This window comes from Equus asinus, chromosome 26, assembly GCF_041296235.1.
Source record: "Equus asinus isolate D_3611 breed Donkey chromosome 26, EquAss-T2T_v2, whole genome shotgun sequence".
In the NCBI taxonomy this organism is placed as follows: domain Eukaryota; kingdom Metazoa; phylum Chordata; class Mammalia; order Perissodactyla; family Equidae; genus Equus; species Equus asinus.
Genome location: NC_091815.1, coordinates 33,521,126 through 33,978,857, shown reverse-complemented (window position 1 = coordinate 33,978,857; position 457,732 = coordinate 33,521,126). Strand labels below are relative to the sequence as shown.

The following is a 457,732-nucleotide window of genomic DNA, read 5'->3' as shown; positions in this document are numbered from 1 at the left end:
AGATCCAAAGACCAAGCACATATTTAGACACGATTGCTCTTAAATTTCTTGTAATCTAAAGCAGCGCCCTCTTTTTTTTATACCAGTGTAATGAACTTTTTAATAAAACTGTAAGGGAGATAATAGTAAATTGGAGATAGAAAAAATGATCAACAGGTAAGAAGATGAAAATGGTCCCTAAAATAAAGATCTGCCTTATTAACTACAAGGAAACTTTTCTTTTTCTTTTTTTTTTTAAAGATTTTACTTTTTCCCTTTTTCTCCCCAAAGGCCCCCGGTACATAGTTGTATATTTTAGCTGTGGGTGCTTCTAGTTGTGGCATGTGGGACGCTGCCTCAGCGTGGCCTGATGAGCAGTGCCATGTCCGCGCCCAGGATTCGAACTGGCAAAACCCTGGGCCACCAAAGCAAAGCGCGCGAACTTAACCACTCGGCCACGGGGCCGGCCCCAGAAACTTTTCTTTAGATAAGCTGAATGTATGATTGATTGTGTTAACTGATTTTTAACTATTTTCATTACTGTACTACAAAGCCTCAAATAAACAATCAGATATGTTAGCCTGGCCGTTAGCCTCTGGCGTTAGGATGGGTTAGGTGTTAAAACACTGTTTCTGTGACATTGGTGGTTTCATAAGAGGTAGGAATAGTTTTCAAGACTTCCCCTCCCCCCAAAAAGAGAAAGAACCAGAAATTAACAAGAAAGAGGGGCTTGCAGTAGAAGTGTCAGCAGGGGACCTGGCGGCATTGGCATTACCGAGAGCCTGAAGGCAGCTGTGAATTGGAAAACCGAGTCTGGCTCTCCAGCTACGCCAGGACCTTCCAGGACAGCCGAGCTAGCTCCAGGTTGCCAACACTCTTGGCTTCCCGGAGGAGTAGAGGTGAATCCTCCCACAGGACTCAGATCAATAGCAAGTAATGAGTGCACAGTCAAAGGCCACCAGCACAGAGGCTACAACTACAAGTCCACAGAAACAACACTTAGCAGGTGCAGACCCCCACGCCCAGGGCTCCGGGTATTGGAATTATCGGGTTCATAATGTACCATAATGTGCCAAATGGTGGGAGACATAAAGGACATTACGTAAGTTATCTCACGCTGTGTAAGCAATACCCCAAAACTTAGTGGCTTAAAACAATAACAAGGGGTCTTGCCTGGTGGTGTAGCAGTTAAGTTTGCACGTTCCACTTCGGCGGTGTGGGGTTTGTGGGTTCGAATCCTGGGTGTGGACCTAGCACTGCTCATCAAGCCATGCTGTGGCGGCGTCCCACATACAAAATAGAGGAAGATTGGCAACAGATGTTAGCTCAGAGACAGTCTTCCTCACACACCCACACAAACATTGATTCCTTCACAGTTTCTGTAGATGAGGAATCCAGGCAGACTTAGCTGGGTCCTATGCGTCAGAGTCTTTCGCAAGTTCTAATCAGTGTCAGCCAGGGCCACAGTCATCTCAAGGCACAACTAGAGAAGGACCTGCTTCCATGCTCACTCTCGTAATTGTTAGCTGAACTCACTTCTTCACAGGCTGTTGGCCAGAGCTCATCCTTGGTTCCATGACCTCTCTTTGCATAGGTCACAATGTGGCATTAGTTGCATCAGAGCAAGCAAGAGAAAGAATCCAAGCAAGATGGAAGTCACAGTCCCTATAACCGAATCTCAGAAGTGACCTTCCATCACTCTTGCTAAATCCTGTTGTTAAAGGCAAGTCTCAGGTCCCGTGCACACACAAGAGGAAAGGCAGCAAATACTAGAAGGCAGAGATCATTGGGAGCCATTTTAGAAGCATCCGACCACACACACAATCACAAGGAACAGCCAGCATCAAAAAATATGGAGAAAGAATAGGAGGATTTGGGGAAAAAAACAAGGCAATTTATCTAACTGCTAAAAAACCCGCCAACTCAATGGGTAATTGAAACAGAAGATTAAGCCAGCTGAAGAGTGAATTAGTGAAGTGGAAGATAAATTAGAAATTTCCCAGAGTACAATATTAAGAAATAAAAATATATATTTAAACCTTGAAAAGGGATATGGGAGCTAAAAGGTCGGACATTTTTCTAATTTGAGACCAAAGAGGAAAAAAGAGAGTGGAGGAGAAGCAATATTTTAAGCGTTCATGGCTGTATATTTTCTGGAATTGACTAAAAAAAAAAAAAATCCTTGGATCCTGGAAACACAAAGTATAAAATCATAAGAAAAAAAGAGTTGCTCCCCTTGACGCATCATGATGAAAGAGAAGATTAAACAGTACCCAGAGGGAAAGAACAGCTCTCTACAAAGAAATTATATGTAGAATGACAGCCAATTTCTTTCTCTTTTTTAAATTTATTTATTTTTTAAAGATTTTATTTTTTCCTTTTTCTCCCCAAGGCCCCCTAGTACATAGTTGTATATTCTTCGTTGTGGGTCCTTCTAGTTGTGGTATGTGGGATGCTGCCTCAGCGTGGTTTGATGAGCAGTGCCATGTCCGTGCCCAGGATTCGAACCAACAAAACACTGGGCCGCCTGCAGCGGAGCGCGCGAACTTAACCACTCGGCCAGCCCCTCCTTTTTTTTTTTAAAGATTGGCACCTCAGCTAACATGTGTTGCCAATCTTTTTTTTTTTCCTTCTTCTCCCTGAAACCCCCAGTAGGTAGTTGTATATTCTACTTGTAGGTCCTTCTGGCTCTGCTATGTGGGATGACGCCACAGCATGGCGTGATGAGCGGTGCCATGTCCGCGCCCAGGATCCGAACCTGTGAAACCCTGGGCCACCGAAGCGGAGCACACGAACTTAACCACAGGCTGGCCCCGACAGTTAACTTCTTAACAGCAAAAATGGAAACTGAAAGATAGTGGAATATGTTAAGAATTTTGAGAAAAATTAGTTTTGATGCCAGAACTCTACGGTATTGAAGGTGGGGGAAAAGACATTCTAGGTAGTCAAACCAGAATTTATCTCCAAGAGACTTTCTAAAGGATTGTGATATTGTGATATAATGAGAAATATATATTCGGTCTTTGTCCTGGTTCCTGGCACAGAGTTCCTAAAACCTCTGTAATTTTCTGAGTGATAAGGGTGGTAGGAGCATCTTTCATTATAATATTTGGTCTTAGTCTCTGGTTGGTTCCTGACACAAGAGTTTATAAGACTCTCGGAATTTCTGGAGGGAAAAAGGTGTCTTTTTTCCCCCTCTTTTTTGAGGAAGTTCAGCCCTGAGCTAACATCTGCTGCCAATCCTGCTCTTTTTGCTGAGGAAGACTGGCCCTGAGCTCACATCCATGCCCATCTTCCTCTGCTTTCTATGTGGGACGCCTGCCACAGCATGGCTTGCCAAGCAGTGCCATGTCGGCACCCGGGATCCGGGCCGGCGAACCCCAGGCCACCTAAGTGGAATGTGCGCACTTAACCGCTGCACCACAGGGCCAGCCGCCATTTTTATCCTTTATAATATCCTTTAGAATAAACCAGTAATAGTAAGGAAAGTGTTTCCCTGGCTTCTGGGAGCCATTAAAGGAAATTATCGAACATGAGGAGGAGGCACATGGGAACCCCCAAAACTCAGAAGTGTGGGTAACCTGGGGCCCCATTGCTTGTGATTAGTATCTGAAGTGGGGACAGTCCTGTGGGACTGAGCCCCTAGCCTGTGGGGCCCGCAAGGAACTCTGGGTGGTTAGTGTCACAAGTGAATTGACTTGTAAGACACCCAGTTGATGTCCACAGAGAACTGGAGAATTGTTTGGTGTGGAAAACCCACACATCTGTTTTCAGAAGTGTTGTGAGTAGAGAAACAGTTTTCCAGTAGGCTGTATTTCAGGAAGCAAGAAAATCAAAAATTATGCCGGAAGGAACGTCTGAGATGCAAGAAGTGCATTATGAACACTTATGTAATTACAAATAAATATTGCCTGTGTAAAGTGAGAACAATATTCAATGAGGGCATAAAGCCAGTCAGAACTAAAATGCTGACAACATTAGTTGGTTAGGCTGGAGGGAGTTTCCAAAGTTAGGCTGTTACGTGCTTTTTGTGTTGTTTGAGAGAAGGTTTAAGATCTTGTTTAGCTTTTTGCTAAATTAAATGTGTATTGTAAAATTCCAAGGATAACCAACACAAATTAATTAGAATTAGAGTGTATAAATTTGAAATCAGAAGAGAGAGAGAAAACAAGATTGAGGAAACAAAAAAAGATAAGAAAGGAGGGAAAAAAATATTAAAAAGGCAGGACAGAGCCAGCTGTGATGGCTTAGTGGTTAAAGTTCGGCGCACTCTGCTTCGGCAGCCTGGTTCGGTTCCTGGTCCCAGAACCACACCACTCGTCTGTCAGTGGCCGTGCTGTGGTGGCGGCTTGCATAGAAGAACTGAAAGGACCTACAACTAGAATGTACAACTATGTACTGGGGCTTTGGGGAGGGGAAAAGAAAAAAAGAGAGAGAGAGAGGAAGATTGGCAACAGATCTTAGCTCAGGGTGAAGCTTTCCTAGCAAAAAAGAAAAAAAAGCAAAGCAAAAGGAAACAGTCCCGAGATACAGTACCAAAAAAAGGAAGAACAAGAAGAAAAATAAAAATAAGATGGCAGAAACAACCCCAAAGATATCAATAGTCATAGTAAATATGAATGGACTACAGAAAAATGCATGGAACTCAGAGAGAAATTGTATTTTTACTTCATTTGTTATTTTACGCATCTGTTTATTCCTCCAGAAGTTTCGTGTAATTTAATGTGCAGGGTAAATGCCTGTATATTTTTTAATCAGCATTAGGAATCAAATCCAGAATGCAGGCAAAACATGTTTTAAAAGAAATGAATGTTTTTTAAGATTACTATACATTTTAAAAATATGTTTGGATGAATAAAGGCAACTATTCAACAAAAGAGAAAAGATCTAGCCGATTAAACTGATAACTCAATGAGATTCACTTCATCACTTCAACACAGGAAAGCACCTATGCCCGTCAAGACAGGATTGGCTAAGCCGATTTCGTTACATCCATAATATAGACTATAAAAAGACATAGTATATTTACACGGTTGGAATAGAAAAAGAAAGTTTGAAAACGACATTAGCCTAGTGATATTTATGAAAACATGAATATTCTGTTAAACTGTCAACTTTTTACTTTTAGGGAAAGGATTTGTGGAGGACTCGCTTCATATTCTGCATGATACACTATCATGTATAGATTCATTACAAAAATAACGTTGTTATGATTCTGGAAAATAAAGGACTTCATCTTTCTTTCTCCGATAACAAAAACAACCACCTCATTTCGTGGTTACTAGGCAACGCTCGCCGGACCAAACCATCGTGGAGGGTGGGGGGGAGATGGTGTTTGTCTGATGTCGCTCTAAGAAAGGGCGCTGGGCCATCTTTGAGCCGGGCAAAACTGTTTACGTTCTTAGACTGGAAATGAGACTGAATGGTGGTTGCTAGGCAACGCCTCAGCACGGTCGCCATCTTTGAGCGGGGCATAGCTGTTTATCAATTTAGAATGTAAAACATCCTGGCCTCCCTGATGGTTGCTAGGCAACGCCTTGGCGCGGTCAGTACCTTCAAGCCGGGCTCTTCATTCTCTTCCTTAAATAAATGGAATCAAACCACTCCAGGGAGAGACAATGAAGCTTGGCCAAGCCAATTGGCCGCCATCTTTGTTAGGGGCACAGTGACTTCCGGTTGGGGCGGAGGAGAGCCCAGAGGGCTCTGGGGGAGGTGCTAGAGGCTGGGTTTGCGTTGGATGAAGTAGGCGGGAATCCAGTCCTCTTCCAATCGGCTCCCCATTTCGCCCTCTGGCGGCTTCGGACGGCAGCCCGACTTAGTGTGACGACGGGCACGCTCCAAGGCGGGCACTGGCCGTCGCCACGAGGGAACTGGGGAGGATTCCGAATGGGGGAGGAGGGGACGGAGGGCATCGTACATCTCATGTGCCTCGCGGCCTCCAGCGGGGTGCCCCTGTTCTGCAGAAGCAGCCGCGGCGGCGCCCCCGCCCGCCAGCAGGTGGGGCCCTGGACCCTTGGATCCCCGAAACAGAAGAGGGCTGGGCGCTGGGACTCTGGGTCTTCAGGGGACTGCCGGCTGGGCAAGGTTGAGAGATGAGTGTATAGGGCCGAGCGTGCAATGGACCAATAATCTTGGTTCCCCGAAAGGAGGGGTCAGGGGATCTAGAAGGAGGAGGGGGCCGGGGGCTTGGACACTTGAGTCCCAAGGAGGAGGGGATTGGGGGCTTCTGTCTAATGTCCCCCACCTTTCCCCAGCTCCCGTTCTCTGTCATCGGCTCCCTCAATGGAGTTCACATGTTTGGGCAGAATCTGGAGGTGCAGCTGAGCTCTGCGAGGACCGAGGACACGACCGTGGTGTGGAAAAGCTTCCACGACAGGTCACCAAGCGGTAGCTTGGGGCAGGGACAGGACCCGGGAGATAGCCCTTGTTGAAGATGCCCCAAGGCCTTCCAGCTCTCCAAGGCCAGATGTTTGCTTGGCTGTGGCATCTCTGACAAGCCAGCTACCCTCTCTGATCCCCGAGTTTCTCTGCATGAGAAGCAAGTTATGCTGGGGGAGGACGTAGCTGGCGTCCAGGATCAAGGGCAGACTCTACTGTCCTCATTGCCCTGTTTCCCGGGCCTAGACTCATTCTTCCTTCTCACCTTCTTTTCCCCCAGCATCACCCTCATTGTTCTGTCACCTGAAGAGGGCACCTCGGAGCTGAGACTGGAGCGACTACTCCAGATGGTGTTTGGGGCCATGGTGAGACTCCCAGCCCATTTTCCCAAACCCAGGAGTCTGAGCTCTCAGCATCCTTCTCCCTCAGCCCCAGGAGCCAGGCCCCTAACACCCGCCTCCTCCAAAACCCAGAATCCTGGCCCTCAGTCCCTCCTCCCTCCCACTCAGGAGTCCAGATCCCCAGCTGCCTCCTCCCTCCGTCTCAATCGCAGCCTCTCCTCTCTTAGAACCAATCGTCCTGGGCCCCTAACTCTCTTTTATCATTTTTCTAGGTTCTTCTTGTGGGACTTGAAGAATTGACCAATATCCGCAACGTAGAGAGACTGAAGAAGGAGTTGAGGGTGAGGCTGTGGGACGTGGGGATGGGAAGTTAGGATACCTAGTCTTTTATTTGGGAACTACAGCTCCTAGCAGCCCCTGAGCCCGTGGGTTCTTGGGGCAGGTTGACCCTGGAGCTAGGCCCAGGGCCGATTTTCTGCGGGGGTGGCAGTAGATCTGGGACCCACCTGGGTCCTAGGCTCCCCTCTTCTCCTTCTGTTAGGCCAGTTACCGCCTCATCGACAGCTTCCTGGGGGACTCAGAGCTCATCGGGGACCTGACCCAGTGTGTGGACTGTGTGGTTCCTCCAGAGGGGTCTCTCCTGCAGGTATTGGGGGTGGCTTGGGAACTCTTAAACCTGTCCCTAGAGGCCTGGCTCAGTCCTCATCCTCCTACCCCTGGACCGTTGCCTCAACCCCTTCCCATCCTCTCGGCTTCCAGTCCGGCCCCTACTTGGCCCCAGAAGGATCTTTCTACACCCCGAGAGGACCCCGCCCCTTCCCTGGTCACAGCCCTCCAGTGGCTTCCATCGCCCCCTGGACAAGGCCCCAGCCCCTCAGCTTGGTGTTTGAGGACCTGTGGAATCTGACGCCCACCAACCTGCTCACCTTAACCTCTGCTAACCGCACGGACCACCTTCCCCTGCTGCCTCATGCCAGAAATCCCAACAGCTTCCCTGCCTTCGCACATGCTGTTCCTTTTGCCTGGGCAATCTCTGTCTACCCTTCCTTAAATACTGCTCTTGCTGATTCACCTGGCCCGGCGGCCTCCCAGCAGTGTGACTCTCAGCAGGTGACTTGACGTCTCTGAGCTTCAGTAGGTCGTTGATTGCACCTGCTTGGCACTTAGCAGGCCTCAATAAGCCGTACCTGCTGCAGGTAGAATTATGAGCTTCAGGAGCACGTGTCAGGTGTGGTAGCAGGACTGTACCTGTGTAATCTAGCTTCACAATGCGACTTGGGGACTGCAGCTGCACGTGAAGGCCCAGGAGGGTGACAGACACGATCATGGCCGCTAGGCAGGGAACCGTATGCTGGTCTCTTCCCACTCCTCGCCCACCCGCGGAGTCACTGCCGCCCGTGCGCCTCCCTTCCCCCAGGAAGCCCTCTCTGGGTTCGCTGAGGCCGCGGGCACGGCCTTCGTCAGCCTGGTCGTGTCGGGCCGGGTGGTGGCAGCAACAGAGAGCTGGTGGCGGCTGGGGATGCCGGAGGCCGTGCTGCTGCCCTGGCTGGTGGGCTCGCTGCCGCCGCAGGCCGCTCGCGACTACCCGGTGTACCTGCCGCACGGGAGCCCCACGGTGAGTGGGCGGGGCCGGGGCGCGAGAAGGGGTGGGGCCTGGAGGCGGGGCTTGCGGCGGGAAGGGGCGGGGCTCCGGCCAGACCACCCTGCGCCCCGCTTCAGGTCCCGCACCGGCTTCTGACCCTGACGCTGCTGCCGGGCTTGGAGCTGTGTCTGCTCTGCGGGCCGCGCCCGCCCCTCGGCCAGCTGGATCCACAGGTGAATCCGGGCAGTGTCCCGCTTTCCCGTCACACCCTGTACCCGCGCGCCCGGCTCTGCTGGGCTCTGTCCACCCTGGACCCGCCTTGGGCCAGCCCCGCCCCTCCCGTGGGCCCCGCCCCACCTTGGACAGCGCTCCAGTCGCCTTGATCACAGCTCGGCCCCTTTCGCTCTTACCCCATCCTTCCGGGCCTCGCCTTTCCACGGTCAGCATCCTTCCAGGCCTCGTCCCTTCCTCGGTCCCCTCAGCCCTCCGCCCTGAGGGCCCCGCCCCTCCTCCCTGACCTCACCCACCGGCCCCGCCTCCCTGCTGACCACGCCCCCTGCAGCTTCTGGAGCGCTGGTGGCTGCCGCTGCTGGACCCGCTGCGGGCCTGCCTGCCGCTGGGACCCCGAGCGCTGCCCGCGGGCTTCCCCCTGCACACGGACATCCTCGGGTAGGGCTCGGACGGGGCAGTGGGCTGGGGGTCCTCATCCCCTCTGCCCTGGCCATGAACCCCCTTTCCCACAGGCTGCTGCTCCTCCACCTGGAACTGAAACGTTGCCTCTTCACCGTGGAGCCCTCGGGGGATAAAGGTGACTGAGGAGGAGGGCGGGGCCGGGAGGGGCGCGGGCCAGGGAGGGGCTCTCCCTCATCCTGGCTCTCTTCCTCCTCCAGAGCCTTCTCCTGAGCAGCGCCGGCGCCTCCTCCGCTCTTTCTACACCCTGGTCACCGCCACGCACTTCCCACCAGGTCAGCGGTGGGCACAGTGCCCCCTTTGCAGAGGCTGGGACACTGAGCCCCATGTCACATACGGCGGGAGTAAGGGGTGGGGCTGGGGAAACTGGTAGGAGAACCGGGCATGCATTGGGCACGGCTCTCCTTGAGAACTGGGCACCGACACTGAAGGAAGCAGGGCAGGGAGGCCCCAGCCTGGTTCCAGAACCTCCTAGATAATCCTGATAGTTAACCCGAGACCTCAGCTCTTGCCAAGTGCTTTTCTACATGATGACTCACTTCATCCTCACGGCTGAGAGCTGTTTCCTGTTCTATCATCATCCCCATATTACAGATGAGAAAACTGAGGCTCAGTTAAGCAGCAGCAGAGCCACGATTCAAACATGGGCAGCCTGGTTCCCACAGCCACACGCTGCGCTCCACTGCTCACAGTACAGGCTTTGCCCATCGTCCTCATTGTGGGGGGATCCACAGAGCCCAGGTTAGGAGGGAAAAGTTGTCGTAGAACCCCGGAGGCCCAGAGAGACAAAGGAAGGGACTTAGGGGGATGGTACAGCCCCAGTGAAGGCCCTGCGGAATGGAGCAAGATGGTAAAGAGCTCCACCTGGGAGGGGCAGACGACCGTCCCTTCCTGGCTGTGCGACCCCACCAGCCCCGCCTGCCTCCCCGTGTAAGTGGGCCGGGGTCCTCGGGATGGTGCCAGGAGCTCGGCCCTGGCGCCTGGGGAGCATCACCTCCGTGCCTGTGGTCTGTACTGCTAATCGGATTGCCCAGGGCTGCACACAGTACCCCCAGGAAAGCAGGGGACAAAGGCCGGGTGGGAAGAGGGGGAAAAAGCCCGTGGCCTTGTTCAGGTCACTGACAGCTGGCTGGAGCGGGCAGGCTTCCCCATCAGGAGTCAGAAACTTAAGCGCAGGATGGGTGTGGCTACTGCAGGTTGGCATCCCACTTGTCCAGGCCCCACTGGTCACCTCGGCCTTTCCTGTCCTTCCTTCAGAGCCGGGGCAGCCAGAGGAGAAGGCAGAGGACACAGCCCACCGGGCCCAGGTGCCGCGGGCCTGCTACCTGGTGTCGGCGCCCGAAGAGCCAGGCACAGGGTGGCGGCTGGTGGCCCTGCAGCTGGGGCCCCGGCAGCTGCTGCTGCTGCTGTCTTCTCAGAGTCCCACCCATGGGCTTCGGGTCCTGGCCACCCACACCCTGCACGCCCTCACCCCGCTGCTCTGACCACCGCTGTGAGCCATGGACATGGACGCCAAGCTGTTAGCGTCTCTCTCTTTATTCGCTCACAATAATACACAGCCCCTGGATGGGGAGGGGGTAGAGGGGCTACGAGGGGGTGGGTGGGAGGGGAGGAGGTGCCAGTCTCCCTGGCCCCTCTCCCCTCTGTGCTTGGGGGGGGAAAGGAGGGAGGGGGTCCCCCCTGACCCCCCAGAATGTAAACAGCAGCAGATGAACAAAAATAAAAATACAAAAGGCCGGAGGAAGGTCCTAGGCATCCCCCCACCCCGGGGTCTTCCCTGTCACCACCAGCGGAGGTCCCCTTGCTGCCCCATCCACCAAAGCTGCCTCGGTCCCAGGGGCTGCCCGGCGCCAGCCACGGCCCCGGGGGCAGAGTCCAGGGCTCAGAACTGCTGGGCCAGCAGCTCACACAGATGACGGGAGACGGGCTCCTTGCTGGTGCGCAGGGTCAGCCGGTACATCTAGGGGGCGACAGGGGGAGGAACTCAGGGAAGACGCGGAGGAGATGGAGAGCCCGGGGGGAGATAGGAGGTGAGAGGAAAGAAAAAGGACAAAGGGTAAGAAATGTGATAGAAGGGACAAGAGGCAAGAATAAAAGCAACAGAGGAGGTAAAGGATGAGAGAGACCAAGCATGGAACGGATACGGAGACAAACACCAGGGAGGAAAGGGGAGAGAGACTGGAGAATGGCCGGACAAGGACACAGAGCAGAGGAAGCCGATTAAAGAACCCACTGAGGCAGGAAGGGCGGGCGCAGAGAATGCGCACAGGCAGGGACGGACGGGGACACACACGTCCCCAGACACCGCTCACCTGAGCCTGGGCGTTGGGCTCCAGCCGGAGCAGGCAGCCCACCTGCAGGGCTTTAGTCTGGATAATTCCAGCCCCCACGAAGTTCTCAGGATTGGGGTCCACGTTGTCGAGGAGAGCAGAGCCGAACCCCAGGAGCTGGGGAGGAAGAGGCAGGCACAGGAGGGTGCCAGATGGCTGCCAGCTCCCAGACAGCGGCAAACCAGGTCCCCAAACCCCTTGGGAGTAGGAACTGACGCCCCTTTACAGATGGAGAGAAGTGAGGCGGCCGCGGCTCTCCGATCCCAGTTAGAGGGGGGCACGGAGGGGATGCTGGCCCAGGGGCGCCTCCCCGGCCTTCCCCCGGCGCTCACCTTGGCCTTGGTAACTTCCGCGTCCATGGGGTGGTTGGCCTTGAAGATTTTCTGCGCCTCCTGTTGGGGGCTGGGGGCGGGGAAAGGCTCGAGTCAGGGACCTGGGAGCCCCGCCCCCCAGGTGAGGCTGCGGCCCCGCCCCCCGCCGCTCACAGGCTCAGCTGCTTCCAGCGCTGGAAGAAGTCCTGCGCCGCCATCTCTGTGGGCTGGAAGAACTTGTTGATGGTCACCGGCAGCTTCAGGGTGAGGGACTGCGGGGCGCCCCCGTACCTGGCGGGGGAGGAGGGAGCGCTCCGTCAGGCCCCGCCCTCCCCGGGGGCCCCGCCCCCGCGCCCCGCCCACTCACCGGAAGCGCACGGACAGGAGCGGGGGCGTCAAGAAGTCCCGCAGACACTCGATGTTGAGCACCTGCTGCACCTGCGCGCCGCCGTCCACCTGCGCGGCCACGCGCTTGGTCTGCACGGCCAGCTGTGCCCGCCGGGGTCAAGGAAGCAAGGAGGGCGCGGCCCTGGGGACTTTGGCCATGGACCCCCTGATGGTTCTGAACTTTCCCAGCAGCCCCAAGCTGCAGGACCCCGAGGGGCCGGCCCTGCTGTCCTGGACTCATCCTACAAGGCACCTTCCCCCACCCCGAAGTCCTTCCTATGTGACACCCCAAAGCCACCCCGTAGGTGCCACTCTGGCATTCCCCGTGGGCTCAGCAACCTGCGCTACGGCACAGGGCACACCGTCCTCAAGCAGGAGCCCTCTGCTCTGGAGGCTGCCTTGGGTCCGCCCCCCAGCTCTTACCACCCCAGTGACTGGGGGCGAGTTACTCAGCCCCTCTCAGCCCCATGTGCAAAATGGACACGGTGTCCCCAGCATTCGATGAAATGAGCCACTACAAGGACCTGTCAGCGTATCTGGCACGTGGTAAGGGCACAAAAATGGTGGCAGTGTTGTCACCATCTACTTTCATGTCCACAACCCATCGGCAAGGATGGGGTCTTAGGCATCTCCCCCACTCCCGCCCCCGCCTTGTGCCCAGCACAGAGCTGAGCCTCCAGGAAGCCTCTGGAAGTGTCGATGATGAATAAAGCAAAGACCTGAAAAGGTCCTCCAAGTTTGGGGTCTAATCCTGTAACTTCACGTTGTGGAAATGAGGCCCAGAGATGGGGCAGAGGGGACGGACCCCACTCGAGCACTTCCTTCAGGCCAGCCCCCCGCCAGGGGTTTCCAGTTGTGCTGATTTTCAAAACAACCCGAGAAGGAAGAAGGTCTGCACTTCACGGGGAGGACAGGAAGCCTCAGAGAGGCAAAATGAGTGGCCCTGGTCACACAGGAGAGGCCCTGGTCAGCAGAAAGACCCGCAGGCCTGGCTCTTACATACAGGAAGAGCTGGAAAGATGGGTGTGGAGCCCGACGGAGGATGAGGTCAGGACACGGAAGGGCCTGGAGCAGCTGGGGTCCCAGAAGGATAGCCTTGTGTGCACCTATCATGTCACCTCACTGCCATCCCCTGTCCTGGGGGAAGGAGGCCCACCCCCGTCTCACAGACGACAGCACATCTCAGAGAGGTAACCATGCGCTCAGGTTCCCAAGAGGGCCACCCAGAGCTCTGGACCGGCTCCACCTGCTTCCCAGCAACCAGAGGGGCAGACCGGAGGGGCGGGCTGGAGCCAGGGGGCCAGGCCAGGCCGAGAGGATATGAGTCTGGAGGTCTCCGGGGTGGACGACGGTGGGCGAGAAGTTCTGGAACTGTACGGAAGTCTTGTTGCCATAGAAGAGATACATGCGGCCTGCGGGAGGGAGGCGGGGCTCCATCTGGGTTCCTTCTACTTCCTCCCCAGCCACCCTCCAAGCCACGGTCTCCCTGAAGCCCACGCCACCCGGACGCACCCAGGTTCTGCCGGAACTCCGACTTGACTCCTATCTGCAGCAGCTGGTTCTCAAACAGGACCCCGTTGTTCTTGCACACGAACCTGGGTGGGGCGGCGGGGGGCTCAGGATGACAGGGGGCCTGTCTGGGCCCTGCTCTGTGGTCCCCGCCTGTCCCCACTCCCCTCCCTGATCTCCCTCGGGACTCACTTATTCAGCAGTTCATCAGCTTCCGGGATGGGTGGGCCGATGTCCTCAGGACCTGGGCTGCAAGCAGGAAAGGAGGGAGAGGGCTGGGGGCTTGGGGGGCTGGAGGCAAAGGGCCAGAGCTACTAGGTAGGAGACAGCAAGCTCTGAAGGGACAGAACCCCCGAGTCCACATCCCCAGGTTCCCCAAAGAACCTCAGAGAACCCCAGAATCAGACTGGCCCTTGCCTCTAAGGGGACCAGGCTCTGGATGTGCCGTCACCTCCGTGCCCCCATCACAGGACCCTGACTTTCACTCCCCTCCACGTCCCTGCCTCTGCGGCTCAGCAGGAACCCCTTGACGAGAGTTCCCAGTCCCCTAACCCTCCCTAGGGACACGAGAGTCTGCCCCCCGCCCCCTGAGGCCACCCTTACTCAGCAGCTGGAGCTGGGTCAGCCAGCAAAGCCATGGGGCTCTCAGGGGCAGGCGGCTCCAGCTCGCTGGGCCATCCAATCCCAGAGCAGACAAGAGAAGACAGGCGTGGCAGGCAGCCAATCCCAGAGAGGCAGCAAGAGGGCCAGAGAGAGAGAAAGAGGGAGGAGGGAAGGAGAGAAAGAAGAGCAGGCTGAGACACGGTGACAGGAGAGGACGACGAAGCGGGGCCAGAGTGGCCAGAGGGAGGGAGAAGGCCAGGAGAAGTGGCAGCCAGGACGACAGAGGCACAGGGACAGGGAGGGAGGAGCGAGGTGGGCGGGGCAGACGGAAAAGGGGCGGTACCTGAGGAAGGCCTCCTCGGCGCTGGGCCCCAGGCCGGGCTGCGCAGCGGGGCCATCGGAGAACACGTCCACCAGGAGGTTGCCCGCGCCCGAGGGGGCCGGCGGGGCCGCAGGGGGAGGAGCTGCCCGCAGCCCCAGGAGGTCGGCGGAGGGGGAGGGTGTCGACTGCAGGAGGCAGGTGACAATGAGGACAGGTGATCCCCGGCCGCCCCGCCCCGGGGGGCCTGGCCCCGGGGGACTCACCACGGTGCTGGGGGTGGGCTCCACACCCCCGTTGATGTCGTTGCTGCTGGGGTCCCTCCGGCCGTCGTCCAGGGCGCTGCCGGCCCCCGGCCCCTTCTTGCGTTTCAGCTTGGCCAGGATGGACGACTCGCGCTCGGGGAAGGGCGGCATCTCCTCCAGCACCGTGGCCTGCAGGTCGGGGGCGGCAGCGGGTCAGGGGTGGGCGGCGGCTCCGGAGAGCAAGGCTGCGGGCGCAGGAGGGGCGCGGGGCGGCTCTGACCAGGACGTCCGTGCTGGCCACGGAGCTGAGGGTGAGGTACTCGACGGCGCGCTGCTGCAGCTCCACGTCGGCGTTGCGCAGCTGGGAGCCGGCCCGCAGCACGCCCTGGATGGTGGCCTTGGTCTCGGGGAAGAGGTTGATGAACTTGATGTAGGTGGACAGCAGCAGGGCCCGCGTGGCCACGCTGCACAGGTGGAACTTGGAGTGCAGCAGCGAGAACTGCACAGGGGGGCTGTGGGGCGCGGGCGTCAGCGGGGCCGGCTACAGCGGCCCTCCCCCAGCAAGCCCCCCACGATGCCGCTCCCTAGGGGAACCCTGCCCAGGACCCTGGGCCCGCTCGAGGGCACTGCTGTTCCCCAGGGCCCCAACCGTCACATGCCCCCGTCTCAGATGTTCCTGACAGCCGGACCCTCCTGACCCCCCAGGGGTTTGGTGTGAGGGCCCCATGTCACCAGCCTGGAGACTCCTGGGGTCCCCCACCCCCAAGCCTTCAGAAGTGCATGTGTTCACCGTCTCACCTGGAGCGGGGGTCCCCAGCAATCAGGTTCCCAAACTCCCCAAGGATATAGCCGCCGACCTTCACCATGTTCTCATGACAGGCGGGGGCCTGGAGCGCCTGGGGCAGGGACGGGACGGGTGAGGACAAGAGTGAGTGGTGCCGCCCGTCTCAGGGGCGCTCAGGGGCACCAGGCCGGTGCTGAGCCCTTGACTTGTCTTAACTTGTGGAACCCTCACGACTCTATGACATGGGTGGGGTTACAGATGGGGAAACTGAGGCACAGAGCGGTTAAGTGACCGGCCCACACCACACTGGGAGTAAAATGAGGAGGCACTGGGCCCCCTTTTCTGGGCAGAGGGAGTGGGAAACTGCCGAGACCTGGGGATCAGCAACTACGTGCTGGGCGCCCCAGGCCCACACCCTGCTGACTCTCCCCTGGGTGCCCAGGCACCGCTCTGAGGAGGAGGAAACAGGGTGGTGGCCAGGCTGGCTGGCCCCACAGCCCAGCTGTCCCTGCTTGGCCTTGCTGCAGGTCATGGCGGTGAGGTGGGTGTGCTGACCTCAAAGACGGTCTTGGCGGCATAGCCCTGAACGTCATCGCGGTTGGTGACGATCTGCAGCACACGGTACCAGACCTCCTCGCTCACGTAGTCGCCCGCGATGCGGATGAGGTTGAGGATGGTGTCCACGTACCAGCTGTAGTCGACTGCATACTTCTCGGCCAGGATGGCCACCTTAAGGACCTGCCGGCCGGGAGGGAGGACGGAGGAGTGTGTATACATGCATGTGCCCACCAGGAGAGTCGGGGTGGGGACTCACCCGGATCTGGGCTCACCAGTGTCTCCATCTGGAGACCCAGGAGTCCCAGCCCCCAGCCCCTCCTCCCTCAGACCCAGGAGTCCAGGCCCCCAGCCCCTCCTCCCTCAGACCCAGGAGTCCAGGCCCCAGCCCCTCCTCCCTCAGACCCAAGGGTCCAGCCCCAGCCCCTCCTCCCTCAGACCCAGGGGTCCAGCCCCAGCCCCTCCTCCCTCAGACCCAGGAGTCCCAACCCACAGCCCCTCCTCCCTCAGACCTGGGAGTCCAGCCCCAGCCCCTCCTCCCTCAGACCCGGGGGTCCAGCCCCCAGCCCCTCCTCCCTCAGACCTGGAGATCCAGGCCCCCAGCCCCTCCTCCCTCAGACCCAGGGGTCCAGGCCCCCAGCCCCTCCCAGAACTCACGATCTCCTCTCGGATGGCGTAGTCAGCTGTCTCCAGGTACCGCAGCATCTCCGACACAATCTGCTTGGCATTGCTCCGGTCGCACATGGCATAGAGGAGGTCGGCTGCACGTTGCCGAACGCTGACATCCCGCTCCGTCTGAAGGAGGAGAGCAGGCGGGGTGTGTTCTAGGCCCCATTCTGGCATAGGGCTGGCCACTCAGGGGCCTCTCTGAGGGGGCAGAGGGGACTCAGGCTGCTTGGTGTGGAGGGCCTGGCCCAGGGCAGCCTCCGGGAGGTCGCACCTTGAGGGCATTGATGACGGTGTCGATGTGGGTCTTGACTGCCTCGTGGGAGAACTCGGAGCTGGCCAGCGTGCACATGCTCTCCAGCGCCAGGTAGCGCAGGTTGGTCTCCCGGTGCTGCAGGAACTGGCCCAGCTGGTTACAGGCCCGCACCAGGAGGTTGGGCTCACTGCCAGCAAGAGAGAAATAGAGACAGGGGGACATGAGGAGGCGGAGGACGCAGACCTGACTGATCCATCTCATCTCCCCTCGGGGCCCAGGTCTTAACTCCTGCCCTCCGCCTCAGTCATGACCACTCCTGGTGACAGAGACATCCGGGCCTTGGAGACCCAAATAAAGAGCCAGGTGTTTCGCATCCCAGGAGAGCCCAGCACCAACCTGGCAGAGTAACATTTCACACCCTGTCATCGTCCTCCTGCCTACAAGTCAAGATTCCCAGACCTGCTCGCCTAGGATCCAGGAGTCCAGCCCCAGCCCCTCCTCCCTCAGACCGGGACTCTAGCCCCAGCCCCTCCTCCCTCAGACCGGGACTCTAGCCCCAGCCCCTCCTCCCTCAGACCGGGAGCCCAGCCCCAGCCCCTCCTCCCTCAGACCGGGAGTTCAGCCCCAGCCCCTCCTCCCTCAGACCAGGACTCTAGCCCCAGCCGCTCCTCCCTCAGACCGGGAGTCGGGCCCCAGCCCCTGTCCCAGCCCCTGGCGGTGCACCTGTCGTAGTGGATGATGAGGCTGATGGTCTCGAAGAGGATGGCGTTCTTGGCATTGGAGTGCTGGACCTTCTTGGACTTGGGCGGCTCCTGGGCCTTGTTGAGCACCGTCTCCAGACACTCCACCAGCCGCCCCTTCACAGCCGCATCCTCTGGGGAAACGGAGCGTGTGCCCAGGCTGAGCGCCCCCTGCCCAGCCTACCGCCAGGGGCAGGTACCACGCCATGGCTCCCGCCCTCCACGGGAAGGGCACGGGCCCTACAGCTGTGGGCGGGGGTCTCTGCTCCCTCAAGCCCTTCCCGGGTCCCCAGGTGACCAGCGGAGGTGGGAGGCCAACAGAGGACACATCTCCAGACCTGGGCTCTCGTCCTACTCTGCTCAGACCCTTCAGGGCAAGAAGCTCCACCCCTGTGAGCCTCAGTTTTCCCTTCTGGAGCACAATGCTGTTTAAGTTTCTCACAGAGCCAAGAAAACTCCAGGAGCCTTCCCCAGAGACATCCTCAAACCAGGCCAGCCCAGGGAGGGGTCTGAGTGGCGAGCACTGTCTGACAGAACGCACTCACCAGCACTCACCACTCAGCAGGAGACCCGAGCGCACACGAGGGCCAGGCTCCACGCCTGGGGTGCGGCATTCAACAGTCACAAAGCTGGGCCACCAAGAGACACATAGACGCCAACTAGAAGCTCACACAAACCCGATAACTGCCATTCCCTTGAATGTGAGGCAATGCCAGGTGCACAGAACAGCTGTCAAATGTTCTAGCAAAAACCGCTGCATCCAGATCTACCAGGCAATTCACAGCACAGAGGGCCGAGCTAAAGGACACAGGCAGCAATCAGCCAAACCCTGCAATGCAAGACTCTCCTGGTTTCTTCAAAAACAGGTGGTGGGGGTTGGGGTGGGGGACTATTCCAGACTAAAAAACAAAATAACAAAGACATAATCAAATTTAATTTGTGGGCCTAGATTGTACTGTATTGTTTTGAAGCCATAAAAGTAAAGCTGTGGACAATGCGGGCAGTTCGGTGCCCAGAGAGCTGACGACTCTGTGGGGCTATTCTGCATCTCCCTCGCCGTGAGCAGGGCACTGTGGTCGCACAGGGTCCCCGGGCCCAGGAGCCCGCTTTGGAAGTGTTTCAGGGTGGGGGGAATGTTATGATGTGGCCAACTCAGTTTCAAGTAATTTAGCAACTGTGCGTCTGAGAGAGTGAGCAAGCGAGAGCGCAGACACAGCAGAGGCTTTACCAGCTGGCTGAGTCCAGGGAGAGGGTGCCTGAGTGTTCATTACACTGTTCTCACAAGTCACCTTTATGTTTGAAATTTTTCATAATAAAAAGCTGGGGTGGGGCCGGCCCTGTGGCCAAGTGGTTAAGATCACACGCTCTGCTTTGGCAGCTCAGGGTTTCACTGGTTCATATCCTGGGTGCGGGCATGGCACCGCTCATCAAGCCATGCTGAGGCAGCGTCCCACATGCCACAACTAGAAGGACCCACAACTAAAAATACAACTATGTACTGGAGGGATTTGGGCAGAAAATGCAGGAAAAAAAAAAAAAGAAGATTGGCAACAGTTGTTAGCTCAGGTGCCAATCTTAAGAAAAAATTTAAAAAGAAAAAGCTGGGGTGGGGGCCAACCCGGTGGCATAGTGCTTAAGTTTGCATGCTCTGCTTCAGCAGCCCTGGGTTTGTGGGTTTGGCTCCCGGGCACAGACCTACACTCAGCTCATCAAGCCATGTTGTGGTGGTGTCCCACATATAAAACAGAGGGAGATTGGCATAGATGTTAGCTCAGGGCCAATTTTCCTCACCAAAAAAAAAGCTGGGGTGAAAGCCAATATCATGAAAGAAGGAGTGTAGTTCTGCCAGATGAAAAGACTTATGAGAAATAATACTCAAATTTGATACTTATCTCTTCATCAGATCCTAGTTTGAACAGACTGTGAAAGACATTTTGGGGAAAATTAGGAAAACGTGCAGTGAGTATCAGAGAACCTTAGGGAATCGTTGTTAGTTTTATGTGTGACTGCAGAATTGCTGCTGTGAATGAAAATGTCCACAGTTTTTAGAAATGGGAACAATATATTTAATGTAAAACATAACGATGTCTGTAATGGACTTAAATATTTCAGGAAAAAATAATGAAAGAATAGCATGCACACACAGCAAAATGTGGAGTCTGGGTGACAGGTCCTCGCTACTTGTCTGTATGCTGCAGTTTTTCATAATATGGTGTATGAATAAATCCGGTGGGAATAAACCGGGGCTAGGCTCTTGTGCCCGGCGCCGTCTGCTGGGGCCAAGCCGCCAAGCCTCCCAGGCAGAGGGAAGAGGGTGAGGTGCGCCCGGCACACCCCGAAATTCTGAGGCGGGGCCTCTCAGATGGAGGTGGGCTCAGAGCTCCACCTAAGCGCTTCCTGCCAGGATGAGAAAGAGGCCCAGAGAGGGCAAGCGCCTTCCCCAGGCCACATGGCAAAATTCACCCCTGTCTTTCACAGGCTGTGATGGGCCTTTGGTGCCACTTACATCCTATACTCAATTACAACGTGTGCACACGCACACAGACATGCACGCATAGACATGTACGCACAGTCATGGAGACACTGACATGCACACACTGACATGCACACAGAGAGATGCACGTACTGACGTGCATGCAGACATGTACACACAGACACACACGGTGACATGCATGCACGCAGTAACATGCACACACTGACATGCATGCACAGATATGCACACAGAGTCATGCACACAGAGATGCATATCCTGACTTGCATGCAGACATGTACGCAGTGACATGCATACAGACAGACACAGAGACACAGACCCCCTCACACACAGCTGGCCATGGAGATTCAGGGCCATGTCAGCCCCTGGCCCACGGCAGGCGTTCAGCCCTGGGCTGAACAGAGGGCAACTGGCTCGTGAAGCAGAGACTACGTGCTGAGCGTCCGGCACAGGGTCCCTCAGAACTGTGCTGCAGGGCAGGTGGCCCAGGAGACGGGAGCCAGAGGGAGCCCTGGCCACACGGTGAAGGTCAGAGCAGGGTCTGGAGGCAGGCGCTGCCCCTTGGTGCCGCCTGGGCCTGGGCAGGTGAGGTCTCATCTCCAAGCCTTAGTTTCGCTGTCTGCACGTCGCAGGGATGGGCCCCCACACCAGCTGTTGGGAGGGTGTGACAGCCCAGGCAGCGCCCGGCTCACCATAGGCACTCTGTCCACACCAGTGGTCGTGCCCATGAGCAAGGGGAACGTGAAAACCCCAACAGAGCTACACTAAGTCACACAGCACGGCCTGGAATCGCCCCCGGCCTGCCGGGCGACCTTGGGCGAGGACGCCCCCTCAAGCCTCGGTTTCCTCATCTGTAACAGGCGTGACAACGACCCCCACGTGACAGGGTTGAAACGCACAGGCAGCTTCACGGGGACCCTGGCCCACAGCAGGGACCGACGTACACCGGCAATTTGTCTGTTCTCTGTGCTAGCAGGGCGGCCCTGTGCTGCGCTGCTCCCGGGCTCGCACAACATCCTCATCCTGGAAGCTTCCTGGGGGGCTCTGGGCTCAGGGCGCCCCCAGCTGCGGACTGGCCCCCGCCTCGCCTCAGAGAAATCCTGACGCAGACCCCAGCCCCGGGCCCGCCTGCTCCCCCCAGGTCGGAGGCCCCAGCTGCCGGGGCGGTGGGCCCGTGGTACCTGGCGGGGGGTAGCACTGGAGCAGCCGGAGCAGCTTCACCGAGAGCCAGGGCGCGGGCACAAAGTAGTAAGTGTAGTCCTGGAGGTCGGTGGAGGCCGAGGAGACGATCTGGGGGGAGAAGCGGGTGAGGCATGGGTGGGGCCCAGAGCAGGGGCGGGGAAGAGCCACGGCTGCCTCCCCGAGGGGTGCGGGGACCTGGGGCCCAGGGAGGGAGCGAGGAAGCCTCGGGGATGTAGTGAGGGACCTGGTGGATCTAGGCTCAAGCCCGGGCTGGGTGATTTTTCCAAATAATGCTGGTGGCGGGGGGACAGGGGGTGGTGAGGGGGGGCAGGGAGTCTGCCTGTCCGATTCCCTTCCGTGAGCTCCTGCCTCCATCTATGAGCCTCATGCTTCCCTGGGTCCCCAGCCTAATACCAAGTCAGACGCCACAAAGGCTCCAGGAATAGGTGAGGAATCAGTGAAAGAGCCTGTGACTGTTTTCCTTAAGGCAAACTCATACTTAACCTTCAAAACCCCTTCTCCAGGAAGCATGCCCACCATGCTCTCTGCTACTTCCATGACGGTATGTACCCCGCCCCACTGTCACTGTCTGTCTCCCCCAGCAGCTTGGCACACAGGATGTGTGGTGAAGGGATGAAAAAATGATTGAATGAATGAGCTGGGGTGTTGTTCTCTCTGCTCAGGGATCCAGGCCTTTCTTACCTGCCCAGGAAATGTTTATATTTACTCTAAGACTCAACTCTGGGATCACCTCTCCCAGGAAGCCTTCCCGGATTTCCAGGCTGGGTTAAGTGGCTCCTCTGGGGGCCTACCATGCCCAGTGCTACCTCCACAACAGCACGAGCCACCCCGCTGATGAGGATCTGTGACTGAGTTGGCCTGCCGGGCCACACACCCCCCCCCAACAGGACAGGGAGCTCCTGGAGGGTTCGGGTCTGGGGCGGAGGAGGTGAGAGGAGCAGGAGTGAGTGAAAGGAGATGCCCGGGAAAGCGAGAAGCTGGAGGAGGGCAGGAGAAGCAGAGGAGAAAGAGACGGGGGGCGGAGTGGGGAGAGCAGGAGGCTCCTGGGGCTCCCTGTGTGCCAGGCCTGCTCTCAGACTTTACGCAGACCCTGTCACAGCAGAGCTAAGCTGTGAGGCGGGCATGGCTATCACCCCCATTGCACAGATGGAGCAAATGAGGCCTAGAGAGGTCAAGCCCCTTGCCCAGGGCCACACAGCCCAGAAGCAGCTGAGCCGGGACAAAGCCAGCTCAGAGCATGTTCACGGCCACCAGGCTGGGCTGCCTCTCAGGGAGATCAGGGGAGACCAGACAGGTGGCCCAGAGGACAGGGACGCCAGGGCCACCTCCGGCAGCCAGCACCAAGACCACACGCACCCGGCTCAGGCGAGACACAGCCAGGGAGATGCACGTCTTGAAGTCGTCGGGGTTCTTCTTGCAGAGACAGGTGATGAGGCTGACAGCGGCCGTGACCACACCCTGCGGGGCAGAGGGGCAGGTCAGGGCCCTGCGGGAGGGCAGGCCGGGGACGAGCGTCCAGGATCGGAGAGCAGAGACCCAGGAGCGCGCGGGGTGGGTTGTGGGAGGGGTGGGTGGGGCTCGACGACCATGGCCAGCACTGACTTGGGGGTCTGAGGGCCCCCCGGAGGCCCAGGTTCTGGGTGAGGAGCAGAGGTGGGCGGGGTTATAGAGGGACTGCGAGGACTGGGGGCGGGACCAGAGGGCAGCGTCCTTGGCTGGGCGGGTGATGGGTGCTGGGGACAGTGGACAGGATCCCTGGGCAGCCGGGTGGGTGTCAGGGACAGAGGTGGGGGCTCTGGGCATGCAGGCGGGTGCCCAGGGAGTGGGGACGTGTCTGGGTACAGGCGCGGGCCCCACCATGTGCTGGTCGTTGAGCAGATGCACCACGCGGGCCGTCCACTCGCCCATGGGCACCAGGTCGGGCGAGGCCTTGTAGAGCCGCAGCAGGCACAGGGCCGCGCTCTGCTTGACGCTGTCCATGCTGTCCCTGTGGGACACGATGTGGGGGGAGGGGGGCAGGTCAGCGCGACACCAGCCCCGCACACCTCCCCCCTCTCTCGCTCCTGTGAGGAAGGGTGGCTGGCGAGAGGCAGAGAGCGCCAGGCGGACCCAGGATCCAACCTGGTGCTGCCCCCGTCGCCCACCAGGCCTCCGTTTCTTCATCTGCAAAGTGGGTTGCATCTCGGTGACCTCATGTGGTCACTGGCAGTGCGAAGCGAGATGTCCAGCCGGGCTCCGCCCCTTCATTCATTTACCAAGCATTTACTGAGCGCCTCCTGGGCCCCCGGCACTGCTGAAAGGCTGCGGATAGAGTGGTGGACGAACTGGTCCAAGGGCCTGTGCCCACAGAGCATACGTTCTGGCCGGGCAGTCGGTGTGTGAGCTCAGGCACCGACACCGGTGGGGTCAGCACACAAATGAGGGCGGGAACAAGCGTGCACCCAGGACGCTCTTGTGGAGGGAGGCCCCTCTGACAGGTGACAGGGGACCAAAAATCTGAGTAGCGGAATGAGAAGAGACTGGAAATTGCTGCGCGGAATGTCCCAGGCAGAGGGAACGGCCTGTGCGGAGGCCCTGAGGTAGGTGTGGGCCTGTGTGTGGGAGGAGCAGTGTGGAGGCTGGTGTGGCGACAGCAATTGAGCGACCGAGGCCAAGAAGGCTGGAGATGGGTGGAGGGGCACAAAGGGCCAGGCTGCAGGGCCTCGTGGGCCATGGTGGGGACTGCTTTCATCTAGTGGGAGACGGAGCTGCTATGGATGACAAGCAGGGCAGCAATGATCCTAACGTGACAGCAGTAAAGCTACCACCGGAGCCCTTCCGATGTGCCCGGCACTGTCACAGGCCCCCTGCAGGGACTAACTCAGTTATGTCACCCTCACAACAAACTAGAAAACAGGGACTGCCATGCGCTGCCGCGCCCAGATCTGGCCTGTTCTACAGGGTCCCTCCGCTGCCTTGTGAGGGAGAGGCCTCATAGAGGTGGGCCTGGGCCACACAGAGAGGTGGGGTGAGGGCAGACGCAGTGGGGCGAGAGGAGGTGACAGCAATGGGCCAAGCAGGAGCCCGGGCTGCCGGCCGTGGGGGTGAGAGAAGGGGGTCTGTTCCAGGTACATTTGTCAGGTCAAGGCAACAAGACCTGCTGTGAACTAGATGAAGGGTCGCGAGGGGACAAGAGGGGACAAGGTGAGCCCCGAGTTCTGACCTGAGGGACCGGTGAGCAGGGAAACCATCCGTGGTGTGGGGGTCTGGGGCAAGAAGAGGGGGCGCTGAGTGGGAACCCCAGTCCAATACAGGACACGTAGGGAGTTGACAGGCTAATGAGACACCCAGGGAAGACGGTGGGGGCGCCCTGGAGAGGCAGGGCAGGATTCAGAGTGGGCGGGGCCGGAGCCTGAGGCTGTGCGGCTTCCGGCAAGTCCCTTTCCCTCTCTGAGCCTCCATATTGTCCCCCATAAAATGGGAACCCCATTGGCCTCTTCCGAGGAGAGGAAGCCTGGGGTGGGCTGAACAAAGGCCCCCCAAAGACGCCTACATCCTAATGCCCAGATCCTGTGATTCCGTTCCCTTATGTTCAAAAGGGACTTTGTGGAAGGGATTAAGGATCTTGAGACGATCCTGGACTATCCAGGAGGGCCCTAAACGTCATCACAAGGGTCCTGAGAAGAGGGAGGGGGGAGGGTCAGAGTCAGAGAGAGATGTAAGGGTGGACGCAGGGGGCACAGAGAAGAGAAGATGCCAGGCTGCTGGCGGTGAAGCTGGAGGACGGGGCCACGCACCGAGGGATGCAGGCGGTGCTAGAAGCTGGAAGAGGCCAGGAAACGGAGTCTCCCCTGGAGCCTGCAGAAGGAGACAGCCCCGCAGACACCTTGACCTCAGCCCAGCGGACTGATTTCGGACTTCTGGCCTCCAGAAGTCCGTATCAGAGAGTCAGGGTGTTTTAAGCTGCTAAGTTATGGTCACTGGTCACAGCAGCCACAGGAGACAATGCAGACACCTGTTTAGCATAGAACCTGGCAGCCAGCGGGGGCCCCATCTGAGAGGGCTGACTCAGTGCCCCGATCGGTACCCAGTTCCCAGCATAACGCAGAGCCTAGAGCGTGACGGGGTCCCGGGAAGAGCTCCCTGGGCCCTGGGGTCAGACACGCCTGCTCCAAGTCCTGACGGGTGGGTACAGTTTTGGGGTGAGTCCCTGACCCTCTCTGATGAGCAGTTTCCTTCTCAGGCAGTGAGGAGCCTTGTAGGATGCAGGGGGTGGAGAAACAAGATTGTCCATCAGAAGCTGATGCAGCCGCAAACACAGAGGGGCTGCCGGGAGCTGTCACGACCACCCAGGCTGTGGCCTCATGGTGAAATGTTTCCCAGAAAGGACCCAACAGAAGCCTGAGCAAAGGGCACAGGGGGCATCTTGGGAGGGGTGACCTGCACGACCCGAAGGCCAAGGGAAAGATATTTCACTGATGTGGAGGAGAAGCGCGAATTACAGCGACAGCAGCTGTTTCCGCCAGCACCAGGCAGGCGCGCCGTGCTGGCCAGGGAGCCGGGAGCCCCGGTGTGGACACGGGGACAGGCCCTCGGAAGAGGAGCTGGGCCATCTCTGCTCAGGCAGCCACTTCAGTGACATGGATGCCACCAGAAATCCCGCTGCTGGACACCCACCCGGGAGTAAGGCGATGCTGAAGGACCTTCAATGCCCGCCTGTCACCAGATCAAAACGGGAAACCAGCAGGAGGTCCGTCCCCCGTGTGCTCGACTAACGGTGTCTTTTCACCGTCGTCCTCACAGCTCACAGCTCCCGAGCCCTTCCTCCGGGCCACACTCGGTCAGTGCTTCCGAGTACTAAGCAGTTTGATCCTCACCACAGCTCCCCAAGGAGGCGGCTTCTATTCTCATCTCCGGTTACAGGTACGGAAACCTCCCCTCAAAGACCAAATGAAGCCGCAAGAGCTATTTCTCAGGCTGGTTACAGAGACCGGACCCCATGCAAGGAAAGTCTGAAGCCACGTGGCACAGGGCGTGCGCCTGGCATTCAGAGACAGAACGTGCTGGGGAATAACAACGCCGCATGCAGGGCACCACGAGGGAGAGGGGAGGATGGAGAGATGACGTGGGGGACACGGAGGGGGACCTCAACTGTAACTGTTTTCTTTTCTTCTTTTTTTTTTTTTTGAGGACGATTAGCCCTGAGCTAACATCTGCTGCCAATCCTCCTCTTTTTGCTGAGGAAGACTGGCCCTGAGCTAACATTCGTGCCCATCTTCCTCCACTTTATACATGGGATGCCTACCACGGCATGGCTTGCCAAGCGGTTCCATGTCTGCACCCGGGATCCGAACTGGTGAACCCTGGGCCGCTAAAGCGGAACGTGTGCACTTAACCACTGCGCCACCGGGCCGGCCCCTCTTTTCTTTTTTTACAAAAAGGCCTGACACCTTATGACCCAGCCATTCCACGCCCAGGCATCTACCCAGAACTGAAAGTTCACAGCAATGTATTTGCATGTTGCTCACAATCGTCAGAAGGTGGAAGGCTCTGGATGAACGGACAAACAAAATGTGCTCCATCCATCCAGGGTGAGATTACTATCAGGCCACAGAAAGGGATGGAGCACTGACATTGGGCTGCGACATGGGTGAAGCTTGAAAACATCGTGCCAAGTGAAAACAAGCCAGGCATGAAAGGCCACATATTACGTGGTTCCATTGATCGGAAACGTCCAGAACAGGCAACTCCACGGAGACAGAAGGCAGGTTAGTTAGAAGGCAGGGGCCCGGGGGAGGCGCAATGGGGAGCCACTGCTCACGGGTCTGGGGCTTCTTTCTGGGGTGATAAAAATGTTCTGGAACTAGATAGTGGTGGTGGCTGCACAACACCGTAATATATTAAAGACTACTGAACTGGACACTTTAAAATGGTCAAAACGGTGAACTTTATGTTATGTGAGATTTATCTCAATTAAAAAAAAAACATCTGGGGCTGGCCCTGTGGCCGAGTGGTTAAGTTCGCGCGCTCCACTGCAGGCGGCCCAGTGTTTCGTTGGTTCGAATCCTGGGCGCGGACACGGCACTGCTCATCAGGCCACGCTGAGGCAGCGTCCCACATGCCACAACGAGAAGGACCCACAAAGAAGAATATACAACTGTGTACCAGGGGGCTTTGGGGAGAAAAAGGAAAAAATAAAATCTTTAAAAAAAAAAAATCTACCTCTGGACCCCCGTCAAGGCCAAGGCCAGGTTTCCATTGTCGAGAACGCAGCCCACACTCAGACAACCCCAGCCTGGCCCGTGGTGTTGGCAGGGCATGGCCCCTCAGCATTCACTCCCTGCTGTGAACCTGGGATGTCACCCCTGCTCATGTGTGTCTGTCACACGGGCCTCCGTCTCGGCCCCGGGAGGCGCTAAGCTCTCCCTGCTCAGGGTGTCTCGCCTGTCCTCGTCTTAAAGGAACCGTCAGCAGCATTCGCCACGACTGACCGCTCCCGCCTCTGTGGAAGTTTCTCCCCGAGCCCCGAGCCACGGCCTCTTCTGCATTTGACCCCCATCTCCCCCGCCAGACCTCGACACCTGCCGCCCCAGGGCTCAGCCTTGGTCGCTTCTCTTCCCTGCTCACATCCTCCCTGAGGGACTGACTTCATCGGGCCGTGGCTTAAATTACCATCCATCCTGCGCGGTCCCATACCCATGGTGGCCCCCAGGCACTCGAGGCTCCTGAGCACGTGAACTGTGCTGAGTCCAAACCGAGACGCGACGTGAGTGTAAATTACACACCAGTTTCAAAGACTTAGCACAAAAATATCGTTAAGATGGCGCACGAATAATTTTTACGTTGCTCCATGTCAAAATGAAAATATTTTGGGTGGATGAAGTGAAATTAAAACATTAAAATTAGTTTCACCAGGGGCCAGCCTGCTGGTGTAGCGGTTAAGTTCCTGCGCTCTGCTTCGGGGGCCCAGGGTTTGCAGGTTCGGATCCTGGGCGCAGACCTATACACCGCTCATCAAGCCATGCTGTGGTGGTGTCCCACATATAAAGTAGAGGGACACCTGTGTTAGCTCAGGGACAATCTTCTTCAAGAGGAAAAAGAGGAAGATTAGCAACGGATGCTAGCTCAAGGCCAATCTTCCTCACCAAAAAACAAAATAAAATTAGTTCCACCTGTGTTTACTTTGTCTAATGCGGCGACTAGGAAAGTGGAAAGTGTGTATGGCTTGCACTCTATGTTTCGTGCACAGGGAAGGTCTCCCTCAGCTCTGTCTCTCTGGCTCTGATTCCCGCTGTCCAATCACCTACTGAGGTCTCTCCTTAGATGTCCAGTGGTCGTCTCAAATTCAACATGGCCAGACGCAGCTCCGAATCCTCCCCTCCTTGCCTGGCTCTCCCCCAGTCTTCACCTTTCACCCCCTGTTCAACCTCCCTCCTCTCTCTCTCTCACACCATGTGCAATCTGTGCTGCCAGCTTGACTTGCAAACAAACCCCCTCTCAGCGACCTTCACTATGACGATCTAGGTCCCAGCCACCGTCAGCTCTGAGCTGGACAGCAGTGGATGTCTCAACGGTTTCCCGGCTGCCACCCCGGCCCCCGACGGTCTGTATTTCTGCCTGGGATTTCTCGGGCTACTTGACTCTGAGGACCAGCCTATCATTGGTTCTGGAATATTCTCAGCTGTTATCTGTTCAGACAATGCCTCTGTCACAATTTCTCCCTTTCTTTCTAGCACTCGAAATAGCGTTATGTTAGACTTTCTGTGTCTGCCGTGACTCTTAACCTCTCTTTCTAAATTTTCCCTCTCTTCCTTTCTCCAGGCTGCATTCTGATTCATTTCTTCCGTTCTCCTGTCTGTTTACTAATTCTGCTTTGGCTAGGTCTCCACTGCTGCTAAGCCAGACCGCTTCATCGTTTTAAAATTTCAGTGATACTTTCCATTTCCTTTTCAAATCCGCTTGCACTTGGCTCCGGCGTTTAAATCATTCTCATATTTCTTGGCACCTATGAAACATGCTTATTTTACGTTCTGGGTGAGAATTCCAACTCAACTTTTATTTTCAGCTTTCTTTCCGCTGGTTCTCCCTCACGCTGTCTCACGTCCCGTGTTTAGTGATTTTCGACTGCGAGCTGCTCATGAACTTGGAGCTTCATCTGTGGAAGTCTCTGAGGCCTGTGGGCAGGTGGGCTTCTCCAGACAAGCCTGGGCTACTCCCACTGTGCATCACTTCAGACTAAAGCCTGGCTCAAGGATTTGACGACCCAGAGAGGGGAAAATCCAGCTGAAAACCAGTGTGCAGGCTGCTCTGGGCCAAGGTTCAAATCAGGTCGTTTTGCTTATAGTCCCCAAGGTGGGTTATTTCTGGGTCACCCACACTTTGAAGTGTGGCCTCTGGAGCCTCTCCTTGGACAAGCTCTGTCTTCTGTTCCCAGAGGCCACATGCCCCAAAACCAACAGCCAGGGTCACCCAGTTCAGCGAATCCCCTCTAAGCAAAGTCTGGTTTCTGCACCCTGCTCATCTCCTCGGGCACCAGGCTCCTCTCAGCTGTGGCCTGTGCTGCTCATTCTCTGACCAGCTCATGAATACACTGAAGGATATTTCCTTTCCTCTCTTATCTGGCATTGACAGTTGGGTTTCAGCAAGAGCATCCATCAGGAATCTAGTCCATATGTTGCCAGAAATGCAAGTCCTGCCTTCTCCCACACTAGGCCCAGGGATCTTTTAAAAATACAGAGCTGATCATATCATCCACCTGCTTAAAATACACCAGTTGCCTCAAATTTCAATTAGAGTAAAATTCAAACTCCCCTTACTCGCTCTTGTTCGCCGCACTCAAGCCATAGACATTATCTCTTGGTTCCATAATGGTAGAAAGCTCATGCCTGCCCCAGGGCCTTTGCACTTGCTGCTGTTTTTGCTTTGGCCCCCTTTTCTCCAATGTTCTTGAATGACTATCTTCTCCTCATCATTCCAGTCTCAGAGTACACGTCACCTCCTTGCAGAGACCCTTCCTGATGAGTCTAAGCAGCCTCCCCCACCACCCCCACTGCCCCCCACTACTCTGTTTTGTTTTCTTCAGAGCATCAGTCATTGTCTGAACTCATCTTACTTCCTTGTGTATGTGTTTTCTGTTCAGGTCCCCGTGAGAGGTAAGCTCTGCGAGGGTGGGCACAACAGTCCTGCTGCTCTCTCCCGACCCCCCATGCCCACAACAGTGCCCAGCACCACGGGCACTCAAGAAATATTTCCTGAATGACCTCCTGCCTCAGGACGATCACACTGACCCCAGTGCCCTTCGTGCCTTTCCCCTTTCCACAGCCAACGACTCCTGCTCACCCAGGTCTCAGCCTGGTGCCACTTCCTCTGGGAAGCCCTCCCTGATCCCCCAGGCTAGGTCAGCCGGCCCTACTAAATGCCCCTGTGGGATCCTGGGCCCCACAGCATGGTTCTGAGAGGAATTACACATTTCATCCTGTGATTTTTCAGTTAATATTTATCTCCCACCCCGGACCATGAATGCTGGGAGGACAATGACCGTGTCCACTCCTGGTCATGGTTATATCCCCAGCAATCAGCCTAACGCCTGGCCCATAGCAGACGCTCAACAGATGTTTGCTGAGTGAATGAATGGAGAAGACGCACAAGTCTGGAAGGCTGTCACCAACATGACTTAAGGTTATCGCCTCTTCCACACCAGACGTCACAGGTCAGTTAATCCAACAGGTGCCCCACAGGCTTTGTTGGGGGGCCACCTCCCACACTGAGTCGGCACAGTCAGATGAGAAGAGACAACCACAAGGCTGCCACCAGACCACCGGGGTTCCAAGCCCAGTGTTGTCCTACACCCCGGCTGGGAGACCTTGGACAGGTGACACAACCTCTCTGACCCACAAACTTGGCTGGGCCTTGTTTCCCCCATCCCCCGGCTCAGCTCCCCAGTGCCTCACCCGGCCACCAGAATGCGAGGGATGTCAGCGGCGAAGGCCTCGCCCATCTCGCGGCTGCCCACGTTGGCGATGCAGTGCAGGGCCAGGCACATGAAGGTGGGGTTGCGGCTGGCCAGGTCGTTCTTGATGGCGTTGTTGATGAGCCGGATCAGCTCCGAGTTCGAGTTCACCAGCACCGAGATGAACAGGTAGCCCTGGGTGGGGAGGGGGGAGGCTGGGAGCCTGGGGCTAATGGGCCCTCAGTCCCATTCTTACACACTGGTGTCCGGGCTTCCACTGCCCTCCTCCCTCAGACCTGGAGTCCAGCCCCCGCCCCTCCTCCCCAGACTCACTATCTGTTTCTCCGTGTACTTGTTGGAGCTGAGCAGGTTCACGGCCTCCATGTGCCCAAAGTCAATGTCATGGCCAAGCAGGAAGATGAAGAGCAGTTTACACACGTATTTTTTCTTACTGTAGCCATCCAAGGCTTTGTCCCCTGGGCCAGAGGAAGGAGGAAAGGGGAGGCAACAATGAGGATCACACCTACGAGTCTCAGGAATCCTGCCCCAAGCCCCTCCTCCCTCAGGCCCTCCTCCCTCAGTCCCGGGAGTCCAGGCCCCCAGCCCCTCCTCCCTCAGACCCAGGAGTCCGGGCCCCCAGCCCCTCCTCCCTCAGACCCGGGAGTCCAGGCCCCAGCCCCTCCTCCCTCAGACCCGGGAGTCCAGGCCCCCAGCCCCTCCTCCCTCAGACCCAGGAGTCCAGGCCCCAGCCCCTCCTCCCTCAGACCCAGGAGTCTGGGTCCCCAGCCTACCTTTGAACTTGGAGCGGATGTTGGCCAATTCCTTATTGATTCTCTTAATCTCTGCCTCCTTGCTCTTGCCTGGGGAGGGGAAGGCAGGGCGGGTGGTGAGGGTCCTGACACCTGCCCTCACTTTCCTTGGCAAGGCCCCTCCCGGCTGGAAGGGCAGACTCTCTCTACCCTGGGGCCCCGGGCCTTGGGCTGAGGCCAGGTCCCCTGGCCCCTCTCTAGATGGGAGCTGCAGGGAGGTGAGAACCCCAGCTCACTGGTCTCTACAACCCAGAGAAGATGCCCGGCACACACTCTGGGGCGGTCCCTGACTTCCTCCCTCCTTCCTCCTCCCACTGTGGCCCCCGGACTGTCCCCTCCCTGGGAGCTCCTGTCCCCACCCACAACTCTGGCTACCCCTGCACCAGCCCCCAGCACTGGCCTGGCAAGAAACACGTGATAAATGAATGAATGAATGGATGGATGGATGGGTGGGTAGGTGGGTGGATGGATGGGCGGATGGGCGGGGGGTGGGTAGATGGATGGAGAGCTTGGCTGCCTTCTAGCTATCCCCCAGGACCTCAGCCCTACCACATCCCCACTGAGCTCACTGTCTCCTGAATCCTGCTCCTCCCCTAGATTCCCAATTCCAGGAAGGTCCCCTTGTCCACCCAGTCACCAGGCCAGACCCTTGGGTGCTGAGTTCCCCCTCCCTTCCTGTCCTCCTGGCCACCAACCTCTCCCCACCTTGAGTGTCTGCGACATCCTACACTTCTGACAAGATCCACTTAAGGGGTGGCTCTAAAGAGCCTTCCCTCTCCCCACGGGCCAGGTCCCATCTTCCTCTGGACTCCTTGATGCCCAGGCCTCCCCATCGAAGCACGATGTGTCTGGATGGTGCCCGGGTCTCGGCTGCCCTCACTGCTGGCTGTATCCTTCCTCACGCTCCAGCTCTACTCCAGCCAGATTTTACCATCTCGCCCTTGACAGGCTCCACCATTCACTCAGCTCCTCCAAACAGAACCCACGTGTCCTCACCCCCTCCCTCACGCCATCGCCGTGTCCACTTGGCTCAACCTTCAGAGCGTGTCCCCAGACACCTCCACCTCAACCACCTCATCCAGACTCTGTCCTCACTCACCAGATCATTGCAGCAGCCTCCTTTCTGGTCTCACTGCCTCCTGCTGAGGGGACTCCACCCCCTGGCTCTAAAGCCCTCTGGCCACACCCTGGCCACCCTGCCAATGTCACCCCTCACCACCTTGCTGTGTGTCCCAGCCCCACTGGCCCCTGCTAGCTCCAGGGACATTCCACACTCTTCCCGACCTCAGGGCCTTTGCATGTGCTTGCCCTCTGCCTGGGCCCATCTCTCCAGTTATCTTTCCGTCATTTAGGTTTCAGCTCCCGTCCCCTCCTCTGAGAGCCTTTCCTGACCAAGTCTTTAAAGTCAGTGCCTCATTCTCCTGTTCCCAGCATCAAAATAAAAAAGACCTCCCTAGCACATTTTACACCCTGTAACTATTTTCTTTATCTTTACTGTCTAACCTCGGCTCCCACTTTAGACTATGAGCATCAAGAGAGCTTCTAGAACAGTGCCCGCCATACAGAAGGTGCTTAATAAGTGTCTGGTCATCCGAAGGGTGGCGACCTGCTCTAGCCATGGCTGTGGCATCCTCACCCCTCAGCATGTACCCAGGCACCTGAGAGGCTCAAGCGTGCATCAAATGAATGAATGAATGAATGAATGAATGAACAAAAGAGAAATAGAGAGTATGTGCTCTCTGTCTCCTCAGAAATCCTGCTTCTCTTCCTACTCCCAGCTTCGAGGGGAGCTCCCACAAACCCCACTTCGACGATTGCCACCTCCAGGAAGCCCCCTCCAATGACCACCTCCTTGTCAGCGCCTAGCAGACCCCAGAGCCAGGCGGCTCCTGAGTGCCAGACACGTGGCCGTGCCGAACTGAGACGGGCTCTAAGTGGCAACGCCACCCGGGTTTAGAAGACTCGTTGTGGAAAAAAAAGAATGTACAATAACCCACTAAAATTTCTAAAAGATTGATGATGTGTTGAAATGATAATATTTTGGGTGTATCAGGTTGCATAAATATATTACTCGAATTAATTTTGCCCATTCCTACTTGTTTAAAAAATGTGGCCACTGGAGCAGTTAAACCACATGCGTGGCTCGCGCTGTGTCTGTTGAACAGCGCTGTCCTCGGGCCGCCCCCGGGCCCCCACGCTGCCCGGGTCGCCTCCATCAGAGCACTGTAGTGGCTGTCGAGGTCTGCTCTGTCCCCGGACACAGGAGCCCCTGAGGGCAGGGCCAGCGTCTACCACTTTTCTGGGTAGCAACCAGCGTGCGAGCTCAGGAAAGGCCTGAAGATGCGGATCATGGCCATAAGAAGTGCGGAGTGACCCGCTCCCTTTACAGATGAGGGCAAGAGGCCTCAGGGACCCTGGCGATGAAGAGCCAGCACTTCAGGGATAAGCTGGAACGAGCCTGGGTGGCCCAGAGGCCACCGGAGCCTTCATCTATTAATTACACGTTTCCTGAGGCTGCGGGCCAGGCCTGAGTGCGGTGACGCTGGGCACCCAGCACCGAGGTGGCCCCGGCACTTTTGACCCACCCCCAGGGACTCCTGGCCTGCGGGGCACAGGCTTGGGCCCCACCCACACAACTGAGCGAGCTGTGCAGGGATGGAGGTTGCCCGGGCACTGCCTGGGGCCTCAGTGGTGGCTGCCAGGAGGGGACATTTGAGGAGGGCCTTGAAAGATGAGGAGGGTTCAGGAGCAGTTCACCGGCCAGGGAGGCCAGAACCGAGCTACGCAGCCGAGGGGTGCCGCACGGGGGTGGCCGAAGCGGTGAGGACAGGCAGCCCTCGGGGGGCGCACAGTGGCCCCTCAGAACTGGCATGCGTGCTCTGTTCTCTCCCTGACCTGAGGATGCCCACACAGTTGCTCCGATTGCCTTACACTCTTCTGTAGGGACCAGAAAAAGCCCAAGAGCTTTTCTAAATGGACTGTACATCCCACAGCGGCTGCCTAAACTTCATCACAGACGGATGGCTACCTAAATGGCAATTAAACTGCCGAGGCTAGAGCCCTCTCTGGTGTTCATTTAAACCTCTATTAAAAGCTTGGAGAAGCAGGCAAAACGAACCTACGGTGTTGGGTGACGGAGCAGCGGCTGGCCTTGGGGAGGGGTGGGGCTGGGAGGGCGCTCGAGGGGCTGCTGGGGAGCCAGAGATGTGGGTCCTGCACCTGGGGGCTATGTTCAGTCGGGGACAATTCATCGAGCTGGACATTTATGAGCTGTGGGCTTTTTTACAGGTACACGATCTCCAAAATGAATAAATTTGTATACAAATATATATTAATCTATTTTTATACTGAAGTAAGTATATCAATTATGTAAAAAACAGGATCAAACAGATATGGATAATTTAAAGAATATTTAAAGACTGTATGTATGTGTGGGTATACACATATTTTTTAAACAGTCTTTTTTTTTTTTTTTTGGTGAGGAAGATGGCCCTGAGCTAACATCTCTTGCCAGTCTTCCTTTTTTTTTCTCCCCAAAGCCCCAGTACACAGCTGTATATCCTAGTTGTGAGTCCTTCTAGTTCTTTTACGGGGGACGCTGCCTCAGCGTGGCTTGATGAGCAGTGTGTAGGTCCACACCCAGGATCCAAACCAGCAATCCTCGGGCCGCTGAAGCAGAATGTGCGAACTTAGCCACTCGGCCACGGGGCCGGCCTCAAAACAGTCTTTACGTTGTCCCCATCCATTGGACACTGTCTTCTGCATAACCAATATGCTTTGCCATTAAAAAAGAATTCACAGGGGCCGGCCCGGTGGCACAGCTGTTAAGTGCGCACGTTCTGCTTCAGCAGCCCGGGGTTCGCTGGTTCAGATCCCGGGTGCGGATGTGGCACTGCTTGGCAAGCCATGCTGTGGCAGGCGTCCCACATAAAAAGCAGAGGAAGATGGGCACGGATGTTAGCTCAGGGCCAGTCGTCCTCAGCAAAAAGAGGATTGGCAGCATATGTTAGCTCAGGGCTAATCTTCCTCAAAAAAAGAAAGAATTCACAGAGAGAACAAAGCACTAGGTGTCCAAAGGAGAAGGGGCTGTGGCCCCGGACGGAGGGCACCCCAGCAGAGAGCACAGCCTCTGCAAAGATCAAGGCAAGTCAGCCTGGGTGCTGTGAGGGTAACACCTGGGAGAAAGAGGCTGAAGGAGCTGTGACAGAACTGCGCTCATGGAAAGAGTGACTTTCCAGCACTCAGGGCCAGCCAGCGACAGGGGGATGAGCTCCCCGTCACAGGAGGCATGCAAGCATGCCAGGATGTTTTAAAAGGATTCCCTTAGCCTCAAACATTCCCTGGGCCAGGTTCAGGGGTGAGTCACACCTGCCTCGCCCCGGGGGCCCTCCTGGGTCGGGAAGGGAGGCTGCCGGGGACAAGGGTGCAAATTTTGACAGAGGCAAACACCACAGGGGCTGGGAAGCTGGACGCAGACGTGGGGAGGAAGGCTCCTGATACCCAGCTCCTGGGATCTGAGGACCCACAGATGAGGCCGGAGCACGCCGCCTCTCCCAGGCTTGCTGAGGGTGCCAGGGAGCCCGGGGCCCTGTGGGCCTGCAGCGGGGCTGTGGGGGCGGCCGGGCGGAAAAGGGACCCCCGACGAGCTGCCCTCCCTCGGGGCCCCTGGTCAGGGCAGATAAAGCCTTCCCTGCGCATTCAGGCCTCGGTATCAGCATCGGGGTGAGTCTGTCCCGGCCACCAAAGGCATCCTAACAAACCCTGCTCCACCCGGAGGGATCGAGGCGCTTTTGTTCTCTGGAGGGAGGGGACACGGGTGCTGTCCGGGACCTCACTACGAGCGAGACCCCTCGCAGCCTTCCAGACGACTCCTGTTTACAGTCTGGGCAGCCCGGGTTCCGACTCCCAGGCGCGCTGGGAGGTGCCTCCCATACAAGTCCCAGCAGCCCCGAGTCCTTACCGAGGGCTCTGGAAGAGGATGCTCGCTGCCTCTGGACCACCAGGAGGCTCAGAACATGCCGGCCCTAAGCTGGCCAGCCCAGGAGCCTCCGGCCACGTGTGGCCACCGGCCACTTGAAATATGGCGGGTGCTACTGAGGGACCGAATGCCTCATTTTATTTCACTCGAATAAATTTAAAATTAAAAACCCATCCTCGATTTGGTGACTAGAAAAGTAGGTTTGGCACAACTTGGGTACTTCGTGAATCTAGTTTTTCAACTATAAGTTTTAGGAACTCAATACAGGGCAAGTATTTCCGATGAAAAGCGAGCCTCTGAATTGAGAAAGAAACGTAAACTGTCTCATTAATTGTTTTTAAAACGTTGATTACACATTCAAATAATACTTGGGGCATACTGGGGTAAGTTAAATAAAAGTTAATTCATTAATGTGAAAATTAATTTCACTAGTTTTACTGACAATGTGGTTACTGGAAAATTTATTTTTATTTCCTTTTTTTTAGGCATGCTTTTTTTTTTTGGGTGAGGAAGATTGGCCCTAAACTAACATCTGTTGCCAATATTCCTCTTTTTTTTTCTCCCCAAGGCCCCACTACACGGCTATATATCCTGGCTGTAGGTCATTCTAGTTCTTCTATGTGGGACGCCACCTCAGCATGGCCTGATGAGCCGTGTGTAGATCTGTGCCCAGGATCCGAACCCATGAACCCCGGGCCATGGAAGCAGAGCATGCGAACTTAACCACTTGGCCACGGCGCCAGGCCCTGGAAAATTTAAACTTATATATTGGTTCGCGTTACAGTGCTCGGTTACACGTGGCTGTGTCGTCGTCTCCATCCCTGAGAGAGAAAATATTCTCCTTGAACCAAGCCACAGCCTGTCACTCCCCAGCCTGAAGTGGCACAGAGACCCTCCCGCAGCCGCTGCCCGACATTAAGGCGCATGTGTGAATGTGTCAAGCCTCCTTGGCCTCTGGTCCAGAAAACCAGCTCCCAAGGGCAGGAATGTGCGGCTGCTCCATTCCCAGGACAGCCCCAGGGCCCAGAGCAGTCCCGGCTCAGGGGAGCGGGTAGGAGAAGGTGGGGCTGGGCTCAGGTCTGGATCTGTCTATCCCCAGGGTCTGGCCGCCACTCACAACCTAAAGCCAGTTCCTTAAAGTGCCGGCCCTGGGGCGGGGAGGGGGGGTCCCAATGGCACACTCATGTTAGAGAACTCCTGGCGTGGAACTCATCCTTTCTGCTCTCTCCACAGCGGCCAGAGGGATCCTGTGAAAACTGGAGTTAGATCCTGTCCCTTCTCTGCTCCAAGTCCCTCCGTGGCTCCCGTCTGGCCCAGAGCAGAAGTCAGGTCCTCAGCGGCCCTCCAGGCCCTCCAGAATCCACTAGTTCCCTCTGAGGGCAACTCCCACCCTCTCCCTGCACAAGCAGCCTCCTCCTCCTGCTCCTCAAATTCCTCCTATACTTCAAGCACGGGCCTGCCTCAGGGCCTTTGCACAGGCTGTTCCTTCTGCCAAGAATGTCCTCCCCTCCAGAGTTCAGCAGGCTTAACTCACCCACCAGATTCCATTCTTTGCTCCAACCTCACCTTTTCAGCGAGAGACTCTCGAAGCAGCCTATACAAGAGCACCACTCCCAACCTTGTCCCCACACCCATGCCCTGCCTACTTCCTCCCATCCACTGCCACCTGTCTAAGCACCTGAATGCTATGTATTTACCTGTGCACTGGCCCGTCTCCCCCTAGAACGTGAGCACTGCAGAGAGGGGACTTGTTTACTGCTGCCATCCCGTCACCTAGGACAGTGTCTGGCCCTCAGTCAGTGCTCGGTCAAGATTGATTGGTTCATTCATTAATTAATTCATTCATTCACAGATTCAATGGGCAAACATCTTCCGAGGACTCCGGTGGCCAGGTTCTGCGGTGGGGAGAACTGGGGACCCGGGGAGCAATCAGCCCCGGCCTGCGCTCCAGGGGCTAGGGGAGATGTCACAAATGGAAGGAGTCACGACCTGGAGCGGACTGTGCCCTCAGGGAGGAGCAGAGCACAGTGGCAGCCCAGCACCCCGAGTCACAGTCACCCCGTCCTCAGGCCCAGGCGGCTGGGGCAGAGGGGCCGCAGCCCAGCCCCTGCCCGAGGGAGCTCCCAGGCAGATAAGTCCTGGGAGGCTGCAGCCCCTCAGGACAGGACCCGACCACGCCCGCCCGCAGGCTGGGCCCTGCCTCCACCCCTTATCTGCAGAGTTTGCCCTTCCTTGCCCTCCTCCTCAAAGCCTGCCTTTCACCCCCTTCTAGATCCTTCCCCCTGAACTCCACTGTGCCCTTTGGATCCTGCAGCAGGATGGCTCCACTCTCCTCCCACTCCTCCACTTGCTCATCTCTGGGCATTGCCTACATCACACCCCTCGCCCTCCTTTGCCCTCACTCCTGCCTGCCCCCTCTCCAGTGCTCAGCACAAACACCAACCCGGCCTTGCCCACCTCCCCAACGGCAGACCCCACCCCTCTCTGCACCAACCACATAGGCCTTAGATCAGATTCTCGACTGGGCCTCAGGACCTTTGCACGTGCTGTCCCTCTGCCTTCACCGCTCTTCTCCACCTCCCTTGGCCTGCCTAACACCTCCACATTGTCTGAGCACCACAACCAGACAGACTCCCATTCTCTCAACATTGTGGCCCTCTCCCTCCCTGGACACCCACAGCTTTTTTCCACTTCAAAAAAAATTGAGATACAACTCACACACCATAAGGTTCACCATTTTAAAGTGTGCCACTCACCGGTGTTTAAATACATCCACAATGTTGTGCAACCATCGCCACTAATTCCAGGACATTTTCATCATTCCAAAAGAAACCCCATACTCATCAGCAGTCACTCCGCATTCCACGCCCCCAGCCCTAGGCAACCACTAATCTACTTTGTGTCTCTATGGATTTGCCTATTCTGGACATTTCATAAAAATGGAATGCTACAAGACGTGGCCTTTCGTGTCTGGCTTCTTTCACCCAGAGCGATGTTTCGAAGTTTCGCCCATGTCGTAGCATCTATCTGCACTTCGTTCTTTCTAATGGCTGAATAGTATTCCATGGTGTGGGGGTCCACACTGTGTATCTACGCAGCCGCTGAAGGACATCTGGCAGGTCTGCTTCCACTTTTGGGCTATCACGATAACGCTGCTGTGAACATCTCTACACAAGTGTTTGCGAGAAGGAGAGATGCAATTTTTTTTTTTTTTGAGGAAGATCAGCCCCGAGCTAACCATGGCCAATCCTCCTTTTTTGCTGAGGAAGACTGGCCCTGAGCTAACATCCGTGCCCATCTTCCTCTACTTTATATGTGGGACGCCCACCACAGCATGGATTTTTGCCAAGTGGTGGCATGCCCACACCTGGGATCTGAACCTGCGAACCCCAGGCCGCCGAAGTGGAACGTGCGAACTTAACCACTGCACCACTGGGCCGGCCCCAGCAATTTTTATGCTGTTCCTCTCTCCCTCAGGGGGCTGGGCGCTTCCTGGGGGTGAAGTCAAGTCTGTCCTATTTATCACTGTGTCCTCAGCGCCTGTGATAAGGCTTGAAACATCCCAGCCATTCGACGTGTATGAGAAAAGGAAGGACAAGAAACCCTGATTATCCAGCCTCAATTCATTTGGCTAAGTGACCGCCACTGCCCCAACATGGGAGTCTCCCCTCTAGCCCCTGGCTTCCCTCTGGGGTCCTGCAGTGACCGTGACCCATTGTGCTCTCTTTCCCGCACAGCCCCATCATCCGATCCCTTTGCAAATCCTTCCAGACAGATCCCAAACCCCACCACTGCTCGCCACTCCCTTCTCGTCCCGGGCAAGGCGACGTCGTCTCTCACCCCAACACTGTAACAGCTCCCTAGTGCTTCCCTCGCTTCTGCTCCTACCTTCGGAGTCTGTTCTCTTCACGGCAGCCAGAGGAATTATTTTAAAACATCAATCGGCTCATGTCCCTCCTGTGCTCAAAAGCTTCCCACCGCTCTCATTTCACTCAGAAAGGCCAAAATGCTCCCTGAGGCCCACAAAGCCCTGTCCCCTCCCTGCCCTCATCACCTACCTACCCTTCCTCCTTTCCTCCCTCCCTCCCTCCCTCAGCTCCAGCCACATGGCCTCCTGGCTCTTAGGTGAACACACACCCAGCATGCTGCAACCTCAGGACCTTTGAACGCACCATTCCCCTGCACGGACCCCTTTTTCCTCCAAAATCTGCAGAGCTCACTCCCTCCCTTCACTCAAAAGTCTCTACTCAAATGTCACCTCCTTGGTGAGGCCTTCACTGAGCACCTTCTCAATCCTGGTGCCTCTCCTCTGCTTTCCTTCCTTATTTTTCTTCACAGCCCGTCAAGGGCTGACACTGTATCATTTATTGCCTTTGGTCCTCTGTGTTTACTTTCCAGCTCCCTCACAGCATGGGTGCTCTCTGAGGGCTGGAATTCTTGCCCACCATCCTAAGCCAGTCCCTGGAATAGTGTCTGGCACACTCTGGTGATCACAAAGTTTTTCTTGAATGAATGAATGAACCAACCTTCAGAGATCAGATGCTGTTATCAGTGGAGTCTGCAGACCAGAAAAGCGAGCGTCACAAAGGTTAAGTGACTCGCTGACGGTCATACCCAGACTGGTATCAGCTCCTAACAGCTGGCCCCCTACAGGATCCATGGCCCCTCTGAGCTCCACCTCTTTTCAGAACAACCCTAACATCTCTCCTCCACGTGCTACCCAACACTTTCCATGTCTCCTGTTCCCAGAGCCCTATGACGTGCTAGATCCTTCCATACCTACTAAACTCTAAAATCATCACTGAGCACTTAACAGAGGCCGCTCCTCAGATCCAGTCGAATGAACAGCCAGAACCAGAGCCAAGATCCAGCGAGCGCCTGGAACGTGCGACAGGCCTCGCTCACCTACCTTATCACAACCACCTCACCAGGAAGGCGCCGTCAGCAGTCCCTCCCCAGAGGGGAGGAAAACCCAGAGGTGAAGGCCCTCACTGAAGGTCACGCGACTAGGGAGTGCCAGCGCTCAAACCCAAACCCAGGTCGAACAGACCTCAAGGCCAGTGCGGATCCGGCTTCTGAAGCTCTTGGCAGCTTCAAGCACCGACACCCGCTCCCAGGAGCTGGGAGCTGCCTTGGCGCCAGGCCTCCCATCATCACGACCATCCTTCCTGCTGGTCCCCACACTGATGTGGTCAGATGGGAGAAGGCTCCAGATTCAGGATTGTGCTGCTCCCTGACCCCTGACCTTTCTCTGGGACCAGGCTTCCCGCACCCCCCAGCTTTGCAGATCCCCTCCCCACAAATTCCTAAGGTCCCCTGGCCCGTTCTCCGAGCCCTGGGCTCTTCTCCTTCTGGCACATCCCTCAAAGCCTCGCTTTATAATGTCCTCTCCTTGCCAGGTCCCCAGCCGTCTCAGGCTCTCTACCCGCAGCGCCTCCCCTCTGTGCTCCTTGAGACCCTCTTTTCCCCTCACTGACCTCGCTAGGCCCCCTCCACCGCCCCCCACGTCTCCTAAGCAATTCTGCATCCCGGAGCCCCTCTATTCCCATCCACGGTCCCGCTATGGTCCCCCACCTTCCCATCTCTCCTCCCCAAACCCTGGGACTTTCTATCACTCCCAGGCCTTCTCTATGCACAAGCCAGGAGCCTCAGGGACCCATCTAGCCCCTTCCCCTCTATGACACCCCCTCCCCCGTGCCCTCGAGCCCGGCCCCATGAGTCCTCCGGGGCCCCTCTGGCCTCCTCCCACTCTATCGCCCCAAGGGGACCCCCCCCCCCACCCAGGCACCTCCTGCCCTTTCTGTCGGCATCAGGGGTTCCTCCAACCCCATCGCTCACACTGCCCCCCAGCCTCTCTATCATTCCCAGGGGACACCTCTACGCCCCCGCCCCCGGGACCTCACCAGCCTCCTCTCCTTCAAGACCCTCCCGGACGCCCCCCGCCACTCCGTGTCGTCACCTCCAGAGGCACTCCATGACACTTCAAGCCCCTCCATCCCACCCCCCCCGAAAGTTGCCCCGGGGCCTCTCTATCCGCTCCCCCTACCACCGCAATGGCCTTCCCCGCCCCGGGCCCCTCCGGAGCCCCCGAGACCCCCAGTTCCGCGTCCCCCGCCACCCCCAGCGTCCCCCGGCCGCGCTCTCACAGTTCCGGATGTCGGAGATGAACACCGCGAGCCCCCGCATCCCATCGCCCTTGGACACGGCCGGCATGATGGCGGTGGGGTCGGCTCCAGGCCGGGCCGGGCAGGGCACAGCGCGGCGGGGGCTGGCAGACGGGGACCGGGAGGAAAGGACCCCAGGCAGCGCCGAGGAGCCGGGCCGGCTGCTGGGGGGCAGGGCGCGCTGGCGGGCGGGCGGGCGGGCAGGCAGGCCACGGCTCCGCCCCCGGCCCCTCCCCTCCCCACGGCTGTCCTAAACTCTCAGCGCCCATTGGCTCGGGATGTTGCCGCTCAGGCCCGGGTTCGCGCCCACTCGCTCTCTCATTGGCCGCTGGACAAAGGCACGCCACTACGATTGGTCCAGCACCCCGCTATTTCCGTTCGGGAGGGAGGGAGGGGGCGTTGCCCGAGAGACAGGCGGAGTTCGGTTACGTACTGTGGGACCGCCCCCTCCGCGCGGCCGGGCCCGACACCGATTGGATCCGGCGGCTCTCCTAGAAGGGCGGGATTGACGTGAAGGAAGGCGGGGGAGCGGGCTTGAGGAGGCGGGACTTGAGTTGGCTGGGACCAATGGGCGTGTCGATCGCCCCCGCGGGCGTCGCGGATTCGCCAGGCCTGTCCCACTCCCGCCCCCGATTGGGCGGTTGTGGGGGCGGGAGAAGGGCGATGATGGGTGGAGAAGGAAAGAGAAGGGGGGTTGTCACTCAGCTGGGCTGGGATAGGTGGAGCGACGCCTGCAATTCCCTGCTGCAGAGAAGGGGTTGGGAGGGGCAACAGAGCATGAGCTATTTACTGCGCCAGCGTTTCTCTGTTCCTCTTTCTCCCTCCTCGCCTCCACCCCCGACTCCTGAGATCTTCTTCCAGGAAGACTCCTTTTCCCCCTCCCCCTCCCTTGTCTAGCGGCCGAGATGTCAAGACCTAACTTATCAGGAGACCGAGAATCCAGAACGGAGGAAACACTCATTCAAATCTAGTCCCATTAAACAGAGGTTAAAACTGAGGTCCAGAGAGGTTGAGTGACTTGGCCAAAGTCCCACAGCTCAGAAGTGGCAGAACCCGGATTTGAACTATATTTTGGCCTTTAACTGCTTCCCAATATACAATCCCGGTTTTTTTGCACCCATAATGCCATTATACAGACATCAGATCAAAATTGTGAGTCTCTCCACCAGATTTGGAGCTCCTCCTGGGCAAGAATGGGACCTGGTAATGAAAAATGCTGGCTAAAATGAAGGAATAGGTGAATCCGTTTTATCTGACCCAACAACCATCCCTTGGCGCCCCAAAGACCCTCATTGCAAAGCTGACTGGCTTTTGGGAAGGCAAGGGCTGCGGAAAACAACGCCCTGGACTGTTGAGAAATTTGGGGCAAAGGGAAGTGGGAGAGTCCATTTCTGTCGCCTCGAGGAACTAAACCCCACCCACCTTTTTCTAATCTCAGAATCCTAGTATTTTTGGAATGAGATTTGGGGGAGAGTTCTGGATCCTGGGAACGTCTGCTCTGAATTCTAGGGGGATGGGGATGAGGATGAGGGCAAGAGCCCACCTTCCAGGTTCAATGGATCCGTCCATTTGCGTTTCCAAGAATGAAGCTTGGGAAAGTCCATTCTGGATTCTAGGAGGACAGACATCGCTCAGCAGTTTTAGTGACCAGGAGAGTCCATTCCTAATATGGGTTGGGGGGGGGGTGCTGTCTGCCTCTAAAGAAGTAGTACGGCCCCATAAAAAAACAACAACAAGAGAAATGATTAGGACCGAGGAGTTGGAAAAAGTGCCTTTTATGGAAGAGGCTTCAAGCATGCCAAGGATGGAGGAGTTCATTCATGCCATGGGAGGAAGCACTTTCTCCCTGAGGATAACGCTGTTAAAATTATGTATTAGTCTGGGGTTCAAACTAGTCTGCTTTTTGAGGGATATGAAGAGAGACACCCAGAGTCCCAAGAACAGGCAAAGTCTGTCTCTGAGAAAGGGGGAAGGCCACCCTCGTCCCCACGCCAACTCTCCACCTCTCTCTCACCCAGCACCTTCAACCCTTTGCCCAGAGCCCACCTGGGGCCAGATGGAGTGACCTCTGGGGTTTCGTGGTGGGGAAAAGGATGTCCTGATTCTAGACCGTGTCATGAATAGGTGGGAGACCTCATTCCTCTCCCAGCCCCGTCTAGAACCCATGAATTAGCCGAAACTTAATTTTTAAGACTGGGCCTGCAGCAAAGGCATTCTGAGGTCTAACGACGAGTCAGGTTGGGAAGGCGGATTTATCCTGGAAATCCCTGAGACTGTGCCATCCTGGGTGGGCGTAGACATGGCGCCCCACCCCCACCCCCGCGCCCCGCTCCGGCAGGAGCTGGTGGGCTGGCCCCTGTTGGATTAGAGCGGCACTGGCAAAAGAAACACAGTGGGAGCCACATATGTAATTTGCAATTTACTCCAGGCACGTTAAAAAGAAAAAGGAAAAGGTGAAATGAATTTTAATAATATATTTTATCCAACTCAATATACCCAAATATATCATTTCAGAGTATGTGGCATTCTTATTTTCCTAAGTCTTTGAAATCCGATGTTTTATACGGATAGCACATCTCAGTTGAGAGTCGCCACATTGCAATTGCTCCACAGGCACAGGCCATTGATAGAGGCTGTGAGATTGCACAGCATAGAATTGTAGCAATGCATTTGAGCGAGAACATTTTGGGGCTCAGGCGCTGACCTACTGCTAAGTTTTAAGACCAGGCCGTGAACGAGTCCACGTTTGGGGGTCTAGATGAGGTTTGGGCAAGTCTTTGTTGGTTTTAAGATGGAGCATTAAAGAGGCCGGCCCAGTGGCATAGTGGTTAAGTTCACACATTCCACTTCGGCAGCCCAGGGTTTGCAGGTTCGGATCCCAGGCGTGGACCTAGCACCATTCGTCAAGCCATGTTGTGCAGCGTCCCACATAAAATAGAGGAAGATGGGCACAGATGTTAGTTCAGGGCCAATCTTCCTCACACACACACAAAAAGATGGAGCATTCAGAGGGAACCCCAGAAGCTGCTTGAGGAGCTCATGGGGTGAACCACCAATAGCTTCTAAGACTTTGACCTGAGCAAATCGTCTCTTGATTTTCTCCAGAAAAACTAGACTCATCCCCAGTCTTCTCATTTTGGCAAATGGCCCATCTGTGAGTCACCCGGGCACACTTGCCAGAACTCCTCCATGACCCCCACCCCAAACCAAGGCCACCTGCCCCCATCGCCGCTGCCTCCGCCATGAAGGCCACCATCACCGTCCTCTCTTGCCTGGAACCTCACAGTGACATTCCCTGCCCCCTCCCTGCTTCCATCCCGGCCCCCATGGTCCATTCTCGACACGCAGCCAGGTTGCCTTTTGCAACGTCAATCAGCCGTGTCCTTCACACTCAACGTGTCCTTCAGCTTCAATGCTCCAGCCACGTTGTCCTCCTCTTAGCAATTCAGACCCTCCAGACTCGTTCCTGTCCCCTGCCCGCCCCCGCTTTCCCCATGGCTGGCTCCCCCTCATCCTTCGGGTCTCAGTGTAATGTCCCCTCTTTGGAGAGAAGTTCTGGATTTGGGGATTTAAAATCACCCTTTCCTGTCATACTCGAACACGTTAGCCAGTATTTTTTAAAACATATTATAGGAATTTTCAAATATTCCCCACGGCAGAAGGGTATAATGCATCCCCATTGACCAAGCTCCGACAGCTATCAACGTAAGACCTTGATGGTCATCTGTAACATGCTCCACTTCGCTCCCCCATCCCCACAGGATTATCTTAAAGCAAGCCCCCTTCATTGTGCCATTTCGTCCCCATCACCCAGTTTCTTCACCAACATTCACTATGCAAATTTCTAAATAGTCGGAAAGTCGAAACCACTGTCCAGTGAACGCAGCCCCTCACCTCTATCCTCTCTCCTCCCATTAACATTTCACACCACTTGCTTTGTCGAATATCTGTCCATCAGGCCTTCCCTCCCTCCATCCATCAATCTACCTTGTGTTTTTGATGCATTCAAGGTAAGTTGCAGACAGTGTTATTCACAATAGCCAAGATGTGGAAAGAACCTAAATGCCCATCAACAGGTGAAGGGATGAAAAAAATGTGGTGCATATACACAATGGAATAGTATTCAGCCATGAAAAAGGAGGCGATCCTGCCATTTGCAGCATGGATGGACCTTGAGCACATTATGTTAAGTGACATGAGTCAGACAGAGGAAGACAAGTACTGTATGATCGCACTTATACACGGAATCTAATAAAAAACGGGGATGTTTTTAAGTGGTGGTTATGTCACTGAACACAAACACAGGTTCATTTACTCGCCACGCAGGAGAGCCGATAACTGGAATGCCAGGCTTGTGGCAAGGAAAGAGGTTTATTAACGAAAGGCAGCCAGACAAGGAGATGGGAGTTAAAACTCGGGTCCACCTCCTGGAAGGGAAAAAGATAGGGATTTTTATCTGAGGTTTTAGGTAGGGAAGTGGGAGCATGTAACCTTGCTGGTTGGTGCCTTCCTACCAGCATGCATTTGGCCTTGAAGACTGAATCTTTTTTTTTAAGATTTGCTTTTTGGTGAGGAAGATAGGCCCTGAGCTAACATCTGTTGCCAAGCTTCCTCTTTTTTTTTCATTTTTATTTTTTTGAGGAAGATTAGCCCTGAGCTAACGTCTGCTGCCAATCCTCCTCTTTTTGCTGAGGAAGACTGGCCCTGAGCTAACATCCGTGCCCATCTTCCTCTACTTTATATGTGGGACACCTACCACGGCATGGCTTGCCAAGCGGTGCCACGTCCACACCCAAGATCTGAACCAGTGAACCCTGGGCCGCCGAAGCAGAACGTGGGCATTTAACTGCTGCGCCACCGGGCCGGCCCCAAGCTTCCTCTTTTTTTTTTTTTTTTTTCTTTTTCTCCCCCCTCTTTTTTTTCTCCCCAAAGCCCCAGCACATAGCTGTATGTCCTAGTTGTGAGTCCTTCTAGTTCTCCTTTGTGGGACGCCACCTCAGCACGGCTCGCTGAGCAGTGCATAGGTCTGTGCCCAGGATCCGAACCGGCGAACCCCGGGACGCTAAAGCAGAGCACACGAACTTAACCACTCGGCCACGGGGTGGCCCCTGAAGGCTGAATTTTGACATCTGTACCTTGACTTCCTGGGAAAGACAGGTCACACACACTGAGGAGGGACAGAAAGACTTAGTTAGTTTTGAACAACAGTTGAGGATGCTGAGTATGCACAGCTGCAGTTAGCAAAGCTCATCTCAAAGGGTTTTTTTCTCTTCTTTTAGCCCGGGGAAGATTTTTTAACTCCTTCGTCTCGGTTTCAGTTACCTGCAGCTGAGGGATGGGGGATGAGACTGATATTGCTTAAGGGTACAAACATGTACCAAGTGGTAAATAAACTGTAGTGGTTTAATGCACAGTGTAATGAATATAGACCACAATATTGCACTATAATTATGTAATGTGATAAATATTGCTACAGTGGCAATCATATTACAATATATAAATGTATCAAAGGAACACCTGGTACACCTTAAATTTACACAATGTTATATGTCAAATTCATCCAATTTAAAAAAAACAAAACCAAAAAAATATAGAAAAACAAAGTGAGTTGCAGACATCCATACACTTCATCCGTGTTGTGGGTTGAATTGTTTTCCTCAAAAGATATTCAAGTCCTAACCCCCAGTACCTGTGAATTTGACCTTATTTGGAATTAGGGTCTTTGCAGATGATGGGGCTAAGATGAGGTCATTTGAGGGTGGGTCCTAATGCAATATGACCAAGGTCCTTAAAAAGGGGAAATTTGGATGTATAGACACATCCGGAGGGAAGACGATATGAAGACACAGGGAGAAGGTGGCCATCTCCAAGCCAAGGATGCTTAAGGACACCAGAAGCTGGGGGAGAGGCCTGGACAAGACTCCCCCTCCCAGCCTCAGAAGGAACCAACCCTGCTGACACCTTGATCTTGGACTTCTGGCCTCTAGAAGTGTGAGACAATAAATAGCTGTGCCTGGAGCTACGCCGCCTGTGGTCCTTTGTTACAGCGCCCCCAGGAAACCAATACAACCCCAAATACTTCAACATGCATCTCAACCACTATAGCTTAACGTTTGTTTAGATTCTTTTTTAACAGGCAAAATTCACACACAATAAAAAGCTCAACTCCCACCTGCAGATCGACAGCTTTGACAAACGCACACACCGTCAAGTGGTTCTGATTCGCTTTTTGTCTCTGGCCAACAGCTGGTATTGTTCGTTTGTTTCTCTCTATTGCCTGCCCACCCCCCACCCGCACCAGCCCCCCACGGAATATACTACTATGCTCCATAGGTTGGGACTCGATCTTCATTCACCAATGTCCCCCAGATCCTGGGAAAGTGACAGATCCAGAGTATTGCATGGAGGATCAGCTGTGAATGAGGAGGGCAGGTGACTCCACAGTCGGTCTCATGGAGAGGGAAGTTGGACGCCCCCCCCCCAAGAACCAGGGGGCCCACCCATGGTAAGTTCTGGACTAGAATGCGTGAATCCATGGTGGTTCTGAAGGGGGGGGGGGGACATATCGGGGTAGAACTAGAATCCTGGATGAGAAGAGTTCACTGAGACGCTCCAGGAGAACAGGTTGAGCCAGCACGTCTCTGTCCCTGTGCCCCCCTCCTTAATGGGCCCCAGTGGTTGGGTCCTTTATGAGGCAGGCTTGTGGGGACAGGAACTTTGAGGGTCAGTGGTCAAAGGAGGTGGACAGTCTCCGAGGAAGGAGCCCCTGGGAGCGGGGTGCCCCACATGCCATGGCGAGTGTGGTGGTGAAGACCATCTGGCAATCCAAAGAGATCCACGAGGCCGGGGACCCCCCCGCGGGGGTCGAGAGCCGCTCCCAGCTGGTCCCCGAGGCTCCTGGAGGAGTGACCAGCCCGGCCAAGGGGATCTCGAAGAAAAAGAAGGCCGTGTCGTTCCATGGGTGGGTTTGTCACACCCTGTCAGGGACGGTCCTAGAGCCCAGCACTGCCTCCAGCAGAGCAGAAGTCCCACCGTGGGTGCTGGAGGAAGGGGAGGGGGAGAGGGGCAGGGGCAGGCCAGAGGGCAAGGCAGAGGGGAAACAAAGAGCGTGGGAGGTAGAGAGGAAGAAGGGAGTGGGGAGGGAGGGAGGGAGGGAAATTTCAGTGGGGAAGGAAAAAGTCGGAAGGCAGGGGAATGGAGGAGGAAGAAGAAAGCAGGCAGCGGGGATGGAGGAGGAAGAAGAAAGCAGGCAGCAGGGATGGACATAAGAGAGAGTAGGGGGTGTGGAGACAGGGAGGCAGGAGGGCCGTACCCCGCTGGGGCTGCATCTTGACCCTCTGCCTGTCCCTCCTCCCCAGGGTGGAGCCTCGGATGTCCCATGAGCCAATGCACTGGTGCCTGAACCTAAAACGGTCCTCGGCCTGCACGAACGTGTCACTGCTCAACCTGGCCACCATGGAGCCCACCGACTCCTCAGGGACAGACTCAACCACGGATGACAGTGGCCTGCTCGCCCTGCCTGGGCCTCCAGCCTCCCCCACCCCACCCTGGGCTCCGGATGACCCAGACATCACGGAAATACTGGTGAGGGACCCCCGGCTGGGGAAGACCAGGGTCCTCCCCCTGGTGGTAGGCAAATGCTGAGCGTGGGGGGGGGGGTCTTCTCAATTTGGAATGTGAAGGTACTGGTCACCCTTGGAGGCCCAGAGGAATGGCCTTCTCCACCCCTAACAGCTGGCCACGAATCTGTTCCATCCTGGGCGAAGGATGCCTGCTGCCTAGGCGTTGGTCTTTAGTTCATTCAGTCACTTTCAAATGTCCTGAGTGAGGTTGAGATCACCGATAGGAGTCAGGCCAGGTCCCTGCCCCAGGGAAACTCCCAGCTTGGTGGGGGTGACAGACACAGACTGGGGGGATAAATTCCATGATGGAAGTAACACTGGGGAGCCCAGAAAAGGGCCTGTCAAGCCAGGCTACGGGTGTCAGGAAAAGCTTCCTGGCGGGCAGTGTTGAAAGTAGGCTTTGATGGATGCATAGGAGTTCTCTGAGGGGATCACCTAAGAATCTGGGGCAAAACTGGGAGGTGTTCCGGGATCCTCAGTTTCCTCATCTGTAAAATGGGAAATGTATGTGTTTGTGCTTTCAACAAATATTTCTTAAATGCCTATGATGCCCCAGGCACTGGTCTCGGAACAGGCAACACAGCAGGACCCAGGACAGAGTTCAGGATATACCCGTACCCACTTCCTGAGGGTGTCATGACAACGACGTGCAGTTCACTCATGTAACGGTCTTAGCACAGTCGCCAGCTGTAAGCCCAGAACAAGTGTGGGTGGTCACTATTGTTATTATTATTTATCCACATTTCACAGATGAAGCTATTGAGACCCCAAAGGTTAATAGTCTACCCAAGGTCGTGCAACTTCTAAGTCACAGAGCCAGGTTTAAGGGTCAGGCGGGTGGGGGGCAGCCTGCATGGATGGAGGCAGCAGATGTCACTGCGGGAGGCCTGAAGAGGAAGGACGTGGCCCAGCCGGTCGCTCAAGGAAGGCCTTCCAGAAGAGGCAACACGCAAGCTGGATCTTGAAGATAAGAAAAGGGTTCTTCAGGCAGAAAACAGGGAAGGGTGTTCCAGCTAGCCGGAACAGCATGTACAAAAGGACAGGGGTTGAAAAGAGCCCAGGGAAGGGGCGTAACTGCAGGGAGGTCCTTGTGGCTGGAGTGTGGTGTGTGAGAGGGATGAGGCTGTGGGGAGGGGGCATTCTCCTGAGGGCAATGGGGAGCCATTGAGTGTTCATGGGCAGGGGAGAGGAGCAAGTCGGGGGTTTGGGCTCCATTCCCATTTATTGAACACCTGCGCTGTGCCACATCCCTATGGTGGGGATCTCATTTTCTTCTCTTAGAAGTTCTGTAGGGGAAATGAAATAATTACCAGTCTAGAGACCGAAAACAAAAATAACTGAGCTATAGAGAGGTGGAGCGACCTCTGCAAGGTCGGAGAGCTTGTAAGAAGCAGGGCCAGGATTAGAAGCCTAGGGGGTGTGATGTCAAAGCAAAAGTCCTTTCTTTCCCTGGAAGTCTCCTCTGTGGCTGGGTGAGAGATGTCTGGAGGGGACAGACTGGAGGCAGGGAGCCGGAGAGGAGGCTGGGCGAGGGTCCAGGGTAAGAGGACCAGATGGAGAGAAGGGAGCAGGGCAGAGAGAGTCCCAGTGGGATGGATGCCCGAGACATCTCCTCCCCCAGCAGCACAGTCTCCTCCCTCTCTGAGCATCGCTCAGGCAGCACATGCAGAGGTCTGCTCCCACCAGGGCTATTCCTGACTCACATCCCCCCAGTGGATCGTGACGCCAGGAAAGAGCCCCGGGCAGCCAGGATCAAGGCTGGGTGCAGCCGCGAGTGTGCGTGGAGCTGCAGGGGAGTATCGGCCTCTGCAGGGAATGGAGACAGTAATGACAGCCCGCACCTCAGGGCATGTGTAGGAGCCGTAGAGGCGGACAGCAAGGGCACACACCAGCACTCAGCACTGGAGCTGCATCCGGAGAGAAGGCTGATGGCAGAGAGGAGCGGGTGGAAACCCAGGGTGGAGGGGCAGACCCAGAGAGAGGGAGCCAGAGACCCAGGGAGAGGGGGACAGATACCCAGAGAGAGAGGGACAGAGACCCAGAGAGAGAGGGACAGAGACCCAGAGACAGGGGAACAGAGACCCAGAGAGACAGGGACAGAGACCCAGAGAGAGGGGGCCAGAGACCCACAAAGAGAGGGACAGAGACCCAGAGAGGAAAGCAGCAGACACCAGAGAGAGAGGGGAACAGAGAACTCGCGAAGGAGGGAGGAGAACCAGGGGCAATGGAGACCCTGATTGAGAGAGTGACAGTTCCCAATTTGGATGAGAGACTGTGGGACAATGGTGAAGCAGACAGCTTTGGCTTCTGTCTTAAGCTATGACATGTTTATGAGACCGAAGGATGCCAATGGGGAGGTGGTACTGCTTTTGGGGAAGGTCAGTGAATGAATGCCAAGATGGACGGGGCATGGTATCTGACCCATCTGCGACGTGCCCTGCTGTCTTCAGATCTCCCTGAGGCTCCTGTGGGGTCTTGGTGCTGAGACCCTTCCTGGTAGATCCTGTCCTGTCATTATTTCTAATGACACTGTCATTAATCACTGTGCTTGGCTTATTGATCATATCGTCTTGTTGACCCTTGCTCAATGAGCAAGGTGTCCTGATTCCCATTTTAGGAGAAAGGAAACTGAGGCAGGCTCAGCATGGGGAACTGGATCGCCCAGTTGCACGGCGTGTTGGTGGTGGAAGAGGGATTTGGCCCCAAGCCTCTGGCTCGCCCTCTCATGCCATTCACTTTTCAGCAGAGGGTGACAGGCTCTGTGCTCACCACTCCGCAGATCTGCTCTCAGTGAAGCTGAATGTCACCTCCAGAAACCCTCACTGCCCTTCCTCTTTTCCAAAGAAATATTGACCAAGGGCCTTCGTGGGCCAGCCCATGTGCCTGCCAACAGCAACCCTATGAAGGGAGCTATTAGTCCCATCTCCATTTTACAGGTAGAGAAACAGAGGCACAGAGAGCTGAGGTCCCCTCCCTAAGGTCATCCAGCTAGTAAATGGGAGAACTGAGTGACCCCAGGACCTGCTTTCCTCATTTCCTAGAACAGCTACCCACAGGAAACCCAAGACCTTCTGGGTCTTCAGTTTAAAAATATCCCTTTGTGTATTGGTTAGCTATTGCTGTGAAACAAATTATCCCCAACTTTAAAACAACAAACCTGGAGTGGCTTAGCTGGGTGGTTCTGGCTTAGGGTCTCTCATGGGGTTGTGGTCAAGAATTTGGCAGGGCCTACAGTCATCTGAAGGCTTGACTGGGGTTGCACTTCCAAGGTGGTGCACTCACGTGGCTCTTGGTTGGAGGCCTCAGTTTGTCACCACATGGGCCTCTCCATAAGTGGCTGCTAGAGCAAGAGAGAGCAAGCAGGAAGCCACAGTTCCTTTCAGGAACTAGTCTCTTATGTCACACACTGCCACTTCTGCCTTATTCTGCTGACTAGGTATGAGTCACTAAGGTGAGGCCACACTGAAGTGAGGGGAATAAGACTCCACATTTTTAAGGAGCATCAAAGAATTTGTGGACATATTTTAAACCACCGTGGTTTTGTGGGGCACGGGGTTTTTTTTTAGATGCCTTTCATCAGAATGAAGAAGTTCCCGTCTATTTCTAGTTTGTTGAGTGTTTCTATCATGAAAAGGTGTTGGATTTTATCAAATGCTTTTTTCTGTCTATTGACATGATTGTGTGCTTTTTCCCTTTATTCTATTAATGTGGTATGTTCTATTGATTAATTTTCGTATGTTGAACCAACCTTGCATTCCTGGGACAAACTCTACTCAGTTATGGTGTATAACCTTTTCATGTGGCTGGATTTGGTTTGCTAGTATTTTGCTGAGGATTTTGTGGCTGTGTTCAGAAGGGATATTGGTCTGTAGTTTTATTTTCTTGTGACGCCTTTGGTTTTGGTATGAGGATAACACTGGCCTCATAGAATGAGTTAGGAACTGTTCCTTCCTCTTATACTTTTCTGGAAGAGTTTGAGATGGTTTGGTTGCAATTCTTTTTTAAATGATTGGTAGAATTCACTGGTGAAGCTGTCTGGTACCAGGCTTTTCTTTGTTGGAAGTTTTTTTGATTACTAACTCAATCTGTTTATTTGTTATGGATCTATTCAGATGTCCTAGTTCTTGAGTCAGTTTCTGTAGTTTTCAGTTTTCTAGGAATTTTTCCATTTCATCTAGTGCCAGCTTAAAAAGCAAATTTGCGTCTTATTTTATCTCAAAATGAGTTTATTCAGGAATAGCCAAAATAATTGCAATTCAGGACGTGCATGCTATGGCAAACCATAGGCAAAGCCAGAGAACAAAGGGGGCCAGCTGCCTTTATAAAGAAAAAGGGGGAGTAGGGAGGGGGTGTTCTAAACAAAAGTCTGTTGGGGAAAAGTAACAGTTCAGGGCAGCACTTGCTTCTCATTGGCTGAGCCGCGGCGTTTCTCATTGGCTGAGCTGCAGTGTTTCTCATTAGCTGAGCTGTGGGTTTTCTCATTGGCTGGGCTGTGGGGTTTCTCATTGGCTGAGCTGCGGCATTTCTCATTGGCTGAGCTGCGGCATTTCTCATTGGCTGGGCTGTTGCTGGTTGGGGAGAGAAATCTTCCTTTAGTAGTAAAGTAGTTTTACTTCCTATCAGAGATGCAGCTTCTGTCTCTTCCTGTTTGGTGTAACTGACCATGTGTGATAGGGCCTGAGAGCTCCCCCTACAGGCCTTCCCAGCTCCAATTCAGTTAAGGTTTCTTTAATTTCCACATTAGGTTATCAAATTGGATGTCATACAATTGTTTATAGCATTCCCCTATCATCCTTTCTCTTTCTGTAGGATAGGTAGTAATGTCCTCTCTTTCCTTCCTGGTTTTAGTAATTTGCGTCTACTCTCTATTTTCTGATCAGTCTAGCTAAAGATTTGTGAATTTTGTTGATCTTTCAAAAAACCAACTTCTGGGGTCAGCCCCGTGGACAAGTGGTTAAGTTCGCACGCTCCACTTCAGTGGCCCAGGGTTTTGCAGGTTCGGATCCTGGGCACAGACATGGCACTGCTCATCAGGCCACGCTGAGGCGGCATCCCACATGCCACAACTAGAAGGACCCACAACTAAAATATACAACTATGTACTGGGGGAATTTGGGGAGAAAAAGCAGGGGGAAAAAAAGATCAGCAACAGTTTTAGCACTGGTGCCAATCTTTTTTAAAAAAAAAAAAAAACCACCAAAAAAAAACTTCTGGCTTTGTTGATTTTACCTCTTTTTTTCTATTCTCTATTTCACTTTTTTCTCATTCCAATCTTTGTTATTTCCTTCCTCCTGCCAGCACTGGGTTTAGTTTGCTCTTCTTTTTCTAGTTTCTTAAGGTGGAAGGTTTGGTTATTGATTCTGAGTTTTTCTATTTTTTGATGTAGGTGTTTATGGCTCTAAATTTCCCTCAAAATATTGCTTTAGCTGCATCCCAAAACTTTTGGTATGTTGTGTTTTCATTTTCCTTCATCCCAAAGTATTTTCTAATTTCTCTCGTGATTTCTTCTTCTACCTATTGGCTGTTTATGAGTGTGTTGTTTAATTTCCACATATTTATGAGTTTCCCAAATTTCTTTCTGCTATTGATTGCTAATTTCATACTACCGAGGTCATTGAGGTCAGAAAACATACTTTGTGTGATCTCAATCCTTTTAAGTTTATAGAGACTTGTTTTGTAAGGTAATACATGATCTATTCCAGACCACATAGAGTACGTTTCATGGGCCCTTGAGAAGAACGTGTATTCTGCTGTTTCCAGGTGGAGTATTCTATAGGTGTTTGTTAGGTCTGGTCGGTTTATAGAGTTATTCAAGTCTTCAGTCTCCTTGCTGATCTTCTCTCTGATTTAAAGCGAGGTAGTGACGTCTCCCATGATTAGTGTTGAACTGCCAATTTCTCCCTTTAATTCTGTCAGTTTTTCCTTCACATGTTTTGAAGCTCTGTTAGATGCATATATATTTATACTTGTTTTAGCTTCTCGATGACTTGACTCTTAGAGTTTTTGCCAGTTTTTTTCATTCTTTTTAGGGAAGGGTAGAATTCTGAGGTTCCCGACTCCACCGTTTTGTTGATGTCACCTTAAGCCAGTATTTCTTATCACACTTGTTCTCCAGAGGAATCATGCAAGAAATGCAAGGGTGTCCCCACCTTACAATAGAGGAAACTTGTTCTGTCTTTTCTATTTGCGTATTCAGCAACTGTGAAAGAAAGCCAGATAACTGGTTGAAGCAGGATAGTTGACTTCTCACATCAAAGTGTTAACAAGTCAAGCAAGTCTGCCCTTCAAATGCAGCAAGTTACGGGCTCCCGTGTTCTGGTGGCTCAGCTATTAAGGCCCAAGTTTAGCTGCTGTAAGAAAAAGATACAAAATAACACATCTTAAAAGAAATGGAAAATGTCCTCTCTCACGTGTAAAAGTCTTCATAAGTGGCTGGAAGTGAGCTCCACAGAGTTAAGGATTCAGGCTTCTTCCATCTTGTTGTGTCTTCCATCTCATGGCCCAAGATGGCTGCTCTGGCTTTAGCCATCAGTTTTGCATTCCAGCCAGCAGGGAGAGAGAAAGAGGGAAGTTCTCCCTCCCTTCCTTTCTTAAAGGCATGACTTAGAAATTGGTGACATTATTTCCACTCACATTCCATTGGCCAGAACTTAGTCACATGGCCACACCTAGCTGCAAAGGAGCCTGGGAAATGTAGTCTTTGGCCGGGCAGCCATGTGCCAAGCTAACTTTTCTACAAATGTGGAAGAGGGGAGAGTGGACCCTGCCACACGCATCCTTTCTGAGCCACAGTTTGTTTGGCAGGAGTCACAAAGCATTGTATGGTGAAATAAGGTAGTGATGATCAGAGGTTGCACGTGTCCTGGTTTAAAATAAAGACACTGAGGATAAATTCTGATGAGGCCATCCCATGTGCTGTGTAACTGGGAGAACAAGGGACATCCCTTCTCTGAGCCTTATTTGCTTCACTTACAAAGTGGGCCAAATAACATCAAGAGGTGTGGTTTTGAGGAATAAAAGGGAAAATATATGTAACTTCTTGGCCCGGTGCATAGTGAGTGCTTATATCCGGAAAGTGGGTTATCTTTAGAATTCTCCAGTGCCTGGAGAGAAACACAGAGTGTTTTAACAATTTATCTTATTTATGTCTGTCGACCCCAAAGGCATTTTTATTTCAGTGTTTAGTTGAGAGCATCTTGCTTCCCGGACATGTCTAAACACCCCCTCCCACCCACTCCCTCCTGGCTCTTATTTTTCCTCCCATTCACCCAGCAGAAAACAAGTCCACCCCTGGTTTTATGGAGCAGGAATACCAAGAATCAGAGAGGTGCAGCCCTGGCCCAAAGTCACACAGCCATTCCAGGGCAGAATCAGGGTGTAAACCCAGCCTCCGCCCAGTTCTAGACTTTTCCTCAGGGTTGGGGTTTGCTCCCACACGCCCACGGACCCACTTGTCTCTCCTTCTTCCCCAGAATGGGGTCAACAGTGGGTTAGTCCGCGCCAAAGACTCCATCACCAGCTTGAAGGAAAAGACCACCCGGGTCAACCAGCACGTGCAGACGCTGCAGGTGTGAGGACCCCCCCCCAATCCCCCTGCTGCCCCCAACACCTCCTCTTCCTCCAGGCCATCTTCCCCTCTTAGCGCCTTCCTCCTACTCAGTGCACCCATAGCCCAGTTGGGGAGGTTGAGGCTCAGAAGGGAAAGAGACCCTCCCCAGGCCCTGCTTCTGCTCCCCATCGGGTGTCCCCTTGTGGCCCTGCCTAACCCCTCCTCGCTTCCGTGCTCCAGAGCGAGTGTTCTGTGCTGAGCGAGAATCTAGAGAGAAGGCGGCAAGAGGCCGAAGAACTGGAGGGGTACTGCAGTCAGCTCAAGGTGAGCCGCTGGGGGGCAGGAGTGGGGCGGGGAGAAGGGAGGGACAGTAGGAATAGGGCGTGGGGGGGGGGTGGGGAAGTGGGGACGCATGGAGTGGGACACGAAAGAGTGGGAGGAAGCAGAAGAGGAGCCCAGGAGAGGTCTAAGGAGGAAGCCATCCCTTTAGCCAAGTGAACGAGGCTGGTGAGGGGCAGACCCTTGAGCACAGGGCAGACGTTGGGGGAGAAGTGGGTGTGTCTTGGGTGCGGGGCTGGAGCCTGTAATGGAAAGAGCGAGGGTGAGCGTTGGGGGGCGGAACTGGAATGGGAAGGCAGGGCCCCCGCCCTGGTGTCCTGACCCAGGAGAACTGCCGGAAGGTGACCCGGTCGGTGGAAGACGCTGAAATAAAAACCAACGTCCTCAAACAGAACTCTGCCCTGCTGGAGGTAAGGGGGCCGGGGGGGGGGGGGGGGGTGGAGGGGTGGAGAGCCTGGACTGGGGGAAGAGAATCACCTGAAGGTAGACTTCAAGTGGGACTTCCTGCCCTGCCACCACCACCACCACACTGCCCCTTCGTGTTCACGGTCATTCTTCTCTGTACACAGTCACATTCGGGTCCCTGTCGGACTTGGAGTGGCCATGCCCCTCCTGCCCACATGCCCACTGCTTTCCCAACAAAATGCTGGAAAAGCTTCCCTTGTTCTTCCTAAACAGGAGGGACTGGAATTTGACACGTTGGAGGGTTGGAGGTGGGGGGTGGAGGGCTGGATGGAGACACAGAGGCAGGCACTCCAGGTTAAAGTGAGCCGGACTCCAGCTAGGCTTCAAATGAGACATCCTTCCCTAGTAACAGCAAGCGGGAGTCCATCTAGACTTCAAGCGGGACTTCCTGATATGCCATCCCCACATCCGTTTACTTTCCAATCTCAGGGATTCACTGGGCGGACTCGGGGGTGGAGGTGGTTGTGGGAGGCAAGGGGCTGGACACCGTAAACCCTGCCCGCCTGCCGCGCTCAGGAGAAGCTGCGCTACCTCCAGCATCAACTGCAGGATGAGACGCCGCGGAGGCAAGAGGCCGAGCTGCAGGAGCTGGAGCAGAAGCTGGAGGCCGGCCTCTCCCGGCACGGCCTGGGCCCCGCGGCCCAGCCCCCGGGCAACTCTGGCTCACCCGGGAGCCCCAAGGAACCCCCGCGACCGCGCAGCCTGGCCCCAGGTGGCTGGGGAATGGGGCCCCGGGCAGGGGAGAGCCCCATCGGGAGCGAGCAGGAGTTGCAGAAGGTCTCTGCCGGCCTTGAGGAGCTGAGGTGAGCGGGATCCGGGGGTGAAGCCTTGGAGGGGCTAAATGGGCCCAGGGGGTGGAGCCTCGAGGTGCTGAGGTGGGTGGGCCCAAGGGTGGAGCCTCGAAGATCTTAGATGATAGGGCCTTAGGGAGTGGAGCCTCGAAGAGCCTAGGAGGGAGCATTCTAGGGCAGGTGACCCGGAAGGGCAGGACCCCAAAGAACTGAAATTTGAGTATAGGGCTGGTGGGAGGGAGGTCCGCATCTGGTGAAACAGAGGTGGGCGGGGTTTGGGAAGGGAGAGGTCCTTGGAGGCTCCAAGTTCAGGGGACAGGGCTGGGGTGAGTGGTGCCCTGAGGAAGCAGTGTCGGGAGAAGCTGATGTGGGGCTGGGGGGCAGGACGAGGGAAGGGCCAGGATACCTGATAAGGGGTTAGAGGCGGGGTTCTGGAGGACTCAGAGGATTCCAAAAAATGGACAGTACAGGAGAATTTGGGGACTGGGGGAAGGCGAAGGGGGAGGGGCGGGGTCATGGGCGGAGTCTTGGCGGGGCAGGGCCAATGGGGACGTGTCCAAACCTGGCCATGACCGTCCCTTACCTCTGCCCCTCCAGGAGGGAGGTGTCCTCGCTGACCGCCCGGTGGCATCAGGAGGAGGGGGCGGTGCAGGAGGCCCTGCGGCTGCTCGGGGGCCTGGGTGGCAGGCTGGACGGCTTCCTGGGCCAGTGGGAGCGGGCGCAGCGTGAGCAGGCGCAGACGGCGCGGGGCCTGCAGGAGCTGCGGGGTCGAACGGACGAGCTGTGCACCATGTAAGGGCCAAGGCGAGTGCGCGGCCTGGGGGATGAGGGGCGGGGCTTTGAGGAAAGGGGTGGGCCAATCAGCTGGGGCCGACACCGTATACTGACAGGAGGAAGCTCCAATTAGAGAGTAGGGAGGGGCGTGTCATTCCTAATAAGGACTGAGGGGCGGAGCCAATTAGAGAAGAGGTGTGTTACATACCTTAATAGGATAAAGGGCGGAGCCAAGTAGGAACAGGGAAACCCAATTAGAGAACAGGGAGGGGCATTCCAAACCTTAAAACACAAAAGGAGGGGCCAATCAGAGCAGAGAGGGGCGGAGCAAGGTCTTGTGGCCGACTAGATGGAGATGGAAGCGCAGGGCTCATAGTCGGTGGAGCCTTGCGAAGATTTTAGTGATGGAGAGGCGACCTCGCAGCCCTGGTTACTCTCACGCCTCAGGGTGGAGCGATCGGCAGTGTCTGTGGCTTCACTGAGGAGCGACCTGGAGGGGCTGGGCCCAGTGAAACCGATTCTGGAGGAGCTGGGACGGCAGTTTCAGAGCTCTCGAAGAGGGTCTGACCTCTCCATGAACTTGGATCGGGGCCCACAAGGCTCCTGTGCCCGTTGTGCCAGGTAAAGGGGCGGGACCTAGCTCCGGGTACATTTTGGGTCACGTTGAGGACAGACGAAGGAGGACAGATTGAAGGAGATGGGGCACTGGTGAGCTGGGTGGAGACGGGGCGTCCTTATGCATGATAGGACCGACCAGTCGTCCTGCATTGTGGAGCCGAATTGCTTCCCTTCCCAGAAGGTGAAGTCAGCGTCTTGTGGAACACAAGAAAGACTTGATACATTTCGAGCATCCTGGATTTCCAGTGCATTGTGGGAAGGCTGGGATGTGGTCCTCGGTGGGAGGCAGGGTTTCTCAGTGCATTGTGGGGAAAATGAGACCTCGGTGTATTGGAGAGAAAGAGATACCATGTTTGGACCATATTAGGGACGGGGAGACTTCCAGTATAATTTGGGGTCAAGTTTAATGCATTGTGGGAACCGTGAGTTTTTGATGAACTGAGGGCTGTCTGGGAATGGGAATGGGAATCCCTAAGCACTCTGGGAATTTCCCACGCTGTGGAAACCAAAGGATAGCGGATGCACTGGAGGTTGGCCCCAGTGCATGGTGGGAGGGTTGCCTGGGGGCATAATGGAAACGGGACCTGGTTGGAGGATGGGCAGGGGGGCATGGGGCTTCTGGGAGTGGAGTTGGTCCTAGGCATCTTTCACTTGGTAACCACCCCTCCTCCCCAGCCAGGGGCAGCAGTTGTCCACAGAGTCCCTGCAGCAGCTGCTGGAACGAGCGCTGACCCCGCTGGTGGACGAGGTGAAGCAAAGGGGCCTGGCTCCCGCCTGCCCCAGCTGCCAGAGGCTACACAAGAAGATTCTGGTACCAGGGACCATGGGCCACCGTGCTCCACTTTTCTGTCAGGGCGGGGGGGAGGGGAGCCCCGGGCATGAGGCTTCTGGGAAGGGCTGAGCTGTAGGGGAACGCTCAGCTCTAATGCGTGGGGTGGGGGGAGAGGCAAGCAATTTGGTGGTTAGTAAGTCCTAGGTCAGTCATTATGGAACGTTGGGGGATGGCCTTGGGCCCAAAGCATGATGGGACATTGGACCTGATGCATTGTGGGACAGAGGAGACAGACATCGTCTACAGCTTCATGGAATACATGCCTGATTTTCTATAGACCTTAAGAGAGACAAGGCATTCTGTGGGGTCATTGAGGTCAGACAGGGGACCCAGCGAATATAGGTCGTAGTAAGCTAATGCATTATGGGAAGTGGTACCACAGCTCTCCGTGGGGCATTGCACCATAGGCTCAAGCCCAATAGCTAATGGAACTTGAGACCTATGTGCATTCTGAAAAACAGAGATCTGGTGTATTATGGGAAATTGGCCGGATGTGTGATGGGACATAAGTTGTAGGGGGCAGCACAGACAAGTGAGGCATTATGGGACATGGATGTGGCAGAGCTACAGGACTAATGCATGATGGCGCATGGGACCTGGCGCCTTGTTGGATATGGGGAAGCAGAGTGCTGTTATTGTGACAGAGATGCTGGTTAATAATAAGGAGTTGGGGGGTCTTGTGAATTATAGGATGTAGAAGGTCACGTGACGGGATACTGGGGCCCAGACGCTCATCAAATGCATCATGGTTCATGGGCATTAGGGGACAAGATGACAGATGCTGATTTAGTGCTGGGACAGAGGAGGCCAGTGCATTAGGGGATGGAGGGTGGGACAGACACAGGTTGAGCACACAGTGGACTTTGGAAGGCCAGTGCCCTTTGTGATGCTGGGGTCAGTCTGAGGCTTGAGTCAGGACGGGATATCCTGGGGGAGGAACGCAGGCCCCCTGGGCCCCTGCCCCTTGCCCTTCGCGATCCAGCTCCCCCTCCACCCCCAGCCCAGTCCGGCAAGCCCAGCCGCGCCTACACTCCTCTCCCCAGGAGCTGGAGCGCCAGGCCTTGGCCAAACACGTCAGGGCAGAGGCCCTGAGCTCCACCCTTCGACTGGCCCAAGACGAAGCCTTGCGGGCCAAGAACTTGCTGCTGACGGACAAGATGAAGCCGGAGTGAGGAAGGAGGCTGAGGGCATGGGAGGAGGGTGAGGTCTCGGGGAAAGGGCCTCAGGCACCCCGTCCTTCCCCTCCAGACCCCTGGCATGGGCCCCGCAGGCACCAACACCCTGCGCTGTGTCATTGTAGGGAGAAGGGAGCCGCTCTGGACTATCTACACTTGAAGATGTGCTCCCTCCACGATCAACTCAGCAATCTGCCACTTGAGGGTTCCACAGGGACGATGGGGGGAGGTAGTGGGGGGGGAACTCCCCCAAAACGTGGGGGCCCAGCCCCTGAGCAATAAATGGCCCCTCATGCTGGCATGAATTCCGTCTCCTGTTTGGCACCAATAGAGGGCTAGGAAATTGCACACACACCATGCGCCAGCCTCTGTGCTCCCTGTGGCTCAGTCCTCGGCCAGTGGGGTGTCGGGGTTTCCAGAGCGGTGCTGAGGATGATACGGTTCTTTGAAAAGGAGGTACGGGGTAGAAATAAGGTTCTCTGGTGCAGTTTGGACCTGTCGAACCAACATTTTTTAGGATGATTTTTACTAGATAATTGTATTATCTATTTGCTGTGTAAAAAAATTACTCCCACTCCCCAAACTTAGCTGCATAAAACAATAAACATATATATATATATATATATATATATATTTAAAGATTGGCACCTGAGCTAACACCTGTTGCCAACCTTTTTTTTTCTTTCTTTCTTCTTTTCCCCAGAGCCCCCCAGTACGTAGTTGTATATTCCAGTTGTAGGCCCCTCTGGTTGTGCTGTGTGGGACGCTGCCTCAGTGTGGCCTGATGAGCAGTGCCATGTCTGCGCCCAGGATCCGAACCAGCGAAACCCTGGGCCGCCAAAGTGCTGCACGCAAACTTAACCACTTGGTCACGGGGCCGGCCCCTAAACATATGTTATCTCACACAATTCCTGAGAGTCGGGAATCTGGGAGTGGCTTAGCTGGATGGTTCTGGCTCAGGGTCCTCATGAGGTTGCAATGAGGATGTCACCTGGGGCTGCCTTCATCTGAAGGCTTGGCTGGGGCTAGAGGTTGCCCTTCCAAGATGGCGCACCCACTTGGCTTTGGGTTGGAGGCCTCAATTTCTTGCTGTCTGTTGGCTGGAGGCCTCAGTTTCTCGTGGCAGCCAACTTCCCCCAGAGCGAGCAGTTGAAGCAAGAACAATCAGAAAGCTGCAGTGCTTTCAATGACCTGATCACAAGGCTCTGAAGTTGTAAACCATCATTTCCCCTCTTCCTATTCATTAGAATTGAGTCGCTAAGTCTAGATCATACTCAAGTGGTGTGTCAAAGAATTTGCAGACATATTTCGAAGAGGATGTTGGTTTGTGGACATGTTTTAAGCCATGACAGTAATGCTCTTTTTAAACTTTTTTTTTTTTTTTTTTTTTGCAGAGGAAGACTAGCCCTGAGCTAACATCTGTGCTAATATTCCTCTATTTTGTATGTAGGTTGCCACCACAGCATGGCTGATGATTGGTGTAGGTCATTCCCCAGATCCGAACCCATAAACCTAGGCCACTGGAGTGGAATGTGCTGAACTTAACCACTATGCCACGGGGCCAGCCCCAGTTTTAAACTTTTAATTGAAGTATAATATAAACAGAAAAGTTCACAGATTAAAAGTGTACAGCTCAATGGATTTTCAAGAAATGGACATATGCACATAACCACCCCCAAGACTTAGAAACTGTCCCTTACCAGCACCCCCTGAGTCCCCTCTCATGCCCCCTCCCAGTCACTACCTTTTCCTTCTATGCTAACGGTAACCCCTTTTCTTCTACAGCCATTGCAATAAGGTAAGAAAAGAAAGAGTAGATGGATAAAGAAGGAAGAAAATGATCATTATCCCCAGATGGCATAATTGCACATAGAATCAGAGAATCCAATAGAATCTATAAAGTATTAAAAATCAGTGAGGTTAGGGGCCGGCCCAGTGGTGCAGCGGTTAAGTTCGCACGTTCCGCTTCTCGGCGGCCCGGGGTTCGCTGGTTCGGATCCCGGGTGCGGACATGGCACTGCTTGGCAGCCATGCTGTGGTAGGCGTCCCACGTATAAACTAGAGGAAGATGGGCACGCATGTTAGCTCAGAGCCAGGCTTCCTCAGCAAAAAGAGGAGGACTGGCAGTAGTTCGCTGAGGGCTAATCTTCCTCAAAAAAAAAACCGACCAAACAAACAAACAAACAAAAAATCAGTGAGTTTAGCAAAGAAGCTGAATGAAAGGTGAACATCACAAAATCCACTTATTTCTATATGCCACTGATAAAAAGTTAGAAAATGAAAAAAAACTTAAAGGGACTAATTTCTAAGAAGCCTAAAACTAAAAAAATTCTAGGAATCTAACCGAAGATATGCCATGGTCTCTAAGGAAAACTTTAAAACATCAGTGACAGAAGTTAAAGACCTTAGTAAACGAGTTATACCATAGTCATGATTTGTAAGATACTATTGTGAAGATGTTACTTCTCCCCAGTTGATTTATAGGTTCACAGCAGATTTGAGATTTGTTGATGTGACTTCCTTTGTACTCACAGGTGTTGGGGACTGGGAGCGTTTAAATCGCTCAGAGGATGGATAATCATTCTCATTTCGTGGAGTGCTGTGGCCTGCATGTTTGTGCTCCCCCCGCCCCCATTCATAGTTGCAGCCCTGATTCCCAACGGGATGGTATTTGGAGATGGGGCCGTTGGGAGGTAGTTAGATGAGGTCGTGAGGGTGGAGCCCTCATGATGAGATTAGTGCCCTTTTAAGAAAAGCCACAATCAAGCTCTCTCTTTCTTGTTTGAGCTTTAAGTAAACACTGAATCAGCCAGCACTTTCCTCTTAGAGGCCAATGTATTCTCGGGGTAATTGTGTCCTGTTTTCCACCTCAAAGAGATCATCGCTTCATTAAAGCTCAAACAGGTGAACCATCTGGTCCCAGAATCCCAACTTGGGGGTCTGTTTCCTGAGGCCGCTCTCGGCATGAAGAACAACTGTAGCAATCAAGACCCAGCCAACAGGGGCCGGCCCGGTGGCGCAGCGGTTAAGTGCGCATGTTCTGCTTCGGTGGCCCGGGGTTCGCCGGTTCTGATCCCGAGTGCAGACATGGCACCTCTTGGCAAGCCATGCTGTGGTAGGCGTCCCACGTATAAAGTAGAGGAAGATGGGCACGGATGTTAGCTCAGGGCCAGTCTTCCTCAGCAAAAAGAGGAGGATTGGCGGCAGATGGTAGCTCAGGGCTAATCTTCCTCAAAAACAAACAAACAAAACCCAACCAACAAACAGCAGTTACTGTAAACACTCTAAAGAGAATTTGGAGTTGGGGGCCAGTTGCATGGGTGATGGGAGACCTGAGGGGCCCAAAGAGGGTTGTGAATGAACCCAGAGATTCAGCGGCAACCAAGGTGGGGGGGAGGCGAAGCTTCTGTTTCCTCCAGGCCCCTACGGTCCCTTTGGTGCCCCCTCTTGGCAGAGTCCAACACAGCCGGTTGGCAAAGCAAAAGTGGGGTTTGCCGAGTCCTAGGGCCAGGTTCACAAAGCCCAGTATATCGGGGAGTGGATTTGAAGCCAGGAGATAACAGCTTAATCGTTGGCACACACAATGACAGTGCATGCCAGGGACCAGTGACTATGAGCAATCCAATTCCATTCCCCCCCAGACCCAAACGTATGGGGTTTTTTCAGTTATTTTACTGGGGTCGTATTGGCTTATAACATTGTGTCATTTCAACTGTACATTATTATATATCAGTTTCTGTATAGACGGCATCGTGCTCACCACCAATAGTCTAATTTTTATCCGTCATCATACATATGTGCCCTTTTACCCCTTTCGCCCACCTCCCACCCTCTTCCCCTCTGGTAACCACTGATCTGTTCTCTTTGTCCCTGTGTTTGTTTATCTTCTACGAATGAGGGAAATCATACAACGTTTGTCTTTCTCTGTCTGGTTTATTTCGCTTAACATCATACCCTCAAGGTCCATCCATGTTGTTGCAAATGGGATGACGGTCTTTTTTCATAGCTGCATAGTACTCCACTGTATATACATACACCACATCTTCTTTATCCAGTCGGCATTTGATGGGCGCTTGGGTGGCTTCCACATCTTGGCTATTGTGAATAATGCTGTGATGAGCATAGAGGTGCATAGATCTTGAACTGTTGATTTCAAGTTCTTTGCGTAAATCCCTGGTAATGGGATGACTGGGTCATGTGGTAGTTCTATTTTTAGTTTTTTGAGGAATCTCCATACTGTTTTCCATAGTGGCTGCACCAGTTTGCGTTCCCACCAGCAGTGGATGAGGGTCCCCTTTTCTCCGCATCCTCTCCAACATTTGTTATTTTTTGTCTTGTTAGTTATAGCCTTTCTGACTGGTGTAAGGTGATAGCTCGCTGTGGTTTTGATTTGCATGTCCCTAATGATTAGTGATGTTGAACATCTTATCATGTGCCTGTTGGCCATCTGTATATCTTCTTTGGAAAATGTCTGTTCAGATATTTTGCCCTACATATATATATATATATATTTTGAGGAAGGTTAGCCCTGAGCTCACATCTGCTGCCAATCCTCCTCTTTTTGCTGAGAAAGACTGGCCCTGAGCTAACATCCATGCTCATCTTCCTCTACTTTATATGTGGGACGCCTACCACAGCATGGCTTGCCAAGCAGTGCCATGTCCACACCCGGGATCCGAACCAGCGAACCCCGGGCCGCCAAAGCGGAACGTGCGCACTTAACCGCTGCGCCACCAGGGCAGCCCCTAGTTCCAGAACTTTTTATCGTCCCAAACAGAAACTCTGTACCCATTAAACAAAACCTCCTCATTCCCCATGCCTCCCTCCTCCCGGCTCCTGGCAACCTCCAGGAACATCTTTTCATGTGCTTATTGGCCATTTGTCTGTCTTCCCTGGAGCAATTTCTGTGCAAGTCCTTGGCCCATTTTTGAATTGGGTATTTTTTTGTTGTTGAGTTTTAAGAGTTCTCGATATTAACCCCTCATCAGAAATACAGCATGCAAATATATTCTCCCATTGCGTGGGTTGTCTTTTCATTCTGTTGACTGTGTCCTTTGATGCATGCAAGTTTTTAAATTTTTTTTTTAAGCTTCAGTGCATGGTTGTGTATCCTAGTTGTTAGTTTTTAGTTCTCTGTGTGAGCTGTTGCCACAGTATGACAACTGGCAGATGGCGGTGTGGCTCGACGACTGGGAAAGGAACCGGGCTGTGGCGGTGAGAGCGCCGAATCTTACCCTCCAGACCACCAGGGCCGGCTCTGGAAGTTTTAAATTCTGATGTAGTCCAATTTGTCTCTTTTTTTCTTTTGCTGCCTGTGCTTTTGCTGTCATACCCAAGAAGTCATTGCCAACTCCAGTGTCATCAGGGTTTCCCCCTATGTTTTCTTTTGAGAGTTTTATAGTCTTAGCTCATACATTTAGGTCTTTGATCCTTTTGAGTGAATTTTTGTAGATGAAGCAAGGTAAGGGTCCAATTTTGTTCTTTTTCATGTGGGTATCCAATTTCCCAGCACTGTTTGTTGAAAAGACCGTCCTTTCCCCGTTGAATGCCCTTAGCACAGTTGTGGAAGATGACTTGGTCACCTATGCAAGGGTTGACTTCTGGGCTCTCTGTCCTCTTCCCTTGGTCCATGTGTCTGTTCCTGTGCCAGCGCCACGCTATTTTTGATTACTGTAACTTTGTCCTAAGTGTTGAAATCAGGAAATGTGAGGTCTCCACCTTTGTTCTTCTTTTTCAAGATTATTTTGGCTCTTCAAAGTAGAGTGGATTCTTCTGTTTCAGCCAAAAATGCCACTGGGATTTTGGTAGGGGTTGCACTGACTCTGTAGAACATTCTGGGAAGTAATGACATCTTAAAGTATTGTCTTCCAATCCAGGCATGCGCAACGTTAACAACTTGTTTTTTGTTTTTTGTTTTTTGTTTTTGAGGAAGATTATCCCTGAGCTAACATCGGCTGCCAATCTTCCTCTTTTTGTTAAGGAAGACTGGCCCTGAGCTAACATCCATGCCCATCTTCCTCTACTTTACATGTGGGACGCCTACCACAGCATGGCGTGCTAAGCAGTGCCATGTCCACACCCGGGATCCGAACCCTCGAACCCCGGGCCGCTGAAGCAGAACATGCGAACTTACCTGCTGTGCCACCAGGCCGGCCCCAACAATTTTTAATTATGTGTGTGGCTCACTGTACTGGCTGAACTATTCTTCAAAACACCACATTGGTTCACTCTATCAATAATATCGTGTTAACTAGATTGGATGAACAAGAAGCAAGTGCGTTGGAGGTGTGGGTAAGACACACGCCCTCCAGGGGGTGGGAAATAAACTGCACAGCGTCTCAGGGACCCGCTGCATCAGGGAAGGCCTTAGGAGCCCAGCAGCCTGGGGCACAGGATTAACTACAAGTAAAGGATAAAACAGGCATGTCATCGCTAAGAAGGAAGCGCGTGATCTTCATTCTGTGGCACAGGCGTCTTCACGCTCTGGAGGAAGCGTATTCTACACTTGGAGATACTACACCGGTCCATTTTCTGGGTCACATGGACAAGTCCCAGCTTTGAGTGGCCCCCGGGCCAGGAAAGGCCCTGCACCCAGTATCAGCCACAATGCAAGCAGCTCTGCCGACCAGGTCATGGGACCCAGCAGACCCCGTGGTACTAGACATATCCATGGATTGGCAAAGATTGGCAGAGTTTATGCCAAGGATTCTCCCAATAGGAGAATCACGGCGTTGACCCCAGGATTCTGAAGCAAGAACATGTGCCATTCAAACAGAATTCCTAGGGGCCAGCCTGGTGGCTCAGCAGTTAAGTGCGCATGTTCTGCTTCGGTGGTCTGGGGTTCATGGGTTTGGATCCCCGTGCGGACATGGCACCGCTTGGCAAGCAATGCTATGGCAGGCGTCCCACATATAAGGTAGAGGAAGATGGGCACGGATGTTAGCTCAGGGCCAGTCTTCCTCAGCAAAAAGAGGAAGATTGGTGGCAGATGCTGGCTCAGGGCTAATCTTCCTCAAAAAAAAAAAAAAAGAATTCCTGGCATGGTATCCAGCCCTGATGGAGATGGAGCATGAGAACACAGGACATCAGGAGCTGGTGTGGTGGCATAGTGGTTATGTTCCCGTGCTCTGCTTTGGTGCCCAGGATTCATGGGTTTTGACCCCAGGCGCAGACCTACACACTGCTCTTCAAGCCATGCTGTGGTGCCGTCCCATAGGCAAAAAGTAGAGGAAGATGGGCACAGACATTAGCTCAGGACAATCTTCCTCAGCAAAGAAAGAAAACACAGAACATCACATGATGCACAGCCAGCATGGAGCATCGTGACTTCATTCTGTTGGACCCCCCCAAGCATTTTAGGCTGGATAGATCAGACGATGGATCTGGGATCAGACAAAAGCAGGACCAGAGGACAAACAGAAGCTGCCTAAGCAGGCAGGCTGAACCCCCGGGACATTCACTGGCTCTTGTCCCTTAGCTGACTCTTGTGACTGTGTTGGGCAAGGCTGGAGGGGAAGGAGTTCTTTATAATCAGCTGACAGAGGAAGAAAAAGGCTGAGCAGTATTTTTACTCATTTTAACTCTTTCTTTCAGAATTTTGACACATATGCAAAAGTAGGATGTGATGAACCCCCTCACCCCAGGGACCTTACCCCTAGCGTCACTCATCATTAACTCATCACCAATCTTGTTTCGTCTCTGCCCCTGTGGTAGGGAGGACGAAGCTTCCCCAGAAGATGCCCCCGGAACCTGTGAATACATCGTGCTCCACGGCAAAGGGCAATTAGGTTGCACATGGAATTAAGGTTTCTAATCAGCTGGTTTTAGGACAGGGAGCTGGTCCCGGTTTAGGCAAGTGGGCCCGGGATAATGACAAGGGTCCTCATAAGTGAAAGATCATGGCAGGCATCCGTCATAGGAAAATGTGACCAGAGAAGAAAGGCACAGAGGGATGCAGTGCTGCTGGCTGTGAAGATGGAGAAGGGGCTGTGAGTGGCCTCTAGAAGCTTTCTAGAAGAGGAGGATGAAATGGATTCGCCCCCAGAATCTACAGAAAGGAATGCAACCCTGCCCCCATCTTGATTTCCGCCCAGTGAGACCCGTGATGGACTTCTGACCTCCAAAACTGTAAGACAATGAATTTGTGTTATTTAAGGTGCCAAATTTGAGGCAACTTGTTACAGCCACAACAGGCAACTACTATAACCCCTCTCCACTGGCTCATTTGAAAACATATCTGCATCATATTGTTTTATCCATAAATACTTTACTGTGCATTTCTTTCTTTCTTTTTTTTTTTTTTGTGTGTGAGGAAGATTGTGACTTAGCTAACATCTGTGCCCATCTTCCTCTATTTTATGTGGGATGCATGGCTTGATGAGCAGTGCTAGGTCCGTGCCTGGGATCCTAACCTGCAAACCCCAGGCCACCGAAACAGAACACACGAACTCAACCACCATGTCACTGGGCCGGCTCCTACTGTGCATTTTTTAAAAAGATAAGGATTCTTTTCAACATGATCAGAATGCTATTATCACACAAAAAGAATTAACGTAATTCCTTCCAATCAAATACCTAGTCAGCTCAGAAATTTTGAAAAAATTACATATCTCTTTTGACATTCAAGAAATGTTTATTGGGGCCGGCCCCATGGCCGATGTTGAGATGTCAGCTGGGCTGCAGTCATCCAAAGGCTGGACTGGGGCTGGAGGATCTGCTTGCAAGATCATTGCCTCACGTGTTCCTCACTGGCAGTTGGCAGGAGGCCTCAGTTCTTCACATGTGGGCCTCTCCATAGGCTGCTTGACTGTCCTCGTGCCATGGTGGCTGGCTGCCCCCAGAGCGAGGATTCAGAGAGAGAGCAAGAAGGGAGCCAGAAGGTCTTTCGCATCCTAGTAACTTCTACCATAATCTTTGAGTTAGAAAAAGAGTCACTAAGTCCAGGCCACACCAAGAGGAGGGGAAGGAGTGTCAAAGTGGTGTGAACATTCTTTGAAACCACTAGAATTGGTGCGTTGGGTGTGGACGTTGGGCTGGCGGAAGTGAAAGTGTTCGGCATTTTGATTTTCTCCTCGGGCTTCTGTTACATGCTTGGCTTAGTGGAAGCAATGGGGCCTGGAGCCCTGGAGTATTGGAATCATTGCCGTGGGGGGCTGGATGATTGGGGGCCTTGGTGTGGTCAGATGGCGTTGGTGTTGACATGACTGCAGTTGAGTTGGTGAGGGTTGTAGTGGTGGCGGGGGTGGACTGGGGGTGTGGACAAGGAGTGTGGTGTTTAAAGTCATGACTATGAGTCAAGTTTAAGTTTGGGTTATAGTGGAGATTGGAAAGGAGTTTTGGAGTTTGGGGTTGGATGTTTTTGTGCTGGTTGTCTGTTGGAACTGTGGCCGAGCTGTTGGGTGTGGTGGGGCGTGGTGTCGTGGACTCACTGGTTGTTGGAATTACGGCAGTGGTTAGAAGAGTGAACATTAGGTTGTGCGTTTCCTAGTCACGGGAGCTGAGTTTGTCATCGAGGTGGAGGTCGAAATGGCCGGGGTTGAGGTTGGGTAAGAAGAATTTTGGGGGATTCATTTGAGAGGTGTCAACCGGAGTGGTTGGATTGGTGTCGATCTTTTTTTTTTTTTTTTTTTTGAGGAAGATTAGCCCTGAGCTAACTACTGCCAATCCTCCTCTTTTTGCTGAGGAAGACTGGCCCTGAGCCAACATCCATGCCCATCTTCCTCTACTTTATATGTGGGATGCTGCCACAGCATCGCTTGACAAGTGGTGCCATGTCTGCACCCGGGATCCGAACCGGGGAACCCGGGGCCGCTGAGAAGCGGCACATGCGCACTTAACCACTGAGCCACCGGGCGGGCCCCTTGGTGGTGATCTTTAAGTTTGGAGTGAGCAGTTGGCGTTGGGCCACCTGGAACTGGGCTAATGACAGTTTGCAGGGTTGTTTGACGGGGATCGGACTAGAATGGTTAGCTTTGGCGCGACTGGAACTGGAAGTGCAGAAAACTGGGCAGGTGTTGGCGGTTGTGGCTGGCGTTGTGACTGTAACCGGGAATTCATGAGGCCCGGGGATGGATGGGACCTTTTCTCCTCCTCCACCCTGACCCTCACCTCTCCCACCCCTGCCCAGCCCAAGAGCAGAGTGGACGCCACACATCCAGCTTACACAGCTTTATTGGACCAGATGTGGGATTTCCAAACGGGCTGCCTCCATCCTGCACCAGCCCAGCCATAGAGACCTTCCCCCTAGTTCCTGGGGAGACCAGCTCCCCGCTGGAAGGAGTCAAAAGTTGGCGGATGTCGTGGGTGCCCTGGAGCCCCTAGTGTGGCAGGGGAGAGAGCCGCACCTGTGTCCCGAGTCGTCCTCCCCTAGCCGTCTGCACCCACGCTTCAGACGATGCCCCTCCTGGAACAAGGAGGCCACATCCAACAACGCATCCTCGATGTGCTGCCCCAGCCGGTGGGAGTCCTGGAAGGAGAAACGTGTCATGTGCAGGGGAAGCCGGGAGAGGGCCTCCGGGGCCGGGCCGAGAAACAGGAGGGCTGGGGTCTCTGACTCCTGGGTCTGAGGGAGGAGGGGGCTGGGGACCGGGACTCCTGGATCCTGGGGCAGCAAGGAGTTGGGAGTCTGGACTCCTAGGTTGTAGGAGAGGAGGGAGTTAGAAGCCTAAACTCCTGGGTCCTGAGGGAGGAGGGGACGGGGAGGAGGAGGGGACACGGGGGTTCAAGTTTGTCTCACCGTTTTTGTGCTTGATTTTTTGCTGGAGATGTGGAAGGTGATCGTGTCATCCCCCATGAAGATGTAAGAAACACCGTAACCATGGTCATCGGCCTGGAGAGAGACAGAGTGAGGGGAACAAAATAGCCCCCAGTCCCCTCCTCCCCCATAGCGCAGGAGTGCAGACCCCCAGCCCCCTCCTTCCTCAGGGCCCAGGGTCCAGGGAGCTGCGGTCGGACCCAGCTCCACTCACAGGCCCGAATCCACCACCAGAGGAAACGTAGTCGGGGTAGTTGTGGACGTCAAACAGGTGGACTTGCTGAACCGGGATCTGGCTGGTAGCCAGCTGCCACTGCTCCGAGTGAACCTGAGGGACAGGAGATGGTCACGTGTGCAATGAAGACAAACAGACCCGCAGATCAGGCCCCGTTGGCTCAACTCCACTGCACGCAGCCCTGCCCCTTTCTGATGTCCTCCCTGACTGCCTGTTTCCCCTAAATCTGGCTTCTGCCTGTAGCTCTGCCGTTCCCTTCCCTGACCCCACCTCTCTGCTCTGCTGCTTTTGACCACACCCATCTCTCCTCTCTGAATCCGTCTTTCTCCCCTTGTACGCCTGACCACGCCCCTCTCCCTTTCTCCGCTTGACTCGGTCTCTTTTCTCCGGGCCCGAATTCTTCTCCCCCTGGCCACGCCCATCTCCCCCTCTGACCACACCCTTCCTATTTCTTCCCTGACCACGCCCCCTTCTTCTCCCTGACCACATCCCTCTCCCTGGCCCTGCCCCTCTTCTCTCTGACCACGCCCCTCTCTTCTCTCTGACCACACCCTTCCCGTTTCCTTCCGTGACCACGCCCCTCTCCCTTTCTCCCCTGACCCTCTCCCTCTCTTCTCCTTGACCACATTCTTATCCTCTTGACCCCGCCCTCTCCTCTCGGACCACAGCCTTCCCGTTTCTCCCCAACCACACCTCTTTCTCTTCCCTGACCACGCCCTTTCCCTTTCTCCTCCCCACCCATGTCTTTTCCCATCGACAGAGTCCCTCTCCCTGACCACGCCCCCTCTCCACCCTGACCACACCCCTTCTTCTCCCTGATCACGCCCCTCTCTTCTCCCTGACCACGCCCCCTACCCTCCCTGACCACACCCCTTCTTCTCTGACCACGCCCCCTCTTCCCTGACCACGCCCCCTATCCTCCCTGACCACGCCCCTCTCCCCCCCTCTATGACCACGCCCCCATCACACCCCTCCCGTTTCTTTCCATGACAATGGTCCTCTCCTCTTCTCTCCGCCCCTTTTCCCTCTCCGCCCTTTCCCTTTCTCTCTTGCTCCCGGCTCCCTGACTCACTCTCCTGCTGCCCCAAAGCGCCTTTCTCCTCCCGTGGTTCCCCACTTCCCTCTCTAACCGTTTCCCTGCACCCCAACCTGGTCCAGGAAGGGCGACTGCAGGTGGAGGAATTGGGACACGATGTAGAGCGCGAAGAGGTGACGGTCGACCCCCTGTCCGCTCATGGCTGCCTTCAGCAGAGCCTGGTGTTTGTCCACCGCCACGCGGAACAAGGCGAGGCACTGTGGGTCCTGGGGTCCCCGGGGAGGTCAGAGGTCATGGAAAGACAGGAAGTGGGCTTACTGCTGGGGCCTGTCACACCCCTGGACCTCAACCCAGCTTGCAAAATCCCTGCAAGGCAGAGATATCAACTCTATTTTACAGAGGGGAAACAGGCTCAGAGAGGGGAAGTCACTTGCCCAGGGTCACACAGCAAGGCAGAATCAGGTGGGTTCCCAGGTCTGTCTGACTCTAGGGCCCAAACTCCTTCCATAGGCCCATAATACCTCATAGGTAGCTGGGGAGAGGGAACAGAGGTACCTGGGGGTTCTGGGCAGAGAGGTTATATAGGGAACATGAAGAATGGTGCAAATGGAAGTCACAAGGACGCACGGAGGTTAAATAATCAAAGAGAACTACATGGTGGAACCACGGCTCCCTCTTGGGTGCTCCCCCAGTGCCCTGTGCGACCCCCATTAAATCAGGTATCACCTGTCTGGACTATCTCTGTCTCCCCCATCAGCTCCTTGAGGTCAGAGACCAGGTGGGGTCCCTCCTCTGTCCCCAGGGCCCACCATGGGGCCTGGCCCTCAAGGTGCTCTGTAAATGTTTGCAAAGGTATGAGCGAGAACATGAAAGTGACCGAAGCCTCAAACGAGGCCACACCCACTGTCTTCTCTCTGTCCTCCATGGCTCTCACAAAGTTGCAGGCCTCCCGCGTGCAAGATCGCACCGTCTCCGTCCGGCCTTCCAGGAACAAGCGGGTCATGGTCGACTCATAAGTCAGGCAAAATTGACCCCTGTCCTGGGGGACAAGGAGGAGAGGAGCCGCTCAGCTGGGCTCAGGAAGTCTTCACAGACTTGACCCACCTCTGTCTGGACCTCCAGCCTCCTCCTGCCCAGGACTGTGTGGTTGGGAGAGAGAAATCAAGATGGTGGCCCCACAATGGCAGTGGCCAACAAGAATCATTACAGGGGCTGACGGGGCGGGTCTTGGGGGCCCAGGGGAACCGAGGCTGGGGGCTGGGGTTGGGGAATCCAACTGACCCGAAAGTGGGCCAGCTGCAAGGCCATCTGGATGAAGCTGTCTGAAGACAGGTGGCAGCGTTTGATGAAGCTCTTGCCGAAGTGGGAGAAGGGGAAGACGTGGCAGTCGATGTTTCCAGACAAGGTCTTGGCTCCCCTCAGCGCTAGAGAGATGGATAGATGGATCTGCCAGAGAAGGGGGGAGGGAGGAATGGCTGGGGTTACAGATGAGGGTAGGGTTCGAGTTGGGGATGGGGCTGCAAGTGGAGATGGGAATGGAGTTAGGGTTGGGGTGAAATACGGAAATGGGGACAAAGAGGGGAAGGAGCTGAGGGGCTGGGTTAAACATGGGGATCGGGGTGGCAGTGAAGGCTGGGATGGAATCGGGGCTGGGGACTGGGGCGGGACACGGAATGGGGCTGGGTGTGAGGACTGAACTGAAGTTGGCATGGGGTGGGTGGGGGTTGGACTGGGATGGGGTCTAGGTGGGCTTCAGAGGGGTCGTGGTTGGAGATGAGATTGAATTCCGGCATGGTGACGGTGTTAGGGACGGAGGAGAGTTTGGGGTGAGGATGGAGTTGGGCTTTGAGTGGGGACAGAACCGGACTGAGGCCGAGGACGGAGAGGGCAGTTGGTCGAGGATGCGACTGGGGTGGGGGCAGGGTTAGAGTTGGGGCTGGGAATGGAGTAGGGGACAGGGGTGATTTGGAGGTTGAGACTGGGGGCAGGGATGAGTTTAGGGTCAAAGTCAGGAACTTGGGGACTTGGAGAAGAGGCCCAGACACCTGGCCTCACCTTGTCTGGAAGGTCCCAGTGCAGCCGCTGGGGATGGGGCAGCGAGGGGTCAGGGTGCCCCTTGCAATGGCCGTCTGCCGAGTAGCCGAGATGAAAGCATTCTGTGGCCAGAGTGAACTGTGTACAAACGGAGGATGTCAGAGTCCCTTCCCCGCTCTGGCCTGAGGGCATCTCACCAGGGACCTCTTTTCCTAAGTGTGTTCTGGGAGTGGGGGCTGTCCTGGAGACACAGAAGCCTCTGATGGTCACAGGTGGGTTCTCAGGTTCAAGGTCACTGAGAGCAGGACGGAGACTGATACTCAGCTGGTGTTCCCTGACCTTGTACTGCTGACTGGCAGATGAGGAGCCACCAACAGCTGCCCAGCCCTCCCGAGGACCCCCCCGATCCCTCACCCCACTCCTGGGACAGGAGAGAGAAAGCTGAACATAACATGAACTTCCGAGGGGTCGGAATCCATTCTGATGAGTGGTACCCACGCCCTGCTAGTTGTGAAACATTTTAACTCCGCCCTGATGGAGCACCCAGGACCCGCCAACCTTCCCCCTAATTCTCCCGACCACCTAGAAGAAGGGGCTGACATCCCCATTTGGACGTTAGAAATATATGGAGAAAAGAACACATTGCTTTATGCCTTAGAGTTTGCATTTCTTTTCATCTTACTCTACGTGACATCTCTTCGTTCAAAGTCGATATGCAGAGGTGCTGTGTTGACATGAAGTGTCTGAGGTTAAACTGAATTGAGTTTCATTTACTAATATAATCAAAGGGGGAAAATTCCCATTTTACAAAGGAGTTAGGCCCAGACGGGTCAGTGCTTACCTGGGGCTGCTCCCAAGATCTGGAAGGGGCCTCCCTTCCCCTCATACACGCCCATTCACCGCCCTGGGCCCCATCCAACCCCTCATGCAACAATACGGAAGAGAGGGAACCCAAGGCAGGACAGACGCCACTCCTTGTCATTTAGGGACTGAATAAAATAGAGAAAATACAGATGCTAATATTCTCAGGACTGGACAGGAGCTCAAAGATAAAAGAGAATCCAACCTTTTCACCTGAGGAAGCAGAAACTGAGGCTCAGAGGAGGGGAGTCACTTGCCCAAGGTCACACAGCAAAGCAGAGCTGGAAGATCGCTCTGACTCAGCGTGATGTGGTTGGAAGGCCTCACACTCCGGTCTCAGAGCATTCTGGAATCCTAGTCTCACTGCACAACTTCTGGCTCTGGGACTCTGGGCAAATCACTTCCCTTCTGTGAGCCCCAAATGCCCATTTGTCAGAGGAAGGTCAGAACTCCAGACCCCCTTATTTGCTGGGTCCCCTGGTCCGGTCTCTGCCTCTCTCTGAGCCTCCATTTTTTCCCCTGACTCTAAGGCCCCAGAAAGGAAGATCTTTGGAAATGGGGGCGGTGGCGGTCTGCAGGATGGGGCGCGGCTGGCTGCCCTACCTCCCACATGTGTCCTGAGATGGGGCAGTCAGCCCACGAGTGCTCCACGCTGAGGCCCAGCTTCCCATTGGAGAAGACCATCAGGCTGAAGGATTTGTCAAACCAGCTGCGGGGGGAGAGTTCAGAGTGGTCACCAGAGAGCGAGGACCAGCAGGGAACGCGGGGTACCCTCTGTGGGCCTTGTGGGGGCTCCAGGGTGGGGAGATTTTTCTGGGAATCGGGGCTGGTGGGGGCATCTTTAAGAGGGTAGGGGTCTCTGCTGGGTGGTTCTGGATGGTCTCTGAGAGGTGTCCCGGGTTTGGGGTGCCTGCAGGAAGGTCTGAGGATTTGGTGGCCTGCAGTTCTGAGTCTGAGGTCCCCCAGCTCACGGTTCTGGCTGGGGGGGGGGGGGTCTCTGGGTCGAGCGGTCCCAGATTTGGCATTTGGGGGGTCCTCAGATCTGGGGTCCGCGGGTCTGGGGTGCTGAGTCTGGAGTCCCGGTCTAGGGTTTCTGAAGGTCTGAGGGTCCAGGTCATGGGTTGGTGGCCTCAGATCTGGGGTTCAGGAGTTGGGTTGAGATCTGGGGTCCCAGGTCTGCAGGTTATCTGGGTCCAAGATCCCCAGGTCTCAAGACATGGGGTCCGGGGTCCTCAGCTTCTGGGGTCGCAGGTCAGGGTTGGGGGGCCCCAGGGCCCCCCAGCTGACTCACCGGTCGTGGCCCCTGCCTGCCAGCAGGGCGTGGGCATAGGCATCCAGCGAGGCTGCGGGGTCCTCCCTGGCCAGCCCCGCGGGCTCCGAGTCGAGTGACACAAAAAAAGCAGCCCCTTCCACAGCCTCCAGGGCATCCCCCGCCCGGGTCTTCAGGGACCTCCGCACCTGGGCCCACATGTCCCTGTCGGGGGACGTGCCTGAGCCCCAGCTGGCCCTCCCCCCTGCCCAGCCTCCGATCCCCCGGCCCCCAACCTGCCCTTCCGCAACCTCGGGCCCCTGGGTGCCTCCCCTCCGACCCTCACCTGGGAGCGGCCGTCAGGGCCGCCAGGTGCTCCTCGTGGGGGCAGGCGGGCGAGGGGTCGTCCAGGATTCGCTGGAACTGCTGCTCCAGGGCCCGCGGGGACAGCAGGCCACTTTGGGAGTGGGTCCCCACGCGGAAGAAGCGGCCCCGGTGGAAGACGGCCACGTGTCGGCTGTCACGGAGGTGGCGGATGTGGTCTGGGGTGGTGTGGGCAGATGCGTGGAGGGCAGAAAGGTGGGACACATTATAAGAATAACAACCACTTATTAGCCCTTTCGTGTGGTTTGCACTGTTCTTAGCGCTCATTTAATCCTCATCACCGTATGTCCCCTTCTTATCCCATTTTAGAGATGAGGAAACTGAGGCTCAGAGAGGGTGATAACTTGCCCAAGGTCACACAGCTAGGGAGCGACGGAGCTCGGATTCGAACCCAGGAGGCTGGCTGCAGAGAACGTGCCCTTAGTCATGACACTGTCCCGCCTCTGTCAGGGAGGAGGGGACAGGGGTCTCACCTTTTTGGATGCCAGGAATGCGCGTGGTGTTGAATATCTTCTCATACTGGGCAGAGCATAAGGGCCGCATTCCCATCAGCAAAGTCTGCAGGAGACCGTGGGCTCGTGAACTGCCTCCCAGGACCCCCGTGGCCGCACGGCCACAGGACCACGGCCTCGGTCCCAGCCCACAGCGGCCCTCTCACCGGCAGGATCTCCTGGCGGTTCAGGCGGTGGCGGTACAGGAGGAGCGCGTGGACCGCGTTCCCTGCGCGAGCCGCCTGCACCGGCGTGGGCGTGACGTACAGGAAGTCCTGGAGGCCGGCGAGGGGACAGGCAGACACCCGGGGTCAGATTTGCCCCTGGTGGGAGCCCCGACCCCAAACGCAGGTCCTGACCCCAACCGAGGGTGCGGGATGGTGAATTCCACACTGTGATTCGGGTCACGAACCCTCAACCCCACATCCCACCCAGGCCCCGGGGAGCCAGGATCCCCACCCTCTCCCCATCTCCCAGCCCCGCCCCTTCTCACCATCATATAATAGTTGCTGTTCACCATCAGCGAGTTGCGGGAGCGCAGGTACACAAATTCTTCCCACCAGTCACTGACCTGGGAGTGGGACAGAGAGACAAACAGCTGGGGTGGCTGGGGCCGAGAGGGGGGCACAGTGGGAGGGGTGAGCACCCCCAGACATTGCTGTGTCAAACAGGGAGGGTGGAGCTCAATGAAGGGGGCCACCGTGATCAGTAACTAGCCATAACCTGGGTGTCCATCAATGGAGCATCAGCTGGCCAAATCCAGCAACACTCATGGTGTGGAATACTATGCAGCTGGTAAAAAGAACAAGGTCCATTTATATTACTGACACAGAATGGGCACCGACACATGCTGCCCAGTGAAAAAGGCTGGGCGCACAAGAAGATGTGTGAAATGATCCCATCTGAGATTTTAAAAATACCGCTATGACCCAAGTGTCCATCAACAGATGAATGGACAACAAAAATGTGGTCTAGCCATACAATGGAAAGTTAATCCGAAAAGGAATGAAGTTCTCATACAGGCTGCCACACGGCTGGACCCTGAAAACGTTATGCTAAGTCAGACACAAAAGGACAAATAGCGTATGATTCCACTTCTATGAAAAATCCAGACTAGGCAGATTCATAGTGACAGGAAGTAGAATAGAGCTTACCAGGACGGGGGGGTGGGGAGGGGGTGGAATTGAGGATGGGGATGTTTTTCCTAACAGGTACAGAGTTTCTGTTTTGGAGGACAAAAAAGTTCCGGAAATGGATAGTAGGGAAGGTTACACAACAATTGGGAATGTACTTAATGCCACTGAGTTGTACACTTAAAAGTGCTCAGGGGCCAGCCCCGTGGCCAAGTGGTTAAGTTCATGCACTCCGCTCCGGTGGCCCGGGGTTCGCGGGTTTGGATCCTGGGCACTGATCTACACACCACTCATCAACCCATGCTGTGGTGGCGTCCCACATAGAACTAGAATGACCTAAACTAGGATATACAGCTATGTATTGGGGCTTTGAGGAGAAAAAAAAAAGGAAGATTGGCAACAGATGTTTGCTCAGGGCCAATCTTCCTCACCAAAAAGCATACGCAAAAAAAAGTGGTTAAAATGGTAAATTTTATGTTATATATATTTTATCACAAGAAAAAATTATATATATTATGTGATATATATGTATATGTCTGTGTGTGTATTTATATTCCTGGGTACAAATATATGTATATAAACACCTAGAAAAGACTCTGATTGAAGTGTGTCTCATAGGTGATGGTGGGAGGGACAAGAATTAAAGAGAGGTGGTCGGAGGGGACTTGAATGTTTCCTAGATGACATAGAATCTCATAGACTCTGTGAAGACAGATACATATTTACTTGCATCTTAAAGTCAATGGCATCCTACACATCCTTACACTTAGCCCAGGCGGAATGCACTTGTCATTCCCTGGGAATGTGCTACATCTTCTGTAAAAATCCAGAACATTCCAGCAAATGCTGGAAAAGTCCTACACCTTGATGTAGGCCGTGCTTATGTGGTCACACACACACATAAAACTTCATCAAGCCATACGCTTAAGATTTGTGCATCTTACTATATGTACAACATTGTAACGTTATACGGATAACATATAACATTTTTAAAAAAACCAACCAAACACACCAGCATCAAAGCTGGCTGAAGGGTGTCTATGGCTGAGAAGAAAATCCTGGAGATAATTGTGGAGCAAGATTTTAACTCTCAGGAACCAAATGGTTGGGCCGGGGAGGTGGTGATGAATGAGACCTGGTTAGAAAGTGTCCAGAGCAAAGCCTAAATTAGGCAGGTTTTACGAAAAGCTGCTTTAGTACCCTGCACCAATGGCTTTAATGACATCATACGATCTTTCAGGAAATGCCACACTGCAAGGTTCTTGACAACACAGAGGATGAAGCCGTGTGGAAGGCAGGAAGATACGGACAAGTCTGAATCAAAAAGCAACCGCGAAGACTTGGAGTCTGAAGGCAGAAGTCTTAGGGACGCCCTGGCCGATTTATTACATTTACAGTTTCCTTTTTTCAGTTTGCTCAGGAGTGATAGTTGATATAAATCCATGTCTAAAAGAAGTCTAAAGGAGCTCTTTCAATTTACAGTTGATTCTCGTTTCTTGCGGTAGTTATGTTCTCTAGTCGCCGCGAACGCTGAATCAGTGAATACTGAACCACTGATCCTGGGGAAATACGGGGTTAGCTTCCTTCGAGTCTCTGGTGACATTTTCATCAACAAATCAATATATAAGCTGGTTTTATGTGTGTTTATCTTTAAAGACACCTTATTTAATATATATCATTGATTAGGTCACACTGAAGTCACGGCCAACAACTTGTGCCTGAATGAAGCTCATCTAACACACGTATTTTCTCCGCAGGGCACACCACAGCCTTCCCCCGCTTAGGAACGCCAGCCAGCCCTTCAGTGCCGCCCTGGGGGACATTTTAAACAGCGAAATCACCAACAAAAAGCCTAAAAGTACAAACAACGTGAAACTAAGTAGATCACAAAAAAGACATTTGTTTACAGTACCAGAGCTGAAACAAGAAGGCAGAGTGTTGCCTGGCAACGAGCGCGAGATCCGGCAACTCAAATTTTTCTCCACTCTGCGCATGTCCACGAATGACCCCGAAAGTGCCATGAGTACTGATTGGGGGGTTACGAATAAATGTTAGCAACTAGGCGAATTTGCAAATATGAAATTCATGAATAATGAGGCTCAACCTGTATAAACAGACTAAGTGATAAGAAAGTGTGTTTAGTTGGTCTCTTTTTTTTCTTTCTTGTAGATAAGATAATGGAGTATGTTATAATTGGCAATGCCTTAGAGATACAATGCAATATATCAGCGAGATACACACATATTGTGTGTGTGTATTTTTCTTTTTTTTAAGAGCAGAATCTGGTGCGAGAGCATGAAGGAGAAAAAAATTAAAAACTAAGGCTTGGTTTCTGTCTTAGGTCTCCAGACACGACTCAGTGCCCTCCACTCGGCCTGTGTGACGGACCCTTCCATGCTGCTGTTCCTGGGACTCTGGCCCAGACCCTCGGCCCTTCCCACTCCACATTCTCACCCCTGATCTTCTCGCCCAAGTCCAATGTTTCATTTTCCTTCCACAGCTGAGGGCCCTCGTTTGCTGTCACTGCCCAGGCCTCTCTCCTGAGCTCTCCCCGGGCCCTCTGGCTGCCCAGGAGCGTCTCCCCTGGACCCCCAGGTCGGTCACCGTCGCCTCCATGGAGCTCAGTGTCTTCACCCAAAAGCTGCTCCCCTTCTCCCACAGTCCCCAGGTGAGACTCACCATCTCCCACTCCCTCCCCTCACAGCCTGGCAGTTCCCAACCTGCCCTCCTGCCCCCTGACTCTCTCTGCCTTGTCCCCTCCTCTCTGTCCCACAGCCCCCTCTGAGGCCTCATCCTTTCCCCCTGGATCCTTACTCCAACCTCCCAGCCTCCAGCGTCTCCCCTCCAGTCTTTCCCCACACCGGAGCTGACCCTCTCGGGGTCCCCCGGGCAGGGGACCCTGCTGATCCCTGCTCAGAATCCTCCCATGGCTCCCTAGCACCCTCAAGAAAAAGTCCAGGGTCCTCAGCGGGGGTCCAGGCTGCTCCCGCCTCTCCACCCTCCCCTCTCATGACCACCACCCTTGAAACCCTTCGCTGCAGCGGGACTAAAGCCCTCTTGCTCCCAGCCCAGGAGGGAGCGGGGGAGGCCCTGTGACTTTCCTACAGCCCATCTGTGCCCGGGCTGTTCCTTCCCACCAACCGGACAGCTTCAAATTCTCTCCAACCCTCAAGGCTCAGCCCTGATACTTTCTCCTCCCGAAGCTCTGCTCCTTTTATCCAGCTGCGGCCTCTCTGGCCACCCACGCCCGACACTACACCACCCCATCTGTCTCTTCATGGCTGCCTCGCCTTCATCACACGCTGTCTGACGGCTATTGACGGCTCCCACAGAATGAGAGGCCTGTAAGCCCCGATTTGGATGAATCGCTGACTCGCTCTGTGCCTCAGTTTCCCAAGGAGCCCATCTGAGTGCGATCAAGAACTTAGCTCCTGAACTCAGAATAGAAGCCCATCTGGAGAGGGTGTCCTTAAGCAGAGTGACGGTGGAAACGAACTATTCTGCGGGCGGGGCTTAGAGTTGGCCGGCTAGGCGAGGGGCTGAAACTTTGGGATTGCGGTTCAAACACAGGCGGGTCGGGGGCGGAGCTCTGGGTGTGGGCGGGCCCCAGAGGCGGAGCTTGGATTATTGGAGAGTCGGGCTCAGAACGTTGGAGCCTTGGGCACAGGGCTCAGAATGTCGGAACGTGGTCATAGGATCCAGAATATCCGAGCATCTGCGGTGGGGTTTAAACTAATATGGAGCGCGGGGGCGGGTCCCGGGACGGTGGGCGCGGGGGCGGGGCCGGGGACGGTGGGCGCGGGGGCGGGGCCCGGGACGGTGGGCGCGGGGGCGGGGCCGGGGACGGTGGGCGCGGGGGCGGGTCCCGGGACGGTGGGCGCGGGGGCGGGGCCGGGGACGGTGGGCGCGGGGGCGGGGCTCGGGACGGTGGGCGCGGGGGCGGGGCCCGGGACGGTGGGCGCGGGGGCGGGGTTCAGACCAGTGGGCGCGGGGGCGGGGCCGGGGACGGTGGGTGCGGGTGCGGGGCCGGGGACGGTGGGCGCGGGGGCGGGGCCCGGGACGGTGGGCGCGGGGGCGGGGCCCGGGACGGTGGGCGCGGGGGCGGGGTTCAGACCAGTGGGCGCGGGGGCGGGGCCGGGGACGGTGGGTGCGGGGGCGGGGCCGGGGACGGTGGGCGCGCGGGCGGGGCCCGGGACGGTGGGCGCGGGGGCGGGGCCCGGGACGGTGGGCGCGGGGTGGGGCCGGGGACGGTGGGCGCGGGGGCGGGGCCCGGGACGGTCTCCTGCTTGGGCGGAGGCTCCGATCCCCGCAGGGCATGGGGCTGTGGGCGTGTCGTGGGCGGGGCGTAGGGTCGCAGGGTGAGGAGGGCGGGCTCAGCACCTTGGCGTTCGGGTGGGGGACTCACGTAATTGGACGCCCACCAGTACTTGAGCCGCAGGTACCACTGCAGCAGCGACGCCTGCAGCTTCAGGAATTCCTGCGCTAGGCCCGCCGTCCAGTCGAAGTCCTCGTCGGAGAGGACGGGCCGGACAGATTCCAGGTACTGAGGGGCAAGGCGGAGAAGAGGGTGGGTCACGGCCCCCGTCCGCCCCGGGCCGCCTCTCGCCCCATCCCGGGGTGCCGGGCCCACCTTGCGCACGGTGTCCTGCACGGAGGGCACGGGCTGGCGCGGCAGGGAGCGCTGGTAACTGAAGAGCATCGGATGGCGGCCGGAGAAGATGCGGACCAGGGCCTGGAGGAAGCGGGAATTAGCGGGTCATCGAACCCCTCACAGGGGCTGGGGACCAGGGTGTGGTTGGGGGCGGGGGTGTGTGTAGCATCCCACGGAGAATGGGACACAGACCCAAAGAGAGGGACAGAGACCCAGAGAGAGGGGGACAAGGAAGTGGGTCCCGGCAGGACTTGAGTAGGGCTCTGCCCTTCCCATACCAGCCAGGTCTTGGTGGGTGAGGACATGGCTCCGTGGGGTTCCAGGAGCCAGCCGTGGTAGGACAGAAGCAGCCTCAGGGCGATGTGAAGTGTGAGGATCAGGGCTCCCCACAGACACGAGGCGAACAGCGCCGCTGCCAGGACCCCCCGAAGCCTGTGGTGCTGGCCGCCCCTGGGGGACAGAAAGAGAGAACGGGCCTGGGTGTCCTGGCCTCAGAACCCCCCTCCCCTCCAGCCCCACCCAGCCCAGCCCTTCCTAATAGTCTCTGACTCTGGCCTTTTGGCTGTGGGAGTCATATCTTATAGCATTAGAGTCAGAGAAATACACTTTCCTCATTGTAAAGGAGGCGTGGTCCTCTCTCAGCACCCTCCCTCTAGGATTCTGGGGACACCAAGCTTCTAAAATCACTTGCCATGGAAACTGGGTAGGTGCTTAACAAGTGGGAGATGGTATTTCTCTTGAAGGGTCACTTTCCCCTCCCAGCTATCAAATGATACTCTAAGGCGGTGGATCTCGGAGTGCGGCCCTTGGACCAGCAGCAGCAGCACCAGCTGGGAGCTTGTTGGAAACGCAGATTCCTGGTCCCACCCGGAGACCTACTAAGATGGGCTCTCTTCGGGTGCAGCCCAGCAATCAGTGTTTTAAGAAGCCTTCCAGGTGATTCCAATACGAACGCAAGTCTAGGGCACACTGGCCTAAAGCCACAGTAAATCAACACATCTGCAAAGTTGCCATCAGACAGACGTGAGCAGAGCCCACCTGGAGGACCTGGGGCCAGTCGTGTCCCCTCTGCAGACTGAGCAAATCTGGCCTTCCTGGAAATTTCTACCTCCGATCCTGGATCTTCTCTTTGGGGCCGTCTGCACAAAATCTGAACGTCCTTCCCCAGGAGGACTAATCCAAAGCTAAGAACCTGCCACATCACTTGCCTCTGGTTCCCAGACCTTTCCCAAAGATGAGAGCAACGACTATAATAATTCAATCACACTCGTTTAGTAACCTCCTGGCACTGGACTGAATATTCCACATTCTTCCAACTAGTCTAAGAAGCAATTATTTTTACCCCCATTTTACAGATGAAGACCCTGACACCAAGAATGGTGAAGTCTCTTGGCTGAGGCTACACCACTGGAGACTAGCCAAGCTCATACTTTTGTTAGTATATATAACCGTATCTGGACATTTTCTAGTTGTCACCATCCCTCTTAGTAAGAAGCAGCCAGGATGGAAAATGTGCAGAGAGAAGAGAGGAAATCACCTCCTTATTGTTGATGCTCTACCTTTGTTAATCTGTCCCAAAGTAAGTCTCAGAGGTTACTTTTCTTTAGCAGGCACGGCACACTGATAGAGAATGGGGAGCAGGGAAAGGGATTAGGGAGGTTATTGGGCTGAAATGGGGGACCTCACCAGTCTGGCAGCAACTCTTTGATCTTCTCCATGAGTCCTAGGGAAGGATCCAGCTGGAGGAACGAGGCAAGCTGGATTGCACTGAAGAGGAAGAGCCAGCTGAGGGGGCTGGCGGGGAAGACACCAGTGAGGAAGTCGTTCTGCGGGGAGGAAAGGGCATCCATTCAGTCAGGCATCCCATCCTCTAAGCATCCTTCTGAGATACTGATCAGGCACCGAGCGTGTGCTGGGCCCTGAGCTGGGTGCTCAAGACCCAGAGGGGAACAGACAGATCTAGGTCCTGCCCTCAGGGAGGTCAGGCCAGAATGGAGCAAGGGCTCCTGGCGATGGAACAGGGCCCAGGAGGTCTGTGGTGGCAAGTTGCTCAGCCCAAGGGAGTCAGGGAGGGCTCCCTGGAGGAGGTAACTCTCAGGCAGGACCCCGAAGGCGAGACTGTCAAAAAGGCAAAGTGACTGGGCCAGGCCCCGGTGGCCTGGTGGTTACGTTCAACGTGCTCCACTTCAGCAGCCTGGGTTCAGGTCCCGGGCACAGACCCACACCACTTTGTTAGCAGCCATGCTGTGTTGGCAGCCCACATACTGAAAAAAAAAGGGAGGAAGATTGGCACAGATGTTAGCTCAGGGCAAATCTTCCTCGGCAAAATGGTCCCCCGTATACAGCAGGGTCTGGAGCATGGGACGCCTTCAAGAATTGCCTGGCCATGCTATAATGACCAAGACAAAAAATAACAAACGTTGGAGAGGATGTGGAGAAAAGGGGACCCTCTTCCACTGCTGGTGGGAACGCAAACTTGTGCAGCCACCATGGAAAACAGTATGGAGATTCCTCAAAAAATTAAAAATAGAAATACCACATGACCCAGCCATCCCACTACTGGGCATCTATCCAAAGAGCTTGAAGTCAGCAATTCCAAAAGATTTATGCAGCCCTGTGTCCATCGCAGCATTATTCACAACAGCCAAGACATGAGAGCAACCCAAGTGCCCATCAATGGATGATTGGATAAAGAAGATGTGGTGTATATAAACAGTGGAATACTACTCAGCCATAAAAAAGGCAAAAATCATCCCATTCACAACAACATGGATGGACCTGGAGGGTACAATGTTAAGCGAAATAAGTCAGACAGAGAAAGACAAACACCGAATGATTTCACTCCTATGTGGAAGATAAACAAGCACATGGACAAACAGAACAGATTAGTGATTACCAGAGGGGAAGGGGGAGGGCGAGGGCAAGGGGGTGAAGGGGCACATATGTGTGGTGACAGATAAAAATTAGACTGCTGGGGGGCTGGCCCTGTGGCTGAGTGGTTAAGTTCGTGCACTCTGCTCCGGTGGCCTGGGGTTTGTCAGTTCGGATGCTGGGTGTGGACCTACACATCACTCATCAAGCCATGCTGTGGCAGCGTCCCACACAGAGGAACTAGAAGGACATACAACTAGGATACACAACTATGCACTGGGGCTTTGGGAAGGGAAAAAAAAGAAAGAGGAAGATTGGCAACCGATGTTAGCTCAGGACCAATCTTCCTCAGAGAACTTGGGCCTGGAGCCCCACCCTCTGGGCTCACATCTCTGCTCTGTCACTAACTAGCTGAGTGACCGCAAGCAAGTGACTTCACCTCTCTGTGCCTCAGTGTCCCCATCTGTAGAATGGGAACAGTCTCAGTACTTGGCTCATAGGACTGTCACAAGCATTGGGTGAGACAATATCATCCACAAATGCTGATGGCAGTCCTATGGCAGTGACAAGACAGCAAGACTCCTGCTCTCAGCAGAGGTAGAGACAAGACCTATGTTTTCTGGGGTTTTTGCTTTTTTTTTTTTTTTTTGGTGAAGAAGAGTGGCCCTGAGCAAACATCGGTTGCCAATCTTCCTCTTTTTGCTTGAGGAAGATTGTCTCTGAGCTAACATCTGTGTCCATCTTCCTCTATTTTGTATATGGGATGCCGCCACAGCCTGGCTTGACAAGCGGTGCTAGGTCTATGCTGGGGATCCGAACCTGGGAACCCCAGGCCACCGAAGTGGAGCACGTGAACTTAACCACTACGCCAACGGGCTGGCCCGTCACAATACCTACATTTTAAAGGCTTTCGTGTTGTGGGTCAGATGGCAGAGAAACATGAATCAGGGAAGAGGGCTGGGAGGGGGCAGATTGCGTAGCTCAGAGCCGGTGCACAGGAGGCGCTCAATCCACGTTAGTTATTACAACGATCCTTTCTGTTGCTACCCTCCTTCTCATTGCGGATTGATTTACTTGACATCTTCCTTTGACTTGGCAGGAAAAGGTTAGTGACCACTGTGGTTATTTTTGTTGTTTAATTTTTCTTTTGTTTCTCCCTCCCCCAAAGCCCCCATGCGTGGTTGTATATCCTAGCTGTAGGTCCTTCTGTGTGAGCCACTGCCATAGCACAGCTGCTGACAGCTGGGTGGTGTGGTTCCATGCCCGGGAACCGAATCCCGGCCGCCAAAGGGGAGCATACCGAACTTCAACCACTAGGCCATCCGGGCTGGCTCTGCTTTTTCTTTTTCTTTTCTTTTTTTGAGGACGATTAGCCCTGAGCTGACTGCTGCCAATCCTCCTCTTTTTGCTGAGGAAGACTGGCCCTGAGCTGACATCGTGCCCATCTTCCTCTACTTTATACGTGGGACGCCTGCCACAGCATGGCTTGCCAAGCGGTGCCATGTCCACACCCGGGATCCGAACGGGGGAACCCCGGGCCTCCAAAGCGGAACATGCGCACTTAACCGCTGCGCCACCGGGCCGGCCCCTGGCTTTTCTTTTTAAAAGTAGCCCGTCCTCGCGTCTGGGGCTCTGAGCTGCAACAGCACAGGGGCTTCCTAACAACAGGAAGCGCTTCCCGAGGCCGGCGCATCGTTAGTCATTTCAGTCTCCGGTAGTTCAGGAAGGGAGTCCTTATTATTATCTCCGTTCCCGGGAGAGGAAGCTGTGGGGGTAAGTTTGAAGACCTCGTTCAAGGCCACGCAGCTGGGCATTGGTGGAGTCGGGATCTGAACCCGGTTCTCCGGCTCCAGGATCCACTATCCACCGCTCAAACCATCCGGATGCCTGGTGACTCTCATGCAACGGAACGCCCTGCAAGGGACCGCACTCTGGGGTCCTCTGTGTCTCCGGATCTCATATTCCTCTGGAAATCATTTCGGGGAACACTCTGAGCACCTGCTGATGAGCCGGCCGCTGGGTGCTGGATACTGTACCACGTGCTTGGCTAAGTGACCCACTGCATGTAATTCACAGCGGCCCTGTGGCATAGGTACAGGGACCAACCGCATTCTAGAAAAGCCGCCCGGGATAGTGGGCATCAGCAGGGGCTCCAGAGCCAGATTGCTAATTGTAGCTCTGCCCCCAGTGCTGCATCTTAGCTGCCGTGTGACCTTGGGAAACTGAAAGCACCTCTCTGGGCGTCTGTTTCTTCATCTATAAAACGGGATTAACGATGGGTCTACTGTAGGATGCCCTAATGAGGACTGGAGGAGTAATAGATTTAAAGGGCTTGGTTAATATAGAGCCCGGGACATGCCGCTACCTAATATGATTTTAGACATGAGGAAGCAGAAGCTCAGAGAAGTTACTGCCGTGCCCGAGGTCACACAGCACCTCTGTGGGGCAGAAGATAAGAATGGCGATGCTGGACTGGTCACTTCTATGAGCCAGGCCTCCTGCCAAGGCAACTAATGCTTACAACAATCCCTCGAGGCAGGGACCGGCAGGGTTCCCTCTTTGTAAATGAAGAAACTGAGGCTTGGCCATGAGTCTATGGAATTTGCCCCCTGATGATGCTGAGGGCTGTGGCTTCAGGGGGGCTCCTGGGGTCCCCCCGGAAGAGGAAGGACATGAGAGCTCCAAGTGACCATCAGGGGGAGAGGTGGCTATGTGATGGAAAGATAAAAGTGACCATTATTACAATGATCAGTTCATACTAATGGGAGGGTCTGGTGGGGCCATTGGCCGTAGGGGACATTTGCCTCTGAAAAGGGACTTAGTGGTTGACTTGAACGCAGAGGTGACAGTCAAAATATTCGACAATGCGATACTGGTCAAAATCTGTCTATAAGCATAGAAATCACAACCGTGGTCGCCTCGAGTGGGAGGTGCTGCCTAGCAAGGGGCTTGAAGGAACATTCTAGAATAGTGGCAATGCTGTCCTGATGGGAAGTTGGCTACACACGTATTTTCAAAATGCAAGGACTGTATACTTTAAAAATCTGTGCAGTTTTCTGTATGTAATGAGATCTTACTTTAAATATATACATGGATGTGTATGTATATCTGTGTTTATATATCTAACCACAGGTTAATGGCCACATGTTAATGCTTTAGTTGATGGATTGGGCAGAGGCCTAGGGGGTCCCACGGGCAGGGCTGAAGGGGAGTCTTTGGGCGTTTGGGGTAGTCGTGGCTATTTACCCACTGCAACAGATACATCTCTCTCTCTCTTTTTTTTTTGCTGAGGAAGATTGGCCCTGAGCTAACATCTGTTGCCAATCCTCCTCTTTTTGCTTGAGGAAGATTCGCCCTGAGCTGACATCCGTGCTCATCTTCCTCTATTTCGTATGTGGGTCGCTGGCACAACAGGGCTGACGAGTGGTGTAGGTCCACATCTGGGATCTGAACCCAGGCCACAGTAGTAGAGTGCACCGAACTTAACCACTAGGCCATGGGGCCAGCCCCATGGAAAAGATACAGCTCTATCTTAACAATCAGTGTCTCTGCTTTGGGACATCCTCCTGGGCTGCCCTTTATTTAATTACAACACACCGCCCCCCCCCTTCCCTGCCCACTTTACTGGTCTCCATAGGCCCCGTCACTCACCATCTAACATACTCTACGTTCTGTTTATTTATCTTTCTTAGTGCCTCCTCCTCCAACTAAATCCAGAGCTCCTTGAGGACAGGAGTCTGGCTAGCTGGCTCCCTGCCGAGTCCCCGGTGCCCTGAACAGTGCCAGGCCCCTTAACCAGCCAGGCGCCATCAATATTTGGTGAACGAGTCATGAACGATGTTATCAAAACCTAACCCTCACTCGGCACTCGCCACAGGCCGGGCTCTTGGCTGAGTGCTTACAGGTAAGAATTCGTTTCATCCTGCAGACTGTCCTGTGAGGGAGGTGCTCTCCTCATCCCGCGTTACATGTGGGGAAACTGAGGCTCAGAGAGGCGCGCTGGCCCAAGGCCACACAGCTAGTCAGTGGCAGAGCCAGGACCCAATTCAGGCTGAGGCGACGCCACAGGTGCTCAAGACCTCTGTTCACAGAGGGTGTGACCCGCAGGGAGGCCCTGTGTGGTCACAGTGCCCGAGCTCCAGAACCGGGGCCCCTGGGGCAGACATGGGTTCTGGTTAGATGTTGGGCACGGGCTTCGGGAACAAAGGCGAGGAGGGGGCCTTTGGTCCTTCAGAGCTGGGGCAGAAGTGGCGAGGGAGAAGTGGAGCGTCCGGACATTGGGGTTCCCATCTCAGAAGCGTGGGGAGGGCACCCCGCCTACTGGACGGGGAAACTGGGGGCTCAGGAGCAGGCGCAAGGAGGGGCCCTCTGACCCCAGGGGCAAGGGCTAGGGGAAAGGAGGGGCCTTCAGGATTGGGGTGCTGGCTGCCCAAGATCTTGATCAGGTCATGGGGTTCTGGAATGGGGAGCCCCCACTTTAAAGCCTGGAGATGAAAGGGAAAGACGAGAGGTGCCCCAGGAGAGAAGGGGACTGAGTTCTAGAAATTGGGGTGGAAGGTGTGGGGGGGGTGTGGGGAAAGTGGGGGGGGCTGTCCGAGAAGTGGGTGCAGTAGGTGAATAGGGGTTCGCAGTAGGTCAGGTGACCGAGCCCAGAAGTGAGCCACAGCAAACCCAGAAATAGCTTTAAGGGCTCCTGGAAGCGGACATCAGAATTCCCAGGAGGGGTTGATGAGATCCCAGAAGCGGGACCACCAGCATGCCGGAAGTGCAACCCGGAAGCAGGTAGCCGCCTTCCCGGAAGGAAGGAGACCACGCCGCAGCCCTCCTCACCCAGAATCGGGAGAGATGCCTTTTCCAGGAGCGCAGCCCGGAGACGTAGATCTCCTGCAAGACGGGCGCGCTGAGCTCCGCTTCCCCCCCGTCCGAAGTCAGCGAGGGTCGGAAGCCCACGGCCTGGTGCGCTTCAGCCATGTCACGCTAGAGCCCTGGGAGGGGGACAGAGGGTCATTCTCCAGGTCCCCAGTCCCCTCCTCCCGCAGACCCGGGAGTCCGGGCCCCCAGCCGCCTCCTCCCTCCCACTCAGGCATATAGGACGCCCGCTCATCCTTCTCTCACCACCTGAGGGGTCTTGAGGGTCCCAGCCCGAGACCCCAGTGTTTTGGGGGACGTCAGTGGGGACTTCTGTGAACGCATAGAGAGGCGGGAGGGGTAACTCGCGTTAACCCCTTTTGCGGCTCTGCTGAGAACGTGGTGCGGGGGCAGCGCCCCCCCCCCATATAGGTCTTTCAAGATTCGGGGGTGGGGGCAGGAAACCGGTCCAGGGTGAGTTTCGAGATCTCGAGAGAAAGTCCCAGACCTATTTAAAGCGAACACCTGCCGGACGTTGGCACTGTCCACCCCATTTCCGCTTCCCATTCCAAGGCAGAGGGCGAGGGGGGGATGTCTATAAATTCATCCGCTCTGGGGTGGCCCAGCGTCCCCTCACCCCCGCCCCGTGTTGGAGGGGACGGGGGAGGGAGCGCCCTACTGCGCATGCCTCGCAGCCAGGGATGCTGAGGCTGGGAGCCGAGGCGAGCGTCGAGAACAAGTGATGGAGAGGCCGGCACGCCCGACCCAAGACACAGGCCCCCAGCCCCCTCCTCCGCTCCGGTGCTTACCTCGCTGAGTCAGGGGGCCGCCGATCGGATCCTGGGCACCAAGCCCGAGTACACCCCCGACCCCGACCCCCGATTTAGAGCGCCGGACCCAAGTCTCCCACTTGCATATGTCCAATCTCAGTGCGACGAGTCCACGACTTGGTCAACGGGTCTCCGGAGCTCCTGCCCGCCCCCGATTGTCCAACATCCAGGAACCCCGATTTCGGTCTCGCGTGCGCCTAGCCGGGTATTCCAGCCCCTGGCTTTGTCCCCGCCCCCTTGCAATCGCGGCCTCCTGTCCCCGCCCCCTTCGGGTCCCAGCGTCCAATCCGCTCCCTCCGTTCGATCCCCAGTCCTCGGTCTCCGGCTGCCCGGCCCGATTCTCCAGCGTTCGGCCTCCCCGGTTTCAGGCAGCATCTCCGCTCTGAGCACGGGGCTCTTCGGCTCCCCAGGCCGCTTTGTCTCTCTCGCTCTCCTTTCTCTTCGAGGAACGGGGCTCAGCTTGGAACGCACAGCCCACCTCTGAGTACAGTCGAGTCACGCGCGTGAGGTATCCACCCGGAGCGGATGGCAGCCCTACCACTCTGCGGGGGGCGGAGGGCTGCTTTGGGGTCAGGTCGGCCCACCAAAGCCCCCCACGGGAGGTGCAGCTGCATGAGTTGAGTTGGCGCGAAAGAGGCGCTACGGAGGATTGGATTCAAGTTAGACAGCCAGAGGGACTTCCGTGAGGGAACAGGTGCATGGATAAAGGGGAAGAATATATTAGGGACCGGGCTCGGATTGGGAAGCCGGAATGGGCACAGACAAGCAGAGACTGAAACATGGAGCTCTCGTTTTATTCGGCTCTGAACGTGAATATTCTTTGTCCATGCTGGGTCCAGCCCAGTCACAGCCTGGGGCGGGGCACGGGGGAGGGAAAGATGGTCTGTGAGCCCAGGAGGTAGAGTTAGGGGCAAAGAAACTTGGGGTCTTGGCCCCAATCTACAGATGGGTAAACTGAGGCGAGGAGAGGAGCAGAGACGTGCTCGACGTCACGCGGCGAGCTGGGCCCTGCGCTGGCTTCGTTGTCGCAGGCTGGGGTCCTGGAGCCGCAGCGGGACGCTGGCCCCGCGCCGCCGCCGGCGCCCGTAGCTGCGGGGGTCCTGGGGCTCGCGGCCGGCCTTCGCCGAGGGCTCCTTGGTGGAGGCGGAGCGCAGCCAGTGTAGGATGTCTGGCAGGCGGTGGGCCTGGCACGTGCCCAGGGAACAGGGGCGCCCGCGGGGCTGGGGGGCCTGGGGCCCGGGCCGCCTGCGGAGGGAGCGGGGGAGAGCGGGTTCGCGCTGGCACATCACTGTCCCATCCCCCGACAAGGGCGCACGCGCCCCGCCGGCTCCTTCCCGCCCTGTGCCCGCTGCCACCGGCCCTTCTCACCTGCCCGCGGAGTCCGGGTCCCCCAGGACTGAGGAAGCGAGGAGCCACAGCAGGAGGATGTGGGCGGCCATCGCGGGGTGGGGCGGGGAGAGCGGTGGGCGAAGCAGCCCCTCCGGGGTGCGGCCCCGCCCCCTCCCCGCGTCCGGATGATGCCCTCTGAGCGCCCGCTGTAGCTGGCACTCAGGACCGTCCCCACTTCCCAGGCGGGGTAAACTGAAGCCGAGTCTAGGAGCCTGCACCACGCCAGAAGGGCAGGATGGGAACCCGCGCCCACGAGGCCCTCGTGGGCATGCTGTCCCGCCGCGGCGCTGTCTGTGCCCCTGGGAGGCCTTGGGAGACCCGACCCTTTAAGGCCGAGGGTAGAGGGGCGGGGCAGCTGACACCTGCAAGTGGTGACAAGGCAGCTGGCTTCCAGGAAAGGGATGGGGGCAGGGAAACGCTGGGCTCCAGTGTAGATGTGACCTCACCCCTGACCCTGACCAGCCTCTCAGGGGCCAGGCGACTTCCAGAGGGGGCCGGGCAACGTGGGACATGTGCCGTCGGAGCCGCCTGGGGTTGGGGACAGAGACTGGGCCCCAGCATAGCTGGCACGGACACCATCCCGGAAGAGGAGGTGTAGACAGGTGTGCCGGGCCAGTGCCCCATCTGTGTTGAAGCCGGTGTAGTCAGGGCCATGGAAAGACCTGCATGTTGTCTCGGGTCATCCAGGCAGTGTGGCCAGCACCCTGGGGGACAAGGGGGCTCTGTAGACAAGGCCATGGGAAAGGACATGTGTAGGCAGCCCCTGGGGAGCTGTGAGGGAGGGGACCAGGGCCTTGGTGTCCATCTCTGTAAAGTGGGGAGGCCCTGCTGCCCTAAGGTGGGCTCCCCCATGGACCCCCACCCCCAAGTTATAAGCCCCCCCCCCAGACTCAGTTTCCCCAGCTGCAGAGGGCAGGGCAGTAGTCACTGCCAGTCAGCCCTGGCCTGGCCTTGGAGGGTCCCAGACAGGAAAAAACAGCCAGAGAGGAACAATGTGTGTGTTGGGGGGGAGGCGGGGAGCCGGCCTTCTGGGAAACAAGGGCCCAGCTGTGCTGGGAACCCCCACCCCCACCCTCCCCCAGCCCAGCAGGGCAGCCCAGAGCAGAAGCCTCAGGGACAGGAGGGAACAGGGCAGAACAGGGCCTCAGGGGAAGGGGGACACAGACCCCGAGAGAGGGATCGGGGAAGAGACCCTGGGAGAGAGGTGAGCGGTGAGCTGGGCCAAGACCCTGAGAAGGAGGGCTGCAGGGCGCAGAGACCCTCCAAGGCGTGAAAGGGAACCAGACCCAGAGACACAAGTGGGAACGGTGTCCCGATGTCCCGGCACTCGCGGTGGCCACCGCAGCCCCTGCAGACAGACCCGCCCCCGCCCTGCCCCCAGGAAGCAGAGCCGGCCCAGCTGAGGATTTATTGGCGTAAATGCAACCATATAAAAACATAAGTTATGAAAAACACAGTCACGATGTGCCCCGCCCCCCGGCCCAGGCCCCTAAAACCCCCTTCTGTGGGAGGGAGGGAGAGGAAGGGGGACCCCCGAAACCAGCTAAGAATGCCGCAGCCCCTGGGTGCGCGCAGGGCCGGCCGGCCCGGGGAGAAGCGCGCCCCTCAGCGCATCCGGTAGTCGGTGGAGCAGGACAGCTCACACAGCTGGCCCTTGAAGTCCAGGTCAATGGTGAAGTCCAGGTCGCGCTGTGGGGAGAGGGCGGGCGTGAGGGGGACCGTGCTGGGCGGGCGGAGATGCACAACTGTGGGGAGGCGGCGGAGGGGGGCCCAGCTGTCCACACCCCTCCCCAGAGACCCTGGGGTCCTGCTTTTAGCTCATGTCCAGACTGCAGAATCCATGTTGCTGGTCCCACCCAGCATCTGCCCTTAATCTGACTCCCAGTGACAGCGCCACGTGACATCCTCAAACTGTCCCTGGGGGCCAGAGCTCAGCTGGTCTGTCTCTTGCATCAGGAGATTTTCCCCCATCGAGACTATTTGCATCAGCAAAAGTCATTTCTTCCTTCTTTTATAAGGAAACCCCTCTCCGGGACACTTCCTCCTCCCGAAAAACTTGACAGCAAACTTCAATGGCCCCCCGTCCCCGCTCCCAAGCGGCCAGGAAGCCAGCACTCCTGTGCCCCCCGTGCCCTTCGCACTCTGGAAAGGCTGGGGCCCAGTCACCAGCGACCTCTGCCCTCGGTCCTCACTGACCCTCACCTGGGCTCCAGGCTTCCACCTCCCTCTCCGGGTGTCTGTCTCTAGTCTGTGGCTTCCCACCCCAGGCACCCCCAAGGCTGGGCAGTACCACTTTTCAGTTGGGGGACTCCTCGTTGCTCTGTGCACCTCCAGGCTCTACCCCCTAGAGGCCAGTAGTACCCCGTCTTCAGTGGTGACACCCCAAAACGTTTCTAGATCTAGATGGCGGGCGAGAGCCTGGCGCACTGCCCTCCATCCGGCTGCTCTGAGCATCCTCCAGCCTCACGCCCAGTCCCAGCGGGGCCCCAGGCAACACTGCCAGCGCGGCCCACTCCCCCGACTCCGGGTCCAGACCCCACGTCCGCCCACCGAGCTGGCTGCTGGAGCTCCCAACTTTGGCCCAGACCTGCTGCCCTCGTCTCAGCTGATGGCAGCTCCGTCCTGCCGGGGGCTCAGCTCTCCCTCCGGCCATTCCCACTCGCCCAGCCGTTACCGTGGGACTGGCAGGAGGGCTGGGGAACAAGCCCCAGCTTCCAGTAGGTTCTCAATAAAATCGTGTTCCCTAGCAGACCGGGAGGGCCCCGGGCAGGCAGAGGCCGGAGCAGGGTGTAGCCAGGCTGGCTGGCTTGGGGCTGAGGGGTGCAGGGGCCCCACCACAGGCAGAGGTGGCCCCTCCCTGCCCCCGAGCCTCACGTTGTTCTTGGCGTTGGGCCGCATGCCGATGGTGCCGAATATCTCCTCGCCCGTCTTCACCGTCAGGTAATCCTCCATGTAGAACACCGTCTGCTTCCAGTGCGTGTACGGGGACTCCGGGCCTGGGGGCGGGGGCGGCTCAGCCAGGCCTCCTGCCCTGCCCTGTCCCCCAGGCCTGGGCCTTGCCCTTCCCTCTGCCTGGCACTTCCCCCAGTGACCGTTCACTCAACACTGACTGTGGTCACAATCCCCGAACCCCTCCGTCCTCGTGAAGCCCCAGAGACAGGGAGTGTGGTTTCGCGGGTGGGGAAACTGAGGCACCGCACGCTCGGGTTAGCTGGCAGAGCTGGCACCAGAACAAGGGTTCTCAGTGTCCCCGGGGCTCCCTTCCCCGGTGCACGCCCCGCCCGCCCCGCGGCCCGTGCCTCACTGGTGGAGAAGCCGGTCCTCTTGTGGCAGCGGGTGAACTCGATGTTGAAGTAGGCCACCAGCGCATGCACGTAGTCGTTCCGCTTCACTTGCAGGCAGAAGGGGGACGTGAAGGTCAGGTCTTCCACCTTGACGGTGTAGATGTCCACCTCCTGCGGGACACGCCCCGTGAGCCCCGCTCCCCGACGTGCAGCCCAGTGTTCAAGCGAGACCCCCAGGGGCCACACTGGCTCCCTGCTCCCAGGGCGGGCGGGGGGGGGGCCACGCTGGATTTCCTGTTTCCCTCTCACATCCACACCTCAAACCTGACACGTCTACCTCCTCAAACAACTACTTCCACTCGGGGAGTCACCTGCTGCCCCCTCCACCGCCTCCACCCTGCCCAGGTCCCCATCGCCTCTCTACTGCGGTGGCTTTTTTTCTCCTAAAGATTTTATTTTTCCTTTTTTTCCCAAAGCCCCCTGGTACATAGTTGTGTATTTTTAGTTGTGGGTCCTTCTAGTTGTGGCATGTGGGACGCCACCTCAGCGTGGCCTGATGAGCGGTGCCATGTCCGCGCCCAGGATCCGAACCCGCGAAACCCTGGGCCACCAAAGCAGAGCGCGCAAACATAGCCACTCGGCCACAGGGCCGGCCGCGCGGTGGCCTCTTAACAGGCCCCTGCTCCCGCCCTCTTCCCCAGACCCCTTACTTGACCTGTCAGCCAAGGTGACAACTATCAAACAGTCAATGAAACCACGTCACACCGCCGCCTAGGATCCTCAACAGCTCCCCAGTGCGCTCAGAACCAAACCAGGGCTCTGACCCAGGACATGGAGGCCGGTCCCGTCGGGGCCACAAACTTCTCCCCGCTCCCCCAGCTCTGCCCTCCTCAGTTCTGGGACTCAGCCCGTGAGTTCACCACACGGTCCCAACCCAGACACAGGGGGGCTCAAAAAAACGATCATGGTTGCAGCACTCTTTATGGCTGACCCATGCGTGTATAAACTCGCTCGTGGCCTGGGCTCTCAGCCACCTGCCTCAGGGGTGCCCGGGGGAACGTGTGCCCCGGGGCGGGGCCAGCCCGCCTGCTCAGGATCCTGGGCCCCAAGGGCCTGCTTGGCTCACAAAGCTTTTTATTTTATTTATTTATTTGTTTTCATTTTTGCTGTGAAACATTTGCCCTGAGCTAAGATCCATCGCCAATCCTCCTTTTTTTTTTCTTTCTTTTTTTGCTTGCGGAAGACTGGCCCTGAGCGAACATCCATGTCAGTCTGCCTCTGCTTTGTATGTGGGACGCTGCCACAGCATGGCTGGTGAGTGGTGTAGGTCCACACCCAGGATCTGAACCCGTGAATCCAGGCTGCCGGAGTGGAATGTGCAAACTTACCCACTACACCATGGGGCTGGCCCTACTACAAAGCTTTTTAATAAATGAAGTAGCTTCTCCGAGCCTCTAAAGCCACCTCTGACTGACAGGTCAGGCCCCTAAGACCTCAGGCAAACTCTGGAGCCTCATGTCTTGCACAAGGGCCAGGTGCTGGTCCTTCTTTGCTTCCTACCCTGGGGAACACCGGCCACCCCCTCACCTTGATGAGGCAGGCGTTGGTGACCAGCTGCTTGGGGTCCACCACGTCCACCAGGGGCTCCTTGATGGCCACATCCTTGATGCAGGACATGTCGAAGCCGTACACGTTCTCCCACCCTGGGCAGGCAGGCGGGAGCGTGAGCCCATGGGCGCCCGGGCCAGGCCTGCCCCCGCCCCCGCCCCCCGCCCCCCGGCCCCTGCTCACAGTGGATCTTGTAGTCTTTATACTGCCGGTCCTCGATGGCCGTCACGTACAGCGTGGCTCGGTCTGGGAAGATGAGGCCGTCGGGTGCCTACGGAGAGGGAGGAGTAGGGGCGAGGATGTCAAGGGTGGCAGGGCCTTGGCAGCACCATCCCCACATCTTGCTGGTTTGGTCTCTTCATCTCCCCCGCGGCCCCTGGCCTGGGCTGAGCCTCCAGTCACAGTCGCCACCTGGACTCCGGCAGTGGCCTCTGCCCTCGTCTATTGCCCATGGCCGCCCAGGAGCACCTACGTCAGACCCTCTCCTTCAGGGATCCTCCGAACCCTCCCTGGCTCCTCTGAGAGGTAAACCAGACTCTCATGGGGTCCACAAGGCCCTGTGAGATCTGCACAGGCCCTTCCACCCCTCACCTCCTCCTGTTCCTCCAGACCCTCAGTCCACTCCAGCTTCCCCACTGCTCTCAACACGCAGCAAGTGCACGCCTGCCCCAGGACTTTTGCACTGGCCGACATCCTCTGCCCAACACGCTCTTCCCCTTAGATCCCATGCAGCTACTTCCCCTCCTTTTAGGTCTCAGTCACCTCCCCTGGGAGGCCTGCTCTGATCTGAGCACCTGGGTCCACGACCCCCCAGTCCCTCCCTATCCCTCTGCCCTGCTATGGCTTTCTTCCCGGCACTAACTCCCTCCTGACACGGCACCATCTCCTTGTGGCTGTCTAGCTTCTGGTGCCTGTTACACCCCGTGCTGGCTGTGGGCCTTCCAACGTCCATGTGGTCAATGCCCTGTATTAAGCCCCTTGCGTGGGAAATACCTAGCATGGCTTTTGTTTTCTGCCTGACTCTGACTGATATGCCCTCAATGACGGCTGGAGGACCCCAACCGCATGAGCCGCTCCCACCCCTCCAGGGCCTCACCAGCCACTTGTCTCGGGCGTAGAGCACGGTGTTGAGCATGGACTCGTAGAAGAGGCAGTAGCCCATCCACTCGCTGATGATGATGTCCACCTTCTCCACCGGGAGCTCCACCTCCTCCACCTTCCCCTTGATGATGGTCACCACTGTGGGGACACACGGGGGCACGTATCACCACCCCTGAGGAGACCCCGGGGTGGGGGCCAGAGCCTGGAGACCCCACTGGGGCGGCCCTTGTCTTCTCAAGGAAGGGCTGGGGGCTGCATCTGGGGACCTGCAAAGAACTCGGCGAGCCAAGGCCACAGCCTGTTAACTCAGTGCTAAAACTCATCGCTCTTGATGTTTCTGAGGCAGAAGCAGAAATTTTATGTGGACTAGATATTAGGGGATATGAAGATTTTGTCGCTAATTGGGTTCAATGTATAAGTAACAGCACGATCACGTCTTTAAATGGCCTTATCTATTAGAGACACACAAGCAGGATTTACAGAGAAAATGGTACCAATGTTGGAAGTTGCTTCAAATGGAGATATTTAAAGCTGAGCAATGGGTACTTGAGGGTTCCTGATACTAGCCTCTTTTCTTAGTCAGTACTTAGTCTATCAGAGAACCAAGGCCAGTTTTTTTTTTTTGGTGAGGAAGATTGGCCCTGAGCTAACATCTGTTGCCAGTCTTCCTCTTTTTCCCTCCGCAAAGCCCCAGCACGTAGTTGTATCTCCTAGTTGTGAGTCCTTCTATGTGGGACGCGGCCACAGCCTGGCTTGAGGAGCATTGTGCTAGGCCTGCACCCAGGATCTGAACCCGTGAAGCCTGGGCCGCCAAAGTGGCGCACATGAACTTAACTGACCACTACGCCACAGGGCCAGCCCCCCAACCTCTTTTTTTTTTTTAAATCACTTCTGTTTCTAGAATGCCAGGAGCTCTCCCCTCTGGAAAACCCACTGTCTCCCCACACTCCCTGCCCCTCGGCCTCAGTGGTGGAACTCAAAGGCAGTTTGGCACCATCTACCTAACTTATATTTTCGACCCAAGCAACCCCGCCTGTGTAAGTTGGCCTCACAGATATGCTAGTTTGTGTATGGAAAGACACTGTGTGCGGGGGGATGGAAATCTCAGCAGCGGCTCACACTCGCATCACCGGGAGCCTGGATAAGGATGCTGGGTGTGTGCGTGTGAGGGCGTCACCAGAAAGAGCAAGACCCTCTTAACAGCTGAAACGCATTAAACCCCATGACAAACAAATGAAAAAAGCAAAGGGCCAAACACTTGTATGAAATGCTATTTGTGTAAAAAATATGCACGTGACTGTAAAAACATTGTCAGATACGTCTGCTTGTCCGTGCCGACTTCTCTGGAAGGGAACATTGGCTGGACTCAGAGGAGGGGGGAAGCAGACCTCTCTCTGGGCCAGCAGGTGTCAGCCACGTGGCTCTGTTACTCAATGAAGAAACTGAAGGCTGCCTTTTGCCCTGAGGTTTAAAGACTGAAGCGCTAAGCGTGTGATTTCCACACTCAAGTTCTCAGAGGGCAGGACACACTCACAGGTCGTGGGTTCTGAGAAGGCTGCATCCTCGGGCTGTCGGCGGCCCACAGGCCACCTGGGAGGAAGGGCTGAATCTGTGTCCAGTGGCCCCACCCTTGTGCCAAGGGCCCCAGAGAAGCTGGGCTCACCCACGCTACCCCCCCCCCCAACTCATTCTCTCCTGGGCTCACCGTGGTCTAACTTGTTGGCTTTGACGATCTTCACCGCATAATCAGAGATACTGGAACACTCGATCTGGGGGCCCAGGAAGAAGGGAGGGTGAGACGCCCTGAGTCCCAGCCTCAACCCCCATCCTCTTCCCCCCAGGCCCAGGCCTGACCAGCCGCCAGGACACTCACCCCGATGACCTTGCGGGCCCCGGCCTTGGCAGCGAACATGCAGAGGATCCCGGTGCCCGAGCCCACGTCCAGCACCACCTTGTCCTTGAAGAGGTGCCGGTTGTGAAACATGGAGTTTCGGTACGTGAGGGTGCGCACCTCATCTTTCAGCATCTCCTGGGGGAGTAGGGGGACAAGGATACTGTGAGGGGCCCGAATCCCCAGCTGAAGAATGGGGCACCCTGGCCTCTGACACGCTGATCATTTGGAGAGCTGGAGCCCAGCCTCCCACCACCTTCGTCCCCTTGGAACAAGCCATTTCCCTTCCACGTGCCTCAGTTTCCCTATATGTAAAACCCGACCGGATGGGCTAAACTCCCATCTCAGCCAGATTCCACCACCGCCGCCTCAGCCCAGCGATCCTGGCCTTTTGAATGTCGTCAGTAAGAATGCCACCGAATTGCACACTTGAAACTGGTAAATTTTATGTATATTTCACCCACAATTACAAAAAGGCCTCAGCAAAAAAAAGAAAAAAAAAAAGAAAAAAAAGCTCAGCATCCCATCCCAGCTGCTTGCTGGGACCTCAGCCTCCACCGTGGGCAAGAGGCCCGTCCGCGCCCGGGCGTAGCAGCTGGGGGACAGTCCCACCGCCGGTCACCAGAGGGCGCCAGAGACCGGCAGCCAGGCCTCTGGCTGCAGTCGCGGCACGCATGCGCGCTCCCACCCCAGCCTCCCAGGAGCGGCCCCGCGGAGGCCGGGTTCCCCTCGGTCGCCACGGCAACGGCTGGGAGCCGGGACCCCCGGGGTGTGCCCCGCATGCGCAGAGGGGCGGCCAGGGGAGGCAGTGCACATGCGTGGGAAATTAAGTTCGAGCCCTGCCAAACAGGGACCCCCCCCTCTCCCAGGGTGGAGCATCCTCAGGAGGTGTCCCCACTCACCTCGTGGATGCCGAAGTGGGCATAGGAGTCGAAGTAGTAATCTTTGGACGTCATGTCCTCAGCATTGGGCTTCTCGCTGCTCTCAGCCTGGCCACAGGAGACCTGGGAGAGGGTGGATGGGGGCGTGCGTCAAATCGGGGGGCTCCCCACCGCCTCCTGAACCTCCAGGTCCCTACTCCTGGAGAGTACAGAACCGCCCCTCCCAAACCGCACCACGGCAACCCTACAGACCCCCCTGCCATCTTTCCTCCCCCAGAACCCCAAAACCTAATGACCCCATTCTCCTCCTCCAGGACCCCCCCAGAGCACGATCCACGGGAGGACCCCCGATACCTCAGCCACGCCTACCATCTCTCCAGTCTCTCTGCCCCCGTCTCTAGCTCAGCCCACAGCTGGGGAGGGGAGGGGCAGCAGAACTGGGGCCGACACAGGGAGGGGCAAGGGGGGCTGGGAATGGAGTTAAGGAAGTAGCCACGGTATTGGGGGAGGCCAGATGGGGGCCACAGACCTAGAGGGAGTTTGTCCTAAGTGTTTCCGGGGCTCGGGGTAAATTGGTTTGAAGCAAGAGGGATCACGCTTAGACTGCTAGCAGGGGCCTGATGTGTGGCAGGATATGTTTATGTGGGGAAGGGTCTCACAAAAGGATATTTACTTCTTCAAGAGGCGGCTGCAGGCTCATCCCATTAGCCAAGGTGGCTACAAATTTCTAGGAGAGAGTAACACGGAGAAAGGATTAGCTACTGGGAGCGGCTAGGGGAAGGCCAGGCCAGAGGACCCAGGCTCTTGGGGAGGGGGGTGTTTCTTGCAATTTTCCTTCTCCTTGCTGGGGAGGGGTGACAGAGGGAGCAAGGAAAGAGGCAGGGCTGTTTTTAAAAGAGAGAGAAGTCGGGGGAGAAGAGAGGGGTTCTGGCTCAGCTGTGGCTGGAGAGATGGTGGCCGGCCCCCACGCTGCCCCTCTCTGGCCAGGCACCTGACCATACACCTCCCCCATGCCCGCCAGAGGAACTGGCACCCGCCGGGCACACAGGCACCGCCAGCTGTCACTCCCCCCGATCATCTAATCCCCCCAGATTAGGTGACACTTCCTGACATACACCCCCATCCTGGGGTGCCATGAGTAGCCGGGGGAGAGGGGCTGGCAGGGGGCACGCAATGGGCATCTGCCACATCTGCCAACCAGTCTCTTATGAGAGGATTCCAGAAAGGAGGTGTGGCACCCCCATCAGAGCTGGCACCCCTGCCCCTAGCTCCTGCCTCGGGCTCAGGAAGCCCCCAACAAAACCAGCCGGAGCCAGTCTCCTCTCGTTACCCTCTACCCAGGAAGACAGTCCCAGGGACCATGGCCAGCTTCTGGATCTTTGAGCCCATCCCTCCCCCATTCAGACGGCTCCCAGGTGTGGGGCCAAGTCCTGGGACAACCTCTGGGGAAGATATTTCCTCCACCCCTACAGGCCCTGGTCCAGGAGAGAGCCAAGGGTGATGGTCACATTGGAGTGACCCTTGGGAGCGGCCCCCTAATGGCATGCATCTTGGGATCTGACCGCCCACTTCAGAGAATGCTTCAAGGCAAGCGGCAAGTACAGAGGCCCCATCAGATTACATCTCTTCCAAATGTGACCACCCTCCAAGCGTGAAGTCACAGACACGACCCACTGAGCTCCAAGCCCCACCCCCATCCTCCCAAGCCAGCGAGGAGGCCTGGGGAGGGGATTTCCCACTGCGGCCCATTTCTCAATACCACTGACACCACCGCCAGACAAGCATCAAGACGGCTTGAAAGCCAGCACCGAAACCAGCCCCACATGGCTGCACAAGAACCAAACCCCACGGGAAACCGTTTCAGGGATCCAGGCTCAGGACCCCCAAATAGGACTTCAGGAAGGGGGAGGCCATCTCTCACAAATGCCCCGGGGAGAGAAAGGGGTCCAGGAAGGCGTAAAGCTGGCAGCCTATATTCCATAAGATCCCCCCCCCAGCAGACAGACGCTCCGCTCCCTCCCCTCGCCCGGGAGGGGGGCTTTGGGACACGCCCCATGAAAAAGACGTCCCTCCCACACACCCAGAAATGGCCACAAGGGGGTGCACGGAGCCTTATCGAGAAGGATCTCCTTCAGCTAGGTGCCCCCCCAGAGGGAGGTCACAGGGGCATGCCCCATCCCCCCAGCTCCCAGAGCCCGGGGCTGGGGAGAATCCAGGGACAGGAAACGGGAGGGCTCGAAGGGAACCAATTCTTCGTCTTCCTCCAACCCCAACCCAAAAGTCCACGAAATCTGGACCGACGCCCAAGCAGATGCCCCGGCCCCGGGAAGGGGGCTGCAGAGGCTCGATACACTGCCCCTCCTAAGAGACTCTTTACTTCGCGGAGGGCCCCAAGTAAGTCCCACCCCGAGGCGTCTATCACGATCGCCGGGGAGGCGGGTTGGGGGCGTCCAGGGAAGGGTCGGAGCCTCCTTCCCGCCCCCCCGGGGCGCCCCTCCCCCGGCCGGGGGCGGGGCCTTTGTCCCACACGTGGAGCCCGCCGGGCCACCGGGCACGGCACACCCCCTCCCCACCCACCGCGCCGCGGCCACGTGGGGGCCAGGCCGGAAGCGCCCCCAGCCCTCCCCGACGTGGGGGGGGGCACGAGACCCACGGTTCGGCCGGCTGCCGCAGGCCCCCGAGAGCTAGGGAGCCCGCACCCCAAAGGGTGCCCCCGGATCCGGAGCATGTGGCGCCCCCTCCCTACAGCTGGCGGCCTTGAGCCCCCATCCGCCTATTCGGAGCCCCTTCTCCACGACGGAGGCATAAAACACCGACCTCCAAACCGCCCCCGCCCCCGCCGGCGCTCCAGGCACTCACCTCCATGATGCAGTTCGCGGCCTCGGCTGCCGCCATCTTCACCCGCACCTACTCCTCCTCCGGCCGCCGAGACCCCCCCCTTTCTCCGCACTCCCCCGGGACCGTCTTATACCGGAGGGTCCACGGCCCGCCCACCGCGACCCCGCCAGGAGTTCTCATTGGCCATAGAGGCGGCCCGTCTGGGAATACCATTTATCAATTGGGCAAGAGAGAAGCCCATCAAAGTTCGGGGGCCCGCCCAGTCTGGCGTGCAGAGCCCCGCCCCCTTAAATCGACCGGGATGGGAAACACGGCCCGTCTATCGCAAGCAGCGCGACTGGTGATTGGGCAAAGTCAACCAGGAGTTCCCGCCCCTTCCCCCACCAGCACCGCCTCATAACTTCCCGGCGGGCCCCGCGCTAAGCGGACATCTTGAAATAGAGCTGTCCATCACCAAAACGATCCGCCTCTTAATAGCTGCTATAGGCTTATCCGAGTGTGACGTCACGAGGCCTTTGGCCAGCTCTCGCCGAGCTGTTGGCCTCGAGGAGAACACGACGATTGGCCCATGTGGAGGAGGGAGGCAGGGCTTTAGGCTCCATCGATTGGCTCGAAAGAACTGTCACTCATCGCCCATTCGGTGGATTCTCCCAGCCGGAGGGGGTGCTCCAGGAGGAACAAGGGAGCTTGTGCCCATTTATCCGAGAGAAAAACTGAAGCAGGGTGAGGGCAGAGAGAGGGAGGGCTTGTCCGGGGTCCCGAAATAAGTCAGGACTAGGACTCAGGCGTCGAGGTATTTAACCTCTTGCCCTCTACTTAATTGTTCCAAGTTTTATAAACCCAGAGAACCCACTCAAGCCACTTGGCCTTTGCCAAGTCCCTCCCATTGCCGGGGACACGCCCCTTGCTTCGGCCAACTCCTATACGTCAGTCGGGGCCCAGTTTAGACGCCACCTCCTCCAGGAAGGGTTCCTCGACCTGCAGGAAGTTAATAGTTGGACGAAGATGAATGCAACTTGTGGAATATATCCATCCCCCCAGATCGTTCCTTTATGACCCTTTCCAGTCAATACTTTTCCCACCCAATCCCAGAAGGAATCACTATTTTTTGTCACTATAGTGTAGCTTTCCTTTTCTAAAATTTCATAGGAATGGAATTATACCGTATGTGCTCTTTTATGTCTGTCTTCTTTCATTCAGCGTAATGCTTTTGAGATCCACGTTGTGGATCCTTTTTCTTGCCGAGAAGGATTCCACTGTATGGCTGTATCACAATTTCCTTATCCATTTTGCTGTTGATGGGCAGCTGGGTGGTTTCCAGATTGGGGCTGTTACGAAGAAAGTGGCTGTGAACGTTCGTGGACAAGTCTTTCTGTGGACACACACTTTCATTTCTCTGGGCTAAACCTAGGAGCACATGGCTGGGTCGTATGCTAGGTGTATGTTTAACTTTCTGAGAAACTGCCAAAAAGTTTTCCAGTGTGTTCGACCATTTTGCATTCCCATCAGTGATGCATGAGCGTTCCAGTCGCTCCACATCCTCTCCAGCTCTTCCTAAGATGGGTCTTTAATTTTAACCATTCTGGGTGGTATGAAGCGCTATCTCGTGGTTCTCATTTGCATTCCCCTGACCCTAATGTTGAGCATCTTTTCATGTGCTTATTGCCCATTTGTGCATCTTCTTTTATCAAGTGTCTGTTCAAGTCTTTTGCCCACTTTTACAGACCGTGCTGTTTTCTTGTTCACAAATTGTAAACGTTCTTTATAGATTCTGGAGACAGGTTTCTGTCAGATAGTATCTACTTTGAATATTTTCTCCCAATCTGTCATCTGCCTTAAATTTTCTTAATGTTGTCTTTGGAAGAGCAGAGATTTTATTTTATTTTTTCTCCCCAAAGCCCCAGGACATAGTTGTATCTCCTAATTGTAAGTCCTTCTAGTTCTTCTCTGTGAGACGCCGACACAGCATGACTTGAGGAGCGGTGTGTAGGTTGGCGCCCAGGATCCAAACTCTCAAACCCCAGGGCCACCAAAGTGGAGTGCATGAACTTAACCACTCGGCAAGGGGGCTGGCCCAGATTTTAAATTTTTATGAAGTCCAATTAACTACAACAGCCCACATCTTGACCCCTACTATACTGCATTTTTTTTTTTTGCTATTTTTCCAAATGTTTCAGATTTTTTTAACCTTTTTTTTTTCTGATTTCCAAGTATGTTGATCCAATCAATTACTTCTGCTCTGTGCTGCTGCAGAGCAAAAAATTGTAACAAACTCTCTCTTCAACACTACGGAATAGCCTAATGTCATTGGAAAGGAGACGGCATGGGGCAGGGGGCTGCCTGGGTAGAGTTCAGGGGAGAGAGCCTGTTGGAATCAGAAATGTGGGCGTCGTCAGCATCAAATTCTGCCTTTTCCAATATGGCAGCCACTCGCCCCATAGGGCGGTGAGCAGTGGACTGTGGGAAGTCTGAACTGAGATGTGTTGTGGGTGTAAGACACACACTGGATTCTGAAGATTTCATAGAAAAAAAGAAACTGTAATAGCTGAATATTTTTTATCTTGATTACATGTTGAAATGATTCTATTTTGGATAAATGGGGTAAACAAAAATTGTTAAAATTCATTTCCCTGTTACTTTTCATTTTGCTTTAACGGGTTCTTAGTGCATTCTAAATAACATATGTGGCTCATATTATATTTCTATTGGCCAGTCCTGCACTAGGTCAGACCACCAAATGGACAAGATCACTGGGGAGGTTGTGTATTTTGGCCCAGTGGTGTCGTGGTTGAGTTTGTGCACTCGGCTTCGGCGGCCCAGGGTTCATGGGTTCAGATCTTGGGCACAGACCTGGCACCACTCATCAAGCCATACTGAGGCAGCATCCCATATATAAAACAGAGGAAGATTGGCGCAGATGTTAGCTCAGGGCCAATCTTCCTCACCAAAAAAAAAAAAAAAGAAAAGAAAAGTAAAGAAAAGAAATGAAAAAAGTGTGGTGAGAAAAAGGTACACAGACATCTAGCAGGTGTTCTTGACCTTGGTCAAAACTGAAAATTCAGGCATCCTTGAGCTGCGATGGTAGAATCTTAGATCTCTCACTAAACTGGAACTTGGTCCTTCCTTCAAGTAAGAATTTGGGCAACATCTCAAAGTAGGATTTGCTCCGATGGCCTGGACCCCAGTAAAAATCACAGATGCTTGCATGTTACATGACAGTTGCTGCAGAGACTCCTGTGAGCAGAATTCTAAGATGGCCCGCATGATCTCTGCCCCCTGGTGTTATATACCAAGAAGTAGGCTGGGCTGTATGACAAAGGAGATGGATGTCACTCTCTTGATTAGGTGGCCTTATATGGCAAGAGTGAAGAGACTTTGCACATGTAATTAAGGCCCCAAATCAGTTATCTTTAAACTGATCAAAAGGGAGGTTATCTAAGGTGGGCCTGACTTAATCAGATGAAGCCTTTTACACTGGGGCTGAGGGGACCAGCCTGGTGGTGTAGTGATTAAGTTCGGCATGCTCTGTTTCAGTGGCCTGGCATCATGGGTTTGGATCCCAGGTGCGGAGCTACACCACTCATCAGCCATGCTGTGGTAGAGACCCGAATACAAAATAGAAGAAGACTGGCATGGATGTTAGCTCAGGGCCAATCTTCCTCAGGAAAAACAAACAAACAAACAAACAAATAAAAGGGGGTTTAGGCCTTCTCTGAAGCCACATTGATCCTCCTGCTAGTCCACCAAAGAAATGAATTCTGCCAACAACCATGTGGACTGGGAAGAGGACCCCGAGCCTCAGATGAGACCGAAGCTGAGACCGTGATTGCAGTGTGGTGACATGCTGAGCAGAGCACCCGGCTAAGCTGCACCCACGTCCCTGCCCCACAGAAACTGTGAGGAATAAATGTGTTACCGTAAGCCGCTAAATTGTGGGATTTGTTACATGGCAGTAACTAACACACCTCAAAATGTCATTCCTGCCCTACATTAATTAAGTAACATTAATCAGTTAACATCAATCAATTCACATTAACCTTAATTAATTAACCTTAATTAATGTTAATGAAGAAGCATGGCTATTATTATATACACTCATTTTTATATTAGTATTGAAAACTTTATTTCCATATACAGTTGATTCTTATCATTTGTGGCATATGTTCTATAAGGTCACCGTGAACAGTGGGCCATCGTTCCTAAGGGAAATTCAGAGTCAGGTTCCTGCGAGCTTCTGGTCACAACACTGTCAACCCATCAACACACAACCTTATTTGATGTGTTTTCTGTTTAAAGACGTCTTATTTAATATATATTGTGGATTCGTTCCCAGTGAACTCACAGCCAACAGCCCTGTAACTCGTGCCTCAATGAAGCTGGCTAACATGTATTTTCTCCACGGCCTTCTTGCGCTTAAGATCGCTAGCCAGCACTTCAGCACTATGCTTCGGGCTGTTGTAAACAGTGAAATCACCACAGAAAGCAGAAAAATGTGAAAAATGTGGCACTAAAAAGATTGTAAAAAGGACACGTGTTTATAGTAGGAAAGCTGAAACAAGAAGGCATGTGTCGCCTTGCTGGACCTCAGCGGAGAACGTGCCCATCAGGCATCAATCCTTCTGTGGCTCTGCCCGTACGAATGCCCGCCAGTGACCACTAAAGCACCGGGAGTGTTCACTTGGGGATTATGAACAAATTTTCGCGAGTAGGTCAATTCGCAAAGACGGAATCCGCGAATAAGGAGGATCGACTGTAATTGGTTTCTTTTGTAGTCCTGTATGTTTCCTTTTATGCATTTACAAACATAGTTCTGTGAAGGGAGCTGGAGCCCTAAAAAGGTGACAAACTCGAGGTCTGCAGGTGGATGAGGAGAAACCAGCCAAAAAGGCTCGGAAGGAGCTGTGGGAGGAGAGAAATGAGAAGAGAGTGGCATTCAGGACGCCCCGTGAAGGAAGACTGTAGCTTTCTTCTGGAACTAGCTGGAAAGACTCCAGCCCATCAACACAGGATTAGCTGGAATCAATCAGTCATGCAATAGGGAAAAATGTAATTAGCTGGAATCATCTTTACAGATATCCTCAAATATGCTGTTTATCCAGGTGACAGGTGCTCTCACAGGTGCTCCAAATAAATATTTCTAGAATAAATGAATTGGCTCTTTCCTCAACTGATAAACCAGAGAGATCTCTGAACCAAATCTCTTCTACTTAGAATTTACTTCTTCAGTAAAAGGATAAACTATTAAATACTTGAAAATGTTTTTAATATGAAAAAATGGTAAACAATTTCTTTTTGGCAAAAACAGGGAGGGCAGCCACCACCCCACAGCCCTGAGTGGACTAGGAAGGCTTGGAAAAGGCACAGAGAGAGCAGGGACGTGTCTCGTAGCAGCTTCTCAGGAAGACCTCAGTCCAGGGGTAAGTTCAAGTCCACGGGTGACACGGCCAGGATACCCTCCTGGAGGGAAGAGTGGCAGAGCCGTGTGAGCAGAGAGGCGCCCTCCACTCACAGCGGGATCCACAGCAGCCCAGAGAGCAGAGACAGGGAAAGGAGGAACGAGGGAGGGGAAGGGACAGACCCAGAGAGAGGGGGACAGAGACCCAGAGAGAGGGGAACAGAGACCCAGAGAGAGGGGGACAGAGACCCAGAGAGAGAGGGGGACAGAGACCCAGAGAGAGGGGACAGGGACCCAGAGAGAGGGGGACAGAGACCCAGGGAGAGAGGGGGACAGAGACCCAGGGAGAGAGGGGGACAGAGACCCAGAGAGAGAGGGGGACAGAGACCCAGAGAGAGGGGGACAGAGACCCAGAGAGAGGGGGACAGAGACCCAGAGAGAGGGGAACAGAGACCCAGAGAGAGGGGGACAGAGACCCAGAGAGAGAGGGGGACAGAGACCCAGAGAGAGGGGACAGGGACCCAGAGAGAGGGGGACAGAGACCCAGGGAGAGAGGGGGACAGAGACCCAGGGAGAGAGGGGGACAGAGACCCAGAGAGAGAGGGGGACAGAGACCCAGAGAGAGGGGGACAGAGACCCAGAGAGAGAGGGGGACAGAGACCCAGAGAGAGAGGGGGACAGAGACCCAGGGAGAGAGGGGGACAGAGACCCAGAGAGAGAGGGGGACGGGGACCCAGAGAGGGGACAGGGACCCAGGCGTGGGCGGGGACAGAGTCCTGGGGGGGGGACAGACCGAGCCCCAGGGTGGTGGGCAGAGCACTGGGGGGGGGGACAGAGACAGGGCACAGAGAGGGCGATGGAGTCCCGGGTTGGATGACCACGTGCCCGGCTCTGTGTCCCTGTGCTTGTCCCAGTCCCCTGCACGAGGGCCTCTCCTCGCAGCCTCCATGAGCCGGGAATAACCACTGAAGCCCATTAGGCTGTCGTGGGGTTTAAATGGGATCATCCCACGGGAGTCCTCGGCCGAGCACCTGGCCAATCGCACCTTAATAAATAAAATGATTTCACAAACAAACAAGCTTCTGGCTGAGCTCCAGACACCGCGGCCTCACTGTCTTGCTTTGAGGGCTGAAGGGCATCTCTCCCTGAACTGGACCACCTCCAATCATCTCTGCCTCCGCCCCAAGCTGCTCCCCGCTCCCCCTCCTCCCTGCTCTTCCCCCCCTCAGGGCACATGGGATGGAGTCCCCCAGCTGCTCAGGCAGCATCCTTGGCCTCATCCCTAACTTCCACTCAGTCCCCACCTTTGCTCCACTAGCAAAATTTGTCAGCTCCACCTCCACGTTAAATCCAGAACCACCCACTGCCCCTACCCTGGTCTGACACACCCTCCTCTCCTCCAGGACCAGCGCAGTCACCTCCTCTGGCTCCCTCTGCGGTGGTCTCCACGCGCCCGCCAGAGGGCGCCCGTCAACACCCAAGTCAGCTCAGTCCCTTCTGTGCTGCGAGCCCTCCCGGGACGCCTGACTCGCTCAGAGTCAAAGTTCACCTTCTCGCTGCGACCGCACATCTGGCTGCCCTCCTGCTCTCATCTCTCCTGCCCTCTCCTCCTCGCTCACCTCGCTCCGGCCCTACTGGTCCTCTCCTCTCTGTTCCTCACCCCCACTCCACCCCCGAGCCAGCTTCTGCCAGGTCTGCAAAGCAATGTCTGAGAGTGTGACATGCGTCTTTCTCTCACTGAATCCCCACGGCAACCAGGCAGGTAAGTGAGACGGTGACCATTCGGCGGGGAGGAGACCCGTGCTCAGGGAGATGGGGACGGTTGCCAAGGTTGCACAGCCAAGTACACAGCTCCGAGCCCGGCACTGGATTTAAAGCCGTGAGCACGCAAGGTAAGACTCTTTGGAAGCTGGTGTGTCAGAGGCGGGAGAAGGCAACACACAAAAAGTAATGACAAGTAAAACAAGTCATTTCTGCCGTGTGTCAGAAGGTGCCCAGCGTTATGGAAGAAAGTGAAGCAGCAAAGAGGGAAGGAGAGTGGGTGGGAGGGTGTGGAGGCGGCTGCGGTTTCAAATGGGGACCAGGGAAGTCCTCCCTGGGGGTGATAACTGGGCGGAGCAGAGGAGCCGAGGGAGGGGGACACCCGGGCAAGAGCATTCGGCAGGCGGTGTTGGAGGGGCCGACAGTCTCCAGATAATCATATACACAAACGCCCACGGAGTGCCAAGTACTTACGAGGATGATACCATTTTAACCGACACCATAACCCTTCGCGGTGGGTACTACTACTCTCTCCGCTTTACAGGTGAGGAAACTGAGGCCCAGGGCAGGGCCTCCCCCATTTCCAACTCATAGCTGTCAGTGTACACCACAGTGCGTGAAGCCATGTGCGTCTGCGCTCATTACCGCAGTGCCTGGTATACAGTAGGTGCTCAATAAACACAGAAGGGATGACTGGTAGGGCTGGGAGAACAAAAGCCACCCCCCCATGACACACATGCACGCACGCACGCACACACAGACACACACACACGCACGCAAGACAACTGGGTAAAGGGGGTCCACACAGGCTTGTGCGTCTCACCCAGCCCCCGTGGGCCTGGATCCAGGGCGCGAAGCTGTGCACGTGCTCCACGCTGAGTCCAGCCAGGGTGCCCCCCAAGCCGGCCACGCGGCGGCTCAGCTCCATCGCCAGGGCCAGGCGGGCCAGGGGCTCCGGGGAAGGCGGCGGGGGCCCGGGGCACGGCGACAAGGGGCGTGCGCGGGCGGGGCACGGGGCGCCCTCGCGGCTGGAGAACAGCTCCACCAGGCGGGCGAAGGAGCCGGCGGAGAGGCGGGCCAGCTTGCCGCGCAGGGCCGGGTCCGAGGCCAGCTGTGGGGAGGCGGGGAAGAGGCAGTCACGCCCACGTGGCCAGCCAATAGGAACATGAAGGCGTGGCCTCCTGGCGCAAGCGTGTTCTGGATACGCGCTAACGCTCTAAGCCACGCCCCTACCCATCACATCAACCAATCATAAGCCAGACTCTATACTCTCTGCCAAACTCCTCCCAGAAAGGTGGCCTAGAACCCGGAAGCTAAGCCACGCCCCTGCCGAGGCCTCAACAGCCAATGAGGGCCAAGCTCTATATTAGCTGAGTTCTAGAATGCTAATCTTCCAGATGGCTTCTAGAAGAAGCTGCCGGTGGGCTTCCTTGAGAGCCCCGGAGGCCAGGCTGGTGTCTGCAACCTTGCCTTCCACCGTATAATTAATATAGAACCATACACTGCCCGAATCCTGAGCTCATCAAATTCCAGAACAGAGTCCATTTCCCCCACATTCTAAGCCATGCCCATGACTGATATAGTCAATCAGGGCTTCAGATTTTAGCCAGCCCTCTCCAAAACCACCTCCCCACCACCATACATTTCCTTACTTCCTCAGCGGGTTCCTGTTTCTTTGCTAGATCCTGTTTCTGATGGCCACACCCCCGTCTTTAGGCCACGCCCCTCTAACGATCAATGAAAGCCACTAATTTAAGGTACTGCCCTGGCCATCCCTCTGTCACTCAACCCTTCAGTGAAGCCTTGTCCCACCCTCTCTCCACCCGACCATCCGATCAGAATGCAGATCCAGCTTCTGATCCCAGTGCCCAACCATCCCGGAATTCCCATCCCAGCTAAGGGATGGAAAAGACTGCTCATCACCTTCTGGTTCATGACTTCTGCCTCCTCCTCCAGCAAGACCACCAGCCTCCGCAGCAGGGCTTCCTTCTCTGTGGGCGGGGGACCCTGTAACTCTGGGGGGCAGAAGAGAATTCGGCTGAGGGCAGAACCCTGGCAACCATTCTACCTTCATCCTTCTCCAGGGCTCCCCTGGGCCTCACCTGGGCTAGGTGGGGATCTCAGTTGCTCTTGGACCAGTTGTTCCAGCCGCTGGGCCACCAGGGCATAGAAGTCTGGAGTAGCTGGGCCTGGGGCAAAAAGAGCCAATGATGGGTCTTCACGACATCAGGAAGTTATGGATTCTCTCCTTCTCCCATTCACTTGCCAAGTAGCAATGATTTCCATTTCATAATGAGGTAAATTGAGGCTAAGTGAGCAAACCTGGCAACAGACCCTGTCCTTTCCACTTTATCATATCCCCTAAACTGGACTTGGAATATCATAGCTGAACCGAACCTTGAAGATGACCCCATCCAAGGAAGGCAAACAACATGGCGGTCCAGCTATTATCACTATAGCCCCGCCTGTTTCAGGCATCATCAATCGATCACAGACCTCTTCTTCCCAGTTGGGAAATCCTTTTCAAGCTACCACTTCCAGTAGCCATTACTAGTCTATCCAGGCTCGCATAAGAGAGGAAACCTGTTGGGCACTCTTATCAAGTCCACTGAGCCCCTATTCCTATTTGGTAGTGGAGGAACACAGAGCCGGGAAGAAAACGATTTTCCCAAAGTCCTGTAACCAGCCAAGGAGTTGTGGTTGAAAACTAGGTCTCCTGCCTTCCTATTGGGGGTACTGGTGGCTGCAAAAACCCTAAGGGCAGGGATGCAGAATTGATGCTGTGAGCCAGCTCACAGAACTGACAGATCGCGAGTTACCGGGGGCGGGGGGAGCACAGAATGGTGACGGTAGGTGCTGGAGACCCCACACAGCTACCCTCCTGGCTGAGTGCTCTTGAACTAGTTCCTTATCCTGTCTATGCTTTAAGAGTCAAAGCTAGCTCATGAGCGACCTAGGGAATCTCTTACCAGGCTCTGAACCATAGCAGGGGTGGAGGGGCAAGGAGCAAGGCCGAGGGGATTCAGGCTGAACTGCTCCTCGCCCCAGGGAGCAAGGAAGACATCTTCGAAGGCGGCTCAAGAAGTCTGTTGGCTCCTCCTGGGCAGGGCTCCTGGGGAAGGGGACCTCAGAGAATGACCCAGAGGTCCCTTGCAAGCAGTCTCATTTTCCTCCCACTGAGGGCCTCTCCCTGCAACCCCAGAAACAAGGAATACAGCCAGATATAAGGAGAGGGGAAAGAGGCAGACTGAGACCAGGAGCAAGAGTTAGAGAAGGTCCCACCTCAAATGCAGGCCCCCGAGGGAGGAGGGCAACTCCTCTTACCTGGCTGGGGTTGGAACGAGGGACCCGGCAGCCTCACCTCGCCTAAGGAAGGCAGCTAGGACCCTCAGCGTGTCCTCCCGGAGCCCCAGCTCTTCCGAGCCTGCCATGGGGGCACCTGTGAGAGAGGGGGCTGGGGAATGAACTCCAGGCTTCAGCGGAAAGTGGAAGCTCGGAGCCCAAATTCCTAGTCCCTAAATGAGGAGGGGGCCAGGACTCGTGAGTCCCCAGAGACGAAGGGGCTGAGGGTCTAGACTGCTAGGTCCCTTAGGGTAGTTGGGGTATGGGGGCCTAGACTCTTGAGTCCTCAGAGGGAGAAGATGGATGAGGAAGAAGACTCCTTGATCCTGGGATAGGAGGAGGCTGGGGATCTCGATTCTTGGGACTAAGGGAGGAGCGGGCTGGGGACCTGGACTCTTGAGTTTTCGGAGAAGAGGGCTGGGGGTCTGAACTCCTGTATCTGAGAGAGAAGGGGACTGGAGCCTCAGAGCCCTGGGTCCCCGAGGGAGAAGGGGGCTTGGGGCTCCAACTTTTGCATTCTGAAGCCATATAGCCAAGCTACTCAAGACCTTAGAGGATCGGGAACTACCAATCCCAGCAGGCTTCATGGCAAACATTCCCCTCGGTCCGCACTAGTTCGCCGCGCAGCCTGCTGGGAGGCGTAGTTCCACTATCTGACTCCGGCTGGAACTCTGGGGACCCAGGACACTTGGATGTTGGAGAAGCGGGACTGGGGTGCCCGCTCCTGGGTCCCGGCCCCTTGCTCCTCCCTCCTCATCCCAGCCCTCGCTAACGTCCCGCTTACTTGGTCCCGGGCCCCGCCGTCCCCGTCTCTTCCACGGCTTGTGTAAACTTTTCTTTATGACGTCAACCTTCCCGCGCCTGCGCACTGGCCCGGATCGGTGACGGCCCGCACACTGAAGGGGCGGAGCGCTAGGACTGCCTAATTTGCATGTGACGTTCCCAGCATGCCCGTGGCCGGAAGGCCTAAAAAGGGCATGGGACGGGTTACATCCAGGTTCCTGGTCCCGCCCCTTTGTTTCTGGTGTGTCGCCCGACTGACAATAAAGTTGTTTTTATTTCAAGAAATCGAGAGAAAAGAAAGCCCCACGGCTCTAGAGCTCAGCTGACGGGAAGGAGAGTGTGCAGCTGCGAGTTCGAGAGCTCCCGGAGCCCAAAGACGGGGGTAGGTCCCGGCGCCCCGCGCGCCCGCCCCTCTCCATCGGTGACACGGAAAAGCCGGGCAGTTGGTGGCCGCCGGGAGTGAGGAGCGCGAGGAAGGGTGGGTCTGCCCGGATAGTGGAGAGGGGGCTGTGTGCGCGCTGATAGTGGAAAGGGAATCAAAAAGTGAAGCCATGGCCGGCGCGGCAGGTCGGCTATGAAAAAAACTTAGAAAAAGTAGCGGGGAGCCGGGGAGAGGAGGCGTCTACACTGGGGGATCGAGGGGAGAGAAGGGTGGAGTCTGCAAACCGGAGGCAGTCCACTCTAGAAAGTAGGGGCGTACCCCGGAGGAGGGAGGCTTGACTAGTTGGGGGGAACTGTGGATGGAGGGGTCTACGGTGGAAATGGGTGAGGGGTGCTGGGGAAGGGGGTCTGCACTGGACTGAGGGCAGGAGGTAGAGGTCTACACGGGAGTAGCGCCTGCCCTGAAATAACTGGAGGGGAGGCTCTAACTTGGAAGTGGGGGTCCTGCATTGGGTGATGTGGGAGAGGGAGGGGTTTACAATGTAAGAACGAAGAAGGGTCTGCACTGGCAGAATTGAGGGGGTAGCTTGGGGAAAGGAGGGGATCTAAAATGGATTTGGAAGGGAGTCCTCGCTGAACTGGGGAGCCTCTCTGGAGGATGGGAGGAGGAAGTCTCCTGTTTGTACCCCAGGAAAATACAGGCGCGGGACTGCGCCGCGGCCCCGTGAGAGGGAGGTGCGGGTGCGGGACCCTCGGGCCGGGTGGGCCTGCGAGGCCGCCCGCGCCCAAGAGCTGCCCTCTGCGCGCAGGCCGGACCATGGGAACCCACAAGCCGCTGATCCTGCCCTGGCTGGTGTCGCAGCTGGACCAGGGCAGGCTGGAGGGCGTGGCCTGGCTGGACAAGGGCCGCACGCGCTTCCGCATCCCTTGGAAGCACGGCCTGCGGCAAGATGCCCAGCAGAAGGACTTCGGCATCTTCCAGGTGCGCGCGCGCGGGGACACAGGAAGCCGGGAGGGGCCGCCGGAGGCGGGGGGACTCCGAGGGGGCGGGCCCGCGCGCGACCGGCAGCGCAGGTGGGCGGGGTTAGGGCGGGAGGGGCGGGGCTCGGAGGGGCGGCGGACTGGGGCGGTCAGGTTCCCGGAACAGAACCGAGAAAGCGCGGTCAGAACGCGAGGGAAGCGCATCCCGGGGGTTCGGGGCTCGCCGGGGGCGGGGCTCTGGGTGGTAGAATGCCGGGGGGCGGGTCTTGGAACATTCGAGGCCACACCCGGCCCCGAAGCCGAGGTTCCTTACCGCCAAATTAGGAGACGCCAGCAGTGGTAAACCGAGTTACAGCGCGAGGGGGCGGAGTTATTACTGAGGATGTCCTGGGGCAGGTTGGTGGCAGAGTTAGACACCCAGGAGGCCCTGGAAGCCTGGCTTAGAAAGCAAAGGAAGGTGGAGGTCGGAGGACTTGGGGCACAGAGAATCCGAGTCTGCGGATGGAATCTGGCCCGGTTAGAACGTGCCAGGGGAGAGGAAGGTGTCGGGCTGAGAGGAGGCAGGGTCAGGGCCCCTGGGCGGGGTCTAAGTCATCCTCCCCACCCTCCCGGTCCCTCTGGTCCCCCAGGCCTGGGCCGAGGCCAGCGGTGCCTACACTCCAGGGAGAGATAATCCCGACCTGCCGACCTGGAAGAGGAATTTCCGGTCCGCCCTGAACCGGAAGGAAGTGTTGCGTTTAGTCGACGACCGGAGCAAGGACCCCCAGGACCCGCACAAAGTCTATGAGTTTCTAACCCCAGGTGTGCTGGAAGCGGGGCTTCGCAAGGAGGGATGGGATTTCCGGAGTCTCCAGCACCCCTAGTCCTAGCACTACCTTTCTCGACAGCGTTTAGGGACTTGGCTCAGCCCGACACCTCTCCAGACACCGGTGGCAGATGGAGTACCTGTGACACCCCCGTAAGAATGCGCCCCAACCCTCCTGCCCCCACTCTCTGCGCCATCCCCTCTCTGCGTCCCTATCCGCCTGCTCAGGCCTCCTCTTCTGCCCCTGGACCGTCACCCGAGCCTGCATTCTCTCCCCTGCAGTCTGTCCCCCACCCTACCCAGAGCTGACACTGGCCCTCCCCAGCTCACAGCCCTCCCATGGCTTCCTGGCGTCTTCAGGAGAAAATTCGGAGTTTTCACCAGGCATTCACGGCCCTAGCACACCTTTCCAGGATGTCATAGCTTCCTTCACTGTGCAGGGTCTCCAGGAGCTTACGTCCCTAGCCGTGATCTTGCTGCTGTCTGTGCCAGGGTGGTCCCCTCTGAGATTGTGCCCAGCGTCCTCTGCCCAGGTGGTGGTGCATAGAGCCAGGTCCTTGGGCTGGCATGGGCTGCTCACCTCAGGCCATCACAGCACCCAGCGTATATCCGGGCATCTACTTTGCTGCCTGTGCCCATGGCTGTCTCTCCTGCCAAGGGCAAAGCCAAGTCTGTCTCCTCCCTGGGTCCTCACATTACTGAGCACAAGGCCTGGTCCACATGAAGTCTCCAGAAGAGGCTGCAGAAAGGCCCAGATCCTTTTTTTTTCCTCTCCAGAAAGCTACTGTGGAGGAGTTACTGAGTGACATGACTTTAGACCCATTCCTCGATGGGGGGCCCCTGAGCCTGGCTCTGGCTCCTGAGCACCCCCCTCAGCTCTTGCTGAGCCCCAACCTAGACATTCCTGGCCCCTGCCCGAATGTGGAACCCGCTGAAAACCCACTGAGGCAGCTGTTGGTGCCCGAGGATGGTGCGTGCCAGCTGTGGGGTGGGAGGGGCCGGGGCAGCGTCCCCCTTACGCTCTCTCAATCTCTCTTCCCCTCCCCATCCCTGCCGCTCGCTGCTGCCACCGCTCAGCGTGGGAGTTCGAGGTGACCGCCTTCTACCGGGGCCGACAAGTGTTCCAGCAGACGGTCTTCTGCCCGGAGGGCCTGCGGCTGGTGGAGCCCGAAGCAGCCGATGGGACACTGCCTGGGCAGCCAATAAGACTGCCAGACCCCGGGGTGTACCTGACAGACAGGGACGTGATGAGCCTTGTGAAGCGCGTACTGAGCAACCTGGGCGGGGGACTTGCCATCTGGAGGGCAGGGCAGCAGCTCTGGGCCCAGAGGCTGGGGCACAGCCACGTGTACTGGGCCATGGGCGAGGAGCTGCTCCCCGACAGTCACGGGCCCAGTGGTGAGGTCCCCAAGGACAAGGAAGGAGGTGTGTTTGACCTGGGGCCCTTCGTGGCAGGTGAGTGACTCGAGGCCTTTGCTGTGCTGTGGAAGGAGCGGGCCACGGTGGTTCAGGACTCTGGGGTCAGGGAGTTGGGGATCGGATTCAGACCCTGCTGCTCTGCTTGCGGTGGAACCTGGGGCAAAGTTCCGGACCGCTCTGAGCCTGTCAGGTCTGACGACGGTCTCCTCTCTCCCCCGACATGCTCGGACCCAGTAGGAGGCACAGGGCTCGGGGTGCAGAAGGTGTGCAGGGAACGAGCTGCCTGAGTCGTCGTTATTATTACCAGTCATTACGGTGGGGGGACAGGCACAGGAGAGCATCCTACAGGGCTGTGCCGTCCAGCAGACCTTTCTGCAGTGATGGCCAGGCTCTGGCTTTGCACTGTCCAGTACGGTGTCCATAGTCACAGGTGGCTGTTGAGTACTTGGGTGAGGTGAGTGCGCCTGAGGAAGTGAGTTTTAAGTCTTATTTGATTTCACTTGGTTAATTTAAACAGCCACGGTGGCTCATGGCTTCATAGCGACAGTGTGGCCTCAGGGGGTTCAGGAGCAGTCACCACCGACCACCTTGTACTCCGGAGTCACTGGGCATCCCTGGGGGAGTGGAGTCCCCTCCCGGGCCTGCTTCCCCATCTCACATACTGAGGCTCTGGGGTTGGGGGGGCAGAGCTTCCAGCCCCACCCTGACGGAAGGGAGGGAGGAGGAACATTCAACTTTGTGCCAGAACTGCCGGCACCTTCCCAAAGTCCGCAGCCCCTTGGTCGCGTGGTAGACGTATGTGGGGTGTTAGGTCAGGATGTTACTCAGGTGTGGAGGGAGGGGCAGGTAGAGGGTCTCCCTCCCATCCTTGACTAGGCTCCTGGGCCCCCAGATCTGATTGCCTTCCTTGGAGGAAGCAGACGCTCGCCACACTACACCCTCTGGTTCTGCTTGGGGGAGTCGTGGCCCCAGGACCAGCCATGGACCAAGAGGCTCGTGATGGTCAAGGTGCAGCAGCCCTGGGCTCCAGGAGCTGAGGGGTGGATCTTACCATGGGGAGGAGGTTGTTCCCAGGGACTACAATTCCCAGAAGCCCACGTGGAAACTACAACTTCCAAGAGTCTTTGTAACCACCAGTTCCTTACCCCCGGGAGCTTCTGGGTGTCCCTCCCATGACCTAACCCCCAGATCCTGTTTTGAGCTCTTGAAACTATGTGGAAGTCGGGGGACTACAAGTCCTAACAGCCTCTGTGAGGAACTACAGCTCCCAGGAATCCTGACCCCAAACTGCTCAGCTCTACCTTCTGGGAACCCCACTAACAGCCTCAGCCCTGGGAACCTTCTCTGATCTCCCATGTTTGTGACTATGGGGGAAACTACAACTCCCAGCAGTCTTGGGCCTAATGGTTCATCCTGGGGTACAGTGGGGCCTGCTGGGAGTTGTAGTCCATTCCCCCACCACCACCAGCAGTGTTGGGTGTCTCCCCTGACTCGCATTTCTCCCCCACCTGCTGCAGGTTGTTCCCACGTGCCTCAAGGCCCTGCTAGAGATGGCGCGGATACAGGGTGCCTCCTCAATGGAGAACACTGTGGACCTGCACATTTCCAACAGCCACCCCCTCTCCCTCACCTCAGACCAGTACAAGGCCTACCTCGAGGACCTGGTGGAGGACATGGATATCTAGGTCCCTGGGGAGGCCTGGCCTTGTCCTCATGGATGCAGGCCCCCCACCCCCGACCTCAGCCAATAAACTGGTTCTTGCCCTGGTCACCACTTGTGTGTCTGGTGTTCAGTGTCCCCAGGCCAGCCCTGACCCAAGGTGGGCATTATTCCTCCTTAGGGCCTCAGTTTACCCATCTGTGCAGGCCACTCACAACCCAAGTGCTCAGTGCATGAGGGCCAGGCACTGAGCAGGGGGCAGCCGACACCTTGCCTCTTCATGGGGACCTGGTGAGGAGGTGACAGTCACCCCCATTTTACAAACCAAGATACTGAGGCTTGGAGAGGAGCAAAGGTCACCAAGTTGGAAACAAGACAGGTCAGAATCCAGGTCGGACCCCAGGGTGGCCGCTCTCCGAGGGAGGCCCGGGGCTGAATCTGGAACCCACATGTTGCCTGTAAACTGTTCGGGCCAGTGTCCAGTAAGCAGAGAGCCTTTGCCTGGCCCATCCTGTTTGTCCATGACCTTGGGGCCCCTCCTGACTCCTGCGGGGGCGCCTCAGGCAGGTCCTCCTTCCTGGGCCGGAATGGGCAGTTGGAAAGGAGCCTGGCGCCCAGCCGGCCCAGCGGCCCAGGTACCGCCACCGTTCCTGCCTGTGCCTGGGTCTGGGTGATGGGACTGACAGGCCAGCTTGGCCCTGGCTCACCAGGTGGCCCTTGCTGCTCTGTGCCTCGGTTTCCCTCTCCATCTCAAGAGAGTGGATTAGCTTATCCCAGTCTCAGAGGACTGGGAAGAAGAGACTCTAACTCAACAGGAGACAAAGATCCAGTTTCCAGGGCGACTGCGAGGCAGACAGACAGCAGCCAGGCGCCCTGGGCTCCGGCTCAGAAGCCACTGACCAGGTGGGCCTGGGACCCCTGCCTGCCCTCACCACCACCTCCGGCCAGTCAGCAGCAAGGGCTCACTACACGCCCGGTGTGGGTCTCAGCGCCTCCCCTGCCTGGGGCTGTGTGAATCCTCACCAGGCCCACTCCAGACACAGGGAACCCAACCGAGGCCCAGAGAAGGGAATGCGCTGGCCCCGGGTCACACAGTTGGTCTCCTGCTGACTACCCTCAGACTTGGGCCAAGCCCCCAGCGCTGGCCCTCCCCAACCCTTTCCCAAGTCCATCTCTGAAAAGAAAGGGCTAAAATCAGGGGGGCTTGGGGGTAACATTTCATGAAATCTTTAATGAAACTGGGGAGGGGCACAAACAGAGAGGAGGGGCGATGGGGACAGGCTCCAGGGTGAGGACCTGGGCAGGGGCGGGCGGGGCAGGGGGCTCTCCTCTTCCCCGCAGCAGCGCTCCCCCATCATCCCACTGACAGGGGAGGGCGGTGGGGAGGCGGAGCCATAAATACGTCCAGAATTCCGAGGCAGCGCAGGAGGACAGGGGTGGCGGGGGGTCTCAGAGAGGGGGCAGGGGCAGGCCTGGGCCACCCTTGTCCGGGGGCCCCGGCTCCTTGGGCGGCCTGGGGGGCCCCGGGGGGTCCCCCGGCTTGCGGCCGTGCTTGCGGAAGTAGCGGTAGCGCTGGACGTAGGCCCGCACCAGGTTGCTCACCTTCACCGGGTTGATCTCCCCGCTTTTGCTGTGGCAGATCTGGGGGACGAGGGGCAGCTGCAGTCACTGGCGGCCCCCAGGGGCCCCTCCACTGGAACTGCTGAGCACAGCGGGGACTGGGACGGGAGCTGCTACCCCAGTGTCCCTACTTGTGCCCCTGATGCCAGCAGAACAGGCCCAGGTGGGCTCAAGGAAATCCTGTCACCCTCCTCACCTTCCAGGCTGACCCGCCATGCCTGTCTCCCCATCTGTGGACGTCTGTCTGCACACGTCCATCTCTCCGTCTCGTCCCCCTGCCCCCCGTGTATCTGCCCCCGGGGCCCCACCTTGTGGACAGCCTTCCTCAGGATGTCCTTGTACTCCTCCTTGGTGATGTCCTTCTTCTGATAGTACGGCTTGATGGCCAGCTTCACCTCCTCCACCGCCCGCTCCTGTGTGTGCAGCTTCTTCAGATACTGGTGGGAGAGACGGCGAAGGGCAGATGAGCCCCTGCAGGACCCGCGGCCTCCCTGACCGCCGGCTGCACCTGGGGGTCAAGTCCTGCTTAGGGGCCGCCCTGTGCTCCCTTGCTACAGTCACCCTGGACCGCAGGCCAGGCCTGGGCCTCTGAATGTCACTGAGGATCTCTTCTAGGCTGGACCCTGGGCTGTCCGAGGTGGCCAGGACAAGGACACGTGGTCCCTTCCCTGACAAAGGTCACAGTCCAGCAGGGAGACAGACAGCCAAACAGTTATGACCGTTTTAATCCGACTCTAAGGGCTTGTTCTGATGGCAGCAGGAAAGCATGGCAAGCTTTTCAGGGGGACGAAGACTCAGAGAGGGCTCTCACGGCACGCCCTGGCTCCTGAGTGGACAGCGGGCCGAGGGACAGTGGGGGGCTGGGACCGGCTAGGAGCAGCGGAGACGGGGTGGGAGTTGAGCCGCGGGGGGGGCCGACAGGTTCAGAGTGCAGATTGTGGAGGTGGCACGCCCGTGTCGGAGTCCTGGTCCTACCAGTCTGAGGCTGGGATGACGGGCTGAACCCTTTAGTGGCTCACTGGTAAAATGGGGGGGTACTGTGGTGACACATGTGGAGGCGACAGCAAGGAGCCAATCAAGGGGAGCTACGGCTGTTCTGAGAGTGATGGCCGCGAGGGGTGGCAGGGAGACCCCTAAGCCTGCTGGGGTGGAAGAGCCGCACCCCTCGATCAGGTCAGGTCTTCCTGAAACTGGACCCCTAGGAAGCCTCCAGCGGGAGAAAAAACCCAGCCAGAGCCGGGCCTTCTGTCCTCGACTCGCCCGAGCACAGGAGACAACAGTCGCCGCGGGAACCAATCCTGGGGAGGTTGCCCTCACAAGCCAGGCGACTGCTCCCTACAGCCCAGGGCTGGGGGAAGATGGGAATGGTAAACTGAGGCCTGGCACCCCAGACTTCAGGGCCAACACCTCGGACGACATGACGACGAACATGCCAACGGAGCTGCTGGGAGAGCCACAGGCCACCTGGAGGGAAGCCTCAGGCCTCCCTGCCTGACAGGAAGTGGGTTTCTGAAGAGAGGTGGCCGAGAGAAAGTTGTTGTTCCCCATGCCCGTCTCAGATGTGACAAATGAGAATGCCAGCAGAGAAGGGACCAGCACAGCCTCCCTGGCAGAGCAAGGGACCCGCTGCTGCTCACAGGGTCTGTCCTGGCCCTGTCCTGCAGCCCACGGCACAAGCCATGGATGAGTGGCCCTCCAAGCTGGGCGCTGCCTCCGCTCCCCGTCTGGGACTCTGCAGGGGCTTTCTTCTGCCTGCCCCCTGGCACCACACACGAGATGTCTACGGGGCGGGCAACGCCATCAGCTGGCGAGAGCCTGATGGACCGTAAGGAAAAGCGTCCAGACTCGACCAAGAGGAAAACAGCCCCGAGGCCAACGAGGAGCAGCAGATGTGGCTGGATGAAAACCTGTTCGTATCTGCCCAGCACCAGGCTTCCTCCTTTCGCCTATGCACAGACGCTCGAGTTTTCTCATGCAAACCACCCTCCCCCTTACACAAAAACATGGCGGGGGGCGGGGGGGAGAGATAGATAGATAGATATGGGCAACCCAGGGGCAGACTGCAGTGGGTACGTGTGTAAACACGTGAGGGCGTTTCCGTCCATGTCGGCATCTCTCTGTAGAGATACACACACACACACGCACGCACGCGCATGCACACACACACACACGCGTGACTGTTTGGAAGTCTGCCCAGCACCAGTGCCCCATTCATCCTGCGCCTGCAGTTCAGGTCTCCACACAACTTAACGACTTTGGCTTTATCTAGGTTCCCACCTGCTGGCGCCGGCCTCTGCCAGTCTCCTCGGGCCCCGCATCTTAGTGTCTGTTCCCGTTCTCTGCAAAACTGTCACCATCAACCCACCTCTCGCAAGCCCGGCTCACCTTGTCTGTGTCCCCACGTCCCTCGGAGCTGCTGCTGCCCTCTCTCTTGTCGGACGCTGCAGCCAGCCCAGTGGGGGTGGGAGGCGTGGAGCCGCAGCCCGCCAGGGGGAGGCTGCCAGGGAGCAGGTAGCTGGAGGGACCAGGGGGCAGACCCAGAGAGGTGGGCACAGGAGCTGGGGTCACCCCCAGACTGGAGGGGGGCTTCCGGTGGCTGAGGATCTGTGGGAAGAGGTTGGAGGATGAACACAGGGAGGTGGAGGGGAGGAGGGAACGCGTACCGCTCTTGTCCCACCCTGAGTTCCCAACAGTCCCAGGGGCCACAGCTCCTCTTCGGGCCAACACCTCACCCCAAAGCCTGCCGGGAGTCAGGCTTCCTCTCCTAACCTGGGGCAGGGGACAAGCAAAGGGGCTGAGAGGACCCTGCCCCAGGGGAGCCCACCTGGTTGGTGGCCTGGATCAGCTCCTGGGCCTTTGCTCGGCTCGCCAGGTTGGCCTCCTCCATCTTGAAGAGAAGTGCAGTCACTGCAGGAGACGGAGGGGGACGACAGGGGGACGGGCAGCGGACATGAGAGAAGACAGTGAGCTAGTGCCCTGCTGCCAGCTCCCGCCCCGGGCCCCTGGGTGGGCCGCACGGGCCCAGGTTCAGAGCCAGGCAAAGGGGGCCTTGGCCACTGAGGACCACCCACACTCCTCATCTTCTCAGAACTCAAGAGGCCGGGGGGACATAGCCAGGGCACTCACTGATGAGGTGGTGGCCGAAGTAGACTCCATCTCCCCAGCCCCCCACAACCAGTCCTACCTCTCCCCACCTCTGGGGCCTGGCAGAGCTTACTGCCATCCCCCAAGGGACCCCACTCCCTGCTCACCCCATCCTTTCCAGTCCCTCCACCAAGCGTATCCTAGCCCACCTCTAGGAGGACCCCCAGGCCACATGCCACTCCTCATCTGTGCTGAGCAGCCACCCCTGCTCCCACCTGCCCTGCTCTCTCCCACTGCCCCCAACATCCAGAACCCCGCAGACAGACCCTGACGGACCCTCATCCACCCGCAGCCCTCCCAGCCCGGGTCGGCATCCCCACGGCCTCCAAGTCTGTCTCCATGGGACCTCGCCCTCCCCCACCCTGTCTGCCACAACCTGCCCTGGCCCCCCCAGGGGACACTCACAGGCCAGAACACCGCTGGTGGTGCAGTCCACCCCAGCGGGCAGGTTCCAGGGCATGGGCGGGGGCAGCGTGGGCAGCTGGGAGACCCGGGGGGCTGGCCCATCCTCCGCCCCTGAGTCGCCGGCTGTGGACCCTGCACTGGGAGCGGTGCTGGGGGCGGCAGCGGCCGTGCTGGTGGCCGTGGTGGTGGCAGGCTGCTGCTCCTCCTCCTCCTCCTCTTCCTCCTCCTCCTCCTCTTCCTCCTCCTCCTCCTCCTCTGCCCCACCGCGGACCCCAGCCTCCTCGGTGGCCTCTTCGGGCAGGAAAGAGACCTCGGGTGTCTTGCAGCTGCTGTCCACAGTCTGGGAGTCGGGCGTGAGCGCAGGGGGCGGAGGGACTACCTTGGGGGGCGGGGTGCTGGGGGCCTTGGCCGGCCGCTCCTCCCCGGACCAGGAAGTCTCCTCGGCCCCCTTGGCTCCGGCCGCCTGGCTGCAGCTATCCGCCTTGGACTTCTTCAGTGTCCCGGGGCCCCCGCTGCCCCCGCTGCTGCCCCCGCTGCGGATCTTTTTCCTGGTCTTGGATGGCTTGGTCTTTCCCTTGGTCCCCTTGGCTTTCTTGGCCCCGGCCTTGGCCTTGACCTTGGTCTTTTTGGGCTTGGTGCTGCCCGGAGCTGCTTTGGCCACTTCGGCAGGGGCCCGCTCATCCGGCTTGAGGAAGGGGGAGCGGCTCTCGCGGTCGCGGCTGAACTTGACTCCGATGGAGCCCAGGCCGGCGGACGCGGCCTCCTTGGCCGGCGTGGTGCTGCTGACGCCCTCGCGGATCAGCACCGCCACCTTGGACTGCAGCTTCACCTTCCGCGAGGACGAGGACGACGATGAGGACGAGGAGCCCGAGCCGCTGCTGACCGGGGGCTTGGGCGGGGGCCCTGAGGAGGGTGCCGACTCCTTGGGGGGCCGGGCCTTCTTGGATGACCTGTCCCTGTCCCTATCTCTGTCCCTGTCCCTGTCCCGGTCCCCTCCATCCAGCGCCTTCCGCCGCGATCCCTTCTCCCGGGAAGAGGAGGAGGAGGAGGCGGCCCCAGAGCGGCGCCGGTCCTTCTCGCTGCTCTTGCCGCCCCGCTCCTCGGCGCTCAGTCCCTCCGAGTCATACAGGACCTCGCGCTTGGGCGACGAGGCCGGGGCCGGGGAGGGGCCTCGCGGGTCGGACTTGTCCGGCCGGCCCACCGTGATGGTCCGCTTGATAGCGAAGAGATCGTGGTCCGTGAGGTCCTGGATGGAGGGCGGCACGGCCCCGCGGCGGCGGCTGTCCCTCTCCGCGCCCAGGGAGGCGGAGCCCGAGGGCGGCTGCGCGGGCGCCGGGGCCTTGTCGCTGTCCCCGGACCGCTTCTCGCCCCGGGACCGCGACCGCTTCTTCTTCTTCTTGCTGCCGCCGCCGTCCCGGTGCTTGCCGCGGTGCCGTTCGCGCCTCGACGACGATGACGAAGACGTTGCCGGGGGCGGGGAGGCCGAGCGCCGCCGCCGCCGCCGCTTCTCCCGGGAGCGCGATCGGCGGCTGCCCCCGCGGCGGCGCTCGGGGCTGCGCGAGCGGCGGCGGGCGGAGCGCGAGCGGGAGCGGGAGCGGGAGCGGCGGCGGGCGGACGAGGCGTGGGAGCCGGGCTTGCGGTCCCGGGAGCGGTGCTTCTTGGAGTCCCAGGGCGAGGCGGGCGCCGGCGGGGCGGGCTGCACGCCAGCCGAGGCCGCGGCCGCCTCCTTGGGCTCCCCGCCGCTGCGCTTGCGCTCCCGCCTCGACTTCTTGCGGGTGGGTGGCCCGGCGGGCGCGGCGGCAGCCGGGGATGGCGAGCGCTGGCGGTAGCGCTCCCGCCGCTGGGTCAGGATCTTGCGGCGCAGGTCCAGGCCGCCCCAGCGTGTGTCGGCCGCCGGCGGCGCCGGGGCCGGCTCCCCGAGGTCCACCTGCAGGGCGCCCTCGCCGTCTGACTCGGCGTGCAGGGACAAGAAGTCGTCGCCCTCGGGGGCACGGGGCGCGGGCGGCGGGGGCGGGGGCTGGGCGGCAGGGGGCGCGGAGGCTGCGGGAGGAGGGCGGGCGGCCCGGGTGCGGAAGAGGGAGAGCGCCACCCGCGGCTCCTCCTCGGGCTGCACGATCTCGCCCTCCTCGATCTCTGAGTCGCCGGGCGGCAGCAGCGGGGGCGGGAGCGCGGCCCCGCCGGCCGTCACCACCTCCACGGAGACCTTGCCTTCCCGACAGGCCTCCGCCTCGGTCCCCACCACAAAGACGCGCCGGCGGGTGGCTCCTTCGGCCCGGGTGGAGTCCGCCTGGGGTGGCGTTCCAGGGGCTGGAGTCGGCTGCGGGGGCTGGGGGTCCGGGCGGGGGCTCTCGTCACCTGGGAAGTCCTGGCTCAGGCTGTTGTCATCGTAAATGCCCGCCAGGGTCTCCGAGATGCGGCTGATGCTCTGGGACAGGCCTTCTTCCTCCTCTTCCTCTTCTTCCTCTTCCTCTTCCTCCTCCTCCTCCTCCTCTTCCTCCTCAGGGGAGGGGGTCCCCGCTGATGAACTGGGGTTGGAACCAGTGGGCTCGAAGGGGTCGTACTTCTGCTCCGGAGCGGGTGGTGGGGAATAGGCCTCGTCGGTGGGGTGGAAGGGGTCGTAGATGTCAAACCGGGGGGCAGGCGGGGCCGGGGGTGCTGGAGGTGGTGGAGGGGGAGGAGGGGAAGGGGAGGATGATGAGGGGGAAGGGGAAGGCGAGGAGGACGCAGAGGAGGGGGCAGGGGGTGGGGCAGGGCCCCCATCTCCGGTGCCCAAGGTGAGGAGGTGGCGGGCACAGGGGGGTCGAGAAGAGTGAGACTGTGGAGAAACTGCAAAGGAACAGAGGACACAGAGAGCCAGGGTCAGGTGCACATCCCTCCTCCCTGTCCCCCAGCGGAGGGGCCACAGGCAGGACAGCACCCCCCACCCCCAGCACCGGCTGCACCTGCAGGCAATCCCAGCACTTTACTGTGTGAGCTCTTGTAGGAGGCTCCCAACAAGTCCCCACTGTAGGTACTGCTACCCACGGGGCCCGGGAGGAAACTGAGGCACAGAGAGCTGCAGTATCTTCCCCAAGGGCACACAGTCAACAGAGAAAAGTCGGAGTGCAAACTCAGTCAAAGCGGCCTCTGAACCTGCACTCCCATATCCCGCTGGCCTGCAGCCCAAGACCACCCTGACCAATGGCAGCGGCGATGTGACCACAGAAAGCACAGCTGAGACCGGAGAGTCTGGGCTCACACCCGAGGCGGCCTGCAAGGCGAGCTCTGGCTGCTGCGCCAGCTGCCTTTGCAGGAACCTATCCCGTGTCACAGAGGAGCAAGGTGAGCGTGAAAAGGTGGATTGCCCTTCCGGAGCCAGGAAGGGGCAGAGCTGGGGCCTCTGAGCGCCCGAGTCCCCACCCTGCACTCTGCACTCTGTGACGAGCCCTCGCCAAGGGGCTACCTCTGCTCAGGACTCAGAGCCATCATTGACCGGTGACAGCCACAACCAGCGTCCACTCCCTCCTACAGGCCAGGCATCATGCTTTCTGACGCCACCTCCTCCACCCTCCTGAGACCTAAGCACTCAGGGCCACAAGTCACACACATGGAGACAACTGACCGCGGCTGAACCTGGGGCGGGCAGCCAGGCCAGGACTCAGACACATGCTCAGAGTCCAGAGGCCACTCTCTCGCCCACACGTAACTGCAAGGACCCTGCCCGGCAAGGATGCCAGCACAGCCGTGGGGACAGTGCCAGGGAAGCAGGGCATTGAGAGGGTAGCTCGGGAGACACCTCCTGATCTGGACCCCAGGCTCCAGCCCTCACCTGTGACATGACCGTCAGCCAGGAACTCAACCTCTGCCTCCCTCAACTTCCCCGTCTATAAAATGGGGCTTTGCTCATTCAGCCAACGCATTTTCATCCACCACCTATTTTGTGCCAGGCGCTGTCCAGGGTGCTAGGAGTAGGATGGTGAATAAATAGTGAAAAATCCCTGCCTTCAAGGAGTGCACACTAGAGTGAGGAAAGACAAATGTCAACAAGCCAAGCAGAGCCGGGCTGAAGACATAGGAGGAAAAGAAAGCAGGGCGTACGGGGCCAGCCCAGTGGCGCAGTGGTCAAGTTTGCACGTTCTGCTTCTCAGCAGCCCGGGGTTCACTGGTTCGGAACCCGGGTGCAGACATGACACGGCTTGACAAAAGCCATGCTGTGGTAGGTGTCCCATGTATACAGTAGAGGAAGATGAGCATGGATGTTAACTCAGGGCCAGTCTTCCTCAGCAAAAAGAGGAGGAGAGGCAGTAGTTAGCTCAGGGCTAATCTTCCTCAAAAAAAAAAAAGGGAGGGGGCTGGCCCCGTGGCCAAGTGGTTAAGTTCACGCGCTCCGCTGCAGGCAGCCCAGTGTTTCGTTGGTTCGAATCCTGGGTGCGGACATGGCACTGCTCGTCAGACCACGCTGAGGCAGCGTCCCACACGCCACAACTAGAAGAACCCACAACGAAGAATACACAACTATGTACCGGGGGGCTTTGGGGAGAAAAAGGAAAAAATTAAATCTTTAAAAAAAAAAAAAAAAGGGAGGAGGAGCTCACGATGACAACGACAGCGTTCAGACCTCACCAGATGAGAGCACTAGGTGAGCGGCGGTGGCACAGAAAGAACCAGACTGCGCCCGGCCCCGCAGACTCTGAGCACGAGCTCCTACCCCCCTGGCCATCATCACCGCCACCTGAAACATCCCCACAGACTGGAGTGCTCTGGAAAGACAGACATCCACTTCTTTACTTAATTCTCACGTGGGATAGGATTAGGGGCATTTTCTTTTCTTTTTCCTAAGTTTTCATCATTTGCCCAATGAAGACCAAAAAACTACTGGGAATAAGAAGATAAAGCAGTCGCCCTGAAGACAACTCTTAGGTTCCAGATACATCGCTATCACTGACAGCACACCCCCTGTCTGTGTAAATAAAGTTTTATTGGAACACTGTCCTGCCCATTTCTTTCTTTATCCTCTATGGCTTCTGATTTTAAAAGAAATGAAAATACTCCCACCCTAAGAGTGTGGTGGGCCCCAGGCACCATGGCCCTTGCACCTAATGCGTAAGTCAAGCCGCAGCTCTAGAAAAAGGACAAGGGCAACGTGAACTGGCTCGGAAGGTGTGCGAGCCGCGTTCTCCAGCCCCTTTCTCTCCCCTCCGCCCCTCCCCAAATCTGTCCCTACACGCAGAAGGGAAGTCTAAACCCAGGGTGTTCATCGGGGTCCCGGGGGGCCAGCAGCAGCAGCACCACCAGGAAACTGGTTAGAAATGCAAATTCCCAGGCCCCACCCAGACCTGCTGTGTCAGAAACCCTGGGGGTGGGACCTGGGACCTGTGGATGAACAAGTCCTCCTGGGAACTGGCTCCACTTCGAGAAGCTCTGCTCTGCCCTGCTCACAGCTCGACTGCTGCGAGCGGGGCTGGGGGACCGACTCACTTGGGCAGGCGCACATCGCAGACGTCAAACACTTGGGTTTTACACTCAGACGGCCCCAGGCTTGGGGCTCAGGGCCCAGGACCACCATGAAGCCCCCGGCTGTGCCACCCTGAGCAAGTGACTTCCCTCTTTCAGACTTTTCTCCTCTGAAAGATGGAGACGCTAAGAGCCCTCCCTCCTGGGGAGATGAAATCCCAATGCAGTCAGACCGAGCACCACACACTGGCTACCGGCTCCCATGTGCTCGGTATCAGTCATCAGTTTTCACTTTATGTACATCCATACAGCCTAATCAAAGTCTAACAGGAGAAAAACGGTAAAATAAAGATCTTGTCTAAAAGACACGATCGTCACTACTATTCCTACTAACAGTGGCTGGCTCCCGCCCAGCTCCGCCCTGGCACCACATACCCGTTTTGCCCGTCCTCCAGGCCCTGAGACGGGGTAGCAGGCTGGGCACGGGCAGGGGCATCGGATCCCTGTCCCCAATTCGGACCTCGGCCACCAGCTCCAGCATGTCCTCGCTCCTGCAAGGCAGAAGGGGAGAGTGAGCCTTGGGGTGCCTCTAGCTCCCACCATCGGGGCCTCGCCCACTCTGGCTGCCCAACTACTCACTCGCCAGGCCGCAGGTCCAGGTGGCTGGGGACCCAGGTATCCGGGGGATCCAGGACACTCACCAGCCCCGCGAGGAAGCTGTCCGCGGCCATGTCCAACACCTGGAAGAGGCCAGGAGGAGTCCCATCCTGTCCGTGCTCACGTGAGGACCGCAAATCCCACTTCCCCAGCCCCTGACCTCCCAAGAATCCAGCCATCTGAGACCCCAAGGAAATGTGGGGATCCAACCAATTCCCTCATCCTGACTGCCTCCAGGGCCCCCAGACCTACAACACTGCCTCTGATCAGCACCCCAGCCCCAGGAGTCTGGGTCCCCACCCGTCTCCCATCTCAGGCATCCAGGCCCAGGAGTCCGAGTCCCCAGCACCCTCTTCTTACTCACAGTAGCCGTGTCAGTCCCCCCTGATTCCTGGGAACGGGGCTCTGACCGTGGGCTCCGGCAGCGCCTCCATCGAAGGCCGTGACACCGAGAGCCATCTGGAGAGAGATTGGCATGGGGGAACTGGAGACAGGGCACTAGATGCAGAGACCTTGTGGGGCAGAGGAAGAGGAGCCTGCCCTGGCTCGCCACAGGGCTCCAAGCTCCTGCCCACTCTGCAGGCTTCCATCCACCGCCTCCCAACCTGGGTCCCAGAAAGACCTCCCCAGCAGCCTTCTGAGGCCCCAACTCTCTCACCCATTTGTCCTCCTAGCCACCCATAGGATGCAGTCCAGACAGGTCAGCTCGGCATCTGAGCCTTGCCGTGACCAGGTCCCCACGGACCTCCCCTGCCTCCCTCCTGCTCGTGCCCCCTTGTCCACTAGCTGCTAAAATCTACAACTGAGGCCTGTGACACACCCCTGTGCTGTGCGCCTGCTGCTGCCTCTGCCTATCGGGCTTTCTTCTTTACCAGACAACTCCAATACATCCTTTGAAACCCAGTTCCCTCTTGCCCCCTCTCAGAAGCCTTCCAGGACCCCGTCCCCCTCCATGCTAGCTTGGCTGGGCCTCCTGTCCTCCCACAGCACCTCGGGCTACCTCTGTGCTGTGACCGTGTCTCCCTCCCACCAGACCATGAACCCCTCCAAGGCAGCCACGGGGGCCGAGCCATCTTTGGCTCTCTGTGCCCGCACAAGGGTGGCACCCAGGAGGCCTCAGAAAAGAGTACATGAGTGAAATCCGGAGAAAGAATGCAGAGATAGGACCGCGGGCTCAGAGGACCAGGACCCGTCCTACCTTTATCATTCGGCAGATCTCCCTGCAGGGAACTTCCCATGGCCTGCTGAATAGCCCGCTGAGGAGAAGGAGGGCGAAGGGGGTGAAAAGAAAGGGCTGTCAGTGGACTCTGGCAACAGCCACGAGCTCTGCTCCTGGGAGACGGCCATTTCAGAAACCCCTACAACCAAACTCACGCTTCGGAGGAGCCAAGAGGCCAGGGCCCAAGCCCCTCCTCCCCCCCAGGGCCCAGGAGTCTGGCCCTGGAATCGAGACTCCCAGCCCCACCCTCCCTCAGCCCCAGGCCTCTGGCAGCCTCACCAGGATGAAGGCAGACGGGGAAAGCGTGGGGTCTCTGTCTGGAGGACCATCGCCCCGATCCTCGCCCGACTCTTCTGTCTTCCCTCGAGACTCATCTTCTTCCTCCATGGTCACCTGGAGGTTGAGGGGGGACAGTTTGGCGTGGAGGCTGGGGGAGGGGTAGGGAGTGGTGGCAGAAGGAGGTGAAGCAGAGGCTGGAGAGAGACCTCAAGGGCCTCCCACGCTGCCTCCATCAACAGCCTCTTCAGCATCCCTGCTCTCCCTCTCCCCATCCCAGTCCTTGGCCCAGTACCAGGCCCAGAGCAGACACCCGAGGGGTGAGAGCGAGTCTCTTCCCTTGTCAGGATTCATGTCGAAGTGAGGCCTTCCCAGCCTCCTCCTGTGACACCTGACCCCCTAGTTCTCACAGCTTCCCCCAGAACCAAACTTTCACACCTCATTGCCCACCCTCATGGGAGCCCACCCAACGCCAAGATTTGTTTCTGCTGAGTTGTGGTTTCAAATAGTGTGTCCCTCAGTCTCATAACCCCACCTTTCCCAAACTGAGGTGTGTGCCAGGGTGCTGGGGGAGCCTTAACCACGACACAGCTTCCTAAAGCGTCAATTTTCCTCGATGGTGAGGGGCCAAAAAAATGTATTTACATACATAAGATAAGCTGGAACTAGGACAGAGTGATCTACAAAACCAGTACGCCCCTTTTAAAATGAAAACACTAATTTCAGAAAGCGATGCTGTCCCGTGAGACCCCAGAGGGGGCAGCCACCTATCGCGTATCTGCCCATTGTACAGAAACAGGGCTGAAGCCTTGGCGAGGTCATAGAAATTCTTAGATTCTGCTAAAGCTAAAAGATCATCCTTCTGGCGGCTGTCTTGACTAGGGCTTCAGAAAATAAGAATCTTTCAGCTGTAGGCTTCCCTGACAATATCTAGCCTCAAAGCTCCTAGAAACCTTCAAGACCCCTAACCCCCAACTCAGTGTGCTGAGTTGTAAACGGGTTCAGTAGGAGAAGCGACCTCAGAGAAAGGCTGTGAGAATTACAAGGAGACAGGCTTCCGCCACAGAGTTAGCACAGCCCAAGAACTTGACACGGAGGAACAATAATTATCATTACTAGCCTTTAAGGCCCAGGATTCCCCTACGCCCGTCTCCTCCAGGCCCCTAGCTGCATACCTTCATAGGAAAGACCTCCGTCCCGGGGCTCCCTCCTACTACAGATTTTCAAGTCATGCCAGAGCTCCCACGTGCAGCCTCCCAGCTCTTCAAGAGCCCTCACTCCTTCCCTAACTCCCACTGACATGGCCCGCCCTGATAAAGCCCTGTGGACAGTTCTCAGCCCTGAAGTTGCCCTCTAGCATCTCCAGGGGGAAGCCTATGCTAATGTAGAACAGTGACTGTCACATAACAGAAGCTTCAAGATCTGCTGACTACAGACACACAGATCCCAAACCCTTTGCGGGACTTGAAGATGCTCCCTCGCCCACTGAGACATGCCCAGGGCTTTGCAGACACACCCACGGCTCCTTACATCTTTTCCCCACCAGAAGGTTCTGCAGACATTGCTAGGGCCCCCCAGATCGGTGTTTCCCAAACTATAGAGTCTCACGGCAGGACAGTGCTTGACAAATAGCTTGTTATAAAAGGTAAATCGAGCACAGGAGAAAATTCTTCACAGTACATCACAAGTAGTCATTGGAAATGTTAATTAATGGGACTTGGATAGTAGTTAAATACATATATCGGTATGTAATGGGTCTTAATGAGAAAATGTATTTCTTATTGTAGATCAAGGTCAAAAGAATTTGAAAAGCATCGCACTACATGATCTTATAGACTTTCCCAGACTAACGTGGACTAATTCTAACTCTCTACAGGCCGAGGGCAACGCAGCATTTTCAAACATTTTTCATTTGAATTATGTTCCAAAGGGCAAGACCATTTGAGCTGGGCAAATTTTCCGATATTCTCCTTTGTCTTATTCTCCACGCGCTTATCTGGCCCCGAAAGGCATTCGAATTTGCTCCAGGCAGAGAGATTGCATTCTTGTAGTCACACTCAAAGCCACCTAGATGGTTCCAGGTCCTTCTAACTGCCCCCAGCCTCCTGTCACCCAGATTAGACACTCCCCAGACGTTGGAGACCCATGCAGGGCTCTCAGCACATCTCAATATTTGCCTCCCTCCCTTGGTGGGCACATCCCACCCCTCTGGGTGGCCCTAAAAGACTTTCTAGCCCTGGGTGGTTCCTCCAGGCCGGCTAAATGGCCCCAGACCCTTATGGGTGAGCTGCATCCTCAGGTCAGCCCATGCAGGTACTTCCCAGCCCTAGCAGACATACCCCAGGCGCTATAGATGGCTCTGCAGATACTCCTCAGTTCTTGCAGACCTCGTCCACCCCTGGGACATATCTCAAGATCTCAAGATGGCCCCAGAACCCTCTAAGCAGACCCTAGCCTCCGGTCAGTCCATAAAGACGATCAACAGTGCCTAGAGAAATGACCCAGGCCAGCTATATGATGGAGGACAGGCCCCAGTCTCGGTCCAGGCCCTGTGGAGGTCCCGGGTCCTCACGGGGACGCCCCGTAGATACCCCCCGGCACCCACAGACGCCTCCCGGGGCCTGGAGAAGGCCCCCCGCTCGGCGCCAGGTTCCACCGCAGCTGCCGGGCCCGAGGCCGCCCCGCTAAGCCCTCCAGGCCCCGCGGCGTGTGCGGAGGACCCGGGGACAACTAGCGACCCGACTCCGCCCCGCCCACCCCGATAGGCCCGAGCCCCGCGGCCCGGACCTCCGCCGCCATCTTACCCCGCCGCTCGGGCTGCGGCTCCGGCCCCGGCGCGGGGCGGGGCGGGCTGGGGGGGCTCGCGAGCAGAGGGAGGAGAGGGGCGGAGCTAAAACGCCGCCGAGCTTGCCGGGACTTCAAGTACCGAGCAGGGTGCCGTGAAGGCTGGTGGGAAGCCTCCGGACTCAGTTTCCCAGCAGTCACTGGGGCATATGGGCAGAGGTGCGCGCGACGCACGCCGGGAGGCGTAGTCCGCGCGTCGCCTCCGTCGCGCGGGGACAGCAAGGGGGTGAGAGGTGAAGTGGGCGGGGTTGTGGTGGCCCGCGATGAGGCCCCACAGTGCCCTGCGCGCGCGCGGAAAGAGCTACGGAACAGGAAGTGACGTAAAGAGCACTCCGTGGGACAGATGCAAGGGAATTGTAGTTCAGCGGAGTGGCCGGGAGAAAAAAAAAAAGCTGGACTGGCTGGGAGTTGCCCCGCCCACATTCTGGGGATCCCAGAATCCCGATGCCCCTGTCCCCTCTAAATTTGGAACCAAGGAGCCCAGCCCTACAGCCTCCTCCTCATTTCGGATAGAAAATTAGGATAGAAATCCAAATTTCGATTCCTCTCCCGAGAGCGGCGGAGTCTGGACTCCCATTCCCCCCTCCCTGTGACTCAGGCATCTGAGCCTTCTTTCCTTAGGTCTAAGAGTCGGACCCTCAAGCCCTTCCTGTCTTAGACCATTCGGGGTCTCAAGCTCGTACCTTACACGAACACGAGTGTTCGGGTTCCCCACCCCAACTCCCTCGGATCCAGAATCCTGGGTCCCCTGCTCCTCCAACCCCTGGACCCAAGATTCTGGGCCCCCAGCTCCCTCCTTTACAGAACCCCCAAATGCCCTCCTTCCCAGGACCCAGGAATCCAGGCCTCCATCCCCAGTCTCTCCCAGGGACCCAGGAGTCTGGGCCCTCAGCTTCCTCCTCTTTCAAGACCCAGAAAGCCTGGGCCTAGGCCCTCCATGACCCACGCGTCCAGGCTTGGACAAGCTGGCTCACGAATTAGGAATGCAGTGATCTCACGGCCCCTCCCTGCCCCGTTACCCGGCTGTCCCCCTCCAGGGCCCCATCTCCCCTCCCAGTCTGTCTTCCGCTTGGCTGGGACAGCGGGAAACGGAAGCCTGGGTCCCTTAGCGGGCGGAGACTCCAGCTTCCAGCCCAGACACCCAGGTCGGGAGCTTGGCTAAGATCCCAGGACCTGCTCCTTCCTCAGAGCGCGCCTATATACGGCCGCGCGCGAGTCGGCGAGCCCCGCCTCCTACAACCCGACCTCCGGGACGTTGCCCTGAGAAGCTGCATCACGGACTTTCATTTGCATAGCCCCTCCCCGAACGATCTTCCTGACCCGTCTGCGGAAAGGATGAGAGCTCTTATTAGCATATCCCCGCCCCCAGACGGCCCGCCAGCCGGAGCGCGTGGCTCCGCTCCCGGGGAGCACAGTCCTCTCATTAGCATATCCCCGCCCCATTCGGAATTCCCCTCCGCAGCGAGCGCCGCTCCCCTGCCCTTATTAGCATAGCTCCTCCCTTTCCCGGGCCTTGCCTCCTCCTTAAGTGTCCCAGGGCTCGAGCCCCTCTTTGGAGCTCATGATTATGCAGTAGCCTTATTAGCGTGGCCCGCCCCTAGGCCCCGCCCGGCTCCCCCCAGGCGGTAGCGGCGGCGGCAGCAGCGGTGGCGACATGAGCAGCGGGGCGGCGTCCGGGACAGGGCGGGGGCGGCCCCGGGGCGGGGGGCCGGGACCCGGGGACCCCCCACCCAGCGAGACACACAAGCTGGTGGTCGTGGGCGGCGGCGGCGTGGGCAAGAGCGCGCTGACCATCCAGTTCATCCAGGTAGTGGGCCCTCACCCGGGGGGGTGCCCCCGGGACCCAGAACTGAGCCCTTTGGGGGATCCCTGAGACCCCGAGTTCCCCTTGACCCATCACTGAGACCCTCCTATGAGGCCCTCTAATCAAACGATCCCCTCGGATTGTGACCCTGAGCCTCCCAGGGCCTCCACCCCCTAAACGAGAGACCATCCTCCTATACTCGCATCCTGAGACCCACACCATCTCTCCCCTCAGTACCCAAGACGCAGCTGCCAGGCTGACCTGACCCTGGGCACCTCCTGGGAGCACCCTAAACCTAGAGGAGTGGCCCCATTCAGACCCTAAGCACTCTCATGGGCCCCCACCCGCCTAGGCGCCACCTCCCCTCACCCTGAGCCCCATCTCCCCCAAATCCCAGACCCCAGCTCCCCCTCCGAGCCACCCAGAGCCTAACTGGGAGAATGCCTGTGCCCAATGCCCTTGAGACTCCCCCAGTCGGGGCACTTAACCTCTTCAGGACCTCCTCCAGACTTTGCTCCTGAGACCTATCTGGGACCACCTAGTCCCGAGAGAGGCACTCTCAAACCCAAGAGATTTCAAACATCTCTTGCCCCTTGGCCACTCGGGAGAACTCTAAGACCCCAAGTCCTGGGGATCCCCCATCCCGGCACACCCAGACCTCCATCCTCCCCCGAGGAAAACCAACCCTCCTCCATCTTGAGTTTTCCTCCACTGCGGTTCTCTGAGCCCTTCTCAGAAACCCTAGCTAGCCCCCAGATTCTTGGCACCCCCAGAAAGACTCGCTCCTTGGGAGTTTCTCTGACCCGATAGCATCTCAGGGTCTCTGACTCTCCAGACATGCACCTATATTCTAGGACAAACGGCCCAAACGCACCCAAGCTGCCTTGGGGCTCTCCCCCAGTTCTCATCCCTGAGTTTGTCCCCATGTGCTCTGAAGACACACCCCTAACCCCCCCAGGGCCTGGTCCCTACACCCTCTCTCCGGGACAAGCCCTCACCACACACCCGCCTAAGAGACAGGACGCAGCCCTCGGAGCCTCAGCTGCCAGATCACCCCTTCTCTCCTGAAAGTCCACCCCTACCCAGGAAACCTCTGCCCCATTCCCAAAGAAAACCCTCCCACCTCGGAGAAACCCTGGATAGGCGTCTGCTCCCGAGATGCTACCGGAGAGGCCCCTGGGCCCTACACCCCCCAGAGACCCCAGCCAGAGCCTGCATGGGAGTCTCTGCATGTGGAGAGAAAGGCCGCAGCCCTTTGCACCCAGGGGCAGCCCCAAAGCTGGCCAAACGCCTTGCAGGAGGCAGGCGGGACCCAGGCAGGAAGGGAGGGGCCCGGCCTGCGGGCGGGGCAGCTTCTCCATAGCCCGATTGGCACCGAGACCTTCCCCTGGGAGGAGACACTGGAAAAGCTGCCGGAGGAAAAGGAGGGGGAGAGGGAGGAAGAGGAGGAAGAAGAAGAAGAAAAAAAAGGGGAGGGAGAGAGGAGAAGGGAGAGAGAGAAAGACAGGCAGATATTCTGGACAACAACTGCTCCCAATAACTAAGCATCTATTATGTCCAGATGATAGTTAAATGCTTAAGAGGGATTTCCCCTGAATCTCACAAACCCTGAATTAAGCGTAGTGCTATTTTTGTCCTCATTTTCCAAATGAGGAAATTGAGGTTCAGAGAGGGAAAGTGATTTGTTCAGTGCCACTCAGCCAGGACGTAATCACAATGTGGGAGATGTCCTTTGTACCAGAAAGAGAGGACCAGGAGGGACTCAGAGAAAGGAGACTGGGGAGGGACAGAGACCTAGATAGGGGGGCACAGAGATCCAGAAAGATGAGGGCAGAGAAAGGTGGGGCCCAGCGACAGGGCTACATGTCTCTGCTGAGGTGCTGCAGTAACAGTGTCCTCTCCCCACCCCACCAGTCCTACTTCGTGTCTGACTACGACCCCACCATTGAAGACTCCTACACGAAGATCTGCACGGTGGATGGCATCCCAGCTCGGCTGGACAGTGAGGGCGGCAGGGAGTGGATGGGGGGATGGTGGCGGGGCTGAGGGCTCTCTCCGAGGTGGTTAGGGGGAGCCTCGTCCCCACGACGGCCCCTCTCCCCCTCTCTGCAGTCCTGGACACCGCGGGCCAGGAGGAGTTCGGTGCCATGCGGGAACAGTACATGCGTGCCGGCCACGGCTTCCTGCTGGTGTTTGCTATTAATGACCGGCAGAGGTGAGAGGGGTTGCCGTGGTGGAGCGAGGGGGTCGGGGTGGGGGGCGGGGTGGGGACTGGGTCCGAGAGGCCGGCTGGACCTCACGCCTCCCGCTTCATCCACAGCTTTAACGAGGTGAGCAAGCTCTTTACGCAGATCCTCCGAGTCAAGGACCGCGATGACTTCCCCGTCGTGTTGGTCGGGAACAAGGCAGATCTGGAGACACAGCGCCAGGTCTGGGAACTCCCCGGGACCCCATCTTGATTGGGGCTCCCCGGTCCTGCTCCCTCCATTGTCATGCACCTCACTAGATGTGTTGCCCCCAAGTGGGACCTTCTCGGTCCCCAGCATGGTACACGGGAGTTCCCAGGAGAGGTGGCTGGATGGAAGGAAAGGCACTTCCCCACCTCCCCAGGTCGACGAGCCCCAACTCTCTGCCCTGTCCCCACCTCTTGTTCCCACCTGGACCCTAGCCTCTGCCTCCCATTCCTTCTCTCCAGTCTACCTCCCGCTCACCCCCCTGCCCCCCTGCTCCTCCCCAGCTCACTGCCCTCCCATGGCTCCCTAGCACCCCAGGGAGACAACTCCAGCTTCCCCACCAGGCGCTTGATGCCCACTGTGGTCTTGTCCCTTCCTTTCTCTCCTCTCACCGCTTCCCTATATACACACACTGCCTGATTTCCACCCAGAACTCATCTTTTAGATTAAGCCTTTGGGGATTTCCAGCCCTGGGAGCTTTGCTCAGGCTTCTGCTGGGAACACCCTGCCTTCTCTGCCACACGAAGTCACAGTTAGCTATGGAACTTTCCCTCACTCCTTACTTAGATGGCACCGAGCCCCTTCGGCATCTCCCCCCCTCCCCCCCTCCCCCCCCCCGCCCCCCTTCACCCCGCACCCCGAATCTCCCTGGAGCTTTTCCTCTTCACTTGAGCCCCAGCAGTATGTAACCCCCACCAAAGGCGTGTGGCAGTGTGTCTTTCTGCCTCTGCCCGGGCTGGGACCCACCCTGAATGCAGAGACCTGACTCCTGCCCATGTCCCCTCCCACCCCAAGGTCCCCCGATCTGAAGCCTCCGCCTTCAGCGCCTCCCACCACGTGGCCTACTTCGAGGCCTCCGCCAAATTGCGTCTCAACGTGGACGAAGCTTTCGAGCAGCTGGTGCGCGCGGTCCGGTGAGTGCAGCCCCCTTCCCGTCGTCCTTGTCCCCACCCCACCCGCCCAGCCCAAACTCACCAGCCTCTCCCCACAGGAAGTATCAGGAGCAAGAGCTCCCACCCAGCCCACCCAGTGCCCCCAGGAAGAAGGACGGGGGCTGCCCCTGCGTCCTCCTGTAGCCGGGGCATAAAGGAGAACCAACGCGAGCTCTCGGGACCAGCTGCCCTCGCCGAGCCTCAGTTTCCCCATCTGGGTCTCCCAGGATACACTACTCCCCCACTCATAATTCCTGGCCTCCTCCGGGCCATCGTCACTGTGTGCCTTCTGCCAATGCCTCCTTCCCCACCCAAAACCCTGGTGGGGGTGAGGGGCTCCCGGACATCCGGGTCACTGCTGTATATAACTCCCCTCCCCCAGAGAAATAAACGTCACTGCCAATGTCAAGAGGTGCTTTTTCAAAAGGGAGAAGGGCTCAGGGGAGGGGGGTGAACTCAGGGCACTCGCACGCGCACACACGCGCACACACACACACACACATGCTAAAGCCTCACCCCACCTAGAACCGTTGGATCTAGAACCCTTTGCTTGTTGGGGGGGCAGGAGCCACAGAGAACAAGCCCAGCCAGGCGTCTGGACCCCCCACTTCCCCTTCAACAGGGCGATTCTACTCTTTTCTGTTTCAGTGGACATTTTGTTGGGATCTCAATGTCTGGAAAAAAAAATTCTGGAAAGTTCTAGAACTACACTGTTTCATATGGTAGCCAGAAACTACATGTAGCTATTTAATTTAAATAAAACTAAAAATTTGGTTCCTCAGTCACACGAGCCACATTTCAAGAGCTCAATATTCACATGGAGCCAGGGGCTACCCTAATGGACAGGACAAATACACAACATCCCCATCATTGCAAACCGGTCTACTGGACAGTAGTGCTCTAGAAGGTTCCGTGACCTTGGAGATGGGCAGCAACCGCTACAAACCCTGCCCGCCCCCCTCTCACTTGCAATGTATATTGAGAAAGTCCTTTTGACTGGAGGACGGAGAACGGACAGGTGGGTAGAATGGTGTCCGAGCAGCTGGCATCTTAAGGCCACCGCAGATGAGCTGACCACATACTTCAGGGAAACCTTAGACCCACCCCCCACATTCAACCCAGGAGCCCCAATCCTCCAAGCTATTTGCTAACCTGCAAGGTGGGAGCCAGAAGTGGAGACCACCACTCACCCATCTCCCAAGCCCATCAGATAGGGGGTCTGTGAACTGCAACATCTGCTCAACCTCAGCCAAGATGGCCCCATGCTCTGGAACTTGGGTCTCCATCTGCTCCATCACCCCCACATCTGCTAAGTTCCAACAGAATCTCTCTGAGCCCCTGATCCTGAAATGCTCCTTTCCCTCCTGCCCCAGAACCTGCCTCCTGGTTCCAGGGTAGGTTATGGTCCTGCATGGCCCTTGGCAGTAGGCTGCCCGGGTCCCCATTCAGCGCTGCCACCTCTCAGTTGAGTGCCTCTGGGCCACTGCTTCTCAGCTGTAAAATAGGGGCACTCACAGAGCTCCCACCCAGGGCCAGAGCCCTTTAGGAGCCAACGTGCACACGAAGAATGAGAAGAGTGCAGGGGACAGATTAAGTCTCAGTGTCAGTGACCGGGGCCCTGCGGTTGTCCTGCCCCAGAACTATGAATGTCCCTCTGTACTCCAGATTAGAACAATGATTAGCTAAATATCCCTTTCCGGGTTTCATTATCACAGAATCCTTGGCCTGCGTTCAACCTTCCGCTCTGGGAATAAGCGTGGCCTCAGATGTATTGTGCCACGAGTCCACTCCCCGTGCTCCCAGAACCTCTGCTCGGGGGCCCACCCCTGTGGGATGGGGGGGTGGGGGGACTTTCCAGACCAGATCTGACACCACCTAAGCCCCAGCCAGGGCTGAGGAGCCCCCAAGAGGAACCCGGGGAGTCATGTGCCAACTTGTCTCCCCGGGGCCCGCCGCCAACCCTGCCCAGCGGCTCTGTCTTCTCTGCATTGTCTAACAGGGCCAAGTTCTTGGCTGGGACACCCTGCTTCTTGGAGGCCCAAGATTCACTTTGAGGAGACGAAAGCTACTGCCTGCCCCCAGAAAAAGGCACATGTACAAACTCCCGTGACAACTGGCAGGCCATTTTTGGAAGGTTTGCAGCCACCACCATTCCAAAGCTCACCAGGCAAGAGCGAAGAGGCTGGGACGGCCTACTTGGCCTCTCCCAAGGCCCGTGGGTGTCCCTGAGCCTCTCTGGTTCCTGTCCTCCCCTGGGCGTGGCGGGCCCTGTCAATGATTCTAAGTCACTCTGGTTTTGTTTTTTTGTTTGAGGAAGGTTAGCCCTGAGCTAACATCTGCTGCCAATCCTCCTTTTTGCTGAGGAAGACTGGCCCTGAGCTAACATGCGTGCCCATCTTCCTCTACTTTATATGTGGGACACCTACCACAGCATGGCTTGCCAAGCAGTGCCATGTCCACACCCGGGATCCGAACCAGCAAACCCGGGCCGACGAAGTGGAACGTGCACACTTAACCGCTGCGCCACCAGGCCAGCCCCAAAGTCACTCTGGTGTTTTTTTTTTTTTTTTTTTTGAGGAAGATTAGCCCTCAGCTAAGTACTGCCAGTCCTCCTCTTTTTGCTGAGGAAGCCTGGCTCTGAGCTAACATCCGTGCCCATCTTCCTCTAGTTTATACGTGGGACGCCTACCACAGCATGGCTGCCAAGCAGTGCCATGTCCGCACCCGGGATCTGAACCAGTGAACCCCGGGCCGCCGAGAAGCGGAATGTGCGAACTTAACCACTGCGCCACTGGGCCAGCCCCAAGTCACTCTGGTTTTGATGTTCCTCTTTACCCACCTTGTTGTCCTGTTTCTCTTTCCTTCTCACTATCTCTTGGACTTCCATCAAGCCTCTTGGGGTCTCCTGGTCTGGGTGACAGGAGCTAAGGGCCGGACAGGGCTGAGTGATTCAAATGAATTGTTTTCCTTCATCTTGAAAAAACCCCATTTTACAGATGAGAAAGCTGAGGACGGGAGCTATTATCCAACTCGCCTGGTTGGTGGTGGCGCTGGGATTCAAGTCTGGACAGTTGAATTCCAAAGACCAACCACAAAGTTATTCTGACCCCAGAGACACTACTGCCCCCATCGTCCACCTTCCAAACACTCCACCCACTTTCTATCCTGGAGCTCTGAGCTGGGACAATGCTGATCCTGGAACCTTTGGCCCTAACTTGACATCCCAGTCTAGAACCTTGAATGTGCTACCACCTCTCAGAGGCTGCGCCCCCAACATACTACAGGCCATGCGTGGTTCAAGGACACTAATGGACACTCACTTAACCCCATGATTCTGGAGGGTCCATGGTCCATCACTGACTCTCCCATATGGTTCTCAAATGGTACAATCCAACCTGTGTTCTGTACAAACAGAGCTCTAGAATCAGTAACAGTGGTGGTGGTGGTCTAGACGATATCGAAGGTTCTAGAACAATGTGGGCTCTTCAATTTCCCCTGGAAAGGAATCTAGAACACTGATGATCCACCGTTCAATCTCACACTGCATCTCTACCCACTGACCAGCCATTCTCAGTGCTGACTCCAGCTTCTGGATACCAATAGTCCACCTTTGATCATAAGTGTCCAGGTTCTAGAATGACAACGGCTTACTCACTACTTCAAAGGCTGGTTCTAGAATACTGCCAGCTGACCTCCATTTTTAACACTCTTGTTTCTAGAACATGCTCCTCAAACTTGAATGTATTTGGAATCCTCCCAGGGTTTTATTAAGAAGTGGGTTCTGATCCAGTAGCTCTGAGAAACAGCCCAAGTCTATATTTCCACAAGCTCTTGGGGGACTCCCAAGGGAGGCGGTCCCAGACGACACCTTGAACAGCAACAGGCATGAGAAATTCATCAACTCTGCAGCCGGCCTGTGTGCTGCCCATCCACATGGCGACCTTGTAGTTTCAGGGTTCCAGAAGAGAGAGCCACCCTCAAGTCTACACAGGGAGCCAGGAGAAAGTGGGTCAACTTCCGACACCCATCACTGCCTGTACTGGTTTGAAAGTACATCCCCAAACTCACATACTCTTCCCTCGACGAAGCAGAGCTTAATTCCCCTCTCCTTGAGTGTGTGGCCTTAATGACGCTCCTCTAAGAACAGCATGGCAGAGGCAATGCTGTATGATGTCTGAGATTAGGACATAAAAATCTCGCGGCTTCCTCCTTGCTCTGTCCCCTGGATCACTCGCTCTGGGGGAAGCCAGCTGCCAGCCGCCCAATGGCAAGGTCCACGTGGCAAGGAACCGAGGCCTCCAGCCTCCAGCAACATGAGTGCGCGACCTTAAAAGGAGGTTCTGTAACCCACATCTATCCCTTGATGATCGCCACTCTGGCTGACGACTTGACTTGACTGTACCCTCACGGCAGCCCCCAGGCCAGTATCACCCAGCTAAGCTGCTCCCAGGATCCTCAGACCCCATGATGTCTCCTGTCTTAAGTCACTCAATTTTGGGGTAGACCAATTTGTTACACCGCGACACATCACAGATACAATGATCCCAGCCCAACCACCTCCCAGGGCTCCAGAAAAGCCACATTCACTTCCAGACCCTCTGCCTGCGCCCCCACCCAGACCCACCCGAACGCCGCAGGACAGAGGCACTCCAGCCGGCTGATAAAGTGTTTGCCGTTGGGTTTTCGTTTGGCTGGTTGTGTGTACACAGTGTATACAAGTTGAGTTGTACAGAAGCCCAAGAAAGAGCAAGAGACGAAGGGTGGCGGGGAGGTGGGAGCAGAGGGGTTAAAGGGAGGGAGGAGGGGAGAGGAAACCCATAAAAAATAGAACCACATCCAGACGACAATGGGATGGGCGCAGTGGGGGAGTGGGTGGGGGGGGCAGACACAGACAAATCGCAGTAGAAAAGGAATGGGAGGGGCCAAAGGAGGGGACCCTTCTCCCCCTCCACCTCCCCGGCCCCCCGCCCCAGGTATGTACAATAAATAAGATTAAAAATAATTAACAAGATGCGTTTCCCCTCCCACCCCACGCCGAATGCTTTGGGGAGGAAATGGCCTTTAGCAAAGATCTTGGCCTATAAGGGGGGGTTTGGGGGGGAGGGGGTCCCCCAGCTCTCTGAAGCCGCCCCACCCCCTCAACCATACATAGACTTTTCCTATACATTATGTACAAGGTGGAGGGGGCGGGGGCCATGGCCGTGGAGGGGGGATTGGGGCAAGGGGGGGAGGGAAACCGTTACTAAATAGACATTTATACATATATATAAATAATTTCTCTGTACACCGGACAGTGGGGGAAACAGGGAAGGAGTGGAGAGGGCTTGGGACGGGGGGGGAGTCGAACTTTGAACCCTGCCCTGGGAGGGGGGGCAGCATGGACACACCCTGACCAATGACCACCCCCCCTTCCCCGGTGATGGGACCCAGGGGTTAGCTCCTGAGGACACAGTTCTGTCCCATTTCTCGGTTCATGGAGGAGGTGCCCCACACACCCCCAGGCTGGGGTGGGGTCACCCGCAGCGGCTGTGGGCCTGTGCTTGGGCCAGCAGGTCGCTGAAGGAGTCGAAGAGCTGTTCCAGCCATGGTTGGTTCCGCATGCACTGCTGGACCACCTCCTCCTGGCCCAGGTCCTCAGCACCGCCCTCAATGGCCAGGGTCTGCAGGGGGTTAAACGTGGAGCTGGGCCAGGCGGCTACCAGGGCTGGGGTGGGAGGGGACTGGGGCCTGGACTCCTGGGTCCGAGGGAGGAGGGGATGGGGGATGGACTCCCGGGTCCGAGGGAGGAGGGGCTGGGGCTGGACTCCCGGGTCTGAGGGAGGAGGAGCTGGGGGCCTGGACTCCCGGGTCTGAGGGAGGAGGGGCTGGGGGTGGACTCTGGGGTCTGAGGGAGGAGGACTGGGGCCTGGACTCCTGGGTCTGAGGGAGGAGGGGCTGGGGGCCAGACTCCTGAGTCTGAGGGAGGAGGGGCTGGGGGATGGACTCCCAGGTCTGAGGGAGGAGGGGCTGGGGGCCGGACTCCTGAGTCTGAGGGAGGAGGGGCTGGGGGATGGACTCCTGGGTCTGAGGGAGGAGGGGCTGGGGGTGGACTCCGGGGTCTGAGGGAGGAGGGCTGGGGGCTGGCCTCCTGGGTCCAGGGAAGCACTCCTGAGGGCGGAATCCCAGGCGGACGCCGTGGCGGGGTGCTCACCTGGTCCCGGCAGCGCAGGAAGGTGTGGTACTTATAGTGGTGGAGCGAGTGGTAGAGCGTGTAGTATCCCGACTTGTCCAGCTCAACCTTGAACTCCTGGGCAGCCGGAGTGGAGAAGCCTCAGCCCTGCTGCCCGGCACCGGGGAGCCCCTCTCTGCACCCCCCAACACCACCGCCCCTCCCAGCCCCGGCCCCACCTGGGCTCGGACCACGCTCCTCTTGAGCTTGCTGAGCGTCTTGCGGTTGTAGGGCTCCCCAGCTGGCCGCAGCCGCACGGCCCCCTCCTCCGGGGAGCCCTCCCCACTCTGCTCCACCTGCAGCTGGGGGAAGGTGTGCAGGGCGTCCTGTGGGGAGCCGACCGGTCAGTAAGACACCTCCCTGGACCCACGCACCTCCAACCCACCACCCAGGTCTCAGATATCCTGAGTCATCAGATGCCTCAGTGTCCCCCAGGCTGTAGCTCAGGAGAGACACTCAGGAGTCTAGGTCTCCACAAAGGACAGAGGAGCCTAGGCCTGTCTGGTGACCCTCATGATGTGCTTTGTGGCCCAGCCCAGGATTCTCAGAGACACCTAATATTCTACCCAGAATTCTCAGAGCCACCCTAACATCCTACTCAAAATTCTAAGCGTCAGCCTAAAATGCAGATTCCCCAGTGCCAGGCTAACATTCAATCCCAAAATTCTAAAACCAGACTCACATTCCATCCTGGAATTCTCAGTCACCCTAACATCCCACCTAGAGTTCTAGAACCAGAATAAGATTTTACCCCATGTTTTCTGAGTTGGACTAATGTCGCACCGAGAATTTTCACAGCCAGCCTAGAATCCATCCCAGAATTCTCAGGACTAGACTAACAGCCCCCCCAGAATTCTCAGGGCCAGACTAACAGTCCATCCCAGAATCCTGAGTCACCCTAACATGCTATCCCCAAATTCTCAGCACCACATGGACATCCCGGTCAGATTTCGCAGAGCCAGGTTAACGCTCTATCCCAGAATTCTCAGAGCCGCCCTACTATTCCAGCCCAGAACCCTAGGCCAATCCAGAGAGGAAATGACGTCGGTGACTTAATCCTGAAACCTGAGATTATAACAGCCCGCATTACATCGATGGAAAAGCCACCAGAATCCACTCAATACTGTCCTCGAGCAAAGTGGGTACGGGCTCAGTCTACCTTCTGTCCCCAAACTGACACTCCATAACCACACTTTTCTGGGTCTTCCCAATACCCCACTCCAGACCTTCCCAATGACCCATCCACACCACCCTGGCTCCCCTTCACTGGACCAGCAGGGCTGCTGGGAACCAGAGACCCCCTCCCCCTCCTGACAGTCTCACCCTCAACGTCCCCCCGGGCCGACCCCAGCCCTTCTGACTGCTGCCCCCTACCGGGCCTGATGCTCTGTGGACCACCGCCATGGCTGACATGTACACGTCCCCTCATGTCTGATCTCTGGGCCCCAGACACCTCCAGCCCAGGCCCCCCAAGCACCTGCAGGGCTGGGCTCAGCGACAGCCGCTTCAGGACTTTCTTCTTGTGCTCATTCAGGAGGCCATCGATCTTCCGCATGGGCGGGAGGTACAGCTCGTCTGAAAGACGCGGAACGGGCATCAGAAGAGGCGCAGCCCCAGGATGCACCGGGGCAAAGGAGGGCGCCGGGAGCCTGGGTCCCCAGTTCCTCCTCCCCAGGCCTCAGCTCACCGTGCGTGTCCTCCAGGGCCTGGATCATGTCCGGGTCGAGCGCCGTGCTCACCAGCATCTCCACGTAGCTTCGGTACATCTCCCGCATTGCCCGGGTCTTCAGCAGACGCCCGGGGACTGCCCGCTCTGTGGGAAAAATGGAACAGGGGCTCATCATTCCAACTTCCTCTGAAGCCGCCTGTGTGGCAGACGGTGTTTCACGCATCAGGGACCAGGAGAGAAATCCCTGCCCTTGGGAAAGTTCAAGTCCGCTGGGGAAGACTGACAAGCACCAGTGCAATATGCTCTAACGACAGAATCACAGGGACTGTAACAAGCTCAGCCTGGCAAGCCGGGGAAGGCTTGTTCAAGGTCACACAGAGCTGAGCCTTGAGTGATAGGGAAGAGCATTCCAGGCCAGTGAACTTCATATTTGAGCAATTCACTGTGGCTTCCGTAAAGTTAAAGCAGCAGCATAGTTGGTTCCCAACCCAGTGAATCAAGTCAGAGAGGTCAGATCACAAAGGGCAACATTGAGGGAGAAGGGAGGTGAGACTGCACAAGTCTCAGTGCAGGCCAGACCATGCAGGGCCTCCAACATGAGGCAGAAAGGGTAGGGGCTTTTTCTGGGAGCCATGAGAGAGCTGAGAGCAGGGGAGGGGTGAGGGTCAGTGGAGAAAGAGCCCTCTGAGGCCAAGTGCGGGATGGACTGGAGGGGTAAGACCAGAGGCCAGGGCAATGGACCAGATAAGAAAAGATGAGGCTGGACCAGGGCCACAGGGACAGGATACAGAGATAGAGGGGGCAGGAGGGCCAGTGTCTAGGCCAGGGCTGTGGGAAAGAGTAGAGGAGCTGGACACAGTCAGGGTAGGAGGGGAGGGCTGAGGACTTCTCCTCTATTGAGGCGGGGGAGCAAAGGATGGTGCCTGCGGGGTCTGGCCCAGTTACTGGGGAGCCAGTGGAGCCATCCCTGAGATAGGAAAACAGCAGGATGTGGAGGGAGGGGATGTGGGAAAGGCCTGGAGTATGGCCGGGGGAAGCAACAAGTCTGAGGCTGGCTGGAAAGTTCTGGGAGCCTGCCAAGTGAGAGGTGCAGAACGAGAAGCATCAAGGCCAAGGACAGGACTTTGAGGGACACCCATGAGAAACCCAAGAAGGAGCGTGGGGAGAACAGAGAAGCAGGAGGCCCAGGAGAGGGCCCCAAAGCATGCCTTAGGAAGGACCGTGAGAAACGTCCACTTGATGCATCTACATGGGGGGTGACCTTGGTGACGGCTGCTTCAAGGGGCCAGAGTGACCACTTGGCAGTGGAAGTCAGACCCCATGAGGCCTTGGGCCAAATCCTCTTATGGTTCCCATCTTACTCAGGGTAAAATCCATCCTGGGGGGCCACAAAGCCCCAAGCCCCTCGTCCCTCCAAGATCTGGTCCTGTTCCCTCTTGTCCTCCCTTCTTGCCCTCTCCCCTCACTCACTCGCTCCAGCCACTGGCCTCCTTCCTGACCCTCAGACACGCCCAGCCTAGAATGTTCTCTCCCTCAAGTCCCAAGACCCCAACCCCGTCACATTCAGATCTCTGCTCCAAGGGCGTTTCCACAAGCCTTGCCCAACTCCCCCTACCCCACCTCCCCAAATATCACCCAGGATCCCGCCTGGATCCTCTTTGCTGGATTTATTTTTCTTAACCGCCTTTCATCCCGCCCAGCCTCACCCTGGTGATTTTTCATATTGGTTTGTATTCTATTACATAACATATTTATCTGATGCACTCCCCCAGCCGGACCGTAAGCTCCCATGAGGACGCATATTTTTGCCTGTTCTGTTCACTGCTGGGACCTCAGTACTTCCTGGCATATAGTCGGTGCTCAATAAATGCTTACAGAAAGGGGTTGAGGAAGCCAGATAGGAGTGGACTAAAGGAAGAGGGAAAGAGGACATCACTTTCTAGAACTTCCTAGAACCTTCACTGTGACTACAAGAAGGGAGAAAGCATCAGCTTCCAGCACCTAGAGGGTGACTGTTCTTGAACAAGCAAGAGGGTTGGTTCTGAGCCCTCAGGGGTTGGGCGAAGCCCTGAGGGCCTCCAGATAGGAGTCAGGCTGGTCCTGCCATGAAGGGGCTCCTGGTCGAATGGGGCGATGGGAGACAGACCCAGACCCAGAGAAAGACCCTGCCCCTTGGTGGGGACACTGTTCCCTAAGAGTGTAGAGTTCAGTTCCCACCATTTCCCAGGCTCAGGGCTGTCCACGTACGTTCATAGCAGCATTATTCACGATAGCCAAAAAGGGGAAACCACCTAAATGTCCATCAACTGGTGCATGGATAAGCAAAATGTGGTAGATCCATGCAACGGAATACTATTCAGCCCTGAAAAGGAATGAAGTACTGACATGTGGTTCAACATGGATGAACCCCGAGTGAAGAGGCCAGTTACAAAGGACCACACATTGTGATTCCACTTACAGGCAAATCTATAGAGATAGGAAATTACTGGTTGCTTAGGGCTGGGGGAAGGGAGAAGGGAGTGATGGCTAAAGGACACAGGGTTTCTTTTCAGGGTGATGAAAATGTTCTCAAATTGGTTGCTCAAATGGAAGCACAACTCTGTGACTGTCCTAAGAGCCACTGAACTATATGTTTTAAATACGTGAACTATATGATATGTGAATTAGACGCATAAAGTTGTTTAAGAAAGAAGGAAAGAAAGTTGAAGGCCAGAGAAGGAAAGACCTGCCAACCTGGGCCTTTGGTAAACCTCTCTTGTCCCACCTTCCCCGTCCCAGCTTTGGCTGCTTCTACCTGGCCTCACAGGGTACAGCTGGCCCAGGTAAAAGACTACATTTCCCAGCCTCCCTTGCAGCTAGGTGTACCCATGTGACTAGTTCTGGCCAATGGGATATGAGAAGACAGGATGGGGGGGGGCACTCCCAGATCTCACACTTAAAAGGAAGATGGGGCCATTCCCCTGCCCTTCTGTCCCTTCCTCCTCCGACCATGTGTGTTGAGGACAGCATGCTGGGGGATGTCAGAACAACAAGAGGCTGCTACATATATTTTTGTTGTGATAGTCCTCACAAAGCGGGCATCATTCTAAGCATCGGAGTTCACAGCAGGTTTTTCCTCTGGGCTTTATCTATTACGAACCCATTTTACAGGTGAGGTCACTAAGGCACAGAGAGGTGACGCCCCTGTCCTGGAGTCACCCAGCGAGCGGGTCACTGGGAACACCACTATCTCCGGGCCTCCAGGATGGATGCTGGTCTGCCATCTCCCTCAGATCCTGCCTATGCTGAGACCACACAGCACAGCATCGAAGAGCACGGCCTGAGGCTCGGCCGGCTGCCTTCCCGCCCGGAGGGGACACTACATCCCAGCACCCTCTGGGGGCCTCAGTTTCCCCATCTGTCTGTGAGGATAGTAACCGTATCTACTCCCCAGGATTGCCGTGAAAATTAAAGTTGATATACATAAAGAACTGAGAGACAACCTGTCGTGTAGTTAAGGTGTCACATAACTTTTAGTATCACTATGATTTTTAACTTACTTACTATGATTGCTACCGTTTTGCTGGCGCTACCCAGAACCCTCTGGACAGCCCTCAGCCACGCCTGCTGCTGGAGGCCCCAGGGTCACTGGCCCCCACCCGCCTCCAGCCCAGGGGCCGCCGAGGGCCTCACCGTCCTCACTGGGCGCTCCGGGGGATGACTCTGAGTCCGAGGAGCTGCCTGGGGGGCCCCCGCCCGCCGAGGCATTGCCCGCCGCCTCCTTCAGCCACTTCTTCCTCTTCTTGGGGGGTGGCTCAGCCTTGACCTTGGGGGGCCGGGCCTTGGGCAGCCGGGAGGGGGTGGGCTGTCCCGCCGGGAGGCTCCGCTCAGGCCGCATCTGGCGCCCGCCTGCGCCCCGCTCCCCCCGCAGCGGCCGCTCCCCACGGCTCGCCCGCTCCTTCTCCTTCTCCTTCTCGATGGGCCGTGGAGGGGATGGCTTCTCAGGGGCGGGGGGCTCGGGCATGGCCGTCTCGGGCATGTGCTCTGGGGGCTTCTCCAATGTCGTCTTCTCAGGAGTCTCAGGCTTAGGAGGGGGTGCTGGGGCCTTAGGGGGAGGTGCAGAGCTGCCCACCACAGACACGGGACCCTTGGCCTGCCCGGAGCGTCTGGAAGAGAACAAAGAAGAGTTTGCCATCAGCAGCCCCCAGGAAGCCTAAATTCTGCTCCCTGGGAGCCCCCTGCCTAGCCTAGAGCTCCAAGCACAGAGCCAGCTTTGATCTCGTCAAGCTTTTATTTCCTCGCTCTGGGTCTTTGTCCCCCCAACTTCAGGGTCTATCTCTCTGAGTCTCTGTCTCTCTCCCTCTGGATCTCTGTAACCCCCCCTCTCTGGGTCCCTGTCCCCCTCTCTCGGTCTCTGTCCCCCTCTCTCTGGGTCCCTGTCCCCCTCTCTCTGGGTCCCCGTCCCCCTCTCTCTGGGTCTCTGTCCCCCTCTCTCTGGGTCCCTGTCCCCCTCTCTCTGGGTCCCTGTCCCCCTCTCTCTGGGTCCCTGTTCCCCTCTCTCTGGGTCCCTGTCCCCCTCTCTCTGGGTCCCTGTGCCCCTCTCTCTGGGTCCCTGTGCCCCTCTCTCTGGGTCCCTGTGCCCCTCTCTCTGGGTCTCCGTCCCTCTCTCTCTGGGTCTCCGTCCCTCTCTCTCTGGGTCTCTGTCCCCCTCTCTCTGGGTCCCTGTGCCCCTCTCTCTGGGTCCCTGTCCCCCTCTCTCTGGGTCCCTGTCCCCCTCTCTCTGGGTCTCTGTCCCCCTCTCTCTGGGTCCCTGTGCCCCTCTCTCTGGGTCCCTGTGCCCTTCCCTCTGGGTCTCTGTCCCCCTCTCTCTGGGTCTCTGTCCCCCTCTTTCGGTCTCTGTCCCCCTCTCTCTGGGTCCCTGTGCCCCTTCTCTCTGGGTCCCTGTGCCCTTCTCTCTGGGTCTCTGTCCCCTGCCACTCGGTCCTCCCCCCAACTCTACTTCCTCTCTTGCACGTTCCCTCCCATGCCTGTTGGCCCTGCGCCACGTGTCCCCAGCCCTGGTACCTGACGGGCAGTGGGCGGTGCCAGGGTTTCCGAGCACAGACCCTCACGTAATCCTTCTTGTTCACGTTCTCCAGGAACTTAACATAAAGGCGCTGGTACCGATTTTTCGCGTCCCCAAAATACCCCAAATACTGTGGAGGGAAAGAAGCATACAAGGAACTCCTTCACCCACCCCAGCCAGGCACCCGACCCCCAGGACTCCCACCCTGCTGGGGCCACCACGGGGTGCGCCTGGGGCCTGCCGGGAGGCAGAGACCCCCTTCTGGACACATTTCAGACCAAGGGTGAATCACAGCCATGTGTGGGGGGACCCTGGCTTCCAGACCCCCACCTGGGACCCCCTGAGTCCTCGCTCCCCTCTGCAGGCTTACATTACTGGTGGCACAAAACTGCCGCTGCCCATCCTTGATCTCCGGAGTGAATTTCTGCAGCAGGGCCTTCTGGACTCGCCAGATGGGGGGCGGCTCGCGCCCCGTCTGCAACGCCAGCTGGAAGGGGTAGGTGCGACGAGGCCGGCAGGGTCAGCCTGCATTCCTTCCCCTCCGACCCCCAATTCCTAGCCCTCTGCCCTCCCTCTACATCCCCCAGAGAAAAGACATCGTCAACAAGCATCAACAAACACATGGCGGACAGACGTCTTTGGGCCTCACGATGTTCTCAACCCTGGGGATATCAGGATGCAGCTGAGTCTGGCCCACCCCTCCTACTCACAATCAGGCCTTTTCCTCTTGGGCTATAAGGTTTTAGTTCTTACAGCTTTACGCTGTGATGGTACAAGTGACCACCCCCCCACTCCCACTATTTTCTAGATACCATGTTGGGTCCCAGGTATAGCGATGAACGAGATGGACAAAACCTTCCATGGGGTCTTCATGACAGAGACAACAAGACAGACAAGCAAAGGGACAAAAGAGGGGGAGGTCGTGGCTTGTGCTGAGAACAGACAGGTGAGGGACCAGTCCAGTGGTATAGCAGTTAAGTTCATGCACTCGGCTTCAGCAGCCCGGGGTTCGTCGGTTCGGATCCCAGGTGTGGACCTAGCACCACTTGTCAAGCCAGTGTCTCACATAAACAGAGAAAGACTGGCACAGACGTCAGCTCAGCGACAATGTTCCTTAAGCAAAAAGAGGACTGGCAACACATGTTAGCTTAAGGCCAATCTTCCTCACCAAAAAAAAAAAAAAGACTAGACAGGTGACCTGAGACCATTTATTTCATCAGCCTATCCACAGCAGGGCAGGACTCAGTGATAGACGATAGAAAGGCACCCCATCCCCACTCTCCTGGCTGCACACTGGGAACAGGCAGATGCTGGTCAGGCCCAGGCTCTGATTTCGGCAGTGAGGGGAGTGCGAGGGGGGAGCCAGACACTGGCACAAAAAAATCACAGCACAAGTCATAAATGCGCTACTGGCAGACACCCTGGAAGCCTAGAAGAAGGACTCTGAATTCAACACGAATCCAAGAATGCTTTCTGGAAGAAGTGACACCTAAATGAGTCCTGGAGGGACCTGGCAGATGACCAGGGACTGCCAGGGAAAGAGTGTGACAGCTGCGCCTCTGGAAGAGAGCAACTGACAGGCACAGAGTAGTATAGAATAAGAATGTGGCGGGAAACGTGCACTGGGCGTTTTGATAACTCAGGGATGAATGAGGGGCCATCTCTCCCACAGTCAAGTGATCAATAGGATTCAGATGATAACTCCAATTGATTGATCATGGCTGCCCTGAGCACCAGGCTCAGCAGTAGCGAGTGCTGGGATCAATTAGTGATGTCTGCTATTGGCAGCAGCTGCAACACCAGAGTCTGTGTGCCAGGTACCGGCTACCCCTTCTTGGGTTTGGGTCAATTGCTTTCGCATCCATGATTTTTTGCATCCCTTGATCACTGAGGGGAATACAAAGAAGGTATTACAATAACCTGATGAAAATGAGGTCCAGAAAGGCTCTTGGCTAAAGTCTCGCAGAACACTGAGGCAGGATGCAACAGGGATGTAGGTGTCCCTACCCCAAAGGCTTTCCTCCAGGGTACCACGGTTCTCAGTCCTCCCTCCTGGCTCCTCAGGGAGGAGGGCCAGAGGCCCAAGGGTGGAAAAATCCATTTCACCTCCTTTTCAAGGACTGAAAAGTTCACTTTCATCCTGCTCCAAAACCTTCTAGGGCCCCCCGTGCAGAATCTGCAGCCTGGCACAGACTCTGCCTCAGTTTCCTCTCCTTTCTCCTGCCCCTGCCCAGCAGCCATCCAGACCTCTCAAAGCTCAGCAGACAAGCCCCAAACTTTCACATAGGCAGGGCCCCCCACCAGGAGGGCCTTTTCCCTCCCAAGGTGAATATGATGTTCCCTGTTCTAGTTCTCAAAAGCCTTCGAGCAGTCCATCAGAGCATCCTCCACAGGCGAGGGGATCACCCCCTCCTTTATGTCTCCTCCCACTGCCTCTTCCAAGGTACCAGCTGATTCTCCAGCTGGACTCAGGCCCCTAGGCTAACCACATCCCATTTGGGCTGGCGTCTGCCCCTAAACCACTTTTCCTCTGAGGATCCCCACCATCCCCCCAGTCCTTGGGCTCAACCCCCTGACATCATCTTCGCCTGCTCCCCAACCAGAGCCAGCTAGTCTCGAGAAGCCACGTCCTTCCTGCCGCTCCTCCTGTCAATCATATCACTGACCACGCCTACTTCCCCCTTCCTAGGGAAGTGGCCCCGCCCACAGCCCCTAACCAATGGAAGCCACAGCTGATTGGAGGAGACCTGACTAGTGGCAGCCAATCAACAGGCAAATCCCAAACCCCATCGTGACTCCAAATACTGAGCTGGACCAATCAGATGTTCTTCTGGGAATTTGAAGTGTGACAACTGAAGCTGAGACAAGGACCTTAAGCAGCAGGATGTGAGTCAGCAAGAAGCACCAAGCCTGGTGTTAAGGAGAAAGCTACAGGATCTACTAACAAGGGAGTCAGTGTCATAGAACTGAGGCAGTGGACAGAATGTCATCAGGACTGGACACATCCCCAGCCCACTCCCTGCTGGCCAGGGGCTCTAGAAGCGGCCAGACAACCTGGAGTGGATTCTCAAACAGACGCCCACTGATCTCACCCCAGGACAATCCGGCCCTTGCCCACCTTCCCAGCCTCGGTGCTCACTGTCCAGCCACTTGACCCCTTGCATCCCTGCAGATCACAAATACCATGCTTTCCCCCTCACCACAGGGCCTTTGCACAGACTGTTCTCTCTGCCTGGACCACCCTCACCATACTTTTCTCCATCCAACAAACTTTTATATACTCAGAGTTTACATCCTGCTAAATCTTCAACATCCCCAAGTATTGGGAGTTAATATTATCACTCCCATTTTACAGAAGAAGCTGAAGCACAGACGGGGCTAACCCTGCACTGTCCCATTTAGCAACCTCTGTCCTCACATGTGGCTCTTGAGCACTGGAAATGTGGCTGATCCAAATGGATATATTCCATGAGTGTAAAATACACCCTGAATTTCAAACACTTGGTATGCAAAAAAGAATGGAAAACATCTCATTAACTTTTTCTAGATTGATCCTATGCTGAAATCATATTTTAGATATGCTGGGTTAAAGAAAATACATTCCTGTGGCTAATCTCACCCATCATTTAACTTTTCTTTCTTTCTTTCTTTCTTTTGGTGAGGAAGATTGGGCCTGAGCTAATATCTGTTGCCAATCTTCCTCATTTTCTTTTTTCTTTTCTCCCCAAGCCCCAGTACATAGTTGTATATCCTAGTTGTCGGTCATCCCAGTTCTTCTCTGTGGGACCCCGCCACAGCATGGCTTGATGAGTGGTGTGTAGGTCTCCGCCCAAGATCCAAACTGGCAAACCCCAGGCTACAGAAGCAGAGCACGCAAACTTAACCACTTGGCCGTGGGGCTGGCCCCCATTTAACTTTTCTTAAACATGGATACAAGAAAGTTTAAAATGATGTATGTGACACGTAGGACATTTCTATTGGACTGTCATTATTTTAGGACAAACTATGGCTCATGGCCCATTTCTATAGATCTACAAGCTAAGATTGGTTCTTACATTTTTAAAGGATTGTAAAAAAACCCAAAAAATCAAAAAATATGTGGCAGAGACCCTAAGTGGCCTGCAAAACCTAAAATATTTACTGTCTGGCCCTTCACAGAAAAACTACGCCAAGCTCCACACTGACATTTGCCCAAGATCACCGAGATGAGTAACAGAAGCAAAGCTTACAGGGCACCTTCTGCGTGTCACCCACGGTCGGAGCACTGGATAAGCCACGCCCAAGTCCTCACATCACACAAAGGAGCTACCGATACGATCGGCCCCATTTTACAGATGAAGAAACTGAGGCTCAAGAAGGTTTGACACTAGTCCAGCTCAGACACAGCAGCGATTCAAGCCAGTCAGGCTAACATCAAATCCGGGCTCTCAATAACCACGCCGCCAGCCGGCCCCAACTCTGGGCCCACGAACGAGTCCCCAACGTCTACATGAGTGGCTCAGTCCAGGGGCTGGGTGTCCCCCATGACAACGCACACTCGTGTTGTATTTTAAGCATCTGAGTCCTTGCCCGGTCCCCTCCCCTGCCCCGTGCCAGCTGGGAGGAGGTATCAGATGGCCCTGGCTCCAATCCCGGCTTGGCACCTGCCAGCCGAACGACTGCCTCTCTCTGAGCGTGAACTTCCTCATCTGTAAACGGGGGACAGTGCAGTCCCCGCCCCAGAGCCCAGGGCTGGCGCCCAGCAGCACTGGCTGCTGTCATCACCAACGTTTGAGAGAACGGACACAGAGACCACTGCCTCTGGAGCTGGGAGCACGGGCTCCCGGGCCCGCAGAGCTGGGTGCGGGTCTCGAGCTGCGAAAGCCTGGGACAGCCCCTTGACCGCTCTGAGCCTCAGTTTCCTTCCCCATAAAATGGGGATAGTAACCGCGAGGAAGAAAGGTGATTATAAAGATAAAACTCAGAGACAGACAGTGATGATGGCTGCACAACATGAGGATACGTAATGCCACTGACTGGCACACTCAAAAATGGCTAAAATGCTAAATTCCGTGCTACGCCTAGATTACCACAATTCAAGAGAAAGGAAAGGATCAAACTAAATTCTGACTGTGACATCTCTCAAATCCTGTCCCGAGGACTTGGTAGCCATTCCTATCCGTCCTGATGGGCAATCAGCCTTAAAAGTCACAAAGCCAAAATGAAATAATGTCCAGCGGGCACTACAGGAGTATGACCATGCGGGATGCAGGACTGGCAGGGAGGGACACTGGGAATGTTCTGATTGCTGGCTAGGGAGTGGGGACAGGCGTGTTCACAGGAGCACTTGGCTCTAGAATCTACATCTCTCTCACGGATGTCCTTTCGTATGTACCAAATGTCATGCTAAAAAGATGATGAAATAGGGGCCAAAGGATATGACGTCTGGGTTCGGTCGGGTGGGGCTGGCGGCGGAATGCGCCGGAGCGGAGAGGCAGCAGGACCAGCCAGGAGGTGACGCTGGTGGAAGCTGAGTAATGGGCACACACAGTCCCATGATTCTATTTGCTCTACTTTTCCCACAATAAAATAGATGAAAAATAATACAGGAAAACACACCTTTAGTTCATCTCACAAAACACCCTTAAGAAAGTACAGTAATGATCATTATCCTTATAATTAATCCATCCCACAATTTCTCCATCTGTATTTTAGAAAAACAACACCCAGGATGAAATTAAACATGACAACATACATCAAGCCCCCTGCCCCCCGCCCCCGCCGATTCCCAGCCGGTATGCACACCCAGTCAGTGACAGTGACCCATACGGAGGAGGGCCTCAGCCATCAGCATCACCATCAGGACCTACCGAGTACCCGCTCTGCCTCATGCCCTGTGAGAAGCACTCCACAGTGTCTGATGTCACCCACCCACGTCAAGAACTTAGATTAATCCTCTGATCCAAATCTACCTGTCCCATGAACCCATTACAGTAGAGGGCAGCAAACTCTTTCTGTAATGGGGCGGACAGGCAGTATTTTCAGCTTTGTGAGGCAGCTGGGGAAACTATCCCGCTCTGCCACTGTACGGGCAAAGCAGCCACTGACCATCTGTAAATGAATGGGCATAGCTACGTGTCAATAAAACTTTATTTATAAAAATGGGTGGCAGCGGGCAGGATTTGGCCCGTGGGGGCCAGAGTTTGCCGACCCCTGGTGTAGAAGAATGAGAATTGTGAAAGGGCTGGTCCACATCAAGTGTTTAAGATGAGGCCTGACACAAGCATCCCCAAACCACTGACTAGTATATTTCAGGCTACCTGCGTGTGTTCATAGGGATCGGCAATAAATGTCAATGGTTTTACCTCAGTTACAGGTAACATACGTATATGCACCCAAATAACATCTCAGAGGCCCAGGCGACCCCACACTGCGCCAGCTGGCTACCTGCATCAGCCCCATCAGGCTGTGAACTCAGGAGGGCCCCTGGACCAGCTGCCCCATCCCCGGGCCTGTCATCCAACAGGCACTCAACAAACGCTCGAGTGACCAAGGCCAAGACGGGGACTCACCTTGAGGGAGGGGATGTCCTCGGCGCGGATGACGAACTCGTCACGCTCGCGGAAGATGCCCTCGCCGCCGCTCTCGCCCGCCTCCTCGTCCGTCTCCCCGCACACGGCCGCCGTCTCCTGCTTCTTGGCCAGGTGCAGGGGCCGCGCGTCGGGGGGCTCGGGCTCGTCGGGGGACGGGGCGGCGGGCTCCTCGGGGGGCGCGGCGGGCGGCGGGGGCGGCGGGGCGGGCGGCGAGGGCAGGGCCGGCGGGGGCGGCGGGGGTGGGGGCGGCGGCGGCGGCGGCGAGCTGGGCGCGGGGGCCACCAGCGGGGGCGGCGAGGGCAGGGCTGGCGGCGGGGGCGGTGGCTGGGGCGTTGGGGCGGGGGGCGGCGAGGGCGGGGGCTTCTCCTCCAGCAGCGGGGGCTCTGGGGGCGAGAGGGGCGTCAGGGATGGACATCCGGGCTGTGAGCCCCCCCCACGCCCCCCTATCTCCCAGGCTCGGCCTCAGAGCATCAACGTGCTGCCCATCGACATCCCCTCACGTCACGCAAGTCCCCACCACCCAGCTGTCAGGGAAAGGCACCCCCAGCCCGTTCCCGCTGTCTCCACCCCTGCACCCCAACACCCCTCCTGATCAAACTCACTTCTTCACGGAACACCACTTCTGCCCCGAGTCCCCCTCCTTCAACCCTCTGTCCCCTGTCCCCTTCCCTGACCTTGAATACCCACTCCTGTCCCCAGACACCCACAGGAAGCCCATGTCCCTGGAACTTCTCTCTCCAGTGTCCCAAAACAAGCCCTCCCACCCAGACCTGCTGCTCTGTTCCTTCACATCCTTGCCCAGCCTCCAAAGACCCCTCCGTCTCAGCGTAGTTCCGTGTCCCAATTCCATTGCTCAGTGTCCCCCCGTCATGGCCAGGAGTCCTCTCCTGTTCCATCAAAACCGCCCCCCACGCCGGTCATCTCCCTCAGGCCCCCCAGCCCAGTCCCCACAAAGCTCCTTGTCCTTCCTGACATGCCTCCTGGTTCCCAAATGCCATTCACCATCCTTAGCATCTCCGCTCTCATCCCTGAGATGTCCCCTCCTGAGCCCACAGCCCCCCACCTCTACCCCCGGCCCCTTATGGCCGCTCAGCTCCCCCACAGCCCTTCCACCCCACCAAAGACCCTGCCTGCTCACGCCTTCCCGGCCCCAGCGGCTATTCTGAGCCCCCGAAACCTGTCTCTCATCCCTCATGGCCCTTTTAGGCCTGAAAGGTCTCTCTGTTGCCTCAAAGCCCCCGTCTGGGCTCCCATTCCTTGCTGTTCCTCCCAACTTCTCAGTCACTCTCTCTGTGTGTCTATCTCCTCGTTTCCCGCTTCCCTCGAGCTGTTCTTCATTCTCCGGATCGCGAATGCCCCCTTTCCTGCCAGCTCCCCACTACCACCTTGGATGGATGTTTCTCTGTCCCCGGGGCCTTAGCTCCGAGCCTTCCAGGCCTTTCCAAGGCTTTCTCACCCCAAGGCTCTCTCCAGGTACAACAGATCCTGGCACTCTGCTTCGAACCCTCTGCTGTTTCTCCTCTCTTCCCTGATGCCTCCCTTCAGCCTCACACCCTCCTCCATCCTCAGTCCTCGTCTCCCCCCTTTCTACAACCCCCCCCAGAAACATTCTCCATCCCGTTATGACCCCTCTGAGCCCACAAGCCCCTAGCCCACCCCAAATGCCCTCCTCCAAACCCCACCTCCTGCATCCCCCAAGGCCTCTGTTCCCCAAAGCCCTTCAAATTTTGTCCCAAGCTTCTCTCAACACAGAACCCCATCCAGACCTGACCACACCCCCAGCCTTTTCCTCCTGCCCCCAACAAGACCCAACTAGTCTACGCTCCTCTCTGCCCTCCAGACAGCTCTCTGTTCTGTCCTTTACTACACATCCCTAACTCCCAAAGCCTCTCTCAGTAGCCCGTCACCCACCGGTCCCCATCACTTATAACCTGCCCTGAGCCCCAGCATTCTCCAATGCCCACCGTGGGGCCCCGGCTAGTCCACTTAGCATCTGTGGGCAGATTAGAAAAAAACACTTCTTCCTCAAAACACTCGTTTGCACTCCATCAGGAAGCTGCCTGGGTAAATATGCAAATCTATATCACCTACAACATGAACGGTGTCCCTTAAACAGTACGTAACCTGCACAACTATACCCAGTGGCCCAAATAACAGGAAACCGCTGCCCGGCCCCCAAACCATCTTCCTAGAGCTTACCAGGTGTGCCATTGCTGTTGGCATTGGGGAGCCCTGGGAGAGGGGGTGGCCCCGGGACTGCAGCCTCTGCAGCCAAGGGGGGCCCATCGGGGGTGGAGGTGTCCTTGGGCCCAGCAAGGGGCGGGTCATCAAGGGCAGAGATGGCCGAGGAGATGCTCTCCTGCAGGTCCCGGTTCTTGGCGACAGAGTCTTCCTCGTCCGAGGAGAAAGAGGGCAGCGTCTCGAGGTTCCGCTTCAGCTCTTCATCCAGCCGTTTGCAGGGCGAAGGGCAGCCGAGCCCGAGCCCCTCGCTCTCGGCTGCTTCCAGCGCACCCCCGAGCCCGAAGGCGCCGGTGGGTGGGGGGTGTGGCACGGTGGGGGCCGTAGGGGGTTGGGGCTGCAAGCCTCTGGCCGGCACAGAGGGCGGCACACTCTTAGGGGGGCTGAGTGGGGGCGTCAGGCCGGCCTGGTAGAGAGGTGGGTGGCGCTTGCCTGACTTGAGGAAGTCCAGGAAGGAGGCCATGAAGCCGGACTTCATCTCCGGCTGTTTCTCCTCCACCTCCTTGATCTTGGCCTCGATCTTCTCCCGGGTGAGGCTCGAGTCCAGGCTGTTGTGGTCAGTGCCCGATACAGCATCCCCCGAAGAGGGTCCCAGACCCTCGCCGGCCTTGGGCACAGACAGCTTGATCTAGATATGGGGGCAGTGGGGAGTCAGAGCCCACGAGTCGGGGCCCCTGGTCCCCTCCTCCCTCAGATCCAGGAGCCTGGGACCCCCAGCCTCTCCCCTTAAGACCTTCAAGTTCAAATTCCCAGACTCTCAGCCTGGAGAACCCGAAAACTCGAGCCCACAGACCCCTTCTCTGAGATTCCAGAAGGCCAGGAGTTCCTCCCTCCTTCCTCACTGACCTCTCCTTGCTTACAGCCCAGGAGTCCAGGTCTCCAGACCCTCCTCCCACAAAACCCAGGAATCTAGAACCTTCTGATCTAGAATCTTAGGATCTAGACGCTGAGAACCCAAGTTCCAACCCCCACCCGCCTCTGGACCCAAGTTTCAGTTCTCAGATCTCCCCAACCACGGAACCCTGGAATCCCAGCCCCCAGATTCACAGGTTTTAAGAATATTAACCCTGTACCCCATCACGCCCAGGAACCTCAAATATGGCCCCCACCCCCCTCACCTTAAGCGGCTTCAAGGGCTCCAGCCGGGTGCCCCCGATCTCCTCGGCCTTCCTGCCCCGGCCGCGGCCCCGGCCCCGGGGTTTCTTGGCCCCATCGGTGGGTGTGGAGGCAGATGCGGGCCCTGTGGTGGTGGGGACCTCCAGCGGGCGGATCCGGGGTCTCCCCCGAGGTCGGGGTGGGCCATCGCGCTTGGCCTTGGTGGGCTTGCGGCCACGGCGCCGGGGCCCCTCGGGGCCCGGGTTGGGTGGACAGAAGTCAATGTCGCCCAGCGGTGACAGGGCCGGGCGGGAGCGGCAGCTGGACACCAGGTCAGGCAGGCGTCGGGGGTTGAGGCGGATGTCAGCGGGCACATCGGCCTTGTCCTCATCAGCCTCGAACTCATACTCCTGGGCATACAGCTTTTTGGGGGTTTGGAAGGGCGGGTCTCGGCGCCGCAGCAGGTGGAAGGAGGACGTCTTAAGCAGCTTCTTTGGCTTGGTGGAGCAGAAGATGGGCGAGGTCAGGCCTCCCTTGGGCTCTGAGGCAGGTGGCGGTGGCGGAGGGGGTGGTGGGGGTGGCGGGGCTGCCTGGTGGGGCCCACTCTGGATCAGGCCCAGCGGCTCGGCGTTGACCGTGGAGGGCAGCTCCGGTGGCTTGTTGGGGTCCAGGCCCAGGCCCGGGGTCTCCGGCCCGGCTCCAGATGCCCGACTAGGGCAGTAGGGCCCATAAGGATCATAGGCAGGGGGGCCCGGAGGTGGCCCGGTCCCCGCCTTGGGATCATTTTCCTCCTCAGCTGGCCCAGCCTTGCCATAGTCATCAGCTGCCCCTCCCCCGAACATCTCCTCCATAGTGGGGAAGAAGCTTCGCTCCTCATCTTGGAGCAACGAGTCAGGGAAGCAGATGGAGGTGAGTGGCACGAAGCGAGGGGCCTTGGTGCCCTGTGGGCTGGGGCTGCGGTAGGCACCCGAGGGATCCTTGCCCTCAGTGTTAGGCGGGCCCACGCCAGTGTCACCAGGCCCAGGGGGCAGTGGCTCCAGGGCCCCAAGCAATTCCTGCATGGTGCCTGGTGGCTCCAGGCTCTCCTCGGGTCGTAGGCGGGGGCTGGGGGCGCCGGGCTCCAGGCCGTGGCTTCGGAGGTGGGCCTCGAGCTGGAGGGGCATGGGGGGTGGGGGTGGGGGTGGTGGTGGAGGCGGCTGGGGTGCCCCATCACGGGTGGCTGGCTCAAGGAGATGGACGCCGACTTTCGGGGCACTGGAAGAAGGGCTCGGGGTGTGGCTGAGGACAGAGGGGAGCAGCTGGGGGGGAGGTGGGGGCAGCACCAGTGGGAGGTCCGGGCCCCCGGCCTCCAGGAGGAGGCCATGGGGGGTGGGCTGGGTCGGCTGGGCCGTGGGAGGTGGGGGTGGTGGGCTCTTTTGGAGAAAGGCCCCCAGCTCCTTGGCACCTGCGCCATAGTGGACAACTGAGGTGGCCAGCCCCTCAGGGGTTTCGCCGCCCCGTTCTGGCCCTTTCTTCTTCTCCTTTAGCCTCCCCAGGCCCAGCTCCAGGGCCGCTGTGGCACCCTCGTCGAGGCTGGCACTGGTACGGATGACGCTCTGCAGATGGTACCTCTGGGGGTCTTCCTTGGCCAGCTCATAGGGTGTGCCTGGGGGACCCCCGGCCCCACCACTCCCCCCAAGTCCCTTGGAGGCATCCGCCGCCCCATCTTCGCCCACCAAACCATCCGCCCCTGAGGTCCGCGGGGGGCTGGGCGCCTGCAGTAGGTGCTGAATGAGGAATTCCTCATCCTCCGTGCGCTCGGCGGGAGGCCCGCCAGGGCCCGCCAGCAGCTCTGAGCCGTCCCCCTTGCCCTTGTAGCCGCCTGCTCCAGCCGCATAGCTGCCGGTTCCCGGGGGTGCCAGGAAGGGAGCCGAGGCCAGGACAGAGCTCAGGTACTTGCCAGGGGCTCCTGGAGAGCCGACTCCAGGTGGGCGGCCGGGGGCAGGTGGGGACTGCAGTGGGCGGATGATGTGAGAAGGGCTGGCCTCTCCACCGCCCCCCAGGGAGCTGGGCCCCCAGCCTCCTCCGTGGCCCGAGAGCGCTGGGGAATGGCCAGTACTATAGCTGAGCGAGGGGCTGGCCGTGGGCAGGCCCTGGGAGTGGGCAGCTGGCCCTGGGTAAGGCTCGCCCTGTACCCCATAGAGCTGCCCCTGTAGCTGGTCCGGGGAGTAGCTCTGACACGTGGCTAAGCCAGGAGGTGGGGGGCCACTGGGGGGCTGCGGGGGCCCCCCTGAGTAGCTAGGGCCTTTGCTCAAGTCCTGTGCTTGACCCCCTCCAAACCCTTGCCCGTAGGCCTGGGGTCCTAGGAGCCCTTGGGGCTGCCCAGGGGAATAGGCCTGGCCTCCTGCCCCACCAGCCCCAGAGGCCTTCCCGGTGGCATAGGCCGCTGCTGGCCCACCCAGGCTCTGGCATTTGGGCGTGGCGGTCGAACGGGGTGGTGGGGGCCTGTTGGCACCCCCTGCAGCTGCTCCATAACCGCCTTTGCCCGTCTTGTAACCAGGCGACTGAATGATGGGGCGGTAACCTCCGCCACCACCCCCTGCCCCACCTCCTCCGGCCGCCTCGGGGCCTGCAGCCCGGCCCGATGCCCCTGCTGTGGCTCCACTGGGCCCAGCCTTGCTAGGCTCCCCAGCACCCGGGGAGGGCTCCCCACCGCCCAGGGGGCTGCAGGCCAGGTTGGCCCGGTGGCCCATAGAGGGGTAGCTGCCTCCGCAGCTCAGGTAGTGCTGGAGGGCGTGGGCTGGTGGCGGAGGCGGTGGGGGCTGGGCACTGGCCGGCCGCTGGTAGTGCTTGATGACGGTGTCCTGGCGGGGCAGGGCCCGCTCTGGCGGCGGGGGGCCCGGGGCAGCACCCGAGAAGTTGTAGAGCTGTGGGGAGGATTGCTCGGCGGCAGCAGCAGCAGCAGAAGAGGATGCCAGCAGGTTGAACTGAGTTGGGAGGTGGCGGGGAGGTGGGGGTGGGTCTGGGGGACCAGGGCGGTAAGGAGGGGTCTGGGCTGGGCCAAGACCAGCGGGCCCCAGGACACCGCCCCCCGCCAGGCGCTCAAAGCCTAGCGAGGAGGGCACCGTGGGTGCCTGCGAGGGCTTCAGGTGCAGCACGTCATGAGGGGACAGGAGCCCATTAGCTGGGGGACTGAATGGGGGGTCCTGGAGGCTGAGGGATGAGGGCACCGGGAAGGGGCGGCTGCCGAAGGAAGCCGGGTGCTGGTAGGCCGACAGGGCAGAGGAAGATGGAAAGGTGCTGGAACCCGGCAGGGCACCTGAGATGAAGAGCTCCGTGGGGCCTGGCGTGTGCATGGCTAGGGATGATGGAGGAGACCATAGGTCAGAGCGGACCACAAGCCAGCCCCACCCTGGCCCTCCTGCGCCGGCAGTGGGCTTACCTGTTTGCCAGGAAGGACTGCGAAACTGGGAGAGGAGAGAGGAGGCAGAGGGGCCAGGCTGGGGGCCCCGGGACTCCAGGGCCGAGATGAGGTTCATGACGGAGGCGTCGGGCCCTGCTGAGCCCGCGTGGTGGAGGCCAGTGTCAAAGAGTCCAGAGAGGCCTGGCCAGGGACAGAAGGGTAGAGGCAGCTAGGTGTGGGATACGGCAGGGTTTTGAAAGGGAAAAGAAAAAGGCAAGCAGGCTCAGAGAAAGGGGTCGAAGGGAAGGAAAAAGGTAAATTCAAAGAGGAGAAAGTGGAGATGGTAAGTGGGATGGGATGTAACATAATAACAAAGGCAGGGAGCCCTAGTGAGGAAAAGTTAACAAAGAAGTAGAAAAATCTAGAAGTGAAGAAAGTGGGAGCAAAAAAGGGCAGAGAGTCCTTGGGGGTGGGGGGAGTGATGGCAAGGGATCCGGGCATTTCCAGCAAGGGAAAGGGATGGGATGACCGGAACCACTGGGAAGAACCAGAAGACAAGTCGAAAAAGGTTGAGTCCACATAAGAGGATCCAGAAAAAAAAGATGGGGAGGAAAAAAGGGAGGGAGGCAACCGGGAGAGTCAAGCATCAAACTGGGCAACGTAGCTCGCTGCTGGTCTATCTAGGAAGGAGGGGAGCGGAATCACAGGAGGGGGACCAATCGGAAACGTTAGAGGCAGGGGCAGAGAAGGAGAACAACGTAGTGGGCAAATCTAAGGAAAAAGGGGGCGGTCCAAAGCATCGGAGCCAATCAGGAAGCAATGGAATCAGGAAGAAAGAATTCACAGAACCAAGGAGCCAAGAGGATGGGCAAACCCAAAGGGAAAGGATTGGGGTGAGCTAGGGAGGCCGAAAAGCCTGGAAGAGAAGGTGGGATTTGGGGGCTGAGAGGATGGGGCCAATTGGAGCGAAAGAGGCGGGGCCAGAGCCAGGGGCGGACGAATCCGGCGTGAAATTAAGCAGCCTCAGAGCAACCAATCAGAGGAGAGGCAGCAAGGGGCGGGCCAGGATGCAGGGCACGGCCAATTAGGAGGGGCGGAACTTTCAGCAACCAATCAGCTGCCTCGGAGGGAGGGCCAGCCCGGGCGGGGCGGGATGGGGGCCGTACCTGCCGGGTGGTGGTTGGTGGCATAGCTTTGCAGTGGGTGGGGGGCCGCGTAGGCCTGGCGGTGTAAGATGTCCGTCTCGGGGTGCGAGGTCCTGGAGCTGCCATAGACCAAGCTGGGGGGAAGGGGAAGATGTTAGGTTGTCCTCCGAAGGTGCCCTGGGAGAAGGGAACGCTCAAATCCCCAGGCGGGGCCGGGGAAATCTTCCAGGTGACTGGGGGTTATCGTAAGGAACCTTGGGCCGTAAAGTTGAGAAGACAGGGGAATCGGGGCGCTCAACTAAAAAGCCATAGAAATGGTCCCCACCCCAAGCCCCACTAAATAGAGCCCTCGTCTCACGTTTACGAACAGACATCACAGGGACGAGACAAACAGAGGGTGAAGAGTCAGAGGAAGTGCCTCAAGTTGAAAATGCAGACCTCCTACCACAGCCCGCGACCCCGCTGGTGACACACGGCCCTGGGGCCAACCCCAGAGAGGCACACGGACGCCCCCTCTTCTGCAGACACGTGGGAACACACAGGCCCTGGGCCTCACGGGGTGGTGCAAACCGAGTCGGAAGCAGGAGGCAGATTGTTCCCCAAAAGGCAGGGATGGAGGGTGGGGAGGGGACAGGACTCGGGGAAAGTACCAGGTACAAGCGTGAACATGATCACCGTCCATCACCGGGGGTTGAGGTTCAAATGCATGCGCCTGTGCAAAGCCAGGTATGTATGCAAACGAGTCTCCAGCTCACCCGTGGGGAAGGGAAGATACAGAGCGAGGAGTCCCAAATGGAAAGTCCTAACACACGTGGGGTCATGCCCAGCCATGCTGGGAAACTCAGGTGTGTGGAGAAAGGGGGGGGTCGGGGGAGCAGGTGAAGAGTGAAGGCGCAAAACAAATAAACAGCAGGAAAGGGGCAGATTCGCAGGTGAACAGGCTGCCAGCCACGCACGCAAAGGGCCTACGCTCCCACACACAACCACACGCCCGGGAAACATCCGAATCTTCCCATGCAAGGGCCGCAAGGGCCCGAAGCCATGGCCCAGACCCAAGAGGTCAAACACTCCACTCCTCGCCATCAACTAGAATTCTCTGCCTTTGGGGGTGGGGGAGTCAGAGGGGGCGTGTCTCAGATGCCAGGACCCCCCCCCTTACACACACACAACCCCAGCTTAGGAAGGGGGCGGGGCCCCTTGCCCACTCTGCGCGCGGAATTTCGGGGGGGGGGCCCCGAGTGGCGCGGCCTCGCGCAGTCCCGGAACAATAGGACCCGGGAGGGGGGGCGCGCCCCCCAGGTCTCCGTTCTGATTCTCCTTGCCTTCCCACCTTTGCAAGAGCAGAGCCTGGGGCGCGGGGGGGAGGGGTCAGCAAGCCGGGAATCCAAGGATGGGGGGAAGTCTAGGCCTTGCTTCGCCAGTCCCTCCCACCTTCCCAAGGCCTTTCCGTCCGAAATTGTTTTGCACCCCCATTTTCCCGCTGCATCTCTCCCTTTGCATGCCGGAGCTAGCTTTGGCGGAGTTTGCAATTTGCAAACTGGGGCGGCGGCGTTGTTGCAAACCGAGGAAGGCCGCTCCCTTGCAAGCCGGAGGGGAGTTTGCGATGCACGCGTCGCCGGGCGGGCCTGGTCCGGCCCGGCCCGGCTGGGCCCCCACCCCTTGGTCCCTTCCACCAGGCCACCCTCGGCTCCTTACCTAGCTTTCGCTGACCTCTCGTAACTCCATCCCGCCCCGGTGCCGAGCGGGTCCCCGAAGCCGGCGCTGGGGTAGTTCCTGTCCATGAATTGGCCGCGGTGGAAATTGGGGGGAGGGGGAGGGAGGGAGGGAGGGAGGGGGCGCGCGCGCGCTCTCCTCCGCCGCCGCTCCCTCCGCTGCTGCTTTTTTTTCCCTTCTCTCTCTCTCTCTGTCTTTTTTTCTTTGCAGCCGCCGAAGGCCCGGGAAGGCCCCAAGCGGGGGAGGGAGGGGGCAGGGGCGGAGGGGCGGGCAAGGGAGGGGGTGCAGCCGCCGAGCCAAGGAGGGGGGAAGGGGGGTTCCCCCTGGAGGGAAAGGGGGGGAGGAGGGACCCCGCTGTCTCCGCCTTTGCCCTGGCGCTTGCAAGAGAGAAGGGGGGGCGCGCGCTCAGGAGGGGGCGTCCCGGGCGGCCCCGGGGTGGGTGCGGGCGCTGGGTGCTCGCTCTCTCGCCGCCGCCGCCGCCGCCTCCTCCTCCTCTGCGCTCACGGTGCAGCCATCTTTGCACAAGGCGGCTGGGGGAGGGGGGAGGGGAAGGGGGGCGGGCGGCGGGGTGTCTGGCTGCGCTCCGCTTCCTCCCACAATCCCGTGCAAATGCAAAAAAAAAAAAAGAGAGAGAGACAGACAGAGCGCAAGCAGGGCCTGGGGGTGTAGGGCGCTGCGTTAGTACAGAAAGCCAGCTCCACCGTGCGCAGACGCGCCCGGGAACGCGATTCAGTTTATTTGATTTTATTTTTTTGCATTGTTTTGCTTTTTTTGGTCTCCTTTCCATAGGCTGTTTATTTAGGGGAAGAGCTCAACTCGTCCCCCGGGGTGTAATGCCAGCCTGCCCCCACCGAGCACGCTTGCAAATATGCCCCCCACCCTTTCCCTGGGTTGCACAGCGCCCCTGTGCGCGCACGGGGAGCGCACGAAGACATGCGTGTGCACAGGCGGGGCTCTGCGTGTCCGTGGCCCGTGGTACTGGAAGGCGATGGCCGTGTCACACCTGCTCACCCGCGAGTCTGCACACCCGGCTTGCCCGCCTCGGTCCGAGTTTCCACGCGCGCCTACACCGGGGGTGGGGCTGGCGGGTACCCCCACAGTCAGGAGAGCGTGGGGGTCCACCAGGGCCCAGGACGCGGGAACACGTTGTCCGGGGACATGCGTGTATCCGTACGCGGCGGAAACACGTGTGCCAGGGTAGGCCTAGGGCTCGGGCCGGCGACCCCTACTCCCACCACCCCCTCAGCTCAGCTCCGTCCAGAGTTTAAGAAGCCTGGGTGCTTCCGGAATCCGGTGTGAATCTGGGGCACAGTTCGGGGATCCCCGGCTCGGAAGCTGCCCTTCAGCGAGGCCTCCTGAGGCTGCAAGGGGGGGGGCACCGTGGGGAGTCAAAACCCGGGCTGTTTTTCCCCCCTCAACCAAGACCACTCCGACCCGCCCTGGGCGTCTCAGCCAATCCCGGGCCCTCTGGGCACAAGACCCACCCTCCTATAAGGCTCCACACACACACACACACACACACACACACACACCGCTGGGCCACGCCCCCAGACCATGGCATAGGGCCCCGCCCCCGCGCTCCCAGCCTCGCCCCGGATAATAAGCCCCAAATTCCAAGCTCCGCCCCCGAGCCCACGCCCCTCCTCCGGCAGTGCCCGCCCCCTGCGCCCCGCCCCCGGGCAGAAGCCCCGCCCCGTACCTGGTGTAAGGGGGCGGAGGTGCGTCGTGCACGCCCGAGGCCGCCAGCGCCTGCTCGTAGGTGGGGAGGCCAGGCGGTAGGGGCGGAGGCGGAGGCAGGGGCGTCGGTGGGCCGAGAGAGCTCAGGGGGCTGACGAGCTCGGCCCTGGGGACAGAAGGTGCTCTGTTAGCAGGGGAAACCTACAGGATGGACAGGTTTGGGAGGAGGGAGGATTTAGGGAGACAGAGACTCTGAGGGTGGTAGGGCGACAGAGGTGGCAGGGAGCTGGGCCAGGGAAAAAGAGGGTCACCTTCAAGCGGACTCTACCCCCAGAAAAGTGCCTCGAAATGACAGGCAGACAGAGAAATCAACAACTGCTGACACAGACTCTCATTCATCGACACACATGTGCTCCAGATACAGGCAGAGTAATGCAGAAAAAGCCCCGCAAATAGACAGGCAGACACCCAGAAACAGACAGACACAATACAGAGATACAACCACAAATTTCCCAGATGCCCTTTTACAAGAAATTCTTCCTAAAATACCCCAGACCCACTATACTTCCAAGACAGATGCTCAAGCACCCTCTTAGCCTCTGCCACAGAGAAAGACACACCTAGACAAGTCATACAGACACACACAAACACAGGCTGCACCCTCTCACCACAGAAACTGACATACCACAGGTACCCATAGACCACAGGCTGCAGCCTCACCAGATACAATATCCAGGGTGATAATGATACATAAACCTGGTCATGCAGAGACAGTCAGGCAGCAAATACTGAATGAGCTCCTACTGTGTGCCAGAGACCCAGGATACAGTCAGACAAACAGAGAGATGCCACAACTAGACAGAAAACCTCACAGACTCACTCTCCAGCTCTTTCATCAGCGCCCACCTGCCCCCAATCCTTGGTCCATCTCTTTAGATCGACCCATCCTCTCTCCCCTCCTCCCTGAAGCCCCCTTACTCTTGAGGACTAGGCTGCTGGCCTCGACGCCGACGCCAGTGCAGATACCAAAAGGCTCCCAGGCCAGCGAGGACAATGAGGAGGATGCCAGAGGTCAGTCCCACAGCCAGGCCTGCTACGTCCACTTGTCCACGCCCTGCGGGGGGAGGGGGAGCCACGGCCTCAGAGGCTGCCACCCACCCCAACACCCAAAGGCCTTTCCCCAGGGGGAGGAGGACTGGACAGGAAACAAGGCAGAGCTGGGGCCACTTCCCAGTTGTGTGACCTCAGGCAACTCACCTCACTCATTTCTGGGCCTCCATTTCCTGCTCTGTAAAATGGGACCCATAACCCCACCCTGACAGGTTGCAAAAACTCAATGAGATTATATAAATGCAGAAGGGGCCTGTGATAAGTTCATCCGGGACTAGAAAATACGGCAGCTGTGTCCCCACGGAGACAGAGGTCCCTCCTTGGACATGGGGCGGTGCAAGACCCTCCTAAGCAACCTATTTGTTAAGATTGCAGTTGACACACTACAGGGAGGGGAGGGAGCTCACACAGCCAACTCTGAGGCCCCACTCTGAGCGCTGCCAGATGTAGCAAATAACAATATAGGACACCCAGTCAAATGTGAATTTTAGGTATACAATGAAAACTTTAGTATAAGTATGTCCATGGGATATACTTATACCAAAAAAAAATTGTGTATTTAAAATTCAAATTTAACTCGGGGAGGGGGGGTCCTTATCTTATCTGGCAACCTTGGCTCCTCTGGAATGCAGCTTCTTGTACCAACCAGGCCTCTGGGGGGCAAGCCTCAACTCTGAAGGAAGAGCAGAATCCACAGGAAGCCTTCCGAATTTACCAGAGGGCGGGGGGGTGTGTGTGGGGGGGGGGGGGCAATATTCATGTATCAATGGAGGAACTTTGGAACCTCCTCCCAGTAACAGATTGCCGGGTGTCTGGAACTCATGTGGACCCTTTGCTAAGGTGCAGCCCCTTTAGGAATCCAAGGCTTCGTGTCTGAGGAAAAGTGGGGGGGGTCGGGGCGTACCGGGAGAACACCAGCTTCGTGAGGCCTTGCTAGGTGTTGCGGCTGGGGAGACTTCCTTTAGCCCTGGATAGGGGGGCCCTCCTCAAATAGTTAACCCCAGGCTTTTAACTCTCAGCAAAAAGCACTGAGAAGCCAAACCCTCCCCATTCTGACATATTTCAGGTGGATTCAAGGAGCCACCAGGCCTTGAAAGGCCTGTGGCAAAGCAGTTACCTCCCCTAGCAACCAGGCTCCAATGGGCCCACTCCAGCCCAGACCTAGGGCCGGTTGCTAAGGAGCACTCACCCCTAGCAACCAGGCCACAAGGGGGTGGGGAGCCCGTCCCCGGAGGGGGGTCCTCCGGTGGGCAGGAGGCCTTGGGTCCTGAGCCTGGCTAGGTGTGGTTGCTAGGGAGAAGGCCTCCTTAGCAACCAGGCAGAGGCTGGGATGGGGCTGTGGGGGAGGGGAAGCCAGCCAGGTAGTGAGGGCTGTGGGCTTCCTTGACCGGCCTGGCCAGGCCTTGTTGCTAAGGAGCAGCCCCCACTTAGCAACAAGGCTGCAGCCCTGATGGGACCTCAGAACTCAGAGGAGGGGAGGGAGGTGAGCGGAGTGGGCAGGTGAGGACAGGCATCCCCAACCTGGCCTGGACTGGCCAGGCCCCGTTGCTAGGGAGCAGCCCCCTAGCAACCAAGCTGCAGAAAGAGCTGGGGCTCTGGACTCCAAAGACGAGCTCAGGTGGGCCACTGCCTCTGAGCCCCACTGAGGTCTGATGGGCCCCAGGGCTGTAACTCCCCCACCCACCCACTCCTCCCCCTTCCTGGGGACATGGGACTTCCTCTGAATAAGGTGTGGTGGGTTCCTCAGGCAGGGGCTCCAGTCTCAAAGGAGGGGATTTCTTTACCAGCCACCTCCAGGAACTCAGGGAGCACAGAATTTGGGGTGGGGGATGTTGGTTCAGCCCCCACGGCAAGGGACTGCCTTAGCTGCACAGAACAAGAGGTCTTGGACCCCACTCACCTCCTTTGCCGTTGTATATGTAATCCTCCCAGAAGCGCTCCTTGAAGGGGTAGGAGTGGAGGAGAAGGCGGAAAGGCAGGGTGTCAACTGGAAGATTCCACACCCTGAACCGGCCCGCCCTGATTTTTGAGACCAGAGGGAGGAGGGAGTTGATGGCCAGGACCCCCCAGGGCCTGGAGAGATGGAGGGAGTCCAGGGCCCCCAGGCCCTCACCGTCAGAGTATTGTCCTCAAAGCACTCCCGCGCCTCCTCCCAGGAACACCTCTCCTCCTGACACTCTCGTTCCAAGTTCCCCGGTGTCAGCAGCTCCAGGTCCCAGTGATTGGCGCGTGGGATCCGTCTGCGGCCACCCAGGAAGCTCTGGGCCTCAGGCGAGTCCAGGAAGACTTCTGGGCCCAAAGGACAGGAGAGACAGGAAAATGGAAGGTTCCTAAGACTGGGGACATAGGGGAACCTGAACCTAAGGGGATGGAGAGCTATGGGGAAGGGGGGGGACTAGAGGTAAGGGCTCCTGGATCAAGGGATGGTGATGTCAGCGCCTGGACACCGGCCCTTCCCCCACTCACTCACCTTGATCTTGCTCCCCAGGGGCTGAGGTGTCCAGGCAGGTGGTCAATCCCAGGTATAGCAGCAGCAGAGAGGGGTGGCCCCTCATATTTTGTGGACACCTGGAACCAGGTGTGGTACAGACAACAGGTGCCTCAGCCCCTAGGGAATGAAGGCAAGGTCTCCCTGACGGGACTCTGGTCCATGACTCATAGCAATAACAGCAGACACTTAGACAGCCGGTATTCTGGGCCAGACACTGTTCAAGGCAGTTTACCTCGATCAGCTCAGTTTAATTTTCGCAGCAGTGCTCTTAGGATCCCCATTTTATAGATGAGGAAACGGAGGCACAGAGAGGTGAAAGAACTCGCCCAACGTCATACAGTTTGCAAGATTCAGAGGCAGGATTTAAACCAAGGGAGTGTGCCTCCAGAGACTGGAGCCGGGAGCTTCTCTTTTTCTCCATTGTGTCTGCAGAACCCAGCATGGGTTTTGACACACAGTAGGTGCGCATGAACACGTCCATTGGCGATTGGGATTTCTCCCTTCCTGGTAATTTCCATGGATGCCTCTCTGTGCCCACTGCAGATCCACTCACAGAGATCAAAGATTGCAGGAGAGGCAAGAACAGAGGCCCATATTCTTGGGTCCAGGGGAAGAAGGGGACAGGGGCCCTGGATTCCTGGGCTTGGGGGCCCCCGAACTTCTGGGTCCCAGAGAAGTGGGGAGCCAGGACACCAGGGTCACCGAGCCAGGCTCTGTCTCCAGGGACATTCACTTACCTGCCCAGACTTGTGAGCACTGTCCCCTCCTCTTTACTCGGGGCCTCCTCGGCCAGTTGCAGCCAGCTGTGAAGGGAAGCAGGAGAGAGGGGAGGGGAGAGGAAGGCGGGGACCCCCACTCCTTGCAAGCAGTCCGTTCCCGGTTTCTGGCAGAGGGGCGGGGTTTGCGATTACCTGCCCTGGGCGGGACTCAGGTAAGGGACAAAGTACTTAAAGGGACCTTATGATGAAGGACCTAAGGTCCAAAGCTCCATAGGGAGGCCAGGGTCTCAGAGCCCGTGGGGGCACTTAGGGGGACTGCATATGCACCTCCTCCCCTGATACTCTGTCCCTCCCCCCGCACCCCCCCCCCCCCCAGCTCGCCATGTCGAGCTAGGGAAATAAACGTCTAGGTCTCCAGATATCTACATATCTAGAAACGGGCGGGAACTGTATGCCTTGGTCCCTCGGGGTAGGTGGGTATCCGGTAGTAAATTCGTTTGCCGAGTTTATTTGAAAGGCTTTGACTTGAGCTTTCTTAATTGCTCCATTTATAAAATGGGGACAGAGGAATTGTCCCTTCTAAATTGTCTCAACTTGCAAGAAGAAAAGTGGATGATATCCTTGGAGTATTGGGCTTCCCCATCCCTGGGGGAAGTGATTAGTCCTTAAACTCGGGCTTGGAGAGACACAAAGCCTGGGTAAAGCAAGGAAATTGCCTGCCTCGCGAAATGCCTAGTATGTACTAAGCGTGTCCGATAGTCACGGCAATTTCACTAACCGGAACCTTTAAGTTGCCACTGACGTTTCCGGAGGGAGAAAGAGCAGAAGGGAGAACTTACCAAGCCAGACGAGGTACCTCCGCAACTAGGGGCAGTTTTACTTCCGGTCTCTCCTGCTGGGCGGAAGTGGGCGGAACGGAGAGGGAAAACAGCGCTCCTTTCCGGTGCAGGGGCACAGTTGAAGAAGCAACGAAGGAACGAGGAGTCGTTTGTAAGGTGAGTTCTAGGTGGTGAAGGGCTTGTGTTGCTGGGATCGCCTTCCCGCAGGCTAGAGTCCTGGGGTCCTGAGGGAAACGGACACACGATTTCGAATTCCCGACGCCCTGTCGATCATTAATAGACCAGTCCAGGCGCCCCGAGTCTGAAGCTGAACTACAACTCCCAGCAGCCCCTGGAGGTAGCCTGGCCTCCGTGTGGCAGTTCTCCTGCGAGATGCAGTTCCACGGTGGATGGCGATGGGCCGGGGGCCCCAGGGGAAGGAGGAGACTGGGACTCCTGGCGGTCCAAGGAGTGGGAGTGGAGGATGAGGTCCCCTTTCCTGGCCTCAGTTTCCCGACTGTGATGGGGAGGGCGGAGGATTGTGCAGTCGCCCGCCGCCGCCTGCTCTGCACCTTGTCGACAGCCCCTTCCCTCTCTGAGTCGGTGTTGGGTTGAACGTTTTTCTCGTGGCGCTTTGGGGTCAGCGTTCCTGGGTTCACATCCTGACGGGGCTGCCGATTCGGAGTGAATTTAGCCCTCGAAGAATCCTGTAAGCAGTTTAATGTTTTGTTATGAAAGCGTTCAAACTTAGGGAAAAGTGAGAGTATATACGAATCCTTATCGTCCAGATTGGCCGATTATTATTTTTACCATATTGGCTGAGTATATATTTTTAAGTTAAATATATAAAGTAAATCTTATCCGTCATGACATTTCAGCCCTAAGTATTTCAGGATGCATGTGGAAAAACCGGGGACATTTTCTTACGTGACCGTGACACGATTATCACGTTTTATAAAAGCAACCGTGATTCTGGAATATTACCTATTACTTGGTCAATAATCCAATCATGTGTCTCTAAAATGCCTTTAAAAAAAAGTTGCATATGTTTGAATCAGAATCCAGTTAAGTCATTGCTGTTATGTCTCTTAAATTTCTCTTAATTTAAGACGATCTCCCTCCCACGCCCCGTTTTTTTCTTGGTGTAATTGATTCATTGAAGAAACTAGGTCAGTCAGTCTGTTGATCATCGCACCGTTTGAATTTGTCTTTTTGCTTCTTGGTAATCTCATTTCACTTATTCCGTCCTTCTGGCCTCCTTTTTATAAAATATCAGTTTTATTGGAATATCACATATTCCAACAGTTCACATAACGTATAGGTCACCCATTAGAAGTGCAAAATTCAGTGATTTTTAGTATATTCACAGAGCTGTGCAGCCATCACCACTGTCAGTTTTAGAACATTTTCATCACACCAAAAAGACATTCGGTACCCATTAGCCGGCAGTCCCCATTCTCCCCTCCCCCCAGCCCTTTGCAACCACTAATCTACTTTCTCTCTCTATGGATTTACCTAATCTGGACATTTCACATAAATGGATTTTTTTTTTCTGCCTGCCTTCTTTTACTTAGCATAGTGTTTTCAGGGGTCATTCATTTGGTAGCATGTATCAATACTTTATTCTTTATGTGTTCGAGTAATATTCCTTTGTGTGAGATAGACTTTGTTTTGTTTATCCATTCCGTCATTCAATGGGTGTTTGGGTTGTTTCCACTTTTTGGCTATTACAGATAAGGCTGCTACGAACATTCGGGTACAAGTTTTTATGTGGACGTATGTTTTCATTCCTACTGGCAGTAGAATTGCTGAACCAAATGGTCATTTTCTGTGTGACCTTTGGAGGACCTGCCCGACTTTTCCGAACTGGCCACTCCATTGTCCATTCCCAGCCTCCGTGTGTGAGGGTTCCAGTTTCTCCACACTTCTTCTTGTCTGACTTTTCGCTCGTAGTCATCCCCGCGCGTGTGAACTGGCATCTCATTGTGGTTTTCGCTGCATTTCCTTCACGATGAATGAGGTGGAGCATGATTTCATGTGCTTCTCGGCCATTGGTGCATCTTCTCTAGAGAAGTGTCTATTCCAGTTCTTTGCCCATTTTTAAATTGGGTTATTTGGCTTTTTGTCATTGAGTTGTCAGTTTTTAATATAGTCTAGATACAATTCCTGTATCAGATATATGATTTGCAATCACCACCTGTTTTTGTACAGCCTGCAGACTAACAATGTTTTTAACATTTTTGGATAATTGGAAAAAATCAAAAGATGAATAATGTTTTGTGACCCATGACAATTGTATGTGATTCAGATGTCAGTGTCCATAAATAGAGTTTTATTGAAAACAGCCATGCCCCTTCATTTACATAGTGTCCCTGGCTGCTTTTGCCACACAAGGCAGAATTGAGGAGTCCTGACAGGGGCTGTATGGCCTGCCAAGTTGAAAATCTTTACTGTCTGGCCCTTTTTGGTCAATCCCTGCTCTATCCTCTAACTTCCTAGAATTAAAGAATTTAAATCTAAAGTCTTGATTAAATTTAGGTTCAGCCATTTTGGCGTGACAGCTTCAGAGCTGGTAGCTTCATGTTGCCTAAACGCCTGGTTGTCCTACTTTTAAGGATGGTGAGGGGCCGGCCAGGTGGCACAGCGGTTAAGTGCACACGTTCCACTTCTCTGCGGCCCAGGGCTTGCCAGTTCGGATCCCGGCTGTGGACATGGCACTGGTTGGCATGCTATTCTGTGGCAGGCGTCCCACATACAAAGTAGAGGAAGATGGGCACGGATGTTAGCTCAGGGCCAGTCTTCCTCAGCAAAAAGAGGAGGATTGGCGGCAGATGTTGGCTCAGGGCTAATCTTCCTCAAAAAAAAAAAAAGGATGGTGAAACTAATCAGGGGCTTCAGGTGGTGTTTAGGACACACACCAATTCATATGTTGAAGCCCCCCAATGTGACTATTTGGAGATGGGGCTTCTACAGAAGGAACTAAGGTTATGTGAGGTCATAAGAGTGGGATCCTAATCCCTGGGGTTGATGTCCCTTTAAGAGGAGAGATGCCACAAGGTTCTCTCTCCATCCACCCTGTGAGGACAGAGCGAGAAGGTGGCCCGCCATCTGCAAGCCACGGAGAGTCCTCACCAGAACCCAACCATGCTGGCCCCTGATCTCGGACTTCCGGCCTCCAGGACTCTGAGAAAACAAATATTTTCTGTCTTAGCCCCTCAGTCCCTGGTGCTTTGTTTTGGCGGCCCCAGCTGACTAGTGCAGGTAGGAACAGCACAAACGTGCCGTTGTCAAGCTGCAGTCTTTCCTTTCTACTAGCGAGAATTAGCACCCCGCAAATGTCCAGTTCCCGTCCATCTTTCTCTTAATGGCATCCGTTAACAGTCATTGCCTGAGTCACCTGTGTCATCAGGGGTTGCAAAATGGTAGTTTCCAATTCTGTCATTCCTCCCACTTTTTTTTTTTTTTTTTTGAGGAAGATTAGCCCTGAGCTAACATCTGCTGCCAATCCTCCTCTTTTTTGCTGAGGAAGACTGGCCCTGAGCTCACATCCGTGCCCATCTTCCTCTACTTTGTATGTGAGACGCCTACCACAGCATGGCTTGCCAAGCGGTGCCACGTCCACACCCGGGATCCAAAACGGTGAACCCCGGGCCGCCGAAGCGGAACGTGTGCACCTAACCGCTGCACCACTGGGCCGGCCCCTCCTCCCACATTTTTTATTTGAGCTGTTTGGTTTTGATCTTGAGCCACGTCCAAGAAGTAGTTGAAGGGAGTGGCTTCTTCAAAGTTCCCTTGTGACAAGCTCCCCAGGGCTGGTCCGTCAGGGAGCAGACTGAGGAGTTGGCCAGTTAATCCCTCTGGGCGTCTGTTTTGTCCCCTGTAAAATGGGGAGAACCCACCTCAGGAGGTTGTCGTGAGGAGACGTTCGGACGGTGAAGGGCTTCGCGTGGGGCTGGTACCTGAGTGCTTGAAGGATGTGACGGTCGTGTCTGTTCCTTTAGTGCTCTCGTGATCACTGTATTGATCAGTTGGGGGTTAGTTCATCGATGACACACCTCGCCCAGCCCTAGGGTCGGAAGGGGTTAACTGAGCCGCTCACGTCCTCTCTGAGCACCCCCATGCCCCCGGGTGCCAGGCAGTACTGGGACCCACACTGGAGTCTGACCTGTGCCCCCTCTCGAGGGACTCCTAGTCCGCAGGGGGAAGTCCCCAGGGGTGGCGGCGATCACGGCGGTAACTCAGGGCATTGTCAGAACACAAGGGACACCCAACTCAGCCTGGAGGGTCAGGCTTCCTGGAGAAGGTGACACCTCGATGGAACCTGAGAGGAGGAAGGGGACAGGATTTCCAGGGGAAGGACCAGGCACACACTAGCTGTCCCGTTCCATGCGGAGAATCCAGCACAGTGCCTGAGGCCACCTGCCGCCAGGTGCCACAGTGGACGGTCAAGGCCAGAGCCTCAGATGCCCGTGTTTACCCCCGGCTGCATGACCGTGGGCACCTTCTTCGTGCCTTTGTAGCAGCAATTTGGGTTAGTGTGGGGTTTGCTGGAGTCACTAGTGTAAAATGCTTCGAACAGGGCCAGGTTCACCAAACTTCTTAAATATCAGCCATCCTTAAAGGAAAACCTCACATGCTCCCTCTTGCCATCGGGGAACTCTCTCTTTCCCGCCTCCACACATCCTCTTTTTGTCACTGATTTCCTTAAGTGCAGTTAGCCCTTTGGGTTCCTTTAACACGGACGCCTCCACCCCGGGAGACGGCCTGCCGGCGACCATCCATGGGACACACGCCATTCTATGGAGAGGGACTTGTAGCATCCTTTGGGTTCTCAGAGGGATCGCTGACCATGCCAAAAGGTTCAGAACCACTGGTTTAGGATTCAAAGAATCCACTGCAGAGGGCCAGCCCAGTGGTTCATACGTTTCGCTTCAGCAGCCCAGGGTTCACAGGTTCGGATCCCGGGGCTGGACCTACGCACTGCTCATCCAGCCATGCTGTGATGGCATCCCATATAAAACAGAGGAAGATGGGCACAGATGTTAGCTCAGTGACAGTCTTCCTCAAGCAAAAAGAGGAAGATTGACAACAGATGTTAGCTCAGGGCCAGTCTTCCTCACCAAAAAAAGGAAAAGAAAGAAAGATACCAACTGTGGAAAAAGACAGTTGGGAGATAATCAGGGAATCTAAACACCATCTGAAGAGTAGATGATGTCAAGGAATTATTAATGTGTTAATGGGATTGTGGTCACCTGTGTGTCATTTGTCTTAGCACTGCGCCAACTGCACTCCCCAGTACAGAAGCCACCAGTCCCCAGAGGCTGCAGAGCAGTTTGATATGTGGCTAGTGCCACCGAGGGGCTGAATTTTTTAATTATTTCATTTTAATCTAAATTTAAGCACTGATATTCAATTCAGTTTTCGGAAAACTTTTAAGTGCGTTTGGAACGACCGGAGCACGTGGATGTCTGTTTGCAGCTGTCACTTTGATGAAACCTAGATGGAGCACGAATGTCTCCAGGCAGAATTCAGCGTCGGAACTGAGATGTGTTGAAAGAGGAAAACATAGTCTGGAGTTTGACGACATCGTACGAAAACAGGAATGGCTCCACTTTTAGTCTCAGATTGTGAGCTTCCTTGGGGGGACCAGAGGGCGGCTCCGGACTCTGGCTGCCCGGGTTCGAGTCCGGCTCTGCCGCTGCCCAGCGGGGGGCTTCTGGGAGCCTGGTCTCCCCCCTCGTGAAAGGAGCAGGATGATAAACCACGGCTGACATTCCTTCGGATGTGTCTCGTCTGAAATACTAGCGACAGGAGATGGCAGTAGTTCTGTTTTCTGTTTTGAAATGGGCCTCACTGAGGAGACAGTCTAGCGCGAGAAACTCCGAATCCAGAGAAATCCTGGCCTTGCCACCTGCCAGCCCTTCGACCCTAGGCCAGTGGTTCTCAAACTTTTTGGTCTCAGGATCTTCAAAATCATCGAGGACACCGAAGAGCTTTTGTTTGTGTGAGTTCTCGCTATTGAGACTTGCCGCATTAGAAATTAACGATTTTTTTCTTTCTTTTTTTTTTCTTGAGGAAGACTGGCCCTGAGCTAACATCCCTGCCCATCTTCCTCTACTTTATATGTGGGACGCCTGCCACAGCATGGCTTGCCAAGTGGTGCCACGTCCGCACCCGGGATCCAAACCGGCGAACCCCAGGCTGCCGAAGCGGAACGTGCACATTTAACCGCTACGCCACTGGGCCGGCCGCAGAAACTAACAAATTTTTTTAAAATTTTTATTGAGATTATGATAGTTTACAACCTTGTGAAATTTCAGCTGTACATTATTGTCTGTCAGTCGTATTGTAGGTGCACCCCTTCACCCTTTGTGCCCCCCGACCCCCGCTTTCCCCTGGAAGCCACTAATCTGTTCTCTTTGTCCACATACTTAACTCCCTCATGTGAGTGGAGTCATAGTAACAGTTTTTTGAGAGAGAATCCACGCAACACAAAATTCACCCATTTAAGGTATACAATTCAGTGGGTTTTAATAGTTTCACCATTTTGTGCAACTGTCATCACTTTCTGATTCCCGAACATTCTCATCACCCCCATAGAAACCCCACACCCCTTAGCACTCCTCCTCGTGCCCCCTTCTCCCGGCCCGTGGCAACCACCAGCCTGCTGTCTGTCTCCGTGGATTTGCCTGTTCTGGACATTTCGTATAAGTGGAATCGACAGTATGTGGCCTTTGGACCTGGTTTCTTTCACTCAGTGTAACATAGCAGACATTTTTAGAGCCCAGGGATGACAAGCACACGTTCAGTTAGCCTTCGCGGTGATGACAGCCTCTGGCAAACTCCACTCATGAGAGAATGAGACCAAAAGCAAATACGTTTTAACGTTATGGACATAGTTTTGTGGACCCCCCGAAAGTATCTTAAGGACCCCCAAGTTCCCTGGACCTTACTTTGAGAACCACTGCCTTCACCTCTAAGCCTCAGTTTACCCATCTGCAAAGTGGCGATGGGAGAGACTTGAGAGTGGGGTGAGAGGCTGGAAGACTGAGGAGCTGAGGGTGTGAAGAGTCGGCACGAGGTCAGGGACGAAGCAGTGGTCTTGGGATGGTTCCCATTGTCACCTGGCAAAGGAAAAAAAAATGCTCCCTCCACAGCTGTTCCTCTCGCTCCTGGAGGGAAAACATCCCGGTCCGCAAAGCCAAAGGGCACAAAAGCCCTCCTCTTGGCCACAAGACCAGCAGCCCGGTGCCAAATGCCGCAGAGGGTCAAGGCAGTTGACAACTAAGAATAGAGTGGGGAATTTGTCCATGAGGAGGTCAGCGCGACCTTCATGAGTGGCAGTTGGGGGGCTGAGGCGGAAGGCAGGGGGCCGGGGCGGAGGAGCGGGTGGCAGGTGAGCGAGGGGAGACAGCAGGTGCTGGACACTTGCTCAGAAGCCGGGGGCGAGGGGAGGGTGGAGGAGGGAGCCATGGGCCGAGTGGGGAGTCTCACCAAGCTTAGCTTCTCTGAGCAGCGCGGTGGCCGCTTCTGGGGTGATGGAAGTATTCTGGATCTCAACTGGGGCGGCGGTTACGAGGGTGTTTACATTTGTCAAAGCGCTTCCGACAGCATCCTTCAGGGCTGTGCATCTATACTATGTAAATATGCCTAAAACCAAAAATTGGCTTCTGGAAGAAAGACGCCAGTAGGGGGAGCGCGAGAGCTGTAGCTCAAAGAGAGGTTTGTTTCAAGTTTTGAATGCGAAAGGCAAGTTTCTGAACGCCACCAGAAGGAGGAAATAAAGATGAAGTTGCTTTTTAGATTCTGGAAGCCCTTGGTCTGCCCCCCTCTTCCACCCTGCCCCCGTGTGCCAGGCTCCGAGCATGACCCCCTTTAGCCCTCACAGCCATCCAGTCGCGTCAGCTAGATCCTCTGGTTATCCCCACGTTGACCAAAGGAAACTGAGGCTCAGAGAAGGAGAGTCACCAGTCTAGAGTCACACAGCGTGGGGGGCCGACCTTGGACTCGAGCCCACACAGAGGGTCATATTGCTTAAGCCTCCACGCGTTGATCCACATAACCCCCTCCTTCTCATTTCATTTATTTATTCTTGTTTCTCCTCTAGTTAATCCCTTCCACCACATGGGCACCCGATCTAACTTGCGATCCTTTTGTTTGTAGGGGTCCCTTAAAATGTGTCGTGTTGAGCACGCATGGATTGTTAGCAATCCCGTTTTATTTCGTACCTGTTTCACCCAGCATTGTGTTCTTAAGATCCACCCATGATGCTTTGTACACACCTAGGCAGTTGCATCTCACGACTGGGGGGGTCTCCAGGGTGGACAGTCACCATCTGTCCCCTCCAGGATCATCCTCATCCTTGCTCCCTGTGTGGGTGGCTCTGAGGATGCCTTTGGGGTACATCCACCCCAGTGCACAACTGCCATCGCTTACTTCGCGGAAGAACCGCCAGCCTGTGTACCCGATGCTGACCCTGTCCGCTCTCCCCCAGGCATCACCCGAGGGGTCCTGTGACCAACCCCCACATCCCCACCACGCCTTGGTCCACCCAGTTTTCCAAGGGTGGACCGCCAGCCTGATGAGAGTGATACCTCACTATAGTTTCATTTGAGGAGTCTGAGCATCTCTCCATACGCCGCTCAGTCTGTCAATTGCCTCTTCATATCCTTCGCTCATTTTCCTTTTGGGGGAGCTGGTTTTTTGCCTGTTGATTTGCCAGAGTTCCACGGACGGTCAGCTCTGCTGTAACACTTGTTGTGAAATCTGAGAATTTATTCCAGTGCCCTTGATCCGTTAGGGAACAATTTGAGCATCACGCAAATTCCGCCTTTGCTTCAAATCACAGTGATTTCATCCACGAGAAGGACCACGGGAACCCAGAGACATGCGCTCGGTTGAAATGAGCGTGTGATCATACGCAGAGCACACAAGCACACGCACCCTGCAGGTCCACCAAGCGCCTCAGTTCCCCACGTGTGTCAGGAGCCACACCCATCCACTTTTGGTGCTAGAACTTTCTATCAGATTTCAGATCACCCTCCTCCCACCACCTCACAGAAACTCACAAGGTGCACCCCTCCCTTCTGACACCCACTGCTACCAGCCAACCTTGGGTCTTTTTCGAGGTAAAGTGCCATCTTGTTTTTTCGGAGCCTCTTGGTATTTCTTAACCAGTTACCGTGTGTAAAACTGTCCCCACCCCCAGCTGTCCCGTCTTGGGGGCAGATCAGCTGTGAGGGCCATAAGGGTCCAGTCCTCCCCGGGCGGGCTCCCTCTGGCCCCCACGGCCCTGCCACTGTCCCTTCCTCGCCCTAGGATGACACGCCACGGCAAGAACTGCACCGCGGGGGCCGTCTACACCTACCATGAAAAGAAGAAGGACACAGGTACCAGGTGGGAGGGCACCACCATCTCACTTGGCACTTCTGCTTGTACCTTCTGTGCCTGTCTCTGTCCCCCCACTGTGGGTCATGACCATATGAATAAGAGTCCACACGATCCAGCAACCCCCTCCCCCTGTGTGGGGGGCACTACGTCAAGTGCCTTCTGTATGTGAACTCATCCAGTCCCCCCACTTTCCCACTGAGGGTGGGGTCACTGTTGCCGTGGCCCTTCCAGAGGAGGAAGCCGAGCCCAGAAAGGTGTATGCACTTGAGCTTGGTCACAGAGCCAGAAGGGTCAAGGGGAGTCAGCTGTGGGCCTCTCCACCGAGCTGCTGCCTCAGTGACGGCCTGAGTGACAGCCTGTCACTTGTCCTCTGGGGAGCGACACCTTCCTGTTGTGCAGCCCCGTCCCCAGCACAGAGTCACACAGACACACAGCCTAAGCTCTTGGCAGCCTGTTCCTCTCTGAGTCCCGTCCCCTCCCCACCCACCGAGTTCTCTCTGTGTCTCTTTCTTGGGGTATGGAGAGGAGCACGTCTCCCGTCCCTCCATCCCTCTGCCCATCTCTGTCCCCAGCGGCCTCAGGCTACGGGACCCAGAACATTCGACTGAGCCGGGATGCCGTCAAGGATTTTGACTGCTGCTGCCTCTCCCTGCAGCCCTGCCACGACCCCGTTGTCACGTGAGCTGGGAACACGGGTGGCGAGGACAAGGGGACCACAGGGAGAGGATGCACATGTGGGTCTGGCCGCCTCACAGCCAGGGCACCCTGAGCAAGCCACTTAACCACTCAGAGCCTCAGGGTTCTCGTCTGAGACATGGGCATGATCCTAGGATCTGTGCCACGGGCTGTGGAAAAGACGACATTCATAATTGAGGACAGGGCTCTTGGAACATCTCCTGGCCCATAATAACGGCTCGTGTGTGGGGCAATGTAAATGTCCCACTTACATTACCTGCCTCGTAGGGTCTGGCAAAGGCTCGAGCGAGAGAGTGGGTCTAAGGTGCTTAGTCCAGTGACTAGATATGTGCTCGATTACAGGTCAGTTTCATAGAGATGGTGATGAGAGTGGACTGTGGTTCAGAGTCCCTGAGGCCACCTTCAGGCTCAGTCATTCACTAGAAGGACTCAGAACTCAGCAAAGCTGCTCTGCTCCCAGGGACAGTTTATTACCACGAAAGGATACAGATTAAAATCAGCAAAGGGAAGAGGCGCATGGGACAGGGTCCGGGAGAGACCAGGCACCAGCTCTCAGTTGTCTCTCCCAGTGGAGTCACAGGAACAGCATCGATTCTCGCAGCAACAATGTGTGACAACACACACCGAGTGTCACCACCAGCGAAGCTCGCCTGAGCCTCGGTGTCCAGGGTTTTTATTGGAGGTTGGTCCGGGAGGCCTGGCTGGCTGCTGTGTGGCTGCCGTTGGTCTCCAGCCCCTCCAGAGGTCGAGCTGATAGCACATGGCCCCCCAGGTGAGCAGAGACACTCTTATCAGGCAGGACATGCCAAGGGCTTAGAAGTGCCCCCTAGGAGCCGGTCAAGGGCCATTTTGGGACATGCAGGGTTTGGACAACCCAGGCGTTCACATTTACTGCATGAGATTTCCCTGCACGTCAGAGCACATCACAGAGCAGGGAGGGTTAAAACACTGCGGTCCGCTCCTAGCAGAGCTGCACACTGTGAGCGGCTGCCTGTAAGATGCTGCGTGGGAGCTGATGTTGGCACGTGACCATTAACCCCTGGCTGTGTGGCCTGGGCCAGGCCCATGTTTTCTCACCCCCCCCATCTCTCTGCAGCCCAGATGGCTACCTGTATGAGCGGGAGGCAATCCTGGAATACATTTTGCACCAGAAGAAGGAGATCGCCCGACAGATGAAGGTGACAGCGGTGTGGGAAGGGGACAAAGGCGTGGGTGGGTGGTTTGGATGCTGAGCTCACAAGCAGAGCCACACTGGGCCTCCCGTCTAAGTTCCTTTTCCCTTCTGGGCCTCTGCCTGGTGCACTGTCCCCTCCCTCTGCTCCTGGTTCAGTCCTTCCCATCGTCCAGGTTTCAGCCCAAGCGTTGGCTCCTCTGACCTCCCGCTAGTCCAGAGCCCCAGGGTCTGCCCTTGTCATCTCTTCTCCTGCCACTTGTCACAGTTGGGACTCCACGTGACTGTCTGACAGGTGCCCCCTCCCCCACTAGACGGCAGGCCCCAGGGGCAGGGAGTGGGTCTCTCCCAGCTTGTGGTCCTAGGTTCTCAGTAAATACTTGTTAAGTGAGTGGGTGTCACCTCATCTCACTGGGCCTCAGTTTCATTGTCTCTAAAATGGGTTGACAGGGCCAAATTAGAGGACACTGCAGGGCATGTGGAAGATGCTCACAGATAAGCATTCTCTAGGCGTTTATGGAGCCAGGCCCAGCTTCCGTGGGTGGACTCGTTCTGTGGATGAGGGGACTCTGCTTTATCACCTTGTTTGAGGCACAGCTGGTCCATCTTCCTCCTCCTCCTGCTGGGTTTTCTGGAGCTTGGGAAACTCTGAGGGTCAGATTCTTGTTGAGTTTTGGGTTTTTTGGTTTGGGTGTTTTTTTGTTTTGTTTTTTTTTTTTTTTGGTGAGGAAGATTGGCCTTGAGCTAACATCTGTGCCAACCTTCCTCCATTTTGTATGTGAGACGCCGCCACAGCATGGCTTGATGAGCGGTGTGTCGGTCCACACCTGGGATCTGAACCCATGAACCCCCGGCCGCCAAAGTGGAGCATGCCAACTTAACCACTACACCACCAGGCCAGCCCCTTTATTGAGTTTTTTGTCTTGAGTGAGTGGGTTCCCTCCCCTGTGCCCATGTCCTACCCACAGGCTGCTGGCTGACGGGGCGCTCCCTCATCGCGGGGACCATGTCGGAAGCCCTCCAGAGCATCAGTCACCATGAGTGTTCCCTCCTCACTCAGCTGGGTGGCCCAGGGCAGTGTCAGAGCTCAGTACTGTGTTAACTCCTCTCGTCCTCGCACCCTGCCCACACATCCTGCCGTCCTACATGCTGCCTGCGCAACCTCTCATCCTTGCACACTGCCCGCACATCCTCTTGTCTTCACACACTACCTGCACATTCATGGCTCCATAAATGTTAGCGCTCGTTACTCTCCTGGAACTCGAGCCCCTCGAGGGCAGGGGCAGGTCTGCATCCGCCAGGACAGGGTGTACAGAACACACACGGTCTGATAAGTAAATCAGATAGTACACGCACCTTATAATAAACACAGTAACAGCCCCCGGGTAACGTTGACTGAGCACTTACTGTGTGCTGGGCAAGGTTCTACGTGATTTAAAAACTCATCCCGTGTAACCCTCCCAGTGAGCCTCTGAGGTAGGTCGCCACTGTTAGCCCATTTTACAGATGAAGAAACTGAGGCCAGGAGAGCTCACAGGGCTCATCAGTGACAGAGGCCAGGTTTAAGCTCCAGCCAAGCTGCTGACCACTCTGCTGCCAAGGAATAAAGGAGCCATCAAGTCTCAAACACCCAGCTAAACACACAGGTGCCCTGCAGAAGGGGAAGGGACAAGCGAAGGGAGCAGAGCCGCACGTGCAGATTAAAGCTGCACACCCAGGCGGTCACCAACCTCTACCAAACAGTGCCTCTGCCAGGATCTCCCCTGTGTAGGCCTCAGTTTACCCACCTGTGAAATGGGAAGAACGCCCCCCCCGGGTGCCCCAAGCCCACAGCCCCCAGAAGGATGCCTAGCGCCCTTCTCCCCTGCTGCCCGCAGGCCTACGAGAAGCAGCGGGGTGCGCGGCGGGAGGAGCAGAAAGAGTTGCAGCGGGCGGCGGCGCAGGACCAGGTGCGGGGCTTCCTGGAGAAGGAGGCGTCCATCGTGAGCCGGCCCCTCAACCCCTTCACGCCCAAGGCCGCCACGGGCAACGGCCCAGGTGAGGGGGAGCGGACTTACAGCGGGACGGGGACCCGCGGGGCCGGGGCCTCCCTGGGGGCGGCATCCGAACCCCTCTCCCTCCGCAGATGATGCCCAACCCGGGCCCAGCGCGGGCCCCGCAGGAAAGGACAAGGACAAAGCGCTGCCCAGCTTCTGGATCCCGTCGCTGACCCCCGAGGCCAAGGCCACCAAGCTGGAGAAGCCGGTGAGCACCCCCCGCAAGCGCCCCTGCGCCCACTTTGCCAGAGAGCCCCCTCCTTCCGTCTCTCCCAGGGACCCCCATCCCCCCACCCCGGGCCCCAGCCCTGCCGCTGACCCTGCCGCCCCCCGGCCCGCAGTCGCGCACCGTGACCTGCCCCATGTCGGGGAAGCCTCTGCGCATGTCGGACCTGACGCCCGTGCGCTTCACGCCGCTCGACGGCTCCGTGGACCGCGTGGGGCTCATCACGCGCAGCGAGCGCTACGTGTGCGCCGTGACCCGCGACAGCCTGAGCAACGCCACCCCGTGCGCCGTGCTGCGGCCCTCGTGAGTCCCCCGGGGGCACGGGGGCGCCGCGCAGGGGGCAGGGTGTGGCTGTCCCGCGGGGGTGTGTGGGGGGGGTACCTCTGATCGGCGCCCCCCACCCTCACCCTCACCGCAGTGGGGCCGTGGTCACCCTCGAGTGTGTGGAGAAGCTCATTCGGAAGGACATGGTGGACCCAGTGAACGGGGAGAAGCTCACGGACCGCGACATCATCGTGCTGCAGCGGGTGAGCGGCCCTCCTCCCCAGGGCCCTGCCCCTTCCCGAGGCCCCGCCTCCTCCCTGGCCCCGCCCCTCCCCGGGACTCCGCCCTCTTCCCAGAAGACCCGCCCCTTTGCCCCAGGCCCCGCCCCTGCCCTGCCTAGCCAGGGTCCTGCCTCTCCTTGCGGGCCTAGGACCCCCCGCGGCCGCTTGCAGCCCCCGGCCTCCACCTTGGCCTTCTCTCCCTCCCAGGGCGGCACCGGCTTCGCAGGCTCTGGAGTGAAGCTGCAGGCCGAGAAGTCGAGGCCCGTGATGCAGGCCTGAGTGTGGACACCAAATAAAGGGGCTGGGACACCACTGGCCGTGTGGCACCTTCCTTCACTGCCCTGGGGCTCTGGGGGACACGGCGGACGAGGAGCCTAGCTCTGCAGGCTGCACTCCGGGGTGCGAGTTAGAAAGGGTGGGCAAAGCATATTTGATGAGGTCTCAGGTTAAGAGTAAAATCCGAATTGAACAGCAGTGCACGGCATTAAAATTGGTTCAGAGTGGCCCGAAGTCCAGGTTCGAGCCGCTATCCTCTGAAGGCTACATAGGAGGGCCCCCGCATCCTTCTGAGTTCTGCCGGCTTTGAAGGCCGAGAGATGTCCTGGCGCCCCTCCCCGAGTTGAGGGTGATCAGACCCCCAGAGGAAGTAGAGAGCTGTGAGAGCGAGCCCCTGGCACCCGTCTGGAAAAGGTGGCCAGGATCCCCCTCCCCCAGCGCCTCGTGGGGTGGGGCCAGTCTACAGAAGGTGGCCAGGAACCCCTCCCCCAGCGCTTCGTGGGGAGAGGAAGAGGAAACCGCATGGGCGAAGGCGATGCAGTGAGGAGCGGGCGGGTCTGAGGAGCAGAGTAAGGGAGGGGAGAGGGTGGGAGCGGAGGTCGGAGCCCACCGCACCTGGAGCTGAGGCCTGACCAGGAGGGCAGGGCGGCCCTTAAAGCTTGGTTTACCATAACCACTGAGTCATGAAAGCAGTCCCTGGGCAGTGTGGAACCCAGAGCCAAGCAAAGATGAAAAAAATAAAGACTTAACATTCCTGCCTCCCTAAGCCATACCCAGGTCCTGTCCTTCCAGGTCTTTCTCCGCGTGCGCGCTCCCGAGTTTTTTTCGACCAAAGTGAGATCTCGGGGCGCGAGCTGCTCTGTTCCGTGAACCATTTCTACCTTTTCATTCCAGTCAAAGGTCTTATCTCATGCCCGGACGCGGTTCACAGGCCCAGGAAGTGTCCTTGACCGCTGTCTGGTGCAGGCCCTGGTGGTGCATCTGGCTGCGGGGAGAGATTATAGCAGGAGGGCGGGTGGTGTCATCTTGGCACCCTTGGGGAGCCCCCTAAACCCAGCGTTTGCTCCCTAGACACTTCTGGAACCTTCCCTTGGTCTCCAAGAGTCTCACACCCCACTCTTGGGCTCACAGTCCCTGGAAGCTGACCCAGTGGCTGCTGACATTCAAGGAGCCCTTGACGGGCCTGTGTGGGCCTGTCAGTCTAGAGTCTGCTTGAACCCGTGCCGCACGCCCGCAGAGGGAAGCCTGTACCCATGTCACAGAAGAGCCCACTGAGGCTGAGAAGACACAACTTGCCCTAAGTCACACTGCTCAAGGCCGTGGCAGAAGCCAGGTTCACCCAGAGGTCAGCCACCTCCGGAGACCCCTCACTCTGTCCCGCCCTTCCCCACCCCCACCCCCTGCCCAGGGGTTCCCACACTGTCGCCTCACAGACCTCTCCGCCTTAGCAAGCTCCCACTCCATCCTTTTAGACCCACAATGCTTCAGATCATCCCTCTTTCCCTAAACACCCCCAATTGTCATTCTCCCAAGAGGCGTCACCCACCCCTGTGTCTTCCAGTTTTCTCTCTCAGCCCCGAGGACCCCGGTCTTGTTCATGGGTGCTGCAGACCACCCCCCACCCCGAATAAAAACTTCAAGGATTTCCAGTCTTGCACCTTTATTTTCACAGGGAATCGAAATCCCACTCTTATTCGCAGACCCTCTGAAGCACCCTTTGCCGGGAAGGGCTGGGGGTGTAGGAAGGTCCCCGCTCCAAGAAAGAGGTTTCCTTTAAGGTCTCAAGGGTGACAAGGAGAGGAAGCCAGAGTCTACCGCAGCTTCAGCCGCCACAGGAGAAGGGAGAGGCCGGAAGTGGAGACGAGTCTTGTCTTCTCAGAAGTTCCCTAGACCCTGGTCTAAGGTTTAGAGCAAGAAATGGGCGGGTGGGGCTGGTCTCGGGCAGGGTGTGTCTGCTGCTGGCTCCAGCCTCCACAGACCCACAGACAGCACTGTAAGACAATTGCAACTACTTAAGATTTCTAGATGGGGAGATTTGTTCGGGAAAGGGAAAACTGTGCAGACAGGGAGCAAATCCTCGATTGCCGGGGAGGGGGAGAGATTGACTCCAAAGGAGGGGGTTAGCAAGAGAATTTGGGGAGGGGTAGTGGAACTCTTCTGTACCTTGACTGTGGCGGTTACATGAGTGATTTGTCAAAGTTCATAGAATTGTACACCAAAAAGAGTGGGCATTATGTGAATTAAAAATAAAATTGAAGGCCTGGCCCCGGGGTGTAGTGGTTAAGTTCGTGTGCTCTGCTTCAGCAGCCCGGGGTACGTGGGTTTGGATCCCAAGCCTGGACCTACACACCACTCATCAAGCCATGCTGTGGTGGCGTCCCACATACAAAATAGAAGAAGATGGGCACAGATGTTAGCTCAGGGCCAATCTTCCTCAGCAAAAAAATATAAAAAAATAAAATTGAAAAATGCAAAACAAGAAAAGGGATTTCGTGTGAGTAGATTTCCATTTCTCTTTTTAAAAATCAACTCGGTGATTCCACGCCCAGGTGTAGGCCCAGGAAAGTTGAAAACAAATGTCCACACAAAAACTTATCCATGAATGACCCTGTCAACACTAATCATGAGAGCCAAAAGTGGAAACAACCCAAATGTCCATCCAAAGATGACTGGAGAAACGAAATGCGGTCGATCCATACAATGGAATACTATTCAGCCCTTAAAAGGAGTGAGGTACTGATACATGCCACGATGCGGATGAACCTTGAAAAGCAGTATGCCAAGTGAAAAGCCAGACACAAACGTCGCATATTGTATGACCCCTGTTATAGAAAATGTTCAGCAGGCAAATCCATAGAGACAGAAAGTGAATTAGTGGTTGCCAGGTGCTGGGGGAGGAGGGAATTGAGCACTAATTAAGGGGTGCTGGTTTACTGTTGGGGTGAAGAAAATGTTCTGGAATTAGTGTCGATGGATGCACCACTCATCAAGCCATGCTGGGGTGATGTCCCACATACGAAATAGAGAAAGATGGGCACGGATGTTAGCTCAGGGACAATCTTCCTCAAATATATATATATATATTCTTAGCTCAATGAAAAAAATAATTTTTAAAAATTTTAAATCAGAAGATTCTGACTCAAAAAAAAAAAAAAAAGCATTGTTAAGGAAACAAGAGAGGTTGGACCCATGGCCTACTGGCTAAGTTCAGGGTGCTCCACTTCAGTGGCCTGGGTTCAGTTCCTGGGCACAGACCTGCACCACTCACTGGTGGCCATGCTATGGCAGTGACCCACATACAAAATAGAGGAAGATGGACACAGATGTTAGCTTAGGGGGAATCTTCCTCAGCAAAAAAAAAAAAAGAGAGAGAGAGAGACAGAGAAACAAGAAAGGTAAAAACACTGTTAGTCATCTGTTATCATTTCTATTAAAAAGAAGAAAAACAATTTGCACATATTTCCTTCAATCTATGCAAATTTCTCCCTGGAAGGAAAGACTGGCTGCCTGTGAGGAAGCCAGCTTGGTGGAAGGAAGACTTCGTTTTTAGTATAAAGCATCTTGTATATTTAGAATTTTGTATCCTCTGAGTATGTTGCCAAAGTTTAAAAATAAACAAAACGTGCAAAAGATTAAAAAAAAAAAAAAAGAACTTCTGAGGAGGGGCACTAAGGGTGACGGGGTGCCGGTAGTTTTCCAACACAGGCTTTTCTGTACAAGTGATTTGTTGCTATGTGTCAGTGTTATTTTGATAGCAAAACAAAACAAAACTGTTTTCAAACGTGTAGCCCCTAGAGATCTATAAATTTGTCCTACTTCTCCATAAACCACCTCCAGCCACTAGGGGGCTGTCTGTTATCATAATTAAAAGCTTGGAGTTAGATATAATTGGATTCAAATTCCAACAGTCCCACAGATATAATTATAAACTGTGGGTAAAACAGAAAACAGTTATTTAAAGCGGAAATAATTTGTTCACTGGAAAGTGAACAAACGCAAGGAGAAATTGGAGGGGAATTGACACTCAGAGAAAAGGAAAGGCAGTGGGTGAGTTTCTCCTTTGTATGGCTTTTAGCCTGGGGTAGGTTCTAGTCTACACCATGAGGGGCAGCCAAAACGCTGGGGGAAAATGCACAATCTTCCTAGCTCAAAGCACCACAGTCACAGGAAAGTGAGGGAGAAATCCTGGAAAATAGAAAGCCAGAGAGAGAGCATGCCAAATATTTCATATAAACCCTATATCTCAAATAGATATTTCAAATATCTAGCTGACCTGGAGCCACACCTGCATGGGCGACACTCCAGGAAGCTTAGCTAAACCTAAAAAGAAAAAAAAAAATGAACTGAAATTTGAGCTACAAATTTTACAGGACAGACAGAGTTTCCAGAGATCATAGTTTGAGTTCAATCAAGTTAATGGGTTGCTTAGAAAAAAAAAATAATCAATACTCTTGAGAGGAGCTCCAGACTCCAGAGTTTCTACCCTGTATTCAGGAGACAATCTAAAATTACTCAAAATAGAAAGAAATAGGAAAATATGACCCATTCTCAAGAGAACAGGCAATCAATGAACTGAGGCCAACTCTGAAATGACCTATATGTTGGAATAAGAAAAGGTTTTAAAAATAGCTGTTATAACTATGGCCAAGAACCTAAAAGAAAATATACTTCTAACAAATAAAAAGAAATCTTAGTGGAGAAATAAAACAATAAAAAAGAGTGGAATATATATTCTAGAACTAATAAATTTAGCAAGTTCATGGGATACAAGGTTAATAGACAAAAATAATTGTATTTTATATACTAGAAGCAAGAAATTGGAACATGAAATTAAAAAACCATTTCAAAGGGGCTGGCCCCGTGGCCGAGTGGTTAAGTTCTCGCGCTCCGCTGCAGGCAGCCCAGTGTTTCGTTAGTTCGAATCCTGGGCGCGGACATGGCACTGCTCATCAGACCACACTGAGGCGGCGTCCCACATGCCACAACTAGAAGAACCCACAACGAGGAATACACAACTATGTACCGGGGGGCTTTGGGGAGAAAAAGGAAAAAATAAAAAAAAATAAAAAAATAAAAAAAAAAAAACATTTCATATACAATCGCATAAAAAACACAAAATACTTAGGGATAAATTTAACAAAAGATATAAGATCTTTAGTCTGAAAACTACGAAACGTTGCTGAGAGAATTTCAACACTTAAATCAATGGGAAGACATACTATGTTCATGGATTGGGAGACTGAATATTGTTAAGATGTCTGTTCTCCCCACATCAGTCTACAGTCTCACCCTGGGTTATTTCCATCTTTTTCCCCAAGAGGGAAAAAGAAAATATGGGAGATCTATGACTTGACCTATAAGGGTTTTTGGGTTTTTTTCTATTTTATGTGCTTATGATTTTTTAAATTAATGGGCTTTATTTTTAAGAGCAGTTTTAGGTTTACAGAAAAACAAATGGAAAGTACTGAGTTCCCATTTAGATCCCCTTACCCCGCCCCCAATTTCCCCTATTATTAACATCTTGCAATAGTGTGATACTGCGTTATCATTGGCAAGCCAACATTGATACATTATTATTAACGAAAGTGCGTACACATATTAGGGTTCACTCTTTGTGTGGTACATTCCACGGGTTTTGACAAATGTATAATGACATCTATCCACCATTATCATACAGGGTAGTTTCACTGCCCTAAAAATCTGGGGGATTTTTTGGAAAGCAAACTTTGAAGTCTATTGGGTGTAAAAGTACACACATCACGCAAGGCCGGCTGGATGAATTGTCACAGGCTGAACCCCCCGGGGGGAAGCAGCACCCAGAGCAAGTTCAGGCCTGTTCCTGTCCTGACATCTGGTCCCTAGGTGAGTTTTGTCTGTTCTTGAATTTCCTTTGAATGGAATCATCCGGCCTGTGCTCTGCTGGGTCCGGTTTCTTTTGCATAATCTTCGTGAGATTCCTCCAGGCCATCACTCTTGCACATGCTCTGCAGCTTCCTCTAGGGGCAGACCCACGATGCAGCTACCCCTTCGCCTGTGGATGAGCACGCGGGCTGCTGTCAGTTTGAACTACTACGAATAAAGCTACTACAAACCTTATTTTGGTGACCTTATTCTTATATTCCCATTTGGGGGCAACAGGAGTGGAATTGCTGGGACAGAACTGGGGCATGTTCAAGCCTAAAGGTGAATTTAACCAGTGAGTGTCATGGGGCTGCAGAAGGAAGAAATGATGGGCCATTCTCTCTCCAGAATGCCTGTAACTTCTCTTCTTCTGCTCCTGGCCCAACTCAGCACAAAGAGACTGTGTTATAACCCAGGTCAGCCCATGGCCATCCTCTGCTCAGGATACTTTGTCCCCATCTCTCTGGGTCTCTGCCTCCCTCTGGGTTTCTTCTCCTCTCTTGTCCCACCAAACAGGGACCACGATGACCTGCCCACAGCCCTGGATGACCTGATCCCAGTTGCCTCTCTCCCCTCACCTCCCACCCTCTCCCCCTCGCTCACTCTGTTCCAGCTAAACTGGCCTCCTGGCTGATCCTTACACACACCAGGCCTGCTCCTGCCACAGGGCCTTTGCACTTGTTGTTCCCGCTGCCTGGACCACTCCTCACTGCCCCCTTTTCTAAAGCCTTGTCCCCTCCTTGAGCCCACAGTCCCCCCAACTCCCAGCATGTTTCTTTCCCAGTCACAGCCCCCAACTCCTCCCCAGGGCCCCTGTCACCCTCTCAGACACACAGCCAAGGCCCCAGCACTCAATTTTATTGCCGCCCTGGCAGAGAGGAGGTGTCCTGGGGGCAGTGCTGGGCCCGCCCAGCGGTGCAAGTGCAGGGCTGAGGCCGGGTGGGGTGACAGGTGGGGGAAGTGTTTCTATGTGGTATGAGGCTCAGATTTGGAGCTGGGGTGGTTAGTGGAGGCTCTTTGAGGCTGAGCTTGGGGTAGGGGCCCCTGATCTGGGCTGGAAGATTCTGCCAGTGAGAAATGGGTGGTCTCTGACCCTTGGGGGCCGTGAGAGCCCCTGTGGCGGGTGGAGAGGGCTGGGAGGGACTGTAGTGTCTCCAGGAGAGAAGTTGACCCAGTGAGTCCGTGGCAGCCCAGGGGCAGGGGGACACGGGGGCTGCGTCGGCATCCTGCAGGGCTGGATGGGGAGAGGGGCTGGCCCGGGGCCCCTCCTCGGGTCACCCATGGGGCTACAAGGCTGCAGTGGGCGCTGGGGCTCAAAGCTCGTCGTGGTGCCGCGTCAGGTCCTCGCCGTAGTTGGTGGCCTGGCTGCCCACGAACATGTTCCAGTTGCTCAGGATCTCGGCTTTGCTCAGACGCCCGTCCTGGAGGGAGGCGCAGAGGTCAGAGGGGTCGACAAGGGGCCCGGCCTGGGAACCCCTCCCTGAAGCTAAAGATGGCCCCCCCAAGTCTCTCTCCCGTCTCTCTGGGTCACCGTCCCCTCCTCCCTTGGGTCTCTGTTCCTGCCCCGCCATCTCTCAGTCTCTGTCCCTCTTTCTTTCTCCGGCCAATCAGGAACCCCGCAGCTCCGCACCCCGGGGCCAGCATCGCCCCCAGCGCGCCTGCGCGGCCCCATCCGCGCACCTTGTCCGTGTCGCTCTCGTGCAGCAGGTGGTTGGCCTCCACCAGAGGCTGGTCCTGGGCCGGCGGCAGCACCCAGTGGCCCACCTCACTGCCGTCCAGCCGCCCGTCCTTGTTCAGATCCCGGAAGTCCCGGAACTGCTCCCGCTCCGTCTGCACCCAGGCCGGCTCCTCCTCCCCGGGCTCCGCCGAGTACAGGTCCGCTGGGGTCGGGGCAACAGGGGGCGCCGTCAGGGGCGGTCCCCGGCCGACTGGGGCCACCATCCCGGCTGGGACCCTTCCTGACCTCGGGCAACCCAACTCTCTTCTATTTAAGCGGGATTAATAACGAAACCCGGTTTACAGGTGATCCTTATGCTTCACGTGAAATTGACTTGATCGATGGATTATTTCATCGATTGAATGATCCATCAAGGTGATGGAGACACACATGAAATACTGTACGCACGGTGTGGTGCGTGCCTGGCACCCCGGAGCACTCCATATTAAGGAGGAAGGAGTGAAGAGTTTTCTGGCCAGATCACAGGAGATACGGTAAAGCCTAGACATAGAATACTTCATCTCCTTTTAAGAACCTCCCTCAAGATTGTGGGAGCCTCTCATTGATTTCAATTATTTGCAAATGGCTGAAAAATACTCCACTCCAGGGGCTGGCTTGGAGACGGTTCTGGAAGACATTACAACCTGGAAAGTCTTTTTACATCAGATGCAAACCCATGACAATTAGGACAGAATGCCTGGCCAGGGAGCTGTCACAAGGTTGTCATGAAATATTCGGGGAGCGCAGAACTTCCCCTTTTTTTTTTTTTTAATGGTCCTAAGTCATCATTTCTTATAGGAAATGGTGGCAATGGTAGATGGGTGTTGTGCGGGCTTTAAAAAATTGTGGTTAAAAAGCACATAACATAAAATTTATCACTAGTGACATTTCGTAGATCCATAAAGTGGTGCAACCACCACCGCAATCTAGTTCCAGAAGGTTTTCATCACCCCAAAAGGAAACCTCAGGCCCATTAAGCAGTTACTCGCTAATCCCCCCCTCCCTGTCCCTAGTAACCAGTAATCTGTTTCCTATCTCTGTGAATTTTCTATTCTGGACATTTCATAGAAATAGAGTCATGCAATACTGTGGCCTTTTGTGTCTGGCTTCTTTCACTAAGCACAGCATTTTCAAGGCTCACCATCGTGCAGCAGGTATCACTACTTCATTCCTTTTCATGGCTGAGTAATATTCCACCGTATGGACATACCAGATTTTGTTTAACCATCCATCCATTGTTGGGCTTCTGGGTTGACCATACGTGGTTGTATGTGGTGGGTGCTCTACTCCCCTCACTTACAGATGAGGAAACTGAGGCTCAGAGAGAGAAAGGGACTCATTTACAGTCACATGGCTGGGAGGGGGCAGGTGGGCACCAGACAGGCTGGCTCTGGAGCCTGTACCCTTGAGCACAGCGCATCCCCACTCTCCCACCTTCCCCGACCCCCACCCCCCCAGCCTGGGTCAGGGCCTCGCTCACGTCCGTCCCTGCACCTCTCAACAAACAGCTGAGAAATTGCACTTCTTTGGGGCGGGTCCCAGGGGCCTGCCCACATCCGTGTCCCCAGAACCCCACGGGGAAGGGAAGCAGCTTAGGGGTCAGGGTGGGACCCTGGGGTCGGCCTGCCTGGACTTAAGTCCTGCTCCACCCCCGTCAAGTATCTACCCTCTGGGCCTCAGCTTCCTGAGCTGTAAAATGGGGTGATAATACACATCCCATAGGGCTGCTGTGGGGGTTAAATGAATTTACCAGATGTCAGCCACCGAGCACAGGGTGAGTGGCGGTGTGTCAGCTACCATTATTATTCACCTCTGATGCTCGAGTTCTTTCTCAGCAAAAAAAAAAAAAAATTTCTATCTTTCTCGCAGATGTAAAAAACTAAATTATGCTTAAATAAAAATGCCTTGTCTACAGGTTTGTACCACAACAACATTCTAGAAAAAATATTTTCAAACTCTAAAGACTTCCATGCTTCATAGCTTTCCCGTCAACGAAATTCTTTGCCCCCGAGGGCAGGGACAGAGGCAGGGCCAAGGGGGAATTTGGGGGTGTCGTGAGGGCTCCCCAACATCCCGAGGAACAGGAGACACAGCATTGGCTGTGCAAATGCGGGTTCAAGACGGGCTCCCTGACTCCCCACCCCCAGCAAATGCAGCCCCTAATTTTGTAGAAATTCCAGACCCTCCCAGGAAGGGACGTGGTCTGTGAGATTCTCTGCTTTATCCTCAACCACTGACATGCAAGGTGCTCAATAAATGTTTACTGGTCCTGGCATACAGTGCGTGCTTAATAAATGCTCCCCCAGTCTGGCATACAGAAGGTACTCCATAAATCTTTCCTGGGCCTGGCACATAGTAGGTATTTGATAAAGATTTGCTGGGCCCAGCAAATACACACGCTCAATAAATGTTTGCCAGGCCTGGCACACAGTGGGTGATCAATAAATGCTTTTGGGGCCTGGTACACAGTAGATGATCAATAAATGTTTGGTGGCTGCATGGACTCAAGCAGTACCCCTGCTGCCACTTCAGAGGGCCATTGCTCCTCTATGGGTGACACACATCAGGCTGCAGCCCATGCTCAGGGGGGGCCAGGTGTCCTCGGGGAGGAACTCAGGTCCCACTCACCAATGTACTCCTCCACTTGCACGTAGCCGTCTCTGTTCTTGTCCAGGTCCTCCAGGGTTTCCTGGGGAGAGAAAGGCATCGGGGTTGGCTCCCGAGGGGGCTGGACCTCAGGGGTCAGGATGAGACTTTCCCTCAGGGAATCTCGTTCTGGGGCAGCTGTGGGGCGGGCCGTGGCGCAGTCTCCGCGGGGCCTAACCGTCCTGGGGGCGTGTGGGAAAACGGGGGGCTCTCTGGGTGTCACGAGGACGCGAGCCCCACCTGCACTTGGCGCGTGTGGGCAGCGGACCCGGACGCTCAGTGACGCGCAGGGTTCCACGCCGGGAGCGCCGTCCTGCGTCCCTAGCGACTTCACCGCGCGCAGCCCACGCTCTGCAGGGGCTGCAGCCTCTCTCCATTCAGCAGAGCCCCGACCCCCACCCCGCTTGACTTCTGAGCACCACGTACTGGGGGAACCTTTTGACGCACACTCGATACCTCTGCTCTTTGGTTTTTCTTCGCTTCTTGAGCAAACGGTTTCTGATCCCCACGTTTACATTCAAACTAACTCCCTGTAAGACGGTGCAGGCCTCTGACCCTCCATTATGGCTTCTAGCAACGTCGTGCTCCAACATTTTAGGGTTGACAGATAAAATACAGGATGCTCAATTCCGTTCGACTTTCATAATCAATTAATAGTTCGTTCTTTCTTTCTTTCTTTTTTTTTTTTTGGTATGGAAGATTGGCCCTGAGCTAACATCTGTTGCCAATCTTCCTCTATTTTGTATGGGGGATGCCACCACAGCATGGCTTGATGAGCGGGGCTAGGTCCATCCCTGGGATCCAAACCCGTGAACCCAGAACCACCAAAGGACAGCACGTGAACTTAACCACTCACTCCACCACCGGGCCAGCCCCTGAATAATTCTTTAGTGTAAGTATTTCACACACAATATTGGGAACATACTTATACCACAGGACACGGAGTTACATTTGAATTTCAGATAAATAATTTTTTAAATATAAGTATGTCCCAAACATTGTGTTTGACATACTTACACTAAAGAATTCTGTGTTGTTTATATTATTTTTTGTTATACATTCAAGTGCAATGGAATGTCCTGTGTTGTTTGCTAAATCTGGCGACTCTACAACACTTGCATATTGAAATTCCTATCATCATTATAAGTGACTTTCCTTTAGTTTCTCCTTCATAGTGCAGTTCGGGCTAATAGTCCTGTTTTGAAATCGTGTGTGTGGGGAGGTTATGCTTTCTATCCACAAATGTGAGAGAGGAGGGGCCAGCCCAGTGGCGTACTGGTTAAGTTCACGCACTCTGCTTCGGCAGCCCCAGGTTTGCAGGTTTGGATCCTGGGCACAGGCCTGCACACCGCTCATCAAGCCATGCTGTGGCAGCATCCCACATAAAATGGAAGATGGGCACAGATGTTAGCTCAGGGCCAATCTTCCTCAAGCAAAAAGAGGAGGATTGGCAAAAGGATGTTAGCTCAGGGCCAATCTTCCTCACCAAAAAAAAAAAAAAAGTGAGAGATGACAGCAGAGTTTAGACCAGGGCTCAGCAAACTTTTCTATAAAGGGCCAGAAAGGAAATGTTTCTGGTTTTGCGTGCTGTACAGTCTTTGTCAAACGAACTCAACTCTGCCGTTTTAGCATATGTAAGCAAACAGGCGTGGCTGTGTTACAATAAAACTTTATTTGCAAAAACAAGCTGGGGGCCGGATTCGGCCACAGGTTACAGTTTGCTGACCTCTGGTTTAGACCATGGATTCAGCTGCTTACGTTCGAATTCAAGCTGTGCCACTTCTTGTCTGGGTGACTCGGGCAAGTCACTTCACCTCTCTGTGCCTAACTGTCCTTATCAGTACAGTGAAGATGACAGCGCACCCCCATGGGGTTGCCATGACGATTAAATCAAGGTAATGCAGTAAAGATGCTAGAAGGCTGCCTGGCACACAGGGCATGCTCAGTCTGGGTTTGTTAAATAATCTCAACTCAGGAGAGTAAGGGGGTGTTACACTATCTGCCATAAAGGAGGGACGCTGAGCCTTGTAGGATAGGGAGGCTACGGGGTTCCAGGAACCTGGGTTAATGACATCTCTCCTGTCTGGATCTCAGTCGTCTTCAGAATGGGCTGGAAGCCCCACTTCGAAGAACACATCAAGTCAATAGAATATTTTAGAAATTTCTAACACAACTACAAATGCACATCCTGTTGATTCAGTGATTCCAGTCCTAAAAGTGTTTTGTTTTGTTTTGCTGAGGAAGATTAGCCCTGAGCTAACATCTGTTGCCAATCTCCCTCGTTTTTTCCTTGAGGAAGATTCACCCTGAGCTAACATCTGTGCCCATCTTCCTCCACTTTTCTATGTGGGATGCCACCACAGCATGGCTGATGAGTGGGGTAGGTCCACACCAGGGATCTGAACCCCAGAACCTGGGCTGCCAAAGTAGAGCGCACAAACTTAACCGCTACATTATGGGGCGCTCCTAGAAGTTTTATCCTGTAGCTATATTGACACGTGTGTGTAAAGTGACATAGTGAGCATTGACTATAGGCCAATTTTAAAGTTTTACATGTAATAACTCATCTAGTCCCTATGAACACCCTCGACGTACGGATTGCTATCAGTACCACCATTTTACAGATGAGGACATTCAGGTCCAGAGAGGTTGAATCACTTGCCCAAGGTCACACAGCGGGGAAGCTGCAGGGCCGGGATTAAACCCCAGGCTTTGTGGCCTCAGAGCCCTTGGTCCTAACAGCCTGGCCACAGATGCTCAAAGCAGCTCTGGAAGTGGAGACCCAAGAAAGGGGTTACCTGTGGGGTGGTACTGGGGGGTGGGGGGGGCGGGGGAGGGCAGAAGGTTGGTCACCGTTTTTGCATCTTTTGGGCCTTTAACCTATTTGAGAAACACATATATTACATTTTAAAAATAATTTGTGAAAAGTTAGGTGTGATAGAAGTGGATATAAATCCTTCCACTAAGCGTGAACCCTAATGTTAACTACGGACCGTGGGGGATAAGGATGTGTCACTAAAGGTCACTGACAGTGACACATGTACCTCTCTGGTGGGAGATGCTATTTGGGGGGCTGTGCCTGTGTGGGGGCAAGCAGCATTTGGGAAAGCTCTGGACTTTCTGCTCAATTGTGCTATGAATCTAAAATTGCTCTAAAAATTAGTCTATTGGAAAAAAAAAAAAGCGAAAAAAATCCTTCCACTATAGAATAGAGAAGGAACTGGCCAAAAAATTTATAAAGGAATAAATAAGATGGGGGCCAGCCTCCAATGGACACTCCATGTGTGGGGCTGGGGTTTTCCTGGGGTTCATCCAGGATTAGGGCTCCTCAAGGCTCTTTGGGGGGATGTGGTTTTCCTGAGGGCTGGCTGGGGGGCCTGGATCCCAAATGTGAGCACAGGAAGGGAGAGGCTGGCCCAGGAGAGATTAGACACGGCGGGGAGGGGGGTGGACATAGATGTTACCCTCCACTGACCTGCCTTTGTGGCCTGGGTTCCCTGGGGAAGGTGCTGAGGACCAGGTGACTGGATCCCACAGGGTAAGCGAGGGGAGGCCAGGCCTGGCATCAGAAGCCTGGGTCCCAGGAGGGAGGTGGGAAGCAGGGAGCGGGTTCCCCAGGCCCCCACTCACAGCAATCACGATGTCCCGCATGTGGGGGAACTCCTCAGGGTGCAAGAAGGCCGTCAGCTCCTCCCGAGTGGCCATGGAGTCCCCATCCTGGTCGGCCACCCGGAACCGCCGCTCATCGCGGGCCAGCATCTTCTTGTAGGTCTCGGCGTCCTCCACGTCGTGAAATTCTTCACCTGGGGCGGGAGGGGTCCCAGTCAGATGTGTTTTCATGGAGGGCACGCCAGGCCGGTTGAGGAACAAGACAACCGGCTCTACCTCAGGGCAGGGAGGGAGGGAGACCTCTACCAAATTAATAATAATTAGTGTACGTTCATTATTTGCATTTATTAGCTACCTTATTCTATGCCAAGCTCTTTACTGACAAGATTGCATTTAATTCTCACAAAAAGCAAGTCAAGTGAGTTTTTGCGTTTATTCTCACTGTGTGAAGGAGAAAGCTTACTCCCAGAGCGAGGAGATAAGTGGCCCCAGGTCATGCAGCCAGGAAGGATGCACTGTGAGTTGACCTTGGCCCGTTGGACCCCAAAGTCACCCTCTGGTACAATAGGTTATCCTGACACAGGCTGCTGGACAGAGAGGAGGGGAAGGGCATTTTCAACAGAGGGAACAGTATGTGCTGAATACGGAGGTTTGAAGAGTGTGATGAGTTCAGGGAAACTGCGGAAGATCCACTTGGCTGGAGCAGAAAAGGCAGGAAAACAAAGCCAGGGTTTGGGCCAGGCTGAGCTGAAGAGCTGGGACTGTCTCCTGAGGGCCCTGGGGAGCATGGGGGGGGGGGGGCGTGGGAGCAGAGGAGGGTAGGGTCACCTCTCGTGTGGAAAGATCCTTCTGGGGACATATGAGGGACAGGCTGGACGGGGAGGCTGGAGTGAAGGTCCAGGAGGGAGAGAACAAGAACAGTGGAGGGCCCAGGGCCGGGGTGTGGGGACGGAGAGGAAGGAACCCAGAGAGTCAGGGTAAATGGCTTTGGAGTTCTCAGGATGAGAGGTCAGAGGTCAAGGGTCAGGATGACAGGGCATAGGAAGTAGAAGTCAGGGATCTGAAGTCCCCCAGTCACAGAGTTATAGAGGTCGTGGAGGCCAGAATGAGAAGCGAGAGATCAGGGATTGGGGGTTTCAGGGTGATGGGGTCCAAGAAGTGGGCAGACCCTGGTCAAGGGTCGGAAGTCAAAGGTCAGGGATTCTGGTTAACAGGCTAAACATTCTCAGGATGAGGCTGTCAAAAAGGTCGGGTTCACGGTGTGTGTGGGGAGCAGGGGTCGGGGGTCTCCCCGCGTACCGGGCGCGTAGTGGCCATAGGTGGCGTTGCGCAGCTCCTCCCAACCCACACGGCCGTCGCGGTCCGTGTCGTACGTGTCCCAGGCCGCGCTCACCGAGTCCCGTATGTGCCGCTGCTGCGTGTGCGCGATCCACGCGCGGAGCTCGGCCAGCGACACCCAGCCGTCCCCGTCCCCCGCGCGGTCCATGCGGTCCACGATGCGCCTGCGAGCCGGGGCGGGGCACAGTCAGCCTCAGGCCCCGCCCACCCTGGCGTCCCGCCCCCGCCCGGGCTCCGCCCCTCAGGCAGAGCCACGCCCCCACTCGAGACACACCCCCATATAGGGCTGAAAATGCCGTCCACGAGCCGCCGGCGCACCAGGGAGAGGCGCCTGTCAATCTCGGGACCGCGCCCACCGCAGGCTCCGCCCCTCGACAAGGCTCCACCCCTCGACCCAGGCTCCGCCCCCCTCAACCCAGGCTCCGCCCCGTCAATCCAGGCTCCCAGGCCCTTTCCCAGACGCAGCGGGCCTGTGGCTGCAATCCAAGGACCTACAATCCAGGACCACACCCCCCACTCTGGCCCCGCCCCTCGACCCCGCACGTGCTCCTCCTCTGGCTCGACCGAGTTGGAAGCCCTGCCGCGCCCCTCGCCCGCAGGGTCCCTGTCCCCAGACTCCCTATGAACTCCGACTGCCACGGCCACACGCGCCCCCGACTTCTCGCCGTCTCAGGCCCGGCCCCTGTCCCCTGGTTCTGAGGGGCGCCCCTCTCCCTTCTAACCCCGGCCCCTGCTGCGTCCCCTCCCTGGCCGCGCGCGTCAATTGCAGGCCCCTCTCCCTCCAGCCCCGCCCCATGCTGCGCCCCTCCCCTCTCCCCTCCCCTCCCGCTGCCGTTCCCAGGCATGGCCCTCAACCCCGCGGGCTCGGCCTCCTCTCCGTGCTCCAGCCTGATCTTGGCTCCCCTGCATCACAGGTCAAGCCCCCCTAGGCCCCCACCTCGCCCATTCCCCTCGGGCCGCGCCTGTAGGCTCCCAGGCCCCTCCCCCCTCCCCTGGCCGCTCCCCGCCTCTGGTCTGTGCCCTCGCCCAGCGGCTAACAGAGCCCACATGGAGCCCTCCTCCCTGTCACCGTCCCTAAGTCCCCGGGGCCGAATCCAAGACGCCGCTGTGCAGGACGCCGCCCCTCCCGCGCCAGGCTGTCTCTGTTCTGATCGGTCGGAGGCCGGCGCTGTCCCCAGCACTGACACTCTACCCTGAGTCTACCCTGAGGTTCGAGCTGTGGTTAAGAACGTGGGTTCCACAGCCAGGTAGTCTAGGTTCAAATCCTGCAGCCTCCTCTTGCTGGCTGTGTGGCCGTGGGCAAGTCACTCAACCCCTCTGTGCCTCAGTTTCCCCCTCTGTAAAATGGGGATAAATAATAGGACCTACCCCACAGCGTGGTGGTGGGGACTAGATGAAAGCACTTAGAACAGTGTCTGGCATTGCAGTAAGTGCCAAATGTGGCAGCCTATCATCCTTGCCCAGCCCTCCTTCACCCAACCCCATCCATGCACTATCTCCCAGCCAGATGCCCCGGCCACCACCGCTCTCTCCACCCTCATCGAGCCACCATCGTCTCTGGTGTCCCACCTGGACTATTGCAGTTGCTTCTTCACTGGGATCCCTGCTTCTTGCTCCCTATAGTCTATTCCCCACATGGCAACCAGAAGGATGTTGTTAAAACCTAAGTCAGCTCACGTCGTCCCCCTGCTCAGAGCCCTCCCTCGGCTCTCGTCTCACTCAGAGTAAAGCTTAAATCTTCACTATGCCTCCACAGACCCTGCACAAGGTTTGTCCTCTCTCTGCCATCACCTCCCACCCACTCCCTTCACTCACTGGGTTCTGGCCACATGGGCCTCAGTGTTCCTCAAACACACCCGGCCCACTCCTGCCTCAGGGCCTTTGCACTTACATTTCCCTCTGCCTGGAACGCTATTCCCGCATATACTCACATGGCTCAAATATCACCTTCTCACTGAGGCGTCCCCCGACCTCCTTGTTTAAAAATACTCCCCAGCCCCCATCTCTCGCCTACCCCAGACGGGTTCGGCTTTCCTCTGGGCTGAGTTGGTCGAATTCCTTGGCCACTTCTCGTCCCAGGAAAGCCTCATGGTCGTACTGGAAGTTCCCATGGGCGTCGTCGTGAGGGGCCTCGCTCAGGGGGGCCGCCTGGTGCACCCTCCCCTGGCCATGAGGGCCGGCGTCAGGGGACGGCTTCCCCTGGGCTCCGCGCCTGAGCAGCAACAGCAGCAGCAGAAGTGATGGGCGCCACATCATTAGTCCCTGGGGAGTGGCGGAAGCTAGGAGTCAGGGATCGCAGGAAAAAAGACAGAGACGGGGCAAGAGGATGGGGAGGGAGGGAGAGGGGGACCCAGAACGGGATAGAGAGATGGCAGCTGGCTGAGAAGTTTTGGGCTCAAGAAGGGCCCGGGATGGGAGAAAAGGGGGGCGGGGTTTTCAGAAATAAAACCAGCTGTGGGGACCGAATCTTCGGAGGGAGTCCCAGAGGGGTCCCAGAGCCGCAAGCGGGGGGAGTCCAGCGGGAGACGTGGCGCGCTTCCCCCGCAGAGTGCAGGGCGGGGTCGCGGCCAGAGAGGAATCAGGCAGGCTCCCGGGCGTCGCTTCCAGCCTGGACCCTAATCCTCGACCCGAGTGACCCGAACAGTCCCCTCCCTGGGTAGGCCACCCGCCCCCGCCTCCCTTTACCCTGTTATCTATCCAGCTCCACTTCGCGCCCCACGCTCCCCTCTGCGTTGTCCGAAAAGATGCCCAATTTGGCAGCTCTCCAGTCAGGCCACGCCCCCGGCAGCGTCAAGGTCCCGCCCCCCGACCAATGAGCTCTCAGGAGGGCCCCACGGGGCGGGGCCTGTGACGGCCCGGCGGGCTGCGGGCGCCCCTCGCCACGTCCACAAAGGAAAGCGCGGTCCGCGCGGCTCGGCCCCGCCCCTCCCCCGGGCAGCCGGGGTGGTCGACGCCGGCGTGACGCGGCCCGGGAGAACTACAACTCCCGGCAAGCGTCGGGCGCCCTCCTCGACTACCTCCAGTTGTTCTAGCTCCAAAGCCTCATGGGAGTTGTATTTTTCTCTCTTTCTCTTTGTGGGGACGGTTTAAGAAAGAGGGGAACCAAGGGGCCAGAGGAAGCACCCCCTTCCCTCAAAGAGGGAACAGTTCTTCTCTTCTGCTCCATCAAGAGGGATTCAGGGTCAGACTCCAGCCAAGAATTCCTCAAGATGCCTGGCACAGTGTAGGCATTCAGTAAATATTTGTGAAATTTAATGAATGAAAAATACATGAGTTCGTACAGAAAATTGGAGATTCCACCATGCAACATGTTAGCCTCAGGAGAGACTTGAAGCCCCGGGCTTACACCATTTGTTCCCCCTACCCATTCTCTTGCCTCCCCTGCCTAAAAAGTTGAAATGATGAGAACACAATGATTCGGGCCCAAATTCATGTTATACATGGAGGTGGAAGAGAGCCATACATATCAGGAGAGGAAACTGAGGCAGACCACAGGAGTAGGAATCCAGAGGGAGGACGTCGGGCTCAGGACTCCTTCTGGAGGCTCAGAAATACCAGGATTCCAGGAGGTCTCACAGCATGAAAGGAACCTGACTACATTAGCTGGTGGCAGCCAGGCTGGGGGAGGGGGTCAAGAAGTTGCTGGGAATGCATTTTAGATCCTAAGAGTCAGCATCCTTGGGCAGGCCAGGAGCAGGCAGGAGGGCCCCTATATCGTCTCCTCGGAGAGAGATCCAAGGGGCTGAGGAAAGAGGAAGGAAGGGAGGTCATCAGAATCTCCGAGCTCTTCTGGGTCTCTGACTGCCCCTCCCCCACGTGTCTGTGTGTGTGTGTGTGTGTGTGTGTGTGTGTGTGTGTGTGTGTGTGTCTTTCTCTCCCTCATTCTGTCTTACTCTCTGGGTTTCTGACCCCCTCTGAATCTGTTTCACCCCTCCAGTTCTCTGTCCCCACTTCTCCCTGGGTCTCTCTCACTCTCTAGATCTGTGTCCCGCCCCCCCAGGACTGTGTCCGTCCCCCTCCCTTTTGGGGTCTCTGCCCCTCTCTCTGAGGCTCCCTCCTCTTCCTGCCCCACACCTGGCAGCCCCTTCCTCATCCTCCACCACAGCAGCGCTCCTCCTGCAGCTAGCACCAAGAGCAGTAAGACGCCGACGACGATTCCAACCACTTGCATCGGGGACTTGGCTGGTGATTCTGCAGCCGGAGAACGGGAGATGTTGAATGGACCCTCTACCCCATCTGAGTCAGGACAGGGACCAGGGGTTCTCAGTCCCTCCCAACCTCAGAGATCCCAGCACCAAGTTTTGGGAAGTAGGTATGGACAGAGGAAAGGCTGGTCAGCTGATGTTCTGGGTCTGGGCGGGATGCTCCCAGGTTGGAGGTAAGAACCAGCCACAGCAAGAGTGTCAGTCACACCGGCCAAGGGACCTGTGGCAGCAGGGTGGGCGTTGTTCCAACTTGGAGAGGAAGGGCAGGCACAGGGCACAGAGCAGCAGAATGTCAGACCAATGGAGGACCGGCAGCAGCAGACAACGAATGGTCAGACTCCATGAAGACCAGCAGCAGCAAGACGGAAGGCAGTCAGACTTGGGGAGGACAAGCAGCATAGGACAGAAGACTGTCAGCTTTTGGAGAACTGGCAATAGCAGCTCACGATGACGCAGTCAGACTCAAGGAGGGCTGGCAGCAGTGGGGTGGAAGGTGGTCAGACTCAGGAAGGAGGGCTGCAGCAGAGGGGACAAAAGGCAGCCAGAAATAGGGAGTATCGTCACCCAGTGGGCCCTCACCCAGCTCCACAGTGAGGGGCTGTGCCAGCCCCGCGTGCTGCACCCAGCAGCGGTAGTGGTATTCGTCGCCGCTTTTGACTGTCAGCGACGACCAAGCATAGAAGGAGCCGTCGCCGTTGGGGCCAAGGTCGCCCTCGCCAGAGCCAGCTGCCAGCCCGTTCCGTAGAAATCGCAGCTGCAGCTCCGGCGGGTAGAAGGAGAAGGCACTGCACGTGAGCACAGAAAAGCCGGGGCCGCCCGGTCGGGCCTTCAGGCGCATGGAGGGCGGCTCTGCAGAGAAACAGGCAGACAGGCCTAAGCCCCAAGCCCACGAACCCCCAGGGCCAGGCCCAGTGCAGGGCTGGATTCCTTCCACCATGCCCAGCAGGCCCCTACCCTGTGCCCTGCACTGTGCTGAGCCTGGAGAATACAGTGGTAAAGAGGAAAGGAGCTTCCCAGGGGGACAGAGACTCAACCTATCCACCGTGAGGGCCGCCATCTCCTTCCTACAACAGAACATACTGGGTATCTCTCATGTGCCAGACACTCTTCTAGGCACTGGGGACACAGCAGTGGACAAGACAGACAGAAGTCCCTGGCACCATGGAGCTTATGTTCTAATGAGGGGGGAGAGAAAAATATTTGTACAGATAAATGAAAGGGAAACATACCATGAAAGCGTTTCGATGAGGGGATATAAGACAGAGTCTACAGTCATTAAAAAGAAAGTAAGAGGAGGGGCTGGCCTGGTGGCACAGTGGTTACATTTGCACACTCTGCTTTAGTGGCCTGGGGTTCATGGGTTCAGATCCTGGGCATGGACCTATGCACCACTTATCAAGCCATGCTGTGGCTGGCGTCCCACATATAAAGTAGAGGAAGATGGGCACAGATGTTAGCTCAGGGCCAGTCCTCCTCAGCAAAAAGAGGAGGATTGGTGGTGGATGTTAGCTTAGGGCCAATCTCCCTCAAAAAAAAAAAGTAAGAGGTATTATGAAAAATTTCATGCCAATGCATTTGAAAGTTTAAATGAACTGGACAAATTCCTGAGAAATACAACGTTCCAAAACTGACACAAGAAGAAATTAAAAACTTGAATAGTCCTACAACTATTTAAAATTTTTAGTCCATAATTTAAAACTTTTCAACAAATAAAATTCCAGGTCCAGAAGACATCATTGGTGAATTCTTCAAAACAACTAAGGAAGAACTGATGGTACTCTTATGCAAATTCTTCCAGGGAATAGAAAAAGAGGAAAACACTCCCAACACATTTTATGAAACTAGCATAACCTTAATAACTAAACCTCACAAGGACATAACAAGAAAAGGAATTTAAGACCAATATATCTCACGAACATAAACTCAAAATCCCTAAACAAAATATTAGCAGATAGAATCACACAACTTATATAAAGGACAATATAAATGATTATGATCAAGTGAAGTTTATCCTGGGAATGCAAGGTTGGTTTAACATTTGGAAATCAGTTAATATAATTCGCCCCATTAGAAAAGGAGGGAAAAAGCAAAATGCTCATTTGACAAAATTCAGCACCATTCAAAAAACAAAACAAAAAAACTCTTAGCAAACTAGGAGTTGAAGAGGACTTCCTCAATTTGGCAACGGGTATCAAGAAAAAACCTATAACTAACATCATACTTAACGGTAAAATGTTGAATTCTTTCTCTGTGAATTTGAATACAAGATGTTCATTATCACCACCCTATCCAACACTGTCCTGGAGATCCTAGCCAGTGCAATAAGATAAGAAAAAGAAATAAAAGTTATTAAAATTCGAGAAAAAAATAAATGAAACATGTCAAAGATGACATGATCCAAAAGAATCTACACAAAATTAAGAGAAATAACTGAATTCAGCAAAATTTCTGGATACAAGGAAATATATAAAAATCAATAGTATTTCTATAAACTAGTTACAAACAATTAGAAAATGAAATTTTTAGGAATTACCATTTACGGAAGTATCGAAAAAATGTCTAATACTTAGGAATAAACCTAACCAAAGAGGTGTGAGCCCTCTACACTAAAAACTACAAAATATCACTGAGAGAAATTAAAGGACGTCTAAATGAGTAAAGGGATATACCGTTTTCACAGATTAGGAGACAATATTGTTAAGATGTCAGTTCTCCCCTCATTGATCTATAGACACAATTCAACCACAATCAAAATTCCAACAGGATTTTCTTTTGGTAGAAGTGCATATAGAAATGCAAATGATCTAGCAAAACCAAGGGTATAAAGCTGAGGAACTTAACTCGATACTAGTTAAGGGAGATACTAGACAGTAGGTACGAGATATCGCAACTTCCTATAAAGGTACATTAATCAAGAGGGTGAGGTGTTGGTGCAAGTTGAGTGCAACAGATCAGTGGACTAGAAGAGAGAGTCTGGGCGTGGATCCACACCCAGTTTAAGACTAAGGTTCCACTCCACCTCAGCAGGGGAGAGAGAGGAGAGCAGATGGTGGTCTTGTCACAAATGATGCTCGGCCAACTGGATCTCCACAGGAGGGACAAATGAACTGTGACCCCCGACCTCACACCATTACACACAACTAACTCGAGATGCATCGCACAGCGATGTGTGAAAGCCATTTGTCAGCGGAGCTTCTGGAAGAAGACACAACAGCACACCTTCACGAGAGGAGAGCTTTCTTAGAGAGAACACACCAAAGAGCTGTGGAATAAAAGACTGATAAGTGGATCTTCATTAAAATTAAGAACTTTCATTCATCAAAAGTTTTCACTAAGGGAGTGAAAAGACGAGCTGTGGAATGGGAGAAGGTATTTCCAATAGAAACATCTGATATATCCACAAGACTCATATCTAGAATATATTAAGAACTCCAATAAGAAAAAAAGACAAGGGGCCAGCCCAGTGGCATAAGGTTAAGTTCATGAGCTCTGCTTCGGCAGCTTGGGGTTCACAGGTTTGGATCCCAGGCGCAGACCTAGCACTGCTCATTAAGCCATGCTGTGGCGGCATCCCACAAACAAAATAGAGGAAGATGGGCATAGATGTTAGTTCAGGGCCAATCTTCCTCACCAAAAAAGAAAGAAAAAAAATTAAAGATGCTGTAATGGATGAATGGACAAGACAGTGGCATGAGAGACAATAACGAGAGTGGGATGGTGACACACTTGAGCCAGGGTGCTCAGGGAGGGCCCGGCTGAAGAGCTGATATCCAAGATCACAAGTGAAGCATGAGAAGGACCCAGTCATGGCAGGATCCCAAGGAAGAGAATCACAAGCAGAGGGAAGGGCAGGTGCAAACGCCCTGAGGAAGGCAAGAACCTACTGTGTCGGAGGGAATGAAGAAGGCCACTGTTGCTGGGGCGCTGTGAAATTACAGTGGCGGAGGGCAGCAGGACCGTACAGGGCTTACAGGCCACGGAGCAGAGTTTGGATTTTAGTCTAAGACCAGAGGAAGGTGTTGGAGGATTCCAAGCAGTGGCAGGATGGGAGCTCATTAATGTTTGAAAACATTCCTCTGACGGCCAGATAGAGGACGGTCTCTATTGACGGGCGAGATGGAGGCTGGGATTGCAATGGGGTGGCCGCTGAGGACAAAAGAGCCCTAATTCCAGCCCCGGAGAATTCCCCAGACATGCGCGTAATTACAGCTCAGAGGGACGCGGGCAGTAAGGGAGGTCACACGAGTGTGGAGGGCACCGGCAGGAGCCCAAAGAAGCAAGGAAAGGCCTCAGGGCCAGAGGAATCTCCCTGGCTGGGACCCCAGTGGAACTGGGAGGAGAACAGTGAGGGGGAAGAAATGGGAGGGTTGGTGTGAGCGCAAGGAGCCCCGGCTGAGTGGAGCAGGGGGAGAAACGGGAGGCTGAGGAGAGGGTCAGAGGCCACGCCACACGGGGCCTCGAGCCAGGCTGGGGGTTGAACCGTGTCCTGGGGGCTCTGGGAGGCGAGGGAGGGCCGTGTGCGGGAGAGGGCCGGCATCAGCTCTGGGGGTACAAAGTCCCCCTCAGAGTTGAGCGGTGTCCAGGAATGGATGGAGGGGAGACACCAGAGGCCAGGAGGAGGCTGGGGTGATGATGCTCCAGGGTTGGAGGGTGGGGTAGGAGCTGGGGAGGGCGCCTGAAGAGGAGGGGAGGCCTCTGAGGCGGCCAGAAGGAGAAGGGCGAAGGAGGGCATTCCAGACAACCGCAAGAAAGCCTGCTGTGTTCCAGAAATGGCCACCGGCCTGGGGGGGAGGGGCCTCGGGGCAGGAGGAGCAGTCAGAGCATATAAGTCAGGCAGAAAGGTCGGTCATCCCCTGACGATGAAAGACTGTGATCACCAGGCTGAGGGGCTGGGGCCCTGTCCCAGCGAGGGGAGCGTGGAGTCAGATGTGGGTGTAGAAAGACCTCTCTGGATATATAGTCCATGCGCTTATATTTTTAAAAAATGGAAGAATGACAGCCAGCCCTGACGGCCTAGTGGTTAAAGTTCGGCACGCTCCGCTTTGGCGGCCCAGGATCGTGTCCTGGTTGCGGTACCGCACCACCTGTCCATCAGCAGCTGTGCTGTGGCGGCGGCCGCCATGGAAGAACTAGAAGGACCTACAACTAGAATATACAATCACTCACCAGGGCTTTGGGGAGGGGAAATAAAGGAAGATTGGCAACCGATGTTAGCTCAGGGCAAATCTTTCAAAAAAAAAAAAAAAGGAAGGGTGAGTCAAAAACTAAAAAATTATTATCACGGGGGAGAGAAGAGAAAGGGTGGAGGGGACAGGGACAGGAGCAAGACGTCTGTGAATGCACCTGATGGCATAGATTCGACTCTGGAACCCTGTAATTGTTTTGGAAAATTGTTAAAAGTGTGAAAACAAATGAAAAAAGAAAAGCAATATCTAAAGATGAAAAGGAACATGAAAGAAATGAACCTCAAGCTGATGCTTTCACACAGAGACAGGAATTAATTCAAATAATGTTAAAACACATTAAATTGACTCTATATCCCTTTACGGTTACAACCTAAGCACCAAATAAACAACCAAGAAATTTTTAGGGCCGGCCCCATGGCACAGTGGTTAAGTTCAGCATGTTCCGCTTTGGCAACCCAGGTCTGCAGGTTTGGATCCTGACCTACACTACTCATCAGCCATGCTGTGGTGGTGACCCACATATAAAGTAGAGGAAGACTGGCACAGATGTTAGCTCAGGGCCAGTCTTCCTCAGCAAAAAAAGAGGAGGATTGGTGGCAGATGTTAGCTCTGGGCTAATCTTCCGCAGCAAAAAAAGAAAAAAAAGAAATTTTTAATTGTTTTCAGTAATCAATCAGATTGTTGGTAATACACACACACATAATAGCTTGGAGCAAGTAAGGAATTATGTTAATGTCATTAGGAAACAAAATTTTCAGAGTAAACCGAAAGAAATACAAACACAAAATCAAAGAAGTTTTAAGTAAGACCCCACCAAAATTTAAATGTGACCTGTCAATATCAGCATGAACTCATGATATATCTTCCCTTTACAAAATAAAGTTTGAGGTGAGGATGTGGAGAAATTGGAATGCTTGTGCACTGCTGGTGGAAATTTAAAATAGTGCAGCCACTGTAGAAAACCGTAGGGCAGTTCCTCAAAAAAGCAAAAATAGAATTCCATACGGTCGGGCCACTCCACGTCTAGGTACAGACCCAGAGGAACTGAAAGCAGGGGTTGAAGAGATATTTTTACACCCGTGTTTGTAGCAGCATTTTTCACAACAGGCAAAAAGCTGGACGCCACCCAAGTGGCCCTGAGCAGATGATGGATAAGCAAAATGTGGTGTATGTACACAATGGGGTATTGTTCAGCCTTAAAAAGGAAGGAAATTTGGACACATGTTACAACATGGACGCAGCTTGAGGACATTATATGAAGTCACAAAAGGACGAACGCCGTACGATTGCGCTAACGCGAGGTCCCCAGAGCTGTCAAATTCAGAGACAGAAAGGGGAAGGCTGTTGCCAAGGGCTAGAGGGAAGGGAGAACGGGGTGTTAGCGTTGAGAGGGGACCGAGCTTTAGCTTTGCAAGATGAAAAGAATTCTGGCGATGGACGGTGGTGATGGTCGCACAACGACGTGAATGTACTTAATGCCACTGAATTATACACTTCATAATGGTTCCAATGATAAATTCTACATTGTGTGTATTTTACTGCAATTAAAAGTAACAAAAACTTATTCAGCTTCTAGTTGCAAGTTTGCAGCCTGTAACATCTCCCCAATTTCCCCATCCCTGCCCCCAGCCCCTAGTAACCACCATTTCACTCTGTTTTTGTGAGTTTGGGTTTTTTTAGATTCCACATATAAGGGAGATCATATGGTATTTGTCTTTCTCTGTCTGGCTCATCTCACCGAGCATAATGTCCTCAAGGTGCACCCACGTTGCGGCAAATGGTGGGATTTCCCTCTTTTTCATGGCTGAAAAATATTCCACTGTGTTTATATGCCACATTTTCTCTATCCATTCATCCGCTGACAGACACTCAGGTGGTTTTCAGATCTTGGCTATTGTAAATAATGCTACAATGCACATGGGATGCAACCCGAAGATGAATGAGCCCTGGAGAGCTAAGGCGCAACACGGTGATTATAGCCAACAATCCTGGATTACATGCTTCGACATTGCTAACAGACCAGATCTTAAATGTTCTCACCACAAAAAAGAAATGATAATTCTGTGACTGTGATGGAGGTGTTAGCTACAGCTAACACAGTAATTATGTAGCAGTATACACATGTATCAAAGCGACAGGCTGTACGCCTGAAACTTACACAACATTATATGTCAATTATATCTCGATAAAAAAATAAAATAAAAAATTTCAAAGTAAAAATAATAAAATCTGAATCTATAGTTATTTTGAAACAAAAAGTTAAAAATAAAATTAAATGTCTGCTTTCCAGCTCTGTCACCTGTAAAGGCCCACAATTGTCAACCCAGCAGCAATGAACACCGCCGGCAACTAGACTGCGGTCCCGAAATACCATTTCCCTCTCAGGGAACCAGGGCTCCGTGGAGAAACAGCTCATTCCAGGATCGGGCGGGGCAAGAAGAGATGAGCTGGAAGGTCTTTCTTTCTACACTGCAAAGCAGCTAGGAAAGAGGACCAGAGTCACGTGAAAGGACTCAGGAGCCAATGTGAAGCCCCTCTCAATAGTTTAAGATGGTTCAGCGTGAGTTTCAAAAGGAATAAGATCTGCAATGGGTTAAAATACAGAAGATCCATGAGTTCAGAATAATACTTAAAATAAAACAGAACTTAAAATAAAAATTCCCCTTGAAGGCTGATAGCTGATGACCACTTTTCAGAATTCCAGATAAATGAATGAAGAAGGTATGAAAGAAGTCGAATTAGCATCTTTTATGGGCCGGATCGTGTTCCCCCAAAATTCCTATGTTGAGGCCTTGACCCCCCAGCACCTTAGAATGGGACTGTCTTTGGAAATAAGGCCTTCAAAGAGGGAGTGAAGTTAAATGAGGTCATTAGGGTGGGCCCTGATCCAGCAGGACTGGTGCCCTTATAAAAAAGAGGAGATCAGGACACCGACATGCAGAGGGAAGGTCATGTGAGGACACGGGAAGCAGAAGGCAGCCGTCTACAAGCCGAGGAGAAACCAATCCTGCCATTGCCTCAATCTCAGACTTCCGGCCTCAGAATGGTGAGAAAATTAATTTCTGTTATTTCTGTGGTGTTTGTTACGGCAGCCCCGGCAGATTAACACGCCATCGCTTTGTACCTTCCAATGAAACAAGGGATCAAGGCGAGGACCACGGATGGCTGCTACCACGAGGAGAAAACCTGACAGAGAACTTCACAACTATATGCCTGGACCCAGAGGTCCACCAGAACAGCCCAGAGATGACCAGACACACAGGCCGGGTGCACACGGACACGCACGCCAAACCCCCCGGAAAGTTTCCTTGCCAGAAAAATCGAACCGGAACGTGATCAAGCCTCTACATCGGGGGCGACCAGTTTACAGGAGAACAGAAAGAGGACCATGTTCAGCAACATCTCAGGGATTCAGGAGCACAAACGACTCACTTTCTTCAAAGCAGAATTGCAAGGAAAAAAAAAAACCAGAGAGATAGAGAGACCGACAGATTAAAAGACACTGACGATCACAAAAATTAAGATCACAGAAATTAACTCAAAATGGATCACGGACCTAAACCTAAAACGCCAGACTATAAACCTCCGAGAAGCTATCATAGGAGAAGATCTTGGTGTCCTCGGGTTTGGCGATGATTTCGGAAACACGATCCGCGGAAGAAAAGGTGGTGAGTGGGAGTTTACTAAAAATCAAAAACTGCTGCTCTGAGAAAAACACTGTGAAGAGAAGGAAAAGACGAGCCCCCGACTGGGAAGAAATAGTTGCAAAACAAATCTGATGACGGACTGGGACCCCAAATATACACAGAAGTCTTAAAACTCAACAATAAAAATTTAAAAAGACACTGAAGAGATGGATGGACTCATTGAAAGGAGCGACCCTCACATGGCTCCTGATTCAAAGTTTGAAAAAACAGATAAGACGATCAGGGAAATGTCATCGCGAACCCGGCCCCTGAGGATGTTAGGGAACCGTAGTTAATTACTTGCAGGTGTGATAATGGTGGAGACAAATAAAGCTGGACGGGTCTGATGAGGACATTGAGGCAAGGGTGCTGGGGAGCCATGGAGCGTTGTGAGCAGGGGGTGGGGGGCAGGTTCAGCTCTGGGTATGGAAAGAGCCTATGGGGCCGTGTGGGGGATGAGTGGCAGTGGGGGGAGGGGTGCAGGCGGGCCGTGGGGATGCAGACAGCGTGGCGAGCAGGGAATCGGGAGGCAGCTCACCCTTCCACTCGAGGTTCCCACGGCCCCTCTCCAGATGCCCCAGCAGCCTGTGGGGACAGGAGTAGAGCAGAAAGGTCTTCTCATTGTTGACCGCGTCAGCCTGCCGTGCCCACCTCTGACCGATGGCCAGGGCCTCAGGCCAGTCCCCATTCCAGGCGCCCAGCTTGAGGTCGAACTCCATGAAGTCCTCGCCGTTCAGGGCAAACTTGGCCACGGGCACGGAGGTGTTGTCGGGATTCAGCTCGCAGCCCAGCAGACCCTGCAGGGTGTGGGGACCTGGGGTGCCCGCACGCAGGTGAGCGGAGCTCAGGAGCAGGGGCCCCTCCTCCCTCAGACCCGGGAGCCCCGGTCTCACCTTCTTCCGTCAAGACCTGGAAAGCGTCCAGGAAGAGCTTCTCTTTCTTCCTCAGGTCTGTGGTCTCTTTCTCCCAATACCAGGACACCTGGTTTTCCCAGACCCAAGCCCCGCAGGGCTCCGCCTGGGCTCGCAGGTTGTTATAGCTCAGGTACTGCTGGGGACCCAGCCAGCCCGACACCCAGAAGGCGGGAGCCCCGGGGGCAGGGGAGGACACGGCGGTGAAGTGGTACAGGAGGGACGGCCGGCTCTCTGCTGGAGAGAAACGGGTGAAGAGAGCAGGAGGGGGTGGGGGCTGGACGGGGAGCCGGACAGACAGAAAGAAAGAGAGAGAAGACTCAACCCCAGAGAGACGGGACAGACCCGGGGAAGGGGGGGGACCGACCCAGACAGAGAAGGACAGACCCACAGACAAGGGGACAGACCCAGAGAGGAAGGGGCAGACCCAGAGTCAGGCAGACAGATCCAGAGTCAGGGGGTCAGACACAGTGAGGCTGGCAGACCCGGGGAGGGGTGGGGGGGACGACAGACCCAGAGAGAGGAAGACAGACCCAGGGAGAAGGGGACAGAGCCAGAAATGGGGAGACAGACCCAGAGTGAGGGGGACAGACCCAGAGTCAGGCAGACAGACCCAGAGGGAAGGGGACAGGTGGTTCCCAGGCACACCCGGGAGGCGGAGGGAGAAAGTGACAAACACGGGGAAGGCGGCGACCGAGGAGGTGTCCGGCTCGAGGGAGCCCCCCCGACTTCGCTGCCTTCGCTCTTTCCCTGCCGTGGAACCCCACCCCACCCCGCCCCACCCCCGATTCCCCGATCCCCGACCCGGGCCGACGGCCACTCACCTGCGCGCAGGGTCCCGGGCAGGAGGAAGAGCAGGAGGAGAAGAGGGGGGACCCGCATCCTGAGAGGGAGACCTGGGCGGGAGGGGGCGCGTGACCGCTCGGGCCCCCCGCCCCGCCCCCTCCTCCCCCGGCTCGGCCACCACGTGGGCGCCCCGGGGTGCGGGCTACGGGCGCGCTGCAGGTGGGTGAACACGGCGCCCTTCTCCTCGGTGAACTTTCACCCCTTAACTTGATCCCCGGCGGTTAATTAATTACAGAGCCGCTCGGGCTGAGATTCCTTCCTCGGAGCTCGGCTCCGCCTCCGCCTCCTCTCTCGGGCTGGGGACTCGGGGCCCCAGACTCCTCCCCCTCCTCCTCCCTGGGACCCGGGAACCTCGCGCCCCAGCCCCTCCTCACTCGAACCCTGCAGTCCAGGCCCCCGATCCCGTCCTCCCTGGGCCCCCTCCTGCCTCCGATCCCCCCTCCCGCCGCCCCGGAGCCCCGGGTCCCGGCCCCCAGCTCCGCTTACTGCAGCCACGTCCCTTCCCGCCTGCAGCCCCAGCCGACTCCCGTGACTGGAGACCCCAGTTCCTCTCTTACATCCTGTCCGGAGATGGCTCCTCGACTCGGGAACAGCCAACCCCGCCCCCCAGCTGCCGGGCACACCCCGGGCCCCGCGCCTGGCCTCGCCCCCTGCCCGCCTCTGGAAAACTTTTGTCTTTCTTCTTCTTCTTTTTATTTTTTGTCTCTTTCTCTGTGGCTCCCATTTTTGACATTGAGGCCGTCAGCCAGCCAGCGAATTCGTGACAGAGCTGGAAATCAACCCTCTGGGGGTCCCGAATCTGGAGATCTCTGCGGGTTCCCTTCTTACCCCATTGCACCCCCCAGGCCTTCATTGGCTCCTGCTACAGTGGAAGGTCTCCAGATGCCTCTGTATTTCCTCCCGCCAACTCCTCCCTGAAGTGTCCCCTTAAAGTGCTCCTGCAGCTTTTTGCGTCTTCTGATATGACCTCAGCGACACGCAGTCCCAATGTACGACGTTCATGCTTAGAAATCACGCCCCACCCCCCCACTCCCGTCCCTCACCCCCAGCCCGCCTCCTGCTCTAACCTTCCATTCGTTTTATTGCATCAAATGCACAAAACGTAAGTGACACGAAGTGCACTCAGTGTTGTACAACCATCACCACTATCTGGTTCTGGAACTTTTCATCACCCCAAGAGGAAACCCCCATACATATTAAGCAGCCCCTCCTCGTCCCCAGTCCCTGGCAGCCACTAATCTCCTTTTTGTCTCTGTAAATTTGCCTATTCTGGACATTTCCTATAAATGGAATCCTGCAATATCGTGGCTTTCTGTGTCTGGCTTCTTCCACACAGCTGACTGTTTTGAAGGTTTATCCAGGTTGTAACATGTGTCAGCTTCATTCCTTTTCATGGGTGAATACTATTCCATTTTACAGATCTGCCACATCTTGTTTACCCAGTCATCAGTGGATGGACATTTTGGTTGCTTTTACTTTTTGGCTATGATGAATAATGCTGCTGTGAACATTTTTGTACAAGTTTTTTTGGTTTGCTTTTGGGTTTTGGGGGGTTTTTTTTAGGAAGATTAGCCTTGAGTTAACTGCTGCCAATCCTCCTCTTTTTGCTGAGGAAGACTGGCCCTGAGCTAACATTCGTGCCCATCTTCCTCTCCTTTCTATGTGGGACGCCTGCCACAGCATGGCGTGCCAAGTGGTGCCATGTCTGCAAGGGAGCCTAACTGGCGAACCCTGGGCCACGGATGCAGAACGTGCGAAGTGACCACTGTGCCACTGGGCCGGCTCAAGTTTGTCTTTTTTTAAGTCTGCTTTTTCTCCCCAAATCCCCCCAGTACATAGTTGCTTTTTTTTTTTTTTTCAGTTGTGGGTCCTTCTAGTGGGACCCACATGTGGGATACCGCCTCAGCATGGCCTGATGAGTGGTGCCATGTCTGCACCCAGGACCCGAACCGGCAAGATTCCAGATGGATCCATGTCCGTGCCCAGGATCTGAACTGGGCTGCCAAAGCGGAGTGTGCAAACTTAACCACTCTGCTATGGGACCGGCCCCTAAGTATGCTTTTTTTTTTTGGTGAGGAAGATTGGCCCTGAGCTAACATCTGTTGCCAATTTTCCTCTTTTTTTTTTCCTTTTTTCTTTTTCCCCAAAGCCCCAGCACATAGTTGTATATCCTAGTTGTAGGTCATTCTAGCTCTTCTATGTGGGACACCGCCATGGCACGGCTTGATGAGTGGCGTGTAGGTCTGTGCCCAGGATCCGAACCAGTGAATTCTGGACTGCTGAAGCGGAGCGCTTGAACTTAACCACTGGGCCACCAGGCCGGCCAGTACAAGTGTTTGTTTGAATAACTATTTCCACTTCTTTGGGGTTGCTAGCTCATATGATGCATTAGTCAGGGTTCTCTGGAGAAACAGAATCAACGGGATGTGTATGTGCACATATAGAAAGAGACTTATTTCAAGGAATTGGCTCACGTGGTCGTACAGGCTTGCCGAGTCCAAAATCTGATAGGGTGGCCGGCAGGCTGGGGCCTCAGGAAAGAGCTGCAGTTCAAGTCCAAAGGCTGGAGAGCCAGGAAGAGCTGATGTTGCAGATAAAACTCAAAGGTGGCAGAATTCCCTCTTCCTTTGGGGGACGTCAGTTCTTTCTTCTATTCAGGCCTTCAACTGATTGAATGCGGCCCACCCGCGTTATGGAAGGCAGTCTGCTTTACTCAGAGTCCGCTGATTTCAGTGTAAATCTCATCCAAAAATACCCTCACAGAAACATCCAGAGTAATGTTTGATCAAATATCTGGACGCTGCAGCCCAGCCAAGTGGGCACATGAAATGAACCATTACAGGTGGTAAATCTGTGCTCTTTCGTCACTTTCCTTGGGTCCTGCTAGAATATCCACTGGCCCAGCCAAGGGTCCCCCTAGAATGATCTGAAGGCTCCTGCTTTCACGTCCCATGAATCCTGTTACAGCACCTGTTGGTCTTTCCTAAAATACCCTGAGGAATCTGTCATGCCCAGCTGTCCCCTCTTTGTCTCTCGGGATCCGGCTATGTCGCCGGGGCACTCTTCCAGCAGCCCCTGGGCTTTTATTTTAAAGGCTCTCAGGTCCCTACTGGGGCATTCCTTGGGCCCTGATTTATAGTGCCCACCGTCCTGTGACGATGCCTCCCAGGACCTGCTAGACTTTTCCTAGAAGCTTGAAAACCTGGGGCCCCACTTGTGATTCACTTTAAGATGCCCCAGAACTCATCTAAATGCTCCCTGAGCCCTAACATAATGTCCCTGTTGTCCACTCTGAGGCCTGTTGCCCATTAGGATGGTCTCAAGACCCCAGCGCCAGGCGGGCACTGCCCCCAGAGCCGCACTGCATCCCTCACTCTGCCGTGATAACCGGCTCTAATGCCAGTGCCCCTGGAGTCCTGCAGGACCATCGCCAGAGGCCCCCACCCTGCCCCTGGGTCTCCAATAATCTCAGGGCCCCACTCTCATGCTTCTTCGATCCTCTGAGAGTGTCCTGAGACCCAGTAATGATATCTTCAGGAGCCTATGCTGATGTCCCACAGAGTCAGCCACTCCACCCCTGGAATTCAGCTAAACCAGTCCTGAGCCCTCCCCTAACCGTGCTGCCCTGGCTCCAGGACGGCCCGAGGGCCTCAGCCCCAGACCCTTCTCTGCGTGGCCCTGCAGTTTCTGCTGTAAAGCTGAACGGTGTCCCCAAACCCACTCCCGGGTTCTCTCTGTTATTGTCCCTCACCAGGCCCCGACCTACCCACGAAAGACAGACAGACAGACACAGAGGGAGGGAGGTAGATAGACAGATAGATAGATGATAGACAGATAGATAGATGATAGATAGAAAAATGATAGATAGAAAGAAAGAAAGAAAAAGAAAGAAAGAAAGAGAAAAAGGAAGAAAGAAAGAAAGAAAGAGAGAAAGAAAGAAAGAAAGAAAGAAAGAAAGAAAGAAAGAAAGAAAGAAAGAAAGAAAGAAAGAAAGAAAGAAAAGAAAGAAAAAAAAGAAAGAGAAAAAGAAAGAAAGAAAGAAATAGACAAACAGGTAGGGAGGCAGGCAGACAGATAGATGCACAGATGGACAGGTAGTCACCCAGACAGACAGACAGACAGACAGACAGATAGGCAGGTAGATAGATAAATAGATAGACAGAAAAATAGACAGGTACGTAGGCAGGCAGACAGACAGATAAGTATATAGATGATGATAGATAGAAATATAAGGAGGGAGAGGCCGGCCCTGTGGCCGAGCGGTTAAGTTCACGTGCTCCGCTTCAGCGGCCCGGGGTTTCGCCAGTTTGGATCCTGGGCGCAGACACGACGCCACTCATCAGGCAACACTGAGGCAGCGTCCCACATGCCACAACTAGAAGGACCCACAACGAAGAATATACAACTATGTACTGGGGGGCTTTGGGGAGAAAAAGGAAAAAAATTTTTAAAAAATCTTTAAAAAAGGGGCTGGCCCCGTGGCCGAGTGGTTAAGTTCGCGCGCTCCGCTGCAGGCGGCCCAGTGTTTCGTTAGTTCGAATCCTGGGCGCGGACATGGCACTGCTCATCAGACCACGCTGAGGCAGCGTCCCACATGCCACAACTAGAAGAACCCACAACGAAGAATACACAACTATGTACCAGGGGGGCTTTGGGGAGAAAAAGGAAAAAATAAAAAATCTTTAAAAAAAAAAATCTTTAAAAAAAAAAGCTTTCACAACTTCTAAAAAAAAAGAAAAACAAAGAGAAAAAAAAGAAAAAGAAAGAGGTAGATAGGCAAAGCAGACAGACACAAAGATGGACCAGTAGACAGACATACAGACAGAGATAAACAGATAGGCAGAAAAGCAGATAGAAACAATTAGACAGACCCTCCGGCACCTGCTGTAACCTCCCTCTCTGGCAAGAAACCTCCCCCGTTTCCCAGGAACTCGGCATCACACCCCTTCCACACCCCGCCCCACGTTTGGCAAGCCTCAGGCTCCCTCGCCCTGGGGGCCCTGAGAGCTTTAGATAGCCTGGGTCCCACCCTGACGGTTAAAATGCCCCCAGGAGTCTTCTCTATTGCCTAGATAACGCCTAAATAACTAAATAATTTTAGTGCCTAAAATAACGCCACTAGAGCCCTGATGACAAGTCCTTGGGCTCCTGCCACCATGCTCCCAGGACCCTAATGCGTGGCCCCAGGTCCATCTGTGACGCTCACATCTGGCTCAGCTGACCTTCAGCTCCTGCCTCAGACATCTCTGGGCATCTCTTCTGGGTGTCCTGGGTCCGGCAATAATCTCATCCACTGTCACTTCCACACCTCTCAGGACTCTATGCTAATACCCACTGGGTCCTGCCAAAAAGTCCTTTGAAGTTCCTGATAAAATGTCCCCAGGACCTGGCAACACTCTCCCCACTGTGCGCTCAGAGGGCCCCTGGACCCCAATGAAACGGGTACAGTCTTCCCTGATGTGGCCTTGAGGGTCACCAAAATGGCGTTGGGGTGTCCCCTCTAAGTCCTCTGGGCCCTGCCAGGACCCAATTAGAATGCCTCTTAGTTAGGGCCAGCCTGGTGGTGCAGCGGTTAAGTTCGCACGTTCTGCTTCGGCGGCCTGGGGTTCCGCCAATTTGGATCCTGGGTGCAGACGTGGCACCGCTTGGCAAGCCATGCTGTGGTAGGCATCCCACATATAAAGTGGAGGAAGATGGGCACGGATGTTAGCTCAGGGCCAGTCTTCCTCAGCAAAAAAGAGAAGGTTTGGCAGCAGATGTTAGCTCAGGGCTAATCTTCCTAAAAAAAAAAAAAAAAAAGAATGCCCCTTAGCCCCACCATGAAGTCTTCAGGGTCCCATAAGGACATACCAAGAGGCTGCTCCGCTGTGTCCCGGAACCACCCAAGTGTCCTGTGGGGCTCTGGGAAAACCTGCCTCCCAGGATGCTGCTCCGGCGCCATCCGCACCGGGCCTGGATCACTGCATTAGTATCCTGTTGCTGCTGTAACCCGTGACCACAAACTCAGTGGCTTAAAGCAGCACGAATGTGTGATCTTACAGTTCCGGAGGTCAGACACCCGAAATGGTCCCCAGGGCTGGCTCCTTCTGCAGGCTCCAGGGGCGAGTCCCTTTCCTGGCCTCTTCCAGCTTCTAGCGCCGCCTGCATCCCTCAGCGCGTGGCCCCGTCCTCCAGCTTCAACGCCAGCAGCCTGGCACCTTCTCTCCTCTGTGCCCCCTGCGTCCACCCTTATATCTCTCTCAGACTCTGACCTCCCCCCTCCCTCTTCTCAGGACCCTTATGATTATGTTCCAGGATCATCTCCCATCTCAAGGTCCTGAGTTTAATCACCTCTGCAAGGTCCCTTTTATCATACAAGGTCACATATTTACAGGTTTGGGGGAATTAGGGCATAGAAGACTTCGGGGGGCCATTACCCAGCCTACCACGGTCACCAAGGACACCCTCCCTTTCCCCTGCTAGAACCTCCCCATTCTCACCCCTTCTCTCTCCTGTCATGTGGCCCCAGGAGGCCTCTCAGAGGTCTCCCCAAACACTCCCCCAATGTCCCTCCTTCCAGCTTCAAAAGGAAAAGCCCTCGAGGTCCCTTAATGCCCACCGGGAAGCAATCCCTTCCGGGTGCCTGGGGCCCTGCTGTGTCTCGGGGCTCTTTGACAGCATCCACTATCTCCTATCTTATCCCCAGGGTCCTGTTCTCACGTCCCCAGGGGCCCACTGTAAAGCCATGGCGAGACTGTGGCAGGACTGCTTCCTATTCTGTGGGCCCGATGCCAAATGAAAACCTGGGGCCCCTTGTTCCAATTTCAAGACATTCAGGCAGAGCACTAAACGACGCGTAGGTCCCTCTCAACCACGGCTCTCACGGTGCGGGTAGCTCGCCCAGGAAGCTGCCGCGGCCCCTGGGGTCTGTGTGCTATAAATGGCCACAGGCGGCTCTGAGCTGTGCTCCTGCACCGGTGTCGCCCGCACATCCGTCTCTCCCCTCGGCACCTACCCCGTGGTGCCCCCTACTGACCCAAGGAGGCAATCACACCGCATTCGGAATCCAATCCGGCCTCTTCCAGGTGAGCTGTTCTGAGCCTCGGTTTCTTTCTCTGCAAAAGGAGGATAATAACGGCGCCTACCTCAGCACAGAGGCTTCGGCGAGTCAAAGGGTTGGCACGGGGCACACAGTAGGGGACAGGAGTGACACCTGTTCCCCTTAATGCCCCCCTCCAGGGTCACCCTGGATCGTGGGCTCTCAGACGCCGGGCCCTGATCTGTCTTGCTCACTCTCACATCCCCAGACGCCAGCACAGTAAATATTTGTGGAATGAATGCAGACAATAATGCATGACCCTGGGCTGGTCCGAGATGCCCCCCAAACTCTTCGAGAATGGCCTTAGTGTCCTGCTAGAACGTTCTAGCAGGATCTATTGCCGCCCCTGAAACACTCCACAGGTGTCTGTTGTAATATGTACTAGAGCTGGGACCTGCTGTAATGCTAGACCCTGGGGTTTGCCCATGAGGGGCTCAGGGCGGCGCGAATGCCCACGGCAGACACTCGATTCCATTTCCCTGGACTCCCCTCCAGACCTTGGGGCCTGCTGTGACAAGCACAGGGTCATGAGACGCTATGGTCCCACCAAGATCTGCCTTTTGTCATGTCAGAGGCTTGACCCCTGCTGTCATCGTAAACCCAGGACCCTGCTATGAAACTGTGCCTGGAGCTAAGTTCTTTGCAAAATGGCAATGCCACCGGGGCCTCCTAGGAGAGGCATGCGACAGAATATTCCAGAAGCATGCTAAGACAGACTCCAGATCCCATGCCAAACCAGCAGGGCTTGCTATAATAGACCCAGGACTCCACAACCATGTAATACCTCTGGGGCCACCTGCCAAGGCCTCTTGTCCTTGGGCCTGCCTGAAGGGACCCAGGACCTGCTAGACCCTAGCCACCCCTGGGCCCTTCTCTAACCACAGGCTCAGGGCTCCAGGATACTTACTTTGCTAAGAAATATCACTTCCTAGAACGAGTTCTATCCCATTAACACACGTGAACCCGTTTCATCCTCCCAGTGGGGCAGGCAGGCAAGAACCCATTTTACAGATCAGAAAACTGAGGCTCTGTGGTTGGGGGAGTTCCCCGTCCAAGGTCACGCAGCTGTCGAGCGACAGGACTAGAATTCGGAACAGAGCCAGCAGTCTCCACGCTCACACGGGGAGGACTCTGCTCACGTCCACTGCTTCTGGTTCCTCCACACCCTGAACCCGGGGGTTAAGCCCGCCCTGTGAGAACGTGGGGATTGGACTTGAAGCGAATTCATTCGCTCAGCTCAACAGGTCAGAGTGTTTACAACTGTTCCAGGCGCTGGGGGTGCGGGGATCTCTGCCCCTGGTGCTCCAGGGTCAACAGGGAAACTAGTAAAGATGCTGTCGTACACGATTTGCACAACACACATGCGAACACACCATCAACAGGCGACACCTGTGCAGGACACGGAGCCGGGAGCAGTGATTGGGAGGGTCGGAGGCTGTGCAAGTGGCAGGAGGTGGGTGAGAATTGGAGACTGAGGCGCGGATAGGCCTCCCAGCCGAGGCACAGGAGGCGGGAGGCGCAGATCTGGGGGCGTGGGGGCAGGCAGCCAGAGGAAGGGAGGGGAGAGCAGGGGGCAGAGGGCGGAGGGGGAAACAGGAGGCTGTGCCCCGGCCCGGGATTCTCTCTCTTGTCTGTCACCCGGATCCCAGAAGGGCAGACACAGCGTCACCCACTCCTCAGGTGAGAACTGGGGCCAGGCCGGAGGTCTCTCCTTGGTCTCTGGACCCATTGGGCCCATCAGAGGTGGCCCCCAACACACGCCAGGCACATGCCCCACCCGAGACCAGGTAGCCTGATGCGATGGGGTGCCAAGGAGACGCCCCAGTGACCGCCGGGAGGAAACAGGGGAGCTGGGCTGTTGTTGTTGTAAACACGGCGTTCCCACCCCGAACGGAAACACCTGCGGCAGGGGGGCCCGCTCGAGCAGCCTCCATCCTTCTCTGGGTCTCCAGCCCCCTCCCTCTGGGATCTCCATCCCCTCCCTCCTGGGGCTCGGTTCCCTCCTCTCGGGATCTCTTACTCCCCCATCTCTGTCCCCCTCTCTCAGGGTCTCCAGCCCTCCGGCACGGGGTGGGGCGCGCTCGCAGGCTGAAACTCCGGGCGGCGCCCCCTCCTGACCCGTCCCTGCCCCTTCCTGCCCTCTTTGATGCGGCCCCACTTCCTCTGGCAGGAACCCCCGCCCTCGCTGGGCCTGGGTAAAAAGGAGCCGCCGGGCCGGTCCAGAGGCGGCGTCCGTCCGGAGGCAGCAGCGGCTCATCTCTCCCCACGGCCCTGTCTCCCAACCCTTGTACCAGTGCTGTGCCTCGGTCCCTGGTACAGGCATGGGGGGCAGGGACCTGGGGGCACCAGCAGCGCCGGGCCGGAGGGGTGAAGCCCGAGGGGTGCCTCCAGCATCCCCCTCTGCCTCTGCGCCTCCGTCTCCGCCCTCGGCTCCCACAGGTCCTCGCCTCCTCTCCCTGTCGTCTCTGACTTCTCCACTCTACACCTGCCGCCTCCTGCCTGTCATCTCTAACGAAGCGATGCTCGAGCTCCGTCTGTTTCTGAAATCTGACGGTTCGTCCCTACCTGCGGTTTGGGTCCCTGCTCAGTGTCCAGCTGAGCCGTCTGCCTTGATTCTCTCATTTCTGTATCTGGCACTCAAGGTCCCCCTCCTAATTGTCAACCTCTCCCGTTTTCCTCTGAGGCTCAAGGTCGCTGTCTGGCTGTCCATTATCTTACCCTAACTTTGCCTGGCCCTGTCCCCACTCTCCCATGTCTCTCCTCACCCAAGGTGCCCCCCGCCACCCCGGCTGTCCCTCCCTCCCTTACTCCCCATCGGTCCCACTTCCAGGGCCTCCCTACCCGTTTCTGAGCAGCCCGCAACCCCGCCTGGCCGAGCTGGGTTCCAGGGGGGCTCCAGGGTGGCCTCCCTGGCAGACTTGCTCGCGAGGCCAATTTCCTTACTTGGATTTTTCAGGCAAAAGGTTTCCAGAACCTGAGGCCTGGAGCCCAGCTGTTCCCTGGGACTTTGGGCAGAGAACTCGCCCCCTGGATGAGTCTGCTCATCTGTGACCAGGCATCATGTCCACTTAGGTGGGGGCAGTGGGGCTCACAGGGGAGAGCACCTGCGTTGTTTCCCTGGCCCACCCTGTCGCTGTCTGGGGAGACAAGGAGGCCCAGGTCGAAAACCCCCATAGTGCAGAGCCAGGCAACTGTGGACCTGTCGAGCCCACCCAACCCCCCAAGAGGCCCAGAGTGTGGCTCTTCCTCCTCCCGTCCCCACGGAGGCCAGAAAGGGCCTAGACCAGTCTAGAGAACCCAGGAGCCTCCGCCCTCACTCACTTCCTCCCCAGAGACTGGGGTGGGGGGGGGGGGCAGTTCGACGACAGGTAGAACAACTTATTTATTTCGACACCAAGAGAAGACGCAGAGAGAAGGGCAGCATCCCAACACGGCTTTTGTCTTCACCCGCAGATGAGAGCCAGAGGCAGAATGTGGCTCCCATTCCCATCCTTGTGCCCCCAGAGAATGAAAACGAACCCCTCCTTCACCTCAACCTCTTGCTCAATTCCCAGGCAGTCCCCTCCCCCAAGAAGGGCAGACACCCCGAGCCTGGCCTGTGGCTGGGAAAATAACTTTATTTTGTTTGGGGGAGCAGGTAGGCATCGTCTCAGAACTTCTGGAATTGCTTCTTGGTGCCGGCGGCCTTGGTGACCTTGAGCACATTGAAGCGCACGGTCTTGCTTAGGGGCCGGCACTCGCCCACTGTGACAATGTCGCCAATCTGGACGTCCCTGTGGAGGGGGGCAGCCGGTGTGTCACCACGGGGGGGTGAGGGGAGCCCCCATAGGAGAGCCTCACATGTCCAGTTCCATCTGCCTCCTAGCCATTATTCATTGAGCACAAACTATGTGCAAGGTGCGTGCCCAGCCCAATGCTGGAGAGGATACTAACCTGCCCGGACTTCTCGGGGCAGGTCCTCTCCATCTCACACAAAACTCGAGGTTCCCAAGGATGGTGGCCTGCTTATAGCAGCCTCGTCATTGCCCCCGTTCCCAACAGCTTTCTACCTCCCCCCGCAGCCAGGGCATCCTGGCAAGCCCCGGTCAGGCCCCATGTCACTCAGACTCGAGCGCAGACCAGCCCTTCCTCTCTGCCTCAGAGGTTGGCTGGCCTGGGCCACCTGGGGGACCCCGGTGCTCACCTGAAGCAGGGGGACAGGTGCACGGACATGTTCTTGTGGCGCTTCTCAAAGCGGTTGTACTTCCGGATGTAGTGGAGGTAGTCTCGACGGATGACAATGGTCCTCTGCATCTTCATCTTGGTCACCACACCTGGCGGGGAGGGGACAGACTGTGGTCAGGCGCTCCCCCCAACCCGAGGAGGAGGAGCCTTGGAGCGCCCAGGGCATGCCAGGAATCGGGAGCTGCAGAGCTCTGTTTCTGGCATCAGCTGTGCCAAGCGGCTTTCTCAGCAGTGCCCGTGGCAGGCATCTGCAGACCATCGTGAGGACAGACATCATCTGCCAGTGACCCCTGGAACCAGGAGTCCGCATGTCCCCAGCCCCCCCAAACCCAGGAGGCCCCCAGAGGTGCCCACTTACCAGACAGGATCCGCCCTCGGATGGAGACATTACCGGTAAAGGGGCATTTCTTGTCAATGTAGGTGCCCTCAATGGCCTGAAAAAGAAGAGGAAAGAGTGAGCCTCCAACAGGTAGTTCCTGGAAAGAAAAGGGGGCGTGGCCTCAGGGACAAGAACTACAATTCCCAGCAGCCCCGGGAGCAGCCACGCAGAGGTGGGCAGGGCAACTCAGCCGGGGTACACGTGGGGCTCACTCTTTCCTCTGAGAGTCCCCCTACCTCCTTGGGCGTCTTGAAGCCCAGCCCGATGTTCTTGTAGTATCGCGGGAGCTTCTCCTTGGCAGTCTCTCCCAGCAGGACCCTCTTCTTATTTTGAAAGATAGTCGGCTGCTTCTGGTAGGCGCGCTCGGTCTGCGAGGAGGAGGGAGCTGGTGAGCTGGTAAATCGCGAGCTGTCAGCCACCAGGTCTGGAAGCCTTCTAGGAACCCCCAAATCCTTCCTCTCCAGCACGGACTCCCCAAACGCTCCTCCAGGGCCCAGGGCCCCAGAATGACCCTCTAAGACACTCTCACCACAAATCCACTCCTCATTCACACTCAGCCCTGAACCTGGGGGTCACTTCAGCGCTCACGCTCCAAAACACCTCCCACCGCCTGCAGAAGTCACCCCTGAGAACCCATAGGGACAGAACCATCCCGCTAACACCCGGGACACCGCTCAGCATAAATTATGCTGCGAGAAACCAGGACCCCTACCCGGGATTCGCTCCTTAGCTGAGATATACGGCTGCAGTATTAATACCCAAACGAGGGGCTCCCCGGATGAACCCTTATACTCAAAAGGATTAACCCCAAGGCCCACGGCCTGCAGAAAACCACCCCGGAAACCGGGACGCTTAACAAGACAACTTCTAAAAGGCTTGAGCCTCCATGTGCGGAGCCCCCTGGGTGCAAGAGGCGCCGGTCGAGATTAATGCAGACACGCGTCCTCTGCTCGAGTGGACCCCCGGGCGATCGAGGACGCCCCGGGCTAACAATAAGCGGAGGCGCCAGCCCCGAACCCGCACCTGAATGTCCGCCATCTTCCCGGCCGCCGGAAAAAAAGGAAAGCCGCGCGGCGCCCGGGTTTCCTTATCGGCTGCGCAGGGGCTAGAGAGGAAGTGACGAAAGGGGGCGGGGCAGCAGGGTTTGGGGCGGTGCCTTGGGCGCCACTCTGATTGACGGGCGGCCCTCACCAAACACGCAATTCGGAGACGGCGCCGACGCCGCCATGATGGTGAAGGGCAGAGGGGCGGGAAGCCGCGGACGCTGTCTCGCGATAGTCAGGGCGTCCCTGCACTGGCGCGCTAATTCACATCGGGAAGGCGTGGTCAGCCTTGAGCCCGGTCTACATTATCGCGAGAGTTATAGGGAGGCGGGCATGATTCTGCGGGGCTAGGATCATGTGGGGTGTGGGGACCGCGTGGCTGTGTCCGGGACGTGGTTGCGGCCATCTTTTTGCGGGGCGGGCGACGCCGCCATCTTTGTGAGGGGCGGGCATTGCCCTTGAGCTTTTTGAAGTTTAATGAAAATTGTTCCCTGTGTCCCAGGTAATAGTTTACTGGGAAAAAAGCCCTTTTGCTGATTTTCTCTCTGCAACAGCGCTGTCCAATAGAACTTTCCGCTGTGATGGAAATGTGCCATATGTGCGCTGTCCACTGCGGTAGCCGCTGGCGCTTGAAATGTGGCCTGTGCGACTGAGGACCAGAATTAACTTTGTTTAATTTTGTTAGATTTAAATTTAAATCGCCACATCGGGCTAATGCCTACTGGGTTGGGCACTGTAGATCTATAACTGGATACTAATTTATTATTTAAGAAACTCTTAGGAAGCAGAATCTTAGGAAGCAATTGCCATGGGCCAGAGGCATTGTGCTAATAGTCTATTATTCTTCTCGTTTTCTAGATGGGGAAGTTGAGGCACAGATGCTACAGGTTTCGCAGAAAATGAGAGGCAGAGGTGGGCAGTCTGGCTTCAGAGTTCTTGATAACCTACCTTTAAAGAAGGAACCCTGGTGTCCTTTTTATAGTCAGCCCACACTTTTGTGCACCTATTGTGTACCTGCTGTCGTGGGCCACCGGCAGTGGTGGCAACAACCTGGTGTCTCAGGCCAACCCGGGCAGCTGTCCACACTCTCACCGATTCAGACCTTGTTGCAAGATTTCAAACTCCCGAGCTTGGCGCAGATGAATCGTGTGCCTCTCCCCTTAGTCTTGGTCTGGTTTATCTGAGTGTTTCCTTGTTCAGTGTTACTCTGTCTCTAGAAATGCATGTTCGGCTGCTCCTCCCACCCCGTAGGAATTACTGCTATTATCCCATTTGACAGGACAGGAGGAGGAGGCTGAGGCTCAGAGAGCAGGGGTCACCTCTCAGGGTCACCCCTTTAGCCAAAGGCAGTCAGCAAATGAGCCCAGGAGGATCTGAGGCCTCAGCTCTTTTTTCCCCTTTCGGAAATTGCCTCTTAAATTGTAAAGCAGATAGGGAAGGACAGAAATACTCGTGGATTATTAAACTAAAAACTAAAACCCAGAAAGATTCCCACCCCGCCCCGCACCTCCCAGAGTGTTCTCCAGCCCTCTAGCTGAGGCTTCACATTCATCAGAGACCTCAAATTTAAGCTTTTGCTAGTGTTGCTGAGCAAGGGCTGGCCACCTGGTGCACATAAAGAGAAGATCCAGAGGCCGGCCCGGTGGCGCAGCGGTTAAGTTCGCATGTTCGGCTTCTCAGCAGCCTGGGGTTCTCTGGTTCAGATCCCGGGTGTGGACATGCTTGGCAAGCCATGCTGTGGTAGGCGTCCCACGTAGAAAGTAGAGGAAGATGGGCACGGATGTGAGCTCAGGGCCAGTCTTCCTCAGCAAAAAGAGGAGGATTGGCAGTAGTTAGCTCAGGACTAATCTTCCTCAAAAAAAAAAAAAAAAAGAGAGAGAAGAGCCAATTATTAAAGCATCAGCCTTCAGGAAAAGAAAAATAGCTTTATGTGCAAGATCGATCTGCAAGGAGACAGGAGAGATATACTCTCAGATCTGTCTCCCCGATCCAGGCTTGGGGCAAAATTTATGGGATCAAGGCCAGGGCCATCTGAAGTGCGGAGATGGGTGACTGGAGGTGAGGAGACGTGAGGTCATGGATGATCTGTGCAGCGTAGTCAAGCTTCATGGCTCTTCATAGGACATGGCCACAAAATGGTGATGTTAGCATGATCTGAGGGTGGAGTTTTCAAGCCTTTGACATCAGAAGGGTCATTTATCGGGCATTTGTGCAGGCCCATTTGATGGGTTGGTGGTCTCAACTGGCCTGAACTGGACGAGGGGTCTCAGTTCCTGAGAAAACCACCCTTAGTTACTCTGTTGATGGCGTCGGTTGAACTGGTCCTAGAGAGTCCATGGTTATACGAGTCTGTCCCAGTTCAACACACAAAGATGCACCGAGCTGATAATCAACATATACAAGACTTAAATTTGTCTTTATTCTGGCAAACAGCCTGTGAATTAATCATTTAAGAATAAATCCTGGTATATGACCTTATATTTGTGTGGGTGTGTTTAAATACGTTTTCTTTTAAAAAGAAAAGTTGATTTCTTCCATGTAAATATTTAAACTATACCTCCTAGGAAGCCCCCAAATAAATCCAACTTGATTTGAGAATTTAGCATATGATGCAAGATGCAATTAAATCCACAGGGAATACACAGTATATTCAATAACTTTGTGTTAAGACAATTGTGTGGCCATCTGTGTGGCAGGAGATCATAGCAACATTCTTGCTGGGCTTTAAGCTTAGCAAGAAGAAGTACAAATGGGTGGCTGAGAAATATGCGATCTGCTGATTCTCATAAATTACTGTACTAGATTGTTTGTGCTTTGGAATCAAAGGCCGGAAGGGAGTATCTTACCGAGCATGAAGGCAAGGGGCTTAGGAACGCCGGGCCCTTGCAAGAACGGAACGCCGTCTGCGTAACTCGCCTATTGCTCCTAGCATGCTCCCTAAGGGAACGTCCTTGGGTAGGGCTGGGGTACGTTGAAGGGAGGCAGACTAGAACTGCTGAGCTTTGACTTGCATATCCCTGCTGGCGTGAGTCCCTGCTATGCTTGTATTTCTTTGCCTGCAAATAAATATGTGGCGATCAGAGGGACCTCACCTCAGTCCTTGAGGCTGATGGTCCCCTGTCCCATTGAATAATATAGATTGTGTTGTGTCTCTTATATAGACTGTGATCTGTCTATTAATTCTGGTGAAGACTTTTTAATTTTTTAATTTTTTTTATTTTTCCTTTTTCTCCACAAAGCCCCCCCGGTACGTAATTGTATATTCTTAGTTGTGGGTCCGTCTAGTTGTGGCACATGGGACGCCGCCTCAGCATGGTCTCATGAGCGGTGCCATGTCTGCGCCCAGGATCCGAACCGGCGAAGCCGTGAGCCGCTGAAACAGGAACGTGCGAACTTAACCACTCTTGGCCACGGGGCCAGCCCCAAGTGAAGACTTTTTTAGGTATTGCGGTTTAGAACATAAAATCTGTGCTCCAACAAACCTCTACATTGTTTCTTCTCAACCAATCTGTGGTGAAGGACCAGTTTTTTAAATTTGCAACTTGTCATGGACCAGTGTTTTTGTAAAATACAATAGCAATGAATTAGCAGGAAAAGTAAATTGTAAAAAAATGACAAAGCCCAGGTTTTAATTTCTTTTAGACTCAACTGATAAATAATTAACTTGTCATATTGCTGTCGAGGTTTCCAACACTCCCTCTCAATTAGTGTGCTATTCCCTCTGTGTTGAATGCGTTGTTCCAGTGCCTCACCTCTCAGCCTCCAGTGGAACCTCTCCCAACCCCCACACTGGGGACCCCCACCCTATTAATAAGAGTGTGAAGTTTCCTTCACAGCACTGCTGACAAGCTGGATTCCACTCGCTGGTGGTTTTTGGTTTGTTTGTTTTTTTGGTGAGTAAGATTGGCCCTGAGCAAACATCTGTTGTCAAGCTTCCTCTTTTTTGTCCTCCCCAAAGCCTCAGGATGTTGTTGTATATCCTGGTTGTAGGTCCTTCTAGTTCTTCTATGTGGGATGCTGCCACAGCATGGCTTGATGAGCAGTGTGTAGGTCTGTGCCCAGGATCCGAACCCATGAAGCCCAGGCCACTGAAGCAGAGCACACGAACTTAACCACTACACCACCGGGCTGGCCCCCTCGTGTATTCTTGTTTATCCTTTGTTTCCTCTTCCCCACTAGAGTGAGGGCACGGATTGCTGTCTGCTGTGTCCTCCAGGGCTTCTGGCGTCTGTCACATAGCAGGTGCTCATCGTACATGTTGATGACTGACCAAAATGAAGGAATGGAGGAGAATTAGATCTACCAAAATGCCCATCTGTAGGCAGGCAGATAAGTCGGGGTGTGGCTTGACCGTGGAATACTCTGCAAGCGCTTAAAATACTTGAGGTTAGTTGATCAATCCAGAGATGAAAAGATTGCTAGCCATGTTCCATTTCCTCTTGTTTAAATTGGCAATTCCTTCCGAATAAGCATGTCATGCACGTGGTGCAAAATTCAAAAAGTACAAAAAGTCAAGGGACAAAGGAAATGACAGAACAGGAGGCATAGCGTGACACATTAATTCAACAAATATTTATCGACCAGCTCTGGGATAAATTCTTTTTTGAAAGCTTATTGTGCAATATAATTGTGAGCTATATCTTTTGAGGTTGATAGACTGCGTTGTCCGATAACGTAGCCAATAGCTCCCTGTGGTTATTTAAATTTAAATAGAATAAAATTTAAAATTCAGTTCCTCGGTCCCTGTATTTATATTTCAAGTGCTCAGTACCCACCCTTGGCTAGCGGCTTGCAGAGGGGACAGCGAAGATCTTAGAACATTTTTATCAATGCAGAAAGTGCTGTTATAAACAGAGAAGGCTGCGTGTATATATATGGTATCTTTTAAGTTGTAAGAACTTCAGCAACATAAATGCTACAAACTTACAAAAAACCATTGGAAAGTTTGTTTAAATTTCTTTTACACTTAACAGCTTTGTAAATTTTGAATGATTCAGTTTTAATTATCGTCGTTGCAGTCCCTCTGGGGTTCATAGAAGGTTCTAGAAAAAAGTAACTTCTGGCGTTTTCAAACGACTTAGAAAGGATTTATGATATTAGTTAAAAAAAAAAACAAAAAAAACACAAAAAGCAGGACCCACAGTTGTTGTCTACAATGTGTGCTAAACTGTGTACAAAAGTTACTTAGATGAAAGCCTGGAAGGAAGTGCACGACCCTGCCGGGTGGTTTGCAGCCCCAGGTGGTCCGATTAGGTGCGAGTTCCTCTCTGGTTTTGAAAATGCTCGAGATTTTGCAAATTGCTCCGAGTAGCTGGTGAGATTTTGATGATAAGGGAAAAGCAAAGAAATAGCGCCTCCCCCCAAGGGGCAATTTGGAGACTTTTAGGTCCATAGTTTTTCACATTTATCATCACAGCTCACGATATACATTCTCCGTTGTGACCAAAACCTATTTCTCTCTCTTCCTCCCTCCTGCCTTCTTCTTGCTTTTTAACTCTTTTCTTTCCTTCCTGCAATGCGCTCATTTTTCCATTTCTGTTCAATAGCATCTATTTTAAGGCTAGTTACAACCCACCATGTTGATTTTTTTTTTAAGATTTTAGTTTTTTCCTTTTTCTCCCCAAAGCCCGCCGGTACATAATTGTATATTCTTAGTTTTGGCATGTGGGATGCCACCTCAGCGTGGTTTGATGAGCCGTGCCATGTCTGCGCCCAGGATTCGAACACTGGGCCGCCTGCGGCGGAGCGCGCGAACTCAACCGCTCGGCCACGGGGCCAGCCCCTCACCATGTGGATTTTTCACCTGCACTGTGAACAGCCTTGTCGTCCAATAATCACCTTCAGCCCATTCTACTTATTGACACTTGAGGCAACATTTCCTCGCCGCCGCCAGACTTCACGGACATATTTACCGGCATTTCACAACAGAAACGCAAACGCTAGTAGACCTGGATACGCCCACCCTCCGCAGCGCCACTGAAATGCCTGTTAAAACAGGACCTTCCTTGGTGGCCCTCCCTTCCATGGACGGGGCAGCACGCCCACGTGCTGTGGAGGGGGCTTTGCTGGTGGGCAGCTGGGCAAGATGGAACTGGAGCTTTGAAAATGCTCCTGCCGTTGGCCCAGAGGTTCCAACTCCCCGTATTTGTCCTACAGGAAGCATGAGGGGTATGCCCGATTTCATGTACATTGTCTAACGGCAAACGCCGGTGAGCATCTTCTCCTGTGCTTACTACTGGCCATTTATATATCTTCTTTGGTGAAATGTCTATTCAATTTTTTGCTTAACTTTTACTTGGTTATTTTTCTTGTTATTGAGTCTTAAGAGCTTTTTATACATTCAGGATCAAGTCCTTCAAAAGAGAAAATGATTTGCAAATATTTTCTCCCAGCCTGAAGCTTGTGTTCATGTTAACGGTCATTTTTATTTTTTTGAGGAAGAGTAGCCCTGAGGTAACATCCACTGCCAATCCTCCCTTTTTGCTGAGGAAGATTGGCCCTGAGCACACATCTGTGCCCATCTTCCTCTATTTTATGTGGGATCCTGCCACAGCATGGCTTACTAAGTGGTGCGTAGGTCCACACCTGGGACCTGAACCCGCGAACCCTGGGCTGCCAAAGTGGAGCGCATGAACTTCACCACTACGCCAGCCGGCCAGCCTCACTAGTGGTGTCTTTTGAAGTGGAAAGTTTTAGTTTTATAAAGCCCAATTGATCTTTTGAACGGATCCTGCTTTTGGTGGGGTTATATTGTGCTGCTGTAACGTGCAGTTTTGCCAACTGTAAGATTTAAGCTCCCTGTGCCTTTAGTTGCTTCTGGTGGCAGCTCCCGTGGGGAGCAGAAGCCCCGGGAGGGGTAGGGACACACCCATCTGATGAATGGTTTGGCGAAAACCTGAGTCACTGTGCTCTGCTGGACATTTGCAAGACATTCAACACGACAGAACGGCCTGGCGCAGAAGCTCTAATTTGCCCGTGAGCTGCAGTAAAACGCACATTACGCTCCACTAGCTCCCCGTGCTGTCAGGCGTGGGAACACCTAACGCCGCAACGACAAAACTATTTCCAACTCTTGCCCACCAATCCCCAGGGCATCAAGCTGGCTTCCTTCAGGACAGACCCGCTTACCTGTCAGGCCAGACAGCTCCGCGCGGGATCCTGGGGCCGGCACCCCGTATAGGAGGCTCCACAGAAACCTCATGTGCATACGGGGCCCGAGCCCAGCGGGGGAGGCTGTGATGGAGGTGGCCAGTGCTGACAGCAGAGGGCTGGGTACCCGCTAAATGCCAGCAGCCTCGGGGGCTCCCCGGGACAGACCTAACCTGCTGCCTAGTCTTCTTCCAGGTAAGATGCCATTAACTTTCATATCCCACTTTTAGTGCCTAAATACCACCTGCAAAACGTCTTCACAAAGCACAGCCCCCTGGTGCAGCCTAAGTGTGCAACAGCCCACGTCCCGCAGTGGGGGACCGGCTGACAACGGTAGTTCCATACTTTGCAGCTGAATGAAAGTGAGCGAGCTCCACATAAACTGGGCCACACAGGCCGTGCTAGGCTTGGGAAATACCAATAACTGGCTTCAAGGAAATTCTTTAGCGTGTAAATCTCAACAAATCTTCTGCCACGAAGGGCAGGGTATCAAGCAACATCTCTCTGTGCAGACTCCAGCACAGGCAGTTTTACGCAAGCTCCCTTTTCTTGCCAAGGGCCTGCCTCCACAGCAGACACACACTGCAAAGACGCCAAATTGCTTGAAAAGTAATTTATTTGCTCCTGATCACAAAGTCCAGGGAAGGTTGGAAGGGCAGTGTGGCTCCCTGGCTGTACCTCCCAGCTGCATCTGCAACTGCCTCCGCCCAGCGCCAGGCTCAGTGCCCCCAGCACCCCTCACGTTCCGACAGCTGCAGAGTATAGCCCGTGACCCCGGGGGCCGTTTAAACGGACGCCCCACTCACAACGTAAAAGGTTTCAGCTCAAATACTGAAACTGAACTGATGGTTGCAACTGCTGCCTTCCTAGAGCTCTCAAGAACAAGGGCGTCATGACGCCCGCACAGCTTACAGCTGTTAGTGCTTCTACGGCCCTTTCTGTGTTCCCAGCCTGCCAAGGCCCAGGCTGCCTGTGGTGCCTGGACAGCGGCCCCGGGGTGTCCCCCACATCCTAGGGCGGGCGGCGATGGAGGAAGGGCAGGCCAGGCCAAGCATGAGGAGTTAACAGTCAGTTTTATTGGGCTCAGACCAGGAGTCCGTGGGTCTTGAGGACCTCTGTGTATCTGTCAATTTTCTTCTCCACGTTCTTTTCAGCCTGTTTCCGTAGCCTCTGTGGGGTTAAGAGGACAGATGAGGATCAGCGGCTGCTGCCGCCCAGGAGCACCCTCACTGGAGGGACCTGACCCCACTCCCCACCCCAGGCGGAACCCTCCGGGGGCCCACGGAAACCATCACATCAAGAACGATGGCCCACCAGGCGCGGCGCCCCCACGCCCGGCCACTGCCCTCACCGTGAGCTGCTTTTTCTTCCGGTAATGGATTTTGGCCTTTTCCTTCCTCTTCTCCTCCAGAGTGGCTGTAACCGCCTGGTACTTCCAGCCAACCTCGTGAGCCAGGCGCCCTAGGTAGGCAAACTGGGGGGGGAAGGAGTGAAGCTGTAAGGAGACAGCCGGGACTGGGGCTGGGGCCCATAGAAGAGTGGTTGACAAATGGGGACCCTAGGTATTTAATGTTCCAATTTTTCCCTGGAAGCTGAGGACCGCCCCCCCCCACCCCAGAAGGGCTCCCTGCCCTTCCTGGCATCAGCTAAGCCATTGGCATTATCGGCACTGCCCACAGTGGCATCCGCAGACCATCGTGAGAAAAAGCCATCATCTGCCAGTCTTGGGGACCTAAAGATCACCCCCAGTGGGCCAGGAAGCCCCCATTAGGCCTCTCAGAGCACCCCGGAGCTCACTCACCTTTCGTGTAGGCTTCAGACGCACGACCTTCAGGGCAGCAGGAACCACCATCCGCTTTTTCTGTCAGAGAAAGAGAGGGGCTTAGAGCCCTGCAGCGAGGGGCGTGCAGGGAAGGAGGCTGGCCGGGGCAGTGTCTCAGCCAGCGCTGTTCTCACGAGGATCGAACAATGTAGGTAACTGTGGAACATCACGGACACCGGGCCACATGCACGCTGCCGTGGGGGCGTGGTCGAGCTCACCTTGTCGTAGGGCGGCGGGATGCCATCGAACACCTTGAGGCGGTCCAGGGCGGCCTGGCCTCGCTTGGTCTTGTGGGGCAGCATGCCTGCGGGCAGAGGGACAGCAGGCCTGCTCAGTGGGGCTCGCGAGGACCCTGCCCTGTCCCCCACGGTGGGCAGCCGGGCGGCCTCAGATGGTAGTGCATGTGGAGTCATCTCATGGTTGGGAAACTCGAACACGAGTGGGAGAAGTCCTCATCACTGGCCGAGCCCCCATCACCCCCGCGGTCCTCGGGCCCGGCTCACCTCGCACGGTCCGCCAGAAGATGCGGCTGGGGGCTCGGAAGTGGTAGGGGCCGCGGGATGGGTTGGTGTTCATGCGCTTGCGGAGAAAGGCCAGGTACTTCACTGGGGAGGGGGAAGGGAGAGCAGGTGAGGCCTCCCAGCTCCCAGGCAAATGCCAAGTTCTGCCAGCCCACACCCACGCCCCAAGGGCGGTCTGGGAACTCACACTAGCATCTCCCACTGCTGTGGGGTCACTTTCAAACCCTGAGACCTGAGCACCACCCAGGCCAACACTCTCTGGCCCTTCTCCCATGCCCTAACTTACACTTGTTTCTGTAGAAATTGCCAGAAATATTGATGCCCTCACAGCGCACGACCACCACCTTCCGGCCTAGAAGAAAAGGAAAGGGACGCAAAGATTAGGAAGCCACCCACGGGCTCTGTGTGCATCCATCCACCTGCCCTGATACTGCTGAAGACCCAGACAGGGGAGCCTCCGGCCTGAAGTCACGGAGAAGTAACCGGTGGAGCTGGATTCAAGGTGAATTACGAGTCAGCCCCAAAAGTAAACTTCAGCCCTGTAGCCCCCAGCCCCAGGGAGGGAGTGCTGGATGGTCTCAGAGCGGTGCATGGGGTTGATCTCACGGTCGTGAGACTCAAACGAAAGATGGTGATTGTTGCTCATCACCGACCTCCAGCCAGAGCTCGAGTCCGGGGAGCTGGGGACACTTACCCAGCAGCACCTGCTTGGCCACGATGGCCGCCAGGCGGCCCAGGAGATGGCCCCGGCCATCCAGCACCAGGACCTGTCAAGAGAGACAGCGAGAGGGGTCAGAGGCACCCACAGCTTTGATCCCACCCCAGTCAACAGCTTTCTACTTGTTTCCAGTTCGCCTGTCCCCCAGGGTGCTTCCTATCAGGTCCAGGACCCAGGAACTCGCACCCAAGGTTCACCTTGGTGGGCAAGTGTTTGACTCAGGATTTCAGCGAGGGGGATAACATTTCAAAGCCCCCTCACATCTTGGCTGCTTCAAGGGCAGGAAATCTTATGCCCAGATTAGGTTTGAGGCTAAGAGGATGAGCTAGGATTTGAACAAGACTGGCCACACTCAGCCCACGATGCTCCAGGTGGAAGAACCCATGCTCTGTGATACGAGCAGAAGCCCAAGAGACTTAACTCTCTCGTGATCTCAAAAGTACGGCAGTTTCTAGCATGAATATCTCAGCAAAGAAAACGGAGGTTCAGAGCGGGTGAGGCTACACAAAGTCGAACTGCTCAAACGCCAACCCTCAACTTCATCAGGAACAAAAGTCCCTCCTCTTATGCTTGTTATGTTTTGTGATTATCAGAAGACAGTGAAGAAAAAAACAGAATCCAAAGCCAGACTTGCTAACGAGGTGACTGGCCCAAACCCTCACCTCTCCAGGCTTCAACTTCCTCACCTCTAAGATGAGTGACAACACCTGCCTCAGGAATATCGTGAAATTAATCAACTTACACAAAACAGAACGCAAACTGTACCAGACACACAATAAATGGAGAGACACATGCCAGGAGCATTCTAAGTCCTTTATATATACATGAAGTTACACAAGGAGGCAGGGCACTCAGAGCTAAGCTTCTGCTGTCTTCCTCGAAGGCCTCCAGGTGCTTAAGGACAAAGCATGACCCGGGGGGAGCCTTTTATCACAAACTCTGCTTCCAGCAGCAACAGACCTTCAAAGCATCAATCAACCCCAAAAGCAAAGGAAAAGAGCAATTTGTTCCTGAATGCCCTGTAGGGAGGTGCCCCCTGGACCTGTTGCATAAGGTTTCACGCTGTCTCAGAAAACAAATTTCCTTCTACCTTTCTAAGTCCTTCTGGCTGGCCTAAAAATTAAAAATCGACATAAAACAGATTAACGGAAAAAAAAATTACAGCCTAGTAACACGAATACCTCCTGTACACATGGGAGAGACCCACGAGAACTGAGTAACTTGCCAAAATCACCACATTAATAACATCGCCAGCTAAAAACAAAGACGCTGGGGGTAGGAAGTCACGGGAGGCTACCAGTAAAAGCACAACAAACAAGGGTAAGCTTGTTACGTAGATTTACGTTCACACGTTCTCCATTGAAAAACTTCTAGAGACTGTGTCACTCTCCCCTTCCTCCTACAGCGCGATTCTCTTCCCAAAGGAGATTCCCCTTATACACGTGAAGGTCTCTACCGGAGAGACTTAACTTCCACAATTCTCCCAGCTTTTCCTGTCTGCGGCCTCTTAAAAATAACCCTATGCCCAAATAGCATATTTAGGGGTGGCCAATTCTACTCCCCTACAAATGCAAAATACTCAGACCTGCAGAGGAACGCTGATTAGCACACCCACGTGAGGCTGAAGCAATCCGTGCCTCGGGCAGGGTGCAAGTACCCGCCGTTTTGGGCAATCCTTGGCCTTTCATCACCCCCAGGCTGCCTGACTGTCTTCCCCGCCGCTGGGGACACTGGATGGGACCAATCCGGCCAAAACCTGGCCGAAATCAAAGTAACCTAGGCCCAATTTAAAAATAAGCCTCCCCCTGCCGGAAGCCCCATCATCGCCGCTCGGGAGGAATGATGCCGCATTTCAGCAAATCTCGGCCATAAAGACTCCCCGGATCGCCTATTCCCTGCTTACAGATTCCTCTTACCCCCAAAGCTCCCAGTTTTGCTCAGTTATCTAGCTAAAGTATCAAGACACACAAACGAAGGTGAAATAAGTCCCAATGCTGTCTCCGGTTGGACTCCCTCCGGCCCCACGCCGCCCGGACCTCGCGGAGCTCGCACCTGCCCCTCCGCCATCTTCGGCAGCCGCCCGGGAAAGAAGGAAGTCGCGCCGAAGAGTTTCTTATCCCTGAAAAGGGAGCGGCGGAAATGACGCCACACGGGCTGCGCGGACAGCTCTCTGTCTTTTCATTGGCCAAAGTGTCCTGCGCGTGCGCAGAGAGGCCGCTGAGAAGGCGGGGCCTCTTTTGATTGTCCAATCCGGTATCCTTTCCGTCGGACCTGGGCGGCCATGGCTGTGCCGGGCGGGAGATCACGTGGGCTGGGGAGGGGGCGGCTCTGCTGGGGCGGGGCTGTCCCGCCTCGGCCGCCGTAGTTTTGCCGGGCTGTTCATTCAGTGCACACGAGGTGGGTTTGCGAGGGGAAGGACTGTTACCCGCTCCGGCGACAGCAGGCTGCTGGGCACGTGGTGGCCCGCAGGGGGCATCCAGGCTCGCCCTTCAGCGCTCAGTCTAGGCTGAGATCTGGCTGCGGTGCCCCTTCCTCCTGCCTGCGACTTGACCCAACCCCACACCCTGTCTTGGCCTCAGTGTCCCCATCCCTCTGCCATCCGAGGGTGTAGAAAGCAACGACTTCAGTGCCTGAGTGGCCCCCCAAAGGAGCTTCTCACTTTCTAGACGCGAGGCCTTTGCTTCGGTTGTGCCCCGTGCCTGGGATCCCCTCCCTTCCACCCCCCGCCGTCTAGAATCTGGCTTGTCGCAGTCCCACTGCCCTTTGGCTCCAGAGTCCTTTCTCCAGAGAGCCCCGCTGTGTCTCAGGCTGGGTCACCTGCCTCCTCCGGGCTCCCACGGTGCCTGCGCCACCTCCGTCAGAGCGTGTGTCATCCTGTCCTAAGGCTCTCGGGGTCCCGTGACTTCTCCCCCATAGACCTGGGCTGGTTCTGACTCTCGTCTGGGTCCAGCGTTGCCCGGCACTGGCCCTGAGCCCCGGAGGCCCCAGAAAACAGGAGTTGAAGGAAACATTGCATTAACTGCCAAACCGAGACTCAGACCCCAGCGGCCCCATCCACACCCTGTCCCATGCACAGACAGGCCTGGCCAGAGCTGGTAGAAAAGGATGATTTATATACAATTTCCCGGGGAGGAGGGCTTTGTACAGAGGGGGGCGGCTGGGGCCGGGGCCGGGGCTGGATGCTGGCGTTGCCTCCATCCTGGAGAGAGATTGAGAGGGGCGGCGCGGCTCAGGAAGGGCCCAGTCTCTAGCTGACTTCCTCCGAGTCCCGGCTCTGTGTCCTCCGGCAGGTGACCACTCCCTCTGGGCCTCAGTGTTGTCCTCTGTAAAATGGGATCATAGATGCCTCTGTCTCACCGGGCTGTTTGAGGATCCATGGACAGGGGAGAGGAAAGCACCGAGCTCGGAGCTCTGCACAGACTCAGGGCGGAAAACAACTCGCTTCACAGCCAGCACTCGCTGTGTGTTCGGGCCTCGCTGTCCAAGAGAACTCTCTGCACTGAGGGAAGCGTTTTAGATCTGCGCTCTCGGATCCAGCCACAGTGCCAGCCATGTGTGAACACCGAGTGCTCCGAACGTGGCCAGTGCCACTGCGGAGCTGAATTTTTAATTTTACCTAATTTAAACTAATAGCGTCGTTACTGGGAGTGGGAAAACTTCTTCAGGCATTACCTTTCCTCAAAAAAATTGTAATAAAAATTACGGTTCAGAAACAAGTGCTGAAATGAAAAATCATCATTATTATTATTTACAGTCCAGAGGTCTTTTATTTATTTTTACACCTCTGATGCCCTGACCTCACAGGGCATGAGTTCCCGTGGCTCAGTTTTCACAGTGTGGGGCCCTGCGGGGAGCAGGCTGGCGCTTCTGCTGGACCCAAGTAACTTTCTCTTTGGCTTCCTTCTTTTTCTGATCATTTTCTTTGACACGTTTCAAGGAGCTCTCTGGGCTCTTACAGCGCTTCCTACGCTCATCAGTGCTCTTGGCGAGAATCTTGCCCTTAACTTGTTTGTTTACAACAGTGCCAACAGCATGCTGGCTAACACTGTCAACTCTCCCTGTTTTGCCAAAGTGACACTGGGGTGGGGGGACATTCTTTTTTTGAAGAGGGCCCTCTCCTTTGATGTCTTATAGAGTCGACATGTGTGGCCAAAGGAACAACTCCACGTTTTCTAGAAGGCCTAGAGAACCGACAGTGGCTGCCTCTCCTCTTTCCCTTTGTGTCATTTATTTTGGCGAATTACTGGAAGATAGTGGTTCCGGCCAAAAAGAAGGGAAAATCATTAGAAACTAATCACATAAAGTAGAGGAAGATTGGCACAGGTGTTAGGTCAGGGCCAATCTTCCTCACCAAAAAAAAAGAAGAAAGAGAAATTTAGAAACCGATCCTCAATCCAGTTACTGGAAAACTTCTGTATGTTGTGAACAACTTATGAAGCTGATTTTGCAACTGTAAATTTCATGAAATCTTAATACAGATCAAGTATTGCTGATAACAATTGAGCGTCTGAATTGAGATGTAAGTGTGGAGTACACACTGGATTCTGAAGACTTGGTATGAAAACAGCATGTAAAACCTTTCACTAGTAATTTTTTAAAAATATGGATGACATGTTGCGAGGAAAACATTTTGGATACACAGAATGAAATAAAATATTCAAAGTAACCTGTTTTCTTTTTGCTTAAAAGAAACTGGCTACTAGAAAATTTGAGTTCACACCTGTGGCTTGTGTTCAGTTTCCGTTGGACAGTGTTCGCTAAGCACCTCACATGAGTCACCTCACCTAACCTCTCTATGGTAAAAGGACTATTATTAGAGTCTTTTGTACGAATAAGGAAACTGAGGCAGAAGAGTGAAAGGCACAGAGGCTGGAACTAGAGGGCCCGGAGTCAAACCTTGGCTCTATCACTCATGAGCTGTGTCACTTTTGGCAAATTCTTTCCCTCTCTGTGCCTTGGTTTCAGCCTTGGTGAAAAAGGATAATAATGGCTTCTCTATAAGAATAAGCAGCTTCTCAATGAACCCACTGGGCCTCTCCTCCTTCCTCCCTCTGGGCCCATTCGCCTCCTGCCCCCACACAGGTTCCCCGGTTCTTTCCTCCATCACTCGCCTTTCTTGGCTGGCTGCTGCCCTGGGCAGGAAGTCCCAGCTCCCCTGCCTGGTGGCTGAGACCTATGTTTTCCTGTGGCATTTTTCAAACCCCTACCCACGCCTGCCCCGGGCTGGCCGAAGTTCCTGGAACAGCCTGAGTTTTGTCACACCCAGAGGGCTTTGCAGAGGCAGTCCCCTCCGCCCGCTCCAGGAGGCCACTCTCTCCCGGCTTGCAGACTCTTGTACCCACACATCTCCCTTGGACCCCACAGGTCCCCACGGAGCTCCCTGTCTGTCCCTCATCTCCCTCTGCCCCCAGGTGCCCCAGAGGGCCAGACTCAGGGTCCTCCGTGCCCCCTCCCCAAAGCCCGTCAGACTCCCACCCTGTCCTTCTTGATCCCTGACCCCTGACTCTGCCTCCATCTCTGTCCCCTCCTCTCCATCCTCATGGTCCTGGTCCCCGCCCCGCCTCAGGCTTTGTCCTCCCTCCCCGGACCCTCAGCCAGCCTCCTCTCTGGCCTCCTGTCTCTCTCCTCCGGGCTGTCCCCGATCACGGCCCCAGGGGGGTCTTCGTGCCTCCAGAGCTGACCCGCCCCTCCCCTGCTCACGGCCCTCCTGTGACTCCCCATGCGCCCGCCCCTCATCCCCCAGAGTCCAGGGTCCTCAGCTTGGTGAAGGACTCACCAAGTCAGTGCTCCACGAGCCGCAGGGGCAGCACGTCCTGGGGACTGGGGCCGGGGGCCCCTGGCCACCCCCTCAGCCCTCCCACCCCCTCTGCTCGCCGCCCCTCACCGGCTCCCCAGGGCAGGCCGGCCTCCGCCTCCTCCTTCGCCAGTGCAGGCACCAGGCGGCGGCCGGCAGCAGGACGGCCACGGGCAGCAGCAGCAGCAGGAGCAGCAGAGGGGCCTGAGGGGCTGGCAGGGCTGTGGCCCCCAAGGCCCCGGCACTCCTCGGGGGCAGCAGGGTGGAGGAGTCTGGGGGGAGAGAGGAGGCTGGTGACTGGGGAGAAGGGCAGGGCCAGGGAAGGAAAGAAAGCCCGCGTGATGCCGGCTGTGTGACCTCGGGAGGGCTGCTCCCCTCTCTGTGCCTCAGTCTCCTCGTCTGTCAGTTGGGGGTCAGCATTACACCTACCTCATAAGGTCGTCACGAAAATGACATGAGGGGATATACAGAAAGGGCTTAGAACAGTGTCTGGCACATAGGTTGCATTTTATTTTATAATTGGACAAAGATGTTTCTAGAGCTTCTGTATCAGTTTGTTTATTCATCTCCTTTCCAACAGTCTGTGAGCTCCATGTGGGCGACAGGAGCCTTATCTGTCTTATTTATCACTAGAACCTACTACTTAGTGCTTGCTAAATAATATTAACATAGTTTAAATATTTGAATGAATAAATGGATAGATAACAAGACAATAAAGGATAGAATGTACGAAGCTATGATGGCCCACAAGGCCCCATACAATCTGGCCCCCTCTGTTCCTTCTGTACCCTCATCTCCCACAGTCTCCCCTTCACTCCCTCAACTCCAGCCACAGGGGCCGCCTCACTACGCCTTAAACACATAGGCAGGTTTCTGCCTCAGGGCCTTTGCACTGCCTGTTCTTGTTCCCAAGTTTCAGTGACCTTCCAGCCAACCACCTCAGACCACGATTCTGTCACCCTGTTTTAATTTGCCTGCATGGGGCCCCTTACACTCAGATATTTTCCTGTTTGTCTATTTGTTTACAGTTAATAATACTTGGCTGAATAAATGAAGAGTCATAAATGTAAATACAAATGAAGCTAAATCGAAATGGCAAAATGATTGGGAGTGCAGGGAGAAACTGAGAAAAATATCACTAGAGTGGGAGGCTTTTTTTTTTTCTTTTTTGAGGAAGATTAGCCCTGAGCTAACATCTGCTGCCAATCCTCCTCTTTTTGCTGAGGAAGACTGGCCCTGAGCTAACATCCATGCCCATCTCCCTCTACTTTCTATGTGGGACGCCTGCCACAGCATGGCTTGCTAAGCGGTGCCATGTCCACACCCGGGATCCAAACCGGCGAACCATGAGCTCACTTAACCGCTGTGCCACCGGAACTGGAACGTGCTCACTTAACCGCTGTGCCACCGGGCCGGCCCATAGACCGGAAGACTTTTTAATATCCCTCTCTGAACCTGACAGGTCTATAGACAAATATACCAAGGACAGAAAGACACAGTAATTCCATGATAAAGTTGACAGAAGATATACCACTGATTCGACTCTGACCCCACTAAAAAATTAATCTATTCTTTTCCTAAGACCTTGCTCAGTTAGAAAACTGAGTATATACTTGGCCACAAAGAAAACCTAAATAAACTGAAAAAGCTGAGTTTCCACAGGGCACAGTCTCTCATATTCCAATAAAGTTATCTCGTTTTGGTACTTCAGTGCTGGCCCTCCCAGGTGGCAGCCACTCGCCCCATGTGGCTATTGAGCATGTGGCCTGTGGCTGGTCGGACTTGAGACGTGTCATCAGTGGAAAATACACACCAGATTCTTAAAGACTTAGTAGGGAAAAAAAGAATGTGAAATAACTCACGAAATTAGTCTTTTAAAATATTGACTATGTGTTGAAATGGTACTAGTTGGAAATATTGGGTTAAATAGAATTTGTGACTGAAATGATTAATTACTAAAAATAAGTATAAAAGGATTACAATTAAATGCAATAATATCATTATAGAGAACAGATTAGTGGTTGTCAGTGGTTAGGGATGGAGTTGTTGGGAGGAGGTCAAGGGGCCAGCCCTGTGGTGTAGTGGTTAAGTTCCGCGCCCTCTGCTTCAGCAGCCTGGGTTTGTGGGTTCAGATCCTGGGTGCAGACCTGCACCACTTGTCAGCCATGCTATGGTGGTGTCCCATATATAAAATAGAGGAAGACTGCCACAGATGTTAGCTTAGGGCTAATCTTCCTCAAGGAAAAAAAAAAACAGAGGAAAATTGGCAACAGATGGTCGCTCAGGGCCAATTTTCCTCAGCAAAAAAAAAAAAAAAAAGGAGTGGGTCAAGTTAAGTATCTTGATTGTGGTGGTGATTACAGGAAGCTACACGTGCTAAAATCTCATACACACACTCTTTTAAGGGTTGAGGTGTATCCCTCAAAATTTGTATGTTGAAGTCCTAACCCCCAGTGCCTCGGAATGTGACCTTATTTTGGAGACGGGGTCTTTAAAGAGATAAACAAGTTAATGGTTAACTTGAGCGTCAAGTTATGAGGCGTCAAGAGACGAGGGCATCAGTGGTGGCCCCGACTCCAATAGGACTGGTGTCTATAAAAGAGAAATCTGGACGCAGAGGGAGAAAGCCACGGGAACACGGAAGTGGCCCCCTGTGAGCCAAGGAGAGAGGCCCGGACATGTCCTTCCCTCGCCGCCCACAGAAGGAGCCAGCTCGGCCAACACCTTGATTCCCGACTTCTGGCTTCCAGAACCGCGAGGCAATAAATTTCTGTTGTTTAAATCACCTGGATTGTGTTACTTTGTTACTGCAGCCCAGGCACTAACACGTACCCCCCCACACACACACATGCACACACGCACGCGCGTGCAGGTGGAACTGATAAAATCTGAATACTCTGTGGATTGTACGTGTCAATTTCCTGGTTTTGATAGCGTCCTATAATTAATGTCAACAGGCAAAAGGTCACAGCGGGGAGGCTGGGTGAAGGGTGGCCTGGAGCTCCCCGTGCATTTCCTTGCATCTTCCTGTGAATCTATAATTCTCCCCCCCTAAAAAAATCAAACAACTAGTAACTTGCTAGAAAAACTCAAATGTGAAAATTCCTGAAAAGAAGTGAACTCACTTTTTTTTTTTTAACTTGACCACTAGAAAATTCACACTGAAACAGGCGGCCCTCATTTCTGTCGGACAGGGTGGCCGGAGAGAAACAGGCAGGGACTGTTTTTCCCTTCTCAGAGGTGGGTAAACTGAGGCCCAGAAAGGGGAATGAACTTGGGGGAACATGCCCAAAGTCATGCAGCCCGTGGGAGGGGGTGAGGGTGGGAGGGGAGAGGGTGGATGGGGGACTGTGGGGGCGCTGGGAGCCTTTACCGGGCTGACACTGCAGCTCCAGGCACCGGGAGAAATTCCGGCGGGTGATCCAGGGCCTCAAGGCCAACAGCTGCTGGGAGGTGTCCTGCAGGAGGTGGGAGATGTTGGTCTGGACGAATCGAAGACAGCTGGGGGGGGGCTGGGGGCAGGGGAGGGAGACGTCACCACCGCATCACCCCCAGTGTCTCAGGCCAAGGGCCTTCCCTGCCCAGCAACGCCCAACAACAGGGCCCAGCGAGGCTGGGTCTCAAGAGTTTGGACCCCTGCTCCCCCTGGTTGCTAGGGAGAAGCTTCCTTAGCAACGCCCAACAACAGGGACCCCATGAGGCTGAGTATCAGAGTTTGGACTCCTCCCCCTGGTTGCTAAGGGGAAGCTTCCTTAGCAACACCCAGCAACAGGGACCCCACGAGGCTGGGTCTCAGAGTTGGGACCCCTGCTCTGCCTGGTTGCTAGGGAGAAGCTTCCTTAGCAACGCCCAACAACAGGGCCCAATCAGGCCTGGGTCCAGAGGGAATTTAGACCCCCTCCTTCTCCCGGTTGCTAAGGGGAGAGAACCCCTTAGCAACGCCCAGCCACAGGGCCTGAGAAATAAACTCAGAATTGTCGCCTCGGGCCCAGCCCCTTCCCCATCCTCCGCTGCCTGGAGAAGAGTTGCTCCCCAGCAACGGGGGCCCCCAGTGGGACTGGGGTTCCAGCTCCACCTCCTTTGGGTTGCTAGGGTCAAAAGAAACCTCCAGTAAGACCTCGCAGAGCTTGACTTCCACTCCCTAGGAAGGCAGCTGGCTCCCCTCACTTGTCCCCCAAGTTCAGGGCTGACCTGGAAGGCACATAAGGTGACAAAGAGTATCTCGGTGTTGACATCCTCCAGCAGGTTTTGCATCTGGGACCCAGCCACAGTCTTGAGCCTTCTCATCCAGCGCTGGGCCAGGACCAGGCGCCAGAGGGCCCCACAGAGCTCGTCCTGGGGAGGGACAACCCGAGCTCTGGGCCCCGCGGGCAGAGGGCACTCGGGGCTTGGGTGCATGGGGCTGGGAGGAAGAGGGGCTTGGGGCCGGGACGCCTGGCTCCCAGGGGAGGAGGCAGCCAGGTGGGTAAGCTAGGCTGGTCCCCTGGGGGCGGGGTGCACCTCCAGCCTCTCCTGCCCACCTCCATCCCAGCCCCCCCGCCCCCCCACCTGACACTCACGTCCTGCAGGTTGGAGGCAACAGTGACTGGGTAATCTTGAAGCAGGTAGTCAGACTGCAGAGAAAACAGGGGCAGGCGGGGCTGAAGACAGGAGGAAGGGAACTGTGGAGACCCGGAGAGAGGGGGACAGGGACCCACGAGGACAGAGACCTAGATGGGGGGAACTCAGACCCAGCGAGGGAAGCTGGGCCTCCGAAAGGCCTGCAGGAGAGGATGGGAGCAGCCCTCACCAGCTTGCCAATGGTCTTAGCGAAGGTGGAGGAGATGGGGCTGTGGCTGAAGGAGCAGTCGGGGCTCCCGCGGAGGCCGGGGCTGAGCAGCAGCAGCAGCAGCAGCAGCAGCAGCGAGGTCTGTGGGGCGGGGGGCACTATTGGCTCCACACCCCCCTCAGCGAGGCTTCCCCCCGGCCCCAGGGCTCATCCATCTCTTCCAGCTCTCTGCCCCCTCCATCTGGCTCTGAGCGCCCCTCTCTGACCGGCCTCTTCTCTCCCCCTCTCTCCACCTCCCCGACTCAGCCCGTCTCTCTCCCTTTCTGCTCACCTCTGCCTGGGATCTTCTCTTCTCTGTCCACCCCTCTGCCCTTCTGTGCTCATCTCTCCTGCTTCGTCCTGAGCTGGGTCCTGTCATCCCCACTGGGACCCATCTCCCTCTGTTTCTTCCTCTGACGCTTGTCCATCTCCCCCCACCTCTCTCCATCCCCCCAACCCCTGTTCACCTCTACCATTTCAGTTCATCTCTCCATCTCCCCCACCTCTGTCCACATCTCCCCCACCTCTGTCCATCTCCCCCACCTCTGTCCATCTCCCCCACCTCTGTCCACATCTCCCCCACCTCTGTCCATCTCCCCCACCTCTGTCCATCTCCCCCACCTCTCTCCATCTCCCCCACCTCTCTCCATCTCCCCCACCTCTCTCCATCTCCCCCACCTCTGTCCACATCTCCCCCACCTCTCTCCATCTCCCCCACCTCTGTCCACATCCCCCCCACCTCTCTCCATCTCCCCAACTCCTGTTCACCTCTACCATTTCTGTTCATCTCTCCATCTCCCCCACTTCTCTCCATCTCCCCCACCTCTGTCCATCTCCCCCACCTCTGTCCATCTCCCCCACCTCTGTCCACATCTCCCTCACCTCTCTCCATCTCCCCCACCTCTGTCCACATCTCCCCCACCTCTGTCCACATCTCCCCCACCTCTGTCCACATCTCCCCCACCTCTGTTCATCTCCCGCACTTCTCTCCATCTCCCCCACCTCTCTCCATCTCCCTCCACCTCCCTCCATCTCCCCCACCTCTGTCCACATCTCCCCCACCTCTCTCCATCTCCCCCACCTCTGTCCATCTCCCCCACCTCTGTCCACGTCTCCCCCACCTCTGTCCATCTCCCCCACCTCTCTCCATCTCCCCCACCTCTGTCCACATCCCCCCACCTCTCTCCATCTCCCCAACCCCTGTTTACCTCTACCATTTCTGTTCATCTCTCCATCTCCCCCACCTCTCTCCATCTCCCCCACCTCTCTCCATCTCCCCCACCTCTCTCCATCTCCCCCACCTCTGTCCATCTCCCCCACCTGTGTCCATCTCCCCCACTTCTCTCCATCTCCCCCACCTCTGTCCACATCTCCCCCACCTCTGTCCATCTCTCCCGCACCTCTCTCCATCTCCCCCCACTTCTCTCCATCTCCCCCACCTCTGTCCATCTCCCCCACCTCTGTCCATCTCTCCCCACCTCTGTCCATCTCCCCCACCTCTGTCCATCTCCCGCACCTCTCTCCATCTCCCCCCACTTCTCTCCATCTCCCCCACCTCTGTCCATCTCCCCCACCTGTGTCCATCTCCCCCACTTCTCTCCATCTCCCCCACCTCTGTCCACATCTCCTCCCACCTCTGTCCATCTCCCCCCACCTCTCTCCATCTCCCCCACCTCTGTCCACATCTCCCCCACCTCTGTCCACATCTCCTTCCACCTCTGTCCATCTCCCCCCACCTCTCTCCATCTCCCCTACCTCTGTCCACATCTCCCCCACCTCTGTCCACCTCTCCCTCCACCTCTGTCCACATCTCCCCACCTCTCTCCACCCCTCACCCCTCGGTCTCCCCTCTCGGCCCTGCCTCTCCCCCTCCTTCTCTCCCTGGTATACGCACAGTTGGGCTCCAGGCTGGCGCCAGCACTATCATCTCGGCCGGGGGCCCCTCATGCCTGTGGCTGGATCTTGGAAGGGACAGAGGAGCGAGTCTCGGACCCCCGTACCCCAGCCCCTTCCTCGTCCGCCCCTCCACCTCCCCGCCCCTCCCTCGGCCCCTTGATGTGGCTAAGTTTCCGCCTCCGACTCCCACGGGCTTCCTGCGTGAGCCCCAGTTACGGCGAAAGGTCCTCATCTCCCCTTCCAAGAACCCCGACGTCCGGTCCCCGGAACCCTCCCCAGGCCGGGGACCCAGGAGCCCGACCCCCAGCCCTCCGCCCTCGGCACCGGGAGGGAGACCCCGGCCCCGCCCCTCGGGGACCCGAGCCCATTGCTCCTCACGCACCAGGCTTGCCCCAGCTGGGTGTGGAAGGGGCCAGGCCGGGTGACAGCCGGAGACCGAAAGTGAAAGGGAAATTTGGGGTAGACGGGGAGCAGGGTGGATTTGGCCGAGGCAAGGGGCGCCCCCTGGTGGTGACAGGTGGGGGTCACACCGCGGAGGGCGCCTCGGCCGACGCGCGCGAAGGATGAGGTGGGGTTGACTCCGGGGCGGGACACACAGTGAGCGGGGCGCTGGGCCCCCGAGCCCTTCACCTCCGCCTCGAAACGCCCCCTCCCACATCCAGGGAGACGGCAGCGCCATCCCTCCAGGTGCTCAGGCCCAAAGCCCTGGAGTTGACCTATGACGTCTGCCTTTCGCTGCCCACGGACAGTCCAGCTCATCAGCAGATATGTTGAATGACTGTCAGAATGTATCCAGAGTCCCACCACTTCTCACCACCCCCATTGCCATCACCTGGGTGCTGCCACCACCATCTCCCACCTGCATATCACTGTCGCCTCCTCAGGCGGCTCCCTGCGACAGCCCTCACCACCAGCACCCCCAGGGTGTTCTGCAGGTCAGCTCACGCCCCTCCTCCGCTCCAAAGCCTCCCTTGGCTCCCACCACACTCAGAATCAGACTCCTCACCGTGGCCCACACAGACCTGCAGGACCTGGCCCTGTCCCCTCTCTGCCCCTGCCTCCTCACTGTGCCAGAGGGTGGCACACTTCTGCCCCAGGGCCTTTGCACTGGCTGTTCCCTCAGCCTGGAATGCCCTTCCCCCAGACACCCACATGGCTCACCGCCACCTCATCAGGGGTTTGCTCAAATACACTCCTCCCCCACCACCCTTTCTCAAACGGCGCCCCCTCCCAGCACCCCCACTCCTTGCTCTCTCCCTTGTCACTTATCGCCTTCTGACACACCCCACAGTTTACTTATCTTCTTGTGAGTTGCCCCCACTGGGACGTCGGCTCCGGGAGGACCACGGTGGGTGTCTGCTCACCCTGCTGGGTAAGATGCTCGTGGAAGGTGCTCCATCAGTATTTGTTAAGTGGAGGGACAGACAGAGCCTGGCCTCTTTCCTTCCTCGTTATTGTCGTATACTAGGGAACGCGTCTGCTCTTTGTCTCTGGTTCCCGGGAGGCAACCAACCGCTAAACCCTTGGAATTTCCGAAAAAGTGATAGCGGTGTCTTGGTTACTCGTGGGGAGCCCCCTGGCCACCCTGAGTTTATGCTGACGAGACTCAGGAAGGGGGCTGGTCAGGCCAGAAGGCCCAACCATGTGATTAGGTTGGGGCTTAGAGGCACAGGGTATCAGCCCAACTTGCCGACCTCTGACCTCCAACCTCCAACCTCTGGGGAAAGAAGAGAGGCGCTGCAGATTGAGTTCTCTCTCAGCCTCCGTCTTCACACGACTTTCTCCTCTTCTCACCGCGTCCCATCTCTTCTCTTTCTTATAAGGACAAGTCATTAGATGTGGGGCCCATTCGGATGACCCAGGATGAGCTTATCTTGAGATGCTTAACTTAATTCTATCTGCAAAGACCGTTTGTCCAAATAAGGTCATATTCATAGGTTCCAGGTGAGGATGTGGACACATCTTTTTGAGCAGCCACCACTCAACCCACTACAGTTCCCTCAAGGCTGTTTCCCACCGCCGGGCCTTTGCATATGCTGTTCCCTCTGCCTAGGATGCTCTCCCACCACCACCTTTCTAGCCTAATCAGATCGTCAGTGTCCTGGAAGACTCAGTGCGATCGCTAATCATCAGGAAATGCAAATCAAAACCACAATGAGGTATCACCTCACACCTGTTCCGATGGCTGTTACCCAAAAGCCAGAGAGAAGCAGGGAGAAAAGGGAACCCTTCTGCACTGTTGGGGACACCGCCTCAACACAGTTAGCGTAAGAGAAGCCAACCTGGAGAAGCCATATTGGAACCATGAATAACCCTGACTCACCAGCCCCTTGAATCTTTGCTTTCGTTGCCTAGATAAGTAATCGTCCTGCGCCGGGGAATTTGCAGGCTCTGTAGATTTTGCGGCCCCTCCCAGCTGCGGGAAGATGATCGCTTTGTTCTTTCGAGTTCTCCAGGAATGTGATGGCCTCCAGAGAGTCCGCGCCGATATCCATGACAGCTGAAAGGTCTGATGTGCAAGTCCCAGGCTGCAACACGAGGGGTCCGGAGTTTCCTACCCCCTCCTGGTAACCCACCGGCCTGTGTAACGGCTTCCAGATTCTGCGCCCCCTGAAGATGGTTCTCTTGGACATCAGTCGGCCGTCTTCCCCTTTGCCAGCAAGTTGTAATAAAAAGTCCTGTCTCTCCTACCTCCTTGCCTCTTGACTACGGGCATGTCTTGTGGCGGGTAGACGACCCCGCTTCAGGCGGTAACATTGGTGGGAATGTAAGTTGGTGCAGCCACTATGAAAAACAGTATGCAGGGGCCGGCCCGGAGGCACAGCTGTTAAGCGCTCACATTCCGCTTCGGTGGCCCAGGGTTCGCCGGTTCGGGTCCCGGGGGTGGACATGGCACCGCTTGGCAAACCATGCTGTGGTGGGCGTCCCACGAATAAAGTAGAGGAAGATGGGCACAGACGTTAGCTCAGGGCCAGTCTTCCTCAGCAAAAAAAGGATTGGCAGCAGATGTTGGCTCAGGGCTAATCTTCCTCAAAAAAAAAGAGAAGGAAATCCTGCCATTGGTGACAATGTGGATGGAACTGGAGGACATTGTTACGTTAAATAAGCCAGACAGAGAAAGACAAATACGGTATGATCTCATTTATATGTGGAATCTAGAAAAGCTGAATTCAGCTTCTAAAAAAGCCGGCCCTGTAGCTCAGTGGTTAAGTTCACACACTCCACTTTGTGGCTCAGGCTTTTGCCGGTTCGGATCCTGGGTGTGGACCTACACACTGCTCATCAGGCCGTGATGTGGTGGCGTCCCACAGAGAACTAGAAGGACTTAAGAACTAGGATACACAACTATGTACTGGGGCTTTGGAGAGGAAAAAAAAAGGGGAATATTGGCAACAGATGTTAGCTCAGGGCCAATCCTCCTCACCAGAAAAAAAAAAAAAGAGCAAGTAATGGCTTAAAAAAGCTGAATTCATAGAACCAGAGACTAGAATGGTGGTTGCCAGGAGCTGGGGATTGGGGGAAATGGGGAGATGTTGGTCAAAAAGTACAAACTTTTAGTTAAAAGACGAATTAGTTCTGAGGCTCTAATGTACAATATGGTGACTATAGTTAACAAAACTAGTCAATACCAGTTTCAAGAATTGTAGACCTGAAAGTCGCTAAGACAATAGATCTCCCGTGTCTACACAACATATATAAAAGGTAACTATGTGGAGTTACGGGGGTGTTGATTAACTTGACCATGGTAATCATTTCCCAATGCACATACATATTAAATCGTCATGTTGCACACCTTGAAAAAATTATGTTGTACAACCAAGATATATAGAATTTTTATTGGTCAATCATATCTCAATAAAGTTAGAAAAAAATTCAACGAGACAGCAACTTCCTTGGGAAGATTCCTGCCACCTCTCATCCCCCCCACTCTCAGGCTGGCTAGGGTGCTTTCTCTGGGCCCCCAGGGTGCCCCGAGTTTCCTCTATTATAGTACATGGCACCTTAGGTTACCTCTGTATGTCTTTCAACCAGAGCTGAGACTGCCTCTCCTCTGCTCATAGACCCTCTATGGCTCCCTAGTGCCCTTGGGACAAACTTGCAGCCCTTGCCGACACCTTGATTTTGGACCCACTTTGGACTCCTGACTCCCAGAACTGTAAGGTCACACGTTGTGTTGTTTTATTTAAGCCACTAACTTTGTGATCATTTGTTACAGCAGCAACTGCAAACAAATACCCGCCTCGCCCACCAGAATGTCAGCTCCAGGAGGCCAGGAGCTTCTTGTTCACGGCCATCTCCCCAGCGCCTGGAACAGTGCCTTACTCATAGTAGGCGCCCAGTGGATATTGGACCGACTGGATGCTGCTTTGATGAGGAGCTCCTGCCTCCCGGCCAGAGATGACTGGACCAGAAGTGGACACCTGACCTAGGCTGGCCAATCAGACTTCCCCTCCCGGGGATGCAGTGCTGAGCGTCGTCTGTGGTCTGGGCCGGGGGCACACGGACCTGCCGAGACGGGCTTGGGCTGGTTAAGGCAACAGATTAACAAGAAGGACCCTGAGGCAGCCCACAGAGTCCAGAGGGAGTCGTCAAACTGCAGGCAGGAACCCGAGCCTTCCAGAGCCTTCCAGAGCCTTCCCACCAACGCTCCCCTCCCTCCGTGTCGCTCCCGTGCAAACGTCCAGGTCCTGGGAGAGGTAAGCTCTGCGTCCAGACTTAGTCAATGCCGACAAGAGGTGGCCCAGGACAAAATCAACCTCTAATTAAGCCAACACTCATTAAGCACGTCCTGTGTACCCGTCACTTAGCCCCATTTTACAGATGAGGAAAGTGAGGCTCAGAGCCGTTAAGCAGCCTCCCTAAAGTCAAGTCTTTCCTAGAAAGATTCAAATGAAGCAGACAGGCAGATACAAGACCCAAAAGATCCCGGGCCCACGAAAAAAGGATCTGCCTACACTCCAGGTTCTCAGGACCCGGGGTGCCCGGATGCATGTCTTGCCCTGTCTTCGGTAAGGTATCTCTGTAGCCTTCCAGAAAATTCCCTTTTATCCTAAGCTAGCATGAGTGAGTTCCTTGCATCGAAAAGAATTCTAAAACAGTGGTATGGTGGAGTGGCTCATTTTGGCTCATGGGAACCGACTGCTAAAAATTCAGCAATCCTGGGGGCCAGCCTGGTGGCATAGCGGTTAAGTTGTGCACTCCACTTCAGTGGCCCAGGGTTGGCGGGTTTGGATCCCGGGTGCAGATACACACACTGCTCATTAACCATGCTGTGGCAGCATCCCATATATAAAGCAGAAGACGACTGGCACAGATGTTAGCTCAGGGCAAATCTTCCTCAGCAAAAACAAAAAGAAGAAAAAAATTCAGGAATTCTGTCATTTGGTTGTTCAATTATCTGGAGCTTGAAATCTGACGCGGTGGGAGCATTTACACTGCGGAAACTGGCAGAAGTCACATACCAGGGCTTTTGTTTTATTGCAGAGAGCTACTGAATTTTATTTTAGACCAGCACCCTATGGATTCTGAGGCAATGCAGAAGGAGACAAAGTTAAAGAGCAGGAGCCACCGGATGGAGCAGACCAGAAGAGACGAGAGGCCCCATGGCCTTGGCTGGGGCTTCCAAGGTCCCCTTATCGGTTTCATAAACACTGTGTGGTTCTGGAGCCAGCCCACTGGGCTGCCAAGTCTCAGAACTCAAATGGCCTCAAAGAGACCAGAAGTTGCAGCTTGCTGTCTCCCTCCCCTCAGAAGCCCAGCCGAGGTTGGTCAGGGTGTCTTAGAGAGCACGGGAACCATCATAAGAGGAAAGTTTCAGGCGTCTGGTGACAGTTTGCACCCATCTCTCCTCCGTCCAAGATGCGGTGGCGGTACACAGGCGTCAGTCTCCCATGGGCAGCCACAGGGCCTTGGTCTGTGCTGCCCGCAGCCCCAGCTCCGGACCTGCCCCCTCGGCGTCCTGATCCCAGGCCCGCGGGAGGCCCCTGTTCACCCACACTGGCTTCAGGTTTCCTGCTGAGGCCCACTCCACAAACTGGGAGCCCTGGCGAGGGGAGAGGGGGCATCAGCAATTCCGGCGGCTTGGTTGCTAAGCAGCTGCTGCCTTGGCAACAAGGACTCTTACTGAGGAGGGGCCTCAAGGCTTGACCTAGGCTCTCTGGCTACACTGCTCAGCTCCTAGCAAGAGAAACTTCCAGATGCTGAGGGAAACAGGGCTGACCTTTGTGGCTAGGGAATTTCCTCCCTGTTGACAGCCCACATGCAAAGGAATGGGGCCCGAGGCTCTTGTTAAGGAGGTTTAAGAGGGTGGACTGTGGGCTTCTGACTTTGTCGCTAGGATGTGGTCCTTAGCAACGGGTTGTCCAATAAGATTAGGTGTTTGGGATGGGTGGGGTCTCAGGCCCCTGTTGCTAAGGAGATCCTTTTCCTTAGCAACCAGGCTCTAACGGGGCAGGACCTCAGAACCTGGTTGCCAAGGAGTTTCTCCCCCTTAGCAACGGGAGTTCAGGTGCCGCCATGTTCCCAAAGATGCTGAGGAGAGGCAAACAAAGCATACCTGGACAGATCCGAAATACCACAGGGCCTGGACGTCCTGGTGCAAGGCCATGCAGCGGGTCAGGTGGTCACGGTCGCCTGTCACCACGTTCACCAGGCCTGCTGGCAACAAGGTGGCCACATCCTAGGGGATCGGAGAGTGGGTCATCCAGGGTGGCAAGGGAAAGAGTGAGAGAGCCCAAGGGCAGGGGAGCAGGGCGAGGTGTGAGCACCTGGGGAGTGGCCATGGGCTCCCGGAAGAAGTGGGGCTGGGGTCCTGGTCCAGAGAGAATGGTCATTGGGTCTACAAGGAGTGAAGGCTTGGATGTTGGGACTGGGGTTCTCCAGGGGGTGGGGGGAGAGCTGAGCTCTGTGAGGGCCTGGGGGCACCTTCCATCAGTCTGCTGCCCTGGGGCTGCTGGGAGCCACAGTGGACAGGCAGGAAGGCAAGTGACGGTACCTGGCAGACCTCCAAGGCGGGGATGGGACAGGTCCCGCTGGGCACCAAGACCACAGTGTTGCCGTGGGCCAGGGCGGGGGCCAGCAGAGACACGAAGGCCAGCAGGGGCCACTCGTCCGGGCACACGATAGCCAGCACACCCAGCGGCTCCCTCAGCCTGAGCACGGGACCTCTCAGCTCTGCTACCTGCAGGGACAGGCAGGAGGTCAAGGGCGGGACAGGGGAGCCTGACTGTCCTCCCAGGGCCTCCTCCATCACCCGCCCTTCTCTCCTCTCATCCCCATCTTCGCTTCATAACAATTCCTATAGCAATGTAACAGGTGATGGTTCAGAGCACAGACTCTGGAGCTAGGTGCTGGGTTCAAGTTCCGGCTCTGTCACTCACCAGCTGTGTGACCCTGGGCAAGTTACTTAACCTCTCTGGGCCTTAGTTTCCCATCTTTAAAGTGAGGCTAATCACAATGCCTACAACAGAGATTTGTTGTTAGGATGAAATGAGTTAATGTGTGTTGAGGGCTCAGAACCTGGGCCATGGGTTTGTTTGTGCGTGTATGTTTTTTGTGAAAGCTGTATTGAATATATTTGACATTCACTGAACTGCACACACGTTAAAGGGTACAATTTGGGGGCCAGCCTGGTGGTGCAGCGGTTAAGTTCACACATTCCGCTTTGCCAGCCCGGAGTTCACCGGTTCGGATCCCGGGTGCAGACATGGCACCGCTTGGCAAGCCATGCTGTGGCAGGCGGCCCACATATAAAGTAGAGGAAGATGGGCCCGGATGTTAGCTCAGGGCTAATCTTCCCCAAAAGAAATTCAAAATAAATAAATAAAGGGTACAATTTGATAGGTTTTGAGAAATGTGAAACCAACCACTACAATCAAGATAATGAACTTCAGGGCTGGCCCTGTGGCCAAGTGGTTAAGTTCGCGTGCTCTGCTTTGGGGGCCCAGGGTTCGTGGGTTCGGATCCTGGGTGTGGACCTACACGCTGCTCATCAAGCCATGCTGTGGCAGCGTCCCACATAGAGGAACTAGAAGGACTTGCAACTAGGACACACAACTATGCCCTGGGGCCTTGGGGAGGGAAAAAAAAGAGGTCCGAATCAGAATCCCAACGACATTCTGCACAGAAAGAGAACAAAGAATGATAACATTCATATGGGGTACAGAAGACCCCAAACAGCCAAAGCAATCCTGAGAAATAAGAACAAGGCTGGAGGCATTGCAATCTCTGACTTCAAAATAAATTACGAAGCCACAGTAATCAAAACAGCATGGTACTGGTACAAGAACAGACACACGGATCAATGGATCGGAACTGAAAGCTCAGAAATAAACCCACACGTCTACAGTCAGCTAATCTTCAGCACAGGAACCAAGAAGATACAACAGAAAGAGGAAAGTCTCTTCAATAAATGGTGCTGGGAAAACTGGCAAAAGGATGAAACTTGACCATTATGTTTCTCCATACACAAAAATAAACTCAAAGTGGACCAAAGACTTGAAGGTAAGACTGGAAACCATAAAACTTCTGGAAGAAAATACAGGCAGTACACTCTTTGACACGAGCCTTAAAAGGATCTTTGTAAATACCGTGTCTCCTTGGACAAGGAAACAAAAGAAAAAATAAACAAGTGGGACTTCATCAGACTAAAGAGCTTCTGGAAGGAAAAGGAAACCAGAATCAAAATGAAAAAACAACCCCCCAACTGGGAGAAAATATTTGCAAATCATATATCCGATAAGGGGTTAATCTCCATAATATATAAAGAGCTCACACAACCGAACTACAAAAAAAAAAAAAACAACCCAATCAAAAAGTGGGCAGAGGACGTGAACACACATTTTTATAAAGAAGATCTACAGATGGCCAATAAGTAGGTGAAAAGATGCTCAACATCACTAATCATCAGGGAAATGCAAATCAAAACTACACTCAGATATCATCTTCTGCCCGTTAGAATGGCTATAATGACCAGGGCAAAAAATAACAAATGTTGCACAGGGTGTGGAGAAAAGGGAACCCTCATCCACTGCTGGTGGGAATGCAAACTGGTGCAGCCACCATGGAAAATAGTACAGAGATTTCTCAAAAAATTAAAAATAGAAATACCATATGACCCAGCCATCCCACTACTGGGTATCTATCCAAAGAACTTGAAGTCAACAATCCAAACAGACTTATATACCCCTATGTTCACTGCAGCATTATTCACAACAGCCAAGATGTGGAAGCAACCCAAGTGCCCATCAACGGATGAATGGAAAGAAGATGCGGTATGTATATACAATGGAATACTACTCAGCCATAAAAAAGATGAAATTGTCCCATTTGCATCAACATGGATGGACCCGGAGGGTATGATGTTAAGCAAAATTAGCCAGACAGAGAAAGACAAACACCAGATGATTCCACTCATATGTGGAAGATAAACAAACACATGGACAAAGAGAAAAATTTCGTGGTTATGAGGGGGAAGAGAGAGAGGGAGGGCAAAGGGATGAAGGGGCACATTTACACCGTGTCTGACAAATATTAACGTACAACTGAAATTTCACAACGTTATAAACTATTTAGACCACAATAAAAAAAAAAAAGAGGAAGATTGGCAACAGATGTTAGCTCAGGGCCAACTTTCCAAAAAAAAAAAAAGAAGAAGAAGAGGACAAAAGACTTAAAAAAAAAAAAAAAGATAAAGATAATAATGAACTTTACCCCACAAAATTTCCTCGTGCCCCTTTGTAATCCTTCCCTCCTGCCCCTATTTGAACTCTCTCTGTCCTCAGACAACCTCTGATCTGCTTTCTATTAGTTTGTATGTTCTAGAGTTTTCTAGAACTTTCTAGATACGGAATCATACAGTCTTTTATCTGCTTTCTTTCACCAGCTCAGTCATTTTGAGATTCATCCATGCTGTAGCATGGACATTCCTTGACCGCCGAGCAGGATTCCACTGTGTGGATGAACCGCATCTCGTTTCTCCAGTAACCTATCGAGGGACATTTGGATTGCTTCCAGTTTTTGGCTACTCTGAATAATGCTGCTATAAACAACTGTATGTAAGTCTTTCTAGGGAATCTATGCTTTCAGTTCTTTTGGGATAAAACCTACAAATTAAGTCTATTGAAACAAATAACTAGGAATCATGGTGCGTTATATGGTAAGAGTGTACTTCATTTTTTAAGAAACTGACAAACTGTTTTCCAAAGGGGTCGTCCCTCTTACATCCACCTCACAGGGTGCGAGAGTCTCAGTTCCTCCACATTCTCACCAACACTTGCTATGGTCCGTCTTTTGAATGTCGCCACCCTAATGGGTGCATAATGATATCTCGTCGCGGTTTTGAGTTGCATTTCTCCAATGACTAACGAGCTTATTGGCCACCCACAAGCAAACAGTTTGTGAGCCTTTGGCTACGTCTCAGGCCTTAGGTGCTCAACTCATTTAGTCTCCGTCACAACTCCTCATGGTCAATACTGTCATATAATTGTATGACTGCAATCATTCATGGAGGAGACCCAGGTCCCATGACTTGCTATCTTTCTGTTATCTCCATCCCTGAGTACTCCTATGCCATCGCCCGAGTCGCTCAATCCTCCTGCCTTCTTCACTGGACCCGCCATATGGGTCACACCAACCCAGTATCCATATGCAGTTGCATATTATGTACATAAATGAAACAAAAGTCACACCAAGAATACTCTGTGCAATGTACTCTCTATTTTCTATCCTATTCTCTTTTTCTAAAAAAAAAAAAAAAAAGCCATGGGGCCTGGCACAGTGGTTAAGTTCACATGCTCCCCTGGGGCAGCCCAGGGTTTGCAGGTTTGGATCCCGGGTGTGGACCTACACACTGCTCGTCAAGCCATGCTGTGGCAGGCGTCCCACATATAAAATAGAGGAAGATGGGCACAGATGTTAGCTCAGGGCCAGTCTTCCTCAGCAAAAAGAGGAGGATTGGTGGCGGATATTAGCTCAGGCCTAATCTTCCTCACCAAAAAAAAAAAAAAGAAAAGAAAAGAGAAAAAATTCACGGTTCCAACTCACTAAATTGATTTTACAGCCCAGTAATGGGTCACTTAAAACCATCTGAAACGCTCCTCTATAAGGTGAGCCATATGCCCATTACACAGATGAGAATATCAAGGTGCAGAAAGGTGAGGCCACTTGCCGATGACCATGCAGCTGGGAGCCAGTGGGGCTGCGCCTGGACCCCACATCTGGCTTGCTCATTCCAGAGCCTCCGCTCTGACCCCACTGCAGACCGCCCACCTGGCTGCCCACACACGGACCCCTCTCACCTGCAGGGTGTGGCCCTGGGCCTGGGCCCGGGCCCCCCAAGCCCGAAGCCGCCTCACACTCAGCTCCACCTCGGCCTTGGCGACCTTGAGCTCCACTCCGTGCCTCTCCAGCCTCGCGGCCAGTGCGGACTCCCTGCGCTCCAGCGCAGCCGCCAGGGCCCCCAGCAGGGCTGCCCGAGCCCCTGGCGACTGGCCCACCCAGCTGCGGGCGGACAGTGCACATCGGGGTCGGCATCCTGGTCCCGGCTCTTCCCAGGTGCCCCACCTCTGTCCGCAGCCCCTACCCCGGGGGTCCAGGCCCCACAGCCCATCCTTCTGGGGAGGGGAGTGAGGGGCCAGACCCACATCCCATCAGCCCTTGGGGGTCCCAGACTGCCCCCTCTGATGCCCCACGACCCCTGGGCTCTCCCGTGTGACCCGCTTACCCAGGGGCAGCCTGGTGGGCAGCCTCCACAGCACCGCGGATGTCCTTGGCTCCGCCCTCAGCCACGTAGCCATGGAGATTGCCGTGGGAATCCTGGATGGGCCTGGAGCTCCGGGCCCCAGGAGCCTGGAAACGGCCCCCCACGAAAAGCCCATAGGGGGGTGCTGGGCTGGAGCAAAGTGACGCGTGAGGCTGGGTCCTGGGGCCAGGGCTGCTCAGAGCCCATGGCCTCCCATTGGATGAACCACCCCAGCTCCCACGAGCCTCTGGGGGACCCCGAATCCCTGGCCCCAGGAGTCTCTGGGAGAGCAGACTTTCACTTAACAGAATTAAGACTCTCATCAGGGGTCGGGGTGAAGGCATCAGACCCTGAATGCAATCCTCAGCAAGCCCCTCGATGGCTCTAACAAATTGCCCTCCAGGCCAGTTGGCCACAACCTCCCCTCGCCCAGTCCACACCCTCACGGATTCTGGGCGTTGCAGCCCCTGGAACAGCTCACCTGGGCCCTGTTTCAGGCCCAGCTGGAAGGGTGGAGGGGACAGCAAGGCCAAAGGTGTCATAGTTCAGATTCTCGGAAAGGGAGGGCTGCCGGGCAGGAGTCCCTGAGGGCTGCAGATACTCATAGAGACCCTATGAGAGGGACAGTGTCAAGAGGATGCAAGGTGGCCACAGGGTGGACGGAAGGGTGGGATGGGTGGGGAGGGGGCACTCACATCTGGGCCCCCGTGCCAGGAAGACCCACTCTCCTTGCAGCCACCTGTGGGCACGGCAGGGTCTCTGAGACCGTGGGCATTGATCCACACTATTCCCATCCGGAGCCTGTGGGGACAGAGGGGGACATCAGAGAGAAGAAGAGAAAGCTGAGGGAGGCAGTGAATCAGAGAGAGTGTGGGGAGAGGGACCAGACAGAGAGGCGGGGACACCAAGACTGAAGCTGGGCCATCCCAACAGGCCGCTTCTTGGGCCCCTGCAGGTGCCAACTGACCCGTAGCCCAGCTCTAGGGCCTGCCCCAGCCTCTCGCTCCACACACTGGCACTGCCTCCTCGGGGCGTCCCGTTGGCCACTGCCAGGGCCTCCTTGGCTGTGCGGAATGGGGAGGCCACCACCAGAGGCCATGGCACCTGGAAGGGGTGACGAGGGAGTTCAGGCGGCCTGGCCAGCCCCTCCCTCTGACACCCCACCCACTGCGGGACCAGCCGAGAGTAGTCAGCAGCCCCCAGACCCAGGCCAAATGGCCAGCCCAGGAGCCTCCGCAGCTGGAGTGCTGCTGCCCATATCAGGCTGAGGACATGGGGATGGAACAGGATCTCTGGGGTCCTACGGGGCTCACCTCAGTCTGGGCACATGGGGAGGCTGGGGGCAGGTCAGAGATCAAGGTTGGTGGATAGAATGGGCTGTCTGAGGGCACATCGCCAGCCTGGAATACCTGGGGAGAAAGAGACATAGATCGAGAAGTCCACCCCCAGCCCCTCCTCCCTCAGACCCGGGAGCCCAGCCCCCAGCCCCTCCTCCCTCAGACTGGGGAGCCCAGCCCCAACCCCTCCTCCCTCAGACCCGGGAGTCCAGGCCCCCAGCCCCTCCTCCCTCAGACCCAGGAGTCCAGGCCCCCAGCCCCTCCTCCCTCAGACCCAGGAGTCCAGCCCCCAGCCCCTCCTCCCTCAGACCCAGGAGTCCAGCCCCCAGCCCCTCCTCCCTCAGACCCGGGAGTCCGGGACCCCAGCCCCTCCTCCCTCAGACCCGGGACCCCAGCCTCTCCTCCCTCAGACCCGGGAGTCCAGCCCCCAGCCCCTCCTCCCTCAGACCCAGAGGTCCAGCCCCCAGCCCCTCCTCCCTCAGACCTGGGAGTCGGGCCTCCAGGTCCCTCCTCGCCGGCACCCCGGAGTCTCTGCTCCCAGCTCACCTGTGCGCCCTGGCTCTGGGCCTCACGCACATAGCGCTGGGCCAAGTCACGTGCGGCAGCCCCTCGGGCCCCCATGTCCACAGCCCCGTCCAGCCCTCGGCCAACCCGAAGCCGCCCCATCCGTGCCTGGAGCCGTGTCATCGTCTCATCCCACACAGACTCCTGTATGAGAAGCCTGAGGCCGCCCTGATAGGAAAAGGGGTGTCAGGGCAGGTGAACTCAGGGCCCATGTGGTGGGGACAGGTCCCCACAGAGGGCCGAGACTCAGGGACACACATGAACACATTAAAGGGGGATCAGGGAAAAGTGGCCGAGGACCCTGGGGACTCTGAGGCCCCGAAGCCCAGGTACGAGATGGAGTTACAGAAAGTTGGTGATTCAGAGTGAAGAGAAAGGTTGGAAAATGAGAGACATGGATACTCCGAAAAATGAAGAGAGTCCTAACGAATAAGAGATACAGAGCCTCTGACTCTGTAAGACCATGAGAGCCAGGATGTGGGGATTCAGAAACTTGGGGTGATGAGGAGCCCCACATAAGCGACAGTGTAAAGATAGAGCTTTGGGATGCAAAGAACTGAAAATGAACATGAACAGAGACGCAGGGCCCCAAGGTCTGGACAGAATGCACAGCCCTGAGGACACGAGGGGACATGAGTGCACGGGTCTTACCTGGCTGCGGTCGGACCAGGTTGCATCCACAACACCCTCCACAGCCGAGTCCACATCAGCTGCCTCCGTCAGCAGCAGCAGCGACTCGGCCCCCAGGGCCAGGCTCAGCTCGAGACCCTGGCCCGCCAGGGTCCGCCGAAGGGCACGTCCTTCCTGTGGGACCCCCGCAGGGTTCAGCCCGGGGAAGAGCCTTCCAGCCCCAGAGCCGTGTCTCATCCCCCTCCCAGACCTGAAAATACCTCGACGGCTCCACAGAAGGCCACCTTCTGGACTCCAGGCTGGGAGGCCAGGACTGGCCCCAGGGAGGTAGGGCCACTGATCACGTTGAGGATTCCTGGGAATGAGCCCAGTTCTCCTGCCAGCTGGGCCAGGAGGAGGGGCGCCGGGGAGGCTGGGGGCACGAGGACCACCACAGTGCAGCCTGGGGAAGGTAGGCAGCTCAAGGATCCTGGAGTCCCAGCCCCCAGCCCTTCCTCCCTCAGACCCAGGGATCCAGGCCCCCAGCCCCTCCTCCGTCAGACCCAGGGGTCCAGCACCCAGCCCCTCCTCCCTCAGACCCAGGGATCCAGGCCCCCAGCCCCTCCTCCCTCAGACCCAGGGGTCCAGCCCCAGCCCCTCCTCCCTCAGACCCAGGAGTCCAGGCCCCCAGCCCCTCCTCCCTCAGACCCAGGGGTCCAGGCCCCAGCCCCTCCTCCATCAGACCAGGAGTCCAGCTCCCAGCCCCTCCTCCTTCAGACCCAGAAGTCCAGGCCCCAGCCCATCAATTACCCACAGCCAGGGCAGGGCAAATCCTCCACATCATCTCAAGGAAGGAGAATGTGGGTGGCACAATGAGACCAATTACTCCTGCAAGAACAAATGAGGGGACTGGGGCAGGCACCGATGGGTCATAAGGGAGGCCGGGGCTGGGGGCCAGGACTCCTGCTTCTCACCCATGGGCTCCCAGCCTGCCAGCGCCTCCTCCTGGGTGTGTGCCTGGACTGCATGGTACTGGAGCAGCTGCTGGGCCAGCGGGACATCCCTGTCTCGAACCTCTCGAACGGCCCGTCCAGTAACCAGGGACTCCAGGGTCCACAGCAGGCGCTGGTGCTTCTGGATCATCTTGGCCAGCCTGTGGAGAAAACAAGTGGGAAAGTCATTTCCCACTATCCCTCAGCCTGGCGGAGGCCTGGAACATGCCCCATATACCTGGACTACAATTCCCATGAAACCCTGGGGGCATCCCCACCATTTACTAGGGGTGGAAGGCACCAAAGATTCATGGGAAATGTAGTCTGGGAACACTCCACACTTGAGAGTGCAGTGTAAAGATGTTGGCCACTTGTAACCCCCAAAGGTGCTGGGAAATTGAGGCTTAGGCTATAATATCAATTGCACTCTGGGAAATGGAATCTTTGTCTCCAGCTGCCCCAAGAATGTGCTGGAAAATGGCTCCACCAGTCCCGGTGAGCTGCAGAGAAATGGAGCTCGGATGAGCCCCAAGGATATTCTGAGAAATAGAGGCTTTGTCATTACTGTCCCAGTGGATAGTGGGAAACAGATGTTTTAGTTGCTAAAGGCTCAAAGGCATGCTGGGAATACGAGCCTTAGCTGCCATGAATTCAATGGGATATTGGGAAATAAAGTTTTGTTCCCAAGTCCTTCCCCACCTCCTGGGGTCCAGATCTCAACTACATTACCTGGTCAGGTGCTGGGCCCGACGGGCTCCGGGGAGCGTGCTCCAGTTCTCCAACGCGGTCCTGGCTGCCTCCACGGCTGCCGCCACATCCTCCGCCTGGGCCTGGAGGCAACTGGCCAAGTTCTCTCCTGGGAAGATGAATGGGAGGGAAGGGAGCCCATGTCAGAACTGGAGGGGGCTGAGATTTCTGGAGCCCAGTAGCATCCCAAGGCAGTAAAGTTTGTCTCCAGCCTACTCTGGGTCTCAGTTTTGTCCTCTGACAAATGGGGATAAATCTATCGGTCATTGCTCTGGCTGGGTCCCACAGACAAGAAAGGGATTTTAGTAGACAGTGACTTCAAAAAGTATCCACAGGGGGGGCTGGCCCTGTGGCCGAGTGGTTAAGTTCGCGCGCTCCGCTGCAGGCGGCCCAGTGTTTCGTTGGTTCGAATCCTGGGCGCGGACATGGCACTGCTCGTCAGACCACGCTGAGGCAGCGTCCCACATACCACAACTAGAAGAACCCACAACGAAGAATATACAACTATGTACTGGGGGGGCTTTGGGGAGAAAAAGGAAATAATAAAATCTTTAAAAAAAAAAAAAAAAGTATCCACAGGGAATTGGGACCATAATTAGGATGCTGATTATCAGAAAGAGCTGGAAATCTCAGCCTCCTCCTCTCACCAGTTGCTCCCTGCCCTCAGGGCCCTGAGCAAAGAGAACGGGGTGTTGTTGGTGGGTACGGCTGGGGGTCTAGACACCTCTCCCTCCCAGAATGACTGGGGACACCTCATACCTGTGATGGGATCCTGGCAAGGCACTGAATTCCTATGTTCCGGCTTTAACCACTTTCCATTTACATAGTGACCCAAGTGCCGGTCCTGGGTGTCCAGCCAGGCCTGGGGGAGAGGGGGACAGTTTGGAAAGGGGTCTAGGAGGCAGCTGGGAGAGCTCAGTCCCCATGCAGAGTCTGGGTCAAACGGCAGCCCCAGGGGTAACATTGATGAACCGCCAAACTGTTTTCCACAGCAGCTGCACTGTTTCACATTGCCACCAGCAACATATGAGGGGTATCCTATTGGCTTTTAAACATAAACGTGAATGTAAGATGAATGAAACTGTTAGTGCCACCTAAATAGCTTAAGATAAATACAGCCGATGGTTAGCATAAGGGAAGCCATCTTATAGAGGGAAACTACGTTGGGACTCTAACAAGACCCCCCTTTTCCTCATTAGCAATGCTCCAGTTCGCACATAGCTTAGGAAAGTACACATCTGCTTCTCTATTTTTGAAGGCTTGGCTTATACACAGACCTCCTTATTCTGATAAGACGATAACTTTGTTTTTTCAGCTTTTCCAGGGATGTGACGACCTTCGGGAAAAAACCTCTGCTGATATCCGTCGTGGGTGAAGAGAGAAAGGAATGTTCTGTAGTCTCAAGGATGACAGCTCCAGATGGTCAACATCCCAAGACCCCCCCTTTGTAGCCCATTTGTCCACAAAACTGCTTCAAAATTTTGTAGCTTTAAGATGGTTCTTTAGGACACGAGTCCACCATCTTCCCCCTTGCTGGCAAGCTGGAATAAAAGACCCTTTCTCTCCTACCATCTTGCCTCCCGACTGTTGGCTTGTCTTGTGGCGGATAGAAGATCCCCTTTGGCAGTTACAAAGCCTTTTCTCCTCCACGGAGAAATGACCTTAGGTTAACTTGCTATTTTCCTGGAAACCTGATACGATTCAGCTGCATTCTGAGGCAACATCGACCCCTGACAGGTCACTGTCCCTAGCCTGGGGAAACTGGGAAGACGCCGTAAATATCCAGTAGGAAGCCAGATCACTGGGGCTTTCTGGAGTGCTGTGCATTCTTGGGACGGGGCACGCCCCTTGCCAGGACCCTGGAAGCAATGCCCGGGAGTCTGGATCAAGCGGTAGTAGGCTCTCTTCGGGATGTATGCCTTCTATGCCAGGTGGCTTCCAGGCCTACCTGTGTGATGGCGTTCCCTCCCACCTCAGCTGTCAGCTGTCATCACGTGCGGGAGCAACGTGGACCCTCACTGAAGACACAGGGCTGATGCTACCCTGCCACGTGTAACTTATTTGGCTGTGAGGCATCTAACTGAGGCCAAGACAGCACACGGGCATTGCAGGAGGGGCAGCCTAGCATCGAGTTCCTGGAGTTAGGGGCCACACAGCCCAGGTTTGAATGTGGCCCCAGTGCTTACTTGCTGTGCAACCTTAGCCAGGGCCTTCGAACACCCTGGCCTTGGCTGAGCCAGCTGGGAGCTGACTGGCAGATGAGGATAATCATAGTCCCTCCCTACTCCACAGGGCCATGGTGAGGATCAAATAGACCAATACACGTCACAGGCTCAGAGCAGCACGACTTAAGACTTTCTTTTTTTTTTTTTGAGGAAGACTGGCCCTGAGCTAACATCCATGCCCATCTTCCTCTATTTTATACGTGGGACGCCTGCCACAGCATGGCTTTTGCCAAGCGGTGCCATGTCCGCACCCGGGATGCGAACCAGCGAACCTGGGGCCCCGGAAGTGGAATGTGCGCACTTAACCACTGCGCCACCGGGCGGGCCCCGAGACTTTCCATTAATTTTATTGCATTTCGCCTCCACGTCTGCTAAATGTTTCTCTCTCTCTCTGGTCCTGTCTTCCCTAAATCCTTGCTAAATCCAAGACACGCCTTCCTTCTACAAACTCTGTTTTCTCTTACCTTCCCCGATGCCACATTCTCCCGATTTTTCTCTAACCCTGCTTACTTTAAAATGAAATTGTCAGGGGCCGGCCCCATGGCCAAGTGGTTAAGTTCTCGCGCTCTGCTTCGGCGGCCCAGGGTTTCACCAGTTCAAATCCTGGGCGCAGATATGGCACCACTCATCAGGCCACGCTGAGGCAGTGTCCCACATGCCACAACTAGAAGGACCCACAACTAAAAACACACAACTATGTACTGGGGGATTTTGGAGAAAAAGGAAAAATAAAATCTTTAAAATGAAATGGTCAGCCAGAAGTCTCAAATTCAAACATACCTCCCCCCTGGCCCGCCGCCCCTGCCACCCAGGGAAAGAGACATTTTTGAAATAGTTGGGGATATATGAACATGAGCTGGGCATTAGATGATATTGAAGAAGGACTGTTAATGTTGCCAAGTGTGAAAATGGCACGGTGGTTACATTACAAAATGAGCCCTTATCTCGTAGAAATGAGGATTACAATATTTATGGGAAAATAACATGACAACTGGGATTAAAATCACTCCAGAAAAAAGGGAGAAAACAAAGAGATACAACATTAGACCAAATGTTGATAATTGTTGAAGTTGAGCGATGGGTAAACGGGAGTTCAGAATAATCAGTATTCTGCGGAAGTTTGCAAAACTTTCCCCAAAGAAAAACAAACCTCTAAAAGAATGTCCGCAGGGTGCTGCCAGGCCATATTAGTGCGAGAAGGGGGCCTGCTGGAGACTGGGAATTCAGGACTTGTCTAAAAACAGTCGCTACTGGATCCAGATGATTTTTGTCAGGAAATGTGAGCCAAAGCTTGCCAACTCTGAGGATTGGATTTTCAAGAGGAGCTGGAATCCCGGATGTTTACACGGAATTAGTTGTTGGCTAATTCACATTTTCAAACATAAAGGTCAGGCCAAAGAAAATGTTTGTGGGTTGAGTCTGGCCCACAGACTGTAAGGCTGAGACCCTGGCACCTTGGCTTGGGATGGTGGTGGGGGCATGGCCTCTGAATACGGGGGCTCAGCTTCACCTCCAAGTGTGGGAATTCTCTGTACTTTATCCCAGATCCTCTTATCTGAGTCTACACTCTATTTCTAGATAATCTGGTCACTCCCATGGTTCTTTCTACATGGGTGACTCCCAGGTCCGTTTCCAGATCTGAGGTTCAGGCCCAAGTGGCATTTGACTCCTGCCACAGCCCAAGGCTATCCCCAGGTCCTTTACACTCATTATGTGATAACCAAGCTCAGCCTCTGTCCCCCCTGAGTCTGGCTCTTCCTAGGTTCACCATGGGGTGGGGGCAGAAAAGCCACGCAGTCACATGACCAGACCCCAGTTCTTGCCCTCTCAATCCCCTATACCCTGTTTCTCCTGGATCTCTGCCTCATCCCCTCCTCTCCATCTCCACAGCCCGCGCAGGCTCTGGCCTCATCTTCTTCCACTTGGACCACAGTTCCAGCCTCCTTTTCTCTCCATTAAGAGAAGCCCAAGCTTCCCACGCCCGGGTGCTAGAGGCCCCTGTGGGATGACGAGAGCCCCACGGCGGGATTTTGAGGGGTCTAGGTAACTACAGAATATTCAAGGCACCCTATTTATGCACCAAGGAACCCCAAGGTGGTTCTGGGAGACGCTGAGGGGTCATGTGAGTCTTAGGGAAGTTCTGAAGAACCACGAGGGATCACGGGATCCTCATGAGGATTTTAAGAGGCCCTGAAGAATCACGGGAGCCCCAAGGGACATTCTGAGAGGCCGTGAGGGGTCAGGGGAGCCCCACGGGGGTCTTCGGAGGGGCAGCAGGTAATTACAGTAAGGTCTGATGTATTCTGGGGTTGAGAGTTCCCGAGATCATAGGAGCCCCGCAAGGATCGAGGGGGCCCTGAGAAATCACGAGGGCTCTACGGGGGTTTCGAAGGTCTCCGAGTGATAAAGGGAGCCCCCCAGGAATGCGGGGGGTCCTGGAGGACCATGAGAGCCACAGAATGTTCTGGGGGAAACGCGGGAGGTCTGAGGGGGTTCTGAGTGTCCTTGAAAGATCACGGAGCCCCAGAGGAATTCGGAGTCCCGGGGGATCACGGGAGATCCTGAGGGGGCCCTGAGGAATCCCAGGAGCCTCTCGGGGGGGTTCTGGGGAATCGGGGAAACACCTCCGTGAGCTCTGCAGCGCGGAGCACAACAGCTCCTAAGAATCAACGCAAGAGACTAAAAGGCTGAGACGGCCACCGCAAGGGCTCCTGGGAACATGCTCCAGGGCTGGGTCTAAGGCGGGGCTGCTGAACAGCCGCGGAGGATCACGGGAGTCCGCGCACAAAACAGGGCCTGGAACGGGGGGGGAAGGTGAGGGGGGACGTGTAGGCAGTGTGGCCAGGCAGGGCCTCACCAGTGCGCATGCGTGGCTCTCCGGCGCGGGTCCGTACTCCAGCGTGGTGAAGATTTCTCTGGCGCGGGGCGCTGTGCGCGTCGCCGCAGCCATCACCCGGCCTGAGCCGCTTTCCACGAAGGACTGCGGGGCTCTCTGCCAAAGGGGAACCTTGGGGTCCGAAGTCGGCACCACCCACTCCAGCCCCAGGGGCGGGGCTACGGAGATAGAGCGTAACCCCGCCTTAGGAGCCGGTGACCCCGCCTACAGGCCCGCCTGGGGGAATATAGTTTGGAGCATGCGCGGTCCTCAAAGCGGCGGGGGAAGAGGGAACAAAAATGTGGACGCCTCGCAAATAGTTAGGAGGACTCCAGACCGTACTGGTGTGTCTTCTCGCCCCCCTGTTCATATATGGGAGACAGGAAGTGCCGCTTTTAGTCCAAATTACGTTTACTAGAGAATCGACTCTAGCTCTGGGACGAAGTGATAGTTCAGAGATCAGAAGGGGGTCTTTTAGGATGGACATTGAAATTAAAGTTTTGAAAGTGTGCCAGCCTTGATTGCCCCGTTAGTTGGACAGACGTGTTTGTCGGGAGAAGTGTGGCTTTAAGCGACACAGGAAGTGTGGCACTTAGTGCGCAGTCTCAGGATTTAGTTTTGATTGGTTGAGGTGAGAGGCGGGGCTTCAGATTTAGGCCATGATTGGTCAGTAGCGCGCATGCGGTTGCGGGATTGACGAATGAACGTCCGGGTAGTCGGAAGTGTGGCTTGCGCAGAGGCCGGAAGAGTGGCTGTCATTTACACATGGGGCGGGTAGGACCTAGAGAGCTTGTAGAGATATTGGCTCCCAACGGATTTGACGACGGTATCTGGTCTGAGTGGAATTGTAGTCTCAGGCCAGATTCTTAGATTTTCGTACAGAATAGTGGCTCTCGGGAGTCGGTTGAGGGCCCGGCCGCAGGCCCCAGAGTTCGGATCCCGGCGAAGGTTCCCCACGTCGGGGTTGCTGAGGACGCCTAGGTCTCTTCCCCAGGGCCATGGCGGACTCGAGGCTGCTGGTGCCGGAGCTAAGCGAGGCAGAGACAATGGGCGCTGAGACGGCGCGTTTCGAGGAGCTGCTGCTGCAGGTGCGCCCTGACCAGCTCCTGGGTCCCTGGGTATTCGGGGGGTGTTTTTCCCTTAGTGCTCAGAGATGGGACTACAGTTCCCAGAATGCAGTAGGGCGGCAACTGGGCCTTACATGGAATTGTAGTTGCTGAACTCCCAGTTTGCTAGGTTCTGGAAGAAACGAAAGTGGGGTTGGGGTTGTTCTTTGGGATCCTCAAAGGAGGAAAAGGACATAGTATGTCTTATTCCCTGCACAGCTCTAATACATAAAAATCGCTCGATAAACGTTTGAAGAACAAAGGAGGGGTCTGATAACTCAGACGCCACATCTAGAGGTTGTTTTCCTTCACACAGGCCTCCAAGGAGCTCCAGCAAGCCCAGACAAGCAGACCAGAGTCAACACAGATCCAACCTCAGCCTGGTGAGGAAGGCAGAAACCCAAAGAGGGAGGGACAGAGTCCCAGAGAGAGGTGGACAGAGACTGGGGGCTGGGGACACAGAGAGGAGAGAGGAAAGAGACAGTAATAGAGCACAGAGGCCTGGTGGGGGGTGGGGGGTGGGGTGGAGTGAAGAGACCCAGAGAGAGCAGGGAAGGGGCCAAGATCCAAAGAGAGGATGGGGAGGACACGAGTGACTAGGGGGACAGCGGCTCAAAGATAGAAAGAGAATCAGAGATCCTAGGGGCAGGGAGGGGAACGGACCAGAACATGGAGGACCGAGACCCAAAAAGGAGGACAGATCAAAAGGCGGACGGAGATCGAGGAGTGCGTGGACAGAAACTGAGCCCCATGCAGAGACAGATGGTCAGGACAAACCCATTCCCACCAGGTTTCTGCGTAAAGACCAACTCATCGGAAGGGAAGGTTTTCATCAACATCTGCCACTCGCCCTCCATCCCTCCTCCTGCTGACGTGACCGAGGATGAGCTGCTTCAGATGCTGGAGGAGGACCAAGCCGGGTTTCGCATCCCTATGAGTCTGGGAGAGCCTCACGCCGAACTGGATGCAAGTCAGTGCCCTCAGAGGACCCAGGAATCCAGCCCCCTGGGTCCTCTCTTCCCTAGGATCCAAAAATCCAGGGCCCAGGATCCTCCTCCCTCAGGACCCAGAAATGTGGCCCCTCTGATTTGATCCTTTCTCCCGTGGTGAATCCCTAGCCTCCTGGGCATCCAGCACCTGCCGCATAGGGCAGTCCTGCTTCTGCCCACCTAGCCAGGCTGGCACTTCTCCCTGCCCCACCCTGGGGCGAGGGACGGCTGGGCAGTGTACTCATTAGTGGATCTCCTGGCTGTAGTCCCGGGCCAGCTCTCGCTCTCATCCCTGTTTTCTTCTCCTCCCTTCTTTCCTGTCTCTCTGTCTCCGCCTTGTCGACCTCTGTCTCTGTTGCATTTCTGTGTCTATATCGTTGTTTTTTCAAATCACATATGTCCCCTGAAGTCTCCTGCGACCAAGCTTTGGGCAGTGCCCTGGGGAGTAGGGACTTCTCAAGCCCGGAACTTGCCGGTGAGAAACTCCCAGTCTTGGGCAAGGGCGAAGGAGACAGATGGGACTTCAATGTGGTGTGATTGGTGCTGCGCTGCAGAGAGCTCTAAACCCCACCGAGGGATCAGGGAAGGCTTCCTGGAGGAGGCAATTCCAGATATAAGATTTGAAAGAACCAGAGGTGTTCTTCAGGCCAAGGCAGAGAAGAGAGTTCTAGGCAGAGGGGACAGAGGGATCCAGACAGAATGACTGAGTTGGACTGGTCAGTAATCAAGAGTGTTTGGAAGAAATTTAAAGGGACGAGGTGCTAGAGAAGTGAGCTTCTTTCCAGGTAGGAGGGGTAGACCACACAGGGCCTGCAGCCTAGGCTGAAGGACTCAGACCTTAGCCTGGGGGCACCGGGGAGCCATGGGAGGGGCAGGGTCAGCTCTGGGACACGGTGGGGAAGGACCAGAGGGGAAGAGGCTGGAGCTGGAGAGGAGACTGGTTATGAGAGTCCAGACTGGCAAATGCGTGTTTTGAGTGCTCATTTCCTGATCGCCTCCGAATCTCTCTGACTCTTGTGGCTGCTGTCCTTTATTGTTTCTTCCTCGTGTCTGTGTCTGGGCGGTGGCGTTCCCATGGAGGCCTGGGGGTCTCACCCCCTTTCTCTCCCCGCAGAAGGCCAGGGTTGTACCGCCTACGACGTAGCTGTCAACAGCGACTTCTACCGGAGGATGCAGGTTGGGGGCGGGGCTGCGGGTGAGGCCTGGGCTGGGGCGTCTTCCTCCACCTCCAGCCCTCCCGCATCTCTTCTGTGCTTCTCATTCCTAGAACAGCGATTTCTTGCGAGAGCTCGTGGTCACCATCGCCAGGGAGGGCCTTGAGGACAAATACAGCCTGCAGCTGAATCCAGGTGGGGGGCAGGGCCTGGGCCACCTGGCAGGGGAGAGGGAGAAGAGAGAGAAGAGGTCTCCCACTTTGGGAGAGGTGGGGCTGGTGCAGGCAAGGATTTTCTTAGCCCCTAGGCTGCGGATTCAGGGGAGAGGGCGAGGCTTCCCTAGGTGAACCCGGGGGCTGGGCCCGGCCCGGGATTCCTGGGAAGGGGCGGGGTCTGGAGAGCCTGTGAAGGACGGAGCCAGCGGTATCTCCAGGGGGCAGATTTTATTGGCTAATACCCCTGGAAGGGCGGGGCCAAGGTGGGCGGGGCTCCTAAAGCCAATCTTGAGGGTGTGGTCAGGTCCCTGGCATCCTCGGAGGGTCGGAGTCTCTCCCAGGAGGCTCTTCCAGTGTAGAACCTCCTAAGGGAGCCATGGGAGCCCTGACCCATGGGACCTTTGACCCTGCGCACCTTCCCCGCAGAGTGGCGCATGTTGAAGAACCGGGCTTTCCTGGGCTCCATCTCCCAGCAGAATATCCGGTCCCGGCAGCGTCCTCGGATCCAGGAGCTGGAGAACCTGTACACTTCCGACTCCCTCCGACCTGAGGAAAGGTGGGTCTTCGATGGGTTCCCTCTCTCCTGTTTCCCCAACGCTCTTTGCAGTCCCTCCCTCCCCATAGCCGGGCTGTGTCCTGGAGCTTTGGGAACCCAGAGAGGGGAGGAGCAGAACTCCCACTGAGAAGCCATCCTGAGGCAGCAGGGCTGGTGAGAGGGAGAAGAGGAGGGAACAGCATGCAGGCAGAAGGAACAGCCTCAGCAAAGACCTGGCAGATCTTTGTGATTCTGAGTCTTGTTCCTCCCAAGCCCTGAAAAGCCTCACTTGAACCTTTGGCTGGAAGCCCCTGATCTCCTCTTGGCTGAAATTGACCTCCCCAAACTGGTGAGTGCACGCTGGAGTAGAGTGGGAGAATGAGGTCTGCAAGGGCTGGGTTCTCCGAGAAGGAGTGATCTGGGCTTGTTTCGGGACCTGTGTGAGCCTGGCTACTGCTGCCCTCTGAGCGTGGGGCCTCCTTGTCCCATGGGGCCCTCAGGCTCACTTCCGGTGTCCCGAGGATGCCCAGAGCATTGTAAGCGCTCACTCTGGGAGACCTGTAATTACTGTCTCTCATCTCTCCCCTGGGAGATGAGACCCTTTAAATATGGTATCCCGACATGCGAGGCTTCTCTCCCGGGTTCATGTTATTATCACCCTGTTGCTGGGAAGGGAAGGGTGGGCTGATTCCACCACATCCCCAGGATGGAGCTCTGGGGCTGTCGCTGGAGATTGGGGAGAACCGCCTGGTGGTGGGGGGCCCCCAGCAGCTGTACCATCTGGATGCCTACATCCCCCTGCGGATCAACTCTGACGAGTGCAAGGCGGCCTTCCATCGGAAGAGAAGGGTACCTAGGGTGATGGGGGGAAGAGGGGGAGGTGCAGGGAAGTGGGGACACTGGGGGACCTGCACTCCTGGGTCTGAGGGAGGAGGGGGCTGGGGGCTGGACTCCTGGGTCCTGAATCCTCCTCCCCTTTCCTCTCTCTCCTCAGCAATTGATGGTGGCAATGCCCCTTCTGTCGGTGCCTTCTTGACCGGCTGTCTGCCCATCTTTCCGAGTGGGGAGAAGAGGCTGGTAGCTTCTTTAAAATTGAAATAAAAGATGTTTCCATTGTTCTGTCTCTGGCTGGGAGTACAGGGGAGTGGGAAGGAAGAGGGACATTGGACCATAGCCCTGGAGGCCCGTGGAGGTCCCTGCCCCAGCTCAGGCCCCGCGCTCTCCCCTGCATCCTCTCTCTGGCCTCCGTGCCTCCAGTCTCTCCCCACACTCCCCGTCCACTGCCCCTCCTTGGCTCCCAAGCGCCCCCAGGAAAAGGTCCAACCCCTCAGCCCAACCCTCCAGGCTCTGTGGTTTGGCCCCTTTCACACCTCATTTTGGCCTCTTCCTCTCTCTTATTCAGACTAGTCACATTGAACAGTGTTCTGACCACACGGGTTTTTTTGCACTTTAGTTTCTGCTGTTCCCTTTACTTACAATTTGTTCCATACAACCCAGGACATTTCTAGTCGTCTTGTCCTCACAGGGGACGTTTCCCCAGCCCTTTGGTGATCAGACCCACGCCATCATCTCTAGCCTTTCCTACCCCTCGAACTGAGAAGCTGCCCATTCCTGGAACTGTAATTCACATCACAATCACTGTTTTCCCACTTCCCGACTCTGCAAGTATCATTTTCTCTGCTGCGGATACTAACCCCTCCACCCCCGCACCCCCCGTCATCCTTTTATTGAGCTTTCCCTGGAAAGGTTTTCAAATTTCCAGCCTTCTCTGATCTTTCCTGGCTGAGTTAGAATCCTCCTCTGGTGGTCCCCAATACCCAGGGTTACACTCAAAGCTGTGTCCCCTGTGGTGTGACAATGCCTGACATACAGTAGGAACTCAATATTTATTGAATGAATGAATGATTGCCGACAGCCTCTCCTTCCGTAGCGAGTCCTAGGAGGATGAGAAAATAGAGGAGCCTCAGTGGTAAATGTTGGAAGGACAGCAAGGAGGTCGGTGTGGCTGGAACGGAGTGAATTGGGGGCGAGGGGGAGTAGATGGTGAGAAGGCGCAAAGGTAGGGGATGACATCGGATAGAGTGGTGCCTCTGAAGGAGCAAACGTGGTCGCCGTGTTCACCAGAGGGCGCAATGTAGCCTCAGCCCACGGTCTCAGAACTACAACTCCCAGCGGCCCTCGGAGTACGCGACCCTTTCGAAGCAAACGGTGAGGTCCAGCGGCCGCTGGGACTTGTAGTTCACACGGGAACCCTCCCTGGGAGGCCGAGAAACTCATTCCCAGGTCTTGAAAAAGTGTGGGGCTGGGTCCTTTCCGCCTTCCTCTATCTCCATGGTGATGGTTCCGGCGAAGGCCGAAGATTTGGCAGCAGCGGCTCCCCCTTCCCACTCCCTCCTCTTCACCATCTGCTCCACCTTCACACCTGGCTCGGAGCCGCGGCCGCCGCCTCCGCACCCAGGCGGGGAATTCTGCCGCCACAGGGTGGCGCGTGGGGACTGCTCCGCCGGCTACTCCTCCCTGGGACCCAGGGGTCCGGGCTCCCCGGGAATCTGGGTGTTTCTCAAACATAGGCAAAACTGTGAGACCCAGAGACCCAGCGAGACAAGGCGAGGGGCGAGAGGCCGCGGCGGGCAGTGGCAGCCAGGCCACGCCGTCCGTAGCGCCCGCCCGCCGCACCGACTGCTCCCTTCCACCCCCTTGCGGGCCTGTGCCACATCATGAAAATTTAATCCCAAATGCATTTGCGGCCCGAAGAAGGGGGGGAAGGGAGCACGCTCCTGGGGCCTGCCTCTGGCAGTGGACTCAGCGTCGGGGAGGGGGCTGATCTGGAGAGAGGAGCCGGGCAGGACGCGCCTGCCGGCTGGGGACTCAAAAGAGTCGGGGTTCAACCCCAGAGGGGCGGGGCTGGAACTCGTGGGTGGAGCAAGAACTCAGAGGGTGGGGACAGATCCAGGAAGTGGGCGGGGACAAATCTCAGCGGGAGGGGACAAGACTCAGCCGGTGGGGAGAGAACCCAATGGGTGCGGACAGAATTTAGACGGACAGATTCCAGGGGGTGAGGGCGAAAATCAGCAGGGACAGATCCCAGAGAAGGAGATAGAACTCTGGGAGCGAGGACAGAACTCAGGGGGTGGAGAAATATCCAAGGGAGCGGGGACACAACTCAAGGGGGTTGGAGACAGGACTCAAAGGGCAGGATAGATCCCAGGGTGGGAAGGCAATTATGACCTGTAACTGGGGGGCGCGGAATATAACTGTAGGGGTGGAACTCAGAAGGGAAGGAAATCGGGGCGAAGGGACTGGGAGGGGGATGCGCCCAGAGGGGGAGTAGACCTGGAGAGACGTGAGATTCCAAAGGGGAAAGGCGGACACAGGTGGATGGAAGTTAAGAGGGAGGAAACTGGATGAGGGAAGAACTCGAGGGGACAATGGGTGCATCGAAGTGGGGGTTGGGATTTCCGGGGGAAAGAATTCTCTGAATGAGAAAAGTACCCTCTGAATGAGAGAGCTGGATCTGGGGATGACGCGGGATGGGGATGGAACTCGGGGGGCGGGAGGTAGAACTGGAGGGCCCAGAAATTCGGAGGGATGGGACTGGGAGGAGGAAACGCAGAAGGAAACTCAGAGGAAGATGGAAGCACAGAGGACGAAAATGCGGGGACGAATTTAGGGGAAACTGAAGTGAGGGGGACAAATCTCAGTTGGGGAAGAGAACTCAGGAGGAGAGAAAATCTAGGATAGAAGGCGCTGGAGGGGTGGGGAGGGGGGCGTGGCACAGGGGCGAGTAACTCCGGCAAGACTTCAGTTTAGAAGCCAGAGGCGTGGTCTTGGGCGGGGACAGAATAGAGATAAAGGACTGCGGGAGGGGGGCGGGACTAGAATGCGAGGGGCGGGGTCTAGCAGGGATGGGCGGGGCCTTTCCCCGCCCCGCCCCGCCCCCGACGCTGAGTGCAGTGGCAGCCCCCCTGCAGCCAGCACTCGCAGGCTCCTTCCCCCCGAGCGGAGCTGCGGGGCCGGCCGGGCCGGGGCAGACCCCGGGGACCCGGACGCGGCCGCCCGGGCCCGCGGGCGGGGGGATCAGCGGGGGGTACCGGCGGCAGGGGCAGCCACCATGGAGTTCCGCCAGGAGGAGTTTCGGAAGCTAGCGGGTCGCGCCCTCGGGAGGCTGCACCGGTGAGCGTGGTGGGGGTCCTGGGCGGGGAAGAGAGCGAGGGTCTGAGGAAGATGCTCATTCCCACTTGGGTGCAGACGGACAGCTGGACGGGTGATACCCTTGGATGGGGGGGGTCCACCCATCTTTCCAGTTTTCTCCCTCTGTCGCCGACGGTGCCCCTCTCTCTGGTCCTGTGGTCTTGTCTCATGCACCTTCTCCTTCATTTTTCTGCGCCCCACCCCACCCCAGGCGCTGCCCTTTTCTCTGGGACTGTATATCCCCCACCTTTTGGGTCTCTGACGCTTCCCCCACTTCTGGGTCTCTGTTTACCTATCTTCTCTCTGTCTCTGCATCTCTGTCCCCCTCTCTCTGGGTCTCTATTCTCTTTATCTCTGAGTCTCTGTCCCCCTCTCTCGGAGTCTCTGGCCATTGCTCACTCTAGATCTCTATCAATCCCTCTTTCTGGGTCTGTGTCCTCCCCCCCCCTCCAGCTTGCGTCCCCCCGCCGGGTGTCTGTCTCCCCTCTCTGGGTCTCTGACCCTCTCCTTTTGGGTCTCTGTCCCTCTATCTCTAGGCTTTTATCCCCCCAGCCCGGGTCTCTCCATCTCTGCGCCTTTCTCAGTTTCCGTCTCTCAGAGAGTTTAATCTGAAGCTAAAGCGGATTGGGGCCCATTGGTCCTTGTCCTTGAGGAGAGTTAAGCTGGGAGGAAGAAGCCAGGGGACCTGGATCTCTGGGGGAGAAAGGAGGTGCAGGCTTCTGGGGTAGGGCCGACTACCCAAAGGATGTAGGCTAGAGCTAAGAGGGACTTCCTCCCAGCCAGAGAGATGACCCCAGTGACCTGCGTGTCCCCAGGGCAATCTGGACACCTTCCCCCAGTCTCTCACCCCCAACCCCAGCCCTGGCTCCAAGTCAGAGAAATTACTCAGCTGCAGAGAAGCCTAAAAATATCTGGCCACAGCGCGGGAGGCAATGGCCTCATCAGTACCGTGCCCCCGCCGCCATTCCCTCAGACCCTGTCCACTTGGCCCGCAATCCTGACCCCATCTTTAGTTGACCCTCAGCCCATCTCACTAGGCCATGAGAGTCCTTCTCTAAGTCTAACACTAGTCCTGCTTGCTGCAGACCCCCTCCTAGCTCCAAACTTACCCCGCCTTCTAGTAACATGAGAGATGGGAATAAAGCTGGACAGAAGGGAGGGGGCAGGAGGATGGCACAGCGAGAGAGAGGGGGTAGGGGAGCTGAGATAACCTCACCCCTTCTTCTCCGATTCTTCCAGCCCCTCCCCACCCTTTTTCTCGCCTCCTTTCACGAGTTTCTCAAAATACATCAGTGCGAAGTCAGGAGAGCCAGAGAGACGTGCTGAGGGAGGGGGCTGGGAGGGGGGATGGTGGCAGGAGGGTTGTTTCTCAGGCCCCCTCCCTCAGTCTCTGCTTCCCAGCTTCTCATCTGTGTCTGGGTTTCTCTCAGTCTGTCTCCGCCTTACTGTCACCTCTCTGAGCTGCCTCCTGGGCCCCACAGACCCAGAGCTCGGAGCTCCCCCCAGGACAGTCATCAGGGAGTCTGAGCCGAGAAGGGCATTTGCATCTGAATGCTGGGGTTCAACTGGATGGTTAGAGAGAGAGGAATGCCCTGTATTAGACACAACACCCTGATTCCATTGAATCCTCTAGACCAAGCTGGGGAAACTGAGGCTCAGTTCGAGAAGGGGGAGAAATCACTGGAGGAGGACAAGTGTCATCATTTGAACTCAGGCCACTCCCTCTCAAGCCTGGAAGGGAGGCTGCAGAGTTCCCTCCAGATGAATGATGCTGGAGTGGGTGGAGAACACCCAGACCAGGAAACAGATGGTAGCCCAGGGCGACTTGGGAAGGGGAATGCGGGAGAGACAGGAGCCCACGGGCATCCTTCCTGAGAGCCCAGCCTTGGATGGGGCGATGCTGGGGGCCAGGAAATGATCAGGCCCCATCAATACTCCTGTGTGTGACCTTGGACGTGCTCCTTCCGCTTTCTGAGCCTCAGTTTCCTTAGCTGTACAATGGGAAGATAAGAGAGAACCAAAAGGACGTAAGGGGACAGAGAACCTGAGAGAAGCAGAGACAGAGACCCAGAGAGAGGGAGATTGAGACGACGTCTTCATTTCCGTTAACTGGCTCATCACCAAGTCCTCAGATCTGAGTCACGGGCACCCAGGAAGGGGAGACAAGGGTATGTGGGGGGGAATCTGCATCCAGGCTCTCCCCTCTCTGTTCTTGTTCTCCGCAAAGCATTGAGGCCACCTTCACCTCTGCCTCCCTCGATCTCTTATCCTGAAATAACTGGCGTTCCCTTGAAGCGCCCCCTCCTAACCTTCCAATCTACACTTGTGCCCATTTGATAGATGTGGAAGACTGAGATCCGTCCCCCCCCACCCCCACCCAGTTTAGAAAGCCTTGGCCAGAGATCTGACATCTCTTAATATTAACAATGAATATCAAATTTCAGGGGCTGCAATCACATCTTGAGTTTCAGTGTCAAATAGCATCTGATATCAACCTGGGTCAAGGTCTAATCTCATTGGCTGTCACATTCTGATGGGAAGAAGCCATCCCACCACCCCGGGCTTCATTCTGGGGGCTTCCATTTCCCCTCTCTGGCTCTCTGGCTCCCCTCTCTCAGGGTCTCTTTCCTTGTCTCCCTCAGTTCTGTTCATTGCCCCCGTTTCCTCCTCCCCCCACCCATTTCTTAATCACCACCGCCCCAACCTCCTTAAGTTCTAGGATGGGGAGGGGTGACTGTGCTCTCTCTTCTCTTCCACCCGCCTCCCCCTAGACCGTCTGGCTGTTCTTCCCTCCCCCGTCCCAGTCTCCCTCGCCTCCATCTGTTCTAGCCCCTTCCTGGGATCCAGCCCGATCCCCTGGCTGAGTCCCCGCCGCAGAGAGGGGCTGCACCTCACGAGTCACGTCCCCAGCCTGTCTCTCCTCAGTCTCCTTGTCTCTCCATCTTTCTCGTAAGGCTCTGGGTCTCTGCATCTGTGTCTTCTCTTCTGGGTTTCTGTTCCCACCTGTCTCTGGATCTCTGTCCCCCTCCCTCTCTGTGTCTCTGTTCTTTCCTTCCCTGCCCCTCCTTCTCAGGGTCTCTGTCCTGTTTCCCCCTTCTCTCCGTGTCTCTGCCTCTGTCTAATTCTCTCCCCCTCTCTGGGTCTCTGTCCCCTTCTCTCTGGATCTCTCTCCCTCCTTCTGTGTCTCTGACCCTCTTTCTCAGCCTGCCCACTCCCCATCTCTGTCCTCCTCCTTTGGGGTCTTTCCACACTGCCTCAGGGCACCTCCCTCTCTCTCCCTGCAGCCTCTCTCTGGGTTTGAGGTGGCTCTCCATGTACCCTCTCTGTCATCACAGACTCAATCCTGGATCCAGAACAGGCGGGGGCGAGAGCCACACTGGGGACTGAGCCAATCCCCCTACCGGGGCCATCTGTCCCTTGCCAGGACACCACCCGCCACTCCCCCTCCCTACCCCCTAGGCTGACAGCCTGAACTCAAGGTTCCCCAGGGATGTCCGGCTGGGCTGCTGGATTCCAGGGCCCAGGACGTCTCCGCACCCCCAAGTCACTGGGAATGGGCTTTGGGTGGCTGAACAGAGTCAGCTGTATGTCAGCCCCACACCTGGGGCCTGGAAGCAGGAAGGGGCATGCCACAGGGCGCAGGGGAGGAGGGGAGCCGGTATATATAGCCGACATGGCTGAGAAGCATCTGTTCTTTTGACACCTTTGCTGAAGCATCTCCTTAGCGCCTTTTGCTTCCTCAAATAGACTCAGATCTAGGAGAGGGGGCTGGAGAGAGTCTCTGGGCTTTGGGCTGGGGGCTGGGGACATAGGCTCAAGGATGGCAAAGGGTAGTCTGGGGTCTAAAACTCCTGAGTCAAGAGATGAGAAGGCTGGAGGAGAAGGGAACTGAGGACCTCCCCACCTGAGTCTGAGGGAGGAAGGGGCTGGGGCGTGGATTCTGGGTGTGAGAGAGATGGAGACCTGGGGTCCAGATTCCTGGGTCCTGGGGGGACAGGGGAGTTAGGGGCTGGACTCCTGGGGAAAGAGGGAGTGCGGGCTTAGAATCTTGGGTCTTTTTCAAGCAGGAGGTTTTCCCTGGACTCCTGTGTCATGGGGAGGAGGGAGCTGGGGGTCTGGACGTCCGAGTCTTTGACTTCCCACCCCGCAGCCTTCTGGAGAAGCGGCAGGAAGGTGCGGAGACGCTGGAGCTGAGTGCTGATGGGCGCCCAGTGACCACGCAGACCCGGGATCCGCCCATCGTGGACTGCACCTGCTTCGGCCTCCCTCGCCGCTACATTATTGCCATCATGAGCGGTCTGGGCTTCTGCATCAGCTTTGGCATCCGCTGCAACCTGGGCGTGGCCATCGTCTCTATGGTCAACAACAGCACGACCCACCGCGGGGGCCACGTGGTGGTGCAGGTAGCTCCAGGCTGGAGCCCTGGCACAGCCCGCCCCTGCCAGCCCTGCCCGCGCTCCCGATGTTGTCGCACTCGACTAGGCCACGCCCCTTCCAAACAACAGCCAGAGTAGCCCCGCCCATCTGTGCCGCCCTCTCAGCTCTAAGCCCCGCCCCTGTCTACATAAGCCCCGCCCCTATTTATTTCAAGTCCCTGACTTCAAAATGCAGACTCTGGCCCAGCATTAGGTTTCCTATATGTTGCCCCTGTTCCATTTTGGGCCTCCTTAGCAACTTTGCTCCGCCTGCGCTCCGCGCCTGTCCCAATGTCACGCCTGCTTAATCCCAGTCTCATCTCAAGCTCCATCCTGAGTTTCGATCGTGGCTTTCCTAAAGTTGCCGCTGCTAATTCCCGCTTCCTTTGCTCTGGCCGTTGCCCAAAGCCCCACCTCGTCTCAGACTTTCTCCCTATTTTAATTTCAGTATGGAGCCCCTGCCTCAGGAATAATTCCTGATCTGGGCTGTAGACAACCCCGTCCCTTGCTCCCTTCCAATCAGGCCTGCCCTTTTGGCTACTTCTTGTGCCTGCCTAGACACCATCTAGGTCACTCTGAAAATAGTTCGTGAGTTGGTTAGAAGTGGAGAAAGAGTCCGCACCCTCACATATGGGCCACCAGGCATTCAGAGAAGGGACACTGAGGCAGGGAAGCAGGAAGATCGAGGCTTCTAGGCAGCATCAGGCCCCGTTGCTAAGGTAGTGCTGCCCTAGCAACGTGGAGGAGCAGAGCTGGAGGGATGGCTTGAGCTCTGATTGGAGGGTGTTTGGGCGCGAGAGGGCATCCTTGTTTCTGATTGGCCGAGGGACTAAGTCTGTGGGTGCTGATTGGTGGAAGGGCCGAGCCTGGGACGCGGCGCCTGGTTCCATGTGCCTTTTGGTCCACAGAAAGCTCAGTTCAACTGGGATCCAGAGACTGTCGGCCTCATCCATGGCTCCTTTTTCTGGGGCTACATTGTCACCCAGATTCCCGGAGGATTTATCTGCCAAAAATTCGCAGCCAACAGGTACAACGATGGGGTCTCGAGATGAGGGGTTAGAAGATGTGGCCTCGCATTTGGGGCCTGACTCTGGGACAATGGGAGGAGCCTGGGTTCGGGGGCGGGGTCTTAGAGAAAGGCGGGGCTTGTGATTGGTGCGGGTGGGAGTCCCAGAGAAGGTGGGGCCCGGGGCTCTGGGGAATGCAAGGCCTGGCCTGCTGTGGGCGGAAAAGCAGAATCCAAGGCATGGCGGGATAGCTGGACCCTTTCCTCCGACCACGGACTCTTCCCATTAGGGTTTTCGGCTTTGCTATTGTGGCTACATCCACTCTAAACATGCTGATCCCCTCGGCTGCCCGCGTCCACTACGGCTGTGTCATCTTCGTGAGGATCCTGCAGGGGTTGGTAGAGGTAAAGCCTCGCCCCCTTATGACCCCGTCCCGTTCTGACTCCTCCTCTTCTTGTTGACCTTGGTTTTCTCCTCCCTAGGGGGTCACGTACCCCGCCTGCCACGGGATCTGGAGCAAATGGGCCCCGCCCTTGGAGCGGAGTCGCCTGGCGACAACGGCCTTTTGCGGTGAGGAAGGGGCTGGGGATCCAGACTTGAGGGTCTGAGGGAGGAGGGGCTGTGGCCTGGATTCCTGGGTCTGAGGGAGGAGGAGCTGTGGCCTGCACACGTGTCCCAGAACTTGTATCCGCACTCCTGGATCTGAGGGAAGATGGACCCTTTCTCCATCCCGCATCCTCCCCCTTAGGTTCCTATGCTGGGGCGGTGGTGGCGATGCCTCTCGCCGGGGTCCTGGTGCAATACTCAGGATGGAGCTCCGTCTTCTACGTCTACGGTGAGGGGCCCGGACGCCTGGGTCCGGGTGGCGCCGGGGCGGAGCGAGGCCGGTGGTCACCTCGCTTCCATCCCCCTCCTGACCCCTCCCAGGCAGCTTCGGGATCTTCTGGTACCTGTTCTGGCTGCTCGTCTCGTATGAGTCCCCGGCGCTGCACCCCAGCATTTCGGAGGAGGAGCGCAAGTACATCGAGGACGCCATCGGCGAGAGCGCCAAGCTCATGAACCCGGTCACGGTCCGGGCCCAAGGCTGCGGGGCGGGGCGCGGCGGGGCGAGGAGGGATACCCAGGCGGGGAGGCAGGAGAAAAGGGGACTTCGAACACGCACAGCGTGTAGACCGTGATGGGTTCGGGGAGCCTGTTAGAGGGGACCTGATGGGAACGCAAAGGGGTCGGGGCCAGAACCTAGGAGGCGGAGTTAAAGCGTGAGGAGGACCAGACTTTAGGATCGGCAGGTGCTGAGGGCAGGGCCAGGTCGCGAGGTGGGCGGAACCGGAACCACTGATGGGGCGGGGTTAAACCAGCAGAGGCTGGATTAGAATGTGGCGGTTTTGCTTAGACCTTGGGGTGGGTGAGGCTAGAACTAGGGGACGTCATTGAGTGGAAAATGACTCCTGGGCCCACATTTATGGGCCTTTGAGGGTCATCGTGGGGTCCGGACACTTGCAAACCTGAGGGACCACGGTTGAGTCGGGACGCCTGCATCCCCGAGGTGTCACCGTGAGCCTGGGATGCCAGAGTTCCCACAGAGACATGGTCGAGCCGGCGCCCCTGGGTCCCTGGAGGTTTTAGTGAGGTCGGGAAACCTAGGTCTCTGCGGGACTATAGTGGGGTCTCTGAGGGGACACAGAGAGCGCCCAGCCCTGGTCTCTGTCTTAGCGGCCCCTCCTCTCGCCCCCCGCAGAAGTTTAACACACCCTGGCGGCGCTTCTTCACGTCTATGCCAGTCTATGCCATCATCGTGGCCAACTTCTGCCGCAGCTGGACGTTCTACCTGCTCCTTATCTCCCAGCCCGCCTACTTCGAAGAAGTGTTCGGCTTCGAGATCAGCAAGGTTGGGCCCAGGAGGGGAGGGCAGGGGGTGCAGTCGAGGTGAGGGGGAAGGAGCGGCGCCTGGATCCCAATGGGTTGGAACGAGGGACGGGGAGGAGCCCATGGTGCATGAATCGGGCGGAGAGTCCGGCCGGCGGCCCCTGAGCCCCTGCCCTGAACGCTCGCTGGCGCAGGTGGGCCTGGTGTCAGCGTTGCCCCACCTGGTCATGACCATCATCGTGCCCATCGGCGGCCAGATCGCGGACTTCCTGAGAAGCCGTCGCATCATGTCCACCACCAACGTGCGCAAGTTGATGAACTGTGGGGGTGAGTGGGGCGGGGCCTGGGCCGGGTCCAGGACCACCCGGGCTGGCAGAGCTCGGTGGGGCGGGGCCGTGGGAGGATGGGGGCGGAGTCAGAGGGCGTGTCCAAAAAAGGCGGGGCCAGGATGAGGCCGGACCTGGATGCAACCTAATCCCAGGCGGCCAGTCTCAGAGGCCGCGGCATGGAAGGGCAAGGGGGGGTGTGACTATCCAGGTGGCGCAGAGGTGGGACCCAGTTGGATCTGGAAGGGTGGGGTCTACACTGGACGGGGCGGAGGAGGACAGGAACTAGGTGTTGAAAAGGGGCTATGAGTGGGGGGACCTGGAGACACTGGTCTGGGCGGTGTGCTGCCTAACGAGCTGGGAGAGAGAGGGAAAGAGTGAGGGTGCACAGGTGGTGCTTGGACCCTGCGTATTCAGGGCGAGGCCTAGTCAGGGAGTGGGGACATGGGGCGGTGGAGCCTGTGCGCGTGGTCAAGGGCCAGGCGTGGAGGTGGCCAGACCGGGCCGGATGGAGGCGGGCCGGGGTGGGAACCTGTCTGGTGGGAACCGCTTTGGCCGGCGCTCAGATGAGGCGGCCCTCCATAGGCTTCGGCATGGAGGCCACGCTGCTGCTGGTGGTCGGCTACTCGCACTCCAAGGGTGTGGCCATCTCCTTCCTGGTCCTCGCCGTGGGCTTCAGCGGCTTCGCCATCTCTGGTGAGAACCGCAGATCTGGAGCTTGGGGGATCCTGGTCAGCTCTGTGGGGAACTTCCTGGCTCAGGAAGGGGACCTCCCAGCCTCGAAAAAGGTGGACTAGAAAGGGCAGCGGGAAGGAGGGGGGAGGGGAATGGAAAGAGGGATGGGGGAGGGCGGCCCAGTGGGAGTCGCTTGAGTGAGACTCGGGTGTGATGCCTCCTGGCTGGCCTCGCCAGGGTTCAACGTGAACCACCTGGACATCGCCCCGCGCTACGCCAGCATCCTCATGGGCATCTCCAACGGTGTGGGCACGTTGTCGGGCATGGTGTGCCCCATCATCGTGGGCGCCATGACAAAGCACAAGGTCTGTGCACCGCTCCTGACCCGCTCGCGCTCCAAATTTTGTGTCACCCTCCGTGGGCTCCACCCCTGCCTCTCTGGGTCACCTTCAGCCTTTCTGTTGATCTCTGTCTTCCTTTCTCCGGGCCTCCCCTCCCCCTTTCAGGGTCTCTCTCCACCCCCTGTTTCTCTGTCCTCTGACCCCAATTCCCTATTGTCCCCTCACAGACTCGGGAGGAGTGGCAGTACGTGTTCCTCATTGCCTCCCTGGTGCACTATGGGGGTGTCATCTTCTACGGGGTCTTTGCTTCCGGAGAGAAGCAGCCGTGGGCGGAGCCTGAGGAGATGAGCGAAGAGAAGTGTGGCTTTGTTGGCCATGACCAGCTGGCTGGCAGTGACGAAAGCGACATGGAGGATGAGGCTGAGCCCCCCGGGGCGCCCCCTGCTCCCCCTCCCTCATACGGGGCCACACACAGCACAGTTCAGCCCCCAAGACCCCCACCCCCTGTCCGGGACTACTGACCATGTGCCTCCCACTGGACGGCAGTTTCCAGGACCTCCATTCCACACATCTCTGGCTTGAGTGACAGTGTCTAGGAACCCCAGTCCTCTCTGTCCTGCCTCAGGCCTACGAAGCACTCTCCCTGGTTCCCAGTGCTGTCACGTCCTCTTCCCTTCCCAATTGCCTCTCAGGGGTAGCAAAGCTGCAGACTGGCAGTTTCAAGAATACCCAAATTCCCCTAAAGGTTCCTTTCTTGTTCTGCCTCAGTGGTTTCAAATCTCTCCTTTCAGGGCTTTATTTGAGTGGACAGTCCAATCTCGTACTCTCTCGTGTGGTTTTGGGGCATCTCCTCCCTTTCCTTTAACCCCACGGACTCTCGGGCTAAGTCCTGAGATCAGTCAGCCCCCCTCTCCTTTCAGAAAAATTCAAGGTCTTCCTCTAGAACTTTCAAATCTCCCAACTCTATTCTGCATTTGCCAGATTGGTTTAACCAATCACCGGTCCCCGCCATTCTAAGGATTGATTCTCACCAGCGTTTCTGAGGGAAAATGGCGGTTTCAAGTCCCCCCTCCCCCTTTCGGCCCTCTCTCCACCAGCAGATTCTGCTGAAGCACCAAACTCCCCAAAACCTTCTCCCTGGCTTAGCGCAAAGTCTAGGGAAATAACCAAAACGGCGGGTTTAACGATACGCCTCTCCACCCCCATGCACTTTTTCCGACACGGTTTTCAGGTCTGAATAGTGGCTGCTCAAGTCTAGCAACTCAACGGTTTGAAGCCACCACCATCGAACTTCCCCGTGGTGGTTTCAAGATGCCCCTCTTCCCCACAATTCCTTGCACTTTATTCTCCTGGGTGGTTTCAAACTACCCTCGTTTTCTCAGTGGCCATTTGTGGTGTCCCTCAGGGGTTAAATGACTCAAAATCTGGGATCCTTCTCCTCTCAGACTCCCCTATTTCGGCTTAGAATTTGGGGAACGTATATAGGGGAAGTCACAGGAAAGGGAAGGGGCTGGGGGAGAGGGGTGTTTTTCCCCGGGCAGGGTTGTGTCTTTGTGTCTCTGTCTCTGTGACCGTAAATCCTGCCCTCCCTCACGCCCAATAAAATGCTTTGGTGTACGTAGTCGTCATTGGTCGTGGAAGTCACAGGAGTCCTGGCCCCCAGCCCCTCCTCCCTCAGTCCCAGAGTCCCAGCCCCTCCTCCCCCAGGACTCAGGCAGAGGAGGTGTCTAGGCGTGGGAACACGTGATTTATTCGGCCTCAGGCTGCGTTCTCTGGTCAGAGCGAAAGCATCTCTGTGTGCTGGACCGAGAGGACCACTATGTAGCAAAGCGTGCCGGGAGGACAGGACCTCTGGGGCCTTCCTCGGCCTGGGGATGCTGCTGGTCTGGAGGGACCGAGCGGGGCTCAGACGAAGTTGTTGGGGAGCGTGGCAGGGGAGAGCGGCTCCAGGGGCTGGGGGCGACCCCCGCGGGGCGGCGGGGGCAGCTTGGGCGGCAGCGGGGGGGTGGGCGGCGGCTGCTTGGTGGCGATGTGTGAAGGGACCCAAGCGTCCGGGGCATAAAAGTAGAGGTCATAGGCTGGGTCCTTCGGGGTGTCCAAATGCATAACTGCGGGAGCAAAGGAGCGAGGTCATCCCCAGGCTGACAGGGGGCCTGTCTCCTCTGCTGCGCCGCTGACCGACGGGGAGGCGGGGGAGAGAATTCCGACCACCCTTGGAGCTGGGTTTTCGAATTAAAGGATGAGGTCTCTTAATAGACAAGGGGGCGTGGCGTCCTGCGGCAGGGGCGGGGCATGCAGCGTAGGGGCGGGGCCTAAAGGGCTCGGGCCGCCCTCTATTAGGGGAAGGGGCGGGGCTTGTAGAGACCGGTGGCTCGGATCCTGCCGCTCGTCTCTGCTGGGCTGGGCGCAGGGCTGGACGTGTGTGTGCGAAATTTCAGAGACTTAGGGGGCAGGACCTGCCATGGAGGGGTCAGGGCTTCTATTGACCTTAGATGGGAGACCTGTACTTTCTGGCAGGGCGCCCTCAAATGCCAGGAGAACCCAGGTTACGGAAACGTGCAGGTATTCAAGGGCCGGTCAATGTAAGGGTCGCTCACCCGGTTCATCTCCGTCGTTCGGAAGCCGGTGGTGTGCGAAGGGCCTGTGTCGAGCCGCCCGGCGGTAGAGACACCAGAGCAGCAGGAAAATGCCGATCAGCAGCCCGGTTCCAGCGAGGAAGAGACACAGGGCCCCGCCCGCCACGCCCCGGGGACGTCCCACCAGGGTCACGCCTTAAGGAAGGAGCCAGGGAATGAGCAATCGAACTCCCGGCCCCTCCTCCCTCAGACCCAGGAGTCCAGCCCCCAGCCCCTCCTCCCTCAGACCCAACAGCATCAGCCGTCAGACCTGGGAGTCTGAGCCCTTAGCCTCTTCCTCCCCTCTCAGACTCTGGATCCCGGCCCACAGCTCCCTCCTCCTTCCGACCCCGGGAGTCCAGACTCCCAGGCCCCTCCTCCCTCAGACCCAGGAGTCCGGTCCTAGCCCCTCACCGGTCTCCTGCACTCGTTCCACCACGATGATAGTGTTGACTCTCTCACCTCGGCTGCGCCGCTGGGGGACCCGCGGAGTGGCTGGGGCCGACTGACTGGGGGGCCCTGGAGGAGCAGGGGGGCCCGCAATCCGGGCTGAGGGAGGAGGGACATTGGGCCCTTTAGAGCTAAAATTTTGGGGGGCCTTCAGCTCAACGGTCCCAGGAGAATCTGAGGTGGGCGATTTAAGGGAGCCGGGCTGGGTGGCTGAAAGGGTTTCCGGCTTGGGATTCAGGGGCAGCTCATTTAGGGCCGTAGCTTCCTCCTTGAAGGGTGCAGGCGTTTCTGGGTGAAGACTAAGGGAGAGCTCAGGGTCAGAGGTCATAGGGATCTCTGTGGCACCTTGGTAGGGGTTTGTGGGGGATTCTGTTTGGGGAATCTCAGTGGGGCTGGGGTTATGGGTTACAGGGGATTCTGGGCGAGGGGCTTCGGTAGGGTCAGGATGGAGGGTCTGGAGGAATTCAGAGTTCGGGGTCTCAGTGGTGTCAGGGTCATGAGTTTCTGGAGATTTGGGGTCAAGGGTCTTGGCGGGGTGAGGATCCGGGGTCTCAGGGGCTTCTGCACGTGACATTTCAGTGGAGTTAAGTTTGGGACTCTCTGGGGATTCTTGGGGTGCAGTTTGGGTGGGCTCAGTGTCTGGGGTCTCAGGAGATGCTGGGTGTGAAGTTCTGGAGGGGTTAGGTTCGGGGGTCTCAGGGGATTCTGCGTGTGGAACTTCAGTCGAGTCAGGTTTGGGGGTCTCAGAAGGTTCTAGATGTGTCGTATTGGAGGAGTTCATGTTGGGGGTCTCCAGGGATTCTGATATTGAGGTGTTGAGTGAGTTGGGTTTGGGGGTCTCAGGAGACTCTGGATCTGGGGTTTCCTGGAGGTCAGGGTTGGGGGTCTCAGTGAAGTTAAGGGGGGAAGGTTCTGGGGAAACTGCATGAGGCATCTTGGAGGGCTCAGGATAAGCACTCTCAGGGGACTCTGGGTTAGGCCAGTCAGGGGTGGAATTTTCAGAAGCGTGAGGGGAAATCTCAGAGGGGTGGCCCATCCCCGGGAAGTTGGAGTCCGCAGGCGGTGAGGCCGAAGGGGCGGCCTGGGAACCCAGCCAGGCGAGGAGGAAGACGAGGATCGGGCTGAAGGATTTCATAGCTCTGGGAGACGCCTATAGCTGCGGGCGAGCGGGAAGGAAGGGGTTAACCCGGAAGCCGCCCGGGAGCCCTCATCCCCTCCCGAGGCCACGCCCACCCACAGAGGCCCCGCCCACTGGTCCCCAGGTGGACTTCTTCCCCGCCCAGTTGGGCGCCTGGGAAAGGAAGAGAACCGAATGGCAACTCCCCGAAGGCTGCGGGGCGGTAGCCGCCGTAGCTAAGGGAGACTGAAGCGCGGGGCTTCTTGGGAGTCGTAGTTAATTTCCTTATCTGTTTCCCCGAGAGGGCAGCAGAAAAATTGGGAGAGAATGACACCTCTCCAAGCCCCCAGACCTTCTCGGCTTGGATTTCGGAGGGTATAGACCTCCGAGGGGACACGGGATCCCTTCCTCTCCGAGGGCCCCGGGTACACCTTGACTCAACAGTTGTTTACACTAGAGGAGGCTCAGAAGGAACAGCTCGGGGCTGATGCCCAAGACTCCTGAGTCCCAGAGGGTGGAGGGCACTGTCGGTCTAAATTCCTGGTCCTTTAGACAGGAGAGGCCTGGGGGTTCAGATGCCTAGAAGTTGGAGGGGGCAAAACTTGGGGAGGGGAGCTGCATTACAGGGGAGAGAGGAGATGAGAGTCTTGATCTGTTAGGTCCTGAGTTAGAAGGGGGTTGGGGACTCTGAGTCTTGGGTCCTCCAGAGACAGGGCTGGGGGGTCTGGATTCCTCAGAGGAGAGAGCTGCGGGGCGGGACTCAGGTCTCTCTGTTTATTGAGGATGGAGCTGGGATCCCAGGGTCTCAGGGGCTGGTCTGGGGCAGAGATGCCTAGGTCTGTGGTCTGGTGAAGGTGGGGGTGGTAGACACCTGGATGGGACAGGGTCACTTGGGTTCCTGGGGTCTCTTACCTGCTCAGTGGGATCCAAGATAACAGCAGGTGAGCGGAGCTGGATGCGGAGATTGGTGAATGCTGCAGAATGGCTCTGGGTGGGGTGGCAGGAGGTTGGGTCCCAAGGGTGCAGGTGACGCACCTGACCCCCTCCCTGGGGATCCTGGAAGCCTAGCGACAGACTTGGGCTCTTAAAGGGACAGAAGTAAAGGACATTGTCCCTGGAGTGGGGAATGGAGTTAGGGACTGGATCGCCTGGTGGAGGGATGTGGCCCAGCCAAGCTATCTTCCTTTTGAAACCACGGCTCTGGGCCCTCCGCCCTCTCCTATCCCCAAACCCAAGAGTCCAGGTCCCTCGTACCCTCCTACTTCAAGATCCAGGAGTCAGAGCCCATAGCTCCTTCCTCTCAGATCCAGAAGTCCAGATCCTCAGACTCTTCCTACCCCAGAACCCAGGAGTCTGGTCCCTGTCCCTTCCACTCCAAGACCCAGGAGCCCAGACCCTGTTCCACTCCTCTCTGGTGAACTAGGAAGTCCAGGTTCCCATATCTTGCCAATCCGACACCCAGACTACCCTTTGGGACTTCCCAACCCTTGCCCACCTCCCCGCTGTGTGTGGGGTTGGGCTTTATCTTCACAACTCCCCCAATTTCACCCCCCACCCAGGAAGGCTTAGACACACCCACAGGGCAGCTGGGGGGGTCTTCACAGTCTAAGACTTTTCGATTTTGCCTTTTGCTTTACCTGCCTTCACACCCCCCACTGCTGTATCCCGTTGCCTTCTCTTCTTTTCCCCCTCCCATCTCTCACTCTCTCTTTCTGGATTTGTCTCTGGGCATCTCTGTCCAGGTTGGCTGTCTCTGTCTCCTGTCTTTCTCAGAGCCTTTCCTCTCATCCCTCCATCTCTAGCTGGCTCTCTTTGTCAGTTTCCTTCTTCCTTCCTTTTCCCTTCTTTCTTCCTCTCTTTCCTTTTCTATGTTACTCTCTTTGTCCTTCCCTCTCGAGGTCACTTCATCTCCTTGTGTCTCTGGTTCTCCTCATCAGTTCCCCCTCTGTTGCTTTCCCTGTCTCTCTTTCTCTTTGTCTCTGGTTTCTGCACTGATGGTCCCTCCGCTGGTCTCTATTTTTATCCTTCTGACACACCCCCCGTGTCCACTTCTCTGTCTGTCTGTCTCTCGGCCTCCCGCTTCTGCTCAGGTCCCAGCTCCTGGTTCCAATTAGTTGGTGGCCGCCAAAGCAGCGGCGGGGCCCCCGCCCCCGGCTCCTCATTACCGCTGGCGGCTCCTAATGAGCCTGGGGGGAGCTGACCCCGCGCCCTGGGCCCCCTGGTCTGCGTCACTGCCCGCTGCGGGGGCCGTGGAGGCGATATAAGGGGGCTGCCAGGCTCGCTGTCCGAGCCCACTGCGCGGTAGGGGGCTCTGCCAGCGGGCTGCCGGGGGTGGGTAGATGGTGGGGTCGGGGTTCTGTGCCAGGACGCAGGCCTTACTGAGCTCTTCCCTGTCTCCCCACAGGTGATGGAGACCCGCCAGGTGCCCAGGAGCTTCCGGGTGCGGCTGCTGCTGCTCCTCCTGCTGCTCGTGCCCTGGGGCATCCGCACTGCCTCAGGAGTCGCCCTGCCCCCCGCGGGGGTCTTCAGGTTAGTGCGACGCCCAGGACTCCCAGGGAGGGGTGGGGACTTAGAGAGGTGGGAAGAGACCCAAGGAGAAAGGGGGACAGAGACTCAGAAAGAGAGACAGAGACCCAGAGAGAGGAGGACAGAGACTAGGGGGGAAGAGAGACAGGGAATGGGCAGGAAATCAGCAGGAGAAAGAGATTCAAAAAGATTCCGAGAAAAGCGTTCAGAGACTTGAAAGGAGTCGAAGCAGAAACGGATTCGCTCCTTGAGCAACGTTTATTGGCTTCTTGGCGTGCGCCAGGCCGTGCGCTGAGCGCTGGGGGCGGACAGGTGCACCAGACTCGGTCTCCGTACTCAGGGAGCTCCGAACCTGGTGAACCGAGAGACAGAGACCCCCGCGGAGAAAGAGAGAGACGGGGGACAGAGACCGAGCCGCTCCACAGACGGTGCAGTAACAGGGCTTCGAGTTAGACGGCGGGGAGGACAGGCGGCGGCGGGCGGGGGGCCTGGACGCGCGGTAACCGCGTCTCTGGGTCTCCCGCAGCCTCCGCACCCCGGGCCGGGCCTGGGTGGGTCCGGCCACCCCGCTGGAGCTGCGGTCGATGCGGCGGAGCCTCGCGCTGGCAGACGACGCGGCGTTCCGGGAGCGCGCGCGGCTGCTGGCCGCCCTCGAGCGCCGCCACTGGCTGAACTGGTACATGCACAAGCTGCTGGTGCTGGACGCGCCCTGAGGCCCCGCCTGGCCGCCTTAATAAAGACCCCGTGTGCGCTGCGGCTGCGCCTCCTTCCTGCGCCGCCTGTGTGTGTGTGTCGGGTGTGGGGGGTTAACAGAGGGGGGCTGCATCTGCTCTGTCTCCTCCTCTCACTCTGTGCCTCTGTCCTTCTCTCTGGTTCTCCGTAACGTCCCCAGTCTCTGTCCTTCTCTGGATGTCTGTCCCCCTTCTGAGTCTCTGTACTCTCTCTTCTCACCCTCCTTGCTTCCCGGCCCTCAGGGAATCTCCGTTTCCTCTCTCTATTCTTTCTGCCTCTGAAACTCTTCCTTTAATTCTTTACCACTTTCTTTTTTTCTCTGATTCCTCCGTGTCTTCCTTTTCTTTCTTCCTTTGGGCCTCCGTCTCTTACTTTCTTCCAGCTCTCATTTTCCACTCTCTGGTCACTTCCCGACTTCTCTCGGGGCGCAGTGGAAAGATCGGGGGTTCTGGTGTGAGATGCACCTGCCGCTCGAGACCAGGTTCCCCCAAACCCAGCTGTATGATATTGGGAAGGGCTTCTTAACCTCTGAGCCTCCTTTTCCTCATGTCTAAGGAGGAATAAACCAGATACACCAGATGACTTCAGCACAGAGCCCCGCTTCGTTAAGCACAGTGCTTAATGAAAGCAAAACGCTTTCATTAGAAAAGGGTTTCCGCTCTCTCGCAGCAGCCTCCAGCAGTTTCTTCAGGGTTTTCTCGCTGAAGCCTTCCTGGGAGACCACTGGGGCTCCAGATTAGGGTGGGGGAATAGGAGAGAGGGGACCAGGCGTTGGGCTCCGGGAGGGCGGGGACGGAGGAGGGGAGACACCTGGGCCGCCGGGGGAGCTAGGAAGTAGCCAATCAGAAGCTGCCTCTCTCCCTGGAGGTCGGCAGCTGTTCCGCGCGGCCCCTCAGTGGTGACCATGGCAACCCCTCCCAGCAGCGGCGGGCGTCTGAACTGCGCACCCGGGCACAGGTCGCGCGGACCTCGCTCTGATTGGCCTAGAGGTGAGGGTGGAGCTGGGCGCCTCCGCGAGCGGGGCAGGGGGCGGGGCTGGCGCTTGGTGACTGGCAAGCTCCCCTCTCATTTGCATTTCCTGGAGGCGCACCGCGCCCTCATTGGCCCTTAGGCTGTGGAGGTGGGCCTGTTTCGCTCCTTCCGGATCCTGAATACTGAAGAGACAGTTGTCTTCCTCAAACCCATCCAGAGTTGGCCAAATTTTACAAATAAAGAAACGACTCAGTCAAGAGTAATTTCCCCAAGTTGTCAGCGCTAGTGAAGGGCAGAGGATAACTGGAACCAAATCTGTGCGACTTCCAAACTCTAGACCTTTCCACCGCCGTCCTGGAGAAGTGGGATTCAAATGTCAGGAGCAGTTAGTTCCTAGACGCCGGCACTCTTCTAGACACTTGCACCGGCTCTTGCAATCCCCCAGCAGCCCGCCAGGAGCCTCGGCCTGTCTGCTGGAGGGCCTGGTAGCTGGGTCTCGGCCTGGCCTCTTCCCATACTCTCCTTCCTCCCTGGATCTCTTCCCTCGCGTTTGAGGCTTTTCACAAAGTGGTGCCCGGAACCCCTTCCCTCCCCACTCTCCTCCCCTCTCCCCAGAAAACCTCCACAGCTTTGCTCACCACTCACAGCTACTAACCCCCACACCCCAGCCAGCCTGAGAGCTCAAGGCTCAGGGCTCCAGACACCTCTTGGAACCCGGACACTCATCTATCCCACAGGAGCTCAGTGTTCCCACAAACCCACGCCTTCTCATGGGTTCCCCATCTTGGGAAATGCTCTGCTGTCTACCAGTCACTGGGTCAGACGCAAGTCCTTGTCCTTCCCTCTTCATCGTCTGTCACAGCCTGTCAGCACCCCCACTCTGTCCTTCCTGCTCTGCCTCTCTCCGCCCTTCCCTTCTTTCCATGCACATACCTGGCCCACCTGGCCCACGGCCCCAGCCTTCTCCCCACCGCCTGCCTCCAGCCTCACTCCGATATCCATCCCCGAAACAGGTCAGGTCTCTCTCCCACCCAGAGTGGATTCTGCCCCTTCCCTGCTCACAGCCCTTTCTTAGGCACTTGGGAGTAAAGTTGAAGCTGCTGTTCAAAACCCTTCATGGGCTCCCGCCACCTGTCTATCTGATTTCTCACCACTCTGCAGCCTCAAATCCTTGCCTGGCTTCTAGTCTTTTTAAAATCACAGCAACAGGGTGCTGCCCTTGGCTCTCCACACTCGGAAGCTCTTTCCCATCACCTGGTCTTCATACATCCTGTTTCCTCTGGCTCTGACACCCTCCTGGGGCCACGGCGTACTGGAACCAAGCTTGCCCATCTTTCAAGACTAAATGCAGAGGCTACTTGTCTGGGAAAAAACCTCTAACCTCCCGGGCTGCATTAGGTGCCTTTTCTGGGCTCCCAGAGAGCCAGCAGCCACCCCTGTCACTATGTCTTTAAAGAGGTGTGACTCTGCTCCTCTCTTGCTCAGCACTCTCCTGGGAAGCCTCTGAGGTGCTGACACCGTTCTCTATCTTGCCCTAGGTTTTGGTTTCATAGCTGTTTACATATTTAAAAATTCATCCAGCTGATACGTAAGACTTGTCCAGTTATCTGTGTGTAAGTTACATCTCAGTTAAAGCTTAACCAAAACCAAGCAATAAAACCTCCCAAAGCTCCCCTCATCCTCGGGAGAAAAGCAACACTCCTCAGCCCGGCATTGGAGGGCCTGCTTCTCTACAGCTCCGTCTTCTAAGGTCTAGCTGTGGCAAAGAGATGACCAGTGTTTGTTGAGTGAATAAATGAAACACTGGTCCCTCCCCTGTGGGCCGTTTGCACTGGAGCGGACATCGTGCTGTGTGCCTGGCCCCTATCGCTCCCTCCCTCTTTCTGCCAGGAGAGGCACTCGGTCTCCCAGCCTCCCTTGCAGCTGGCGGTGGTTACGCCAAACAGTTCTGGCCAACGAAACATAAACACAGGTCTGCTGCTGCCTCTGGGGAGGCTATGGCTTTTCTTTATAAAAAGGAAGGGGAGGTCCCCTTCCCCCTGCAGAGGTGACATATGAGGCTACAATGCCTGCTATCTCCTGAACACGAGGGAAGGGCCAAGAGTCACAGAGGATCACAGCACCCTGGCCCTGAGGCTGTGGCGACTCTGAGCTGTGGCCCACGGCTGTCCTCCTGGACTTGTTTTGTGAGAAAACTAAACCCCTAGTGCTTAATCCATTACTGGACATGTTTTACTCTTGTTAAGAAATGCAGTTGCCAACATTAAAACACCAAGAGACTTCACATAAAAACCCAAACCAGGGCTGTGGATCCTGGAGTACTGTATCTGGGTCCCCCTCCTGGGGTAGTCCCCAATGACAGCGGCACAACAACGGGAATAACAGTAAAAAGAGCCCTGGGGAATTCACTGAACTAGACATTGCTCTGAGGGTACCAGGAGCAGGCCTCACATGGGGGGCGGCTGGAGGTAGTAGAGCTGGAGGTGGGGCCAGGTGGGGGGCGAGGACTGGCCGAGCAGCAGGACGGAGAGCAGCAGCAGCAGCAGCAGGCCCAGCACGGGCGCCGGGACCAGCGGATGCCGAGCGACCCTGGTGGAGGTGGGACAGTGCTTATGGCGGGGGCCCAGGGGAGCCCGTGGTGTCCCAGCAGTGGGCAATGCCAAGATGTCTGACCACCACCCTCCTTTTGGAGACACCCTGGGGCGCACCTGAGCTGCTGGGGGTGCAGGGGGGCCAGGCAGAGCTGGCCACAGACCGGCCTCGAGACTGGGACCAGCTCTGTGACCACAGGCACCAGCGCCCGCTGCAGCTCTGGCTCGGCGGGGCTGCTGGAGAGAGAGGAGGGAAAGGCAATTGGACTGGACTTTTTCTCTGTCCCCAGGTCCCCTCCCAGTCCCTGTGGGTCCCGTTACCTCTCAGGAGGGCTTCCTGGGATGTCTCCAGGGTGACGGTCTCCCAGAGGGATGGAGAGGAGATCAGCCTGGAAGGACAAAGGAGACGAAGTTGAGTCGCTGGGTCCTGGGTCCGGAGAGGCCCTCAGCTCAGCCCACTGGAGAGAAGCAATCACGTGGAAGGGGGTGGAACACAGGGGTTCAGGGCGTGAGCTTCCCTGAGACACATGCCTGCTTGGGTTCCCAGCTCTGGCAGCTTCCGGCTGGGTGTCCCTTGGCGTGTCACCCCACCTCTCCATGCCCCTTTCCCCATCTGCTGGACACAGATGATGACAGTACCCATCTCACACGGCTGAAGTGGAGACTGACCGAGTGAATGCAGGTAGAAAACACAAAAGCAGGAGGGGCCTCGCAACAGGGCAGAGCATACAGTGAGCTCTCAATCACTGCTTGAGCTATTCAACACTATTATTTCCATTGTCATTTGATTCCGAAAGTGTCTGAGCTCCCTGAGGGCAGAGACCCTGTCTTCTCCCGGCACCCAGCCCTGGGCTGGCCTAGCCCAGCGTGAGCACTCCTGGGGCCCGTCTTCCTGCCTGCGCCAGCCCCAAAGAGTCAAGCCCCAAATACTCCTCCAGGGCCACCTCACGTGCCACCTCTCTCTGACAGTGTGCCTCGTCTGTTGGTCTCTGGCTTTCCCACCCACGTCTTTGCTCCACGGATGACGATGGTGATAATAAGACAACAATAAACAAAGATTCCAGGACACCAGTCCCCTCACTACCTTCGCCAGCACCACCTACTGCGCGCCTGCTCTGTGCCAGGCCCTTAACCGTTGTCCCCACCCAGAGAGCTGGATAAAGACCATCGCCAAGCCAGAGGTGAGGAAACTGAGGCGGAGCCCCAGTCTCCGTGGAAGGGAGCACGGTGTGGTGGGAAGGAGGTGGGCTCCGGAGTCAGGCTGCTCAGAGAGACCATCCTGGACAGCTGGATCCTCACGGGTCCCAGGTGCCTGGAGCACAGCCTGCCACATGTTTCGTTCTCACAGTCCTCAGCTGAGCACCACAGGCTCTTCAGCTCACCAAATTTCCTTCCCTTCCTTTCTTTGTCTAAGAATTGGGATTGTCAGGCGCCACTTTGAGGAGCAAAGGAGCCGGTGTGCGTGGTCCAGGCCGGGGAGCTGTGACAGGCCCTGAGAGAGCTCTGAGGCTGGCTGGGGAGGGCCCAGCCCCTTCCCCTGTGTGGGCGCATGTGCGTGTGCATTTTCGCAATCCGGGGGTGTAGCCACGTCTGTGAGGACCGTGGCAAGGCGGCTGCAGCCCTGTGTGTGCGTGCGCGCACGTGCGTGGGAGGGTCCCCCGGGAACATTCTGACCACCCACTGGCCTGCAGGCCTCCCCAGCGCAGCACCCTCCGCTCTCATTAGCTACAGCGAGGGCCTTGTTATCTCTTGGCCAAATGATTTTTCTGTCCACTTGGGAGAAGTGGGGGTGTGGGTGGGAGCCAGGGAGGGGCTGGGACTGCATCAGCCTCCTCTGGGGGCCTGAAGTGGATGGGGACCGGGGACAGGAGGGCTGCTGGGGACCGCCTACCGTGACCTGGGTCTCCACTTCCTCCTCTTCTTCTCTTCTGGGTAACCTGGGGCGACAACAAAGTCACTGCCAGCATCCCTCTCCTCTGCCTGGCTCCCTTTCACTTGCTGCAGGTGGAAGCTTCAAAGCAGGGGTCTTAACGCGGCCGGTACCACAGGTGGACCCATGGCGGTCCTGGGACCCCTGGAGCTAACTTCTGTGTGCACGTCAGCGGCTATATTTTTCAGGGGAATTTTTACCAAATTCTCAAAGGACTCTGTGCCCCCTAAAAGGGTCTGGGGGCCTGCTCCCCTCATTGGCTTTCTCAGCTGCTCATCCCCCAGCTGAGAGCTGAGGCTTCTGGCTCTCCCACACCCCAAAACACCAGATTCAGACCTCTCTGAGACCCCAGGGCATGAACAGATCCGCCCTCTTCTGCCCGGTGGGTTGTGCCATTTTCAGCGAGTCTGAGTCTTCCTGGGTCTTCTCGGAGACCGGGGCTCCGGCTCAGAGTTCTCAGCCTCCAGAATCCAACTGTTTGAGCCCCAACCCTGTTCCAAATCCCTCCTCTGAGATGTGCAAGCCCCAGCCTCCGCCCCCCCTAAAGTCACAGGTCCCTGAGCCCCAGGCCTCAAGCTTCTCAGCCTCAATATCCCTTGGAGACCCAGATGTCCACACCACTGGATACCACCTTCACTGGGAATCAGGGATCCAGCCCTCCAGCTGCCACTGCCAGCTTCAGACCCAACACCTTCAAGCCATAGCTGTTTCCTCAACTGCCACCCCCCAAGGCCTCTGCCCAGTCAGACACACAGCTGTCTGCCCCTCTCAAGGTCTGACCCCTCACTCCTAGCCACATCCAGGGGCCACAAGACTCACTACCTCCCTCCCTGCTAGCCTCCCAATCTGTGGATCATACTGCCCCTGCTCCCCGACACTCAGATGTCCAGCTCCAAGCACCAGCCCCCGCTCCTGCTGCTGCTCAGCCCTTTCTCTGGTGACGCAGGGGGAGGTCACAGCTCCAGAGCCCTGTCCTGCCCAATCTCAGCTTTCCCAGACAAGGCAAATTAGAGGCCGTGGCAGCAGCCTCATTAGTGGCTGCAGCAGGGAGCCTGAAAGAGTGGAGCTGGGAAAGGGAGCCACCACAGGAAACAGAGGCCCCAAGGCCAGAGCCCTGGAGGAGCGTGGGCCCAGACATCCAGCACCTTCTCTCTCCTCAGTGGCCGCACAGGAGCCTCAGAACAGTCCCATAACAATCAAGGGCTGGGCTCCAGGGTATTACTGCCAAATGCTCCCACCAAGCCCACCAGAAGGTGCCCAAGCTGGGATTTGAACCCAGGCTGTGGGATTCCAGAGCCCCTGATGGTCTTCCAACTGCCTGGGTGCTCTCCAGGGGCTTAGTCAGGGTCTCCTTGATGCCAGGGTTTCCTGGAAGCCTTGGGAGACGTGTTCAGTGAGACTGACCAAGTGACTGAGCTGTCCCATCTGCCTGACAACTGTCTTCTTGTATAAGGGTCTCCTATACGAATACTCCTCCTACAGGACCCCATTCAGGAATTCCCGGGAAGCCCTCTCCCCAAGGAGGGGTCAGGTGCCTGTTCTCCCGGAACCATATGGGTCGGGGCTGGGTCTGACTCCTCCCGGTCCACAGGCCCAGGGTCACCTCAGCATGAGTGAATCAGTGAATGAAAGAACAAATGATGTGTGACTCCCTCAGGGCCCTTCCACTCCTTCCAGTCTGTCTGAGCATCAGGCGTCAGCCCGAGGCAGAGGAATGGCTCCAGGAGGAGCATGCTTCTTACCACATCGATCGCTCCTTCCTTCTTTGAGGGTGCGCTGGCTCCTCCTGGAAGTTTCTCTATGGGAAAGAAAAAGTGGGGTCTCTCAGGCTGCAACAGGAGGAATTCGCCACCTGCTTCTAAAACCTGCCTTCCTCTTGGGCCCCCTCCTCAGGATGCTCATTCATGCCCCTGGATCAGAAGCCAGAAACCAACCGGATAGCTGTTCTGCATCCACCAAGCCCTTTTCTCTGTTGGGACCCAGGAGTCCAGGTCCCCCAAACCTCTTTCCCTCCCATAAGTCTCTCACACTCACCTGGGTCCAAACAGGGCTCAGCAATTCCCTCCCAAACCTCCTCCCCCTCCCAGTTTCCCAGTCTTGGGGCGGGCCCACAGCTGCTCTTCCAGATCCCTCTCCATTTTCTCCAGAGACATCTTATCCTCGTCTGTGGCCTCAACCACCGCTCGACACTGTTTTCTAAATACATCCCTGAGCTCCCGCCTCACATGTCCACCGCCTCTGGGCAGCAGGCCCCTTGTCCCTCAGGGCGCTTACTCATGGGGTCACAAGCTAAGTTCAGCCTCTTCCCCTCTTCTCCTCCCTTCCCAGCACCCCCAACCCCTGGCCCGCCTGTCTGCAGCTCCGTCTCCCCCACCTCAATTCTCTCTGCCCGTCGCTTTTTCTCCATCCTGAGGCCCTGGCCTGGCTCAGGCCTCATCCCTTCCCTCTGGACCATCACCCCAGCTTCCTCCCTGGCCTCCTTGCCTCCAGTCAGTGCCCAAGTGGCCCCAGAGGGATCCTTCTACATCCAGAGCCGCCCCTGCCCCTGCCCCTCCCCGCTCACAGCCCTCGGTGGCTTGATGGAGAAAAGTACAATCTCCCAGCTTGATTAAGAGGGCATTCCTTTCGGGATCTGGCTCCAGCCTCATCTCTCACTAGTCACCCACAACCGCCCTCTACTCGCCAGTGTATTATGTAGCTTCATGCCCCTACGTCCTTGTACAGACTCTTACCCTTGCCTGAAAGGCCTCTCTTCCCTCACACTACTTAACGTCTTTTTCCTTCTTCACATAAACTCAGGCATCAGTTCCCTGTGATATGTCCCCCAGTCTCCCACCTGACACAGGTACCCCTTCTCTGGGCTCCCACAGGGCCCGCCCCCTACCTCTAGCACACGGATCATCCTACATGGGAATGACCCCTTCGCATGATCTCTCCTGTGAGGCCTGGAGTGCTAAGGGGCCCGAGCCCCGAGTGACTCTTCTCTGTATCCCCAGGATGAAAGGCAGGTGGTACCCGGAGGCCTGGCTCAGTCCTCCCCTCAGCAGGGGTGTGAGAGCTCGAGGCAGCAGCTCACTCTAATTTACACTTCCTCTGAGGGAGGCTGTGTGTGAACATGTAATCTCTCTCTGAGCCTCAGTTTCCCAGGAGTGACAGGATGAGGGCTGAGGACACCTACCTCGTAGAGACACTAGGAGAGGTCAAGGAGAAACCGAACAAGAGCGCTTGTGTCAAAGAAAAACACAGAAAAAGTGACCACAGAAACCAGTTTCCCCTTAAAGTACGGCCAGCAGCTTTGACATAGTATAGCTTTCAAGACAATATAGTGTTGGTTACAGACCTGTGAGCAATATTTTCTTTTTGAAAAAAACTATTCTTCTAGCACCAATAGATAAAACCTCACTTTTCGGTTGTGGACATGGAAGATGAGTTGTGTCAGTTGTTTCAAACAACGCTGAAATACTGTTCAGGTAATTACAGAAGTCATAAAACAAAGGCTATTGTTGGGTTCCAGATTTCATAGTGGGCTTGCTAAACTTTTCTTGGACGTGCCTTGTGTTCAAAAAGTAAATGCTTAATTTATCTTTATGGGTTAGGAAGAACAATGAACTTATGCTTTCCCTCTTATTTTAAAGAAGGTGACTCCTGACAGCGTTTTCTGAACAACAGTAACAACCACAATGCAATTTGTGTTTGCCTTGTTTCCTGTTGTCTACCACACTAGCAGGCCAGTTCCCAGAGGGCAAGGATGGTGTCCTGTCTGGCTTGGGCTCTGTGTCCACACCCAGCGGGCCCTGAGTTAACTCTGCCTATTGAGAGGGGACCAGCGAAGGCACATGGGTCCCAGGCCCCTTTCCAAGCTCCTGGGTTCCAGTGGTCTCAGAGCCCCTCCTGTGCTCACCTGTCTCCTTGTTGGGGCTTCAAGTGGAAACTCAGCTTCCTCATTGGTCTCACTGATGACCTCCTTCCACTGCCACACTCCACACAGAGGGCTGGAGAGCTCGGTGGCTGCCACTTCTTGTTTCTGGGAGAGGAGAAGTTGTTTCTGAGATCAGGGAGGGCCAGAGGAAGGCAGGAGACAGGTCAGGAATGGGGATGGAGGTGGGCTGAGGTGTGGGGATGGGAGGTGGAGGGAGCTGGTGTGAGGCAGGGCTGGGAGGGGGTGGAGGCAGGACCCAGAGGGTTTGGTGCCAGGACCATGGACTGGGTTTGGGATGAGGTTAAGGATTGAGATGGTCCTCGGGGAGAATGGAGTAGGGTGAGAATCAGTGCTGGGCTAGACTGGCAGCTGGTGGTGGGTTAGGGTGTTCTGAGGGTGCCAGGCCCACCTGCTGAATGGCTTCAATCTCCACACCCAGTGACAGGGGCAGCAGCCTGGTCCAGTCCACTCTTCTCACCTGAGCCCCTTCAGGTACCCTGGCCACACAGTCAGGAGGGAGAAGGCTGCCTCTGTGCTCGTCTGGCACCTGTTAGTCAGCCTGCGCTGGAGTGGCTGCCCCACCCACCTTAGAGCTAGAGGCTGGGGGTCCCTGCCCTTGGGCTCCCCTCCTGCCTCCTCCACTCCCCGACGTTCCAACTCACTCATCCGGCCCCTCATGGGTCTCACTCAGCTGCTCCTCCAAGTGTGATATTTCTAGCCTCAGTTCCTGCAAAGGAGGAGTAGGGGACCCCTAGCTCTCTGTTCTTCCCCATCTCCAACCTCTTCCAAGGTCAATTCCACTCCCCTGAATTCTTTAGGCTCCTCTGGACACACACTGCCAAGGGACAAGGGGAAGAAAGAGTAATAGAAACTTAAGAAGCCAAAAGGAGACACAGAGCAACAGGAACCAGAAGATAATCTACTAGCCAGGAAAATTACGAAAAGGAAGGCAGAGAGGGAGACACATGGAACAAGAAACACTGAGGGAAAGAGATTCACAGAGAGGCAAGAGACATACAGGGTGTAAGAGACTCATAAAGACCAGGGACAGGGGCTGGCCCCATGGCCGAGTGGTTAAGTTTGCGCTCTGCTTTGGCGGCCCAGTGTCGCCGGTTCGGATCCTGGGTGCAGACATGGTACTGCTCATCAAGCCATGCTGAGGTGGCATCCCACATGCCACAACTAGAAGGACCCACAACTAAAAAAAATATACAACTATGTACTGGGGGGCTTTGGGGAGCAAAAGGAAAAATAAAATCTTTTAAAAAAAGACACCACAGAGAATGAAACTGGACGGAAGATGGAGATACACAGAGTGAGAGAGAGAAAGGAAGGAATTGAGGGAAAGTGAAAAGGAAGAGAGAGATGGCAACAGAGAGGGAGAGACGGAGTCACACAGTAGAGACAGAAGAAACAAGAAGAGGAGACTTCGGAAAAATATCGACAGAGACAGAAAGAGCAGTAAATCCTGGAGACAGCAAAAGAGAAGTGGCGAGAGTGGGGCCAGGCGGAGGGCCACTGCAGGTGGGTGGGTGGGTGGCCTGGTTACCTGGGTTGTGGTTCTGTACTCTTCCACGGTCTTGGCCAGACTCTCCGCGTGGCGAGTGCGCTGGGAAAGCCCAAAGCTGACTGAGACTGGGCCCAGCCCCCGAAAGACACTGCGGTGGGGGGAGGACGGGACTGGCAGGGTTAGCTTGGGGGAAGAGCTAGGACCTGAGGGAGCGGTCAGAGGGCTTCCCTGGGGTCACGAGTGTGACCCTGCAGGATCTGGAAGCCCAGAGCCAGTTTCCAGCTTATCCAGGGATTAGAGCTGCACGCACGGGACTTCCCTTTCCAGGCTGGGGCAGGAGACGGGCAGGTGCGCACAGAAGCAAACGTCTCCCCGCAGCCCCCTCACCTCGGAGAGGATGGCGTCTCTTTGGCAGATGAGGCGTTCACATTCATAGAGCTGTCGCTGCCAAGGAAGGAGCCTGTCCATCTGTCCGTCCTCCCAGGACTTGCCTCAGCCGGCCTGCCCTCCCAGGCCCGCCCTGTACTCCCCAGCGCCTCTCCTCAAGCGCCCTCAAAGTCTCTGGACATCAGCCACAGCTGGAGGGATCTGAGCTGAGCTGTTGGCGCCCTGGGAGCCTGACGGCTTGAGGGAAGTCCCCTGCTCTCACCGGGCCCCAGGGGCTGAAACTGGAGATGGTAAAAATGGGCCCGGGGTGGGGGGAAGTTGTCAAAGCTCGAGGGAGGGGTGGCACCTTCAATGCATCCTTCTCTGTGGCCAGCTCCTCGCTCCTCCTTTTCACCTCATCCCGCTGGGCCAGTAGCTTCCCGTTCTGGAAGAAGGAAGGTCTGGGTATGTCCTCTGCAGCAAATGGCCATGTTACTACTCAGAGCTGACATTTGTCCAACACTTGATGTGCATCAGGCCTCACGCAGGGCCCTTATGTGTTTTAGCCCATTTTATCCCTCCAACCATCCTATGGGACCTCAGCTTGGATTTCTCTGTGCATCAGCCCGGCCCCGTACGTAAAAATGGAGAGAAGAGGGGACCTACCTCACAGGGTTGCTGTGCAGATTAAGTGAGCTAATATAATTGCTAACATTTACCGAGTCCTTTGCTTGTCTTAACTCATTTCTTAGCCCCTACTTAAAAGATAAAGACAACTCAGGCACTGAAAGGTTGAGCAACTAGCCCCAGGTCACACAGGTGGCAATTCATGCAAATACATGTTAATGTACATTAAGGAGCACAAAGCTTTCAGGACAGTGCCTGGCTTATATCAAAGTTCAGTAAATGTGATATTAAAAAAGTATTTTTAAAACTTGGTATTATGAATTCTTTAACACAAACAAAAGTAAAAACAGTATAATGAACTCCCATTACTCATCACCCAGCTTCAGTCATTATACAGTTTCTCAGTTTGTTTCCTCTTTATCCTCCAGGTCTTTTGTTTTGTTTAACCAGATTATTATTATTTGTTTTTTGTGAGGAAGATTGGCCCTGAGCTAACATCTGTGCCCATCTTCCTCTGTTTTATGTGGGATGCCGCCACAGCATGGCTTGACGAGTGGTGCTAGGTCCAGGCCTGGGATCCGAACCTGCGAACCCCATGCAGCCAAAATTGAGTGCGTGAACTTAACCACTATGCCACCGGGCCAGCCCCCTTAACCAGATCATTTTAAAGGAATCACATTATTTCATCTGTAACTACTCCACCATCTTAATCTCCTACCTGTGGAGTTTTTCCTTTAGCAAAACCACAATATCACTACCACTCTTCACAAAATTAGTCACAATTTCTTAGTATCACCTCACACCAAAGTTGTGCTCTTTTATCGTTTTGGTTCTCTCATGAGCGTCTTTCCACATTTAGTTTGTTCATGAATGAAGACCCAAACAAGGTCCACCATGGCTTCTGGTTGAAATGTCTCATTTTTTTTCATCACAGTGCTCCCCCTCCCATCCTGGCACTTTTCTGGGCCCTTCATTTGTGGAAGGAATCAGGTTATTTGTCCTGCAGAACTGGCGCGTCTGGATGTGGTAGACTGCGTTTTCATTCCCCATGCAGGATGTTCACTACGTTCCTCCCTCCTCATTATCTCCTGTGAACTGGTGGTGGATCCAGGGCCTTGTCCGGACTCTGTTCAGTTTTTGGCAGGAAGATTGCATGGGTGCTGCTGTACACATCCTACGGTGCCATTCAGGAAGAATGTAATGTCTGGCTGTCCCAGCTATTAATGTTTCTGCTGTCATCATCCCCAATTTAACAGAGGAAATTGAGGAGTGAAGGGGCTGCGAAACTTGGCCAAGGTCACATGGTGAGTGGATTCAAACCCAAATCTGATTCCAAATTCTGTGCTTATAAGCCCCAGACTCTCCTCTGAGCCGGACGCAGCCCTGGGTGAGAATGGGGAACCAGCTTTGTCCGTTGCCTCAAGTAGCTCATCACTAGAGGTGGAGACCAACACAGAAATTGATGATAACAACGTGTGAGGCGGGCTCTGGTGAGGCCTAGGCCTGGGCCCTGCAGGAACTCAGATGAGGGGCTTCCTGAGGAGGCAGTGCGGGGGGCTGAGTCCCCAAGGGTGAGGAGGGTTATCTGGGAAAACAAGGGCGTTAGGAGAGGACAGCCCACACCGGCCATGAAATGGGACCCAAGAATAAAACGGCCAAAATTCCAGTCTAGAGTTTCCAGACACCAAAACCTAGTAAGCTGCACTGAGCTTTGATGTGAGGGGGGCCCAGCATTTCAGGGCATGGAGGCAGTCTGACTTCCCTCTGCCACACCCCTCCTCCTGGCGTCCTGGGGATACAGAGACCAGCTCCTCCCTCTCCAGCCCTGCTCGGCTCCAAGTCCTCCACCAGCCGCCCTCCCTCTCTCTCCGTCTCAGCGGGGCCTGGGCTGCCAGGTGAAGGGCGGAGGAAGGACGAGCCAGGAATGCTGTGTCAACATCTGTCCACCTGGTCGGGATTTGCAGGCTGGATCCTGGGCCACCCGGCAGGGAACCTGGTTACTCAGCTGCTCCTGCCTTCTTCTGCAGTAACCCGAGCCCGCTCGCTGCGCAGGTTCTCTGTAGGAAAGCTGAGTGTCTGAGTGCTCCTTACTCCAGCATTATTCTACTGTAACTTGAGAACTCGATCTATAGATGCTCTAAAGGCAGCTGCAGGAGGGGAAAGGTGCAGGGGAGGCAACCAAGAATAGCTCCAGCTTATCGAGCGCCTAGGATGTCTCAGGCGCTGCTCAAGGCACTTGACCTGGCAGCAGGCCTGGGCCGGGAGGAGGCCGAGACTGCTGGCTGCCAATCCCCCTGTTTACTCCTTCTTCTCTTTGTTGGGGGGTCCACGCTCCCCCTGGGCAGGCCTGGCCCAGCCTCAGCCCTGCGGTTAAGCAAGATGAAAACCCCGGCAGATAAAGGAGACCCCATTGGTTAGCTAAGCCAGGAGCCATCCTCACACCATCTCACTTGTTCGTCTCCCACTCCAGAGCTGAGGAACGTCAGATATTCTCCCAGCCTCCCTTGCAGCAGGTGGTGTCCTGTGACCCAGTTCCGGCCAGTGAGAAGTAAAGACAGGTCCGCCGGGGTAGGAGGTGGAGTGGGGGTGCTCCTGGAAAAGCTTTTCCTTGTTCTCAAAAAGAGATGTTCTAGAAGACACAGTCACATCCTGTCTGCACTCCATGCCTCACACTGTGGCAGCCATCCTGCGGCGAGATTCCTACTGCCCCAAGGAAGGGGATTTTCACGGAAGAGCCAGAGAACAACAGTGGAAAATGTGGGGATTTAAATGTCAAAGCCATAGCACAGATGCAGGACAAAGAGATTTGGGGGGCGCAGGTAGCATTAGCACCACTGCCTGGACTGATGAGGGGCGTAGGAGAGTCAAAGAAGAGAGCAACAGAGCTGCGAGGGGTGCAGAGGATGGAGGCTGCTGAACCACGGAACCCCCAAGACGTCTGGGAACCTGAGAGGTGTTTCCCAGCTCAGTCTCATCTAACAAGTTGTGTGAATAATAGAACAGAGATGGCTTGTGAGGAGCCGAAGCAGAGAGGGCTCAGTGAGGCCCCTGTGGCCACAAAGACTCACAGGAAAGCAGCTAAACATCCTCTGTGCCCCCAGAAGCATGTGAAAGTGGTTGAGCGAGTCCCAGCGGCTCCCGTGTGGGGTTCGGATGAAGGCCACCATCAGCAGATGCAGCAAGGACTGTATGTCCAGAGACCAGAAGGCAATGCCAGCCTCCCAGTGGATGCCAGCATGAAGCGGTGACTAAGGCTGAGGACCAGATGGGACGACGAACATCAATCTCGTGACCAGCAGAGAAAACAGACGTTGAATGAGGACTGCCGCCTCCTGGAGCACTGCAGGGTGCGTGGTCTCCAGCAACTTAGATGCCACCTTGTGAGGGCGGTGACTTTCCACCTAAAAGCACTAAGGGGACCCCGAATTACATAAGATGATGTCTTCTGTCTTGGAATGGGGCCTGAATCAGACATGAGGTTGAACTGGGCCTGTTCATACTATGTGCTGGGCCCTGGGCTAAAAGCTGTCATTTAATTCTCACAACAACCCTGTTGAACAGACACCCTTCTCCCCCGTTCTTGGTGAATAAAACTAAGACTCCACAGGGAGAAGTCACACGACTAGAGGTTGTCTGTCGCCTAAGTGGCAGAGACAGGATTTGAACTCAGGGCTGACTTCAAGGCCCGCGTTCTTTCCCCCAGGAAGAAATACCAATATATGAAGAACACTAGCTAATTTTTAGTAAGCACTTCCCACGCAGCCTGCCTGGTGCCTTTACAAGCATCTTCTTGTTTAAATTTCACACAACCCAACGAGGAAGATTCTATTATTCTGCCCATTTTGCAGGTGGAGACACTGAGGCACAGAGAGGGGACAGACCGGCCGATGCTTATACAGGCAGCCTCAGCATGAACCCAGGCAGTCCGCCCCATGCCCCACACTCTGACCAACTCTGGCAGTCCTCACGTGCAGCGATGTGACCTTCAGGGACATTCACACATTACTGGGATTCGGGGGTCTCCGTCAGCAGAGTGAAGGGTGCCGGCGGCAGGCTGCTGGCGGTGTTTAGGGCAGCAGTGGGGAGGGTCGGAAGATCCGGAGCACTGGGGAAAGGGTAGAGGGGGGCGCTGGGCCTCAGCTCACCTCCTCCTGCAGAGTCTCCACCTCGGCCACCAGGTGCTGCTGCTCCTTTTCCTGAGTGACCCCAGAGAGAGGACAAAGGCTTTTTTTCCTGTCTCCTTGCCCCCATACTGCCCTTCTCTCACCCCTGGGAATGCAACTTGGACCTGGGTCATTGAGGAGCAGGGCTGGGGAAATGGCCTGGGGAGCCCTGATGGCTCCTGCTGTCCCTGTTGTCACCACCAGAGGGATGGCAATTAGATCTGGCCCCCAAGTCTGGGGTGAGCAAGACTTGGAGTGAGGGAGAAGGCCGGGGTGCCCGCTGCCCCTTCCCACTCCACAGTCAGGCTCTGATGCTCAGACTCCAAGAGAGGGGGAAGAAAGAGGCGCCTTTGTGCCCCTTGTCCAGGACCCACCGTCTGCCGGGCCTGGGCCAGGAGGCTGCGATTCTGTTCCTCCAGGCTCTTGGCCAGAGTCTTCAGGTCCTCCAGCTCCTCATCCACGGCCTTGGCAAACTGCAGAGCCTGCTGGGTACTGAGTGGGGTGTGGGGCAGGTGGGCCACACGAGAGAGAGGAAGGCAGAGATCACAGAGATAGGTCCCCTCAGAGAGACAGAAACAACAGAGAAATCACCAGAGACGGGGATGGAGACCCACAGAGAAAATGGGGAAAAGAACCGAGTGTGGGGGGCGGAGACCCAGCTTCTACCTAAAAGCCTAAGGGGGTGGGACAGAGACCCAGACAGAGTGGGAGACTAAAACAGGGGGAACATGACAGACATGAGAAAGACAGAGCACGGGGAAAGGAGCAGGCCGCTGACGTGGAGAACCAGAGAGAGAAGAACAAGAGCGCAGAGAGAAGTCTGAACCCTAGAGGCTGAGAGACCAGAAACAGGAGACGCCAGAGAGAGAGAACAGCCAGACAGGGGAAAAGAAGAAGGGGACACGTGCAGGGTCAAAGACACGGAGCAGGAGGCGCAGAGAGAGAGCGGAGAGCGAGCCTGGGGCTAGGGGCAGGAGGGACACAGGACACCAGGAGGGTGGACGTGGTGCCGGCCCACCTGCGAAGCTGCTTGCGCAGGGCCACGATCTCCTCCCCGAGGCGCGCGGACCCCTCCTCAGCCGTCTCCACGCTGCGCTGCAGTTTGGCGTTCTCCCCCGCCAGCCGGCGGTTGCTGAGCTCCAGGTCCTCCAGGCTGCTCAGCAGGTCAGCCGTGGCGGGCCTGGGGGCAGTGAAGGGCGAGGTCACCGCCCACAGCACCATCTACCTCTCCCAGGTGGTGGTGGTGGTGGTAGTAGGGGGAGATATGGCTCTTCTGGAGAAAGAGGAACAGGAGAGAGACTGCCCTGCTCTCTCTGAGCTGTCAGCACAGCCTCTGTCCCTCACCCACTCCCAAAGGACCCCAAGCCCCACACCAGGCCCTGGGCAGGTTGGAGGGCACGGGGCGGGGGAGGGGGGGCTGAGGATAGGTACAGCTCAGGTCTGGGGTCTTCGCCACCGAAGCTCTCCAGGTTGGCTGGCTCCTCAGCTTCTGGGCATCCTGGAGGGAGACAGACAGAGAGTGTGGGCTCCCTGGTGACCTTAGATGTCAGGGTGCCCCATGACTCTGGCCTCCACCCTCACACTTGCTCTGGGGACCTCATCTGCTCCTGCAGCTGCAATTACACCACCAGCAGAAAGTCCTCTTGCTCACCTGTACCTTGAGCTCAGACTAGATCTCCCCAGAGCCCCCAGCTGCTCGTGTTCATCATGCCCAACACCGGGCAGCACCTCCACTGCCCTCAAACCTGTCCCTCCTCCCAGAGCCCCCCAACCCCAGCCACTGGGCTGTCCCGGCTCCCTCGCCCCTCCTCACCCCGTCTACCAGAGCCCAGGCCCTGTCCCCCCTTCTCTGACTCTCTCTGCTCCGCCTGCCTCTCTGTCCTCGCGCCCCGTCCTGGCCCAGGCCTGGCCCTCCCCCACTGGACCCTCACTATGGTCCCCTGCCCTTCCACCAGCCTCTCCCTCCCATCCTTCCCCAACTCAGCCCCAAAGGGGTCTTTGCTCATCTGGAGCTGGCTTGCCCCTCCCCTGCTCACAGCCCTCCCCTGGCCCCCAAGGCTGGTTGGAGGAGGGTCAAGAAAATGTCAAGAAAGCTGTATTTTTTGGCTTTTGTTTTGTTTTTGTAAGGCTAGAGAGGTGTAACACAAGCACATTTTTAGGGAGCCCCTCCTGTGTGTGAGGTCCTGGGACACCACAGAGAGCAAAGCAGCCGACCAACAGCAGGGCAGGTAACTAGTGAGATGGCAGATTTCCACAAAGGGAAGGAAGGGCTGTGCAGGAGCTGGCTGGAGGGTAAGGGACCCGGGCCTGGGCCATCCCCGAGGTGGGAGGGCTGAGGGGAGGCTGGAAAGTTTCGGCCCGGAAAACAGGCAGCGCCAGGGCCCAGGCGGGTGGTGGGCAGGTGTGCGACACGTTGGAGGAAGAGCAAGGCCAGAGGGACTGTGACTGCAGGACTAGAGAGGAGGGAGGGGCTGGCCCCATGGCCGGGATGACGACGACAGGCAGGAGGGGCCCTGTCACCTCTGTAATAGGGCTGGGGTTGGGAGGAGAGGGAAACAACCAGTCAGGGGAAAACCTCCCCAAAGCCCAGGGAAGGTGGGGAGGCAGTCACGGAGGAGCCTAGAAAGCCAAACTCAGCTCCAGCTTCCAGCAAAGGTCTCCGGGCCCCACCCTGTCCCCTGCTCTGTCCCCGGGTGGGAAGTCTCCCTCTGCCCCTGGGCCCGCCTGCTTCACTCTATATATAGCAGTCTCACCAGATGGCAGCTGCCGGGAGGTCAGGGCCCCCTCCAAGGCCGTCTCCTCTTCCAGCTCTAATCCCCTGTATCAAAGGGATGAGGCTTAGAGCCCCCTGCAGCCACCCCGCAATCCTGACCTGCCACCAGCAGCAGGAGGATGGCTGGTGGCGGGAGGAGGGGTCGGGTCAGGTGAGAGTGAGCACCGTGGGGAGGAAGGTGAGGCCAGATGGCAAGTGCCGGGGGCAGATGGCAGCGAAGCAGGAGGGGCAAGGACTGGGTTTGGAGAATGGACGGGGAAGGCCTCTGTCCGGCCCCAAAACTTCCCCTTCTCCTCCGTCCAGCCCCTTTTATTTCTGCCTCCTAAACCCCCTCTGCTTCCCCATCGCAGGCAATTTGTCCTCAGACACACCCCCCCATCTCTTTACTTTTCTCTCCTCCTCAGTCTCCTTCCAACCACACGAGGTCCCTGTGCCTAAAGGGTGCTGGCTGCAGCAAGCAGGCATGAGGTTAGATCTTAGGAAGGACTTCCCAGGGGAGGGTGGAGGCACAAGGACCCACTCATCCAGCTGACAGGCAGCGATCCAGTCCCGCATGACGACCAGGAAGGTGTCCAAATTCACGGTGGCCTGAGGGCCCTCCCCGTTGGGGTCCAGGCTGCAGGCCAGTGTTTGGAGGCGTGCATCCTGGGAGCCCCGTCCTGTCACAGCCTCCAGGTAGGCTAGTACGTGGGTCACAGCCACAGTGCCTGGGGAGAGGGAATGCCGTGAGGGAGTCTGGGTCAGGTGGGGGGTGGGGACAGGTGATGGCTTAGAAGCAGGACATCACTGGCTGGGCTGGTGGCACCCCTGCACCAGTCTGGCCAAGACCCCTTGGACAACTCCTTTCCCCTCCTTTGAGTCAACTTTTTCACTTGGAAATGGGGCCCAGCCTTCCCCACTCACAGGGCGGACCAAAGAGGACCACAGTGGCGGCCCTCTCTCTCTCTCCCAGGCCCCAAAGTCCCACCCTCTCCCGTTAATGTCCCCCAAGTTTTCCTTCCCCCAACTGTCCTTGTCCTGAAGGGCCTCTATCCGCTTATCCACTTTCCTCCTGAAGCTTCCCACAGTCACCTACTTTGTCCTGCAGGACCCTCAAGACGGGGCCTGAGCCCATCCCTCTCTCTGTGGCTTCCCAGTTCCCACGCCAGTCTCTGTCTCTAATTATTCCCCATCTCTCCCAGGCCCGTGCTCTCCACCCCGCCTCGCCCCTCCCACCTGTCCTCTGGGGGTCACAGGCTTCAAACGTGGAGTTGAGTACTTGCTCCTCTAAGCTGAGCAGCGTCCCCAGGCTCCCCTCCTCGGGCCGGTCCCAGAGGTACACTGAGGAGACAGAGGGCCAGCCCACGGTGAGGAGGGGATGAGGAGAGAGGAGGAGTGAGCCAGGTCCTGGGCTCCGCAGAGGGGAGGGCATTCATTCCAGGCCGCCTGGAGTAGGCTGGTGGGGAACAGCAGGAAGCTCAGGGTTGGGGCAGCAATGTGAGAGTCTTTGAGTCACCCCACCCCCACACACAGGGGGATGTGGGCCCCATCTTTCAGGCCAGGAAGTGCCCCCTGCTGTTTAATTTTTTGTGTCCAATCTGCTCAGGAGCCCAGATAACGGAACGAAGGGATGCTCCGAGATTGCTCCTCCCTCCTCTCCTTCCCTGCCTCGAAGGCTCTGCTGGGAGGGGGCTGGAGGCAGGGGAGGGCAAGGAAGAGAGGATTCTGGGAGCAGTGGAGGGTGAAGGGGGGCCCAGGAGCCAGGAACAATCCAATAACTCGAGGGCAGCCTGGATCGATTCTGCCGGCCGCATCTCCGGTCTCCCACCCTGCCTGGCAGATCTCTCTCCTCTCCGAATCCCCAAATCCTCCAGGGGAGGCTGGCATCATCTGAGCCCACAGCCAGGGGATGGCGATTCTGGCAGGGTGGGCGGCGGGGGAGTGGTTAGGAGCTGGAGTTTCATAGAGTCAGGTTGACAGGGGCTCACAGCCCAGCTGCACGGTTGTGGGCAAGCTGCTTCTCCTTTTGGAGCCTCAGTTTCCCCACCAGTAAAATGGGTGGGGAGAGTGATCACCCTCCCCAAGGCTGGGTTAGGTCTGTGTACCTGAAGAGCCCATACACACACACACACACACGTGAATCTCCCAGGGTCTGTTTGTCCACTGCTGTATCCACAGAGCCTGCATATAGTAGGCACCCAATAGATGCTGCAAGCTATAGGAGGAGATCCTCTACTCCAGGAGCCAGTGGGCCAGCCCAGCCTCTTCCCTGGGGCTGGAAGGGACCTTCAAGGCTCCCCACCCTGCCCTTGGACAGCTGGGTATAGCAGCAGACCAAGCACAGCATGCAGAGTCTGGGAGACCCCAGGGGCAACCCAGGAAGGGACTCAGCCTCTCTGAGCCTTAGTTTCTTCCTTTGGAAAACAGGGTTGGTGTTACCTCCCTCCTAGAGAAGAAATGAGAGAAAATCTGGAAAGGCTCGGGCCAGAGAGCCTGGCATGTGTTAGGAGCTTAATAACAGACTGGAACATCAGGGGCCGGCCCTGTGGCTGAGTGGTTGGGTTCATGCGTTCCACTTCGGGGGCCCAGGGCTCGCCAGTTCAGATCCTGGGTGCGGACGTAGCACCGCTCATCAAGCCATGCTGTGGCAGCGTCCCACATAGAAGTACTAGAAGGACTTACAACTAGGACACACAACTATGTACCGGGGCTTTCGGGAGGAAAAAAAAAAAGAATGGAACATTTACTGGGCATTTAATAGGCGCCAGGCCTCTTCTAAGCGTTTTGCGTGGATCACGTGGCTGTATTATTCACCCCACTTTATGGATGAGGATACTTAGGCACAGAGAAGTCCGGAACTTGCCCGAGGCCACCTGTTCCACCAAGAGTGCCCATTCTCAGCCCTCTAATTCTTCAAGGGTTCTTTGTAGTAAGCTGACATCAGGGCCCTCGGGTTTGAGCTGCGTCCCCAGGGAAGGAGCGGGACCCACATTAGGGGAGACGGCAGGGCCCGTGCTTCCTCCTCTCGCCGTGCTCCCCATGTAACGGAGGAGGACCCCGAGGCCCAGCGAGGTCACTCATCCAGGGTCCCGCTCAGCCAGGGCAAGCCAGGCAGAGGCAACCCGGGACTGTCTGGCTCCAGATGTCTGGGGCTCTGAGGATCTGCATGAGTCTACGGTCCCTTCCCGGGGCCCTCAGGAAGATGCCACTCTGCTTCCCTCCTGTTCTCTTTCCTTCACTTCCTTCCTCAGTGTCTCTATTTCCCTGTGTGTCTCTGTTCCTGCCCTTCTCTAGCTTTCTCTCGGGCTCTTTCTCTCCATCTTCCTCCCCATCTCTCTCCCCTGAGTCCTGCCTCTCGGTCTGCACGTCCTTCGCCCTGTTTTCTTCCCTGAGTTTCCGTCTCTGGGCTTCTCTTCCTGTACCTCAGAAACCCTCCGTTTCCCGAGCTTTCGCTCTCCTTCCTCCACTGCCTGTCTCATTCCCCACCTGCGTTCCTGTCTCCATCTCTCCTGGGTGTGTCCCTCCCTTTCCTGCAGGAGTCTCCAAAGCCGCTCAGCCCTTGCCCAGGCTTCCTCGGTGGCCGCACGCCCTCTGCTGGCGCCGGCGAAGTTTGGCGGTCGGTCACTCGACCAGCCTGCCCTCGGGGTCCCTCAGCCAGGTGTCTGCCTGCTACCTTCCCCTCTGGAAAGCTTCCTGAGGCCTTGAGAAAAGATGCAGGCTCTGCTGCTGGACGCTGGGAGCCTCAAGACAGGCGCCCTGCCTCTGCCCTGGGGGGAGCCTCCTCCCGTCACCCTGGGTCCTCCCACTGAGACGAGTTTCAGAGAGGGCGGCCCATTTGGCCCACGTCCCTCCACTCATTCAAGACAGTGAGTGAGCTCCTATTCCATGTCAGGCACTGGCCTGGGGCAGCGGAACCAACAGGGCAGCCCCTCGCCACGGGTGGTCCTCGAGCACATGAACTGTGGCGAGTGTGACCTGAGATGCTCTGTCCGAGTAAAGGACACACCAGCTCTTGAAGGCTTAGTGTGAAAAAAAAGAATCTCCCCATTACATTTTCTGAAACATGAAGTCAAATAAATCTACTACTGTCATTCATGTGGCCTGTTTCTTTTTTCTTTTAAATGTGGCTACTAACAAAATGTAAAATGACACGTGTGGCTGGCCTGTTGGACACGCTGCTCTAGGGACGGGGAACGCCAAAGTGAGCAAGAGGGCCCTGCCTTGTGGACCTCACGCTCCAGTGGGGGGACAGAGACCAGACAGGCAGACAAACAGATATCAGTGCTACAAAGAGAAGTGAGGCAGGAAAGGGGAGAGTGTGACGGGGCAGCTGTTTTCTAGAAAGCAGAGATGGGAAGGAAGCGAGGCGGAGCTGCAAGTCATGGGGCAGGTGCCCGGCAGGGGCACTGTGCATGCAAAGGCTGCTGCCCTGGCCTCCCTGGAGCAAACGAGGCACAGCAGGCCCTTCAGCAGCGACAGCTCTCTCCCTCCCACCCCGCACCAACGTGGAGGCTCGGCCATCCAAGCCACCTCTCTGATGTCCCCGAGTCACAGCCTGGTGCCCCACTCACCCACTACTTCCTCCTCATCCTCCCCTGGGGCAAACAGGGGCCCAGCCACCTACTTTTTGGCGCAGCGGCGCCACCCGCGCGGCGCTCCGGCAGGTCCATGGGCCACCCCCGCCGCTCCGCAGCTGCTGGCGGACCTAGCAGCCTCCCTGCATCGCTGCGAGAGACCGACACCGGCCCCGCGGCCCCAAGAGATCCTGGAAGGACAACAGTGGAATGGCCTCCTCGGACCAGCCACCCAGGGCTGGGGACCCGCCTGCGCCCCGGGCCCCGCGGGGCTCTCAGAACCTGTTTGCCCACCCCTGCCACGACCTGTTTTATGGACTGGAGGTGTGGGCTGGGCAAACGGGGGCCTGGGAGCGGGCGGAGAGATCAAAGGGGGGCCATGGCTGGGGGTCACTCGCCTCCCCTCCTCCCCACAGCTTGTCAAGTCCCCAGCTCTGTGCCTCCTGCCCAATGACTCTATCCTGTCCCCTCCTCTCCTTCCCCACAGCTCTGGGTCAGGCCTCGTCCCCTCCCCCTGGGCCCCTGTACCAGCCTCCCCCTCCAGTCCATCCCCACGGGGCTCCATGTTCTTCCATGGCTCCCCAGTACCCTGGGGACACAGCCCAAACGCTGGACCTGGCATCGAAGGCACTGCAAGGCCTGGCCTCACCTGACGCTCCACTCCAAATCACACTTGCTGCTGCAGCGACTCTGAACTGCACGCTGTCCCCGAAGGCTGTTCCCACCTCTGGGTCCCTGCCTGGGACACTCTCCTCACCAGCCCTTCCCGTCTTGGCCCACATGTCCCCTCCGCTGGGACAATGTTTCTGAACAAGGTGCTGTCTCTGGGCTCCCCCACCGCCCTGGGTTGCGCACATTCTTGCCCTATCAGCCTGTATCTGGAGCTGCTGGCTTCCACTCCTTCCCTGCACCCAGCCCTGCCATGGCTCCCTAGTGCCCTCAGGACTAAGTCCCAGCCCCTCCGGCTAGCGGGGCACACAGTGGACCTTGCGACTCCTTGCCTCTTTTTGTCACGTTTCCTTCCACGGGCAGACCTCCAGGTCCCCCACCCTCGTCACGGCCATGGGAGCTCAGCACCTTCCCATGGTCCTCGCAGGCCCAGGCCACTCGCGCACCATCCTCACCTGAGGCCCCCGCCCTGGGGACAGCTCCCCTGGGAGGCCTCCCTGAGTCCCTGGAGCAGTTAGGGACCCCTCCTCGGTGCCCCGACAACGCCCTGTCCGTGATAACCAGCTTGACCACCTGGCTTCTTGTCCCCCCTCCAGGACCCTTTCCAGAGTCCTTTTCATAATCACACGGGACAGCGGTGCCCGTCGGGGCTGCGCTGGGTGCGCTGGGGCCAAGGGTCATGGAGGTCACCAGGACCTGGGTGTCCCCCACCCGCCTGCTGAGCCCCCTTTCCTCACCAAGCGCTCCCCACCCCTCACTTGTCCCGGCGCCATACGGGCTCTGCGGGTATGGAGCACACGCGTCTGGGTGGCTTTTAGAACGTCCTAGAAAAAGGGGTGTTGGAAGGGAGACCCTTCCAGGGTTTGGACAAGCCGGAAGGTGCACAGGGGGCCCTGAACAGGGAAGGTCCCCGCGGGGGTGCTGACCGGCACGGGGAGCTCCTGCCAGACTCCTGGGGGGACAGAGGGGGACGCTGGGTGACCTTGGGCTCTTTGACCGGGACACCCGAGGAGGAGGAGGACCCAGGCAGGGATTCCGGGGGGGACCCTGGGCTGGGGTTCTGGGGGCGAGTGCTGACTCCGACTGGGGTTCTACGAGGGTCTCTGGATTTTTGGGGGATCTCTGACCGGATTTCTAGGGCGTCTCTGGATTTCCAGGGGGTCTCTGACTGGATTTCTGAGGATCTCTGACTGGATTTCCAGGGGCCTCTGGATTTCTGGGAGATCTCTGACTGGATTTCTAGAGGGGGTGGAGGACTGGATTTCCAGGGGTCTCTGGATTTCTGGGGGGGGGTGTCTGACTGGATTTCCAGGGGTCTCTGACTGGAGTTCCGAGGTCTCTGACAGGTTTTGGGGAGGGGAACCCGACAGGACCCTTGGCGGGTTTCACAAGATTCCTGGGGCTCTCTGAAGGGACTTCCGGGGTCTCTGACCGGATCTGGGGAGGGAGCGTAACAGCACTGCAGGGGGTCTCCGGCGGGCTCTGGGGGAGAAGGCCGACAGAACTAGAAGGTTCCGACAAGGCTGCGGGGGCGTTTATAAGGTTTCCTGGCGGGTCCCTGGCAGCACTCCCGAGGGGACTCGGCCGGCTTTCCAGGAGACTCTGACACGGTCTGGGGGGCCCTGACGGTGGGGACCCTCCGCTACGATGCGGGGGCTCTGCCAGCGCTCCCCTGGGGAACCTCGCCGCAGCCAGGGCTCACCTGAGGCCACGTCCCAGTCTCGGGACACAGCCGAAGGCGACGAACAACGAACGGCAGTTGAGTAACGACCAGGCGCGCGTGCGCCGTTCCCGCCAGAAAAAGCGAAGAGGACGCCGGGGCGGGACCGAGAGCTCGCGCGGCGCCTAAGCCCCGCCCCGCCTGGGCTCCTCCCTCAACGCTGGCGCACAGCGGCCGAAGGCGCACGCTCGTCTGGTCGGTTACCTGCAGCAGGGAGGCTGCGCACGCGTAGGGCTGGGCCGGCGGGCTCCCAGCCTGGTGGAGTCGGGGCATGCGCATTGGCCGAGCAGGTGAAGGGTGGGGAGATGTTGGCTGTGGCGGGACAGGAGGGGAGGCTGCGTCGCCTGCGCTGGGGCCTTCTCTGCGGCCTCAAATTTTGGCGAAATGGTCCCAAGCACGAGAGAGGGGGACGGAGGGACTCCTTGTCCATCCCTCGCTTCTCATCAGCCACCAAGCCGTGAGCTTTCTGCCCTCCGTTCCGTGCCAGGCCGCCCGCCACCGTCACAATAACGTCCCGCCTCACCACTCCCGCGCCCTTTTGTGGCTCTAGTCGCCATGTAGTAATAGGTTCCCGAAGGATTCTTTCCCAAACCGTTTCATTCATTCGTTTTAGGAGAGAGTGGGGAAAAAAATAACCTCAGCTTTTCCGGCTTGAGAGAGGAAGAGAATTACATCTAAAATTGACTCCCCAGAAGGGGGATTGGGGACAAAAGATGTCCCACCCGCTCGGCCTCTCTGCTAGCCCAGACACGGAGAAAGAGTCATTTGCATCCTCTCGTTCATCCAGCCATCATTCACTAACCTCAGAGAGACCTCCCCCTGCCGCAGCGTCTACACTGGATCTTACTATCCGCCTTCTGTTTTGTAGTGGTCCTCACGGCACGTCTCACCGTGTGACATTCGGTATTTGTGTACTGTCTGTCACCCCCGCTGGAATGTGAGCTACATGCAGAAGGGGACTGTCTGGGGGCTAGAGCGGGCCGGCCAGGTGTGGGCCCTCAAAATACAGCGCTGAATGAATGGATGGCATCCACGCCTCTTAGCTCCTGGGCAGTGGAGAGTGATGATAAGGCTGTGGGCCTGGAGTCAGGCATTCTTGGGTTTGAATTTTGGCTCCATCCCTTCCTACCTATGACCTTGGTACAATGGCTTACCCTCTCTGAGCCTGTTTTCCTCCCAGAAATGGAGACAGTAATTGCTTCTCTGGTTACCTTGAGGACTTCAGGTGGTAAGCCGTGTTAATTGATAGTTATTATTTTGGCTGTGAGCTGGTGGCTTGTTAAAAGGCCTGGGAAAGAACCTGTTTGGCAGGTGTTGTGGTGAGCGGTTAAAAGCGTGAGATACGGAATCAGACAAAGCTAGTGCCATTGCTGTGTGACTCTGACAAGGAACTTCACCTCTCTGAACCTCAGCTTCTCTAAAATGGGGACAAATAATATCCACCTCATGAGGTCTTATGGGAGTTCAGTAAGAATGTTTACCAAGTGTTTGTTTGGCACAGACTGTCAAGGGGTGGACTCCATTAGCTTTATTATAATTCCATTGTTTCAGTTTATTCGTTCAGTATTTCTTGTCCCTTCCTTCCTTTTTTGAGGTCTGGGTAATTTTTGTAAAACCTAAAAAATTTTTTTAAAGTATTTTATAATATGGTCGTAACATACATGAAGTGCCAAATCTTAGCTCATAGCTCAGTTAGTATAGTAATACAGTAATGAAACCACCTATATAAGAAAAGACGGTATTGCCCGAAGCCCAGAAGTCTTCTTCACACCTCCTCAGAACCTTTCCCCTCCAAAGGTAGCCACTTTTGATTACGACTTCTTTTGCTCAACATCGTGTTTATGAGATTCAGCCTGTAGCCTAGGTCATTCTTTTCACTACTGTATAATATTCCATGGCATGAATATGCCACGGTTTAACCATCCTACTCTTTTTTTTTAATCAAGTAGATTTTTTTTATTGTAGTAACATTGGATTATAACATTATGTAACTTTCAGATGTACATCATAACATATTTCAAATTCTGTGTAGATTTCATCATGTTCACCACCCAAAGACTTGTTACAATCCAGCCCCACACATGTGAGCCTAATCAGCCCTTTCTCCCTCCTCCCTCCTCCTTCCCCTCTGGTAACCACCAATCCAATCTCTGTTGCTATGTGTTTGTTTGTCATTGTTTTTATCTTCTACTTAGAAGTGAGATCATACGGTATTCGACTTTCTCCCTCTGACTTACTTCGCTCAGCATAATACCCTCAGGGTCCACCTATGTTGTCACAAATGGCCGGATTTCGTCATTTCTTATGGCTGAGTCATATTGCATTGTGTATATCTACCACATCTTCTTTATCCATTCGTCCCTTGGTGGGCACCTAGGTTGCTTCCAAGTCTTGGCTATTGTCAATAATGCTGCAATGAACATAGGGGTGCATGTATCTTTATGCCTTTGTATTTTCAAGTTCTTTGGATAAATACCCAGCAGTGGAATAGCTGGACCGTATGGTAGATCTATTCTTAATTTTCTGAGGAATAACCCTTCTACGCTTCTGCTTTTTGGCAATTATGGATACTGTTGCTATGAATTATGTATTTGGATTTTCTTTCATTACTCTCAGTAATGTCTCATAGTTTCCTGTTTAGAGATCTAGCAAATCTTTTGTTACATTTATTTCTATATATTTTATTTATTATGCTAAATCAAATCATATATATATATATTTTTTTTTCGATTGGCACCTGAGCTAACATCTGTTGCCAATCTTCTTCTTTTTCTTTTCCTTCTTCTTCTCTCCAATATATAGTTGTATATTCTAGTTGTAGGTCCTTCTGGTTGTGCTATATGGGACGCTGCCTAAGCATGGCCTGATGAGCGGTGCCATGTCTGGGCCCAGGATCTGAACTCGCGAAACCGTGGGCTGACAAAGCGGAGTGTGCAAACTTAACCACTCAGCCACCAGGCTGGCCCCCACAAATCATATTTTTAAAATTTCATAAAAATGTTTTTTGTTCCTAATGTTTAAGGCTATAATTGATTTTTTTTCTTTTTGCTGAGGAAGATTTGCCCTGAGCTAACATCTGTTACCAGTCTTCCTCTTTTTGCTTGAGGGAGATTGTCCCTGAGCTAACATCTGTGCCAATCGTCCTCTATTTTGTATGTGGGTCGCCTCCACAGCCTGGCTGCCAGTGAGTGGTGTAGGTCCACGCCCCGGGACCAAACCTGGGTTACTGAAGTGGAGCACACTGAACTTAACCACCAGGCCATGGAGCCGGCCCTATAATTGATTTTTTATCTTAATCTTATATATAGTGAAGGGTAGCAGAATGTGCCACTGCAAAATATGCCACTACGGCATAGGGATCATTTTGAACTGAAGACAGTTGAGAAGAAGCAGATACAAGAAAAGCTCTCTGCCCTCCTATTTGCCTAAAAGTTGGGCATTAGTTTGTAAAGGTGTTCCCTCTCCCTTCCCTACCAGGAAGGACAAAACTTAATCGCTGGAGATGGCTCTAGACCCCTGTCAGCTCAGATACAGCGAGCGCCAGAGGAATCCACACAACAAACTTTACTAACCAGCCCTTATTTTCTATTAGTTCTCCTATATATTTGCTTTCCTGCAATTTGCTGCCCTAGAAACTCAGTCATTTTCCTTTGTCTTGTCACTTCTCTACAAATTTATTGTTCTTTTGTTAAGATGCTACATAAGCTCAAGTTCTAATCACCCCTTTTACATATCTCTGAGTGCTCCCAAGTGTATGCATGATGCACATGCTAATAAACTTCTGTTTTCCTCTTGTTAGTTTGTCTTCTTGTGAGTCTAATTTACAGGGCCCCAGCCAATGAACCTAAGATGGATGGAAGGAAAAAAGATGCAAACTTCTTAACCTGACTTATTAATTCTAATGATTCATCTGTAGATTTTTTTTTTGGATTTTCTACATACACAATCATGCCCCTTACGAATAATCATGATTTTATTTCTTCCTTTCAAATTTTTATATATTTTTTTCTCTTGCCTTGTTGCCCTGGCTAGGACCTCCAGTACAGTCCTGAATAGACGTGGTGATAGCAGATATCCTTGTCCTTGTCACCTTCCTGGTCTCAGGGAAAGACATTCAAATATTCACCATGAAGTATGATGCTACTCTTTATCAGATTAAGGAAGATCCTCTCTGATGCTAATTTTCTGAGAGGTTTTTTTAAAATCATAAATGGGTGCTAAATTTTTATCAACTGCTCAGTCTGTATCCATTGAGATTATCTTTTTTTCGTTTACACTCATGTGCTGCATAATAACATTTTGGTCAATGACGGACTGCTTATATGACAGTTGTTCCCATAAGATTAACACCATTTAGCCTAGGTGTCCATCTAGGTTTGGTAAGTACACTCTACGATGTTTGCACGATAAGCAAATTGCCTAACAACCCATTTCTCAGAACGTATCCCTATCGTTAAGTGATCCATGACTGTAATGTGTTAACGTGGTTAATTACATTAGTTTTTTTTTTTTTGAGATCACCACCTGAGCTAACATCTGTTGCCAATCTTCTTTTTTTTTCTTTCTCCCCAAAGCCGCCCGGTACATAGTTGTATATTCTAGTTGTGGGTCCTTCTAGTTGTGCTATGTGGGACGCCGCCTCAGCAAGGCTTGATGAGTGGTGCCATGTCCGCACCCAGCATCCGAACTGGAGAAACCCTGGGCTGCCGAAGTGGAGCATGCAAACTTAATCACTAGGCCACGGGGCTGGCCCTGGTTAATTACATTAATTTATTTTCAAAGTTAACCTTGCATTTCTGGATTAATTCCCATTCGAACATGATTTATTATCCTTTTTTCTATATTGCCAGGTTTGATTTTCTTTTCTGTAAGGTCCTTGTTAGGTTCTGATAACAAGGCTATGCTGACATCATATAGTACATTGGGAAGTGTTCTCTCTTTTTCTATTCTTTGGAAGTGCTTGTGTAAGATCCATATTATTTTTTACGTGTTTGGAAGAATTCACCAGTGAAGCCATCTGGACCTAGAATTTTCTTTCTTTTCTTTTTTTTTGTGAGGAAGATTGGCCCTGAGCTAACATCTGTTGCCAATCTTCCTCTTCTTGCTTGAGGAAGATCGTCGCTGAGCTAACATCTGTGCCAGTTCTCCTCTACTTTTTTAATGTGGGGTGCTGTCACAGCATGGCTTGATGAGCAGTGCTAGGTCCATGCCCAGGATCCGAACCTGTGAACCCCAGGCTGCTGAAGTGGAGCATGTGAACCGAACCACTACGCCACTGGGCTGGCCCCCGGACCTAGAGCTTTCTTTGTGGGAAGACTTTGAATTACAAATTCAATTTCTTTTATAAAAATACAACTATTGAGATGTTCCATTTTGTTTCAGGTAAGTGTGGTTTTCAAGAAATTTGTCCATTTTATATAAAAATTCAAATGTTTTGTATAAAGTTGTTGCTATTATATCCTTTTATTATCTTTTTAATATCTGTAAGATCTGTGGTGAAAATATTAGTAATTTGGGCTGTCTCTCTCTTTTTTTCTTTCTTTCTTTCTTTCTTTTTTTTTGCTGAGGAAGATTTGCCCTGAGCTAACATCTGTACTAACCTTCCTCTGTTTTATATGTGGGTCGCTGCCACAGTGTGGCTGATGAATGGTGTAGGTCTGCCTGGGATCCAAACTGGTGAACCCTGGCGACAAAAGTGGAGCACACCAAGGGGCTGATCCTGTGGTGCAGTGGTTAAGTGTGCACGTTCCGCTTCAGCAGCCCAGGGTTCACCAATTCCGATCCCGGGTGCAGACATGGCACCGCTTGGCAAGCCATACTGTGGTAGGCGTCCCACATATAAGGTACAGGAAGATGGGCATGGATATTAGCTCAGGGCCAGTCTTCCTCAGCAAAAAGAGGAGGATTGGTGGCAGATGTTAGCTCAGGGCTAATCTTCCTCAAAAAAAAAAAAAAAAAAAGTAGAGCATGCCAAACTTAACCACTATGCCAGGGGGCCAGTCCTTCTCTTTTTTTCTTGATTAGAATTACTAGGGTTTATCAATTTTATTAGTCTTGTCAAAGAATAAACTTTTGGCTTCATTAATTTTTAAATATATTCATTTCTATTTCATTGATGACTGCTCTCATTTTTCCTCCTACTTTATTTGCATTTAATCTGCTGGGTTTTGTTCCAGCTTTCAGAAGTGAGTGCTTAGATCACTGATATTTTTAGATTATTGATTTTAACCTCTCTTCTAATATAGGCACATAATTTGCTTTCTGAGAACTTTTTGAGCTACACTCCAGACGTTTGTTAGGTCATATTTCCATTACTATTTAGTTCAAAATATTTTTCTAATTTAACTTGAGCATTATTTTAGTGGTGTATTGCTTAATTTCCAAATAGTTTATGACTTCCTAGTTATCTTTTTTTTTTTTTTAAAGATTTTACTTTTCCTTTTTCTCCCCGAAGCCCTCCGGTACATAGTTGTGGATCATTGAGCTTGGCATGTGGGACGCTACTGGATGAGTGGCGCCATGTCCGCGCGCCCAGGATCCGAACCAGTGAAACTGCCCCTCCCCAGCAGCTGAAGCGGAGTGCGCAAACTTCACCACTCGGCCGTGGGCCGGCCCCTCTAGTTATCTGTTTACGGTTGATTTCTACTTGGTTCACTGTGCTCAGAGAGCATACTCTGTGTGATTTCAATTCTTTGAAATTTGTAGAGACTTGCTTTACGGTTAGGGATTTGGCTTGTTTTAGTAAATGCTTTGCGTGTATTTGAAAGGAACGCGTATTCTGCAGCTTGAGTATTGTCAAGTTTTTTGATCATGCTGTTCCAATCCTTAATATCTTTACTGATTGTTTCTTCTACCAGTTACTGAAAGACCATGTGGGTCTTTCCATTTCTCAATGCTGTCTGTTTTAGCTTTATATATTTTGACGTTATGTTATTCAGTACATACAGATTTAGAACTCTTATATCTTCCTGTGAGTTGACCCCTTCATCATTATGAAATGTCCCTTTTTACTTTTAAAAATGCTTTTTGCCTTAATGGCTACTTTGATATACTCCAGTAGCTACTCCAGCTTTTTTTGGTTGGTGTTTACATAGCACATCTTTCCATCCTGTAACTTTCCATCTTCCTGTGTCTTTATATTAAGGCATATAATTAGATTTTTTTTTTTTGTGGACCACTAATCTTTTTTTTTTTTTTAAGGTTTTTTCCTTTTTCTCCCAAAGCCCCCTGGTACATAGTTGTGTATTTTTAGTTGTGGGCCCTTCTAGCTGTGGCATGTGGGATGCCGCCTCAGCATGGCTTGACAAGTGGTGCCATGTCTGCACCCAGGATTCAAACTGGTGAAACCCTGGGCTGCCGAAGCAGAGTGTGCAAACTTAACCACTCGGCCACCGGGCTGGCCCCTCTACATATATTTTAAACGCCACAAGATAGTAGGGTTACTGTTTTAAGCAGTCAATATTCAGTTCAGATTTAGCATATACTTACCTTTTCCGATGTTATTTATTCCTCCCTGCATTACCCAATTTTCATCGTGGAGTTATTTTCCTCCTTCTCAAACCCTACTTAGCATTTCTTTTTGTGCAGGGCTGCTGCTGATCAATGTTTTGTTTCATTTGTCTGAAAATGTATTTATTCTGCCATCACTTTTGAAGGATATTTTCACTGGGTATAATATTCTACATTGACAATTGCTTTCTTTTGGCACTCAAACTATGTCATTGTGTTTTGACCTCCATTTTTTTGTTTCAAAGTCAGCTGTCAGTCTTATTATTGCCTCTTTGAAGGTAAAGTGTCTTTTTCCTTTGCTCTCAAGATTTATAGTTTCAGGTCTTCATAGATTTTGTTGTGATATGCTAAGTATGGTTTTCTTTGTGTTTATTCTGCTTGGGGTTCCTAAAGCTTGAATTTGTGAGTCGATGTCTCATCCATTTGGTAAAATTCTTGGCCAGTATCTCTTCAGATGTTACTTAGTTCTCATTCTCTCCCTCCTCTCCTTCTAGACTTCAGTACGTGTTTGTTAGATGTTTTCATCTTGACTTGTATGTCTCATATGTTTTCTTAATGTATTTTTTACCCTTTTTCATTATGACTCAATCTAGATATTTTCTGCTAAACTATTTTCCACTGTGTCTATTCTGCTGTAAAACCCATCTACAGAATTTTTATTTTGATTTATTCTTAAGTCCTAAAATTTACATTAAATTCCCTGTCTCTCTTTTTTCGATTCCAGTTCTCTGATGAAATCCTCCATGTTTTCATCTATTTCTTGGAACATATGAATCATAGTTACTTTAAAGTCTGTGTCTGATAATGCCACCATCTGGATCACCTGTGTACGCAGACTTCAGTTACGTTTTTTTTTCTCTCTCGGTTGTCGGTCATTTGGTCATGTTTTCTGGCATGACTAGTAGTTCTTAAATTAAAATATGAATATTGTATATAAAAATTGTACTCTCTGGCTTGTATTATCTCCCTTTAGAAAAGATTTAATTTTCTTCTGTCATGCAGATAGAGTATGGACAGATCACCATAATCCGGTTGAGGCTGGTCTGTTTCCGTTTGCCTCTTCTGCTAGAGTGTAGCCTTTCACAACTCTGGTGTGAGAGCCTGAGGTGTTGACCACATCCCTCCTCCTTGGCAGGCCCTGAATTCCAATTCTGGTTTCTTTAGTACTGTAAAACTGCCAGTTTCTCTTCTTAGCTCTTTACTCTTTTGGAAGCAACTTTGCTCTTGATTTCAGCTTGATTTCTTAGTGTTCTCTCAGCAGAAGCACGATTTAGGATCTGGTACGTGCCTTAAGGGGAAATTGCGTGCAGGGTGTTAGGCTCAATTCATTACACTTCCTGTCTCTCTGAGATCATGATTCTTTAACTTCTGTCTGCATTGATTGCTCTGTGATGCCTCCATCAGTTTTTTTTTATTTAATCGTGTCCAGTTTTTATAGTTATTTTGGTGGCAGTTAATCAGATATGGGAGTTAGTCAGATATTATCTCTCCATCACAGTGGCAAGCAAAAGTCTGGGTAATCTTTTTGATGAGCAAATAAGTTTATGTTACTTCTTTAACTATAGTACTTTGATCTCTCCCCATTGCAAATAGAATAACATACAAACTCTTCGCCACAGCCCAAAGACCCTACATGATCTGCCATTCTCCACCCCACCTCTGCTTTTGTGATCATGTCCCCTATTTGTGTCCATCCGTATCTGTGCTCTGTCTGCCCTGGCCTCCTTATTTTCTGATCAAGCCAAGCCATTTCCAGCCTTGGGGTCTTTGCACTTGCTGTTCCCTCAGCCTCAAAGTCTGTTTCCCCTGAGATCCCCCAGATATGATTTCCTCCTTTATCTTGTTCCAGTCTCTGTATATGAGAGTAGGCTTCATTGACCACCCTATCTGTGACAAGTCCTGCCCCCTCAGAACTTCCTTTCTGCCTCGCTCTGCTTTATTCCTCATAGCATTTATCATCACCTGATGATATTTAATTATTATCTGTCTACCCCCCAAGTTCCATGAGGCTGGCTTTTGTCTTCATGTTCGTGGCTTAATGCACCCCCAGTGCTTGGAGTTCAATAAATATTTGTGAAGCTAATAAATGCTATTTTACAAATGAATACTGTTTTTTCCAATCCCCAAATCAGAATAACACCAGGGACACCAGGGCTGGGTAACCACGTAGATGTTGGAGCTCTCACCCAGTTGTGTGAAGCCGCTGGGAGGTGGATGCTGAAATCAGTTGGGGATGTGGTGACCGTGGGGGCCTGGTGGGATTTTCCTGGAGAAGGTGAGGCCCAGGAGAGACAGGCGCAGTCAGTTCCTTATCCTTTAATGCTTTATTCCTCTCTAATTGCCTAAGACCCAGTTATAGCTTTAAAGATCCTCAGTTATGGGTGCCCTATCCGTCCCGAACATAATAATGTAAGGTGGATCCGATCTGCTAATAAAGTCCCAAATAGAAAAGTTAAAATCATAAAGTTAGGGGCCGGCCCTAGGGGTGATGCGGCGGTTAAGTGTGCACGTTCCACTTCAGTGGCCCAGGATTCGCCAGTTCGGATCCCGGGTGCAGACATGGCATCGCTTGGCAAAAGCCATGCTGTGGTAGGCGTCCCACATATAAAGTGGAGGAAGATGGGCACGGATGTTAGCTCAGGGCCAGTCTTCCTCAGCAAAAAAGAGGAGGATTGGCAGCAGATGTTAGCTCAGGGCTAATCTTCCTCAAAAAAAAAATCATAAAGTTAATAAAATGTAGGTGTGTATTACGGACACCTTTTAAGAAATCTCAAAAGGATAAACAATAAGTAAAAAAAAATCAGTTTGATTACATCAAAATGAAGGATTCTCTTCCCTGAAGGACCCCATGGGCCAAGGTAATGAGCGATGATGAACCAGGAAAAGATATTTGCAATGTCTAAAATTGACAAGGGATAGAAAACTAGGCTATTGAAGGAACTCCTACGGATGAAAAAGAAGACGATAGCATCTCCAACAGAAAAACAGCAAAGGATTTACAGAAAAACAAGCAATTTACAGAAGAGAAAATCCAAAAGACTGAGAAATATGTGATAAGGAACTCGTGAGATGAGTAACCAGAAAAAGCGCAATTAAAGCAACAAGAAACTACCCTTCGTAGATTGGCAAACATCAACAAACTGGATAATACTACATCATTTAGGGTTTGATCAGAGAAGCGAGCCGTTATGAGTGATATTTTGGAATTAGTTAATTTTAACAGCCTTCTTGAGTGATAATTCACACACCACACAATTCACCATTTAAAGTGTATAATTCAGGGGCTGGCCCGGTGGCGCAGCGGTTAAGTGCACACTTTCCACTTCGGCAGCCCGGGGTTCGCCGGTTCGGATCCTGGGTGCATGCATAGCGCCACTTGTCAAGCCATTCTGTGGTAGGCGTCCCACATATAAAGTAGAGGAAGATGGGCACGGATAGTAGCTCAGGGCCAGTCTTCCTCAGCAAAAAGAGGAGGATTGGCAGCGGATGTTAGCTCAGGGCTAATCTTCCTCAAAAAAAAAAAATGTATAATTCAATGGTTTTCGGTATGTTCACAGAGTTGTACCACCAGCACCATGATTAATTTTGGAACATTTTCATCATTCCAAAAAGAAACCCCACACCCCTTAGCCGTTACGCCACCTCAATCCTCCAGCCCCAGCCCTAGGTAGCCACTCATCTCCTTGCTGTCTCTGTAGATTTGCCTATTCTGGACATATAAATGGAATCATACATCATGTGGTCCTTTGTGACTGGCTTCTTTTCACTTAACGTTTTAAAGATGCTAGAATAGATTTATTATATGGATTAGACCTCATGCAATTGTGAGAGCTGGTTGAATATGTCTATTTGCCCCTGTGTCTGATGCCAGGCCAGCTGTTGGGAAAAGAAGACAGGCGTGAAGTTGGAGAGCTCAAAGACAGACTGGGACTCTGGGCATGAGCTGGAACTCATGGTGATGAACTATAACCTGTGTCAGTCTCTCACTGCCTACAAGCCTCCCGCTTCAACCACGCCGGTGACCTGTAGAACAGCTGGCACACTTTGCCATGGAACTACACACGGAGTGGGCTCAGGATTTCACGGAGCCGAAGGAGGTCTAGTGGGAGCTGGAAGAGCTGTGGGCCCCGCTGCTGCCCACTTTGACCAGTAAGGGGGGCCAGCAGATTCGTGATGACATGCTTGAGCTGCGACAGCACCTGACTCCACGCCAAACCTCCAAGAGTAAGCGTGGCCGCTGCTTCACTTTTGCCTTCTGAACTCCCACGCAAATTTCTTCTGCGGGCCAACACTAAGCCGAACCGTGCGGGGGAGAGGAATTTTGGGAAATGTAGTTTCAGCTTAGCTAAGTTGACACAACACAAAGCCACCAGATGCCAGGCGTGGTTAAGGTTAATGGAATCCTTGTGGACAGCTAGAGAGAGTAGACTCATCAGGACTTTCTACCTAGTCAAAATAGTATCTGTATCCCCTACAACTCAGCAATTCTTTTACTGGTTGTAGACCCCCCAAATCCCTCTTCCCACTCCTTCTGGGCCATACGTGGACATATACACTGATGTTAATTGTAACATTATTTGTAATGGTGGGAAATCAGAGGCAACTCAGGTGCCCATCACTGAGAGGGTGGAGAGGTTACATGTGGTGAAGGTTGACCCTGGAGTCTTACTCAATGGATTGGATAGACATTGGATGTACCAATGCAACATGGGTGGGTCTTTATTTTTATTTTTATTTATTTATTTATTTGAGGAAGACTGGCCCTGAGCTGACTACTGCCAATCCTCCTCTTTTTTTGCTGAGGAAGACTGGCCCTGAGCTAACATCCATGCCCATCTTCCTCTACTCTACTTTATACATGGAACGCCTACCACAGCATGGCTTTTTGCCAAGCAGTGCCATGTCTGCACCCGGGATGCGAACCCCGGGCGCCGAGAAGTGGAACGTGCGAACTTAACTGCTGTACCATCGGGCCGGCCCCTGAGTGGGTCTTAAAGATGGTGCTGAAGAAAAAGTCACCATCAGAATGAGATATGGAATACTGCCAACATAAATTAAAAATACATGCATAAAAAGGAATTAACACATTTTGCAAGGATACTTACTGTTATGAGCTGAAGCGTGTCCTCCCAAAATTCGTATGTTGAAACCCTACCCTCCAGTACATCACAAAGTGTATTGGAGATAAGTGTTTAAAGAGATAATTAAGTTGAAATGAGGTCTTTAGGGTGGACCCTAATGCAATAGGACTGGTATCCTTGTAAGAGGAGGAAATTTGAACAAAGACATGCACATGGTCAGACCGAGAAAAGACTGTATGAGGACACAATGAGAGGGTGGCCATCTACAAGCCAAGGAAAGAGGGTCAGAAGAAGCCAAATCTGCCGACATCTTGATCCCAGACTTCTAGTTCCAGAACTGTGTGAGAAAATAAATTTGTTGTTTAAGGCACCCAGTCTGTAGTCCTTTCTTATGGCAGCCCCAGCAAACTAATACACTTGCCAAGGATACACTCTCAACACAATAAATGGTTGCCAATGGCAGCAGGGGGAATGGGAGTGGGGAGTGGGGAGTGAGGAGAGAAGGTGTGGAGAGGCCGATCGAGCTCTGATATTCCTCGTGAGGACTGTATTGATGTTTTTTTGGAATAATCAAAAATCTAATTTTTTTCAAAAGAAAGTTCACATTTATTTACGCTCATGCACTGCTAGATTGTACTGAGTCTGTTTGTGGGTTGATCCAACCCTGAGTCCAGCTTCAAGCGAGAAAGCGCATGCCGTGTCTGCATCGCCTCCAGGGCTCGGCGCCAAGAGGCCCCTGATGTGCCTTCTCAATGGTGGGTCTTGAGGGAGGAGTCTCGGAGGAAATAGGAGATGCTCTGGGGATGAGGGCAAAGCGGATGGGACACCCAAGACAGGGTCTGCGAGCTTTCAGGTTTGGCTGAGCCATCAGGCCTGGCTGGCAGAAATGGAGTCTGAGGGGATGAGCATGGAGGGACAGACAGAGGGACAAAGGGAGAGAGAAACAGAGCAAGTCGGAGATGGAGTCAGCACTAAGTTGAGAGTCAGGGAGTGAGAAGATAAGGATGAGAGAGTGAAGAAAGCTGGGTGTGGATGTAACAGACAGAGCTGGAGATGCAGAGTTGGAGGCTGGAGGTGACAGGGTCTGGACCTGTGGTAGGCAGAATAATGGCCCCCCAAAGATGACCACCCTGTGATTCCTGGAAGGTGTGAAATCTGTCGTCCAGGTGGGCCCAACCAATTCATTCCCATGCACCTTCAAAGGCAGAGAACTTTCTCCTACTGGAAGAGGAAGAGGAAGGTACGGTGGAGATGGGGCAGAAGGACAAGTGAAGAGATTCCAAGTGTGAGATCTGAGGTGTGGGGTCCACATGCAAGAACCGAAGAGGAGCTTCCAGGAGCCAAGGGCGGGTGACCATTAGGTGACAGCCAGCGAAAAGCAGGGGCCTCAGTCCAACTGCAGGGGTGCGATCATGCCAACAACCTGAATGACCTTGGGATTCTTTCCAGAGCCTCCGGGTAAGAGCCAGCTGGCCCACACTTGATTTTGGCCTTGGGAGACCGTGCGCAGAGGACCAGCCGAGCCATCCTGGATCTCCGACCTGGAGATCTGCGAGGGAATCCATTTGCATTGTTTGAAGTTGCTATGTTTGTGGTCATTTGTTGCGGCAGTGAAAGGAAACTAATGCAGCGGCTGAGTGGACAGAAAGGACTGGAGCGACAGTTGGGAGTGGGAGGGTAGACAGGGCTGGAGGTGACAGGGTCGGGAACTGACTGGATGGATTGGGCTGGAGGTGGCAGAGTTGCTCAGTCAGAAGACGGACAGTGTCTGAATAAGGAAACGGAGCCTGGAGTCCTTGGCAAGAGGAGGTGGTGCAGGCAGAGGTCATGCTCAAGGTTAGGGTTGGGAAGACTTGCAACGGCCTGGTCGGCTGAGGCTTGGGGACAGATCCCGAAAGGAGATAGTGCTGCTAGATGTAAGAAAAAAACTTTATTTCCATATGGTGCTTGGGGTGGGGTCTGTTGGTGGGGGTACATGCAAGTGTCCCCCGGTTCCTACCCCTATAGCTGCTGGGAGGGCCTGAGGATGTACAGGAAATGGGTCTTGCGAGGGGGCAGCTTGGCGTGGGAGGAGCTCTGGGTCCCCTCTTCCAGGCTGTCCTCACGAGTCCCCTCACGGAGCCCATCCCGGATGGCCTGCAGGCGGTGTCGCTTCTCGCTGAGCCAGTGGCCACTCTCCTGGGCATCCTGGTGGAACCTCCGCCGTGGCAGCTTCATGATCCAGAAGGCCACTCGGGGATGGGGTTCCTGGTGGAAGCTGTCCTGGGCCTTCGGCACAGGCACCATGGCCTCCTTCTCCTCTATCTTGTGTGCCTGGGGAGAAGGGACAAGGAGACCCTCTGGAGGTCCAAATGACAACCTCAAGATGCTCAGTCCCCACTGGCATATTCAACCCACCTTGCCACCTACAGGACACTTCACTTTGGGAGCTAAAATCTCACTTTGTGGTTTACAAAACTCTTGGGTTTATAAGTGCTTTAGAATTAAAAATACTCTTGAGGTTTATGGAATACGCTGGGATTGAATACAGAGTTTGGAGGTTTCGAAAGCAGTTTGAAATGTACAAAGCACTTCGGGATTAAAAGCTCTTGGCTTTACTAGAGGCTCAAGACCACAATTGCAATGTGTGATCCTTGATTGCATCCTGGATCAAAAACCAAATCAGCTCCCATGGACAGCTTTGGGTCCAGTGGGGACATCTGAATATAGGCTGAATGTTTATTTGGCCCTTGCCATTTGAAGTGTGGGCTGTGGACCAGCGGCATCAGCATCATCTGAGAGCTTCTTAGACATGCAAATTAGCGGGCCCCACCGCTCCCCAGACCTACTGAATCAGAGCCTGCATTTTAACAAGCTGAGGTCTGAGATGCCCTGTAGGAGATTGTTATGGGTTGAATTGTGTCCCCCCGCAAACTCATATGTGGAAGTCCTAACCACAGCACCTCAGAATGTGATCTCATTTGGAAATGGGGTCAGTACAGATTTAATTAGTTAAGATGAGGTCATTAGGGTGGGCCCTGATCTGATACGGCTGGTGTCCTTATGCAAAGGGGAAATTTGGACACAGACATGCAGAACGGCACGTGAAGATGAAGGCGGAGATGGGGATGATGCGTCTGCGTGCCAAGGAACGCCGAAGATTGTCAGCAAACCCCCAGAAGGTAGGAGAGGGGCCCGGAACAGATTCTCTCTCACAGCCTCAGAAGGAACCAAACTGTTGACACCTTGATGTTGGACCCCTAGCTTCCAGAACTCTGAGACAATAAGTGTCTGCTATTTAAGCCATCCAGTCTGTGCCACTTTGGGAGGGCACCCCTCAAAAACGAGTATGGCGGCAATCGTTTGCTATCAACGTCAAATTTCTCAGGTGTAAAATGGTACTGTGGTGCCGCGGGAGAATGCGTTATTCTCAGGGGACAGCTGCTGAAGGATTTAGGGGTGAGGCGTCACGATGTTATAATTTACTGTCGTGTGGTTCAAAAAATGAAAAAGTCAAAATAAAGTAAGTGTGGTCAAATGTTAAGTGGTGAATCTAGGTCAGTGGTTCTCGACTGAAGTCTGGAGACAGGTTTTGGGTTGTCACGACTGGCAGAGGTGGGCATGCTTCTTCCATCTAGTGGGTCAAGGCAGGGAGGCTGTCAACAATGCACATCCTCCAATGCACAGGATGGCCCCCTAATAAGAAAAGATCCAGCCCCAAGAGCCACTGGTGCCAAGTACCAACTCAGCTGACTGATAAGCGTAATGACTTGCCTTTATCTTGCAACATAGGAAATCAAGCCAGGTGCCAGTCACGGAGCACAGACACAAAGTCCCTATTTCTCTATACCTATCAGGAGCTGAGTGGGAAAACCTGCTCTACAAACAGGGGAACACAGATCTACTTATTGTACTATTTTTCCCAACTTTTCTGTAAATTTGAAATTTTTAAAATAAAAAACTGGGGGTGTGTGTTGGAGAACCCTATGGGTTTGCCAAGCACTTGGGGGTTCTTAAAACTTTTTAGGATCAAAAAACGTGCACTTGGTGGTTAAAATCACTCAGAGGTTTAGGAAGGGGAGCTGCACAAGCGTTTGGGGTTGATAAATTAAAAATCACACTTGGACGTTTACAAGGGAGAGATTTAGCAAGTACTTTGAGAGAGATTAAAAGGTAGCCTGAGGTTTGCAGACTGCTTTCATAAAAACACACTCTGAGGTTTAGGAAGGTGAAGCTTATCAAACACCTAGAATTAAGAGCACCCTTGAGTTTACAAAACACTTTGGCGCTGACAAACCTTCTGGGGTTTACCAAGCGAGTTGGGATGTGCTCTGAGATTGTAAACCTCATTTCTGACAGCTGGTTAAGTCCCTTTTGACAGATGACAAAACTGAGGCCCAGAAGAGGAAGTCCCACACAGACGGAGTCGGGGAGTCAACTCGTCTTCCCCTCGTCCTAAACAACAGAAAATATTGGGGCTTGGACAATTTTGAGGGGCATGTCTTAACCTTCAGGTCATCGTCCAAGAGCCCTTCTCCCGGCTTGATGGCCGCTACCACCTTCTCGGAGATCAGCACTTCTCCTGTCTTGTTGTCGGTCACCTGTGAGGACGGGAGGAGAGAGTGAGAGCAAAACTACTTTTCTCCTCTGCCCTCTTCCCGACAGATACTGCAGCATGAGGGATGGTGGGGAGACTCCAGGAGGGACTTCCCAGCATAGGCACCTTGTCGATCTGGAGGTGGCTGGAGACAGTGTTGTTCCCCAGCCGGCGATCCTGTTTCTCTTCTTGGTGGTAGTTCCTGGGGAGGCCCCGGAAGTCCATAGGGGCAGAGAAGAAGCTGTCCATGCCCCGCAGCAGATCATCCTGGGGCCAGAGGAGGGACCTGTGAGCTGCTGGACCTCAGGACTCTCCAGGACATCTGCAGCCCTGCCAGGATGCCCTCGAGGCCTGGCTGTATCCCTCCCAACTCCCACCCTCTCCATCCTCTGACCCTCAGGGCCTGACTAGGTCACCCCCCATCTGTCCTGTCTATTCTCTGTCCCATTATCTTCCCATTCCCGTTCCTCGGCTGTCCTACTGTCTCTCTGTTCTGATTTCCCCACTCCAGTCTCTTGTCTCTGTCCATCTCCCTTTCTTCCTCCTATCCCTCTGTCCCTTTGACTCCCTCTCTTCCTGTCTGTCCTTTCTGGCCGCGACCTGTTTCCCACTGTTTCCCTGAACCCCCTCATCCCTCAGTCTCCATCTGCCCCCGTCCCTCTTCTCTGTACCTCTTCTTTCCCCCAAACCCTGCCATCGCTCACTTTCAGGAAAAGCCTGGTGAAGCCTTGCAGTAGGCTCTGGAGGCCCAGAAGACCCGAGGAGCTCTCCGGAACGTCAGCATCGCGGATCGGGGCTGCAGTGGAGGGGGGCACGGAGGCAGAGGGGAGCAGCAGCAGCAGGACCAGTGGAAGCCACATTGCGGGGCGGGCCAGGAGGCTGTGGCACGTGTAGGGTCAGAGTCCCAGCCCCTATCAAGGCCCCGCCCCCTCAGCGGTCAAGCCCCCCCACCCAAGACAATTACCCCTTTGCTACCCCTGGCCCAGGCTCCGCCCCTTGTCCAGGCAACTCCCCCACACCACGCCCATCTTCGCCCTCCCTTTCCTTCCACTCCCATCCCCTACGTCGGGTCCGGCCCCGCTCTTGTGGGCTCTGCCTCATTCACAGGTCTCACTGCTCTCCTTCGCTCACATTCATACCCAGATCTCATCCCTCACCTTCTCCCACGCCCTGCCCCTTCTTCTGGGCCCCGCCTTTATGCTATACCACAGCCCGGTCACCGGACTCTCAGACTCCGGCCATCCACGGACTGTTAAGTCCAGTTTTGGTCTCGAGCCCGGGCCGGACACCTGGAGCGTTGGGTGGGCTCCGCGAGTCTTCGCCTCATCCCCATTATCTGACCACGCCCCCATCTGCTGACCTCACCCACGAGCCCTCTATTGGACGGTCACACCCTTAAGGACAGAGCCACACCTCTATCCTTCGTTAGCCACGCCCCTTAAACCAGCGCCGCGCGGTCACTGCATGGTCACATCCCCATCGTCAGACCACGCCCCTGTCGGTTGACCTCGGCCCTGGAGACCGAGCGTTGCCTGTATTTTCTGATCTTGGCCCTCGCGCCGGAGTCCCGCGCCAATCGCAGGTGGCCACGCCCCTTGACTTAGGACCGCGTCCCCGGGCCTAGGCCACGCCCCTGTGCCCCTGATCTTGCTCCCAGCGCCCTCAGTTCCATTCCTGGCTCCCTCTGCTCGTGAAACGCTCGAGTCCGAACAGTCCTTCTGGTTCACCCGTTCCTTAGTTTGGTATTTATCTCCGAGAGTTTCTCCGTGTCTCTTCTAGTCTTCTCCAGGAAGAAAGGATTAATGCGCTCAACAGACGGCAACGTGGGGACCCTGAACCCCGAGCCCTCTTCGGTTCCACTAAAAAGCCCCACACTCTCCGGAAACCCTAAATCCAGTCCTTCTCCCTTAGGACTCCAGACTCCAGCCCCCAGTCCCCTCTAGTCCCGTGAGTTTGAAGACCGACCCTCTCATCTTTAAGAGACCCAGGAGGGCCTGCCCTAGGCCCCTCTCCCCTCAGGCACCGACGCTCTCTCCTGGTCCTGGGACAGCGCCACCTCTAGTCCACTAGTGCGTGTGGGTGTGGGAGTGTGCACCTCCAATAAAGTCCTGGTCGTCTTGCCTGCGACCCTTAACTCTGGCGAGGTCACAAAGAAACTGTGTGGTCAAAGAAATCAATCAAAACGCATCCTCACATCTCAAACCTCAAAAACATACTTGGGGCCGAACAGGAAAGATTCTTTTGTGTTCGTATCACTTCCACATCCCCAGCACACTAGAGGGGGGCCAGGGGTCCAGACCCCCAGGCCCAGGAGTCTCGGGTCCCAGCTCTTCCTCCCTCAGACCCAGGAGTCCAGGCCCCCAGACTCCTCCTCCAGGCTAGACTCAGGAATCTTGGCCCTCAGCCCCCTTCTCCCTCAGACCCAGGAGTCCAGACCCCTCGTCTCCTTTTTCAGATCCAGGTTTCCTGGCCCTCATCAACTTCCTCCCTCAGACCCGGGAGTCCAGACCCGCAATCCTCTCTCCTCCTCCAGGGACCCAAGCATCCGAATCCGGACCCAGCTAGACTTCATCTCTCCTTTGCGAAAGCAAAACTCTTCGCTTAAACTGTCACCATCGGATCCCCCTTCCCTCTGTCCGGCGCCCGGGCCCGCCCCCCCTCCGGTCCCTCCCACTTTTCCCAAACAAAGCTCCCGGGCAACTTTCTCCCTCGCAGCGCCCCGCCCGCCCGCGGCTCCCCAGCCCCAGGCCGGGAGGTAGGAAGGCGCCGGCGGGAGTCGGGGATCCTGCTTTGGGGTGTGTGAGTTGGGGTGGGAAGTTACGCGTTCCGAGTGGAGGTGTTTGTGGGACCGACTCCGAATGGCTGGCAGTCCTCTTTTGGCCGGCGGGCCCGAGTTTGCGCTCAGACTAGTCTAAGTGTGGAGTTGGAACTTGCGCTGGAGTCGGGGTGTCTGTTGATGGGTCTGAGTTTGGGAGTGTGCGCAGGGGAGTGGGTGAGGGGCTGGAGACTTTGGCGGGTGTGTGTATTGGGGGGTGAGTTTCTGCGGTGGTCTAGGTTTCAAGTGAGAAACGATCCCGTGCGTGCTTCTGACCGAATTGGTTTGCGGGTGCCATTTGTGGGCTACTGGTCCTCCTCACGGAGAAAGGAGGCCGCCGGGGTGGCAGACGGAGGGCTATGGGTCTTCCTGGATCTTCAGTCTTGTCTCTTCGGAAGTTTGGGGCCTGGGGCGGGAAATTAGGGGAGACTTTTCTTACCCGGCTCCTCTGTGCCTTTGTCTGGCCACATGGGGGAGAGCTGGGCTGGGATTTTGGCCTATGGGGGTCCTGAACGCCGCGGCGCCACTGGGCTCGGCCTGGGGTCTTTGTCTCCGCCGGGACTCCGGGGTCCGAGGGAAGAGGGGGATGGGGCCTGGACTCCGGGGTCCTGGGAAAGCTATGGAAGACGTGGAGCCGCCAGGGAGGCGGGATCTAACTGTATTGGAAAAAGTTTTCCCCTGTGCCCGGCCTCCGGAAAGTCACTGGGAACTTGAGTTGGATCCGAGCCCACGGCGCAGGGGGAGGGGAGGGAAGGGGCGGGGTCTGGGGCCGGAGGGGAGGCGCCCTCGCCGGCCAGCCCCTCCCCTGATGGGGGTTGTGGGAAACTGGGGGAGGGGACGCCTGGGCCCTTTGTTCTGGCTCTCCTGATGGCAGGGCGGCCCTGCCCCCCAGCCTGTGGTTCTCCGGGTCTTTCCTGGTCTCGGCTTGATTTTCTGCCCTCAGTCTCTGTCCGCCTCTCTCTGGCTTTCTGTCCCCTTCTCTCTGGGTCTCTGACCCACCACACTGAGTCTCTGTCCCCCTCTCTCTGTCTCTCTGACTCCCCACACTGAGTCTCTGTCCCCCTCTCTCTGGGACTCAGTCTTCTCTCTGAGTCTTATCTTCCTCTCTCTGGATCCCCTTCAGCTTTATGAGGGCCTGTGCCCCTCCTCCTTTTTTTCCAGCAGCTGCTGCTCACATCCTACCACCTGTTCTTGGGGTGGGACTGAGAAGATCTCACCCACAAACCCCCTTCCAGCGACTAGGCCCTGACTCCTGTCTTCTTTAAATCAGTAATCCATTCCCAAAGGTTTGGCCCTCATGGGCCCTGGGCATTATCTGGGGTCATCAAGATTTCATGACAAGCCAGGCTCCCCTGCAAACACAGAGGGGAACATTCTCACCCTAACTTTCCCCAGAAATCCAGTCCCCTCCTCCCTCAGACCCAGGGGTCCAGGCCCCAGCCCCTCCTCCCTCAGACCCAGCAGTCTGGACTCCCAGCCCTGAAGTCCTTCTGGATGGGTCCAGGGAAACTTGCTGACCTCTGTGTTCCTCCAGGCCCAGATGGGGGAACCCCGGGCTGGGGCCCCCCTAGATGATGGCAGCGGCTGGACAGGAAGTGAGGAAGGAAGTGAGGAGGGCACCGGTGGCAGCGAGGGGGCTGGGGGAGACGGGGGCCCAGATGCAGAGGGTGTCTGGAGTCCGGACATCGAGCAGAGCTTCCAGGAGGCCTTGGCCATCTACCCGCCCTGCGGCCGGCGGAAAATCATCCTGTCCGATGAAGGCAAGATGTATGGTGAGTCCACCCCTCTCTTTTGTCCTAGCCCCCACGGATGAATAATAAAAATAATGACCAACATTTATGGAGCCCTAAACATTGTTGACGTGAAAGCACATGGTATCCTCACAATGACTCAGGTAGGAGCTAGCATCGCCATTTGCACAGAGAAGGAAACTGAGGCACAGATAGGTTACGTGATTTGCCTAAGGTGACAGAGCTAGCATGTGGCAGAGCTGGGATTTGAACTCAGGCAGGCTGGCTCCAAAACCTGTGGTCGTAACTCCTCTCCCATATAGCTGAGGACACCTGCAGCCCAGCTTGCTGCAGACTTCTGGGAACTGTTGCTTCTCTCTTCTTCCCGAGTGTCCTCTGTTGGGAAGTTCTACCAAAGGTCTAACTCTGTTCCATCTTTGACTCTTCAGGTCGGAATGAACTGATTGCCCGCTACATCAAGCTGAGAACGGGGAAGACCCGAACTCGCAAACAGGTCTCAGGACTGACTTGTGGGCTTCTGTGTGGGGCAGGCTTGCCTTCTCAGGGCCAGCCCAGTATGGGCAAGTTCAGGTTCAAGGAGGATCTGGCTTTGTGCTTCTGTCTGTCTTCTGGCTGGTCTGTTAGCATGCGCAGACTGTGCCAATTTTGGTACATTTCTTTTAGCAGTTGTGTTAGAACCAGAGAGTAAGCTTGAGAGACTAAAAGAGACAAAGGGAGAAGGATGCGGAAGGGAAAGGGGACCCGGATGTGCTGGGTCTGGGGAAGATCAGCAGTGTTGGTGAGAAAGGGATAGCCTTTGTGGACATGTCTGTGTCAGCGTGCTCCTGAGACGGCTGGCATGTTCTGTATGTTGTCGTCTTTCACGTTCCAGCAGCTCTGGGGCACCTAAAGGGAGGGAAGGGGGAGGGGACTCAAGGGGCGAGTGGCTGTGGCCTGAATCTGCTTCTCCATCACTCCCTCCAGGTCTCTAGTCACATCCAGGTTTTGGCCCGAAGGAAATCGAGGGAAATCCAGTCCAAGCTCAAGGTAGGGCCCAAGCCAGAGATCCTGAGAGAGGGGGACAGGGACCTTGAGAGAGGGGGACAGGGACCCAGAGAGAGGGGGACAGAGCCCTGGGGGGGGGATGGAGACCCAGAGAGAGGGGGACAGGGACCCAGAGAGAGGGGGACAGGGACCCAGAGAGAGGGGGACAGGGACTTAGAGAAATGGGACAGAGAGACTCGGGGTGGGGGACAGAGACCCAGAGATGGGGCAAGAGTCACACAGAGAAGTAGACAGAGCCGGGGAGCAGAGACCCAAGGTGGGGCTGGTGGCTCAGCAGTGGCTGGAGACTCTGGGTAGGGAGAGATCCGCAGAGAGAGGGGGATGGAGGTTGAGCTTAGCACAGGCCAGCAGGATGGGGCGTGGGGCCTTTCCTGGCTCCTGCTGTCTCCCCTCCCTCTCCTCCTCCCGCGCCTCCTCCTGCTCTCCTGGTGTCCTCCTTGCCTTTTCCCTCTTGTGCTGTGTGGATCTCCTCTTCCTCTCCTTCTGGTTCATCTTCTCATTTCCCAGCCCCTGTGTGGCCTGCCTATTCCTTCTGTGCCCAGAAGCCTTCATTTCCTTCTGGAGATTTTTACATCTCTTTTCTCTTCTTCATCTTCTGGATTTCCTGTTCCCTCTTGGCCGGAGACTCTCACCTTCTACCCTTCTGGGTGTGGGATCTGCATCTTCCTTTGGTTTGGGGATGTGCCTAGAAGTCTCCCCTTCCTTTCTCTCTGCCTAAAAACCTACACTTCCCGTCTTGTCTCCACCTTGCTCTGTCCCGTCCAGGCTGGGAAATGTTCGCCGCCTGTTCCCTCTGGGTCTGAAGTTCTCATTTCCTGTTGCCTGCGCATCCGGAAACCTTCACTTCCGGCTCTTTCTTGACCTAGAAACTCTCATTACTATCTTTTATTCTGGGCTTGGGAACTCCCTTTCCCCTGTAGGGTGGCCCCTCTACTTCCGGCTCCATGTTCATCCTTGCTGCCCCTTCCTCTCGTTCCTCTGCTCAGGGTGATGGGGCTGTAGGAGTTGGGAGGGCAGGAAGTTGGCAGAGTCCGGGCCTCACTTCCTAAGTCGTGTTTTCTTTCCTCCTTTGGCACCCTCCCCCACCCCCACGGGCAGGCCTTGAATGTGGTAAGTCCCCTGCCCATCCTCCCACCCTGTCCCTTACCCCTGACATTCCTGAGGAGGGGCCGGGGCTGTAGCGAGAGGGATTTGGGCCCTCCCCCAACCCTTCGCCTTGACTCCCCAACTCTGCATCTCCCCATGCTGGCCCGACCCCGTCACTGACCCACCCTTGCTGTGTCGACTGGGACTCCCCATTAACATGGACCTCTAACTTTTCCTCCAGGACCAGGTTTCCAAGGACAAGGCTTTCCAGACAATGGCCACCATGTCCTCGGCCCAGCTCATCTCAGCACCTTCCTTGCAGGCCAAACTGGGTCCCGCGGGTCCTCAGGTGGTCTGGGTTGGGGGTTGTGAAGCTCAGGGCTGGAGGGGTGGGGCCGCAGTTTCAACAGAAGAACAATTGACTGACTCCCCTTCTTTTTTTCTTCTCCAGGCCTCTGAGATTTTCCAGTTTTGGCCGGGGGGCTCTGGGCCCCCATGGAATGTTCCAGAGTAAGTACTTTCTCTTCTGGCTCAGTGGCCCCCACCTCCACTCCCCCTAGCAGACTTTACTCACCCCATCTTCTGGCTCTCAGCTCCCCTGGGAACATAGATTCTGGAGCTAGGCTATCTGCATCTGAATCCCAAGGAGGAGGCTGGGGTGATGGTCCGCAGAAGAGGACTAGGTCTGAGCTGGGACAGTGAGGAGAGGACAGGGCAGAGAGTCAGGAGAAGGCGGGATGGCGTTGGGGCATGATGCGAGCTGAGAAGGAGGGAGGAGGCAGGGACAGTGAGGGGCTGGCTCGTAACTGGGGTTGGTGGGACAGTGTGCAACCTGGGGGAGGAGCGGGTTTGGGGAAGAAATGAGCTCAGGATGGAACTTGATGAAGTGAGGGGCCTGGAGATCACCCTTGGGGATAGTGGGATCCCATCTAGATTATCTGGGCCTCAGAGGCTCATGGGAAGTGTAGTTTTCAGCCTAGAGAGGAGCTGATGGATCCAGGCGGGGCGTGGGAAGGGTACTGTGGCCGCAGGACAGTGAGGCAGGACTGTTGAGGGAGTTGCCAGAGAAACAGTGAAGTGACGGGCTCTGAGACAAGAAAGTTCGCTGAGGAGGTGCTGCTGGATGGGGACACAGGGAATGGTCAGAACAAGTGCCTGGGGGCCAAAGGAGCCTCAGGTTTGCAGAGGAAGGGGCTGAGCTGGAAGGAGGGCCCCAGCCACATTCGTGCTCAGGAGTCACAGCTCATGTACTCAGTAGCCATGTGTGGCTGGTGGCACAGATACAGAACATTCCCATCATGGCAGAAAGTTCTGTTGGACAGCACTGCTTTTGATTCTCTTGTGCTGCCGCTCCATCGCGAAACTGGCCTGATATCTCATCTCCAGACCACCGCTCCTTTTCTCCCCACCCTCCCGCCCCTTCAGCCTCCTCTTTCGCTGAATTTCCTATTCTTTGTGCTCTCCCCCCGCTTCTTGAAACCCCCTTTCTCTTCTCTTTCTGCTGTTTTGTGAGAGGTACCAAGATGTCCTCATCGAGACCCCAGGCTTCGTGGTTGGGACTCACGTGGGTTCAAGCTCAGGCTCCACTGTGCCCAGCTGTGTGAATTTGGGGGGCGGGGGTCAGTTGACCCCTGTGTGCTTCAGTTTCCTCCTGTGCAAAACGAGAAGAGCAGTAATCGCACCTACCTCCTAAGCTGTGAGACCTCGATGAATTTGTGCACATAATATGCTGGCCTGGGGTCTGGCATGTCACGGCCCCTCAGTAAACATTAGCTAGTACAATTAGCACTAGCTTTCCACCTTGCTGACCCCCAGCTTCTTTTTCCCTCAGTGTGAAGCCATTCTCGCAGGCACCGTTCTCCTTGTCACTGACTCCCCCATCTACTGACCTCCCAGGTAAGACCCTGCTTTCATCTCCCTTGTCTCCCCTCTCTCTTCAACCCCAACCATCTTTCCATCAACTTGCCATTCATCAGGGGACACATTCTTACTGAGCTCCAGCTCTGAGGCAGGACATGCAGGGTTATGGAAAGATGAGTGGCAGAATTTGTAGTGGTTAAGTGCTTGGCCTCTGTAGCCAAACACACAGAGTCTGTGCTCTGCCACTTGCTAGCCTAAAGCACATTGGAGAGGTATATTAGTCAAGATTCTTTCAGCTGCAAGTGACATTAACCCAAATCAATCCAGATGAACAAAAAAAAAACAAAAAGGAATTTATTAGTTTGGGTAACTGATATCTCAGGAGTTATGGCTTCAGGCATGGTTGGATCCAGGGGCTCAAATGGTAGCATCAAGACTTGCTTGGTTCTGCTTTCCTCTGTGCTGGCTTCATTCCCTGGAAGGCTTTGCCCACCTGGCAGCAGAGATGGCTTCCAGAAGTTCATGCTGATGTAGTCTTAGGAAGTCGTATCAGTGAAAGAGAACTCTCAGGTTCCATAGATTCATCAGTTAGGAATGCTTTTGGCCGCAAGTAACAGAAAGCCCAAGTTAATAGTGCCTTAAATAGTAAAGGCTTTAGTGATTCCGCATCACAAAAAGTCTGGAGGTAGGCTGCTTCTGTGCTGGCTCAGCAGCTCAGCAATATCAGGACCAGTGTCTCTATAGGTCCCTTGTCCTCTGTTTTATTGTTTCAGGATGGCTGTTTTGACTCCAGGCATCATGTCCCAAGCAGACTTGGTCAGGGCCAAAAGCTTTCTCCTCCCAAAGTTCTGTCTTTTTCATTCAGGAAGAAACTCCTTCCCAAAAGCGCCCCCAGCAGATTTTCCCTAACATCTCATTGGCCAGGACTGTGTCCCATGGCCACCTCTAGCTGCAAGGGAGGCTGGGAAAGTGAGTATTTAGCTTGTTCAGCTTCTAAGCAGAGGCAGGCAAGAGAGAACAATGCTTGATATATGCTATAAATGTTAGGAATTTTTATTTTTTTTATTATTTTTTATTTTTTTTAAGGATTGGCACCTGGGCTAACAACTGTTGCCAATCTTTTTTTTTTTTCCTGCTTTATCTCCCCAAAGCCCCGCTGTACACAGTTGTATATCTTAGTTGCATGTCCTTCTAGTTGTGGGATGTGGGACGCCGCCTCAACGTGGCCTGACGAGCGGTGCCATGTCCGCGCCCAGGATCCGAACCCCGGGCCGCCACAGCGGAGCGTGTGAACTAGGAATTTTTATTGTTTGTTTTTCTTTCTCTCTAGGGTACGAGCCCCCCCAAGCCCTCTCACCTCCTGCCCTGCCCCCACCTGCCCCGTCACCCCCAGCCTGGCAGGCTCGGGCCCTGGGCACTGCCCGGTTGCAGCTGGTGGAGTTCTCAGCCTTTGTGGAACCGCCAGATGCAGTAGACTCTGTGAGTGCAATTTCAAGATAGTCACTGTGGGTGTTGTGGGATAGAGAGGGTTATAGGAAGGGAAAGCATAAAGCAGTGATTCTCAAACTTTAGCATGAATCAGAATAACATGGCGGGCTCGTTAAAACACAGATTCCTGGGCCCCACTCTCAGAATTTCTGATTCAGTAGGTCTGGTGTGGGTCTGGTGAGAATTTGGATTTCCAACAAACTCCTAGGTGATGTTGATGCTGCTGGTCCAGGGACCAGACTTTGAAAACTACCAGCATAAAGGAACTGGAAGATCATGGGGTTACAGGTTGGGAAGATCAGAGAAACTCCCCAGGGCATCGTTCATTCATTCATCAAACATTTTTGAGTGCCTACTGTGCGTCAGGCTTTGTGGTGGATACTGGGAACCTGGAAAAACACATCTTATTTCTAGGTTTGAGCTTTCCCTGGCCTAGGATGGGTGGAGACAGATGCCATAATAGTCAGGGTGGGCTGACTGTTAGAAATAACCCCAAAACTCAGGGACTGCACATCACAGAAGTTTCTCACTCATGTAACATTTCAATGTGGGTGTCCAGCAGGAGCCTTCCACATAGTGATTTGGGAAAATTGGGCATCTTGCATTTGGTGGCTCTGCCATTTTCTAGGGCATCAGAATCTACTGCTGGATTGATTCTCTGCATCTGGCTGGCAGATGGTGGAAGGGAGAGAGTCAATAATTGTGCAGCAGGTTTTATGGGTCTGGCTTGGAAGTGGCAACCATCAGATCTGCTCACATCTCATTGGCCAGAACTTAGTCACGTGGTCATACCTAACTGCAAAGGAGCCTGGGAAATTTAGTTTAGCTGTGTGAAAGGGAACTGGGGTTGGTGAACACATGGCAGTCTCTGCCACAGCCACATAAACACCAGTTGCTGCATATAGTGGTCCTGGTAAAACCCAAGTAAGATCAGCTTAAAGCCCTCCCGTCTCACTTGGAGCGAAAGCTGAAGTCCTTTCAGTTGCCCACATGGCTCTGCACCATCTGACCTCTGGTCCTGTTCTGCCCTTACCTCCTGCCCTCTCACCCTGGCTTACTCTGCTCTGACCACACTGGCCTCCATGCCCTTTCTCAAACATGCCAGGCCCACTCCTGCCTCAGGGCCTTTGCATCTGCTGTTCCTGCCACCTGGAATGTGCTTTCCCCAGATGTCCCCACTCTCTCTCTCCATTCATTCAGACCTTTGCTTGATTTTATCTTCTCAGATTGGCTTTCCCAAACCACCTTACAAAAGATACCAGCTGCTATCACTCTTGACCCCCTTACCATGCTTTAGTGGGATTTTTTCCCATAGGATACGTCGCTCTCTGAAATTCGTATTACCCATGGGATGATTTTTGAAATTTTCTGTCTCTGCCCGTGGACTGTGAGCTCCATAAAGTCAGGGACTTTACCTTGTAGCCCTGGGACCCAGAGTAGTGCTTGCATACAGTAGGTCTCTTGATAGATGTTTGTTGAATAATGAGTATGCTCTGAGATAGGGGAAGCTCAAGTTTTTGTGGGTGTCCAGAGGAGTAATTCTGCCTGGGGAGTCAGTGAAGGCTTCCCTGAGATGACAACATTTGAGTTGGGCTTTGAGGGTTATGTAGGAGTTTGTCATGTGCAGAACTGCATGTTTCAGGTATAGAGATGGAAACAGCATCAAGTTTTCAGAGAAACAAATAATTGAATGTGGTGGGAGCTGGTGAGGCTGCAGATAGGCGGGGAGGTGCCTGTTCTGGAGGAACATTGCCAAGGTGAGGGACCCAGACTTTCTCCTGAGGGTGATGGGGACCCATGGAAAAGGTAGGGTAGAGAGATCCTATCTGATTTTGATCTAAGGGAGGCTTCTAGGAAGAGGCAGAGTTGGATGGACTTGGGTCTGGAAAGATGGAGGGAAGATTTGTATTAAGAGAAGATGGGGAAGATTTTCAGGTTATGGATAAGAAGTGATAAGAATGCGAATCGATAGGAAGTCTCGTTGTGGGCTGTGTGGATTCTCATCCGTCCATCTATATACCCACTGATGGAACATCCATTGATCGAACATTCATGTATTCAGTTCAGGGCCAGGTTGAGGGGGTGTGGGCTTTGTCCTGAGGGCACTGGGGAGCCATGGGAGGATTATGAGCAGAGGAGGGCCAGGGTCAGCTGTGGAGCTATTTGAGCAATGAACTAGAGAGGAAAGACTGGAGGCTGGGAGGCCAGCGAGGAGGCTGGGGTGACAGTGGGAGAAGACAGAGCTGTGGGGATGGAGAGTAGGGGACAGGGCAGAGATCTGGTCAGTAGAGACAGGGCTGGGGGACTGAGGTACTGTGGGAGTGAAAGGGCAGAAGGGAGTAGGGGCAGTGCCTGGAAGTCGGGCCCAGTGTCTGGGTGGACAGTGTGGAACAGCTCGCGGAGGAGCTGTGCGAGTGGTGACAGGGGTGTGGGACGAGCTTGGGCGTCGAGGGCCGGGGGTCCAGCCCATCTCCCGCCCCTCATCCACGGCTGACCTTCCTCAGTACCAGAGGCACCTGTTCGTACACATCAGCCAGCACTGCCCCAGCCCTGGAGCGCCCCCCCTCGAGAGTGTGGATGTCCGGCAGATCTATGACAAATTCCCGGAGAAAAAGGGTGGTCTGCGGGAGCTGTATGATCGCGGGCCCCCCCACGCCTTCTTCCTGGTCAAGTTCTGGGTGAGTTCCGCCACCAAAAACAAAAAGGGCTCCTAAATCACGTGGCCTCCCAGCAAAGGCCTTGGACTCTAAGGGAGACAGTCTCTGGACCAGCCAGGTCAGCCTGGACCTTCCCATCCTCGTGGCTCAGTGTCAGCCCCCTTTGCAACAAGGAGGAGCACCTTTGAACAACGAGGAGTTTTGCCCCCAGGGCAGGATGGCTGGGACCATTGCAGGCCTAGGCCTAGGACTCTGACTTCCCGGATCCCACTAGACTTTGCCACACCCAGAGGTGTGACTGATATGGCCCTGGGGATTGGCCTGCAACATTTCAGACTTCCCTGTGCCCCACCTGACCACACCAAGCCTTGTTGCTAAGGAATGGCTCCCTCCCCTTAGCAATGGAGTCCTGAAGAGTTTGGTCCCCAGAGGACAAGGCTTCCCTGGTTCCATCAGACTCTTGCTGGAGAATGTCTGGCCTGGAGGAAGCGGTGGAAGAACCCAAGGAGTGGTTTCGTGAAATCTTGTATTTATCTAACAACCATTTATTGAGTACTTACTACATATAGGCCCAAGGCCAGGTGCTACGTATATAATTGTGAATAAGAGGGTTGACCCTGGGTCTCTCTTAGGCCTGTTTGGTTTCATGTCCAGTACAATGAGTGATGCTATGGGGGTTCAGTAAATGCAGTGAAGGTTTAGGGGGTGTAACCCTTGTGGTAACCAGGGCCATGGCGAGACTTCCCGAGAAGGAAGTCTGCTGAAGGCTTTTTGCTGGGTCCATAGCTACCACGCTTCTAAAGTGTTCTAGCGTGTGAGGTGGGGGCCCGAGATGGCTCTGGGATGCGCTGCTGAGGTCTTAGGCATCGTGAGGGTTTAAGACAGCCTCACCAGGTTGCAGGTCTGGAGAGTTCTAGACCCTTAGGAAGCCCAGCGTCTGAACGGCTGCAGGGGAGTGGCTGGGAAGGTCTTTGGATTTGTCTGGCTTCCCGAGGCCCTGTTGCCAGGGTGATGGATGGCGTCAGGCCTGAGGAGAGGACTAAACCACCCCAGAGAGTGCCCTGGTCAAGTTAGCAGCTAACGTTAGAAAGAGGAAGAGACGTGCCTCCCAAGAAGATGACCAATGGGCTCGGACCACAGGTGTGATGAGGTCCTAGGCTTCGTTAGGCTCCACTTGGCCTAATGGACTGTCTGCCCACCTGGCCACTGGGGTCCTAGAGGGGTCTGACTTCTGAGAATCAGCTGAAAGGGCCCAGGAGAGTGTTCTGGGGAAGGGTCAGTCTTCCCTAGACCCCGCCAGGCTGCCAGGAATAGCCACTTGCCTTAGCAGCGGGGGTTGTGAGGGGCTCCCAGGGAGAGCCTCGGTTGCTAGGGAGTAACTGCTTCCTTGGTAACCAGCCCCTTGGAAGGGGCTGAGCTCTTGAGTTGGGGGCTTCTGGATAAAAAAGTTGAGTTTCAGGGCTCCTTTGGTGGGAGGAGTGGGGGCTGCGGGGGAGGGAGGGCCAGGACCATTTTGGGGACGTAGACTTCTCCAACGCTGATGGAAGGGTGGGTCTTCTCCAGAAACCAGCCCGTGGAGAGGTGGGGACTTGGAGCGCCGAGGAGGAGACGGGGGCACCTGCCGGGTGATGGGAGGCACCAGGCCATGGGGCAGAGTTCCCACTGTTTCTAAGGAATGTCTCCTCCAGCTCACCTGTGCCTCCCCATCCCTCAGGCGGACCTGAACTGGGGCCCGAGTGGTGAGGAGGTGGGGGCCGGCGGCAGCAGCGGCGGCTTCTATGGAGTGAGCAGCCAGTACGAGAGCCTGGAGCACATGACCCTCACCTGTTCCTCCAAGGTCTGCTCCTTTGGCAAGCAGGTGGTGGAGAAGGTGGAGGTGAGGCTGGACGGGTGGAGCTCTGGGCGGCTGAGTGCCCAGCCACCTGCCATTTTGAGGGTGCAGACGAAATGGACCAGCAGCCGCGACAGCTCAGGCATTTGGGGGTCTGCATGCTGGGGTGGCGGGCGTCCTAGCCTCTTTGGGGGTTTAATGCATGGCCTTAGAGGTAATATGGAGTTCCAAAGCCACATGTAGGGGTCACTTTGGGGATACGAAAGTAATGTGTGGGACAGAGATTTAGAGTCGCCAAGATTCAAAAGATCCTTATGGATCTGGAGGAGTCCACGGTGCAAGGAGGTTCCGGGTCACATTTAGCGGTTGCTGAGGACTCGAGGGAACTTGAGTTCGGAGGTCATACCGAGTTTGGAGATCTCACGGAGGGGTCTTTGGAGGGTTTGGGTATCTGAGGGGCTGGAGGTCAGAGGAATTTGGGGGTCACTGAAGGTTCAGAGCATGGCTTTGAGGGGCGGGAGAGGTCCCTGGTTTATAGGCTTAGTGATCTTTTTTTTTTTTTTTGAGGAAGATTAGCCCTGAGCTAACATCCACCATGAATCCTCCTCTTTTTGCTGAGGAAGATTGGCCCTGAGCTAACATCTGTGCCCATCTTCCTCTATTTTATATGTGGGACGCCTGCCACGGCATGGCTCGATAAGTGGTGCATGGGTCCACGCCTGGGATCTGAACCTTCAAAGCCCGGGCCGCCAAAGCAGTGTGTACGAACCTAACCACTATACCACCAGGCCGGCCTGGCACAGTGATCTTGAGTTGGATACTTGAGGGTGCAGGGTCCCATCTCTGGTCACTGTGGATGGGGCAATGGAGGGAAGATGGCAGTGGGGAGTGGAGGCATGGAGCATGGCTCGGTCCCTGGGCGACCCCTGTGTCTCTCAGTCACTGTCCTCCCCACTCCCCGTCCCCCGGCTCAGACGGAGCGTGCCCAGCTGGAGGACGGGAGGTTCGTGTACCGCCTGCTGCGCTCGCCCATGTGCGAGTACCTGGTGAATTTCTTGCACAAGCTGCGGCAGCTGCCCGAGCGCTATATGATGAACAGCGTCCTGGAGAACTTCACCATCCTCCAGGTGATGCCCTGGGGCTGGGCCAGGGCAGGGGCCCCGATGCGGAGGGGAGTGCCCACAACAGACCCTTAGCCCGGGGACCCTTTTGCCTGGGGAACTGACACAGTGGAGACCCCACAATAGACCTTTACCTCTTTACCCAGGGGACCCCTTCACGCAGGGAACTGATGTGGGGGGGACTCCACAGCTCTCTCATCTAAGGAGATCCCCCCTTCACTGGGGAAACTGACCTGGAGGACACCCCACAGTGGGTCCTCAGCTTAGGGGACCCCCTTCATGCGGAACCTAACTTTAGCCCAGGGAACATGATATGGTGGGATCCTCTTTAACTCTGGGGGATGTGATGTGGTGGGGACTCCTTTGACCCTGTAACATGATACATCATCTGATTTGAGGTCCCTCCTTGCCGACCCTCAAATGGGGAACCTGACATGTTGGGCATCCCCTCTACTTGGGGAATGCGACATGGTGGGGACCCCTTTCCTGGGTAACCCGTGATGCCCTGCTCTGCCCTCCAAGCATCACCCCCTTCTCCTGGCCTCCTTGGCAGGTGGTGACCAACAGGGACACCCAGGAGCTGCTGCTCTGCACTGCCTACGTCTTTGAGGTCTCCACCAGCGAGCGGGGCGCCCAGCACCACATCTACCGCCTGGTCAGGGACTGAAGGGGCACCCCCAGAGTGGCCCACTCCTGGAATACCCTCCCCCCAGGAAGGACCTCCAGCTTTCCTCATGCTTATTCGGGGAGGGGGCTGCTCCCTGCTAGAGGGGACCTTCAAAGCTGGGTGGCGAGTTGACCCAGCTGGGACTGAGAGGAAAGGACGCATCCTGATATTGGGACCGCACAGGGGCATCTGAAAGGACAGATCACTCCAGAGCATCAGGGACTGGGGACCGGAATGAGACAACTCTCACTACAGCACTGGGTTCTCAGTCTCTACCAGGAGGCACCCTCCTCCCTCTCTTCCGGATGTTTCGGAGGGTCCTTGTACACATTGGCTTGTCCCTCTCTCTGTTTCTCAGCCCCCCTTTCCCCAATCTGCCTCTCCTTACCACCCTATCCTGTGACCCTAATATCGAATATTGAAGGTTAACCCTTTCTGTGCAGGAGCAGAGCCAGGTGGGCCCTGGAAATACGTTTTTTTTTAATATAACAAGAGATATTTATAAGTGGGTGTTAGGGTCGTGACTTTTTCTCAGCTGGGCAAGCAGTGGGGTGAGGCTTTTAAATCTCATCCCCTCTTCTAAACGAGCCGTGGGCTAGACTGTGTTGCTGCCCCCCCCAAGTGTGTTGGTTTGTGTGTTGACAGAGGATAAAGCTATTTTACCAAAACACAGGGGATTTATTTGGGGTTTGGGTGAAAAATCATCTTGTGGGAAGTGGTAGGCCGACAGATGAGCTAAGGAAATGAGGTATCTTTGGGGGCAGGAAGCTGGTGGCGGAAGCCCCAGGTCCCCCGGGAGAGGTAACAGCAGCGGGGCAGGCAGACACCTGCGTCCCCAGGGGGAATGAGGAGGCGGAGAGCTCACTCGCTGGGGCTAACTGGGGATTAAACAAATATTTACAGGGACAGGGAAATGCCCAGGGCACTGGAAGGGGGCGGGGCGGGGCTTGGGGAAGGGCGGGGCCTAGCGGTACCGAGCGAGCCGGTCGTAGACGTGGTCCAGGTTTCTGCACAGGAATATGGAGAGCGTCATGAAGCTGAGCTATAGAGAAAGGAGATGCAGTCAGAGAGGTCGAGGGGGTGCCAGTGAGAGGGGTTGGGGTGGTGGCGGTCCCGAGGGAGAAAAGTCGGGGGGAAAAAGTAAGGCACCGAGAATTGGGCGGGGAGGTGTCCTGAGAGGGGCAGAGAAGGGAGCAGGCAGAAAATGGGCTGGGCTAGAGGGAGAACTTGGCGTGGCTGTGAAAGATGGGGTCAAGGACAGGAGTTGGGGGGAAGATGAGGTGGAGAATGTGGTGGAGTTAAGGGTAAAAGGGCAGGAGGTCATGGGGGGGGGGCTATAGAAGATGCGGGCGGACCGGGGAGGGTGGGAGCAGAGCAGGAGCTGGAAGGGGAACAGTGAGGGGTCAAGGGGAACCCAGCTGCGTCTAGCGCAGGTCTGGAGTCTGGGAAGGAGTGAGATCCAGAGCAAGCCCAGGGTCCTTTATTCCGGAGGCTCATCTGTCTCCCCTTCCACCTCGGCCTCCAATTCCACCTCGGCCTCCACCTCTGCGCCCGCGATCCCGGTCCCGGTCTCAGGCTGTTCCTCGTCTTGATCCCAAAGCGGCCAGGGCCCCAGGGACATGGGCAATTTGCCCTGCGGGGCCTTGTCCCCCCAGTTGGGGCAGGCATCTGCCATGCCCCAGCCACCCCACATACTGCCGCTACGCCCGCTGCTGCTCAGCGCACCATAGCGCCCGCCGCCGCCATCAGCGCTCAGGCCGGGCTCGGGGCTCGAACCGTCAGCCCCCAGGACCTGCGGCTGGGCATCCCGGCAGAGCGCGCCGCGCGGGGGCAGCAGGCTCAGCCCCGCCACACTCACCTGCGGGGAAAGGAGAGGGATATTGCGGCGAATAGCAGGAGGCTGGTACTCCGAGGAGTCCAATGGGAGCCTCGAGAGGGAGGGCGGAAACGCCTGCTCCCTGCGTGCAGCCAATCAGGGCTCACAGAGGCCAGGTCTCCTTGGTTCTAGCCCGAGCTGCCCGAAGGCGTGGATTGGCTGACGCCCTATCACGCATGCGCCTTTCCCAGAGGAAGCGGGGGTATGCGCAATTTGCGGGGTTGGGGGCAGCTAGGGATTGTAGGGCCAATCGCGAGTGGAGGCAGGACCAGCTCACCTCGAGTAGACCGACGCCCAGACAGATGCCCACTATGGAGATAAGGTTGTTGTGCAACCACTTTTCGAGGCTCCTCTCGCATCCCTGGGGACGTAGGGAAAGGTTAAAGGTAGAGTTCTTTCTGGGATTGGCCCTCAAGCCTGGGCCCACCGTTCTCAGTCCAGCCTTCACCCCTCTTTCAGGCCCCGCCCCGCTTCCCTAGTTACCAGAGTTCTCCAGTCTCCACTTTGGCTGGTCCAAGTCTCCCCATCCCTAGACATCAGCGTTCCAGGTCCTGCCCTTTCAGCCAGCCCTTGGCTTTAGGCCCCGCCCCTCCTACAGACCCCGCTCCTCCCGTTGTCCTGTTCTTTCTTGTAGCCCCACCCTACTTGCGACCTCTCCTAGTCCTGCGGCCCGGCCTCCTGGGGACCCTCCCTGCAGCCCTACACCTCTCACAGGCCTCTCCTCGTTCCAGCAGTTCCTGCTTCGAACCCTCCCCACCTCACTGTAGATATAGGCGTTGGCAGGGACCACGCAACGGTCTGTACTGTGTCGCTGCCGCGCTAGTGGTCCAGGCCGGCTGAACTGGGAGGAGGAGATCTTTTCCAAGGTTGCGGAGTCGTTGGCGCCCGATGAGTTATAGCAGGAGCAGGGCACGTGGTGCGCCGTCGACTCGTTGCTGCTCAGGCTGGGGACGCGGTACCAGTCCTGAGGAGAGAACCAGCCGCAGCAGCGCAGCTAGGAGAGGGACAAGAGTTAGAGGGACCGGGACTGGGGAGATGCAAGATGATGTGGGGGGATCAGAGGACTGGGGGATGTGTATGAGGTCATTTTGGAGAGCAGAGGGCTAAGTGGTGGGTGAAGTGGGGTGTGGGCTGGGGTCACGACAGGGCCAGAGCTCGTTAGGGCAACATAGGGTTGGGAGAGACGAATCACGGGGCGAGCTGGGGCTGGGGGAGGAGCTGCAGAATCACGCTGTGGACGGAAGATTGGGTGGGCAGTGCAATTCAGCCTCAGGTATGGGACAGGTGGATGGAGGGCGGGGCCACATGAATGACCAGGGAATGGAGCCTCACGTGAGCCCGTGGGAGCCAGAGTCACTACGAGGCAGGCAGTGGGGTCACCCTAGGGCCTGGGGCCTGAGGGCGGAGTCTTGTCGAGGCAAAAGATGGAGCCATTCCAAGGTCTGGCAGCTGGGAGACTGGGCCACATTGAGGCCGGATTTGTTATTTGAGGGTGGGCCCATGTCCGGCATGGCAGGAGGTGGGGTGCGTAGGTAGGGTTACAGGAGGGTCCTGGACCTGGGGGCCCGGGCTCCCTTGGGGCGAAGTCTCCTCGACCAAGAGCCGATCCCCGTCAGTCTCAGAGCTGGAGGGAGGGATACACGTCCCGGGGGGTGGGGACCTCACGCACCTGAAACTGCACGAAGTCCCAGCTCTCCTCGGCCCCAGTCTGCTCCGGGTTGGTGCGGTAGTTCTGGATAGTCTCCAGGACGATGTCCTTCACTCTCCGCTTCAGCTGAGAGGCCAAGAGTGAGAGGCTGGACCCCTTCCCGCCTCCCCACCCCTACCTGCTCCGACCCACTCGCGCCACTCCCCGGGTGTGTCAGCCCCAAGGGGTCCCTGAGCATCCTTATGTCTGCCTCAGTTCCTCATGGAATGGCTAGCTATGCTTTTGTTCCTCAAAATCTCTGCCAGTTTCTACCATCTGTCTTTCTGTTTCTCCCTCTGTCTCCCACCATCTCTCATTAGGTCCCTGTCACTGCCTCGGAGCCTTTTGTCTCTCTGCGTGTTTTTTATTTATTTATTTATTTTCTGTTTGTTTGTTTCCCTTTGGATTTCTTTCTCTCTTGCTATGTCTCTTCCTCTGTCTGTGTCGGTGAGTCTCTCTCTGACTCTCCCTGTCTGTCTGTCTGTCTCTCTCTCTGTATCTTTCTGCCAGTCTCTGTATCTCTCTCTCTTCTGTCTCTTTCTGTGTCTGTTTCTCTCCATCTTCCTCTGCCTCTGTTATATCTCTTTATCTATCTCAGCCCTCACCTGTCTTTGTTTCCATCTCTTTCCATCCCCTCCAAGCCCCCCCCCCCCCCCCCCCCCGCCGCCACTAGCTGCAGGGGACAGTAGGAGGGGAAGACAAGCTCACCCGGCCCCCCTGAGTGGAGATGAGGATTCCCAGGGTGATCTGCGTGGCGAACAGGAGCAACAGGATCCCAAAGTACTGGGGGGCAGAGTGGAGAGATCAGACCGAGCCCCTCCCTGGGTGTCAGGGGCTGCCAGAGCTCTATTTGAGGGGGGATGTCCGTGGTCCCAGGGTTGGAGAGGCGACGGGGCACTCACCAGGCCTAGGAGGCAGGGGAGTTCCTTCAGGGCCCCCACACAGCCCAGGAGGGCCAGGCCCATGGTGAGGATTCCTAAGATGGCCAGGGCCTTGGACCAGATCTGCAGGGGCATGAAGGACAAGCCTGGGGGAGAGGAGAGGCAGTGACATTGGGCCCCAAGCATGCAGCTCCAGGCAGGCAGCCCTGTTCCCCACCTACGCAGCCACCCAAGTAGGGAGCAGCATCCTGGGGCCCTCTGTCTGGGCTGCTGGCACTCTTCTCTGGGCATCTGTCCTTGCCCTAGTCTCTGTCCCTTTCTCTCTCTAGGTCTCTTTTCCCCTGTCTCTGGATTTCTATCCCTCCTTCTCTCTGGTCTCTGTCTCTCCTTCTTGCTCTCACTCTCTCTGTCCTCCTTCAGCTCCTCCTCCCAATAGTTTCAGCCCCATGACTCGTTCGGTGACATGGGATTGGTCACTTGAACCTCCCTGCAGCCTAGGGGCTTAATAAATAATATCTATTTCTTAGGGTTGTTTGGAGGGACATGTGTTCAACCCAGGGCAAACACTTAAGTAAATATGAGCTATTAGGATTTGGACGATTAGCCGATTATTATTTTCCTACTATTGTTATCAGTGTCACATCTGCTCTTCTGCTTCCTTTCTGGGTGACATCCAGTAAGTGACTTCCCCTCTCTGAACCTCAAGAGAGGGGAAGGTTTGTGAAAAAATCAGCATCCACCCGAGGCCTGACATGTAGGATGTGCCCGAGGAATGGCTATTATTATTACTATTATTATTAGTAGTAGTATTAGTATGCACAACTCATTTATCAGAGGAAGATGCCAAGGCTCGGGCAGGCCAGAGGCGAGCGGTGGAGCAAAGCTTGGGACCTGCCTCGGGAGTGGGGCACTGAGGGCCTCCCTGGGACAAGGGGACCCCAGGAGGCCAGTTAGGGGGAGGGCGTGTCCAGCCTGCCCCAGGGAGGCCCACCCCACTGGTCCCAGCCCCCTCACCCACAAAGGACACGAAACTGGTCTTGTCGATGAGTATCCAGATGCCGAAGCAGAAAATAAGGCCGCCTAGGACCTGGGGAGAGGAGAGGAGAATACGGCAGTGGGCAAAGGGGGACCCAGGAGGCTGGGCGGCTGCGGCAGCGGGGGGGATTGTGTGGGGAAGGCCCGGGCTGGGTAAGCCATGAGGCAACTCACGAAGAAGAAGAGGTTGAAAACGAAGAGGAGGTACTTGATGAGGCTGAGGCATCTGTCCTGGGCCGACATCTTCGCACAGAGTGGTGAGCCACCAGTGGGAGGGACGGGACAGAAAGAGGTGTTGGCAGTGGGGGAGACAATCAGAAAGACAGAGGCCGTAAGAGAGAGAGAGAGAAAGAGAGAGAGAAGGAGAGACTGAGAGAGGGAGAAAGGAACACAGAGAAAGAGGAAGTTCCAGGGGCGGAGCCCCGCCCCCTTCCTCTCCACATGAGGTGGCTTTTTTCTCTGTCTGCGTCCCTATCTCGCTCACCTGCCCCACTGGGACACACACCCCCGTACCTGAGGGGCCTTGGAATCTGTGGGCACCAAGGACACAGCAGGCAGTCCCTCCCAGGTCTCCATGGCTCGGCTGGGGGACACACAGGAGCTCCTGGTCTACTTGCAGCTGCCCACTCTGGGCACCAGGACCCCAGGCCAGCCCTGGACAGCAGCCGACCTCACAGACACTCTGACCTCACTGCCTGCTAAGCTCTGCCGTCTCTGCCTCCATCTCTGTCCTCCCCTCCTGGCCCTCGGTCTCTGGTCCTCCCCTCTCTGGGTCTCTGTTCCCTTCTCTGTTGGTTGTTATTTCTCTCTTTCCCTCTGGGTCTCTGTCCTCTCTCTGAGTCTGTGTCCCTCCCACCCCCGGGGTCTCTATCGTCTCCCTCTCTGGGTTTCTGGCCCCTTCTCTCTGCATGCCTGTCCTTTCTCTGTTTATCTATCCCCTTCCTCCCCCTTGTCATTGCCCCTCTCTCTCAGAGTCTGTGTCCTGTTCTTGGTGACAAGTGTAGACCTTGGTGCTTCCACGTGCTGGAGCAGGGGCTGGGCACCTGGGGGAAGTGAAAGTGCTGCAGGCCCCAAATGAGAAGGTCCCTGGGAGCGAGGGGGGTGCCTGGGCGGTACCAACGCGCCCAGAGCGGAAGCTGAGCGTCAGGCTGTGCTTCCTGCCTCTGCAGTGGGGCCCCAAGAAGAGGAGCCAGGATGGAGCCTGGGACCTCAGCAGTTAGATCCAGGTTGACGGTACCTGATTGTCTCTAAGCCCGGGCTGCACACCCAGCAGTCTCTGAAGTCTCCCCGAGGCCCCCCAGGCTCTCCACTCTTGTCCCAAATTCCTCACAGATACGCAATGTCAGGGATGTTCCTACCCTCCTGACATCCACCCAGGTCCTGGAAAACCAGCCTCTCTTAGAGACCTAGCACCCTCTCTCTTTTCTGAGAGGTCTCATCCGCTATTTTCTTTTTTTTTCAAGGGCTCCTAATGCAATTTATTTTCTTATGAATGTCATCAAAAATCAATTCATATTCATAGTATCCTGGTTTTTGATTCTGGGCTTTTTTCCCCCCAACTTGATTGAGGAATAATTGACAAATATGATTGTCTATATTTAGAGTGTGCGACATGATGATTTGATATACATATACATTGTGGAATGGTTACCAAGCTCCAGCTATTTGACGTATCCATCATCTCAGAGTTAACGCTTTTTTTTTTTCTGGTGAGAATGCTTAAGATCTCTCAGCAACTTTCAAGTACGCGATACTGTGTTATTAACTATAGTCACTGTGCTGTATGTTAGATCCTCAGAACTTATTCTTCTTATAACTGAAAGTTTGTACCCTTTGATCTACATCTCCCCGTTTCCCCCACTCCCCAGCCCCTGGCAACCACCATTCTACTCTCTGTGTCTATGAAATTGGCTTTTTTTTTTTTTTTTTTACATTCCACATATAAATGATACCATGCAGTATTTGTCTTTCTGCATCTGGCTAATTTCGCCTAGCGTAATGCCCTCCAGGTTCATCCATGTGGTTGCAAACGGCAGGATTTCCTTCTTTTTATGGCCAAATAATATTCCATTGTGTATATATACCACATTTTCTTGATCCGTTTCATCCACTATAAGACATCCAGGCTGTTTCCATGACTTGGCTATATTATTGTGAATAACACTGCAATGAACATGGACGTGCAGACATCTGTTCAAGATCCTGATTTCATTCCTTTGGATATATACCCGAGCGTGGGCTTACTGGATCATATGGTATTTCTATTTTTAATTTTTTGAGGAACCTCTACACTGTTTCCCACAGTGGCTGCACCAATTTGCATGCCCATCAACAGTGTACAAGGGTTCCCTTTTCTCCACACCCTCCCCAACACTTGTTATCTCTTGTCTTTTTGGCAATAGCCATCCTAACAGACGTGAGTGATATCTCACTGTGGATTTGATTTGCATTTCTCTGATGATTAGTGATGTTGAGCACCTCTTCATGTACCTATTGGCCATTTGTATATCTTCTTCAGAAAAACGTCTCTTCGTTTCCATCTTTTAATTGGATTATTTGCTTTTTTGCTCGGGTTGTGTGAGTTCTTTATGTATTTGGATATTAACCTCCTATCGGATATATGGTTTGCAAATATTTTCTCTCATTTCATAGGTTGCCTTTCAATTTATTAATTGTTTCCTTTGTTGTGCAGAAGCTCTTTTTGTTTCATTTAATCCTACTTATTTATTTTAGCTTTTGTTTCTTGTGCTTTTGGTATCTTATCCAATAAATTCTTGCCAAGGCGAACTTGGCAAAACTCAAGGAGCTGTTTCCCTATGTTTTCTTCTAGGAATTTTACAGTTTCAGGTCTTACATTTAAATCTTTAATCCATTTCAAGTTAATTTTTGTGAGTGATGTACGATAGTGGTTCAGTTTCACTCTTTTGCATGTGGCTGTCCAGTTTTCCCAGCACCATTTATTGAAGAGACTATCCTTTCCCCATTATGTGTTCTTGGCTCTCTTGTCAAAGATTAGTTGACCATTGGGGCCAGCCCCGTAGCCAAGTGGTTAAGTTCATACACTCTGCTTCATTGGCCCGGGGTTCACTGATTTGGATCCTGGGCACAGACCTAGCACTGCTCATCAAGCCATGCTGAGGCGGCATCCCACATAGCGGAGGTAGAAGAACATACAACTACTATATACAACTATGTACTTCAGGGCTTTCAGGAAAAAAAAAAAAGAGGAAGATTGGCAACAGATGTTCACTCAGGGCCAATCTTCAAAAAAAAAAAAAAACTATTAGTTGACCATATACATGTGGGTATATTTCTGGGCTCTCTATTCTGTTTCACTGGCCTATGTTCCTGTTTTTATGCCATTACCATATTGTTTTGATTACTATAACCTTGTAATATAATTTGAAATCAGGAAGTGTGATGCCTCCAACTTCGTTCTTTTTCCTCAAGATGGTTTTGGCTATTGAGGGTCTTGTGTAGTTCCATACAAATTTTAGGATAGTTTTTTTCTATTTCTATGAGAAATGCCATTAGAATTTTGTTAGGGATTGCATTGAATTTGTGGATTGCTTTGGGTAGTATGGACATTTTCACAATATTAATTCTTCCAATCCAAGAACATGGGGTATCTTTCTACTTGTGTCTTCTTCAATTTCTTTCATCAATGTCGTATAGTTTTCAGTGTACAGATTTTTTACCTCATTGGTTAAATTTATTCCTAAGTATTTTATTGTTTTTGATGCTATTGTAAATGGCATAGCTTTCTTAATTTCTCTTTTAGATAGTTTATTGTTAGTGTATAGAAATACAGCTAATTTTTGTATGTTGATCTTATATCCTGCAACTTTACTGAATTCGTTTGTCAGTTCTAACAATTTTTTGGTGGAGTCATTAGGGTTTTCCATATAAGATCATGTTATCAGCAAACAGATAATTTTCTTCCTTTCTGATTTGGATAACTTTTATTTCTTTTTCTTGCCTAATTGCTGTGGCTAGGATTTCCAGTACTACATTGAAGAGAAGTGATGAGAGTGGGCATTTTTGTATTGTTCCTGATCTTAGAGGAAAGGCTTTTAACTTTTCACCCTTGAGTATGATGTTAGCTGTAGGCTTGTCATATGTGGTCTTTATTATGTTGAGGTACATTCCTTCTATACCTAATTTGTTAAGAATTTTTGTCATAAACTCTGTTAAATTTTGTCAAATGCTTTTTCTGCATCTATTGAAATGATCATATGATTTTTATCCTTTATTCTGTTAATGTGTATATCTCATGTGTTGGTTTGCCTTTGGTGAACCATGCTTGCATCCCAGGGCTAAATTTCACTTGACCATGATGTATGATCCTATTAATGTGCTGTTGAATTCAGTTTGCTAATATTTTGTTGAGGATTTTTGCATCTATGTTCATCAGGGATATTGGCCTGTAATTTTCCTTGCTTGCAGTGTCCTTCTTACTTTGGTTTCAAGATAATGCTGGCCCTGTAAAATGAGTTTTGGAAGTGTTCCTTTCTCTTCAATTTTTTGGAAGAGTTTGAGAAATATTGGTATTAATTCTTCTTTAAATGTTTGGTAGAACTCACCCATAAAGTCATCTGGTCCTGGGCTTTTATTTGTTGGGGGATTTTTGATTACTGACTCAATCTCCTTGCTTGTTATTGGTCTGTTCAGATTTACTTCATGATTCAGGCTTGGTAAGTTGTGTGTTTCTAGGAATTTATCCATTTCTTCTAAGTTATCTAATTTGTTGATGTGTAATTGTTCATAGTAGTCTCTTATGATCCTTTGTATTTCTGTGGTATCAGTTGTTATGTCTCCCTTTTCATTTATGATTTTATTAATTTGAATCATGTATCTTTTTTTCTGAGTCTTAGCAAAGGATGGTCAATTTTGTTTATCTTTTAAAAAAAGCAACTCTTCATTTCATTGATTTTTAAACTGTCGTTCTAGTTTCTATTTATTTATGCTCTAATCATTATTATTTTCTTTCTTCTGCTACTTGTGGACTTAGTTTGTTCTTCTTTTTTCTAGTTCCTTGAGGTATAAGGTTAGAACATAGATGCAGAAACCCTCAACAAAATACTAGTGAACTGAATTCACTCTTTTTCATTCTTATTTATTTTTTTCTCCTCTGACTGGATAATATCAAGAGATCTGTCTTCAAGTTCACAGATCCTTTCTTCCCAGGTGGGCCAAGCCCTGGGTGACATCCTCGTTCCTTTTCCCCATATAGCCCATCAGTCCCTAAACCAATCCCTCCTGCGTCCTGATTCTCTACCCTGTCCTCTCCTCTCTGTCCTTCTGGCTCAGGCTGACTCAGGTCTTGTGCTTTCCCACTTGAGCCCAGACCTCAGGCTCCTCCTTGGCCTTAGTCTCCCCTCCAGTCCATTCCCCTCATGGCCCTATGAAACCCAGACCACCCCTTGTCCTCAGCTCCCACTTCTAAGCTATCATGAAGTCCTCTAATATCCTTTAGTATATATACTAAATAATAATATAAATAATATCCTTTAGTATTATATACTAAACTATATACTAAATTATAATAATATCCTTTAGTATATATACTAAAATATATTTCAAATCCATCCACTTTTCTCCAACTCCAAGGCCACCGTCCTAATCCAGGCTCTCATCATTTTCCACACAGATAATTATAATTGCTGCTGAACTAATTGTAGTGGGTTGAATGGTGATCCCCCCAAAAGGTGTGTATCATGTCCTGGAATCTGTGAATGTGACCTTCTTTGGAAAAGAGCGTTTTTGCAGATGTAATTAAGTTAAGGATCTCAAGATGAGATCAACCTGGATTATCCGAGTGGGCCCTAAATCTACTGACAAGTGTCCAGTGCTGTAAGAGACACACAGAGGAGAAGACAGAGAGAAGAGGATAATGTCATGTGAAGAGAGAGGCAGAGATGGGAGTTACACAGCCACAAGCCAGAGGAGTCCTGCAGCGACTATAAGCTGGAAGAGGCAAAGATCTGATTCCCCTCTAGAGCCTTAAGAGGGGAGTGTAGCCCTGCCAACACCTTGATTTTGGACTTCTGGCCTCCAGAACTGTGTGAGAATATATTTCTGTTGTTTTAAGCTGCCAAGTTTGTGATAGTTTGTTATTGCAGTCACAGTAAACTAAAACACTGATCTCCCTCTCTTCCACACACTAATCCTTTCCTCAGAGGTGAGGACATGAGCAACTGGAGGTCCAAGGATGGGTGGCAGAGATTCTCTAGATGCTCACCAATTTGGTTTCCTCTTTCCTAGGCACAGAGGGAAGACTACACTTCCCAGGCCTCCTTGCGGTGAGGTTGAGGCCATGTGACTAGTCTTGGGACAATGGAGCGGGTGCAGAGTGATACAGGCCACTTCTGAACTTGGCCATAAAATGTCCTGTACAGTTTTTACCTCGTCTCTCTCCCTTCACTCATTGGCTGCCTAGAAGCTGAGAAGTCACTGGAGAACTCAGGGATGGAGAGACAAGAGATTAAGGAGGTTAGGTCCCTGGTCTCTCCTTGGAGGAGAGCCTTTTGGACTTTATATAAGTACGAATCTATTGCATTAAGCTACTAATATTTTGGAGTTGTATGTTAAAGCAACCAGCTTTAATAATCCTGACTGCTATGGGTAGAATACCTGTAACTACATTTTAACCAGTATCAAAATTCAGATCTGTGACAAACTCCGGTACTTTCAAATTTTCTTTTAGTAGTTTTGGGTGCACAATGCTATTTTTTACCTTTTTTTGTTGTTGTTGTGAAGGATGATACCCATATAGTAATGTTCACAAATCACAATGTACAGCTCAATGAATTATGACAAAGTAAATGCCCATGTAACTAAGATCAACATTATCATCAACCTGGAAACCATTTACGCCCTTGCAAATCACTAACCCCTTCCTCTTGACTTACAGCACCATCCTTTGGTTTGGCCTGTTTTTTGTTATGTAAATGGAACCATACAGTAAGTATTCTTTTGTGTTTGACTTGATTTTGTTCAACATTATGTTTGTGAGATTCATCAGTGGAATAACTAGCAACAGTTCTTACATTCTCACCACTCTACAGTATTCTGCTGTCTGAATATACCACAATTTATTTATCCATTCAACTGTGGATGTACATTTTGGTTGTTTCCAGTTTTGGGTTATTACAGATAATACCAGTATAAATATTTAAAAAAAAGAAATGAAATTATTTTTAATAATATATTTTATTTAATCCAACATATCTAAAATATTAACATATAATCAATATAAAAAATACTAGTGAGATCTTTTACAGTCTTCTTTTTGTACTAAGTCTATGAAATCCAGTGTGTATTTTACACTGAGAGCATATATCAATTTGGACTCAGTATATTTTGAGTGCTCAGAAGCCACATGTGGCGAGTGGCTACCATATCGGACCACTCAGCCCTAAGGGAAACCAGTCCACCTGCATGCTCTCTTCCATCTTTTTTTGCCTCCTTAAGGACATCCCTGCTATGATTTGTTCCTCTCTCCTTTGAATCTTCAGGTTCCCCCTCCCTACCAACTCCTTCCTACTAGCATACAAATGTGCTATTATTTCTTCCATCTTAAAAACTCATTCCTTGACCATCCATCCTTCCACACTTTTGTTCCATTTCTTCCTCTTCTTGATAATAAAAGCCACTACACAGCTGTCTGTGTTCACTGCTGCTTCCTCTCTTCAAGTCTCCCTTGAATCTACTCCAGTAGATTTTCATCCTGACTCATCCACCAAACCCACTTTCGTCAAAGTCACCAATGATATCCATGCTGTCAATTTTTGGTCCCCCTCTTGCTTGACTTCTTTACGTTGGTGATTGTGATCCCTGCAAGGACAACATCAGTGTCACCTGGGAACTTGCTAGAAATGCATATTTTCAGTCCCCATCCCAGACATACTCTAGTTGGTTCAATGGTGGCTCCCCAAAAGATACATTCTTGTCCTAACCCCCAGAACTTGCGAATGTGACCTTATTTGGAAAAAGGGTCTTTGCAGATGTAATTAAATTAAGGATTTCAAGATGAGATTATCCTAGATTATTGGAGTAGGCCCTAAATCCAATGACAAGTGTCCTTATAAGAGACACCCAGAGGAGAGACACTCCTAGAAGAGAAGGGCAGAGATTGGAGTTATGCAGATACAAGCCTGGAGCCACCAGAAGCTACCCTTAGCCCACACATATTATTGTCTGCCCAGAAGCTAGAGGGATCCTCCGGTTAAAACATAAATCACTTATTGACTGAAAACCCTCTAATGGGTTTTCATCTCACTCAGGAAAAAAACCCCAACTTCCTACCATGACCTACAAGGCCCTCCATACAATACTCAGGCCCCTGCTACTTCTCTGATCCCATCTACTACCACCCTATCCCTCAGTCACTGGGATCCAGCCACACTGTCCTCCTTGCTGCTTCACGAACCTGTCAAGTACACTTCTGCCTCAAGGTCTTTGTCACTGCTCTTCCCTCTACCTGGAATGCTCTTCCCCATGCTGTTCACGGCTTCTCCCTCATCTCCTTCAAGACTCTGCTCAGGAGCCGGCTCCGTGGCCGAGTGGTTAAGTTTGCGCGCTCCGCTGCGGCGGCCCAGGGTTTGGATCCTGGGCGCGGATATGGCACCACTTGTCAGGCCATGTTGAGGCGGCGTCCCACATCCCACAACTAGAAGGACCTGCAACTAAGATATACAACTATGTGGGCGGGGGGGGGGGGGGGGGGAGCGGGCAGGGAGGGGGTTGGGAAATAAAGCAGAAAAAAAAAGATTGGCAACAGTTGTTAGCCCAGGTGCCAATCCTTAAAAAAAAAAAAGACTCTGCTCAAACATCACCTCCTCTGAGAGGTCTTTCTTGACTACTCTGTCTATAGCTCCCTGCCTAGTCCCCTAATAACACTCTATTTTGTTTTCTTAATGGCACTCCCATCCTTGGAAATTCCTATTTGTTTGTGTATTTACTGTCTTTTTGCCACTAGAATGTAAAATCTTTTTCATAACAGTATCTCGAGGGTCTAGGGCAGTGCGGGCACATCATTCAATAAGTATTTATTGACCAACATTTTTCTGGGTGACTTGAGTTCACAGATTTTCCTGCCTCAGGGCCTTGGCATATTCTCAGGGCCTGAGATGCTCACACCTCATTTTTCACTAGTAAGTTATCTTTCAAGCCTCAGCTTCAATGTTACTTCCTCAGAGAACTCCTCCCTCCAAACTGAGTCCACGTGTTCAAGGATGGAATAATTTCCACATATTATGATGCATTCTTACAGCACCTAGACACCAAACATCTCTTTGTTCAATCATAATGATTTAAGCCTGTGGTTCTCAAAATGTGGGCCAGGGACCCTTGGGGGTTCCTGAGACACTTTCAGGGGCCCATGAAATGAATATTATTTTCCTAACACTATTAGGATGTTATCTGCCTTTTCACTCTCATTTTCTCTTGAGCATACAGTGACATTTCCAGAAGCTACAGGACAGGAGCTCTTTCAACAGACCCAATGCAAAAGCAGAAATTAGAATCCAACTGTATTCTATTAAGCCAAGCATTAAAGAAACTTGCAGGGGCTGGCCCCGTGGCCAAGTGGTTGAGTTCGCGCACTCCGCTGCAGGCGGCCAGGTGTTTCGTTGGTTCGAATCCTGGGCGCGGACATGGCACTGCTCATCAGACCACGCTGAGGCAGCGTCCCACATGCCACAACTAGAAGAACCCACAACAAAGAATACACAACTACGTACCGGGGGGCTTTGGGGAGAAAAAGGAAAAAATAAAATCTTTAAAAAAAAAAAAAAATTGAGGACCCCAAAGGTTTTTAAAAAAAAAAAAAAAAGAAACTTGCAAAAGTGTAAAACAGTCTTATCACTAAATTATTTTTGGTGTGAAAATCATAGATACTTTAAAAAAACGTTATGTTAACACAATGGATTTTTGATGACAATACATATCTTAGAATTTCTCAGTTTTAATATTGATAGACGTAACTCACATAAACGTACAACCTACATAAATGTAACCCACATAAATTACTGGGGTCCTTAATTTTTAAGAGTATAAAAGCAGTCCTGAGACCAAAAAGTTTGAGAGCCATTGACCTAAGTAAATCTTTGTCTGGGTTTTTGATTCTTGTCTGCAATTCCAGTAGATTCCTGAGCTCTCTGAAGGCAAGGTCCCTGTCTGTCTTGTCGGACACATATTTAAGATTTGGCTAGGAGTGGGGCAGCCTTTAAGTAAGAGTCGAAGGTTTGAAGTCAAAAAGGAACGAACGGGAAGAACAAGCCTTCCACCTCATCCTCACCACCACCTTACTGGGGGGTGTGGAAGGAAAGCATAAGCTCTAGACCAAGAAACGGCTAAAGGCCCGGGAAGAGCAGAGGAGGTGAGGACCAGACCGGGACAGAGGGCTGGGCACGTGGTCCAAAGAGCGCGGCTAGAAAGGCAGCAGCGCATGCGCAGGTGGAGGGCGTGTGCTTGTGCGCGCCCGCGCGCGCACGTAGAGAGGAAGCGCATGTAGAGAGTGCGGAGTGGCGAGCTCCGCGAGCTCAGGAGGGGGCGCGGCGGGAGCAGCGGCGCATGCGCAGAGGAACGGCGGGAAGGGAGGCGCCTGAGGCGGAGCGAGGAGCGTCGCGCGCCTGCCTGACGAGGCCTGAAGGGGCCAGAGGTGGTCGCTGGGCTTCTCAGTTGAGGCTTCTTCACCCTCCTTTTCGTCTGACTGACTAAGACGGAAGAGCCCAGGCCCCCAGCCTAGGGTGAGGGTGGCCCCGGGGAACCCGGAAATGCTCCCAGATGTGGGCTTTGTGAGGCTGGGCGTCACGTCCGCGGCCGCCTCACTGGGGGTAACAGGCCGCCGGCCGGGAGCCTCCGGGACGCTCCGGGCGCTGTGGAGCCGAGGGGTCACATAGGCCTGAGGGGTCCCTCCTTTGTCCCCTCGGACCCAGGAGATGGGGTTCAGCCCCTCCGCCCACGGAAGCTGACTTCAAGTCGGCGCCAGGGCCGAGCCCAGGAGTCCTGCCCGCTGGACCCATCGGTTCAGGCTCCTGGACGGCAGAGTCCGGCCTGGCCCCGTCCCCGTCGCTGTCCCCTCGGGCGGGGGAGGGACGAACGGCGACTCCCCGCCCCTCGAGGAGCCTCCACAGCTCCTCCTCTCCTGTCTGGGGGTCACGGTTCCAAGGAGCGGGGGAAGCTGAGCAACGGGCGTCTCTGGGGACCCCGAGCTCCCCCCGGAGGGCTCGCTGCAGGGCTGCTGTGGGGTCTCCCACGTAGGGTCGCCCCCGGGGCCTCCCGAGCCTGGGAGCAAGGGGTCCGGGGGGCTTTCTAGGTGTCGCACGTGGCCAGCTGGCAGCATCTCAGTTTGCCACGGAAGGGTCGAATTGACTAATTAACCAGAAAACTTGTTGGAAGGAGTACAGGTTTGGAATGTGCTCAGGGGAGGGGGTGTCTGTTTTGCAGGAATGCAATTTTCCTTTTTTTTTTTTTTTTTTTAGTGGAACCCGGAATCAGTGTCCGCAACATGAATTATGGGAATGGGACGTCCTCCTCGTGTGTGTGAGGACTGTGACCTCGCAGCTGCTGGCAGGCGAGTTGTCGTGAAGATTGGTGCTTTTTAGGTGAGGCGCCGACTGCCACATCAATGTCTGCAGCTTCCTCAACTTGGTTAACTTTTGAGCGAATTGAGTAAAGATTTCTGTTTTGCTGTTTATTGCTACAACCTGCCCCCTCCCACCCACAGGAAAGCAAAACCCCAAAGAAAGAAATCACTGTGGACCCGCTTTAGAGTTTCTCTCATTTGATTTTGTGTTGATGATCTGCGGCTCCTGGTTACTTTTTTGTATCTTTTTAGTTCTTTGTGACAGCGTTTTCTGCCAGCGTTTCTCTGAATTCTCTGGCCGTATCTTCTTGTTCTTGCTATTTTATTTTTAGCATTCCAAATTGTGAAATAAAATATGCATTCACAAAAGTGCATGGGGCATGTAAACAGGTGTTTTGTTTTTGTTTTTTGATGCAAATGTTATTATTCTTTCTCAGTTTTTTTTAAAGGTATGCCTTTTTTTTTTCTTGGTGAGGAAGATTGGCCCTGAGCTAATATCAGTTGCCAAGTTTTCTCTCTTTTTTTTTTCCTTCCCCAAAGCCCCAGTACATAGCTGTATATCCTAGTTGCAAGTCCTAGTTCTTTTATGTGGGACATCGCCACAGCATGGCTTGATGAGTGGTGTGTAGGTCTGCACCCAGCTTCCCAGCTGGGAACCCCGGGCCACTGAAGCGGAGTGTGTGAACTTAACTGCTTGACCACGGGGCCAGCCCCAATGAAATATTTTTGATTACAGATTCAATTTATTTAATGGTTACAGGACTTCTTGGGCTTTCTATTCTTCCTGAGGTAGTTCTTGGCTAATTTTTCTTTTTCTTTTAAACAAGTTTTTGTTTTGTTTTGTTTTGTGTTTTGCAGGGGAAGATTCGCCCTAGGCTAGCATCTGTTGCCAATCTTACCCCTTTTTTTCTTCCTTTCCCCTCTCCAAAGCCCCGGCACATAGTTGTGTATAGTTGTTAAGTTCTTCTCGTTCTTCTGTGTGAGCCCTCGCCACAACGTGGTTACTGACAGGTGAGAGGTGGGGTTCCATGCCTGGGAACTGAACCCAGGCTGCCAAAGCGGAGCATGCAGAACTTTACCCCCCAGGCCATCAGGGCTGGCTCTGGTTAATTTTTTAAAGGTATTTGAGTATTTAATCTATTTTTCCAAATTTATTGGTGCCATAATGTTAATATTCATTATTATTATTGTTATTATTTATTTGCAATATCTATAGTAATGTCCCCTCTTTTATTCCTAATATTGCTTATTTGTACTTTCTCTCCTTTTTCTTGATCAGTCTCACTAGAAGATTGTCAATTTTTTTTAGTTCTTTCAAAGATCTTTTGGGCTTTGTTGATTTCCATTGTATATTTGTTTTCTATTTCATTAATCTTTGGTTATTATGAATAACACTGCTATGGCTTCTTGTAAAAATCTTTTTGTGGCTTATGTTTTTATGTTTTTTTCGGGTAAACCCATGGGAGTGGAATTACTGGGTCTAGAGTTTAATAAGAACTAAGATTCAACAAGTCCTGTTTCATAAGAAACTGCTAGACCTTTCTCAGAATGCTTGTACCATTCACACTCAGCAACAATCTAGGGAAGTTCCAGGTACTCCACCTCTTTTCAACATTTGGTGTTAGTCTTCTTAATTTTATCAATTTTGGTAGGTAAGCAGACTGGTATTTTTTATTATTATGTATATTTTTGTCCTTCTAATAGTTATAAAGTTTTATATTCTGTGTTTATTTAGTGGTCATCTTAGAACTTAACAAACGCACACCTAACTTATAGAAATTATAGTATATTTCCCCTCCTCCCAGAAGATACAAATAACTTAGAATATTTAAATTCTATGTCCCTTTTTCACAACTTTTATGTTGTTTTGATGCTTTTAATTTTTACTTTTTAACCTCTCAGGACATTATTATTTTGTTTCATATAATCACTTTTTTCATTCGGATTTTCTTACATATTTTATATATTTTAAATATATATATTTTGTATTTATCACTCTTGTTTCTCAACTTACCCATCTGGGACTACTTGCCTTCTTCTTGAAGCAGATATTTTAGAATTTCCATTAATGAGGATCTCTTGGTGACTGATTTTCAAAATTTTTGTCTGTTGTAAACTATTTTTATTTTACCCTCATTTTAAAAGGTAAAGTTTTTTAGGGCTTAAAATTCTAGATTGGCAGGTTGTTTTCTTTCAATATGTTGATCATATCCTACCACTGTCTTGTGGCTTCCATTTCTGCTGTTGAGAAGTCACCTTTATGTCTCTCCTTTACAGATAATCTGTATTCTTCTTATAATTGTTTTAAAGTGTTTTTTGTTTTTTTGGAGGTTTTTTTGCGAGGAAGATTCACCCTGAGCTAACATGTGTTGCCAGTCTTTCTCTTTTTTCTTGAGGAAGGTTGTTGCTGAGCTAACATCCACGCCAATCTTCCTCTATTTTATGTGGGATGCTGCCACAGCGTGGCTTGACGAGCAGTGCTAGGTCCATGCCTGGGATCCGAACCCATGAATCCTGGGCCACTGAAGTGGAGTGGGCAAACTTAACCACTGTTCAATTGGGCTGGCTCCTGTTTTAAAGTATTTTATAATGATATGTCTATATTTGAAGTTTCTTTTGTCTCCCTTGGACTTTGTTGGACTTTTTGAATCTAGGATTGGTGTGTTTCATCAGTTCTGGAAAATTCTGTTGTAATGTCTTCAGACATTGTTTCTGCACCATTTTTTGTTCTTTCCTTTTGGAACTCCAGTTAAATATTTGTCAGACTTTAACTTCTGTGTTTCTTGACCTCCTTTTTGTATTTCCCATGTCACTATATTTCAGTGCTACGTTCTTGGTTGTTTTTCTGACCTATTTCAGTTCACCAATGCTGTCTTCAGCAGAATCTAAACCACTGTTAAATCCATCAAATAAACTTTGTTTCACTCATTGTGTTCTTCATTTCTAGGAATTCTATTTTTTTAAAATCTGTTAAATCACTTTTTATAGAATCCTGCAGATATTTTCAAACTTTTCATTTATTTCTTTAAAAATGGAAACCAGTTATTTTATTGACTTTGTCTAAGGATTCCAATATTTGATGTCTCTGCTAATTTGATTCTGCCGTCTGTTGTTTCTGTCAGTTCTCACTAGTGACACCTTTTTTCCTTAAGTGCTGTGCTTCTCCTTGTTCTGGAGAAATTATTTGTAGGAATAGGTTAAGACCTAGAATGGAGGTGTCTTACTCCAGGGAACATTTCAGTTTGTTTCTGCAAAGTGCCTGGGGGTACCATTATTCGGGTACCACTTATACTTAATTCATAGGGGTTTAATGGTATATCGTTGTGCTTTTAGGTGCATTTATCTGATGAGTAATGATGTTGAGCACCTTTTTCAGATATGTGTTGGCCATTTGTATATCTTTCTTTGTTAAGTGTCTTTTCATATCTTTTACCCATTTTTTATTGTCGTGTATCATTTTATTAAGTTTTGGGAGTTCTTTATATTCCTTGAACCACAAGTCCTTTGTCAGATATACGTCTCAGGATCATTTTCTCCTAGTCTCTGGCTTCCCTATTAATTTTCTAATCAAGTCTTTTGATGAGCGGAAGTTTTTAATTCGGCAAAGTCTAAATGATTAATTTTTATGATTATTGCATTTTGTGTCTTGTCTATGAAACTTCTGCCTGCCCCTAAGTCATGAAGATATTATCTTACATTTTCTTTTAAATACTTTATAGTTTTAGACTTTACATTTAGGTCTATGATTCATCTAAAGTTAATGTTTGTCTATGGTGTGAAGTAGAATTCAAGTTTCATTTGTTTTCCCCATATGGATATCCAATTATCCCAGAAAGGACTTTTCTTTCTCAATTGGATGTCTTCGGACTCTCTGTCAAGAATTGAAATGTACTTATGGGTCTATTTCTGAATTATGTTGTTTGACTTTTGCGTGTTAAATTGACCTTGCATTTCTGGGACAAACTCTATGTGATCATTGTTTCTTATCCCTTTTATATCTTGCAGAATTCGCCTTGTAACTTTTGTTGAGGAATTTTGCATCTACTTCATGAAGATATTGGTCTGAAATTGTTTGTTTTACTAATATCTTTATCAAGTTTTGGTATTAGGGTCATGGTGGCCTTATAAAATGGATTGGCAAGTGTTTCCTCCTCTTCTATTTTTCTAGAAGTACTTGTATAAGATTGGTGTTAATTTTTCTTTCAATATTTGATATAATTCATTCATTGAAACCATCTGGTCCTGGAGTTTTTTTGGTGGGAAGAGTTTTGATAAGGAATTCAATTTATTTCATAGATATAGGACTATACAGATTTCTCGTTTCATTTGATGTCAGTTTTGTTAAATTGTATGTTTAAGGAATTTTCCCAATTAATCAAAGTTGTTAAGTTTGTTGGCATAAAGTCATCATAATATTTTCTTCTTCTTCTTCTTCTTCTTTTTTTTGCTGAGGAAGACTCACCCTGCGCTAACATCTGTTGCTAATCTTACTCTTTTTGCTTGAGGAAGATTGGCCCTGAGCTAACATCTGTGCCAGTCTTCCTCTATTTTGTATGTGGGTCACTGCCACAACATGGCTGCTGACAAGTGGTGTAGGTCTGTGCCTGGGAACAGAACTCCAGGCGGCCAAAGCAGAGTGCACTGAACTTACCCACTAGGTCATGGGGCAGCCCTTCCTATTGTTCTTTTAATGTCTATAGGATATGTAGTAATAACTCATCTTTAATCCTGATATTGGTTATTTGCATATCTCTTTTTCTCTTAATCTGTCTAGGAGTTTACTAGTTTTGTTGATCATTTCAAAGAGCCAGCTTTGGCCTCCTTACTTTTCTGTATCGTCTGTTTTCTATTTCATTGATTTCTGATTTTATATATATTTTCCTTTGTTCCTTTCTTAAAAGCATCTTGAAGCCTTTCCTCTTTTCTAGTATCAACACATAAAGCTATAAAATTCTAAGCATTGCTTTTGCTGCATCTCACAAATTTTGATATTTTGTAGTTTTATTATCCTTTGGTTTAAAATACCTTATAATTTCTTTGTGATTTATTCTTTGACCTGTGGATTGTTTAGTAATATATTCTTTAATTTCCAAGTACTTGGAGTTTCTTTAAATATCTTATTGTTATTGGTTTTAAATTTACTTACGTTGTAGTCTGAGAACATACTCTGTGTGATTTCAGTCCTTATAAATTTATTGATACTTGTTTTATGACCTAGCATATGGCATTGGTAAAGGATGTGTATTCTTCAGTTTTGGGGTTCCATAAATATTAATTAGGTTAAAGCTACTGATAGTGTTTTTGGATCTTCTAGATCTTTACTGATATTTTGGTCTTCTTTTTTCCTATCAATTACTGAGAAAGGGTGTTAACTTCTACCATGATTGTGAAATTAATTTATTTTTCTTTGGCTTTTGTAAATTTTTGCTTCATGTATTTTGAGATTTGTTAATGTTTGTACACATTTGTAAATATTGTCTTCATGATGGATTGACTTTTTTTTTTTTTTGAGGAAGATTAGCCCTGAGCTAACTGCTGCCAACTCTCCTCTTTTCACTGGGGAAGACTGACCCTGAGCTAAGATCTGTGCCCATCTTCCTCTCCTTTATATGTGGGACGCCTACCACAGCATGGCTTGCCAAGTGGTGCCATATCTGCACCCGGGATCCGAACCGACGAACCCCGGGCCACCCAAGCAGAGCGTGCACAGTTAACCGCTGTGCCACCAGGCCGGCCCCTAGAAATTTATTCTTTTTTTTTTTTTTTTAGGAAGATTAGCCCTGAGCTAACTACTGCCAATCCTCCTCTTTTTGCTGAGGAAGACTGGCCCTGAGCTAACATCTGTGCCCATCTTCCTCTACTATATATGTGGGACACTTGCCACAGCATGGCTTGCCAAGCGGTGCCATGTCCGCACCTGGGATCCGAACGGGCGAACCCTGGGCCACCGAGAAGTGGAATGTGGGCACTTAACCACTGTGCCACCAGGCTGGCCCTAGAAATTTATTCTTAATTATGTAATTTCTTGTAGCTTTTCAAAAATATATTTTTTAAATTTTGGAGTAACTTTAGGTTTACAGAAAAGTTTCAAAGATAGTACAGAGAATTCTTGTCTAACCCCTCCTCTAACCCCTCATCCAGTTCCTCTCCCTTAATGTTATCTTACATTACCGTGATACATTTGTCAAAATTAAGAAACTAACATAGGTACATTATTATTAACTGAACTCCAGGCTTTATTCAGATTTCACCAGTTTTTCCATTGATGTCCTTTTTCTGTTCCAGGAGCCAATCCGTGATCCTGCATCATATTTAGTTGTCATGTCTCCTTAGTCTCCTCTGCTCTGTGAGTTTCTCAGTGTTTCTTTGTTTTTCAGTACCTTGACAGTTTTGAGGGGTGCCTATCAGACAGTTTGTAGAATATCCCTCAATTTGGGTTTGTCTGATGTTTTCTCGTGATAGACTGGAGTTCAGGATATTGGAAAAACTACCACAGAAGTGAAGTGCCCTTCTCATCACATCACGTTAGAAGGCACATGATATCCGCCTGACATCACTGGTGAGCTTAACCTTGATCACTTCATTAAAGTAGTGTTTGCGAGGTTTCTCTACTGCATGCTTCCCAGGAAGCATGTTTATACTTATCAGGTTTCTAAGCTTTACAGTATAATAGTTACAACTGATGTTTAATACAGCCTTATTGTCTGGATGATGGGAGGAGGCTGGCAACAGGAAGTCCAGTTATATACCTATGGCTGTCACAGTTCAAGGGAGAGATGACAGTCACCTGAATGTACAGTGGCAATGGCAGTGAAAAGGAGGTATTCATGCATTTCTGGGCAATTGGGTGGCTTATGGCAACCTTAACAGAAACAGGGCAAATTAAAACCACAATGAGATACTATTGCACAGCCATAAGGATAACTATAATAAAAAAGTCAGATAATAACAAGTGTTGTTGAGGATATGGAGAAATTAGAATCCTTGTATACTGCTGCTGGGGTGTAAAATGGTGCAGCCACTTTGGAAAACAGTTTTGCAGTTCCTAAAAAGTTGAACATATTTTCCATTTGTCACAGAAGTTCCACTCTAAGCATATAACTGAGAAAAATGAAAACATGTACACACAAAAACTTAGACCCAAATGTTCATAATAGCATTATTCCTTCTAGCTGAATGGTAGAAACCCAAATGTCCACCAACTGATGAACGGATAAACAAAATGTGCTATAATGGAATATTATTTGGCCATAAAAAAGGATGAAGCTACATGCTACAGTATAGATGAACCTTGAAAATGTTATGCTGGGTGAAAGAATCCAGTCACAAAAGACCATATATTATATGATTCCATTTACATTAAATGTCCAGAATAGGCATACATATAAGACAGAAAGCAGATTACTGGTCGCTAAGGGCTGGGGGGTGAGTAGTGGTGGTGGAGGGGTTGGGCCATGATAGGTAAACAGTACAGAGTTTCTTTTGGGGGTGATAAAAGTGTTCTAAAATTGATTATGGTGGTCGTTGCACAACTCTGAATATACTAAAAGTCATTGAGTTGTGCAGTTGAAATATGGTAAGTTGTATGATATGTGAACTGTATCTCAATAAAATTATTGTAAAAAATCAGGGAACACTTGGAAGGCGAGCTCCGCTGGGTTAAACTGTACCTGCTCCAATTGAAGTGCTGGTCAGACAGCCAGGTGCAGATGTTGTGCAGCTCAGAAGTGAGTTTGGGACCAGAGGTGTGGCACCATAAATCATTAGCATAAAGGATTCATCGACAGAAAGCAAGATCCCCTCTTCATTTAGTCCAATTTACTAAACATGGCAGCTCAAGGGAAGATTTCAGGCAGGGCACTTTTAACATTCAATAGCACTGAGTTTTCGGAGGTTAACACAAGTGAGGACGGACCCCTTCTCTAGCATCCAAGATAATGCTGTTATTGACACTGGCTGGTGTCCTTCCTAAGTTTCAGTTATAATTGTCTTCACTTTCCATAATAAAATGCGGGGCTGGCCCCGTGGCTGAGTGGTTAAGTTCGCGCGCTCCGCTGCAGGTGGCCCAGTGTTTCGTTGGTTCGAATCCTGGGCGCGGACATGGCACTGCTCATCAAACCATGCTGAAGCAGCGTCCCACATGACACAACCAGAAGGACCCACAACGAAGAATATGCAACTATGTACTGGGGGGCTTTGGGGAGAAAAAGGAAAAAAAAAAATAAAATCTTTAAAATGCTTTCCCATAAGTGGCTATGGCAATGTCCTTTAAGTAATTTACAGAGTATTTTGGTATGATGAAAGTTGAAGTTTATGTCAATTTAAAATAAATATTTTTGGTATAATTTACAATCTAAGTGGATTTGGAATTAGTTTATTTCTTCACTGAAAAGAATGGGTCAAGCTATAAAACCTAACTGGCCATGCAGTTCATCGCAAGTTATTTTGCATCATCCTCTAGCCTACGCTTGCCACATCCCTCCTTGCCCACCCCTAAAATTACTTGATGGTAAACAGGAATTCCATACTAAGGATAATGACAGTTGAAAGGAAGAAAAAAAACCTAACAATTTCATCAACTGTTTTAATGATCATGTGTCCCTTGTTTGGCAGTAGTAAGTGCTCAGTTTTAAAATCCCCAAAAAGAGGTTCTTCACAAATTACAGAAGATGTAGGGTTCTGCTTGCTCTTTTAATTTGTCAAAATCATTTTTTACAAGGAGTATCAAACAAGTAGTTAATGTGGCATAATTTGTGAGGTAGTGAGTAAATCTTTGATATAGTTGATGTAGGGTTTCATTTGGTAGGTCTAAGACCTGACCTTACAACTATGAAATTCCAAGTTCATGCTTGAATATATGACTAAAAGAATAAGAATGAAATGACCAATAGTATGTAGCATTTTAATTTTTATTAGTAAAACAGAAAACTGAACTCGGACAACTGTTTTGTTCTTGCATCTGATCATTCCATATACTTGAGAAGTGCTTCTTTATAAGAGGACTTAGATGAGAATTATTAAATATACTGGTTCCATCAAAAAGTGTAAATTTGGGGGCTGGCCCAGTGGTGTAGTGGTTAAGTTTGTGCACTCTGCTTCAGCAGTCTAGGGTTTTTGGGTTCGGATCCTGGGCACAGACCTAGCACTGCTCATCAAGCCATCTTGTGGTCGTGTCCTACAGAAAACAGAGGAAGATGGGCACAGATGTTAGGGGCAATCTTCCTCACCAAAACAACAACAGTAAAAACAAGTGCAGATTGGAGTATCTAAAATTAGGTAAATAAAATTTCAAGAGAGAGCAAATTGATTATTGGAAACCACAGGATTCTTCTTCAAAAATGGGGCCTTCTTTAATAGTCTTCAATGTAGCTCATTTGCAATCATAAACAAATCCGTCAAGGTTGATCCTATCACACAATGCCCAAAGAAAAATCTGAGGGAACTCGTGGGTAATTTTCACAGCTTCACTGTAAAGTCCAAGAGCACAAGGATGACTGGTTATCTTCTTTAAACTGGATATAACATGCACACGTGATAGTTGCTTTGGCTGTTCTTCTTCCAACTAATTCCATGATTCTAGAGATTTCTTCATCAGGGGCTCCATCAATTCAATGGTTCCATTTTTTCCCTCCTCTGTCTGAAAAAATAAACATTTTTCCAGTGGGATGAATCTTTTCCAACCTCCTGACAAAGCAAATGGGCCACTTGATGAACTGAGCTAGCATCTGGCATTGATGGCACCCCCTGAGCAATTCCATCTCGTCCGTCCACCGTGACTGCGGTGCAGGCTGTAGCTATTTTGAATAGGGGTTTAAAAATATTATACTTATTGCTGGAAGATTTAGTAGATACTGTTTAAATGATTGTTGTTATTTTTCTATGCTATCACCAGGGATTTATATCCCAATTATTATTTTGGTTGGTATCTTAGTTGACCAAGGTTTTTTTTTTTTTTCTTCAGAGAAGAGTGCACATGCATTAAGGTCCAAATTGTGGGTTTTTTTTCTTTTTATTTGTTTTTGAATGAAGACATATTAGTCTTAGCTTGTTTCTTGCCTAAAAATTGTGTGGCATTAAATTTCTTTTTGGACCCCTGTTGATCATCTGATTCTTGAGGTAGAATGCTCTTCACAGATCTTGAGCTTGAAGGCTCACTGGCTAGATTTATATTGCTGGTTAGCGATTTAGGCTGTGTGATGGAGAGAGGAGGGGCAGCTGGGACCGTGACTAGACTTAACTCTTCATGTCAGTAGTGTTTCCCAATTTTTTTCATTTTCATTAAAGATACTGTGTGAAAGGCTGGGTTTCACTACGTAATTTTTTGTTCAGCTCTGAACATTTGTGGTGCCAATTAATGCTCCCTCTTAATGCTGCATTGGCACAGTTGTCTGAAGGAGAGACCCATCAATCCATTGACTTTCTCTTCGATGGCTCGCATCTTTGTGCCCTCTGGGACACAGCTTCTGGAAGTCGTTGGTTCACTGGAGCAGAAGGGCTTTGGACAGGGGTTGTTTTTATCTCTCCAACAAGCTGCCTGGAAAAGTATAACTCACTCCACAAAACGTTGGAGCATTTCATCAGGAAGGGTGGATGTGAATTAACCCCTCAGGGACTACCATTTGGTCCTCTCTATTGTGTATGTAGCAGAATTTCCTCCATTTTTGACATGAAGATGGAAACCACTTTTCAGAAATGATGCATTTAATCCCATATTTTTAATATTTTATAATAATTGACTTTTTTCTTGGGTGTGGGGAGATTATGGGAAAGTTTGGACATCAGTGTTCATGTAACCATGTTTCCTAGAAGACACTTCCTTTCGTTTTGATGGCGAATAGTAGGCGTGGCAGGGAACTTGCCAGTATATATTTTTTTCATATTTAAGACTTTATTTTTTTTAAGAGCAATATTATGTTCACATTAAAATTGAGAAGGTAGAGTGAGTTCTGATATGCCCCCTCCCCCCACACAGGCACAGCCTCCCCTGTTAGCAACATCCCCCACCAGAGTGGTACATTTGTTACAATTGATGAATCTACGTTGGCACATTATAATCACTCAAAGCCTGTAATTTAGATTACGGATCACTCTTAGTGTTGTACATTCTATAGGTTTGGACAACTGTATAATGACGTGTATCTACCATTGTAGTATCACGCAGAGTATTTTCACTGCCTGAAAATCCTCTGTGCTCTACCTGTTTACCCCTCCACTGGTGACCCATGGCAATCACCATCTTTTTACTGTCTCTCTAGTTGTGCCTTGTCCAGAATGTCTTATAGTTGGAATCATAAAGTATGTAGCGTTTACAGGTTGGTGTCTTTCACTTAGTAATATGCGTTCAAGCTTCCTCCATGTATTTTCATGGTTTGATAGCTTATTTCTTTTTCACACTGAATCATATTCCATTGTCTGGATGTAGCACAGTCTATCCATTCACTTACTGAAGGATATCTTGGTTGCTTCCAAGTTTTGGCAATTGTAAATAAAGCTGCCATAAGCATTCATGTGCAGGTTTTTGTATGGTCGTAAGTTTTCGACTCTAGGATAAATACCAAGGAGCACAATTGCTGAATCATATGGTAAGAGTATGTTTAGTTTTGTAAGAAGCTGCCAAACTGTATTCCAAAATGACTGTGCCATTTTGAATTCCCACCAGCAATGAACGAGAGTTCCTGTTGCTCCACATCCTCACCAGCATTTTGGTGTTGCTATGTTCTGGATTTTGATTGTTCTAACAGGTGTGTGATGCTATCTCATTGCTGTTTGATTTTGTATTTCCCTGATGACATATGTGTGGAGCATATTTTCATATGCTTATTTGCCTTGTGATGTCTTCTTTGGTGAGGTGTCTATTAAGGTCTTTGGCCCATTTTTGAATCAGTTTATTTGTTTTCTTATTGCTGAGTTTTAAGAGTTCTGTCTGTATTTTGTATAACAGTCCTTTATCAGATGTGTCTTTTGCAACTTCTTTTCTCAGCCGGTAGCTTGTGTTCTCATTCTCTTGATGGAGTCTTTTGCAGAGCAGGGTTTTAATTTTTTTTCCTTTTTTCTCCCCAAAGCCCCCCAGTACATAGTTGTATATCCTTCGTTGTGGGTCCTTCTAGTTGTGGCATGTGGGATGCTGCCACAGCATGGTTTGATGAGCAGTGCCATGTCCGCGCCCAGGATTCGAACCAACGAAACACTGGGCTGCCTGCAGTGCAGCGCGCGAACCCAACCACTCGGCCACGGGGCCAGCCCCACAGGGTTTTAATTTTAATGAGGTCCAGTTTATCAGCTTATATTTTGGTCATGGATTGCATTTGATGTTGTATCTAAAAAGTCATCACTATACGTAAGGTCATCCAGATTTTCTCCTATGTTATCTTCTAGGAATTTTATAGTTTTGCATTTTACATTTAGGTCTGTGATCTGTTTTGAGTTAATTTTTGTGAAGGGTGTAAGGTCTGTGTCTATATTCTTTTTTTGCATGTGAATGTCCAGTTGTTCCAGCATCACTTGTTGAAAAGACTTTCTTTACTCCATTGTATTGCCTTTGCTCCTTTTTCAAAGATCAGGTGACTATATTTATGTGAGTCTGTTTCTGGGCTCTCTATTCTGTTCCATTGATCTATTTGTGTATTCTTTTGCCAATACTGTATTTCTTGATTACTGTAGCTTTATAGTGGGTATTGAAGTCAGGTTGTATCAGTCCTCCAACATTTTTCTTCTCCTTTAACATTGTATTGGCTTCTGGGTCTTTTGCCTGTAGAGTCAGTTTGTTGACATCCACAAAGTAACTTGCTGGCATTTTGGTTGGGATTGCATTGCATCTGTAGATCAACTTCGGAAGAACTGGCATTTTAAGAATATTAAGTTATCCTGTCCATGAACATGGAATATCTCTTCATTAATTTAGTTCTTTGAGTTTATTCATCAGAGTTTTCTAGTTTTCTTCATATAGATTTTGAACATATTTTATTAGATTTATACCTAAGTATTTCATTTTTTTGAGTGCTAATGTAAACGGTATTATGTTTTTAATTTAACATTCCACTTGTTCATTGTTAATATATAGGAAAGTGATTGACTTTTGAATATTAATCTTGTATCCTGCAACCTTTCTATAATTAGTTCCAGGACATTTTTGTCAATTCTTTTGGATTTTTTGCATAGACAATCGTGTCATCTGCAAACAAAGACAGTTTTATTTCTTTCTTCCTGATCTGTGTGCCTTTTATTTCCTTTTCTTGTCTTACTGCATTAGCTAGGATTTGCAGTACAATATTGAAAAGGTGTGGTGAGAGGGGACATCCTTGCCTTGTTCCTGCTTTTAGAGGGAAAGCTTCTAGTTTCTCACCGTTAAGCATGATGTTAGCTATAGGTTTTTTGTAGATATTCTTTATCAAGTTGATGAAATTTCCCTCTATTCCTAGTGTACTGATAGTTTTTATTATGAATGGGTGTTGCATTTTGTCAGATACTTTTTCTGCATCTATTGATACAATCATGTGATTTTTCTTTTTTAGTTTGTTGAGGGATTACATGAATTGATTTTTGAATGTTGAACTGGCCTTGCATACTTGGGATAAATGCCACTTGGTTATAGTGTATAATTCTTTTTATGCGTTGTTGGATTGGATTTGCTAATATTTTGTTGAGGATTTTTGCATCTATGTTCATGAGCGATACTGGTTGGTAGTTTTCTTTCCCTGTAATGTCTTTGTCTGCTTTTGGTATCAGGGTAATGCTTGTCTCATAGAATGGGTTAGGAAGTATTCTCTCTCCTTCTGTCCTCTGAAAGAGATTGTAGAGAATTGGTATAATTTCTTCCTTAAATATTTGGTAGAATTCACCAGTGGACCCATCTGGCCCTAGTGCTTTCTGTTCTGGAAGGTTATTAATTCTTTATTAAATATATTTAATAGAGACAGGCCTATTCAGATTGTATATTTCTTCTTGTATGAGTTTTAGGAGATTATATCTTTCAAGGAATTGGTTCATTTCATCTAGGTTATCAAATTTATAGGCCTAGAGTTGTTGATAGTATTCCTTTATTATCCTTTTAATGTCCATGGGATTTGTAGTGATGTCCCCTTTTTCATTTCTGATATTAGCAATTTGTGTCCTCTTCTTTTTTTCTTAGTTAGCCTGGCTAGAGGCTTATCTATTTTATTGATCTTTTCAAAGAACCAGCTTTTGATTTTGTTGATTTTCTCTATTGATTTCCTGTCTTCAATTTCTGCTCTAATTCTTTTTATTTCTTTTCTTCTATTTACTTTGGATTTAATTTTCTGTTCTTCTTCTAGTTTCCTAGGGTGGAAACTTAGATTATTGATTTTAGATCTTTCTTTTTTAATATATGCATTCAATGCTATAAATTTCCCTCTAAGCACTGCTTTTGCTGCATCCCACAAATTTTGGTAAGTTGTGTTTCATTGTCATTTAGTTCAAAATATCTTTACATTTCTCTTGAGATTTCTTCTTTGACCCATGTGTTTAGAAGTGTGTTGTTTAATCTCCAGATATTTGGGGTTTTCCAGTTATCTTTCTGTTATTGATTTCTAGTTTAATTCAGTTGTGGACTGAGAGCAGACATTGTATGACTTCTAGTGTTTTAAATGTGTTAAACTGTTTTATAGCCCAGAATGTGGTCTCTCATGGTGAATGAGCTTGAGAAAAATGTGTATTCTGCTGTTATTGGTTGAAGTCGTCTGTAGATGTCAATTATATGCAGTTGATTCATGGTGTTTTTGAGTTCGACTATATCCTTACTGATTTTCTGCTTTCTGATTTTCAGTCTTTGTTTTCTTTTCTTTTCAGTTTTGGAAGTTTCTATTGAGGTATCCTCAAGCTCAGAGATTCTTTCCTCAGCCATGTCCAGTCTACTAATAAGCCCATCAAATGTATTCTTCATTTCTGTTACAGTATTTTTGATATCTATCACTTCTGTTTGCTTTTTTCTTAGGATTTCCATCTCTCTGCTTACATTGCCTATTATTCTTGCATGCTGTCTGCTTTGTCTGTTATAGCCCTTAGCATATTAATCATAGTTGTTTTAAATTCCTGGTGTGATAATTCCAACATCCCTACCATGTCTCTGGTTCTGATGCTTGCTCTGTCTCTCCAAATTATGTCTTTTCCCTGTTGGTATGCCTTGTAACTTATTCTTGATAGCCAGATGTGATGTATGGGTAAAAGGAACTGCTATAAATAGGCCTTTAGGCCTTTAGTAATGTGGTGGTGAGGGGGAGGGAGAAGGGAAGTGTTCTCTAGTCCTATGACTAGGTCTCAGTCGTTTAGTGGTCTTGTGCCTCTAAATTGTGACCCTCGTATGTGTTTCTCAGGTTTTTTCCCCTCCCTTCTTAGGTGGGACAGAATGGCTAGAGGGTGCTGAAGTTGGATATTTCCTCTCCCCTAGGTCAGTTTGACTCTGATATTACCCCAGCAGATTAGGCTCTGGTTTATAGTTTCTCCTGAGGGCAAGCATTGTTAAGAACTGAATGTTTTGGAGCACTTTAAAATGATTCCTTTTTCCTTCCCCTTGCTGGAAGCACAGGGGATTTTTCTCTAATATTCTGTGAGAACTTGGTTTGGTTCCTAGAGGTTAAACTCACAAAAATGTGCCCCTTTCCCCCCATGACTGGATCCCCCTGGAGTTTTTAATTCTCGGAGTTGTCCACACTGAGCCTCCAGCAATCCGTCAATTACAGTTCAGGATCTTCCTGCCCTGGCACTGGTTCCCATGGTGGTTTCCACTCGTGAGTCTCTGCTCGGGCAGTCAGTGAATCTTTGCACGTGCCTGTCTGTCTCTCCAGTCTTGGGGGCAGTGGTTTGCCCTGTCTTCACCTTCCTTAGGGATCCAAGAAGAGTTGTTGATTTTTCAGTCTGTTCAGCTTTTTATTTGTTAGGACAGAGTGGTGACTTCAAGCTCCTTACATGTGAACCAGAAACTGGAAGTCCAACCTAGATGTTTTTCCAGTTCCAGTGGTAACTTCTTATTTTGACATATTTCAGACTTACAGTTGTTATTTCAGACTTACAATTCTTGCATATTTCCTTGTCTTCTTGACTTTTACATTCTTAATACAGGCCAGTTATTTTGTAGTGTCCCTCTGTTTGGATTTGTCTGATGTTTCCTCATGATTAGATTCTGGTTATACATTTTTGGCAGGAATACCACTGAAATGATGTTGTGTTCTTCTCACTGCATAATATCAGAAGGCAAGTGGTATCAAGTAACTTCCATGACTTGGTTAAGGTAGTGTCTAACATTGTAAAGGTGCTGTTTTTCTGGGTTTTGAGGAGAGTATTTTGTAGGGTGCTACATTAATACCAGGCAATTATTTGTCCCCATCACACTTTCATCATCTTGTATTAGCAACCATTGATGATGCTTGCTTGAATCAGTTATTACTCTCATGGTTTCCAAAGGAAGATTTTCGGATTTCATCATTCCTTGTACATTTGTTAGTTTGAATTTTACTGTAAGGAAGAGATTTTTCTTTTCCTTATTTATATCACTATGAGTTCATGGATTCTTGTTTTATTCTATGGCTTCTCATCCATTACTATCTTTATTTTGATGCTCTAATTGTCACACATTTGGTTGACGGGAGCTCCTTCAATCTGACTTCTGTGTCCAGTATTGTCTTCCTTTTTAAAATTTTTACTTAATACATATTTTTCTTGATTACTAAAGTAATACTTGTTTTTTAGATAATTTACTAAACTCGTTTAAAATCAGAGCGAAAGATATAAAAACATCTATAATCCTGTCGTCTTCTATTTATTGATGTATTATCTTTCAGCCTTTTCTTTCATTGTATTTTTAAATGTAGTAGAGCTAGAACTAAAGATAGAGATTTGCGTCTGAATTTTGTTTTTTTTTAACCTATCGTTGAATTATAAGCATTTCCTGAGCTACTAAGAACTCTTTGGAAACAGCGTGTCTCACAGCCGATTATCCAGGTGACCCGGATGTGCCAGTGCTGCCTTGATGCCCACCCACTGCCTCTGCTTTTGGATGGTATGCTCCTTCTCCCTCTGAAAGAAAACTCCAGGTCTCTCTCTCTTCCCCTCTTCTACACCTGTTTTTTTTTTTCTTTTCTTCTTCAGCATGCTCCTTGCCCATTCCCCTGCAGAACATTTGAGGAGCCAACAAAAGATGAGAATGGCAGAAGCACAGAGAACAAAGAGGAGGGTGGCTCCAGATGAGAGGTAGAGCGCTATCCTCTTGCTGGGCATAGAGCAGTGGTGGGGGGGTAGGTAGATGATAACTAGATTAACAATCAATAGATAACCACATCAGGAGGTGAGAAATGCTATGAAGAAAAATAAAAGTAGATAGAATGGTGAGAGTGGTGGGTAGGTAGCTGCTATTTTAGATAGATGGGCAGGGAAGGCGTGTCTGGTGAGGCAATATTTGGGCAGAGATCTGAGTGTTATACAGATGAGAAAGCTCAGCGAGGTAAAGCAGCTTTCCTAGGGTTATAAGGCAGATTTAGTATTAAATTAGTTTCTTTGATTCAGAAGCCCACTATAAATGTCCCTCCCTCTGTGAGGAGTATACCTCAATGTTTTCAGAAGCTCTTTGAGTGGGATTCCTGACTATAAGCTTGGCTGTCTCTACCGTAGTCCCCTGCACCAAAACATTTCTAAGAAGTAAAACTTACGTAAGAGTTTTCTTGTGCTTTGAATTTCAGTGGTGGCAGGGACAGAAATGTGAGGTTTGCTTTAAGGAGGTGTCGTTTTGGAACTCGGTCATTCCTTGACTCTAAAATCTAGTTTTCGGTGTCCTTAAGGTCTACTCAGCAAGGCAGACCCTCCCTTGAAAACACTGGAGCTGCTCCAGAGAGTCAGCCTGGAATGAAGACAGAGGCCCAGGCTTCAGAACCTTCACTGTCAAAAACCCCATCTACTGAGCTTTCTGAGAGTTCCCCAGGAAGCCAAATTTGGGATAAAGTACGCAGAGCCACCTGGTCTCCGACATCCTGGGTTTCAGAGGCCCAGGGTTTGGAGGCCCGGGCTGCGAAGGCTCGGGCCTGGGAGGCTCAAGCTTTTGAGGCTCAGAGCAGAGCCAGCCAATCCAAGCAAAACTCTGTATTGCGGATGATAGCTGCCCCACTGGCAAAACGGAAACACTTACCTGAGAAGCTGCAGGTGCCAGAGAAGGAAAAGAGTAAGGTCCTCTTCACCCGTCCAGTCTGGTCCAACAAGGTTGAGTACATCCTCGCCCAGGTGGGCTACTCCGTGAGGCCAGGTGATCTCTGGCATTTTACCTTCCTATGGCTTCACAACGGAGGTGGTAAGTCTGGGGACCAGGAGTCATGGATCCACAAGGGGCTAGCAGGACAGAGGCCTGTCCAGGCTTTAAACTCTAAGGTCTCTGGAATGTGTAGAAGCTGGAGACTTGGTACTCTGAGCAGGATAGGAACCAGGTGCCTGAACACTTGGATCATGAGAGGGGTAGAGGTGCAGGGGTAAGGCTGGAAGCTAGGTATATGGGTCTTCCAGGAATTGGGGGCCAAGGGACTGGACACCTGGAACTATGAAGGATATGTAAAGAGTTGAGTCCTGATGCCTATGGCCCTGAGGGAGGTCACTGGTGGGGAACATGTTTTCCGGGACCCCTGATGAAGTCTAGGCACTGAAAAGCCAGATGGTTCTCAGAGCCCTTCCTTGCATCCCCTGCACAGGCAGTTTTCTCCTTATCTACATCTTCATGACGTTCTTGATCGGGATTCCTCTTCTCTTCCTGGAGATGGCAGCTGGTCAGAGGTTGCGTCGGGGCAGCATTGATGTATGGAAGCTCATCAGCCCCTGGATTGGTGGTGTGGGGTATACCAGCTTCCTGGTGAGGAGCCCTGGGCTGCCCAGGCCTACCCTTTACCCCCACCCCCATCCCAACCCTTGTCCTGGAATGGGTCCTATGACTTCACTTCCATGGGTCAAGTCCCTTTAGCTCCCCAGTCCTCTGTCAAATCCCTTCCTTTTTCCTGTCCCCACCCTTCCTCCCCAGCCACCTCTTCCCTGACCCCCAGGTGTGCTTCATCGGTGGCTTGTACTTGAATGTGGTCAATGCCTGGACTCTCTCTTACTTGAGCCAGTCCTTCCAGTTTCACCTTCCATGGGAGAAATGTCCCTTAGTGAAGAACTCCACTGACTTTGGTGAGGAGGAAGTGAAAGAGGAGGAGAAAGGGAAAACAGAGAGGTGGAAGGGAATTTGGAAGAGGAGAAAGGAGCAAGGGGGGGATAAAGAAGAGGAAGGCAGTAGAAGGAAGAAGAAATGGAAGGGGAAGGAGGAGTGGGAGGTGGGAGAAGGGGTGAAGGAGAGGGGAGGGGTCACTCTGTCTAGGAGGCGTGTCCAAAACCAGGTCCCCCTAGATCCTGAATGTGCACAGACGACACCCTCCATGTACTTCTGGTACCGGCTGACCTTGAAGGCCTCAGACAGAATTGAGGATGGTGGGCCACCAGTCCTCAGTCTGAGCTTGTCCTTATTGGTGGCCTGGTGTCTTGTTGCTGCTTTCATGATTAATGGGCTCAAGTCCACTGGGAAGGTGAGCCACCATTTTTTGATTTCTTGACTTTCTCAGATGCTTTAGCCCTCACCTAGCATTTTTACTCATGGATCTCCTAATTTCTCACTGGCCTTTTACTCCTGCTAGCCCCTGACTCCTACTGAAAGCTGTCTTCTAACTCCTCCTCATTTCTGACTTAGAACTTTTCATCCCTGCTGACTGTTGGTTGACTCCCACTGGTACATGGTTGCTGATATGTCCCACTCTCAATTCAGGTAATGTATCTCTTGGTACCAGTCCCCTATCTCATCGTCCTTTGTCTCCTAATCCGGAGTCTCCTGCTGGATGGGGCGGTATTTGGCCTTCGACATTTGGCATCTGCCAAGGTACGGTATTTCTTCCTCACTCCTCTATCAGGCCTTGGAGGACGCCTATTGCCTATTCTTAGGGCATCCTTTCCCCATTATCTCTCCCTATGCATCCCTCTCCCCCACTGTTAAGGTTCTCTTCTCCTTCTTTGACATCTCCCCTTATACTTGTCTTCTCCCTTTTAGATATCGGCTATGTACAGCATGAATGTGTGGTGCCGAGCAGGGACCCAAGTCTTGTTTGCCTTGGGCCTAGGCTTTGGCCCCGTTGTCGCCATATCCTCGCACATGCACCCATCAAACAACTGTCTCCATGATGCCTTTCTTGTGGCTCTTGTCAACCTGGTCACCATGCTGCTTTTCACACTTTTTTTCTTCTCTCTCCTGGGCTTCCGGGCCACAGTCATCACGCAGCACTGCAGTGAAAAGTAAGGCTAGCCCCTTGATTAAGGGTCCCAGCCCCAGGGAACTACAAAAGCCAGAGACCCTAACCTTAAAGTTGTTACAAAGATCCACATTCACACATCTCAACCTCAGGTGCACTTGAAAGCCTCTGTTTTCTCTCGGAGTGAGAAGCAGAGACAGTAGAATCCCTGTCAGCTATTATCCTTCTCAGAGCCCTTTTCTAGCCCTAGAAATCTTCAAACTCAGAGATTGCCAACTGTCCACCTCAGAGTCCCACCACAGAGATATGATAAAAGTGGCAAACATTCAAGGTTACTCGAGTCCTGGACAGCATGTAAGACCACACCCATCCGGAGAACCTTCTACTTCCTGAATGCCCTCATTCTGAATGTCAACTCCTAAATTCAGGGATTTCTGTCAATCTAGCATACTTAAATCCGAAAAGGACTCTCAGAACTAAAACCTTTTTTGTCTCCTCACTGCTGTTTTTTATTCTTCAGGCATTAATTTAAAAAGCATCCATGAGACATTTAGAAAGTACTGTTGGTGTACCGCAGGGACTTGGACAGGTGACTCAGACCGCAGTCCTTGCTTTCATTGAGTTTTTGGTTTTGGAGGGAGGAGGGGAGGGGAATTAAGGACTTAATCAGACGGTCATAAACTCATGATAACCGGTAGCAGGTGTGATGGAGAGGACAGAAAACAGAGCCATTAATTCTGCCTAGGCTAGTCAGAGAAGGATTCCCAGAGGATGCAGACCTAAGCTGAATTTATTCCCAGTAATCCTAACCCGTGAAAATAGCCGCCATTTTCTTCTAGAAGCAGCTTGGGCACATATATGTGCACACGTGCAAGAGTTCTCTAGGGTATATACTTAGGAATGGAGTTGCTGTGTAGGGTATACACACTTTCAGTTTTACTATATATTGTCTGACTTTCAAAGTGGTTTGTGATATGTGAGAATTCCGTGTATTCCCCTTTCTGCACAACACTTGATTAAACTTGGTCAAACTTTAAAATTTTTACCAGTCTGGTGGGAGTGTAATGGTATTTTTTAATGTTTTTAAAAGACATTTTATTATGAGATATTACATATGTTTAGAAACATACATAAAACAAAATGTGCAGTGTAAAGAACTGTGAAATAGACACCACCCGTGTTAAGAACTAGAATGACCCTGGAACCTCTCCATGATCTCTGATTATAACCTCTTTCCTCCCTCATAGAGGTAAGCATTCTCCTGACTTTTATGATTAGTTCTTTGTTTTTCTTTATATTTTATTATCTATGTATGCATATCTAAACAATATAGTTTAATTTATACAGTTATATAAAGCAATATAGTTTTGTATGTCCATTTATGTAGCTTAATTTGTTCATTTATATATATATTCTCTTTGTATTCTTTTACTTCTTTCATTCAACATATGATTGTAAGATTCAGCCATATTGTTGTGTGTAGCTGTAGTCTATGCTTTTTAATGCTGTATAATATTCCAGTATGTAAATATACAGTCATGTGTCACATAATGATGTTTTGGTCAACAACAGACTGCATATACGATGGTGGCCACATAAGATTAGTGCCATATAGCCTAAGTGTGTAGCAGGCTATACCATCTAGGTTTGTGTGAGTACACTTTGCGATGTTCACACAAAGACAAAATCACCTAATGACACGTTTCTCAAAACGTATCCCTGTCGTTAATTGACACAAGGCTGTACCACAATTTCTTTATCCATTCTACTGTCAATGAACATTTGGACATTTCAGTTTAAGAGCCAGTTTTGGCTCTTAAACATTCTTATACATGTTCCTAATGTACACATTTTTCTAGGGTATATACCTATGAGTGAGATTGTTGGGCAGCTCCCAGAGAACAAAGGCGGAATCAACAAAGTGTCTTGAAACCTAAGCATGGGAATGCTCCCATTGTCATTGCTCCTACACTTTTTTGGTCAAAGGAAGTCACAAAGCTACCCTAGATGAAAGAGGTGGAAAAATACGCTTTACCTCTTGATGAGAGGAGCTGCAAAATGCTGTGGCCATGTGTCTTCAATTTACCACACACACCTTCAGCGTCACTAGATAATGCCAAATTACCTTCCACAGTGTTGGGACGATTGTAATGATCTCTCTCGCACACACCCATTTGCTCAATTCTGATGTTAGAATACACAGCAAAATAGTTAGAGAATTGCTAGCCCATACCATTGCAAAGATCACTTAAGAAAGGAATGAAGGTGGAAGAGACTCCCAGTGATCTTGTTAAAGGAAAAAAGTAAAAAACAAGAGTATAAAAACAATAGTATGGGGGCCAGCTAATTCCAGGGTTCATTATTTGTTGAAGACTTTTTGTCCTTTTCCTGAATTTTACAGTCAAAATGCTATGTTTAAAAATTACTTGGGTTAGTTCTTTTTCCTCCATTCAGTGTGGATGTGATGTTCATTTGAAATACAGTTAGGATCATTTGTTTCTGTTTGTATGACATTTTAGTGTCCCTCCAAGCTTAATTTAATTTTGTTTTTTTAAAACATTAATATGGTTTAAAAGACAAAATTATACAAAAAGATACTCAGAGAAACATCACTTTCCCAACATCACTTCAGCTTGATTCCTACCCATCCCGTATAGGTAACCAAGTTCATTATTTTTTGGTTTATCTTTCCTGGGTTTGTTTATAAAAATAAGCAGAAAAATGTATATTTTCTTATTTACCCTTCTTTCTTACACAAAAGATAGCCTACTGTTGTTTGTATATGTGTGTGTGTGTGTGTGTGTGTGTGAGAGAGAGAGAGAGAGAGAGAGGAAGATTGCCAGTCTTCCTCTTTTTGCTTGAGGAAGATTGTCCCTAAGCTAACATCGTGCCAGTCTTCCTCTATTTTGTGTGTGAGATGCCGCCACAGCATGGCTTGACGAGCAGTGTGTAGGTCTGTGCCTGAGATCCAAACCCATGAACCCTGGGCCGCAAAAGTGGAGCGCGCGACCTTAATAACTATGCCACTGGGCTGGCCCCCATACTATTGTTTTTATACTCTTGTTTTTTACTTTTTTCATTTAACAAGATCACCTGGGAGTCTCTTCCACCTTCATTCCTTTCTTAAGTGATCTGTGTTAGGCCTAGAGGTAGTGCCTGCTATCCTCTATATCTGCTATTCCTCTATTCTTTAGAGTCCTCGTTGTCCCTTAGTAGGGAAGCCCTTGTTATAGTTACTAATAGGACACTATCAAAATTAAAACCATTTTCTCTTTGAAATATATCATTAAGATGATGACAATGTATGCCACAAAGTTGGAGAAATTTATATGTAGGACCCTTTATCTTCCCCCTTTTTATGTTATAGTTGTCATATGTGCTATATTTACATACATTGAAAATCCCATCAAACAATGTTATAATTTTTGCTTTCAACTGACATACTTTCAATTGACATACATATTCCAAAACTTAGGGGGAGAAAAATATCCTATTATATTTACCTAGATGGTTATTATTTTTGTTGCTCTTCCTTCATTTCTGAAGTTTGAATTTTCCCTTCAGTATTAGTTCCATTCTATCTGAAAAACTTCCTTCAGCATTTCTTTTATGTTGCAGATATGTTGGTAATGAATTTTCTGAGTTCCTTTAATCTGAAAATGCCTTTCGTTTGGCTTCATTCTTGAAGGATGTTTTCACTGTATATAGAATTATAGGTTGACAGTCCTTTTCTTTAAGACTTTAAAAATGTGCTATTTCCTCCTGGCCTCCATTTTTGATGAGAATTTTGCAGTCGTTCAAATTGTTGTTCCCTTATATGTAATGTGTCATTTTTCTCTGGCTGCTTTCAAGATTTAAAAAAATTTTATGTTTAGCTTTCAGTTGCTTGATTTTGATGTGTCTGGGCATGAGCTTTTGGGTTGATCCTGTTTGAGGTTTCCTGAGCTTCTTGAATCTAAAAGTTTATGACTTTGGCCAAATGTGGGAAATTTTAAGCCATTATTTCTCCAAATATTTTTTGTGCACTGCACTCCTTTGTCTCTCATTCTGGACTCTGGTAACATAGATAATATTGTCCCATAGGTTTCTGAGGCTCTGTACACTTTGTCCCACTCTTTTTCTGTCTGTTGTTCTTATTGGATGCTTCCTGTTGCCTGATCTTCAAGGTCACTGACTTTTTCCTCTGTCTTCTTCATTCTGCTATTTAGCAGATCAAGTGGATTTTTTATTTGTTGTTATGTTTTTTAGTTATAAAATTTTCCACTTAGTGTTTTTCTTATATCTTTTGTCTGCTGATATTCTTTCTTTCCATTTATTTCAAGAGTGTTGGCTCTGACTTCTCAGGGTATGATTGTAACAGCTGCTTTAACGTCTGATCATTAAAACTTCTGTGTCATTTTGGGGTTGATGTGTATTGATTATCTTTTTCCTTCTGGCATGTTGAGATTTTCCTAGTTCTTCATATATCAGGTAATTTTGTATTGTATTGTGGTTATTTTAAATATATTTGAGACGGCATTTATTTAATTCTTTGGAAAATGTTGATTTTTTTTTTTTTTTAGTTTCAGGAGACAACTGACCCTGTTAGATTTAAGCTGGAAGTTTCTACCCGCCTTACATGGGTTATGGTTCCAATGTCAGTTCAGTTTTCAAAGTCTTTGCAATGCTATTTGGAGCTATCCTGGTTGTATACCACCAGTAGTTTGGGAGCTGGGCAGTGGTATATCCTCTTCTCCAGCTCTCACAGTCTCTGGAATGCTGTTTAGGCTCAGATACAATCATGTGCTGCCCGGGATTTCATGTGACACGTTGTGGGATCACTTTCTAGAGCTCCCTCTTGCCTGAAATCTCCCTGACACTTCCCAGCTCTTAGAAGTCCCAATACCTTATTTTCTGCCTAAACAACTAGGGCTTTAGTTTCCCTGCTCTGCTACCCATTTCATCAGCTGCATCGACCTCCAGGGCCAAGCATTGAGAGGAGAGAAATCTTTAGAAAGCAACAAGAGTCTCCTCCTTTATCCGTGTTCTTCAGACCACAGTTTCTTTGGTCAGATGAGGGTTTCCATCTCAGGGTTATGGGTATTTGTCCAGCCACCACTGCCACAGCCACCATTGTTGCTGCAGGATTGTCTGATGTGTGTGATAAGACAGAAAGAACAAGAAAAATCAGGGGATTTATCCCACTTTCTCTGAGACTTTGAGGCCTCTATCCTATTCTTTAGAACAGAAATAGAGAACTTCCCTTGGAGCTCTTTCTGTCCATACCTGATACATAGTTCTGGGTGTCATGCTGCTTTTGAGTCCAGACCAGGAGATACTGGAGGGAAAAATTTTTGGAAACTCGTCACTAATTTGGTGGTACTTGAAGTTCTATTTTCCTTCCCAAGCTGCTCGCTACCATTTACTTTCCAGAGTCCTTCCATGTGTTCTGTGTACGGTTTTTACTTGCATTCAGTAAGGCAGGGTGAAGTGTGCTTCTGAACTCTGTAGTTTCTGATGAGAAGGCAATTTTTAAAAATATTCATTCTGCTGGGGCTGGCCCCGTGGCTGAGTGGTTAAGTTCGCGCGCTCTGCTGCAGGCGGCCCAGTGTTTTGTTGGTTCGAATCCTGGGCGCGGACATGGCACTGCTCATCAGACCACGCTGAGGCAGCGTCCCACATGCCACAACTAGAAGGACCCACAACGAAGAATATACAACTATGTACTGGGGGGCTTTGGGGAGAAAAAGGAAAAAATAAAAATCTAAAAAAAAAAAAATATTCATTCTGCTTGTGGTTTGCTGAGCTTCTTAAATCTGTAAATTTATATTTTTTCACCAGATTTGAGAAGTTTTCTGCCATTCTTCCTTTAAATATTTTTTCTGCCTCATTCTCCCCTCTCCTTCTGGAATTCTAATTACATATACATATGTTTGTTAGACTTTTTTTTTATTGTCCCACAGGTCCCTGAGGCTCTGTTCATTATATTTTTTAAATATGATTTTTCTCTATTCTTCAGATTTGTGTGGTATCTGTTGATGTGTCTTTAAGTTACCAACTCACTTCTGATTCAGTCCACCCACTGAATTTTTAAATTTCAGATACTGTATTTTTTGTTCTAAAACCTCTATTATGGTTCTCTTTTATAATTTTTTTCTTTGCTGTGATCTTTATCTTTTCTTTCCTTATAAGTATATTTTCCTTTAAGTCCTTGAGCATCAGTACAACAGCATTAAAATTCTTGTCTGCTGGTTTCAATATCATCGTCTCTTGAGTATGAATCATGTTTTCCTGTTTCTTAAAATCAAGTTGTGTAAGTTCTTCAGTTGTGTTGTTCTTTTCCAAAATTGTTTTGGCTGTCGCACATCTTTGCTCTCTGTGTAAATTTTAGAATTACCTTGTCAATTTTTTATAAAAAGAAGTCGTTCAGAGGTGTTAATTGGGATTGCATTGAATCTATGGATCATTTTAGGGAGAATAAGCAACTACCAATACTGTGTCTTCTGACTCAGGAACATGATACATCTCTCTGTTTATTTACCTCTTCTTCTTTTTTTTTTCAAAGATTTTATTTTTCCTTTTTCTCCCCAAAGCCCCCTGGTACATAGTTGTGTATTTTTAGTTGTGGGTCCTTCCAGTTGTGGCATGTGGGATGCCACCTCAGCATGGCCTGATGAGTGGTGCCATGTCCACGCCCAGGATCCAAACCAGTGAAACCCTGGGCTGCTGAAGCGAAGTGCACGAACTTAACCGCTTGACCATGGGGCCAGCCCCTTACCTCTGCTTTAATTTCTCTCAGCAATATTTTGTAAATTTTAGTCTATAACATGTCTTGCATATATTTTCTAAAGTTTATCCCTAATGATTTCATATTTTATATTCTATTATAAATAATATTCTTAAATTTTAAATCCAACTTTTCATTGCTTAGTATATTGAATTACAACTGATTTATGTACATTGACCTTGATAAACTCACTTATTTTTGTAGCTTTAGGTTTGTCGACATACACAATCTTGTATCTGCAAATGAAGACATTTACTTCTTCCTTTCTAATCTTTTAAAAATTATTTTACTTGCTTTATTGCATTGACTAGACTCTCCAGTGCTATGCTGATTAAGGCGTAAGAATGGGCAGGGATGCATTTCGCCATTTTCAAGGGAAAGCAGTGATTCTCCAGTGTTTATGAGGTCTACCGTCTTGCTACTTTTCTTTTTGTCCTGTCTCTTTGTTACTTTATTCCTCATTTCCTAATTAGGTTGAGTTTTTTTAAAGGATTTTTATGATTCCATCTTTATTTTCATTCTTGTCTTATTCACTATACCTTTTTGTTTTGTGGGTTTAATGGTTGCTCTAGAGTTTAGAATATACATCTTTAACTTGTCACCATCTTCTTTCAAATAATAGTAAACAATTTCACACAAAATTGAAAAAGATTACAGCAATATACTTCTATTCTCTTTTCCTGTCCTTTGCATTGTTTTTGTCATGCATTTTTCTTTTAACCACATTTTAAACAGAATACATCATTATTATTTTTTCTTAAATAATCAATGTCTTTTAAAGAGATTTTATATTTTGTATTTTCAGCACTGTTCATTCCTTTGTGTAGATCCCAAGTTTCCACCTGGTATCATTTTCCTTCCATTTAAGATCTTCCTGTAGGGGCTGGCCCCGTGACAGACTGGTTAAGTTCATGTGCTCTGCTTTGGGGTGCCTGAGTTTGCCAGTTCAGATCCTGGGCACGGACCTACACACTGCTCATCAGGCCATACTCTGGCAGCATCCCGCACAGAAGAATTGGAATAACTTACAACTAGGATATACAACCATGTGTTGCGGTTTGGGGGAGCAGAAAAGAAAAAGAACTTCCTTTAACATTTTTTGTAATGTAAACCTGCCAGCAATGAATTCTCTCAACTTTTATTTGTCTGAAAGTCTTCACTTCACCTTTAGTTATGAAACATATGTTTATATGAATATGTAAAATATATTCAATTAGAAAAGAATATTTCAATGTAGAATTTTAGTTTGACAGTTTTTTTCTTTTGACACTTTAATGATGTAGTTTCTTGTCTTCTTGATTTTATACTTTCTGATGGCTTTTTTGCATTCATTTTTATCTTTTTTTCCCTATACTGTGTCTTATTCTTTCTCAGATTGCTTTTAAGATTTTCTCTTTTTCACTGTTTTTCAGAAATTTTATTATCATAGGTCTTCTTTCAGTTTTCTGTTTAACCTGTTTGAGGTTCATTAAGCTTCTTGAAACTGGAGATATACAATTTTTATCAAATTAGGAAAAATTTAAGCCAATGTTTTTCTCAAATACTCCTTTCTCCCCCTCCTCTTTTTCTGGGACTCCAATGCACTTGGTTTAGAATGCTTGATATTGTCCCGCAAGTCATTGAGTCTCTGTCTTCTTTTTTCAGTGTGTTTTCTCTCTGTATTTCCTTTTGTATATTTTCTATTGCTATTTCTTCAGGTTCATTGATCTTTCTTTATACAGTGTCTAATCTGTTGCTAATCTCATCTGGGGAATTTTTCGTTTCAGATATTATGTTTTTAATTTCAAGTCCCACTGGTTTTTTTTTTTTTTTTATATCTTCCATTTCTCTACTTGTTAGGTTCATATTTTTCTTTAAACACTTTAACGTAGTTTTTTTTTTTAAAGATTTTATTTATTTATTTATTTTCCTTTTTCTCCCCAAAGCCCCCCGGTACATGGTTGTATATTCTTCGTTGTGTGTCCTTCTAGTTGTGGCATGTGGGACACTGCCTCAGTGTGGTTTGATGAACAGTGCCATGTCTGCGCCCAGGATTCCAACTAACGAAACACTGGGCCGCCTGCAACAGAGTGCGCAAACTTAACCACTCGGCCACGGGGCCAGCCCCTTTAACATAGTTTCAATATCCTTGACTTCTAATTCCATCATCTCTGTCATTTATTGCTCTATTTTATTTACTGTTTTATTTTCTGATTTTTCTCCTGGTTATGGGTCACATCTTGTTCCTTCTTCATTTGTTTACCAATTCTTGACTGGGTGCTGGACTTTGTGAATTTTATGTTTTTGAGTGTCTGGCTTTTGTTGCCTTCCTTTAATGTATATTGAGCTTTGTTCTAGCAGGTAATGTTACTTGTGGCTCAGTTTGATCCTTTTGTGGCTTGATTTTAAGCTTCATTAGGGTGGGTTTAGAGTAATCTTTTCTCCAGGAGTGCTAAGGCATGGCCTTTCTGGGATCTCTTCTGAATGGGGTATTCCCCATTCAGAACTTGGATGTTTCCAGGTTTTTCTTTACTCTGCCTTGTGGATTTGCATCCTACACATGTGCATCTTAAAATTCAGCAAAGACTCAAAGGTCCCCTATGCACATTTCTGAAATTCTTTGTCTTCGTAGCTACCTCTGCCCCAGAATCCTTCCTTGGAACTTCCAGCTGCTTCAGCCTTCCTGAATCCCCTCTTTGTCTCTTCAGCTGAATGTGACCACCATACTTTTCTTGCAATCTTCTTCCCTGCTCTATAGACTAGAATGTGCTGTCAGGTAGAAAACCAGGGCGATTGTATGGCGCACCTCATTTGTTTCCCTTCTCTCAGGGATCAAAGACCTGTGCTTCCTGTTATCTCTTGTCTGAATACAGGTGCTTTGTAAAGTTTGTCCAGTTGTCTGGTTGTTTACAGTGGGAGGGTAAGTGGTGCCCCTGCTCCTTCATTGTGGCTGGAAGTAGAATTATCCACACTGAATGTTAAATTTCAATTATTTTATTTCAAAAGGTTCTGTTTAGTTTTTTAAAACCTTCATGGTCAATTTATAGTTTCTTGTTCCCTGCAAATATTTCCAAGCTTGCCTTTTATTATTTAAGCGTAGTAAACATAGTTGTATTATAATCTTTGATAATTCTAACATTTGGAAGTAACTTTAGGTCTACTTTTACTGTATTGTTTCTGATAGTTATTGCTCATGGTATCTTGTTTTTGTGTGCTTGGTTGTCTCTACATCCTATTTATTTGACCATTATTTATAGGAATGCTTTAAGGCCTAAGATGAAGTGTATTCATCCAGATAGGACTTTTGTTTCTACCTGATGCATAGGGACATTAAAAAGAGACTTCTTGAAACTCTTAAAAAGAAAGAAAGAGAGAAAAAGGAAACTCAGTTCTTGGCTTGAGCTTTTGAGATAACCAGGGTCAAATATTTGGGCTGTAAATCCAAACTAGTGCTGGCGTGTGGTTATAACGTGTCAGGAACTTTTAAAATTTCCCCTTGTTTTGCTCATTTCTGAAGCAACTTTCCTCGCCTTCCCTGTTGTGTGAAAGGGTTGGGCACAAGCTTCTGGTTCGTTTTTATACTGAAGGTAGTCCTTTGAAGTGCCAGATGTAGGAGAAGACTTTCTATTCTGACCCTTACTTTGGTCAGGTTCTGGTGCTTTATATGTGATCCCCATGCTCCTTTTATTTCTTAAAGCTCATGAAATTGGACACTGCAAGTACAGTTTGTTGTATTTGATGTATACCTTCAGGGCAAAGTTGCTTTGGAAGTCCCCTTTCCCCACTGCTTTTGTCTGTACTTCAATTTTTGTCTGATAATTCCTTATTGTCTTGTCAGCGTTTTTTTCTTTTAAGATTAAAAAATATCTTCCAGACTTTTGAGTTATTTCCAGTAAGAAAGTTGGTCCAAATATTTAACTTGCCTGTTACCAAAAGAATAGTATTTTATTTTCTAAAATGTGATCAAACTATACTTCTTTTCCTGCAACTTGCATTTTGCTCTAATAAATAAGACTTGGCAGGCCTTCAATTTTAGTCTTATAGAGCAGTGAGCTGAATTTTTAAGGATTTGTAGAAATTAGCCAAATGAAGAATGGCGATGGGGGTGGGGTTGGTCTTGGGCCAGAGAGGGCATGGCAGGTCCTGGAACTGTAAGGAGTTAACTCTGACCTGAGCATGAAGTACGCAGAGGGTCATGATGGGAAGATAAGGCTAGAGAGGTCAGCAGGGCTCAGATCAAAAAGTCCAAGAAGCAGTTTCTGTCACATAGCACAACTCCATGGGAGCATTATGCATATAGTAATCTAAGTAAATGGTGCTCCTTGACATTCTGTAGTGCAAAGCTTAGAAGGTTGACTTTTACCCACTTGTCTAAGGAAGGAGGAAGGGAAGAGGTAGGGGCTGAATAAGAGACCCCATCACTAGAGCAGGGACCCCAGAGTCCCCAAGAAGACTATAGATACGGCTTCTCCTGGGACCCTCCACGGTCATAAATTCTCCAGGCTCACAGCAATTCATGTCCCTGAAGGTCAGTGCCTTCTAGGCTTCATTCTAAGGTCTACCTTACCCAGATCAGTAATGCTAGGCTGGTGATGTCCTTTCCTATCTGGAAGATAAGGGAACCAGAGGTGGTCTCCTAAGGAGCAAAATGATTCTATGTGATTCAACTCTTTATCCCCAGGAGTGCTGAAATACTTATGAACCTGGTAGCCACGAGGAAGCTGCCTCCTGAGGCTCAGCCCCCTCTAAACCTGTTTGACCGCCCTACCTCTATCTTCACCTCCTGGCTCAAGAGCCTTCCCCATCCCATCAAGAGCATGGTCCTCAGCCACGTGCCAGAGTGCAGCTTAGAGCAGCAATTTTTGAAGGTCAGTAAAAACAGACAAGTGAGGCCTAGAGTTCCTCAGTTGGAAGCTATTGTCATATTCCAAAGCCTTCTGTAAAACAGAAATTTCAGCTTTTATTAGCACCAGGAAAAAATCCCAGAAGAACCAGGATCACCTGCAGCCCTGGTGATGCAAAGAACTATAGCTTCCAGAATACCCTCCTGCGGACAATGCCAGGGGAATTGGTTTTGCACATCAGAGGGTCAGCTTAGAGATGGGGTTTTCTCACTGACCCAGGGCTTTTAGGAAGTTTTACAGGGAGCATAGAATGTATTTTTGTCTGTATTTTTGTTGTTGTTGAGTTCAAAGTTTCTTTAACTCCTGACCTTTCTCCTCTTAACAGGTTAAGGAGGGCCCAAGCTTTGCATTCCTTGCCGTCACTGAAACCATGTCATTCATTCCTGGGTCTGTCTTCTGGTCCATCCTCTTCTTCCTGATGTTGCTGATCCTGGAGCTGAGCACCACAATAGGGAACATGCAGGGTATCATTACCCCCCTCCAGGACACCTTTTCTTGTTTCAGGAAATATACAAAGCTGCTTACAGGTACCTTGATCTATGGCTCTACTCCCACCAATGACCCTGACTTCACTGATATTCTTGTCCAGCCCTGGTCTATGACCTCTGCTTAGCCCTTATCACCCAGCCAGACCTCTGACCTTAATCCAGATCCAATATTTCTTCTAGTGGTTGTCTTTGTGCTCATGTTCCTGTGCGGCCTCTTCTTCATTCGACCTTCAGGCTTCTACTTCTTCAAACTGCTGACTGAATACTGGATAGTCCTCCCCATAATCATCATCGTCATATTTGAAAACATGGCCGTGGCCTGGGCCTATGGGGCCAGGAGGTGATAGCTTGGGTCTGTAGGGAAGGTTGACTGATTTCTTGTTGCCTCTATTATCACCCAACTAGAGTGACATAGGGACTGTTAACTTCAGGGCCTTCTGAGAAACCTTCTTATTTATTCATTTATTTAATGTATTTATTGAGTGCTTAATATGTGCCAGGCACTGTTTTAGTCACCAGGGGTGCAGCATTGAGTAAAACAAGCATCCCTGTCCTCAGAGAGTTTACATTCTAATGGTGGAGATAGACAATAACCAAATGAACAAATGGAAATGTCAGGTGGTGATAACTGACAAGAGAAAATCATAGAGTAAGTAAGATGATCAAGGGTGGAGTGGTGCTAATTTAGATGAGATTGCAGGGAAGGCCTCTCCGATAAGGGGACATTTGAGTAGACTCCTGAATGAAATGAAGGATGGAGCTATGACAAGGTTTTGAGAAAGACTGTTCCAAGCAGAGGAAACAGTTAGTACTAAGGCAAGAGGAAGCATCACGCTTGGAGTTTTTGAGCAACAGGGAGAACAAGGAGGTTGAAATAGAATGTTAGGAGATGAGGCCAGAGAGGTAGCGGGAGATCATGTAGGGCCTTGGAGGCCATGGTAGGACTTAGCTTTTTCTGCAGAATGAAAGAGGAGGCATTGGAGGGTTTTGAGTAGGAGAATGACATTATCAGATTTATTTTTTAAAAAGATATTTATGGGGCCCAGCCTTGTGGCAGAGTGGTTAAAGTTCCACATAGTCTGCTTTGGTGGCCCAGGTTTGTGAGTTTGGTTCCCAGGCGCAGACATACTCCACTCACCAGCCATGTGGTGGTGGTGTCCCACATACAAAATAGAAGAAGACTGTCATAGATGTTAGCTCAGGGCTAATCTTCCTCAAGCAAAGAGGAGGACTGGCAATGGATGTTAGCTCAGGGTGAATCTTCCTCAGCAGAAAAAAAAAGATGCTTATGACTGCTGGGTGGAGAACAGACTATGAGGAGTCAAGAGTGAAGCAGAGAGAACAGTCGGGAACTATCGTAATATTCCAAATAAGGGCTAACAATGGCTTGGGCTAGAGTGGTAGAGGTATAGGTTGAGAGATGTGGTATAATTCTGCAAGGGAGTGCTAGTAGGGAAGAAGGAACAAGATAATCAGGGGCATCAAGTACAAGGAACTCCCAAGCGTGACTTGGACATCCAAGTGGTATAATTTGAGGGCAGAAGGCTCAGGTGGCAGCATTTTCATGTGATAGTGGTTCTTGGAGTCAGTTCATTCATTCGTTAACTCAACACATATTTCTTGAGACTTTCTCTGTGTCAGGAAAGCCTTCTGGTACTGAGATACAAATGAATTAGAATGAGCTCCTCTTCTCAAAGAGCACAGAGTCCAAAGAGGAAGATATATATATAAGCAGACAATCCCAATACAAGGTGGTAAGTCTATAGCAGAGGTAGCCAGGAGACCTCCACGGGCACCTGGGGAGTCAGAGAAGGTGTCCTAGAGGAGAGGAGGATTGAGTAGAGTCGGGGCAGAGGAACAGGTAGACAAAGAGAAAGAGAGAATGGCTTTATAGGCTCCCAGTTTTATATTTATTGAGATGGAGAACATGCAGAGAAGCTAAGAAAAGTTCCCTGACGATCAAGTGTTACCTTTTTTTGGTCTGTGTTGTTCACTGTGGATACCCAGCACCTAGAAGAGTCCCTGGTACATCATAGACATTCTCATATTCATGGAATGAATAAAAGGGACCTGGCCTTCATCCTGAGGGCACTGGGTACCCATGGAAGGTTTCTAAGCAGTAGAAGAATGTTCGAAAATTTTTCTTGGGTTGGGATGGAAGACTGACTCGGGAGAAGATAAGAGAGGATGAGGCTTGAGCTGAGGTAGGGGTTTGGAGGTGAAGTAGAATATTTAAAAGATGCTAAGGTCAGGCTGGTCTTGTCCCCCAAGACTGGGTAAGGCTCAACTGGGCCTCCCACAGTCTTGTGGCCCTTCCTCCCAGGTTCCTTGCAGACTTTGCGATCCTGTGGGACCGCCCCATCTCTCCCATCATTCGATGGCTGTGGTGCTGTCTGTCTCCAATTCTACTGCTAGTCCTATTGGTGACTACTCTGATTCATCTGTTTCTGAAGAGCTTCACCTATGTGGCCTGGGACTCAAGCACTGTGAGCCTCCGTCCCCAGACCCCAGACCTTCTTAGGGAGTCGGGGCCAGATCTTTCAATCCACCCTTGGCCTAGAGACCCTATCATCTCATTTTCTGACTCCCTGAGGACTCATCAGTCCTCTGCCCCAGTTCCCCTCCCACCTTTCTCTTCCATATCCTTCCTCTTCTGGGAACTCCGATGTTCTGAACCTCTTTCCCATCTCTCCACAGTCAAAAGAGGTGCTTCGACAATACCCATCATGGGGGCTGCTCGCGATGATTGCCCTTGTTATCATTGGCATCCTCCCCATCCCCACATACTTTGTATACTGCCTCACCCATGGGATTCCCTTCAATGTCACGAGCTGGCACAAGTCTAGGATATCCTCCAGATGCCTACCCCTAAGTTTCCAACTATCACCCATTAAAGAGGTCCAGAGTGAGGAAATCCTACAAGATGATAACTGAATTGCGATCAACCTGTTTTGTGACTTCCTAACTTCATTTATTTGTCCTGACATCACATATCCCTCAAAACAGATCTAACAAGCAACTCTTAATACCAACTTGAGACTGTTGATGTCCATGGACCCAGAACTACTTTTATTCCCAAGAGAATATTTGGGGGCTCATGGGGACTGGTTTTCAGCCCCCCCTCCAAGACCCCACCTTCCTGGGTTACCACTGTCATTGTGTTTTCCCCATCCCCTTTCTCAGTATATACACATGCCCATCATTGTATACACCATTGATAATGCCTACCAAACCTGCTTCTTGCCTGGTCTGCCCCTCCCCTGGCGTGGAGCTGGAGGAGTAATGCTGTTGGTCAATAAATCAGTCCGCTGGGACTCTAAGCACTGGCTGTGAGCAGATCTTTTTTTTTTCCCCTATAAATGTCTCAGATATTTAGTCTTCCTCACGAGGCTTCCATTCTTTTGAGAGCCAAATCTCCAGCCCGGAGTTGCTGCCCTCTCCTTGTCATGGCAAATTCAGGTGCTAGATTAGTAGACTTGCTTTTTCCAGGGACTGGTCTTTAGCCAAGAGAAACTCAGGAAATGGTGGTTCAACAAAGATAGAAAGGATGTTAATACGCTTGCTAATGAGACATGGTAACCGTATCATGGGTCTAATACTTATTTTTAAAAAGAGGTTCCAGAACTGTTGTGGACTAAGTGTATCTGGTAGTGGACACACAACCAGTTTGAGGAATTACGGAATAGTGTTGCTGAGCCCGCCAGTCCCGTATCTGCTTGGTAAGCGGCATCGCAGGTTGTATCACAGAGCTAAATCAGGTGATTGGCCCAGTGAGTGATAACTGAGTAGGTCTCTCAGAACTTGTGGGAGGGGTGACTCCACAACTGAGCTGAAGTACTTCCCCAAAGGAGATGGGGGTCAGTCAGCGACTGGGGATGGGGGCTGTGGGTAGAGGTGGTTGGGATTCTCGAAGATCCAGGGAATGAGTTTTCCTTAAATGCTCAGAGATCCCAGGATTTCGGATTGCTGAGGGCCCACAAGGAGGCTGCCCCTGAGTAAGTTTCTGTGACAAAAGAAGAAAAAGCAGACATCCCCAACCATTGGCAGGTGGGTGGGTCTGGTGAATCAAGAGCAGAGATCCTAGACGTCTCCGGACCTCTGAAGTTTCACGCTCCTCAAGCTGGAGATGGACAGCTGGAGAGGATGTGAACCTCCCTCATCACCCATTGGCTCCTGCACCTCGTAGCCCCGCCCCCACAGCTCCTTCCATCTCCCCTACCCCCACGCCACGCCCACAATCCAAACGAGATGTCTGCGTGAAGACCTGCGCTGCTGAGTCGGATAAGGTGGGAATCGGAGAGAGGAGGCAGTCGCCTTCTCGTCATGACCAAATACTCTTTTGAGTTTTCAACCTCTTTCCTTTTGGAAACCCAGGTGCTCATCCTCCTTTCTGTCCTCCACTCGGCCCCCAACCCCCGCTCCAGTTCCAGTTTTGGGAGTGGAACCCGTGGGAGAGGGATTGAAAAGCAGGGGCCTACCGGATAAACCGACGGGAGTGGAACGAAGGTCTTGGTGTGTCTCCTCCTCCCGCTCTAAATTTTTTTCTCCTCAGGCTGCTTATTGACTGTCCTGTGGCACCCAACGGCAAGGTGGTTTGAATTGGGAATAGCTCACATTGCTGTCGGGAGCGCTGTTTAGAGACGGGGACACTGCTTTCCATCGGAGGCACTTCTCTACGTAGCTCTGGAGGTCCTTACTGTCTAAAGTCGTGTGTCATACCAGCCTCGTGTGTGATGAGCGGAGTTTTTTCTGGACTGTTGTTGATCTCTGGCCTTGTTAGACAAAATGGAGCCCCGTCCTTGGTAGGGCACCTTACACTTGTCTTCACTTTTATTCCTCACGAGAGTGATACTAGGTATAGGTATTGTCATCCTCAGTTTTCATCAGGAGACGCGAAAGAAAGAGGCGTTCACACACTGAATCAAGGACAGAGCTTGACAAAGAGTCTTGTCTTGTGGCTCCTGGCGCTTTTATTTTGGAGATTTTCGAATACATAGAAAAAAGTAACATAATGAATTTCTTTATACTCATCACCCATCTTAAATAATGACCAACTCCTGACCAGTCTGGTTTCATCTTTCCTCCCCCCAACTGCCTGCCTCCCCATTGTTTTGAAGCAAATTCCAAATTTATCATTTCTGCTGTAGATATGTCAGTCCATATCTCTAAAAAATAAGAACCTCTTAACCTGACAAAACCTTATCACACTGAAAACAAGTAATGGTAGTCATTTAATATCATCAAATATCCAGTCAGTATTCAGATTTTTCTGATTGCCTTATAATTTTTTTTGTGGTAGCTTTATCTTTTTTAACAGCTTTATTGAGATGTAATTCACCCATTGAAAGTGTACAGTTCAGTGGCTTTTAGTATATTTGCAGAGTTGTGCAACCATTACCGCAGTCAATTTTAGTACATTTTCATTACCCCCAAAAGAAGCACCACACCCCTTAGCCATCACCCAGATTGCCCCAGCCCCCAACCCCAGCCTTAGATAAGCACTAATGTACTCTTTGTTCTATAGAGTTGCCTGTTCTGGACATTTTATATAAATGGAATCATACAGTAAGAATAGTCTCTTGTGACTGGCTTCTTTCACATAGAATGTTTTCAAGATTCATCCCTGTGTGGCATGTATCATTATTTCATTTCTTTTTATTGCTGAATAATATTCCATTGTGATAGCTGTACCACATTCTATTTATCTAATTATCAGTTAATGGACATTTTGGTTTGTTTCCATTTTGGGGCTCTTATGAATAATGCTGTTATGAACATTCATGTAAAAGTTTTTTTGGTGAACATATGTTTTTATTTCTCCTGGCATAAACTTAGGAGTGGAATTGCTGAATCACTACCAAATTCAGTGTCATGGGAATTTTACCCTATATTATCTTCTAATAGATTTAGGTCTTTGATCCATTTTGGGTTAATTTTGTATATGGTGTTAAGTAAGGGTCCACTTTATTCTTCTGCGTGTGAATATCCAGGTTTCTCAGCACCATTTGTTGAAAAGACTGTTCTTTCCCCATTGAGTGGTCTTGGCGCTCTTGTCAAAAATCGTTTGACTATATATGCAAGGGTGTATTTCTGGGCTCTCCATTCTATTCTCTTGGTGTCTGTGTCTGTCTTTATGCCAGTGTCACACTGTTTTGATTACTGTAGCTTTGTGGTAAGTTTTGAAATCAAGAAGTATGAGTCCTCCAGCTTTGTTCTTTTTCAAGATTGTTTCAGCTATTCAGGGTCTCTTGAGATTCCATATGAAGTTTAGGATGGATTTTTCTAGTTCCTGCAAAAAAAGATCACTGGGGTTTTGTTAGGGATTGCATTGAATCTGTAGATCACTTTGGATAGTATTTACATCTTAACAATTTACAAGTCTTCCAATCCAACGAACATGAGATGTATTTCCATTTATTTATGTCTTCTTTCATTTCTTTCAGCAATATTTTATAGTTTTTATTGTACGAGACTTTCACCTCCTTGGTTCATTCCTAAGTATCTTATTCCATTTGATTCTATTTTAAAGGGAATTGTTTTTGTAATTTCCTTTTCAGATTGTTCATTGCTAGTGTATAAAAATGCAACTGATTTTTGTGTGTTGACTTTTTATCCTGCCACTTTGCTGAATTCATTTATCTTAATGGGTTTTTTGGGTGAAATCTTGAGGGTTTTCTACATATAAGATTATATCATCCATGAACAGAGATAATTTTACTTCTTCCTTTAAAATTGAATGACTGGGGGCCGGTTCCCTGGACGAGTGGTTAAGTTTGCACACTCCGCTGTGGCGGCCCAGGGTTCGGATCCTGGGCGCGGACATGGCACCGCTCGTCAGGCCATGTTGAGGTGGCGTCCCACATCCCACAACTGGAAGGACCTGCAACTAAGATATACAACTATGTGCAGGGGGGTTTGGGGAGATAGATAAAGCAGGAAAAAAAAAAAGATTGGCAACAGTTGTTAGCTCAGGTGCCAATCTTTAAAAACTAAATAAATAAATAAAAATAAAATAAAATTGGATGACTTTATTTCTTTTTCTTGCCTAATTGCTCAGGCCAGAACTCTCACTACTGTATTGAATAGAAGCAGTGAAAGTTCCTGATCTTAGAGGGAGAGCCTTTAGTCTTTCACCATTGAGTATGATGTTCACTATGGGTTTTTCCTATATGGCTTTTATTATATTATGTTGAAGTAGTTTCCTTCTCCTAGTTTGTTGAATGTTTTTATCATGAAAGGGTATTGAATTTTGTCAAATGCTTTTTATGAATCTGTTGAGATGATCATATGATTTTTAGCCTTCATTCTGTTAATTTGGTGCATTACATTGATCAATTTTCTTTTGGCAAATCATCCTTGTGTTCTAGGAATAAACCCCTCTTTGTCATGTTGCATTATCCTTTTAATATGCTGCTGAATTCTGTTTGCCAGTATTTTGTTGAGAGTTTTTGCATCTATGTTCATCAGGGATATTAGTCTGTAGTTTTCTTTTCTTGCAGTGTTTTTGTCTGGCTTTGCTATGAGGGTCATACTGGTGTCAAAAAATGAATTAAGAAGTGTTTCCTTCTCAGGGCTGGCCCCATGGCCAAGTGGTTAAGTTCGCATGCTCCACTTCGGCAGCTTGGGGTTTCTCAGGTTTGAATCCTGGGCGCCGACATGGCACCGCTCGTCAAGCCATGCTGAAGCGGCATCCCACATGCCACAACTAGATGGACCCACAACTAAAAATACACGACTATGTACCCAGGGGCTTTGGGGAGAAAAAGAAAAAAATAAAATCTTTAAAGAAAAAAGAAAAAAAGAAAATAGTTTGTATTCGGCTGTTGTTGGAGGCACATTCTAGAGATGTAAATTAGATTATGTTGGTTGATAATGTTATTTAGGTCTGCTATGTTCTTGCCGATTTTCTGTCTACTTGTTCTATCAATTACTCAGGGAAGAGTGTTGAAGTTTCAAAGTATAATTGTGGGTTCTTTAGTTCTATCAGTTTTTGCTTTGTGTGTTTGGAGCTCTGTTATTAGGTGTACATACATTCAGGGTTCTTATGTCTTCTTGGTGAATTGAATCTTTTAACGTTATGTAGTGTCTCTTCTTACCCCTGGGAATTTTTTTATTCTGAAATCTGCTTTGTATGATATTAACATAGCCACTCTAGTTTTCTTTTGATATTTGCATAGGATATTGTTTTCCATCCTTTATTTTTTAAACAGCTTAATTGAGATGTAATTCACATGTCATAAAATTTACCCGTTTAAGGTGTACAGTTCAGTGATTTTTAGTATATTCACAGAGTTGTTCATTTATCACCACAATATAATTTCAGAACATTTTCATCATCCCCTCCAAAAACCTATCCTTTTACTTTTAACCTATTTATATCATTATATTTAAAGTGTTTTCTTTGTGGTCAGCATATAGTTGGATCTTTTTTCTTCATATCTGGTAATCACTATTTTTAATTGATCTATTTAGACCATTTACATTATATATATATGTTATTTACTGTATATATATATATATATAATTGCTGTGATTGGATTATTTAGGTCTACTGTTTTATTATTTGTTTTCTATCCTGTCTGTTTTCTGATCCTCTCTTTCCCCTTTCCTGCCTTCTTTTGGCTTATTTAAATAATTTTTAGTATTCCATTTTAGTTTATCTGTTGGCTTTTTAGCTATATATCTTTGAATTAAGTTTTTTAGTGGTTGCTCTAGGAATTATATTATACATACCTAATTTTGCACAGATTACTTGAGTTAATATTTTACCACTTCAAGTAAATGTAGAAACCTTATTACCTTATGGGACCTTTTACTTCTTCCGTTATATTGTGGTTGTCATATGTAGTACGTTTATATACATTGAAAGCCTCCCCAAACAAGGTTATGACTTTTTGCTTTCAACTGTCAAGCATTTTAAAGAAAATCTTTACGAGAAAAACAGTCCCAATTATTTATTCCAGTATTTACTATTTTTCTTGTTCCTCCCTCATTCCTGAAGTTCCTAGTTCTCCTCTGATACCATTTCCCTAAAGCCCAGAGAACTTTCTGTAGCCTTTCTGTTAGAGCAGGTCTGCTACTGAGGGATTCTCTTAGCTTCCCTTCATCGGAGGATGTTTTTATCGCACTTCATTTCTGAAGGATATTTTTGCTAGATATAGAAATATAATATTACACTTTTTTTCTGTGAGCTCTTTAAGGATATTGTTCCACCGAGTTCTGACTGCCATGTTTTCTGATGAGGAATCCACAATCCTTCCAATTGTTGTGGCCTTATATGTAATCTGTTGTTTTTCTCCATGTGGTTTACAGATTCTTCTCTTTCAGCTTTTAGCAGCATGGTTACGATATGCCTGAACATGGTTTTGTTTGAGTTTGTTCTGTTTGAGGTTTGATGAACTTCTTGAATCTGTAAATCTATATATTTCACTAAATTTGGAGAGTTTTCAACCATTATTTCTTCAAATATTTTTTCTTCATTAATCTTTCTTATTCTTGGGCTTGTGATACTGTCCCGTAGGTCCCTGAGGCTCTGCTCATTTTGTTTTCAATCTTTTTTCTCTCTGTTCTTCAGATCAGATCATTTCACATTCCATCTAATTGATTTTTTTATTGGCAATATTTTGCTTCTGGGCTCTGAAATTTCCGTTTGTTATTTTTTATAGTTTCTATGTCTCTGCTGAGAACTTCTGTTGTTCCATTACACCTTCACCTCTGGGAGGGTGGTTATAATAGTTACTTTTAAAGTCTTTGTATAGCTTTTGTTTCTAAGCAAAATGGCAGAACAGGAGGTCCTCAGCTCATCTCCCCCACACAAACAATGATCTGGCAGCTATCCACACAGAGAAGTGCCTTTGTGGGACTTTGGGATCCAGGTGGGAGGTTGTGAAACTCCAGGAAAGCCCAAGACTAAGGAGAGCTTCTTTGAGAAGGCAAGCCCTCGCACTGGTGGCAGGCTCACCAAATGTGGTCCTGGGTGTAGAACAAAAGTGGCCCCATCCCCTTATGGACTTGACTCAAGCCCCACTTGGCTGCAGTCCTGCAACCAGCTCCAGCCAGCAAGGTACCCAGGAGGAACCATGGTCATCTGTGCCCACAGCATCAGGCCCACCAGCTGTGGACCAAATTGCAGATCCTGAAGCATCCCTGTGACCCAGCTCCAGCCCCACTCTACTGCCAGTCTACAGTCAGTCGTGCCTGCACAGGGTTCCTGCAGGAGACATGTCCTCATAACACGCCTGCAAACCCGGTCCTGACTGCAGATCCTGAAGCAGCTCTGTGACCTGGCTTCAGCCCTGATCTTAGTCCTGCCTGCCCAAAGACCCAGTGTCACCTGTTCGTACCCCTGGTAGCAGGCTTGCCAATCTCAGTCCTGGTTGTTCACTCTGAAGTCAGTCCCAGCTGTGGACTCTGGGTGGCCCTGAGGCTCAGTGCCAACCCCACTCTGCCACGGTTGGGGGCAGTCCTGCCCACCCAGGGAATTGGCAGGAGACATGTCCCTCCAAACCTCCAGGGGCAGGCCCACTAACTTGGCCCTGACTGTGACCCAGCTCCAGCCTGCTCTCCTGCAGTTCCAGAGGCCGTCCTCCCACCCAGGGACTCACCCAGGGACCTGGGGGGAGTGTACTCAGGGGACTGGCAGGAGCCACACCCATCTCTGCCCCTGGCAACAGACCCACTGTCTGTGGACTTGACTGGGGACTCATTGTATGAGGCCAGCATTACCCTGATACTGAAGCCAGACAAGGAAACTACAAGAAAAGAAAATTACAGGCCAATATCTCTAATGAACATAGATGCAAAAATCCTCAGCAAAATACTAGCAAACTGAATTCAACAGCATATTAAAAGGATCAGACACCATGATAAAGTGAGACTTATCTCTGGGATGCAAGCATGGTTCAACATATACAAATAAATGTAATACACCACACGAACAGAATGAAGGATAAAGATCATGTGTATCTCAATAGATGCATAAAAAAGTATCTGACAAAATTCAACATCCTTTGCTAATAAAAACTCTCAACAAATTAGGTATAGAAGGCAAGTACCTCAACACGATAAAGGCCACATATGACAAGCCCACAGCTAACATCATATTAAAGGGTGAAAAGCTGAAAGCTTTTCCTCTAAGATCAGGAAGACAAAGATGCCCACTCTTGCCACTTCTATTCAAAATGAAGGGCATCCAGTTTGGAAAGGAAGAAGTAAAATAGTTTCTGTTTGCAGATGACATGATCTTATACATAGAAAACCTTAGCGACTCCTCCAAACTGTTAGGACTAATATACAAATTCGATAAAGTCGCAAGATACAGGATCAACATACAAAAATCAGTTGCACTTCTATACACTAACAAACATGGTACTGGCATAAAAACAGACACACAGACGAGTGGAACAGAATAGAGAGCCCAGAAATAAACCTACATACAGTCGGTCAACTAATCTTCAACAAAGGTGCCAAGAATACACAGTGGGGGAAAAATACTCTCTTCGATAAATGGTGTTGGGAAAACTGGATATTCACATGCAAAAGGAAGAAATTGGACCCTTGTCTCACACCATACACAAAAATCAACTCAAAAATGATTAAAGGCTTATTTGTAGGGCCTGAAACCTCAAAACTCCTAGAAGAAAACATGGGGGGAAAGCTCCTTGACATTGGTCTTGGCAATGATTTTGTGTGTGTGACACAAAAAGCACAGGCGACAAAAGCAAAATTAAACAAGTGGAGCTAGATCAAACTAAAAAATTTCTGCACAGCAAAGGAAACAATCAGCAAAATGAAAAGGTGTCCTATGGAACGGGAGAAAATATTTGCAAACCGTAGAGCCATAAGGTGTTAATATCCAAAATATATGAGGAACTCATATGATTCAGTGACCAAAAAAAAAAACCCACAAATAACACAATTAAAAAATGGGCGAAGGACTTGAATAAGATTTTTCCAAAGAAGACATACAAATGGTCAACAGATATATGAAAAGATGCTCAACATTACTAATCATCAGGGAAATGCAAATCAAAACCACAATAAGATATCACCTCACGCCCATTGAGATGGCTATTATGAACAAGTCAGAAGATAGGTGTTGGCAAGGATGTGGAGAAAAGGGAACCTTATACACTGTTGATGGGAATGTGAATTGGTACAACCATTATGGAAAACAGGATAGTGGTTCCTCAAAAAAGAAAATTAAAAATAGAACTACCATAGGATCCAGCAATCCCACCTTCTGAGTATATATCCAAAAGAAATGAAATCAGTGTCTGCAAAAGATATCTGTACTCTCATGTTCAACGCAGCATTATTCACAGTAGCCAAGGTATGGAAACAACTTAAGTGTCCCTTAACAGATAACTGGATAAAGAAAATATGATAGGTAGGTAGGTAGGTAGATAGATAGATAGATAGATCAATAGATAGACACACACACATATGCACAATGGAATATTATTTAGCCTTAAAAAAGAAGGAAATGCTACCATTTGTGACAACATGGATGAACATCGAGGACATTGTATTAAGTGGAATAAGCCAGGCACAGAAAGACAAATACTACATGATTCACTTATATGTGGAATCTAAAAAAGTTGAACTGACAGAAACATAGAGTAGAAGAGTAGTTACTGGGGGCTGAGGGGTAAAGGAAATGGGGAGATGTTTGTTGATCAAAGGGTACAAACTTTCAGTTATAAGCTGAATAAGTTCTGGAGACCTAGTGTCCAGCATGGTGACTATAGTTAATAATAATGTATTGTATACTGCAATTTGCTAAGAGAGTAGACCTTAAGTGTTTTTACCACACACACAAAAATAATGATAACTGTGATGTGAGAGAGAAGTTAATTAGCTTCATTGTGGTCATCATTTCACAATGTATACATGTAATAAAACATCACGTTACACCTTAAATATATACAATTTTTATTTGTCAGTTGTACCTCAATAAAGCTGGGAAAAATAAATACTTTTAAAAAATAATAAAGTCTTTGTCTATTAATTCCATCATCTGGGTCATCTCAGGGTTGACATCTATTGATTGTCTTTTCCCTTGGGAAATGGTCAGATTTTCTTGTGTTTTTTTTTTTTTTTTAATGGTGAGTAATTTTGGATTGTATCCTGGAAATTTTGAATATTCTATTGTGAGACCCAGGATCCTGTTAATATAATATCCTCAGGAGAATGTGGAATTTTGTTTGCTTATTAGCTTTAGCAGGCAATCAACCCAGTTGGGTTCAGATGGCAAGTTTTGTCATATCTTCTATGAGTGCTGGTTACAATGTTAGTTCAATTTTCAAAGGATTTGCTGTGCTATTTGGGTTAGCATGTGCTACCCTGGGGTTAGTCTGTGACTTGAGCAGTGGTTCAGTTTTCAAAGCCTTGCTCTGGTGCTTTTGCATTTCTTCCATGCTTGTGCAATTCAGAGGTGAGCCTCTGAGGTGAGAAGGGAGATTTAGTATTTCCCCCACATTCTTTGGTGCGTAGGAGCTCTTTTTCATTGTCTTCTGGAAATAGGGAGTTTCTCCTGGAGTTTTTGCTTTTAGTGCTTGTTGTACAGTTCCATGATTTGACTTGGATCAGGAGACAAAGGAGGGGAAAAAAATGTGAAACCCATTCCCCCTATTATGTCATTATTCACGTTTTAACTTAAATCCCAGTCTGACCATGATTGTTTACTTTTCAGAGTCCTCAGGTAGTTGTTTTTTGTATTCTATCCAGAAATTTTAGCTGTAACCAGTGGGAGAGATTTTTGTAGGTGTTTCTCTTTTGTAAACATTTTTTGGGAAACAAGTCCTGGTTTTGGTTATATATTTTTTAAATTTCCTACTGTGGCTCTAACAATAACTACAAACTGAGTGACTTAAACAACATAAACTTCTTATCTTACAGTCCTGGAGGTCAGAAAGCTGAAATCAGTTTCACTGGGCTCACAGCAAGATGGCGGCAGGCCTGTGTCCTTATGTAGAATCTAGGGAAGAACCCATAGAAGCCTTTTCCAGCTTCTAGGAACCGTCTGCATTCCTTGAATCATGGCCCCTTCTTCCACATTCAAAGCACATCATTCCGACTTCAGCTTCCGCCATCCCACTTCCTTCTCTGATTCTGACTCTCCTCCCTTGCCCTCCTCCTTATAAGGACCCTGTAATTACATTGGGCCCATCATAGACAATCCAGCACAGTCTCCCCATTTCTAGATCCATAACTTAACCACACTGAAAATTCTCTTTTGCCATCTAAGGTAGCACATTCACAGGTTCTGGGAATTATGCTGTGGCTATCTTGGAGGAGGGCATTATTTTGTCTACCATATATTTTGCAAATATCCTCCACTAGTCAATGGCTTGTCTGTTTATTCAATTAATGGTAACTTTTGATTGACAGAAGTTTCTATTTTTAATTTAGTCTAATATGTCAAACTTTTTCTTTATGATTGGTGTTTTTTGTGTCCTACTTAAGAAATCGATGCCTACCCTCAAGTCGTATCCATATTCTTCTAAGTTTTTCATCTAGAAATGTTATTGTTTTACCTTTCACATTTAGAACTGCAGTCTGCACTGAACAGATTTTTGTTTGATATGTGAAGTTGGGGAGGCAAGGTTCATTTATTTTTATGTAGATATCCAGTTGCCCTAACAACTAGTCATTTCTTGAAAAGAATGTCCTTTCTCTACAGCTTTGCAGTGCCATCTTTGTTGTAAATCAGGATCCGTATATGTGTGAATATGTTTCTGAACTCTTCCAGTGCTATCCAAAGAACTTTCTGTGATAACGGAAATGTTCTATATCTGTCCGTCCAATATGGTAGCCATGTGGCTATCAAGCGCTTGATATTGTGGCTAGTGTGACTGAGGAATTAAATTGTTAATCTTATTTAATTTTAATTAATTTAAATTTAAATAGCTATATGTGGCTAGTGGTTACCATATTGAAAAGAACAGCGTATTGCTCCATCGCTCTATGTGTGCCGTAGATCCCTGTGCCAATACCATACTCTCGTAATTACTGTACCTTTATAATTAGTCTTTACATTTTGTTCTTCTCCTTCAAGATTGCATTAACCACTCTAGGCTTTTTGCTTTTCCTGTACGTTTTAGAATCAGCTTGTCAATTTCCACAAAAACCCTGCTGTGATTTCAATAAGAATTGCATTGAATCTATAGATCAAATTGGAGAAAATTGATGTGGTTATACTATTGAGACTTCCAATTCATGAACATGTTGTCTCTCTTAATTAGGGCTTCTTTATTTTCTCTCGATAATGTTTTATAGTTTTTCAGTGTGTGTAAAGGTCTTGCTCATCTTTCGTTAAAATTATTCCTAGGCATTCTGTGTCTTTTGGTATTATTGTAAATGATATTTTTAAATTATTATTTTCTAGAGGCAGGCATATTCTTGGTATCTTTTCCCAGGTGGAGACTCAATGTGCTTGTCCACACGAGGATAAGAGGGTTGGGGAGGCCTCAGGGGTACTTGTAGGATTAGTCTTGTCTTTCCTCAGCTCAGATACCTAAAGTCTACAGTTCTTGATGTCCTTAAGGTCAACAAGGAAGGAGGCCCCATCCCTGCGGAAGCAGGAACTAGCGTCTACCCAGGATGACGACTGTTAGTGAGAGCATGGAGGCCCAGGATGAGAAGCTCCAGCTGTCTCAAACTTCAGACTCCAAATCCTTGATTGATACTACCTCACCTTCCCAGAGCGTAAAGTCCGACTTGTTGCCTACTGAGGAATTGACCGGGGAGGGACAGAAGTTTGACACTCTGTCATCATACATTTGGTCTGATGAAGATAATTTTGAAACATTGGAGCCCACAGACCAAGATAAGCCAAAGGATGAAGCCCCCACTGACCGTGCATCCTGGGCCAATAAAACTGAGTACCTCCTGGCCCACGTGGGCTTCTCTGTGGGGCTGGGCACCATCTGGCACTTTCCTTATCTGTGTTTTCACAACGGAGGTGGTAAGCCTGGGCACCAGGAATCGTGGACCCATGAGGGGGTGAGGAGCCAGAGGACTGTCTTGGCTACTCCAGGGTCTCTGAGATTTGTAGGGGCTGAGGATTTGGGATTCTGACTGGGGCAGGAGCTGGGTACCTGAACACCTAGGACTTTGGGAGGATGGGAGCAGGATATCTGAATACTTAGGTTCATAGGGATTGTGGGGCTGGAAGCCTGGGTCAGGGGTAAGAGCGGAAAGTAGGTATCTGGGTCTTCTAGGAATTGGGGTCCAAGGGACTGGACACCTGGGACTGTGAGGTTTGTGGAAACAATGAATTCTTGATGCCTGTGGCCCTGGGGAGGTCACTGGTGGGGAATGTGATTTCCTGGACTTTGGAAGAAGTCCAAGCACTGAAAAGCCAGAGGGTTCTCAGAGCCTCTTCTTGAATCCCCTGCACAGGCAGTTTTGTCATCATCTATATCCTCATGCTGTTCTTGGTCGGGATTCCTCTTCTCTTCCTGGAGATGGCAGCTGGTCAGAGGTTGCGTCGGGGCAGCATTAATGTATGGAAGCTCATCAGCCCCTGGATTGGTGGTGTGGGGTATACCAGCTTCCTGGTGAGGAGCCCTGGGCTGCCCAGGCCTACCCTTTACCCCCCACCCCCATCCCAACCCTTGTCCTGGAATGGGTCCTATGACTTCACTTCCATGGGTCAAATCCCTTTGGTTCCGCAATCCTCAGGTCAAATCCCTCCCTTCTACTGGCCTACTTTTCTTCCCCTGCCTCCAGAATTCTTTGTGTTCCCTAGGTGTGCATCATTATGGGCTTGTACTACAGTGTGCTCATGGCCTGGAGTCTCTTCTATTTGGTTCAGTCTTTCCAGTCTCCACTACCTTGGTCATTTTGCCCCTTACTGAACAGCTCCGTTGGTCTTGGTGAGAAGAGAGGGAAGAAAAGAGCAAGTGGGAGGGCTGAGAAAAGCACAGGGCAATGAAGAAGGAAGAGGATCATTGAGAGAATAGGGATGAGCAGGAAGATGATAAAATGGAATTGGAAGGAGGGGGTGGATGTGAAGAAGGGGGAGGCACCTGGTCTTGCAGTTTCCTCCATGGCCAGTTCACCTCAGATCCTGAATGTTCATGGACAACATCCACCACGTACTTCTGGTACCGGAAGGTATTGGAGGCCACAGATGAAATCGAGATCGGTGGGCTACCGGTCCTGCATCTCACCATCTCTCTCTTTGTGACCTGGTTAATTATCTCCATCTCCATGGTCAAAGGGCCCAAGTCTATTGGGAAGGTGAGCCACTCTCTGACTTACTAAGATGATGGACTCCCTTCTGTCTGAGACCCCCTGACGTGCTCCTAACTTGATGCCTGTAGGTCTCCAACTTCTCACTCCTTCTAATCTGACCTCTCATTCCCAATAGCTTTTAATTCCACTCTCCCAACTTCTGCCTTTGTGAACTCTATTTCTGAATCATACTTCCTACTTAGATGCTGTATGTCTCAGTACTCCTTCCCTACATCATCCTTTTCTGTCTCGTTATCCGGAGTCTCACGCTGAAAGGTGCAGATTTTGGTCTCAAGAGTTTGTTGGCTGCCAAGGTGAGGTGTCCCCTGCCCTTTAGTCCTCTTATCCAAATGGGGGTGTCAGGGACAGTATAGTTGTCAATCTGATAGAGGCCCTCCTAGCTCCCTCTTTCACTCCCTTCTCGTCTTCTGTCTCCCTCACGATTTACCTCTCCTTCCTTTGTACCCCAATTTGCATGGTATTTCTCCTCCTCAGGTGTCAGCCCTGTACTCTTTGGAAGTGTGGCGCCGGACAGGGAACCAAGTCTTTTTGTCCATGGGCTCCGGCTTTGGCAGCTTCACCGCAATCAGCTCGTACATCCCTCGGTCCAACAACTGTGTCATTGATGCCTTTGTTGTGGCTCTTCTCAACTTGACCTCCTCATTGACAGCTACGGTGTTTGTATTTGCCTTAATGGGCCACTTGGCTACAGAGAACAGCGAAAAATGTTACCTGCAGTGAGCACAATCTTCCATATGCAGATCGTCACAAAGACCAAAGTCTTAGAAATAGACCACGAAACGCCAGTCTAGGCCTCATCCCTCAGGGATATTGGTTCAGTCAATACGGGGCCCTCAGATTGGAGCATCCTAAACCTTAGAAGCACCTGAATTTCTCCAACTCTATCTCTTTCAGGGCTGGCTTTCTAAACTAGGAAAGCCCCAAAGTTGGAGGTTTTCAAAGGTGTGTTTGCTCCATTCTTAACTGGGGACTGCCATGGAAAAATCAGAGGATACTTTTAGCTGAATGATTAGAGAGAGAAAAAAAAAAAAAAAGAAAAAAGACCCACAGCACCAGAGCCCCATAGCCTATTCCTCATTTTCTTCTCCTGTGACATTCATTCCAAAAATTCTTATCAGACATTTATAAAACATCTATCTACCAAACCCCATGTTGAGTCCTGGAAACATAGCTGTTGGTGAATCAGACCATAACCCTGACCTCAGGAAAATCATAGTCTTTTGAGAAAGCAGATACTAAACAGATAATCACAAACTAAATGAAACTGGTAGTAGGCATGATGAGGAGACACAGAGGAGGAAGCTACTGATTTCCTGGGGCACTCAGAGAAGGCTTCCTAGAGGAGGCAATCCTGAGCTGAGTTTGTCTTTTGACAAATAACCACTGCTTGTATTCTTTCAGATATTTCCTATTTGTAGACCTATATATAAAAACATACCATTTTCCAAAAATTGGATCATACCATACTACTTTTCTGCAGCTTGTTGATTTGCCCTTATCAAAATAGATTCTTAGGGGGTAGGGGGAGGGCAAAAGGAGTAAAAGGGCGCATATGTATGATGACGGATGGAAACTAGACTTTCGTTGGTGAACACGATACAGTCTATACAGAAGTCGAAATAGTATGATGTACACCTAAAATTTATATAATGTTATAAACCAATATGACCTGAATAAAAATTTAAGAAATGAATAACACGCACACACACACAAAGATAAAGAGAATAGATCTTGAATGCCTTTTCATGGCAGTAAATTGAGTTCAGTGAGCTGAGAAAGGATTTGAAGGAATTTGCCATATAGAGAATGTGTGTGAGGATAGAATTGGGGGAGACTGAGTTGGGATGGAGTTGGGTAGTTCTAGGCAGAGAGAACATCATGTACCAAAGATACTGGGACAAGAGAGCATGGCAGCTTGGAGAAGGTTTAATAGTTGAGTATGGCTAAAGTGTGGAAGGAATAGAGTTGTGAGTAAAGAGGTTGGAGAGGCCAGCATGTCAAGAAAGCTGAGAAGTTTAACATTATCTAGAGATTGTCTAGTAGGAGGTAAGGGTCCTAAAGCCCTCGATGATACTATAGGAAAGACTCCTCTAGGGGTCCACTTAGGTCAGAAATTCTCTGGCCTCACACAAACACCTTTGTGATTATGAAAGTATATGTCAAGCAGTGTGCACAGATCCTGGAGGCCTGGGTTTCAGCACAGGCTCTACTTTAAGCAGATCAAGAACTCTAGGCTAGCGATTTCCCTTCTCATCTGGAAGATAATGGAGGAGAAGTTATCTTAAAGGGCCAAATGGTTTTATATGATTCTACCCTCGTCTCCAGGAATGCTGAAACAGTGATGAAACTGGTAGCTACTGGGATGATCTCTCCTGATGACCAGCCCCAGCTAGTCTGTATCATGATCCAAGCTCCATCTACTCCAGGTGGTTCAGCAGCCTCCCCAAGCAAGTCAAAAGTGTGGTCCTACCTCATTTGTCTGAGTGCAACTTACCTGAGAAATTAAAGGAGGTAGGTAAGGGCTGGGGATGGGGCCCTAGAGTTCCCCTCAAAGCCCTCAGTGCACCAGGAACTTCAGCCCTTCTTAGGTGTCTGTAGAATCCAGAAAAAGCCATCCTCAGCAGCATCCTGGACAACCAAGACGAAGGTTCGCAGTGTCCTTTTGTGATGAGGCAGTTGTAGCCTCTGTAGCACCAAGCACTAGAGTGCATGTAAGCCATTCGCCCCAAAGAGTTGTTAACCCAAAAGAATTGTTAAAGCAGCAGCTGTTGTAGGAGGACGTTCTCGTGCCTCAAGGCCGGATGGGTATGTGACATTCGTTAACAGTGCTAAGATCGTTTTCTAGGGAACGGGACGGAGTTAGGACTGTACGGACTGAGCTCAGAACCCTTGTCATTCCTCCCTTCACTCACAGGTTATGGCGGGTCCGGGTGTGGCCATCGTGGCATTTACTGACATCATCTCCGTGTTTTCTGGATCCACCTTCTGGGCCATTATTGTTTTCTTGTTGCTGGCAAACCTGGGGCTGGGCACCATGACAGGGATCTTGCAGGGCCTCGTTACCCATCTCCAGGACACCTTCTCTTCCCTCAGGAAACAAACAAAGCTGCTCACAGGTACTCTGACCTATGACCCCATTCCCACCTATGGGCATTGTTTAGCTTAATCCCACTGGGACTCTTATACAGACCGAATTGAATTCTGACGTTGATCCAAATCCGATGCTTTCCTCCAGTGGGTGTCTGTGTGCCTATGTTCCTGGGCAGCCTCATTTTCGTAAGGCCCTCAGGCATCTACTACCTGAACCTGCTGGATGATTACTGGGCATCTCTGCCCCTCTTCTTCATTGTCATCTTGGAGAACGTGGCTGTGGCCTGGATCTATGGGGCCAGGAGGTGATGTTCCAAACCCAGGATCTCCTACATGCACCCACACAGCTAGAGTCCCTAAGGAGGGTTCACCCCTCCTGCTCTCACCCTCAGGAGGGTGGGAAGGAGAGAGGCACGAGCTGGTTCCCGGAGAAAACAGCTGTAAAATGGACAAGTGGTAAACAGTCTATATCTAAAGTCCTGGGGCTCCCGAGCCCTACTTTTAAACAGGGTAGTGTGGACATCTGAAACGTGTAATCCCTTGCTTCTCAAAGTGTGCTCAGTGGACCAGCAGCATTGGAATCACCTGGAAGCTTATTAGAAATGCAGACCCTCAGGCTCCACCCCAGATCTTCGAATCTATTTCTGCATTTTACCAAGAACCCCAAGTGATTCATTTGCACACTAACATTTGAGAAGCACTGTGTAATCCAAGGATGGCTGCATTTCCACGTGATAGAGGTTCCTGGCATCAGTTCATTCATTCGTCCACTCACTCACTCTAAAATATTTCTTAGGGCCTCCTGTGTGCTAGGCAGGCCTTGTGGTGAGTACTGGGGATACTGGGATAAATTACATTTCGTTTCTGCTCTTAGAGCCCAAAAAGGAAGACATATGTAAGCAGATCGTTGGCAGGTTGGTAAGTCTATGACAGAGGCAACCAGGAGCACTCTAGGAACACAGGTGGTTACCTAAAGAAGTCAGGCAAGGAGAGGATGCTTGAACAGAATCTAGACAGAAGAAGGGGAGTTTGTCAAGGGAGAGAAAGAGAGAAAGGCATTCTAGACAGAAGGAACCCAACTTACACATGTATTGGGGTTAAGAAGGTGCACCAAAGAGAGCTGGATATATGGACTTGAAAAAACTGCATTTAGAAACCTGGCTTTTATCCTGAGGGTGATGGGGGAGAGAAATGTTTAAAAAAAATTCCTAGGGCTGGGACAGATATCAGACTGAAAGGAGGTGAATTAGAAGCAAGAAGACTGGTTGTGGAGGTGAGTAGAAGGGTTTCAGAAATGTTAAAGGCTCTCTTTCAGGCTGGCTTTGCTCTGACTGCTCCCCCAAGGTTGGGTAAGCTGAGGAGGCCTCCTAAAGCCTTGTTGCTCTTCCTCCCAGGTTTCTTTCAGACCTGAGTATCATGCTGGGCCACCCCATCTCCCCCATTTATCGTTGGCTATGGTGCTTTCTGTCTCCACTTGTGCTCCTGGTCCTGTTTCTGAGTGCCCTGTTTCATCTGTATACGAAGACCATCACCTACTTGGCCTGGGACTCAAGCATTGTGAGCCTCCCTCCCCAGACCCCAGAACCCCTTATGGAGTGGGGACAAGACTTTTCAATCCACTCTTGCCTCTAGGACTCAGTCATCTTATTCCCTGATGCCCTGGGGATTTGGTTATCTAGTCTCTTGCCTTGGTTTGTCTCCTTCCCCCACCCTCTGCAGCCTTCCACTTCGGAGAACCTGGGTATTCTAAACCTTCCTTCCCTTTCTCCACAGTCAAATGAGGTGCACCGAACTTATCCATCATGGGCCAAAGTCTTGCTTGTAGTCCTCATCGTTGTTACCATCTTGCCCATCCCTGCCTACTTCTTGTACACCCTCCTTCAGGTGACTCTCTCAGTCTCCATGATGCACAGTAGGGCCACAATAATCTTCAAACCTGAAGCTAAAGGGAACTTCCCGAAGCCCCGTCCACGGCTCCAGGGGAGGCAAAGTCAAAAGAAGATTAGTAAGGTGGATACATAACCAGGGAAAAAACTTTCTACCACGTGAGTTATTCCTCTTGGAAATAAAGACTTGGTTCACTGGATACAACATCATTTCCTTTTCAAAGTGGAACTCCCTGACTGGCCACTTGACATTAGAAGAGGTAAATGTAGCAACTGCTGATGTCACTGGACCCAGAGACCTTTTGTTTTCCTTGATTGGGAAAGTTTTCTGGCCTGATGGGGATTAACATAGCAGTCTTTCCCCACATCTCCCACACTTTCCCTCACCAGACCCGTAATAATGGTGTTCTTTGATTTCCAGTATTTGGTTGATGGTGACTGCTGACCCTACTTCTCCTAGGCTACCTTCCTCTTGGAATTGGTCTGTGTAGGGTCTGGCACCTAGGAAACTAGGGCAGAAATGGTGGTGGTAGATAAACCAGTTCAGTGGAACTTAACTTTTGTCATAAAAAAGTGTCTAACTCCCAGTCTTGCCTTCCAATGACTCTGTTAAATTCAAATGCTAGAATCTCAGGTGTCTCTGCCTGGTGCTTCCTCTAGTAAACTGGACCAGCTAGAGACAATTTGCTCAGAAATCAGTGGATTCACTGATTATGGCAAAGTGGTTAACTATATGCTAATAGTGACCTTCTCATATATCTCTTAAATACTTGGAATAGTTAATTACTTTACCAATTCGGCCAAGGGGCTTAAAACTTTGCACAACATTGTATATTTTTGCTAAAGTGGTCTAGGAGCCTCGAGGAAGGGTATTCAGTGGGGAATGAGGGAGAGAGTAGAGATTGACTATGGAGATTGAAGAATACCCAAGGAGGACTTCATTTGGGGCAATGGGATGATAAAATAAGACAAACAAAACACACTATATTACAAGATACCTAAAATGTAACATAAAATATATTTCGATAATCCTCTTTAAATGCATAGATGAGCTTAGAAGAAATTGAGAGAAATCTTTAAGAAGTCAAAAATTAAGCCTAGGCTTGAATTCAGGTAGGTAAGCAAGTGTTAAAGCTAGTAACTGCTTTGGGACAATTGCCGCTCTCTGGTAACTTAGAGATTTGGGGTTTATATGCTAAGTGAAGACAAAGCCTTGGGTCCGTGAAAGAAAAGGAAACCCCTATACATAGAAAGCTGAAGGGCTATACCTCCTGTGAAAGAGTTAGATAGCAAGAAAATGTGTATGTCTTGGTCTTGTCTCTGATAGGAGGGAAGTAGTGTCATTTTTGAAAATTTGTAACCCCAAATCTTCTGTCACATGGGATTTTGGTTCAAATTTACACAACCTGCATGGTTTGAAAACTCTAAGTTGAGATCAATATAAAACGTGCCTGGAGAATAGCACCTTGCTCCCTGGCACTTGTCATAAATAAATATAAATAACTATGGGGGAAACACAGCCTCTGTTGGGCCTCATAGAATTCCCACAGATAAACTTTCAATGAACGTGAGGCCACAAAAAACACAAGGTAACAAGACACCTTAATAGCAGCACCAACAAGTAGCAGAATCAGACCTGAAAAGATGGAATGTACTGGAATTATCAGGTACATAATATAAAATTAATATGCTTAATATATTTAAAGACAAAAAGAGGGTGTTGAAATTGAAAGCAAGGAACAAGAGAGTCCCAAAAATGACCAGGGTATTTGAAAAAGAACCAATAAGAGCTTTTAGAAAGGAAAAAATCATTAAGATTAAAAACATCAATGGATGGGTTAAACAACCAATTAAAAAAACTAGGAAAAGAGACAAATCTGAGGAAATTACCAATAATGCAACATAGATAAACTCCAGTATTAAACGTATGAGATTAAGAGACATGGAGGATAGCAGAAGAAAGTCCAACATACATCTAATAGGAGTTCCAGAAAGAGGCCATTGGAAGAACAGGTCAGAGGCAACATGCGAAGAGAAAAATGCTGAACCTTTTCCAAAATCCGGGAAAGACACAAGTGTTTGGACTGGGGAAACAGCATATCCAAAGGAGGATTAAAAAAAAGGAAACTGCAGCACTCCAAAAATAGATCTAAAGAGCGATCAGGCAGAAAAGGCATGACCTACAAAGGAATGCCAATCTTGCAGCTGGTTTCTTATCAACAGCAGGGGAAACCAGGAGATAGGAACTATCGACTTAGAATTGTAAATCCAACAAACACTATTTCTCAAGAACAGAGCAAAAGACACATATTTTCAGGCAGACAAAACAGTCTTCCACCCACAAATCTTTGGTAAAGAATGTACTACAAGGAGAAGTAAAATGATCCCAGAAGGAAGATCTGAGACCTGAGACAGAAGAAAGGCCAAGCCAAGAAAATGATGGTGATGTGGGTAAATGTAAACACATACTGAGTCTATAAAGCAATAAAAACAGCGGTTAATTTGTAAAGTTAAAAAACTGACATAAAGTCCTGGACAACAGTAACACACACTAGAGATATTCACCTCAGCGGTGTGATAAATGTAATACTGATCTTCAGACTTTGATAAGGGTGCATGTTAAAATTACAAGGGTAACTACTAAAAAAGATAGAAACCATTTATAATTTCTGTATTAGTTAAGGTAAATAATGATAGCTTCTCTAACAGATCAGATACAAAATCTCAATGGCTTCATACAATCAAATTTTATTTCCTGCTTATAAAATATGGTACAGTATAGCCTGGAATGAGGGTGGGGGGGCTCTACGTCATTCAGTCATTAAGGAACCCAGACTGCTTTCATCTTGGGGCTCTTCCCTCCTCTTGATTCTGGAGTTCTTGCCAGTGAGCTGGTGGATGGGGAAAGAGAATGAGTTTTACGGACCAGGTCCGAAAGTGAAGCACATCGCTTCTGTTTACATTCCACTGACCAGAACAAGACGGCTAGAAGGACAGAGGAACACAGTTACTAGCAAGCGCTTATAAAAGAACTGAATAAATCCAACATAAGTAGAAGGAAGAAAATACTAAGTAGCAGAAATTAGTGATATAGAAAATGGGATCAACAAAGTCAAAAGCTGCTTCAGAAAAACAAAAATCTAGTTTTTACAAATGCAGCAGAGATGCCAAAAAATTAATGAGAGAATTCAATGAACAACTTTAGGCTTTGAAATTTTTGAATGAACAAAATCCTACAAGACCGAGGAAGTGATAGCCCTTAGCGGGAGATCCAGGATTTCAGATTGCCTAATGATGCAGGGTGAGCTGCCCTTGAGAGGGTTGTGGGGTGGGGATGAGGTTTGAAGTTTGGGGTGCCTCGTCAGAGAAGAACTGTTGTCCAAGGGGCCCTTTTCTCTGGACTTTCTCATTTACTCCTGCTGAGACGGCGTTAGTTTGGCAGTTGAAAGAGCTTGATTACTATGGAGGAGTTGAGCACCGCCCACTTGGAGGGTCTGGTTCCACTTCTTTTCCATTGGCTCCTACCTCGTCTCTTGGCCCCGCCCACTCGTTCACCTCTTGGTTTCCACCTCTCAAGGTAAACCAGTAAAGTGATTTAGGAGTAGGAGACTCCAGTCTGACTTGTCTGCCCTCTCTCCCCAGCATACCCAAAATTCAGTCTTAGTTCCGCCTGCTTTCTCCCTTCCCTCTCAAGATTCCTTTGTCCAAAGGTCTAAGATTTTCTTTATAACAGCTTTATTGAGATGTAATCCATGTACAATACAGTTCACCTATTTAAAGCTTACAATTCAATATTTTTTAGTACATTCATAGAACTGCTGAATTTTACCAAATGCATTTTTACCTTGTTGATAGATTTTTTTATATTGACCCATCCTTGTGGAATCAATCCTTCATTAGTCATAACGTATTATCCCTTTGATATATTGCTAGATTCTATTTGCTAATGTTTAGTTTGTTCATCTAATCATCGAAAATGAAATTTTTTCATTCTACCCATCTTTTTCAGATTTTCGTATTAAAGTTATGCTAGCTCCATAAAGTAAAATGAGGAACTCTCCATCTTTTTCTGCAATTTAGGCCACTGCCTCTCAAACTTTGGTATACCAAAGAATCACCTGGGGGACTGGTTAGCAGATTCTTGGGCCCCACCCCCAGTGATTCTGATTGAGTAGATCTGAATTTAGATCCATTCATTTGCATTTGTATCAAGCCTCCAGGTAATACAAGTGGTTCATGGACCACAATTTGAGCCTCATGGTTTAATTGGTACTACAACCATTTGCTTTTTATTTTTTTATTTTTTCAAAGATTTTCTTTTTCCTTTTTCTCCCAAAGCCCCCTGGGTACATAGTTGTGTATTTTTAGTTGGGGGTCCTTCTAGTTGTGGCATGTGGGATGCTGCCTCAGCATGGCCTGATGAGCAGTGCCATGTCCACATCCAGGATTGGAACTGATGAAACCCCGGGCCACTGAAGCAGAGTGCGCGAACTTAACCACTCAGCCACAGGGCCGGCCCCCCATTTGCTTTTTAAAGGTTAAATAGAACTCAGCTCTGAATCCATCTGGTCCCAGTGCCTTTTCAATGATAGATCTTTACTCGTCTTCCCAATAACTTCTGTTAATTTTCCCCCCAAAATTCTTGGGTCACTTTTAGTAATTTACATTTACTAGATACTGTCAGTGTCCTCTAGGGTTTCAGATTTGTTGATGTAGAATTTCATATAGGATTCCCTTAAAATTCTGATTTTGATGGCTGTATCTCTTTTCTCATTCTTACTATTGTGTACTTTGTTCCTATGACTTTTCTTAAATCAGGCTCACAAGCAGCATTTGGATTTTTGGATCACTTATGATTTTTTTATTTTCTATTGCATTAATTTCACTTTTTATCTTTATCATAATTTCCCTCTTTCTAGTTTGCTTTGTCATTATTCTAATTTCTTAAGGTAGTTTAAGTTCCTTTTTTTCAATCTTTAGTCTCTAATAATAAAGTGACTTAGAGTTCTAAATTTTTGTATGATTTTTGCTGTGTTCCAAAGGTTTTGATATTAAATATTCTCCCTTTTATGCTACCTGGAAACTTTGTGATTTTCCCCTTAGTTTCTTAGTAATCCAAGGATTATCCAGAAGTATATTTCTTAATTTCCAAGTAGTTAAAGTTACTTTATCTCTCTTAAAATTGTTTCTTTCTAATACTACTGTGTATCTATTAAATAGTATTTATTGTTCGCATTACTCAATTTCTCTGTGTCCTTACTTTTTTTTCCCATTAGATCTATCAATTCTGAAAGAGATGTATGATGTTCCTATTGTTGTTATATTTTAATCTTTGGTTTTGTAATGGTCTGTATATTTTGTAATCTATATATTTGGTAATGCTTTATATATTTAGCTACCCTGTGATAGGGGTGGAGCACTGTCTGATGCCGCACCGGAAGATGAGAGGATGGCGCAGGGGGGTGAGGCAGGGTCCACAGGCTGTCCACAGGCGTCGCTAAGAGTTGGAATCCACATGATAGCACTAACAAAACAAAATATTGTTTGGTATATATAGGTTTATGGCTGTTGTTTCTTCTAGCTGCATTGGACATTTACTTTTTTTTTTACTTTATTAATTTTCTGAGCATTAGCTATTATATAATATCTCTATTTAATACGTTCAGTACTTTTAACCTTAAATTCTGCTTTCTCTGAAATTAATATCACAATTTTTGCTTTGTCTTTGTTTGCATTTACTTTGTTTCACTTTGCCCACCCATTTGTTTTCAACTTTCTTTTCTCTTTTTGTATTATGTTGAGGTTACTTGTTAACAGCACTTAGTTGGATTTCTTTTTTAATCCCTCTCTGCAGCCTCTGGTCTTTAATAGGTGAATTCAGTCTGTTCACATTTAGTGTAATGACTGACATTTTTCTTAAATTTTTTCTGAGTTGGTCAAGTTTTCTTTTTTTTTTTTTTAAGATTGGTGCCTGAGCTGACGTCTGTTACCAATGTTCTTCTTTGTTTTTTTCTTCTTCTCCCCAAAGCCCCCCAGTACATAGTTTTATATTCTAGTTGTAGGTCCTTCTGGTTGTGCTATGTGGGACACTGCCACAGTGTGGCCTGATGAGCAGTGCTAGGTCTGTGCCCAGGATCTGAACTGACGAAACCCTGGGCCACTGAAGCAGAGTGTGTGAACTTAACTACTTGCCTCAGGGCCGGCTCCTGAGTTGATCAAGTTTATATTCACGTTTCCTCTTGTTGATGTGGAGGCTCTGTTGCGCTTTTCCCCTAATGGGTCCATTCACCTTGCAGTGCTCATAATCACAAGTCTATTTCTCTAATATGATTGGAAAACAAGGTACCTACCATTTCCGCCACCAAGATGCCCCATTTCCGCCATCCCCTCACCCCCAATAAGATGAGACATTTGGAACTCTTTTCCTTTCCCTCATTATTTCACCCCTAACTCCTAGATTTTTGCTGAGATAGTATGGAACTAAAAGTATTAAACTATTATTAAACTTCTCTTGGAGTTTGTCCCTTTTGAGTAAAAAAAATCCTATTTAGAGAATTTTTACACATTCCTGCGAAGATTATCATTATCTAGTATTTAATTACTGCACATGTATTCATATATATGTATGTAGACGCTTTCACTTGTACGTGTACTTGGGCATATATATGTATGTATAAAACAGGATTCAGAGTCTATTATTTACCACATATTACTTCCCCTCATTTTCCTCCTTTCTTTTGAGTTCTTTGTTCTGATTTGTTTACTCTTTCACTTGAGTCCTTTCTAAAGGATTTTCCTCAGATGAAGGACATACATGATACTCTCTATAAAACCTTGTGTATCTTCAAATATCTTGTTTTACTTTTTTGCCCTGAAAGTTAATGATATCTTGCCTGAATAAAGGATTCTTAGGTTGCCATTCTTTTTTTCTCTTATTATCTCTGTAGATATGTTATTCCATAGTCTTCTGCCTCCCAGTGCTGGAGATGAGAAGTCCAATGGTAGTCTGATCCTTTTTTTCTTTATATGTAACTTATTTTTCTATCTGATGCCTGTGAGATTTGCTCTCAATTCTTGGAGTTCACAGATTTCACCAGGATATGCCCAGATATATATCTTTTATCATCAGAACTGCCTGGAAGCCAATGAAGGCTTTAACAGTGCAAAAGATGGGTTTTTCCTTAAGGGAAGACATTACCTTTCATTACTAGTTTACTTGTTGCTTCTTCTCCATCTGTTTCCTTTACTTTGGGGACCACTGTTATTCATATGTTAGAGATTTTTTCCCAGCTTTATAGAGATATAGTTGATTTATAGCATTGTGTACATTTAAGGTATACAACGTGATGATTTGATACACATATGTATTGTGAAATGATTATCACAATAGAGTTATAACGTTAACACCTCCATCATCTCACGTAATTACCTTTTTTTGGTGGTGAAAACACTTAAGATCTACTCTTTTAGCAACTTTTACGTATGTCATATAGTAGTTAACTATACGAACATTGGATGCCCAGAACTTATTCCTCTTAAAAATTGGAAGCTTGTATCCCTTGACCAACATCTCCGCATTTCCACCATTCCCCAGACCCCAGCAACCATCTTTCTACTCTCTGTTTCTATGAGTTCGTCCTTTTCAGATTCCACATATAAGTGAGATCATACAGTATTTATCTTTCTCTAACTTATTTCACTTAACATAATGCCCTCAAGGTCCATCCATGTCATTGCAAATGGCAGAATTTCCTTCTTTCTCACGGCTGAATAATATTCCATTGCTGGGTTTTTTTAAAGATTGGCACCTGAGCTAACATCTGTTGCCAATCTCCTTTTTTTTTTTTTTTTGCTGCTTCTCCCCAAAGTCCCCCAGTACATAGTTGTATATTCTAGTTGTGAGTGCCTCTGGTTGTGCCATGTGGGATGCCACCTCAGCATGCCATGTCCGCACCCAGGATTAGAAACAGTGAAACCCTGGGCTACCAAAGCAGAGCATGAGAACTTAACCACTTGGCCATGGGGCTGGCCCTTCCATTCTTTTTATGTATAACATTTTCTTTATTCATTTATCCATAGATGAACATTTAGGTTGTTTCCATATCTTGGCTATTGTGAATAATGCTTCAATGAACACGGGAATGCAAGTATCTCTTTGAGATTAATTCCCTCGGGTATATGCCCACAAGTGGGATGGCTGGATCATAAGCTAGTTTGTACTTTACTTATTTTTCAACAGTCTTCATTTTATATGCATATTTGTCTATGGGGTTGTTGATCCTTTTATGTAATTTTTAAAGCTCTGTGTATATTAGGGAAATTAAGCCCTTTGTCATAAATATTGAAATTTTTTACAAGTTTGATACCTTTTAACTTGGTTCATTTTCTTTTCATTTTCCCACACAGAGGTTTTGTTTTTATATAGTCAAACTTATCAAATTTTTCCTTTATGGAGTCTTGTTTTTATATTCTTCTTAGAAAGCCCTTCCCTGTGCCAAGATGATAGAAATGTTCACCCATACTTATTGGTAGTGAATTACGTTTTCATTTTCCACGTTGTGATCTTGACCCACCTGAAATGTATTTTGATGTAAGGAGCACAATTCTTTCCCAGGTGTCTTGCCAGCTGTTACAGCCCAATCACTGAATAACTCGTGCTTTGTCCACTGATTTGAAATGCCACTTTATCACATCCTGATTTCCATCAGTACCCAGGTCCTCTTCTAGATTATTTTATGCCCTCAAGCTACTTGTGTAAATCTGCTCCAGGACCACCCTGTTTTAGACATTGAAGCTTTATGCTACGTTGAGTCTTTATAGCACAGCCGTGAAGAGGGTGAACTCTGAAACAAGCCGCCTAGGTTCTTATGTTGGCTCTCCCCTTCCGCAATCCACAAAGTATGTTCACCACGAAGTCTACTAGCCAGACTAAATCTGCCTGGCAACCGGTGACCTCCCTCCACCCACCACAGGGCCAAACCTGCCTGCCAACTGCTGACCCCAAGAATCCTCCCTCAAAGAATAAACTAGGAGAGAAGATGCTCCAAGGAGTCAGGGAAGATGCAGTGGGAAGGAACGGGAAGACCTGAACTGTGCTTCACAGCGAAGCACCCAGATCGTCAGCTTTCAGAGCTCTGGGTACCATGGGGCCAAGACCGTGGCAGTGGTCTACGACCCGAAGATCTGGAGCCCAGACGAGTGAATCATCAGAGGCAGGGGCAGGGTCTGTGCTGGGGGTCTGTAGGGGGCACCTCAGATGTAAGCATCTCCAGGGTGAATTGCCTAAATCGCCTTCCGGCTGCCACGAAATACTAAAATCGCCTCTGGCCCCAACGGCAGTGGCTCCCGCAGCCCGTCAGGTCCTGGTCGCGCGCCCAGGCAGCCCCCCACCCCCCGCAAGAGCCCTCAGAAGCGACCGGTCTTCTCCAGACTCGCGCGTCAGTGGCGGGTAAAGAGAGGTGCAGGAGTCCTGGCCCCAGCTCCTGACCTCCCGGGGAACCAGGCGTCTGTTCCCCCAGCCGCCACCCCTCCGTCTCTGGGCCCAAACCTCCCAGCCTCCCTTGCCATCTCCCTTTCATTCCAGGAACTAGGGGGTCGAGGATGCCCTGAGCCTGGGAGGGGAGGGGCGGACCCGGGGCGCGAAGGGGCGGGGTGGTAGAGGCCAGCGAGCGGAGCAAGGGTTCGGTGACCCATCCCACCCCCTCCTCACCCCCAGCCCGCCTCGCTCTCCTCCCCGCTTCTCTCTCTCTCTTCACTCAGGTCGCGGATGGGTCTGCCCTGGAGACACCGACATATCCCCGCAGGTGCCCGGGGCTGAGGCCGGTGGGGCTGGGATGCGGTAGGTGCGTCCTGCCCTGACTCGCTCTGAGGTGGACTCCGGGGACCCTCCCGGCCGGATCAAACGGTTTCTTAGCTGGCCTTCAAACAGGTTGTCGCTCCTTTGTTTCTCCGAGACCCTGGCGGAGAGTAGACGGAGCAGGGGCCACGGAGGCCGAGGAAGACCCAGCGCACAGATCCAGGTCGGCCGGACTGGTGACAGAGACGATTATCCCAGGCCGAGGCTGAAGGCAGAGGAAGCATCGGCAGCAGAGTGAATTGCAGGTACGAAGCCTTGAAAGGGTGACAGGGGGGTGGCTGCAGCTGGAGGCAGGGTGGGAGGTGGGAACAGGAACAGGCCGCAGGGGACCTTTGAGGAAGGACCCTGGGTGCTGAACTAAACAGGGCCGTGAGGCCCCTCGGGGAGATTTAAGCAGACGATAGACTTGATCAGGTTTATATAATAACTCTGGAATATTAAGTAGCCATAAAAATCATATTTTCAAAGAATGCTTTATTACAGAGGAAAATACTTATGATATAATGGAAATATATGTGTGTAATCTCCAAGATATCTCCAGTTTGTAAGAAATGCACACACATATGTTCATAGAGAATATATCAATATATATTTGTATGCTATATGTTACCTTTAACCATATTATCCCATGTATAATACATATTCTATAACAATATCCAATTTGTAAGAAAGACACGTATGTTCATGGAATATATTAACGTGTTTATATTCTATATATATGTCCAATAAATAATATATATTAATAATATCTGATTTGTAAGATATACACATGTATGAAATATTCACATATACATATGATATGATATCATACAATTTATAAGATTGGCTGTGCCGCTTTCCAAAACCTTAAAGGAGAGAACATTTTAAATCATGGTATCTTTTAAGATTGTGTAGGGGCCAGCTCCATGGCCTAGTGGTTAAGTTCGTGTGCTCCGCTGAGGCAGCCCAGGGTTCGGATCCTGGGCGAGGACATAGCACTGCTCGTCAGGCCACATTGAGGCGGCGTCCCACATCCCACAACTAGAAGGACCTGCAACTAAGATATACAACTGTGTACAGGGGGTGGGGCGGTGGTTGGGGAGATAAAGCAGAAAAAAAAAAAATCGATTGTGTAGGCTTTGCACCTAGTTAAACTAAAACCAAGAGGAAGCCAATGCCCCCACTTTGCAAATCACATCCTCCCTCAGCCATCTTCTCAAGTCGCCAGGTCAAATCCACCTGGCTGGTGTGCAGCTGTGGTACAGAAGCCGACGCTGGTGCCAGCACTGCCCACAGAGGAGGTGTTTGCAGGGCAGGGGGACTGCCCATCGGGCTGGAGTCTGGGCAGTGGGCTCTTGAATGGGGCAGGGGGTGGAACGGGACAAGCCACATTTCCCAAACCAGATTTGGACACTGGTTACCCCACAAGGGCTGTCCTAGTGACACAGAAAGTCAGGGAGATGCAAACTGAATAGACAAATAGCAGCATTTCCAGATTTCAACAGTTTGTGGAAGCATTTTAATCAGGACTGCCCCCGGATGGAGCCTATGGTGGCCACTGCACTGGGCATGTGAAAGGACGTTTCCGTATTAAAACCTCAACAGATCTCTGGAGAGTTCCAGCTACATGTCAGGAGGCCCTGCAGCAGGGAAGCAGCCCAGGTGATCAGGGTTGGCTTTCTGGAGGAAGTTAGATCTGAGAGGAGACACCAGTGATGCGTTGAATTTATCTGAATGAGGAAGGATGGGAAGGGACATTAGGGAGGGCGTTAGTGTGAGAAAGAGCAGCCAGAAAGGAGTTTTCTACGCATTTACATGTGTATTTATGAACGCTTAGAAATGTGTGGTTTTCTTTATGTGGATCTTTTTCTCATAAATGGTATCATACATTTGATATTCTGTGACTTTTCACCTAGCAGTGTGTTTTGGACTCCGTTATGTTCTTTTATACATATATACCTCTTTTTTATTATAAAATATAATACATATTCCAAAAAGTGTACAAAACTGAAATGTTCCACTCAATGATTTGTTATAAAGCAAATATTCCCACCATCCTGGTCAAAAAAGGAGAGCATCGCCTACACGCTAGAAACACTCCCGTGAGCCTCTTCCAACCACCGAGGCCTCCTGCCCCCCAAGGAGTCACTCTCCTGACCCTCACGATCATCATTACTTTGCTTTTATTTATGGTTTTACCACCTCAGTATGCACACCTGAACACTTACGTTACTTTTGCCTGTTTCTTTTGGACTTTTATATAAACAGAGCCATAGGACATGTATTCTTCAGGACATAGCTTCTTTCACTCAGTGTGAAGTTTTTGAGACTTGTCCATGTCATTAAGTGTAGCTGTAGTTCATGTCTTTTCTTTACTGTGTAGTATTCCTTTGTAGCGACCATATCCCTCTCTATCCTTGCTACTGTGATGGATTTCTGGGTTGTTTCCTTTTGAGGTTGTTGCAAACAATGCTATTAAAGAAATTCCTGTGCATGTGTACACACGTTTTTGTTGCAATTATACCTAGGAGTGAAATTGCTGTTCACAGGATGTGTATATCTTCAATCTTAACAGATAATGGCCGACTCATCTTTCAAAATAACTTTGTCAGTTTCCATTCCCACCAGCAGTGTATGATTTCCCGCGGCTCCTCATTCTTGCCAATATTTGGCGTTCTCAGTCTTTTCGTTCTAGCCCGTCTGACTGGTATGTGGTGGTACCTCATAGTGCTTTTAATTTCCGTTTCCCTGCTGTTTAAATAACCTGAGCATTTTTTCGTACATTCACTGGCCATTTGGAGAACCACTTTGGTGAAAGATCTCTTCAAGTTCCTTGACTATGTTTCTATTAGGTTATTTATATTTTCTTATCGATTTGTAGGAGCTTTTTATAGATTCCAGATAAAAGCCCTCTATTAGCTACGTGTTTGGCAACTTTCTTCTACTCTGTGGCTTTTGACTCTTTTAATGGTGTCTCTTAATGAACAGATGTTCTGAATTCTAATGAACGCAGATTTATCTCTTATTTCCCTATGGTTACTGTTTTCTAAGTCTTGTTTAAGAAATCGTTCTTAACCTCCAGATCATGAAGATATTCTCCAAAGATAACTTCTTTAGAAGCTTTATGAATTTGCCTTTCATGTTTAAATCTGTAATCCTCATGATTTAACTTTTGAATGATGGGGGATAATTATCAAGTTTTATTTTTTCCATATAAATATATATTTTTGCATCCTAATTACTTAATACTGTTATTTCCACCATTCTCTGGTTGACATGTACTATTTCTCCATTTATTTGAAACTTTTCTTTCTCTTAATAATTATTTATAAGTTTTGGTATAGAGGTCTTGTCTTTCTTTTGTTAGATTTATTCCTAAGCACTTGAAATATCTCCATGTTATTATAAATGTTACCTTTAATTTTTTTCATTACCTATTTATTTCTTGCTGGTATGTAAAAATGCTGTTAACTGTATTCCATTAACCCAGTACCCAGCAACCTTGCTAAACTCACTTATTAATCCTAATAAAGTATCTATAGATTCTTTTTTATTTTTTACATGCACAATCATATCTGCAAATAACAACAGTGTTACTTCTTTTCCAAACTTTTAAAAATCTTATTGCACTTTCTAGAGCCTTGTATCAATTATCTGTTGCCACCAAAATGCTGACTACCAAACCACCTCAAAATTCAGTGACGTAAAACAACAAGAATTTAATCTTGTACCTCATGGGTCTTTGGGCTGGGCTCAGCAATCTGTAAGGGAATTGACTGGCTATTGACTGATCTAGGCTCGCCTGAGCTGGGACCACAGGAGTGCTTCAGCTCTGATTGACAGGTCTCACTTCCCAAGAGATTAGCCTAAATGTGTCCTCAAGGTGATAGCAGAAGTATAAGAGAGCAACCCGTAACAAGGAAGGTCTTTTGAAGCCTAGGCTCTCAATTGGCACACCAGCCCAGATTCGAGTAGGATAGCAGATTTATTGCCTCCTTAGTGAGAGGAACTGCAGACTCACATTGCAAAGGGGGTGGAGACAGGAAAAACTGAAGACTTGGGGCCATTAATGCTATTAATCTACTCAGACTTTAAATTCAATTTGACTAGAAGAGATGCTAGTGGGCATCCTTGTCTTATTCCTGAGCTCCAAGGAAAAGCCTTCAACATGAACAACTTCAAACATCATTATGTATGATGTTTGCTGTAAGCTTTTTTGTAAATAACGTCTATGAAAATAAGGATGTTTCTTTCTAATCCTAGTTTCCTAAGAGTTGAGGGGTTTTTTTAATGAATGGTTATTGGGTTTTATCAAATAGTTCCTCAAATATTGAGATGATCATATGATTTTTATCCTTTATTATGTTATCATTGATTGATTTTTTACTTTTAAACTCCTGTGAATTACTAGAATAAATTCAGCTCGGTTGTGATGTAATTTTTTTATATATATATTGGTGGATTTGATTTGCTAGTATCTGGTTTGGGAGTTTGCATTAATGTCCATGAATGACATTGCCATGTGATTTTCATAATTCCTTTGACAGATTTTGGTATTAAGGTTATGCTGGTCCTGCCACTTCTTCTATTCTGGAAGATCTTATGCAAGATTAGTAGTATTTATTTTTCAAATGTTTAGTACAATTCACAAGTGAAGTCATCCAGCCCTGAGGTTTTCTTTGGAGGAATGTTACTAATTACAGAAGCAATTTATTTAAAAGTTATGAGACAATTCAGAGTTTTTATTTCTTCTCCTGTGAGTTTGGTATAATATGAATAGAAGCGGTGATAACAAACCTCCTTGTCTTGTTCTCAACCTCAGGAGAAAAGCGTTCCTACTTCACCCTTGAGTGTAGTGTTAGCTATAGGTTTAGGGAGGCTGTGAATTAAGGAAGTTACCCTCTCCCTACCATTTTTTACCATTGTTCTAAATATTTTCCTTCTACGTATCATAAAGCCCACAATACATTGCTATTATTATTGCTATTAAGAAGTCAATAGTTTCTCATATTTCTCTACATATTCACCCTTGCAGGTGTCTTTTATTCCTTCTTGCATCTCTCTGCTTGCATCTAGGATAATTTTCCTTCAGCTAAAATATTTTCCTTTAATATTTTTTGTAGTGCAGGTCTGCTGAAGACGAATCCTCCCAACTTTTGTCTGTCTGATAACATTATGATTTCACCTTCATTTTTGATTATTATTTTCTTTAAGGTGAAATTCACATAACATAAAATTAAGCATTTTAAAGTGACAAAAAATCAGTGGCACTTAGTACATTCACAATGCTGTGCAACTGCTCCAACCAGTCAATAGTCTCTTATATTTGCCTAATTCCCCATTTCTCCCTCCCTCCAGCCCCACTGGTAACCTCTAATCTACTTTCTGTCTCAATGAATTTGCCTATTATAGATACTTTATATGAGTAGAATCATACAACATCTGTCCTTTTGTGTCTGGCTTATTTCATTAAACATAATGTTTTCAAAGCTTACTCATGGGGCTGGCCCCGTGGCCTAGTGGTTCAGTTCAGCACACTCTGCTTCAGTGGCCTGGGTTCAGTTCCTGGGTGTGGACTTACACCACTCGTCAGCAGCCATGCTGTGGTGGCAACCTACATACAGAAAAATAGAGGAAGATTGATACAGATGTTAGGTCAGGGCAAATCTTCCTCAGGAAAAACAAAAAAGCTCACTCATGTTATAGCACATATCAGAATTTCATTCCCTTTTATGGATAAATAATATTCTAGTGTATGGATATACCACAGTTTGTTCGTCCATTCATCTGTTCTTGGACACTTGGGTTGTTTCCATCTTTTGGCCATTGTGAATAGTGCTGCTGTGATACTGGTGTACAAGTTTCAGTTTGAGTCCCTGCTTTCTTTCTTTTTCTTTTCTTCCTTCCTTCCATCTTTCCTTCCTTCCCTCCTTCCTTCCGTCCTTCTTTCTTTCTTTCTTTCTTTTTTTTTTTTTTAACTATGCTTCCAATTCTTTTGAGTATATACCCAGAAGTGGAACTGCTGGATCATATGATAATTCTATGTTTAACTTTTTGAAGAACTTCTGGGCAGTTTTCCACAGTGGCTGCACCATTGTACATTCCCACCCGCAATGCATAATGGTTCAAATTTCTCCACATCCTCACCAATTCCTGTTGTTTTCCATTTTTTTATTATTTAGCCATCCTAGTGGGTATAGAATGGTATCTCATGTGGTTTTGATTTGCATTTCCCTAACGCTTAGATATGTTGAGCATCTTTTCATGTGCTTGTTGGCCTTTTGTATATCTTCCTGGAAGAAATGTCTGTTTAAGTCCTTTGCCCATTTTTTAATTGGGTTGTTTGGTTTTTGGTGTTCAATTGTAGGAGTTCTATATATAATCTGTATACTAGACTCATCAGATATATGACTTGTAAATATTTTGCTCCCATTCCATGGTTATTTTTTTTACTGTCTTTTAAAGATTTCATTTTTTTCCTTTTTCTCCCCAAAGCCTCCGGTACATAGTTGTATATTTCTAGTTGTGGGTCCTTCCAGTTGTGGCATGTGGGACGCTCCCTCAACATGGCCTAATGAGCCGTGCCATGTCTGCGCCCAGGATCCGAACTGGCGAAACCCTGGACCACCGAAGCAGAGGTCGTGAACTTAACCACTCGGCCACAGGGCCAGCCCCTCACTCTCTTGATAATATCCTTTGATGCACAAGAGGACGTATTTTGGTGTCATATTTAAGAAACCCTTGCCAAATCCAAGGTCATGAAGATTTGCCCCTATTTTTTCTTCGAAGAGGTTTATAGTTTTCACTCTTAAATTTAGGTCTTTGATCTATTTTGAGTTAGTTTTTGTATACGGTGTAAGGAAAAGGTCTAACTTCATTATTTTGCATGTGGGTATCCAGTTTTTCCACGCCATTTGTTGAAGTGGCTGTTCTTTCCCCCATTGAATAACCTTGGCATGCTTGTTGAAAATCAACCGACTATATGTGAGAAGATATATCTCTGAGCTCCCTATTCTGTTTTATCCTATTGGTCTATACATGTTTCCTTGTGCCAGTGCCACACTGCTTTGATTACTGTAACATTGCAGTAAGTTTTGAAACTGGGAAGTGTGAGTCCTCCAGTATTGTCCTTCTTTCTCATGATTGTTTTAGCCATTCTGGGCCCCTTGAATTTCCATATGAATTTTCTCATCGGCTTGTCATTTTCTTCAATGAGGCCAGCTATGACTCTGATATGCAGTATGCTGATTCCGTAGATCAGTTTGGGAAAGTATTGCCATCTTAACAATGTTAAGTCTTCTGATCCATGAGTTTGGGTTTCTTTCTATTTATTTATATCTTCTTTAATTTTTTTCAACACGTTTTGTAGTTTTCTGAGTATAAGTTTTGTCCTTTTGTTAAATTTATTATTAGCTATTTTATTCTCTTTGATGCTATCATGTATGGAATTGCTTTCCTAATTTAATTTTCAGATTGTTTATTGCAAGTGTATAGAAATACAACCTATTTTTCTATATTGATCTTGTATCCTCCAACTTTGCTGAACTTACTTGTGAGTTCTAATAATTTTTTAGCGGATGCCTTAGAATTTTCTCCATACAAGATTATACGGTACAGAAATAGAAATAGTTTTACTTCTTGCTTTCCAATCTTGATGTCTTTTATTTCATTTTCTTGCCTAATTTCCTTGGCTAGAACCACCAGTACAATATTGAATAGAAGTGGTGAGAGAAGATACTCATGTCTTTTTCCTGATCTTAGAGGAAAGGAACTCAGTCTTTCACCATTAAGTGTTACTTTACCGGTAGATTTTTGTAGATGTCCTTTATCAGGTTAAGAAAATTTCCTTCTGTGTCTAGTCTGAGTGTTTTTATCATTAAGGGCTGTTGGATTTTGTCACATGGGCTTTCTGTGTCTATTGAGATGATCACATAGGTTTTGTCCTTTATTCAATTGATGTGTGATGTATTGCATTAATTGATTGTCAGATGTTAAACCAACTTTGCATCCTGGGATAAATCCCAGTTGGTCATGGTGTATAATCCTCAAAGGTCACGACCTTGAGCATGCACCGTCACCGTGGGATGACAGTTGCTTTAGAAGAGCTCTCTTTTTCTTTTTTTAAGATTTTTTTTTTATTTTTTGCCTTTTTCTCCCCAAAGCCCCCCAGTACATAGTTGCATATTCTTCGTTGTGGGTCATTCTAGTTGTGGCATGTGGGACACTGCCTCAGCGTGGTTTGATGAGCAGTGCCATGTCCGCGCCCAGGATTCGAACCAACGAAACACTGGGCCGCCTGCAGCGGAGCGCGCGAACTTAACCACTCGGCCACGGGGCCAGCCCCTCTCTTTTTCTTTTTCCCTGATCACACCCAGATTCTAGGATCCTCTAACGTCCAGCTGATTGCTCTATTGTTTTTGACAATGCTCTGAAGCATAAATTGTTCCACAATCTGATACAATTAAATTTGGGCTCCTTTACAGGAGTAGTTTTTGAATTCAGTGTTTGAGGTTTGTTCTGACCCTGGGAGGGGTCTTCTCAGCTGCTGTTTCCCTGCTTCTCTCTGGTGTATGAGCTGGCTTACAGCTTAGCTTATGTCTCTCATGAAGTTACCAGCTTTCTCTTAGTTGCTTACCGCCAAAGTCTCCACTATTTTTGAGTGTGCCCGTAGGCTTAAGCTTCCTCACGCTCTCTTCCAAATAAAGTCAGTTCTTTTGGGAAGAGCTGTTTGTTCTTAAGTCCTGCCTCTCTCCCTGGGCAAAATCTCCAGAGCTGGATGGGGACAGTGGTCTGCTTCTCCCTGAGAGCTTTAGGAGCAGGGTGCTGGATGGGACATTAGCCTCTGGTCTTATTGACTTGCCTCACCTAGCATGTAACCTCCACCTTACCAACCTCACCTAGCATGTAACCTCCACCTTACCGACCTCTCCTAGCATGTAACCTCCACCTTACCGACCTCATCTAGCATGTAACCTCCACTTTACTGGTGAGCTGCAGCCTGTAGCTGGAGAGGAATGAGAAATGCAGGTGGCATGCCCCTCCTGGGAAGATACTGTAGCCTTTGAGTGGGATCTTGGAAGAGAGGGAACCCTGTGTTCTTGGATGAATCCACCTGGTGTGGAGTTTCCATAACACTGGGCTAGGGATAGGGAGGGAGGGAGCAGGCTGTAGTTCAAATGTCACAGACTCACTCTTCTCATTGAGTTTTAGTAGATTTTCTTAAATAAATGTTTCTTAACTTGCTATATGCCTTTAGGACAATTTCCAGAGACCTTAAATGTTTTCTTTATAATTTTCACAAAGTGTGCTTGTTTGAGTAGGGAACGAGTCCCTAGGGCTCTCATGCTGCATTTCCAAGGCTAGAACCCCGAGGAAACTTTTTAATTCTACCAAGCTCTATGTCCCACCTTAGATCTGCTGAATCAGAATGTGGAAGAGGGAAGCTAGGAAAATAGAAGGCGAGAGTCTTTATGTTTTGAGAGCCCTTCCAGTGATTGTAATAGACAGCAGGTTTGGGAACCACTGGTCTAGAAGTCTATGTGCATTAGCAGTTCCAAGCAGACCAGAAGGAGAAAGAAAAGAAACCTGGGTGGCTTGAATAAAGTTTGGTGTGTCCTTGGCGCTCAATAACCAGTATAACTTTTTTTTTAATTTGTTTTTTTATTGTGGTCATAATAGTTTGTAACATTGTGAAATTTCGGTTGTACATTATTTGTCAGACACCATATAAGTGTGCCCCTGCACCCCTTTGGCCTACCCCCCAACCCACTTCCCCCTGGTAACCACTACACTGCTCTCTTTGTCCATAAGTTTATGCTCCACAAATAAGTGAAATCATGCAGTGTTTGTCTTTCTCTGTCTGGCTTATTTCACTTAACATAATATGCTCAAGGTCCATCCATGTGGTTGCAAATGGAACGATTTTGTCTTCTTATGGCTGAGTAGTAGTCTATTGAATATATATACCACATCTCCTTTATCCACTTACCAGTCATTGGGCACTTGGGTTGCTTCCACATGTTAGCTATTGTGAATAATGCTGCAATGAACATAGGGATGTATAAGTCTGTTTGAATTGTTGACTTCAAGTTCTTTGGATAAATACCCAGTAGTGGGATGGCTGGGTCATATGGTAGTTCTATTTTTACTTTTTTGAGAAATCTCCATACTGTTTTCCATAGTGGCTGTACCAGTTTGCATTCCTGCCAGCAGTGTATGAGGGTCCCCTTTTCTCCACAACCTCTCCAACATTTGTTATTTTTTGTCAGTGATTATTGCCATTCTAATGGGTGTAAGATGATATCTAAGTGTAGTTTTGATCTGCATTTCCCTGGTGATTAGTGATGTTGAGCGTCTTTTCACGTGCCTATTGGCCATCTGTATATCTTCTTTGGAAAAATGTCTGTTCATATCCTGTGCCCATTTTTTGATTGGGTTGTTTGTTTTTTTTGTAGTTCAGTTGTATGAGTTCTTTATATTTTATGGAGATTAACCCTTTGTTGGATACATGATTTGCAAATATTTCCTCCCAGTTGGTGGGTTGTTTTTTCGTTTTAATCCTGGTTTCCTTTGCCTTCCAGAAGCTCTTTAGTCTTTGTTTATTTTTTCTTTTGTTTCCTTGTCCAAGGAGACATGGTATTTGAAAAGATCCTTTTAAGGCTGATATCAACGAGTGTACTGCCTATGTTTTCTTCCAGTTTTATGGTTTCAGGTCTTACCTTCAAGTCTTTGGTCCATTTTGAGTCTATTTCTGTGTATGGAGAAAGATAATGGTC

At 52.8% G+C, this 457,732-nt stretch overlaps 29 protein-coding genes, 1 long non-coding RNA gene and 5 other non-coding genes across 86 annotated transcripts; 12 read left to right on the top strand and 23 right to left on the bottom strand.

Annotated features, from left to right (window-relative positions):
- Positions 1 to 5,680: 5,680 nt before the first annotated feature.
- FUZ (fuzzy planar cell polarity protein) lies at positions 5,681 to 10,459 on the top strand. Of its 2 annotated transcripts, none has more exons than XM_014830297.3 (11): positions 5,681 to 5,976; positions 6,234 to 6,355; positions 6,638 to 6,722; positions 6,971 to 7,039; positions 7,240 to 7,344; positions 8,116 to 8,313; positions 8,418 to 8,513; positions 8,843 to 8,949; positions 9,024 to 9,088; positions 9,171 to 9,245; positions 10,228 to 10,459. In XM_014830297.3, exons 1-11 carry the CDS (start codon positions 5,866 to 5,868, stop codon positions 10,452 to 10,454), a joined length of 1,260 nt encoding a protein of 419 aa, XP_014685783.3. In that variant the 5' UTR covers positions 5,681 to 5,865; the 3' UTR covers positions 10,455 to 10,459. The 2 variants fall into 2 exon arrangements, with proteins under 2 accessions (XP_014685783.3, XP_070354453.1); XM_070498352.1 differs by lacking the exon at positions 10,228 to 10,459 and adding an exon at positions 9,565 to 10,042.
- Positions 10,460 to 10,490: 31 nt separating this feature from the next.
- On the bottom strand, positions 10,491 to 43,467 carry AP2A1 (adaptor related protein complex 2 subunit alpha 1). Of its 2 annotated transcripts, XM_070498350.1 has the most exons (24): positions 43,231 to 43,467; positions 32,089 to 32,157; positions 31,631 to 31,773; positions 31,299 to 31,492; positions 23,227 to 23,356; positions 22,726 to 22,827; positions 21,348 to 21,456; positions 17,659 to 17,809; positions 16,954 to 17,122; positions 16,671 to 16,808; positions 16,014 to 16,196; positions 15,473 to 15,570; positions 14,955 to 15,186; positions 14,696 to 14,863; positions 14,454 to 14,617; positions 14,111 to 14,176; positions 13,700 to 13,756; positions 13,511 to 13,593; positions 13,322 to 13,410; positions 11,979 to 12,103; positions 11,786 to 11,902; positions 11,633 to 11,702; positions 11,283 to 11,417; positions 10,491 to 10,930 (listed from the first exon to the last, which is right to left on the bottom strand). In XM_070498350.1, the coding sequence occupies exons 1-24, from the start codon at positions 43,295 to 43,297 to the stop codon at positions 10,853 to 10,855; spliced, it is 2,937 nt and encodes a 978-aa protein (XP_070354451.1). In that variant the 5' UTR covers positions 43,298 to 43,467; the 3' UTR covers positions 10,491 to 10,852. The 2 variants fall into 2 exon arrangements, with proteins under 2 accessions (XP_070354451.1, XP_070354452.1); XM_070498351.1 differs by lacking the exon at positions 14,111 to 14,176.
- A 7,006-nt stretch (positions 43,468 to 50,473) lies between these two features.
- TSKS (testis specific serine kinase substrate) lies at positions 50,474 to 63,695 on the top strand. The gene is made up of 10 exons (XM_044760062.2): positions 50,474 to 50,832; positions 58,343 to 58,438; positions 58,660 to 58,743; positions 59,058 to 59,168; positions 59,740 to 60,026; positions 60,612 to 60,806; positions 61,236 to 61,409; positions 62,082 to 62,217; positions 63,282 to 63,406; positions 63,539 to 63,695. Exons 1-10 carry the CDS (start codon positions 50,620 to 50,622, stop codon positions 63,693 to 63,695), a joined length of 1,578 nt encoding a protein of 525 aa, XP_044615997.2. The 5' UTR covers positions 50,474 to 50,619.
- Positions 63,696 to 73,570: 9,875 nt separating this feature from the next.
- Positions 73,571 to 95,043, bottom strand: CPT1C (carnitine palmitoyltransferase 1C). The gene is made up of 19 exons (XM_070499190.1): positions 94,769 to 95,043; positions 93,942 to 94,096; positions 87,927 to 88,066; positions 86,519 to 86,690; positions 86,220 to 86,321; positions 85,995 to 86,132; positions 80,950 to 81,027; positions 80,624 to 80,731; positions 80,439 to 80,523; positions 79,928 to 80,123; positions 79,624 to 79,806; positions 78,936 to 79,041; positions 77,493 to 77,609; positions 76,719 to 76,883; positions 76,342 to 76,476; positions 75,551 to 75,703; positions 74,381 to 74,494; positions 74,149 to 74,241; positions 73,571 to 73,878 (listed from the first exon to the last, which is right to left on the bottom strand). Exons 2-19 carry the CDS (start codon positions 94,080 to 94,082, stop codon positions 73,693 to 73,695), a joined length of 2,412 nt encoding a protein of 803 aa, XP_070355291.1. The 5' UTR covers positions 94,083 to 94,096; positions 94,769 to 95,043; the 3' UTR covers positions 73,571 to 73,692.
- LOC139042195 (uncharacterized) lies at positions 85,172 to 92,939 on the top strand. 2 transcript variants are annotated; one of them, XR_011498622.1, is made up of 3 exons: positions 85,172 to 85,309; positions 86,014 to 86,129; positions 92,804 to 92,939. It is a non-coding gene; the product is annotated as an uncharacterized lncRNA (long non-coding RNA). The 2 variants fall into 2 exon arrangements; XR_011498621.1 differs by lacking the exon at positions 92,804 to 92,939 and adding an exon at positions 87,003 to 87,927.
- Positions 95,044 to 95,560: 517 nt separating the features above from the next.
- Positions 95,561 to 96,596, bottom strand: ADM5 (adrenomedullin 5 (putative)). The gene is made up of 2 exons (XM_070499192.1): positions 96,158 to 96,596; positions 95,561 to 96,034 (listed from the first exon to the last, which is right to left on the bottom strand). Exons 1-2 carry the CDS (start codon positions 96,226 to 96,228, stop codon positions 95,779 to 95,781), a joined length of 327 nt encoding a protein of 108 aa, XP_070355293.1. The 5' UTR covers positions 96,229 to 96,596; the 3' UTR covers positions 95,561 to 95,778.
- Positions 96,597 to 97,572: 976 nt separating this feature from the next.
- PRMT1 (protein arginine methyltransferase 1) lies at positions 97,573 to 108,076 on the bottom strand. Of its 4 annotated transcripts, none has more exons than XM_044759116.2 (11): positions 107,803 to 108,067; positions 105,617 to 105,670; positions 104,965 to 105,066; positions 104,045 to 104,200; positions 103,877 to 103,940; positions 102,167 to 102,309; positions 101,254 to 101,341; positions 101,050 to 101,165; positions 99,483 to 99,633; positions 99,053 to 99,174; positions 97,573 to 97,867 (listed from the first exon to the last, which is right to left on the bottom strand). In XM_044759116.2, exons 1-11 carry the CDS (start codon positions 107,836 to 107,838, stop codon positions 97,784 to 97,786), a joined length of 1,116 nt encoding a protein of 371 aa, XP_044615051.1. In that variant the 5' UTR covers positions 107,839 to 108,067; the 3' UTR covers positions 97,573 to 97,783. The 4 variants fall into 4 exon arrangements, with proteins under 4 accessions (XP_044615051.1, XP_070355292.1, XP_044615052.1 ...); XM_070499191.1 differs by having other exon boundaries at positions 105,298 to 105,670; positions 107,803 to 107,858; XM_044759117.2 differs by lacking the exon at positions 105,617 to 105,670 and having other exon boundaries at positions 107,803 to 108,076.
- Positions 108,077 to 113,027: 4,951 nt separating this feature from the next.
- BCL2L12 (BCL2 like 12) lies at positions 113,028 to 119,195 on the bottom strand. 2 transcript variants are annotated; one of them, XM_070498233.1, is made up of 7 exons: positions 119,064 to 119,195; positions 118,262 to 118,376; positions 117,907 to 118,049; positions 117,040 to 117,126; positions 116,861 to 116,952; positions 115,761 to 116,048; positions 113,028 to 113,238 (listed from the first exon to the last, which is right to left on the bottom strand). In XM_070498233.1, the coding sequence occupies exons 2-7, from the start codon at positions 118,366 to 118,368 to the stop codon at positions 113,188 to 113,190; spliced, it is 768 nt and encodes a 255-aa protein (XP_070354334.1). In that variant the 5' UTR covers positions 118,369 to 118,376; positions 119,064 to 119,195; the 3' UTR covers positions 113,028 to 113,187. The 2 variants fall into 2 exon arrangements, with proteins under 2 accessions (XP_070354334.1, XP_070354335.1); XM_070498234.1 differs by having other exon boundaries at positions 118,262 to 118,391; positions 119,064 to 119,175.
- Positions 119,196 to 119,304: 109 nt separating this feature from the next.
- IRF3 (interferon regulatory factor 3) lies at positions 119,305 to 124,419 on the top strand. 2 transcript variants are annotated; one of them, XM_070498231.1, is made up of 8 exons: positions 119,305 to 119,444; positions 120,253 to 120,425; positions 121,054 to 121,225; positions 121,312 to 121,382; positions 122,007 to 122,199; positions 122,307 to 122,684; positions 123,541 to 123,656; positions 124,166 to 124,419. In XM_070498231.1, exons 2-8 carry the CDS (start codon positions 120,261 to 120,263, stop codon positions 124,331 to 124,333), a joined length of 1,263 nt encoding a protein of 420 aa, XP_070354332.1. In that variant the 5' UTR covers positions 119,305 to 119,444; positions 120,253 to 120,260; the 3' UTR covers positions 124,334 to 124,419. The 2 variants fall into 2 exon arrangements, with proteins under 2 accessions (XP_070354332.1, XP_070354333.1); XM_070498232.1 differs by having other exon boundaries at positions 119,345 to 119,540.
- A 1,100-nt stretch (positions 124,420 to 125,519) lies between these two features.
- Positions 125,520 to 140,004, bottom strand: SCAF1 (SR-related CTD associated factor 1). Of its 3 annotated transcripts, none has more exons than XM_070498229.1 (11): positions 139,867 to 140,004; positions 137,066 to 137,179; positions 136,766 to 136,823; positions 135,932 to 136,026; positions 135,550 to 135,650; positions 135,346 to 135,461; positions 129,478 to 132,303; positions 128,753 to 128,835; positions 128,314 to 128,532; positions 126,237 to 126,365; positions 125,520 to 125,949 (listed from the first exon to the last, which is right to left on the bottom strand). In XM_070498229.1, exons 2-11 carry the CDS (start codon positions 137,171 to 137,173, stop codon positions 125,758 to 125,760), a joined length of 3,927 nt encoding a protein of 1,308 aa, XP_070354330.1. In that variant the 5' UTR covers positions 137,174 to 137,179; positions 139,867 to 140,004; the 3' UTR covers positions 125,520 to 125,757. The 3 variants fall into 3 exon arrangements, with proteins under 3 accessions (XP_070354330.1, XP_044615030.2, XP_070354331.1); XM_044759095.2 differs by lacking the exon at positions 139,867 to 140,004 and adding an exon at positions 139,402 to 139,539; XM_070498230.1 differs by lacking the exons at positions 137,066 to 137,179; positions 139,867 to 140,004 and having other exon boundaries at positions 135,928 to 136,026; positions 136,766 to 136,781.
- A 1,511-nt stretch (positions 140,005 to 141,515) lies between these two features.
- Positions 141,516 to 145,504, top strand: RRAS (RAS related). The gene is made up of 6 exons (XM_044759136.2): positions 141,516 to 141,713; positions 143,625 to 143,712; positions 143,823 to 143,925; positions 144,031 to 144,139; positions 144,959 to 145,077; positions 145,155 to 145,504. The coding sequence occupies exons 1-6, from the start codon at positions 141,561 to 141,563 to the stop codon at positions 145,237 to 145,239; spliced, it is 657 nt and encodes a 218-aa protein (XP_044615071.1). The 5' UTR covers positions 141,516 to 141,560; the 3' UTR covers positions 145,240 to 145,504.
- A 3,338-nt stretch (positions 145,505 to 148,842) lies between these two features.
- On the bottom strand, positions 148,843 to 174,375 carry PRR12 (proline rich 12). Of its 2 annotated transcripts, none has more exons than XM_044759094.2 (14): positions 174,144 to 174,375; positions 172,470 to 172,582; positions 171,343 to 171,504; positions 167,945 to 171,258; positions 166,788 to 167,454; positions 164,568 to 164,971; positions 158,387 to 158,503; positions 158,016 to 158,146; positions 156,645 to 157,117; positions 152,991 to 153,116; positions 152,781 to 152,878; positions 151,483 to 151,629; positions 151,286 to 151,381; positions 148,843 to 150,755 (listed from the first exon to the last, which is right to left on the bottom strand). In XM_044759094.2, exons 1-14 carry the CDS (start codon positions 174,227 to 174,229, stop codon positions 150,609 to 150,611), a joined length of 6,081 nt encoding a protein of 2,026 aa, XP_044615029.2. In that variant the 5' UTR covers positions 174,230 to 174,375; the 3' UTR covers positions 148,843 to 150,608. The 2 variants fall into 2 exon arrangements, with proteins under 2 accessions (XP_044615029.2, XP_070354428.1); XM_070498327.1 differs by having other exon boundaries at positions 166,788 to 167,433.
- A 478-nt stretch (positions 174,376 to 174,853) lies between these two features.
- On the bottom strand, positions 174,854 to 181,085 carry PRRG2 (proline rich and Gla domain 2). Of its 5 annotated transcripts, none has more exons than XM_014830330.3 (8): positions 180,998 to 181,085; positions 180,177 to 180,242; positions 179,419 to 179,556; positions 179,062 to 179,237; positions 178,849 to 178,888; positions 176,817 to 176,952; positions 175,861 to 176,004; positions 174,866 to 175,522 (listed from the first exon to the last, which is right to left on the bottom strand). In XM_014830330.3, exons 3-8 carry the CDS (start codon positions 179,501 to 179,503, stop codon positions 175,504 to 175,506), a joined length of 600 nt encoding a protein of 199 aa, XP_014685816.3. In that variant the 5' UTR covers positions 179,504 to 179,556; positions 180,177 to 180,242; positions 180,998 to 181,085; the 3' UTR covers positions 174,866 to 175,503. The 5 variants fall into 5 exon arrangements, with proteins under 5 accessions (XP_070354431.1, XP_014685816.3, XP_014685818.3 ...); XM_014830332.3 differs by having other exon boundaries at positions 179,419 to 179,516; positions 180,998 to 181,037; XM_070498330.1 differs by lacking the exon at positions 180,998 to 181,085 and having other exon boundaries at positions 174,854 to 175,522; positions 180,177 to 180,366.
- A 5-nt stretch (positions 181,086 to 181,090) lies between these two features.
- Positions 181,091 to 195,352, top strand: NOSIP (nitric oxide synthase interacting protein). 2 transcript variants are annotated; one of them, XM_044759126.2, is made up of 9 exons: positions 181,091 to 181,153; positions 190,295 to 190,365; positions 190,939 to 191,044; positions 192,159 to 192,240; positions 194,111 to 194,270; positions 194,359 to 194,477; positions 194,611 to 194,798; positions 194,914 to 195,022; positions 195,248 to 195,352. In XM_044759126.2, exons 2-9 carry the CDS (start codon positions 190,296 to 190,298, stop codon positions 195,317 to 195,319), a joined length of 906 nt encoding a protein of 301 aa, XP_044615061.1. In that variant the 5' UTR covers positions 181,091 to 181,153; position 190,295; the 3' UTR covers positions 195,320 to 195,352. The 2 variants fall into 2 exon arrangements, with proteins under 2 accessions (XP_044615061.1, XP_070354429.1); XM_070498328.1 differs by lacking the exon at positions 181,091 to 181,153 and adding an exon at positions 181,367 to 181,685.
- A 6,702-nt stretch (positions 195,353 to 202,054) lies between these two features.
- RCN3 (reticulocalbin 3) lies at positions 202,055 to 213,459 on the bottom strand. The gene is made up of 7 exons (XM_014830339.3): positions 213,213 to 213,459; positions 212,542 to 212,789; positions 210,489 to 210,691; positions 209,211 to 209,383; positions 205,563 to 205,623; positions 202,898 to 203,097; positions 202,055 to 202,638 (listed from the first exon to the last, which is right to left on the bottom strand). The coding sequence occupies exons 2-7, from the start codon at positions 212,781 to 212,783 to the stop codon at positions 202,531 to 202,533; spliced, it is 987 nt and encodes a 328-aa protein (XP_014685825.1). The 5' UTR covers positions 212,784 to 212,789; positions 213,213 to 213,459; the 3' UTR covers positions 202,055 to 202,530.
- A 292-nt stretch (positions 213,460 to 213,751) lies between these two features.
- FCGRT (Fc gamma receptor and transporter) lies at positions 213,752 to 226,387 on the bottom strand. Of its 4 annotated transcripts, none has more exons than XM_044759121.2 (7): positions 226,190 to 226,387; positions 225,340 to 225,411; positions 224,498 to 224,752; positions 224,143 to 224,418; positions 215,312 to 215,581; positions 214,602 to 214,718; positions 213,752 to 214,269 (listed from the first exon to the last, which is right to left on the bottom strand). In XM_044759121.2, the coding sequence occupies exons 1-7, from the start codon at positions 226,212 to 226,214 to the stop codon at positions 214,190 to 214,192; spliced, it is 1,095 nt and encodes a 364-aa protein (XP_044615056.1). In that variant the 5' UTR covers positions 226,215 to 226,387; the 3' UTR covers positions 213,752 to 214,189. The 4 variants fall into 4 exon arrangements, with proteins under 4 accessions (XP_044615056.1, XP_044615057.1, XP_044615058.1 ...); XM_044759122.2 differs by having other exon boundaries at positions 224,498 to 224,749; positions 226,190 to 226,379; XM_044759123.2 differs by lacking the exon at positions 226,190 to 226,387 and adding an exon at positions 225,848 to 226,154.
- Positions 226,388 to 236,036: 9,649 nt separating this feature from the next.
- RPS11 (ribosomal protein S11) lies at positions 236,037 to 238,294 on the bottom strand. Its single transcript, XM_014852302.3, has 5 exons — positions 238,066 to 238,294; positions 237,279 to 237,410; positions 237,022 to 237,097; positions 236,623 to 236,752; positions 236,037 to 236,212 (listed from the first exon to the last, which is right to left on the bottom strand). Exons 1-5 carry the CDS (start codon positions 238,078 to 238,080, stop codon positions 236,089 to 236,091), a joined length of 477 nt encoding a protein of 158 aa, XP_014707788.1. The 5' UTR covers positions 238,081 to 238,294; the 3' UTR covers positions 236,037 to 236,088.
- LOC123281350 (small nucleolar RNA SNORD35) lies at positions 236,858 to 236,945 on the bottom strand. Its single transcript, XR_006520786.1, has one exon. It is a non-coding gene; the product is annotated as a small nucleolar RNA SNORD35 (small nucleolar RNA).
- A 7,994-nt stretch (positions 238,295 to 246,288) lies between the features above and the next one.
- On the bottom strand, positions 246,289 to 250,497 carry RPL13A (ribosomal protein L13a). 3 transcript variants are annotated; one of them, XM_070498183.1, is made up of 8 exons: positions 250,348 to 250,497; positions 248,272 to 248,344; positions 247,864 to 247,929; positions 247,560 to 247,661; positions 247,275 to 247,360; positions 247,036 to 247,095; positions 246,586 to 246,708; positions 246,289 to 246,404 (listed from the first exon to the last, which is right to left on the bottom strand). In XM_070498183.1, the coding sequence occupies exons 1-8, from the start codon at positions 250,360 to 250,362 to the stop codon at positions 246,318 to 246,320; spliced, it is 612 nt and encodes a 203-aa protein (XP_070354284.1). In that variant the 5' UTR covers positions 250,363 to 250,497; the 3' UTR covers positions 246,289 to 246,317. The 3 variants fall into 3 exon arrangements, with proteins under 3 accessions (XP_070354284.1, XP_070354283.1, XP_070354285.1); XM_070498182.1 differs by having other exon boundaries at positions 250,264 to 250,390; XM_070498184.1 differs by having other exon boundaries at positions 250,212 to 250,387.
- On the bottom strand, positions 246,868 to 246,954 carry LOC123281349 (small nucleolar RNA SNORD35). The gene has a single exon (XR_006520785.1). It is a non-coding gene; the product is annotated as a small nucleolar RNA SNORD35 (small nucleolar RNA).
- Positions 247,164 to 247,234, bottom strand: LOC123281348 (small nucleolar RNA SNORD34). The gene has a single exon (XR_006520784.1). It is a non-coding gene; the product is annotated as a small nucleolar RNA SNORD34 (small nucleolar RNA).
- LOC123281346 (small nucleolar RNA Z195/SNORD33/SNORD32 family) lies at positions 247,438 to 247,522 on the bottom strand. The gene has a single exon (XR_006520782.1). It is a non-coding gene; the product is annotated as a small nucleolar RNA Z195/SNORD33/SNORD32 family (small nucleolar RNA).
- On the bottom strand, positions 248,150 to 248,233 carry LOC123281347 (small nucleolar RNA Z195/SNORD33/SNORD32 family). Its single transcript, XR_006520783.1, has one exon. It is a non-coding gene; the product is annotated as a small nucleolar RNA Z195/SNORD33/SNORD32 family (small nucleolar RNA).
- Positions 250,498 to 251,236: 739 nt separating the features above from the next.
- Positions 251,237 to 262,308, bottom strand: FLT3LG (fms related receptor tyrosine kinase 3 ligand). Of its 6 annotated transcripts, none has more exons than XM_070498176.1 (8): positions 262,157 to 262,308; positions 260,791 to 260,857; positions 258,879 to 258,998; positions 258,649 to 258,702; positions 258,281 to 258,424; positions 257,463 to 257,601; positions 254,180 to 254,361; positions 251,389 to 251,618 (listed from the first exon to the last, which is right to left on the bottom strand). In XM_070498176.1, the coding sequence occupies exons 1-8, from the start codon at positions 262,189 to 262,191 to the stop codon at positions 251,406 to 251,408; spliced, it is 954 nt and encodes a 317-aa protein (XP_070354277.1). In that variant the 5' UTR covers positions 262,192 to 262,308; the 3' UTR covers positions 251,389 to 251,405. The 6 variants fall into 6 exon arrangements, with proteins under 6 accessions (XP_070354281.1, XP_070354277.1, XP_070354280.1 ...); XM_070498179.1 differs by lacking the exon at positions 262,157 to 262,308 and adding an exon at positions 261,175 to 261,285 and having other exon boundaries at positions 257,463 to 257,547; XM_070498178.1 differs by lacking the exon at positions 262,157 to 262,308 and adding an exon at positions 261,175 to 261,283.
- A 3,952-nt stretch (positions 262,309 to 266,260) lies between these two features.
- On the bottom strand, positions 266,261 to 282,000 carry ALDH16A1 (aldehyde dehydrogenase 16 family member A1). 5 transcript variants are annotated; one of them, XM_070498172.1, is made up of 18 exons: positions 281,864 to 282,000; positions 280,157 to 280,331; positions 277,541 to 277,643; positions 276,764 to 276,890; positions 276,017 to 276,195; positions 275,853 to 275,930; positions 275,324 to 275,505; positions 275,085 to 275,237; positions 274,416 to 274,601; positions 273,846 to 273,941; positions 273,500 to 273,636; positions 273,228 to 273,333; positions 273,014 to 273,144; positions 272,515 to 272,682; positions 272,090 to 272,291; positions 267,787 to 267,972; positions 267,349 to 267,471; positions 266,261 to 266,835 (listed from the first exon to the last, which is right to left on the bottom strand). In XM_070498172.1, exons 2-18 carry the CDS (start codon positions 280,190 to 280,192, stop codon positions 266,674 to 266,676), a joined length of 2,355 nt encoding a protein of 784 aa, XP_070354273.1. In that variant the 5' UTR covers positions 280,193 to 280,331; positions 281,864 to 282,000; the 3' UTR covers positions 266,261 to 266,673. The 5 variants fall into 5 exon arrangements, with proteins under 5 accessions (XP_070354273.1, XP_070354275.1, XP_014707781.1 ...); XM_070498174.1 differs by lacking the exon at positions 275,853 to 275,930; XM_014852295.3 differs by lacking the exon at positions 280,157 to 280,331 and having other exon boundaries at positions 281,864 to 281,995.
- Positions 281,131 to 286,996, top strand: PIH1D1 (PIH1 domain containing 1). 2 transcript variants are annotated; one of them, XM_014852299.3, is made up of 10 exons: positions 281,131 to 281,283; positions 282,876 to 282,969; positions 283,304 to 283,370; positions 283,778 to 283,957; positions 285,091 to 285,152; positions 285,244 to 285,325; positions 285,772 to 285,901; positions 286,154 to 286,229; positions 286,586 to 286,729; positions 286,875 to 286,996. In XM_014852299.3, the coding sequence occupies exons 2-10, from the start codon at positions 282,880 to 282,882 to the stop codon at positions 286,914 to 286,916; spliced, it is 873 nt and encodes a 290-aa protein (XP_014707785.2). In that variant the 5' UTR covers positions 281,131 to 281,283; positions 282,876 to 282,879; the 3' UTR covers positions 286,917 to 286,996. The 2 variants fall into 2 exon arrangements, with proteins under 2 accessions (XP_014707785.2, XP_044615063.1); XM_044759128.2 differs by lacking the exon at positions 281,131 to 281,283 and adding an exon at positions 282,091 to 282,225.
- Positions 286,997 to 289,819: 2,823 nt separating this feature from the next.
- SLC17A7 (solute carrier family 17 member 7) lies at positions 289,820 to 300,322 on the top strand. The gene is made up of 12 exons (XM_014852293.3): positions 289,820 to 290,053; positions 294,222 to 294,474; positions 295,395 to 295,513; positions 295,783 to 295,897; positions 295,976 to 296,063; positions 296,242 to 296,328; positions 296,421 to 296,563; positions 297,232 to 297,381; positions 297,554 to 297,686; positions 298,271 to 298,381; positions 298,598 to 298,725; positions 298,929 to 300,322. The coding sequence occupies exons 1-12, from the start codon at positions 289,992 to 289,994 to the stop codon at positions 299,220 to 299,222; spliced, it is 1,683 nt and encodes a 560-aa protein (XP_014707779.1). The 5' UTR covers positions 289,820 to 289,991; the 3' UTR covers positions 299,223 to 300,322.
- A 109-nt stretch (positions 300,323 to 300,431) lies between these two features.
- GFY (golgi associated olfactory signaling regulator) lies at positions 300,432 to 303,929 on the bottom strand. The gene is made up of 4 exons (XM_044759102.2): positions 303,796 to 303,929; positions 301,731 to 302,922; positions 301,299 to 301,472; positions 300,432 to 300,809 (listed from the first exon to the last, which is right to left on the bottom strand). The coding sequence occupies exons 2-4, from the start codon at positions 302,899 to 302,901 to the stop codon at positions 300,607 to 300,609; spliced, it is 1,548 nt and encodes a 515-aa protein (XP_044615037.2). The 5' UTR covers positions 302,902 to 302,922; positions 303,796 to 303,929; the 3' UTR covers positions 300,432 to 300,606.
- Positions 303,930 to 304,893: 964 nt separating this feature from the next.
- PTH2 (parathyroid hormone 2) lies at positions 304,894 to 306,122 on the top strand. The gene is made up of 3 exons (XM_014852292.3): positions 304,894 to 305,184; positions 305,288 to 305,412; positions 305,936 to 306,122. The coding sequence occupies exons 2-3, from the start codon at positions 305,291 to 305,293 to the stop codon at positions 306,120 to 306,122; spliced, it is 309 nt and encodes a 102-aa protein (XP_014707778.1). The 5' UTR covers positions 304,894 to 305,184; positions 305,288 to 305,290.
- A 1,187-nt stretch (positions 306,123 to 307,309) lies between these two features.
- KASH5 (KASH domain containing 5) lies at positions 307,310 to 329,730 on the bottom strand. 7 transcript variants are annotated; one of them, XM_070498640.1, is made up of 20 exons: positions 329,596 to 329,730; positions 326,208 to 326,427; positions 325,513 to 325,699; positions 324,973 to 325,037; positions 323,651 to 323,717; positions 323,238 to 323,399; positions 322,594 to 322,711; positions 322,202 to 322,252; positions 317,797 to 317,874; positions 317,451 to 317,507; positions 317,103 to 317,162; positions 316,216 to 316,280; positions 315,963 to 316,050; positions 315,536 to 315,658; positions 313,377 to 313,432; positions 311,596 to 311,641; positions 310,026 to 310,093; positions 309,822 to 309,941; positions 309,565 to 309,702; positions 307,310 to 307,467 (listed from the first exon to the last, which is right to left on the bottom strand). In XM_070498640.1, exons 2-20 carry the CDS (start codon positions 326,401 to 326,403, stop codon positions 307,344 to 307,346), a joined length of 1,869 nt encoding a protein of 622 aa, XP_070354741.1. In that variant the 5' UTR covers positions 326,404 to 326,427; positions 329,596 to 329,730; the 3' UTR covers positions 307,310 to 307,343. The 7 variants fall into 7 exon arrangements, with proteins under 7 accessions (XP_070354741.1, XP_070354742.1, XP_070354747.1 ...); XM_070498641.1 differs by having other exon boundaries at positions 309,822 to 309,938; XM_070498646.1 differs by lacking the exon at positions 311,596 to 311,641 and having other exon boundaries at positions 307,330 to 307,467.
- Positions 329,731 to 346,435: 16,705 nt separating this feature from the next.
- On the bottom strand, positions 346,436 to 350,489 carry DKKL1 (dickkopf like acrosomal protein 1). 5 transcript variants are annotated; one of them, XM_014852288.3, is made up of 5 exons: positions 350,307 to 350,489; positions 349,805 to 349,979; positions 349,227 to 349,367; positions 349,012 to 349,104; positions 346,436 to 346,837 (listed from the first exon to the last, which is right to left on the bottom strand). In XM_014852288.3, the coding sequence occupies exons 1-5, from the start codon at positions 350,450 to 350,452 to the stop codon at positions 346,526 to 346,528; spliced, it is 867 nt and encodes a 288-aa protein (XP_014707774.3). In that variant the 5' UTR covers positions 350,453 to 350,489; the 3' UTR covers positions 346,436 to 346,525. The 5 variants fall into 5 exon arrangements, with proteins under 5 accessions (XP_014707774.3, XP_014707773.1, XP_014707772.1 ...); XM_014852287.3 differs by having other exon boundaries at positions 350,258 to 350,475; XM_014852286.3 differs by having other exon boundaries at positions 350,390 to 350,469.
- Positions 350,490 to 351,728: 1,239 nt separating this feature from the next.
- TEAD2 (TEA domain transcription factor 2) lies at positions 351,729 to 365,872 on the top strand. Of its 6 annotated transcripts, none has more exons than XM_014852278.3 (13): positions 351,729 to 351,855; positions 353,450 to 353,687; positions 354,095 to 354,159; positions 354,630 to 354,692; positions 355,809 to 355,820; positions 356,038 to 356,145; positions 356,248 to 356,306; positions 357,628 to 357,692; positions 358,987 to 359,135; positions 361,649 to 361,822; positions 363,516 to 363,677; positions 364,607 to 364,759; positions 365,307 to 365,872. In XM_014852278.3, exons 2-13 carry the CDS (start codon positions 353,456 to 353,458, stop codon positions 365,418 to 365,420), a joined length of 1,356 nt encoding a protein of 451 aa, XP_014707764.1. In that variant the 5' UTR covers positions 351,729 to 351,855; positions 353,450 to 353,455; the 3' UTR covers positions 365,421 to 365,872. The 6 variants fall into 6 exon arrangements, with proteins under 6 accessions (XP_014707764.1, XP_044615048.1, XP_070354409.1 ...); XM_044759113.2 differs by having other exon boundaries at positions 351,749 to 351,855; positions 363,516 to 363,638; XM_070498307.1 differs by having other exon boundaries at positions 351,831 to 351,895; positions 363,516 to 363,638.
- Positions 365,873 to 366,071: 199 nt separating this feature from the next.
- On the bottom strand, positions 366,072 to 371,330 carry CD37 (CD37 molecule). 6 transcript variants are annotated; one of them, XM_014852284.3, is made up of 8 exons: positions 371,074 to 371,329; positions 370,879 to 370,951; positions 369,886 to 370,010; positions 369,692 to 369,766; positions 368,966 to 369,070; positions 368,054 to 368,290; positions 367,574 to 367,657; positions 366,072 to 366,462 (listed from the first exon to the last, which is right to left on the bottom strand). In XM_014852284.3, the coding sequence occupies exons 1-8, from the start codon at positions 371,140 to 371,142 to the stop codon at positions 366,385 to 366,387; spliced, it is 846 nt and encodes a 281-aa protein (XP_014707770.3). In that variant the 5' UTR covers positions 371,143 to 371,329; the 3' UTR covers positions 366,072 to 366,384. The 6 variants fall into 6 exon arrangements, with proteins under 6 accessions (XP_014707770.3, XP_070354410.1, XP_070354411.1 ...); XM_070498309.1 differs by having other exon boundaries at positions 370,897 to 370,951; positions 371,074 to 371,312; XM_070498310.1 differs by having other exon boundaries at positions 370,883 to 370,951; positions 371,074 to 371,309.
- A 27,987-nt stretch (positions 371,331 to 399,317) lies between these two features.
- Positions 399,318 to 418,200, top strand: LOC106838283 (orphan sodium- and chloride-dependent neurotransmitter transporter NTT5-like). Its single transcript, XM_070499153.1, is given in 14 exon segments — positions 399,318 to 399,500; positions 399,590 to 399,691; positions 400,276 to 400,778; positions 401,170 to 401,327; positions 401,515 to 401,641; positions 401,858 to 402,033; positions 402,270 to 402,380; positions 402,549 to 402,790; positions 414,174 to 414,360; positions 414,722 to 414,923; positions 415,065 to 415,224; positions 417,208 to 417,370; positions 417,582 to 417,811; positions 417,813 to 418,200. Coding segments are annotated over 13 exon segments (2,397 nt in total). The 5' UTR covers positions 399,318 to 399,500; position 399,590; the 3' UTR covers positions 417,850 to 418,200.
- Positions 418,201 to 430,487: 12,287 nt separating this feature from the next.
- Positions 430,488 to 435,545, top strand: LOC106838281 (orphan sodium- and chloride-dependent neurotransmitter transporter NTT5-like). The gene is made up of 8 exons (XM_070499546.1): positions 430,488 to 430,851; positions 431,289 to 431,446; positions 431,946 to 432,131; positions 432,329 to 432,439; positions 432,621 to 432,862; positions 434,573 to 434,657; positions 435,061 to 435,262; positions 435,382 to 435,545. The coding sequence occupies exons 1-8, from the start codon at positions 430,488 to 430,490 to the stop codon at positions 435,543 to 435,545; spliced, it is 1,512 nt and encodes a 503-aa protein (XP_070355647.1).
- The last annotated feature ends 22,187 nt before the right edge of the window (positions 435,546 to 457,732 follow it).

Excerpts from the sequence above, each read along its gene's own strand:
- FUZ (XM_014830297.3), top strand. The coding sequence starts at position 5,866 with ATGGGGGAGGAGGGGACGGAGGGCATCGTACATCTCATGTGCCTCGCG. Across the intron at positions 7,040-7,239 it reads GACTGAAGAAGGAGTTGAGG|GCCAGTTACCGCCTCATCGA; the intron begins GTGAGGCTGTGG and ends TCCTTCTGTTAG. Across the intron at positions 8,950-9,023 it reads CTGCACACGGACATCCTCGG|GCTGCTGCTCCTCCACCTGG; the intron begins GTAGGGCTCGGA and ends CCTTTCCCACAG.
- AP2A1 (XM_070498350.1), bottom strand. The coding sequence starts at position 43,297 with ATGCCGGCCGTGTCCAAGGGCGATGGGATGCGGGGGCTCGCGGTGTTC. Across the intron at positions 15,187-15,472 it reads GCTGGGGACCCCCGCTCCAG|CCCCCCTGTGCAGTTCTCGC; the intron begins GTGAGACGGTGA and ends CGCGCCCCACAG. Across the intron at positions 14,177-14,453 it reads GCCGAGGAGGCCTTCCTCAG|CGAGCTGGAGCCGCCTGCCC; the intron begins GTACCGCCCCTT and ends TGGATGGCCCAG.
- TSKS (XM_044760062.2), top strand. The coding sequence starts at position 50,620 with ATGTCCCATGAGCCAATGCACTGGTGCCTGAACCTAAAACGGTCCTCG. Across the intron at positions 58,439-58,659 it reads AGCACGTGCAGACGCTGCAG|AGCGAGTGTTCTGTGCTGAG; the intron begins GTGTGAGGACCC and ends TCCGTGCTCCAG. Across the intron at positions 63,407-63,538 it reads ACGGACAAGATGAAGCCGGA|GGAGAAGGGAGCCGCTCTGG; the intron begins GTGAGGAAGGAG and ends GTGTCATTGTAG.
- CPT1C (XM_070499190.1), bottom strand. The coding sequence starts at position 94,082 with ATGGCTGAAGCGCACCAGGCCGTGGGCTTCCGACCCTCGCTGACTTCG. Across the intron at positions 75,704-76,341 it reads TGGAGGACAGAGAGAAGACA|GACCCACAGTGCCTCGCCTT; the intron begins GTGGGTGTGGCC and ends CGGGGACCCCAG. Across the intron at positions 74,242-74,380 it reads CTGGTGGTGGATTCGGGCCT|GCCGATGACCATGGTTACGG; the intron begins GTGAGTGGAGCT and ends GTCTCTCTCCAG.
- ADM5 (XM_070499192.1), bottom strand. The coding sequence starts at position 96,228 with ATGGCCGCCCACATCCTCCTGCTGTGGCTCCTCGCTTCCTCAGTCCTG. Across the intron at positions 96,035-96,157 it reads GACCCGGACTCCGCGGGCAG|GCGGCCCGGGCCCCAGGCCC; the intron begins GTGAGAAGGGCC and ends CTCCCTCCGCAG.
- PRMT1 (XM_044759116.2), bottom strand. The coding sequence starts at position 107,838 with ATGGCGGCAGCCGAGGCCGCGAACTGCATCATGGAG. Across the intron at positions 101,342-102,166 it reads ACGCCCGAGACAAGTGGCTG|GCACCCGACGGCCTCATCTT; the intron begins GTGAGGCCCTGG and ends CCCTCTCCGTAG. Across the intron at positions 99,634-101,049 it reads CCAACGCCTGCCTCATCAAG|GAGGTGGACATCTACACCGT; the intron begins GTGAGGGGGTGG and ends CGTGTCCCGCAG.
- BCL2L12 (XM_070498233.1), bottom strand. The coding sequence starts at position 118,368 with ATGGCAGGCTCGGAAGAGCTGGGGCTCCGGGAGGACACGCTGAGGGTC. Across the intron at positions 116,953-117,039 it reads GAGATCCCCACCTAGCCCAG|AGTTACAGGGTCCCCCGCCC; the intron begins GTGAGGCCCAGG and ends TCTGCCCCCCAG. Across the intron at positions 116,049-116,860 it reads CAGAAGTCATGAACCAGAAG|CTGGCCTCGGACCCGGCCCT; the intron begins GTGATGAGCAGT and ends GCCTCCCCACAG.
- IRF3 (XM_070498231.1), top strand. The coding sequence starts at position 120,261 with ATGGGAACCCACAAGCCGCTGATCCTGCCCTGGCTGGTGTCGCAGCTG. Across the intron at positions 121,226-121,311 it reads CTATGAGTTTCTAACCCCAG|CGTTTAGGGACTTGGCTCAG; the intron begins GTGTGCTGGAAG and ends CTTTCTCGACAG. Across the intron at positions 121,383-122,006 it reads GGAGTACCTGTGACACCCCC|AAAGCTACTGTGGAGGAGTT; the intron begins GTAAGAATGCGC and ends TTTCCTCTCCAG.
- SCAF1 (XM_070498229.1), bottom strand. The coding sequence starts at position 137,173 with ATGGAGGAAGAAGATGAGTCTCGAGGGAAGACAGAAGAGTCGGGCGAG. Across the intron at positions 135,462-135,549 it reads CTGGACCTGCGGCCTGGCGA|GAGCGAGGACATGCTGGAGC; the intron begins GTGAGTAGTTGG and ends TCTGCCTTGCAG. Across the intron at positions 125,950-126,236 it reads TGAGGAAGGCTGTCCACAAG|ATCTGCCACAGCAAAAGCGG; the intron begins GTGGGGCCCCGG and ends CTCGTCCCCCAG.
- RRAS (XM_044759136.2), top strand. The coding sequence starts at position 141,561 with ATGAGCAGCGGGGCGGCGTCCGGGACAGGGCGGGGGCGGCCCCGGGGC. Across the intron at positions 143,713-143,822 it reads CATCCCAGCTCGGCTGGACA|TCCTGGACACCGCGGGCCAG; the intron begins GTGAGGGCGGCA and ends CCCTCTCTGCAG. Across the intron at positions 145,078-145,154 it reads CAGCTGGTGCGCGCGGTCCG|GAAGTATCAGGAGCAAGAGC; the intron begins GTGAGTGCAGCC and ends CTCTCCCCACAG.
- PRR12 (XM_044759094.2), bottom strand. The coding sequence starts at position 174,229 with ATGGACAGGAACTACCCCAGCGCCGGCTTCGGGGACCCGCTCGGCACC. Across the intron at positions 167,455-167,944 it reads AGCCCTTGAAGCCGCTTAAG|ATCAAGCTGTCTGTGCCCAA; the intron begins GTGAGGGGGGTG and ends CCCCATATCTAG. Across the intron at positions 158,504-164,567 it reads AGGACATCCCCTCCCTCAAG|CTGGCGTTGCAGACGGGGCG; the intron begins GTGAGTCCCCGT and ends TACCCCTTCCAG.
- PRRG2 (XM_014830330.3), bottom strand. The coding sequence starts at position 179,503 with ATGAGGGGCCACCCCTCTCTGCTGCTGCTATACCTGGGATTGACCACC. Across the intron at positions 178,889-179,061 it reads TTGAGGACAATACTCTGACG|GAGCGCTTCTGGGAGGATTA; the intron begins GTGAGGGCCTGG and ends TACCCCTTCAAG. Across the intron at positions 176,005-176,816 it reads CAGCAGCCTAGTCCTCAAGA|GGCCGAGCTCGTCAGCCCCC; the intron begins GTAAGGGGGCTT and ends TTCTGTCCCCAG.
- NOSIP (XM_044759126.2), top strand. The coding sequence starts at position 190,296 with ATGACACGCCACGGCAAGAACTGCACCGCGGGGGCCGTCTACACCTAC. Across the intron at positions 192,241-194,110 it reads AGATCGCCCGACAGATGAAG|GCCTACGAGAAGCAGCGGGG; the intron begins GTGACAGCGGTG and ends TGCTGCCCGCAG. Across the intron at positions 194,799-194,913 it reads TGCGCCGTGCTGCGGCCCTC|TGGGGCCGTGGTCACCCTCG; the intron begins GTGAGTCCCCCG and ends CCCTCACCGCAG.
- RCN3 (XM_014830339.3), bottom strand. The coding sequence starts at position 212,783 with ATGATGTGGCGCCCATCACTTCTGCTGCTGCTGTTGCTGCTCAGGCGC. Across the intron at positions 210,692-212,541 it reads GAAAGCCGAACCCGTCTGGG|GCGCATCGTGGACCGCATGG; the intron begins GTAGGCGAGAGA and ends CCCGGCTCGCAG. Across the intron at positions 209,384-210,488 it reads CTATGGCCACTACGCGCCCG|GTGAAGAATTTCACGACGTG; the intron begins GTACGCGGGGAG and ends CTCCCGCCCCAG.
- FCGRT (XM_044759121.2), bottom strand. The coding sequence starts at position 226,214 with ATGAAGGCCTGGGGGGTGCAATGGG. Across the intron at positions 225,412-226,189 it reads GGCCTGGGGGGTGCAATGGG|GTCTCCCTCTCAGGATGCGG; the intron begins GTAAGAAGGGAA and ends CCTCCCGCCCAG. Across the intron at positions 215,582-224,142 it reads TGGGAACCTCGAGTGGAAGG|AGCCGCCCTCCATGCGCCTG; the intron begins GTGAGCTGCCTC and ends GTTTCTCTGCAG.
- RPS11 (XM_014852302.3), bottom strand. Across the intron at positions 237,098-237,278 it reads GCTTCAAGACGCCCAAGGAG|GCCATTGAGGGCACCTACAT; the intron begins GTAGGGGGACTC and ends CTTCTTTTTCAG. Across the intron at positions 236,753-237,021 it reads CCGAGGGCGGATCCTGTCTG|GTGTGGTGACCAAGATGAAG; the intron begins GTAAGTGGGCAC and ends CCTCCCCGCCAG.
- RPL13A (XM_070498182.1), bottom strand. The coding sequence starts at position 250,362 with ATGGCGGAGGGGCAGGTGCGAGCTCCGCGAGGTCCGGGCGGCGTGGGG. Across the intron at positions 248,345-250,263 it reads GACTTATTTCACCTTCGTTT|GTCCTGGTGCTGGATGGCCG; the intron begins GTGTGTCTTGAT and ends CTCTCTTGACAG. Across the intron at positions 246,405-246,585 it reads GGAAGAAAAAGCAGCTCACG|AGGCTACGGAAACAGGCTGA; the intron begins GTGAGGGCAGTG and ends TTAACCCCACAG.
- FLT3LG (XM_070498176.1), bottom strand. The coding sequence starts at position 262,191 with ATGGAGCACCTTCCACGAGCATCTTACCCAGCAGG. Across the intron at positions 257,602-258,280 it reads TCACCTTATGTGCCTTCCAG|CCCCCCCCCAGCTGTCTTCG; the intron begins GTCAGCCCTGAA and ends CCCTGCCCCCAG. Across the intron at positions 251,619-254,179 it reads CGGCCTGCCCTGGGGAGCCG|AGGACAACACTGAGGCCCAG; the intron begins GTGAGGGGCGGC and ends CCCATTTTACAG.
- ALDH16A1 (XM_014852295.3), bottom strand. The coding sequence starts at position 281,956 with ATGGCTGCGGCGACGCGCACAGCGCCCCGCGCCAGAGAAATCTTCACC. Across the intron at positions 275,931-276,016 it reads GGCAGGCTGGGAGCCCATGG|GAGTAATTGGTCTCATTGTG; the intron begins GTGAGAAGCAGG and ends TTGTTCTTGCAG. Across the intron at positions 267,472-267,786 it reads CCGCCTTGGAGGTCTGCCAG|GATGTGGCCACCTTGTTGCC; the intron begins GTACCGTCACTT and ends CCGATCCCCTAG.
- PIH1D1 (XM_014852299.3), top strand. The coding sequence starts at position 282,880 with ATGGCGGACTCGAGGCTGCTGGTGCCGGAGCTAAGCGAGGCAGAGACA. Across the intron at positions 285,902-286,153 it reads TCCCTCCGACCTGAGGAAAG|CCCTGAAAAGCCTCACTTGA; the intron begins GTGGGTCTTCGA and ends GTTCCTCCCAAG. Across the intron at positions 286,730-286,874 it reads CCTTCCATCGGAAGAGAAGG|CAATTGATGGTGGCAATGCC; the intron begins GTACCTAGGGTG and ends CTCTCTCCTCAG.
- SLC17A7 (XM_014852293.3), top strand. The coding sequence starts at position 289,992 with ATGGAGTTCCGCCAGGAGGAGTTTCGGAAGCTAGCGGGTCGCGCCCTC. Across the intron at positions 295,514-295,782 it reads CAAAAATTCGCAGCCAACAG|GGTTTTCGGCTTTGCTATTG; the intron begins GTACAACGATGG and ends TCTTCCCATTAG. Across the intron at positions 296,329-296,420 it reads CTCCGTCTTCTACGTCTACG|GCAGCTTCGGGATCTTCTGG; the intron begins GTGAGGGGCCCG and ends GACCCCTCCCAG.
- GFY (XM_044759102.2), bottom strand. The coding sequence starts at position 302,901 with ATGAAATCCTTCAGCCCGATCCTCGTCTTCCTCCTCGCCTGGCTGGGT. Across the intron at positions 301,473-301,730 it reads GGAACGAGTGCAGGAGACCG|GCGTGACCCTGGTGGGACGT; the intron begins GTGAGGGGCTAG and ends TCCTTCCTTAAG. Across the intron at positions 300,810-301,298 it reads GAACGACGGAGATGAACCGG|TTATGCATTTGGACACCCCG; the intron begins GTGAGCGACCCT and ends TTGCTCCCGCAG.
- PTH2 (XM_014852292.3), top strand. The coding sequence starts at position 305,291 with ATGGAGACCCGCCAGGTGCCCAGGAGCTTCCGGGTGCGGCTGCTGCTG. Across the intron at positions 305,413-305,935 it reads CCCCCCGCGGGGGTCTTCAG|CCTCCGCACCCCGGGCCGGG; the intron begins GTTAGTGCGACG and ends GGTCTCCCGCAG.
- KASH5 (XM_070498640.1), bottom strand. The coding sequence starts at position 326,403 with ATGCCCTCCCCTCTGCGGAGCCCAGGACCTGGCTCACTCCTCCTCTCT. Across the intron at positions 316,281-317,102 it reads AGTACAGAACCACAACCCAG|GAACTGAGGCTAGAAATATC; the intron begins GTAACCAGGCCA and ends CCTCCTTTGCAG. Across the intron at positions 309,703-309,821 it reads CTGCACCCCCAGCAGCTCAG|GGTCGCTCGGCATCCGCTGG; the intron begins GTGCGCCCCAGG and ends CACCTCCACCAG.
- DKKL1 (XM_014852288.3), bottom strand. The coding sequence starts at position 350,452 with ATGGGGGCGTGGTCAGATAATGGGGATGAGGCGAAGACTCGCGGAGCC. Across the intron at positions 349,980-350,306 it reads AGTCCGGTGACCGGGCTGTG|CCTCCTGGCCCGCCCCGCAA; the intron begins GTATAGCATAAA and ends CACGTGCCACAG. Across the intron at positions 349,368-349,804 it reads TCACCAGGCTTTTCCTGAAA|GATGATCTGCTGCGGGGCAT; the intron begins GTGAGCGATGGC and ends CTCTGGCCCCAG.
- TEAD2 (XM_014852278.3), top strand. The coding sequence starts at position 353,456 with ATGGGGGAACCCCGGGCTGGGGCCCCCCTAGATGATGGCAGCGGCTGG. Across the intron at positions 361,823-363,515 it reads TCTTCCTGGTCAAGTTCTGG|GCGGACCTGAACTGGGGCCC; the intron begins GTGAGTTCCGCC and ends CCCATCCCTCAG. Across the intron at positions 364,760-365,306 it reads AGAACTTCACCATCCTCCAG|GTGGTGACCAACAGGGACAC; the intron begins GTGATGCCCTGG and ends CCTCCTTGGCAG.
- CD37 (XM_014852279.3), bottom strand. The coding sequence starts at position 371,142 with ATGTCGGCCCAGGACAGATGCCTCAGCCTCATCAAGTACCTCCTCTTC. Across the intron at positions 370,011-370,878 it reads CAGTTTCGTGTCCTTTGTGG|GCTTGTCCTTCATGCCCCTG; the intron begins GTGAGGGGGCTG and ends CCTCTCCCCCAG. Across the intron at positions 369,071-369,691 it reads TCTCCACTCAGGGGGGCCGG|CTGAAGCGGAGAGTGAAGGA; the intron begins GTGAGCTTGTCT and ends TTGGCCTCTCAG.
- LOC106838281 (XM_070499546.1), top strand. The coding sequence starts at position 430,488 with ATGACGACTGTTAGTGAGAGCATGGAGGCCCAGGATGAGAAGCTCCAG. Across the intron at positions 430,852-431,288 it reads GTGTTTTCACAACGGAGGTG|GCAGTTTTGTCATCATCTAT; the intron begins GTAAGCCTGGGC and ends TCCCCTGCACAG. Across the intron at positions 434,658-435,060 it reads TACCTGAGAAATTAAAGGAG|GTTATGGCGGGTCCGGGTGT; the intron begins GTAGGTAAGGGC and ends CTTCACTCACAG.